Source organism: Dasypus novemcinctus, chromosome 20 (assembly GCF_030445035.2).
Source record: "Dasypus novemcinctus isolate mDasNov1 chromosome 20, mDasNov1.1.hap2, whole genome shotgun sequence".
Classification (NCBI taxonomy): Eukaryota; Metazoa; Chordata; class Mammalia; order Cingulata; family Dasypodidae; genus Dasypus; species Dasypus novemcinctus.
Genome location: NC_080692.1, coordinates 21663457 through 22240172, shown reverse-complemented (window position 1 = coordinate 22240172; position 576716 = coordinate 21663457). Strand labels below are relative to the sequence as shown.

General features: G+C 45.2%; 3 protein-coding genes and 3 long non-coding RNA genes across 23 annotated transcripts in view; 3 read left to right on the top strand and 3 right to left on the bottom strand.

Moving 5' to 3' along the window:
• The first annotated feature begins 90209 nt into the window (after positions 1-90209).
• Positions 90210-101445, top strand: LOC131274779 (uncharacterized). The gene is made up of 2 exons (XR_009182060.2): positions 90210-90337; positions 98976-101445. It is a non-coding gene; the product is annotated as an uncharacterized lncRNA (long non-coding RNA).
• A 99573-nt stretch (positions 101446-201018) lies between these two features.
• LOC131274778 (uncharacterized) lies at positions 201019-228906 on the bottom strand. The gene is made up of 3 exons (XR_009182059.1): positions 228427-228906; positions 202999-203084; positions 201019-201325 (listed from the first exon to the last, which is right to left on the bottom strand). It is a non-coding gene; the product is annotated as an uncharacterized lncRNA (long non-coding RNA).
• Positions 220514-295744, top strand: PARP11 (poly(ADP-ribose) polymerase family member 11). 13 transcript variants are annotated; one of them, XR_009182058.2, is made up of 9 exons: positions 228947-229167; positions 274943-275071; positions 275855-275975; positions 278287-278362; positions 281350-281422; positions 281505-281635; positions 289316-289467; positions 289899-290039; positions 290972-295744. XR_009182058.2 is itself a non-coding variant. In XM_058282601.1 (9 exons), exons 3-9 carry the CDS (start codon positions 274994-274996, stop codon positions 291286-291288), a joined length of 948 nt encoding a protein of 315 aa, XP_058138584.1. In that variant the 5' UTR covers positions 228947-229167; positions 234356-234441; positions 274943-274993; the 3' UTR covers positions 291289-295744. The 13 variants fall into 13 exon arrangements, 12 of the variants coding, with proteins under 12 accessions (XP_058138586.1, XP_058138584.1, XP_058138585.1 ...); XM_058282601.1 differs by lacking the exon at positions 289899-290039 and adding an exon at positions 234356-234441; XM_058282602.1 differs by lacking the exon at positions 289899-290039 and adding an exon at positions 234356-234483.
• LOC139437084 (uncharacterized) lies at positions 271659-362663 on the bottom strand. 3 transcript variants are annotated; one of them, XR_011646645.1, is made up of 8 exons: positions 362491-362663; positions 322784-322861; positions 315989-316128; positions 310741-310861; positions 305317-305389; positions 302745-302881; positions 294279-294395; positions 292708-292971 (listed from the first exon to the last, which is right to left on the bottom strand). It is a non-coding gene; the product is annotated as an uncharacterized lncRNA (long non-coding RNA). The 3 variants fall into 3 exon arrangements; XR_011646646.1 differs by lacking the exons at positions 292708-292971; positions 302745-302881 and adding an exon at positions 271659-271955; XR_011646644.1 differs by lacking the exon at positions 302745-302881.
• CRACR2A (calcium release activated channel regulator 2A) lies at positions 294090-492824 on the top strand. Of its 4 annotated transcripts, XM_058282598.2 has the most exons (20): positions 294090-294308; positions 339381-339450; positions 417042-417107; positions 417995-418237; positions 426823-426934; positions 428112-428295; positions 431855-432001; positions 445747-445837; positions 448797-448892; positions 450709-450896; positions 456039-456110; positions 460305-460350; positions 462728-462834; positions 466587-466923; positions 470391-470523; positions 476576-476657; positions 476752-476866; positions 484788-484889; positions 486993-487069; positions 488497-492824. In XM_058282598.2, the coding sequence occupies exons 4-20, from the start codon at positions 418022-418024 to the stop codon at positions 488582-488584; spliced, it is 2193 nt and encodes a 730-aa protein (XP_058138581.1). In that variant the 5' UTR covers positions 294090-294308; positions 339381-339450; positions 417042-417107; positions 417995-418021; the 3' UTR covers positions 488585-492824. The 4 variants fall into 4 exon arrangements, with proteins under 4 accessions (XP_058138581.1, XP_058138582.1, XP_071066227.1 ...); XM_058282599.2 differs by lacking the exons at positions 294090-294308; positions 339381-339450 and adding an exon at positions 361394-361524; XM_071210126.1 differs by lacking the exons at positions 294090-294308; positions 339381-339450 and adding an exon at positions 394026-394262.
• Positions 492825-509176: 16352 nt separating this feature from the next.
• Positions 509177-576716, bottom strand: part of PRMT8 (protein arginine methyltransferase 8) — a 105079-nt gene continuing 37539 nt past the window's right edge. The window contains exons 2-10 of the mRNA XM_058282597.2: positions 575333-575518; positions 558962-559117; positions 555831-555894; positions 539515-539657; positions 538807-538894; positions 529017-529132; positions 523550-523700; positions 515221-515342; positions 509177-513667 (exon numbers count right to left, since the gene is read on the bottom strand). Coding sequence (XP_058138580.1) covers positions 513584-513667; positions 515221-515342; positions 523550-523700; positions 529017-529132; positions 538807-538894; positions 539515-539657; positions 555831-555894; positions 558962-559117; positions 575333-575518 — 1110 coding nt within the window. The 3' untranslated portion in view covers positions 509177-513583. The remainder of the gene's footprint in view (positions 513668-515220; positions 515343-523549; positions 523701-529016; positions 529133-538806; positions 538895-539514; positions 539658-555830; positions 555895-558961; positions 559118-575332; positions 575519-576716) is intronic.

The following is a 576716-nucleotide window of genomic DNA, read 5'->3' as shown; positions in this document are numbered from 1 at the left end:
GCTGGTCACAGCAGCCCATCCTCTTTAGGAGGCACCAGGAATCTCTGCTCCCTGCTTTGCTGTGTCTCTCATTATGTTTTTCTTCTTGTGTCTCTTATTGTGTCATCTTGTTGTGTCAGCTGGTTTTGCCTGACCATCATACCAGCTCACTGTCTTCTTTAGGAGGCACCGGGAATTGAACCGTTGACCTCCCATGTGGTAGGCAGGAGCCCAATTGCTTGAGCTACATCTGCTTCCCCCTACATGTTTTTTGATACATTTTTAAATGGACAAATAGGTTTTTATTCAACAGATGGAGTCAAAATACAAAAAGGAGTCAGGGTTGCTAGAAGTCTGGAGTGTCTGGCCTGTGTGACAGTGTCACACCCCTGGCTTTGACTTCTGGATGGGCAGAAGGGAAGAAGGCACCATGTCCCAGGGAAGACTGCCCAGAATGGGGGTTGAGGCAGAACCAACAGTTGCCGTTCAGGGCTTGAGCTGGGACGGGCGAGGTGGGAGCAAGGTGGTGGAGATGGGTGGTTTAGCTGAACTCAGCTTTCATTGGGGGAAGAAAGCAGGGGACAGGGGGTGGTTTGAGTTTTACTTTCAGTTTTCGCTCAAAGTCATTTTTGGATGAAACCCATGTAACTGTCAGATCTCTCAGCCAGATTTCTCAGCAAACCTGTGCTCTCACCTCACCCCGGGTCCTTCAAGTTGTGCCGGAGCGTGGGGTGGGAAAGGAGGGCAGCAGGAAGAGACCTTGCTGCACCGCAGTGTCCCGGACTCGGGAGATGCCCTTTCATGGGCAGATGAGCAGATTCTTACAGCTGGTGCCCTGGTGCCAACTGTACAGCCGAGCTTGGGAAACTTCAGCCCAGTCGTTCCCCTGCTGCTCACTTATTTGTCCCTTACTCCATAAAGAGAGGGTCTAGAGAGGATCCCTAGACATCATTTAGACCTCAGACATCTGTCACAGCACCTACTATGGGTCAGGCTGGCATTGCACCCTCAAGGAGGACGGAGGCAGCCCTTGCTCTCAAGCAGCTGCCAGCGTAGCGGGGTTGGGGGGAGAGGGCAGTCAGCTGGATGAGGGCTGCAGAGCTCACAGCTGAGGGCCCTGCTCCACCAGGCACTTCACATTGTTTCTGCGGTCCTTACAACGCCCTTAAGGCAGTGCTCCTTAAAGATTGAGCCACCTGTGGGGGGCGGGGGGGTTGTCAAAATGCAGATTCCTAGACCCCACCCCTGACTCACTGGATCAGACTCACTGGATCTGGGGGTTGGGCGGGTGGGGTTTCATTTTTGACAAACTTCCGAATAACCCTCCTAACTTTCAGTACTTCCAGAGCTGACCTCCTCTACCTTGGGGATAGACTTTCTCGTCTTGGTTTTCCCAGTAAGAAACTCCCGCTCAAAACAATTAACTACGTTGCTCAGGGTCCGCCAGCTAACAAGTGGTAAAGACTTGATTTAAACCCAGCGCTAGGGTGATGGGTGTCCCATTTGGCCTGGGAAAATCCCGGCTTATGCCTCTTATCCTCACATAATTAACAGCAGCTCCTTTCACTCTCAAAGGCATCCTGGATTGGATAATAAATTATATGGCTGCCCTATTCAGAGCCCCAAGCCATTGCTTTGCCCCACACTGCTGTCCCTCAATGGGATCAGCTAATGCGGAAGCAAAGAAGGTGGAGGAGCCGAGCCGGCTGGGGAGGCAGGGGCAGGCGGGACGCACACCTCCCGGATGCCCCTCGCTGCCTTCGGGACAGCATGGCAGGCAATGGGCATCCTGGCATTGATGGATAACGTCCCCGTCGCCCTGAAGGCTACAGCCACCCCACCGAGGACCATCACACACGTCACGCTCGCCCTGTGCCAAGCACCTTTCTAACCCCTTTGCCCGTATCGTGTAGATGAGCACAGACCCTAAACAGCGGCCAGAGGAGATGAGGCCGGACAGTGAGGACTTTCTTGCCTGGGAAACTTGCGATCACAATGCACCATTGACGAGGACCCAGGAGTCCAGACAGCTCGGTTCACAAAGCAATTTCTGAGGCAGCCTGTGCAGACCGTGACCTTTCTGGATGGTCTGGAAAAAGTCAACACCCAGAATCTGAGCCCTATATGCGGGGAAAAGAAGCTCATTGTCCTGCCCCGAGACCTTTCAGAACAGAGCTGCCTGCGCATCTTGACTAGTTTAGATACAGCCTTGCCCGGAAACAGGGGGATGGAGGCGATGACCTCTGAGGTCTGCCTCAGCCAGAGGGGTCTGTGATCATTATAACTCCATGTCAGGACCCGGAGACACTCGCGTTTCCTGCTCTTTCACCTTGGGACCAGGGCTGCGGGGCCCCTGAGCCTGTGCATTCAGAGGTCGTGACCTTTTCCCCAGGCCCCCCCATCTAGCCCTCCTTCCCATTCTCCTGCGGGCCCCTCAGCTCTTTCTTCTCCCAGAGGCCTCTTGGAAGAAGCCTGGGTGTGGATGGGGCAGGTCACCTCCTCCTTTCTCTCCAGTTCGTCTCGAGCACACGTCTGGCTTTTCCAGGCCAAGCCTGGGTCCTTGCCTGGGCCCAAACTCTTTCCATGAAATGGAGCGAGAGGCTCTTTCCAGAGGGCCGAGGGCGCTCCAGACCGTCCCCTGCAGCTGTCCCATGCGCGGCAGAGCGGCGACCACAGTCGCTGAAGCTGTTGTCGAACGTCCCCAAACCGGCCAGAGGCAGATATTCCTGGAGGGTGCTGTTCACCCAGGAGACGGGCGCAGGGGACCCCGTGAAGACCCTGGCCCCACGCGTCCGCGTCTGATTTAGACTCTCCCGATTCAGGCACTGGAGGGAAGGGACTGGCCTGGGGCCCAGCCCCACGGAGCTGCCCTGGAGCCAGCGGCGCGGCTGGAGCCAAGGGGCCAGCTCGGGAAGGGGAAAGAAAGGGGAGCTGGGAGAAAGCGGAGGGGGCGGGGGCGCGGCTCAGGACGGCGTGAGGGAGGAGAGGAAGGACCAGGAGGAGGAGGAGGAGAGGAAGAGAAGAGGAAAGGCACGAGAGAGGAGGGGCAATGGGGAGGGCAGGGGACAGGTGGTGTCACCCACGACAACTTGGCGAACAAAGAGATTTTAGGGTGGGGGCTTCATGTTGCCCCTCAAAGAGACAAAGGGCCCGGGGATGGGGGTGGGCAGGAAGGGCCAGTGGCCTGGGCTCCAGCTACTCGACTCTTACAGTGGCACCTCGGTCCCCACCTAACTCAGCTCTGTGGGAGGCTCTTGGCACAGCCCCTGCCAGGGTGTCACCGGGGAGAAGAGGGTTGGAGAAGAAGCGGGTTAGAGACCCCGCAGGGGGTGCCTTCTGCCCACTGGCGCTCGTCACGCCCCTGCCTCTCCCGCGCTGGGGCCCGGGCCGGGCACCGGGCGAGGCAGCGTCCGTGGGATGCAGTTTCTGGTCATAGCCTGGGGCTCGTGGGCCGGGTCTCGGGGTGCGTGTGCGTGATGGGGGCGGAGAATACACATCCGCGTTGACACATGACCTAGGGAATCTGAGAGCCGGGAAGACCTGGAGAATGAGCGGGGAGAATGGTTCCTAAAACCATCCTAGACGGAAGATTCTTTCCGCTCCTGTGCCCACGGGTGCGGAGGAGCAGGCAGTACCCTCGCTGTTCTAGAGACGGGTCAGGGGAGAGGCTGTCCTCTCTACTGGTCAGCTAGGAAACCCCAAGAGGAGGCGGCCCAAGGGGACGTCTCCTCCCACCCTCCACCCAAAGCAGTGACCTCCCACTCAGCCGAAGGCATTCGACCTTTGCTTGCCTGCTGCCTGACGGGGAGTTCATTACCTGTCACGGCCCCTGGCTGCATTTTTAGGGGGCCTGGACAGTGATCCCCAAAGTGTGACCCTCGGAGTACCTCTTAGAGCCTGGTGGTGTTGACAGGCAATCTTTGGGGGGACGGGCATTTTTTTCTCTGGTCATATAGCACCAAGTTAAACAAAATTTCTTTTCCCCCATTTTTTCCTATTTTCAATTTTTCCCCCTTGTTTAGTTTTGGTTTGGCCCAAGGGACTTCTCAGAGCCTTTAATGTGTAGATTTCCAAGACTTGGTGCAGTATAAAGTAACTCCCACCCCCAAATTTGCTTATCTTGGGAGATCTTTTTTTTTTTTCTCCCCCAAAACTTTCTGAGGCTCCAGTACATCCTGGGACTTAACTTTTGGATATTCTGCTCCTGTAGTAGAAGGAACTTTCCTACGTTGAAGTGAACCGGGCCTTGCTCTTTAGGCCCTTCTGGGAGGTCTGCGCCCTGAGTTTGCCATCCCACCTGTCCCCCAAAGCTCTTTGAAAACTCTTTGACCGGATTCAGGATTTGATTAACTTGCTTTTGTTCTCCGGGATTTGACCCGGGGAAAGCTGCTCCCTTTCTTTACATCCCTTCGATTTTCTCCTTGAATAGGGGTAACGTGTCCTGATTCCCTCCTGTCTCCCCGGCCTGTTTCCCTGTTGTGTTATTCGCACCTCATCCCTGAATCGTTCTGTATTGCTTCCTCTAGATGTTCTGACTCCGGTCAGGTTGGAAGCATCGTGAAGGCCAAGGCTGCTGCTTCCAGTCGTGCCTCTGGGTTCTCCTGAACGGTGAGACGAGAGAGAAAGGGCGCAGACCGTCAGGTCAGGAGACTGGATGTGTTTCCCCTCTCTGCCACTTAGCAGTTGCATGACACGTCCCTTAACCTCCTGGAGTTTCAATTCCTTCTAGAAAATGGGGTTACAGGAGCTGAGGGAAAGTAATCTCTAAACTCAGATTCCATCTATTCCTAGTTGTTTACCCAACCCTGCTAACTGTGTTCTAGGTCCTGTGCAAGAAGCTGAGAACCCGGAGAAGGCCCCTTGGTTCACCCCTCTCTTCCCACGTTCAGCCTTTAAATGTCGATGGGGACGAGAGTCGTGGAAAATCACGCTGATGATGTTTATGAAAGCCTGCATTCCGAAGAGGGAGGGATACATTTAAAAGGCAGGACTCAGGGAGCTGATGTGGCTCACGCGGTTGAAAGCCTGCCTCCCACAGGGTTGGGTTCCCTGTGCCCCCTAAAAACAAAAAAAACCAAGCAAATAATCAAAAAAAAAAAAAACAACTCAGGGGAGCTGATGCGGTTCTGTGGTTGAGCGCCAGCTTCCCACACATGAGGTCCTGGGTTCAATTGCAGACCCTGGTAACTCAAAAAAAAAAAAAAAAAGGAAGAAGGTAGGACTCATGGCTGACATTTCATGGGCTCTGATCCCCAAACTATCTCTTCCCCTTAGAAACAGTCAAATCCAAAATAAGGAGCATGGGGAAACGGACTTGGCTGTTAGGGCGTCCGTCTACCACATGGGAGGTCCAAGGTTCAAGCCCCGGGCCTCCTTGACCCGTGTGGAGCTGGCCCATGCGCAGTGCTGATGCGTGCAAGGAGTGCCCTGTCACTCAGGGGTGTCCCCGCGTAGGGGAACCCCACGCGCAAGGAGTACACCCGTAAGGAGAGCCACCCAGCGCAAAAGAAAGTGCAGCCTGCCCAGGAATGGCGCCGCCCACACTTCCGGTGCCGCTGACCACAACAGAAGTGGACAAAGAAACAAGACGCAGCAAATAGACACAGAGAACAGACAACCGGGGGAGGGGGGGGAATTAAATACATAAATAAATGTTAAAAAAAAAATAAGGAGCATGCACGCGGGGCGTGTTATTTTTTGTTCTAAAAGAACCGAGAGAAAAGTAATTTTTTTAAAGCAGTTGACTTTTTTTTTAAGATTTATTTTTATTTTATTTATTTCTCTCCCCTTCCCCCACCCCGGTTGTCTGTTCTCTGTGTCTGTTTGCTGCGTAGTCTTCTTTGTCCGCTTCTGTTGTCAGCAGCACAGGAATCTATGTTTCTTTTTGTTGCGTCATCTTGCTGTGTCAGCTCTCCATGTGTGCGGAGCCATTCCTGGGCAGGCTGCACTTTCTTTCGCACTGGGCAGCTCTCCTTTATAGGGGTTCACTCCTTGTGCTTGGGGCTCCCCTACGCGGGGGACACCCCTGTGTCACAGGGCACTCCTTGCGCACATCAGCCCTGAGCATGGGCCAGCTCCACACGGGTCAAGGAGGCCCGGGGTTTGAACCTTGGACCTCCCATGTGGTAGGCGGACGCCCTAACCACTGGGCCAAGTCTGCTGCCCAAAAAGTAATTTTTTGTGTGTTTTAGCTCAGGTAAGCTGGAAGTTAGTGATGTGGGGGGGGGGGGGGGGGGAAGGGAGGGTGGAGGCAGGCGGCCTGGAGCCACGAGGATGAACGGAGGTGGGAGTGAGGCTGGAGGCAAAGCAGACAGACCCCCGACACAGACATCAAAACTAAACAAGGGAAGGGCCGGCCGGGCTCCGTGCCCAGCCCCCTGCAGGACCACCCTGGGAGGGCCCCTGCAAAACCATCCATCACGGACAGCAGTCTCCTTTCTTTCTCCCCTGCTTCAATATCCACAGCACAAAAATGTGCTTCACTAATGGAAACCGGGTGCTGGGCTCTCCCAGACTTGTGGAAACGAGCGGCCGAAGAGGAAGTGGGTGTGTGCGCGAGAACACGCAGGCGCGTGCGCGCACGCCCCCGCCGAGGCCGGAGCGCCCGCGCGCGGGAACCGATGCCCACGAGTTCACTGCCCCGCACCCCCGCCACGTGCACGCCCCCGGAGACGGTCGCCGCGAGGCTGGGCTGGGGGCCGGGGTCGTTCCGGTGAGAACGGAGAGGCGCGGCGAGGAAGTTAATTGCGCGCTGGTTCCCCAAATCACCGAGAGGGGATGGGCGCCTCCCTCTTGGGTGTTTCTCAATGATTCAGAGGCTCCTCAGTGGGTCGGGCTGGGGTTTTCACTGGCTTTTTCAGACCCTGTTAGAGGAGGAACAAAAAGAAGAAAGAAAGAGAAAGATCAAATTTCAGTTCCTGTCAATTGCCCTGGGTTTGTGAAATCAACTGTCATTGTGAGAATGCCGCTGTCCTCTGTCCTCCGGGGCCCTGCACGTGGCTCAGAGGCTGCGCCTCTCCCAGAGCAATTAGCAACTTTTTCCGTCTTGAAGGACAGCCCTCCCATCAAAAGTCCCAGTCCTCACCACGGGGCTGTCTGAGGAAAAGACGTTGGCACTTAGATGGGTATGAATCAAAACCAAGGGAGGCCTGTGGCATGAGCCCTGATCCAAGTGTCAGGAGACCCGGATTCTAGTCTATCTGCTGTGATCTGGCTGTGTGGCCTTAGGTTGGTCGCTGAACCTCGCTGATCCTTAGAGCTGTGTCCTACAAAACAAACAGGGCAAATGGCTGTGGTCTCCAAGGCCCTCCAGCTCCTCCTCTCTTCTAGGGGAGCCCTGTCCTCTGGGAGTTATCTGTGTGAATGAAGAGCTGCAGAGGCATGCATAATACGATACAGTGTATTAGTAACTTTAAATGTGACCCAACTAAATTTTGTTCTATTTTACTTTCTGTGGGCCTCTGGAAAGTAACTGGAACACACATTCACTCACGAACTTCCTCTCCTTCCCTGCCCCCTCTCTTTGCTCCTCTATTTAGCCTTCCTGGCCTGGGGTGGGGGTGGGGGGTGGAAGAATGCGAAGCTCGACGGCGGGTGGGGGGACCCGGAGGGGGGCGAGGGGGTAGGGGAGGGAAGTTTCTGGTTGGGGGCGGAGAGGTTGTGGGGGAGGAGGGCTCCAGGCACTGAAGAATTGATCAGCCATAAGATCATTCTAATCCCTTCCCCTAACCGAAAAGGTAGGAGATTGTGAATAGCACATTCCTCACAGGAAATACCGTATATACTTGCCTATGAGAAGCCCCCGGAAAAACAGGAGTGTGCGTTTAAGTGATGAGCCTCAGGGAAAATAATCAGAGAAGTCCTTGTTCTCCCTCTTGTCGATTACATATTTTCGAGTTAATTCCCAGCCAAGATGGGGCCCTGCAAAACTGGGATTGCTTGAGCAATAGTCCTGCTACATTATAGGGGTGGAGACTGTGAAAGGAGAGGGGACCCTAATGGGGAACTAGACATGCTGTCTTTACCATGGCTTGGGAAATAGGACCTATTTCCTTTGCAGCAGCATCGTATAGGTGAGCATATACGGTAATAGGCATTCCAGAGTCCAGCCGCTAGCCAATCAGGATTTGGGGCCTTTCTGCCTTTTTTTTTTTTTCTTTAAGAAAAAGTTTGGGTCCTCTAAGGAGCAGCAAATCAACTGCAGTCTATGGAGTTGCCATCTCCTCCCCCACCCTTCCTTCCACCGATGGGGTGAGGGGTTGGGGTAGTGGGTGTGGGAGTGTTACATCGACCTCGGTCCCATCCTGGGCAGAGCCCCATGGAAATACATGGTCGCAGCACTGCGGCTGGGTGCTGGGGAGAGGAGGGAGAGGCTAGTCCAGGGAGAGGTGGCTGACTCGCTGGGGCCATGGTTGGGGAGGGAGAAGGAAGACAGAGAGGAAGAGGACAGGGGGATGAAAGAGAACTCTGCAAATATGTGCAATATAGATACTCGTGCTCATGTGTGCGTGTGTGTGTGTGTGTGTGTGTGCAACTCGCCCCGCATGGCCTCCCCGCAGGGCTGAACAAGTGGCAGGGTGGTGGGAAGTACAGGCAGCTTGATTCAGGAAGGGAAAAGCAGCAGCTGTTTCCCCAGGAGAGGTGTTGAGGAGCAGCTGCAGCTGGGAAGAGCCCGATGACAAGGGAGCTGCCAGCTGTGGGGATGGACAGGCCAGTCCGCCTGGGTGCTACAGTCTCCTGGGCTGTGGGACAAGCCCCGGACTTCTCCCCTGCCCTTGAAGTCTGCGTCCTAACTCTCCTCTCCCTCTGAGCTCCTTAGGTTTGAACCAGCCCTGCCACTCGCCCAGGCTCCATCTGCCACCATGACCTCTACACAACTTCCAGGCTCGGTTCTCTTTTTTCCCTTTAACACTTCTTATGCCGGTGATTTGTCAGTTCCAGTGGCTCTCCCATTTCTTCTTCGCTTTGTATTTCTCCATTTGTTCAAGACTGGACAGGCCCGGAAGGCAGTGGGACAAATGTCCAGCAACCTGGAAAGGAGCATCTGCCCTCTGGGCACATTTCTTGGTCCTAGCACCTGGATTACTCAGCACCCTTAAGTCTTTCCTTAATATTTCCTTTAAAGGGTGAGTGCTTCTCCAGATGAGGAACTGAGATTAAGAGGGGTAAAATAAAGTAGCTCCCCAATGTCCAATGCTCACCCATTCACTCGTCACATACTCACTGAACACCTAGCATGTGCTCTTAAGAAAACATGAAGCCAAGAGAAGATCTGTCTTAATCTGAGCCACCTGCACAACTCAAAGACCCAATGTGCTCCTCTGACCAGCATCACCAGTATCACTTGGGAACTTCCTCAGCTGCAAATTCTTGGGTCCCACCCAGATCTGCTAAATCAGAAACTCTGAGTGTTGTGACCAGTGTTTTAACAAGTCCCCCACGCTATACTGGTGCTCACTAACCTTTAAGAACCACTGCCCTAGACAACAGTCTCCCCAGATCTTCCCTGCTTGAGGACAGGAGTTTGGGCCTCATAAACACTTGAGGTCAGTTTTTCACCCCCGAGGTTCCTCTTTTAATAATTTTACCACTGAAGGAAGGAAGTTGGGTATTTATCCACAGCAGTCCTGGGGGTAATTCCCGTTTTAAGATGTAGTGGCCTGAGCTCTTTTGACCCTTTGCCTGGCCTCTTGAAAATGAGGATGATAACTATAGCTCATGCCATGACTTATTCCTTCTTTCCCTTAATGATTTTAAGCTTTTCCTCCTCCACTGGCAAATGGTTTCAGAGATTTTTCAGAAGGATTTCAAATCTAGGAAGGTGTATCACATGGAAGAGCATTTCTATGCTGTGAAGATAGGAAATAGAGCAGGAGAGATTTAGGTTAGATATCAGTTTGGTAGCACAGTCATAGTGATAAAGATTTTCTTGGATGGTCTCCATTTTAAACACAGCACCCTAAAATTGCCATAGGTGCAGTCTTACTTTTGAGACAACATTTTTATTTTTATTTGATTATTAGGAAAATGATTACTGTATAGTTAGAAGGCAGTTTGATGGATTATAGAGGGGATATGTCTTTAAAAACCTGATGGAACTGGGGAAGATGTACTAGAGAGTTCCTCCTAGATCAATGATTTGTATCATGTTGAAGCTCAGACAATTTCATGAAGGGCCTCCTTGGGCAAAGAGTCTAAGGATGGGGATTGGGGTTTGGGTGACTGCTTTCATTTTAGCTTACAGTGGAAAGACCCTTAATTTTTCTGTGACTCAGTTTCTCTTTTTTAATGGAGGTGAAAACACCTTTCCTAGGGCTTCCATTTTATTTTAGTTTTTTTTTTTTAACTTTTCATTGTGAAATTGTTAGGAGACAATTTTCCACGGAGTTCCCATGTTTCTCTATAACTTAGGCGCAGAGACATAGACAGCCTATTTTTCTGAACTATCTTTGGAAGATGGAGAATAGGTCTCCCATTGGAGAAGAGGCTTGATTTGCTTTCCGATATAATAAAGGTGATGTCTCTGCCGGGGCAATGTTTGGGTAGTTTTGCTTGCAGGGGTTTCCTAAGGTCATGTGACGCACACTTACTGCCAGAGCAGCAGGGCCCCCCTCCCAGAGGAACACAGTCGGGATCTCTGTCCCGGCTCTGCGTGGAGGAGAACGGGCACTGTAACTGTGTGCTCACTCCCACATGGTTTTGAACCTGGCATTCCAAAAACCTACAGCTGAAAATTGAGATGAAAGTGGCTTCAGAATAATAACTCCCGGGAAACGGACTTGGCCCAGTGGTTAGGGCGTCCGTCTACCACATGGGAGGTCCGCGGTTCAAACCCCAGGCCTCCTTGACCCGTGTGGAGCTGGCCCATGCACAGTGCTGATGCGCGCAGGGAGTGCCCTGCCATGCAGGGGTGTCCCCCGCGTAGGGGAGCCCCACGCGCAAGGAGTGTGCCCGTAAGGAGAGCCGCCCAGCGCGAAAGAAAGTGCAGCCTGCCCAGGAATGGCGCCGCCCACACTTCCCGTGCCGCTGACGACAACAGAAGTGGACAAAGAAACAAGATGCAGCAAATAGACACAGAAAACAGACAACCAGGAGAGGGGAGGGGAATTAAATAAATAAAAATAAATCTTTAAAAAAAAAAAAGAATAATAACTACCCTATCACCTGGATAAAGGCAACCAAACGGTCTCTAAAGTAATATACCTTAAACCCTGACCTCAAAGCATTCCCTCCAAAAATGAATATGCACTCACAATAACAAGTAAATTACGAATCACACAAGGGGGCCAGAAATGCATGGGTGGAAAATTAACAAATTGCAGATTCGGATACACAAAGACTGCAAGCATTTGAATGATCATATACATACATAACATATGTTAATTTCTATACTTAAAAAAAAGTAAAGAAGGTATTTAAAATAGGATTGAGGAACAAGAGCCAGTAAAGGTTGACCAGACACATTTCAAGAAAAGAAACAAATAGAATTTGTAGAGAACTAGAAAAATCAATGCAATTAAAAGTCAGTGAATGGATTAAACAATAGGCTAGATACAAATAAAAAGAACATTGGAAAATATATCGAAACAAAGTGCATAGAATATAATAAGGAAAGACAGAAAATCAGAGAGAAGTAAAGAGACATGAAGGCAAGGTGAAAAATTTTAATATGGTCTAACTACAGTTATGGATGGAAAGAAAAGAGAGACAATAGGGAAAAGGAACATTAGAAGAGATAGCAGCAGAGGAGTTTTCTAAGTTGATAAAAGGCATCTTTAATGAGTCAGGAAGCCCCATAAATCCCAAGTAGGATAAATCTTGACAGATTCATAATACAACTACAAAGCACCAAAGTCAAAGAGACGATCTTAATAGCAGCTAGAGGGAAAAGACTGCTTATTTACAGAGGAAAATTAGATGACTTTTTAAAATCGACAATAAAGAAAGCCAAAAAATGAATGATAATATCTTCAATGTGCAAAAAGAAAATAACTCTCAGTGTAAGTGCATATACTCAACAAAACAATCTGTATAAGCAGAAGAGTTCTAGCTTGAGTGAACAAAACCTTAACTTAAATTATGGAAACAGAGAATCGTGGTTCCTTAATCAATCCCCAGACTTGAGACAGTTTACAAACACAGAACCCCTTGAATGAGGGGAAGGCTAGCTCCCCTTGGGGAAGGATCCTGTTACACGGCCAGATGTGGATGTAGCTCAGTGGTCGAGTGCCTGCCACCATGTATGAGGTCCCAGATTCAATGTCTAGTGTCTCCTAAAAAAAAAAAGTATATTGTTAATCTTCTTCCCAGCTTTCAATATGAATATGAAATTCATTCAATTTTTGAGGGCCTTTTCCCAGGGTAACTGTGCATTGGGGAAAAGGAAATGATCTGACATTTCAGGGATTATTAGACACTGGCACAGAAGTGACATTAATTCTGGGAGACCCAAAACATCACTGTGGTCCACCAGTCAGAGTAGGGCTTATGGAGGTTAGGTGATTGATGGAGTTTTAGCTCAGGTCCATCTCACAGATCTGTGGTTATTTCCTCAGTTTCAGAATGCATAATTAGAATAGACATACTCAGTAACTGGCAGAATCCCCACATTAGATCCCTAATTTGTGAAGTGAGGGCTATTAAGGTAGGAAAGGCCAAGTGGAAGCTGCTAGAATTGCCCCTACCTAACACAACAGTAAATCAAAAGCAATACTGGATTCCTGGAGGGATTGCAGCAATTAGTGCCACCATCAAGGATTTAAAGGATGCAGAGGTGGTGATTCCCAACACATCCCCAGTCAACTCTCCTATTTGGCCTGTGCAGAAAACAGATGGATCTTGAAGGATGAGAGTAACCAGGTGGTGACTCCAATTGCAGCTGCTGTTCCAGGTGAGGTATCATTGCTTGAGCAAATCAACACATCCCCTGGTACCTAGTATGCAGCGATTGATCTGACAAATACTTTTTTCTCAATTGCCATTAGTAAGAACAATGTGAACCATTTGCTTTCAGTGGGCAAGGCCAGCAATATACCTTCACTGGCCTGCCTCAGGGGTATATCAACTCTCCAGCCCTATGTCATAATATTGTCTGCAGGGACTTGGATCATCTCTCCCTATCACAAGGCATCACACTGGTCCATTGTAGTGATGATATCATGCTGATTGAACCTAGTGAGCAAGAAGTCACAATGACTTTAGACTTACTGATAAGGCATTTGTGTGAGAGAGGATGGGAGATACATGCAACAAAAATATAGGGGTCTTCTACCTTGGTGAAATTTCTAGGTGTCCAATGGTGTGGGACATTTGCAGATATCATTTTATAGTGAAGGATAAGCTGTTGCATCTGGGCCCTCCTACTACCAAAAAAGAGGCACAACACTTAGTTGGTCTCTTCAGATTTTGGAGACAACACATTCCTCATTTGGGTGTGCTACTCTGTCCCATTTACTGAGTGACCAGAAAAGCTGCTAGTTTTGAATGGGGACCAGAACAAGAGGAGGCTCTACAACAGGTCCAGGCTGCTGTGTGGACTGCACTGCCACTTGGGCCATTTAATCCAGGAGATCCAATGGTGCTGGAAGTGTCAATGGCAGATAGAGAGGCTGTCTGGATCCTTTGGAAGACCCATATAGGAGAATCCAATGCAGACCCTTAGGATTTTGGAGCAAAGTCTTGCCATTCTCTGCAGATAACTACTCTCTTTTTGAGAAACAGCTTTTGGCCTGCTACTTGGCCTTAGTAGAGATTGAATGTTTAACCATGGGCCACCAAGTTACCATGAGACCTGCATTGCCTATCATGAGCTGGGTATTGTCTGCCCCACCAAACCATAAAGTTGGGCATGCACAGCAGCACTCCATCATAAAGTGGAAGTGTTGTATATAAGACAGGGCTCAAGTGGGTCTTGAAAGTAAAAATAAGTAACATGAGGAAGTGCCCCAAATGCCCATGATCACCACTCCTGACATATTAACTTCTCTTTACCAGCCCACAGCTATGGCCTGTTGGGGAGTTCCTCACAATCAGTTGACTGAGGAAGAGAAAACTCAACCTTAGTTTACAGATGGTTCTGCATGATATGCAGGTACCATCCAAAAATGAACAGCTGCAGCACTGCAGCCCATTCATGGGACATCCTTGAAGGACAGTTGTGAGGGCAAATCTTCCCAGTGGGCAGAACTTCAGGCAGGGTACCTGGTTGTTCATTTTGCTTGGAAAGAGAAATGGCCTGAGGAACATTTGCACACAGATTCATGGGCTGTTGCCAATGGTTTGGCTGGATAATAAGGGACTTGGAAGGAACATGATTGAAAAACTGGTGACAAAAAGGTCTGGAGAAGAGCTATGTGAATAGACTTTCCTGAGTGGGAAAAAAAACATGAAAATATTTGTGTCCTATATGAATGTTCTCCAGAGGGTGACTTCAACAAAGGAAGATTTTAATAACCAAGTGGATAAGATGACCTGCTCCGTGGCTAGCACTCAGCCTTTTTCCCAGCCACTCCTGTTACTGCCCAATGGGCTTATGAATGAAATGGCCATGGTAGTAGGGATGGAGGTTATGCATGGGCTCAGCAGCATGGACTTCCCCTCACCAAGGCTGACTTGGCTACAGCCACTGCTGAGTGCTCAATCTGCCAGCAGCAGAAACCCACACTTAGCCCCCATATGGCACCATTCCCCGAGGTGATCAGCTTACTGCCTGGTGGCAGGTTGATTACACTGGACCACTTCAATCATGGAAGGGACAGTGATTTGTTCTAATTGGAATAGACACATACTCTGGATTTGTGTTTGCCTTCTTTGCATGCAATGCTTCTTTCAAAACTACCATCCGTGGACTTAGCAAATGTCTTATCCACCACCATGGCATTCCATACAGCATTGCTCTGGTCAAGGAACCCACTTGACAGCAAATGATATGCAGGAATGGGCAGATGCTCATGGAATTCACTGGTCTTATCATGTTCCCCATCATCCTGAAGTAGTTGAATTTATAGAACGGTGGAATTGCCTTCTGAAGACTCAATTACAGCACCAACTACCTTGCAGGGCTGGGACAAGGTTCTCCAGGAGGCCGTGTATGCTCTAAATCAGTATCCACTCAATGGTGCTGTTTCTCCCATAGGCAGGATTCATGGGTCCAGGAATCAAGGGGTAGAAAGGGGAGCGCCACCACTCACTATTACAACTAGGAAAATTTTTGTTTTCTGTCCCTGCAACCTTAAGCTCTGCTGGTCTATAGGTTTTGGTTCCAAAGGAGGAGTGCAGCCACCAGGGAACACAACAATAATTCCATTGAATTGGAAGTTAAGACTGTCACCTAGCCACTTAGGGCAACTTGTACCTCTGAATCAACAGGCAAAGAAGGGAATTACTATACTGGCTGGGGTGATTGATTCTGACTATCAAGGGGAAATAGGACTGCACCTACACAATGGAGATCAGGAAGAGTTTGCCTGAAATATAGGAGATCCCCTGGGGCATCTCTTAGTACTATCATGCCCTGTGATTAAAGTCAATGGAAAATTGCAACAACCCAATACAAGCAGAACTAACAGTGGCCCAGAATCTTCAGGAATGAAAGTTTGGGCCACCTCCTCCCTCCCTGGCAAAGAACCATGGCCAACTGAGGTGCTTGCTGAGGGTAAAGGGAACACAGAATAGGTAGTGAAATAAGGTAGTGATGAATACCAACTTCAACCACGTGACCAGTTACAGAAACAAGGTCTGTAATGGTTATAACTATTTCTTTTGTTTTGTTATGAGTATGTTTGTGTATGTACGTAAAATGAATATCTTTGTTTTCTTCCCTAACCTTTTCCCTTATCATATGTCATTAGTTGTATTAGTTTCATGTTGTAGCATTTAAGGATAAGTTTAAGAGTGTGTATTACCCAAAGACTTGCACCCTATTCTGGAGGGTATTAGTGCATTTCTAGTTGTATGCAGGACAGTTGAATACTGTTAGGTGGAAATATACATATACATATGCATACCTCTCTCTCTCTCTCTCTCTCTATCTATATCTGTTATTGCTTTTATTTAATGACTACATATGGATTAAGGTGATGTGTCCGGCTCCCAGTTGACAAGGGGTGGACTGTGATGGTTAGGCTAATGTGTCATCACCGGTAGGTAATAGAGCTCTGTTGTGTGGTCAAGCAAGCACTGGGCTTATTGTAATATAAGGGCATTTCAAAGACTTTAGTCATCAGTGAATTGATTGCATAGATGATTAATTACATCTACAATCAACTAAGAAGATTGCCATCAGCAAAGAGTGACATTTCATCCAACCAGTTGAAGACCTTAAAAGAGAAAGTGATATCCACAACTTTCAGTATTCAGAGGAAAAATCCCCAGCTCTACTTCAGTCAGTGTGTCCTGGGAACTCACCGGGGACTTTCCCAGGAGCCCTTGGTTTGCAGCCTGCCTTACAGAATTTGAGCTTGTGCATCTCCACGGTTGCATGAGACAATTTTATAAAATCTCATACTATTTAACAGATATCTCCTGTGGGTTCTGTTTCCTGAGAGAACTCTGCCTGATAAAATGAAGATACTTTCAACAAACAAAAAGTAGTTGACTTTACTACCAGCAGATCCTGAGTAAAGAAATTTCTAGGATATATTTCAAATATGAGGAATGATTCCAGAGGGAAGGACTGAGATGCAAGAAAGAATGAAGATTGAAAAAAAGGATAAGCACATGGGTAAATGTATCATTGAATAAAGTAATAATAATGAGTAACTTGTAGGGGTTTAAAAAAAACAGAACTGAAATATCAGACCAAAAGAGCAAAAAAGTTGGGGAAGAATGTAGCTAGAGTTGAAACATTATAAGTTCCTTGTATTGATCAGGAAATGAATTACACATATTCACCTAAAAAATTTAAATTTTAAAAAGTTAAACAGCCATTTAAAGAATAGAAATGGAAGTGTGTAACTTCCAAACTAGTAGAGGGAAATAGAATAAAAATTAAAAATAAAAACCAGTCAAAGTAGTGGGACTAAACTCTCAGTAAAAAGCCAAAGATGATTAAACCAGATTTGGAAAAAAGAACAAAATAGTCTTTTAAAAAATAGAAACAATGAAATAATACAGAGAAGGATTAATGAAACAACAAAAACTAAACCATAAAATAGAGAGGACAACAAAGCAGAACGATGCTTCTTTTAAAAATTAATAAACTTAACAACTGCCATCAAGAATAACTATGAAAAAAAGAAAAGGTGCAAAATAGCAACATTTGAAATATATTTTATGCATGATTGTTTTGTAAACCCACAACTTCTCTAATACAATTTTTTTTAAAACTGAAAAAAGAAATGAAAAAGAGAATTTAACTACTGAGGATTAAAGTGTGAGATAATATTATAAGTTATTTATTGCCAATAAATTTGAAAACTCAAATGAAAAGTCCAGATTGATAGTGAAATATTCATTTGCCAAGATGGATTCAAGAGGAAATGGAAATGATCTTATAATTATTAAAGTTGTGTAATGAGCAGTTTAAACTCCCTGTAAGGAAAACATCGAGTCCAGATGCTTTTATAGATGAATTATACTAAACATTAAAGAGAAACATAATTCCAATATTACATACATTCCTTGGAGAATAGAATAAGAAGGAACATTCCCCAAATCATTCTTTGAGACCAATATAGCCTTGATACCAAAATCAGTCAAAATGGTGGGAGAAAAAAAATCACAGAACCAAATCACTAATGAACATAGATGCAAAAACCTTAAACACAGCAATAACATATTGATAGCCACATGTAAAAGAGATAACTAATTATGACAACTTTGGATTCATTTCACACAAATGTCAAGTTGGTTCAACATAAGAAAATTTCTAAATGCAGTTCACCACATGACAGTTAAAGAAGAAAAACATGTGATCACTTCAACTAAGCCAGAAAACGTTTGATAAGATTCAATAATTTACTTATCATAAAAGCTCTTGCCCAAGCAGGAATCAAAGGTGACTTTCTTAATCTAAGGGATTTTTACGACACATGTGTGGCTGTACACACATACACACACACATACACGATTATAGTAATCACATATTCAATAGTAAAATGTCAAAAGCTTTCCTTTGGGATCAGTAACAAGCTAAGGCTTTTTGTTCTTATTATTTTTTGAAAGCTCTATACAGCACACTATGAAAGAAAAAGAAATGAGAGTTATAAGGAATGAAAAGTAAAGAAACAAAGCCATCATGTTTGCAGATGACAGGATTATCTACAGAGATAACCTTCCATCACATCACGAGGATGAATCAGAAAGTTTACTGAAGTTGTCAAAAAAAGTATCACTCTACAAAAGCCAATTTTTAATATATATCATCCAAAACCAGAGAGTTTAATTTAGAAGAAATATAACATTGACAAGGACAATGAAATAATAATAATAAAAAGATACCTAGGAATATGTTTAACAGATGTGGAAAATTTTTATTAGGAAAAATATATAATGTTATCAGGATTTCTTGGAACACCGAACACATTAACTACAAAAGGAAAAAATTGATATTTTTTACTTTACCAAAACTAAAAATTTCTCTCTTTGAAAAACACAGTTGGGAGAATAAAAGATAAGCCATAGATAAATATGTACCTGATAAAGGATTGGTATCTGGAATAGATGAAGAACGCTCACAACCCAATAAAAAATAAAATGCAATTTTTAAAAAAGATGTAAAAGATTCCAACAGATAACTCCCCAAAGAAGAGATATGAATTGGGGCGGGGTGGGGGAAGCAGCATACAAAAAGATGTTCAGCATCGTAAGTCATCTAGGGATGTGCAAATTAAAATCACAATGAGATACTACTGCATATTTATATTAGAATGGCTAAAATGAAAAATAAAAACTGACAATGGTATTGAACACAGAGCAACTAGACTGCTTATACATTGCTGGTGGGACTGCCAAATGGGCACAGCCACTTTAGAAATTTTAATAAATATAAAGTTAAATACATATTTACCAAATGACTCTAGGTATTTACCCGAGAAAATTGAAAATATCTATCCACACAAAAGACTGTAGGCAAATTATAGCAGCTTTATTCATAATTGCCCCAAACTGGAAAGAGCTCTAATGATCAGTGGTCAATGGTTAAACAAACTGTGATACACTCATACAATGGACTATTACTCAACAATAAAAAGGAAACACATTAAGGACACATCCATGAATGGCAAAAGTTTTTTAGGGAAGCAGATGTGGCTCCAGTGATTGAGCTCCACTCTACCAAATGGGAGGTCCCTGGTTCAGTTTCCGGTGCCTCCTAAAGAAGACAGCAAGCTGGCGCGATGGGCAGGTGCAGCAAGCTAATGCAACAAAATAACACAACAAGAGACACAAGAAGAAAAAACATAATGAGAGACACAACAAAGCAGGGAGTGGAGGTTCCCAGTGCCTCCTAAAAGGAGACAAGCAAGACAGCAAGCTGATGTGATGGGCAGGTATGGCAAGCTGATGTAGCATGATGATGCAACATGATGACACAACAAGAGGCACAGGAAGAAAAACATAATGAGGGACACAACAAAACAGGGAACGGAGGTGGCTCAAGTGAGGGAGGTGGCTCCCTCCAACATCAGAGATCCCAGGTTCAGTTCCCTGTGCCTCCTAAAAAGAAGCAAGATGAACAGACACAGCAAGTGCAAACAAAGAGGATGTGGGGAGAAACAAATAAATTAAATAAATCTTTTTTAAAAAAAGCATTTTTAAAAGCAAGTCACATCTGAGGGCAATAGGATTCGGGAAGGGTACCTGGGACCACAAAGGTTTGATAATGTCCTGTGCCGAAGCGGAAATGGAATGGAAGTGAATTGTTAGCATAGGATTATGTTATTTGGGAGAAAGTGATGAAATGATAACCCTGTCCTCTTGGCTTGGATCAGGCTGGTCAGTCATTCATTCACCTCGGTGGGCCTCGGGGAAATTGGAGGTGGCCAAAGGCATGGGAATCCTGAGCAGGAAAGGCAAGGGCAGAGGCTGAGGTCTCCCAAAGGTCGTTCCTCCATTCTGCCTTGCTGGGCATTTGCAGAGGTAGCCTCCAAGCCCTGCCCTCTGGATCAAGGAAGGCAGCCACTTCCCAGGCACCGAGGGGCCTCAGGCATGTGACCGACCATTCTGCGACCTCTTCTCCGCCCGCCCATCAGTGTCAATTTCATATTTAAAGACGGACCTCAGAGGAGCATCCTTGAAGGCTCTTTCCAATGACATAATGGAAAGAGCATGAAAGAGTTGGAATCCAGGCTGGTTCACCAACTTGAGTGCCCTTGGCCAAGTTAATTAATTAATTCCCTCGCTTATAAAAATGGGTGCAATAACGCCTGCCTACCTTGTGCGGCTTTGATGTGTTTTGAAATAGATTTTGCAGGTGGAATTGATAGGAAGTCTGGAAGCCCAATGAAAAGAGACAGGGGGAGGTCGGGGGCCTCCTGGAAAGATCAGCTAGCTGCAACCAAGTAGATCCCCAAAGTGGCATGACTTGGGCCTCCATCCTCCTGCTCAGACATTGATCCCAGCAGTGTCTCAGGGTGACAGGCTGTGGTGGGGCTGCTGGCCCACCCTAACAGAGACAGCCGTGGACAGCAGAATGGAACAGCGAGGGGCTGACAACCATTTCGTCCTTGAGGATCAGACACTTGGGAAGTCAGGTTCCAGGCATAGCGCTGCTGGGTGAGTCGAGAATAAAAACGTGGAGATAGGTGTAAGACTGAAATGTGGCATAGTATGAGGTGACGATAAATAATCTTGATGGGTCCACTGCCACAAGAAGGACACAGCTTCCTTCGGGACCCAGGGACTCTCTGTCCAACCCAGTGCTTGGACAGTCGTGGCCCTGGGTTTTCTCTAGGTGCTTGCAACTCATTTGTTTTTTAAAGCCACAGAAAGTAGTGGGAGGCAGGAAAGCAAGAAAAGGTCTGAGCTAACAAGGTGATATCTCTTCCTCTCAGATCTGGGAATATTTACTCTTTCTCTTGCTCTATTTATTCTGCTTCCTAAATGACCACATATCTAGTAGAAGGTAGGAGTGGTGTCTAAATATTTTGTTCTTCTTGATGTGTAGTGCACGCAGATCACATACTTGGGACATGAATTGAAATGAAAAAACAAATGAATTCCTGACATGGAGGAAAGAAGATACCGGTCATTACAAGATGGTGGTTGGTGTCTTGTGGGAGGGAAACAGAAAAGGATTCTCAGAGGGGCAGCTTGATATAGAGGCTAAAGACATAAGGTTTGGATGGGATAGGGTTTGAATCTGAGCCCTTGCCATTCAACATCGTTGTGATTGTGACAAGTTCCTCAACCTCTCTGTGTTTCTGCCTCATCATCTGTAGGAAGAGGCTGAATACCTACCTACCTTGCAGGGCCTTGATTAAAGAAGCATCTGGTAGAGAGTTAGAGAGTGACTATTCCATAAAAGATAAGGCATTATTTTGGAAGAAGGAGGGAGGCAAAGAGGAAGGGGAGGCTGGGAGGAAGACCATGTTTATGGAGTTTGGGCCATGCACCTAGTGCCATCAACTTCCTGCCCAGGGACCACCAGTATCTTCATTGTGTTAGCAGAGACATCCTGGAGCCCCGCTTTGGTCATGGAACTCTCCAGTTCCTGGAAGTGACAGTAACAGCTGTCTGCTGGGTGGAAGCAGGGGTGGGGTTGTTGTTGGGGGGGCAGGGGCGGCTGGGAGGATGTATAACATTAAGGTGGGGTGGGGAGGAAAGCATTGTTGGTGGTGGAGGACTGCAACTGAACCGTTGGTTTATTTCAAGGTTGCAAGCCCTCCAACCATCTCTTCCTATAAGCTGCCCTGGTGCAAGGGCCCAGAAGCTGAGCCCAGACCAGATGTTTCCTCTCTTTCACTATTGATGGATGACTTGGGGGCACAGGGGAGGGAGGGGTAGGAAATGAAGGCAGTGAGAGGCTCTTTACTCTGGAGCCTGTCCTTCTCACCTCAGTCTGCAGGCTTGGAGCATCTGCTCCCTGCCGTTCAAGGAAGCACCCAACAAATATTAATCACATGGTCAAACCGAAGGTTAAGCCAAACCAAGGGCAGGGGCGTGGGATAGCCCATTTCCTGGAGGAGACCCTAGGGAGGGAATGTGAGGGGTGGTTAGAAGCTTCTGCCCAACTCAGTGAAAAATAACTCAGGACGAGAGAGGATAAGAATAGCTTTTTGTAGCAGGACTCCCTAGGATGGGAATTCAATATCTTTTTGGTTATTGTATGGGTCTCTATTCACCAAGACAGCACCCTATGACCACTTGGACACATTCATATTCCATAGAGGCATGTCCCAAGCCCATCCCTCCCCACATATCCCCCCACCACTGAAAACCCACACCAGTCCTACTACAATCTCTAAGAGAGTGGCAAGAATCCCTAGAGTACCTAGTTAAGGAGGACAGACCAATATGCCAGGCCCTTGATTTTTCTTTTCTTTTTGTAGCACCAGGGAATGAACCCAGGACCTGGGAAGCAGGCACTCAATAACTGAGTTATACCTGCTCCCAAGATCCTTAATATTGTTGCTTATACTTATGAACCTTTTTCTTGTGAAATTCAAACTTAGCCTAGTATTATATATATTGCCTAAGAATTACCTCCTTAAAGCATCCTTGTTGCTCAAGTGTGGCCTCTGTCTAAGCCAAACTCAGCATATAAACTCCCTACCTTCCCCAACGCCCTCTGGCATGGGATATGACTCCCAGGGACAAGCTTCCCTGGCACCAAGGGATAATTACCAAGCACCAACTAGTGATGGATTTGGAAAAGACCTTGATCAAAAGGGGGAAATGCGTTTTTATGGCTAAGAGATTTCAAAGTGAGTCAGGGGTGTCATTCTAGAGGTTACACTTATCCGCATCTTAGGAGGATCTCACTGACTGCTGCAGTAAACAGTGCCTTGGGGGGGGGGGGCAGTCCTGAGACCTCTAGAGTCATCTGGACACAATAGACAGGAGAGATAAGTCCAGGAATTCGGCACCCTGTCAGTGGGCCTTACCTTGGAATATATGGTAACCTATTCCCCCAATGTATCAGAATTGTACTCATTTATAATTTTCCTACACATGGTTCTTATGTCCCTTTTATTTACACTATAATTAGTTCTATATCTGTTAAATGTGTGTCCCAGAGACATAAATCTTCCAGCTATTCATACGCTGGTTGAGCTCTGAATCTCAGCAGAGTTGCAGCCAACACCTACCCTCCAATTCATTGGACTCACCCAGGATAACTAACAAAAAGATGATGATGGATAATGCCCACCCCAAAAACAGAGAGTATCTACATCTGCAAGCAAAACAGTTCCATCCGTCTGCCCAGTGGGATCTAAGTCCCCTTTCAACTGGAAGCAAAGTGGGCATAACCATCCCCAAATCCTCAAGATTGAGGAATGAACAAACATAAGGTCGAATGCAACTATGGACCAAAGTAAATTTATGATTATTCTAGAAATGCAAGAACTTGTAACACTGATATAAATGCAGTAGTCACCAGAAGTTTTGAGGGGAGGGAGAGGTAAGAATAGGTGAAACATGGGGCATGTAGGGAACATTGGAATTGTTCTGTATGACATTGCAATGATGGAAACAGACCATTATATACAGTTTGTCAAAACCTATAAAATTGTACGGAACAAACTGCAAACCATAATGTAACCCATAGACTATGGTTAGTAGAGCTTCAATATGTTTCATCAATTGTAACAAATATACCACACTAATGAAAGATGTTATTATTGGGGGAAAGTGTGAGAGGGGAGGAGGCTAGGTATATGGGTATCCCCTATATTTTCCATGTAGCATTTATGTAATCTAAAGCTTCTTTAAAAAATAATAGTACAAAAGAAAAAAATTTTTAAAAGAAGAAAAATAGCTCTTTTTGTCATTTATACCATTTGGAGAAACAGTCAAAGAGACAGGGACAGTGGCTTGGGGAATTTCAGCATCTCCAGCTTACATGCTGGGATCTTTCTCTGCATTGTATTTTTCCATCTGTAAAATGGGAGAGAATAATGATACCTGTCCCAGGGACCCCCCTCCCTCATGGGGAGGATTTCATGAGTACAGGTTTCAGTGGCAATGCTTTGTAAACATGCAGGATCAGCAAGAAAGCCATTTGGTGGGGCGTCGGCAGTGCGCGGATGTTGGCTACGGGTGGGGAAAGTACCTCAAGTCCCCTTCCACCTGCTGCACCCACAGAGGGGCCTCAGCTGTGGGGTCAGGTGCACCTGACCCAGAGGACTCTGAAATCATTGCGGGTGCCCGGTAAGCACTTCTTGGCTGCAGCCTGAGAAGAACTGAAAGTTGTTCAGGACCTAAGGTCTCCTGCACCAAGGAATTATTTCTGGGACTCTGGTTTACGCCTCTTCCCTGAGATCCATCTTCTTGATCTCATGAATGGGTGGAAGGTCCCAGTGAATCAGGGAATGGGTCAAGCTGAGGTGGGTGGTTATTTTTTCTTGGTAGTCATCCCAGTTTCTGTTTCTAAAGGCAAAGGAGATGCCTGCATCCCTCGTGAGACTCAAAACACCCAGCAAAGTTGGTGGCTTCTTCCGGATACTGCTCAGATGAACAGATCGCCTCTGGATGGAGTATCAAGAGCACCCCAGTGGGAAGTGGACTTGGCCCAGTGGCTAGAGCATCCGTCTACCACATGGGAGGTCCGAGGTTCAAACCGCGGGCCTCCTTGACCCGTGTGGAGCTGGCCCATGCGCAGTGCTGATGCGCGCAAAGAGTGCTGTGCCACGCAGGGGTGTCCCCTGCATAGGGGAGCCCCATGCACAAGGAGTGCTCCCCATAAGGAGCCGCCCAGTGCGACAGAAAGTGCAGCCTGCCCAGGAATGGCGCCGCCCACACGGAGAGCTGACACAGCAAGATGGTAACAAAAAGAGACACAGATTCCTATGCCGCTGACAACAAGAGAAGCGGACAAAGACAATGCAGCAAATAGACACAGAGAACAGACAACTGGGGTGGGGGACAGAAAAAAAAGAAACACAGATTCCCGTGTCGCTGACAATAACAGAAGCGGACAAAAAGAAGAACATGCAGCAAATAGACACAGAACAGACAACTGGGGGAAGAGAAATAAATAAAATAAATCTTAAAAAAAAAACAAAAAAGAGCATCCCAGCTTTTCCAGGGCTCCACACGGGGCTAAGCAAGCACTCTGCAAGTCACCTTAGTCATTGCAACAGCCCTACGAGGAGGGTGGCCATCCCCATTTTACAGGTCAGGTAAGTGAGGCTCCAGGAAGTTATCTTGTTCCATGTTTCAGAGAGACACAGGGCTCTTCTGAAAGCTTGGCAATCATTCCACCACTCGGAGGAGCAGTCCACTCAGGGGGTCCTAACGGGACAGCATTGACCTTCTCCCCAGAGGAAATGCCTTGCATTACACCTCGGGAAAGCTCCCATGGTCAGCCTTGGGCACGTTCCGCCTCCTCTGGCCTGACCTCCTTCCCAAGGCTGTTCACCCCCCCCCCACCAAGCTGGAGGGGAATGGAGGGAGAGCAGCTGGGGAGGGGGTTTCCCCAGGACCTGGGAACCGGATGGCAAACTGGAAGTCATAGTGTTATCTTCTCAGGCAACAGTGATAGGGACTGCACGTGTGCGTGGGGGGGGGGAGGAGGACATCTGTACGAATCTCCTTTTTTCTCTATCTTTCTTCTTTCCTTTTCTTTCTTTGTTAGCAAACCACAGACCAGCCATGCATTCTTTGCCAGTTTCCTGAGGATAAACTTTAGATTTTGAGGAGAGAGGAAAAGAAAAAAAAAAGAGAGAGTAGGGGTGGGGGGAGGCGCGAGAGGGACGGAAAGCAAGCGTGCACGCGTGCGTACACACACGCGCACACATCCCCCCTCCACACACGACTCCTGGCAATAAGGAAGTGAGACTAGATCTTTTTCATGAATGGGCTTAACTCAGCCTTGCTGAACTTCCGCTCTCCCATTCACCAGCATTCAGATTTCACCTTCTGGCCATCCAAGGCAGCTGGCTGCTGGCCCGGGAACTAGGAGTGGTTTGAGATCATCCCCCTGACCACAGGCAACTGTGTGCTTTCGAGAATCTTCTGTTCGGAGCTGGTAAATCCAAAATGGCCAGGGAGTTTACAGGATACTAGTTTTTCAGGGACGCTGATTCCCAGCCCCTGCCCCCCTGCCCCCAGCTATTGCTTACAGCCAGGGGCAGCTCAGAAATTGCATCAGGCCACTGGTGCATGCAGAATTGCTTCTGCAAGTGATCACAACTGGAGGGAACTCTGGGAAAGGATAGGCCCCTCATGTTGTGCTGGAGAGAGTTAGAGTCACCATTTTGGACGGGAAACCTCATGGTGCTTCCCCCGGGGGTAGCTACGGAGACAGTTCACTGTGGCTCATGGCCTGTAGGAGGGTGATTCTTTCCTTTTGGATGGGAGTGGTGAAGGACAGCTGCCGACCCTTGAAAATCGGCCTGAAGGTTCCAGAGGGTGTGTCCAAACCATGGAAAGACCGGCTGAGGCAGCTTGTCCGGGTCGTTTATTTGCTGTGTCTCGGTTTCCTCATTTGCAAAGATGGGGTAGAAAACACCAGCCCAGCAGGGATGCTGTGAATGAGCCATGTAACTCACCGGGACCCCTCAGCAGTTACGGCTAGGGGAGCCCCCACCACCCACACCTGATGAAGCCGCTGCCGCTTTTTGGGGAGAATAGTTAACAGCCTCTGAACTTCCAGGAACAGAGGCTGCAACAGAGTTTTGACTTGTGGCCAGAGGGGGAGGAATGCAGTGGGAGGTAGACAGAAATGGCCTGGCCCAGAGACCAAAGGAAGAGGAGAAAAGTGGCAGGAGGGATGTCAGGGACAGCAGGGGGGCTAGGCTTTCCTTTCTCTATTTCCCCATCCTCTCTTGCAGCCCCTTCTGGTGGAAGATCGAGGAGACAACAGAGAAAGGGACCCCATTTTCCTGCGCCCCTCCCCCGCATACCCAAAGGGTGTGCAGCTAGCTCGCCCCGTGTCTTACAACATGTGGGCCCAGAGGCAGGGGCACCGATGAGATGACCTTGAGAGCGCCTTCCACTTCCGGGCCTGGAGTCCTTCCTGCAGGCTAAATCCAGGGCAGAGTGCTGCAGAGCCGCATTCCTGTCCCGCAGCTGCTGTGCGGCTGGGCCCAGCTTTGGGCACTGGGAATGGACTCGGAAATACCAGTGGGCTTTGTTTGGGCTGATTACTCACAGTAAAGGAATGATCTCCATTCGGCCGACTTTCTAGGAACTTGCCTGCAGCTGGAGCAGTCCTTGGCCCTAGGTCCCTCTCTAGCACAAAGAGAGGCTGCTAGCAGAGGCCTGGGGTTGGGGAGGGAAATGGGCTGCTTGGGGGAGGGGGGGGCACCCAGGCCAGTGCACCCAGGAAGAATAGGCTGTGATTTTTCCTTTTATTAAGTTGCGCTCAGAAGCCTCCTCCCTGTGACAACTGGAGGCAGCTTTCTTTACCACTTTCCTGGGCTTCTGTCCCTCCTCTGCTCCCTTCCACCCTGGGCCCCTCACAGGGTAAAAGAGAAAGCTGCATCCCCCTATGAGTAAAACAGGAGGAATTAACGAGGCAATAGTGAGGCAGGTGGGACAGAGGAAATACCCTTTTGTCTAGGAGCCCTGGTAATAACTGGTCGCTGTGTACCTGACACCCATGTGCCAGCCAAGCCCTCCTCACCCTCCACCGCCCCTCCCCACCCCCATCACAGGTGCTATCCTGTGCCCTTTATACAGATGAGGACACAGAGCTTTAGAGAGGACAGGAAATTCTTCCGAGGTCACAGAGTTAGCAAATGGCAGCGCCGGGCATTTCTGCTCAATTACAAAGTGTGTGGGCTCAGCCACGAGTCTTGACCATTGTGCGTATTTTATGAGCTCCACTTTATGAGAGCAAGAGATACGAGGCTGCCGAGGGTAAAGGCCACCTCTTGTTTTGTTTTGTTTTGTTTTGCTTCTCCTTTTATCTCTACAAGATCCCAGGAACTCCTTTTAAAAAGCAGCTGAAGGAAAAGACTGGGAGAGGGCTCTGGATGCCGTGGAGTGTCCTGAGGCCAGGTCAGCCCAAGGGACCCTAAAGCTCCTCGGAGCGGGCCCTTTCCCACGGAAGGAGGCACCCCTCCTGCGCCTGCGGACTCTCCCGCTGCTGTTATCTGCTTCTCTTTTTCTTCCTTTCCCATCTGCCTCATGGTCTCTGCCTATTCGTGGCTCTTCCTGCCTCTCTGTGAACACCCACTCAACTGTCGGTCTTTAAGGCCCTACTAGATGCTGGCGTTCTTTGGGCGCTCCTCTCCAGTGCCTTCAGTTTCTGCCGTGGTGCCCTCTCTCTGTCTCTCAGCTTTGGGGCCACCTCCCCTCCGTGCCCTCTCAGAGAAGCCCACAGTTGAACCCCTCAAGAGAGCCTCTGATTGGTCAGTGATAACCCAATCTAGAGGTTCCCATTGGTTGGTCTCTCACCAGCCTACCTGTCAGGTAAGTGATTGAAGGTTCCCATCTCTGGTCCAAGTAGTTGGAGTCAGGATGACATGGTACAAAGCATGTGGATTTGGTTTTATGATTCCTGATTCAAAGATGAGGGACCTGAAGCTCGGAGAGGTTAAGCCACTTGCCAGAGGTCACTGTCTCAGTTTGCCAGGGCTGCTATAACAAATGCCACAGAGCAGTTTGCCTAAACCATGGGAATTGATTGTCTCAGTTTCAGAGGTGAGAGGTCCAAAGTCAAGGCATCAGCAGGCTGTAGCTGTATCCGACATCTTTAGTGTTACAGGCAATGCATAACTCAATCTCTGCCTTCATCACATGGCAGTCCAACCCCTTCTGACTCCTACTGCTACAGTGTCCAAATTTTGTCTCCTTATAAGGACTCAAGTAATACTGAGTTAAGGCCCACCCAGATTTAGTTTGGCTTCATCTTAAGAGGATCTTCAAAGATCCTTTTTATAAATGAGTTCACCTAACCCATAGGATCAGGGGTTAGGACTTAAATATGTCGTTGTAGGGGTCATGATCCCGATCCCTAAGTATTACACATTGAGAAGATGGTGGGATCCAGGCTAGAACACAAGTCATCGGGTTCTAAAACCTGAGAATTTTCTACTGCTTCATGCTTCCTCCCAAGAAAGATTTAATTGTGTTTGGTTTGGTTTTTGTATTGAGAGTAATTGATTGCATTTGCAATTATTGATGAATTACTATTCCTATAAGATATCCCACCCATTAGGTATTCTTTTCAACCTGAAACTTTAATCATTCTGACTAAACAGATATACATATCGTAAGAGTGGTAACGTTGTGAAGGTTTCTTCAATGGACCCATCGGGTAGTAAGACAAAGTGTTTCCCATGCTTTACATCTAATAGTATAATCTCTGAGAGTAATTCAGAAATAACCCTTAAGTATTTTCATTATGTACAACTCAGTTTTATCCATATGACCTTGATCAGGTCATGTAGCCCATTAAATGTGCCAGAAGAGTTTTCGGTGGCAATTCACAACAGAGAAATCGCTTTTATAGCTCATTTAGAACATGCAAATACAACCCCCCCTTCACTCCCTGACAGCTGTGAGACTCATCAATGAGTGCAACGGTCAGGTTACGCTCGTTAAGGCTGTGCACCTACCTGGTATGTGCAGATTGGCAGGGTGATTTAAACAGTGTTTCTGATAAATAGTAGTTACGGGTGTGGACTGTTGTTGAACAAATCTGGGTTGAAACGCTAGCTTCTACCTTTATTATGCCCTTGGGAAAGTTCCCCAACTTTTCTGAGTGTTTGTTTCCTCATCTATGAAATGGAGGTAGTGAATATACCACTTAGGGTTTTTCGTTTCCTTCTTAAACATTTTGTGGTGGTATCTCATGCATAAACTGCCCTGACCTTTTGTTTTGTTGAGCTATAACTTACATGAAGTATGCAAGTATTAAATGTGCAGCTAGACGAATTTTACCTGTGTATCTGTGCTCTCCCCCAGTTAGTATCACCCTATTCCCAGTTTTAGAGTCTTTGCTTTGAGTAAATTAAACTCTTAGCACCATGTCTGACATAGAATTTCCTCAATTGATGATATTCTTAATAATTTATACTATTAAGATATACATTAATTACTGTTTGAAAAATGATTTTTTAAAAATAGAACTGCTAATGATAATAATCCAGAAATCTATCTAGAACAAAAATGACGCCAGAACCCTGGCATGGAGGTAAGAGGCCATGTGACCAGGGACAATGGGTGTTGCGGGCTCCAGGGTCCTCATCCATCAAATGAGAGAATCTGTCTAAATAATCACTATGGCTCCTTCCAGCTCCAACATTCTATAGGTCTAGGAATTTGGCTTTGTAGCTTGGCCAGGAAGTGAAGACAGTATGAAAACTGAGGGTTACAGCAAAGCCAAGACCATACCCATCCTACACCCCAGCAGCTGGGAGCACTCAGAGTACCTGGTTGCTGGGACAACCCAGGAAGGTTCTTGCCACACCTCTTGAAGACTTCTAGTCTGAACAAGGCTGGCTGGCTGGATTTTAGGGATTAGGAAACTTCCTCCAGGTCATACCAGTGGCTAAAGTCCAGTTCCTTGTTCTCAGCTGTTGGACCCATTGGGCAGCAGAACTTCCATCCGCTCAAGCAGCTGCTGACAGCTAAAGGGTCTGGGGTGGTCTCTGTTAACTCACCAGCTGCTTAAGCTTCCCCTGGCTTCCTCTGGCCTGCAGCTGTTCAGAACATCACTGGAACAACGCTTGACTTCCATGACAAGAATGTGTCAAAACTGAGGTGGTGGTGTTTTTTTAAATACAGAAAATTATTTCAGATTAGCTTACAGTCTAGTCCAAGTATATCCTCTGGAATATATGGTATGGTAATGAAGTGCCTAAAATAGTACCTTGCTGGTAATAAGTACTCAATAAATATTAGCCCTAATTATTAATGACATCAGATCCCACAGACGTATGAGATGATGATGATGCGCAAGCTCTAGAATCCTCTAAGACCAGCTCAGATTCCCTTTCTCCAGGACTCCTACCTGGACCCCTCAGGCTACATTCACCTCTGAATTTCATTCATTTGTTTGCTCAGCCAATGCTTTCCAAGTGCTTGTGGGTTCTAAGTGATGATGACATAGTGGTGAACAACATAGACAAGTTCGTTGTTCTTTGAACTTTCTATTTTTGGTGGGTGGAGCTGGACAATAAGCATCTTACAAAATAAAAAGAGAAACAATATTCATTCAGTCAGTCCATCAAATATTTATTGAGCACTTACTATGTGCCAGACCCAGTTCTAGGTATTGAGGATATAGTGTTGAACAAGACATATGACTTTCTGATCTAAAGTGCTTTTGTTGTAGTGGAGAAACAGACAATGGACATATAAATAAATGAATAAGTTTAGAGAGAGATGCATGTTTGAAGACAATGCAAAAGGGTGATGTGCCAGTGATGAAGAGGAAGAGAGAGGATGTGACTTTAACGAAGGTGGTCAGGTTTCAGTAATTTTGGGAGAGTGAAAATGGCACCCAAAGAACCTCTGTTGCCTTCACTTTGCATCTCCCTCATTTTCCTCTCTGTGTTGTTAGTTGTTGCCCTGCGCCTATGGCGCCACCCTCTCTAATGGAGGGCTGGGTGGTGAGCTCCTTAAAGTCAGCAACTGTACCTCAGTGCGAATGTTCCAGAAACCCAGGGGTAGTCACCACCTACTGTACTTGAGGAATTTCTCAACCGGTTTTAGCAGAGAATAGGAAACAAATTGTACTTTGAGGGGTCTGTCAGCAAAGCTGCTCTGTACCTTGAAGACACTGCTGCAGGCTCTCAGTTACAAAGGTCTTCAGAATCTATGTGCTTCTGGGAGTAGGGGCAGGTGAGGGATGAGGGGAAGGAAGAGAGCTTTCAGTGGGGGCACTGCAGTCTGAGACGCTGAAGAACTACTAGCACATGAAGGATATATTTCCAGGGAAAAGCATGAAATGGCATTGTGGACAGCTGGAAGCCAAGCCTGGCTCTTTCCCAGCAGTGCCATCTGAAAATAGTCCTCACACCACCGGTCTCTCACGTCTGTATCAAGCTTTTGGCTTTTCCAAACACTCTTCGGTCGAGCTTGTGCTTTACAGCATCCCTGCAAGATAAAAGGGACAAAGACTGAGTACTGTCGGAGAGGGCGGAAACTGAGAGAAAAAGTTCAAATGTCTTGTCCAAGGCCACCCAGTAAATTGAGGGAGAATCCAGGGTTAGATACAGCGCTCTGAATTCACAGCCCTTTCCTCTTCCCAGCAGATCTGCAAGAAATATGCAAACATCCTTTAACCTTTGGTGTATTTAGAATAATTATCGGACTTTGCATTTTTCTTCAAAGACTGAACTTTCCTCCTCTTTGAATCCCCACCGGCTATCTACTATTTCTTTTTCTTCAGCTCCAGCTTTCCACATCTTCCTCTTGGGTGGTTGGGAAGGAACCAGTAACTACGGGCAGTGTGGGAAGTGGACAGTTGGGACTGCAGCTCAGCACAGCTGTCATTGATTATGGAGTGGGGCTCCCCGCTCCAGGCTTTCCCAGATTGCTGAGTGCAGATTTGAGAACCGCAGCAGGAGCGTTGACCAGAAAGGAGAGCCACTGGTGGCTTATCTTCTATCTTCTCTTTCATGAAGATGACCACCAACCAGCATGGGTGGGTGATGCCAGGGGAAACCATTTGGAAAGAGGGCAATTTCCTGTTCTGGCATCAATCTCCTTGGCATGTCCTTGCATCTACCCTTCAACTCCTCTGTTTCATTCTCCATTCCAAAATCACAATAGTCTTTGAAAACATAGATCTGACATTTCTCTCTCCTGCTTATAATCCTTCAGAAAAGCCCCACCTGTTCTAAGGATAAAGTCTTGACATGGCTTATCATTGCTTCCATGCTACGGTCCCTGCTTAATCCTTCAGCATCATTTTGGATCATCTCCTTTTTCTGACATTCTGACTCTCGCCACCCTGGACTTCTGTCTGAACCTCAAAGGAGCCAAGGTTCCTTTCTGTCTGGAGGGTTTTTTTTTTTAATTAATTAATTATTTCTTTATTTCTCTCCCCTCCCCCCCACCCCAGTTGTCTGCTCTCTGTGTCTATTTTGCTGCGTTGTCTTCTTTGTCTGCTTCTGTTGTTGTCAGCAGCACGGGAATCTGTGTTTCTTTTTGTTTTGTCATCTTGCTGTGTCAGCTCTTCGTGTGGGCGGCGCCATTCCTGGGCAGGCTGCACTTTCTTTCACGCTGGGCGGCTCTCCTTACGGGCGCACTCCTTGCGCGTGGGGCTCCCCTACGCGGGGGACACCCCTGCGTGGCAGGCACTCCTTGCGCGCATCAGCACTGCGCGTGGGCCAGCTTGTCTGGAGGTTTTTGTACAGGCTGTCTTCCCTGCCAGGAATATTCTCCTCTCCTTCCCCTCTATTTCTTTGGTTACTCAGTATTCAGGTCTCAGCTTAAATGCTCTTCCCTTCTAGTCTCAAGGAGCCTTCCCTGGTTCCCCAGACTAGATTATAACCCCCATTATTATTTCTCATAGCAATTTTTCACTTCTTTAAGATAGCTGCAACCACAATTGTAATTATTTAATGGATTTCTCAGATAGCTATTTTTGTTTGTTTTCGGTGATACCATTTCCCACAGTTTCTAGGCCATTGCCTGGCACTCCATGAAGATTTGTTGAATGATTGAATGAAGCCACAGGCACTGAGGGTTAGGAGGACATTTACTATAAATGATCTAATGAGTATCCTCTTCAGCTTCCCTGCCAGACCAACTCTTCCCCACCCGGCCTCTGCGCTGGGGAACTTGTTGACTCCCAGGGCAGTTTGGTCCATCAAGGGAGGCAGCCTAACCAGGGACTAAATGCTCAGGTCCCCCCTGAGTATGTTGCCTAAGTCCTCTAAGCTTCTGCTGATTCTTGGTAAAATGGAGATAATCCAAACGGTGTGGCAATGCCATAATTATTACTTGAGATCAGGCATGTGGAACAACATCTGACACAGAGCGATGGTTCAATAGGTGTGTGCTATTATAGTACTATTTATTTATTTATTTATTTTAAAGATTTATTTCTCTCCCACCTCTCATCTCCGCCCCAGTTGTCTGTTCTCTGTGTCCATTCGCTGTGTGTTCTTCTGTGTCCATTCGCTGTGTGTTCTTCTGTGACCGCTTCTATCCTTATCAGTGGCCCCGGGAAATATGTGTTTCTTTTTGTTGCATCATCTTGTTGTATCAGCTCTCCGGTGTGGTGCTATTCCTGGGCAGGCTGCACTTTCTTTCGCGCTGGGCGGCTCCCCTTACGGGGCGCACTCCTTGCGCGTGGGGCTCCCCTACGCGGGGGACACCCCTGCGTGGCAGGGCACTCCTTGTGCACATCAGCACTGAGTGTGGGCCATCTCCACACGGGTCAAGGAGGCCCGGGGTATGAACCACGGACCTCCCATGTGGTAGGCGGACACCCTATCCATTGGGCCAAGTCCGCTTCCCTATAGTACTATTTAAATGGCTGTGGCAGAAAGAGACTCTTTCCTTACATGCTCTGTAACTTCTGGTTCTACCTTTTGGGTTGCACAGAAGGTGTCTCACTCATTGTGCCAATGAAGTCTGTGAAAACAGTATTCTATCACAACTGAATCTTCTCCATTGCTCCGTGGAACAGTTACCATACCAGTTTGTCCAGGTCCTCTGACTTTTCAGGCCATCCTAGAGATGAAAACAGTGCTGGCCCAAAGAGATCGGGGGCCATGGGAATCAGTGAGGAGAGTGCTGAGGAATTACCTGGCCTCCAACCCCAGCCAAGGCGCAAGGAGCTTGATGGGCTATTCGGCAAGCCTGTGGGAACCCTGCCTCTACTGAGGCAACTGAGCAATACCTGGTTGGGGAGGTGGGCATCAGGTGTGACCCCAGGCAAAATCGATCTGTTGCAATCTACCATTCCATTGCTGCCTACCTCTTCTCTCTTTTAGAAAGCTATAACTCAGTTGTCTAGCACCCACATGCCACTATTGCTTATGTATGGGAATGTCCCACCTGTGCAACCAAAAGCTTTGCAGATTCTCCTTTGAGAACTTCCAAGTCTTGTTATATTTTGTCAAGGTCCTTTCTCTCCTGCATTAATACACCTAATTAGTTCCTGCTAAAATGTTAATGGCTAACCCTGGTTTCCTCTTCCTGCCAGCCACTGCTCCCCCAACCTCCTGTCCCCTACAAAGTGTTTAAATTGGAATATTAGCTATAAATGAGTCCAGAGGGATTGATTTTGAGCAGGCAGGCGGAGATCTCTCAGGGCTCTCCAATTCACACTCAAAATAGGTTGCCTATTTCATCTATGCATTAAGCCAACCAATCCTACAGAAGTAACGTGGTAGAAAGAAGGGCTGTCCCAGGGAAAAGCCAGTTAATATGAAGACCGCCATCTACTGGCAGATGGTATCTATTGGCCCTATTGGTGCACTCAAGTGTGTTGCCACTGCATGAAGTTTTTTGATTGGATTCCTTGAGTGATAAGAACTGGTCATCTCTCCATTCGTTCTCCCAATCTTCTGTTCTTAATCCTTTTGATTCCTTCGATACCTTAATTTATCCAACATTTCACAGAGTTTTTGAGCTGAAAGTGCCATTTGGAGGGTAAAGCTGTTGTGAGCCATTAACACTTTAGTATAAATTAACCCATTTGACAACCACTGGTCCAGAAGTTGAGCTGAATTTCTAGGGAGGTGACAGATTGGTTTTATTTTTATTCCTTCTCTCCCATCCATCCATCCATCCATCCATTCATCCATCCATCCGTCCATCCATCCATCCATCCATCATTGAGTATAGATGTCAACTATGGAGAGGAAAGGCTTGTAGAACATTTTAATTTACCAGGAGAGAGCTGTGGAAATTTTTTAAGATATCAGTCCACTGGCCTCACACACTCCATTAAATTTCATTTATGCCCTTTTCTGAATCTCTGAAACCAATGCATCTCTTCTCAGAAATCTCTACAATCTTCAGGCTCCTGTACCTTCAGTTCCTTCAACCCCTCTGAAAGTCTTCTCTCTCCCTTCGCATGTGAAGTTTGAATATTGTTGCCATGTTCTTATGTACACTTCATGTGTGGTATGTTCATTTCATTTGTGTCTGTGTGCCCTTATCATGGACTGTTTCCTTCCTGAAGACACTGGCTTCTCTTTCTCGGTGTCTCATCAGTACAGTAAGTGTAATTTTCTGCACTGGTCACCCAACTACATATTTTTGTTGGGTAGGACTCAAGCAGTGGTGAAATGATGGACAAGAGAGTCATTGTGAAGTTCAGAAGGTATTGGAGGTCTCCAGATATCTGCTTCTGTGTCTGCATTGCAAGAAAGGAGTACTAACCTAATATCAACTTTACCAACTTGCCCCGAGGAGATAGGAAGGCTTTCCAAGGGATATTCATTCAGGTGTGGCTTGCCTTAAGGGGCCTGGTTTCCAATTCTTAAATTTCATATCTAGCCTTCCCTAAAACTGATCTACTTGATAATGCACCTGTGGTTGCACTGTGTGTGTGTGTGTGGGGGGCGGTTATCCTCTGGTCCACTGTGCCCTTTCTCAATAGCTCTTCTCCAACTTTACAAAAGAAAAAAAAATAACTTTCACCCATCCCAAACCTGACTCTGATGTGTTAGACCACATGAAATCAAGTGAAAACCGCCGTGGCATCAAACAAAGGACAACTAAAAGTATTAAAGAAGGGCTTTGTGTCTTTCCCTTTCTTGTATATGTTTCTGTTAAGGGCAAAACATGACATTAGCAATAGAGTATTTGGGCCCATTTTGGGGATATTTTGAATTCTGATATATTGTATAGTGTGGCAGTAAAAGTGATACATTTTGTTTGATGATTCTTATCTACCCTCCAAATATTGTCAAGGAACAAATCTCCATGATGAAAATCCAGGTGATAAAGTCATGGTGAAGTTTCATGCCTTACCTCTCTATCACTGTCTGTCTGTCTAGCTAGCTAGCTATCATATATCATCTATCGATCTTCAAGTTCAGAATGTTTCCCTTGGGGGCATATATTAACACTGATTTGGGGGAAGTGGATGTGGCTAAGGGATTGGGCTTCTGCCTACCACATGGGAGGTCCCAGGTTCAGTTCCTGGTGCCTCCTGGAAAAGGCAAGCTGGTGTGATGGGCAGGCACAGTGAGCTGATGCAGGAAGACGATGCAACAAAGAGATAAAGAGGAAAGAAATGAGAGCCACAACAGAGCAGGGAGCTGAGGTGGCTCAAGTGATTAAGTGCCTCTCTCCCCCATGGAAGGTCCCAGGTTCAGTTCCCGATGTCTCCTAAAGAAAAGACAAGCAGACACAGAGAGCACACAGCAAATGGACAGAGAGAGCAGACAGTGACCTCAAACAATGGGGTGAGGGGAATAAATAAATAAAATAAATCTTTGAAAAATTAATTAATTAAAAAGACACTGATTTATATTGGAAAATCTAAATTTATATATGCTCTGGGTGATTTGCTCTGGGTGATTAATTTTGCAATGATTATTGGCTTCAACAATTGGGCTAAATTGTGGGTATTATTCATAAATTGAATGTGCTATATCTGTATCTCTTAAATTTTGACAGTGCTAAAAATAAAGCACATGGTAATATAAAATCTTTTTGGTAAGTGTGTACTGAAATGAACAATATTTCAATTCTCTAATCCTTTTTAAGTATATCAAATTAGAAGGTACTTCTAAGGAAAAAAGTATAACAAGGGTAACTAAAAATCACTGATAAGTCTTAATAAAGCATTTTAGGTGACTTCCTAGAAATGGAGAAATTAATAAGACTGGGCAATAAATACCTGTGAGTGAATTGTTTTCCAATGTTTTGCTTTCAACAATATCAGAGGAAGACTTAATCGAGTTGTCAGCTGATAGATTATTAAAAATAATTCTTGATGATAGAGTAGTATGTTATTTCTGGCTTGGGATTTGGAATGAGTTCAGAGAGTTAAATCATATTGCTATAATAAAACTCCATCCAGGCTTATTTATGTGAACAAAGTTTCTCAGCATTACTTCTATAAAAATGAAAAGTGGGAATAGATTTGATGCTGCCACTAATACTAATAACAAGTAATACCATGTATGGCTACATAAAATAATTAAAAACAAAAGCATTACCCATATCATCAAGAAATGCATTCTAATCAAAATGCTTAACTGACACGTTGGATGGATTGTACAAGGCAGGGGGGGAGCATGTAACCCAGTGAACCCTGTGGTGAATGATGGACTGCGGTCAACAGTATAAATAAAAGAACATTCTCTCATGAACTGTAACAAATATATAATACTAATACATAGTGTTAATAATAAGATGGCTTGTGGGAAAATATACCAAACATAAGTTATGGACTACAGATAGCTACAGAGAGCAGTGATATTGTGATGATGTTCTTTCATTATTGTAGCAAATGTGTCACAATAACGTAAGGTGTTGATGGGGGAGCAATGTATGGGAATCCTGTATGGTATGCATGATTATTCTTTAAATATCTGAATTTTAAAAATAATAAAAATTTGTAATTGAATTGATTATTTTGAGAAAATGATAGATTCACATGAAGCTGTAAGAAATAATACAGAGACCCAATGTACCATTTACCCTGTTGCCCCAAATGGTAACATGTTGCAAAACTCTAGTACACTATCACTACCAGGCTATCGACATTGATACAGTCTAGATACAGAACAGCTCCACCATCACAAGGAGCCCTCATCTAGAAGGTTGCCCTTCGATAGCCACACCGTTTCCATTTAATAGCTCATTTAACCAGTCACCATTTGAAGGCTATTTGGGTTGTTTCTAGTTTGAGGTTATTAGGAATAAAGCTGCTATAAACATTTGAATACAGGTCTTTGTGTGAACATAAATTTTCATATCTCTGAGATAAATACCCAGGAAAGCAATTGCTAGGTCATTTGGTAACTGTCTGTTTAGTTTTTTTAAAGAAATCACCAAACCGTTTTCCACCTGCTGTACCCACCTGCGATGTATGAGTGATCCAGTTTCTCTGCATCCTCTCCAGCACTTGTGCATTATTTTAAAATAAACCTTAAATTTTAGAATAGTTTTAGATGGACAGAAAAGTTGCAAAGATAGTACAGGGAATTCCCATACACCCCTCGCCCAGATGCACCTATTGTTAACATCTTGCATTTCGACAGGACCTTTGTCACAACAAGGAACCTCCGTAGGTACATTGATATTAACTAGTTTGCCCCTCACGTCCTTTTTCTGCTCAAGGATACGATCCGGGATGCCACATTACATTTCCCTTGGCCTTTTCTGGTCTGTGACAGTTTCTCAGACTTTCCTTATGTTGGAGGATCTTGGCAATTTTGATGAATGTTGTTTAGGTATTTTGTAGATAATCCCTCAATTAGGGTTTGTTTGATGTTTTTCTCATGGTTAGACTGTGGTTATGGATTTGGGGGAGGATTACAACAAAGATGACGTGCTAGTCCCACCACAGCATATGAAGGGTACATGTGACTTATCATGACTTATCACTGATGATGTTTACCTTGATCACCAGGTAAGAGAGTGGTTGATGGGCTTCTTCATGGTAAAGCTACCTTTTTGTCCCCCCACCCCACCCTTTCAATACTTTCCTTTTTGGAAGCAAGTTAATAAATACAGCCAAAACTTAATGGATTAGAAGTTAAGCTCCACCTCTCTGAAAGAGAACTATCTACCAAATTATTCAGAATATTTCTGTCTGGGAGGTTTGACTATTTTAAGTTTAGTTATTCTGATAGGTATTTAATAATATTGCATTTGCTTTTCCCTAATAGGTAATAATATCTTTCATATGCTCATTTGCCATCCATATATCCCTTCGAAGAAATGTCTCTTCATGTCTTTTGTCTATTTTCTAATTGGATTATTTGCTTTTTTATTGCTGAGTTAAGAGTTCTTTATATATTCTAGATACTAGTTCTTTGTCAGAGATGAGGTTTGCAAATATTTTCTCCCAGTCTGTACCTTGACTTTTCGTCCTCTTAGTGGAGATTTTTTACAGAGTAGAAGTTTTAAATATAGATGAAGTCCAATTTTATCCATTTTTCCTTTTATATATCACACTTTTAATGTGAAGTCTAAGAACTCTTTGTTTAACCCTAGAGACTGATGATTTCCCCCTTTTTTTTTTCCTAAAAAAATTATAGTTTTACATTAATGTCTATGATTCATTTTGGGTTAATTTTTGTATAAGGTATGAGACTTAAGTCAAGGCACATTTTTTATGTTTATGACTATCCAGTTACTCCATCACCACTTGTTGAAAAGGCTATCTTTTCTTCATTGAACTGATTTTGCACATTTGTCAAAAGCAGTTGGACATATTGGGTGGCTCTCTTTCTGTGTTCTTTATTCCGTTCCCCTGATCTGTCTATTCTGCTACCAATAACACATGCTTTATTATGGTAATTGTAAGTAAATCTTGAAGTCCCTTTACTTTATTTTTCTTTTTCTGAATTGTTTTTGCCTTTCTCATTCCTTTCTCTTTCCAAATAAATTTTAGAATAGTCTTTGAAAAATCTTACTGGAAAATCTTGTCAGGAATTGCATTAAACACATATTTCAATTTGGAAAGAATTGACATCTTTACTATGTGAAATCTTCCAATCCATAGAAGTAGTATGTCTCCTCATTTAGCTAGATTTCTCTGATTCCTTTTATCAGCATGGTATAGCTTTAGGTATACAAGTACTGTACATGCTTTGTTAAATTTACACAGAATTATGCATCTTTTTTGAGCAATTGTAAGTTGCATTTTACTTTTAATTTTGGTGCCCACCTATTCATTACTGGTATATAGAAATACAATGGACTTTTTTATGTTTATATCATACCCTGTGACTTTGCTGAGCTCTTATTAGTTTAGGAGTTTTTTGTGGATTCTTTGGGATTTTCTTTGCAGACAGACGATCATGTCATCTGCAGATACAAAGTTTTATTTATTTATTTCTCATCTGTATGCCTTTTGTTTCCTTATTGCACTGGCTAGAACTTTTAGCACTATGTTGAACAAAAGTGGTGAGAGAAGACATCTTTGCCTTGTTCCTGATCGTAGGGGAAAAGCATCTAGTCTTTTAAATATGTTAATTGTAGAATTTTTGTAGATACTCTTTATCAAGTCGAGGAAATTCCTTTCCATTACTATTTTTCTTGAGTTTTTATCATGAATGGGAGCTGAAATTTTGTCAAATACCTTTTTGCATCAATTGATACTGTCATGTAATTTTTCTTTTTAGCGTGTTAAAAGAGTGATTACCTTCCTTTTCAAGGTAATCCTTTTCAAGGATGCATCCTTGCATCCTTGAAATAAACTCTAGGAATAATTCTTTTTTGTATGTTACTGAATTATTTACTTGTTAAGAGTTGTTATGTTTATATCATGGGGAATGTTGGTCTGTATTTCTTTATTTGTACTGTATTTTTCTAGGTATGCTATCAGGATAATATAACAGAAGCTTCATAAATTGTAATGCCAAATGTATCCTCCTCAAATATTTTCGGAAGAGATTGTGTAGACTTGGTGTTAATTCTTCTTTAAATATTTGGTAGAATATTTCAGTGAAACTCTCTGGACATGAGATTTATTTCTTGGAGTTTTTAAATTATAATTAAATTTTCTTAATAGTTACAGGACTACTCTAACTATGTATTTCATATTTGGTGAGTTGTGGTTGTTTCTGTTTTTCAAAGAAGTGGTCCATTTCACCTAAGTTTTCAAAATTAAGTGTGCAAACTTTTTCATAGCATTCCTGTATTATTGTTTTGATGTCTGCAGTGTTCGTAGTGAAATCCCTGCTTTATTCCTGATATTGGGAATTTGTGCGCACTTTCTTGTTTCCTTTGCAATCTTGCTGGACGTTTGTCGGTTTTATTGATCTTTCCAAGGTAGTAGCTCTTTGTTTCACCAATTTTCTCTGTTGTTTTTCTATTTTCAATTTCATTGATTTCTACTCTTATCTTTGTTAGTTCCTTCTTTTTGCTTGCCTTTGGATTCATTTTGCTCTTCTTTTTCTAGGACCTTGAGGTAGGAACTTGTGTTATTGATTTGAGACTTTTCCTTTTTACTAATGCAAGAATTTAGTGCTCCAAATTTTCATTTCAGCACTGTTCAGCCATGTCCCATAACTTTTGATATTCTGTGTTTTAGTTTTTCTTTCAGTTCAATGCAGTTTTTGATTCTCTTCGAGACTTCCTTTATGACCGATGGATTATTAAGAGGTGTATTTCAATATTTTTCTGTTATTCATTTTTAGTTTGCTTCCCATTTTGGTTGAAGAACATACAATGTATGGTTTAAATTCTTTTGCATTTTTTGAGGTTTGTTCTATGGCCCAGGATCTGGTCCATATTGGTACTTTTTATGTGTAATCATTTCTTATCAAAATATACACTGCTTTATGTTGTTTTGATCAGTTGTGTACCGATATTGTCATTATAACCTAATACAGAATAAACCAAAAAATTGCATTTCTTTTGTTGAAGAAACTTAGAACAGGTGAAATGAAATGGAAATACAATTTCAAAGACAAAAGGAAACAATGTAAGATTTTTTACCATTAGAAGAATTTGTTTGTAAATTTTTTTTAATGGATGAAGTTGCATTTCAAATAACAATTTTTAATTATTTTCCAATGGATAGATGTAAACTTGTGATTTAAAAATTTTATTTTAATATGTCAATATTTATACTACTTTGGCAATTACATACATTATAATGATACATTTATGCTTTGATGTAAACTTTGGATGTTGACCTTCAAATGAGAGAAGGATTACATAAGTTTTCAAATTTGGAGAGAGGAAGGGTAAATAAGCAAGCAACATTTGATGACCATTTTTCTGGAACTCAATTATGAGATCAGTGAGGAAGTATGGATTAAGGTGAGAGTGAAGGCATGGTTAAAAGGTCAAACCTCCTTGGGTATTTATTCGTTCATCCACTCATTCATTCAACTACCCTTATTTACTAAGTACCATTTTTATTATGTGCTATGTCCTTTAGTAAGTGCTAGGAATATACAGACAATGGATTCAAGATCCCAGCTCTGAAGGAGAGCATCTCTTACCAAGATACAACGAGCAATACCAACATTTGAAGTGTCTGGTCCATCCCCACTCCAGCCTTATTTGCTGTAATTGGACAATGGATGGGGGGGGGTAGACGTATCACTCATGAGATCTAGACCATGGAACTGTAGTCCCACCCTGCACCTTCTATCCTTACTCCAACTCACAGCACATCATCAGCTATACTAATTAGTTCACAACAGGGAGAGGAATACCAGGGTACAAGCTCTGTGGATGTAAGCAAATTACTGGTGTACAGCTTAATAATAGAAGTATGGCTGTGCTTGGTTTGCCACAAGAGAAGTCTGCTCAGCTCGGACCTCCTTCAGGCTTTTTCCAGGGGTGGCTGGTGGGACTTGAGGAAGAGAGATGGTATGGTGAGTGGAAAAGGCTTGGTGGGAGTCAGGGGAACTGGATTATTGTCCCAGCACTAATCCTGTGTCACCTAAGATAAGTCACTTCCCTTTTCTGTGCCTCTGTATCCTTATCTGCAAAAAGCAGGGATAGGACAAGACAACTTTATAGGGTCCTTCAGTCTGAGGACTCTATGATTCTAAGTGCCTTCTGGCTCCGTTCCATGTATTATTCCCAAGTTCAGAGCACTCTTCATGGTTTGCTTAGGTTCCTCACTGAATTAGGCTCCTTGCCTACAGTCTTTTTAATTGTCCTCTTCCTTAGTCCAGTTTTCTCCAACCTATTGTCTCCTCCTGCTTCCTGCTTCCTTCTTCAGACACTATCACTATCCCTCCAGGTTCTCTGCTTGAGCTGCTTCCTCCAAGCCACCTCTCACCACATGGGATCTGTGCCCATCTCCTGCGTGACTGGTTCCTGTCCCTGGGACACCTTTCTGGTGCTAGAGCCAGCCAGGCATCGTCCAACTCATTTATCATCAATTCATGAATATGGACCATACTCACAGGATACTTTCCAGGGGGTAAGTTGCCTCCGTGGATAATTGAGCAAGAGCTCTTTCACCACACCTTAGGGGCAGCTCTTCTCTACTAAATGAAGCTTTAAGACTCAGTGGTTGTAGCCTTATTGAAGCTGAAAAGCCTTCAAAATATCTGGGAACCATCTAGACACATTAATCATTCTTAGCACTAAAGTTGGGACAACAAGATATTATGTGCCTCCCAAAGTGATGTAAAAGGATGGCATCACCTAGGCAGGGTTCTTGCTAACTAATGAACCTAATCAAGCCTTTAGATCTATATATTTACAGGAAGTACAGGAGATAGAAGAGCAAGTTAAATGCCACCACAAGGAACCAATCTAGCAAATCCAGATTGTGAAACTCTGCAGATCAACTGACACAGTTCCTTTAACAATCAATGACCCAGAGAAGAAAAGAGACTTAAAAGAAATGCAACTTTGATGGTTAATTTCACGTGTCAACTTTGCTCAGTTATGGTGTCCGGTTGTTTGGTCAAGCAAGCACTAGGCTGATTGTTACTAGGAGGGTATTTTGTAGACAGATTTAAATTATTAGTCAGTTGATTACATCTATAGCTGATTATGTCAACAGTCAACAAAGGATATTACCTTTAGCAAGGAGAGGAGTCTTCTCATCCAACCAATTGTAGCCCTTAAAGGAGAACTGAGGATTTTAGCAGTTAGAAAAGAATTTGTATTTCAGTTAGCCAGCTTTTCTTGGGGAATTTAACATTATCTTCATTTAGTTTCTGACTTGCCTGCCTTATGGAATTCAGACTTGCCCAAGATCAGGTAAGCCATTTCCCATAATAAATTTCCATTCTCTCTCTCTCTCTCTCTTTCTCTCTCTCTGTTTCGCTCTCTCTCTGTCTCTCTCTCTCTTTCTCTCTCCACACACAATACCTGTCAGTTCTGTTTCTCTGGAGAACCTTGGCTAATACAAAAACCAAATGTAATACGTGGATATTGTTTGGATCCTTATTTGAAAAAACCAATGTAAAAAGACATTTTTTGACACACTAGGAGAAATCTGAATTTTAACAGGCTATCAGGTGATATTTAGTGTTTGATCTTGTAGTAATGGAAGAAACCTCTAACCCTCTTTTTAGAGTTACATATGGAAGTATTTAGAGGTAAAATCACACAATGTCAGGAATTTGCTCCAAAGTATATAATAATAATAAAGGGATAGATGAATCGAGTGTGGCAAAATGTCGGCGACTATTGAACCTGGGGGATGGGAGTTCGTTTCCTGTTCTTGCTCCTTTCTGTGCGTTTGACAATGTGCCTTATAAATGCTAGAAAAAAATCAAGGTCTGGGAAATGCCAGTGTTTTGGTGTCAGAATGATATGTAACTCTTTGCAAAGCTGGTGCTCTTGACCACCAGTTTGGTGCTAGGAAAAGCAATGTGAGTTGAGGGGTCAGGCAGGATAGGGTTGCCTTCCTGGCTTTGCCACTTACTAGCTGAACGATCTCGGGCAACTGATGTAACCTCTCTGATCCTTGTTCCCCACGTGATTGGTATGAGAGTAAATGAAATACTGCACGTAAGGTGCCCAGCAAAACAGGCACTCGATGAATCACTTAAATGGGAACTATTAATGCTTCAGTATGGGTTCGTCAATGGTAACAAATGTACCACACTAATAAAGGATGCCCTTAATGTGGGCACGTGTGGGAGGGGGAGGGAGTGGGGCATATGGGCATATATTTTTTATGTAACATTTATGTGACCTAAAGCTTCTTTGAAAATTTTAAAAATGTAAAAAATAAATGGAAGCTATTGTCATCATGAACTTCTAACTCCAGAGCATCAGAGAAATCCTTTGTCGGGTTGTGTGCCCTGGGTTTTGAGTTTAGAAAATACAAAAGGAGAAGTAAGAGCCTTTTGGGGGGGGGGGGGGGGGAACGTGGCCCCCCTCTCAGCCTGCCTCCCCGAGGCTGGCGCGGCCGCAGGGAGCAGCAGCGAGCAGCCAGGCTAACCTCCGGGCGCGCGGGCGGGGAGAAGGCAGCATTCTTAGACCTGACAACTGAGGAGGAGCCTCCGGCAGAGCAGGAGCCAATCAAAGACCTTCCACGACTAAGGGGGCCCCAGCAACAGGACCCAAGTTCTCTGCCTCCCAGCTCGTGCTGCACCCACCGAGAGCATTAGTTGCTAGGAACAATCTAAATATATAGCGTGTTGTTGTTGAAATGTTTCCTTCTGACGGCCCGCGCAGCATTTTCTCTCATGGAGCTCATGTTCCTCCAACTGGAAAGTGAAATCGTTTACAGATTCCCAAGGGAAGCTAGAGCCCCGGATTCATTTTTCCCTAGAGAAAGCATGTTCACTGGAAATTAGAGAAGGTAATTGGAGAGGCCCAGGGCAGAAAGGGACTGGCTGGGGTCATTTAGTCCATCCTCCGGCCTCCAGGCAGGAGTGGGGCTAACCCGTTCCAGATGGCGGCTGTCCCCCCTAGCCGGCGACCTCCAGGAGAGGTCCCTGGGACCCGGCGCTCACGGGCTTGGCCGCCCGATCTCGGCCCAGTGGCTGACTCAGGCCGGGCTTGAACCAGGTGCTTAGCATCGTGGATCCCAGTATTCCAATCTGCAAAATGGTCGCTGCCCCGGGAAAGAGCTCTGGGCCCAGGAAGGGGCCGGTGCATAAAAGGCCTGACATGGGGGTGGGGGGTGGGGAGTGGTTATACGGGAAGCTCTTATGGTTTTTAATGGAACGTTTTGCGTGATCTATTAACTTTAAGAAAAGATAACTTAAAAAGAAACAAAAACACACACAAAAACAAAGGTAAAATAAAAGGCCTGGCGGCATTCCGTTGTGAGCTCTTGGGAGATACTTAAAAAATCGTTTTGAGCTTGTTGACATACAGCTGATCTTCACGCTTCCTTCCTTCCTTAGAGAACACAATGGCAAATGGGCACTACTCCCTTAGAGACGCGCATTCCCACCTGCCCGGGCCGAGTTCATTGTCTGCCTCACGTCTACGGAGCCGAGGACAACTGAGGCCCACAGGGGCGAGCGGACTTGCTCCAGACAACAGGGCACCGCAAGCGGGGGGGGGAGAGGACTGGAAGAGGCGCACAGGTATTTACAGAGCTCCCGCTGCGTGCGGGCGCCAGGGAGGAGCTGGCAGTGGAGCGCGGACACTGACCAGGCAGCCCCACGCGCCACGGGACTTGGGGTGACTGCCACAAAGCTAGCGGGGCGACGAGGCCACGCAACAGGGGGATCCTGGCCCACCCCCCAACTCTGCCTCCTCCGTCGGCAGGGAAGCCGCTTATTAGAGCAAACTCAGTGCACCCTTTCCCGCTGCGTTGGCCCCAGGTGGGAGCTGGGTTCCTGCCCCCTCTTCTTCAGTCCTTCAACTCTGGCATTTTCACAACCTGGTATTCTAGGTTCTGCTGAACACAAGAGGGGTGACCTCAGGCAAGTTAATTACCCCCAAGCCTCGGTTTTCTTATGGGTCAATTGGAAGCTAGTATTACTGACCCAATTCAACTCTTAGAGATAAAAAGAGACCTCCTGGCAACTCGTAATGTATTTTTCAAATATAAGCAGTAACTCTCAGTAAGTATTTCATGTACACCTCTTGTCTCTCCAACTGGGTATTAAGTTGCTTGGAGGTCAGTGGCTATGTCATACCCATTTCCACGCTCACAACACTGAGCATTATGTCGGTCATTTTTAGCCCGTCTGTTCGGTAGATAAGTACTTGAATAAATAAACGAAATGGATGGATGGATGGCCTGACCTGGGAGGAAACTGCTTTCTTCCCGGCCACTCAATCAATATGCGTGGGGTGAATGGATGAACGAATGAAGTGGTGGAGAGGGAGCTTTAGCCCCGGGCTCTTGCCTTCCCTCTCCCTCTCCCTTGTGCCACGGTCCTAGCCTGGCGAGACGGCTCCCAGGGGGTTGCTACTGAAAAGAGCAGTGGCACCAAGAGAACACACCGTCTGTCTTGAAATGAGGTCCCAGGCTGCAGCCGTGGAGAACAGGGAAGAGTGGGGCTCGGAGACTACTGCTGAGACCCCCAGAGAGGCTCAAGTATGGATGAAGACTGAAAGTGCATGCCAATGCCTCGCTTAAAAATAATCCCGCCCAGCCGGACCTCCCTGGGGCTGGCCAGCAGCAGGCAGCGCGGGGAGGGCGGCCCTTGTCATTGGAAAAGTCATTGTCCCAGCCCTTGCAGTTACGACGTGCGGCCGGGCAAGAGTCATGCCAACACAGAAATACTCACTGACGAGCCGGGCACTTTTATTTATTTGCTTATTTTATTTTTTTACACTTTCAAAATTAAAGTTAATAGATAACAAAGAAAGTTACATTAAAAAACATAAAAGAACATAAAAAACATAAGAGGTTCCCATATACCCCGCTCCCTACTCCCCACCCCATCATTTTTGAAAACTGTATTTTTTTGAAGGTATATACATCATTAAAAAATGTTACATTAAAAAATATAAGAGGTTCCCGAATACCCCCCATCCTCCCACCCCACTCCTCCCACACCAACAACCTCCCCCATCATTATGGCACACTCATCGCACTCGGTGAACACATTTTGGGGCACTGCTGCACCACATAGATACTAGTTTACCCTGTAGTTCGCACTCTCCCCCAGTACATTCAGTGGGTTATGGCAGGATGTATAAAGTCCAGCATCTGGCCCTGCAATATCATTTAGGACAACTCCAAGTCCCGAAAATGCCCCCACATCTCATCTCTTCTTCCCTCTCCCTGCTCTCAGCAACTACTGTGGCCACTTTCTCTACCTCAATGCTACAATTTCTTGTATTACTCATCACAATAGTTTTATAGTAGAATATCAGTAAGTCCTCTCTAGTCCGTATTTTATTCCTCCACTCTGTGGACCCTGGGATGGTGATGTCCTCTCCCCTCTAGATCAAGAGGGGGCTTAGATTCCACATGGCTGATGGATGCAATTCCTCTGCTGGCAGTTGTAGGCACTCTTGATTCCCTGGTGTGGTGGTTGACCATCTTCACTTCCCTGTTAGCTGACCTGGGTACGTCCAATGAGCCAGAGAGTAAGAGTAGCCGCTCTGCTGAGGCTCAGGGCCCAGCTGGCACATGGGCAGTCCAGAGATTCAAGTCATCCAGGCACTTTTAAATGGTAGCACTGCCTCAAATGCCCTGTGACCTCTGAGTGTCGGCATAGACAGCACTCACGCAGCCAGCAGCCCCCTGGCTTCCGACCACCCCATCAGCTAGAGTGTGATTAGCAAATGGGATGATAAAGTTACCTGGAATAAACCATAATCGGGAAGATACATCTGCTGTGCAGACATATATCCTAGGATTTCAATGCTGAAAGGAAACTTAGAGTTCATTTATTAGGATTCCAACACTAGCTGGAAGTCCTGTGGGTCACCTGTCGTTTGGGGTTCTCGTTCTACTACCTCTGCCCTTGAACACGAGAATCAGAGGCTGATCGGGTCGTGGCTTGCCTCTCTCAGAAGACCACTACGTACTTCCACAAGGGGCTTCATATCATCCTGCCAAGACCCTTGCCGAGTAGGATGGCAGGGATTACTGTCCTGATTTCAGGGACTTGGAAACTGGGATGCAAAGACGTTCAGAAACCTTGCCCAAATCACACAGTCAGCAGTGGAACTGGAAGACAATTCGTACCTCTCCACCCCAGACAGAGGGCCATGCGCATGAGTTACAGTGGACCCTAGCAGTCGCTTTGCCCCATGACATGGCTGAGCTTAGAGAGGCTGAGTTTTTCTCCCTATTTTACAGATATGGAAACAGAGGCAGATGCAGGCTATGAAACCTGTGGAACCGGTCACTCACCCCAGGCTTGAATCTGAGTCTGTTGAGCCCCAATATTTTCTCATCTGATTCTATTGCCTCCTTTGCCAAGCTGCAGGAAAAGAAGCTGTAACCAGCCAGGGTCCCGACCATTGACCCACAGCATTTTGGCACTCCGTGGGGAAGTGGGGAGGCACTGACATCCGGGGCAGGGGGGCCCTGGGGGCAGAGGGAGGGTGTCAACCAGGGCCTTGCGCAGCTTCTCTAGAGCTCTGAGCTGGACTCCACCCCACCCCTGTGGTGCCAAGCCCTTTCCTCTTAATTGCTGTAGCCCTGCGAGTATTGGGAGGAAAATGTCATCCAGCTGGTCTGGATTTCTCAGCACATAAGGGACCCAGAGAGTGTTTTGTAAGTGCTCTTGGATGGCCATTCTAGGTCTGCATTGGAATCAACCAAGCCCCTTTTTAATTAATTGGAGGAAGTCACAACTCACCAGCTGTCCCAGAACTTGAGGTGGGTGGGATTGCCTGCACGAAGTTAGAGGAGGGGGCAGAGCAAGAACGGGGTGCTCTCCAAGTCCCTCTGCTGGCTGAGAGTTCTTTTCACAGCAAGATTTACAGACTGAAGAGGCCTGTTGTTGTCCTTGCATCATCTATTAAGCAGAAAGACCACCCGAGATTTGGGAAACTGGATACAAGGAGCGTCCTGGAGAGTGTGGCAAGCCTTTGCTCGTCCTGGAGAATGAGCACTGACTGGAGGGGGGATCAATGGTTCCAGGGGTCAGTTCCCAAAAAGCTTCAGTCAGGCTGACCTGGGTTCAAATCTTGGTTCTGTGTGACAGTGGGAAAGTACTGCATTATGATGGAACACACATTTCTTCATCTATAAAGCGGAGATAATATTGCCCAGTGCTTGGAATATTGGGAAGATGGAAATGAAAACTACTCAGCACATTGCCAGGCATATGGTAGTTTATTGAATTACAAGTAATTACAGCAAATGTCTGCACGGCTGGGATGGCAAAACATCATGCTAGGCCCTGCAGAGGACAACAAGAGGTGTGAGACACATTTGGTGTCATCAAGGAGCTGATGGGGGAGCCATAAGGGGATGGAATTTTAGGGTGGAGACAGTTGGCTAACAATATTGGCAGGAGACTTCAGCAACGCAAAGGAGCTGGTGTATGAGGGGTACAGACAATGAGTGCTACGAATTGAAGGAGGAGAGTTCGCCACGGATTGGGCAGATCCAGGAAGTCTTCTTAGAAGACGCAGGAATTGACTTTCTTGTTTGCCCCAGAACACTCCAGGTGCATCCGTGGCCAGCCAGCTGAGCATGGCTAGGTTTGGACTCTTCCTGAAACTCGTTGTTCACCTTGTGAAACTTGGACACCTCTTTGGGGTGGGATGGGGTAGAAAGGAGCGGGATGCATGGAGCCTCTGCTCCCACCCTGCTGGCATCCTGGCACTGGGGCAGCCTGCGGGTCAAGTCATTCCACCGGGGATGGGAGGCTGAGGAAGCCAAATCTGTTGTCATTGGTTCCAGCGGCAGCTGGGCCAAAAAGTCAAGGGCTCTTGCCAAGTTCTCAGGTATGTGGGTCATTACTACCAAGAAGCCTTCAAAGCAAGCTTCAGTCAAGTTGGGTCCACCCCACGGAAATGATGCCAGCGGCAGATCCTGAACAAAGAAGGCATCCGAGACGGTAGCCCCCGAGAGAAATGCTTGCCAGAGAGCAGATCCCCACGGAAGGGAGTTAATTTTACAGCGTGGCATCTTCAAATGCGGGAGTGGGTGTGCCTGGGTGAGGGTGGGGAGGGGGCTGGGGAAAAGCAAGCAGGAACACCAAGCAAGCGCAACTTGTAAAGTTTGTTTTCCACACGGCCCTTTATCTTGTGTCAAATATATCTCCTGGGAAAAGAAAACATTTCTCAGCCCAGTCCCTCGGGAACTTTTCCCCCTCCTCCGTGTGATTTACACTGAGGCTGCCGGGGAGGCTGTGGAGAGTGAGGGCCCCACAGCCCTGACGCAGAGGCAGGGACGGGAGAGAAACCGCAGGCTCTTGCCCCGCAGGGGCCAGCCGCCATCCCACTTTTCCGGGGCGCTCCCAAAAGCTCAGCTGCCACGCGGGCGGTGAGATCGGAGGGAGGCCTCCCCGGGAGGTTGGGCCGCTGTGTGGAGGGACTCATTCCAAAGCTACGACTCCAGTCCTGGTTCTGCTGCTTGGCTCTGCTTCCTGTCAGTCTCCCCAGCTATGTCACGTCCATGATAACAACTGCCCTTCTATCCCACACGGGGATTAGGAGGCTCAGATGAGCCTGGGGACATCGGTGTGTGTTTATTACATCATAAAACAGAATGGATAGAAGCTTTTATTAGCGAGAGAGGGAAGAGGAAGAAACCTGGGGCTTGGAGGCTGAAGGTCTAGGTTCCCAGCCCTGCCCCGGTGTGGCCGGGGGCCAGTGGTGTTAACACCTGAATGAGGATAAAACCATCTGCACGTATCAGGGGGATGAACAGGTCAAGGCCAGGGAAGTGCTTTGATGGTAAACTGTTGTATAAAGAGAATGGGCTCATGTTATTAATTATATTCACGATGGAGACGGTTCAGAGGACAAGTGGGGACGTTTGAAGAAGCAACGATATTTTCTGCTCTCAATTCAGCTGCTCGAATTTCCCAGTGGCCTGGCCTCTTGAGAACATTCTCGTTTTAAATGAAATTATCTGGCCATGGGCATGGACACCTGCTGTCAAATCTGTGAGTATTAGAAATCCCTAATGATAGCAAATAAGCACAAGTTAAGTGAAGCACTTTTGTAGAAGAGGCTGTAACTGTCCACCAAGTATCCACTTTTCCCCTCTTCATTAGTACGGGAGCGCTGTTTGTATGTGGTGGTGGTGATGGCAATGTGCTCAGGCAAAACAAATGCTATTTCCAATGCCCACTCGCAGATGGGGAGCCTACATGGCCAAGTTTGGCCAAAGAGAGGTAAGAGGGAAGTCTTGGAGAGTCTTCCAGAGAGTTCCTACAAAGAGGGGACTGAGCTGTCATTTTTTGCATCTTCTTTTCATCTTCACAATGTATGGAATGCAAAAGTGATGGCCAGAGATGCAACAGCCATTTTGTGACCATAAGGCAATCTTGACACTGGAGGCAATATATAAAGGATCGTGAAGTAGAACGGCAAAGAAGGCTGATTTATTAGTGACATTATTACACTTGTACTTTTGACTTCTTTTATGTAAGGAAAAATAAAACTATTTATTTATACTTCTTTTTATTTTATGTTTTCGGGTTTGTTTGTGTTTTTTTTTTTTTTGTTTTTTTTTTGTTTTTGTACTTTACAAGCTTTAATTGGGCAGTCCCAAGGGTGAATTTCACCTAAGATTTTTAAAAATATGTTTTTATTACAGAAGTCGTAAACTTACAAAACAATCATGCACCTATGTTGAATTCCCACACAACAACCCTTCACCAATACACCATACTTTGTGGAACATTTATTACAGATTATGAGATAATGCCATCAGATTATTACCACTAACTATGGTCCATAGCATACATTTGTCATACTTTTTCCATACCCCCCTATTATTAACACAGTACATCTTTGGCATAGATACATGAATATTACAGTATTGCTATTAACTGTAGTCCATAGGTTACATTAATTGTCTTTTTCCCATGCTTCTCCACATTCCCACCACCCCACCATAGTGCCGTACATACATTCTAGTTCACAGAAGGACGTTTTTTGCATTTGTGCTATTAACCACAATTCTCATCTACTTCTGGGTTCACTGTGTTATTCAGTCCCTAGATTCTTCTCTAGCTTTTTTCAATTAACATTTACATCCATAGACTACCTTAGCTTCTTTTTATTTTTAAGATCTCTATTGCAACTGAATGCAATCCTAACTGGATATTTTCTTATCCTATAATATTTTTTATGGTAGGCCACATGGCTATTATCTTAGGAGCTAAATACACCTTACTAATAATTCCCCCCTTATCCCGGCAAGATCATTTCTAGAACATGAAACTGACAGATAGGTAAGTTGAGGCATAAGCTGAAGAGCGTCCTGAGAAGCCTGTGTTCTAAGTTTGGAGTCAGCGATATCTTCCTCAACCAAAGTAGCTTTGTAAATCCCCCTGGGACTTTTTTTTTTTTTAAGTGGAGGAAGACGACAAGGTTTATAGTTTCCCTTTTGCAGTTTGAAGCAGTAAATCAGAGAGGCTGTTTCTAGATCGAGATATTATCACTTTTACAATGAAGAACCTATCCAGAGAGAGGCCTGATGATCTGAAGGTCCTCAAACTTCCACCCTTTTCACTGAGCAGCCAAGAGAGGAAAAGTGGAGGGGAGGTAGCAGAAAGTCAAGAATGGAGCCGCAGAGCCCCAGTGGAGGAGCTCTGCCAAGCACACACCTTTCCACGCCCTTGCTTACCCCTGATTACAGCCACACCCCACATTACGTGGCTTTATCACTCAGAGCTACGGGAGACTGGAGCTGCATTTAACACAATGCCAGCACACATGCCTACAAACGGAAAAACCCAGGCCTCTGAATATCCAGAGATCAAAGACCTCTTTGGAAACACCTGGAAGGCTGGTGGAATTTTCTTTGTCAAAACTGGTTATCCCTGCACATCTGGAGTTTGGCATTGTCTCCTCAGCACCTTAGTTCACAATGGGCAATGATCTGTGCAAGGTGTCCTCTAAGTGAAATGACCCGCAGTGGTAAGCTTCTCCGAACAAATCCACACAAAGAATTGATAGAGTTGAGTACTGCGTGGAAATCATGGAAAGAAAGCTTGTCTACAAATAAATAATTGGGTCATATATATAATTATCAGTTAATTTGCAAACCTCCAGTCTCTTAAAGTGCTCAGATTTGAGTATTTACTCCTTTGGCTCAAACTATTCCTCGCAAATGCCTTACAGTATACATGGTTATACAGAAGTTTGCCCTGTCTGCCTTCTGTTTTCCTCTCCTTGACTTCATGCTGCACTGATGTTGTGACACTGTATACTTTATATTGATTCATGCATGGTAATTATGTAAACTGCTTACAGGTTCCTGGAAAGTGGAAAGTCTGACTTCTGCTTCAAAGAAAATGGAGCACATACACTGGTTGTTGTTGTTGTTTTGTTTTGTCTTTGAGGTATTGGGGCTTGGGATTGAACCCAGGACCTCGTTTGTGGGAAACTGGCTCAACTACTGAGCCACGCCAGCACCCTGAGTTGGTTTTTTCATTTGTTTGCTTGTTGTTGTTGTTGTTTTTTTCAGGAGGCACTGGGAACCAAACCTAAAAGCAATTCAATGAAGGAAAGACAACCTTTCAATAAAAGGCGCGTGAGCAACTGTACGTCCACAGGCAGAAATGAACCTCAACCTAAGTCTCATGCCTTCTACATAGATTAAGTAAAAATGAATCACAGACTGAAATATGTCTTTTACAAAACTTTCAGGAAAAACATAAGAGAAAATATTGGCAATCTACGGTTCTTAGACTTGATGAAAAGGTGAGATTCAGAAAAGGAAAAACTTACAAAGAAGACTTCATCAAAATGTAAAACTTTGGCCCTGTTAAGAAGGTGAAGAGTCAACTATAGAATGGAAGAAAATATTTGCAAACCACATATCTGGCAATGGACTAGTATCTAGAATATATAAAGAACTCTCAAAACTCAGCAGTAAAAGGGGAGTAGATAATAGCTCAAGTGATTGCGCACCAGCTTCTACTCCCCATACCTCCTAAAAAAATCCCTTTAGAGAATAGGCAAAAGGCATGAAGAGACATTTCACCGAAGAGGACATAACAGTAGCAAATAAGCACATGACAGGATGTTCAACATCCTTCACTACTAGGGAAATGTAAATTAAAGCCACCATGAGATATCATTATACATCCATTAGAACGGCTGAAATGAAAAGTCAAATCCTCTTGCAGAAGGTTCCAAATAATTTATGTAGATACTTCCCTCTCAAGGAGGTAGAGTTTAACTACTAATCCAGTAAGTGTGGGTTGTGCTAATAACGTGCTTCTGAAAGGGGTGGGAATGGCTAGACAAAAAGGTCGCTTTACAGTGAAGCCCAGCAGGCAGCACTGCCTTAGCCAGGCAAGCAAGGTCCACATCTCCAGTTCTAAGTTGTGCTGATTGCAGGCACCCTTGATACGATGTGATGGGAACAGCACCTCAGCTTTGTGGTAATCCTCTGAAAAACCCATAACCGAGTCTCACCATGCGAGAAACATCGAACAAACCCAGACAGAGGGATATTTTACAAAATATCTGACCCACATTTCTCAAACCTGTCGAGGTCATTAAGAACAAGGAAAGTCTGAAAAACTTTCACAGACCAGAGAAGGCTAACGAGACATGATAAATAAATGTAATGTGGGCTCTTGGATGAGGTGCTCAAACAGGAAAAGGACATGAAGGAAACCCTAGTGAAATCCAAATAAATTTAGCAAATAGTCATGTACCGATGTTGGTTCCTTTGTTGTGACAAATGTAACATGGCGACATAAGAAGTTAACAATAGGAGAAATTGGACAAGGAATATATGGGAATTCTCTGAACCATCTTTCCAACTTTCCTGTAAATCTAAAGCTATTCTAAAATTAAAAGTTTAGGGGGGGTGGGGGGGGTGGGGATGAATGGGACCTCACATATATATTTTTAATGTAACATTATTACAAAGTCAATAAAAAAAAATTTAATTTAAAAAAAAATTAAAAGTTTATTTTAATGTAACATATTAATGTTTTTGAAATGATAAAACTATAGAAATGGGGAACAGATGAGTGGTAACCCCTGGCATTCAGTGGATGAAAGAGGGAGGGAAGTGTGTATGGCTATAAAAGAAATGTGGTGATGGTAATGTTTTGTAGATTTACTGTACCAATGTCAATCGACTGGTTGTGACACTGTTCTATAGTTTTACAAGATGTTAACATTGGGGAAAGCTGGGTAAAGGGTACATGGGATCTCGTATTCTTTCTTAAAACTACATGCGAATCTACAATTATCTCTAAACAAAAAGTTTAATTAAACAAAAAGTGAAAATTCCAAGCCTGGCCACTTGAGAAATCAGGTCCTAGACTTCTTTCTTAGCTGTCAACAGGAATCACTGAGCTCTGACCTTCTGTAGCTGCTCTCCAACCCTCTTCCCCCACCCCGGGAATGAAAGCCCATTAGAAACACCAGGATACAATAACAGAAGTAAAAATTGATGAGCAACACGAGAGGAAGACAGAGACAAAGAGGGTGAGAGAATAATAGTAAGCTAGTGAGATGAGAATCACTTGGCCTTGTCTTCTACAGAGCACTGCCCTGGGGAACTGGTCACTTATCCTGGAAGCTGCCACTGCTAAGAACATTTTGGCATCCTTTTTCAAATATACCTTGAAGTCTACAGTGTGTGCATTTAAAAAGCTACACTTGGCAGATCTTCTATCATTTGAAGTGGATTTTATTTTTCTGACATCAGCACAAATGGTGGGAAAGGAGCAGATGTGACTCAAGCAGTTGAACGCCGACCTCCCACATGGGAGTCCCGGGTTTGGTTCCCAGTGCCTCCTGAATAAGCAAAAAACCAACAACAAGCAAAACAAATGAAAAAAACCAGCTCAAGGAAGCCAATGTGACTTGGCTTTCTATTACAAGGCCCCGGGGCCAATTTTGGGCCCAAGGTACCTAAAAAAAAAAAAAAAAAAAAAAAAAGTGAGCAGCAGTATGGTGTACTGGAATGAGCACAGCCCTGGGGGCCAGCCAGAACCAGGTTTTTGTTCAAGTTCTGCCACTTAGGGACTGTGTGACCTTAGGCATGCAACTTCAACTTCATTGTTGTCAGTTTCATAATCTGTAGAATAGAACTAATTAGACCCATCTCCCAGGATTTGTAAAAGATTAGTGGGCTAATGAATACAAGCATCTAATACTGTGCCTGGCCCATAGTGGTCTCAAGAAATGCTTGCTGTTCAACACAGGTGAAGGGCACACGTTGCTTTTCTTGCATGACTCATAAATGGGATTTGAAGGCCATCCAAAGAAGAGCTCAAAAATGTGCTGAGTCTCATCAGTCAACCTCTTTGGAAAAGGCTGATCGTCTCCTAAGTTGTGTGAAGGACAAGTCACATTTTGTTTAAGAAGTTCTGGCATGTTTGTTGTAAAACCAATTTTATTTCCTTATTTATATTCTACGGTGACGTGGCATCATTTATTAAAGAGGTGGTCAGCATCTTCTCCTTTGTCAAAGGGAATCATGAGTATTTATAATAAGATACTCATGATGTATGAAGAAAAAAATCTAAAACTGTGGACTCAGTAGATTTTGTTTAAAGCCAAAGGAATGCATTTCTGGGCAACAAGGTTTAAATATGTGTGCTTGTTAACAGGACAGTGTGTGAGCATTAAAAAGAATAATGACTGCAATTGACTGAAACACATCAAATATATAAAAACCCATAAGTCCAGAGAACATATATGCAAGTCCCAAACCTGACAAAGGAATTTCAGAATATGCAGCTCAATAAGAAGATTAACAGTCCAATAAAAAAAGATGCAAAAGATTTGAACAGTCACTTCTGAAAAGACCATGAAAAATAGCCAATAAGCCCAGGAAAAGATGCTCAACACTTTCTTAGTGATCAGGGAATTAAATTAAATTAAAACTATTAATATAATGAAATACCATTTCACATCCCCTAGAATGGTTCACATTCTAAGAACTGACAAAACCATGTGTTGACAAGGATGTAGAACAACTGAAACTCTCATACATTGCTGGTGGGAATGCAATGGTACAACTATTTTGAAAAAAGTTGACAATTTCTTATAAAGTTAAACATTCAGCTCTTATACAATCCAGTCTACTCATAGGTGTTTACCCTAGAGAAATGAAAACATGCATTTACATACAGATTTGTACATAAATGTTCATAGCATTTGTATAATAATAGCCAAAAATTAATCACCCCAAATATACACCAACAGATAATTAGATAAACAAATTGTGTCATATTCATAAAATGGAATTCTACTAAGTAATAAAAAGTAACAAACTACTGATACATGTAGCAACATGGATGACTCTCCAAACACACTATGTGAAATAAGTCAGACACAAAGAGTATGTAGACTTTATATGAAAGTCTACAACAGAAAAAAATTAATGTAAAGTGACAGCAGATCCATGGTTGCCTGGGAATGGGAATGAAGGAAGCGGTTGCAAAGTTACACAAAGAAACTTTTGGGGATAATGGAAAGATTTTGTATCTTGATTGCAGTGGTGGCTACCTGGCAGATAATACATTTGCCAAAATAGATGCAGTATACTTAGGTAAATGATGCCTCGAAAAAGTTGAACTAAAAAACCTGAGTCCATAATGACACCTCAAAACAAGCAAAAAACTCTCATCCAATCTTTGAAGATTGCTAGGGTAGCAATTCTTTATTTTGAAAGTTGATAAAGAAAAAGTATTAAGCATTTATCCTGGTTTTCCCAGGATATCCAAATAGTTGAGAGAAAGTTCTATCTTATAGAAGAATACCAACTAATACATGTAGAAGGCATGGCATTTTGCAACACCTAATGAACTAATGTGCCCTCAATCTATGGTGCAACCAGTAAGGAAAAAGGCCTGATGGGAAATGATATAATGGATGAGTCAGGCTGACAATCCCTGAACTCACTGATCAAACCTAACATCCCCCAGAATGGGCAATCAAATATCATGTGCTTCTTAACTTGATGCAATGTGAAGTACAGAGCATCAGCTATGAACTTGAATCTAGTTGGGATTCAAGATCTACAAATTTACAGCAAATACAAAGAAAGTGGAAAACTTTAAATAGCAGCCATGGAAATAAATAATCACACAAACACAAAATTAGAGACATTTTATAAGATAAGTGATCTAATATTTTCATTTCTTAAGGTATATAGAACTATACATATCACATAAATATATATACTGAAGTGTTTTGGGGAGAAATTATGTCCACAATTCCTTTTAAAGTTGTCTATAAGTATAATAAATAGATATAAATACATGACCAAATAAATTAATAAATGAAACAATATTGGCAAATTTTGTATAACTGTTGAAGCTAGGTGATGGGTACAGGGGGATTTTTAAAATACATTTTCTTTACTTTTTTTAAAATTAATTAATTTATTTATTTCTCTCCTCTCCCCCTCCTCCGGCCCCGGTTGTCTGTTCTCTGTGTCTATTTGCTGCGTCTTCTTTGTCCACTTCTGTTGTCAGCGGCACGGGGATCTGTGTCTCTTTTTGTTGCGTCATCTTGTGTCAGCTCTCCGTGTGTGCGGCGCCATTCCTGGGCAGGCTGCACTTTCTTTCGTGCTGGGCGGCTCTCCTTACAGGGCGCACTCCTTGCGTGTGGGGCTCCCCTACGTGGGGGACACCCCTGCGTGGCATGGCACTCTTTGCGTGCATCAGCACTGCGCATGGGCCAGCTCCACATGGGTCAAGGAGGCCCGGGGTTTGAACCGGGGACCTCCCATGTGGTAGACGGACACCCTCACCACTGGACCAAGTCCGCTGCCTTCTTTACTTTTATATACATTTAAAAATGTCCATAGTAAAAAGTTAAAAAAAAAAAGTTCAGTTAAAAACTTCAGTCTTAGAAATCAATTTAATTCTTTGATGTTTCCAAACAATATAGTTTCCCCCAGGATATTTCTTTTCTTAGTCTAATTTTATTTTAGTACAGGTAATACAAGTTCATGGTTTAAAAAGTCAGAGTACTACAAAGCTTATAATGAAATGTTACTGTTATTTCTTGCTTTTCACTTTTAGACAATGTTTGCTGACCCCAAAATGTCTGTGGGCATGTACATTGGGCCAGTTAATTTCCCAAGAGAGGGATGCTCCTCTCTGGATTAACCTCTCTCCTTTGCTAGAGTGGGGAAAACGTGGGAAAGGAGGAGTCGCCTGGTTGCTGGAGTCGGGAAAGGGTGTGGATTTCTCACTGGTTCTCATCTAATCCCTTACCCAATCTTTGGCTAAGATCGGCAGAGGTACTTGATCCTCCAACTCCTGGGGCTTATTGGACTGGTTTCCTCCAAGTCTCTCTACCATAGGCTCCTGTGATTTTTCTGAACTACTAAGTCGGTTCCTCCTCATCCATGAGCTTTCCATCAATCATAGTCATCACTGATTCATTTGGCAAATATTGATTGAGTTCCTATGATGTGCTAAATACAGTTCTGGGTTTTCTTCGGATATATCAGTTACCAAAACAGGGAGTAGACACTAATAAGTAAATTATCTCTGATAGTAGAACAGGATAAGGGAATCAGAAGTATGGGGAAGGCATGCTGGGTTATAATTTTAAACAGGGAAGACAGAATAGGCCTCATTCAAAAGGTTACATTTGAATAAAGAACTGAAGGAAGTGAGAGAGTGGGCTGTGTTGACCTATCTAGGAACAGCCCCTCTTTGTTGAATTACTTTTTTGGTGAAGGGGTCTTCTTTTTGTATATGTAGGATGTACATTTTTATTCTGTTCTATCATTTTGGTACAATTTGAAGAAGGGAATAGACATACATATTTGTGTTCAACCCACTGTATTTAACCAGGAGTGCCCCCCTCCTACCAATGCCAAACTTCTCAGCCTAGTGAATCTTATCTTTCCCAAATTGCCTAGCACCCAAATGAGTACTATAAGCAGAGGTCAAGAAGTAATATTTGTTTTTGTATGATATTAATACATCATTAGAGTTATAAACAGCTTTCAAAACCCTGTACTTTGCCATAAAATGTTGTTCAGCCTCCTAAAAGTTCATTCCTTTCCTTTTCCCCTTGAAGTGCCACCTCACACATGTGCGGTGAGGGGTGAAATGATTGAGTAGCTCCTAGCGGACACAGTCGTGGGTGGGCAGGTGCTCTTCCTGGTGGTGGCCTCTTCAGGTAACAATTAGTACATCTCACTGACTAAAATTCAGTTGTGCTGGGGGAATTTTTCGGGTGATGAAACTGTTCTGCATGGTACTAGGTGGTAGATACTTGACTCTACACTTTTGTGAAAACCCGTAGAACTCCACAAAAGAGCGAGTGTTACTACATGTGAATTAAAAACAACAACAAGTAGGATGTTGGGGGATCCCAGAATGGCATGCAGACTTTGACAAATTAATCTAACTGAATTATAAATGTATGACTGAAGAGGGTAAGGCGGAAAAAAGCAGCTGACTAAGTCATTCTGGAAAATGGTGTTTTGACAGGAAACCATAAGGCTAAAGACAAAAAGAACAGTACAAAATACAATACACAAGTGGGTAAATTTGTTTCTCACAGAAGTACAAGACAGCAATTCTGAAACTACTCTACACGTATACTAGGGTTGAACAAATAAGTAAATAAATTGTGGAAAAATGGGAGACAGATTTCTCACTGTCAGAGAAAGAAGTTACAATTAGGCCAGAGGGAAGTCAAGAAAGAACCCTGCAGTGTTGCATTAGCATTGGAGATATTAGTATGAGCTCTTTCTTATTTTAGTATATATACACTTACAGACACAGAAATAAATATGGATATGTTTGTATACTTGCATTAGCATACACACATATATTTCCTGGCTTTGTTTGCTGAGCGGGCTTAGAAGCAGTGACACCCCAGTAGCACTGCACCCACTCAGCCTCTGCATCCTGGTTTCTAAGTACCACTCTCCAGTATACAAACCAGGGCTCCATGGAGACATGGCTGAGTCTGGCCTGAAACAAGGAAAACTCATGATGAGCCCAGAGTAGCTCTTAGTGTCAGGAATTAAGGAAGTGCCAAGCAAAGGAGAGGGGAGGACAGATGAGGAAAGGAGAAAAAGAAAGGGAAAGAAAAGGAAAGAGAAAAGAAAAGGCGGGGACATGTCCAAAAGACATAGAATAAAAAAAGTGAAAAAAAAAAAAAAGGCATAGAGGCAGGGAGTAGATACAGCTCAAGTGGTTGAGTGCCTATTTCCCATGAGGTCCTGGGTTTGATCCCTGGTTCCTCCTAAAAAACAAACAAACAAACAAACAAACAAAATGCAAGCAAACAAATAAAAAAACCTACTCAGGGGAGCCAGTGCAGTTCAGTGGTTGAGCTCTGGCTTCCCACATTTGAAGTCCCAGGTTCAATTCCTGGCCCCATACTTAAAAAAAAAAAAAAAGACGCAGAAGCCAACCTGAAAGACAGAGCTCCCAATGGCCAAACCTGGCACAATTTAATTAAAGACAGGAAAAGAAAAAGAGAAAGAGAGAGAATTTGACTTAATCCAAAGAATAAAATAATCTATGAATCATACTGTTATAAATAAATGGTTGAATGAATAAATAAAGATAGGAGAAGGGACAAATCTTCCTTTCAGAAGAATTTCAAGTAATTTATATAGATAATCCCCCTTCCAAGAGATGGAGCTTAATTTCACTCCCCTTGAATGTGGGCTGTACTTAGTGACTCACTTCCAAAGAACAGAGTATGAAAAGAAAAATGAAAAATTGAGAGCAGAGAAACCTGATGGACTCCCCTAACACAGAGGTGGAGGTCAGCGTGAACTGCAAGGAGGCAGGTGGGCGACGTGGATCCCTGACATGATGTGATGAGAAGTTACTTCATCTCTGCGGTATTCTTCCCGGAAACCCATAGCATCAGTCTAATTATGAGAGAACATTGGGTTAACCTAATTGAGGGGCATTCTACAAAATACCTGACCATGACTCTTTAAAACTGTCAAGGTCATGAAAAACAAGCCTGAGAAACTGACCTGGTTCAGAGGAGACTAAGGAGATAGGCTAACTAAATGCAACGTGTCCTGGATTGGGTATTGGAACAGAGGAAGGACACAAGTGGGGAAAACTGGTGGAATTGAGAAATCTGTGGAGTTTAGTTACTGACACGACAGCAATATTAATTTCTTGGTTTTGACAAATGTATCAGATTTAGGTAAGATGTTAACATTAGGGGGTGCTGGGTGAAGGGTATATAGGAACTACCTTTATTATCTTTGCAACTTTTTTGTAAATCTAAAATTATTCCAGACATAAAAGGTTTTTTTTTGTGTTTTTTATAAAGAAAATACAAGTGTGCTTAAAAGATCTAGAAGCCAGTCAGCACTTTCTCTACCTCTAGTTTCCATCTTGTGGTTTTATTTCCTTTCTTGAGGTGGATGAGAATCTCTACTCCACCTCTATTTTCTTCCTCCCCCTCTCTCCAATCTCCTTCTCAAACTAATAAATAAGTTTAAAAATAAATAAATAAATAGACAATTTACAGTAGAATGGGGACATCCAGCAGTTTGGTGGGAACAATTAGGAAGTGTAAATATTTAGCCCTCACAGCTTGCCCACCACAATGGCGACAGCCACACAAGTGCAGTGTTGCTAGATGAAAGTTAAATATTTATTCTGGCTCCCTGGCCCCTCATCCACCAGGTCTCCTCGCACAGCTGGTTTTCGAATCGAGCCAAGGTTACTTCTATTGGCCTTCCGACTTTCCACTCCACATGTGTTCTGGGTAAACAATCCCCTGGCTTCCCCTCCATCTGATTGGCACTCCAGGAAGAAAAGCACAGTCTGAGGACAGGGGCACAGCTACCCATTGCTGGATATGCTCAGGAGGCTGTTGTGCAGATTGAAGGCACGAGATAAGGGATGTGAGGATCTTCTATGAACCTGAAAACACCAGGGAATTGTAAGGCAGTCATGGTTGGTCTTATTCACCCTGCGCCTTGGTTCCCTCTACACCGTAGCACTCCCCTTGCCACACACCCAGTATGCTCCCAGATCACCTTCATAGGCATCTGCTAACACAGAGCTTGTCTGCCTGATTTGATTTCTCAGCCCCTTCAGCCCTTGGCTCTGGAGCTTGAGCCCCTTGGTCCTCATGCCTTTGGGCACAGCCCTATAGTCATTCATTCATGCACTCAAAAAAATTGATTCAATTACATGGCAGCTTTATGCTAGGTAGAGGAGCACAGAGAGAAATAAGACATGTTCCCTACTCTTGGCTGCTCATCTGCTTTAATTCTGACCCCATTTTGGGGTATACCAGATTTGCATCTCTCTTCTCCAACCCACTGTTTCATCTCTCAACTTCAGGTTTGTCTTGTTCTCCCTGGCTCATTGCACCCAGATTGGATGGTGATTTGATTCTCCAGCTTGGCTTTGGGGTCCCTTATCTATTGAGCTCCTCCCAAGCATGGTTGCAGTAGAGAGGGGACCAGGTAGCTCCGTTATCTGCCCCCCTGGCTCACTCTAATCCTGAGATGCAGGTGGGTGTTTGGCAATGCTGACTATCCACCTGCCTGCCTGGACATCAAATTTCAGTTGTTGCTTGCTGTGTTCCTCCTTCACCTCTCGGTACACTCTACCCTCCTGCTGGGAAATTCTACTGTTTTGTCTTAAGTAACTTCACCAATCATTTGCGTGGACTTCGGTGGACTTTTGGACATGCCCTAGAATTCTGGGGTGCAGGCAGCTGGGGAGGAGAGGAGGCTGGGACTAGTAGAGCTTGAGAGAGTTCCAGGAGCCACACCTGTAGGGACTATCCCTTTCTGAAAACTCCAGAGATGTTAAAAATCAAAGGGGTATAGAACCAAAGGGCTGATAGGATCAAGAAGGGAGTTCTAGTCCACTGCCAAATCAAGGGACCTGGGGTAGGTGGTGAAGGCTGTTTCTGATCCAGATGTGAAGGACTTGAAAGTGAGAGCAGGGAGAAGCAATGAGGGGAAACGGGGAAGGGAATCTGCCTGCACACCTGAAAGAAGCCTTCCTCTCCTGTCTGGCTTTCCCCTGGCATCAGGGCATTTTAAGGGCCAGAGGTGAGCCTGAGAAATCTGTCACCGTCGGGTCATACAATGCCTATAAGACTAAGTCGAAACTCCTCAGCCTATAACTGGAAGTGTCCTTTCTCCTCCTTTCGGTCTCTTCAAATCCATCTGATCCTTCGAGGTCCAGCTCAAGACTGACCTCCCTGTGGAACTCACCCCCTTCTCAGAACTCTTACCACCATTTTGGTTCCCACCATGCACAGTTGCATGTAATTGCTGGTGCTCTGCATCATAAAAATTTGCGTGTACCGACCTTATCTTTCACCTCACCTTAGGTTCTTTTATAACCCTCCCAGCATCCAGCATACTGCTGGGCTTAGTAAACCCTTGTGATATGAAGGCAGAAATCAAGTTATATTGACATTCTCAATGGCCCAGACCTGGGTGTTGCCCATCTGGCTGCATGCAAATAAGCAAATGCCTGTGAGTGGGCAGATTTCCCTGACATGTGCCAACTGGCAGAGGGCAAACCTCTCAGCAGTAGGACATGCACACCGTGAGATTTTCCGACAGGAACAGCAAATTATATTAGACCAGTTGGTTCTCAACTCTGGCTCCCTGTTGGAATCATCTGGGGAGCTTTCAAAAGCTCCATTCTGATTGGATTGGTCCAGGATGGTCCCTGAACCCCAGTGTGTTTCCAGGTTGGTTCTAACAGACACCCAGAGTTGAGAACATCATGTTGGGCTTTTTATATTCTAGCGCCCAACCCCAGTTGATCCCACCGATGTCTAGTTGGTGTTTTCCACCAGTTTGATTTGATTTGCTCATCAAGCAGTTAGGCAGTGTATTATGTGTTAGGCAAGAAGCAAGAGAAACATGGCGCTTGCCCTATAAGAAACCCACTCGCTGGTGAGGGAGACTTTTGTCTAAATACATAAAAGTGCAAGTAAACCTTGTTATCAGAACTCAGGAACTTAATAAATTCAGGTATTTTTTTTGGATAATACCTTTCTATCTGGATTCTCGCTACTTGGATTAGGAGGACATGGGACTCTTCTATATGACAACGTACTATCCAGCTTCTGGCTACAATAGTCAGGAATGGAATCAATAGGGATAGCACATGATTGTAAGTGCTACTGCAGGAGAGTGACTTGAGGACGAATAGTAAAGAATGGCCATCTCGACAGATCACGGCCCCTGGCACCAGGGATCTTATCATCCTCTACAATCAGGCTGGGTAAGAGGCAAGCTTTCCAGGCTTACGGTGTGGTCAGATGTCAGTACTCATTCTCTTCTCCTTTAGATGTTTCCTGTCCCCACTCTTGAGTCCTTTGTGTCCCCTGAGTGTGGTTCTAAAAAAGGCTCAGAATCTACCTTGTCTGGTTCAGCTGAGGTGTGCAGTTTGCCTCTGAGTAGAGGAATGCACGGAGGTATTTCTTCTAGTCAGAAAAAAATTAGGGTGTTAGGGAAGAGAAGTAGGTAAAGAGGAGAGAGCAACCAAAAGATGGTATTTAGTACTATCCAAAAGAGAGAACCTAATTGAAAAGCCTCCAATGGTGCTTTTGAATAATCCAGAAACACCACTATCTATCCTGGTGCCATGCTCACACGTGCAGTTCACTGCTATGACTTTCCTGGCACACTTGGGTGAGTGTCCAACTGCTCATCTGGGCCTCCCCACTGCAAGCCTTACCCTTGTCTTTTATATGCTTTTTGCTATATCTGGGACTACTGATAGTCTGATTTTTTCCATCACACACTCATCTCTCCCTCATGGGATTATGATAAACATGCTGTAGGAAGGAGCTTTGGAAAGCCACCCCTTTTGTGCCCTACCTTCATGCAAAATACAAAAACAAGCAATGGAAAGACTAGTCCTTCTGTGAGCTGCCCTGGGTGGAGACCCTCTGGCCGCCAGGGGCTATCTCACCCCATTTCCTCCTCTGATCATGGGCCTGAAGCTTGGACCCCCCCATTCCTGGTCTCTTAACATGTCTGCATTAGAGACTGTACCCATTCCTACCCTTTGTCTTCTCATTTCTCTAGCCTCTTTCCCTCTGCAACTTTCAGAACACTCTCTCTGAGTTACATCCTCAAAATTATTTCCCAGGCCCTTCATCTGTTGGCCCACAAAGAACGATCGATAAGAAAGTTCAAGGAAGCCGAAAGCCAGAAGCATTCCCCAGTCTGGACCGAGGAAAGGTTGAAGCAGACCAGGCACAAACCCTTCAGCTCCTTGTCAGCAGCCTTTGATCTGCGTGGCAGCTAACACGAAAGGAGAACTTGGCCCTCCGACTGTACAGGACGAGACTTGACAAGGAAATCAGTTTCTCTGACAATTTCAAAAGCCCCGACACTTTCGTCACTTGGCACTTGGCCATGGGGAATGGTGCTGTGGACACATACGCACCCCACCAGAGAAGCCATTTTCCCAGGAAAGGCTGACAGTTCAAGTGCAGGCAAGTCCAGGAAGAATGAAGGACAAGCTCTTCCCTGCCCTCGTTGAGGACAGGTGTTGCAGGAACCAGGAGGGATTCTGATTGGATGACTGAGGGAACTTTCTACCTGTCTGGGTTGAAAGGCACTAAGAGGTGGCCAGGGAGTCTGAAGAAACTCTTTGCAAAGAATAAGCTGTCTGTGGCTGGTCTTGGAAGGTTTAAGCAAGAGATGTTATAGATGGCCTTTGGATGATCTTTCTATATTTGCAAGGCTGTGTACAATTCAGGTGTGCATTTTCTCATTTACCTTCCTTGTTTTAAAAATAAGCAAACCAAAATAAATTATGTTTGGTCTTTTTATTACAATTCCAACTCAACACTTGGCTTTTTTATGCTGGGATTTTCATATTCTAGTGAGCAGTTCCATCTGATCCAATTCAGCCATACCAATATCCAGCCAGGGCTAGCTACCTTTTTCTACATGATTTGATTTAGTCGTCAAGCAGTTAGGCCATGGGGTATGGCGAGTCCTCTTGTCATTTGACTTACCCTCTCTAGGCGGCCTTTTCGCTTGCTGTGTTTGTAATTAATAGCAGAGTGCTCAGGTGCTGGGCTTGCATTTGATTCAGGACCAGCACTTACCAGTGAGCCTCAATGACATTTTGAGTGTTCCTAATGAAAAGTCAACCAAATTGTGACCACCTCTCAGGGATGCCCTGAAAGATTCCTTTTGGCGTGGAAGCTGGACTAAGTGACCTCAGGGCTGCCCGCTGATGGCCAGAGTCTATGACTCTCTTCTTTGGTGATTGGCTCAGAGCATCCAAAAGTCCAAGAGGGTTCTGGATGCCAGACCTCACAGGCAATACTATTTATCCCCTTGAAGAGGGCTGAGCCTGAAGTTGAGTGTGTTGAAAAGATACAACAAGAAAACGAGACACATTCTGTCCTTCAGGAAAGTCCAAGCTGAAAGTGGAGTGAGAGGTACCTGGGAAATGCAAACAGCACATGCATACCTAGGAAGACATGATACTGGGTTGCCAAAAGTGGGGGGCAACTACTGCAGTTCAGGTTTCCCAGAAAGCAGACTCTGAGACAAAGATTAGCGTGAAAGGCTCTTGGTGTCAACACCTATGAGGTGAGGGAAGGAAGCAGGATTGAGCAGAGGGAGGAGGGAGAATTCGGGCTGCAATGCAGCCCCAAAGGGAAATTCTGAAATTGAGATGGCCCTTTAGAATTGTCTCATATTGAGTAAGAAGGGCCAGGTCTTTACATTCCTTTATCAACCAGTCACTGGATGCAGGTTGCTTCTGGGAAGGGGGTCTTTAGATGAGGTCTCTCTCTTTAGCAAGGACAATTTCAGAGAGGGCTGATAGCTGAGTGCAACTAAGGGGCATCTGGGCAATGCCACCCAGCATCCAGCACACCTACCAATCAGCTACTTCTGAGCTCAGCTGGACCCTGCTCTCAGGACTGGCCTTGGGAAATTGGTCAAGTTGGCAAAATTTTCCCATGGTGCCCCTCTCATTCCTTCCCAGCATCCTTTAGTATCCTGGAGTTTCAATATCTCAGGATGCTGAATTCATACTACGAGTTCAGAACTCACTGTGTTGCCTTCCTGCACGTGAAGGAGTATTTTAAAGGTGGCCTTCAGAAGGAGACCATGTTTAATTCACAAGAAATGGCTGTTAGTGGTGCAATTTCAATATCAGTGTTAGAAGGGGTCTCTGCTAAGGTCTATTAAAAATCAGATGGCTAAGGACAATCCTTCCCCTCAAAGCTATGTTGTTTGGGGGATTTTATTTTCCCAGAAAATATGCTGCATGAACTTTGAGTGGGATCCAAACTGGTGAAAGTTTCCCCTCCTGGGTAAGTTCCCAAGGAGGTAATGACAGACTTTAGATGCTTGGCAAATGTGAAGATTGGGCTGCCTGAGGGTGAGTAGTATTAGACAAGGGAGGGCTTCCTTAATTAGAGCAACTATCTTTCCTTACCATCAGTCAATTAGAATTTAATGAACCCAGCCGCTTCTTCTAAGGCTTCGAAATTATAGCTGATCTCAACAGTCATGTGCTGCACACAAAAATTCATCACCATTCTGAAAGCATGAGTGATGGCAGGGCAATGGGAGTTAAAGGCGTGGAGCTGTCCCATGCTAGAGAGAATAACCAGGACAGATGATGGTGGCTAGAGAATGACCTGAGGAAAAGTAACTACTCCCTTTTAAGAAGTCTAAAAGAACGTGGAAAATCCTCATCTGTCTGGCATGGGGGCAGGCAGTAAGACACAATTAACAAGTAATTATGTAACACCACTTTGTACCAGGCACTGTGAAAGGTCAAGGAAGGGAAACACAAAGAGTAATAATATGCCACAGACATAGATCCTGATTTCAAGGAGCTCACAGTGTATTTCAAACTATACTTGGGCATACCGAAACGGCAACGAATAAGGCCAAGAAATTCAATGTTGATGTAAAGAAAATCACATGAGTTCAGAGAAGGCACAGTGTTCTGGAGGATGCAGAGCCCAGGGAAGTGGAGAGGCAGTGGAGAACCTTCCAAGAGAGGAAAATAGCATGGCATGGGTCAGAAACGAACCTGGCCTGTTCAGGCATCAGTGAGTAATAGTAAGCAGCAAATGAGCCAGGTCACGTTTGAGATATTTAAGTCATTAAATACTCAAAACAACCTTACAAAGTTGGTCTTATTATTATTATTCCATATTATAGTTAAGGAAATTGAGGCATGTAGGGATTAATTAACTTGCCCAAGGCCATGCAAACAGCATGTGGCAGAGGTGGGATTCAAAACCAGGGGGTTTCAATCTAGACCAGTGCTGTCCAATAGAAACATAATGTAAGCCACAAATGTAACTTTAAATATTCTGGTATTTAATATTCTAGTATTTAAAATCTAGTATTAAATATTCTAGAGAAGCAGAAAGAGGTGAAATTAATTTTGATAATATATTTTTTTAACTCATTATTTCCAAGACAGGATCATTTCAACGTGCAACCAATATAGCAATTATAATAGTTGACATTTTTTTTTCCATACTCAGATTTTTGAAATCCGGCATATATTTTACCCTTTTGGCACATTGTAGTTTGGACTAGCCACATTTCAAGTGCATAACATGTGGCCAGAGTTGACCGTATGGGGCAACGTGGTGCCAGATTAAAGGCTGTCCTTTAACCATGGTGTGTGGCCCCAATCACGGTGAAGAGTCTATGCAGATGGTTAGGGGTGATGAGATTGGAAGGTGTGTTGGGGGCATTTTGGGTTGGGTTTCTATGAGCAGATGAAGTAAATGGCTTCTAGAGACCATTTTGGATCAAATGGAACAAATCCAGTGCCTCATGTGTGAGGGTTTAAGCCTGTATCCTTCTGGCGGGATCCACCCTGGGGGTGATTTGTGGCTGACAGGGGATAACGTGGCGCCACGTAGAGAAAAGCCCTGAGGCTGGAACCCAGCAGACCCAGCCTGGGCCCTGCCTCCGCCACGTACCAGTTATGTGATCTTGGGCAAGTTATGTAATCTCTTTAAGTCTCAGATTCCTCATCCACAGCTATAAAACGGGAGTACCCGTGCCAACATCCTTGTGCTATTGTGAGGATTAAACCAGATAATACACTTAAAGCTCTTAGTACAGTGCCTGACATGTCGTAAATGCTCAAGAAATGTTAGCGATTATTATTATCAGGAGCCCCAAGTTACACAATTACTAAGTTCCCAGTCACTCCCTGAGCCAGTGTCTGGATTGTCACCTGAGTCCCTGCACACTGTATTCCAACTTGGCCTCTTTCCCTGACATCAGGGAGAGGCCAAGTCAGACTGGGGAGTGAACTAGTGTAATCCATGCAGTGGCCCAGGACGGGTGTGGTGGGAAAACCCGGAGGGCTCCCGCCAGATCCTGCTGCCTTGAGAAAATCATCCTGAAAGAGGAACCGAAATGGAAGGATGAGTAATGATGCCAGGCCATGGATTCTGGTCCAGCCAAGGAAAGTCATTTAAGATCAGTGGACACTGGGGTTGGAAAGAGACATAGAGATCACTTTGGACCGCTTCACTTCGTTTTACAGATGAAGCAACTGAAATCCAGTGAGGTGATATAATCGCCAGGGCTGCACCTAGTTATGGGTGGAGCAGAACCAGAAGTCAGGCAGCCCAAGTCTTGGTTTGGTGGTCCAGGCACTTATTGAATCTTGCATGTAACTGACTTGTTCTCACAGCAACCCTGGCCACATGTCAGAACAACCTGGAAAGCTTTTCAAATCTATAGATGCTGGGGTCCTCTATAGGAGATTCAAATGAGCATGCTTTTTTAGCCTGACCACTTCCCAGGTCCCCTCCTAATTGTCAAGCCCCCATCCCTTCCTTCAAAATCCAGTCCTTAGTATCTCTCTTCCATGAGGGCTTCTTTGATAACAATGATCATAATAGTAGCAGTAATGATAATAATAGCTAAACCGTGAGTGCTTGCTCTACACCAGCCACTCTGCTTAGTTCTTTACATGGATGATCTCATTTAATCCTCGCAAGAACTATTGCATTTTTAAACCACATTATACAGAAGAAAAAACCAAGACTCAGCCAGTGGTAGCGGAATGTGCCTGAAGTCACACTGTACAAAGGGACGGAGCTAGGATTTAAACCCAACACAGGGTCTGACCCCAGTGCCCAACCCCAATTCTGTATAATCACCACATTAATTTGAACGTATTGGGATGTTGTGTACTTTCATCTTTTTCTTGCACATCTAGATAGGCACTGCCTTTACCTAGCCTAGAGGCTCACCAAGTGCAGGGGCAATGTCTTCTTCTTGGGGTGGGGTCTCTGCTCTTTGTCTAAGCTGGTGCCAGCTCAATGAATTGGTGGCCTAAAAGGAGCTGCACAATGGGTGCCCAAGGGAAAAGGTCTTCTATAGGCCACTTGGGCAGCTCTGGAAACTCAATTCTCTAACAATAGCTAGATATTTCTGAAACACAGAAATGTTATACAAATAGTTTAACCATAGGGTTGGAATAGTTCACAGAAGTCTAGTTCTATGCCTATGTGTAGATGGGGGAAGCATCACCATGTTTTATCTTCCTAATCTGTACCATGCTTTTTATACTAATTATCTAATTTAGTCCACAAAATGAGGTGGGTATTTCAGCCACATTCTGTCTATGAGATGACTGAGGCACCGAGGGGCTAAGTAACGCCGTCCCACAGAGCAGCTTTGAATCCGTACATCTCAACAGCAGATCTTCTGCCTCCTGAGCCATTATGTGCAATTTCTAGAATTTACTGAGAACATATTATGCGCCCGGCACTTTAAAGGCATTGTAACAATCACCACAGAATTCTCTGTGGCATATATTTCATCCCGAGTTTTTTAATGAAGAAACTTAGAAGAGAGAGTCACTTGCTCAAGTTTGCTTAGCTGATAAGTGGTGGAGCTGAAATTCAAAACCAGGTCTGTCGGACTCTAGGTCTTCAACTCTTAACTGTGTAAAAGGTACGATGTTCCTTCAGTGTCCAGATGACCTAAACACTGAAAGAACAAGACTTAGTTAAGGTCATTGTTGGACTCTGCATATATGCCTCGTTTGCTTTGGCAAACGGGGGGTGGCAGAAGGGAGGTGAGCTTGCCTGTCACTCCAAGTCCCTTCCTAGCTGCTGGTGTTCTCTCTTTTGGTGCCACGTCCCCAAGTGCAGTCCTGACACTTCCCAATAAAGAAAACACCCCCTCGTATCTCTCGCAAGTCTGAAAATAGATGAAGTTCTCCAAGAATGACCTCCTTGGAGCTGAGAACCAGCTGGAGAGATTTCCGTTCCAATCAGGTAATTGTGAGGGGTAACATTAGCTTATAAAAGCCAGCAGTCACGGCAACATTTTGCATACATCCTTTTTAAAGGCCCCGAAGAATCTTGTCATGAACGTGGTTACCGCTTTCTGCAGCGCCTTTACTCTGTTGAACTCGGTGTACTTATCCAACATGGCCTCATTAAGTGCCCCAGATCCCATTGATGTGAGAGAGGTATTGACACTCAGGGAAGGAGGGAGCCACTAAGCAGAAAGGGAGTCAAGTGGGGAACTTAGGAGAAAATCTAGATATAGGCCCAAAGCCAGGATGGTTAGATTAGCCCTAACTCCACTGAACAAGTCACTCAAAGGTAAGCATCCATGTCTCTTCTGATAAAGTATGACTGAAGAATTGGGTAATCTCCCCATTTCCCTCTACTAGAAAAAATATTAAAAGCATTAATAAAAAGAAAAACAAGGGAAAGGAAACCGATTAATAAATTGCCATCTCTGCCTTTTCATTTCCTTAAACACTTGCCTTTTCTATGCCTTTCAGCATTCTGGCTTTTCTGGCTTTTTTTAAAATTTTTTTTTACATTTTTCTACATGTGGTTTTGTTGTTGTTGTTGGTTTGCTTTGGTCCTCTGTTTCTCTGTGTAGGTAGTTTGAGTCACCTTTCTCTCTTTTTTCATTCAGTTTCCTTTTTGGGGGGAAATCTTTTTTTCTACTCCCTTCAAGTATCTCATCTCCTCTCTCTCTCTCTAATTGGAGTAGTTTCTTCAAACTCCAAGGAAAACTCACTCCCTTGTTTTTCCTTCCCTTTCCCTTTCAGCTGCTTTCCTGAATTGCTATTGCACCAATTCTGTTTTATTGACCACAATTGGTGCAGCTGGGATGGAGAAGGAGCAACTGAAAAGGAAATGCTAATCAGACCTTTTTACAGAGTCTAGTAAAACACACACACACACATGAAAAAGACTCTGATTTGAGGAAGAGAATATCTTTTCTCAGTATCTCACACAACCAGCAAGGCTGAGCTTCGGAAATTCCTCCAATACGTTTCTTCCAGGGACCCGACCAGGCTGTGGAGAGCCACACCCCGGTTGTGCTTCTCCACACCCCCCTCTTTAACTGCACCGTGTTGGGCTGAGCCTGCACATTCAGAGGGGAGCAGATGCACATGGGTTTGAAGACGCCGTCCACCAGGTCACGGCCTGGGTCGAGGTGCCAGTGGATAGAGATGTGTATGGGAAAGCCATGGAGTAAGGAATAGAGCTGGGAGGTTTCTCCTCCTTCAGTTAGGATGGGGTCTGAGACACAGAGAGCCCAGGCAGACCTTTGTCCTGAGACCAGTGGCATGAACCATATTTTGTATAGGTTTTATTGTTTGTTGGTTTTGTTAACATGAAGAAGAGAAGACAACTGTTGATACTCAAAATTCTGTCCGTGGCCTGACATTAAAGGTGCCGTACTGGATTTCTTTGAGGATGTTAGCCAACCCCTAGGGAACACAGCCAAGCAAGGGGGAAGGCAAACAGAAAGCTAAAGGAAAAAGGAAAGAGAAAATGAGCCAAATGGAAGAAGCTGGTTGGAAAAGACAGAACCCAAACTTGCAAGCAGGAGGTCTAGGGAGCTCTTGTCAGATGTGGGGCACATCACTTATTCTTTTGGGGCCTCCATGTCCCTAAAACAGTTTTAAATTGGCTAATCTCAGAATAACCTTCTAACTCTCACGTTTACATTATTGAGCAGTAGAAAAAAAATCTTCCTCCTGTCTGTATTTTGTTACAGGCTGATAGCAAAGTGTCGTGAAGTGGGACTCATTTCAGTCACTGTCTTCAGCAGGTCAGGCGGAACCATCCTGTTCATTTCAAATCTGACTCAACATCAAAGCAATTCCTCATCGCCATCCAAAGCTTCCTCTTCCACAGAGCCCGGAGGAAGGTGCCTTTAGGGTTGGGTGTGTGTGCAAGACACGGGCAAATGCACAAGGTTGGGTATGTGTGCAAGACACGGGCAAATGCACAAGGTTGGGTGTGTGTGCAAGACACAGGCAAATGCACATGGTTGGGTGCGTGTGCAAGACACAGGCAATGAACGAGTGAGCCCTGCTCTCTCCACATCTGACATGGCGAGCTATGGGAGTGGGGGCAAGGCAGGGGGAGAGAAGAGGAGATGGGAATTTTCTAATGATCTTCTTTAGTTAATAGGCACAAGTTGTTAGCTTGATCTGAGAAGGCCTCTTTCCCCGTGTGCCAATTCCACCCCCTCCTTTTTGTAATGGGTTTAGTTCCCACAGCTAATGTACTGCGTAATGAGGCCGCAGGGAAGCGGAATGCTCTGGAGTAATGATACAGAGCCTCCCGGGCCTTGACAAAGGACAGAGAGAGCCTGGCTGGATGGTCTCAATGACAGGGTCCAGCTTCCTTTCAGCCTGGGCAAGTTGAAGCCTCCTGCCAGGGCCTGTGCCCCGGCCCTGTGTAAAACCCCGAGGGGTCCTGGTATCAGACAGACTCCTGCTAACCAAGTTGGTTTCCTTTTCTAAGCCTTGCTCCAACCTTCCTCCTCTCTCCTTCTCAGTCTTCCAGCCCATGGTTGAGAGGCCTCTTTCGCTCAAGATTGCATACACTTTCCCCTGTAACCCGCAGGGTATGAAAACGCCCTGTCCCATTCTGTCGGCACTTACCAGGCATAAGGGTCACACTTTGGGCAGATGGGAGGTGCCCAGGCAAATAAATGCCCCGTAGGAAAGGTAGTCATGTTGAGAAGCCAACCCTAACTCAACTGGCCATGCTGGTCACTCACACCTGTGTTCCCACGGCACTTGGCTCAGGTAGACTGTCACTTTATTTTGCATGGTATTGCCTTAGTTATGTGTGCATCCATCACTCCTGTGTGACCTGCCCTCCTTGATCGCTCCTCATTCGGCTTTTCATTCCCCTAGTGACTTGCACAGCACAGGCCGGGAGCGCCTTCCACGTGTTGCACCACGTTCCAAACACCTGGCCTCTGTGTTGTTCACCTGACTGCCCTCCTACACGCTGTCCCTCTGCCTGGAATCCACCCCATGGCCATCACATGGCAGCTCCACTTGTGAGAGCTGCTGTGATGAATCCCACACAATGGGTTGGCTTAAACAACGAGCCTTTATGTCTCACGATTTGGGAGGCTGGAAGTCCACGTTCAAGAAGTCAGCCACGGGAAGTGGATGTGGCTCAAGTGATAAGGTCTCTGCCTTCCATATGGGAGGACCTGGGTTCAATCCCTAGGGCCTCCTGGTGAAAAAGAAGAAGAGAAAGCGTGTCTGTGTGGTGAGCCGAGTGCCTGCGTGGCGAGCCAAGTGCCCGCGCAAGTGAGTCACGCAGCAAGATGAAGATGCAACAAAAGAGAGACGAAGGGGAGAGTCAAGGTGAAGCACAGCAGAAACCAAGAACTGAGGTGGCACAACTGACAGGGAACCTCTCTCCCTATCAGAGGTCCCCAGAATCGAGTCCCAGTGAATCCTAGAGGAAAGAAAACGAGAAGAGAAGAGAAAAAGAGAAATAGATACAGAAGATCACACAGCAAATGGATACAGACAGCAAAAACAGCAGGGTGGAGGGAGGAGGAGGGGAAGGGGGAAATTAAACAAACAAATAAATAAATCTTTAAAAAAAAAGTGTCAGCAAGGCCGTGCTTTCGCCCGAGGCTGGTGGCATCTTGGTGACGGCTGTTCTCTGGCACGTGGTGATCTCTCTCCCCTCCCTGGCTTCCTCTGATTTCTGGCTTTTACTGACTTCTGGTTTCTTCTGACTGGCTGCATCCGAATTTCCTCCCTTCATGGGGCCTCTGGTCATACAGATTAAGACCCTCCCTGATTCAATTTGACCTCATCCAAAAGAGGACCTCTGAAGATGTCATTCAGTAAGGAGACCACACCTTAACTAAAAATAGCATCTTCAAAGACCCCTTTGACCAACGGGAATGAGGACTTCGACTTGAACATCTTTTGCGGGGGGCGTGATCCAATCCCCAACACACAGCCATCTCCCCAACTTCATTCAGATATCCACTCATGTGTCACCTCTCCAGAGAGACATTCCCCTTGTAAGATACGACCCCACCCCATCTTTCTCTATCCCCGGCCCAGATTTTTTGTTCTTCATAAGTTCAACAATATGTTGTCTATTTCCTTGCTTGTTTATTGCCCCCACTATGCAACCTCCATGAGGGAAAAAGACCATGTTTTTTTATTGCCACCATGTCTCCAGTTCCTGGGAAAGTGACTGGCTCGTTGCAAGTCCTCAATAACTGTTTGCTCAGAGGATGAATGAATGAGGGATGAACGACCACCAGAGCTCCCGTTCCTCCGATCACTTGCTGCCAAAAGCGAAAGCCAACTATAGGGCTAGGTCCCTAAAGAACTTTTCCTTTCACTGCCCCTCATTTCATCTCTCCTGTCTAGAGCAGTTAGACCAACACTTTATTACCACGTTCTCGTCACCACTGCTGTTATTATGTATTTAAAGCATAACTGTTTGTATTTATACTATTATTCATTAGGCTAATATCTCATCATTAATTGAGTGCCTGTTGTAGAACAGGAGTATGCCTGGCATAGAGCAATTGCTTGATTACTGTTTGTTCAGCCACTCTCAGAGCAGTGAAGGTTTGATCATAAGCCTAATGGAGGGATTTGACTATTCACCGAGTACTTGGGGGCACATACCATGGTTTGTGCTAGGGGCTTTCACATATATTTCCTTGTTTACTTCTCTCAAGAGCCCCAAGAGGTAAGGCATTAACAGCCTCCAAGGTCGCAGGTGGTAATTGCGGTACCAGTTTTCTGACTCAGAATCCCATGCTTTCCTCCCTAAACTACACTGCTGTACTAAAAATGTCCTCTGCTGGGGAAAAAAGTCTTGCCTTCCCAGTTACCCTGGCATCAGCCCTGGTTTATGTACCTGTAAAATGAGGGCACCGGCCTGGGAGGTCTTCCTGAGTTCCATAACTCTCTCTCCTCTGTCTTGGTGTGAGCAGAATCACCCCCAGGCTCGCATGGCCTGCTTTACCATCTGCCTCCAGCTCTGCTAGTTCCAATTCCTATAAAGGGTCCACAGATCATAATCTGTGTTCTCACTCTGTACCCCTTTCTACTTCTCAGAGCACTTCCCCTTCTCTGGGGCTCTGTGGGTCCTGTGTCCCCCTTCCTGTGCCCCCCTTTCCTCCCCTTCCATGAAAAGGCTTCCCCCAAAGGCCCTCCTCGGACATGCACCTTCTCCTTAGGAACCAGTGACATTCTCTTTCAATTGGCCTCATCGTGTCCTTCCTGGTTTCACGCAGAGCCACTGCCAAGACTTCCCACCTTGCCTGCCTGGCAAACGTACCCCCTTTATGCAGGGGCTCGGTTACTCGAGATAAAATGAGGCACATTTCCATCGACAGCATCTAAGTCAATTGAGTCCAGGAAATTGCGCCAGCCTCTCCGTCAGTTATCCGAGTAAGGGAATTAGGACCCAAGCCAGACTCCAAGAGCCAGTCTATTTACCCAAAACACCAGCAGTCAGTACCAGAGTGATGCTCCCACTTGGTTTGGAAAGAAAGCTTCTGTCATTCTAAGCAGCAAGCATTAAAACACCGTGAGGACTTGCCGGTGGGGAGAACAGAGGGGGTTTATGATCCACTTAAAATATTTGTATAAGGAAAGCAGGGATTCACCACCTGTTTTCCCTTCCACTGCTATGTATGACAGCTGAGGAATCTTACCCTTCACAAAAGCCTCGGCCTCCTGCCCAATCTTTCTAGCCTTTTCTTTGCATTTACATGAACATTTTCATAGAAAAGCATAAATCCTATCTTGTCGTGAGAATGAAGAACTCTCCAACTCTTAGGAGGGTGAGGATCACCAGCCTGCATGTGCAGCTGTCTGAGCTCTTCTCCTCCTCTAGATCCAGGCCCAGGATGGGCTTTCAGCAGATCTTTATGTTTTACTTGCTGCCTTTTAAATTTTTATTGGATAATTTCATTATACAACATGAAATTTCCCATTTTAACCACTTTCAAGTATAAATTCAGCGGTGATGTTAATTACCTTCACAATGTTGTGCTACCTTCACCACCATCCATTAAGAAAACTTTTTCAACGCCCCCAACAGAAACTCTGCACCCATTAAGCAATAATTCCCCATTCCCCTTTTCCTCACCTCCCTGCACCCTGGCTCCTGGTAATCTGTAATTTGCTTTCTGTCACTCTGAATTTTCAGCAGTCCATTTTGAATGGAGGCTAAGGATCTGAAAGCACACAATAGGCATGCAAACAAGAGGTGGTGGTAGAAGGAAAGTCAGTCTCTCCTGCCCCTTTTCAGTGTTTCTTACTCCCAAAGTATCATTTCACTTGCTCCGGGGAGCTTTTCTAAAGTGGTTGGATATGCTCAATCTATCCACAGAGTTGACCCCACTCCCTACCCACTTACAGCCCCTCTACCTCCCACCCTCTACCCTCCCCGCCCCCACCTTGAAGGACCAGAGTCCAGTTGGGCACTCTGGGGACCCTACAGTCCCTGACGAACTCACAGTCTCTTTGGAGGAGGGCATCATTATAAATACAGACAATTTCAGAGTTGGAGGGGCCCTTCAAGGTTATCTCCTCCTTGCATAAACTTCAGAACTGAGGCTTGGGAAACAAAGTGAGATAGTCAAGGTCACCAAGTTAATTGGTGGCAGGGCAGATACGAAACCGGGTCTTCTAATTCCCAATCCAGCGTGCTTTTAATTATGCCATCGGGATCACTACAAAAAATTATTTAGCACCTGACTTTGGAATGAGCTGCTAAACAAAGCACATTTAGTAGACATGGGCCAGGCTCTTTGCCCAAAACCTTAGTGTGAGAACTGAGAACTGACTGCATCGATGCGGACAGGTCTATTAAAAAGGACACCACGGTAAGTGCACACACAGTGAACCAAGGGGAGGATTATATAAACCATGTACCGGCTTTATGGCAAGAGGTTTTGGTAGAATGACAAAGTTACAGAGGAGCCCTGTAGCTTCTGTCAGAAACTAGGAGGTAAGAAAGTATTTGTGGCCCGGGGGGAGGTGACAAAGGGCAAGGAGATAGCCTATTGAGAGAAATTGGATTAAGATGACTGACTTAGCACACACACCAGCATCACTTTCACTCCAAATCCCTAGAAGTGATGAACTTTAAAATCCATAAGATGCTAGAAAATAAAAGCCTAAGGTGCTTCTGGAAAGACAGTCCTGGGAAGACCTCCCCAGAAGCCAACTCATGCATCCCCGAGGTAGGGTCTCACCCATACGTACCCATCAGCTTCCAAAAAGACTCATCAGTGTTCTAGTAGAATCTAGAGGGAAGGGACTTCTGCAGCCTCCCATGGTGACATTTTCCAGTACTACCCTAATTCTCATAGTTAGGAACCTAAATTCATCTTGCTTAATCCAAAGTCTACTCCCTCTTGCTGGGGAGGTAGTACAAGTAGAAACCCAGCTGTATACGGCCAGATCTCTTCATTGAGTTGGACTGTGCTACCTAGTGCCCTGCCCCCTCTAACTGGCTCCATTCTCTCTACCATGTCTTCTTCAGATCATAGAAACCCATACCTTTCCAAACGTTTGTGGTTCTCCCCCAGAGCCCTCCTTCTCGCTTCACTTTCTGACAAGTCAAGGGGCACTGCACTCAGCTTCAATCCTGGCCACCCTCTTGCCATATATGATAAATCTTGTGGAGGGTTTTCCTGATTGTTGCTGGCATAAGGGTTATGAACTGGCCTATCTCACCCGATTGCCCTGTGATTAAGCCACTAATTGTTAAGCACTACAGTGTAATAAACTCACCAGTTCATTTTATAGAAGGTCTTTTTCTCAAGAGTCCAAAGTGCTTTCTAAGTGTTATACTGCCCCATTATCTCACTGTGCTAAATGCCAGGGTGATTGTGCCCAGAATATTAGCCAAAATGTCCTATCCTATCTTAGCTTTCTTTTGCCTTATTTGGCCCGATTGAAGCCCATTAAAGCCACTGGTATAGCATCTGCTTCTGGATCAACTCCCGATTATCCACATGCTGAATAACTACTTTCTGGGTCTTTAATTGCTGTTGGCTGTTGTGTGGCATGGACTTGGGGAAGACAGACCTTTCCATGCAAACTATAATGAGGAAGGCAGACTTTGGAGGGCTGTACACAGAAACTTCGAATGGATCTGCTCTGACAGTGGGCCAACCCAAGACACCAGGTGATGTGTGTGTGGTCAGCTCCTTGAAAGGACGCCCATCCGCTTTTCCAGAAAGCTTGGTCCTGGGTGAGGATCAACACACCCACATGCTTAGCAGGACTCTGCAAATGCTTGTTGATGAACGGGCATCATTAGCTAATCCATCTGCAGGCTCTAAACACCCACCAGGGATTTGAATTCCACTTTACTGAAGCAGCAGAGGCAGCAGCTGTCGCTCAGCACCTGCCACAGGGGAACCGGCCAGATTTCATAAAGGGTCCTCTGAGGCCAAAGGCTTGCAGGGCAGAGAGATTCCAGGGGTATCAGGGGGTGGCAGCTGGGGTTGGAAAGGAAGGTGCAGAAAGGAACTTGAGAGAGAAGAAGGGAGGGTGTGCAAAAAGCAAGCATCTCTCCAAGGAAACAGGAAGAGAGAAGATACATGGAAAAGGGGTATACCCAAAGTGAACCCAGAGATCACTAGGGGAGCTCTGGCAGGAAATCTCCAAATCATTGCCTGACTTTCCCAAGGACACCATCCTGCTATTATTTTGGCCACCAGAGGGCTCCGGTATTCCAAAAATATTATGGAAAAGTGACAAATGTCTCTAATACTTTCCAGTCTAAACTTACCCTTGTGAAATCAGCACTGTGGTCTGTTTATGTACACAAACAATTGTCTTTGAGATTTGGAGATTCCATTTTGATTCTGACACTGTGTCTACAAGTCAACCTCTCCGGGCTGTTTCTCTATCTGCAAAAATGGGAAGGCTACCCTCTAGTTCAAGCTATAGCTAGAAATCACATCAGGGAGAAGTAGGGGGAGACGAGGGCTCTAGCAAGTAAGACTTAAAACTGCAGAGCTTCAGATCATCTCTTCCCAATCTACATATTTAGTAAAGGATAAGATCTGAATCCTGGATGTCTTGTACTGTCCTTGCCCTGCTAAAACTCAAATGTAAAGGGAAATTAATGCACATGTTTGGTAAAAGGCTCAGGTTAATGTGCCATTTCTGTCATCTCCTAGCTGTGTGACCTTGGCCTATACCCCTAAGCTAATGAGCTTCAGTTTCCTCTTCTGTAGAATGGAAGGTGTTCTTAGCTCACAGGCTGGACATGAGAATTGAATTAGATAAGATATTCGAGGGGGCTCCACATGTGGTAAAAGCTCACTATGCACTTGTATTCAAGCATGCCCTACAAATGAGATCAACGTTACCAAGAATACCATTAATACTATGTAAAACTGGCATGCTCAGTCTAGGGAAGAGAAGACTAAGAAAGACACCATATCTGCCTTCAAATATCTGCAGGACTACCGTATGGAAGAGGGATTAGACTTTTCTATGTCACCCCAAGAAGTAGAAATGGGACCCATGGGTGGAATTATTGGAGAATTGGATCAAGCTTGAGAAAGAATTCTTTGGACTAGCAAATAAAGCTTTCCAAAAATGGAGTGGGTAGTCCATGTAAAATACCAAGTTGGCTCATTATGTGGCAGCATTCAAGGAGAGGTGGGATGAGAAATCCGGAGGAAAGCTGTTGTACAGCTTCCTGCATCCTAGGGGAGAGGCTGGACTAGGCAATCCTCTAGAACCTTTCAATTCAGGGAATTTTCTGATTCTTAGTTACAAGCAAAGGGAAAAGGGAAAGCACTACTATGTCAGATATGTCAAAAGGATGGTCTCCCAGCCTCACAGTGGGAATGTGACTACTTCTTCCATTGCACACACTCCTTCTGCATGTGGCTAGCTCTAACCTTATCCTTGACCGCAGAGTCTCTGCTTCCCAGGTCTTGGATCATTAGTTCTCTGATTAATGGTTTTACTCACAACCAAGGTAGTTGATAAAGATCCACTCTGATATTTCTGGAATGACTGATGGATGTTTCTGACACAACAGTGAATGCCTAAAGGAAGATGGGGATGGAAGGCCAAGCAGTGACTAAGGAATGAATAAGAGATGAAGAAAGGGTGTGGGATGGGTGCAGTGGAACACACAGTTGGCTCCTAGTTCACACTTCTTGAGGTCTGGAGCTGTGAAGAACTAGACACTTTCCTTCCCTCTGTTCCTCCCTCCGACCTGAGAACAACCCTTTCTCTCACAGCCAGGGAATCTGTCAAAAGGCAGGCGTCGGGAAGCAGACTTGGCCCAATGGATAGGGCGTCCGCCTACCACATGGGAGGTCTGCGGTTCAAACCCCCGGCTTCCTTGACCCGTGTGGAGCTGGCCCACGCGCAGTGCTGATGCACGCAACGAGTGCCCTGCCACGCAGGGGTGTCCCCCGTGTAGGGGAACCCCACGTGCAAGGAGTGCCGTGCCACGCAGGGGTGTCCCCCGTGTAGGGGAACCCCACGTGCAAGGAGTGCACCCTGTACAGAGAGCTGCCCAGTGTGAAAGAAAAGTGCAGCCTGCCCAAGAATGGCACCGCACACATGGAGAGCTGACACAGCAAGATGAGGCAACAAAAAGAAACTCAGATTCCTGGTGCTGCTGATAAGGATAGAAGCAGTCACAGAAGAACACACAGTGAATGGACACAGAGAGCAGACAGCTGGGGGGGGGGCGCGGGAAGGGGAGAGAAATAAATTTAAAAATATAAATAAATTTTTAAAAAGGCAGGCATCTACACAGAAAGGTTTTTGGAAACCCTTCCTCTGTAGGAGTCCCAGTGTAAAACTAAATTTGATTTAGACCTTCTCTCTATAGGGGTAAGTGGATATTTGTGATTTTTCTAACACAGAAGGGGGAGAGGAGGTATTCCTAGCTTTTGTGGAAGGAAACTACCGACGGGAATCCAGGGAAGTAGCGAGAAGTAATACGTCTCAGGAGTCAAAGCATGGGAAAAAGAAACATGATCATTCACTAGATGTGGAACTTTAAGCAATATCCAAGTCTGAGTTTCTTTATCTGTAAAAGAGAGAGAAAAACTTTTTGAATTCTGAATATATAAAGTAAAATCCATATATTCAGGAATAGTGACTTTCGGACCATGGCAGGTTGTTCGTGCTGTTATGGATTAGGTACTGGAGAGGAACAAGGGACTGGAGAGCTCCGGAAGAGCTCTGTGGGTATGTTTGCCCTGCAGGTGCAACCAAGTGCTATGTGTCTGGAATTGTGTAAGCTGAGCAGGTATCGGCACAGAGGCTAGGGTTTGGTTTGGGTAGGGCTAGGAGGAGAGGAGGACCTGGAGGTGCAAAGGGTGTAACCATGCCTGCAGCGTGTCCGCTGCCCCAAAAGGAAACAGACTGAACCACACGTACTACGGCGAGGGAGTTGCACTCTCCACGTGGCTGGACTCTGCAGAGTAAACGGGCCCCTGTTGTCTGAGAAAAGACAAACATGGTCCTTGAGAACCAGTCTTAAAGCAGTGGGTGTACTGCAGGAAGGATGCCAGCCGGCTCCAGTTTTTCTAAGGCCAGCAGCAGAGGGATGTGTGCTGATTACATCAAGAGGAAAGTGCATTATCCCCGGACGTTGCCCAACACATATGTCTGTTCAGACCCTGGGATCACTGAGCCCGGGAGATATGAAATAGCCTTCTCAGGTGCTGTAAATGGAAGGCCTTTCTTTGCTCATGTGTGGAGGATGATGTGCTGGGATAAGAGGACAGCAGCCTTTATTAGTCCTTTCTGGCCCAGAGAGTCTCCCATCCTCACTGCACCGATGCCTGGATACCAATAATAATTGCACAATGTATCATTGGGAGAATGGGGAAATAGCACGGTTTTAAGACAAAGGGTCGTGATCTGTCCCAGGTTTGTGTGGGTTTGTGGTAGAGACTGAAAGGAATCAAGTTCCAACTATTAACCTAGAGCATGTGCACTATTAGGCACTTATTAGACAAAGTGCCATGCCAGTGGGGCAGGCCCAAACACTTCAACAGTCTCCTCCATTACTCTGCAGGGCAAATGGAATCACCTTTCCTTCGCGGGGGAGGCCTTGGAAGAGACGGATTAATGCTCTTTACAAGCTAAGCAATTTCATCCTCAGGAACTCGAAGTGGGAGGGCACGCAGGCCCCCTGTTCTGTTCACAAGACCTTCCTGTCTCTCTCCCTCTAACCTTGTCTCCCTGGGGCAGCCTGAAAGATCTGCAAATCCAGTGGATTTCGGGCTTTTTGGGTTTTTTTCCCCACCATGACCTACAGTAAGAAGCACCTTTTATACCACAACCCCAGGACACACACACACACGCCCATTTTTTCATGAAATAATATTTACCCTTTTACAGGCATGTTCAGTATGCATGAACATTTTCTATTCCATTCTATACTCATCCATTCCACTTTCAAAATGTTGGGCATGACCTAGATTTCACTGCATAACTGAAGTTTGAAAACCAACGTTCTTCACCACTGATCTCTCCTGCCTACATAAAACCCTGCCTTTGCTCTCCCTTTCCCACAAAATAAAGTTCACATTCTTTACCATGACAGCTAAGACCACTGAGACCCCTGCTTTCCAGCTCCAGGTCTGCCTCCTTACCTGACCACTGTGTATTCCCAATACACCTGGCGACTGGCCTTTTGCAGGTGGCCCAAGCCCCACTCCGCACGCCGGTTCCTCTCTGCCTTGCTCATGCCCCACCCTCGGCCAGGACATATTTCTCAGTGCAGGACAAACTCCTCTCACCCGTAAGTATGTTCCCTGATGTCACTTGCTCTGAAGCCTTCCCTGACCTGCCCAAGCAGAACCCAACTCTCTACTAGGCTACATGGGTGCCCACTGACTTTCGGAGGTCTCTCACTCTCTCTCTCTCTTTTTCAAACAGTGCATGCTTGTCTGAGCCTCCTGATGACGGCCTAGACGTCCTTCCTTATTTCTGAAATAGTATACATGAACCAATCTGGTACTTGTTTTCCTTCCTCCAGACTCACAGTCCTGTTTCCAGGGAAGCCAAATTTGGCAAATGCAATTCATCAGAAGCCCAGGATGTCGGAAAAGGTAAACCAAGGTGGGGAAACCAAGGCAGAGTGAGAACAATGGCTGGCTCAGGCTGTAAAACCAAGGTAGGCGCGGACTGTAGGAACAGAATAACTAAAATACTCATTCACATAGCAAAACCCCACCGCCACACAGATGTCCCGTTGCAGGCAGTGGATGGGCTGATTTAAAACCAATCACAGAGTTTGATGAACTCTCAGATGGCCTTCATCTATATAAAACAACAGCAAAAACACCCCTAGTGCGCTGTGGTCTGAATTTCTTGACATTTAATCATGGAGTATCAGACCTGGAAGGGACTTTTGGAGGTCAATAAGTCTAATCCCTCCTTTTGCAGCAGATGAAAAGGAGACGGACAACAGGCTGGGGACTTGCCCCTCCCCTGTTGCACCCCTGAGTTAGCAGCAGAGTGCAATGGCAGCAGAGTGCAATGCTTTTTTTTCAATCACACCATCCTTTTCACACGCCAAGGTCAGGGCTCCTGGGTTCTTACTGATCCAGAAGACTCCAAGGGTTGCATTTGGCCTGGATTTCAAGGCCCCTCAAATGAGGCATGTGGCTCTTGCCTTATCCTTAAAAGATTCTCAGGCAGAGATTCTACAGCCTCTCCCGGGGCAACCCTTCTTGTGACTCGATACCCTGAGAGCTAATCTGGTCGTCCAAGTAGATACCCTGAGAGCTAATCTGGTCGTCCAAGTATTGCAGCCTGTTATCAAAAGTGCCTAAGGTATTGACTCCCCCTAGGGGGCAAATTGCCTCTTCTTTGGCACAAGATGTTCATTTAAAGTCAAACTTCACATACTTGGCTCCAGCCCCTGCCCACTGCCTTCAGCCCTTCAGTCTTCTTTACACTCCTGCCTGCTGCGAGTGTCTGAAATGAGATATGGGGAGCCAACACCGCGCAGATAGGGGCGCATCCCTCGAGCTGCGTGGAACAGGTTGGCAAGTCACGCGGATACATCTACCTCAAACCCACAAGCTCCAATCAGGGGCAAGGTCAGATGGCCTGGTGTAGCTCCACTCACAGCACGGGGACCCTCCTAGGCCATCTTCATCTTAAAGACGTGGAAGTTGAGACGAGAAGTGCAGAGGTGACTTGCCCCCACAAGTTAGGGAGAGCAAGCTAGGCGCACACCCCGGGTTTTCACTCTCCCAGGCCCGTGCGCTTCCTGCAGTGCCCTGTGCACGTCGCCACCGTGGGAGGTGCCCATCGCACGGCCACTAGATGAAGGCCTGGGACGACGGTGAGATGGGGAGGGCAGCCAGGCGAAGCCAGGGAAGCAGGCTGCCCCTGCCAAGGCAGGGGTGCCGCACAACTCCAGGGGGCGCCGTTGCACTGACCTACGTGCTCTCTGGCCTGCCCGCGCTCTGCTGAAGATGGGGGATAGCGCAGGCAGGGCCCCCAGGGCAGGTAGGTGCCCGACCTTCCTGAACCCCCATTCTCAGGGGGCTGCCACCTGGGGGATCTGTCCCACCTCCGGCGGCCCCAGAGCCGAGGTGGCCGGGCCCCCGCGCACTGCCCGCGGCCTCTTTCCAGGGGGGCCGGCGACAGGGTCCGAGTGTCTTTCCCCATTGAGTGGGATTATCCCTTTTGAATTGTTTAAAAAAAAAAAAAAAAAAAAGAGCTGCAGCGAGCGAGCCCTGCCTGACAACACCGAAGGAATTTTTCCCAGGGATCGGCCGAAAGCTGACTCACATTTAAAGACTTGCCCAAAGTGGTCATGCCCCTCTGAGCAAATACCACAGGCATGTAAAACCTCGCTCCCCACGGCCTCCCGGCGGCGCGAGCGCTCCCAGCGCAGCCCGGCCGGCCCGCGCTCCCGATTGGCCGAGCGCTCCGCCTCGACCCCCGGCGCAGCCAATCGCAGCGCGGCGGCGCCGGGTTGCTAGCCAGGCCGCTCTGGGGTCCGCGCGGGAGGCGCGGGCTGGTAGCTGTCACTGCTTGTTTCCTGTCCTGGGGGCGGGGAGAGGGTGGGAGGTGCTGGCTGTTTGTTTAGGCAGGTAGGGAGGCCTGCGAGGGAAATAAAAAGAAAAGGCTGAGCCACCTACACAGGAGGCTGCCGCAGGGCTTTTGAGCTCCAAATTTCCATTCCTGAGCGGGAGCGGAGGCTCCCCGCTCGGCCTGGCAGGGAGCAGCTCGCCCGGGCCGCCTCGGCAGGAAAGTTTCTGAGCTTCTTCCCCATATTTCCAGCGAGCCTGGCCTGTGGGCCCCAGGGCATTCCATTTTCGGGCTGCCCTTTAGTTCCACCCCAATTGCAAGAGGAGCTACAGATTATATACATCACGGAGGAAAGGAGAGTCAAAACTGGAGTCGGTTAAAAAACCAGTTTTCGGTCTGTGCACAGCTAAACTCACGCGTGATCCTGGCCAGGCCTCTTGTCAATAGCAGTTTCTCTTTTTCCTTGTCTTTAAAAAGAAAGGTTTGGGCCCGATGATCTTTAAAGTTCCTTGGTGGCTCCGAGATTCTAGCTCTTATCTTTGCAGCAGGAAGAACATTGAGATTTGGTTCCTGCTCCTCAGTCACAAACAAGTTTCCACCCGCAGCCTGGAATCCTCCAGTTCCTCTTAAACGTTTGGGTATCTCCTGCTTCCCTCCCCTTCCAGTCTTATCCTTGTTAGATCTCTCCTGCAATGCTACAATTCCTTCCTCCCTCCCCCAGCTCTTTCTTGCCTCGTGCCTTTGCACTGGCCCTTCCCTTCATCTGGAACCCCAGTCTTTCCCTAGGTCACCTCTTCTTGCCTCTTAACGCCTCCTTCTTTCTCAGCACAAATGGTACTTTCTTAGAGAGACCCTTCCTGTACCCTAGACTGACTTAGATCCCACTGTTATTCTCTATTATGGTACTCTAATTTGCTACATTTATTTGTATTAATTTGCTTAATGTTTGTTCCCCTAGATTTTATTATTGTTATTAATAATAATAATATTATTATATTCATTTAACAGACAAGGCTCTGGAAACTTGGACAGGTCAGATAACTCACCTGAATTCAAATAGCCAACAAATATTAGAACCTGCCTTCTGGGTCTGTAGGGCAATTATATTATAACATAATAGGCCTTCTTAAGAGACAGGCCAAATAGTCTGGCAAATCAATGCCAGAATATATGATACGGCACTTCGTGTGCTGTAATTTTGCCCCTGCCATCAAGGACTCTTTCAGGATCAATTAAAGGTCCATTCGTTTATTCATTCAACAGGTATTTATAGATCACCTATTATGAGCCAGGGAGAACAACGGTAAACAAGATAGTCACCTTCCAGAACTCACTGGTGAATATGAACCTAGCGAAAACAAGCTCCAGCCTTCTCTACCGAAGTGACCACGGTAAAAAAAGTTTGGTCATCTGTTTTGATGTTTTGTTTATTTTGGTGTTTGGTCTCATATGTGGAAGCCTCAGCCTACATATTTTTATTGGACTAAAAGAATGCATTTCCAAACCTGGCAGAAATAACTCTGTAAAAATAATTTATACTGCTGTGTCTTTGAATTAGCTGTCGTGTCTGGGAGCCAACCATGGCTATTTCTGAGGAAGAGGGATACTAATGCGGGGAAGTTTACACATGGCGGAAGAGATTTTTGGGTACTGTTCCCTCAGCTGTGACCTAGGAGCTGGCCTTGCCACCATCACCCCCACCCCTGCCCCAACCACACACCACCACAAGTTGGCTGAGTTAGATCAACGTCGTCGAGGAGAGGAGAGGTAATATCCAGAACCAAGTCTCAGCTCCTTGATGGCCAACCCATGTGGTCTCTGACAAGATACTCCCCCTCCAAGCCCTAGGTTCTTCATCTAACCTGGATGGCTTCTAAGATCCTTCCAGTCATGAAGCATCCATGAAGTGAAGAGATGGCTCCATTATTTTATTCTTTCACTTATTCAGCAAACATTTATTGAGCATCTGCTCTGTGTCAGGCACTCTGTCTGGCACTGGGACTACAATAGGGAGCAAAACTAGTCACTGTCCTCAGAGAGCTTACTGTCCAATGGGGTAAGACCAGACCAAGCCATCAGTCAATCCAGTTAAACAATTACCCATCAAACAACCACATGGACACACATAATTACAAACTGAACTGAGTTCTAAAGGGTGTGGCTGGATGGAGCCTGCATATTCAGGGAACCAGAGAAAGCCTGCCTCGCTGGTGGAGACAGAGATGGGAGGAGAGACGGGAAGGAGGGCCTTGTAGAACATGTTGAGGATCTCGATCTGATTCAAAGAGCAATGGGAAGTCATTTGAGGGTTGTAAGCAGGAAGAGGATGTTCCAGTTTGTATTTTAAAGCTATTACTCACTGAAGCATGGGGCACAAATTAAGTAGAAGTGGGGAGAGGAAGGACAGAGCAGAATTGAGAAGACATGTTAAGAGGCTAACCTTGATTTGGTAGTCCAAGGTCATGATGATGATGGAGAAGCGCGAGAACTCATCGCACTGAACTGTTTTCAAAGGCTGGTTCGCTCATTTCTCCCCTATTTCCTCCTTGTAAAAATGCGTATTATAAAATCTAGCCCTTCCCACAACGACCAACATCCCAGTCGGGGCTTGCTTGTGCCCTTTCTTAGTCATTCCGGAATATTGATGGGGATCTGCAGGGTTCTCCAACTTCTAAATATATCTCCCTATGAATCTATCAGTCAGCCTCTGTCCTTACCTCCTTGAGCAGTCTCTAGGAGGGTCTCTTTCCTTGGGCTGGCTCCCCAGGGCAGGAGGTAGGGAGTGCTCTAGGTTCCTTCGACTCCCCTTGTGGTTAAGGCAGTTCATAGCCCGCAGCATGAACTCTTTGACTGGGAAAGCTGGTGGAGGAGGGTGTGGTGAGTTGGCGGCCGCTTAGCTTGCAGAACCATTTCATTCAAGTCCTGTTAGTTACTGCTCTTAGGCCCTGGGCCAGTCTCGCCCCATCCAGCTCTTTGTTCTGTTTGAGTTCTAGCAAAGCCCTTTGCCTCTTTCACTTTTGGTTTCCTCAGCTCCCTCAGGCTGTGGTGTTTCCACTGAAGAGGCAATGCATCACCCTGTCCCTGGGTTAATCCCCAGGAATGAGTCTTGCACAGATGTGTGAGGAAGTGCATGTGTTCTCTTGAACTATTTTGCAAAGCTGCCCTCCTTTGTAAGATTCAGCCTTTTTATTGAACCCTTCCACTAACCTCTGGGCAGATGGGGTCCTCCCAGTAGAGCTCTGTGTAGCTCCAAGCTATATAGCTCATTTAGCAGCCTCTCTGTGATAGAAAATCAAAGGGATTAGCAGTGTGTTACCAGGTAGACCAGTTAGCTTCACCCAAAGCAACCTCTCAGCTCCCAGGGCCCTCTGCCACCTGTTGCCCGTGATAGTCTTTGGTCCCAGGAGAACCGAGGTGAGAGATTTTGAATAACTCAGGGAGCCCTATCATCTCCCTTGGAAACTCCATTCCTGGAGTGTATGTTGGATAAAGCAGGTCGGGGGCATCATTTTTCTGTTTTTATAAAAAATGCAGTGCTCTGAAGCCTGGTCAGTGGCTGCTTAATATCACTAAATGTAACCAAATCCGTCCTCATGGCTCAGATCTGCAGCCAAATGTAAGAGGGATGTCTGAGGGGTATACCTCTGGGCTACCTACCAGTTCATAAAGCAATTAGCAAAAAATCTTGGCCCTTCCCACCCGTTTCCATTCATTCTTTCATTCTTTTATTCATTCACCAGACTACGATGAGTTACCCAGGGGCAGGGATCATGTTTGCCTCTGTGTATTCTCTCCATGTAGCATGGAGCCTGGCACCAAAGAGACTTTCAAGTGAATGAACTCATTAACAGCCATGGATGGAATGCCGTACAAGGCCCAGGAGGATAAAAAAAAAATGTAGGGGACACAAATCCTTGCCTTCCAGGAACTTAACGCCAAGGTGGGGAGACTCTCTTGCAACAATGATTTATTTATTTACTTGTTTGTTTGGCTCTCCCTGTGGGCCAAGAATAAAGACCACACTGCTGACACGTGGTGAGTGACCAAGCCCTGAAGACAAACAGAAGCCCCCTTCCCCCAAGTCAACATCCATTCCCAGCACTGATGGCTCAGGGCGTCTTCCTCGGCATTGGCTCTTGGCCACCCAACTGCGACCACTCTTCCACCTCCCTGGGATCCCAAACGCCCCCTCTGGGTACAAGGCGGCTCACCCTACCATTGGGAGAAGCAGGCGGTGTGGCTGGGTAGACTGGTACAGGCAGTTCATGTTGGAATCCAGTGTCCGTCAATTCCATTCGTTTCCATCACTTCCTAGGTGCACGCGTTATCAAGTCTTGCTGAGCCTCGAGTTTCTTCACCAAGCATGTACCCTGTGCTAGGCCCTGTTGTAACTTGTTTATTCCTCCCAGCAACTAATGATCTCCATTTTACAGATAAGAAAGTCAGGCACACAGAGAGAAAACTATTCACCTAAATTGCCAAGAAGCAGATCTCAGGGTCACCACTTGGATGCAATCCTGGATTTGAACCAACACCCTGTTCTTAAGCCCCTCTTCACCAGCCCTTTTGCTGCCTCACATGTTAGTTTCACAGGCTTCACAGCCCTTGCAGAAACACAGATCCTTCTGTCTGTTTCTTCAGGCCTTGACCTCAAGTCCAAGCCCAGACCCGGGTCACGTCCTAACCCTCCACCCTGCCGGGCTGCCACTCAGAGAAATGCCCCTGACCTCACCCTCCCCTTTCCCGGGCACACAGCCTCAGGTCAGTGCTCAGTGCTCAGGTCCTCTGACCCAGCCTCTCCAGCACTCCCCTTTTCTAGTCGGGCCCCAGCAGCTTTTCAACCTCTATCGACTCCTGCTGCTTTCTCATCTCCAGGCTCTGTCACACGGCTTCCTTTCCCCCTTTCATCCCTGCCCCCTACTCGGCTCCCACATCCTGCCCTGGGGCCCTCTCTCTGGCCCCAAGAAGTCTGTCTCAGTATTGTTCTCCACTTCCAACATTAGCATTCTCAAAACCCACATTTGCATTTTGATGGCTCTTGTCCCAGCTAGACAGGGGTACACTTTGATGCATATATATTTTGGAGAGGAGAGCTTTCCCCTGCTCCGAGTCTAATTTTCCACTTTGATTCAAGTGCGTTCTTTGGTTCTGGCCTGATTTAGTCTGGGCCAAGAAAGACTTTAGCCAGCACCTTTAGGCTATGCTAAGGCCTCTAAGATAACGGAAAGGTTTTGCCTCGTGGGAGCTCTAGGGAACAGAAGTCTCCCTTCCCACGCCTCCCAATCCTGCTCGGAACATCAAAGCTTCTTGCAAGCTTGCATCTGCAACCAGTGTTCTCCCCTCCCAGGCTCAAGGGCCTTGGCCTTAAGCATTCCCTGGCACAACTGCAAAGGCCAGAGACTGGGGCTCCTTGGGGTCACCCCCAGCTGGGACACCCACCTGAGATACGGATGACGCCGGGCCTTGATTCTAGGATGAGCCGCCAGAAGGGGGCGGGGAGGATGGGATAAAGAAGCTGCTCCAGAGAGCCCAGTCACCCTACTTTTTCCTGATTTATAACCTAGAGGCGCAAAGGGGTTTAACTCGGCCTTAGGAGATAGAAGAGGAAAGCCACGAGTGACGTGGCTTGGAGTCTGCATTTACATCTAGGGTGGGGGTGTTGGGATTTTAAAATTTTTATGTGCCTTTGAGCTGCTGGGGTTCAGCCAGAGTGAGAACAGCCAAATGCCCAGCAACAGAGGAAAGGAATCTCCTGCCAGGTCTCCTGGGGTGTCAGGGCCGCTTTTTACAGAGGTTTAGGGAATTGAGGTTTGCAAGGCAGGGCTTCTTCGTGTTTTATCCCAGCATCAGAGTGATTTACGATTCCTGTTCCATCGAGAAGCTTGCAACATTCATTTCCACCTACAGCTGAGTTCTTTCATGCAAGGACCCTAAATAACATAAGTATGGCATGGGGGTGGATACTGAGGCACTCTGGGAGACACGGGCAGATAGTAGGAAAGGGCTGCAGTGGAGATCAGAGGCTTCTGATTCCAGGAAGGCCGTGGGGTCACACAACCAGCATTCAACAACCACGGTATTGGTTTCTGTATTCCTGCCTCTGAGCGGGTGACTTTTGATGCAAAAGCGAATAGAAGCTTCTCAGAGCCAATCTCAATAAATGTACATTCTACATGCATCTTGATAATGACTGTCTGTGAATCATGTGCTCATGTAGAGGGTTTTGGCATGGTTTTGTTCATAACTTTCTTAGCAGCTTTATAGTCTTCTGCCCATTTGACAGATGGGAGCAAAAAAAAAAAAGGGGGGGGGGGGTGGTTAAATGAAAGGACCACAATCACATTGCTAAGAAGCTGCTGAGCCATAATTCAAACTCATTCAAACTTCAGGGCTCAACCTCTCTCTGCACCAAACCAAATACAAAGCAAGGCCAAACGGAAATACCCAGGGGTGTGACATAACAAAGAGCCAGGGGAGTTCAGAGATGGGGGGGTGGGGGTTAGTGGGTGGGGTGTAGACATCTCTTCATGGGATCAGAACCAGTTCTATAAGACACACTGTTCTGGCTATATCCTGAAGAGTGTGTTGGAGGTGGTAGGGGGAGGTGGTTAGTGGGGCCCAGGGAACAAAAAGTCCATGGCCCTGGGGTATAGGGTCTGAAAGCAGATTGGGCCCCAGATACAGAGGGTTCTCTAGACATACAGACATCGTTCTATAGGCATTGGGGGACCACTGGAAATTTCTGAGTAAGGTACTGCTATGATAAAAAAGATGTTTAAGAAGTAAAATCAAGATGCCAGAGGAAGAGGCCAGGAATAGGAAGAGAATAAAACAAAAAAGGAAATTCAGGCCATTGGAATAGTCCCCAGCACATGGCAAGGAAATCCTGAGAAAAGTGACCCGAGAATGCCAAGGTGGTATTAGGCATCAAAATGATTTAGAGATGAAAATGGGGGTCCAGAATGCTATGTGAAGTGGAAGCCGTAAGTAAAAAGGTGATGACTGAAACCCCAGGAATTGATTTCAGCAACAGGGGAACAAAAGAAAAGGCGGTTGTAGGTCAAATCTACCCTCCAAACTCAGAAGGGGGCTGGTAAAGAAGCAAAAGAGACAGAAAAGATGCAGTGGGGGAACGTGGTGGCTTGGAGTTATGGACCCCAGAAAAACAAGTTCTTAGTCTTAATCCACCCCCGTGGGTGTGGACCCATTGTAAACAGGACCTCTTGAAGGTGTTACTTCAGCTAAGGTGTGGCCCAGCTGAATCAGGTTGGGCTTTAATCTGGGTTACTGGAGTCCTTGATAAACAGAGTGGAATTCAGACAGAGAGAGAGAGCCAGAGGATAGGTGGGGGGAGAAAAGCTGAAGTCAACAGAACAACAGAATAAGGAGGAAAAAGAAGCCACTGCTGTATGCATTGCCATGTGGCAGGAAAGCCAAGGACCAAGGATTACTGGCAGTCAGCCCCAGCATGTCACAGTCTTTGGAGAGAAGGCATTGCCTTGCCGAGGCCTTGGTTTTGAACTTCTCCTAGTCTTAAGACCATGAATCAGGGAATCAGATGTAGCTCAACTGATAGAGCATCCACCTACCACATGGGAGGTCCAGGGTTCGATACCCAGGGTCTCCTGATCCATGTGGATAGCTGGCCCACATGTAGTGCTGATGTGCACAAGGAGTGCCGTGCCACTTAGGGGGGGCCCTCTGTGGGGGGGGGGACCCCATGCGCAAGGAGTGCACCCTGCAAGGAGAGCTGTCCCACGCAAAAAAAAGCACAGCCCACCCAGGAGTGGTGCCACACACACGAGAGGTGATGCAGTAAGATGATGCAACAAAAAGAGACACAGATTCCCAGTGTCACCTGACAAGAACGCAAGCGGACATAGAACACACAGTGAATGGACATAGAGAACAGACAATATGGGGGGAGGGGGGAGAGAAAAAAATCTTAAAAAAACACAACGAAACCATGAGTCAATAAATTCCCCTTGTTTGAGCCAACCCATTGTAAGGTATTTGCCTTAGCGGCTGGGAAACTCTAACAAGGAGGAAAAAAAGAAAACTGACTTGGACGCCAAGTGAGGAGAAAATGATAGTACCTAGGGGCCCACAATGTCAAATATTTCTTCTCCTTGCTACCTGGGTCATGTTCGCCAGGTTGAGTTTACGATTCCTAGCCCTGCGACTTGCCACCTTGCCAGAAACCTGATCTTACATTCTTTGAGCCTCAGTTTCCACTTCTATAAAAGGGGGATGATAGCACAATCCTATATGATTGCTGTGAAAAATAGAGCACCGAGTAGGTGCTTGATAAATGATAGCCCTTGATGATATAATTCTTGTTTGTTTACATTATTCTTTTGCAAGTTTAAGAACTTGTTGACACCAGGATCTAGGTCTTTGAATCTACCTCCATTGTTTGCTTGACAACTGGCATATCCATTGTAGACATTCTTTAAACATTTCTTGAATGTTGAGCAATTGGAATGGGTGAAGACTTCCTGTCGCTTTCTTTGCTGTGCTCTGACCATTAGCCCTCACTGGAGTTTCGTTACTGTTAGCTATTTATCAAGGAGCTTGAGAGTCAAGAGCAGTGACCTTTGGAGACTCTGAATACCTATCTTTTCCTATCCTTCAGTTTCCCTAGGTAGAGTATCAACCATTAAGCCCCATTTAGGGGACAGTGCACAAAGCCCCAGGGACAAGAAAGGAACTCGGCAATGTAGTTGATTGGTTCCAGGTTTGGGGTAAAGGACTGGAGCGTTCTGGTGGCAAACTGAATTCCCTCAGATAATGCTGTGGAAAGGACTTGCTGCTTTCCAGCCTTCTCACATCTCAGTGGATGAAGGATGGGTAAGAAAGGCTTGGAGCAGCTAGGGCAGCTCCCCACGTGTCCCTTAGTGAGGGGAGGAGGAAGGAAGGCAGAGGCTGGGAATGGCTAGGACATGCCTTGGACCTGCACCCAATCTGCCTGGAGGTCAGGGTAGAGCAGTCCACTTCACAGGCCCAGGCAAAGCACTTCCAGAAGGATTCTTCCCTATCATCAGTGAACCTTGGTGTGTCCCTGCCAAAGCTGCTTAGGGAATCTTTGGACTGGAAGCCATCTGTTAAAGTCCCTTCCCTACTAATGATGATTTTCTGTTTTGTTTTGTTTTGCTTTGGGTTGGTTGTGTTTGGGTGAGGAGTAGGGTGGGATGGAGGGAACAGTTGCAAAGGGATCAGGCCAGTCTGAAAGCCCAGCCCCCCTCCCCTGTCTTGGCTGTCCCCGGCTTTGATAATGCCAGTGGCTGAGATAGCTACTGAGCTATCAGGCCGGCCTCTCCCAGAGCCAGCGGCTTGGCTTTCATCTGTGTTTGTGATCAAGGACAGGGACTTGGAGGCCAGCACCCAGGCTAGCTAATGAGTAATTGGGAACCTTGTGTCTGCATGGTCCGGGGGTGAGCTCTGGGGCGACCTTGAATTGCTGCGAGAGGCCTCATCCACCCTGAAGCCGGAGCAGACCTGGCTGAGGCCAGGGGCCATTTCCTCTTTGTGACCTCTGCTCCTCACCCCCCTCACCCCACCCAGAGTCAGGCCTGTGTCCCACCCACCTTCACCTAAATGCCCCTGGATTAGATCATCTAGGAAATTATTCCAAAAGCATTCTGTCTCCAATCTGCCTTGGTTACAAAGAGGCTAACTAAGGCACGTCTCTGGCTTCTATGTTAACCAGCAAACTGTGCTCCCTCAAGTTACCTCCTTCCTCAACCAATGAGTATAAATCCTCCTCCAGGGTGATGGAAAAAGCCCTTGGATGGTCAGGAGCTGCCTTTGTGGATGTTATCTCATCTCAGCTTCCTTCCTGGGGTCAGAGGACTTCTTTCCTAAGTTTACACTCTAAACATGCATTCCACAGCCTCTAGCACAGAGCTTTTCAATTCCTCCTTCTCCCGGCTTAGCCTTCTATTACCATTTGTTTGGGCATGTCTACCACGTGCTTGCAGCTAAGTTACCTGAACTTTCTGATCCTCCATGTTTTCTCTTCTTACAAAGGGACCTGCCTACAGCACTGACTTGTGGGACCATGGAAAACTGCCACAAGAAGACAGAAAGCATTGGACAATGAAGAGATGTTTTGAGGCCACACGTCTGTCCACTTCCTATCAGACTCCACACTCCCCACCAGACTGAACTAAGTAACGTGAAATACTTGGAAACTGTTTACCGAATGAACGAATGAATACATGAGTAAATGCATTGCTAATGGCATTAAATACATGCGGGTATCTGTTCTCTGAGAATAAATCAGTTCCATGATTATGGAATTTCACAATGTCGTAAGGAGTAGACTCAGGTACGTGCAAACCATGGCCTAGAACAAATAAATTGGGCCCAAAGCTTTAGCAAGGCTTTTCTCTCTTATTTTGTGTTACAGTTTTTAGGGACATTAATATTTAAGAAAAAGCTCTGGCCACTGAAAACAATTTTTTGTAGTATCAGTTTTATGTTAGGTGTTCAACCAATTTCTATGGAATGAAAAAAAAATGTATGAATGATTGGGAAAGTTAACTATTGGCAGTAGAACAATGCTCCTTTGAGCTTTGGGGGACTTGAATACTTTTTGGGTTCTGGATACCAGCCTGCTGTGTGATCTTTGCTCTGCTCTTGCCTTCTCTGTGCCTCCATGCCCTCTATCTGATCCTAGTCCCCAGTAGGTACAAGAGTGCTAAAAGGCAAATACGGTTCGGAACAATATCTCCATTCCAGCTATGTTTCATGAACTTCATTTTGTCCTGTCCTCAGGACAGGTCCCTAGCTCCTTTACTGCGTAGCTAGGCTGACTCCTAGGGACTGGACCTGGCAGCAAGAGGAGAAGCAGGCAAAACATTGGTGGATCAACTTGCAAAGCTATCGCTCCCCGCTTTAAAGCATCTAGTCATTCAGGAAAATCTGACAGCTCCTTAGAAGAAGGGGCTAGAGACCACTGACTGGCACGGCCCTGGGCCAGCTCAGCCCAAGGGTGTTGTTTCTCAGCTGGAAGTCAGAACTTCTAGATGGATACTGCAAGAAGTTCCAAGAGGACTCAGTGACTGGCTCTGGAGCTCAGAAAAACTGCTGGGTGATGGCAGAAGGTCAAACTCTCCTTCCTCTGGAAGCCAGAGGGCCCCTCCCAACTCCCTTTGGAGCGCTATTGCTCTTCGGAAGCACTTGCTGCTCGGTCTCTTCTATTCCCATTACTTATTCTGTATCTTTTTTCTCTCTTACTAGTCTGGTTGCCGCTAAAGAGGAGGGTCTTGTTCATGCTTTGGTCAGCTGTGTGCCTAGCAGTGTCAGTCCTGTGGGAGGCCCTTATGAAATAATTGTTGACTCAATGAAGAAATAATTGGCCATATCACATGGGCTGGCCTTCTTGCTTCTCAAGTTATTTCTTTGTATTCCTTCCCTTTTAACCTTCTAAGGGGAGAAGATACACCAGGAAGATGGAGTCAAAGGTTAAAGCATTTCAGCTATTTATTTTGGTGATGGTGACACCTGCTAAGCTGATGTGTGTGCATATGTGTGTGTGTGTGAAACCTTAGGAATGGAGAGCGTACAGTGCCCTTTGGAGATGGAAATCTGGGAAGTAATCAGAGGACCATTTATCTGAGTGGAATTCGCATGGATGCTGTATTAGTCAGCCAAAAGGGTGTTGATGCAAAATACCAGAAATTGGTTGGCTTTTATAAAGGGTATTTATTTGGGGTAGGAGCTTACAGATACCAGGCCATAAAGCATAAGTTGCTTCCCTCACCAAAGTCTGTTTTCATGTGTTGAAGCAAGATGCCTGCCGATATCTGGGAGGGTTCAGGCTTCCTGGGTTCCTCCCTTCCAGGGTCTTGCTTCTCTCTGGGTTCAGGGTTCCTCTCTTCTCAGGGCTTGCTTCTGTTTCCTCTGTGAGTTATTTCCCGGGGCTCCAGCTTAAGCTTCAGCACCAAATTCCAACATCAAAACTCCAACATCAAAAACCCTCAACTCCGTCCTCTGCCATGTCTTTTATCTGGTGGTGGGGGCTCAAGGCCCTAATGACGTGGCCCAATCAAAGCCCTAATCATAACTTAGTCACACCCAGGTACAGACCAGATTACAAACATAATCCAGTATCTATTTTTGGAATTCATAACCATTTCAAACTGCCATGGATGCTAACCCTTTGGTCCCAATTTCTGGTTTGGGGGCCTGTCCTGTTGGCAAGTCTGCACTGCCTTGCTCTATGAAAGACTAGCTTGAATGAAACAGATTTTCTATCTTGGGCTGCAAAGGGTGAGACCTTTTAACTTTTCAGAGGAAGGAAGGCAGTATAGGCAGGTGGATCAGAGGTTCTAGAACCAGAATTCCTGGATTCACTGCAGTTCCATAACTAATTGCTATGGAAATTTAAGCAAATTATTTAACCGCTCTGTTCCTTGTTTCCTCATATGCACATGGGGATAATAACAGAAAGTATCTCACAGAATTGTAAGATTAAAGGACTTCCTACATGCAAGTGGCTTAGAACAGTGCCTGGCTCTGCTCACTGTTTCATGATGAAAGCATCAAAATCAGAACCACAATCTTAGGAACCCAAGCTGATAGGTCTCTGCGAATTGAATAACTTTGCTGGCTCCTGATTGATTGCAAAATGCCTTGGAAATCTCCTCCCTACCACTGTCACCAAAGCCCTGACCTGCATGAACAGTGACCTCTGGCCTAGACTGTGTCACCACGAGTGTGCTCACCTGGGGGAAAGACTGGCTGGATTCAGCCCAGGTGGGCCTGGACATGGGTCAACTTAGACAAACCTCTGGCTTCCAGTGAGGGAAGGTGTGTTGGCAGCCATTCATTCTGCTCACTTCCTAAAACCCAACCTCAGCTGGCCAGAATCTTCCCAGCAAACATCCGACAGTACCTACCTTGGTGAGAAGAGCTCACCAGCCTTGGTGCACAAATCCTCAAGTCTGTCAAATAAAAGCTGTGTAAATCACCAGGTCTGATGATAGCATCTCGCTGGTGCAGAATGGGTAAAGGAAAGAAAGGGAATCCAAAGGATTGGGGCACCATGTCAGCAGTCAGGGCCATACAAGAACACTTCTTAAAAGCTATGTCACTTTTTAAGTGTGCACAGAACTTGTTAGGAAGGAAACACAATGAAGTTGTTGATAAAAGCAGGAGGGAGAAATAAGACATCAGAAGCCACATGGGAAGATAGCCAAGTTCTGATAGAATTTAAGTATTTATTTCATGGGCATTTGTGTACCTATGCGGTGTGTTAGAGAAAACTGAGGTACACAGGGGTGGGGTGATGTGCCTATTACCAGCACACAACTTTAAGTAGTTTTGTTTTTTTGTTTTTTTTGTTTTTACTTTATTTCTCTCCCCTTCCTCCCATTATCTGCTCTCTGTGTCCATTCGCTGTGTGTTCTTCTGTGTCCGCTTGCATTCTTGTCAGCAGCACCAGGAAACTACATCTCTTTATTTTTTTTATTTTTATTTTATTTATTTCTTCCCCCCACCCCCATCTGCTCTCTGTGTCCACTTGCTATGTGTTCTTCTCTGTGCACGTGCACCCTTGGCAGCACCTGGAAACTGCATCTTTCTTGTTGCGTCATCTTGCTGCGTGAGCTCTCCATGTGTGTGGCGCCACTCCTGTGCGAGCTGCGCTTTTTTCACGTGAGGTGGCTCTCCTTACAGGGTGCACTCCTAGCGCATGGGGCACCCCCATGTGGGCACCCCTTGCACTCATCAATACTGCGTGTGGGCCAGCTCACCACACGGGTCAGGAGGCCTCCCATGTGGTCGGCAGACGCTATATCCATTGAGCCAAATCCGCTTCCCTGTAAGTAGAAGAGTTTTGAACCCAAGTGCTTGGTGCATTATTTATGTCTGTCGCTTCTTGAGAGGGACCCTGGAGCTCATCCTAACTAAGAGGGCTTTGCAGATCATTAACCTCCTGAGATGCCTCCTGAAAAAGGGTTCTGTATAAGTCACCTGCCTGGTGGAGATTCTTTTTTTGGGGGGGAGGGACGAAGGGTATTGGGAATGAAAGAAAGAGAAAAAGGAGAATGAAACAAAGAGAAAGTAAGAGAAGAGAGCTGGGATCAGGGGTCTGTGAGTGAGTAGAGACCCCTTGGACCTGGAGACTCTTGATGTATATTATAAAGATGGAGAAGACCTGCATTATAGGCTGGGGTTTCCACAGAGTTCCTTTTTTTTCTTATAACAGCCCTTGACATCTGAGAAACAGTCCTTCAGAACACATCTTGGGAAATATTGGTCTAGATGAGGAAAGGGAAGCACAAAGTGATTAAGTGACTTGCCTAAGAGCACCCAGCAGGTGAGTGGTAGAGCCAGGACTAGAACTCACAATTCCCCCCAGTTTTCTCTCCTACAATTGGCTAACGATGTTGATTAACTTAGCTTAGACCCAGCAGGATCAACACAGAGCTTCCCCTGTGGGAGAGGCTGGACATAGGTCTTGAAAAGCCTCAAGCATATTTACATATCAGAAAAGCAGAACTTCAAGGGCAACTGGGAATACAGCTGCTGGAGAGGATTATGATCAAAGGAAGAATGAGAGGTTGGATGATTCTAGAAAGGATTTAGGAAAGATATAAATTTGGAGGCAGATTTTGAGAGGCCAAGTCACTTTTTTTTCTTAGGAGGTACCGGGGATTGAACCCAGGACATCGTACATGGGAAGCAGGCGCTCAGTCACTGAGCTATGTCACTCCCCAATAAGAGTTGGCTTTTTTGTTTGTTTATTTTGTTTTTAGGAGATACCAGGGATTGAACCAGGGATCTCACACATGGGAAGCAGGTACTCAACTACTTGAGTTATATCCGCTCCCTCAAGCCACTTTTAAAGGAAAAAATAATTAAATGAAGTCTTATAATTTAAAGCAAAGGTGCTAAAACCTGGCTGTGCATCACCTGGGGAGCTTTTAACAAAAAGAACCCCTGGGCTCCACCCGAGATGCCCTGACTCAGTGGGTCTGACCCCCAGATTGCCTCCACACCTGTGCTTGGGAATCCCCCATGGAATGAATCACCTCAGGCATCTAAGTGGGAGGAATTCTTTTGACTGAAGTGGGTAGAGAGGGAGGAAGGGTGGTCCCCCAGCATTCCTTGGATTGCACCAGCTATCTCTTGGGAGGCTGGACCCGCTCCAAGAATGGGAAGAACTCTGAAATTTCCTTAAACATACCTGAATTTGGCCCTTGTAGGGACCTGGAGACTCAGACTGTGGTTTGGATTTGACCTTAGCCTCACTGTGTGACCTTGGGTCGGTCCTCTAAATTCTTTGAGCTTCTCTTCCCCCCTTGCAAAGTGGTGATACTCGTAACCTTGGGCCCTTGATGGAGACCCGGTCAAAACAAACGAGGCAACAGACAGAGCTGTGTTTTGGCTTTACTAAAGGTAGCTGCTAGTGAGGCTATTAAGATTCTTGTTCGAGAGTTTACCTCTGTTAAAAACTAGCATTTGAAGTGATGATTAAGAGATACAACCATTCCTTTTGCTTCCAAGAGAGCATCTTGGAGCTACTCTATAGAGTCTGAAATTGTGAATCAACATTTTATTATAAAACTATTAACCGAAGAACCTGCGGGACAGTTAGGTCTGCAGAGGACAAGATGAGGCAGAGGCCTGCGACAACTGTCCCCATCAATCAGACCAGGCATTCCTCAGTTTAGGGTGGGGATTATCTGGAAAATTGCCTCAGCTGTCCATTTCATTTGCAATGCTTTCTCAATGAACCATTGTTATAAACATGTTTAAAAACCTTCCAGCCTGCCACTAAGATTGGGGGGTGTGACGCTGCACAGACTTGGAAGTGTGGAATGAATTCCATAGATATGTATTTTTTAATGCATGAAGTCCACTGAGTTAGACTAATTGGAGGAAGACAATGCTTCTCTCAAAGAAAACGAAACTGCTTATGAAACCACAATTACCAAATGCCCATGATGTGCCAGGCATCAAACTAGTTCCTTTTACAACTGTTATCGCGTTTAACCCTCAGAACTACCTTGTGAAATCAGTTTAATTGCTTTAAAGTAGATAGGTAAGGAACTGGGGTTCAGAGATGTTGAAAGAAAACAAGCTTGCCCAAGGACCACAGGAAGGACCACAGGAAGCTTGCACAGGACCACAGAAAAGCCTGGAGTTGAAGCCCGGGTTCTCTCCATTATCTGCTACTACTTTGATTCCTGCCTCTTCTCTCCCAAAATTTGAATCTTTAACATTTAGAAATCTCAGAGAGGAATAAGATATATCCCCCAATTCCTCTCTCCTGTGGAGACAATGCAGGACCTAGAAAGTTCTTAACCGAGGTCTAACAGTGAGAGAACAGGAGTCCTCCAGGCCATCACTAGTGGTCTTTCCAGTGTATCTTATTTTTCTAAAACCAAAACAGACACTCGGTTATCCTAGACCAGGCAGTTTCTCTGCACAGTTCTGGCAGGGCCCTAAGTGGTTCAGGAGTCCTGATGCCCTTGGACAAACCTGCGTCTGTGTCTGAAGGGTCCTGCCGCCATTTTCCAGCCTTGGAGAACTTCTCCATAGATTCTCTACAACACCCTGGAAAACACCTCCTCCCCTGCCACTTAGTACCCAATTACTCTCCTTGCTGGGGCTGCCTCTCCCTGACCCCCCCCCCCCTTGGTTTGGGGTGTAGAGGATGGTGTGAGCGGGAGCTTGATTACAGTACAGTGGCTAAGGGTTGCGGTAAGCTTGTTCTTGGAAGATTCTTGGAGGAGAGAAAGGAAGAGGAGAAGCCATCTTAATCTGGTACAAAGAGGGTGCCCCAAACCTGTTTCTATTCAGGTCTGTCTCTTTGTAGGGAAAAGAAGACACTTTCCATATACCTGTGGGTGGTTGTGTAGATGGGGGCACACCCCAAACTGGCAATGGTGTTTCCCTCTGAAGGAGAGTGGGGAACAGAGAAGATTTCAGGCTTATAGGTTAAGATTTCATTTTTCAAGAAGGACAATGTTGCCATAAAGGGGAGAAAAAGATGAGGAAGTAAGGGGGAAAAAAGAACCAGCTTGACAGTAAGGAAGCTTTGCTTAACTGTTCTTAAGGGTTGGCTCTCTGCCCCTGGTCTTTTCTCAAAAGGAGACTCCCATATTGCAGATCCAGCTTTATGGCTGGGCTGAACAAGAGCGCCAGCACCCCTCTAGAGGGGGCATATGGCCTGTCCCAGAATACACAGGGAGAATGGGGAAACTCTACCCCACCCTAATGGCAGGTGGGCGTCAGTGGTCTCCTCTGTGAAAGGGAAGTAGGAAAAATTCACTTGTCTAAAGAGAGGAGGCAGTCACTGCAGGCATGGAAGGGAGAATGCACACCTGTTTCTGAAGGATGGGTTCCATTTGCCCCCTTTGAAGGGGGCCTCCCTGCTCCCTGAGAAAGGCACCTCAGGCAGGAGAGTGTCCTCCCCTTGTGGCCCACCCTCCCAGCCCTGAAGAGAACCAGGAGCCCTGCCTTTTGGCCTCAGATAGTCCTGGAGCTGGCCACGTCTCTAGGAGACTTCAACTCTATGTGTACAAGACATTTCAAAACTGGAACCATCACCCCACCGTCTGTGGGATGTTCAGAGGTGCCGGCCCCTGGGGAGAGGAAGCAGAACTGCCAGCCCAAATACTTTCCTGAGGCGCCGTGGGGAGAGAAAGCATCAGTGGGAGGGCAGGTCCCACTCAGGCAGGCAACCCAAGAGCTGGAGGGGCCGGGCCAGATTCAGAATGATAGAGGCTGCACGTAGCCACCTGCCTGAGCAGGGATTCATTTGCTTGGAAATGCAGGGCCCCTGAGGATGGTTTGCTTCTCAGGGTCCCACACACTGTGTGGGGGTGACTGACTGGTCCAGGTGGTGCTGTTGCTCCGAGGGGAGTGTGGTGCCCACCCAGGGTGGTCCAGGCAGCAAGGTGGTACCAGGGAGGCCTGTGCAGGTCCATGTTCTGGGGCTGGAATAAGCACACTGGAACCCAATGCCACTGGGCACAGATTTCTTATCTACAGCTTCCTGGAGTTGCTTGCAGCCAGGACTCCCACGCTGCTCCCAGCCCTGGCGTTCCTCAGCACCCATTGCTCTGTGCAGTGACAGCCTCTGCTCCTGACTCAGGCCCAGCTGAGCCTCCTCGTGGGGGATGGGGGTTAGGACTGCTGGGTGTCACCTCCATCTTGGCCTTAATTTGCTGTGTGTGTTGGGAAAGGCACCTCACCTACAATGCCTCGGATTCCCCCCAGGTCCATCCAATACCGCAGTCGACGAAGAACAAAGGTGGAAGCAGCCTGCCCATGAGCACTGAGGAATGAGAAAAAATGAGTTCCCAAAGATGGAAAATTAATTACTCAGAGCAGAAAGTGAGGCTGAGTCTGCTTGTATCTATCCCCCCCTTCTTCCTTCAATATGACTGAACTAGAACAAAGATGACATTTATCAGCCTCCTGTATAGCCAGTGGGATCCAGTGGAAGCAATATGAGCAAGCACTAGGAAGTGGCTTTAAAGGGAAGAAGCATGTCCTTCTTCACTACTTCCTTGTTTCTGCTAGTCGGCTACAGGCACGAAAGCTAGAGCTCAAGCAGCCATTTGACCCAAGAGGTAGAAGCCAAGTTCTGAGAATGGTAGGCCAGATAGAAGAATCCTGGGTCCCTGATGACTTTAGGAAGTTCCTCTAGCACTCCTGCACTGTCTACCTCTAGTCTTCTACAAGACAGAGAAATAAAATAAAAGCCAATAATATTTTGGGTTTCTGTCACTTACATCCAGAGTTAAAACTAATACAAGAAGACAGTTGATGGTGCATTTAGAAGGAACAGTCAGTTCTAGAGATTTGCTAGATTAGGATAGACTTTGATTTGGGTAGAAGAAAGGATCAACAAATCTTGGAAGAGGAAGTCTCCTGCCTGTAGCTCAAGGATAGGTTCTAGAACCCTAAGCAAAGATCTCAAAACGGATTGCTGCTGTTTATTGATGGAAAAATAAAAGAAACACTTTTTAAAAATACTTTTTTTGAAGGAATTCACAGCCAAAATGTTGCTGCTTGGGTACCATCAACCTCCAGTCCCACTTAGGTGTGTTCTAAGTTATGATTGGGGTGGGGGAGCCTTACAGTGTATAATTGTCCCTTGGGTATGAAACAGAGCCTTCTGGTGTCCCTTTTAAGAATGAAAGAAGAGGAGAGGTGGAGGTAGTCCAGATAATGAAGTCACTAAAGGGCCACTGCATTATAACAATTCATTTATTTACTCCAACTTATTAAGCATCTGTTACATTCAAGACAAAATAGGATACAAAGATGATCACACATGGACTCTGTTCTCAAGTAGCTTATGTAAAGTCTAGTAGGCAAGGCAAGATGATACTTAACTGTGAGCATGATATAAAGCCATGCATAGCTGCAGAGAGGTTCAGATCAGGTGTTGTGGGTCTGCAGAAGGAGAGGTCCCTTCCAGGTGTGTTTCAGGGAAGCTTTGTGAAGGAGGTGGCCTTTGCCCGAGGTCTTGCTGGATGGGTAAGGTTTAGAGGTGTAATTGGTAGGAAGAGTAGATGCCTGTTCTGGGTTCCCTCTTTCTCCAAGCCACTGTTACACTGTTCACTTCTGGGCAGTGTTGTGGAACCACTGCCTCCCAAGACGTGGATACTATGGTGGTTCTCCTGTTTGCTTCTAGGCAAGAGAACATTATGGATGAAATACAGGTGGTATGGAAAACGCTATGGGCCAAAACTGAAGGATAAAGGATAAGCCCTCCAGTTTCTGAGGTTGGCTTAGCTTTGAGTTGTGGTACTATAACATCTTGGCTCAGTTCCCTGAACTTCTCAGAATGGAAGGCTCAGAAGCTCGTCTGAGAATGTCCTGTCAGCCGTGGCCATGCCCTGCGGAGCAGAACTTAGAAGAAGTCATAGATAAGTGGCTGTGAGGTGGAGCAGGGCAGGGCAGGCGGGGCACACATGTCCTGGTTATCCCCACTTCCTTTGAGCTCCATTATTCCATTTCTAGCTTAGTGACATGGGGAACAGCAAAAGCAGATGGAGGTTCCTGGGGCTAGGTAAATTGTGAGACAACCTGGTGAACTGGCAGCCTGACGATGGTAGGAAACTGATGGTCGGGTCGTAGGAATACCGACCAAGGAGGGCCCCTGGCTCTGGGGTTGCATGGTAAGTGGATGTGTCGCCTGGTGGAGGCGTGGCTTTCCATACTTCCAGTTTTTCTCCTTTTCTTTTCCTCTGAGAACAACACGGACCCATGAGGGTTCACCAGCACCAGGATCATCAGGACCAGAACGTAGATGGGACAACCCAGAGACCCAGCTCCGTTCCGACCAGCCAAGGGGAGCTGGAGTTCTTTCTTGTCTTTAGGAGCCATTTAGAGGACTCACCTGCTCCCACTCTATCACTGAGGCCGAGGCAGTGGGATGGGGAGGATGATGACCAGGAAGGACAGCAGAAATGCTTTTGGCTTCTTTCATAAGAACTTGGAGAGAAAAAAAAAATCAGACTTCAATGTGTGAGGTATCTGGTGCTCTGGAGAGGAGCATGGGGGCTGGAGGAACATTTTACTGCTTTTCTTTGAGACTTTGCTTGGAAACAGGAAGTTTGTTTGGCCCACTTTACCTGCTGGGGCCACTTGCAATCCACCCCGGGGGCACAATCTGCTGTTTATAATATCACAGGCAGTTGCTGTGGAGACGGTGACGCGAGCACATCAGCCTTCTGGCTGTAGGAAGAGAACAGTCTGCTGAGATGGGGCCCCCGTGTACAAATAAATACATTCCAAAGCAACAGGTGAGCTTCAGAGAAGCCAGGTCTCCGGTTTCTACTGAAATGTTTCTACCCTTAAACAAACACTGGAGGAAACACAAACATGTGTCTTGAAGCAAAGCCTGGAGGTCATGAATTCCAGGGCTGTGCTGTAGCCTTGGCCCTTGAGTCTGGTTTCCTGTGTGGGCCGGGACAATCAGCTAACCCTCTCTGTGTCTTAGGTGACTGGGATCCCCTTCCTGGATAACACCCTCAACACTGGCCTCGTGGTGGGATTAGGGGGGTGGGTGCAATTGGAAAGGAAAAGGCAGCCTCTTATTCTAGAGCGGCCCTGGGCATAAGGGGCAGGAGAGATGCTTACCCCTGCCAGGGCTCGTAAAATCATGATACCAGCCAACCACCTCCACTTATTAATCTCTTCTCATTTCTACGTCATTTTGCTACACTAATGCAGGAGAAAGTACAGATGCCTGGGATCTCTTAGTGCGATCTGTGTCTTCAGGGCAAATTCAGCCCTTGCCGAGGAATTCCGCCTGTGAAATGGGGGATTGAGCCTCTGCATTTGGTTTCACTGTTTTCATGTGCCCCTAGATATATAACCCACAAGATATACCCTTTTAGCTGACCAAAAGCTGGCATTAATATGAGGGCTCAGCATTTCCTGCAAGCCCAAATCACTAATAACCTAGCCTAAGTTTCCAACCCATTTCTTGGCACACACACGTTAATATACTCACGTGAACAATTTTGTTCACAGTTAAGGTCAAACATGTCTCTGGTCTATTGTTGAGCACTGGTGTTGCCTACATAAAAGGCATTCAATAACTATGTAGTGGATTAATTAGCACTAATAGTCTTAAGCTGGGTTCAACACTCTATGTACTGCGCATGTGAAAAGAAATGAATATTGAATGCCTATATTTTAGAGCTAGAATGGACCTTGGAGTCATTTGCTTCCACACTTTATTTTACACCTTGTTTTACCTGTGTCTCAGAGGGGTGCTGTGACTTGCCCCAAGTCACAGCTGGGAGCAAGATAAATTTGGTCTCCAAGGCCATGACTTCTCAGGCCAGTGCTTTTCCGTTCATTTCTTTCTGCACTTACCCTCATTCCTTCCCTCCTCCTCCTGCTCCAGTGGAGAGACCAAGCAAGCTCCTGGAGTCCTGGGGAGCCTCTGTGCTGACATACCAAGGAGCAGGACCCAAGCAAGCCAGGAAGGGGCCGGAGGGCCCCAGGGGACATGGTTCCCAAGCTGCCATACTGGCGCTTCCTCCTGCAAACATTGCTCACCCTAGGAAGGAAACTCGGTCTATTTGGGGTCAGAAGTCCTGTGTTCACAATTCAGCCCAATTGTGTACCAGCTGCATAACCTTGGTCAAGGCACTTCAATTCTCTGGACTCAGTTTCCTCAACTGTAAAACAGCAGTAAGAACTGCTGCTTTGTCTGAGTCCCAGGTGAATGGGATTTAGTGAAGTATCTATATCAGAGTATAGTATAATAGTAATAGTAACTATTATATTATTTTTGATAATTTCTTATTAGGTAGGGGTGATTTGCCTAGTCATGAGGGAGAGGAGAGGCTGATTTGGGTGAGGAGGAAGACAATAGATGATACTGGCTTTTTACGAAGTTTCTTTTCAGGCTCAGGACTCATAGGGTGGTAATTATCTGTGGAGTTTGAATAAAATGAACCCTCAGCACCAAACAGCCTGTTAGTCTCTCCCTTTGGAAAGCAAAACTGATGGCTCCTCTCTTTTCTGCTCTTTTCCCCTCGGCTCTGCAGTGTCGCTAGGGGCAATGTCACGTGCCTGTGAGGGCTGCCCACCCTGAAGGACTTGCCTGGATCCTCCCAAAGAGCTTTCTGTCATCTCTGTTTCCACGGGTATCGTCTGCTCATTCATTAGAAGTGGCTGAGATGCACCAGGAGAACTGGCCTGAGGTCAGAGAATTGTTCACCTTTGGGGAGGCCACATAACCTGTTTGCAGCAGCCTCCTCTTTGAGAAGGAACCTGCCTGCATCACATCCACGCTGAGGTTTCAGGGAGGCTCTGGACACGCAAGCACTCTGTGAGTAGCCACACCGATGGAAAGCACAGTGGTGATTTGGGTCCTGCGGTTGCTCTCCCTTCCCTTTCCGACGCCCCCTTCATGCTCTCGGCATAGTCCACACTGTCCTCTGCCCCGGTAGCGCGAATCTGCCTTGTACGAACACCTGACTGGAAGGAATTTCTTTTCAGTGGGTCACTGTCTGCATCCTGCCAGGCACAACACGACTCGCAGATGGTTGACATGCGCCTTCGGGGTACACGCAGGCACTGAACGTGGGCGCTTCGCGTACACGGATTGTCAGGCAAAGCGGGGGATCCAATCCTCCCATTTATCAGGGGGGATGACCGAGGTCTGTGAAGGCCTTCTCTGAGGTCTGTGTGGCACTAGTGCTTAGTACTCTGAAGCAGAAATTCTTATTTCCCAGAGTTTTTAAAGAAAGGAATACCAGGGAGACCACCATCACCTGAGGAGGACCCGGATGCAGTGGGCTGGGGAGGGGTTCCAGGAGGAGAAAACCCGACGAGGGGAAGAGTCGTTGCCGGCTGACGACCCGAGCGCACAGGGCTCGGCAGCTGCGCCTTTGTGCCCTTAAATCTCGGAGTGGCCTGCCACCGCGGCCGGGCCTGTCCCTGCCTGCTCCTGCACCTCCCGGAAGCCGCCGGGTCCCCGAGGCGCCCCTCTTTTCCCGATTAGATATGGTGCCTGTCAGGAGATGAGACGGGTCAGAGGCCCCAGGGGGAGGAGGGCGGGAGGCAGGAGCTTCTTTTCCCAGGAAACCAACCGCGCAGTTTGTGGACGCCATTAGGAAGGTATTAATGTAGAATTCAAGTTCATTCCCGCACACGGTGGGTTTGCCTGGCCTGACCAAGGGGGCTTCGAGGGTCCAGGGCTGTGACCTCAACTGCCCGTCACTGAAGCACGTGACGGACTAAAGGGCAGCTTGTTCTGTCCTGACAGAAGCAGTAGGAAGAAGCTAACTCTAGAGAGAGAAAAGCATGTGAGTGTGCTTGTGTGTGCACACGCGCGTGTGCACTTAGTTGATAAAGGCACCACTGCCCTCTACTGGCAATAGCATTCCCCAGTGTGGAAACCGCTTGGAGCCTGCCTCAACCCCAGCTAGCAAATGGGAGTGCTTTTTGCAAATACTTTTGGAAATAACATGCAAATAAATTGTGTCTCACAGGTTGGAGGCAGATTTCATTCATTTTTCATTAATTCTTCCAAGAAGTACTAACTGAAATGGGTAGGACGTGCGTGTCCCTGGTCTCAAGGAAGTTATGATATTCTCCTTCTAAGAAGGGGGAAGAAGGAAAGCTGATTTAATGAGTACGATTGATTTCATCATGTCCAGCGTTAGCATCCAAGTCACCGACCCCCTGAACCAGACAGCACAGTTTCAGCTGCAGACCTACCACTCTGTAGGACAGTTAGGACACACAGCTAGAGAAAGGGACTCTTTCACACTCAAGGAACATCTGTACTGGAATAATTGTCATGGAATCGTGGGTCTGGAAGGTCAGTCAAAATTCACGTAAGTCAGGGAGTGAGGTGCCCGAGTCCGGATGGGACACCCATGCTAACAACTCCTGCAGTGGAACACCAGCCCTCAGGCTGGCGAAGCCTGCTCTCCTCGGGCCCCACGTACCTCCCTGGCTTGGGGCTCCTGGGACCATGACAGAGCACCCTCTTCGCCTTTTCTCCTTCAGTTTCAAGCTCTTTGCTCATATTGGGGTTCTTCCAGGCAACTTAAACAGGCCTGGTTCGGGCCAAAGCTTCTGATTCTGCCCTTTCTTCTTGTGCTATGCTTTAATCAAATTAGGCAAAGCAAGTATCCTTTTCTTTCCCCTCAACATTTTTTTTTTTTTTTTGGAATAGGTAGTGCAATTGACATGGGTCAAAAATCAAAGCTGTAAGAGAATTTATAGTAAATTTCAATCCACCAGAGTCACCAATCTACCCTCTTGTCCTTCTGTCCTTTCCAGGGGTAACCATATATTTCTTTATGCAAACACAAATATATATATATTATTGTTGCCCCTCCTTTAGACAAAAAGGAAGCCTAGTATGTACACCATTTTGAAACTTTTTTTTTCAGTAGCAGTATACACGGGATAGTTTCCAATTTTTAAAAACTTCCTCATTCTATTTTCTAGCTACTAATATTAACTTGTGTGCTAATACTATGGTTTATTTAACCTGTCTCTTATTGATTGAGACTAGGTTTGTTTAGCCTAAGCACTCTTGAGCTCATACTAGTGACATATTTTTGCTCCCTTCTTCTCCTCTGCCTTAGCCTCTGTTCAATATTGTTTAATACACTGTTCCTGAGCTGTTAGAGGCTTACCTGCCTGCTTCATACCACAGCCATACCTGAGGCCTCACTCCTAGCTGACATGGCAAAGAAAGCTCTTACTTTAAGGACTTCTGGGAGAGGAATGGAGGACTTTCTGGAAAGCTGGAGCAGGATAATGACCCTGATAAACTAGAAATCACCTGCAGATGACTGAAGCTATAGCACCCCTGGATAGGCACAGGAGCCTAAGTAGCAAAGGAATAAAAGAAATCAGGATTGAATGAAACAACATCCAGCAATCGGCTCACTTGCTCCTTTCCAAACCTTCGCTGCATACCAGCAATATTCTGATCTGCTCTATCAATGTCAAGATAGCTGGGTGGTTCTCTAGATTTTAAGGACCAAGGGAGACATGCTGGTTTGCAGCCTATGCATCTGTGATTTTTTTTTTTTTTTTGGTTATTGTATGTAGTCCCCAGCCTATCACCCAGGCAAGAACTAAACAAGACAACCAAAGAAACAATGGCTTCCCTGGTATTGGGCCACATCCATGATGGGAAAGGACAGTGCTCCCATTCACCTATGGCTGTGAAACAAACCACCCAACACATAGTGGCTTAAAACAATAGTAATTTATTATTTTTCACAGCGTTGTGGGTCAGGACTTTGGGCAGTACTTCTGACTATGAGGTGTCATCTGGGGTTATTCACTTGGCTGTACTCTGCTGACAACTGGACTGGGCTGGGCTGAAAGGTCCCAGAAGACTTCAGCCACATGCCTGGTGCCTTGGTGCTCTTCCACAAGGCCTCTCCACGCAGCTAGCTTGGGCTTCTTGACAGCATTGCTGAACTTCTTACATCCCAGCTGGTTTCCAAAGACAGAGGAAGCAGAAGCTACCAGCCCTCTTAAGACCTCAGCTTGGAAATCCCAGAACACTACTTCTGCCAAATTCTATGGGTCAAAGCAAGCCACAGGCCAGTGCAGAATCAAGGGGAAGGGAAACGGATTCCATCTCTCCTCTTAATCCAAGAAGCGAATGTGAGTACAGATAGGGAAAGAATTAATGGGTGCTGTCTTTGCAGACTCCCTTCTACAGAGTGGACTGAGAACTGTGGGCACATGCCCACAGGATTTGGGGCCATTTTGAACAAGCCGTGTGGGCTGTCAGTACACCTAATTAGATTTTTTTTTTTGGCTTTTATAATAGGAATTTATTAACTTACAAGCTTACAGTTCTGAGGCCGTGAAGATGTCCCACTCAAGACATCATCAAGATGACACCTTCTTCTTGAAGACTGGCTGCCCACGATCCTGAACTCCTCTGCCATATGGCGAGGAACGTGGCAGTGTCCGCTGTTCTCTCCCTTCTCCCTCTCTTTTTTTAAAGATTTATTTATTTATTTATCTATTTATCTCCCCCCCCCCACCCTGGTTGTCTGTTCTCTATGTCTATTTGCTGCGTCTTCTTTGTCTGCTTCTGTTGTTGTCAGCGGCACAGGAATCTGTGTTTCTTTTTGTTGCATCATCTTGTGTGTCAGCTCTCCATGTGTGCGGCACCATTCCTGGGCAGGCTGCACTTTCTTTCACGCTGGGCAGCTCTCCTTACGGGGCGCACTCCTTGTGCATGGGGCTCCCCTATGTGGGGGACACCTCTGCATGGCAGGGCACTTCTTGCACACATCAGCACTGAGCATGGGCCAGCTCCACACGGGTCGAGGAGGCCCGGGGTTTGAAATGGGGACCTCCCATGTGGTAGATGGGTGCCCTAACCACTGGACCAAGTCTGCTGCCCCGTCTCTCCCTTCTCTTCTGGATGTCATTGTCTAATTGGGTTTTGTTTTTTTCTTTTAAGATTTATTTTATTTATTTCTCTTCCCTTGCTCCCCCCCCCCCCCCCCCCGCCCCACCCCATTGTCTGCTGTCTGTGTCCATTTGCTGTGTATTCTTATCTGGCGGCACTGGGACACTGCGTCTTTTTGTGGCATCATGTTGCTGCATCAGCTCTCCATGTGTGCGGTCCCACTCTTGGGTAGGCTGTGCTTTTTTCACACGGGGCGGCTCTCCTTGCGGGGCACACTCCTTGCGCGTGGGGCACCCCGGTGTGGCAAGGCACTCCTTGTGCATGGCAGCACTGCACATGGGCCAGCTCCACACGGGTCAGGAGGCCCTGGGGATCGAACCCTGGACCCTCCATATGGTAGACAGACACTCGATCAGTTGAGCCACATCCATTTCCCATCTAATTGGGTTTTGATTTACATATTGGTGACTGAAGGGTTAAAAAAGCTTTTATTCTCATCACCAAAAAGCCGCTTCTTTCAATGGCAATGCAAAGGCAGAGGAAGCTCCGCGTATGTTTGCTGCCATCCAGGTTAGCAAGAGAGGGAGGAGCAGGGCTGGCTTTGAAAGTAGGGATGGAACTGGAGCAGATTTCAGGACATAGGGTCTTCCAGGGGTGTACCCGCTTGCCTCCTTCTATGCCAAGTTCAGAAATGGAGGATAAGTGCCACCATTCTTCGTTCCTCATCCATGGAAGCCATTCCTATCATTCTCAACACTCTTCCTTAGTGAACTCAGACTTGGACTTGAAATTCTCGTTACACAGAACCCAATTGGTGGATGAAGTGAAATCTCCTTACCAATACAGGCTTTCCACTCTAACTGGCATCAAAGAGGCACTGAAGGTCCATTACTAAGAGATAACATTGGCAGCTATCCTTGTGTCCGGGAATGATCACCGTCATGCTCTCCTTGATCTAGATATGCACTCAGGGCAAGAGAGAGAGAAGAGTCCCCTCCTGAGAGGAGCTCTCCTGGGTATCACAGGGAGAACAAGCCTTTTGTGTTCCTCTGGAAGCAGTACTCAAGTCTCCTTGGAGGTAGAGCCACGAACTCCGTAGGTAGAAGAGAAAAGAAGTTAGAACGGGGAGGGTGAAGACCTGTGTTCGATCTCAAGCTTTGCTCAAACCATTAAAAAGATAGGTTACTTAATGGAAAACATGAGATTATTGGACAGGGAAGTGATACTGGGACCCAAGGGTTCTCAAGTTCCTTATCTGTAAAGTAATGGAGCTTGTTTTTAGGATCCTTTCCAACTCTAAAATGCTATGGTCATATAGCCAGATGAAATTTGGAAGGCATTCCTATATCATGAGATTGATGATTTTCAAAGCCAAGGGAGTGTGGTGGTTTGGAAATGTATGTACCTCGGAAAATCATGTTCTTAAAGCTGATCCATTCCTGTGGGTGTAAATTGTATGTAGGACCTTTTGATGGGGTTGCTCCAGTGAAGGTGTGGCCCAGGTGGGTCTTTTTTCCTTTTCTTTCCCTCCCCCTCCCCCGCTGCCACTCTGCTGTTTTTGCTGTGTTGATTTGCTGAGTGATCTTCTGTATCTATTTCGCTTTTTGCCTTCTCTTCTCATCTTTCTCTTCCAGCAGTCCCCAGGATTTGATCCTGGGGACCTGTGATGTGGAGAGAGGTTCCCTGTCAAGTACACTACCTCAGTTCTTGGCCTCTGCTGCGCTTCGCCTTGACTCTCCCTTCCTCTCTTTTGTTGTGTCACCATCTTGCTGTGTGACTCACTTGTGCAGGCACTGGCTCACTGCGCGGGCACTCGGCTTGCTGTGCGGGCACTCAACTCACCACACAGGCACTCATGTGGCCACTCAGCTTGCCATGCGAGCGCTGGTGCAGGCGCTTGGCTCACCACGTGGGCACTTGGCTCACCATGTGGGCACTTGCGTGGGCACTTGGCTCGCCACGTGGGCCCTCGGCTCACCGCACAGGCACCGGCTCACTGAGCAGGCATGCTTTCTCTTCTTCTTTTTCACCAGGAGGCTCCAGGGATTGAATCTGGGTCCTCCCAAATGATAGGAAGAGGCTTTATCACTTGAGCCACATCTGCCTCCCCCAGGAGGATCTTAATCCTCTACTTGGACTCCTTTATAAATGGGATGAGTACAGAGAGAGGGAGAGAAAGCCATGGAAACAAGAAGCCAAAATCAATGCAAGAGAAGAGAAGAGAGAAACTAGCAGACCCTGCCACGTGGCAGAGGAGCCAAAGATTGCAGGCAGCTGGTCTTTGGGAAGAAAGCCTCATCGTGAGGAGCCTTGATTTGGACATTTTCTCGGCCTCAAACGGAAAGCTAATAAATTTCCATTGCTTTAAGCAGTCTAGGAATCTAAAACATGGAGGGAACGTGATCATGAACCTCCCTGCTTTATATACAGTGAAACTGAGACAGAGAAGAATGAAAACTTGACCAAAGATGTACATGTGCAGAAGCCAAGAAGGCAGAGTTGGAATCAAAGACTTCTTCTGGGTGGGCACGATGGCTTACAGATAGCTTTATTTTTCATTTGTCTTTCATGGACAAGCATCAAAAGGGAAGTCAAGAGATTACTTACTGGCTTTGGCTCTCTGCCTGGGGTCCAGGTGGCCGCATGGTAGCCATCGGCTTGGGTCACCAATAGCAGCCAGTGGCTGCCTTGCCTGACGAAAAGAACCCACGTCATTATTGGGTGGGGGTTTGGGGTGCCCATTATAATCCATTTCTATCCCCTAATCTTCCTCCTTTCCTCAATTTCCCCCCCTCTTTAGACTCTTGCTTGTGTCAGCAAGCCCTGAACACTGTCCACTTCTTTGCGTTCATGAATCACTCTTGCAGCAGCCTACCCGTCCCTCCTCAAAAAAAAAAAAACACAAAAAAACAGTTGCCTGATTAAGGGTTGGGAAGATGTTTTAAAATCCTCAACGATGTTAATCAGAACCTCCAAATCCCCGAAAAGGGGAAACACACGTAGGATTAGGCTCTCGAACAGATCCAGATGGAGTGGAATCCTGTGGCATGAACCAGATTGTGCAAGAGGGAGAGAGCAAAAGAGGAAAGATGAGAAAAAGAGACAAAGAAAGAAAAAGGCTAAGAAATATATCAAGGGTGAGCCGTTCAGCTCCCAGGGGCTTCTCCCACGTCGACAGCCGGCCACTGCTGGGAGGCCGAGGGGAGGCGGCCCTGTGAACGGGCCGCGGCGGCCGCTGCTTTCCCTGAGAATGCACCGAAGCCCCAGTGGGCTGGGGAAGACAACAGGCCCGAGCCGTGGGGGAGCCTTGGAGGGCTGTGACACTGAGGCTGTCTCCAAGGCCTGCCGGGGCGGGGACAGGCCTGCCGACACGGCCTCCTCAGCGGGGCCTCGGCAGTCTGGCCCCAGAGCAGCCCCGGCCCGGGCCCCAGCCGTGCAGCCCTGCTCCGAATTTCACACCATGTCTAATCCAATCACCGGCAAATTGCAAGCTCTCTGCCTACCTCCCAGATTGAGAATTCTTGGCGGGCCGGAGGGATGGGCCCCTTCCCAGCCCAGCCGGCTGTCGTCCCGCCCGTCGGCGTAAGCCATTGTGCAACCCCCCTCCGCCCCCCACCTCCCCTTCTGGGCCCACGGAGTTAATCCTGTTTGCCCGGTCTGTCAATTTAAACAGCTTTAAATATGCCTCACCAGGTCCGGTGGCAGGACCCTAACGCTCAAGAACAGAGGCCTTGCCTCAGAGGGGTAACCAGAGCCACAAGGGAGTCCTTCAAAGACACAAAAGCATCCCCTCGTTAAAAAAAAAACAACAAAAAAAGGAATCCAGATGAATCACACACATCAACAGAAAGATCACCCCCAACCAAAGGAAGTGCCCTGTACGAAGTTCAAAAACAGCCTCAGAGCGGGGCTGCGTTGAGGCCGCTGCCGGCCAGGCCGTCGCTGAGTGGACAGGAGGGCCTTCTCCAGGGTGACGGCTGACAGATGATGAGTCCATCTGCAGGCGCACACCGCACTCCTGCAAAGCTGCAAGGCTGGGGTGGGATTGCGGGGGTAATTACGTGGCTGGGCCCGGGAGCAAGCCCAGGTTGCTGTTGTAGGGACAGATTCAGAGGCTTCGATGCACTATCTCGCTCAGGGCTGGGGCTCTGGCCCCAAAGCTCACAGGGTAAGTCATGGAAAATAAGCATTTAGCCAGCCCAGCGCTTCTCGAACTTGAACGTGCTTGTGAATCACCGGGGATCTTGAGAAAAAGGCAGCACCCGATTCAGCAGGTCTGGGGTGGGGCCCGAGAGTCTGCATCTCCTCGGAGCTCCCAGGTGAAGCTGATGCAGCTGGTCCCGGGGCCACCCTTTGAGTAGCGAGGGTCTAGACAGAGCCAGGTGCCCTCGGCCACAGACTCAGTTGGCTTGGTCTCTGCTTCCAACTCCTCACTCTGGTTCTCCTGCAGCTCCTGCCTTTTCTCCCCCCTGCTTCACAAGGGACAGGACAAGAGAACCAGTTCTTTAAGAAGCAGGTGACATCTAGGCCAGATACCAGGAGGGTGTTCTCCCCATCGGCCTCAGGTCCGTGGACGGATTTGCCCGTCACCAGAACGAGTGCCAATGAGCGGGGGCTGCTTCAGAGGAGTAAGGGAAGACTTAGCTGCAGAGAAGGGCAAGGATGATATCCCAAGTCACGCCCTTGGTCTTGATAAGGGAAAGACGCCTCCATCTGGGAAGGGAAGTGACCCAGGGTACAGGCTAGAAACTGGTACCTGCAGAGGACTTTGGTTACAAGTGAAGCAGTTGGTCTTGGGAAGCATAGACCAGAAAAGCCATTTGCACTTGGTTTTCGAAGTTTGGGCTTCTAGAGAGTGGGGCAGTCCCAGTTTCCCACAACTGCTAGAAAACAGAGACTTCTAACCACAGGGGCACTTGGCTTGCTGTTTAGCTACTCCTGCCACTCACACCTTTCCCATCCTCCACTCTGTGTCATCTCACCTCCAAAAAAAAGAGGGGGGGCAAGGCCAGTCCAGTCCAACCTGCTCAGAAATGCTCTGTGCTCCGGGCTCCCCACAGGCCTGGCTGCAGATGGTGAAAGACAGGGCTTTGATACGAATGATAGGGGCCAAGAAAACAACATGAGATGCTGGGAAAAAAGCAGGAGAGATTCTAGGAAGGCCCAGGCGGCTGATGCTCCTGGAAGACAGGAAAGCGTGCTCTGGCAGGACAGCACGTGGGGGCGGGGACCCCAGCCACAGCTTGGCTCAAGGCAGCAGCCACACTGGGTGTGAGAAAGATGGCAGCCCGGGGAGGCGGACAGGTGCAGGCAAGACCCAGATGGGAGAAGGCAGCGAGGCCGGTGGGAGTGTACTTTTTATCAATGCTACGGTCCAAACCAAAACCACATAAAAGAGGACACAGGTGAGAAGTGGCGCTCAGAGCAGCCAGTTACGATTCCTGGCATTTTATTCCAACCACACACAACCATCATCCCAGGCAGGGCCACGACTAGGGCAAGGTAAGTAAAATGCTCAGGGTGCAAACTTTAAGGAGGCGCCCCCGAACTGTGAAGGGTGCCTCACTCGCCTCACCTCAGCCCCATAATTTTTGATTGAATGGCAGACATTATGAATTTGACCTTGTTGGATGTGGGATAGTTTTATAGTCCTATAAATATTCTTGATCTTTGTTCTAGGAGATGCAGTTGAGTTACTTGGAAACAGTCTGATCTTTTCAGGAATTTCTTCTAAGCTTTAGTAGGCGAGATTAGAGAAGGCTCTATTTTAGACCTATTTTCCCCCACTCCTAAGGTAACATTTTTCTGAGTAGTCTCCCCAATGCCCCAGGAGTTATGAGGTTTTTCCTCCCTGGTGGGAATGGGGTCAGGAACTCTTTGCAGCCCTGTTTCAGCATCAGGGACTGTTTCATCTGATTTTTTTCCAGCGGCTCTTGGGTAGTTTCCTCACACACATCCATTGACCAGAACCCAGTGGAAGACTTGTGGGAACCCTCTGCAGATCCCTGCTGCTCTCTCTGGAAGCTCGCTCTTCTCTGATATTGTGTCTATGAACTCTCCTTGCCTTTACTTGCCCAGATTCCCAGCTCCATCTGCTCAACTCTGGGAGACTTCTGGTTTCTTACGGGTTCCCCTTCCATGCACTGTACCCTAAAAACTCTTCCTAGGCAGGGAGCTGGGGAAATCATAACACTCAACTTATTTGTTTCCCTTGTCCCAGGGGTCACTGTCCAATGCTCTCTGATGTACAATGTCTAAAAACCATCGTTTCACATATATTCTTTTGTGTCTTTTTTGCTCACCGTTAAGTGGGAAGGTACATATAGTCACTGCTACTACATTTTGGCCAGATGCGGAAGTCCTATATTACATGTCAGCTTCCTGTTCATACCCTTTTGACTCAGCAGAGAAAAGGGATGCCCTCTCCTGGCTAGGTATTGCCTCCTCTTTTGGACATTTGCAGGTTTGTTTGTAAGTGTGTCATTGTGGGTATGTGTGTGCCTCAAAATACATTCTCCCTGTCTCCAGCACCCCAACGAGCCACTGTGGGTAATTCTGGTGGGACCATTCCCTGTCCATCTTAGGTAAGTGGTGAAGTACATTATATGCTAAATCGAACTCTCTTCTGATACTTTGGATCTTGAGCAGAAAGCTGAAAGGGTGAACAGCAGCAACAACAAAAGATTGGAATGCATTCCTTCCTCGGGCAGTGGCTGGAAGCAGGGATCCAGAAACGGTCCTGAGGCTAGCTCTAGTTCCTCTTCCATGTCCATGCCTGGTTCCACATCTTTTTATCCATTTGTCATCTCCCTCTTATCCCACCATTAACCCAAGTAGCCAGAATGAAGCCTTCTATTAAAGAACCAAAAATGAAACAGCCACTTCCAGTATGTGGTCTATAGATGATGAAAACCTCCCTTCTTCCAAATTCAAGGGGAAAACTCACCATGGTGGACGCTGTGGGACGTGGCCCAGAATCCACCCTCAGGACGAAGCACCCCCTCCCCCAGCTGCTGAGAGCGTAGGTGGCTGTGATCTCAGCTAAGCCTGTCTCTAGAATTGGCCCTTTACGGAAGAGAGCCACTGTACCCAAAGCTGTGCGCTCTGGAGAGGGTCTCCAGAGGGACTTGACCCCTGGGCAAGGTGCACACCAATTCACAAAGATGATTTCCTATTAGCGTAATTAATTTATTCAACAAATTTACCTAGTATATTATGTATGGGTACTGAGCTAGGTACTTTGGATATATCAGTGAACCAGCAGGTGAAAAAGAAAAAAAAAAATCCCTGCTCTGGTGGAGCTTGTGGGTAAGGATGGGATTTAAAGGGGTTTTTGAGGGTGTGAAGCACAGTTCTCCTCTAAAGAGGATGGTCTGGCATGAAGCCCCCTATCTTCAGTCCCCCGGAGGTGAACACATCCCTTAGGTTTTTTTTTTTTTAAATCATCCCATAAGTAGTCACCTGCCAGAGTATAAAATGCCAGTGTAGAGAGAGCTCCAGGTCCAAGCCAGGCACAGAGTAGGCCAACTGCAGTCTGCATCTGCATAGTTCAGTGTGACTTTATTTGGTTGCTTGAGACTTTTAGAGCTGCTTTGCTGCCCTTGGTCAAGATCTTTTCCAAAGCCGTACAACCTGCACCAAGTCATCTCATGTCTTACACATCTTCCGGCTCCAACTCCCATGTGTTTCATGCTTTCTCAAGGGCACTAATACTTTCTAAAAGGCTTTTCAGGGAAGCGGACTTGGCCCAATGAATAGGGCATTCGCCTACCACATGGGAGGTCCACGGTTCAAACCCGGGCCTCCTTGATCTGTGTGGAGCTGGCCCATGCGCAGTGCTGATGTGCGCAAGGAGTGCCATGCCACGCAGGGGTGTCCCCCACATAGGGGAGCCCCATGTGCAAGGAGTGCGCCCCATAATGAGAGCTGTCCAGTGCGAAAAAATTGCATCCTGCCCAAGAATGGCACCACACACACGGAGAACTGACACAACAAGATGATGCAACAAAAAGAGACACAGATTCCCGGTGCCGCTGATAAGAATAGAAGCAGTCACAGAAGAACACACAATGAGTGGACACAGGGGCAGACAACTGGGGGGGGAGGAAGGGAAGGAGAGGGAAATAAAAAATAAAAAATCTTTGGAAAAAAAAAAGGCTTTTCAATTTCCTTATCTGGGGCTTCTCCCTCCCCATATCCTTGAGTAGCATGGAGGTCAAACACAGGTACCACTTTCTGGTCTTCCTTCCTTGATGAAATACTAAAACCCCTTTTGCCTTCTGCTTGTTCCCACCTGGCCAAGAATATACAGTTTGGGAGGTAGGGGGTTATCAGCCCAGGAGTACATTTCTCTCTGATGATCTTTATTATTTTTCTTTTTTCAAAAAATAGAGGTGTGACATGCTCTCCAAGCCTTGGAAGTGCAGTTCTAAATTGAGCCGAATCCCATAGCCATGTCTTACTGCATCGTGGTCTTTTCTGTAGTTGTGACCAGTGGTTAAGGCCAGCCCCGTTTCCCAGGCAGGGCCGCGTGTCATGTCCTAGTGCAGAAAAGATAGCCTGAACTTTCTGAGGGCAAAGGAAAGTAGCAGATTTGCTTGACTGGAATTTCGAATGTGGGTGGACAAGTAGGAAGAGATGAGGGTGGGAACAGAAATGATGCATGTCAAATTTATTCCAAAAATAAAACCATAAATGTCATAGATGTTACAACTAAAGGAAGCTGCTTCCTGGATTACCCAGGTTCTCCCTGGCTCCTCCACTGTCCAATCAACGAACACAGAGTGCCACCACGGGCACAGATATCGGCAGTTCTTCCATCCCAAGGGCAGGATTGCCAGACTCAGCTGGGCACACGACAGGCACTTAGTAGAAGATAGAAAGGTCGAATTGCAATCAGATCCTCTTGGTTTCTTATGCGTTTTTCTCACAGAAGGATAAAATAAAATTTTAGACTCTCTGTAATTTGCATTGGTCATTTTGCCCAATCCTTTGCCCTCTACTCGTCTCTGCTATTGACCCGCAAGAGATGGCCAAATATGCAGCAGATATGACAAAAGACATGTTCTAGTTTGCAATGCAATGGTCATGGTATCTGAACATTCAGAGGAAACTAAAGTTGGGCCAGTCCGTTCCTTTCCTATTTCAGATGAGAAAACAGAGGTCGGAAAGAAAAATAGTTTGCTGCAGAGCACAGAGCCAGCTGGTGAGAGAGCTGGTGTTTGTGACTCTTTAGCCTCTTTGTCACACCGTGATATTGCTTGGTTGTCCACTTGAAAGGTAGGAAGCAGAGGAAATCCTGCAGAAGTAGGGAATTCTTCCCACAGTATTTCCAGCCCCGTGAACACCAGTGCCAGGCTTTGGGGCCCGGGCCTGAAGTCTTTTCACAGGTGAAGTCAAACTTAAAAAGTGCAAAAAGTGCCCACGTAGTTTGGGATCTGCTCTTCAGGGAATTTTCAACAAAAATGAAAAAAAAAATTAATCAACTTTATAGCTCCCATATAACTAATTTCCTAATTTCTTTTTTTTAATTTTAGATTTTTTAAAAATTTTTTTCTCTCCCCCCCCCCACAGTTGTCGGCTCTCTGTGTGTCCATTTGCTGTGTGTTCTTTTGTGACCGCTTCTATCCTTATCAGCGGCACTGGGAATCTGTGTTTCTTTTTGTTGTGTCATCTGTTGTGTCAGCTCTCCATGTGTGCGGTGCCATTCTTGGGCAGGCTGCACTTTCTTTCACACTGGGCGGCTCTCCTTATGGGGCGCACTCCTCGCACATGGGGCTTCCCTATGCAGGGGATACCCCTGTGTGGCACGGCACTCCTTGCGCGCATCAGCACTGTGAGTGGGCCAGCTCCTCATGGGTCAAAGAGGCCCGGGGTTTGAACCCGGACCTCCCATGTGGTAGATGGACGCCCTAACCACTGGGCCAATTCCGCTTCCCCTTAATTTCTTTTTGTGTAAATTAGATCAACGTTCAAAATAGTATAATGCAGAGGAAAATGTTAAGTATCTTAGTAATTGACTTTGCAGTGATCAAACAGTTCACCTATTGGGGGGTGTCCACATTTATTTTTAACACCCACTCGCTTGCTTCTCTATCCTGTGGTGGTTACCAGAATTCAGGTGTATTTGTCATTTCCTTTAACTCTCCGCCTGTCCCCCCTTTCTGCCCCCGCCACTGCTGTTTTTGCTGTCTGTGTCCATTGGCTGAGTGATCTTCTGTATCTCTTTCTCTTTTTGTCTTCTCTTTTTGTCTTTCTCCTCTAGGATTCACTGGGATTCGATCCTGGGGAACTCTGATGTGGAGAGAGGCTCCCTGTCACTTGTGCCACCTCTGTTCCTGGTTTCCGCTGTGCTTCACTTTGACTCTTCTCTTCGTTTCTCTTTTGTCGCACCATCATCTTGCTGTGTGACTCACTTGCGTGGGCACTGGCTCACCATGTGGGCACTGGCTTGCCATGCAGGCATGCTTTCTCTTTTTCTTTTTTACCAGGAGGCCCCAGGGATCGAACCTGCGTCCTCCCATATGGTAGGTGGAAACCCTGTTGCTTGAGCCACATCCACTTCCCCCTTTAACTCTTTTAACCCTCTGCTCCATCCTTTGTTGCCACAAAGGAACTTCCTTCAGGGTTCAACAGGAAAATGCACGCAGCTCATCTTGCCGCCTTTAGCTCTCAGCCAGCCCCTCTATGTGTCTAGACTGTAGAAAACAGAACTGCATTAGGTCTTTGGGACAGTTTTTCTCTAGAGAGTTTTTGGCTTCATTTTTACAACTTGTTAAATTCCCTTTAACTTATTTCTAATGGTCATTTTAAAAAAAACACACGCCACGGAGAGGAGAGCCTAGTGAACACTGCCCAACATCACTGATCACTGGACGAGAATGTGCACGTACAGGCTGCTTTTAAGACAAGCAGAAGTTGTGATGTTTCTCACCAGTGGTCAGGGCGAAACCCTTACTATGTGGCAGGTGCCATTTTGGATGCTTTACATGTTTTAATTCGTTTCCATCTGCAATTCGTTAATCGTTAGGAAAACTCTACTCAGTAAATATTTTTTATTATGCCCAATTTATAGATCATGAAACTGAGGCTGTGAAGTTAAGAGAGTTGCCCAAGGTCCTGCGCTGGTTAGTGTGTGTGTGTGGGGGGGCCTCAGATTTGGACCGCAGCAGGCAGTTTAATTCTGTATGCTATGCCATGTCATCCCCGGTGCCTACTGCTCCACCGCACACCTAATCAAATCTCAGCTCAGAATCTTCTTAGGGAAGGCCGAGTCTCCTCCTCTCCCGGAATATTTAAAACCTCACAGACATATAACAGAGTGGAGTTAAATGAAGTTATTAAGTCCTTTGTTGTAAATAATGGGGTACACAAGAATGCTTAGGTAAGATGGAATTTTTCTTAACATTGGAAAGAATCCCAAGTTATTACCCTTTGTGTAAAAAGTGCAGCCTCTGAGGACATAACTCTAGCCCAGAGGCTGACAAACTTTTTCCGTCAAGGGCCAGACTGTAAATATTTTAGGCTATACGGTATATGATTTCTGTCGTCACCACTTAGCTCTGCCTTTGTCGCGAAAGTGGCCATAGACAGTAGGTAAATGGATAGGCTGGCATGTTCCAATAAAACTTTATTCATGGACACTGAAATGTGAATCTCATACTTTTCACATATCACCAAAGAGAATTCCTCGTTTGATTTCTTAAAAACAACTTCAAGGAGCAGATGTGTCTCAAGCAGTTGGGTGCCCGCTTACTACACGGGAGGTCCCGGGTTCAGTTCCTGGTGCTTCCTGAAGTAGATGACAAGACAGCAAGCTCATGCAACAGGCTGGCACAGTGAGATAATGCAATGAGATGACACAACGAAAGATACAACAAGCAGGGAGTGAATGTGGTTCAAATGACTGGGTGCCTCCCTTCCAGCATGGGAAATCCTGGGCTCGGTTCCTGGTGCCTCCTAAAAGACGAGTAGTAGACACAGAGAGCACACAATGGGTAGACAACGAGCGCAAACAATGACGTGGGGGAGAAATAAAGAAATATTAAAAAACAGCAACAACAATAACAACAAACTGTTTTGGGAAATGTAAAAACCATTCTTAACTCATGGCCGGACAAAAACAGGCAGCAGGCCTGATTTGGCCCCTGGGCCTTGGTTTGCGGACCCCTGTTCTAGCGAGCCTGTTCCCGCACCCCCCATTGCAAACTCCCTGAAGGTGGGGGACCGTATCAGTTAGCCCAGCACATCACAGACATGTAGTGGAAGTTTGCTGGGTTAAAATGAATTGAACCTGAAAAGGGGAAGAGGAAGGAGGCATTTTCAGAAACCTCATCCTACCTCATGCTCAGACAAGAACTGACCTCCACCAAGTGTGGGCCATCCTTTCTGCCCCTGCATACCTCACACCTCGTTTGCTTTTTTTTTTTTTTAAGATTTATTTATTTTATTTATTCACCCCCCTTCTCCTCCTCCCACCCTGCTGTTTTTTTGCTGTCTGTGTTGTCTTCTCTTCTCATTTTCTCTCCTCTAGGATTCACCAGGACTTGATCCTAGAGACCTCTGATGTGGAGAGAGGTTCCCTGTCAGCTGCGCCACCTCAGTTCCTGGTTTCTGCTGTGCTTCACCTTGACTCTCCCCTTGTCTCTCTTTTTTTTCTTTAATTTTTAAAAAATTATTTTATTTTATTTTATTTATTTCTCTCCTCTTCCCTGCCCCAGTTGTCTATTCTGTGTCCATTTGCTGTGTGTTCTTCTTTTTGTCCACTTCTGTTGTTGTCAGCGGCACGGGAATCTGTGTTTCGTTTTTGTTGTTGTTGCATCATCTTGCTGCGTCAGCTCTCCATGTGTGCGGCGCCATTCCTGGGCAGGCTGCACTTTCTCTCGCGCTGGGCAGCTCTCCTTACGGGGCGCACTCCTTGCGCGTGGGGCTCCCCTACGCGGGGGACACCCCTGTGTGGGGCAGCACTCCTTGTGTGCATCAGCGCTGCATGTGGGCCAGCTCCACACGGGTCAAGGAGGCCCGGGGTTTGAACCGTGGACCTCCCATGTGGTAGACGGACGCCCTATCCACCGGGCCAAGTCCACTTCCCTGTCTCTCTTTTGATGCATCATCATCTTGCTGCGTGACTCACTTGCACAGGGCGCTGGCTAACAACACAGGCGCTTGCACGGGCATTGGTGTGAACACTGGTACAGGCACTGGCTCGCCACGCAGGCACTTGCGTGGGCACTGGCTCACCATGCGGGCATGCTGTCTCTTCTTTTACATCAGGAGGCCCCAGGGATCAAACCCAGGTCCTCCCATATGGCAGGCGGAAGCTCTATCACTTGAGCCACTTCCACTTCCCTTGTTTGCTTTTGTAATAGTTTTTTTTGCTTTGTATTGCACTGGTACCTATTTTATCCAGGTCTTCCCAGGTCAGCTCTTTCTCACCCTTTCCATATGCAAGGTTTGGACCGCAATTTGTAGATAGACATCTAGAAGGAAAGAAGATGAGGCTAACAGTCTCTTCTGCTGGGCTCCTGGCCAAGTTACCCCCACAGCACTGCAAGTGAGGGGACCTTCCAGGGGATTTAGTGGTTCCTCATTTGGCTGTGTTAGCAAAGCAGAATGATTCTTTCTGATTTTGCTCCTGCTAGCATGGCACACAGATCAAAGGAAGGAGGGCTCCAGATAATACTGAAACCTTCTGCCTCTGGCCACACAATAATTCTTTGGAAGTTGCGTGAATCTGGAAGGTCTGCAGTTCAGTGAAGAGAAGTTCTCTAAAGATCTTTGAATTAGACAGCCCTGTGATCTTGCAGAGGGTTAAGATCAAGGGGAATCCCAACTCTCCTATGATAGAGACAGACTCTGACCTCTGAGGCTTTCTCCTAGGTGAGTTACAAGAAACGAAGGCTTCAGCCTCATCTTTAGGGAGTGACAGGTGGGTCTGAAAGTGCTACCATGAGGTTGGGAAGGTGCCAAGTTGATTTCTGGCTGTTTAAGGGTCCAGAGGGGTTGCCCCAGTGGGCTCCTCTCTCCAGTGTGTCTGCAGTGTTGCCACTGGCCATGGCCAAGGAGCAGCCAGCCTGGACCTTGGTTCTCAGTAGGACAGAGCAGGAGGAAATGGAGTTTAACCCTGTTGGTGGGACATATTTCAAGAGCATGAGAGTCTTTCCCACCACTCATATTCCCAAACAACATCTCTGAACAATGAACTCCAAAGAAAAGCTGAGGGATATTATGGACTTTTCTTTCTCTTCTCTGTTCAGGTCTGCCTTTTTTAAAAGAGATTTATATCTTTTTTTTTAAAGATTCACTTTTATTTTTTATTTCTCTCCACCCTCTTGTTGTTTGCTCTTGCTGTGTCTGTTTGTCTTCCTTGTTTTCTTTAGGAGGCACCGGGAACTGAACCCAGGATCTCCAATGTGGGAAGGAGGCACCTAATCGCTTGAGTCATCTGTTCTCTGCTTTTTTTGTTGTGTCCCTCATTATGGTTTTCTTCTCATGTCTCTTGTTATGTCATCTTGCTGCATCAGCCTGCTGTGCCTGCCCATCGTGTCAGCTTGCTGTCTCACTTGTCTTCTTTAGGAGGCACCGGGAACCTCCGCTCCCTGCTTTGTTGCATCTATCATTATGTTTTTCTTCTTGTGTCTCTTGGTTGCATCATTTTGCCACGTCAGCCTGCCATGCCAGCTCGCTGTCTTCTTTAGGGGGCACCAGGAACTGATCCACGACCTCCCATGCGGTAGGTAGGAGCTCAATTGCTTGAGCCACATCCGCTTCCCCAGGTCTGCTTTTAAAAAGTACTCAATTGGTTAAGGAGGGGATTTCCCCAGCCATGTTGCAGTGTGTTTCTTTCTCTCGCTGGGGGAAGCCCTCCTTCACCGATCTAACGGGCATTCCTTTGTGCTTTTCTCTCCCACTCTTACTGTAATTTCTCCCTCAGGAGAAGAAGTGTGCGTACACACAGTAGGGGCTTGCCTGTCCTGGAGACCTTCAGGAATCCCAAAGGTTTTCCCCCAGCACTTCTCCTATTAATGACTCACTTCTTTGGGTTAAGTATTGACCCTTCTCTATAGTCTTAAACAAACAAACGATCCCCAAGCAACCACAGATAGGGCTGAAAGGGGTGGACGTAAAGCTTTGAACTCTCTGTGACTTATAATCTTACTTTTCTGAGAAGAGTGCATATCACGGGGGAGGCCCAGGGGTCTTCCTGACACTACAAAAGAGGGTTCGAAGGAAAGGAAATACGGTCTAAGGTCAAGAACCCCAAAGCGAAGCTTCCAGTACAGAAAGCAACCACTGGTGAAATGAACCAGGGAGGAAGGCAGGGGCTGCACGACCAGGTCTGTCACTGATAAACTGGACAAGGTGGCTTCTGTCTCGAGGCAGAGGGTTATTTAATGTGAAACAACCACGATGGTGCTGGGCCGGGCTGCCTCCTCCCTTGGGACAGAGCTCTTATAAGACTGAGGGCTTCGAAGAGGGTGGGAAAGCATGTGCCTTGCGGGCAGCTTGCTTCCATGAGAAAAGGGGAGGCAGGGCTGCCGGAATTTTCCTCCAAGCTCACCGATCAAACGTGCTGCTCCACCTCCCTTTTGACGGAGGGGGTGAGGGAATGGAAAGAGGCTGGAGGCCAGGCTGTCCCGCCGTGCAACTCCAAAGGAGGTGCTGTCGCCTGGAAGGAAAGGTCAGAGGCTGGAAGACTGGCTGTCCCCCCCCAACCACAGGGAAGAGTAGACCAGGGAGACAGGGCACTAACCGACAGGAGAGCATCTGAGGACATTTACTACCTGGCTGTACCTGGTGCTGGCTCCTGTTCTGCCTTGTTCTTTTTTTTTTTTTAATTTTAGACACACATCTTACAATCCATCCAAAGTGTACAATCAGTGGCTTTCAGTATAATCACAGCATTGTGCCTCTGTCACCACAATCAACTGTAGACTATTTTCATCGTTCCAAAAAGAAAAATCCCATACCCCTTATACCTCCCCTTTTACTGACACTTATTATTGGATTAGAATATTTTTTACAATTGATGAAAGAATATTGCAATGTAACCGTTATGTATAGTCCATACAGTTGGCATTAGCGGTGTTTTTGCCACACATACCGCCTATTTTTTTTTTTTTAATTTTTTTATTTTTTATTGACTTTGTAATAATATTACATTAAAAATATATATGTGAGGTCCCATTCAACCCCACCCCCCCACCCCCCCTCTCCCCCCCCCAACAACACTCGTTCCCATCATCATGACACATCCATTGGATTTGGTAAGTACATCTTTGGGCACCTCTGCACCTCATATACATTGGATACCGCCTATTTTTAACGCCTTGTAGTAGGGAAGTACGCTTGTTCAAGTTCATGGAGGAACACTCTCATATTTTTGTACTATTAACCACAGTCCTCATGCACGACAGGGTTCAGTATGTTATACAGTCCCATGTGTCATCCTCTAGCTTTACTTCTAGCGACATACATGACCCTGAATTTCCCCTTTCAACCACGATCACACCCACAGTTCAGCACCGTCAGCGACACGCACAATAATGTGATACCATCACCTCTCTCCATTTCCAAACATTTACAATCAACTTCATTAAAAATTCTGCACAAAGTATGCATCAGCTCCCCATTTTCTACCTTCATTCTATCTCCTGGTAACCTATCCTCTAGATTTTACCTCAGTGAGTTCACCCATTATAATTAGGTCATATTAGTGAGACCATATAATATTTGCCCTTTTGTGTCCAGCCAACTCCACTCAACATAATGCCCTCAAGATTCATCCAGGTTGTCGCCTGCATCAGGACTTCATCCCTTCTTACAGCTGAATAATATTCTGTCGTATGTATATACCACATTTTGTCAGGTGATGGGCACTTAGGTTGTTCCCATCTTTTGGCAATTGTGAACAATGCTGCTAGGAACATCAGTGTACAAATGTCTATTTGTGTCCCTGCTTTCAGTTCTTCTGAGGATATGCCTTGAAGTGGGATTGCCAGATCATATGGCAATTCTATACTTAGCTTCCTGAGGAACTGCCAAACTGTCCTCCACTTCTGCCTGGTTCTTTCACTCACTCTAGGTACAATGTGAGTTTGGAAACGAACAGCCCTAACTGCCAGTTCGGCCCCTCCTACTTCTTTCCCAGCGTCTTTTCCCTCTACCTAAGAACTCCAGCTGCTCTTGCGTCCTTAGCCCCCAGGGGTGCAATGCTCGCCTCCACTGTAGGTCTTGTGCTCTGCAGCCCCCTCTCTCTGGAAACCTCTTCCCATCACCCTTCCGTGACTTCTCATCCTTTAGAAATCAGCTCAATCATTGCTTCATCTGGGAAAACCTTCTCCCTCTGAGATGTTTGCACGGCCATCATCCCTCTCTCCTTTGGAATACTTGCCATGGTTGTAATCTTGCATTTAGTGTGTGATTCTTTTATGTGTTTTATGGAAAGGGAAAAACATTTTCAAAAGTAGAGAAAATAGTAAAAATAATCTCGTATACCCACCACCAAATTTTAACGATGATCAATTCATGATCAATCTTATTGATTCTTTTATCATCTATTAACTCCCTTCAGTAGAATTTAAGGTCTAAGAAGGCAAAGAAAGTTTCTGTTTTTCTTAATTCTGTATCCCTAATGCTAAGCAACAGGCCTGGCTTTTGCAACAGACACATTTTTTAAATTGTTGTTTGTTTCTTAAAGTTTTTATTGTAGTAAAATGTATAAACTCAAAATTTTCAATTTTACCACTTTCAAGTGTTCAATTCAGAGGCATTAATTACATTCACAATATTGTGCTATTGTGCTACCATCATCAACGCCCATTACCCAAATATTTTTATCACCCCAATCGGAAACTCTGTACCCATTAAGCAATAACTTTCCCTTCTCCCCACCTCTTGGCCCCTGGTAACCTGTAAATTACTTTCTCTATGAATTTGCTTATTGTAGGTATTTCAGATAAGCAAGATCATACAATAGTTGCCATATTTGTCTTTTTATAGTATGCATTTGTTGGATGAGTGATTGAATGAATGAATAAACCGATATGTATCATTAGAAAGGACAGCCCAGGTTGTTTGGAGAGGGCAGAGGGGCAGCATCTAGCCTAGACTGAGGAGGTCTCATGCTTCCAGTCTGCTAGCTTGCTTCCCACGGCTCTGAAATGGAAGCTCTGTGTGGGCAGAGAGAATGGTGGGTAGGGAGTGGGGGAGGGATGGAGAAGGAGGAGTCTGCACAGCCAAGGACAGGGGCAAACAAAGACTTCCTTAGGCATCATGACTGGCAGTCGCCCATGTGGTTGGTGGGTCTCTACTCCAGAATTCATGCTTTGGCCCTGATGGCTTAGGACAGCTATTCCCAAAGAAGACTCTGCGGAACACTAGTCTAGAAATCTGCTTCTTGCAAAAAAGAAACAGTGGTCCAAAATGTTTGGGAATGCTGAGGGCTCTACTCCCTTTCTGGGAGTAGAACTCTTATCATTTTTTAAGAAATGTTTAATTCTTTCTAAGGAAGCACTTTCACGGAACCCCATGGCCACTACCATAGTACCTGTTAACATTATGGAGAACCAGTGCCTGCGGAATGTTTTGGGACACATTCTAAACACACTTTCTCCATGACTGGCCATTTGCAGTTAAAAAACTGTCCTTCTTTTTTTTTTTTTTTTTTTTTTAAAGATTTATTTATTTATTTAATTTCCCCCCCTCCCCTGGTTGTCTGTTCTTGGTGTCTATTTGTTGCGTCTTGTTTCTTTGTCTGCTTTTGTTTCTTTGTCCGCTTCTGTTGTCGTCAGCGGCACGGGAAGTGTGGGCGGCGCCATTCCTGGGCAGGCTGCTCTTTCTTTTCACGCTGGGCGGCCCTCCTCACGGGCGCACTCCTTGCGTGTGGGGCTCCCCTACACGGGGGACACCCTTGCATGGCACGGCACTCCTTGCGCGCAGCAGCACTGCGCATGGCCAGCTCCACACGGGTCGAGGAGGCCCGGGGTTTGAACCGCGGACCTCCCATATGGTAGACGGACGCCCTAACCACTGGGCCAAAGTCCGTTTCCCTGTCCTTCTTTTGTTTGTTTGTTTTTACTTCTTTTCTTCACTATATAATTAACATAAGTCAGTAGAGAAAAATTGGAAAGTAAAGATAAAAAAAAAAAAAAAATCTGTTTATGACCCCACTACACAGAAATGACATCCTTACCTTTTGGTGCATCTGTTTCTGGACTTTTTAAAATGCAAATTTACTGCACATATTTCTCAAAAAATATTTTTAAAATATTACCAGTGACAATGGCAAAACAATCTAAACCAAGAGAATGCATTCCCTGACAACATAGGTCTAGGGTTCTTCTTTCAAGAATGCCAATGTGTCTTTTACCTTTTGTTGCTTTGTTTTATTGTGAATGCCTTCCCAGTGCTTTCCTCTGTTTACCCCCAGGCTAGAGGTAGTCCCATTTGACAGTCAGACTGCTCCTTCAAACATGGGTAGGGCACCACACTTTTAAGAATGGTACACTTCAGGGAAGGAATGCAAACTGCCTCGGTTCTTGAAACCAGGTGACTTGAAAAGTTCCTTACCAAGGCGTATTCAAGATGAGATCAGGAGACCTGGAAATAAGGTTCAGCTTACCTCTCAGAGATGTTTCATTAGAGCACTACTAAAAAGTACTTTTCAACCTGCATGACCTGCTTCCCCTTTGAAGCTGATCTATCCAGCATTTTAAAAATTTGTAGTGCTGGCCTCTCTCCAACCTTCTCTGAGTAGAAATGTTGGTTGGAATGGAGGGTTCCATGTAGGAATCAAGAGAGAAGAGCCTGGAAAAGGCAATGGTAGATTTTTCATGACACTAAGGAAGCTTAAGCTTCAGACTCCTTCTCTTGCATGGATCCCTTCCAAAGCTCTGGGAAAGCCCTAGCTAGTATATATTCTTTTTCTTAAGGAGGTTCTGAACACTGTCTAAGCTCCAGAGACCCACAGATATTCAGCCCTGGGTATAAGTCATATTGCGGCGAGCCTCATGGGCCAGGCCAAGGCGTTGGGCCTTCGCCCACGAGCCCTGGAGAACTAGCCAGTGGGGAGGAAGGGACAATGTCAGTGCTTGTGGAAATTGTCCATTTGCCCAGCACGCAGGGAGCTTGCTCAGACCCCGTGTGAGTAAAGGAGCCATACAGAGCATGCCCACATCAGAGGGCTGCCAGAAAACCTCGGGCTCAATTCCACACCCTCTGGCAGGCCAGTGCACGCCTTTCTGTTTGTGTGGGCTCTGCAGTGGCTCACCCACGACTTCTAGCAATTTGGGGAATCTAAGGCATGGGGCTTCTTTCCTGCCTGCTCTAAGCTGGCTGACACCACTATCCGGCTAAGGAGATTAACCAGGCTTTATTGACAGAGGCTTCCCAGTGACAGTGTCATCCACCACGCCCAGGTAGAGCCTGGTAAGAATGAGAACACATTCTTTGCTTGTCGCCACTGAATGCTTGGGATGCACAGCGTCTATGTGGGTATGGGGAAGGCCGGGCCAGAGGCTGCGCCATGGGTAGGTGGACTCCCAGGGCTGAGGCTGGAGCCTGGCGGGAGTGAGTGGGGAGCCGGGGTCTTATATCGAGGGAGTGTTGCAACCACACCTGCACGGTGCTCAGCACAAAACATCAATGAATGTCTGCTGCACACCTGCCTGCAAGCTGGCATGAATGGGAATGGCCAATGGCGAACCCCACTGCTCCAGGTCACAGCCCTTCCCCAGCCCCCCTTTTTGGAAGAAATAATTTCATTAAAATAATAAGCATTATATAAAAATTGCTATATTAATAAGCACACCTCTTAAGGGTGGAACGGGCACTCTAAGAGTTTGGGTGGAGAGAAAGAAAATTGCCCTGCGCCTTCACTGCGCCACACACGCAGGCGCACAAACACATATGCCTGGAGAGATACTGCCGAGGAGTGAGAGCATCATCTCTGGAGCCAGACTCTGTGGTCTGGGGTCCCAGTTCTACCATTTCTTAATGGAATGACCTTGGACAAGTCCCTTAACCTTTCCAAGCCTCAATTCTCATTTCTGTAAATGGGATAATAATACCATCCTCTTCTCATGGCTTGTTGAGAGGCTCGATGAAGCTAACATAAAGTGCCATAAAACATGTGTGAAGGGTTATGGCTACTCACAGAGCAGCTGGAACAAAGTGAAAAGGAATCTTTTACCTTTGTCCAGCCTGACATTCAGTGAAAACAGAAAAAGAATATGCATTCGTTCCTTCGCTGTACACACAGGGCTTGGTAGATGATGCTATTACTGGAAATATTTCTATAGACTGCGTTGCTAAGCCTCCAGGGAGAGACTAGTGGGGAGCTAGTGAAGACTTCGTGAAGGGGGTGATTTTGAAAAACACGAGATACCTGTCTCTCAGCACTCTTGGCCTTTTATAAACCCAAAGACCTGTTGGCCCTGACGCCTAGAGAGGTGCTAATTCTAAACCATGGCCTGCCTTTCCTGCCTCTGCCTGCCTCGCTGTGCTCTGGTGGATTTCTGCGCCTCCTCGTCCGTTGCTGATCTAAGCTGCATAGCCAGTCGTTCTCTTTGTGAGACTCCCAACCTAACCCCACATGCCGCTGTAACTAGTATCGAAAACCTTTCGGCTATTACGGTGATTAGATTCAGGGCTTGGGTCAAACCCAGCTAAAGGACAGTTTTAGGAGCCCCTTTCTTTCAGCTAGCTTCCTCTCCATCCCCTACAGCTGCCTGTATATTCCACTGAAAATTCCTATTAGACTTGGCTTAATATATATTTTTTTAAAGATTTATTTATTTATTTAACCTCCCCCCCCCCCGGTTGTCTGTTCTCTGTGTCTATTTGCTGCGTCTTGTTTCTTTGTCCGCTTCTGTTGTCGTCAGCGGCATGGGAAGTGTGGGCAGCGCCATTCCTGGGCAGGCTGTACTTTCTTTCGTGCTGGGCGGCTCTCCTTACGGGTGCACTCCTTGCGCATGGGGCTCCCCTACGCGGGGGACACCCCTGCGTGACAGGGCACTCCTTGCGCGCATCAGCACTGCGCATGGGCCAGCTCCACATGGGTCAAAGAGGCCCGGGGTTTGAACCACGGACCTCCCATGTGGTAGACAGACGCCCTAACCACTGGGCCAAGTCCGTTTCCCATTGGCTTAATATTTTGATCTTGGATCCCTACCTTTCCAAGCCTAGCATCCCAGGGCTGCAAACCGTTATTTGTTCTTATCATAAAAGAGACTTAATGTCTTTATTTGGCATTTCTCAGTAGCCACGCAGTCATCGGGGTTAGTTTATCCTGCAGGGCAGCGACACAGCAGAAGAGGGGGAGGCAGTACGGAGTGGGCTGGCCCCTCGCTCTCGGGTGGCCTGCAGAGCCTGCACTCTGGAAGGGAAGAAGGCTTATTTTCCTCCTAGTCTTGTTTTGGCTACCGAATGTCTTTGTGACCTTGAGTGAGCTGCCTCACCTCTCTGGTCCTCAACTGGCTATCTGTTAATTTTGGTCATTCTTGCTCTGAAGTTTGGTGATTCACTTGTCCATGTCCAGCCACAATGCGGGGGGTGGGGGTGGGGGAGGTGGGTGGGAGGGTGGGAAGTATCCTTGACCTTTGAATTCTCCCAAGACAGCATCCTCCCAGAGAGAGTTAATTGCTTGCTCAAGGTCAGCGGCAGGCTTTGCCTGCGATCCTCTCATGGCTGTGGCTTCTCTAGGTCCTTTCGGGGAAGGATACTGGGATGGTACAGCACAGGTTTTCATGGGCCCGGTTGGGAAGAGGCACATGCCACTTTGCTGCCATTCTGTTGGCCAGAATTTAGTCACACGGTCACATCCGATGGCAGAGGAAGCTCGAAAATGTAATCTAATTATATGTCCAGGAAGAGGAAGAGCACACGGCCATGGGCGGACGCCAGCAGCGCGGGGTACTGAGGCGGCAGGCTGCCTTGAGGCCGGGGCCGCAGCGCCTCTTCTCTGGGCACCATGCCCGTCTCTCTTCCTGCACGGAGGTTTCCACACAATAGCTGGCACCAGTGAGCTCAGTTCGCTGTAATGAAAACTATGTTCTGTGCTTGAATAATGGCCATGCTCACTCGTTTACTCATATGCTCATGCAGCGAGCGGTGATTAACACATTTGGAGCAGGAACTGTGCGAGGGACTAGGGAGATACAAATAATGAATAATTCACAGCCTGGACTCTCAAGGAGCTCATGGTCTACTAGATGAGCTAAGACAACTACAAAAAAACAACTGTCCTACAAGGCAGGGTGTGGGAAATGCTATTGCAGAGGGCAGTGTCGAGAGGATTCCCAGTATGGACAGGACGCTTCCACTTGTGGTGTTTGAGGTGAGCCTTGGAAAACCAGTGATAGCCTGGCAGAGGCATATCTGAGGGAGGAAGAGAGGGCAGAGAGTGAGCAGAAGCCAGCAGAGCGGACCCCACGAGGCAGGGCTGGGGCCGGAAGGATGGAATTCAGGCAAGGCAGATGTGGAAGGGCCTTGAAGAGTCTTGGCTGCATTTGTTAGAAAACGGGGAGCACCCCCACATCCTTGGCCCAGAGCCTTGCAAATGCTAACGGGTCACAGAGGAAAGAGGAACCAGGGAGACTGGACAACTTGGAAGCCTGGGAAAACAGCCACCCTAGGTTCCCTAAGGCAGGGGGACCGCGGCTAACCTCCCCGTGGACGGTTGTCCCTCTCCTCCGAGGCCCCCACTCTGGGGGTAGTTAACATTCCAGTGACCTCTAGTGGCCAAAATGGCGCCCAGGCGGCTCCACACCCCCCAGCTCCCCCAGTCTACCTCCAGTGGCATCTGCTGAGGAAGAAATCGCTTAGACTAGAGCGGCTCTTCTTTCCTCCCTCTCCGTCCTCCCCCTCCAGGGGCTTTCCCCCTTCCTTTACCTCAGTCTACCCACCACACACTCTCTCACCAAAGGCGCCTGGGCCAAGCCGGGAGCCTTGTCTTGGGGCTGCAGGGGACAAACGACACTCTACTTGCTTCAGTGTGGGTCACAGCCTGATGAGCGTAGGTTAACAGTGCAGAGTCAAGCACGCAGTAACAGTCAGTATCGCACTCACGGTTAAATTTTAGTAGAATGTGAAGAAGTGGGGTCAAGCGGTCTAAAAGTAATTGTGCACGCTTCATAAATACTTACCATACGCCAGATGCCATTCTAAGCATTTGACATATACACATTTATGTAATGGTCACAAAACCTCATGAAGTAGACACTGTTATTAGCCCTTATTTTAAAGAGGAGGAAATGGGGGCACTAAGAGGTTAAGGAACCTGTTGGAGATGACAAAGCCAGGCCGCTGTGGAATCCCGGCAGCCTTCCTGGAGAGTCCAGGCTCTCAGCCACCACAGGACATCGCCCCCCAGCACCATACTGGGTTTGCCGTGTGACAGTTCTCAGGTCCCTGGCCAGCGCTTCATCATCAGTCATAGGAGGGGAATGGATGAGAGGAGAGGCTCCAGGCTTTGCTCAGAAGTGGACTGGACATATACAGCTGATAAGACAGCATTTGTTTTAGCCAAAGTAAAATGCTTGGAGGGATGGGCAATCGTCCACATTGCTTTTCCTCTTCTCCCCACCCCCTCTTCAGGGAAAGAGCTCAGGATTCCAAGGAACGAGATGGTACCAAAGAAGTAGTTAGCTAGTATCTTGTATATTTCAGGCATCGTATAAGGCATTTGAGAACTATTAGATCTATAATCTTCACAACCATCCCATGACCTAGATATCATTATGCCCATTTTACAGATGAGTAAACAGAGCACAGAAAGATTAAGGTGCTAGTCCAAAGTCACACAGCTAGGAAGTGGCAAAAGTGCGATATAAATCCAGGCTTGTCTGACTCCAAAGTCCGTGTGTTTTCACAGCAAACTCCATGGCTTTCCCTCTCTGAGGACTGTGGCCTGGAAACCTGTGCCTATGGGCTCTGCTTGCAGGCCCACCCACAAGTCACTGGGGATCAGGTAAGGAGAGGGGTGAGACGATCTTTCTTGCAGGACACAGGGAAGGCAAAGGTGGAGCCCTGCTTCCACGACTGCCACGACACAGGGGCATCCCCACTTCAGCTCAGTGGCCTCTTGTGGACAACCTCCCACCACGGCCAGGCCCTGCTGACAGGAATAGACTTCAAGCAAAAGGTTTAAGTCTAGGAAAAGTCTTCTGATCCAAGCCCCTATTCTCAACATCCTTTTCTGAGGGCTTATTCTCTGCTCAGGAGGCAACAGAAGCAGAAGGCTTTGCCACCACCCCAAATATGAGTGGCCCCTAGGAGGAAGTGGCAAACCCTGGCTCAGTAGGGCTTCCTGGGAAGCTCAGACCAACCAACTCGCTCGGTGGCTGCTTATCCCTGCTTGACAGGTAAGGAGAGCGTGATGGTTAGAAGGCTCTGGCAAGCCCCCTTTCCTGAAAGTATGTGTTGTTCCTTGAGCTTATGGTTGTTGCCCTAAATCCAAGGTCTGGATGGAAAAGAGAAATATCCCTGGTCCTTGACACCTTCTCCCAATTTCAAAAGGGCCTGATTTTCCAGGCAGTGCATCTTAGAAGAGAACCTGCAGTCCTGCCTTCTAGTCCCAACTTGGCTCGTGTCAGCTCTGTGACCTTGGATAAGTCCTATTCCTTCCCTGGCCTTAGAGAGAGGAAGCAACCTACCAAGTTCCCCTGCCTGTTAGTGACACAGTCAGGACTTAAAGCTAAGCCCCTACTCCTTCTCCTGTACCATGTGATTGGGTGGATTCTTAAATCACTTGATTCATTCACTAATTCAACACATATTTACTAAGCTCTCACTCTGTGCCAGGGACTATGCTGGGAACTAGGAGTACCGTGATGAACAAACACACTCCAGGCTGGCAGGGACCTCTAAGATCATCTAGTTTTCCCTCTCCATTTAAAGATGAAAAAGGTTAAGACCCAAAGCAGGAAGCATGGTGACTTGTTCAAGGTCACAGAGAAAGTGATGGGTGAAAGAGCAAACTTGGCTGCATGTGAGGGTGAAAATGAACTGAGGAAATGGATTAGTGTATTGAGCTTCATTTTGTGACTAAAAGGGGCAAAGGCTGGTAAAGGATGAGAAATGAGCGCGATACAGGGACCCAAAAGTCATAGACAGAGAAAGGGGTCCACGCCAAATGAGCTCAGGCCAATCTGTTCCCCATTGTGTCTTATGGTCCCTTCTCTAGGAATAGCCAGGATTTCTAAGTTTGGATATAAAATGTGATTTCCCCTGATATGCTCTCAAGCTGGTAATGAAAGCAGGGAAAATAGTACTGGGGCAAAGTTTGGGGAAGTCGTTCTATACTCGTAGAGGCCTTGCTCAAAACCTGCCTATACGATTAAGAGCAAAATGCCCCTGTGTGTGTTTCCAACCAGGTGAGTGGGAATTCTCAACAGAATCTGAGTATGGCGGATAATAAGGTCCTAAGAGATACACAATCCAAAGGCAGGTTAGATCCCAGGCTTTGTGCTCTGTGATCCCAAGAAATGTGCTGTTCATGTATAATTTGAGAATTCTGGTTTGAGACTGGAACAAGCTGTTTTCTGTGAACTGAATCCCATGCAGGAAGCCAACCATTTTAAAGTATTCTACTGTAAACCAAAACATTTCTCCCTAATTTGTCTTTTCAGTCAATGCTAGATTTCAGTATGTGTGTGTGTCTGACTTCTAGGATATGGCCATTGTTGAACATGCATTCTTAGATAAATCCAGAGATGTGGGTTCACTCAGTGTGGGCTCTCTACATAGTGACTGTCTTTGTCATTTACTTAGCAATGTGGGGACAAAACGAATTGCCTTTAAGGAATTCAGGGTCTTGTGGAGGAGATACATGTATTAAGAGAGTATTTCATTATAACGTGACACATGCTCTTACAAAAGCATACTCAGGGTGCAAAGGTGAAGGCTCTACTTTTTAGAAAAGCTGAAGCTCTTCCACTTCCCTGTCTCACAAGGCCCTCCAGAAAAGAACGTATTTTATGCCACCTTGTATGGCGGCAAAGTTAAGTACAGCGCAATCATGCCGCCGAGAGCAAGGATTCGGTGCTGCTACCGTCCTGACCACTTCTGTACACACCTGCCTCCTCTAGGAGACCGCCCAGCTGCGGTGCAGAAGGGCCAGGGTTCTTCCAGAGAATGATGGGCCTTGGTCCAAAGGACGGTGGGGCCTGACACTTTCTGAGTGTTTGTGGCTGGGAAGGAAGAGGCAGAAGACTGTCCCTGGAAATTTTGCCCAATGATTTTCGTATCCGGATTTGTCCAGGTTCCTCTTCCCTAAATAGTAACCTCAGAGAAGTGATTGTCTCACGAGGGGCAAGATAACCCAGAAAACAAGCAGGACTGGGAAGTGACAAAATTGGGGTTTGCCAGGAAATGCAGTGCAGAGAAGGGGGAGTCAAGCCAGAGCAGGTGATTGCAATGTTTCTGGACCTGGTCAGGTTCCACCTGGCAGAGGTCTGGACCTCATCTGACTTGAGCTACCACGAGGGAGGAGAGAGTGCTGGCCCTGAGCATTAGAGCCCAAGCTGGGCCACAGCTGGGGTCTCAGGCTGTGTCCATCTGTGAAGGTTGGCCCCAGGGTGACCTTGGCCTCTTCTAAAACCTGTTCAGACAGGCCAGCGTAAAGGACAGGGAGCGAATGGCAGGAGGCCAGATGGTAGGGCTAATGCTGGGCTGGGCAGCGTGGCTGATGGGTTCAGGGCCCCTGGCTGGACTTCTGTCCCCATCCTCACCAAACCCTCCTGCTTGAAGCTGGCAGAAAGGAGCGGGTGGCTGCGGGGAATTAGTAATGGGATATGGAGTCATTCACCCCCAGGTCACTAGTTCAAAGCCAGGTCACCAATGAGTCAAAGTTCCCAGCCAAGGGGGACATTGTGGGGTTTCACTTGAGTGGCTCCAAGGCAGATACTTGCCCTTCCAGAAGACAGAGCTCAAGCATGTCAGCACGGGCCACAGGGCAAGGAGCTTCATTCCCGCTGACAGGCCTCCGGTGATGGGGTCTTGTCCTTCTGGATCCATTCTACAACCCTCTTCACCTGCCCCCAGGCCCAGGTCACACACCTGGGTCTGCTCACATGGGAGGGGGCTCACATGTTATAAGAACCCAGGTGAACAGCAGCCACTCAGATCACCTAGTTTTGCCCTGATTTCTTAGAAATCTCTGGTTCTCTAAGAGCAGAGACCAAATCTATTTTATTCTGTCTGTACGTGTGTGTGTGTTTGTGTGTGTGTGTATCCCTCTCTGGTACATCCTATTTTATTTTTCTCATTGCCTAAGCATTATCTAAACTTGTTTATTTGTGTCTTAGTTCCCTAGCTGCTAAAACAAATGCTATACAATGAGTTGGCTTAAACAATGGGAATTTATTAGCTCACAGTTTTGAGGCTAGGAGAAGTCCAAGTTGATGCTTTGTCCTCAAAGACATTGGCGCTCCGGGGTGGCTGCTGGCCATGCTTGGGGTTCCTTGGCTTTCCATCACATGGCAACGCACATGGCAGAATTTTCTCCTTTCTCTTCTGGGTTCCCTTGACTTCTAGCTTCTGGCTGCTCCCCATGGCTGCTTCTTTGTCCAATTTCTTTTGTTTATGAAGACTTCAGCCATATTGGATTAAGGCCCACCCTCATTTGGTTTGGGCACACCTTACCTAATAACAGATAAAAGGTTCTATTTAAAAAATGGGTCCACGCCCATAGAACCAGGGGTTGGGACCTGAACTTGCCTTTTGTGAGGGCCATGATTCAATTCCCATCAATTTGTTTATTTGACTACTGCCTGAACCCCACTACTGCTATCATGTAAGCTCTTTGAAAGCTGAGACCCTGGCTGCTTAATAAATATTTATTGAATGAATGAATAACTGAAGAAGGAATGAATGTCTGGTGCCTCACATAGAACCTGGTGCAGTATATGTGATCAAAGATATCTGCTGAATAAATGAATTAACGAATCACAGAATAAAATTTTTGAGAAATGCCAGCTCCCAACACATGAACTGCACTATTTTATTGCTGGTGAATCAGCATGTTCTTCTTAATACCAAACTAAAATCTCCATACCCAAGGCACAATGAGAAAGTCACAGTAAATGCTTGGAAAGTGCTTGTTGAGTGAGTGAATGATAAGTGGGTGGATGGATGGAGGGACGGACAGATAGGAGGATCAAACAATTATGTCTATCATCGATGAATGGGGCAAATTCAAAAAGATTTACAAAAATTAATTTTTCCCTCTTCTTCTAAAATTATGACTTTTTGCTTTCCCTCTCTTCCTAATTCTGAATGTGGAATTTCCTCATGCAGTCAGTCCACCTAATTAAGTTTTTCTGCTCATCTACCCATTCATCCATCCATCCACCCACCCATCCATCCATCCTTCCATCCATCCATCCATCCATCCATCCATCCATTCTTTAATCAATACTCATTGATTGTATTCTATGTGCTGTGCTAGGCAATGGGAATACCAAAATGAATAAGACACAGTCCAAGTCTTTAATCCAGTGGTGGAGTCACGCCAGTTTTCTATCACTCTTTGCCTGTCACTTGACTAAAGTGTCTTTTCTTTGCCATATAACCTCTTGTCTACTCATTCATGTTCACTCAGGTGTTCCTTGAGCACTTGCTCCATGCCAGGAACTATTACAACTCTTTAAAATGAGTAAGACCGTCTGGTTGTGTTTTCATATTGTTGTCTTTATGTCTTGCAGTCATGTTGTCTGTCCTAGATTATAAACACCTACTCATTAAGGTTTAGTAGTGGAAGACAGTTGTGAGGTAGGACTAACATTTAATAAAAATTGTAGACAGGGACTATTTTGAGCCTCTTCACTCTGTATTATGACTAACCTAGAACCACTGACAAGGACGAGCTATGTGGAGATTTTAAGCATTAAGACACACAAAATTATTGTAATCTCAAACTATATCTCTCTGGATAAGAATTGAGTAGCCTCAAAATTCAAGTACATTACTCTAGCATTTATGAGTATCCACCATGTACCAGATATTGTGCTAAGTATCGAGGAAGATTAATAAAACCTTGCACTGGCCCTCTGAAAGACCTGAATCTTGTTAGAGATGTAAAAATAAAGACCTTGGCCAATGTGCCGAGTATTATAAATGAGGCATGTTCGAATGCAATGGGAGCAAAGGAGATGACCTGATTAATTATGTTTTAGGAGGTTAGGGTAGGTTTTACAGAGGAGGAGATATTTGAGATTTGTTTTTGCCAGAGACTAGAAGTTTGTGGAAAGAGAAAAAGGTTCTTGAGGACAAGGGAATGACATGGCTTAGGGCTGATGGTTGTAGATGTTTGGATGTCTGTAGAACCATGAGTTGTGTGGTGTGTCTATAATGTGGTATGTGCAATAGAGAGAGATGGCAAATGGAACTGAAAAAGGAGTATGATGAGTCAGACTGCTTTTTATAGGCCATGCTGAAGATTTTGCCTTTTAAAAATGTTTGATTTTCATGTTTAGATCATATAGGGTAATGAAATTAGTGGTCTGACAGTTAAGTCTGAGGGCTCCTATTTCCTACAACATGACGGATTAGATAACCTGAAAACGCTCCTATCTCAAACTCCTAGAAACAGTGGAGAAAATATTACAAACATTTTTCAAAAATGCAAAGTGTGATCTTGCAAGAAAATAAGGAAAATCCCCCAGAATGAAAAGAAGCAGGAATTGAAAATGAATGCAGCCTGAGAGTGAACTGATGTGGGAGCAACCCTGGGTATTGGGACTGGGATAGGAAGGGTTGATTTGGTTTTTAGAATTTTGGATTTAGTTTGGGTTTTCAGGGCCACAGCTGTGTCTAATGTGAAGGTGTGGGTTTATGCCAGGTGAAGAGTTGAAATTAATTAATTTTCTCCAGTAAAGCCAGGAAAAGATGGGTAAGGAAATATTCTGCTTGCCTAAAAGGGAGATGCCAAGTAAGCTTGTGCATTGAATCTGGGCTCTGCCCACCTTCATTGTTAACCTGGGTTTACACTCACAGTACTGAAGTTGTCCAGGAGCCCCCAAGTTAAGAAAATAGTAAGAAGTAATCTTTGGTGGGTGATACTGCTGGGACACCAGGGAGAATTGTATACAAAATGGCTCTAGAGGGACATAAGCTCAATGTAGTTCTTAAAGAATTCTCAAGACCAGAATAATGAATTCTTAACTCTGAAGTTATTATAGGCTTACGACCCACCATTTGGTAAATGTGAAGGCTAGACCATCAAGAACCTTCAGAAAATAGAGATGCTAGAGAGAGAGAGTATAAACTAGCATTTAAAAAAGTGTTGAGAGATGTAAAGGAAAAATGGAAAAAATTTTAAAAGTCACAAGACTTGTGAAAAAAAACCACAACTGAGTTGAAAAACAAATAGATCTTAGAAATATGGAAAATGTAATAGTTGACACAAAAATGTAATGGATGGATTAGAGATGGCTGAAAGGAGAGTTTGAGAACTAACTGGCAGATTTAAGAAAAGTGCCCAGAATGCAACAGAGAGATATAAAGAGATAGAAAATATAAAGGTGAGATTAAGAGACATGGAAGATAAAATGAGAGTAGACATACAACTAGTATTCTCCAGAAAAACAGTAAGAGAATGAGGAGGAAATAGCCAAGAGAAAATCTTAAGAAGTTTCCAGAACCTATTAAAAAAATGAATCTTCTGAGGCAGGAAAAGAGTCTCGAGAAAATAAATAAAATAAAACCTGCACCAAGTAGCATTATAGAAACACTTGTAAAAATAAAAAAAATATTGATCTTAAGAGCAAAAGAGGATTTCTCATGAAGAAACAGTAATTAGACTGACAGCAGACTTATCAAAAGCAAAAATAGAAGCCAGAAGTAACTGTCAACCTTCATTTTTTACCTCCTTCAACTATCGTTTAGAAACAAAGAGGGAATAAAGATATTTTAAGCAATGGCCAAGAGAATTTACCACTGAAGGAAAGATTTATATAGAGAGTGTATTTTAGGAAAAATGATATTGAACCCAGAGGGAAGGAGAAACTGGTAAACATAAAAAAAAAAAAAAGCATTAACTTCATAATAGCAATAATAATGACAGTAATAATAAAATTGAGGGAAATAAAAATAAAGTGGAACTATCTAAAATGGTAGATGGAAAGAACATGTAAGATAGGTTAAAATGTTTTAAATTCCCTATCTTATTTGGAAAAAGGACAGCAATATTTTAGACTTTAGGTCCAACATGCTTGATAAAAATTTAAGATTAACCAATAAAAGAGTAGAAATAGAACATGTAAATTTATAGAGCCAAAGGAGGGAAATAAAGAAAACTTGTTTGATTCAAAAGAAGACAGGAAAGGAGAAAGAAAAAGCCTAAAAAGCAGAGTAAATAGAAAGCACACACAAAAAAGACAGGAGTAGAGAATGGGGAATTAAGGCTTGAATTATACAGAGTTTCTTCTTGGGATGATGGAAAAGTTTTGGTAATGGATGGTGGTCACAGTACACATTGAGAATTTAACAGCACTGAATTATGTACTTGAATGTGGTTATAAGGGGAAGTTTTGGGTTGTATAAATATGTTTCCAGAATAAAAACTAAAAAAAAAATAGGACTATATCACACAAATGGGGAACTCTAATGTAAACTCTGGACTATAGTTAATAGTACAATTATAATAATACTCTTTCATCAATTGTAACAAATGTCCCACTCTAATGCAAGGTGTTAAGAATAGGGGAAGTATATGGGAATTCTGTCTTTTCTGCATGATTTTTCTGTAAACCTGCAACTTCTCTAAGAAAAAGGTGGAAATAAATCCTAATGTTTTAGGAAACGCAATAAATTTAAATCAGTTAGACTCACTAGTTAAAAGACTGAAGCCAGGTTCAATTAAAAAAAACAAAACAAAACTAGCTTATACAGTTTTTATTATTTTTATTTTTATTTTATTTTTAAAAAAGATTTATTTATTTATTTAATTCCCCCCCTCCCCCGGTTGTCTGTTCTCTGTGTCTGTTTGCTGCGTCTTGTTTCTTTATCCGCTTCTGTTGTCGTCAGCCGCAAGGGAAGTGTGGGCGGCACCATTCCTGGGCAGGCTGCTCTTTCTTTCGTGCTGGGCAGCTCTCCTTACGGGTGCACTCCTTGTGCGTGGGGCTCCCCTACGCGGGGGACACCCCTGCGTGGCAGGGCACTCCTTGCGCGCATCAGCACTGCGTGTGGACCAGCTGCACACGGGTCAAGGAGGCCTGGGGTTTGAACTGCGGACCTCCCATGTGGTAGACGGATGCCCTAACCACTGGGCCAAGTCCGTTTCCCTATACAGTTTTTAAAATACATACCTAAAACAACTGCATACAAAGAGGTTGAACGTAAAGTAGATAGAAATAGATATACCAGGAAATAATAATCAAAACAAACCTGTAGCTATATTAATAACAGAGTAAATGTCTGTAAGGCTAAAAGATGATGATCATTATGTAATGCTAAAAGGAACAATTCATTAGGAAGCTATAACAAATTTTATTTATCTAATTATAGGCCCTTAGAATGTATAAAGCAAAAGTTGATTGAATTACAAGGAGGAACTGACAAATCCTTAGAGGAGATTTTAAAACATACCTTTTTGGTAATTGATAGATCAAATGGCATAAGATTTGGCAGGAATTTATAAGATTTGAATGATACAATGAACGAGATGGCTCTAATAGATATACAGATTTTTGTATCTAATAATTGATGAATGTACTTTTTTTTTCAAACACACAAGAAATATTTACTAAAACTGACAAGGTACTAAGCCACAAAGCAAGTCTCAACAAATGCCAAGGTCCACCTTCTCTGGACCCATATAATTAAATTAGAAATGAAAAACAAAAAGGTAACTTAAAAAAAGGAAGTATTTTGAATTGAAAACATTTGCAATTCATCTATGGGCCCCGAGAAAATATAGTAGAAATGAACAAGTATTTAGACAGAACAAAATTAAAAATCCAACTTAATAAAACTTGATTGATATAGCTAAAGAAGTGCTTAGCACAATGGTTCTCAACCAGGGACATTTTTGCCCACCATGGGATGTTTGACAATGTCTGAAGACACTTTTGATTTTTACAACTGGGGCAGGTGCTACTAGAGGTGATGCTGCTAAATATTCTGTAATGCCCAGAACAACCCCTATAAGAAGTTATCCAGCCCAGAATATTAGCGCAGAGGGTGAGCTACTGACTTAGAGGAAAAGTTATGGTCCTAAATAGTATATTAGAAAAGAAGCGTGATAACTTTGTTCGCTGAGGACAGAGTAGAGAAGAGAGGCAGATGGCGGAGAAAGTTGAAAGGCTATTCTAATAATTAAGGTAGAAGGCAACGGGGATAGATGCCTGATGCTGACCCTAACAGCCCAGGGGACAGACTGTCAATGCAATGTTGGCTCCTGCAGGGTCCAGGACTGGATGGTCATGGTTCCCAAAAGAGGAAGTGAGGTGCAGGCCATATCGCCGGAGGCGAGGGGGCTGGAGGACACAGGCTCCCCAACGAGGAGACAGTGAGGAGAGGATGTTTTTCGTGAATTATCAGATTTGAGCTATCCGAGGTGGTGGGTGGGAGTGGACTGGAATTCTCAGTAGTCCCCAAGCCCTCGCCTTGTTCACGAAGACGTGATGCAAATCACTGAGCAGTTTCCAATTACACCAGGGCGGAGAGTAAGAGATGCAACCACACATCCCACAGCTCAGGTTCGAAGACCACAATTAAGGTGCACTTCAAACAGCCATTGTGCAGCTGGAGCACAACACAGACTCACGTCTGGGTAAACAGGGTTATATTTACTCGTGTGAGGTCAGAAATAGAAATGCGGCAGCGAGCTCTTCTCTCAGGAACCGCATCTCTGTGATTCATGAGACGGTGCCCGTGAAGGGACTGGTGTCGACTGTTAGGGCCAGAAGCAGGGGCTGGGGGAGGAGTGGGGGTGCTTTTTTCTGTCACACTTTACGGGGAAATTCAAATGGCAGCAGATTCAGAGTCTGCCTGTCTCCACCGTGGACGTACTCGGGTTTCTCTGTTTGGCTATCGCCTGTCTCCATGGGGTGACATTCAGAATTGGAAGAGCTTCACACTGGTGGCTGAGGTTATTATACTTTTCAGCTAACCATTTAAAAATACTGTTTAAGATACCCAAGAAATGAACTTCCTCGAGACAGTCCCGAAGATTTTTTCTGATCTAATGGGCTTGACCTCCTTTCGTCTAGAAGAAAGACAATTTGTTACAGTCACTAGCTGGTGCTTTTTATTTGTTTGTTTCCCATCAAACCCTGTCTCTTTGAAATATACACAGATCTTTATTTGGTTTTACAGTGTGGGGGAGAGATGTAGAGATGTACACACACAGGATGGCAGACACACATGCCGCCTCCTCTGTTCAATTGTCATCCCTGTTGTACTATGTGTGTGAAACTCGGTTTAAATAGAACCTCCTCCCAGTAAAGGGTGGTGGTGTGGGGAAGAGAAAACACAGAGAAAGACCAAGAGATATGGGGCCAGAGAGTGAGAACAAGAAAGGGAAAGAGAAAGAGAGGAAGAGAGTGGGAGAATGGCAGGCGATGGAGGATCACGTGTGGATCAGTTTCCCTGCATTTAGCCAATGGTATCTGGGCTTGCATTCTATCTGTGGACAAGACATGCCCATGTCACTGAGGATGGACCTAACTGGTTCCTGGTTTGGATTTGGGGCTTAGGAGGAGCAGAAGGAAAAGGCGCTGACAGCTTCGCCCTCAATTAGAGTGGGGGACGGCCGGGGTGAGGTGGGGGTGTGGAGGGTGGAGAGGCAGGAGGGGGCCCAGGACGTTTTGGCTAATGTCACTGTCCACCTGGCACCGGTCTGTCTCCCTCACTCTCATAAGTAAAGATTTGGATTGAAAATTGTTTGAATTTGTGCAGGCTGTTTGGAAATTTTGTGGGCTGAATCGATTGCTGGATTCAACTTCAATATGTTAGCCTATTGGAAAGTTTCTTTGCCTGCAGAGATAAATTTACTTAGCACCCTTCCAGTAAAAACAAAGATGCTACAATGAAAGTTTTCTCTTTGACCCGGTGAAAGAATTCTAATGCTAATACCTCCCTGCATAGCATGGTACTTATGCTTATTCAAGTTATTTTCACAGCTGCATTCTCATTTGGTTTTCTGCAAGGAAGTAAGAAATATATTGCTATCTCTATTTATATCCTTGGGACAGTGGTATGCTTCCTTCTTTCTGATAATAAGAATTATGTAATTGATCATCTCTTATCTTTTATTTTGGTTACCAGGAAACTCAGAGCCAAATTTGTAACTCAAACATTGCTTACTCTGTTTTTTCCTGGTGTTGAAGTTTGCTCATATTCATATTTTCCCTGGGTCTGCTTTACATTTCTAATTATCTTTTGTCATGTTATCCTTCTTTGAGTTTTGGTGGGAAGTTCATTGCATTTGTTCAATAAATATTTATTGACCCCCACTTTCCCTACGCCTCTTCCCCACTTTATTTTTCTGCATTGCACATAACATTATCTAACATGCCACATATTTCACTTACTTAGTATTTATCTCCTCCAATTCTCGCTCCCTGTCAATAGAAATTAAGCTCCATGAAGGCAAGGAGGGATTTTTGTCTCTTCATGAAGCTTTTGGACTACTGAGGCAAGAAGTCATAAGAAAAGAAACACACATGCCATAAATATTTATTTTAACCCCCATGTATGCATTTTTTTATTCACATGAATCTTTTGATGTAGAACCAATGCCGTTTTCTGTCATCTTTCTTTTACAAACCACACCCTCACTGCATCATCTATGATTTCCTGTTTTCATTTCTTTAAAGTAGGGAGAGCAGTTAAAGATACACATGAAAAGAAATGACTGCAGAATTCTTTTATAATTTGATAATTGCTTTCCCAACCTTTTATCATTGTTATCCTCCCTTCTAAACAAGCAGCACTTTTTGGTGCCTCGCCTTCCTCGAGATTTTCCAAAGTATTCAATTTAGTTTTTTAGATATATAACTACCTTTTTGCCCTTGCATTTCATTGGCTTACATAATATTTACTTAAATTATGTGAATTACAATAACATGTACAACCAGCATAGGAACAAATACACAAGACTTTTAATAGGCAAAAACAAAACAATGGAGAAGCAGAAATATGCATCCATATTAAAGAGGGGTCTGCCAGCCACCAGTGTGCTGGATGCCGTGGGCAGGCAGTATGGCTCTCAGAGGGGTGGAGAGCGTTGGTGAATCTGGGAACTCAGTTAAGTGGAGGTTGGTTAAGAAAATTTCTACTGTAATTAATGCTATGACTAAGATGAACTCTGAAAAAAAAAAGCATAGGGATCAAGAAAGCTTAGGAAAAGGGAGAGGAGTGTGCAGAGGCTATAGGAGCAGCATGTGCAAAGGTCCTGTGGAAGGGAAAGGACATGGCATGCTCAGGGACCTGAAAGAAGGCAGGTGTAGCTAGGGAATGAGGAGAGTCATGGGACGTGAGGAGCTGGAGAGGTCGGCAGGGAGATATCTGAAAGGCCTTGCTAAAGAATTTGTTTTTTACCATGGAGCAAGGAAAGCAACAGAAGTTTTTAAGTAGAGGGTATGACATCACTGGATTCAAGTTTCCTAAAGGTCACTTCGGCTGCAATAGGAGAACAGATTGGAGGGGAACAAGAGAGGTCTTGGGAAGACTGCAGTGGGGCAGGTAAGAGGTGCTCCCAGCTTGCAGGAAGGGCGCGGTGCTCCAAGGAAACCTAGAACTGGGTGACGGATTGGAGACGAAGGGGGAGCGACAATTAGTCGTTTTCTGGCTGGTAAGACTGGGTGGCTGATGTTTCTTGAGAAAGGAAGAACCGGGAAAGAGCTGTTTGAGGCGGGGAGATCTTGAGTTAGGTTTTGGAAACTGCAAGTACAGGTGCTTTTTGAACACGAACTGGGAGAGACAAGTTGAGTTTCAATACACGCGTCTGGTGATGGGTGAAAAGGTAGAGATTGAATTAAAAATTTGCACACCATCTTTATAAAGGGAAACAGAAGTGAGGATTAGATCATCTAAAGCGAGAGTTGAGAATGAGAAGTCCAATATTTAACTGCTGGATAGAGGATGAAGAGCTTTGAGAGGGGACAGAGAAGCAGCAGCTAAAGCAGTCAAAAAAAAACTAGGAGGGGTTGGTGGGAGAGTCCAGGAAAGAGAATGCTCTAAGAAAGGAAGGGGTCAAAGGCTCCTGAAAGGTTAAGTAAACTAAGGACTCTAAATATCTATTGGAATTGGCAACATGGAAGTCACTGGGGACTCCAGTGTGAGCTAGAGCTGTTGGCTGGGGTGATGGAATGGAAGGCTGATTGGAGGGGGTTGATTAGGGAGTGCGGAGATAAGGACATGGAGGTTCAGCAAATCCTTTCTGGGAGGGATGAGTATATATTTATACACACACACATACAACACACAAATAAATCCTTATTGTATTGTTGAGAAAACAGGTTCAGAAAAATTATACAATTTGCTTAAAGCCATACAGAAAACATATAGCTGAGCTATGACTACAGGTCAGGTCATCTGACTCAGAGAGTTATGGGGGAAGGAGGGTGCGCTGAAGACCTCGGGCCCTCCGCTTATTTTCCCCAAGCCTCAGTTTCCTCAGCTTTACTTTATTTGTTGGGGGGATTCAATGAGATAGACGAGTAAAACACCTGATTCCAGCAGCACTCAAAAGTCCATTTCCATGTCCCCCTTCTGCCTCAACTTCCTTCTCTCATTTTCTCCTTATTCAAGAAGAGAAAGATAAAATGAAAGGAGAGAGGACATACGGATATTTATTTTGAGACGGGTGACGGTCTGGAAATTAGCTTAAAATCTGCTGAAGAATTGTAGTTTACCTGAAGCAAACAATACCCTGGCTGCCAGAGACCTTAGCTAGAGGCATGGGGCATCAGGGGGCACTGGAAACTGTCTTTCCTTGGAATTCTTTCAGCAAGTCAGTAATTCCCTTTTGGGCCGTTCAAGCTTTGTATTTAGTGCTGTGGCCTCTGCCTTCAGAGGGAGTGATAGATGAACAAGTCTGAGAACTTTATAAGCACTTTTTTTTTTGTCTGCTCTCTCTGTCCATTCACTGTGTGTTCTTTTGTGACTGCTTGTCTTTTCTTTAGGCGGCACTGGGAACTGATCCTGGGACCTTCTGTAGTGGGAGAGAGGCATTCAATCTTTTGTGCTACCTCACACACTAGTCTGTTGCATCTCTTATTATCTCTCCTCTGTGTCTCTTTTTGTTGCGTCATCTTGCTGCACTAGCTCTCTGCTTGGGCCAGCACTCCGCACAGGCCAGCGCCAGCTCACCACCTGGGTCAGCTGGCCTTCACCAGGAGGCCTCGGAATCAAATCCTGGACCTCCCATATGGTAGACAGGAGTCCCATTTGCTTGAGCCACATCTGCTTCCCTGAAATAAACTTGCCATTAGCCTTTCAGAAGAACATCTAAATGCCACCACTGATGTGCAGGCTTCCACGGCCTTCTTGCAGCACAGGGTGGCTCCCTGTGTGGCCAGGTCACTAAGCTAGTTGTCCCAGGGTAACTGAGTAGGAGAGAGGCTGCCTCCTCCCAACAGCCCCACCTCTTCCTTCTGTCCAGAGAGTGCAGAAAACGTAGATTACCCTGGTGCTCAGGACCTGAGGTCCTGCCTCAGCTCAAAGACGTTAACCGACTTAGATGGCCGGGTTTGGGCAAAGGTACCAATTTTTCCAGTGAATTTTTTAGGCATCCTGCTATTGCCCTAGTGGAGCCCAGTTTAAGAAAAGGACAGTTGCTTATCAGGCTGAAACAGATTTACCTAAAGGTTGGAGATGAGAGTGGAAAGTGAATGAGCCTCTCCAAGTTCTGCCCAAGGCACAGAGCATACAAATGATAACTCTGTAGATTATATTGGGATCTACCCAGGGGTTTTTGTTTTTGTTTTTTGTTTTCATCTAAGTGCTAGAAGTTGCAAATGCCATCCCACATGCTACTAGAAACTACTTCTAAATAATTATTCAGTATCACCTTGATGGCAGAGGCTCTATGCCCTGCTAGTTGGTGTAAGGTGTGCAGGGGACGCTGCGGAGAAAGTAAAGCCAACTGATAATACTCAGAATAAATGAGAAAGTGGGGGAGTTGCATGGCTGACCAAACTCAGCTTGTAGAAAAGTTAAACAAACAACCTTCAGCCAAGACCAGAGTAAAAGAGAGGAAGCCTAAACCTCTCATCTTCTCAGAGGGAAGTTTCTACAATTCATGGACTTAACTAACCTCAGGGGTCCCCCTCTTCACATAGCTGTTTTCTCTCCACCCAGCACAAACATTTATGTTAAAAACATGTAAACCCCTTTTCAAGGCCTGCGCATTCAACCACGACATCTCTTTCCTGGGTGCTTTTTAGGTAGTGGTCCAACATTTGATTTACAATTTAAATATCACCCTCCAAAAAAAATCTTATAGGTTTACAAGCAGAAAACCCTCAGTCTCCTCTTCTCATAGAATAAAAGAGTAAAAGAGGGTCTTTGAGAATCTAGGACTATTTGAGTGTCAAAATAAGTAATGTAGTAAAGGAATACAATCGACAGAATAAGTAAGAATCCATGAGTCCATACTCATCTGGATATATAAATGCAAAAATAAATAAATGAGAAAGAAGCTGTTCCTTACAGTGGAAAGCCAACTAATAAATGATGGAATTAGAAACTCACAGTTTGGCAACCATCGTAATCATAATTGATTTACATAGAAAACATTAGCGGATGTAAAAACTGGCGAGTGAAAGCTTGAGGAGTATTAGGATACTTACATTGTCTTAAAGTATTTTTCCACAGAACACTTATTAATTACAAGGAGAGGAGAAGAGAAGAGTCACTTTACCATGGAGAAACCGGCCAACACAGTCTTAACCAAATGATCAAAGTTAACATCACCAGTAAAGGGACAAATTGTCATCATGTCCCTCCTGATATGAAGCACTAAGAACACGACATCACTGCTGTGGTATTCCTACCAAAATAATCTAATCATGAGGAACAGTAGACAAACCTATCTTGAAGGCCATCCTACAAAATCACTGGGCAACACTGTTAAAAAAACATCTGACTGGAACACAAAGAAAGACCGTGGAACTCTCCAGATTAAGGAAGACTAAGGAGACACAATAAATGAATGCAACACGAGTCTGGGTTTTCTTTTGTAATAAAGGGCATCACTGGGGCAATTGGTCTGTAGATTAGATAGGAATATTGTATCACTGTTAATTTTCTGATTTTTATCCTTGTACCATGGTCATATAAAAGAATGTCTGGTTTTTAGGAAAACACACTCTGGAGTGTATTGGGGTGAAGAGTCTCTGGTCTGCAACTCACTCTCACACAGTGCCCAATGCACACACATTTGCATGCACCCAGAGAAAAGGAAGGTTTAGTCAACATGGTCAAATGGTAATTCTTGGGAATCGGGATAAATGGTACAGGGAAATTCTTTGTACTATTTTCACAACTTTTCTGGATGTCTGAAATTATATTTTAAAAAATCATAAAGGAGGCCTGAGAGCAACTTGCCCAATCCCCTTATCTGATGACAGAGGTCATTTCTAAGGACACACAGGGGTTGGTGGTGGAGTTAGGTGGGAGCCTAACCCTTTTTCTCGCCAGCTGTCCAGATAGACAGAGGCCGAACCCTTTTACCTTTCATTGCCAAACACTTGATGGCTCTCCTTCGAGACATGCTTGGATCTCCCATGGCCATGTTTAATCTTAGATGATGGCACCTGTGGTAAAAGAGGGCCTTTAGAACAGGTGCTTGGGGTTGCGTTGAGAGGGGGGCTTCCCTGATGATCCTCCCCAGAACCTGAAAGTCATCACTTTGATTCCATGATTTCTGGGTGCATCCTGGAGCTGTAAGTATATCTATTGTTTATAAGGAAGAATTTTTTATATCCTCTTCCAGGCACTGTTCTAGGCAGACTCTGTGACCTTGGGCAAGTGCCTCAATTTGGTTCTGAAAAATAAGCACTTTTCTTTTTTCCTCCTCTCTCAATTAACAAGGGACGCCTTGATGTGACGTGGCTGAGATTCAGACACTCTCACATTCTTCGAGAAGGACACCCAATGAACGTGTACTCAATATCTTGAGAGACGTACCCCCATGGTTTTGCTCCATCCACAAAACTTCTTGGTGGTGTGTATATTTTATCTACATTTGATATTGTGTGGAAGAACTAGAGGGAGTGGAAGTGATGGAAATCTAATTTCCAACTGGACTGTGAAATCCATAACACGTGGCTATCCCTCCTAACTCACTCCCGTTTTCCATTTGTAAATCCAGACTCCTTACCAAGCAATTCATAACTTGTCGCCAACAGTTTTCTCTCCTCAGCATTTGGGATGAGTTAAAAAATGAGAACTGAAATAGTCCCTTCCTTCCACCTTTCCAAATGGTCTTTCTTTCTCACCCTATCCCCTATGCTGCTTCCAATTTGCCACCTTGAAATCCTTGGTTAAAGTTCACTTTTCCATGGAGACTTCCCAGATTAACCCTATAATAGCAGCACACCTTTACTGAGTTCCAGTTTGTACCAGGCTGTATGCACATCCAATGAGAAAATGTATGCAGAGCATGTGACCCATGACTAGCACAGAAGTAGATAGAGCATGCTAACATTTACAAGTCCACAGTCCTTACCCAAAACCGTCAGACCAGGGTGTTTGGGAATTCATTTATTGTTTGTTTATGTATTCTTTCATTCAATCATTCATTTTGCAGATTATCAGAAAGATAATACAATGTCTATACTGTATATTAACAGAACAGCTTCAACTGAGTCTGGGGCATGCGCGCTAATCAAATGCATTAACAATCTGATTTAAGTAGAATAAATAAAGACTATCAACAGCCTCACTTCAGGTCAGGTCAGGTTTTGCAGCCAAATGAATTTGCACCAAATTTACAACAGAACTTATTTTCAGAGCTGTTTCGATTGCAGGATTAAGTGATGGATAAGCATTGATATTGACTTCATTTAAAATTGCTTTATTTTTATTTTTAAAGACGTTTTTAGATTACATAAATGTTACATAAAAAAATATAGGGGATTTCCATACACCCCATCCTCTCTCCCTCCCACAATATCCCACATTTACAATATCTTTCATTAGTGTGGTACATTTGTTACAATTGATGAACACATATTAAAGCATTGCTACTAACCATGGACTAGAGTTTACATTATAGTTTACACTTTGCCCCACAAAATTTTATAGGTTTTGACAAAATGTATAAAGGCCTATATCTGTCATTGCAATGGCATGCAGGACAATTACAATGTCCTCCAAATGCCCTCAAGTCATTCCTATTCTTCCCTTTCCCTTCTTTCAGAAACTCTAGTGGCCACTGCTTTTACATCAATGATAAAAGTTCTTCCATTGCTAGAATAATCGTAAGCCTACTTAAGTCCATAGTTCCATTTCCCTCTTATGTTTGTTCATTCCTCAATCTTGAGGATTTTAGGGTGGTAATGCCCCCTGTTTTTACAATTGAGAGGGAGCTTAGATCCCATGGGGCAGATGGACGGAACTATCTTGCTTGCAGTTGTAGATACTCTCTGTTTTTTGGGATGGATATTGTCCATCATCATTATAGGTATTTTCTGTGTTTTGTTGTTATTGTAAATGGCATTAGGTTTTGTAATTGACTACTGCTGATTTGTAGAAAAGCCATTGATTATGGTGCATTGTTCTTGTAAATTATTGGTTCCAATAAATTAAAAAATTTTATTATGGATTTTCAAGGTAGGTGACCATGTAACCTGCATATTATGAAAATTTTATCCTTTCCTTTCTAATGTTTCTGCCTCATTTCTTTCCTGTATACTGAATTAGTCAGGACATCCAGGAAAATGATGAATTAGAGCAGTAATCAAGGTATCTTTCTTTTGTTATTCATTTTAATATGTAGCCTTTTAATGTTTCACCATTCCTGGTAGATAATCCATCTAAATTGAAGGAAGTTTCCTTTTATTCCTAATTTGCACATGAGATTTTTCCTTGTGATGTTCATATATAAAGTATATTCCTAAGTGTTAAACCAGTTTTGCACTCCTGAAATAGGTTTTATTTGGCCATGAGACATTATTCTTGCAATACATGGCTGGATTTGATTTACTAATATCTTATTTAAGATGTCTGCAACTAGTTGATACATGAAACTGGCTTATAATTTATTTATCAGGCTTCTTCACTGGGCTTATATTAGACTTTTACTCTGGAATGACTTATATATCATGGGGATCATCTGTACCTTTTAGATTAGGTTAGGTAAAGTTCACCCATGGATGCATTTGGGCCTGGTGACTTCTGTGTTGTTGTTTTTTTTTTTTAATGTAAACTTTTTTTTAAAACATTCTATTTTTTTAAAAGATTTATTTATTTATTTATTTCTCTCCCTTTCTCCCCACCCTCCCACCCCAGTTGTCTGTTCTCTGTGTCTATTTGCTGCATGTTCTTTGTCTGCTTCTGTTGCTGTCAGCGGCACGGGAATCTGTGTCTCTTTGTTGCATCATCTTGTTGTGTCAGCTCTCCGTGTGTACGGCGCCATTCCTGGGCAGGCTGCACTTTCATTCACGCTGGACGGCTCTCCTTACGGGGTGCACTCCTTGCGCATGGGGCTCCCCTATGCGGGGGACACCCCTGTGTGGCAGGGCACTCCTTGTGCGCATCAGCACTGCACATGGGCCAGCTGCACACGGGTCAAGGAGGCCCGGGGTTTGAACCCGAGACCTCGCATGTGGTAGACGGACACCCTAACCACTGGGCCAAGTCCGCTTCCCTAATGTAAATGTTTTAACTTAAGTGTACACACAGAGAGATCTGCCCTTAATCTATACATTGAATTGTTAACTTCAGTTATTGTATTTTTCAGTTCTAAATTTCCATTTAAATCTTTTTTATAGTTTCCTGTCATTTAATTTATTATATATACTAATCAGCTTTCCAAAAACAGTCTATCTGAAAGCCCTGGGACCATTTTGATTGTCCTTTCTTCACATGATCAATTTCTGCCTTTTTGTTAGTTGGCAGTGGAGAGGGGAGTAGGGTACTAGACACCGTGTTTAAAAATTTGGAGGGATAATTAGACTCTCTGGGGGATGCGATATGCACTGTTGATTTGTTGTTGTTATTGTTGTTTCTTACAGACAGTTAGATTAGATCTAATCTGGTAAGAGATTTGAAGTCGGGCATCAGGTTTGGTTTGTGACAGCTAGTATAGTTCTGGCTCAATCTTACTCCTAGGATATAGTCCTTTAGGTTCCCAATTGAAAGCTTGGGGTGCTAGCCTTGGACTTTTCCTTTGGTAGGATTCTGAACTCCAAATTTTGTCCTGCAAGTCTTGAGAAACTGCTGAAAGCTCTACTTGATTTCTCAGACAGCTTTTGAACAAATATCTCTAGGGGGAAAGAGCCACATTAAATTTTGGGCTCACCAATCTGGGATTCCCTTTTCTCTAGGATCTTACTCCTGCGAATCTTGCTGTTTTGGTAGGTCCCTAATGTCTTTCTTTAAACAGATTATCCAATCACTCATTCATTCAACATTTAGTTCAGCTCTTCTAGTTGTTCTCAGGGGCATGACTGATTTAAAACAATGTGGGAAAAGCTTTCATTGCTAGAAGTGGAAAAGTTACAGCATTTACTGGTGTCATTTTTTTTTCTTTTTCTTTTTCTTTCTTTTTTTTTTTAGGTACTGGGGGCTAGGGATTGAACACAATACCTCGTATGTGGGAAGCTGGCACTCAACCACTGGGCCACATTGGCTTCCCTGAGTTGGTTTTATCATTTGTTTTGCCTATTGTTTGTTTTTGTTTTTTCTGGAGGTACTAGGAACCAAACTTGGGACCTCCAATGAGGGAGATTTAAGCCACATTCACTCCTTTACTGATGCCATTTTAAGGTTATCTTTGGATACCTTTTAAAATTTTGCCATGAGTATTGCTCTGTTCAGATTTTCTATACATTTTGAGGACATCTCCTGGAAAACTATCTATTTAATCTAGATTTTAAAGTTTATTTTTATAAAATTATATATAGCATTATCTTATGATTTAAAAAATATTCTCAGTATCTTTACTGATGTTTCTTTTCTCATTCCCACATTAAAAATATTTTATATCTATTTTTCTTTATTTCTGGTAAAATGTTTATTAGGCTTTTCAAAAACCAACTTTCTTGCTTTATTAAGTCTATTTTTTTCAAAATTTGTTCTCTTTTTGATGAACTTGTATTTTCATGTTTATGAATTCAATTTTTCTATGTTCTGGTTTTATTTTGATCCTAATTTTCTAGTCTAGTTTGTTTTCAGTCTTTCTTATTTTTAATACATGCATTCATAGTTTTAATTGATTTTATTTCCTTATTTAGAAAGTTTTTCTTTTAAAATTTTCAAGTAGACTGAAATTTTTAGCTATTTTTTATTATTAATTTCTATTTCATTGCATTTTGGTCAGTAAATATTTTCTAAGTTTTAGAGGTTAATGCAAATTCCTTTGTGTTTGTTTTTCTAACTGTCCCAGGGGTAGTACTTGTTTCTTTGGATAAAAATCTCCTACACATATTCTAGATCATATTTATTTTTTGTTATTGAAATTTTTCAGATATGAAAATCTCTAAGAAAAGTGTGTTAAAGTCACTCATTGAGATTGTGATCAGCTTCTGCCTTTGTTTTTGTAATAATTTTTGCTTTGTATACTTTGAAGTTCTGTTGTTAGACATAAAATAGTGGTAAATAGTATATAGTCCTAGTGGACTTTAATTCTAATCAATACAATATATCGCTGTTCAATTTATTTTTGGGGTTTTAAATTCTAGTTTATCTTATATTATTATGATAACTGATTTCTCTTTCCTGACATTTGCCTTATAGGAAAAAATATTCCTTTAATTGACCTTAGTTATAAAATGTTAATTAAAATTCTATCAATGGAATGTATGCATAGAAAAGGGACTGGAAGTAGAACTTGTTTTAGAGATATATAATTACATTTTTCACATCATCAGACGTTTGGCAGAAATATGATTTTTGGTGACTACACAATAATCCATTAGAGAGATATAGCAAAATATACTGAATTAGTCCCCTACTGTTGGGGATTGAGGTATATTCCCCATAAAGGCATGTGCAAGTTTTAGTCCACATTTCTGTGGGATTGAATCCACTCGTAAATAGGACCTTTGGAGATGTTGTGTGGACTCATTTGTGAATAGGACCTTTGAAGATCCTTTTTTGGATGAGGCCAAATTGAATCAGTGCGAGTCTTAATCCATATGACTGGAGACCTTGGAAAGAGATGTTGTCAGTCAGAGAAAGTCACAGGAAGAAGCCAAGTCAGTGGAAACCAGAAGAGCAGACACAAAGAGAGAGAGATGGCCTTGTATGAGGAGACAGAGAGACGGCCATGTGTGAGGAGAGAGATGGCCTTGTATGAGGAGACAGAGAGACGGCCATGTGTGAGGAGACAGAGACGGCCTTGTATGAGGAGACAGAGAGATGGCCATGTGTGAGGAGACAGAGAGACGGCCATGTGTAAGAGACACAGATGCAAGCCAAGGAATCCCAGGCACTGCAGCGAGCCAGCACCAGAATGCTGTAGACTTTGGGGAGGGCTCCTGACCTTGCTGATGCCTTGGTTTTGGACTTTGAGGCTCCAAAACTGTGAGCTAATAAATTCCTGTTGTTAAGCCAACCAGGGTAGCTTTGGCAAACTAAGACACCTACTGTTTGATATAAAGTTGTCTCTAGAGGATCCCAGTTTTGGGTCAAATCAAGGTGGTAAACTGAGAGACAACATAATGGAAAAAACATCTTTTTGGAGAAATAGAGAACTGGGTTCCAATCCTACCCCTATCACGTACTAGCTATTGATCATGGGCAATTTACTCCATGTCTCAGAGAATTGCAGCTATAAAAAGGAGAATAATAGTATCTATTCCAAAGGTTGTTGTGAGATAACTTTTTAAAGAAGTATAGACTAAGTATGTAATAAGTGGTTGCTGTTATTTTACCACATGAGCAATTGAGCAGTGATATAATTAGGATTGCCTTACAGCAGATGGCAATGCTGCTGACAAATATCTGAAGGAGTGAATGGACTATCCTAACATAATGGAGTGTGGAGGGGCTTAAATCTATAATTGGGCAGATCTGGGTTTGGACCTGACTCTCCTCCTTCCCTAGCATGTGTTCCTTAGCACATCTGAGCCTCAGCTTTCTCTTCTGTCAAATGTGGATAATGACTGGATCATTCTGAGGGTCAACCAATGTCACACGCATGTCAGTTCTTCACACAGCACCTGGCACATAGTATGCCTTCAGCACATTTTAGCCATTATTGTTAGATTACTAACTGCAGAAGGCAGAACTAGGACCGACTGGTGAGGGTAAATAGGGGCTCGATATGAGAAAGATGTTTCCAAAGAGGAAAGCTCTCCAACAGCGGAATGGGCTCGCTTCTGAAGTAATATGCCCTCAGTTACACATTCAGTCTCCAGGTGGTTCTGGCTCTGAGATTCTGGGATACCATGACAACACCACTGGTCCAAATCTTTCCCCCTCTTCAGATTCTTAGACCGCCTTTTCCTTTTCCTTCACACCTGGCAATGACTTTGCCATGCTGTGTGTTCTGCTTGTTTATTTGTTAATTCATTCATTTGATCACAGTGCAGGGGCCCCGTGCCAGATGTTCAGAATGAAGTGGGAGCAAAACCAGATGAGGCAGGCCCCCCTGCTCTCCTGAGCTCACAGTCCAACAGGGGAGGGAGGCATTAATCTACCAACCTCACTAATGAGCGTTATGACTACATCTGAGAAAAGCACCCTGGTTGAAAGGTAGCATGAGAACTTGACCCAGACGTGCAGCTTGGGACTTCCCTGAGGAAATGATACGAAGTGAGATTCACACAGCGGCAGAGAAGGCCTAAGTAAAATGGGGAAATGGGAAATGAGTCTGATGTGGTGTCCCTCCACCTTCCTCTGGCACTCCCTGCTGCCCCCCACCCCATCCCCGTTAGGCTACTCTCACGTGGCGCCCGCCCCTCAGGTGAATCCTCAGTGGCACAGCTCTCCTGAAACGGTCCTCCCTGCCTCGCTCCCACTCATCGGAACTCACCTGTCTGGTGTCTCATTTCCTTCTGCTTGGACAAGTATTTAAGTTAGGTATAAGATGACACTTGGTTTGGATTAAATCTTTGCATTTTACCTGTGTCTTTCAGGGGATTAAAGGTGCTGGGTGAGCCAGAGAGCTATCCAGCCATTCTTGCAGGCTGGCAGAAGGGATATTTTTAGGCAAAGAACCTTGCGCTTCCTCCCCATTCACCCTGAGCAGTGGTTGCTTACTTGGCCGTCACTTATGTCCCTCCCTACTCTTCCCCACCCCATCCGCCACCTCGTGCCAGTCAGTCTTCTCACTCCCACAGACTTACCACAACCGGTCCTGCGTCCCTCCTACACAAGCAGTCACACTTGTAACGTTCTCGCTGTGGAGTCCCAAAGGGAAAAACAGACACAGGAACAGGAATCTTGCCCTCACTGAAGGAACAAGACCTGGTTGCAGACAGGACACTTCCTCTGTTAAGCCTCTACTTGCTGGTGTCAGCCTGTTCAGCGTCTGCCCTGAGGAAGAAAGAGAGTGTAAGGGATGGAAAACCGAGGGGTGCCTGCTTTGCTACTTTTATATTGGCTACAGTCAGCTTGAATTATCTGTCTCAAACCCTTCTCTCAGCCCTTGGAAGGCCTAGGATCATTTTTTTTACTTTTAAAGCAAATTCACTATGGAACGAGAAAACAATTAGAAAGGCTCCACCAAAATAGATATAAAAGCCCTTCATTCAGTATTAGTTTATTTTTATGTTCCCTCTTCATAAAAAAGAAATCCAGGCAGTATGGTTTGGTGTTACTGTCACTGTGATTATTACAGGGTGTCGCATGGGTGGTGATGATCATCTGGACACATGCATGTTCTGCCTACAATCGCAGAAGAATTATTTTGCATCGCTGATCACAAATAGACTGATGGATATGGAAAAGAGGAGCAAGACCTGTACTGTCAGAGAAGGAGAAGTCAACCAGGGCTGTCAAAGTCAATGCAAATACATTCACAGGGTAGAACATCCACCGATATTGAGGTTTCGATAAGTTTTTCCACATAGAGGCTGAGAGAGGTAGTGGGCCATGCGGTAACTAAGGTTTTGGGGAGCTTGTGGTAAGGTGATCTAAGGGATTTCAACTTTAAGCAAGGAAAAGGGCTGTAGGAGATCCAGAAGAGAGCTCAGGAAATGAAAAAAATGGGCAGAACAAGGGGTTTTGAAAGCAAGAACCAAAATTATTTAGTTAAAAGAAGAGAAGATTGAGAGCTCTTCAGAGTATGAATGAGCATCTAGCCTCTGATGTACTCCTGTTCTGGAATCCAATATTGTTTTGAGATTGCATCAATAGACACTTAAGTATGACATTTCTGATCAGAACTGGTGGCTAGACCGTGGCCCAGAATGACAAGGGAACTGACAGGGAGATGATCAACCTCTGAATGGTTAGTCACGTCCTTGCTTAGAAGTAGGGATATGAGGGAGTAGATGTAGCTCAAGAGGTTGAGGGGCCTGCTTCCCAGGTACGAGGGCCCAAGTTTGATCTCTGGTACCTCCTAAAAACCAACTAACCAACCAACAAAACCCCAACTCTCATTGGAGAGCAGATGTGGCTCAGTGGTTGAGGTCCTGGGCTCAATCCCCAGTACATCCTAAAAAAAAGTAGGGAGGGTATGAGAAGCCTTCCACACTGGTTGCTCTAAACATCCCTGAAATAGGATTTCCCACAGGATGGGCTAGTCCTTTACACAAATGGAAGAGTACAAAAGGCCCTGCAGCCAGCATACAGCTGCCCCTGGCTCTGCCTACCTCCCTGATCTCCCTGTGCCCCAATCTTATACTTTTGTATGGATAGATCTTATGAAAGTTCTAAGGAAAGGGGGCTATTGGACAAGTAAGTTTTAATGGGGTAGGGGACTGGGAAGGTTCTGCCTTAGAGCAATTTTCAGGATGGCAGGACTAGAGGGGAAAGATTCCTGGGCAGGCAGGGGAACTGTGGGCACAGGGTGTCCAAGATAACCCAAAACACTGAGAGACGTGTTCCGAAAGGAAGGCAGTGGAGCCAAAGAACCACCAACTCCATGGCTTTGCTGTGGATCTTAGAGCCAATGGGAGCAGAGTCCTGGCTGAGCCGCTAAATTCCAGGGCAAAAACACCCCCTTCTAACTCGAGGCCACCAGAGCATCCTTTTTGTCAATCTTAAGCATGTTTTGCCCTCTTGTGGGCATTTCTTGATAAAAAATCTGAAGTTAATTCTTTCTAACCAGACCATTTTTCCTTCTATCCTTTTGTCACCTAATTTCTATCCAATAAACATTTTTCACATGACGGCTGTAATGTCAGAATTCACAGTTATGAGGATCATAGGCCACTGCTGAGCTGGGGACACTCTCACTACTGTGTGGTAAGGCCATGACAGAGGCATGTGCTAGGCGCTTTGTACACACAGTGCATGCATAGTTGATTTTGTCCTTGAAAACTAGGAGAACATCAAAAGGAGATATTTGGGGAGTGGCTATAGCTCAGTGGTTGAGTGCCTGCTTTGCATGTACGAGGTCCTGGGTACCTCCTTAAAAAAAAAAAAAGGAAGGGAGACGTTCACAGTGAGTTTTGAAGGATGAGTAGGAGTTTGCCAAGCAGTGAAGGAAAAGAGAGGGCACCAAGAGTTTTAGGTAGAGGAAATAGCATGTGCAAAGTATAAATGCTCTAAAGAGCACCGTTTATTTGGCAGCTTTTTAGCAATTCTGTACGGCTCCATTAAAGGCTAATGTGAAAAACAGAGATTAATATTTATGGATTACTTACTAAGTACCAGGCACTGTTCTAAGTGCTTTAAGTGTGTTAGCTCATTCCCACAACAGTCTTATGTTTTGTTATCTTCATTTTATAGATGAGGAAGCTGAGGTACAGAGATGTTCAAATGTGTTTTTTCTGGGAGGGAGCGTGGTGGGGAGAGGGAAGATAAAGAGGCGGGATACAGCACAAGAGGAGGCTGGAAGTGTTGAGGCCAGATTGTGAAGGGCTTCGGGCGGGAAGCCGGTGTTTGTCAGGCTCTGTGCTGTGGAGCCCAGGCATTCTTCGGAGGAGACTCAGTGTCACTTGCTAGCAGCAAGGAACTGGTGGATCAGGCCAGACTCTGGGGCCCCAGTCCTCTTTCCAGCTGTTATTCATCTCATTTAATAGATTGCTGCATAATATTTCATGTGAAAAATTGTGCTGTTCTTCAAAGGAATGTTTTTAAAAAAGCACTCCTTTTGGCCTGGGAAGCCATTGTACAGTTTTAAATGAGAGAATAAAACGATTATACCCTTTTATGAAGTTGGATTTTATGAAGTTCTGTGTGGAGCACGGGAGGAGATTGAAGGCAATGAGTTGGCTTCATTTTCACGAAAGAAAATATGATGGTATTTTGGATGCAAGAGGCCCACCTTAGATGATAATATGGGAATATTATGAACAACTTTAAGCCCATATATTTGACAACTTATGTGAAATGGGCAAACATTTTGAAAGACACACTACCAAAGCCCACTCAAGAAGAAATCAATTGACTAGCTCTCTAAATATTTTAAAATTTGAAGATGTAGTTGAAAACTGTCCCATAAAGAAAACTCCAAGCCCAGATGGCTTCACCGGTGAAACCCACTGAACATTTAAAGAAGACATATTACCAGTTCTACAAAAATTCTTCCAGAAAATAGAAGAGGATGGAATACTTTTATGAGTCTAACATTATCCCAATACCAAAACCAAAGACATTACTAGAAACTATGGATCAATATCCCTCATGAATCCAGACTCAAATTTAACAAAATATTAGCAAAGCAAATTCATCAATAAATAAAAGGCATTTGGAAAAACTCAAATCCCACCCATAATAAAAATTCTTAGTAAACTAGGAACAGAAATGAAGTCCTCAATCTGAAAAAGGGCATAGACAAAAGCCTTATTGCTAACATCACACTTCCTGATGAAACACTGAATGCTTTCCCCCTAAGAGCAGAGCAAGGCAAAGATATTCACTCTTTCCACTTCTATTCAACATTGTATGAGAAATCATAGCAGGTACAATAAGGCATGGAAAAATACTAAAAGGTGTATAGATTGAAAAGGAAGAAGTAAAATAGTATTTATTCACAGACCCCAATTCTCTATGTAAAAAATTCTAAGGAATCTACCAAAAAGCCATTAGAACTAATAAGTAAGTTTACCAATGTCATAGGGTAAATCAAAGATCAATATAAAAATCCACTGTATTCCTATGTCAGTAACATATAATAAAATTTTAAATTAAACATCAATAGCATTTATAAAAACATTAAAATATGACTTTCTGTCTTAAGTTTTCTGACTGCTAAAACAAATACTATACAAGGGGTGGACTTAAATAATGGGTATTTCTTAGCTCATGGTTTTGAGGCTAGAAATCCAAAATCAAGGCATCAGCAAAGTGATGCCTTCTTTGTGAAGACGGTGGCATTCTAGGGCTGGCTGCCAGGGATCCTTGGTCCTTGACTTTTCTGTCACATGGCAATGCACATGGTGATGTCCTCTTTCTCCTCTGGGTTCCACTGACTTTTAGCTTCTTTCCATGGTATTCTCTATGTCTGAATTTCATACTGTTTATAAAAGACTCCAGTAATGCAGATCGAAGGCCAGCTCCAGCGGAGTCACACCTTAACTGAAGTAACATCTTCAAGAGGTCCTATTTACAATGGGTCCACACCCACCGGAATGCAGACCAAGGCCAAGACCAAGACCATGTCCAAACTGGGGTACTCAATTCAATCCACTACACTAGCTTAGGAATACATTTAACAAAATACATGCAAGACCTGTACACCAAAGTGACAAAATTAACTCAGAGAAGTTTAAGGAGACCTAAGTAAATGGATATGCTGACTAAATATACTAAACTCATAGACCAGAAGTGTCAAAATATGTAAGATCTCATTTCTCCCCAAACTGATCTATAGATTCAAGGTAGTACCAGTCTAAACTTCAACAGTGTTTTTATAGAAATTGACAAGCTGAATCTAAAATCTTTATGGAAAGGTAAAGGACCTGGAATAATCAGAACAATTTAGAAAAAGGAAAACTATGTTGGAGGACTCACATAACCTGATTTCAAGAGCTATATAAAACCACAATAACCAAGAGAGAGTGACACTGACACAAGATTCTACAACAAGATAAGATCAACAGTAAGAAAAATAGAGCCCAGAAATATATATATATATGAGTAATCAATTGGTTTTTGAAAAAGATGCCAGGCAGTTTTGTGGGGAGAAGGAAATCTTTTCAGAAATGGTGCAGGTACAGTTGGTTATCCATGTGAAACAAAATGAATCCAGTCCTTTACCTTAAATCATACCAAAAATCACTAGTAGTAGATTATAGACCAAAATATAATATCTCTAGAAATAAACAAGGAGAAAAATTTTGTGGCCTTGGATTTAAGATTTATTAAATGAGACACAAAAAGCACAAATTATAAAAGAAAAATATGGATAAATTGAGCTTTTTCAAATTAAAAGGGAAGCAGATGTGGCTCAAGCAACTGGGCTCCCATCTACCATGTGAGAGGTCCAGGGTTCAATTCCCAGGGCCTCCGGGTGAAGGCGAGCTGGCCTGCGCGCTGAGCTGGCCCAAGCGGAGAGTTGGCCCATGTGGATTGCTGGCCTGCACGATGAGCTGGCCCGAGCAGAGAGCTGGCACAGCAAGATGACATAACAAAAGGTAACACAGAGGAGAGTCAATAAGAGACTCAGCAGACCAGAGAGCTGAAGTGGCGCAAGAGACTGAGCACCTCTCTCCTACTTTGGAAGGTCCCAGGATCAGTTCCCAGTGCTGCCTAAAGAGAAGACAAGCAGACACAGAAGAATGCACAGCTAATGGACATAGAGAACAGACACGGAGGGGGCTGGGATAAATAAATAAATAGATCTTTCAAAAAAGAAACAGAAACAAAACCTTAATGAGATACCACTATCCATGCAGCAGAAAGGCTAAAATTAAAAAGTGTTTGTTTTTTTATTATTATTGAAACAATGAAAATGTTCTAATAATGATTGAAGTGATGAATGCACAACTATGTGATTATACCAAATACCATTGATTGTACACTTTGGATAAACTGCTTTACTAATATGTATTTTTTTTTTAAAGATTTATTTATTTTTATTTAATCCCCCCCCATCCCGGTTGTCTGTTCTCTGTGTCTATTTGCTGCGTCTCGTTTCTTTGTCCGCTTCTGTTGTCATCAGCGGCACGGGAAGTGTGGGCGGTGCCATTCCTGGGCAGGCTGCACCTTCTTTCGCGCTGGGCAGCTCTCCTTACGGGTGCACTCCTTGCGCGTGGGGCTCCCCTACGCGGGGGACACCCTGCGTGGCACGGCACTCCTTGCGTGCATCAGCACTGCGCATGGGCCAGCTCCACACGGGTCAGGGAGACCCGGGGTTTGAACCGCGGACCTCCCATATGGTAGACGGACGCCCTAACCACTGGCCTAAGTCCGTTTCCCACTAACATGTATTAATAAAATTGATTTGTTTTTTTTTTTTTTTTTTTTTTTAAAAAGAGTGACCATACCAAGTGATGGCAAGGATGTGGTAGAGCTGAAACTTTCATACATTGCTATGCAAATACAAGATGTACAGCCATTTAGGAAACAGCTGGCAGTTTCTTATAAATTTAAAAACATACTCAACCATATGACCCAGCACTTTGCTTCTAGATATTTACACAATAAAAATGAAAACTCACACAAAGACTTGTACACTAACGTTATAGCAGCTATATTCATAATAGTCCCAAACTGGAAACAACCCAAATGTTCATCATGGATAAACAAACTGTGGCACATCCATACAATGGGATACTATTCATCAATAAAAAGTAATGAACTGATATACACATCAACATGAATGAATCTCAGAAGTTATATTAATTGAAAGAAGCCAGGCACAAAATACTAACTAAATACCGCATGATTCCATTTATATGAAATTCTAGAAAAAACAAAAAAGTAGCAACAGAGAGTATATCAGCGGTTCCCAGAGGCTAAGAAGATGGGGAAAAGGAATTGAGAAGAAAGGGAAACAAGAAAGCTTTTGGGGGTGATGGAAAAGTTCTAATATCATAACTGTGATAGTGATTAGAATATTTCTACCTAAAATTGTATGTAAATTATAACTCCATAAAGTTGCTAAGAAAATAAACAGTAAATAAAAATAACTAGTAAGAATAGAATTTTATTAGGTAGATCAATCAGGAAAAAGAATCACAGGATATATACAAAAGCAAAGAGGAATGCTTTTTTATTTAGGGACTACCTCCTTTTCTCCTCCATATGGAAAGCCCTCCTACCCTTTGTGTGCTCGTCCATTCCACTCATTTTTTTGAGGCTCAACTCAAATTTTTACCTCCTCACACAAACACAAAAGTGAATTCTCCCTTCTTTAGGCTTCATAGCTCTCATTTTCTCTAATCTTCGTTTACTATTCTTTTTTTCACTAAGTATTTTCTGAACACATACTAGATCAGTTAGGATGTTTTCTTTTTATAGGTAACAGAAAAACCAAGTCAAAATATCTTAAATTATATGGATAAGTTATAATCTCATGTAGAAGTTCCAGCATTGGCTAATTCAATGACATGCCAGAGCTGGCAATACTTCAATGAAAAAGACATAGATTGAGCTTAGGATCCAATATTCTAAGTTTTCTTGCGTATATTTGTCATAGCTTCTCATGAGTCTCTAAGTTTTGTAGCAGCCGAGTGTGTCTCTCATTCACCTTTGCACTCAGCACATCAGTGAATATTGTTGATTCTGGTTGACCCACTGTGGAAAGATGCCTAAAGAAAAAATAACATATTGATACAATGCAGTACTCTAGGGTTACTACAAATTACATGTAAATTCTAAATGATGTATAATTTATATGAAATAGTATTGTTTCCAAAAAAGAGCAGAGCTCAACATGTCAGTCACATACTGCATAAAAGCATAAACATTCCATATATGCATCAACAAGAATCCAAAGAAAGCTTTGAGAACTGAAAATAGATATGTATAAGATACATTTGCACTGAACAGTGGTACTTCATTAGCATCACAGATACCCAAGCTTTTTCTATATTTAGCATTACCAGATCTCCTTTGTGAAGGTCTTCTTATAGCTACACAACCCAACACTAGTCCCTGGTGCTCATTTGCCATTTTTATTTCCATTCCCATCATTATTTCCTTTGTGTGTTTTTCTAATCTTAATTTTACTTATTCAAAAAACATTAATTGAGCACCTAACTTCAGCTAGGCACAAGGGTTGTTCATCCTCATGGAGTGTAGGATCTAATGAGAAAAGACAGAACAAAAACGAAAAACCCAGAAATACACCTTTTAAGCAGTTCTATGAAGAACAGAGTGCCCAGCTGTTCAGAGAGGAAGTAAAAGTAGTGAAGATGCTGGGTGATTATTTAGAAGGAGAGGGATAGGGGATTTAGGAAAGCCTGGGGTGAAATCGGTGTTTAAAATGAGACTGGGCAGATGAGTAGAAATTAGCCTCGTGAAGCCTGGGAGGAAGTACCTCCCAGGTAGAGGTAAGAGAAGGTGCAAGGGAAAGAATTTTGGTGTCTTCAATCAGCTAGAAGGTAGGAATAAGATGATGCTAGCAAGAGGCAGAGGCCAGATCATGCAGGACTTCTTGGACCCCGTTCAACAGGTTTTACATTTTTCCTGGAAAGACAATGTCAGATTTTACACAGATATTTTCCTTTTAAAGGTAAAATTTACATGCAGTTTCATTAAATGTACCATCCGATGAGTTTTGAGAAATACATACACCCGAGTAATACAAACTCCTATCGAAATATCAAAACCCCATCACCCCAGGAAGTTCTCCTTATGTCTCCTAACAGTCAATCTGTGTCCTTACAATCCCAAGAGGCAACTGTCACCCTGTTTGTTTTTACCAAAGATGAATTCTGCCTGCGCTATAACTTCATATAAATGGAATCACACAATACACATTCTTTTTGTATAAGCCTTCTTTTTTTGGGGGAAAAAAAAAGGCCTCAATGCCTGTCCCATTTTTCATTCCCATGAACAATTCATGAATGTTGCTTTACCTTCTCAACATTTTGTATGGATGGGTCTTTTTAACTTTAGCCTTTCTGACTGCTGTGTAGTGTTATCTTGTTGTGGTGTTTTTTGTTTTGTTGTTTTGTTTTTTTTTAAATTATTCCCACCCTCTTGTGGCTTTTTGTGTGCTGTCTGCTCTCTGCTCTCTGTGTCCATTTGCTGTGCGTTCTTCTATGTCTGTATTTATTTATTATTATCTTTTTAAGATTTATTTTTTATTTATTTCTCTCCCCTTCCCCGCCTCTCCCCCCTATGTGTCTGCTCTGTGTTCATTCACTGTGTGTTCTTCTGTGTTCGCTTGTATTCTTGTCAGGAGGCACCAGGAATCTGTGTCTCTTTTTGTTGGTTGTCTTGCTGCATCAGCTCTTGGTGTGTGTGGCACCACTCCTGGGCAGGCTGCACTTTTTTCGCACTGGGTGACTCTCCTTATGGGGTGCATTTCTTGTGCGTGGGGCTCCCCTACATGGGGGATACCCCTGTGTGGCACAGCATTCCTTGCACGCATAAGCACTGAGCGTGGGCCAGCTCATCACACGGGTCAGGAGCCCCTGGGTTTGAAACCCGGACTTCCCATGTGGCAGGCGGACACTCTATTCATTGAGCCAAATCCGCTTCCCTGTATTTGTTTTTATTTATTCCCCCCCTTGCAGCTTGCTTGATGTCTGCTCTCTGTGTCTGTTCACTGTGTGCTCTTCTGCATTTTCTCTTATCTCCCTTTTTGTTGTGTCCCTTGCTGAGTTGGCACGGTGCTTGGGGGCCATGCAGCATTCCGCGGCACCTGGGCCGGCAGCTCTCCACAGCGTGTGGGCGAGCCTGCCTTCACAAGGAGGCCCCGGGATGTGAACCCAGGGCCTCCCATATGGTAGACGGGAGCCCAACTGATTGGGCCACAGCTGCTTCCCTGCTGTTTTGTTTTTATTTCTCTCCTCTCCCTCCATTGTTTGCTCTCTGTGTCCATTCGTTATGTGTTCTTCTGTGTCTGCCTGTACTCTCATTAGGCAGCTCTGGGAACTGATCATGGGACCTTCCGGAGTGGGAGAGAGGCAATCATTCTCTTGCACCACCTCAGCTCCCTGATCTGCTGCATCTCTTATTATCTCTCCTCTGTGTCTCTTTTTGTTGTGTCATCTTGCTGTGCCAGCACTCCGCACAGGCCAGCACTCTGTGTGAGCCAGCTCACCACACAGGCCAGCTTGCCTTCACCAGGAGGCCCTGGGCATTGAACCCTGGACCTCCTACATGGTAGATGGGAGCTCAATTGCTTGAGCCACATCTGCTTCCTTGTTATGGTTTTAATTTGTTTTGCCTGATGATGGTCATTTTTTCATGTGGTTATTGGCCATTTGTGTACTTCCTTTATAAAGTGTTCAATTTTTGCCCACTTTTACCAGAGTGTTAATGTTTTTATTATTTAGTGGTAGAAATTCTTTAGATGCCCTGAATATGAGTCCCCTGTGAGTTACATATTTATGAATATTTTCTCCTGGTGTGTGCTTTACCCATTCATTGTCTGAGCCGTGGATTTTAGGGAACAAAAGCTTTAATTTTGATGAAATCTATCAACTTTTGCTTTATAATTATTGCTTTTTGGGTCCTATCAAAGAAAGAAAACTTTGCCTACCTCCGAGTTGAGAAGATAGTCTCCTATGTTTTCTTCTAAAAGCCTAGTATTGTGCTTTTATGTTGGAGCCCATGAACCATCTCGAATTTTTTTTTCTTCTTTTTTAAAAACTGGAGTTGTACATTTCAAGAACTGTAATGAGTTTTTTGTTATGCTGTGAGGTAAGGGTCAAGTTTATTTATTTATTTATTTTGCATATGGATATCCACTTCCTTTGGTACCATGTGGTGTAAACATTTTTCTTTTGCTGTCGAATTGCTTGGTATCTATGTCAAAATCAATCAATGCCCCCAGAATGCCCTATAATTGGAATCATACACTATGCAGATTTTCAGACAAGTATCTTTTATATAACCATCTGTATTTAAGATTCATCCATCTATCAATGTTTTGATAGCCCATTCTTTTTATCATTGATTAGTATTCCATTGTATGAATGTACCACAGTTACTTTATCTATTCAGCCACTATAGGACATCTTCCAGGTTTTTGTGATTATGAATAAAGCTTCTATAAACATTTTGTGCATACCTAGGAGTACAATTCCTGTATTATATGATAAGACTATGTTTAGATTTGTAAGAAATTGCCAAATTGTCTTCCCAAGTGGTTGAACCATTTTGTATACCCATAAGCAGTGAATGAGAGTTCCTGTCCTCATTAGCAATTGTAGTATTGTCAGTTTTTTGGCCTCTAGCCATTCAATTTGGTATATAGTGGTATCTCATTTAAAGTTTCAGTTTTCTAGTTATAAATGATGTTGGGCATATTTTCATATGCTTATTTTCAATCTGTGTCTTCTTTAGTGAGGTATCCATTTAAATAATTTTACAGTTTTTATATTGGATTGTTTGTTTTCTTATTTTTAAGAGTGATTTGGTTTCATTGTGATCTACTAACTTTAATTTAAAAAGTGTAAAAAATAAATAAAACCTTAAAAAAAAGTGATTTGGATAATTTGAATACAAATCTTTTATCGGTTATGTGGATTTTGAAAACATTTTCTCCCAGTCTATGGCTGTCCTTTGATTCTCTCAACCATGTCCTTTGCAGAGCAGAAGTTTTTAGTTTTAATAAACTCCAACTTCTCAACTTCCTTATAGTTCATTCTTTTGGTGATGTATTATTTTGTATAGTTTTAAGGATTTTCTATATAAACAAAATCTTTTCTGCAAATAGAATAATTTGGTTACTCCTGGCCAAACTTTATGTCTTTTATTTCTTTTTCTTGCCTTCTTGCACTGGGTAGAACATTTGATAAAATATTGAATGGAAGTGGTGGGAGCTTTTAATCTCATTTAGTGAAGTTTATATTTCATACGTATTTATCCTTCAATTTTGGAATTTCCACTTGGTTATTTAATGTAGTTTCTATTTCTCTGCTGAGAGATTTCCTATTTGTTCATTCATTGTGAGCACATTCTCCTTTATTTTTTTTTTAAGATTTATTTTATTTATTTCTCTCACCCCCCTCCCCCAAGGTATCTGTTCTGTGTCCATTTGCTGCGTGTTCTTCTTTGTCCGCTTCTGTTGTTGTCAGCGGCACAGGAATCTGTGTCTCTTTTTGTTGAGTCATCTTGCTGCGTCAGTTCTCTGTGTGTGCAGTGCCATTCCTGGGCAGGCTGAAATTTCTTTTGTGCTGGGTGGCTTTCCTTACGGGGTGCACTCCTTGAGCATGGGGCTCCCCTATGTGGGGGGCACCCCTGCGTGGCACAACACTCCTTGTGTTCATCAGCATTGCGTGTGGGCCAGCTCCACACAGGTCAAGGAGGCCTGAGGTCTGAATCATAGACCTCCCATGTGGTAGACGGATGCCCTATCCATTGGGCCAAGTCCGCTTCCCATCTCCTTTATTTCTTTTGAACATAGTTATAATAGTTGCTTTGAACTCCTTACCTGGCAAATCCAACAGCTGAATTATCTTGAAATTGGTCTCCATTGATTGCCTTTTCTCTTGAATATGGGTCAAATTTTTCTGTTTCTTTGCACCTCTAATTATTTGGGATTGTATCCTGGACATTGTGAATGGACATTATGAATGATATATGGTAGAGACTCTGGATTCCTGTATATTCTTTTGAAGAATGTTTTTTATTTATTTTTGTTTTAGTGTGCGTGCTTAATTTAGGCTGATTCATAGTCCCTGCTCTGTGATGAGCAGCAGGTGAAATCCTTCTGCATTTATTTTAACCTTAGCTGGGCTCCTTGGGGTTGTTTCCACATGTATTTGCAGCTCAAGGGTCAGCCAGATTTTATCAGACTTTTTTTTTTAAAAATATCTATTTTATTTTTTATTTTTATTTCTCTCCCCTTCCCCCCTCCCGCCCCAGTTGTCTGTTCTCTGTGTCTATTTGCTGTGTGTTCTTCTTTGTCTGTTTCTGTTGTTGTCAGCGGCACATGAATCTGTGTTTCTTTTTGTTGTGTCATCTTGCTGTGTCAGCTCTCCGTGTATGCAGCACCATTCCTGGGCAGGCTGCACTTTCTTTTGTGCTGGGCGGCTCTTATGGGCACATTCCTTGTGCGTGGGGCTCCCCTATGCGGGGGCACCCCTGCGTGGCACAGCACTCCTTGCGCACATCAGCACTGCGCATGGGCCAGCTGCACACAGGTCATGGAGGCCCGGGGTTTGAACCGCGGACCTCCCATGTGGTAGACGGACGCCCTAACCACTGGGCCAAGTCCGCTTCCCTTATCAGACTTTTCAAACTCTCCTTTTGTTGCTTTCTCCATTGCTGGGTTTCTCTGCTCACTTTTCAACTGTATGCCCTGTACTCTATTCTCTGGATCTTCTAGCCTATTATACTACAGGTTTTTATTCTAGTTTTAGTTGTTCTATATGGATGCTTATGAGACCCACCTGGAAACAAAAAGCTGTAAAAAAGGATAAAATCACCAGTACATTTCTTTTCTTCCCAAAGTTATGCCCCTCCTGTTTCTGCCTGCTTTTGTTCACTTTCCAGTCCTATAAGGTAGTTATTCAGTTTATAAATGTTATCTGTTGATCTGATGGCCATTACTGGAAGCAGAACCTCCAATGAGGATTTTAAGCAAATAAGCACTTTAAACTTTTAAAAGCTTACTCTGGCTGGTTTTTGGAAAATGGAATGTATGCACTATACCCCTACTATGTGTTAAATATCCATTGAATGCTTCAAGATTCTGGCATCTAGTGGGAAGAGGCTAGGGATAATGCTAAACATTCTACATTGCATAGGACAACCCCCCAAAATAAAGAATGATCTGGCCAAAACATCAGGAGTGCCAAGGTCAAGAAGCCCTGTCCTAGATGAACTCACAGGTCTTTTTTTCTCTATTCCTACTCCACCCCCAGCCTCAGTACAATTACAGTGTTGAGCCAACTTGATGCTTTGAAAACCATTTTACAAGTTTTAGATTCAGATTTTCTCTTGATTATTTGTTGATCTTATTCTCACAGTTAGAATACGAGCAAGGATGCAGCCAAATTTTACTATCTACTATACAACAGGCAATGTGCTAATTGCTTTTTTTCACCTTGCTTCATTCATTCTCATCAAATATTAATTGATCTTGTACTGTGTTCCAGGTACACTACTTCAATATGAGGGATTTTTATAGACGAGGAGGCTGAAGCTCAGAGAGTTTAAGTGATCTGTGCCAAATCAGACAGATAATAACTGGCTTGTCAGCCAGACTCTGAGGACATTGCTCTTTATAGTTTGTTAAGCTACTGCCACACGTGCTGAGAGAAGTCGCCATAGCCCTTCATTCTGTTGGGACTCGTGGGGGTCCCGTTGCTCTGGCTAACTGAAGCTAACACTCAGCCTCTGTCAAAGATGGGGAAACTGAGGCAGGGGTTGAATAGAACCCTTATCATGGCAGGGAGAGGAGCAGAACCCCAATGTTCCAAATCCCCACCCAGGTGCTCTGCAGGCCTCCCAGAGAGTGTGAATGGATTTTGACATGGATAATAGTCTTTCTCCAAATACACTCACTGCTGGCCTTTCCTATTGAGCAATTCAGCTTCAAATGCTTGGTGCATTAGACCAAAGGATGGGTGTTCTCCCCACCCTGCCCCCCCATGCCTTTTTCTTTTTAGGGAAAGCAATTTGCTCCTTTCTGATTTAGAATGAGATCTGGCAAGTAAGTGCTTGTTCTCCCTCCTTCCCTTGTTCTCCTACTCCCTCCCTACCCTTCAGTTAGAAAAAAAGTCTTGGGGGGGGGGCAAGGGGGAATAAGAACACAGGATCCATGCTAAGCAAAACTATTTGCATAAGCTGTACACTTGGTTCTTAGAGCCTGGGCTGATCTAACCTATGACAAATTCCTCCGTCTCGGCTACCTGCCAGCTGCGTTTTCATCAGGGCTGGCAAGACAACTGAAGTCTGCATTCTGTACTAATTAATGACCTTCAGGGGAGAAGACCACCAATTCCAATGCCAGCACACTTCGCTTGTTAAAGGGGACAGGGGGCCTTGTTGGACAAGGCTCAAGCTTTTTTCTCTGGGGTGGTGGGCGGGTAACCAGGCCAGGAGGGGTGAGGAGTGGGGATGGGGGAGCGGGTCGGGGGTGTGTGCAGTAAACAGACCAGAAAGACAAACTCCAAGTTGGCGTAACAGTTGGGAAGACATCGGAATGGGCCAGAACATCGTGGTGAGCTCTGGACTTCTGCAAGGTCACTCCATAGCAAGCAGGGAAGGAGCCTGAGATAAGGGGTTTTCTTTTGGAAAAAGGGCTTCTGCTGACCCTGAGAGCTGCAAGCAGAGCCCACGCTACAGAGGGGAAATGTCAGGGCTGCGTTAGGGAGCTGGTTCCATGGTGGGGGCAGCAGTTGAACCTGCCAGCCATACCCAGGGACAGATAGTCTTCAGTGTTGGGAGCATCATCTTCTGGCATAAAGATCACAGATAAGTTGCTACAAGCCATATGGGGAGGGAAAAAAAGCCTCTCCTTCTCTGGGATTCCACTGGCTTCAATTTCCTTTATTATTGGGGATGGTGGAGGGGATGCTGAGTGGTCATTCCTGAAGACCATTTGGGGCGCAGGGAAGTTGCACTGCCTTTAGCCTCCTCCTCTTTCTTCTTCACCTGGATGGAAAGAGCCTATAACGACAACACATTAGGACTGGAAGGGGACCTATGAGGTCATTTCATTGACCCTCCTGGCTCCAGGCAGCAGTCCTTAGAAATGAACCCCAGGTGGATGATGACATAGTTTATAAAGAACGGAAGGGGATTCCCCAGTGTCCGCTCTCATCCAGTTGCGTGTTGGATGGCTAATGAAATCTCTTTGTGAGAAGGACACGGGCTAAGTGCTCTTGGCTGATGCTCCTTCTCCCAAGACCTCCCTCCCACCTATGAAGCACTGCTACTTCTTGAGGGAAAACTGAACCCTCTACCTTCTCACCCTCTCGGCAACACCTCTCTCCAATAAGCTCTGCCTTGGACCTAGTCCCCTTCTTACCAGCGCATCCATTTGGACCTTGGGAGGTGAAAGAGCGGCCAAATGCCTCTTCCCTCAAGAGAAACCTGGAATAGAAAGATGGGGTGCACCCAGGATCACCCCTAGCCCCTACTGGCCCACAACAACCCCCGTATCACCAGCCCCATGCTTCATTAAGGGAGCACAATGTATCCCCATGGTCGCCTGCCAGCCGGGATGTCCTGTGTGACAGCAGATGCAAAGAGAATGAACAGGCGGCTGAAAGGGCTGGGGACAAAAAGAGCACATTGTCCAGAGCTCTGAAAGGGCTGCCTGAGAGGGGACATATGCATCTGAAAAAAATACCCCAGTAGGTCTCCCCCCTGCTGGCCTCAGCCCGCCCTCACCCAAACCCTCCACTGATACTGCACAATGGTGTCTCCAAGCCAGGCACGGGCAGGCCAGCTCCAGGCTAACAGCAGGCACTGGGGCCAAGGGATGGCTGTGGAGGGAAGGGTCTCAGAGGCACAGGTTCCCCCAAGGGAAATTCTCCACCCCCGTGCCCCTGTCTGACCCAGGGTCACAGAATCATTTGAATCACATTGACTAGGCTGGAAGGGTCTGGAGAAATCACCTGGCTCCACTCGTTCATTTTACTGGGGAAAAAGATGGAGGCTCAGGCTCTATGACATGCTGCAGGTGGACAGGAGAGGCAGAGGGTAGGCTAGCATCCAGATCTCCCATCTCCAGCTCTGGTGCGCTTGGGGTGCCACAGTTACACCTCCAGAGGATAACGATAGAATCTCCAAAAGGGGGGCTAGCCATTCTCTCTGGATCTCCCCTCCACCGCACTGCCAGGGTATGGGGCCAAAATCCAACCTGGAAAGTGAATGTGTCATACTCATAAAAATCCAGGCCTTGGATTTGTGAGGCTGGGGCTCCAAGAAATGAGAGAAGAAGTAAAAGCTCTCTTGCAAACAAGCTGCACTTTTTTTTTTTGAGGAATAGCTGCATGGCTTTGCAAAAGGAAAAACACATAGGTTTGCAAGTCAAACATCAAGAGTCCAAGTGCTCTGCTCTGCTTTGTGGGCTCAGGCAATTCATGAAACCTCCACAAGCCTCACCTCCAACATTAGAAAATCCAGGCCAGTGCCAATGCCAATGCCTGTATCAATACCGTTCGGGTACTCATGCTAATAGTCACAATATTTGCTTTGCCTCTTAGATCCACTTTGAGAATCAAATGTGATACCACGAGTGAGAGCCTTTTACAGACCACAGAGCACCGTACCAAACTAGAATATTATTTTTAATACTAGAAAACTCGAAGGAAGCTGTCAATCCCAGGACCAGGTTTCTTTGCAGGGCATTTTCTAAACCAGAAATTTCTTCTTGACTTGGGAGGAGGGGGAGGAGGATTTGGGAGCCCAGGTTCTTTTAAACAGCGATGGTAAATTTGATAATACCTGTTTTTTAACTGGAAGGAGCAAAGGGATTTTTAGAAAGCAAACTCTCCTGGCCAAGGAAGGAGTCAGTGGTATCACTCACCCCTTAGCCTGTCCCCAGTGAATTTTCTGATTTGAGAAAGCTCACCCTCCACCTGGGGCCACTTCCTCTGCCCTCCTCAGCCCCTCCCAAGGTGTACTTAAGTGGACCCCACAGGCTCAGGCTGCCTCTCCCGAGGAAATGAGCTCACCGGCTGTATGCTAGCAGATGTGGGGAAATCTGTGTGGTCTCTCACAACAGCTGTTCAGAATTCTTTTCCCCTGAAAGTTTCCATTCTGTATAAGGGGAGGTGGGCAGGGGGGGGAGGGCCAGTGGGCGGGCGAGGGAAGAATGTGAGCCCTCCACCCTGTTTTTGGAGCTGTTTTGTTTCTTTGCGCTCTCAATGTTTCCAAGACATTGTACATGCTGGAAGATGTCATGAATGAGTTTGTTTTGTTCCAGATGTATGACACCAGGATCTCCGGCTTGGATTATACACATTGCGTTGCCATGCCAACACGCATAACACACACACAGACACACACATATGCACACGCCATGTCCCCAGCTCTGCTCAGCACTGGGGGTGAAAAATGGGGCCAAGAGGAATCAATTCTCCTCTCAAAGGAATTTCCCATAATGAAGTCAAATAATGAATTCCTGAACCAAGTGCATGACCAGCAAAATGCCAAGCAGCCTAGAATTCAGAGGAGGGAGATTTCGCTTGGGGCTGGTCTGCTCAGGAAAGACCTTGTTGAGAAGGTGGGACTTGAGCTGGCCGGGAAGGACGACATAACCAGGGTAGAAAGACAAGGGCTGGGCATCCTGAGCAGAGTGAAGGTGTGAGCAAGAGTGAGGACGTGGGGTTGAGCTGGTTCCTCACATCCACAGGCATCCTACCTATGTCCAGGAGTCTCCTAAAAGATTCCTGGAGCTGAAAAAGCCGATGGAGAGCCAACCGGTCTAGCCTTCATCTCCAAGTAGGATCGCAACCAAATCATCTCCCCCGTTTGCAAAGTTTATCCAAGAAAAAGATTCCAGAATGTCCCACGGTTAAATTTTTCCAAGGTTTTATGGCCCTAATTGTCGACAAATCCTTTCTTATATTTGTTTTTAATCCTTCTGGCAGCTTGGCGTTCACAACCCGAAAGCAGGCCTTAAATTTATGGAACCCATGGCCCCAAAGAGGTACTATGAGCTGAAAGGTTCTCACTCAACAACACTACTGCGCACCCACTGTGTGCCAAGTTCTATGCCAGGCTCTAGGGATTCAGAGGTGAATTAGGGTATTCCTGCCTTCAAGATACTAATAGCATAAAAAAGCAATTAAAGCATAACAGAAGACAATTTAAAAATATAGGCAAAAAGAATTAGCCCGAAAAGGATACTACCTCTGCTTCAGAGTTGGGCGATGTTTGGGAAGGCGTCACGGAGGAGGTGAGAGCTGTGCTGGGATTTGAAGGATTAACAGGGGTTTGCCAGGCAGGGAAGGGAAGAACTGGTATTGCAGGCACAAAGATCAGCACGTATGAATGAATGGAGAGGTGGAGAAGCATCCCCTCTTAGTTCTTCCAGAGTTTTGCTCTCAGTATCCAACTTAACATATAGTCAATTAGCACCTGCTGAAAGGGTGAACAAATAAATAGCCTAGGACTTCACAGAACTGTGGAGGGATTTGAAAATCTTACGAAGCACCCATCGGGCCTTTTATTACTTTGTTGGGGTTCAGGACGGAGTGTCTGGGATTGATGAGGAGAAGGTCCTAGCAGAGTGGAGGGCGCTAGGTCATGCCTTTATTCGCAGGCCCCCTGAGGAAAGGGACTCCTTTCATGGGGTCAGAATCGTAACAGGAGGAGGGTGTTTGGGGTTGATGTGGTGAAAGGGAACCAGGCTTGTCTACTGAGTCTGTTCTAAACCGTTTATGTCACATCCTCGGAGTCTCTTTCCCTTCCCCATTAGGCTGGAAGAACAATCCAGTACAAGAATAGCAACTGCAATAGTAACAATGGAAACTTGTCGTGCTCCAGGCTCTGTTCTAAGCACTCCCCATTTACGAAATCATTTAATCCTCACAATTCTGTGAGGCACGTGCAATTAGGAAACCGAAGAGTCAGGTTAAGCAACTCCGCCCAGGGCCACCCAGCTAGTGGTTACTGGGGACTGGAGGGGGACGCAGGCCACGTGGTTCCAGAGCCTGGGATCCTAGTCATGACATTCTAGGTCTCCGCCGGTGACGTGGGGGAAAAAAGGAACTGTATCACCTCAGGGCCCATTTCTGAATTTGAAAGACATTATTTCTACAAATAATAATAATTATGGTTGTTTTTATTATAACTGTCTTTCAGGGCTCCTTCCACACCCTCCCATCTTGGTTTTTTTCCTGGTTGGAGGTGGGTTAACAAAGCTGGCAGAGGGAAACGGACTTGGCCCAGTGGTTAGGGCGTCCGTCTACCACATGCGAGGTCCGAGATTCAAACCCCGGGCCTCCTTGACCCGTGTGGAGCTGGCCCATGCGCAGTGTTGATGCGCGCAAGGAGTGCCATGCCACGCAAGGGTGTCCCCCGCGTAGGGGAGCCCCACGCGCAAGGAGTGCGCCCATAAGGAGAGTCGCCCAGCGTGAAAGAAAGTGCAGCCTGCCCAGGAATGGCGCCACCCACACTTCCCGTGCCACTGATGACAACAGAAGCGGACAAAGAAACAAGACGCAGCAAATAGACACAGAGAACAGACAACCGGGGGGGGGGGGGGGGGGCGGAAATAAATAAATAAATAAATCTTTTATAAAAAAAAAACAAAGCTGGCAGAAAGGAGAAGACTGGTAGAAGAGGGCAGACATTGGTGCTAGGATGAGCAGTATCCTACCTATATTGTTTGATGATTTGAAAGGGGTTCTGGGGACCTCCATCTCCTATACAGCTGTTTCCCTTTACCGAACTCCTTTTGGCCCTCTGCTTCACTCCTTGCAAATCCCTGGAAGAAAAAGATTTTCTTGCATTGATGGGAAACTGAGGCACAGGGGCAAAAATTCATGCACCATGCCTAGGATACTGAGAAGAGGAGGGCAATATGGGACCGGGACTCCCAGTATATAGTCTGACCCCCTCCGCAGCTCATGTCACTAGAGCCAGACCAGACCAGAAGGAGTGGCGGCCACATGGCACACATATCTCCATTCCCCATTACCACACCCAGGGCAAACCTTACTCATCAACCAGGGCATTCTTTCTCACTGTATTTGGAGGCTGCCCCAGAAGACATCTGAGTTCAGTGCTTTAGACAGTCACTGCCTCTCCATCTGATTCGCCCCATGAGATGAAACCTCTTTGACATCTCAGGATCAGGGTTAAGGGAACCAGAAAGAACTTCTTGAGTTCCCTCCTAGATCTAGAACTAGTGTCCTTTCCCCAAGGGACAGTTTCTTGCTATAAAGCCATTGGGATAACTTGTATTTCTTCCCTCAATTATAGCACAAGGACGTAGGAAAAGCAAAAATTTGAGCAATGGCCTTCATCAGATAAAATACACAAACTTTTATTGTGTGCCAGGCCCTGGTAAAAATATGATTTACTGTGTTTTGACTACAACGTGGATGGTGCCTGGTAGGCTTGGGAAGGGCACAACCTGTACAACAGTCCACTGAGGCCCTGATTACCCCTGCCCTCTGGCAGTTCACAGTTTGGTTGGAGAAAGAGTATCTAAGCAAACAGTGACAATTCAATCTTATGAGCACTACCACTCAGGCATGTCCCAAGAGCCCGGAAAAGGAAGAAGCCCCAGGAACTCGCTGCTTAGGAGCTAGAGAAGTCATCACGGCACAAGTGCCCTTAAAGCTAAGCTTTGAACAGTGAATAGGAGTTTCCCAAGTAGAGCAAGAGAGACGGAGCATTCCAGACAGAAGGGCTGGAATGTGATAAGATGTAAGTACATGGTGTGCAGTTCAGTGTGTGTGTGTGTCTGTGTGTGTATGGGGGTGGGGCTGAGGCTGGTGGAGTCGGCTCGCCCTGTTCTCAGACCACACTGGTGATGCCTGGGTGTCTGCGCCCAGCTCGGCCCCTCCCTAGAACCCTCCTGTCTGTACCACTGGCGGCTGTCTGGGAAGGAGAGGCCCTCGGAGACCAGCATGTCCAATGCAGAAAGGAGATGGAGAGATGTTTTTCTAAAAGGCAAAAACCCCAAGCCTCACTCCGACAGTGCTTCAGTGTGTAGAAGTGAGAGCAACAATTCACGGCCTGTTTCCACGGGCCAGAGAAGGGAGGTTTCTGGGAGGGAGGTGAGAGCAAGACTGTTCCCAGAGGCTCCAGCCTCTGTTTGTGCAGACAGCATGGAATCTTTTCAAGCCATGACCGAGTGGCACCCGCTGTTTCCCTTCAGGAAAATCCGTGGCATGGTGAGGAATGGACCAGCTCGGCCTGCCAAAGACGGGGGCAGGCTCTTGGCCCATCGTGGGGGTCAGTCCACTTGAGAGATCAATAGGTGAAAAGACCTTTCAGCTCAATGGTGAGCTGAAGGTAAAGACAATTTCCTGGGTGAGACAAGGAAGGGAAAGGATTTTCAGGGAACACCTCTTCTCAAGAAAAAGCTCCCCAGATAAATAGTCTACTCCTAGGCCTCGTAAATCTCCAGGGCACTAGCAAGAACTCTAAAAACGCAGAACGGACCAGTAGCCTTAAGCCCCAGGGCAAGTGCTGGCTGGCCACCTGGGCCAGCGCAGCCTCATCCAGACCAGAGTTGGGTCCATGTCACAGGTCAAGAAGCTTCGCTCGCTGTCCTTTCCTGACAAAGTCCTCACTGTGGCTTTTAAGATCCGCCAGCGTCTTCCTCCACTTTCCCATCATGGGGCCTGTGCACCGTACTCTGAGCTCACCACACCCGGGGCGTGCTGTGCCTCCAGCCTGCAAAGCCCTTCCCTCCCTTCGCTGTCTATTGAACATGCATGTTACCCACTTAGAGCTGACTCACACATTGCCAGGGTGCTGCGGCTTCCCCAGGGACCTTCCCCTCTCCGGCCACACTGGACTTTATTTTATTCTAATTTAGGTTATGAGTGATGGTGCATCGTGCATTGGATTTAGACTGCTTCTTAAGGGCAGGAACCAACTGCCCACAGTGCTCTGCCAGTGCCTTACACTCAGAGGTGTCGGAGGGAGGGAGGGAAGGAAGCTAGAGAAGGTAGGAAGGAAAGAGGGAGGGAGGGACACCAGGTGGGAGCGGGGAAGAAGGAAGGAGGGAAGCCCGTGTTTTTTTTAAGTTACCTGTTTAATGAAGTCATTTCTTTTTCTTAAAAGCAAGCCTTACAAATACTGCCTTCGGGTGTACATATAGAATAATAAAAACTCTGTCTGAAAGAGAAATCCTATAGGCTGTGCTTTCACAGAGGTGTTTGATGAGGCATTGTATATTTGCATAAATGAACAATGTTAATTATTTTAGATAAAATTTTGTACTTGTATTTTTTTCAATACAGGCACCTTCTCTATGTCAGGACCTAAGCTGAACAGGAAGTCACAGTGGAACCAGACTCTGTCCTCAAGAACCTCCGAGTCTGCCAGAAAAGTGAAGGCACGAGCCAAAATATCAAATGCAAGGTCAGGCTCCTCACTTGTGAGAGACTGAGAAGAGGGAGCATTTACCTCGTTTTATGAAGAAGGAAAGCAAGGTCCTTCCGCGTTGAAGGTCTGAGGAGCAATTGCAAATCTGTATTCAGTCCCAGCGGTAAAGTGTCTCGAAATGGGTCAGGGACAGAAACAAAGGACAGACGATACCATAAATAATGAACTTTTGGGGCAGAAGGTGTCAGCTCAAGTATTTCGAGGCTCTTCAAGAGAGGGAAGTGGGCATGTAGTGATTTGATCAGAGGTTTCAGAAGGCTTCAGTCAACCCATTAAGTATTCAGTTCAGCAATTTTCTCTCTTCCCTAGAACACTGCAATAAATTGCCCATTGACTTCCTCAACTGCTATCTCTCCCTGGTCTTATCTGTCTCCAAGAGTACTCGGAAGCTGATTCTCCCGAGATGACACTTTGATCATCCCAAAGCTCCTGTCCTAAAATAAACTTTCAATAGTTCTACCGAAAAATAATAAAAAGAAAACTCAGAAGGGCCTCCAAGGTCACCCTAACTGCATTCTGTGCTTTAACAAGCAGCCCGTCCTCCCAGGTGATGTGGATATGTGCTGAGGATCAGGAAGTATTCACATGTGGCTTATCTATAAAGTACACTCTCTGAGGACAAGGACCCTCCCTAAGCCGTCTCGGCAGCCCCTGAGCACAGAGCCCGGCCCATGGGGGGTATCGTGAGATTGTGGAAAGGTAAAAGATACCTTCTGAGCAGAGGTGGCTTGAGTGGGGTGCTGGGTATGGGGGAATAGAGAAGAATTAGACGCTTTCTGGCATGTTTGTTTATAGTCCACTGGTGGGGACAAAATCAACACATGCAGCAACTGAGATTAACTAAATGCTAACTTGCGGGGTCCAGGTACTAAAGGCAGTGCCAGCACAGAAAAGGGGAAGTTTTGTTGGATACCCTTCCGTGACGGGGCTCTTCCGTCCTGTGGGCTAATTTTATTCCCTATCTGCTCAGGAAACGTGGCCAGCGAGCTGGAGGAGAGTCATAATGATGATCATGATAACCACCACCCTCCTACTGGCAGTGTATTAATAACAGCTAACTTTTCTTGACGTCCTACTCCATGCCATGTATTATTCGAAGCATTTTACATGCATGAACTCCTGAAGTTGCTAATCCTCATAACAACCCAGCGATGAGGGTAACAGAGTTAACTAATTTTACAGAGGAGGAAATGGAGGCACAGAGAAGTTAGGTAAGATCCTCCGGCTTGGAAGCGGCAGAGTCAGCTGTGACCCCAGGCAGCCAGACTTCTAAGTCTGTGCACTACCGGGGCTGGGGAGAAGGGACAGAGCCACTGACACCTTGCTGTGATCTGCAAAGAGCTTTGGGCAGGCTCTCCATCATCAGAATGGGATTTTAGACTGAACAGGGAAACCCTCGGTGCCTTCAGCATCCTCCTTCTGCTGGCGATTGCTCCTTATTTGGCCCTCTGTAAGCGTTCCAGCTCTGAGACGAGCTCGCTCTCACCCCCATGGGAGCGCGCTCTTCCTCTGCATCTGTTCTGCTTTAATTAGCATGTTTCCACCTTCCTCCTGCCCCCGTCGAAATCCCAGCCGCCTCTCGGCGTCCGAAACCTGCATCTCATCACCGTCTCCTCTCCTTGCGCCTGGCTTGCACGTGCTCTCTTGGAATGCCGAGCATCTTGGAGGCCGTCCTCCCCCACCCATAATGTTCTTTTCATGGCCCTCCTCTTCATCCCACACTGTATGGAACAGCTAGGTCCTCTAAGGGCCTTGTGCAGATCAGCCTTAAAGGCAGACGCACACAGGTTCCAGCTCAGCGTGATCCTGCAGAGCCAGGGCTCTGGGGGACTCCCAACAACGAAATGTTAAGTCATCTCTGACTTCCTGTGTCACCTGGGGCCAGCCACTTGCCCTCTCTGTGTCTCAGTCCCCCGCGGTGGGATCATAATATCTACCGCCAAGCAGCGCTCGGAGCATGAATGAATTATTATCCCGAACGCCCTCTGAGCTTCTGGGACAAAGGTGCTATGTTAATACACAGTATCCCTCTTCTTCTTCTTCTCATTAGTATTATTCAAACCCAGATGGCATTATTATTGTTGTTGATTGACAGCCCCGCATAGCCCCATTCATGGGTGTCAGAGAGCCAGGCGGTAGTTAACACAAGCAAAAAACCATGTTTAAAACAAAGCCCAAGGAACACTCCAATAGTGTGTGCCTTGGGTTGCTATTGAAGGCAGAGCAGCTGCGGTGGCAACACGGAGGGACAGGGCAAGGAAATGCATCCCGGAGCACAAAGGGGGGAAAGTGGGTCTTGACACTGATCATATAATCGTGCTGGGCTTTTATAGACACTGGGAGGCCTCAAACAGAATAAATGCTTGAACTTTATCCACGGTTTACAGGCAGCGGCTGTAAAGGTCTTTGTTGCTCTTGCTGCCATGTTAATGACCCAGCTTGGGGCGCTGCCGCCGCCGCCGGCCGCTTCTTCCAAAGAAAACAAATCAAAGTGAGTAACTCGATGTCCGGCAATGAGTTTTCCATTATATAAAAATAAGTATAAATCTTCTGCTCTCGGGCAGCCATCCTGGGACGTCGGAGGCTGGTAGAGGGGTCAAGGTAGCTAGACACTTTGAACCCCTGAACCAGCACATCAAAAAGAGGCCCCTTCTCTTTGTTAATTGCAAAATAAACAGATAAAAATAAACTGCGGTGCTTCAGCTCTGTGGGCAGTGTTTGCACCAAGGGGAGAGGACGCGGAGGCAGCTGGGGGGGCCGGGAAAGAGCCCCTTGACCTGGTTCGCCATTACTTTTCCCGCTTTGCCCAGCTGATAAAACCCCCCCAGTCACTGACCCTCAATAAACGGAGACACTCATCTTCAGCTCCAGGGCGTGTCTTGCAACACTGGAGAAGTTCTGTCCATGTAGTATCTTGGGCAGATGCCATTTAGTGCCTTGGAGGCTTCAAAAAATGTTTAAAATATTTTAAATATTCTGATTGTCGGGATGGAATCTGGAAGCCCTTGGGAAGGGAGGCAGCTCAGTGTAGGCAGGGGCCTCTGGTGGGCAATTTGGGTAAATAGAGAAATAGTAGGGGCTCCTAGGATGTGGAAGAAGCTGTGGGGTTTGAGGCGAGGGGGAGTGAGTATGTGAAACAAGGCAGGGTAGAAGTGAAGGAGGAAAGTGGAGGCACTGGAGTAAGAGAGAAGGCTCTAGGGGAGCTGGCCCTGGCCGTGGGGGGATGTTTTGGGGGTGCTGGGAAGGGAGTGATGGGGCAGGGTTGTATCCAGGGAGGGAAGTTAGACATGAGGAGGGCCAGGGTGAGAGGCCCTGAAGGGCAGATGATTCCTGAGCAGGGCAGCTTTGGGGGTCTGAGACTTCCCACCCCTTCTAGCTCCCATTCTTCCCTCCGATGCGGCAGAAAAGGAGATAACATGCTGCTTTGGTGTGGCTTTCCATTTTTCCTAACATAGAAGTTACCACCCCCAGAAAAAGAAAGAATGCCTTTCTTTGAACCAAACACTTTGCTTCCCTCTTTGTATTTCCTCATGCTTCTCTCCCTCACCAAACCTCTTTGCTTCACTGGAAAGAGAACTGCTACCAAGTGACAGGTGTCCATCCAACTCTGTGAACTCCCTCTTCCTCTACCTTCCAGGAACCACACAAGGCATTCTAGAAGCTAAATGCAGCAGGGACTCTAATCTTGAGCAGCTGTCATCCTAGTATCAGAGACAGGCAAACCGTCCTGAGATAAGTGCTAAGACAAAAGTATGCACGGTGTGCCTGGGTCAGCTTTGGGGGGCCAGGGGTTGTGGGGTATGTGTGGGAGCTGGGGGTGGGTGGATTCCAGAAGGGAGTGGAGGAAACATGAAAAACAGATGGAGGATAAGAGGAAAGGATCTGACAAACAGAGGAAATACCATGTTCCAAGGCACATATGTTGGACTGATGAGAGTGTAAGGACAGAGTGAGAACAAGAGATAAAGCAAAACAGGTGAGGAAGGGAAGCAAGCTCTGGGAACAGCAAGTCACCCAGAGAGGCTGGAGTAGAGAAGGTGAAAGAGATGAGGGTGGGAGGTATGCAGGAGCTCTGACTTAATTTTCAAGGCACAGGGATTCACCAGAGCAAGGGAAACAGTAGGCTGAGGAAAGGTCACTCAGGCTGCGGGGCAGATAATAGACTGGTGGGCCAGGGCGTGGGATGGAGGGACTGGTTGGTTAGGAAGCTGTTTCCATTTCCTGGGCAAGTGACAGTCTGGCCAGAGGAGCAAAGAGGGCAGATGTGTTCATCTAACAAGGTAGAATCATCTAAAGGGGAAGGTGTGGGAAGAGCAAGGAGAGGAACCTCCCAGAATTCTAGCAGGTCTAATTAACTTCCTCCTCCTAGTTGAGTCCTGCAGTATCCTACAAACTCCTCTCCTTCAAGCTGCATCCCCTGGCATCTCCGTATTCATTCAAGCCACCCCCCCACCCCCACCCCGCCAGCTTCCTCTCATACACATACATCTTCCTGGCTCCTTGTCCTCTATGAACTCCTAAAACTCCTCCTCCAAATCTCCTGTTCACTCTCTTCATTCTCTTCTTTTTCCAATCCCATGCTCTTCCCAGCTTGACCCACAGAAGGAACGGGGCATGATCCATGTTTCCCAAACAACCTGGCTTCCAGCCTCTTGCCACAAGGATCACAGTCACTGTCTGCTCAGGAGAAAGAGTTGAAGGATTCTCTTGGGAAACAGGATGAGGGAGATTTGGGCTGGGGGGAGAGAAAGCCAGAGAAAGCCAAAAAGATAAGGGTGGGCTTAAGACAGAAAGGAATATTAAATTGCTCTTGCTTCTTCACTGAAATAGTCAGTTGGGAAAAGGTTTAATGGGGCCCCTGGAGATTTTCACATTCCTTTGTCCTAATTTTTTTCTTTTTTCTTTTTTTGGTATGGGAGAGAACCTGATTTCTAAGAGGGCAAGAGGAAGGCTCTTCTGCCCCTACTTTCTTCCTGTCTACCTCATCCTCCTTAGGGAGTTGGAGAATAGACTTTTCATTCCAGATCCTCCAGGGAAGCCAGATGGACACTTCAGAGGGACCGTAAGAGTCACTTCTGTGGCTACCATATTAATGCATCCAGGAAAATTTATTGATCATCTGCTCCATGTTCTGCTTGGCTACGCTACAAATACTATAGCTCCTCGAATCCTCACAGAAACCTTATGAGGTAACTATAATTATAACGTCAATTTAGAGATGAAGAAACTGAGGCTTGTGTGGGTTAAGAAATTTGCCCAAGGCTTCAGTCAGTCGATGGCAGAGCCAGGGTCTACATGACTCGTCAGCCTACAGCCTTTCTCATTCTGCCATGCACTCCTTCCTGAGCAAATGAAATTCAAAAATAAAACAGTAATAACTAGCATAAGCCTAACATAAATTTAATCCCACATTCTTTCTGTCTCCTAAAATGCAAGAAATGGATCTTGTTTTTCTGGATCTTGCCCTCAAACAGGGAGCAGAAAATGTTTCCCACAGAATTTTGATACTTTTTGTTGGATGAAATATTTGGTATCCTGAGAAGACTTCAAGATTTCTATTTTATTCATTCATTCTACCAATACTGAAGACAGCAAAAATAAAAATTTTCACCAAACCTGTCTATCCCCAAGAGAGTTCCTTCAAGGAACCAGTCTAGGAGAGAGATGTTAGCATTATACCTTCCAGAGGGCAGAAGTTCCAGGAAGAAGCTGGCCTACCCTCTGGCTGGCGGGGGCCAGAAGCAGGCTTGAGGAGCAGGACACATGTCGGCAGGCGAGGAGTCCAAAGCGGGAGTGCAGAAGATGTGGGGCAAGTGGGCTGCTGCCATAACCAAAAACCGACAAGTATGGAGTGGCTTTGGGACTGGTGGGCTTCTAGAAGCCTTCCACTGGAAGGACTTTGAAGAGAGTATTAGTCACAATCTGAAGGTTCTCAAAGAGACTATTAGCAGAAGCTTGATGTCACTCAAGAAAGCCATCTATCAAGGATTAGAGGAATGTGAGGAAGATGTTACTGAAAATTAGAGGGAAAAGAATACATTATATAGTCAGAGGAAGTTCAGCAACAGTGTTGCCTGCTGTAATGTGGAAAGTAAAAAATGTAAGTAATAAACTGTGTGATTGTGCTAAGGAGATTCCCAGGCAGTGATAAAGGTGAACGTTTTGAGAGGGAAGAGAAAGTTCAAGAAAGAAAACTGTTAAATATACATGAGGGGAGGATCTTCTGAGTTTGAAATGCCCTTGCCTCTCCAGATGACAAATAATACTAACTTAAGAGATGGCTTCTGCACAAAGGTAAAATTCAGGGAATGATAAGGGAAATATGGTATAAAGATGAAACTGAGGATGTGGCTGTACAATCCATTGTTAAGCCCTGCGTAAGTTTTAAGGTAGTGCCTTACAGAACTGTTCAGTCAAAAACCAGGTTTTTCAAGAATCTGTGAAACCAAGACTGTGTCTTCCTCTGTTACTGCTAGCTCATAAAAGAGTTTTTGAGTGGTTGACTATAGGCATATGGGAAAGGGAGAAGAGTAGGGAAAATTCTGGAATTTTTAAAATGCTGCTTGCACATGTAGAGTTCTTTTTTTTTTTTTTTTTTTTAAAGATTTATTTTTATTTATTTAATTCCCCCCCTTCCCCTGGTTGTCTGTTCTTGGTGTCTATTTGCTGCGTCTTGTTTCTTTGTCCGCTACTGTTGTCGTCAGCGGCACGGGAAGTGTGGGCGGCGCCATTCCTGGGCAGGCTGCTCTTTCTTTTCACGCTGGGCGGCTCTCCTCACGGGCGCACTCCTTGCGCGTGGGGCTTCCCCACGCGGGGGACACCCTTGCGTGGCACGGCACTCCTTGCGCGCATCAGCGCTGCGCATGGCGCACTCCACACGGGTCAAGGAGGCCCGGGGTTTGAACCGCGGACCTCCCATATGGTAGACGGACGCCCTAACCACTGGGCCAAAGTCCGTTTCCCTAGAGTTCTTTATTGTTGTTGTTGTTGTTATTTTTACCTTTCGGAGGTACTGGGGATCAAATCCAGGACTTCATACATGGAAGCAGGCACTCAAACCACTCAAACCACATCTGCTCCCCAAGCCTTTTTTCTTTTTAAGAATGTAGTGAGTTTTCAGAAAAGGAGTGATATTGTGAGGGAGGTTTTATAGCACCAGGTAGGAGATTTTCTTTTTTTTTTTTTTTTAATTTATTTTTTAAAATGATTTATTTTTTAATTACATTATGAAAAATATGAGGTCCCATTCAACCCCACTGCCCCCACCCCCCACTCCCCCCACAGCAACACTCTCTCCCATCATCATGACACATCCATTGCACCTGGTAAGTTCATCTCTGAGCATCACTGCACCCCATAGTCAATGGTCCACATCATAGCCCAGACTCTCTCACGTTCCATCCAGTGGGCCCTGGGGGGATCTATAATGTCCCGTAATTGTCCGTGAAGCACTATCCAGGACAACTCCACGTCCCGAAAACGCCTCCACATCTCATCTCTTCCTCCCATTCCCCACACCCAGCAGCCACCATGGCTACCGTTCCCACACCCATTCCACATTTTCTCTGTGGACATTAGATTGGTTGTGTCCATTGCACATCTATGTCAAGTGAGGGCTTAGATTCCATATGGGTACTGGATGCACTCCTCCCGCTTCCAGTTGTAGACACTCTAGGCTCCATGTTGTGGTGGTTGACCTTCTTCAACTCTATGTTAGCTGAGTGGAGTAAGTCCAATAAATCAAAGTGTAGGAGCTGAAGTCTGTTGAGGCTCTGGGCCTGGGTGTCATATTATCAGTCCAGAGATCAGGTAGGAGATTTTCAATGGCTCTGTCCCTCAGACCATTTTCCAGAGGGCCTCCTACATCCTATGTATTCTCCCCCAATTCTTAGTAAGGTCACCCCTAAGAGAGTATGAGGCAGAAACCCATGCCCTCTGCTGTCACAGAACACGCCATCTGAATGCCAGCGAGCTGGCCTACGAGGGGAGATAAGCCACTTTGGACCCCAAGTAAGGTTTATTGGATGATTGACAGTTCTGTTCTTTTCCTATTTCTCCCAGTGAGACTCTCATAGTCAAGACCTAAGACTTATCACAAATATGTATATCACGGGCTACTTAGAATTTATCTAAAGATAACATCTCAGGTCCACCTCTGAGATATGTGTTTTTTTTAAAATTTTTTACACTATTTAAAGTTAATAGATCACAAAGAACATTACATTAAAAAAACATAAAAAACATAAGAAGTTCCCATATACCCTGCTTCCCACCCCATCATTTTGTAAACTGTATTTTTTTGAAGATATATATATCACACAAAAAAATGTTACATTAAAAAAATATATGCGGTTCCCGTATACCCCCACTCGTCCACCCCATTCCTCCCACACCAACAACCTCCTCCATCATTGTGGCACACACTTTGCACTCGGTGAACACATTTTGGGGCACTGCTGTATCACATAGATAATAGTTTACCCTGTAGTTCACACTCTCCCCCAGTACATTCAGTAGGTTAAGGCAGGACATAAAAGTCCAGCATATGACACTGCAATATCATTTAGGACAACTCAAAGTCCCAAAAATGCCCCACATCACATCTCTTCTTCCCTCTCCCCGCCCTCAGCAACTACTGTGGTCACTTTCTCGACCTCAATGCTACAATTTCTTCTACTACTAGTCACAATAGTTTTATAGTAAATATCAGTAAGTCCACTCTAATCCATATTTTATTCCTCCATTCTGTGGACCCTGGGATGGTGATGTCCACTCTACCTCTAGATCAAGAGGGGGCTTAGATTCCACATGGGTGATAGATGCAGTTCCTCTGCTTGCAGCTGTAGGCACTCTTGATTCCCTGGTGTGGTGGTTGACCATCTTCACCTCCCTGTTAGCTGACCTGGGTAAGACCAACGAACCAGAGAGTAGGAGTCACCACTCTGCTGAGGCTCAGGGCCCAGCTGGCACATGGGCAGTCCAGAGATTCAAGTCCCCTGAGTATGCACCATCCCTAGCACCAACCACAGGTTCAGTAAAAGTGACAGAAGAGGCATGTGTAGGAAGTTCACATCTGAGTCCAAGTCCATCACCCTCAGGAGCACAAATTCCAAAGTAGGGCCCATAGACAAGGCACTGAACTCCAAATCCATCTGCCATGACCATATACCTGTGGATCTCCATAGCCTTCAGGAGAACCAGCACCTAGGCCTTCCCACCCCCACAGGTCACCTTGAATGGAAGGCTGTCACTAGCTAATATCGTGGCTTTGCAAACATCAGAAAGACTCTGCCTTTCCTTCAGAGAACACAGCCCCATGCCTGTGTGCACTGCCGGGTGAGTAGACTACAGCCTGCTTTAACCATCTCACTCATCCCCTTGGCTTCAAGTTCTGTATAGAGAAACATCTACACAACCATTGACAACAATCCTGCGGCCAGGGGGCCCCAAATTCCACCATTTGGATTTCACTTGAGATGATCGGATGGAAGTATTAGTCCCTATTTTGTAAAGTGCAAGCATTCCTGGCTATTGAGGATGCATCCAGCTCCTATCGCCATTTCTGCCTTACTCTTTTCCAAAAGGCAGCTGTCAACAATGGGGCAAAGAGGGAATAGAGGGAGAGGGAGGCATGCAGGGAGTGGGGTGATGGCCCCCCCGAGGGCCGGCTGGCAGGTTCTGCTGGAGGGCTCCAGAGGGCACAGAACAGATCAGCACCAGCACAGAGAGGAGAAGAGCAATGGAGGCAACCCTCCCTTGTTTGCCGGTTCTGCTCAGAGGCAGCCTCAGCTCTGGGGAAGAAGGCCCAGCCTTGAAAGCCCCGGTTTCACGGTGCCCATCGAGCAAAGTACCTGACTTCTCAGGGGCACCTCTGCTTAGCAGGCCGGCGTGTTCCCCTGCAGGATCCTCAGGGTCCTGTCCCTGAGGTGTCAGAAAGCTCCAGCCTGGTGTCAGGCAGCAGAGGGCAAGTGAGACGGGGAGGAGCAGGGGAAATGCAAGGCCGGGGGCTGCACACCCGGCAATCTGGGCCCTACCAGAAGGGGGCTGAGCGGAGAGTCTAATTTTAAAAATATTTTCTTCAAAATAAAAAAATTTGAGATAACTCTACAAGATGTGAAAGTTGCGAGGGTTCTCAGCCAAAACTAAAACATACTGGGAAAGGGCATGGCTTTTGGCTGCGGTGGGGGGGTGGGGGTGGGGGGAGACCAGGCTATCTATTACTTCCAGAATTTTTTTTCCCTGTAAATAAAATTTTAAAAACTCTCCAGATCCCACTTCTTTGGGAAATACCAAAGTTTCTCAAGTATAGTGAGGTAATTGGTCAAAGAAGGAAAAAAGACAGCTTATTAACTTGGGGTCTTTTCTGTAGACATTGCAATTGATTCAAAATTCTAAATCGACTGAACTCTAACTCATTTCCGAGGGCCTGCCATGGATTTGAAGTCTACATATATCCATAGGAAACACAGCATTGAGTGGAGTAAGTAAGAAGCAGCTTTCTTTTAAACGAAGCTATAAGAAACAAAGCTTTGAGTTTGAATCAGGAATGGGGGGGAGTAATGTGAAGAAAAACGGCAGAGGTTGTTGCCAAATGGCTAAGGGGATGAAATCTCATGTAAGGTTACATTTTGGGTTTTCAGACAACTGTGATACAACTAAAACTAGGGAGCAAAGTTCTGAAGTGAAATGGGATGGTCATAACTCTGCACTCACTGTCTAGTTCTCTTACCCACATTTTCCGCATGGACCTTTTGCCCAACACACCCCCCTCCCTGTGCTGGAGAGAAGGAGCCCCACCATGATGAAAGCGGGGACCAGGGGAGAGGGGGCTGGTGGAGAAGGAGCTTTCGGGCTGGGGCAGAGGGGAGGGGAGGCGGGAAGGAAGGGGTGGGGGTGCAGACAGGCGCCAGAGGGAGGCTGTGGTTTGAGGGGATTTGTTTGCTTGTTTAATTACTTGTTAGTGTGATTTAGTTTCTTTCTCCAGAAGAGATACCGATTTGAGATGACTTTTCAATGTTTTTACAACCAAAATGCTACTCAGTTGAATTTCTGTTTTGGCCATAGCCCTGCATCTGAGCTGGGGGGAAAGAAAGCACAAGCACGCCCATCAGACTGAAACCCTTTTTGTATTTCTTCCCTGTCCCAGAGCCTTCGTTCTGTTTCAGCGGAGGAAAGAGTATCCTGAAGGATTCCAGAGAAGCTGGACAATTAGGCAAATACCTTTGCTCAGACAACAAGCCATGTGATAACATTTCCCATGATACATGATCTTCTCCTTGCCAAAACGGGACTAGAAAGGTAACCTTTCTCCTAAGACGGAATCATAATTGATTGCAAGATGGAACTGTGACATTTACTGATGTGAAAGCATTTAAACATTCTTCACCAAGAAATAATTGAGGCTATTTTCTATCATGTTTTTAACTTTTCAAAAAAGAAAAAACAAAGCTCATGCTAAAATCCTCCTCCCCCTTCTTTTAAGAATCCTTTGAAATTGAGGAAGGAAACGAGACCGTTTGACCCTAAATGTCTTGCCTTAATAGTTGAAAAAGCAACACTTTTATAAAAAAGTATACTGGGCTATCTCAATGAATTTTATGCAGAGTTGGCTTACTGGCTGTGATATAAGACAAACTTTACGGGGAAAAGTAGCTTTCTCCTTATTTCTAAATGTGATAGATAAACATGGTATGGCGCAGTTGCTCAGATCAGGCCCTCAGATAAACGGCAATCGACCATGGAGGTAACAATATGACCGTGAGCCACACGTACGGTCTGCTTCTCTTGTGCATGATATGATGTGTTCATTCATTCAGTGCACGTGTATTGAGTGTGTACTTTGTGCTGAGCCCTTTATTAACTTCCTCAAATACAGACAGGAATAAATCTATCTGCTTTCAGGAAGCACTTGACCAGGCCTGGGAGATCACAAGTAGTAAACATTCCCAATTTGAGGGCAGAAGCAGTATACACGAATGCAGAACGTACTACCTGGAGGTATTTAATAATGTTGTCTCTTTGCACAGAAAAGGAATAAATAACACCCTGTAGGATCTGGGGCCAACTTCACACTTTAAATGATTTTTGATCGAAGTCTTGAAGATTAAAAGTGCAGTGGGAGGGCAATGCTGACAGATGGAACAGCATATACAAAAACAAAGAAGAATGAAAGAGCATGCCACGATCAGGGCATAGCGGGCCCCTGGGGTACAAGGAGTGTAGGGTGCCAGGCAGTGAAGGAGGAAATGGGTCTGAATTGGGAAGGACCTTGTATACCATCCTAAGGAGTTTATATGTTACACAAGGAATGTTTATAAAAATATAGTACAAAATGGCAAAGGGATGTGAATGGCACCCCCTGGAGTTGTGCCATGCATTAGCTCTGAAAGATGAAACTTAATAAGTATTCCTGTCAGAATCAAGAGGAAAGAGAGCTGCTCTCTAGAACTGCTTCTAGTCAGAACAGCCCTGGAAGTCTTAGCTAATGCAATAAGATAAGGAAAATAAGTAACAGAGATAAGAATTTAAAAGAAAAAGAAAACTGTTCTTATTTGCAAATGATATGATAATCTATAAGAGACCATAAATGATTGATATTAATAAGAGTGTTCACTAAACCAGAAATAAGACCAACAAACAAAACCATAGCCTACCTAATAGACAATTAGGAATGTATTACTTTAAAATGTCTTAGTCATAAAATACATAAAACACCTATGGAGGAAATGATGAAACAGTATTGAAGAACATGAGAAAAGTCCTGATACAGTAATTAGGATGCTTTCAGCTGCAAGTAACAATTACCCAATCCAAAGTGTCTTAAATGTAAGAATACTTAATGTTTTGCATAATAAGAAGACAAGTGTAGGTAGATCCAGGGTTAGTTAATTCAGCAAATCAAAGATGTGATCAAAGACCACTTTGCAGCATCCCAGTAGGACTTTTTTTTTTTTTAACTATTTTATCATTTTATTTTTTCAAGGTAAAAGAACAAATCTTTTTTAACAGTTTGAAATAAAAAGATACTTTTCAGGATTTGACTTCAAGAAAGCAGGTTTGAATACTACATTCCTTCAAAAGTGAGAAGACTTGCTTTTTCCTAGAAAACCAAGGAAATGATAGATTAAATTACAAAAAGCTATTCTGATAAAAAAGACTTTTTTATACTGATTATTCAGGAGAAAAACTGTTTAAAAACTTTTACTAAAACGGACTGATGACATCAGAAACTTTGAGAAATAACAATATTTAACTTTGTATTAGTATACTATTAAAGTTTTTATTTTTTTTTATTTTTATTTTTTTTTAAAGATTTATTTATTTATTTAATTTCCCCCCCTCCCCTGGTTGTCTGTTCTTGGTGTCTATTTGCTGCGTCTTGTTTCTTTGTCCGCTTCTGTTGTCGTCAGCGGCACGGGAAGTGTGGGCGGCGCCATTCCTGGGCAGGCTGCTCTTTCTTTTCACGCTGGGCGGCTTTCCTCACGGGCGCACTCCTTGCGCGTGGGGCTCCCGCACGCGGTGGACACCCTTGCATGGCACGGCACTCCCTGCGCGCATCAGCACTGCGCATGGCCAGCTCCACACGGGTCAAGGAGGCCCGGGGTTTGAACCGCGGACCTCCCATATGGTAGACGGACGCCCTAACCACTGGGCCAAAGTCCGTTTCCCTACTATTAAAGTTTTTAAAACCTTATAGATAGACCTATCAAATCTTAGTCAACTTTAACCATAAAAATTCCTTTTCCACAAACTTTCTGCACTTTCTGTATTCATTCAGGTTTTGTCCCACATTTTACTCTTTCTTAAAAACCAATCACTTTGTCTTATACATCTTACTTATATAAGTTACCAAAATGTTTTTGGAAAGTGTCTCCAAGCAAATTTCTTAAAACATACAATTACTTTCAACAGTAAACAAACTTGTTAAAATAATGATTCAGTTTGCTTATATGCAAATATAACATTTCTTCACTTTAAATACTTAGTAGCATGCAGTAGTAGAAACAGTCTTTTAGAAACAAGTTGGCAAGTGATGCTGATTGCCTACCTGATTTCCTGTTACTCACATTACTTTTTGTTTTTATTATTATTTCAGTTTATGTTTAATAATGACGCTTTGGAATTTGCCATTTAAACACTTTAATTTAAACAATGCTTCCACAAACTTCTTATAATTATTTTTAACTATGTAGGTTATAATTACTTTAAGAGAAATTTCACCTTCACAGAAACATTCCTTTACATAAAGTTACCACAATAGCTTCTACAGTTTGCCACATGTTTTCAAGTCCTGTCCTGCATATGTTCGTTCTGATCTTATGAAAACTAGCCATCTTCTTTTATGACAAACACACTTTCACAAGCAAACTTATTAAATTTTAGTCAGCACTCCCATGAACTTTTTACCTTTTTAAATATTCATTTAAGTTTTATATCTTTTATTTTATCCTGTGAAGAAAAAGAAATTATTCATTTCAATTTAGGCAAGAACTATTATGTATGAAGAAACTTATAGTAATTTCATTAACCAAGACTTATAATTTTTATCATTGTAGAGATCTCATTAACATGTAAACTTATGTATTAATATAAATGCTTATTTAATTTTTGGTCATTTGAATAGAGCTTTTGTAGAAATTTTTATATATCAATTCATATTACCATCCAGAGATATTAAAATATACACTGACATTGAACAGCAAAACACAAAAACAATTACATACAACACACCAACAGAAACATAAAATTTACAATTTGACTCATAATTCTTACTTTTTTGGTGTAGTTGTTTTTAAGTTCTCCATCATTTCACATCTTAGATTTTACTGCTTTTAAGGTTTCTTCTGGAATCTTGTTGCCTGTAACATGCAAGCTTATTCTTGGAAATACTTTTATTATTTATTAGCAACAAGTTAAGATAACTTGAGCAGCATAAATGCAGTTAAGGTTTTATTTTTTATTTTTTTTAATTTTTTAATTGATTTTGTAAAAATATTACATTAAAAAAAAGAGGTCCCATTCGACCCCACCACCCCCACCGCACCCCTCCCCCCCCCCCCCAGCAACACTCACTCCCATCATCATGACATATCCATTGCATTTGGTAAGTACATCTCTGGGTATCTCTGCACCTCATGGTCATTGGTCCACATCATGGCCCACACTCTCCCCCATTCCATCCAGTGAGCCCTGGGAGGATTTACAATGTCCGGTGATTGCCCCTGAAGCACCATCCAGGGCAACTCCAAGTCCCAAAGGCGCCTCCACATCTCATCTCTTCCTGCCATTCCCCATACCCAACAGCCACCATGTCCACTTTTCCCACTCCATTGCCACCTTTTCTCTGAGGTCCTTGGATTGGTTGTGTCCGTTGCACCTCTATGTCAAGAGGAGGCTCAGATTCCACATGGTTACTGGATACAATCCTCCTGCTTTCAGTTGTAGGCACTCTAGGCTCCATGGTGTGGTGGTTGCCCTTCTTCAACTCCATCTTAGCTGAGTGAGGTGAGTCCAATAATTCAGATTGTAGGAGCTGGAGTCTGTTGAGGCTCAGGGCCTGGCTATCATATCGTCACTAAAAAGACTCAATCCCCTAAATATATCTTAAACCCCAATACCAACTACAATTCCAGTAAAGTAGCATGATAGTCTTATGGAAAGAGATCCCCTCTGGGTCCAGTTTCATCACGCAGAAACACCAGCTCCATAGAAGGGCCATCTGACATGGCAGTGAACCCTATCTGCCATGACCGTAGAACCCGTGGGTCCCTTTAGCCCTCAAAGGAACCAATATCTGGGGATTGTATCTCCAGTAGGACTTTTATTCTCAAGTTTTTCCTCCCACAGTTGCAGGCTGGATGTCTTAGCTAGAGTCTAAAATCCTCCTTACATAATCCTGTTCTGAATTTTTATCAAGGAGATAAACTTTTCCCAGGAAACTTCAGCTCCAGTCTCACCGCCTAGGACTGAATCATGAGGCCATACATGGGAGTCTGGGAATGTATCTCATCTTCCCAAGCAAAGGAGTCTTGGAAAGTATCTCATACTTTTAGTCTTGGGAGACATGCTCTGTCATCACCTAAGGGGGTGGAGTGGGACAGACTGCTGTTGTGTAGGCAATCAAGAGACTCTGCTACACTCAAATAAATGTATGGACAGACTCAAAAGCTCTCCCCCAAATTAAATCTATGAATTCAGTGCACTTCCAAATAAAATTGAAACAAGTCCCTCACCCCACCCCAAGGTACATGCCTATATATTTCTACCAAGCAGTAAATGTATTTATGAACCAATTGCTTTAATTTTTCTTTGCAAAGGATGTTGCTTTGCTTATGCTGCTCCAATCATGCTTCACTTCCTCCCATGTTTCTGAAGTATGCACTATTCCCTTCTTCCCAGGCTCCTCGACTGGGTTAAGAGTTACTGTGGGAGGCAGTGGGAAGTCAAGAAGAATTCTAAATGAACGGCTGACATGATCAAATCTGCACTTTAGAGAGATCACTGGGCAGCACGAAGATGGGATAGAAAAGAAAAACAAGGCATAATCTAGTACTAAAGGGTTTTTAAGTCTACCTGAGGAGATTCCAAACACACAGTGTAAAGTACAGTGACTCTTCAAATGGCAGCCCAGAAGAGAGCACCCAGGCTCTCACGTGGGGGCAGAACTAGAGTTGGAGGACTGGGCTTTGCCACTTGAGCACTTGGGACCTCAAATTTCTCACCTGTGAGATAATGACAATACCTACTTCACAAAGTGTTCTAAGAATTAAATTATACGGCGTAGATGAGAAATGCTGTGATTGTCAAACATGCTCTAAATGTGAACCAAGACAGAGCACGATGAGATTCTATCTGAGCTACAGCGTGTACTGTGGCAGCAAAATGAATGACACTGACTTCTTAGCGCCTCTCCCGCTATAAATCCTTCTTGGGAGCAAGGTTAAAAGGAGGGTAGCTGTATAACTCAGAAAGAAACATGGGATCTTCCAGTGGGAAGGAATCGTTGAGGTTATTATTTCAGCCCCCCACTCAACGCAGGAATCCCCTCTCCAAATCCCTGACCAGGTGGCCCTCCTGTCTCCGCTTGAACACTTCCGATGGTGGAGGCGTTCCTCCCTCACAAAGCTCTCACTCCGCTGGGGGCAGCAGGAGTGGTGATAAATGGAGTTTAATTCAGTCTCCCTCCAACCTCTTTTCCCGTGCCTTGGTTCTACCCTCTGGAGCAACACAAAGCTAATTCACTCCCCTTCTCATCTGACAGCTCTGTCAAGGGTTTAAAGACAGCCTTCAGGGGTTCTCTAAGCCTTCCCTGTCCTGAGATAAATGTTCTCCGTTTGTTTTCTTGTTTTTTAAATTTTCATTGCTCCTCACATGACAAGGTTTCTAAGACCCTTCACTAACCTGGTTGGTCTTGCTGGCTTTCTCACTACTTTGTCAGCATCCCTTTTAAAATTCCACCTCTAAATGGAAAAAATGGACATATCCAGCAGTGAGGCAATTTAAACAAATGAAGGCATATCCATATAATGCAGAATATTAACTCTACATAAACCACATTTTAAAAAAAGATCTATTTTACTTATCTTATTTATTTCTCTCCCCTTCCCTGCCTCCCCTCCCCCAGTTGTCTGTTCTCTGTGTCCGTTTGCTGCGTGTTCTTCTTTGTCTGCTTCTGTTGTCAATGGCACGGGAATCCATGTCTTTTTGTTGTGTCATCTTGCTGCATCAGCTCTCCTTGTGTGCAGTGCCATTCCTGGGCAGACTGAACTTTCTTTAGCACTGGGCAGCCCTCCTTATGGGGCGCCTCTTTAGCACTGGGCAGCTCTCCTTATGGGGTGCACTCCTTGCACGTGGGGCTCCCTTACATGGGGGACACCCCTGCGCAGCCCGGCACTCCTTGTACACATCAGCACTGCACATGGGCCAGCTCCACACAGGTCAAGGAGGCCCGGGGTTTGAACTGCAGACCTCCCATGTGGTAGACAGACGCCCTAACCACTGGGCCAAGTCCACTTCCCAAAACCACGTTTTTAATACTTACCTCTAGGCACCTCCATCTCACTCAAAAATAAAGACCTGAAGATGTTGACGTGGACCAAAATGATAAGAGTGGCTATCTCTAAATGGCAAGGCACATAACTTTTTTTTTAGAAATATACTTTTTTAAAAATTCACTTTTTTTTATGTCCCTCCACCCTGCTCTTTTTTTTTTTTTTGCTGTCTATGTCCATTTCCTGTGTGATCTTCCATATCTACTTCTCTATTTGTCTTCTCTTCTCTTTTTTTTTCTTGTTTAGGATTCACTGGGATTTGATCCTGGGAACCTCTGATGTGGAGAGAGGACCCCTGTCACTTGAGCCACCTCAATTCCTGGTTTCTGCCGTGCTTCATGTTGACTCTCCCCTTCATCTCTCTTTTTTTGCACCATCATCTTGCTGCGTCACTCACTTGCGTGGGCACTTGGCTTGCCACGCAGGCACTCATGTGGGTCCTTGGCTCACCATGTGGGCACTCGCTCGCTGCTCAGGCACACTTTCTCTTTCTCTTTTTTACCAGAAGGGCCCAGGGATCAAACCCAGGTCGTCCCATACAATAGGCTGAAGCCCTATCACTTGACCCACATCTGCTTCCCAGATAACTTTTGTTTTCTTCTTTATACCTATATGCACTCTAAGTTTTCTACAGTGACTTGACTTCGCTCTCAAGACTTTAAAGAACACAAAAGCCCAACATGTCTAAAATGAAGATGCCCACAAGGCCCGATGCCCTGATGCAGGCAGGCCAGCGGTCCCGCGACACCTCTGCTCTGACCGTTATGCTTCCACCAACGTTGTCTAACGAACCTGAGCTTTTTGCAGCCTTTTCAGTGTTTAATTTTATCTGAGCCCTTTGATCCTGAAAACAGCTAAGGTGAAGGAAGACATCCCCCCCCTGAAAATGGCCTACTGCAAAGAACCTCCTTCCCCATGCACCTTAGATAACACTCACAGGTGCCCCCTTGTTTACTTACAAGGCCAGACAGACCTTCCACATTCCCAATCTCTGCCTCACCAATGATTGAGCCGAACTGCTGCTCCCCACTGATCAATTGGAACAAAATGCTTGTTAACCAAACTTTGGTTAAGCTCCTCTCCTTCCTCCAGGCCTTGTAACATTAAGAGGTCTTCTCAGAAAAGAGGCTGCTTCAGTATTAAATATTCTCAGATCAACTCTCTGAACACATCAGTCTTTCATTCTTCTTCCCTCCATTTGGTTCTTTCCTCTATAAAGAAAAGCTCTTTTTGCCTAACTCTGGAGATACTTGAAGACTTCATGGTCAGGGCATTCTCCCTATGGCAACAGTCCCCTCCCTCAATTGCAGTAGCCCGTTACCCTTTGCAAGAATCCTTTTGAATAAAATCTCTCCTTACCAAGTTCAGACTTGTTGGTTTATTTTTTGACACATCAGGATTTTTTTTGGCTCATACTGAAGCTTTTTGCCAACTGAAATCCCCAAGAGCTTTTCCACATTATCTATTGCCAATAGTTTTAATAATTGAGTTTTTTTTTTTTCACTAAAATGAAAAACTTTCATTTTTTTCCCCCGTGAAATTCCATTTTGTTTGTTTTGGCTCATTATTCAGGCAAACCATATTCTGTGTCTGTCACGCAGCATATTGCTTACATTTCTGTTTAGTGTCATCCACATTTATACTTTGACATACATATCTTTCATGCCATTGAAAGATTTTTAATAGACCAGGGCCCAAAACAAGAACCAATGCATCTTGTTCTATACCCCTTTCTGGGCTGACCTGGCTCAATCCAACAATGATTTCTGGGTACAATGTTTTGCTCAGGTGTGACTTCACCCAGCTGTACATTATCCACTCGCTATCTCTTCACCTTGCCATAAGAAACTTTGTCAAAAGCCCCACTGAAAGACCCGCTATCCCTGATACAATTTTGTGAGTTTAAAAAAATAAAATAAAAATGAAATGATGTCAGTATGATATGATTGATTCTGTGGAACTTGTGCTGGCTATTAGAGATCACCATTTCCTTTCCTATGTGATTACAATCTAACTCTTTAATAACCCAGGTTATAGTTTGCTGGGATCAAAGTTAAACTCAACAGTGCACAGTTTCCAGAACCTACTTTTTCCCCCTTTGACAACTCGGACACTTGCCCATCTCTAATCCTTTGGCACCGATCCTGAGATTCCTGAAAGATTACTGACAATGATTCTATGATTTAATCTACAAGTTTTTTTCAGTCCTCAGGGGTGTAATTTGTTAGGGCCTGGAGACCTGAGCTTATTTAGAGAGGCCAAGTATTTATTTTCTAAGGAGCTTCTCACCTAGGGCTGCAATTTCCCTTTAGCCATGTTTATACTACTCTTTCCAGTTTCAAGATCATTCTCAGAGATAGCGAAGATGCAAGCTAAATAGGAGTTGAGCAATTCTGCTTTCTATCTGTCATCTGCTGACATTACACCATCTGCCTCCAGCACTGGATCTGGCCCTTCCCTATTCTTCCTGCTCATAACATACTTTCACAAAACCCTTCTTGCTGTTCCGGAGCAGTTTTGCAAGTCTCAGCTTATTCTGACCCCTAGCCTTGCTAACAGGACGGCTACAGATCGGAGACACTCTTTCCTCTTCATCCTTGATTATGCCCTTCTTTCCCCACTTTTGTCAAGGCTCTTTGAAAACCTGAGAGTGCTGGCTCTTGTTCTCCCCACTGCGTCCCTCTCAGGATCACTTGAGATTTTATTGTCAGAATGTAATTTTGGAGAAAATGGTTCTTTAAAGCATCCTCTATCCATGTATTCTTAAAAAATAAAAATAAAACAAACCAAAACAACAGCAACAAAAACCTCTTCAGGCATACTTCTTCTCACAGCTGCAAATGAAATCTGATTAGCAACTGGTACTGTGCATCTTAAGCTCATCATGGTGAATTTTCCTAGAAAAACCTATGACAAATGATGAAAAGTGCTGCTTAATTCACTTCAAAAAAGAATGTGGAGGAACTGTTCCTTCCAGTTCATTGTGCAATGAGAAAGAGGGAGGAGGTAGAGATTAGGTAAAGAGGGGGAATTACTACTGAGCACCAGCTACACTATTTCATTTAATCTTCACATCAATCCCTGAAGATAAGCACAATGCTGATTTTGGAGATGGGAAAAATGAAGCTTAGGCTAAATAACTTCAAAGAGCTTTGTTCACAATCCAGTAGATAAAGCCAAGAGTCCAACCCAATGGGTATGATTCCATTGCTCATGCTCTTTCCTCTACTTTAAAGGGTGAGGGTAAGCAGCTCACAAGAACATTCAGCACAGAGATATGCCATTTGGGCCACATCAAATGTTTTAAATTGAATTTATTGCCAACATTTAGAATTCAGGAGATTTTACATCAAACTCTTGATTTCCAGCTTCTTTTGAAAGCCTCAGGACCATGGCAACCACTGGCCAAGCTGAGTAATCATCTCTTAGACAGAACCCAACTTCTGCCTTCCTTCATGTTCTCCACATGGTCCTGCTAGGTATTTGAGCTTGGGATGCCCTGGCCATGCTGTTGCTCCCTTATTTTTCCTGATTTCAGAGCAAATGCCTTCTGCTACATGCAACAGAAGGCAATCGCAGTTATGCAAACCAAAGATATGTCTCTTACACCCAAGTCAGCCTTATTATTCCCTGGAAAAAGAACTTTGGGACCCTGAGGAGTTTGTTTTATTCAGCCTGTCTTGGGGTCCTCTGCTTCCAGTACTATACTGTTCTGTGTTTCTTAAACCACAGAGTCTAACAAGCAGATCATTTAAGACCTTGAAGTCTCTAAGAATGGGCAAAGGAGTTTGTTTGCATGACTGTCTCAACAGGGCTCTCCAGCATGGTAAAGCCCATTCTCTCCCCAAGTCTCCAGTGAAGTCTGCCTTTGTGGCTGGACACTTAAAAACAGAACATTAAAAATATCTTCAGGCTTAGATGGCCCATGTGGCGGAGAGAACCTAGGTTGGGAATCAGGAACCCTGTTTCTCAGTCTTGGTTCTTGGTTCTGGTACTACAGAGTCACCAGTGTATAGGACTTTATAGGAATAGAGACCTCAGGAGGCAAGACTCACACTAGGGCTGGTCTTAAGAAAGAAAAACAGAGGGGATACTCGAGAGTCATTTTGAAGGGAGAAATTCATTCATTCACTCAGCCAAATCGGTCATTCAGTAAACATTTATTCTGAGCTCACTGTATTTCAGGCACATTTTAGACAATAGAGTTTCAGAAGTGAACAAGACAGACAAAATCCCTACTGTCGTGGAGCTTACATTTTCATAGGGGGAGATAAAGACTGTAAACAAATAAGTAAATATACATTTTGTCAGTTGGTGATCAGGCTGTGGCAGAAAAGTCAAGCAGGGTAAGGGGGTTAGAAGGTTTGGGCTGGGGGGGCGGAGATATTTAAATGATTGGAGCCTCATCACCAAGAACCGATGGAAGGATGCAGTTCTGAAGGATGTAAGGAAGCAAGTCATGCAGGTATTTGGGGAAGAACCATGCCTGGCATGTTTGAGAATGAGCAGAGCGCAGTGTGACTGGAGTGGAGTATGCAAGGGAGAGAGAACAAGTGGACATGAGGGAAGGCAGGCAACTGGGGCCCAGGGTATGGGGGTCTTGCATGCCATTGTAAGCACTTTGATTTCTGTTCTGATCATCATGGGAAACAGGGAAGTGACGTGATCAGACTCACATTTTAATAGGGTCGTTCTGATAGTTCTGTTGAGAATGACTAGAATGTAGGCGGCAAGGGTTCTAGAAGCAGGGACCCCAGTTAAGAGACTATTACATGGTGGCTTGACTAAGGCAGTAGCCTTGGAAGTAGTGAGAGGTGGTTATTCTGTAAATATTTTGAAGGTTAAGACAATAGGATTTGCAGAAGAATCAAAATAGGGTATGAGAGAAAAGAGAGAGCGATTGGGAGAAAGGGATAGACAGAGAGAGAGAGGTAGAGAAGAGAGAAAGTGCTGGGAGAGGAGAGAGAGGAAGGGAAGGAGGAGACTCTGTGGTCCAAGGTTTTAAGCCTGAGCAACCAAAGGATACAGATACCAGTAACTGAGATGGAAAAGGCAATGGGTGGAGCAGATTTGGTGTCAAGACCAGGATTTCAGTTTTGGATATATTCAGGTTGAGATGTCTATTAAACATTCAAATAGAGATTCTGAACAGGCAATTGGTTATGCACACAAGTAACTATGGAAAAAAAAAGCAAACCACAGGTACCATAAGTGTATTGACTGTATTTAAAACCATAGACTGGACGAGATCACTAAGGAAGAGAGTGTAATTGGAATGAAGGAGAGGTCCAAAGACTGGGCCCTGAGCACTCCAATAGGAAGAGGTAGGGATATAAGATGGAATCGGCAAAAGAAACCAAAAAGAAATGTCTGGAAAGGAAGGAGGAAATCGAAAGAGGGTAGCTTCCCAGAAGCCAAGTAAAGAACGTATAATAGAGAAAGAACAGAGTGATCAATTCCACTCAGTTGTACCAAATGCCAGAGAGGGGCCCAGGAGGATGAGGACTTAGACATGACGATAGGATAAAATGTGAAGAGACTGTTGATGATCCTGACAAGAACAATTTTTGTGGGGCTGGTATATGTGTGTATGTATGGGAGGGGGGGCTGTGGCAGGACAGAGTGGGTGCTGTGAAATCCTAATTCCAGTAAGTTCAAAAGAGAATGGGAGGAGAGAAATCAGAGACAGCAGTTTAAATAAGTTTTTTTTTTTTGAGGTACCGGGGCCAGGGTTGAACCCTGGACCTCATATGTGGGAAGGTGGTGCTCAACCACTGAGCCACATCAGCTCCCCTGTGTTGGCTTTTTTGTTTGTTTGCTTGTTGTTTGTTTGTTTGTCTGTTTTTAGGAACCGAACCTGGAAACTTCCATGTGGGAAGCAGGCACTCAACTGCTTGAGCCACATCTGCTCCCCTATCCACAACTTTTTAAAGGAGTTTTGCTATGCCGGGAAGGAGAGAAATGGGATGGCAGCTGGAGGAGGAAGTAGGGTTAAAAGATGGGAGCCTGTCTGAATGCACATAGGACAGATCCAGTAGAGAGAAGAAAACTGATGACTCGGGAAAGAGGGGCGAGCTGCTAGGACAATGTCTTAGTACATCTGAAGGGTGGGATCAATGCACATGTGGAGATAATGGCTTTGGCAAGGGGCACAGAGAGCTCATCCCTGGTGATGGTTTAAGGCAAGATACAGGTAGGCTGGCATGTGGAGTGTCAGGAATACATAGCAGGAGCCAGTCTTGTGAGCAAGGAAAGGGAGAGTTCAGAGGGCCAGGGCCAAAGATCCATGGAAAGGTTGGGGAGGGATGATGTGTTCAGTTTTAGGAACTGAGTCTGAGCAGATGCCAGGTGGAGGCCTCCTTTAAACACGAGAGGTTTAAGACAGAGCGCGCCCGGGACTCACAGATAGAAATGAAGACTGGGAGCTGCCTTCAGAGCCAACGGCTAGACCCATGAGATTGGGCAGGCTCACTGAGAAAGCGAGGGCACAAGGCAAAGAGCGTGGGCCAAGGAGGGGGCTTGCACTTAGGAAGCAAATGTGTGGTATGTGTGCATGTGTACGAATGTGTAAGAGTACACACGTGTACCTTTGTGTGCATGTGTGTGCATGTGTGCACATGTATGTGTGAATGCGAGGAGTTTGTGTGAGTGTGTATGCATGTGTGTGAGAGTGTGTGTGCATGCTGGATGGAAGGTAAGGGAAGCAGCAAAGACAGAAAAAGAGCTTTGCTTTATTCTTCCCCCAAAGAAGTGAAGGCAACTGAGCATGCAAGGGGAGGATGGGGAGAAGTGTACTTCCTGAAGGACAGAGCCACCAGCTGGGTCATTTGCCTCAGAGGCCCAGGGGAGGGACAGTGGAAGAGTGACCAGATTTGGGGAGAAGGTCACTGGCTTTCAAGCAAGCAGCTACAGTACAGGAGCATGGCAGATGCCAGATGGCAGGGACTTAAGATGCAACCCAAGAATGAAGTGGAGACAGTAGATAGGTGTAAGATCCCACATGTGCAAGGCATTTTCCTATGAAATAAAAGGAAAACATACAGAGGCTCTAAAGACCAAGCAAGACATTTTAAGAGCATTCTAAGATGCATCAGAAAAGGAGAGGATGGGATCATGGAGAGGAACAGTCAAGAGACCAGGGGTAGTGATGAACCCATGCCTTTGTCAGAGTATTTCTGCAGGGACTTCTTGTGGCACAGGCAGAAGCTTCACGTGGCATGTGGAAGGAGCTTTCCATGCTTCTCAGTTGCCCCATAGCCTCCTGGCAAGATTGTACAAGGACATGGGAAAGTGAGATGGATTCTATCCTAAAATCCCTGAGATCTGTCTGGAAGCTCTCATGGCTTGGTGGAGACCATGTGAAACGCAGCATGTAGATAATGAGTCTTACGTTGCTTTCTTCATCCCTCATCCCTTTTTCTGTTTATTTTTCCACATGCCTCTAAGTCTGGATGCAACAGCATGCCTTTGAAAGGTGTTCTAGCAGGGCTTTGATCAACAGAAGTCTAAGAGGTTCCTCTTGCGGCCGATGCCTTTAGGGCTGGACCTTGAAACATTTGGGGAATGATAGAGCACTATGCTCTGGGCCCTAAAACAGGCTCCTAGCACCATCTGACAAAAACTTTTATGGACACTCAGAGCTAAAAAATTTTTTTAAGAATAAAATGGGGGAGAGAGAGGGGTGGGATACATGGGAATTCCTTATACTTTCAATGTAACTTTTCTGTAATCTAAAACATCTTTAAAAATAAAGTTAAAAATTTAATATGGGAGAATTTGGCTACAGAATACTGAACGTGTAACAATAAAGCAGTAAAACCTTAACCTATTGCATTCTGGAAACAGTTGATGTTATAAACTGGAAATTTCCTGGAAAAAAAAGGCTTCATCCTCCTGTCCTACTGTTAATGCTTATGCTCTTAGAAAAGGTCTCATCGCATCCTCAGAGCTGAAGTGGGACCAGTTATAATTTACACTCTGGAAAGGACTTCAATTTTTCTTATATTTTAGAGATAACTATTTATTTTTTAACATTGAATTCAGAAAATAAAGTTAAAAAAAATCACCTCTCCACTCAACACAAAAGCCAATATCATGGAATAAAACAGATACTGCTGAATTCTTGATATATGCCAGCCATTGTGCCGCATGCTTCATGTACACGATCATTTAATTTTCGATACAAATTGATGAGGGAAGAACTTTATCGTCCTTAGTTATGGGTACTGGAAGTGAGGCTCAAAGACATTCACTAGTCCAAGATGCAGAGTTTGTAAATGGTGTATCCCAATCCCAATCTATTCCATTTAATACGTGTTTCTTCACAGTGGGAAGGCCCTAACGTTATTTAATAAGCATCTTCTTACATGACTGCCTAGCCTTCGCAGCACTCCTGCTGAGGAGGTTCCCAGTAGAATGAAGACCTTTAGGAATTCCTACAACCATGGCTTTGCCTCCTTGACCGAATGACCCCTGGTGCCAATGGAGCTTGAACCACCTCTGAACTTCTTGGGGGTCAGTGAGGACCACTGAGACCCAGAAATGGAGGCTTTGCCTCCTGCTGGTAGGAAGCGGTATAGAGAGCAGTGGTGAGGCCAACACCCCTCACTAAATGTGGGATCGCTGCCAAGTGACCAGGCATCCCTGAGCTTCCATTTGCTCAGATTGAAAAAGGATCTGATAATGCCTCTTCTGCCCAGCCTCACAAGGCTCTGATCCTCCTCCCTGAAGGGATTCAGGAGGGAAGCAAGGAGGAAGGGAGTCCCACCCAGTCATCCCGAGATGGCAAAGCAGGAGGAGAGGAGAAACTGTCTGGGGAAGCCATTGTCCAGGCAATGGGCTGGTCTGGAAACTGTTACCTGATGAAGGTCTGGGGTAGGACGGGAGTCAAAGGGTTCAGGCATATGAGGTTGGCCTCACAGGAATAGGGTTTTCCAGGGAAAGCACTTCCCTTGACTTGAAGTGGCCAGGTTAGACAGTGCCCCTTGGGAAAAAAGGGAGAAGTGGCTTAGGGGCATATTTTCTGGATTGTTGCCTAAAAGAAAGCAGGAGCTTATGTTCCCATGCCTGATGACAGATCCAGCAATGCATGGCTACAGTGTTGCTTTCTCACACTTCCACATATTTGTTTTTCTGTAAGGAGTTCCTGTGTTGTCATTATTTTTAACAGTTATAAACACTCTCATTTATTACAACCTTACTAAGCACCAGCTTTACACACATTTGCCTGGGAAATTTGTGCTTATCACCTCCAACCAGGGTAATGAAAGAGCTGGACAAACACTGCTTTATAAACCTGGGACCGACTTGATAGTTGGGAGCATCCATTATAACCATACATGATTTGACCTTCAGTTCCTGATTTTTCCCTGGAGATGGAGGGCTACCTCTAAGGCAGAGGTAGCAACCACCAGAGAAGTGAGTGAACTGCTTTTCTTGCCTGTGGGGAGAAGGGTGAGTGTTTGTCAGTGCTAGACGAGGCATGCCCCACAGGAATGAAGGTTCTCTTTCTCCTATATTCTATTTAATCATGGGCCCTTGGCCACAGCACATTCATAAATCAGGATTGTAGCATAACACTTCTTGTACCACATAGTTGTTATTAGTTTATTGATTGTCTCTTTTTCCCAGACTACAAATTCCTTGTAAGCAAGATCTATACACAGTTGATTCCTGTTATTTGTGGTAGTTATGTTTTGTGAAGTCATCACGAACACTGAAGTAATACTGTAACCATTACTCATAGGGGAAATACAGGGTTAGGTTTCTGAGAGCCTCTGGTTGTTTTAAGTTTCCAGCAACCTTGTTTTATGTGTGTTTCTGCTTAAAGACACCTTATTTACTATACATTGTTGATTCATTAACATTGAACTCATGGCTCACAGCACTATAACTTATCCCAGAATGATGCTTATCTAACAAACGTATTTTCTCCATAAGGCACATCTCGGCCTTCCTATGCTTAGGAACACTAGACAGCACCTCAGCACTACACTTAGGGCCATTTTAAGCAGTGAAATCACCAACAAAAGGATAAAAACATGGTTCTGAAGATACAGTGAGAAGGACATGTTAACGCTGCAAGAGCTGAAACAGGAAGGCAGAGCATCACCTTGTTCAACCTCCCCCAGGAATGCACACTTGAGGTGACCAAAATTTTTCATTTCTCTGTGCATGTTCTTAAATGACCACAAAAGCACCGTGAGTGTTGAACTGGGGGCTTCAAATAAACTTTAGTGAGTAGATGAATTCACAAATACGGAATCCACAAAAAATGAGGCTGGACTATCTTTTGCCTTCACATCTCTAATGCCTAGGTCCACAACAGGGTCAGGTACAACAGGTCCCAGCACATGCTGGAGGAAGGAATGGCTTCTTGTCTCAGCTCTGTTTTTTGACTTGCTTTGCAAGATTGTGAGCAGCTGGTTTTTGGAAAGACTGTTTTCTTTCTGCTCAATCTCATCACCAGTCTTTTCTCACAATTATAGTACTTTTATGACAGTGGTGTGATTCTGAAGTGTCTGTGAAGATTATTACAAACTTATTACTTACTATGAATGAGTAGTTGACAAATGATGGGGAAAAACCAATCCCCCTTTTCTATGTGCCTGCATGCATACAATCCGTATTTGCTGGGATGTCCACATGGTATGGTATAAGACATGTGAAAGTAGTTTTTCCATTATCAAGAAATGTAACATACCACTTGCCAAATGAAATAGAAGCCTGACTTTCAACCCAAAGATTTAGATTAGGTTAGATTTAAGTTGGATTTGGATAGGCTCCAATGAGTCAGACTTGATCCTGAACAAATGAGTAATTTTGTAAATATTCAGCAACTTTTCTCAACTTTCTATCTGTAGTTGCGTGGGGAAGTTTTAGTTTAATTATCGATGTGTAATGAAATCTTTTTCTTGTCTCAAAATGAAATGTTTTCTAGTATTAAGCTAACTAAGCAATGGCTCACTTTTCTATGGCTCCCAAGATGAAAAAGAATCTTCCTCGTATTACATAATTACCTAAATGTTCTGATTAGATAAACTGATAATGGTTTTGAATTCATTCAATATTCCTCCCGGGTTTATTGAGCATCCCCTGAGTGTACAGGATAGTGCTCAACATGGTGATGGGGAGTGGTAGTTAAACCAAGAGCAAAACAATTCTACAACACACATACCCCCAAATACACTATTATGATTACATGTCAGGTGAAAAGTACTGCACTGACTTCTGGAAATTTAGAGACTGAAGAGCATTCTGTGCTTGGAGTGGTTAGGAAACACGGAGAAGTGGTAACTGGATGGGACCGTAAAGGAGGGGTAGAACCTGACTCGGGGTGACTGGGAAGATACTGCACCTTAAGGAGGGGACCTTAGCACATGGCACACTCAGGAAAAGTGACTGGGTCCATCTAGATGGAGTGAAGGTTTATATGAAGTTGGAATGAAATGTTGGGGCCAGGTAATGTACTCTGAATGTCACATTAAGGTATTTGGATTCTAAACCAAAATTTATGTTCATAATTAAGAAGGGTAGAACACATTTTATTTAGAGGAAACAAAGTCAAGACAAATAAGAAAAGTATAGTAAGAAAATATTAGATTACATGAGATATAAAACATAGACCTCATAGAGGATCAGAGGTGATGAAGCAATGAGCAGCAGTGCTTGTATTATTATTATTATTATTATTATTATTATTTAATGTAAATTTATCCTAGAGAGTGAATCCAACTGAGATTGGGAAATCTGAGTTGGTATCAGATGTGGAAAGGGCCTTTGACTCCATCTGGTCCAAATGCCTTATTTCACAGATGGGGAAATTTAGGCTAAAACAAAATCAAAACCTGCCTACATTCACTAAGCTAGTAAATTGCAAAAGCCAGAGCTAGAAACTAGTGTGGTCTTCTTTCTATACCCTCCCCTCCCTTAATAAATTCAAATCTCCAGACTTAGACAAATCACATCCCAGGTTGCTCAAAGAACTCACAGAATCACTGTCAATAATCTTTGAAAAAAGCATGGAGAATAGGAGAACTGTTAACAGACAAGAGAAGGAGAAAGTTGTCCCAATTCTCAAAAAAGGGAAAGGGGCATATTATAAAAACTATAAACCCAGTCAGCTTGACAATTATCCCTGGCAGAATTCTAGAACAGAATTTTAAAAAGCTATTTACTGCACAAACATTATTATAATAATAGAAATGAAGGGGGAAATAACCCACAATTTCACCACTTTAACCCATCAACTGAACAGATTATTAAGTAGACTCTTTGTAAGTCTTTAGAAAAGCAGAGATCACTCAGAGCCAACCCGAAATCTCAGAAAACAAAACATGTCTTCATGTTATTCCTTTTTTGATAGGGATATTAGATTGGTAGACAGAAGAGGCATCAAAACCATACTTGCTTTCAGCATGGCATTTGACAAGGTTTTTCATAATCACCTTGTGGATAAGACATGAACTGGCTGATAGCCAATGGGTGCAACCATGGCTGGGGGAAAATTATACTGAAGATTGCTGACGAGCACACAGATACCAGTCTGAAGGGAAAGTGGGGTGATGAGCCATGGAGATCTCTCTCTTTTCCACTACCCTGATGATATTTCTGCCTGTGTTTTCGAGGAGATGCTTATCAGAGAGATAGCTAATATGGAGGATGATAGAATAATCCTAACAATAACAACAAACACTTATTAAGCACTTATTATGTACCTTGAATTGTGTTAAATACACATTTTCCACAAAACAATCACATTTAAATAGTACCACTTCATGAGGCTGGCATCATTATCATCACCATTTGAGAGAGGAGGAGAGGGAAATTTTAAGACCCAGCCCGTGAGTGGAGGAGAAAAATTAGAATTCCAGGGATGGTTGGCACCAGCACCTGGACTAAATGATTTAAATAATTTTGAAAGACCACAGCTATGGCCTTAAATCAGTGTGATATAGTGGGGTTTAACAGTTGCATTTTAATTTTTAAAATCAATTGCACACAATAGGATTGGGTAGATCTGACCTGCCATGTCCCTGTGAATGACCTGGGAATTTTAGTTGACCCCAGTTTCCGCAGAGGCAACAGTGTGACATAGCTGTGAGGAAAGAGGCACAGTATTTACATCAAGGCAGCTGACGCCTTGTTGGCTACATTTTAAGACCATTGAGTGAAAAGTAACCAGGATAGATCCAGAAGCCATGCCAAATGAAAAATGGTTGAAGAAACTAATGCTATTTAGACTGAGGAGGCATAAGCCATCAAATATTTAAGGAACAGTCATATTTTACAAGGCGGACTGTTCTGCAGTCTTCCAAAAGGAAGAACCTGGATAAATAAGTGGCTCAATCTCAGGCAGACCGTTCTACCTATTGGAATTGTCTAGAAATAGAATGGGTTACTACTTTGAATAGTCACCTTGTCATTACTGAATGTGGCTTAACAGGTGGAATGACTACTGGTTAGTAGGGAGGGAATTCCTTTGTGAGTTGAGAGGAATATAGAGGCCAGATAAGCTCCTTCCCAAATCCAGAATTTTAAGACTCAATTTTAAAGGTTAACTTATCTGAACTTGGTTAGTGGTTATATTTCAAATAGTGAATTATTCATTACAAAACCACAAAATTATCTTCAAATAAATCAAAACAATCTGGTAGGTTGGGAAGTAGGAGGGTTCATTTAATTTTTTTTTTTTAGGAAGTACTGATTATCAAATCTGGGGCCTCATATATGGGAAGCAGGCGCTCAACCATTAGCTGCACCCACTTCCCAAGGGTTTGTTTAATTTTAAGCTATCTGAATCCATATGAACATCATCTTACTAAAGAAGACCCATCCCACATCAGAGTAAAGAGTTAAGACACCCCCTTTGGTGAAATGAGCAATTAAGTCTCCTGACCACATATCTCTATTTTTAGTATATGTGCTGCTGAAGCGAGCACATATATCTCTGTTTTTGACACCATACAGCAAGGAGCCTGTAGTTCTTTATAAATACCTTTACTCCTAAATACACATTATACTGTTTTCATTCAGTCTTGACCATTTGGTTGATTTAGGATAAAGGGCAGAATTAGATTAATTATTGCTACTCCAGAAGGCTATTTTGAAATGTGCTTGACAAAAACTGATCTTGCCCATCTGGAAACAAAGGAATTCTCTGGCTTATTAGAAAGTTTGTGCTCACGTTTCTTTCTTTTAATTCTAAGCCATCCTTGCCTGTGTACCAGCGCCATCTTGTGTTGGAATGAGTGCATGTTCCAGCAAAGGAGGAAAAAATCCTGTTTCGGACAACCTTCGAGGGACCAACAATCCCTTCTGCACTCTGGCATATTTGGATTGGAAGGAACTTCCAGAGGCCAAAGATGTAACGCCCCTGTGTTCAGCCAGGCAGCTCCTTCCCCCAAACCCCTCTCTAGTCGCCAGAGTAAGTTTAAGTCCAGGAGGCTGGGGCTGCAAGAAATACTCCCAGGACAAATGAAAGTGGAAGAGCTGAAGGGGAGAGATCACTGCAGTTTTTTTGTTGTTGTTTTATTTCCCTTTAGTTTCATTTTCCTAGAACTCCTAGGATGTTAAGGCATGCAAAGGCGTGTGGCTGGAGACCTGTGGAAACGCTCACACATAGCCTCACGGAGTGGGAAAGGTTCTGAAGGGAAGAATGAGATAGGAAAATGTCTAAATACCTGCAGTAGAAGGTAAGAACTTAATTTTTTTCAGAGCAATGATTTTTTGAGAAGTGGTTGCCAGAAAGATCTTGTTCAACCCTATGGCAACGAAAAAGATTTGTCTCAAAACCATTCCGTGTTTTATTCATTGATGTCTGAAGAGAAGGGTATTATATGCATTCCTTTTCTAGTTTTAGGGTTATTCAGGACTTGGGATAACATTAAGAATCTTGTATCCAACAAAAATACAACCGTGAGACCAGAATTATCCCAAATTCTGAATATAAAACAAGGGGTATTGGATTGGATGATTGCTAAGGTCTGCTTTCTCCTTTGAGAGTTTCTTATTGTGGGATTGGAGGCCATTTACAAGATTAACAAGAAGTATCTTTGTGTCACAGTGACCAAAGGGTCATAGGTGATAAAGGAACCAGAGCTTGGCAGGATAAGATCCTCCTTTCCTCTTTCACAGTAAATCTAAGGAAGGCACACTAACCCAGAGATGGGGACCAGGGATCTGGGCATTCATTCATTATGCTCCACTGTTTCTTATCCATTATGTTCTCTGGACATACATCTTCATTCAAGTGTTACATGTAGCATGTTTTTAGTCTCCTTCAGTATATGAAAAATTCTTTAAAGGCAGAGACTGTATCTTTTGCTTCCTACATCTCTAGGCATTTTCATGCTGACATACAGTCTCAGGCCCAGCATCTAACTTGTCTGACGATGACACCAAATCATTGACTGAAAGAGCTGGAAGCAACCGTGGAAATCATCCAATGAGCTCACTTTTCAGAAGGGAAACTGAGGCCCTACAATGGAACGTGATTTGCTCAGTATCACACCGAGATTGGCTGGGTCCCTGGGACTCCTGCCTGTTCCGGTCTCTGACACTGTACCTCAAGCTTCCCTCCCGATGACAGCCGAGAACACGTGCCCTCCCTGCCTCTCTTGAAGCAGCTAACCACGTGCACGAAACTGCTGCCAAACCCCATGCATACGAATATTGCCTTCTACTCCAAAAAACTTACGTTTGTTTTAACACAGAAAAGAATGTTATAATTTTTTCCCTATTAAGTGAAATTGGTACTGAAGGTATAATGGCTTTTCCTTGGCTTAGTGCTATAATCCCTGGATTCAAAACAGGTTGTCAGTAACTTCTGGTGGAGTGCTTGGTGTGTAGGAACAGTGCACATCTCTCTGAGTGTGGCTCTGGGTGCCCTGAAGCTAGTGAAAGAGATAGAGGTCAAAAGAAGGGTAAGTGAGGGAGGTGAAAACCAAGGTGCTATGTCTTTTCTTAAAAAATTAATTGTATTTTTAAACAGCTTTGTTGATCTATAATTCACATACCATACAACTCATCCATTAAAGTGTACAAGTCAGTGGGTTTTAGTATAAAGGTGCTGTGTCTTGGGAGAACAGGACAGAGAAGCGAGTGAAGAGAGAAGCTGGTTATGCACGTGTCACCAATACACCCCTTCCATAGCACTCTTTGGAGTGGAAGGAATGGGGATCTGAGTTTTTCAACTCAATTCATGCTCTGTCCTGCCTCCTGGTGATCTGTATGGCGTTATTAGTTTACAGAAGCACCCCCTCCCTCACCCCTCCACACACTGAACTGCAGCTCTGTCCATCAGTGTTTGCTTAATTTGCCGGGCAGAAGCCATGGAGCCCAGTGGTTAACCTGCAGGACACAGCAGTTCTTAAATTGGTGGGGAAAGGGAACAAAGGGCCATGGAGAGGGTCAGAGGTGATAAAGCACTGAGCAGCCGTGCTTGTATTATTATTATTTTAATGTAAATTTATCCTAGAGAGTGAATCCAACTGAGATTGGGAAACCCGAGTTGGTATCAGATGGAGAAGGGTTGAAATCACATTGAGAGATGGCATAGAAGATGATTGGGAGTGTGGGCCCTGGAGCCAGGCACCGAGGCTGAGAGCCTTGGTTTTGGGCAAGTTAATTAACCTCTCTGTGTCGCTGTTCCCTTACATATAAAATGGGGGAAAAGAAGAGTCCCTACTTCATAGGGCTGCTGTGAGGATTATATTTAAAAGACATAAAGAGTTTCTAACAGTGTCTGGCACACGCTGAGTAAGTTATTTGCTATTATTATTGCTGTAGCAGACCCCATTCAATCTGCACATCTCCTCCTCCTCTCCTGTCTGCCACCCCCATCCTGTCCCCGCCTTGCCACACACACGCACACACACACTTTACTCCTCCTCACTCTTCCTCCATACACCAGGCATATTCCTGCCTAGGAATTTTGCATCAGCTGTTCCATCTGCATCTTCCCACGTTGCCCTGGATCTTTCAGGCTTACTCCCTCACCTCCTACAAGCCTTTCCTCAAATGTTACCTTCTCAGGGAGAACCATCCTGACTATGCCCAATGTCCTTGACCCTGACCTATACTTTTTTCCAGAGTTATCACCTTATAACACACTATGCAACTGTGCTTATTTTTTTTAAAAGATTTATTTATTTCTCTCCCCTTCCCCTTCCCCCCACCCCGGTTGTCTGTTCTCTGTGTCTATTTGCTGCATCTTCTTTTGTTCCCTTCTGTTGTTGTCAGCGGCACAGGAGTCTGTTTCTTTTTGTTGCATCATCTTGTTGTGTCAGCTCTCCGTGTGTGCGGCACTATTCCTGGGCAGGCTGCACTTTCTTTTGTGCTGGGCGGCTCTCCTTATGGGGCGCACTCCTTGCATGTGGGGCTCCCCTATGCGGGGGACACCCCTCTGTGGCACAGCACTCCTTGGATGCATCAGCACTGCGCATGGGCCAGCCCCACACGGGTCAAGGAGGCCCGGGGCTTGAACCGCGGACCTCCCGTGTGGTAGACGGACGCCCTAACCACTGGGCCAAGTCCGCCGCCCTGTGCTTATTTATTGTGTGCGCCATTTATTGCGTCTCCCCCAACCCCTACTCAAGGCATGCCCCCCCAACCATCCAGTACATAAATTCCACAAGAACAGGGATTTTCATCTGTTTTATTCACTGATATATCCTAGAGACAGTGCCTGGAACGTGGAAAGTGCTTGCTAAATATTTGTTGAATGAAGAACTGACGAGTATTAGATAATCTGCTCTAATTTCTTGACCTCCCTGGGTGCTCTTTAGGAACAGGCTAACCCTCCACATGTCTGGGGCGACCTACGTTCAGATAGAACACTCTCGGGCTGCCCCTTCCACTGCCCTAGGCTTTTGTTCACTTCCCTCCCTCCTAATTTCTAAAATGAGCTTTTTAAATGCAAGTGTTTCCCCTTGTCCTGCTTTTAACCTCAAAGAACCTCGTGCTCTTTTCTAAGTCGTTTCTGTGGTCCCTTTCTGGATCATTCCTGTGAAGTCATTTTCTGGGCTGTGATGACCAAAACCCTAATGTGGCATTGGTAGAGGGAAAGCCCCAGCCAGGAATGCTGCAGCTCCGGAGCCCTTTCAGAATTCTCCATTCTCTAATTAGGATAGCCACACATCTCAGCTGCTGCTTGGGACTGCTGCTGTGAGCTGAATGCTGATGCCCATCATTGTGCCTAGATAATTTCCCCGAGCGGCAAAAACTAATAATCAGTGGTATTTTCAATAGAGCCTTTCCATTGAGTGTGGGTGAGTTATTTAGCACTTCAATTTTTTAGGTCTGCTTTAATTCCTTGTCATGTTTCCTAATTAGGAAGATGTGTGGAATTCATTTTGATTTTTTTTTTTTTTTGATGAATTCCTTCCTAGGAATGCTTATCTCGGCTTCAGCGAATGTTTCATCTGCTTGGTTCACCTCTTAATTCCTGCTGGGGCTGTTAACGCGGCAGACTTCAACAGCAGGGCTGAGTCTGGGGCTGCCTCATTGTTGGCTCTTTTTCAGACTGAGGCTGGGTCTTTATATTCAAGGCTGATGGGCACAAATGCAGCTCTTTCTCCCCTACTCCTTTGCCCTCCTTTGGCCCCTCGTCTCTCCTTTTGCGCCTTCTTCCGGTCTCCTGCGTCTCCTTTCTGTCTAATCTGGTCTGTCTCCAGTATCCTTTCCTAGCTCCTCCACCCCCCACTTCTGGCTGTAAATGTGGCCTGTAAAAATAATAATAATAATAATAATAATAATAATAATAATAATAATAAGCATCCAGGTATGATAAGATGGATAAGTGACGCTGTGACCTGCATGTCACCACTTAACTGGGTCCTCTTTTATCCTTCTTCTATTGTCTTAGGAGAGCCTGCTTTTTCAGGAACCCACCTTGCTGTTCTTTTCACTCATCTACCTCTTTTCTCCATCTCATTATTTTCATGCTTTCTAGTGAGAGGTCTCCCCTGCTACTTTCTTCCTCCCCTCTTCTTTCCCCTTGGTGTTTCCTCTGGCCCCTCCTGGCATTCAAAGATCAAATAAGTTCAACTGTGGGGCTGCAATCCTTCAGATTCCTGGGCTTGGTTTAGCGCGGCTTAAGATATCTCCACTCAGAGCATACATAGAAGACATGAAAGAAATGGTAAAATGTCTTCCATCTGTCTGGTATTCCTGAGAAAACGGGTGCCTGCAGTCAGTGTGCCTAGTATCTATGGCTGTGGCGCTTTGCCCAGAACTATGATGCAGAGGGAAGCATCCCCCCTGCCAGACTCTGTGTAACAGGGAAAATTTTGGACATTACAGGGAGAAGATAATCTATCAAAAGACTGTGAGAGGTTGGGCCCCAAGAGTTGAACACACCCTTGAGAAATTTATGAGAGATTCCAGTCAAGTTTTTTTTTTTTTATGAGGGCACTTTAGAAAATCCCAGATCCACTGCATTTCTTCAGCAAAATAAGAGGTAGATTATCATTATTTACAAACTTGAATACCTAAAGAGTCCCAGTAGGTTATGTAAATGAGGAAGAGACATGCTGGCCTGGTAAGGACTGGGTAAACCCAAGAACCCATTACCAAGCTAAGGGGCTTAGCATGGCTTCTGCCAATTGATGGCATATGAAAATACAATGTGTTAAAGAACTGGGAAATCTAAATTGTTCAATTTGAAACTTCCCAACTTTAAAATGGTGGCCACTTATCAAAAAATTTTTAAATATTCTGTTTGTGCTAAAGCTCATTAGCTATGAGTTTGTGACGCCAAGACTAAATGATGGCCCCATCCTACATTTGCTCTCTAACAGAGTGGTCCTAAGGCAGTAGCAATAAGAAAAAAATTATCATGAATATTTGCATATCTATTAGCAGTTTATGAAATGTTTTCCCTTCATATTACTTTGGGATATGACAATATAGTTTAAAGATTTAGCTCTTCAATATATATCCAAGCAGTTGTGCTCTCTTCCTTCTACTCTCTTATTACCAGCCAAGGTGACTCCAAGGCTTCAAGAAATGAAATATAGCTCCAACCCCATAATATTTCCAGTCAAATTTGCTTTGTAGAACTCCACTCTACCTTCAAAGAACTAATTCCCAAACTATTCAAACTGCTATTGTTCACTTTTCAAGGCTTGTATTACTCTGATACCAAGACTTATAAAAGACAATCCTAAAATAACACGAGTAACAATGGACCAATTTCCTTAATTGTAAAGAAATTTGAACCTTAAATAAAAGATTAACAATTTGAACCCAGAGGATAGTCAAAGAATAATACTACACCACAACGTAGAGTTTATTTTAGGGATGAAAGGATGGGTTGAATATTAGGAAATCTGTTAGTATAATTCATCATATTAATGTGTCAGAGTAAAAATGAATATAATAATAGAGCCTTGGAAGCAGTTAAGATTTAACACCCCTCTCTCACTAAACGCTTGTAGTAAACTAGAAATAGAAGAAAACTTATTTAAAAATGATGGCATATTTATACAATATCTAATACCAACTAGGAACAAACATTTGTATTATTCCATTAAAGACTGAATACCCCTTAACTCCTGCTTGAGTCTTCCAAGGTTTTTTTCTTGAGAATTTGGTCATTGCAATAAGAGAGAAAACCGCATTATTTGCAGGTGATCTGATTTTCTATATAAAAATTAAGAAAGATCAGCTGACAAGCTATTAGCACAAATAAGACATTTTTGCAGTATGGTAGGATATGTGATAAATACATAAAAGTCAGTAATTTCTCTAAATTACAACAGTGAACAAGTAGCAAAAATCATGCAAAAAAATCTCAGTCAGAATAACAACCAAAACTATAGAATACTCAGGATAGTTATATGTGGAAAAATTATTTTAAAATGTATTTAAAGATATAAAGTATCTAAAACATGAGGAGACATGCTCCTGAATAGGCAGTCTCATGATTTTGAAAAATTTGAAAAAGAAGAAAATTAGAAGAGGACTTGCTTTATCAGAGAGCAAACATTACAAAGCTATAATAATAATAAAGTTAGTTATAGCATAGGCATAGGCAGATTGTTACTAGAATAGTCTAGAACGTTCAGAAATAGTCATATATACATATGGAAATTTAGTTTGTGATTAATGTTGACACTTCGAAGTAGTGGGAAGAGAATGAAGGATTCAGTTAATGATATCAAGTAACTGGTTAACCATTTGGCAAAAAGTAAAGTGATTAAACCTACCTCAATCCATTTACAAGAATAAATGGGAGATTGCAAATTTGTACATTATTTTTTTTTAACACCTTGCATTGCTATAGTATAACTTTTACAACTGATAAAAATACATTTTTATAATTGTATTATTAACTATAGTCCATGGTTTAACCTAGGGTTCACTGTGGAGTGCAGTTCCATGAATTTTTTAAAGAAGTTATGCTAGTATCATATATGCAATTTAGCATTTTCTCTTTTAATCCTATTCATACATATATATACACACAAATATAGATGTTCCTGTGCAGTTAATTACATTCACAATATTGTGCTACCATCACCACCATCTATTACCAAAGCATATCCATCCTTCTAAAAGGAACTCTGTACATTTTAAGCGTTTCCCCTCTTTCCTATTCCCACCCTGATCCCTGGGAACCTATATTCTAGATTATGACTATATGAGTTTGTACACTATTCTTGAGGGTAGTTGGGCAATATGTATCAATATTCGAAATCTCCATAATCTCTTTTCAGGAAATTGCATTTCTAGGAATTAATTCCAAGTAAGTAAATGGACAAGTGTGCAGAAAGGTCAGCAAAGGATGTTTATTGCAGTTTTTGGAATAGTACAAAATTGAAAATGACTTAAATGTCGATCACAATGGACTGTTTTAGATATGTGTATGTATGTATGTAAAATACAAACTATGGAATGCCATAAGGCTAATTTAAAATTTATTGGAATGGAAGGAAATCCACATTATATTAATTGCAAAATGCCGGTTATACATGTATTCTTTGCTCACTTTTTTTTTTTTTTTAATGTATGGAATACATCCTTGAACTTCTGGTTTAAACTTCCTTAAGGGGAGCGAAGAGGTTTTCCATAGAACACTGTACTTGTCATACTATCTACAAACCATACTGATCTCTCACTCGCTTTCTTTTTTAAAAAAGTTACTTACTTTTTTCGTTCTTCTCCATGCGGGCAAGGACTGTATCTGGACCAGTCTTGTTCATTCCAGAGCCTAAGCACAGTATCTGGTAAATAGCTGTTATTTATCGCGTTCGTATCGTATGCCAAATACTATGCTAAGGCATTAAATAATTTCACTATACCCTTGGGTAGATTTTATTATTATCTCCTTCCTGAAGATTAGGAAATTGAGGCTCAGTTTATGAAGCTCGTCCCAAAAGCCACTGGCCGAACTGGAATCTAGTCCTAAATTTGTCAAACTCTTGGGCACTAACTACACTCACTATACGGTGATTGGTAAATATAGGTTCAGTCGGAAGGAAATACAACCAGCGTGGTTTAAGGATCAGGTGGCGAGGATGTTGTAACAGGGATTAGCATTGGAAAGGCGAGGGGACTAGAAGCCCTTTAAATTCTTTTCCAACAGATACCCGCAAGCCCCGCCCATCACGACCAGGAAGAGTGCGGCAGAGGTGGGCCGGGCGCTTCCGGGGAACGGGGCGGGGCCAGCGCTGGTTGGCTGGCCTCGGGCGGAAGTCGGAAGGTTCGGTGGTCTGAAGCCGCTGGCTTGGGACGGGGAGGGGGAGAAGGAAGGCCTGTGTAAAGGTTTCCTTTCCAGCCCTTCTCTCCCGGAGACCCTCAGGGGCAAAAGCCAACACCCCGGCCCCGCGGCTAGCCCCTTCCCCCAGGCTCTCTCCGCTCGATTTCGCCACCGTTATGTGGGAGGCCGGTGAGTAGCCGGTGGGACGGGGCGGACCCAGTGGGCGGGGTAAGGAGAGAGGCGGGGAGGGGTTCCCGGGAACTGCTCCCTCCTAACTTGAGGCTGGGTCTAGAGTTCCGGGGGCTAGAAGACTCCGGCCCTAGCGGCCTCTTCCGTGTCTGCCCTTTTGAGCGGTGGAGGTGGCCCGGTGGGTTCTCCAAAGCTGTATAGCTTTTCTATTACAATTATTTAGTTTACTTGCTGTGGTTTCTCCACCACCTTTCACCATCTCTGAAGTTTGTCTGTGGAGTTGCTGGGCTTCGAACCTGTTACTCTTCCATTGTCTCAAGTGTACCTGCCAGATCCCAACAATCTAAAGCGAGGGGATCCGACCCTCATGTCTTTATTGGGTCTAAGAGGAACCATCAGTACTCCTTTTACCATCTTGGTGGACAGCCATTTAAAAGTTGGGGAACCGATTTATGCTGTGGGCCTGTAGATGGTGAAGTTCTTAGCTCTTTTCTTTCAGTGGACAGAACTGGTGACCTGGAACGTTTCAACTCCAAGGCTCTCTCCCTCCTTGTTTGACTCCGTATTTGCATTGCCTGCATGTATTTTTCTCTTACTTTGCTTTTATACATTTATCTATTTAAAGTGAAACTCTTAGTGGACTCCATTTGCCAAGAGTATTCCATCAGTCTCTTGCTCGAGTTGAAATTGCCTAGTAACGTGGCATTTGTACATTAGTTATGACTGGAAAAATGGCAGAATCACATTTCAGCAAGCTCTTGGACTGAATATGTGAAACTAGCCCATATGCTGAAATAACTGCCTAAATTTAGTTTAATAATCCTCTGTCTCCATACTTGCAGTAGCTCCTTTTACATACTCAAGGGCAAAATAACTACTTTTTATCCCAATTCTGGCATATATTTCCCATATAAGTTGGAGAATTTATCATAAATTTCCCTATGTTTTTAAAGATATTATTCAGTAGAAAAGCTAGTGTGTTGGTCTGGATTTGTCAGTTGTACACTGTGGTTCCATCCCAATCCATTGTATAACCGGGGGCCATCATCTAAGATTTTTGGGTGCAAACATATCATCTACTATCAGGCCCCTTTCCTCGTACTATCAGGAGAAAAGTAACTGCTGGTTTTTCAGTTTAGTAAAATAATTTAGAATTATGAGAATGTGCTCTCTGCTTGTGTATTGAGTTTCACTGTCATCAACAAAAGTTCTTTTTTTTTTTTAAAGATTTATTTATTTTTATTTATTTCCTCTCCCCTTCCCACCCCCAGACCCCCACCCCAGTTGTCTGTTCTCTGCATCTATTTGCTGTGTATTCTTTGTCTGCTTCTGTTATTGTCAGCCGCATGGGAATCTGTGTTTCTTTTTTTGTTGCATCATCTTGTTGTGTCAGCTCTCCAGTATGTGCGGCGCCATTCCTGGGCAGTCTGAACTTTCTTTCTCGCTGGGCAGCTCTCCGTATGGGGCGCACTCCTTGCACGTGGGGCTCCCCTACACGGGGACACCCCTGCATGGCAGGGCACTCCTTGCGCGCATCGGCACTGTGCATGGGCCAGCTCCACACGGGTCAGGGGGGCCCGGGGTTTGAACTGCGGACCTCCCATGTGGTAGGCGAATGCCCTAACCACTGGGCCAAGTCTGCTTCCCAACAAAAGTTCTTTTTTTTCCCAGTTTTTATCAGCATTCCTTCTCTTCTTGGTTTCTCCATAACAGACCCTTCAGTCACCCAGTTATGTGTCCTTGTCAAAGTCAGTGTTTTATATCTTTCCCTGTATTGTGTAAGCTCCATTTTGTTCACTACAGTATCCTCAGACTAGAGAACAGAATCTGACACACAGTAGGCATTCAATAAATATTTGTTGAATTAGTGAATGGTCTTGGCTGAGGTGATTGGGCTACTAGTAGATAGACTCCTTTGTTCCCACTGTTCATTCTCCCTCCTCCATCATGCGATCATCATATTTCATATTAGATCATTTGTATGTTCATGAGGATTATAAAGACATTAATAAATTGTCTCACATATTTAGTTTGTAATGTCGTTATCTCATTTCTTTGTAAGAAATGCTCAGTTTTCTCTGAAATCACCCTGACCATATTGCTTGATTTCTGTAGAACAGGTTGAATTTTGTAAATAGTGGTGGAACTTTCACATATAATCCCACATTCTTTTTTTGACCCTTATTGTGCTACTGTTTTTTACTTACTGATACTGTTTTTTCCCTGTGAGCATGTGAATACTGTCAGTAAGATTAGTTTTTAAAAATGCACTCAACATTTCACCTGTGGGTTTCTCCAGTAATTTGTTGGTTCCTTTTAATAGAAGGAACATCTGGATAGTCTGCCCAGCTTTGCTAATGGAATAAAAATTAATTTTAATATAACTGTGAGTCAAGCAATTTAGAAGGTTTAAAAAAAGCCACACCATTGACCATGAGGTGCAGCGGTGCTCAGAGATGTATTCACCAAATGCAATGAATGTCTCATGATGATGGAGGAGATTGTTGTTATGGTGGGAGGAATGGAGTGAGGGGGGTGGGGGGTATATGGGGACCTCATATTTTTTTAATGTAATATTAAAAAAATAAAGACGAAAACAATTTTTAAAAGCCACAATACAGCTTAAAGATTAATGCAGATGATTGCATTACTCACCAATTTAACTCACTCTTCTTCCACTGAATGAGATAATAAATTCCTTGTTGTGAAGGAAGGCTATTGTTAATTGTTTTAATTGAAGACTTCTCCCTATTTATTTTTTGTAGTATCCATTACCTTAATATGCTACCTCTGACCTGCAGATATACCTCCTGTTTCAACCATACCTTCTGTATACATACTGTGTTTCACTCACAGGAGTTTTGAGGAAATGTGACAGTGTCGCTGGCCATGGTAATACTCAGAGGAGCTGCCCTTTCCATATGAAAGGTCTCCATGAATTGGCTCGAATGGACCTTACTACGCTTATTTTGGAAAAAAACAAAATAACCAAAGAGCTGTTCATAAACTCAGTACACATTTTCTCAGAAGAATCATGAGGTCTAGGATGATTGTATTCAAGCCTTTCACTGACCAAAGAATATAGAGGTAAACATAAGGTCCCTCCAAGGAAGACCCGGTTGACAAAAGCATCAGGAACACCCCAGTTCTGATGTGAGTCTCTGAAAGCTCTCCATCCACCTGGAGGGACAGGTAACCCTTGAGCAGTGATCTCCCAGTCTTATGGGCAAGCCCATAAGAAGTTAGAGGATTGCCATCACTGCCTTTTTTTATATATTCTGATTTTATCCTGTCTTTCTCATTTTTGTTACTATTTTGTCCCTCTTTGCAGGGATTGAAACAAATAGATCAGTAGTACAGATGAAGGAATTTCAGCTTCTCTGTCACATTGATGAACTGAAAAATAAACATCTGTTCAAGAGTACAAACCATCTATTGCAATAGTAATACTGTTAATTATAGAAAGTGATAAACCTTTTGAAAATTCTTTTCTGTTTATTAACTCATATTACTAGAATAATCTGATAAGTTAACTAAGGGAGGAGAAAATGATATTCCTCAAGATCACACATGTGAGTAACCAACAGAATTGAATGAGCACCTAAGTCATCTTTTCACTCCGTTCTGTTCCTTTGTGGTGGCAATGATAATGTTTGTATATTAGTGCAGTGTTTTACCCACTTTTCTCTGTTATTTTATATTCATAGCTGCTTTCAGACTTCCTTAGATCTGTTATTTGTTGTTCCTTTGTCAAGCTTCTTGAAAGAAATGTCTTAAACTTCTTGTTTCTTTTTCTTACTTATTACACAACTCCTTCAGCCCAGCTTCTACCCCTACCACTGTTTTCGTTAGGTTACCAAGAACGTTTGAATCACCACATACTGTGGCAACCTATCTACCGTCTTCCTCTTCTGTCTTTTTGCAAGTTGATACTGCCAGGGGTTTTCCTCAAAGCTCTCTTCGTTTTGATTTCCGTGAATTTTACTCCTTTCAATTTTTCCCCTTTCTTTCATTTATCCTTGAGTAATAATTTTGACTTAGTTGCATTGCTTTCTTAAACCCCTGAAATGTTCTACTCTTAATCTTTTTTTTAAAATTTTAACTCAGCACATCCTTTTTTGGCGAGCTTCTCCAAAACTTCAGATATTACTTTTGTGAAATGCCTGCCAAATGTCTGTCTTTGGGCCTGACTTCTCTCCTGAGCTGGGTGATGAACATCTTGGTAGTTTTTCTGATGGTTCAAACGTCATATATGTAAAACCAAACTCATTTGCTCCGTCATTGATTCATTGATTCACTATATCATTCATTTATTCAGTCAAATATTTAGTAACTGTCTACTACGTGTAAAACCATTCTAGACATTAGGGCCAGGGAGTACTAAAATGGATCTTTAGAGCCTGTGCTTCAGGGGTGTGCAATATAGTTTGAGGAGAGAAAGTAATACCAGAGGGTATGGAGCAAGTAAGATTTATTGGAGTGAGTTACATTAGAGGTAGGTCTTCAATTTATAGATAGTTTGGGCATGTAGTCTTATGGGAAGTTGAAAGGAAGCAAAATGACCAAAGCCCACAAAAGTGAAAGAGAATGGCAAGTGCCATTTGGATAAAGGAGTAGAGTGGAGATAATGCATGTCTACTGATTAAAGTCTCAGCAAACTTATGAGGCACAGGTATCTTCAGAGAATAAGAATGGAGGGGTGGTATGGTGGTAACTAACATTTATGAATGTCTTTTCTGAATCAGGCAGTGCATTTTACAGACATATACCCTCAGGTTGGGGAGAGGCTGGAGGTAGGATGTGTTCCTGGAAATGACAGTTCTATAGAGAACATAGTATGCATGAAGATGTATTCTCGGTGCTGTAATTTATTACCAGAGATCAACATGCATTCAGGGATCTCTACATTGATACCTTTGTATTTGGCTTTCTCTGTAACAGTCTAATTGTGGGTTTGGCTGAGCTTAGAGAAACAATCAAACTGTTTCCTGGGAAATGGAAACCCTGTACCAGACAGAACAGGATGCTTGTGGCAGAAGAGTGCCCACATGGGAGTGGACGAGGGAGAGGAGCATGCCGTGCCAGTGTTTAGTGGCTGGGGGCAGTGCTGAATAACTCCCCTAGGTTACGCAATACCACTGTGAGGTAGAAATTAAAATCTTTGTTTTGTTTTTGTTTTTGTTTTTAGTGATGATACTAAAGCTCAAAGAAGTTTGGTGAACTTTCTGAAAAAGGACAAAACCACGTTTTAAACCTGGATCTTTCTGTTCCAGAGTATGCACCCTTTCCAATCTAACATAGGATATCGGATTTGGAGTGAGTAGAAATGGACCTGTGAGGAAAGTAACAGTGAGTCAGATTTTGAGGAAGGAGTCCAGGATTGCCGAGAGCCCTTTACAACATGACCTTTTCATGGCACCAACCATGCATGTTTTTAGAACTTTTATAGACGTGCAGCACATGAGCAGTAGAGGAATACTGTATCCTCCAGGATTGGCAAGGCAGGTACAGCAAAAGGCCAAGGATGTGAGTCTAATAGTTTTCAGTATCAGGGAAGAAGACAGTTTGGGACACAGACTGGAGGCATATGTTTATAATCAGGGTTTGAAGGAATGGGCTGCGAAGGCAGACTGAGTATGACTCACCCAGCCTAACGTGCTAAAGCCAAATAGTGAGGTCTTTTGGCTTATACAACTCAACCTCCAAGAGCTAGGCCCACCGTCGAAATAACTTCTGATGGCTTGAATTTATTTAATGAGCACCTGCCACATGTCAGTCACTTCCAAGGTCCCAGGCTCACAGTGGTGAACAGAGCAGATAAGGCCCCCGCCCTCATGGGTTTGCATCTGGTGCAGAGGGGCAGACATTACACAGATAATTACACAAATAACATTTAATTCCAACTGTAGTAAAGGTTATGAAGGAAAATGACAGAGTACAGTGACAAGGCACTCTGGGGAGATCAGGGAAAGCCACCCAATGAAAGTAATTTTTACAGAGATCTGAAAGAGTGAATAAGAATTAACCAGCTAAAGATCGGACGGGAGTGGGGAAACCTTTTTAAACAGCAGGTATAATGTGAGCAAAGACCCTGACACAGAAAGGAGCTTGGTGTTTGAGAAACAGAGAAGTTGCATGGCTGGAACACAGTGGACCAGGAGACGAGGCCAGGAGGTAGGTAGGAAGCAGACCATGCATGGCTTTGTGATCCAGGTTTAGGATTTTGAAATTTATCCTTAGAGAAGTGGCAAGCCATTGAAGGATTTTATCCAGGAAGTTACAGGCACAGATTTCTGTTTTGAAAAAGATCTCTCTGCTATGTGTGAAGAGCAGTTAGGCATTAGAGGGTGTGGTGGACAAAATAATGGCACCCAAATAGAGTCACATCCTTATCACCAGAACCTGCCAGTATGTTAGGCTACATGGCAAAGGGAAATTGAGGTCGCACATGGAATTAAGGCTGTGCTTCAGCAGATTTTAAGATAGGAAGATTATATTGGATTATTCAGGTGGGTCCAGTGTAATCACAAGTGTCCTTAAAAGGAGAAGAAAGAGATAGAAGAGTTAGAGGGAGAAGTGCCTGAAGAATGACTGAGTAGATGCAGCATTGCTGGCTTTGGAGATGGAGGAAGGGAGCCACAAGCCAAGGAATGTGGAGAGCCGCTAGAAGCTGGGAGAGTGGGGGAAACATATTCTTCCCTAGATCCTCCAGAAAGGAATCAAGCCCACCTTAATTTTAGCACAGTGAGACTTGCGTCAGACTTCTAACCTACAGACCTGTAAGATAATAAATATCTATTGTTTTAAGCTACTAAGTTTGTGGTAATTTATTATAGCAGTGATAGAAAACTAATACAGGGAGGGATAAGAGAGAGAATATAAAAACCAGTTAGGAGTCTTTAGTGTACTCCTGAGAGGAGATAAAGGTGACGTGGACTAAGTGGGTGGTAAGTGGAGGGGGAGGAAAATGTACTGATTGAAGCTGCACTTTGGATGATGAATGCCGGGTTTCTGACACAAGCAACTGGGAAGAAGGAGATGTTTTCACTGACTGGAGATGGAAAAAGGGGAATCTGTGGGTGGGGGTTGGGTAAGAGTGTGGGGGAGAAGAAGACTTTGGACACATATGATTTAATATGATGGTGCAGCATTCAAGTAGTAAAGGAAACAATTGGATAGGTGAGCCTGGAGCTTCGAGACGGCTGGACTAGAAATGGAAATATGGGTCTCAGCACCTATAGACAGCCTTTAAAATCATATGAGTAGGTGAGATCCCTTGGACAGTGTTTCTCAGACTTTCAACATCCATTCAAATCACCATTTTTTTATACCTTAAAAAATTACTATTTTAAACAGTAAATCAATATTTTGAAATTAATAGTTTTATCAATGAAAGGGATAATTTTTTGTAGCCTTTTATACATAATGAATATCTGACTTTGTGAGATAGCTTGAGGTACAGGTTAGATTCAGACACTGATTTTTCACCCTTTATTTCTCCTAAATTAGAAAATACCACCCCATTATTATAGATTGTCAAAATATGCAACTAGTGTTACCTGGCTTTGTCAGATGTTTCAGAATATCAAGATCAAAGACAGATGGAGAAATTCTGGGAAAGATAGCTCCCTGAAAACCATTCCTAGTGCTCTGTCAATTGCCAGCTCTTTGGGAAGATGATGTAAAAGTTTACTTGATTTTATACCCATATATTTACTGACTACTGGCTGGTATGAACTGATCCTCAAGGATCTTATACTGCATATTTGACCTTTGAGAACATAGGGGACTATTATAGGGCATGGTAACTTTAAAGAAAGTAAAGGGATTTTTGTGAAAAGTATCATTAATCCTCTGTTTCAACTTTATAAAATGTACGTGAACAAATTTCTTTCCTTTTTCCTCTGAAAATGGCTGTGAACTACTTCGTAGTCCCTGAATGTTTTGAGGATGCTGAGAAAGAAAAGAAGGGAGCCTTGGTATGAGCCAGGAAGAACTTTATAAAAAAGTTAGAGGTTGAGTAAAAGTCAAGGTATAAAGGAGATTGAGAATTTGTGGCTAAAATTATAAGACAATTTGGAGAGTCTGGTATCATGAGAACCAGGTGAAGAGTATTTTAGGGTGGAGGGTAAACTGTGGAATGATATTGAGAGAGCAAGTAAGATGAGGACTGAAAAGTATCCATAGGATTTAGCAACATGAAACTTATTGGAGATCCTAGCAAGTGGTTTTGTTTTTTGTTTTGTTTTGTTTTGTGGGGTGGTGGAGTGGGAGAGAATGAGCCAGAGTCAGAAGAGCTAAACTGAAATGGGTTTTAGAGTACATGGATATTGAAGATAATGAACATAGCATGTGTAGACAAGGAGTTATAATTAATAAAGGAGAGAAAACAGAATCTAAACACAATCTGAAAGAAGGGAGAAAAAGAGGAAAAAGTTAACAAAGAACAGATGGGACAAATAAAAAGCCAATAGTAAGATAATAGATTTAAACATAACCATACCAATAATCATAACAAATGGGTCAATGCTCTGAACACTCCAATTAAAAGGCAGAGACTTGCATTGGATAAAAAAAGCAAGACCCAACTATAAGTTACCCACCAGAAACACTTTAAATATAAAGACATGAATAGGATAAAACTAAATGGAAAAAGATACACAATGCTAAAACCTGTCAAAAGAAAGCTTGAGTGGTAGAATAATATTAAATAAGGTAGATTTCAGGTAAAATTATATTATCCGGGATAAAGAATGTCATTTCCCAGTGATAAGTCATTTAATCAATAACAATCCTAAATGTCTATACACTTAACAAAAGCTTCAAAATACGTGATGCAAAAACTAAGAGAACTGTAAGGGGAAGTAGAAAGCTACAGTTATAAGTGGTGATTTCAATACTCTCTAGTTAAAAAATGGGATCAGTAGACAGAAAATGAGCAGTCATATAGAAGATTTGAAAAGCAGTATTAGCAAACTTGTTTGACAAAGAACACTCCATCCAACAATAGCTGAATACACTTTATTTTCAACTACACAGAGAACATTTAACAAGATAGACCATATTCTGGGTGATAAAACAAGTCTAACAAATTCAAAAGAATTCAAGTCATATAAAGTATGTTTTCTGGCCAAATTGTAATTAAATTAGAAATCAGTAGCAGAACAATATCTGTAAAATCCTTGCATATTTAGTAAATAAAGAATACACTTCAAAATAACCCTGGCTCAAAGAAGAAACAAAAAGTAAAATAGAAAGTATGAAAACACAACATATCAAAACTTACAAGAAAATTTACAGCTAAATTAATGCCTATATTAAAAGAAAGATAACAAATCAATGACTGCAGTTTCCTGAAGAAACTAGAAAAAGAAGCACAAGTTAAATAGGAATAAGGAAATGAAAAAGGGGAAAGAAGAAATTATTGAAATAGAACACGGAAAAACAGTAGAGAAATTCAGTGAAACTAAAAACTGCTTCTTCAAGAACATCAATAAAATTGATAAACTTCTAGCCAGATCAGGAGTAAAAGAGACACAAATGACCAGGATAAAAAGTGGGAGATATAGTAAGGGAATTTGATAAACAATTTCTGAACAATAAATATGGTAATGTAGATGAAATGGGAAAATTCCTAGAGAGAGACAAACTACCACGGTTCACTCAAGAAGAAATAGATAACATGAATAGCCACTATCTATTAATATTAAAGGATTATAATTTGTAGAAAAATGCACCCGCAGAGTAAACTTCAGGCCCAGAGAGCTTCACTGCTGAATTCTACCAAACATTTAAAGAAATACTAATTCTACACAAACTTCCAGAAAATCGAAAAGCAGGGAATCTTTTCCAGCTCATTCTCTGAGGCTGTCATTACCCTGATAGCAAAACCATCAAAGACATTAGAAGAAAACAAACTATAGACCAATATCCTGCATGAACATAAATGCAAAATTTCTAAGCAATACTTTAGCAAATCAAATAAATATATAGAAGGGTTACTCTACCATGACCAAATGGTGTTTATCTCAGGAATGCAAAGTGAGTTTAATATTCAAATAGCAATTGTAACTTACCATATAAACAAACTAAAATGAAAGATCATGATACTTTCAGTACATGCAGAAAAAAATATTTGACAAAATCCAATATCGATTCTTGATAAAAATTTCAGACAAAAATGGAAGGGAACTTACTCAGCCTGATAAGAAATATGCAGGAAAGGGCTAACTGAGTGGGGCTAGGTTGCTTAAACTCTGCACGTTCCCAAGAAAGGCCTGTTTTCATGACTCACCTTTGGCTGGCTGTGGAGAACTGAGCTCTTGGAATGTTTAATTTGATCAAAATGTGTTTGCATGCCTGAGGCCTTGAGCTGTGCTTTGCCAGTTTGTCTAGATAGCTTTTACTAACAGTGTGATTGTGGTCAACATCTTACCCTCTGAGGGTCTGGAGCTTAGGAACTGAGGTCAGTCACAAAGTTGCTATATGCCTATGTGACTAACCCCCCATAAAAACCCTGTACACCTAGGCTCCCGCATGCTTTCCTGGTTGGCAACACTTTGCACATGTTGTCACATACAGTTGCTGAGAGAGTTAAGTGTGAGGCCCATGTGACTCCCGTGGGAAGAGACGCTTGGAAGCTGCCTGTAGCAGTTTGGCATTGTTTATGAATTCCAAAAGTAGATATTAGGTTATGTTTGTAAACTGGTCTGTTTCCTTGGATGTGTTACCCTTTGATTGTATTAAAGTCAGAGGTTTCACTCTTACTTGATTAAATCATGATAAAGGTTTTGATTGGGCCATGTTAGTAGGATGTTGAGGGGCAGGGACTCACAGAGAAAATGAGGCAGAGGAGAAAGTTGGAGTTTTGATACTCGAGCCCCAGGAAGTAAACACACAGGAGAAGAACACAGAGGAATAGGAATGGCTCCATAGACACGACAGAGGCCCCGGGAAGAGAGAGAGCCTCATAGTCTACAGCTGACCTTGTGGCGAGAACAGAGCAGCTGAGCCCAGAAAGAAATGAGCCCCAAGGAGAGAGGCATTTAAGAGGAAGAAGAAATCTGAACCCTCGCAGAGACCAGCAGCTATTTTACTCCAACACGTGGCAACAGACTTTGGTGAGGGAATTAACCTATGCATTATGACCTTGTGACTGTACGCTTCTACCCCAAATAAATACCCTTTATAAAAACCAACAGAGTTCTGGTACTTTGCATCAGCACCCCTTTGACTGACTAATACACTGCGCATGGTTTCTCCTGACTCCACCCCATGCACCTTTTCCCTTTGCTGATTTTACTCAATATCCTTTCACTGTAATAAACTTTAACCATAAGTATAACATGAGACCTTCTAGCAAATAATCAAGCCTGAGGGTAGTCTTGGGAACTCCTGACACAAGGGACTCTTACAAAAACCTCCGTCTAACATCATCTGTAATGGTGAAAGACTGAATGAATGCTTTCTTCCTAAGATAAGGAACTTGGTGAATATGCCCATTCTTACTACTTCTATTCAGCTTTGTACTGAAGTTCTAACCAGTAAAGTAAGAAAAAGAAATAACCCATCTAGGAAAAAAGTAAAACTGTCTTTATTCAGATATAGAAAATCTATTGGAATCTCCAAATCTTCCTAGAAGTAATGAGTTAAGTAAGGTTGCAGGATAGAAGAGCCATATACTAGCAACATACAATTGGACATTTGAACTTTAAAATTCAATGCTATTTACAGTAGTATAAAAATATGAAATACTTAAGGTTGAATCTTATGGAAAAATTTAAAGAAGACCTAAATAAATGGAGAGGTATATTCCCTTCATGTGTCAGAACACTCAATACTATTATGATGTCAGTTCTTCCCACATCAACTGATAGGTTCAATGCAATCGCAGTCAAAATTCAGGGATCTAGAATAGCCAAAGCAATTTTAAAAAAGAACAAAGTTTAAAGCATACTTGATTTAAAGATTCAGTATGAAACTATAGTAATCAAAGTGGTGGGATATTAACACCAAGACAGAGAAATTAATTAATGGAACATTAAGGAATAGAAATAGATCTACACATATACAGATAACTGATTTTTTTTTTTTTTTTTTTTACAAATGTAAAATTCTGTGAGAAGGGACAGTTGTTTCAATAAATGGTGCTGGAACAATTGGATACCCAGGTGCAAAAAAATTAATTTCAATCTATACTTTGTACCATATACAGAATTAACTCAAAATGGATCATAGACCTGATGCAAAACCTAAAACTAAAAATTTCCAGAAGAAAGCATAAAAGAAAATCTGTAATGTTGGATAGGGCAAAAAATTCTTATATATGACACCAGAAGCATGACTCATTAAAAAAAGATAAATTGGACTTCACCAAATTAAAACTTCTATTTAAAAGACATTGTTAGAATGAAAAGCCACAGGCTGGAGAAAATACTTGTAAAGCATGTTTCTGGTAAAGGACCTCTATCCAGATTATATTAGGAATTTTTAAAACTCAACAAAAAGTAAACAACCTAATAAATAATGAGCTAAAAGTTTGACTAGACACTACACTGAAATAGTCAAGCAGATGGTAAATAAGTACGTGAAAAGATGCTCAATATTGTCACTAGAGAAATGGAATTGAAAATCATGATATACCACACCACATCTGTTTATTACAGTGGCTAAGATTAAAGAGACTCACCATACCCAAATCTTAATGGGGATGTGGAGCAACTACTACTCTAATATACTGCTGGTGGAAATGTAAAATGATGCACCACTTTTTATTTTAAAAATTCTTGTTGAAGTATGTCTTTCATACATGAACATACATAGTGAAAGTCGTGAACTTACAAAACAACTGTGCGTATCATCATACAAGGCTTCACCCCACCACCACCACAATCTTGCAATGTTGTGAAACATTTATTACAAACTATGAAAGAGCATCATCAAAATATTACTACTAACCATAGTCCGTATCTCACATTTGGTGTATTTTCCCCAAACCACCCAGTATTTAGCACCCTGTGTTAGTATTATATATTTTCTATGGTTCATGAGAGAATGTTCTCATATTCGGTTAACCACAGTCCATCATCCACCACAGGATTCAGTGTGTTACATAGTCCCATGCTTTGTAAAATCCACTCAAAGTGTACAGTCAGTGGCTCTTATTTTCATCAGAGTTGTATTGTCATCACGTCAGTCAATTTTAGAATGTTTTCCTTACTCCAAAAGCAAAAATCCTATACCCCCTAACTCCCCCCATCATTCCTTAGAATTGATATATCTTCTTTGCCATTGTAAAAATATTAACATTACTGTTAACTAGTATCCATAAGTTACATTAGTTGTAATTTTTCTGTGTATCACCACATCCTTAACACCTTATAAAAGAAGAACATTCTTATATCTTAACCAAAAATCTTCATCCACCCCCAAAATCATGGTTATACAGTCCCTAGGTTATTCCAGTTTCCTTTCAATTGACATTTACATCCACATACTATCACTCAGAGCCACAGTCACATTTATAAATCATCAGTGTTATACTCACTATCCTGTGTTACCATCGACTCTATTCATCTCCATACTTTTACAATAAAACTTATTAAAAGTTCTACATACATTAAGCATCATCTCCCATTCTCAATCCACATTGCCTCTCCTAGTAACCTATATTGTAGAGCAGGGGTTCTTAACCATTTTTGTTCTATGGACCCCTTACTAAGTCCACACTATACTGTATATTATTAAATATATCACACCACACCAACATGTCCCCACAAGAATAATGTTTTTTTAAAATTTTAATTCAAGCTCATGGACCCCTTATTAAGAACCGCTGCTCCAGAGTTTACCTCAGGGGTACTTAACCTTTTTTATTTCATGGGCCCCATTGCCAGTCAAATGAAAACCATGGACCCCTTCTCAGTATGTAGTGGTAGATCATTTTATGACATTCAACATTGGCATGTCTGTAAACTTCAAGATTATTCAAAATTACGTTTTACAACTTTCCCATAATTTCAATACCTGATAACCTAACACAGTTCAACATCTGTTCAAATGGTCATTTTCAGCAAACATTTAGAAATTTGAGTTTTCCCACGGCAGCATAAAACCATCTCCACCATCTTTATCAACCTTTTTGCAGGCAGTATCCGCTGCTACATAAAAATAAAAATCATACTAAGTCAACACTATACTGTGTATTATTTAATGAGTATACCACACCTGCACCAACATATCCCCACAAGAATGTTTTTTATTTTTTTAAAAAGATTTTTAAATTAATTATTTATTTTTAATTTCTCTCCCCTTCTCCCCCACCCCAGTTGTCTGCTTTCTGTGTCCATTTGCTGTGTATTCTTCAGTACCCACTTGTATTCTTGTCAGCGGCGCCTGGAATCTGTGTCTCATTTTGTTGCGTCATCTTGCTGCGTCAGCTCTCTGTGTGCGAGGCACCATTCCTGGGCAGGCTGTGCTTTTTTGTCACTGGGCAGCTCTCTTTATGGGGTGCACTCCTTGTGCATGGGGCTACCCTATGCGGGGGACACCCCTGCGAGGCATGGCACTCCTTGCGCGCATCAGCACTACGCGTGGGCCAGCTCATCACACGGGTCAGGAGGCCCTGGGTTTCAGCCTTGGACCTCCCATGTGGTAGGCAGACACCCTATCCATTGGGCCAAATCTGCTTCCCAAGAATAATGTTTTTAAATGCATAAGATAAAATTACAAAGGAAATCAGTTACATATATTGAAATATAGCTACTAAAATAAAAGACATGATATAATGCTACACATATGTGCCTCTTCCCTAACACAGTAATAACCCAACACATCAAAAATATAGGAAAGTTAAAGTAAAATTTTATTTTTAAAAGACATGTCAATGTGCAGACTTGTTTATCTTGAATAAGAACATTAAATTGTGGTGTAGTATTTGACAAGGCAACATGCATATCATGTTGGATATCTAATCGAGTTGATTTTTGTCAATTCAAGCTCATGGACCTCCTGAAATCTCAGGCATCTGTGGGCCCCTAGTTAACAACCCCTCGTTTACCCCTATGAGTTGCTCATCATATTTATTTCATATAAGAAAGACCATACAGTATTTGTCCTTTTGTGTCTGGCTTGTTTCACTCAACATAATGTCCTCTAGGTTAATCCATGTTGTCATATGCACCCCGATTTCCTTTCTTCTTACAGCCAAATAGTATTCCATTGTATGTATATACCACATTTCATTTATCCATTCTTCAGTTGATGGACACTTGGACTGTTTCCCTATTTTAGCATTTGTGAATAATGCTGCTATGAACATCAGGATGCAAATATCAGGTCATGTCCTTGCTTTCAGTTTTTCTGAGCATATTCCTGGTAATGGGATGCTGGATCATGTGGGAGTTCTGTAGTCAGCTTCTTGAGATACTGCCAAACTGTCTTCCATAGAAGGTACACCATTCTACATTCCCATCAACAGTAAAGGAGTGTCCCTATTTCTCCACCAGTACTTGTGTTTTCTGGTTTTTTTTTTTGCTTTTGTTTTTGTTTTTTAATAATAGCCATTCTATAAGGTATGAAAAAGTATTTCATTGTAGTTTTGATCTGCATTTTCCTAATAGCTAGTGACATTGAACATTTTAATGTGCTTTTTGGCCATTTTTATTTCCTCTTTGGAAAAATGTCTATTCAAATCTTTTGCCCATTTTTAAATTGGGTTGCTTTTCTTTATCATTGAGTTGTATGATCTCTTAATATAACATGGATATCAAACCCTTATCAGATATGTGGTTTCCAAATATTTTCTCCCATTGAGTAGGCTGTCTTTTTACTTTCTTGACAAAGTCTTTTGAAGAACAAAAGCATTTAATTTTGAGGAGTTCCCTTTATTTATTTTTTCTTTTGTACTTGTGCTTTGGGTGTGAGGTTTAAGAAACCACTACCTGCCACAAGATCTTGAAGATGTTTTCCTACATTTTCTTCTAGGAGATTTATGGCTGTTGCTTTTATATTTAGGTTCTTTATCCATGTTGAGATAATTTTTTGTATAAGGTGTGAGATAAGTGTCCTTTTTCTTTTCTTTTGGATATGGATATCTGGTTTTCCCAACACCATTTGTTGAACAGACTATTCTGACTCAGATGGGTGGGCTTGACAACATTGTCAAAAATCACTCGACAGGGGAAGCAGCTGTGACTCAATCAGTTGGGCTCCCATCTACCATATGGGAGGCCCTTGGTTCATGTCCCAGGGTCTCCTCACCCACATGCCACGGAGAGCCGCCAGCCCACAAGTGCCGCGGAGCGCCGACTCAGCAAGCTGACGCAACAAAAAAGGGAGACAAGTAAAAGCAGAGAAGAGCCTGAAGCAATGGACACAGAGCAAAACAACAAACAAATCCGCAAAGAGGGTGGGGGGAATAAAAAAAATCACTTGACAGAGATGTGAAGGTCTGTTTCAGAGTTCTCAGTTCGGTTCCATTGATGAATATCTCTATATGCTTGTACCATGGCTGTTTTTACCATTGCAGCTAAGTAATATGATTTAAAGTCAGGAAATGAAAGTCCTCCAACTTCATTCTTTTTAGGCATTTTTGACTATTTGGGGCCCCTTACCCTTCCAAATAAATTTAATAATTGGCTTTCCATTTTACAATTTTGGGGGGAATTGCATTGAATCTGTAAATCAGTTAGGGTAGAATTGACATTTTAATGATATTCAGTCTTCCAGTCCATGAACACAGAATATCATTCAATTTATTTAGGTCTTCTTTCATTTATTTTAGCAATGTTTTGTATTTTCTGAATACAGGTCCTTTATGTTGTTGGTTGAGTTTATTCCTAAATGTTTGATTCTTTTAATTTCTACTATTAATGGATTTTTTTTCTAACTTCTCAGTTTGCCCATTAGTATTGTGCAGAAACATTACTGATTTCTGTGTATTATCTTGTATCCTGCCATTTTGATGAACTCATCTATTAGTTCTAGTAACTTGGTTGCAAATTTTGGGGGATTTTCTGATACAGGATCATATCATCAGTGAATAGTGAAAGTTTTATGCCTTCCTTTCTTATTTGGGTGTTTTTTATTTCTTTTCCTTACCTAATTGCTCTATCTAGAATGTCTAACAAAATATTGAATAACTGGTGACAGTGGCATGTTTGTCTTGTTCCATATCTCAGTGGGAACGCTTTTAGTCTTTCACCATTTAGTACAATGTTAGCTGTGGGTTTTTCATATATGCACTTTACAATGTTGAGAAAACATCCTTCTGTTACTATCTTTTGGAGTGTTTTTTTAATAAAGAAAGGACGCTGTGTATTGTCAAATGTGTTTTCTGCATCAATCAAGAGGATCTTGTGAGTTTTCATCTTCCATTTTTTAATGCAGTTTATTACAGTAATTGATTTTCTTGGGTGGAATCACCCTTGCATATGAGGATAAAACCTATGTGATCATGGTGCATAATTCTTTTAATGTGCTTTTGGATTCAGTTTTCAAATGTTTTGTTGAGGATTTTACGTCTATATTCACTTAAGAAATTGGTCTGTAATTTTCTTTTTTCATAATATCTTTATCTGGCTCTGGTATTAGGGTGATACTGACTTCATAGAATGAGTTTGGTAGCATTCCTTTGTGTTCAAGTTTTTGGAAGTGCTTTAGCAAGTTTAGTATTAGATCATCTTTGAATGATTAGTAGAATTCACCTGTGAAGCCATCTGGTGCTGTGCTTTTCATTTTGAGAGGTTTTTGATGACTGTTTCAATCTCTATACTCATAATTGGTTTGTTGAAGTCTTCTATTTCTTCTAGGGTCATTGCAGGTTGTTCATGTGTTTCTAGGAATTTGACCATTTCATCTACATTTCTAGTTTGTTGGCATGCAGTTATTTATTATACCTTTTTATGATCTCTTTAATTACTTCAGGGTGAGTGGTAATGTCATTACTCCCGTTTCTGATTTTATTTATTTGCATCTTCTCTCTTTTTTTAAAATCTTTGTCACTCTAGCTAAGGGTTTGTCAATTTTGTTGTTCTTCTCAAAGGACCAACTTGATTTTGTTGATTTTCTCTCTGGTTTCTTCCTGTTGTTCTGAATTTATTTCTGCTCTGATCTTTATTATTTCTTTTCTTTGGCTTAGTTTGCTGTTTTTTATCTAGTTCCTCCAGATGTGCAGGTAGGGCTTTGATTTTAGCTTTCTTCTTTTTTTAATGTACGATTGAGGGCTATAAATTTCCCTCTCTGCACTGCCTTTGCTGTATCCCATAGATTTTGAGATGTGTTAGCATTTTCATTTGTCTCAAAATATTTACTTGTTTCTCTTGCAATTTCTTCTTTGACCTACTGATTGTTTTAATTTTCATATATTTTTGAAATTTTTCCTTTTTTTGTCTATTATTGATTTCCAGTTTCATTCCATTATGATCAGAGAAAGTGGTTTGTATAATTTCAATCTTTTAAAATTTATTGAGACCTGTCTTGTGAACCAACATATGGTCTATCCAGAGAAGGATCCATGAGCACTTGAAAAGAATGTTTATCTCTGTTCTGGGGTGTAATGCTCTATAAATATCTGTTAGGTTTAGTTCATTTATCATATTATTCAGGCTCTCTTGTTTCCATATATATCCTCTGTCCAGATGTTCTATCCAATGCTGAGAGTGATGTATTGAATTCTCCAATTATTATTGTAAAGAGGTCAGTTTCTTTCTTCAGTTTTGCTAGTGTGTGCCTCATGAATCTTGGGGCACTCAGGTGAGGTATGTAAATATTAAGTATCATTTCTTCTTGGTGAATTGCCCCTTTTATTAATATATAATGATCTCCATCTCTTATTATAGTTTTGCATTTAAAATCTATCTTGCCTGATATTAGTATCACTATTTCAGAAATTTTGGTTACTATTTTCATGGGATATCTTTTTTCAGCCTGATTATGTCCTTATGTCCGAGGTGAGTCTCTTGTAGAGAGCATATCGATGGCTCATATTTTTTTTTATCCATTCTGTACATCTATGTCTTTTGATTGGGGAGTTTAATCCACTAAAGTTCAGTATTACTACTGCAAAGGCATTATTTACTTTGACCATTTTATCCTTTGACTTTCCATTGTCATATCATACTGCTGTCTATCTTTTTACCCTTTATCTTTTTGGTGCATCGCTTTGCTGCACGGGGGTCTGTGCTTCACTGTGCAGGTCTGAGATACCTTTTTCTTTTTTTTTACCAGGAGGTCCTAGAATCAAACCTGGGTCCTCCATTTGGTAAATAGGAGCTCAGTTGCTTGAGCCATGGCTGCCTCCCTCAACCTCATTTTTGAAGGACAGTTTTGCTGGATAAAGAATTCTTGACTGGCAATTTCCAGTTTTAAGGTACTTCTCTGTCAGTAAATTAAATCCATCATACCACTTCCTTCTTGCCTCCATGGTTTCTGACGAGAGAGCAGCACTTCATCTTATTGAGCTTCCCTTGTATGTGATGCATTGCTTTTCTCTTGCTGCTTTCAGAATCCTCTCTTACCTCTGGTATTTGTCATTCTGAATAGTAGGTGTCTTAGAGTAGGTCAAACAGATTTACTCTAGAGTGTGTTAACCTTAGATATTGATATTTATGTCTTTCCTAAGGATTGAGAATTTTTTGATCAATATTTCCTCAAATGTTCTTTCTTCCCCTTTTCTGTTCTCTTCTTCTGGGACACCAATAATGCGTATGTCTGTGCATTTCACATTGTCATTCAGTTTCCTGAGACCTTGTTCAATTTTTTCCATTCTTTCCTCTTTATGTTCTGTCAATGAGCAAGTTCATATGCTCATGCCTCCAATTCACTAATTCTGTCTTCCACCAATTCAAATCTGCTGTTATGTGCCTTTAATGTATTTTTAATCTTATCCTTTGTGTCTTTCATTCCCATAAGCTCTGTTACTTTTCTTTGCAGGCTTTCAAATTGTTCTTTATGCTCACTCAGTGTCTTTTTTTTTTTTAAGATTTATTTATTTCTCTCCCCTCCCCCCACCTCAGTTGTCTGTTCTCTGTGTCTATTTGCTGCATGTTCTTCTTTGTCTGCTTCTGTTGTTGTCAGCGGCATGGGAATCTCTTTCTTTTTGTTGCATCATCTTGTTGTGTCAGCTCTTCCTGCATGCAGTGCCATTCCTGGGCAGGCTGAACTTTCTTTCACGCTGGGCGGCTCTCCTTATGGGGCTCATTCCTTGCACATGGGGCTCCCCTACGTGGAGGACACCCCTGCATGGCTCGGCACTCTTTGTGCACATCAGCACTGCATGTGGGCCAGCTCCACACACGTCAAGGAGGCCCGGGGTTTGAACCGTGGACCTCCCATGTGGTAGATGGACACCGTAACCACTGGGCCAAGTCCGTTTCCCATCAGTGTCTTCTTTTTTTTTTTTGTTGAGTGTCTGTTCCATTTTTTTTTTTTTAATTGAGAGTATATATATTTTTTTATTGACTTTGTAATAATATTACATTAAAAATATATATGTGAGGTCCCATTCAACCCCACCCCCCCTCTCCCCCCCCAACAACACTCGTTCCCATCATCATGACATATCCATTGGATTTGGTAAGTACATCTTTGGGCACCTCTGCACCTCATAGTCAATGGTCCACATCATGGCCCATACTCTCCCCCATTCCATCCAGTGGGCCCTGTGAGGATTTACAATGTCCGGTGATTGCCTCTGAAACACCATCCAGGGCAGCTCCATGTCCCAAAGACGCCTCCACCTCTCATCTCTTCCTGCCTTTCCCCATACCCATCGTCCACCATGTCCACTTTTCCCAATCCAATGCCACCTCTTCTATGTGGACATTGGATTGGTTGTGTCCATTGCACCTCTATGTCAAGAGGAGGCTCAGATTCCACATGGATGCTGGATGCAATCCTCCCATTTTCACTTGTAATCACTCTAGGTTCCATGGTGTGGTGGTTGTCCTTCTTCAACTCCATCTTAGCTGAGTGTGGTAAGTCCAATAGATCAGATTGTAGGTGCTGGAGTCTGTTGAGGCTCAGGACCTGGCTATCACATTGTCAGTCCAGAGATTCAAATCCCCTAAATATATCTTAAACCCCAACGTTAACTGCACCTCCAGCACATTAGCATGAAAGTCTTATGAAGGGAGATCCCATCTGAGTCCAGATTCATCACACATAAACACCATTTCCAAAGAGGGGCCATCTGCCCTGGTAGTTAACCCCATCGGCCATGACCATAACTCCCATGGGTCTCTTTAGCCCTCAAAGGAACCAATATCTGGGGGTTGTATCTGCTTTATCTGTCTCTCTGACTCTGCTCAGTTGTGCATGAGGGCAATCCTTCTGCCAGCCTCCAGACTATTTTTTAGAAACTCGTAGCCATATAAACTCATTTCTCCTTTCCATTTCCCCCTTACTTTAGGTCAAACAGCATTTTAAAGTCATGGTGTTTTATGTAGACATGGATATTCTGCTGATCCGCATTGAACCTTCCATATAAGGTCATTTTCCAGTTGCATCATCAGTTGGTAGTTGATAGTGGTCCCTCGTTGCCAGGGAGGCTCATCCCCGGGTGTCATGTCCCACGCTGGGGGGAAGGCATTGCATTTACATGCTGAGTTTGGCTTCGAGACTGGCCACATTTGAGTAACATGAAGGCTGACAGGAGGAAATTCCCAGGCACAATGTTGCTCTAGGCCTTGTTCTTATTTTGGGTTTATCAGCTCACAAGCATAGTCATTAGCATCAGGGGCTCACTGTTGAACCCTCACTCCCTCCCGGTCCCCGCCACTGTACCTGGGAGACTGTCGCTGCTCCCCTAGGGACCACGACAGGGCACCACTGGCCAGGAACCCAGTACCCCCCCTGCTGTGGTTTTTAATTGTTGCCACTATGAGTATATCCAAACATTACCATGCACCCTGGACATACGTTCTGTACAGCTCCCTGTCAGCCATATATCACCTGTCATTGGTATCCCATACCAGTATCCCTCCATTGCCATTGTTGAAACACTCTGTGATCCAGAACTCCCCGAAATTTGAAGCCCAATATAATGTCATGGTCCCTTACTAGGGAATGGCATATAGCGATGGGTTTAAAGGATAGATAAAGAACTTGGATAAAGTTAGATAAAGAGCTTAGATAAAGAATGTTGAAAAATTCCACATCCTATCTTTTTCTTTTTTTTTTTTTTCCCCCCCTAATTATTCAGCTTTTCTTCACAGGAGTCCTAGACCACAGCAATGTATATATATAATATACAGCACTCCCACACATCCACCAGAAAACCTTTTCCCTTCCACAGTAATACTCTTACGCCCTATTCATATCATATTTACTTAAAGTGATGTACAGAGTCTGAGACATTAGCTTTCTAACAAGGTGACATCTGTGCTTACATTATGGTGCATACTTTAGGATACACAGTTCTTTACATTTTTAGTTATCCTATGTTTTACATTATGGTTTACATTATCAGTCTGTCATCTCCTATATGTTATGGTGTAATATTGCATGTTTTATATCCATCCTTGTGTACTCTCAAGAAACTTCTCTCTTACCCCCCATTTACTTTGGTTCCACACATTTGACGTCCATTTTCCCTTCCACCTTGGTGCCCACAGTGACAGCCAACCTCCGTTTCCTGAGGAGCCACTTCCAGAGATAGATGGAATAGTGTTCAGGGCCTAATTTGCTCAACTGCCCCAATGCCCTGGGAGCCACCCTTTCTCTCGAGGGATACAGTTCCCTCTATTTGATGGCATTAGTCCTCCCCAGGATGTGGGTCCACCCCCACTCTCACTACTTGGGTTTCTACCCCATGGTGTCACCCACTCTGGCAGAATGAGCATTTAGACATTCCCCAGGAGCCCGTCCTGCATCAGACCCTCCCCTCCGAGCATTCTAAACAGGTAACCCTCTTTATTATATTTTGATATGATTTTCTCGGCATTTTACTCTCCACCAACACCTGACCCTCTCCTGTGTTCGTATGCTACCCCTCCCTCCCCCCACTTTTGGGCAACGTTACCCATCCGTCCCTCCCCAGCCACCCTCAAACCCGCAAAGCCCCAACCAAAGGCACCCCCTTGCCCCCCTTTTATCTCTTCTTTGTGTTCATACTTACCACCATCTCGTCTTAAATTCCACCCCTGCAGACATCGGCTCATATCCTTCCTCCACCCTCCGATTTCCTGTAAGCCTATCATTCAGTCTCTTGCTATCTAGGGCAGCTTGTTTATTTCATATCATTGAGGTCATGTAGTATTTGTCCTTCAATGTCTGGGTTGCTTCACTCAACATAAGGTTCTCAAGATTCATCCATGTTATCACATGTGTTTGTAGTGTGTTTGTTCTTACAGCCGAGTAGTATTCCATTGTGTGTATATACCACATTTTATTGATCCACTCATCTGTTGATGGGCATTTGGGTTGATTCCAACTTTTGGCAATAGTGAACAATGCTGCTATGAACATTGGTGTACATATATCGGTTTGTGTCCTTGTTTTCAGTTCTGCTGGGTATATACCCAGCAGTGGTATTGCTGGGTCATATGGCAAATCTATGGCTAGTTTTTTGAGAAACCGCCATACTGTCCTCCAGAATGGTTGGATCCTTCTGCATTCCCACCAGCAGTGGATGAGTGTTCCCCTTCCTTCACATCCTCTCCAGCACTTGTATTCTTCTGTTTTTTTCATAGCTGCCAATCTTATGAGTGTAAGATGGTATCTCATTGTAGTTTTGATTTGCATTTCCCTGATAGCTAGAGATTTGGAACATTTTTTCATGTGCTTTCTTGCCATTTGTATTTCTTCGGAGAAGTGTCTGTTTAAGTCTTTTTCCCATTTTTTAAATGGGTTGTTTATCTTTTTATTTTCAAGATATAGGAGTTCTTTATATATGCAAGTTATAAGTTTCTTATCAGATATATGATTGCCAAATATTTTCTCCCACTGTGTGGGCTCCCTTTTTACTTTCTTGACAAACTCCTTTGAGGTGCAGAAGGCTTTAATTTTGAGGAAGTCCCATTTATCTATTAGTTCTTTTGCTGCTCGTGCTTTTGGTGAGATATTCATAAATCCATTTCCTATTACAAGGTCCTGTAGATGTTTCCCTACACTGCTTTCTAAGGTTTTTATGGTCTTCGCTCTTATATTTAGGTCTTTGATCCATCTTGAGTTGATCTTTGTATAAGGTGTGAGATGGTAATCCTCTTTCATTCTTCTACATATGGCTATCCAGTTCTCCAGACACCATTTGTTGAATAGGCCACTCTCTCCCAGTTGAGAGGGTTTGGTGGCTTTATCGAATATTATGTGGTTGTATATGTGAGGTTCTATATCAGAGCTTTCAATTCGATTCCATTGGTCTATGTGTCTCTCCTTATGCCAATACCATGCTGTTTTCACCACCGTAGCTTTATAGTTTGTTTTGAAATCAGGTAGTGTGATTCCTCCAATTTCGTTTTTCTTTTTCAGTATGTCTTTGGCTATTTGGGGTCTCTTTCCTTTCCAAATAAATTTCATAGTTAGTTTTTCTAGTTCCTTAAAGAAGGCTGCGTTGATTTTTATTGGGATTGCATTGAATGTGTAGATCAGTTTTGGTAGGATAGACATCTTAATAATGTTCAGTCTTCCTATCCATGAACAAGGAATAGTCTTCCATTTATTTAGGTCTTCTTTGATTTCCTTGAACAATCTTGTATAGTTCTCGGTGTATAAGTTCTTTACCTCTTTAGTTAAATTTATTCCTAAGTATTTGATTTTTTTATTTACTATTGTGAATGGTATTTGTTTCTTGATTTCCTCCTGATCTTGCTCATTATTGGTGTACAGAAATGCTACTGATTTTTGCGCATTGATCTTATAACCTGCGACTTTACTAAACTTATTTATGAGTTCTAGAATCTTCGTTGTAGATCTCTCAGGGTTTCTATGTATAGGATCATGTCATCTGCAAATAATGAAATTTTGACTTCTTCCTTTCCAATTTGAATGCCTTTTATTTCTGGTTCTTGCCTCAGTGCTCGAGCAAGTACTTCTAAGACAATGTTAAATAGGAGCGGAGACAGTGGGCATCCTTGCCTTGTTCCTGAGTTTAGAGGGAAGGAGTCTAGGATTTCTCCATTGTAAACAATATTGGCTTTAGGTTTTTCATATATACTCTTTATCATGTTCAAAAAATTCCCTTGTATTCCAATCTTTTGGAGTGTTTTTATCAAGAAAGGGTGCTGTATTTTGTCAAATGCTTTTTCTGCATCAATAGATATAATCATGTGATTTTTTTCCTTCAGTCTGTTTATATGGTGTATTACGTTGATTGATTTTCTTATGTTGAACCATCCTTGCATACCTGGGATGAATCCCACTTGGTCGTGGTGTATAATACGTTTAATGTGTTGTTGAATACGATTAGCAAGTATTTTGTTAAGTATTTTTGCATCTAGGTTCATTAGAGAAATTGGTCTGTAATTTTCCTTTCTTGTGATGTCTTTGTTTGGCTTTGGTACTAGGGTAATGTTGGCATCATAGAAGGAGTTGGGTAATGTTCTTTCTGTTTCGATGTTTTGGAATAGTTTAAGCAGGATTGGTGTCAGTTCTTTCTGGAATGTTTTGTAGAATTCACCTGTGAAGCCATCTGGTCCTGGGCTCTTCTTAGTTGGGAGATTTTTAATAACTGATTCTATCTCTCTGCTTGTGATTGGTTTGTTAAGATCATCAATTTCTTCTTTTGTCAATATGGGCTGCTTATGTGTTTCTAGGAATTTGTCCATTTCCTCTAGATTGTCATTTTTGTTGGAATATAGTTTTTCAAAGTATCCTCTTATGATAGTCTTTATTTCTGTGGGGTCAGTGGTGATATCGCCTTTCTCATTTCTTATTTTGTGTATTTGCATCTTCTCTCTTTTTTTCTTTGTTAGTGTCGCTAAAGGTTTGTCAATTTTGTTAATCTTCTCAAAAAACCAGCTCTTGGTCTTGTTTATCTGTTCAAGTGCTTTCTTATTTTCTATTTCATTTAGTTCTGCTCTTATCTTTGTTATTTCCTTCCTTCTTCTTCCTGTTGGGTTACTTTGTTGTTGTTTTTCTAATTCCTTCAAAAGTGCAGTTAGTTCTTCAATTTTTGCTCTTTCTTCTTTTTTGATATATGAATTTATGGCTATAAACTTCCCTCTTCACTGCTTTTGCTGCATCCCATAAATTTTGCTATGTTGTGTTATCATTATCATTTGTTTCAAGATAGTCATTGATTTCTTTTGAGATTTCCTCTTTGACCCACTGTTTTTCTAAGAGTGTGCTGTTTAATTTCCAAATCGTGGTGTGAAATCTGGGCTTCTGTCCCTTGCAAATCTCCAGCTTGACTCCACTGTGGTCAGAGATAATGTTTTGTATGATTTCAATCTTTCTGAATTCGTTCAGCCTTTCTTTGTGGCCTAGCATATGATCTATCTTGGAGAATGATCCATGTGCGCTTGAGAAAAATGTATATCCTGCTGTGTTTGGGTGTAGCGATCTATATATGTCTATTAGATCGAGCTCCTCTAATATACTATTCAGATGTTTTGTTTCTTTGGTGATTCTCTTTTGAGATGTTCTGTCCAGAGTTGATAGTGGTGTATTAAAATCCCCCACTATAATTGTAGATGTATCTATTCTTTCACTTAGTTTTTCCAGCGTTTGCCTGAGGTATTTAGAGGCACCCTTGTTAGGGGCATAGATATTTATGATTGTTCGATCTTCTTGACAGATTTTCCCTTTGACTAAAATGTAGTATCCTTCTTTGTCTCTCACAATTGTTTCACATTTAAAGTCTATTTTGTCTGATATTAATATAGCTACTCCTGCCTTTTTTTGGTTATTGTTAGCTTGTATGATTGTTTTCCAGCCATTCACTTTCAATCTCCATGCGTCTCTGGGTCTAAGATGTGTCTCTTGTAGACAGCATATGGATGGGTCATATTTCCTTATCCAATGTCCCAGTCTGAATCTTTTGATAGGTGAGTTTAATCCGTTGACATTCAGTGTTATTACTATCAAGGAATTATTTGTGTTAGCCATATTTTGATTGGATTTGTGTTTGTCATATTTTGTTTGTATATTTTTTTTTTGTCTTTTTTGTTGTTGTTGTTGGTCTTATACTCTCCTCCAACTTTGCCTTTCCTGTTTTTTCCTTTCTTCCTGCAGAACTCCCTTTAGAATTTCTTGAAGGGGAGGTTTCTTGTTGGTATACTCTTTCAGTTTCTGTTTGTCTGCGAATATTTTGAACTCTCCATCATGTTTGAATGCTAGTTTAGCTGGATAGAGTATTCTTGGTTGGAATTTTTTTTCCTTTAGTACCTTGACTATATCATACCACTGTCTTCTTGCCTCCATGGTTTCAGAAGAGAAATCAGCATTTAATCTAATTGAGCTTCCCTTGTATGTGATGGTTTTCTTTTCTCTTGCTGCTTTTAGGATTTTCTCTTTGTCTTGAGCATTGGATAATTTGACAAGTATATGTCTTGGGGTGGGCCTGTTGGGGTTTATGACTTGTGGAGTGCGCTGTGCTTCTTGGATATGTACATCTGTCTCTTTCAGTAGATTTGGGAAGTTTTCAGCCATTATTTCCTGCAACACTCCTTCTGACCCCTTTCCCTTCTCTTCACCTTCTGGAATGCCTATAATACGTATGTTTGAGCGTTTTGCATTGTCATTCAGGTCCCTAAATCCTAATTGGATTTTTTCTATCTTCTTATTAACCCCTTCTACTATCTGTTTGATTTCTGATGTACTGTCTTCCACATCACTAATTCTCTGCTCTGTCTCTTCTAGTCTGCTGATATTTGCTGCAAGTGTATTTTTGATTTCTTGAACTGTGGTGTTCATTCCCATCATATCTGTTATGTTTTTGCATATGTCTGCAATTTCCCCTCCAAGTGATGTCTTCATGTTGTTAACCTCTTTCATTACTGCATCAAATTTGTCAGTGATAAATGTTCTGAGATCTTTCATTGCTTGTGCCAAGTTTTGCTCCCCTTCATGATTATTGGTTTGTTGATTGGATTCAGCCATGTTTTCCTGATTATTGGTTTGGTTTGTAGATTTTTGTTGCTTTCTGGTCATCTCTTTATTTTGAAGAATTTAATCAGTTCCTTAGCTTCTTTGTCTGCTCTTGGAGGTTAATTAGTTGTTATTTTTGCATAGGTGTTATATCTTCTCTTTGTCACTTTTTTCTTCTTATTCTAGTTACTTGTTGTTGGTTATGCTCACTTTAGAGGAAAGTATTAGTGTTGGAGAAAGGCAATTGTGTAAGCAAGGGAAAAGTGTAAAGTAGTATTGGTGATGTATGTTAACAAAGCAAGAATATGAGATCTGGGAGGATGGAGGTTAGATTCGTGTAGATTGTATAGAGTTATAGCTGTAGGTAGAGTACCTTTTATGAAGTAGATGACTGAATATGGGAGGAATATGGTATGAACTACAAAGCTATTGTTTTCATGAGAGAGGGAAAAAGAAAAGAAAGGTAATAGTTTCAAGAGTGGATAACAGACAGAAAACGGAACAAAGGTATTAGAAATTAAGAGTTAGACACTTTGTGGATCAAAGAACGGGAGGTGGGGGGTGGAATATAGGAGAGACAGTAGATGATAGTGGATATCAAGATGCAGGGGAAGGGGGATAGTGTAGGTAGCCTAAATCAGTTCACACAGAAATGAGACAGTGGAGGATGGGAAAACCCCAGCAAATGTGAGGTGTTCCCTGAAGCACCTATTGTATACTTGAATTAAAATAAAATAAGTGGAAGATGAGGGACAAGAGGGAAAGAGAAAACCGAAAAACAAAAAAACTAATTATAATAAAGAAAAAAGAAAGACAAGAAGAAAGGAAGAAAGAAAAAGAGGATGGGCAAACGGTGGGGAACGGATAGGGGGAAGAGAGATACAGGTATACACGTGTCACAATTGCAACACTATCTAAAACAACAACTTCCCCCCGCTTTGCCCTAAAACCCCCCATCTGTCTGCCCAAATGGGTCTGCAAGCACCTCCCTTCCCACAAACCCCCAATAGGCCGCCCAGGGCCCACGGACTCCCCAGTACTGCAGATGCTCCAAAAAAATAAATAAATTAATAAATTAATTAAAACAAACAAACAAACAAAAAAAAACAACAAAGAACAGAAACCCCTCCGCAGGCCCGGCTCCGCCCGCCGCTGCCCGCCGCGGAGGCCTGGACCGGCTCTGCCCGGTTCCTTATGCCGCCGCGGCCTGGCCTGGCTCCGCCCGGCTCCGCTCGCTACAGCGGCCCAGCCGGCTCCCGCGTCCACCTCCCGCCGCCGCGGCCTGGACCGGCCCCGCCCGGCTCCGTACGCCGCCACGGCCTGACCCGGCTCCGCCTGGCTCCGCTCGCTACAGCGGCCCGGCCCAGCTCCGGCGTCCGCCTCTCGCCGCCGCGTCCTGGACCGGCCCCGCCCGGCTCCGTACGCCGCCGCGGCCCGGCCCGGCTACGCCTGGCTCCGCTCGCTACAGCGGCCCAGACCCGGCTCCGGCGTCCGCCGCCCGCCGCTGCGGCCTGAACCGGCCCCGCCCGGCTCCGCACGCTGCCGCGGCCCGGCTCGGCCCGGCTTGGCCCCGCCCGGCCCCGCTCACCGCCGGCGCAGCCCGGCCCGGCTCCGGCGTCCGCCGCTGCGGCCGGGCCTGGCTCAGCCCCACCGAGCGCGGCTAGATGCCTCGTCTCTGCCTACCCAAGGAGGGAATCCTCTACAGGTAGCTGGGATCTCCGTGTATATTTCACAGACGGATCCTCTCTGTTACCTTCCCTCCAAATCGATGTCCAGACACCTCCGGACCAGCAAAAATCCCGAAACAATCCGGTCCCAAAGAGTCTCCAACGCCGCCCAGCCGATTCCCTGCAGAAGACCCTAACAGGGATGTTCACTCAGCCGCCATCTTGCCCCTCCCTCTGTTCCATATTGATCAAGATCAGTGTCTTCTTAATATCCTTTATCTCAGTTATATTTTCCTTCAACTCCTTGATTTGATTTAGGAGATTTGTATGATTATCATTGTTTAGTTGTCTTAAACCCTGTATCTCATCAGGTTTTTTGTTTTTTTTCCTTTGCCTGGGCCATCTCTTCCTGTTTCTTAGTATGGCTTGTAATCTTTTGCTGATGTCTAGGCATCTGAGTATGTTGGTGAATTTGATGGTCAGTTCCTCTCTCTTGCCTACTGGTTTTGTTTCACAGCTCTCTTCTTGATTTTTGGTTCAACTTATTCTAAGATTTTAAAACTGCCAGTTTAAGTTATCAAAATAGGACCGGGGACTCACTAACAGGGCACAGATTTGATGCAAGGGGTCTAGAACAAGAGACTCCAACCAGCAGTTTTTTACCTTACAATCTCCTGGCTACCCAGCAGTTGGTGCTTGTTGGCAAATCTTTCCACAGAGGTGTCTCTCTGTCCACTTATGCATGATTCTGGTCTGGCCAGAGGTGAGAGTCAAAGCAAGTTTACTGGCCAAACTCATTGGGCAAACCAGTGTCTGCTCTCCTCCATTCTCTCCCTCTTTCTGGGGAGGAAGAGGTTTGTTTTCCTCTCATTTGGCTGCAGTGAGTCACGTGTTTTATCCAGGCTGTTCACCTTGAAGGTGCAGCATGGGTGCCATTCCTGGTCACAGGGACTAGTAACTCACTGTTTTCATTTCAGCTTCTTTGTCTCTATCCCTTGCCCTCCTTGAAGATGAACAGCACTCTCCTGGTTTGCAGATCCCAAAGCACCTCCCTCAGACAGCTTTTTGCCCTTCCTCTGTTGTTTTCATGAGGGAGACACACAAGATGATGCAACAAAAAGAAACACAGATTCCTGTGCCTCTGACAACAACAGAAGCGGACAAAGAAGATGCAGCAAATAGACACAGAGAACAGACAACTAGGGTGGGGGGGTAGGGGAGAGAAATAAATAAATAAATAAATCTTTAAAAAAAAAGAAAAAAAAATACATTAGAGGCACCTAAGGGCAGATTGAATTGCTCAAAAACAGAATTAATGATTTTGAAGACAGAACATCTGAACTTGAAAAGACAGGAGAACAGAATGGAAAAAATGGAACAGAGTCTCAGAGAATTGAATGATAACATGAAATGCACAAATTTTCGCATTATTAGTGTTCCAGAGAAGAAAATGGAAAAGGGGCAGAAAGAATATTTGAGGAAATAATGACCAAAAACTTCCCAACCCTTATGAAAACATAAATAACAATATCCAAGGACAGTGCACCTCAAACAGAATAAATCCGTGTAGACCCACCCCAAAACACCTATTCAGAATGACAAATATCAGAGATACAGAGAGGTTTTTGAAAGCAACAAGAGAAAAGCAAAGCATCACATGTAAGGGAAACTCAATATGATTAAGTATTGGCCTCTCTTCAGAAACCATGGAGGTGAGAAGAAAGTGGTATGATGTATTTAAGGTACTGAAGGAGAAAAACTCCCAGCCAAGAATTCTGTATCTGGCAAAACTGTCCTTCAAAGATGAGAATGAGTCCTGCAAAGTCTTCACAGACAAATAAAAACTAATAGACTATGTTACCAAGAGACCAGAATTACAAGAAATACTAAAGGGAGTGCTGCAGCCTAAAAGGAAAAAAACAAGGGTGAGATACTTGGAGAAGAGTGTAGAAATGAAGATTATTAGGAAGGGTAAACTAAAGGACAAGAAGATCGACAATAGAAAGATATGAAAACAGAGAGCTGAAGGACAAAATTGATGAAGTAAGTAATGCTTTTACAGTAATAACCATGAATGTTAATGTCTTGAACTCCCCAATCAAAAGACATAGACTGATAGAATGGTTAAAAAAAAAAATGAGCCACCTATATATTGTCTACAGGAGACCCACCTCAGATGTAAGGACACAAACAGGTTAAAAGTGAAAGGTTGGAAAAAGATATTACATGCAAATAGTAACCAAAAAAGAGCTGGAGGAGCGATACTAATACTGGATAAAATAGATTTCAAATGCAAGACTGTAATAAGAGATGAAGAAAGTCATTATATATTAATAAAAGGGGCAATACACCAAGAAGAAATAATTATACTAAAATTTTTTAATGTTTGTTTTTTTATTTTTAATACAGCTTTAAATCGCATAAATGTTACATGAACAACATAGGGGATTCCCATATGCCCCACCCCTCCCCCTCCCATACTTTCCTGCATTAACAGCATCTTTCATAAGTGTGGTATATTTGCTAACATTAATGAACACATATTGAAGCATTTTTGCTATTTATCATGGAATATAGTTTACATTATAATTTATATTCTGCCCTGCATGATTTTATAGGTTTTGACAAAATGTATAATGGTCTAAATCTGTTATTGCAATGTCATGCAGGACAATTCCAACGCTCAAAAATGCCCCCATATTACACCTATTCTTCCCTCTCTCTCCCCTCAGAACCTCTAGTGGCCACTGCTTTCATATCAGTGATAAAAGTTCTTCCATTGCTAGAATAATAATAAGTCCATAGTAGAATAGTAGAATATAGTAGAATAAACTTTAGTCCATTGTTCATTCCCCAATCTTGAGGAATTTGAGACAGTGATGCCCACTCTTTCTAATTGAGAATGGGCTTAGATCCCATTGGGCAGTTTGATGAACTGTCTTGCTGGCAGTTGCAGATATTCTCTGTTCCTTGGATGGTCGTTGTCCATCATCATCTTGTTGGTTGTCCTGGGTGAGTCCACTGAATTGGAGAGTAAGTGTTGCAACTCTGTTGAGATTCAGGGCTCAACTGGCACATGAATGGACCAAAGATTTAAGTCTCTGGGACTTATATTTAACAAGTATAGTGCTAATTTTAGGTTCAAATAAAAGAGGTAGAAGAGCCATGTGTGGGGAAACTATAAATGAATCTAACTCTGGTACACTGGGGAGCATAAATTCCAAAGTCAGTCTCACTGACAGGGTGCCAAATTCCTGAGCTTGTCTGTCCTGCTTATAGTGTTTGGGTGTTTCTAGAACCCTCAGGAGTCCCATTGTTTGAGGAACTGTTTACTGTGGCAGTCAATAAGATCCTGCTGAGATGTGTATAAACATAACCTCAGGAATGACTTCCCAACTCACTTTGAAATCTTTTAGCCAGAAAAACTCATTCATATTTAATATTTCCCCCTTATGATCAAGGTATTTTTCCAGGTGCATTGCTAGTTGTCACTTGGTAATCCCTTGGTGCCAGGGAGCCCATCCCCAGGAGTCATGTCCCATGCTGGGAGGAGGTAGTGCATTTATATGCTGGATTTGGCTTAGAGAGAGGCCACATTTGAGCGACAAGGCGGCTTTCAGGAGGTAACTCTTAGGCAAATAGAAAATTAGGCTAAGTTTCAATTTCAAAAGAAAAGGTTCATAAGTTTAGTCATCACTATCTAGGGCCTGGTGTAATGGTCTTTCTTCACTAAGCTCTGTCCTTATAATAGGGGGATTCTTACTGTCCTATTAGAGAATGTAGCAGAACTCCCCAGGATGGGAATTCAGTATTCTTTCAGTTATTATGAGGGTCTCCACCCACCAAGATAATGTGGAAATAACTATACTGAATATTTACACACATAAACTAAGTGTCCCAATATACATGAGGCACACACTGGCAAAACTGAAGAGAGACTTAGATGTCTCTACAATAATAGTTGGAGACTTCAATATGCCACTCTCATTATTGGATAGAACATCTGGACAGAGGATAAATAAACAGAGAACTTGAATAATATGATAAATGAACTAGACCTAACATCTATAGAGTATTGCACACCAACACAGAAGAATATACTTTCTTTTTAAGTGCTCATGGATCAGTCTTCAAGATAGATCATATGCTGGGTCACAAGACAAATCTCAATAAATTTAAAAAGATTGAAATTATATTTTAAAAAACTTTCTTTGATGATAATGGAATGAAGCTGGATATCAATAAGATGGAGAAAGGGAAAATTCATAAATATATGGAAATTAAACAGCACACTCTTAATCAGTGGGTCAAAGAAGAATTTGCAAGAGAATTCAGTAAATATCTTGAGATGAATAAAAATAAGAACACAGCATATCAAAACCTGTGGGACACTGCAAAGGCAGTGCTGAAAGTGAGAAGAAAGAGCTAAAATTGAATGTGTAACTGCACACCTGGAGGAACTAGAAAAAGAACAGCAAACTAAGCCAAAAGAAAGAAATAGTAAAGATCAGAGCCAAAGTAAATGAAATTGAGAACAACAACAAAAGGAATCAACAAAACTAAAAGTTGGTTCTTTTAGAAGATCAACAAAATCAACAAACTCTTAGCTAGACAGACAAAGAAAAAAAGAGAAAAGAAGCAAATAAAATCAGAAATGAGAGGGGAGACATTACTATTGACCCTGCAGAAATAAGAGACAATGTGGAGGAGATAGATAAGTTCCTAGAAACCCATGAACTACCTACACTGATCCTAGAAGAATAGAAGACCTCAACAAACCAGTCACAAGTGAAGAGGTTGAAACAGTCAACAAAAACCTCCCCAAGATGAAAAGCCTGGGACCACATGGCTTCATAGGTGAATTTTACCAATCATTCAAAGACAATCTAATACCAATATTGCTCAAGCTCTTTCAAAAACTTGAACAGGAAAGAATGTTACCAAACTCATTCTATGAAGCCAACATTACCCTACTATCAAAACCAGATATGGATTCTTAAAAAAAAAAAAAAATTACAGACCAATATCTCTAATGAATATAGATGTAAAAATCTTCAACAGAGTACTTGCCAACAGAATCCAAAAGCACATTAAAAGAATTATATACCATGATCAAGTAGGTTTTATTCCAGTATGCAAGGGTGGTTCAACTCAAGAAAATCAATTAGTATAGTGAGGCACAATAATAAGTTGAAGGTGAAAAATCACATGTTCTTCTTGATGGATGCAGAAAAGGCATTTGACAAAATACAGCACCCTTTCTTTATGAAAACATTCCAAAAGATAGGAATAGAAAGGAGCTTTTCAATATGGTAAAGTTCATATATGAAAAACCTACAGCCAGCATTGTACTCAACAATGAAAGACTGAAAATTTTCCTGTTGAGATCAGGAACAAGGCAAGGATGCTCACAGGAACAAGGCAAGGATGCCACAGTCACCATTGTTATTCAATATTGTGCTAGAGGTTCTAACTAGAGCAATTAGGCTAGATAAAGAAATAAAAGGTACCCAAATAAGGAAGAAAGAAGTAAAACTTTCACCATTCACTGATGATATGATCCTATGTCTAGAATCTCCTGAAAAATCCACAACAAAGCTACTAGAACAAAAAGTACAGCAGTGGAAGGATACAAGATTAATATGTGAAAATAATAGCATTTCTATACACTACTGATGTGCAATCTGAGGAGGAAATCAGAAAAGTAAAATTCCATTTATAGTAAGAACTAAAATTATCATTTATTTATGAACAAACTTTTCCAGGACATAAAGGGCCTATATTCAGAAAACTACGAAACATTGCTAAAAGAAACTGAAGAAAGTTTAAATAAATGGATAGACATTCCATGTTCATGGATTGGAAGACTAATCATTAAGATGTCAGTTCTACCCAAACAGATTTACAGATTCAACGAAATCCTAATAAAAACCCCAACAGTCTTTTTTGCAGAAATAGAAAAACCAATTATCAGATTCTTTTGGAAGGATAATTGGCCCCAATTGCCAAAAAGATCTTAGTAGAACAAAGTTGGAGTACTCTCACTTCCAGACTTTAAAGCATCTCCTGGGGAAGCAGACATAGCTCAACTGATAGTTTCCATCTACCGTATCGAGGGTCCAGGGTTTGATCCCCAGGGACTCCTGACCCGTGTGGTGAGCTGGCCCATGTGCAGTGCTGCTGTGCACAAAGAGTGCCATGCCACGCAGGGGCGCCCCTGCGTAGGAGTGCCCCACATGCAAGGAATACGCCCCACAAGGAGAGCCGCCCCATGTGAAAAAAGTGTAGCCCACCCAGAAGTGGTGCTGCACACATGGAGAGCTGGCGCCGCAAGATGATGCAACAAAAAAGAGATGCAGTTTCCCAGTGCCACTGGATAATGCAAAGTGGATGCAGAAGAACACACAGTGAGTGGACACAGAGAGCAGACAATGGAGGGGAAGGGGAGAGAAATAGAATAAATCTTTAAAAATAAATAAATAAATAAAGCATCTCACTTCCAGACTTTAAAACATATTACTTAGCTACAGTGGTAAAAACAGCATGGTACTGGCATAAAGACAGGGACGTTGATGAATGGAACCAAATTGAAAAGTCAGAAGTAGACCCTCACACCTATAGTTAAGTGACTTTTTTTTTTTAATTAAGATTAAGTTTTTGAAAGAATCCATTCCTGTGAGTGTGGTACCCTTTTTTTTAAAAAAAGATTTATTTTTATTTTTATCACCCCCCCCACCCCGGCTTGCTTGATGTCTGCTCTCTGTGTCTATTCACTGTGCATTCTACTGCTTGTCTGCTTGTCTCCCTTTGTTGCATCATCTTGTTGTGTCAGCTTTCCACTGGTGTGGGCCATCAGCTCTCCATGGGTGTGGGCCAGGTTGCCTTCACAAGGAGGCCCTGGGACACGAACCCAGGGCCACCTATATGGTAGACGGGAGCCCAGTCGATTGAGCCACAGCCGCTTCCCTCAGGTGACTTTTGACAAGGCAGTCAAGCCCTCCCAGCTGGGCCAGAATAGTCAATTCAACAAATGTAGTAGGAGAACTGGATATCCATATCCAACAAAAGAAAGAATACCCCTAACTCATACCATATACAAAAATTAACTCAAAATGGATCAAGGACCTAAATACAAAACTCCTAGAAGAAAATGTAGGAAAACATCTTAAAGATCTTGTGGTAGGCATTGGTTTCTTAAACCTTACACCCAAAGCATGAGCAACAAAAGAAAAAAAAAAAATGGGACCTCCTCAAATTTAAACACTTTTGCAGCTTAAAGGACTTTGTCAAAAGGGTGAAAAGGCAGCCAACTCAATGGGAGAAAATATTTGGCAATCACATATCCAATAAGGGTTTAATATCCATGATATACAAAGAGATCATACAACTCAACAGTTAAAAGACAAATTACCTGATTAAAAAATGGGCAAAAGACTTGAAAAGACAATTGTCCAAAGAAGAAATACAAATGGCAAAGAAACATATGGAAAATTGTTCAACATCACTAGCAATTAGGGAAATGATATCAATGCTATATCGTTTCATACCTATTAAACAGGCTGCTATTAAAAAGTCAGAAAACTGGAGATAGGAAAGCTATTCTCGCTTGTTAGGAAAGTAGAATGGTACAGCTACAGGTACAGCTAGGACTGTTTGGCAGTTCCTAAGGAAGTTGAATAAAGACTTGCCGTATGGCCTGGCAATACCATTACTAGGTATATACCCAGAAGAACTGAGAGCAGAGACACTTAACAGACATCTGCACACCAATGTTCATAGCAGCATTATTCATGATTTCCATAAATTGGAAATAATCCAGGTATCCATCAACTGAGAAATGGAGAAACAAATTGTGGTATATATACATGATGGAATATTATGCAGCTGTAAGAAGAAATGAAGTGAAGCATATGATAACATGGAATAACCTGGAGGACATTGAGTGAAGCAAGCTAGACACAAAAGGACAAATACTGTATGATTGCCCTTTTATGAACTAAATATATTGTGTAAACTCATGGAGTTAATAATTAGAATATAGGTCACCAGAAAACAGAAGAAGGGTAGAGAAGGGAAAGCTGAGGGTTAATCTATGCAGAATTGTTAAAAATGTTGTTTTTAAATCTTTGGAAATAAATAGGAATGGTGCAAGCATATCATGGTGTTTATAACTAGCAGAGCTATTAATATTATATGGGTATGACTGGTTGAAATAGAAAGTTTAAGGTCAAGTATATTACTAGAAGGAAAGCTGAAAACAGTAACATGGGACTGTATAAGATAGTAAAACCTTGTGTAAAACATGAGTATGGGTGATGTTGCATATGTAAGACTTTTTATGAAATATAAATACATATATACTAGAGAGAAGGAAAGAGAATAGCAGCTATGTATGAAGAGGCTGAAAGGTGAGTTTTGTTTATTATTACTGGAATAATGAAAGTACTCTTAAGAATGACTGAAGTGATGAATGCACAAATATGTGATTACACCAAATATCATTGATTATACACTTTGAATGGACTTACACTTTATTAATATACTCAATAAAATTTATTTTAAAAATTTAAAAACATCAGTTTGTACACTTTAAATATGTACAGTTTATTGTTTGGCAATTATACTTCAATTAAGCTGTTTGTTAAAAAGATAGAAATTCTCAAATGTAAAAATTTTCACAAACCTCTTCATGGTGTTTGGGGCTAAATAAAAGATAAAATGATCTTGGAGTCACATGCCTGGCAAAATGGGGTAGGAGAGGGAACTTCTGATACTTAGGCCTTATGCTTTTACCTTATACAAGATTTATTATTATTATTTTAATCAGAAAAGCCTTTCAAAGAATATATCCACGTTTCTTAGGAGTTTTCTCTTTTTCCGTTCTCTACAAGCATCTAACCTTTTTGTAGAATCCCTTCGTTGTTTCCTTCAGAATCTTTGCCTCTGGGACATCCTTTCAGAATGTCTATCATTTTTCACTTCCCTCTAAGAGTCTGATCCTTTGTGTTTTTTAGCTTTTAAAAAATAACAGTTTTATTTAAAAGTAATTTTAAGAATTGTATTGTTTTAACTCTTAATTTAGGTCTATGGTCCATTTTGAGTTAATTTTTGTGTATAATGTGAGGTAGAAGTCCAACTTCATTCTTTTGAGTGGGGATATCTAGTTGCCCCAAAACCATTTGTTGAAAAGAGTGTTCTTTCCCCATTGAATTGTCTTGGCACCCTATTGAAAATCATTTGGCTGTAAATGTAACATTTTATTTTTGGGTTCAGTTTCATTAGTCTATATGCCTGTCCTTTTGCCAATAACACATTGTATTGTTTAGTGTAGCTTTGTAATAGGTTTTGAAATTGGAAAGTGAAAATCTTCCAACTTTGTTCTTTTTAAAGATTGTTTTGGGTATTCTGGGTCCTTTGCATTTTCATATGAATTTTAGGATCCATTGCTGCAAACAGATCAGCAGGGATTTTGATGGGGATTGACTTGAATCTATAGATCAATTTGAGAATCATTGTCATCTTAACAATGTTAAGTCTTTGACCCATGAGTATATGATGTTCTTTCATTTAGATGTCCTTTAATTTCTTTTTTTTCCCTCTCCACTCCCCAGTTGTCTGTTCTCTGTGTCCATTTGCTCTGTGTTCTTTGTCCACTTCTGTTGTCGTTAGCAGCACGGGAATCTGTTTCTTTTTGTTGCATCATCTTGTTGTGTCAGCTCTCTGTGTGTGCGGCTCCATTCCCAGGCAGGTTGAACTTTCTTTTGTGCTGGGTGGCTCTCCTTACAGGGCATACTCCTTGTGCATGGGGCTCCCCTACACGGGGACACCCCTGCGTGGCATGGCACTCCTTGCGTGCATCAGCACTGTACGTGGGCCAGCTCCACACCAGTCAAAGAGGCCCAGGGTTTGAACCACGGACCTCCCATGTGGTAGATGGACGCCCTATCCACTGGGCCAAGTCTGCTTCCCTCCTTTAATTTCTTTCAACTGTTATGAATTTTTCAGTATACAAGTCTTGCATTTCTTTTGTTAACTTTATACCTAATATTTTATTCTTTTTGGTGATATTATAAATGGAATTGTTTTCTTCATTTTTCAAATTCAAATGTCCATTGCTAGTGTATATAAATACAAATGATTTTTGTATATTAATATTGTATCTTTTAACATTACAGAACTCGTTTATTAAGTTCTAAAAGCTTTTTAGTGATTCCTTAGGATTTTCTACATGCAAAATCATGTTATCTGAAAGTAGAATTTGTTTTACTTATTCCTTTCCAATCTGGATACATTTTATTTGGCTATCTTTGTTAATTGCCCTGAGTAGAACTTCCAGTGCAATGTCAAATAGCAGTGGCAAGAGCAGATATCCCCATCTTGTTTCTGATCTTAGGGGGAAAGTATTTGGTCTTTTGCCATAAAGTATGATGTTAGCTATGGGTTTTCTTAGATGCCCTTTATCAGATTGAAAAAATTCCCTTCTATTTCTAGTTTGTTGACCAGTTTTATCATGATAGGGTTTTGGGTTTTGTGAAATGCTTTTTCTGTGCATATCGAGATGATCATTTGAATTTTGTCTTTTATTTGGTTAACATGATGTATTATATTAATGGATTTTTTGTACAACTCAGCCTTACATTCATGGCAACTAGTCCCATTTGGATATGGAAGATGGTCCTTTTTATATGTTGCTGGATTCAGTTTACTAGTATTTTCTTGAGAATTTTTCCTAATTTATAAGAAATATTGACCTCTAGTTTTCTTTTTTCTTTGAAATGTCTTTTTTCTGATTTTGGTATTAAAGTAATACTGGCCTCATTGAATGAGTTGATAAGTATCCCTTCTTTTATATTTTAGAAGATTTTGAGAAGCATTGATTTTTCCTTGAATGCTTGGTAGAATTCACCAGATAGTGAAGCTATCTGAGGCTGTGCCATCATGCTTTCCTTTAAGCATGGTTTCATTTAGTTCTTTGAAAATGTTTATTATAGCTGCTTTGAAGTCTTTGCCTGCTGATTCCATCATTTGGGCCCCTTCTATGACAGCTTCTACTGCCTACTTTTTTTCCTGTGTATTAGTCATAATTTCTTATTTTTATTTTTATTTTTGGCAAAACTCCTAATTTTTTGTTGAAAACTGGACATTTTAAATAATGTATTATAACAAATATGGATATTGATTCCGCTGGGAGTTGTTATTGTTGTAGTTCACTTGGTCATCTATTTTTTCAATCATTTGGTGAACTAATTCTGCAAAATCTATTTCCCATTCAGTGTGCAGTTGCTGAGATTTGTCACCTCCCCACCCCCCCTCCATTATTTTTAGCCTGACTACCTAGGTGCCACTCCTGGGTTGACCTACGCCACTTATTGGTCAAAAGTTGTGCTTAAGTCCCCTTAGTCACCTGGATTTTTGCCCCTAACTGTTGTGTGTGGCTCGGAAGCTGCTATCACAGTGCAGGAAGTTTAAGTGTTTTTTTGTGGTGGTTGTTTTGTTTTTGGCCCACATTTAGTTTGGAGGTTCCCTCTTTGCTCCTGTGAGGACCCAGCCTTGGACATGTACACAGTCTTTCAGACTGCCAGGCATGGCTGTGCTGTTTTACCTCAGCCCAGCCTCGTTGGATTGTGCCTAGGTCAGAGTACCTGATCGTTGAGTCAGCGTTTCCTCAACGGTTGCTTTAAAGCCCTCGTGCTACAGAGGCCTCCACCTGGCAGGGATGAGTCTGTTTTGCAGTCTGCCCCCGTCCTGCTCTGCTTGTTCTTGGGTGGGTACAGTCTAGCACTTGCACACAACTTCCCTGACCCCCCCTCCCCCAGAGATGACTGCGTTCCCACGAAGACTCTTCTTAGCTGTCCCTGATTCTCTGTATTTAATTTCTGGCTGCTCTGCTATTTTTCTTGTGGCAGAGCTACCTACCTCCTCTTAATTGTTTCCCACCACATCTCCATTGTTTTCTATAACATCCTTAGGCATGGACTTCTTCATTCTGTTCCAAATAAAGTCAGTGCTCTCTGGCAGAGCTGTGGAGTTCTTTGTCCTTCCAGCTTGCCTTTCCTCCTGGGCAGAGCCCCTGTGCCCCTGCACTAGGGAGTTGGGTGCTGGGACCCGCATTTCCCAGAGTGACATCGCCACTCCATGAGCAGGGCCTGGGGGAGAGGGCAGCAGTCCCTGTTATTCTTGGCTTCCTCCTCCTGGCTTGAAACCTCCACCCTTTGGGCATGCTGGGTTAGCAGCAGTTGGGGCCAGTATACTCTGCTGCTGGGCGTGGGGTAGAGTGGGGGCTGGGGAGGGGGACAGTCCTCTCTGTCATATGCCCAGAATAGAGCTTCTGCACCTCGGATGGAATGAGAAACACCAGCAGCTGCCCCTACCAGCATGGAGCTTAACCTCAACCTGGGAGCAGGAGGGAGAGGGGGCCCCTCTCTTCTTGGCTGCACCCACCAGGGGTAGAGCTGCTTTAACTTGGGATGGTGGAGCGGGGGTCGTGGCTCACATGCCACAGATTCTCACTGTTCTTACCAAGATTTAGTAGATTTGTTTGAATGGATGTTTCACCACTAGCTATATACCATTAGTACAATTTCCAGAATCTTTTTTTTTTTTTTTTCAATAATTTTCACCACTTACAGTATTGTTTTCTGGGGAGAACGTCCACTGAGCTCCTTACCCTGCCATTCTGGAAGTTCTTTTATGTTTTTAAGCTTTAAATAGCAGGCTTTGGATCTTCCTTCTCCAGAACAAGGGCGTTTTCATTACCAAGTGTTATTTCTTCAAGGTATAATGTTTATAGTAACCAAATAAACTATACTTTGTTTATTTTAATAAACACCAGAAAGCTTTTAACCAATCTAGACAGTGGCATTGTTTTCCTCATGTAGATTAGGATTTTGACTTTAAGCTCATTTTCCACGCAGTCTTTCACTTTGATGATCCGCACCGTCTCTGCCCAGGCTCTGTAAAGGTTCTCTTTGGAATAGACAGGGTTACAGACAGGTCTCATCAGCAACCCTATTGCATTTCAGAGTTTACAAAATGCTTTGCCCCTTCATACCAGCTTTTTTTCTTCACAGCCTGATGTGCAGCAAGTGTCATTATCTGCCAATGAAAAACAGGAGAGGCAAGGCAGAGGCTGGCATGATGGCTGAACTAATTCATTCAGCTAGCATGTATTAAATGCCTACTCCCTGACCAATAATTTACACCTTCTTTTTATTGCCTGCAAATGCATTCTAACCTAGAGCCATTATTTCTATGATGACAGTATTTTACAGTTATAAATTTGAAGCTGACTTCCTCTTTGAGCCTAATTATATAAAGTAGCCGTTCCTTTGGAGAGAAAACTTGTAGAAATAAGTCTTAGTCTTGTGAAATGAATCTTTTGACACCGAGCCAGGGCATCTGTGACGCAAAGCAATTAAATTAAGCTTTGGCAACTGAAGAGAGAAGGAAAAACTATCTGCATATGAAAATGAGGTGGTGGGGGCTTGGCAGCTTAGGGAAGAACTGGAACTCAGGAGGCCTTGGGTGTTTCTTTAATCACATTTATATTGTTAACTCTATGACTGGAGACAAAATAATTATGTTACTCTCTGCTTTGGCTTTTCCCTGACTTTAATTGGAGAATATACGATTCAAGATGAAATAATTTTATTATTCTCTGCTTTGGCTTTTCCCTGACTTTAATTGGAGAATAATGACTTCTCCTGCACATCAGGTTGTGGAGGAGAAAGTTTGTATTAGTTGACAAAGAACTTTGTAAAATTTGAGGTGCTTTAGGAAGGCTCAGAGAAGTGGTACCTGACTATAATGCTACAGAGATAAACAGCAGATGAGTCAGTTTAGGTCCCACCCAAAACTATTTATTAGAGGAAGTTCTGAAAGGACTTTGATGAAGCACTTTCACTTTTACTTGGACCTGAAGCATGATTTTAGGGACAATGTGATGTAGCAAAGCACTCCTGTTGCATGTATGCTGTATCAAAGGTACTTTTTATTTTCCCATTACCTTTTCTAATGGAGAAAAGATAGAATCCTTAAGCTAAATATTCATCTCAACTATTAGCTTAAAACTCCTTCCAAATTATTATTTTCAGAAGAAAAACTAATTTTAGGGCACTCTCACTCTCATAATAAAAATGGCCAACAGATGTGAACAATAATGGAAGATGGAAGCAGGAATTGTGATTAACCTGGACAATTTTAATTTACTGCCTTTTGTCTGGTTAAAATATACATGGTGAACAGTGGGTCCTAAACCTCTTGATCCTAGGGTGTTCTATTTTTTCATTTCTTAGCAGCCAGTGGACTTTAAAACAGGAAGGAATAATCCAGAAAATAATTATAAAGCATTCCTTGGAGTTCCCAAATATGAATAAAAAATAAAGATCCCCCTTCACTGAGCTCAGGTACTGTACTTGGTATTTTACTGTGTTAGCTGTTTATTTCTAACCACAACCTAATGAAGAAGGAGTCTTTAATCTCCATTTTATGTTGATGAAACTACGTAGACAGGGTAATGGAAAATTATCTCAGGTCACACAGTTTCTAGAAACAGGATGGACATTTAAATAATGAAATTAAAAACATATTTTCCAAATTACCCAAGTAGTACATGTTCTTTGCAAGAACTTAAATATATGGGAAATCAAATTTTTAACAAATCACTAATAACCATATATGCTTGTTTGTGTGTAGGTGATCTTACACACAAACTCACACAGAAAAGCCTGGAAGATACATAGTAAATTGATAGCATTGATTTACCCTGGGAGAATAAGGGAGAGAAAATATCAGGAATGGAAGTGGTAGTTAAAAAAAGCCTTTAGCTTTATCTGGAATGTTCTGATTTTTTTTTTTTTAAAGGAGTATGTTTTCATGTATTAGTTGTGCAAATTTAAATTAATAATGGAAACACCTTAAATGAGAAAAGAAAGCCACATTCTAAATAAAGTTAATCTTTGACCAATTCTTTTTGCCCCCTTTCTAGTGACCTCCTCTTTACAACAATCCCTACCCAAGAATATTTAAAACTTTTCAAAGGTAATGTGTACATGAGTTACTTGGTATAGTTAAAATGATAAACTCATCAATAATAAAGTGTATGTAAGGCAGTGTATGTTGGTGGTTAAGAGGACAGAACCTGGAGCCTGCATTGTATAACCTCTCTGTCTCTCAGGTTCTGAATTTATAAATTTGGGGGTATTAATAGTACCTGTCTGATAGGGTTGTTGTGAGGCCTAAATGATTTCTTATCTATGTAGTACTTAGACCAGTGCTTGGCACATAGTAAGTTCTATATAAGGGTTAGCTATTACTATTATTATTACCCCAATACCCAGAAGTAACTATGGTAAATTGTTGTATATCCATCCAGATTTTTTCTAGGTATATATATATACACACACATACACATACACACACACACACACATATATATACACTATATACACATATGTAGATATATATACTTGTGATAAATATAGATTTTTTAGGAGGTACCAGGGAATGAACCTGGGACCTCGTACATGGGAAGCAGGCACTCAACCACTGAGCTACACTGGCTCCCTAGATTTTTATAGAATTAAAATTGGATCATACTATATCTATTTTTGGTATCCTTCTTGTTGTATTCAACACTGTATATTATAATCATCTTTCCATGCCATTAAAGGAAATATAAGTGTTGAAAACAAGAATTGGATGCTTTTGATCCTAACTAGTTATGATAACATGGATTCTTTTGACCAAATACATGAACATATGCTGAGACAGAAATTCTTTGGAGAGCTATATCAAGAATCTGAAGTACTTATAGATGTTGATATTGCTTACATAAGTGGTTGAGTGGATACTGGTATATCCTACCTAAGTGCGTTATTATTCATCTGATTTGTTAAATAATGATATTCAGCATTTTAAAATACCTTCAGAACCAAAATGCAAGATTGAAGGCTATTTTTAAAGTATAAGTTTGGGAAAGACACTGGAAATATAATTATTTGTAAAAAAGAGAAATGATCTGTAAAAATTAGATTGGTTCTTAACAGAAATGTCTGTTCCTCTGCCTCTTTCTGGCCTTTCAGGGGACCTTTCACAAAGCAGAAGAATTCTTGTCCAATACAAGAGATAGTGAGATGGATGAGATGGACACATCCGACACCCAGTGGGGCTGGTTCTACTTGGCAGAATGTGGGAAATGGCACATGTTTCAGGTATCTCTTTTCCTTGAATTTAGCAGATGGGATTTAGATTTCACTTAGCATCATCTTGCTGATGTATAAAATGAGTATGAGTGCAGAACCTGAAAGAAAACAAACCTTAAGGAAATCAGATAGCTTAACTAAAAGAAACGTTAGCAACTCTTCTAGTCCCTTTCCTTTCTTAGCCCCCGGTTTTCACAATAGTTTATTTAGAAGAAACAATGCGTGTATCTTGTGTACAGAGAGCAAATGTGACGAAGAGCTGCATAGTATGGGTACATCTGAGTAGCTTCCAAGTTTGGTTTGGTGGACAAAGAGAAAGGGAAGAGAACAAGCCCTTATTAAACTCTTTTTGTTTGCCAGGTATTTGCTGTCAGGTGCTGTTCATATATTTTCTCCTTTATTCTCACATCTCAGAGGCAGATATTGACACCCTATCTTCTGGCTGAGGAAAGTGAAACTTGGAAAAGAGAATGTAATTTGTCCAGGGTCATACTGTTAGTTAATGGTTGAGCGAGGATTCGAACCCATTTTCCAAAGCCTGTGCCCTTTTTCACCTTGCAAGGCTACTTACAGGAAGGTGACTGTGAAAATTGTAATAATTTGGAAAAAGTGACTAAATCTAGTTTTTGAAGTTCCAGCTATGACTCTCTCTGTGTGTTGGGGACTAGAACAGGTGATTAGTAAGTTTCCCTTGTCCCTTCTTTCTCTGTCTCCGTAACCACAATACCATCTCTGTGGCCAAGCCGTTAATGTGAACAGCTAGTAAATGAAACTTTCTGGTTTGTCTTAAAGCCGGATACCAATATTCAGTGTTCAGTTAGCAGTGAAGATATCGAAAAAAGCTTCAAAGCAAACCCTTGTGGCTCCATTTCTTTTACTACTGCCAAATTCAGCTACAAGATAGACTTTGCAGGTATGTTTTCTTCCCTAATAGTTTTGTGTTTTTAGTATATTGATACGGTAAAAGCTATGGCTCTGAGTCAGGATTAGTTGATATACTTGTAAACAGTGAAGTAAAACCCTTTCTATAATTTACAAAATACTTCTATAAAAAGTTTTAAAATCTTGAACAACAGTGCCTTTTATAAAGGCATGCTCTTATGCTTATAGATATTAATGTATGTGGATATTGCCATATATTTTTAATTCGTGTAACGTTTCTTTTCTGCGGAACATAATATACTTTATAGCTGTTGTTTCATTCATTGCTCTAGAAATGTTTTGGAATAGGTTGGAGCCTTTTTATTTTAAGGACCAAATTGAGAGGTTAAGTGACAGTCAAAGCCTTATTGTAGTTGGTGATCATTTTTTAAGACCAAGGTTCAGCCGAATGATCCTGGTGGTGGTGCCTTTGCCAGAAAATTATTTCTTTAAGTGGATCTTGCCTTCTGACATTTTCTTATTTGTTTGACTCTTGCATGAATTAGCTGACTAATCTGGGGGGGAAAAACCCACTTTGAATTTAATCCATGAGATATGGGTATGATTTTAGGTATCCCATGAAAAATCTTTTGGAGTCAGTCTCTTTAGTTTGGAGCTGCTAACTTAAGCTGTCTGCTGCATAGAGCCAAATAGGACCTGAATGCAGAGGCTTTCTTAACAAGAATACATTTTGATTTTTACACAGCTCAGTCTTCTGGCTGTTCTTTCCCACTTTCTGAGAGTAGCGTCTTCATGACTGAGCTAGTAGTGTCGTTGAGCAGGGTAGTGGAACCTTGGGAAATTGCTTTGGATGAGCCAAGGCCCAGATATGATGAAGAGAAGTTTTTCAGTAAGAGGTGGATGCAACCAAATATCTAATCATTTCTATCCCATCAAAGCTGTTTTTCCTGCTCTTTTTCTATCAAGAGTTAAAATCATCAGATTCTTACTCCTGACTAACCATACCATTTTATGACATTAGGCAAGTAGGCTGCCTGTAAGGGGACCCTGACATTTGTCTTTCTGCTGCAGTCTAGTCTAGTCTTGTGTACAAGTGCTATTTTTGAATCAGTTCTGGAATGGAATGATATAAACAGACATAAACCTTCATTTAGAGGGTGAAGCTTGTCCAAGTTGGTAGAAAATTCAGTAAGCTAGGTGTTTCTGAAAGAATGTATTCTAATAAACTGCATTTTGGGGAAGCTTCTTCCCAGATGATACATTTTATTAGAAAGTATCTTGGTCAAAGAAAAGAAGTTGCTATCACTCAAGTTCCCCAACTCACCACATAATGGTACTGTTTTAAGGATGTAGGTCTTAGCCTTTCACATGTACTATTAGCAGTCTGCCACTAGCCAACTCAGTTTCTCTATAAAAATGGTGAAGAGTAAACTCGGAATGAAGTAGTATGAGAAGAAGGCATCACAGGTTTTGCCATGTGCCGACATGATCTTGCTTTTTCTTTACACAATGGTAGTGCAAGTATGTACAGAGTCTAGGAGAACACAGAAACGACCAAGCACACTTTATAGTAGTATTTTCCCAGGTTGTTGATCCCCTTCATTTTTGGAATGGAATGATGCCAATTAGAGAAGATAAACTGGCTAGTATCTCACAATAAGAGTCACTCCTTAACTTCTTGGAATGGAGAAATGGACCTGGTAAATATTCCCACAGGTAAACATAGATGAAAGAAGAAAATGATATCTTTGATTAATTAATTGGCTAGTCTTTTTTATGCCTAGAATCTTTTATATGAGTACTTATTTGACCTAGGAAGGTTTTCTGGTTTGTTGTTTTAAATTTACGTATACAATTTAAAGAGAAAATAAGAAATGTATATATTTTTGGAGCTCTGTGAGTTTTGCAAGTTTTTAAATGGTAATGTGTCTTTTTCTGTCATTTACAAAATATTTGGAAAATCAAAGTACGTTTTTCTACTTAATAAACTTATCAGAAGATTTCTTTCTCTTTTTAGTACTCTTAATTTTCCTAATGTTGAACTCTTATATTTTATTGTCAGTTTAACCTCATAAATGTGATACAGTAATGATAGACCTTGCATACTGAGCAGTGTGTGCAATTAGAACCATGTGTGAGCTTAGCTCAGGCTCTCCTGAATAGCACTTTTGTGATGTGATAAATAACTATGTGGTAAAGTATCCTTAATATACTGTGCTTGCCAGCTATTCCCAAAGCTCCATTATTCCTGATCATCATGTAGTGTGGCTACAAATCTTCATGACAGTTTATAGCACAGTATATTTCTATGACTTATCTAATATCTTTGTCTTTGTATACAGAAATGAAGCAAATGAATCTCACCACTGGAAAACAGCGCTTAATAAAAAGAGCCCCCTTTTCTATCAGTGCTTTCAGGTATTATGAAAAGAATAGGTATAGAAAGGATGGAATTTGGAGAGTGTATGGTTTGCTTTTCCTTTCCCTTCTTTTCTTTATTATTTGGTAGAAAACAAATAGACTGGAAATGTTTTGGTAGATTATGTAACTAACGATCTTGATACTGATATTTTAAATATATTGAGTCTCTCATTTGTTGATGAAATAGCAATACTATTATTTTCTGTCAATGCTTTCCTTTCCTGTTTTTTCTTTGCTTTTCCCCTTTGTATATTTATAGTTTTCAGTTCTTTAGAACAGTTTGTGTGGTAGTTTCAAACTGCCTTACAGTCTCTGCTATTAAGCCTTAAAATAACCTACTGAGGTAAGTTTGAATTGTTAACTCAGAAATACTTTCACAGAACCATACAATTATTTGGGCTCTAAATTCTAGCTAATTGCCCACTTTGTCCCCACCTCCACTCATCCCTGCTGGGCAACTCCCAGAAGCAACTCGAAGTCTAAAGTGACTAACAGGGACCTAAGGAAGGTGGCAGCACAGTCAGCACAGACCCCTGCTCCCTGGATTGGAGCTGCAAGTTTTCCTTTTTGCTATGCCTGGCTCTTTGTAGTCTGAAAAGCATGTTATAAGTGCTAGAAAAGAATAAATATATGTTATTCTTGTGAGTAGAAATGCAGGGAAACATTTTAGATCATGTCTCCATTTTCTGTTAGGTTTCCTCCAGGAAGGATTGGAATTCTTTCAGTTCAAAGACTTGAAAATGAAACAAAAAAGGAGAAAATGTGAATTGTAGAGAATACCTACACATGAATTGTAGGGAATATCCATTTTCTGCTTCCAAGGAGATATCATGAAAGAAAATTTTAAGTTACTTTCAGTTTGTTTCCTAAGACTTTTGGCTTATATTTTAGCATCATGATTTAAAAGTTATTCCAATATTTATATAATGGAATGCTCTATCATTTCTATGTAATATGTGGCATATTATATCCTTACAAGTGGTATCATATCCTCATTTTTCAATATAAGGAATGTAATAAAAAGAATTGTTTATCTTTAAAGAATATATAATCTGGGAGAAAAATGATACATAAGAATGGAAAATTTTATTCTAATATTATATTTCTATAGCTGGTATACTTTGGTGGGGGGGAATAGCACATGATGGGGTCAAGCACTTTGTTCTTTCGCAAATGTACAAAGCATAGAACAAAAACAGGAGAGGGAAAGAATTAACCAGAATGGAGGATAATGAACAAGATAATAAAAAAAGGAGGAACAGTTAGATTAAATGCAGTAGAGGAATGAAGACCAGTAGGTGCTGATATAGGCCTCTCATTTATTGCAGGAATATACTGAGCATTTATTACCCAGAAGGCAAATTAGATGTGCTCCTATTGGCAAGAAGTTTGTACTTAACTAAGGCTGTAGCTACATAAAATTAAAAATAAAGACTTTTGCCTAGCAAAAAGATACTTTAGGCAAAGTAAAAGAAAAACAGGAAAATATTTTTGCAGATTACCACATTTAAAGGGCTAATTCCCCTAGTATATAAAATATTCCTAGGAATCTATAAGCAGACCAATAGCCCACTAAGAAAGTGGGCAAAGGATTTGAACAGCAATTCATACAAATTCACTCTATAATAATAGAAATACAAATTAATACCAGGCTATTTTTTACTATTAGAATGATGAAAAGTAAAAAGGTTGATAGGATACTTTATTGGAGAGTTTGTTGGAAAATAGGCATTCTATACATTTCTGGTGGGATTTTGATGAGTACAATCTCTGTGGAGGATGTTTGGGCAGCACCTCTCAAGATCATGAGTGGATATATTCTTAGACCCAAAAAGTCCATTTCTAAGAAGTTATCCAACAGATGTGTGAACATGTAAAATTACAAATGGACAAACTTGTTCTTTGCAGCATTAATACAGTAGAAAAAGGTGAATATAAGCTAAATATCATGAATAGGGGACTGGTTAAATAAATTATGGCATATCCACGCAATGGAATTCTATGTGTCTATAAAATAGAATGCACCCATTTGGGCAGCCAGTGGTTACTGAGTGTCTACCATGTGTCAGTCTCTATTGTAGGGACTGGGAATGAGGATATTGTTTATGTAAAAATGTGGAAATGTCTGTAGGAATATATAAAGTGAAAAAAAGCCAGGTGCAAAAAAAAAATTACCATTTTTGTGGGAAAAAAATGGATTGCATTTATCTAAAGAAATCCTGGAAGAATACCAAATAGAATAAAAACAGTCACTATGTGGGGTTGGGGCAAGGAGTGAGCATTGGACAGACCCAGGACTAGATTGGGAGGAAAACTTCTCACTGTGCACTTTTTTATACTTAACTTTTGAACCATATGATTGTCATATCTTTTCAAATATTAAAATATATTTGAAAAATGTTAGGAAAAGATAGGCTTGAAATTTTTAAATTTTTTCCAGTAACTTCCAATTCTACAGAGGAATTAGAATGTCAGTTTCAGCCTTTGGCCATTAAGATTTCCAACATCGTTATCTTGTACTGTATTCCCCATCTAGTAGCTTGGACATGGTAGAGAGGTTCATGAAGTTTTGCTGAATGACCACCCTAAATGAATTTATGTGGATTGTGTAGGGCAATAGTGGACGATAAACAGAGAGAGGTTGATTTTCTTCTTGGAAGTTCTTTTTCTTGACCAAAATTTTCCTTATATTTTAAAGAAATTGTAGAAATTTCAGAAAACCACGACAGACTTAAACAACTGTTTTGAAATTTTCATGGTATGTAGGGATCAAATGTTTCATCAAAGTTCCCAGTTCAGCCTCTTAAAAGTGGCACACGGTAGGCATTCGATAAATTTTTTTAAAATAAAAAAGTGAAGGACTTCACTTCATTGCATTCGTCACCATCCCCTGAACATGGAAATTCAGTTTTGGACAAAAGACTGAATCACTGGCAATAATTATAATCATCTAATATTTTGTTTTGTCTTTTTGCTGTTTAAAGTTATATCTGTGAAAATGAGGCTATCCCTATGCCACCACACTGGGAGAATGTGAATACAGAAATGCCATATCAGGTAAGAGCAGAACTGACTGAGCATATGATGTGGAAGAGACTGGAAAAGACGTCAATGAAATCATACAATTTTCTTTTTCCAGCTTATTCCTTTGCACAGTCAAACACATGAATATAATGAAGTTGCTAGTCTCTTTGGGAAAACAATGGATCGTAACCGAATTAAAAGAATTCAGAGAATTCAAAACCTAGACTTATGGGAGTTCTTTTGCAGGTGAGAAACTTTCTAATCTGAACCATCTCCTCCACCTCTAAAAGACTCTTATAGTGTTAGACACTGTTAAGCACAAATGTTTAATCGTGTTAATTTTGAATGGTGCCACATGAACCTTTTAGACTGGCTATACGTTTCTCTTGCCATATTTCGACCTAGTCTCTCAGCTCTTGTATTCTGCATTCTCAGAGAGCTAGCTGCTCTCTAAGGCAAAGGAGGCAGACTGCAGCAGCATCGTAATGCAGTGATAAGGTCAAAGTCAGCACTCCGAGAAGCATCTCTCCTTCCAAGGTTTAGAGCTGTGCATCATGACTAAAATTGGGCTTACAAGGGCATCTAAGAAGCTGTTTAGCTTTGTTGATGTAATTTTCTTGGTTCAGCCTTTTATGTTGAATTAGAAGTCTCAGGAAACATTGTTGAATGTATGTTTTTAAACTGTTGTACTATCTTGCCTGTGGCCATTTACTTGTTTTGTTTTGATGGATCCTTTAAAACATATCTTAACATTGTCTGCTTAGCTCATCCAAAGTGTATGTTATAGATTTAAAATCTCAGTTCATTACTTGATTTAGGTTGGAAATCGCCCCTTGGATATACTTGAGAATTAGGCTGACTTTTGCTTGCTAATGGTACATAGAATTCTTTCATGCTTCTAGTAAATCAGTTAATTTGACCTGTGTTCTTATGAGTTTTAATCTCACAATAACCTGTGCTAAAATAAGAGGCTTTCAATTTGTGTTCTTTTTAGTCTTGAAACTTTGGACCAAACTTACTTTTTCTGACAATAACTGAGTTTAACTGAATCTAGAGAGTTGTAGTCCCTTCTTGTTTAGATGATTCTCAGGTGTAGGAGGATAAAAAGCCTCTGCCCCCTTTTATTTTATTCTTTCATTGAGTAAAATATGTTTTTCTAAAATGGTCTAGTGAAACTTAATTCATTATTCTTAATCAGGCCTCTGAAGTAGAGTTCGTGTTGAATCAATTAAATCTCAGTGATAAAAATATACCAGTGAACTTTCCAAACATTTTATGCTAAGAATTTCACTGAAAATTATTTTACTCTGGTGATGCCCTTCATGATTTTATGTAATGTGAGCCTGTTGAAATCTGCAATGGTAAATGAACCTGCCACCTACTATGGCAGTTGAAAATACTGAATTTCATTGTAAGGGCAGCCTGTCATTTTGACATCTCCCTGAAGAACTAAAATAACTGAGTCATGTAACCTGTGACTCACCATATATAGGCAGCCAGGCCCACGTGAGTCCATAGGGCATCAATTTGCACATTGCCCAGACTGTGCCCTCCTTTCCAACAAGTGCGTTTTAGTCCCTGCTTTGTGACAGGCACTATTCCTGGCCCTGGGGACATTAAAGTGTACAGGACCATAGCTTTGACAAGTAGTCAGGCCGTTGCCACATGGAAATATGGGGTGAGCACAGGGTATCATGGGAGCTCAAAGTGAGGGCATCTCTCCATTCTCGAAAACAAAAATAGGGTGTGTGTTTTGCCAAATGGAGAGTACCAAGAGCACTTCCTGAAGCAGGGGTCATTTAAGCTGGACAAAGGTATGAGAGCAGATGGGCATTCCAGGCACTGGGAGCAGCGTGGGCCAAAGTTTGGACACAAGGGGAAACATAGAATATTGAGAGAATTTCAAGTAGAACAGAAAATTAGGATGAATTGTGAGAGAGGAGGCTGGAAAGGGAGCCAAGAGGCAGAGCATCTAGGAGTTTGTAGTGAAACCCTGGGGTGGCTGTCTAATTGTCTTCAGTAGCATTAGTTGAATTGGACTGATCCAGAGTTAAGGTCAGAGAGTTAGCAGGGGCCAGATCATGCAGGACCTTAACTAAGGGGTTTGGAATATTCCCTGGGAACAGTGGAAAGCCATTATAGGACTTTAAGCAAGAAAGCAATAGATCTAATTTACGTTTCATTAAAAAATAATCATCAGGCTAAACTGGAGACAAGGTTTAAAGTAGTTGTTCTCAACTGGGATTGAGTTTGTCCCTCAGGGGACATTTGGCAATGACTGGAAACAGTTTCGATGGTCCCATGGTGGGGTGAGGGGATGCTCCTGGCATCTTATAGTTAAAGGCCAAGGATGCTAAACATTCTACAATGCTCAGGACAGCCCCCACCAAAACAAATGATCACTAGCACTGAGGCTGAGAAACCTTGGTTCAAAAGGGTCACAGTTAGAAACAGGGAGACCAGTTTAGGAAATTGTTTCAGTTATTTGACTGAGAGACATTGAGTAACCTGAACCAAAGTGGCATGTGTTGCTTTGGAGTAAAGAGGACAGTTTTGAGATATTAAGGATGTAGAGTGATAGGACCTGATGGCTGATTTAATGTGTGCATTGGGGTGAGTCAGGGAGATGGGAAGGATAACTCCCAAATTGCTGGCTTATTTGCTTTAACTTACTAAGGGACTAGGGGTAGGAATAGGGCTGGCTTGGTCTTTGTCTTTAAGGTGATGAGGAGGGAGTAGTGGTTGGTAGATGGACTGGAGCTAGGAGAGTAGTGTGGACTAGAGATGAAAATTTAGGACCTGTTAGGAAATGTAGGTTAATAGAAGCCATAGGCGTTATTAAGATGCCCAGGGAGTATATGTAGATTAAGAAAAGAAGAGGGCCAGGGACTCACCAGATTTAGGCAGCCAGGCCCACATGAGTCCATCAGGCATCAATTTGCACATTACCCAGGACCAAACTCTGGAAGAGAACACTGAAATCTGAGGGATGGACAGAGGAAGGAAAAAATCTGAGGAGGAGGAGACTGAGAAGTAACAGCCACAGGAAGTAGAGGAAAACCAATGGAATGTTGAGTACCAGAAACCAAAAGAAAAAAGTAGTTTATGCAGGAAGCAGATGCAGCTCAACCAGTTGGTGCACCCGTCTACCACATGGGAAGTCCCTGGTTCGGTCTTGGTGCCTCCTAAAAGAAGATGAGTAGACTCCACCCTCGTCTCAACAGATATCGCCCGACTGCAACGAGCAGATACCACAGGCCAGCAGATGCCACAGCCCTCAGGGGACAGATGTGGCTCAGGCTGTTGGGCACTCGCCTCTCATGTGGGAGGTCCTGGGTTCAGTTCCCAGTGCCTCCTGGAGAAGGTGAGCAAACAATGAGCCAACAGATGAGAGAACCATCTGGGGGAGGAGGAGATAAATAAAGAAAAATAAGGTAAATGAATTAATCTTTGGGGAAAAAAAGTAGTTTATGCAAGTAGATATCATCCACAGGGATGCCAGATAATAATATTAAAAATGTCCTTTGGATTTTGCAGCAAGAAAGTGATTTGTAACTTTGGTGAGGGCAATATTGAAAGGAGCCATATTGCATACAGAGCAAGGGGCAGCAGTTCTTTCAAGAAGCCTAATCCTGAAGAGGCTGAGAGGTGTGAGAAGATAGGGAATTTGGAGCTGGGGAGGGTGTTTTGTTTTGTTCTATTTTTTAAATTTAAAGATGGAGAGGGATGTGAATATGTTTAAATTGTAATAGGAAAGGGCCTATAGAGAGGGACAGTTTAAAAGACAGGAGAAAGAGGAAACTATTTGATGGATTAAGGCTCCCAAAGAGCTGTGATGGGATGAAGTTCAGGGAACACATGTCAGAAGGAGGTAGACAAGGTTAAAAACGGTCCAGCTGTGTTTATAGACAGGTAGAGGTAGGGGTCAGAGATACCTTCAGTTTCCTAGGTTAAAAACAGGCGAGGTCACTTACGGAGCATGAGGTTTTAGTGAGGTATAGATAAGAGGTAAAGATAAAGGAAAAGAGGAGATTTGAAATGGCCACTGTGCAAAATGTGGATAAAGAGAGCTAATTTGGGAAGCACAGGATTTCTGTCAGTGTTGAGCGTCCAGTTGAAGTTGGTATACATGAATTTGTAATGGAAACCATTGATTGTTGTGCGTGTAGTTTCAGCAGTCCACTTGTAGGAGCAGAGACAGAAGTGGCTGGATTGATCAGGGTTGGAAAGGATAAGGCAGCAATGGCATAAGAGCAGTGAAGACTGCTTCCTGATTAAAAATGGGGATTGAGATTTCTAATCCTGGATGCAGGTTGGAATCACCTATGGGGCTCTCTAACAAATAGATCCAGGTCCACTGAATCAGAACCTCTGGGTTCTGACATTTTTATCCTTAAAAAGTTCTATAGGTGGCTGTGACGTTCAGCCAGGAGGGAGAACCAGGGGTCCAAAGCTAGGTGGACTTCTTGCAGTCCAGAGCATGAAGGTATTCCTGCCCCAGGTAGAGCACGTGGGAACGCACGGCAGTGCTTTTGGCACTCCAGGCCTGCACTGGGTGGACTATTTTGAGACAGCTTCACGAAGTGGGTACCACGCTGTTTTCAGTCAGGTCAGGAATGAATTCGTGGGTAGGGAAGGTGGGCAGGGTTGTGATGAACTTGGTGTAGTTTGAATGCTCTGACTTTCCCTCGAGAGCATTCATTCTTGGACTTCACCAAAGCCCAAGAGGTCCTGCAATTCACATTAGCATTCCTGAAACACCAGGGTCATAGCTCTGCGGCTCCGCGTGCTAGTGGTGTTTTAGTGGTGGACACGAGAATAAACCATGCTGCGGGTCTGCGAAGCTTTGCTCACTCCCCACCACCCAGCCTTCAGCTGGTACATATGCTGCATCAGGCAGGTAGCGAGCCGTCGGCAGTGCCTGAGAATGCACGCCACGCTCCAGACTCAAACTAACTGGAAGTTTACTTACAATATGTAAGAGAGAGTCAAGTGAATTTTCAAACCAAGATTTATTCTGCTCTGTGCCTGAAAAGTAGAGAAGAATGAATATTCTGAATATTTAAAGTGAATTTTAGTAGTGGTAGATGGGTGAGCCCCTCAGACAGTATAATTTAAATTCCCACAAAGTGGTGAAGAATGTTTCTTGTGCTAGGGTCAAGATGAAGAAATGAGAAAGATTTAGGGTCATGATGAAGAAAAGAGAAAAATTAAAGGCCCGTTCAAAATCTTATACAAAGAGCAACTTGAAGGGCATGCATTCTTTCAACTTCGATGAAAGCATAGAAGGCTTGCTCATCTTCTGAAACTGGAAGGGATAGCTTACTTATTACTTATTGCGAATGAATCAGAAGTCAGTAAGACCTTGGAAGGTTGAAACAGTGGGTCAAAACAAATATGGTTATCTTTTTTTTAAAAAAAAAGCTTTTTTATTTCCTAGTCTTAAAAGCAACAAATGTGCATTGTAAGAAAAAAAAGTCATACGTAAAGTTCTAAAAAAGAAAGTTGGCATAATTTGTTTTTAGTGAAAACACACTGTTTTTTCCCCAAAATAAATATCTGTTTAATCTACATTCTTTTTTTCTTTTAAGATTTATTTTATTTTATTTATTTCTCTCCCCTTCCCCCCCTCCCCAGTTGTCTGTTCTGTGTCCATTTTGCTGCATGTTGTTCTTTTTGTCCGCTTCTGTTGTTGTCAGTGGCACAGGAATTTGTGTCTCTTTTTGTTGCGTCATCTTATGCGTCATCTTACTGTGTCAACTCTCCATGTGTGCCGTGCCATTCCTGGGCAGGCTGCACTTTCTTTTGCGCTGGGTGGCTCTCCTTACGGGGTGCACTCCTTGCACGTGGGCTCCCCTACACGGGGGACACCCCTGCGTGGCAGGGCACTCCTTGCGCGCATCAGCACTGCACATGGGCCAGCTCCACACCAGTCAAGGAGGCCTGGGGTTTGAACTGTGGACCTCCCATGTGGTAGGCGGACGCCCTAACCACTGAGCCAAGTCCGCTTCCCTACATTCTTTTAATGTCATGCTTAATGGTCTGAAAAGACTATTACTGATGGATCAAAGCTTACACATTTTAAGTTTACATATATATTGCCAAATGACCCTCAAGAAAGACTGCATACATTTCCATTTCTGTCATCATTTAAATGCAAGCATCCATTCCCCCACCCATTTGCTAAACTGGATGTTGTCTTTATAAATTTTGTCAAACTGAGATATGGATATTTTACATTATTATTTAATTTGTACTTTCAGAAGTACCATATGAAGGTAGAGCTTAACTGAAGTATTGCATTAGGTTTATAAATCAGTTGTCCAAGTACAGCAAGCTAAGAGGGGCCTGGTTTGACTGCAGTGAAGTGAAAAAGACAAGGGTGTTTGAACTGACTACAAACTTATGGAATGAGTGTGGTAAAGTCAGTGCTGCCTGCTCGTGTCTGTTTCTTACCTACATTTGCAAATGAGAGGTATACAGCAGATTCTTGTTAAGTAAAGTCTGTCAGAGATGGAGAAAGGCCTGGAAGCTATGCCATGTGAGGAAGAGTTGAGGGAATGATGTATATTTAATCTGAACAAGAAAGCCTATGCAGGTGTTCATAGTTATTTTTGAATATCTACAGGATTGTTATGTATAAGAGTGATTTGAATTGTTCTATGTTCAAAAGAGAAAAACTGTGACCAATCAGGAGAAGTAACAGGAAGGCAGAGTTGGGTTCAGTGTTGGGATTGCTATGCTTCCTGGCACTAGTAGATCATGCTGGTCACAAATCGATTGTGCTGTCCTACAAAGCAGTAAGTGCCTGCCACTGGAAAGGATGGAAGCAGCTGTTACAACCAGCAGTCAGAGGTGTTATGGGGGGAGGGGATTCTTCTCAATTTTTAAAACACCGTTTTTAATGAAATATGGTAAAAATAAAAATGCAATAAATAGTTTACAGACACCCATGTACCTATCAATCATATTTAGCATTCTAATGCTTGTCACATTTTCTTCATCTTTGTATATCTTATTTTTTAAAGATATAAAGCATTGCAGATGCAGGCAGAAAGAGTTTATCCCACCCCCATCCTGCTCTCCTCCTTTCCTCCTGAGGTTGATGCGATGCCTTTTTGTCCATGTTTTTATATTTTTTACTGCTTGTGTATGTATACCTATACAATACACGGTATTATTCTGAGTTATTTATCCTTTGGGCAAATTTTTATTTTACATTCAACGTTATTTGTTAATATTTATCTATGTCAATACTTATAGATCTTGTCAATTATTTTAAATTTTTGTATATAAATTTATAATTATTTATCCATTCCTATATGAAAGAATTTTAGACTGTGTTCAGTTTTGTTTTTGTTTTTGCTTGCTGTCACAATTGAATACATTGAATATCCTTGTATGTGTTAGAAGAGTTTGTCCATTTGGAAGCAGATTGAACTGGATGGCCTATTATCCTTTCTAACACTAAGATTCAAAATTCAGATCAATTAAATCAATATTTTATAGTTTCTGAGGATAAAAAGGGTAAGACATGGTTCCTGCTCAAGGAGCCCACTGTCTAAAGACTCTGTGAACTTTGCATTATTTCACTGTTTTCTTAAATCTCAGTTTTAGACATCTGTAAGGCTTAACTGTTTGGGAATTAAATACCTTTCCTATGATGGGGTGTAGTCTGGGATAACTATAGTTTTTGGATATAATTTTCAACCTTAAATCTCAATGTTAACTAATACTTTTTATCAGATTATTTGTGTCCAAGAGCACATGAAAGATTTCTTTCCAGATCTGCTTTGTTCATTTATGATTTATATTAAGAGAAATGTTTTCTGTTTCACCCTTTCCGTAGAACTTTGCTCTTTAATAAATGCCACTTATGGTATATTTCTGTGTGTGCTTTTGTGTGTATGTGTATTGTGTTTCTAGGAAAAAGGCTCAACTCAAGAAAAAAAGAGGTGTGCCTCAGATTAATGAACAAATGCTCTTTCATGGTACCAGCAGTGAATTTGTGGAAGCAATTTGCATTCATAACTTTGATTGGAGAATAAATGGTATACATGGCGCTCTCTTTGGAAAAGGTAATTAGCAGAACTCCAGGTCCAATTTGAGCCTGAGGAGAGAATCTCCTCCTTTAGAGATAATTGATGGTTTTGTAATTCAGGGGTTTGTTAGTCATTAAGTAAAGGGTTACTGTCCAAGATCCCTGGCATACCCTCTGAGTTTCTGAGTCATAGAAGTCACTTCTTGCATGTTCAAGATGGAATTAAGACCTTTACACCTCTACCAAATTAATTTGCTCCCCAAATCCCAGTCATCCAGATGGGACAGCATGTCCATATTAGCTGATATTAACTGATTTTTGCATTATATTCAATTTAGTTTCCTTTCCACATATAAGAGTATATACCAAACCAAGTTATAGCGAAGGGAGAGAGACATAAAACAAATTTAATTATATTGTTCACAGGTATAGATGCTAGTATTTTTTGTTTGTTTGTTTTTGTTTTAGAACATGATAGGTAAGAATGTTAATGAGCAATAAGGAGTAATGGGGGTAATCCTCACCTCATTTCTAATGGTTGTGAAAGTCCAAGTTCTCCAATTTATGCCCAGTACTCAAGCAAATTAAGGAGAGAGGTGAGGGGAAAAGGTAAGGGATGGACATTTGTTATTTTGGTCCTTATTTGTACCTTACCACCAACAAGAGAACTGGCTACCACTTAGGAGCAGGATGTGCTGCATTTTTTATAAGTTAGTTAATTTTTAAAATAACTGCGGATAAGGCCATCCCACTTATTTAACTGTAAGTGTCTGAGAAGTGTCAAATAAATCCCATTAATGTTGGTGCAAGTATGAGACTTAACAATTGGTTTCCAAAATTGTTTATAGTAAATATTCCCTTCATGATATCAATCTCTCCGGTTTACTCTTCAGGAAGAGTTGTCTGCTTTATTGAGTTTTCACATTTAGGCAATGAATCAATGAAATTGTTCCTTTGGAATGCTCAGATACAAATATCATTGTATTCCCTCAGAAATGTTTTCCTGGATGCGGGGTTCTGTTATTTCCAGAAATAGTATTGAATTGTTACCTGTATCCTAGAAATCACTTTGGTTTCTTGGGGTTTGAAATCATCTCTGTAGATGGGTAGTTTTTAAACTGTACTGCCCAGAGCCTGCATAGAGGAAGAGGTAGGAAGACATAGAAAGGGAAGGAGGTCGAAGCAGTTAAAATTCACACCCCGCCACACTTTTAACCACATATTAATCTGTTTCACATATTGGGTTTCTTTGTAAGAGTTATTTTGAGAGCAGAAGTCTGGCAGCTGCATTTGGGGCAGGGGAGGTGGGCACTGCTCTATCCCAGCGACTCTATCCCCATGGCAGTCTGCACCACAGCTGTCCATATGGATGGGTTTCTTTTCTTAAAGATCTACAGGGTAGAACAGTCCACATCTATTTTTGTTATACAATTTCATGTGCCTATTCCCCAGACAATTAGAGTGTTTTTGCTTGTGTCTACTATATTCTTAGGAATAATCTTGGCTTCTTTTTTTTTTTTTTTTGGTCCTTTTTGTTTAAGGAACCTATTTTGCTAGAGATGCTGCTTACTCCAGTCACTTCTGCAAAGATGACATAAAGCATGGAAACACATTCCAAATTCATGGTGTCAGCTTGCAACAGCGGCATCTATTTAGAACATATAAATCTATGTTTCTTGCTCGAGTACTAATTGGAGATTACATAAATGGAGACTCCAAGTACATGCGGCCTCCTTCCAAAGACGGGAGCTATGTGAATTTATATGACAGCTGTGTGGATGACACCTGGAACCCAAAGATCTTTGTGGTTTTTGATGCCAATCAAATCTATCCAGAGTACTTAATAGACTTTCATTGATTTCATACTACCACATCTCAGTGGTCAAGGAAGTTTTATTCTTTTTTGCAGGAAGATTTGCTCTCTTGTCATCCAGCCATTAAATATTAATTATCTGATACTTTTGAAACAGATATGAACAAAGTGGCCTCCATATAAAAAGACATACTGACTCTAAGGTTGTTTTTGTTGTTGTTTTGCTTTTGTTTATTATTCATGGTCCTGTTTGTTAAAAATTGACCCCATTGCCCTTCTAACTCATGGGAGTGAAAGATTCCATTCAAAATGGAATCCGCTGAGTCTTAAGTAACATGGGCATTCGGAGTCTTTACATTTTATGTGTGTTAACAGGATAACTGTTTTCAGTCCAAATAGACTTATTCATATATATGTTCAAAAGAGAAAAATAGAGAACATAAATGTTTGTCGCTTTAGAGAAATTGATCCTTTGCTAATTGAAGTCTGGTATTATTGCCCCAGTAATCCACCTGCTGCTTAGTTTGTCTTTTGAAGAGGGATTTAAAACTCTGAAACAGTCTCAGTAGCTTGAGAGAAATCAGAAACAAGAAAATCATTTGCACTTCTTCCAAACAAGTCAAAAGAAGATCATCAAGCTAGAGTGCCCTGATTCCTGCTGCTGTAGACCAGCAGGCTGCTGCCCCAGGCTTGATTGCATCATCTTCTGTCTCCAACTTCTGAACTGACAATTTTGTTCTCTGCAACAAAATTTGCTGCTCAAGGTGTTTATTGCACCTTCACACTTTTATTTATTATTCAGAACGTCATTTGCCCTTCGTTTTGGGGTTCCTTCAATAATTACTCTTGAAATGTTTTTATCCCCTGCCCCCAGCTTTTTAACAGCAAGTTCTAAAATTCACATTTCTAACTTATATCTCCCCATTTTGAATCATTGAGACAAATCTTATTTATCCTTTTGAGTAGTAATTGACAGTCTACTAACTCTCTTGAAAAATTACATATAATTCATAATCACGTTTAACGGAAACTTATTTACTTGTTGTGTCATTCTTTTGTAAGGAGGAGTAAGTGGTGTTGGAACAGCTCTCCTGTACCTAAAGGTTTGCTAGCAGAGGCTGGACAACAACTTGGCAGGAATGTTGAAAGGGAATTCAAGTACCAGATGGGATTGGCCATTTGATTGTTCAGAGTCTTTCATGACTATTCCATGATTCTTCTGAACAAGAGAGTGCTTCTACCAGCTTCTCCCAGGAAACCTTTTTAACTCACTTTAACACTGAATCTCCTCTCCATAATCCTCACCCAGTTTTGGCTAAGAGTTAGTGAACATAATTTCATTTCTTGGGAAAAATCGAGAAAGTCCCCAGTGCCCATTCCTATACTACTTGTTCAGTCCAGTAGTTTGAATTGGGAAGGCATCTAGAGATAAACAAAGCAAAGAATATAGAGCAGGTTGACAGATGGCAATTCTTCAACTGCTTTATTTCTCCTGATTTTTATTATAGCCCAGAATACATGTAATTGTGCAGTGGAAATAAGTTATATCCAGGAAATATCATTTACAATACTTTGAATCAAGGTGGCAACAGAGATTTCCTGAATCAGATATGCAGACGAACAGCCTATTTTGATGAAGTATTGTGGTGAAATACTTAGAAGGAAGACGTTTTGCACCTGCCACCTGCTTCCCATGTACAGGGTCCTGGGTTCAATCCCCAGTACCTCCTTTAAAAAAAAAAAAAGAGATAAAACATGGAGATGATCAAGGAAATAATTGGAGGAAAAGTCCCTAGGCTGAGAGAGGCAGCAGCTTTGTCCTAGACTTTGTCACAAAAACCATTTTGAAGATCAGATTTTGAAGATCTTTTTGTTCTATTTATTTGTTATTTTGCATCTTTAAAAAAGGTAAAGTAATGCCCCCCTTCAACATGGGTGACTTTTTTTTTTTTCTAATTTAGCATGAATGCCTCTCCCATCACTTGAAAGAAATAACTACTGTGGCATTTAGGGGTCATTTTTTCTTGCTAACACATGCAGACCTTATCTCAAGGTGGCTAAGAGCCCAGAGGGGAGTATTTGCAGGGCACTCTGTGTGAACTTTGAAATTAACTAGTTGACTTATATGTAAAACACTATAAAGCGTGCCGTGTCACCACAGTAAGAAAGTACCGTGCTGTTCTTATCTGAGAGTATATTGCCAACTCCTGTTTTATAAGAGCTGATTTTGATACATTTTAAAAATATGATAGTATATGATTAGGTGATGTTAAAATTCTATTTCTTGACTTTGGTCAGTAGACTGAGTTGAGAATCATATAATCAGGATATAATAAGACTGGACAAACCATTTGCCATCTATTCCTTTTGTCATCTCCTAGTGTGGGTGAGGAGAACAAAAAGAAACCATTCCAGATCAATGCATAAATCATTTCTAAATTTCTACATTGAAGTCAATTCTAGCGGATGGGTGACTTTTCTTTTTCACTTTGGTGATCTCAGCCTCAGGATTAAAGAATTTATTAAATTACATTTGTTTTAAAAGTTCCTTAAATCTCTCATTGATGAAAAGGATGGTTTTGTATTAGCATGAGATTCCATTTCTAGACTGTTGACAGTGATGATAAGAAAACCTTTGGAGCCCTTTTTGGTATTTGAATATATTGTTTTTATATGTGGTCATTAAAGCTTTCCGTAGCAGGTCTTTTGTCTGTGTATATTATGTATTTGTTTCTGTGATTTTGGTACCTCATCTCTGTCTTGCATTATGTAAACCTAAGTTTTCAGCTCAAACTTCATACTCCGAAGGAGTTTATTGCCTATGACTCTTACATAACCCCTTGCAGATGGGGGAAGCCTCTTGTTCTTCGCTTGAATCATCACGAACAACAGCTAATTAAATAACCTGTGGAGAACCGTTTGCTCTGTACTTTTGAAAATGCCGAAGGAAACCAAGACCTGCCACCTTCAATGTCCCCTACTGCCAGCGTGCTCCCCTTGCTTGAGGAGCAGTTCTGGGGTGTGTCTATACTCACCGAAGACCATCTGACCTCCAGGCACTGCCGGTATGTCTGCAGAAACTCCTTTTGAAGCCAGTTAAACATTGCATTTCTCTTTAAGCTTCTATTGGCAAAGAGGTATGAAGGGATATCCTAATTTTAGAGCAGAGAAAAATGAGAGACAGAATGATCAAGGCTTACTGTGGGAACAAATCATTTTCCATTCACCAAAATCATGTCCAAGTCTGTCTAAATTTTGAACTAATTATTAAGGCTCAGTGTGAAAATAATTAATTTGAGCTTTGATAACGAAGTGTGACGTCTTTACAGATTTTGTTCCGAGGCCATTCAGGTAACTGAGACTACCTCCCAGTTAGCTAGGCATGACACTAGAAATAGCCTTACATTGGTCAGAGTGTTTTAGATCCCAGATTGCCTCTCTCCCTGGGAAAGGATGTCTTGTTTATTTTTAAATATGACATTTTCTTTTGCTTAAAACAAAGAGTCCATTTCTAGATGTAATTACCCATTCTATATTTGTAAAAGAGAAAGATGAAATATAATGAAAAAAAATGGCAGGAAATAAAAAACAAAAGCCTTGCCAAAAATTATTTTTGATTAGAAATTTTAACAAGATGATTTAAATCACTTGACTGATTTTACTTATTTTTACCCCTTTGTACAATATGTGTGCAGGAAGAGCTTGGTAAAACAAGCCGCCCTGCCTCACTTCCCTACTGAATGATTTTATGATGTTGCTTGGGGCATCACAGATGGAAGAAATGAACATTTCAAAGAATATGAATTACACAGTTATTTGGGGGCTGCCTGGTTAATGTGAATAATCTATACAGGGAGAAGTGAGCCCAAATACCTAGGAAAGAAGTCAGAGGCCATTCATTATTTTAACTTTTTTGCAAAGGTAGTTTGCTTTTCATGTCTTCAGACACTCTAGGTGGAAGGTGGTTTTGGAGCTCATGTATTTTGCCCCATTTCCATACCCATCATCCTATACTAGATTGTACTGGAGCCATCCCAGGTAAAAAGAGGTTTTGAATACTCTTAATACCCAGACAGTAAATTCCTTGCTCCTGCTGCAAGATTATGTAATCCATTTTTCTCTCTAATTGGTTGGCTTTCATTCTTCAGCCATGCAGACTAAGAATTTAGTTTTCAGTTGAACTTGCTTACTATGTGGCTATGTATCTAAGAATTTAGCACTGATCTTATTCATTTTTAAAATGATTTCTTGTGTGATTGGAACATAGGGTTGTGCCAAAGACATCTGTGTTTTCTGCAACCTTTTAGCTTTGCTGTACTATTTACCAAGAGATTATCCAGTAAACTGGGTCTGACTCTGGCTTATGCTAACTTCACTGTGGTGAGCCATTTTAGGAGAGGCACAATCCAGAATTTAATTAAAATCATTTTTACAATATTAATTATACACCCAGACTGTCCTTGTATTTTTCTATTCCTTATTAAAAATGCCTTTTCCTGAAGGGCTCGTTATGCTTTAATGTCTCCTCGATAACATGTGGCGGAAGCGGCAGGCATTATAAGCCACGTTTGGTGAACACTCCTAGGGAATGAATGTTCAAGCCCATTTCCTCCTTTCTTCCTTTAAGAACAAGTGCAAGCACCAACTTGGGAGGCAGCTGATTTGAGTTTTATTTCTAGCTATGCTATGTGACTCAGTATGACCTTGGACAACTCCCCAGAGCTGGAAGGTCTGCTTCTCAGAAGGTGGGGTTTCTGAGGGACGATCAGATTCTTGTGAAAAGAAAAGGAGAGGGGAGGGGAGGGGAGGGGAGAGCTAGAGCACAGCTAGGTTTCTCTAGGCAACACCTGACCTGACTGAGGGAGTTTTTTTTTTAGCTTGGATAGCAGGGATCATGATGCATTAAGGAGAAAGGAGCAAGGGTTTTGAGTTGGAAGGGAAAGAAATTGACCTGGTTCTCCCTGAAACTCTGCCCCCATTTCTCCCCCTTCCCTTTCCAGTTCACAACTCGGAGCTCCCTCAGTGTGCTAGGCAGCAAAAAAGTCAAACTTGGCCTTGGCATTCATGGACCTTTAAGTCCAGCAGGGATGACATAAACTGAGCTGGGATGGCAGGAGTGACGAGACTGACCTAAGAGAGGCTGTGAGAGCCTGTGGCAAAGGAACTCATCCTATCTTGGGGAATTAGGGAAGGCTTCCCTCAGAAGTGGAATTTAAATGTTTAGACCTGAAAGATTACTAGGCATTAATTAAGTGAAGGCTTAATTTAATGTCCGCTGGCCATTTTGTAACCTATCTAAGCCCCATCAGGCTTTGGGGAGATGAGAAAAGCAAAGTTTGGGGTGGAGGTAGGGTGGAGCAATTTTTATAATGAAAACTTAGGGTGTAACACCGGGAGCCAAGAGTGCCTACAACTGAAAGCAGGAGAATTGCATCCATCATCCATGTGGAATCTAAGCCCCCTCTCAGTATAGATGTGGAGTGGACATCACCATTCCAGGGTCCACAGGATGGAGGAATAGAGTATAGATTAGAGTGGACTTACTGATATTCCATTCATGAACTATTGTGATTAGTAATCGAAGAAAATGTAGCATTGACTTGGAGAAAGTGGCCATGGTAGCTGCTGAAGGTAAGGAGTGGGAAGAAGAGATGTGATGTGGGGGCATTTTCAGGACTTGGAGTTGTCCTGGTGGTACTGCAGGGACAGTTACTGGACATTGTATATCCTCCCATGGCCCACTGGGTGGACTGGGGGAGAGTGTAAACTATAATGTGGACCATTGACCATAAGGTGCAGCAGTGCTCAGAGATGTATTCACCAAGTGTAATGAATGTCCCATGATGATGGAGGAGGTTGTTATGGGAGGAGTGGGGTGAGGGGGGTGGGGGGTATATGGGGACCTCATACTTTTTTAATGTAACATTAAAAAAAATAAAGACAAAAAAAACCACACACACAGAAAAACTTAGGGTATAAGAATCAAAGCCATTTAAAGAACCAGAATGTGTTTTCCCCAACCCCTGCACCATGCCCTGGGCATCAGCCTTAAGAACCCGGGACCTGCTCTAAGGAGTAGGGGAGACAGGAGCAGGGACTGTGCAGGTGTTTATACAACTTACTGAGAGATGAAGGTGCTTGTCAGGTAAAGGTGTTCCTGCTTGCCCCTGTGCCCTCATACCTACCTCCCTGCCTCCCCTGAGAACACACACTCACATACCTTCCTTTCACCTTCAAAGTCCTGTTTTTCTGGAGTCAAATGACCAGGCTGAGTCCTGGCTCCACCACTTACCCGCACTCTGGCCTTGAGGAGGCACCTTCACCTCCCTGTGCCTCCGTCTGTGACATGAGGTAATAATGCCCACCTGCTAGGGTGGTCGTGAGTGTGAGATGAAATCATGCCTGGGAAGGACTTAGGGTGATGCCTGGCACCAACTAAGCCTCAGCAAGTGAGAGAGTATTAATATTTTAAGGTCCAACCTCTTTTAAGAAGGTAACTAAAATAACCTTTGTGGATCTGTGATTTATATGAGATTCATCTTGGTCTTAGAATTAGAGGCATAGTTTTTTCCCTCCTTCAGCCAAAGACCATCTAGAACAACCCTGGGGTTAAACGAGCTGGCTTTGATCATTGCAGTGGGGGAGAACATAACCCTGTGAACCACAGGGTACCCCAATAAAAGGGTGTTAGAAAGGATTTGGACTTTGGGCTGGTGACTTGGGAGAAGAGTTCAAGGAAAAGTGGATACTTGCTTTAGACCAAATGCTGTCAGAAAGCCACAGCAATTCTGTGGTTGGGTATCTCTATAAGTCTCGTCTCTGGGGAAGGAAGAGTGGCCTGAGGATGCACTGTAATTAGTAAAGAAGCAGCAGCCACTCCTTTTGGCTGAGAGAGGGAGTGTTTAGTATTCTCTGGGTGGTACAGTGACCTTATTTTTGCCTGTGCTTAGACAAAATTATGAAGTGGCCTTGCTTTGTCTCATTTTTTCATGTTCTCAGAGTGGCCTTGACTGAGGTTGGTGCTCTGTGAGATAGTTTATGGTCAATAGGAAAATAGCACGGTGTAGCGGCGACTGCCAGGCCAGCGCTAAATGTCAGGGGCTGTTTTCATTTTCTTTCTCAACTTGTTTAGCAGCAGCTTTATTTCTGCTAGTTTACTCCCTCCAAGGAAATGGGAAGTGAATATATTCACTCATTCAACCAAATACCAACTTAGTATCTGTACCTGCTACATACCAGGCACTGTGCTGAACACAAGGTACAATGATAGAATCCCAGGTTAAAGGACCTCACTGTCTAAGATTAAAAGAAATTTGAAGAGTGTCTTCAGTCACCCATTTTGCTGGTTTAAATGCCTTCTTCATCTTTCCCACAGAAAGACACTCCAGCCTGGTTCTGGGTAACTCCCGCCCCAGTAGGCAACCCTGAATATTACCAAACTGATCCTTACCTTGATCTGTAATCTCTCGCCCCATATAGTCCACAATTCGGAGCCTTGTCTACCCATTAAAGACATAGAGAAATGTTCCATGCATGTTCTCTGTAGCACCTCTGTACACAGTCAACCCACGGAAGTGTACATGAACCCTGAATTATCCGTTTTCAGTGCTATACTGACTGCTCTTACATTCTTCTCAGAAGATTTTCATTCAACAAGTGCCTTAATGCTGATTACATTTCCTTTATAGCTTTGCTCTTTAGATCTACTGGGCCTGATAGAGGGCAGAGACCATGCTCCGGACGGAGTTCGTAACTAGATCACTGCAGAGGCTCTTAGGTGCGATGGAGGGTGAGAGTGGCCAACGCTAGATGGCAGCATCTTCCTTCAGAGCTGCCACACCAGGCTCTTGGAGGGCTGAGTTCCGGTCTCAGAAGTGTAGAGGCCAGGGTAAAAGGAGCCTCCAGAAATTATCTAGTCTATCCCCCTACCACTAGGTGGGACAGCCCCCGGCCAGACACACTTGGATAGGTATTTATCCCATCTATAATAATTGCTAGGAAAAGTGGGCTCCTTGCCAATAGTAATAACCCATTTCAATGTTTTAAATTGTTGCCAGTTGAAAGTTCTTCCTAAACAACCCTACTACATACCATCATTTAATCCTATTTTCTTTCCTTTCTTCATATGAAATTTGATTTAATCCAGCAATTACTAGGCACATTCTCAGTCCATAAACAGAAAGACAGCTATCTTTTAAACCTAACTTCTTCAGGGGGGGAAAAAGCCTAATCCTTTAACCTCTTTTACCTGCCCTATTCCCCAGCTCTTCATCTACCTGTGCTGCTGTGCCCTGGGTATGCTCTACAACGTCTCATGCTAGGGAGCCCCAAAGGTTTGACATCCTCCTGGGCATAGATAAGACACCCAGTTTCTTTAAATTGTAAAGTTAACCCCACAAAACATAATATGTATAGTCTGTGCCCTTTACAAAACAAGCGTCCATAAACTTAACTTAAAATTGGGCCCTGTGTGATATCAACACCATATATTTCTCAAATACCTCTCGCAAAGTCTAAGGACTTGAACTGGTGCACTACAGTTTTGTTTCGTTTTTTTCCTTCCGCTTTCCCTACCCCACCCTGCTGTTTTTGCTCTGTTTTCATTTGCTGTGTGATCTTCTGCATGTTTCTCTTTTTGCCTTCTCTTTTTGTCTTTCTCCTCTAGGATTCACAGGAATTTGATCCTAGGGACCTCTAATGTGGAGAGAGGTTCCCTGTCATTTGCACCACCTCAGTTCCCGGTTTCTGCTGCGCTTCACCTTGACCCTCCCCTTATCTCTTTTTAGTTGCATCATCATCTTGCTGAGTGACTCACTGGTGCGGGCACTCAGGCAGGCACTCGGCTTGCCATGTAGGCACTCAGCTCGCCACACGGGACTCACGTGGGCACTTGGCTGACCATGAAGGCACTCGGCTCACCACTTGGGCACTCATGCAGGTACTCGGCTCACCGTGTGAGCACTCAACTCACCATGCAGGCACGTCCGTGGGCACTCGGCCTGCCACATAGGTACTCAGCTCACCACGTGGGCACTTGGCTCACCACGCAGGCATTGGCTCGCTGCACAGGCACGCTTTTTGTCTTTTGCTTTTTCACCAGGAGGCCCCAGGGATCGAACCCGGGTCCTCCCTTGTTGTAGGTGGAGGCCCTATCACTTGAGCCACATCCGCTTCCTTACAGTGTTTTTTAGAGGTATAAATTTTATACAGTTTCTACAAAATTGAGATGGAACAAGCCAATAATTTACCATTCTGAGATCATGTTTCATTGTCAGAGCCAGGCATAGATCCTGGGTATTTTGGTTCCCAGTCCATTCAGCCATCTTTTTATTTTTATTTTTTTTTAGAGAAATTGTAGATTTACATAAAAATCATACAGAAGATGCAGAGTTGTCATTTTCCCTATTGTTTTGCATTAGTGAAGTACCTTTGTTACAATTGTTAAAATAATATTATAATTGGATTAAGTATAACCCATAATTTATATTAGGATTTACTGTTTGTGTTGTTCAATCCTATGCCTTTTAAAAATGTTTATTCTGGTAACATATGTAACCTAAAATTTCCCCTTTATTCACATTCAAATATAGAATTCAGTGATATTAGTTATATTCACAGTGCTGTGCTACTATCACCACCACCCATTACCAAACTTTTCCATCACCCAAACAGAAACTCTGTACCAATTAAGCATTAATTTCCCATTTCCTACTACCACCCTGGTCCCTGGTAACCTGTATTCCTAATTTCTGTCTTTATGAATTTGCTTATTCGAATTATTTCATAATAATGAGATCACACAATATTTGTCCTTTTGTGTCTGGCTTATTTCACTCAACATGATGTCTTCAAGATTTATGCATGTTGTCACATGTATCAGAACTTCATTCATTTTTGTGGCTGAGTAGTATTCCATTGTATGGATATACCACATTTTGTTTATCCATTCATTGGTTAATGGACACTTGTGTTGCTTCTGTTTTTGACAATTGTGAATAATGACACTGAACATCAATGTGTCAATATCTGTTTGAGTCCCTGCTTTCAATTCTTTTGAGTATGTGCCTAGAAGTGGATTTGCCAGGTCATATGGTAATTTATATTTAACTTTCTGAGGAATGCCAAACTGTTTTCTACAGCTGCTGCACCATTTTATAATCACACTAACAATGACCAAGTGTTCTTATTCTCCATATACTCTCTAACACTTTTTTTTTGTAATTTATTTTTAAAAGATACTTAGATTATATAAAATGTTACATTAAAAAATATATGGGAGGGAAGCAGATGTGGCTCAAGAGATAAGGCCTCCACCTACCACATGGGAGGACCTGGATTCAAGCCCCGGGGCCTCCTGGTGAAAAAGAAGAAGAGAAAGCCTGACCATGCGGCAAGCCAGTGCCTGTGTGGTGAGCTGAGTGCCCAAGCAGTGAGCCAAGTGCCTGTGTGGCAATCCGAGTGCCTACATGGTAAGCTGAGTGCCCATGCGAGTGCCCACATGGCAAGCCAAGTGCTGCATGGCTAGCCAAGTGCCCATGTGGTGAGCCGACTGCCCACATGAGTGCCCACATGGTGAGCCAAGTGCCTGTGTGGTGAGCCGAGTGCCTGCATGAGTGCCCACATGGTGAGCCAGTGGCCACACAGCGAGCCAGTACTTGAGTGGTGAGCTGAGTTCCCATGCAGCAAGCCAAGTGCCCACGCAGTGAGCCAGTGCCCACACAAGTGAGTCCTACAGCAAGATGATGATGCAACAAAAGAGAGATGAAGGAGAGAGTCGAGGTGAAGCACAGCAGAGACCAGGAACTAGGTGGTGCAATTGACAAGGAATCTCTGTCCACATCAAAGTTCCCTGGGATCAAATCTGAATGAATACTAGAAGAGAAAGATGAGAAGAGAAAAAAAAGAGAGAGAGAGAGAAAAGATATGGAAGATCACACAGCAAATGGACACAGCAAAAACACCAGGGCAGAGGAGGGAGAGGGGAAGAAAAAATATATGAGATTCCCATATGCTCCACTCCCCACACCTCCCACTTTTTCCCACATTAACAGCTTCTTTCATTAGTGTGGTACATTCATTGCAATTGATGAATACATTTTTGAGCATTGCCACTAAGCATGGATTGTAGTTTACACTCTCTTCCATGGCAAGATATATAATGGCCTATATCTCATTGCAATGTCATTCAGGTCAATTCCAAGTCCTGAAAATGCCCTCATATACACCTCTTTGTCCCTCTTTCTACTTCAGCACCTCCTGTGGACTGTCTCCACATCAATTATATAATTTCTTCCATTGCTAGAATCACAAGTCTATAGTAAAATACCAATAAGTTCACTCTAGTCCATATTTTATTCCCCCATCCTGAGGATTCTGGGATGGTGATACCCACTCCACCTCTAATTGAGAGGGGGCTTCAATCCCATATGACTGATGGATGGGACTCTTGCTTGAAGCTGTAGACTCTCTTGGTTCCTTGTGTGGTGTTTGTCCATCCTCACTTCCTTGTCAGTTGTCCTGGATGGGCCCAATGAACTGGAGAGTATGTTGTAACTCTCTGAGGCTCAGGACCCAGCTGGCACATGAACAGCACAGAGATTCAAGTCCGTGGACGTACACCTACTAACTCCAGCACCAACTATAGGTTCAAATAAAAGGGACAGAAGAGGCATGTGTAGAGAAGTCACATCTGAGTTCAACTCTGTCACACTTGGGAGCACAAATTCCAAAGTAGGACCCACTGGCAAGGCACCAAACCCCAGAGCTATCTGTCATGACTGTAGGACCTGGGTGTCTCCAGAGCCTTCAGGAGCCCCACTATTTGGGATAGTATCTGTTTTGGCTGTCTATGAGATCCTGCTAAGATGTGCAGAAGCGTTACCTCTCTTATGACCTCCCAACTCATTTTGAAGTCTCTTAGCTATATAAACTCATTTCCCCCCTTTTACTCAAGGTTTTTTTTCCAGTTGCATCACCAGCTAGTGCTTGGTAGTAATCCCTCGATGCCAGGGAGGCTCATCCCTGGAGTTATGTCCCATGCTGAAGGAAAGGTAATGCATTTATCTGCTGAATTTGGCTTAGAGAACATGGAGCTTCTCAGGAGGTAAGTCTTAGGCACCCTACAACATTAGGCTAAGTTGCAATTTCAAGAGCAAAGGCTCATAAGCATAGTCATCAATATCAAGGGCCCATCAATGAATGGACCATCCTTCTTCACTAGTTATTGCCACTGTACTTGGGGGATTGTTGCTGTTCCATTAGAGAATGTGGCAGAGCTCCTTAGGATGGGAATTCAATATTCTTTTGGTTGTTGTGTGAATCTCTACCCACTGTGGCAATGCCCCATGAACATTTGAACATATTTATACACCTAATATGTATGCTCAGGTGAATTTCCTTCCATGTATTCTCCATCACTGACACCCCACACCAAGGATCCTCCCCTACTATAGTTGTAACCCTTCTGTGATCCAAAACTTCTTAAAAAATGAAGCCAAGAATATTGCCAAATTCTATTAATAGGAAAATGAAATAATGATAGGTTTAAACATATGAAATAAAATACTTAATAATTTAGAAAAACAAACTATAAGTTTTTTTAAAGTTGGGGTATTAAAGAAAATGAAAAATATTAAAAAAATTTTTTTTTCATGTTTTGCCTTTCATCACTGTAATATCTGTTGTCCTGTATGTGCAGTGGCATTTTTTCCCATTTCTTTCCCAGTGTTTTACTTTTTTCCATGTTGTCTTCAAAGAAGTTTTAGTTCACAGTAAAGTCACATACAGAATATAGGGGACTCCTACATACCCAACATCCTCCCCCTTTCCTCCCTTCCCTATTAATAACCTTTTTATATGTGGATGGTACATTTGTTGCAACTGATATAGAAATATAGGAACAAAGCTACTAACCATGGTCAATGGTTTACATTTTAGACCTTAACACGTTTTATAAATTTTTGGTGATATTTAACATGACCTGTATCCATCATTGCAAGATCATGCAGAACAACAACAAAAAAAATAGTCATTTTAATGAGTGTGAAATTGTATCTTGTTGTGGTTTAATTTTCATTTTTCTAATGGCTAGTGATATTGAAATTTTTTCATGTGCCTTTAGTCAATTGTATATCTTCTTTTAAAAAATGTCTATTCAAGTCTTTAGCCAATTTTCTAATTGGGTTGCTTGCCTTCTTGTTGTTGAGTTGGAGGATTTCTTTATATATTCTGGGTGTTAGACCCTTATTGGTTTTGTGGTTTTAAAATATTTCTCTCATTGCATAGGTTGCCTTTTTACTTTCATGATGAAGTCCTTTGATAAACAAAAGCTTTTAATTTTGATGAAGTCCCCTTTATCTATTATTTGTTATTGTTAGTTATGCTTTTGGTGTAAAGTCTAAGAAACCAGTTCTGAATCCAAGGTTCTGAAGATGTTCTCCTCTAGGAGTTGTATATTTTGGTTCTTCTGTTTAGGTCTTTGATCCATTCTGAGTTGATTTTTGTATAAGGTATGAGGTAAGGGCCCACCTCATTCTTTTGCAAATGGATATCCCGTTTCCCAGTACCATTTGTTGAAGAGACTGTCCTTTCCCAATTGAGCAGACTTGGCACCATTGACAAAAATCAATTGGCCATAGATGAGGGTTTATTTCTGAATTCTCAGTTCAAATCCATTTGTCTATCCTTATGTTTTGATTACTATAGCTTTGTAATAAGTTATAAAATTGGGTAATGTTAATTCTCCAGTGAGTCCCTTCTCATTTATTTCTATGCATATTTTAATTTATTTTCTTTGTGGTTACCATGGGATAAAATTTAACATCCTAATATATAATAATCATGTTTGATTTGAAACCAACTTAAGTTCAATAGCAAGCCCATATGCTGTTCTGATACTCCTATATCCCCCCCTTTTTGTTGTACTTGTTACAAATTATATTTCTGTACATCGTATGTCCAAAATCACAGATATATCATCACTGTTTAGGTATTTGCATTTTAGAACCTATAAGAAGTAAAAAATGATATTTTAATCCAAAAATACAATACATTAATACTGATATTTATAATTACCAGAATCATTTCAATTGTCTTCTTCAAGTTCACCGATTCTTTCTTCAGCCAGCTCTAATCAGCTGTTGAAACCCTGTAGGAAGATTTCATTTCAGTTATTGTGGTCTTCAACTCCAGCATTTCTATTTGGTTCATTTAAAAAATTGTTATCTGTTTATTAAAATTCCCATGTTTTTGGTTCACTTTTACCTCTGATACCTTTTAGTTCTTTCTCTGTGTTTTCCTTTCTCTCCTTGAGCATATTGAGAATCATTTTTTAAAAAGTCTTTGTCTGGTATGTCAAAAGTCTGGTCTTCATTGATGGTTTCTGGATTCTTATTCTGTTCCTTTGGCTGGGCCATCGTTTCCTGTTCCTTTGCCCATCTTGTAATCTTATGTTGCATATTGTACATTTTAATATTTTAAAGTGTTAGCTATTGGAGTTAGTCCCTGAGTAGTATGTACCTTAAATTTGTATCTAGATAGTGGTATTCAGAAATTTCCTTGAATACCAAGAGCTAACAAAAAGAAATGAACCAATGCAAAAAATACCTTTCACAGTCTTTGCAAATTGGTTCTGCATTGACTGGTACACTCCTTCAAAGTTTATCCCTCTGAATAAGAAGGTCAGCCCAAGAGAAATATGAAGTGCAAGGTCCCCTCCATCTTTTTTATGCCTGAGTCCTGTCTTTGGTTTGTGCTTGCTTGTGGCTTAGGAATTACCTCATTTATAGGAATTTGAATGCCCCCTCTCCTCCCTATGAAATAGACTTTCTTCTCCTCCCCATGCTCTGACTGATTTAAAGCAGATAATCCTCTCCCCCTAACTGCTTTGACTTGTTTCTTATGCAGCTTTTTCTGTCCACAAGTACCTTCAGTGCAAGTTCTTAAGAGGGTAAGCCTAAGAAAAGTTTCCTGGTTCAGTCTTTCAAGCTGCCACTCAATAGACTGGCACTGGCATACAGACACCCCAGTATTAGCACATAGGTGTTACTCTGCTCCATCTGGAATGGGACCTGGGGCCCACAATGGGAGGGCATGCTCATTTCACACCATGCTGGGAAGAGGGTAAAAGAGGGTCCAGTAAGGACTCCTTGAGCATCTCCTACCATTTTTAAAGTTGTGTTTTCTTGATTTGGTACTCTCTAAGCTACTACCACCTTTTAACTGTTTTCTGGAGTTTAAGGAAGATGGTTTTGCCAATGTTTGCTAGTTGTTCAAAGATTCTGCAGATGAATGGCATCCTGGAGCATCTTACACCACCATCTTGGTCAACCTAAGGACCAGCCACCCATCTTTTAATGTAACTTTGTTGTAGCATGGTTATATATACAAGATCTTAGCACCATTTTTTTTTTTCATTTTAAAAAGATGTATTAGGAGATTAGCATTTTAAAAAGATATGTCGTGGTGTAAGCATTTTATGTTTAAAAGCAATGTGCTGTAATGAAAAGCATATGTTTTAGAGTCAAACTATCTTAGATTACATGCCCAAATTTGCCACTTTCTGTCTATGCAGGCTTGGACAAGTTACCCATTCTCTGAACTAGCCTTAAAGTGATGTGAGAATTACCTGAGGCTATATGAGTATGTAAAGCACTTAACACAGTATTTGACACACAGTAGTTCCTCAATACTTGGATACAATTATTATTACTAGTCACGTATTTCCAAGAGGAAGGCATCTGTAAGGACATGACTAAAGGCTCATAAGGTCTGGGAGAACTCATACGGGGGTGTTATTGGTCAGATTTCACCACGATCCTTTACCTCTCAAGAAGCATAAGGAACTTGGGATGCAGGAGAGAAAGACCAAGGTACAGAAAGGCCAAGCACAGTAAAGGAGAATAGATCTGTGATTTAGAGAACTTAGCTTCCATCACTTGTCTTCCAGACAGATCTGTGTCTCATCCATTTCAGGTAAACTTTAGTGGGCTGGGGAGCAGGGCAGTGTTGTGGATAAGGAGAGTGTGATTTTGAATATCCCTTCCAGTCTGAGGACTTTCCAGTGAGAATCCTTGGTACATTTTCATTATCTACATTGACAACAACAACATTAGAACCTAATACCTTTGCTGTATTTAGATTATCATTGACTGCAGTTAAGTAACCTGCCATCGTTTTTCTATAAAGTCCTTCAGGACCAGGTTGTAATTTACTCTTTTCTGTTCTTCGGGCATTACCTAGCCTCCACCACTTTTATGTTTCTTGGTTTTACAATTGGTTGAATTAATCTACAATCCAGTCCTGGCTCTTCCACCTACTTGGCAAATCACTTCCTCTTCCTGGGCCTTGGTTTCACATTTGTAAAATGAAGAGGTGGTCTAAAGGTCCCTTTTGCTCTCATTTTCTGTAATACACAGTTTCTGCTCCTTTTATTGTCTCAAAGCTGTCAAAATGAAAATAAGCTACCAATTCTGTAGCTTATTCACAGTCCTTCCAGCTTAAATAAGACTTGGGCCATAAAATAAGAGGTAGACAAAAAACTAAATCGTAAACAAAATATACTAAAATAAAGGATGAAGTAGCAAAGACTGAAGGTATTTTCAGTACAGCCAGAGTTGCATTCAGAGAGTTGACTCTCTTGCCAGATGATCTTTGAGAGTCTGGTTCATTCAGATAAAAGAAATGATAGCTCTGGGGGCCATGGGATCTAGTGTCACTTCTCAGGTGTTCTCCCTGCTGCCAAAAAGGTTAGATGACATTGTCAAGCAAGGAACATTCTCATAAGCATACCTAGATTTTGAGGAATTCCTCCAAAGTATGGGGCAATACAGCATAAGTTGTAATTGGCATAATTTTGTGTGGGAAATCACCATCCGCAGCAGAGCCGATATGCTGGGCTGGTAGGAGGCAGCTGGTTGATCTTCATTGCTTCATCTCCCATGTGAGAGAGGAGATTAGAGAGGAGTGGGATGGGGATAGTCTTGAATAAGGTCCAATGAATGCAAAAAATTATATCACCTACCAATAAAGGTATTTTATTAATAATAACAATTTATTAGTAATAACAAGGTTTTTATTTTATTACAAACCTTACAACTATTTGAGATCTTTGCTGCTGAAATATTCTAATCTATGGAAGAGAACTGATGGTTGAAAAACAGGTATGTGAATAGGCTAGCATGTAGCCAGCTTCACAGGTCCATTGCTTGTTTATCTGCTAGTGACTGAGTACCCACTTTGGAACCCAGGGAAGATAAAATCTGTTTATATTTTGGACTGATATGATGGTAAAACAGCTTCAAATATATATCACAGTACTGGGTTGTGAGTGCTGCAATAGCATTTGGTAAATCTAAATGGAGTATTAATATTTTGGATGGAAATAATGGAACAAAATGAACCCACTCATTAGACTTTTATAGTTTTTTGTTCTGTTTTGTTGTTTTTTAGGAGGTACTGGGAATTGAACCCAGAACCTAATATATGGGAAGCAGGTGCTCAACCACTGAGCTATACCCATTCCCCTCATTAGACTTTAATTCACTCTTATTTCCTAAGGAAAAAAAGGAGTCCTTAGCTTTGGTAATATCTGGTTTCAATTATTAAAACTACTAAATGAATTATAAAAATTTGAAATTTTTAGTTTTGGTTTTAGTCATTAAGTATGTGTTGACCTTCCATTGTGTGCCAGGCTATAATACCATTCACATGCCAGGCACTGGCATAGAGGAGTAAGGTATGGTCTGTGGCTCCTAGAAGCTCTTGGCCTAGTGAGGAAACAGATATGTAAAACAAATAAATGGTAATTCCATGAGATGAGTCCTGGTGAGAGGTAAGAAACACAAAGGGTAGAGGGATCAGATGATCCTAGAGACTAGGGTGAGTGTAACCTAAAGGCAAGGCAATGTTCTTCCTACATATGAAAGGGAGAGGCCAGGTGACAAATGTGAGAGAGGAGGATCCAAGCCAGGAAAAGAAAGTAGCACAGAGCTGAGCAAGGGGTCTGTATGTCTGTGGAATCATATGTAAGTATGGCAACAAGTATGGGTGGGAAAGCAGGGGGTAGGAGTAGAGCAGAAAAATTAGAGGAGATAAGGATGGAAATGTTTTTTCTAAGTTAAGGAGCTTGGCTTTTGATTGGGCAACTAACCAAAGTTTTTAAGAAGTTGAGGCACAGTTTGTAAGACGGGTTAAGTAGAGGTGACAGTAGTGAAGAGTAAGACAATGGAAGACAGAGCATTGTCGGAGAGGGCAGTGGATGCTAATATTTTTGCCTACCCACCATTGCTCCCTTTTCCCAGGAATGTCGAAGATATCTATCCTTCTCCTCTGCCCCAGCTTGAATATGTGAACCTAATGAGAGCTGCCCCTGCCCCATTTTTTAAAAACATGGCCTCATCACGTTAGCTACAGTGATTGTTGTAGGGGTGGACACCAGATTTAAACTGGTTCAGTCAGAGTGTCTCATGCTCTCCACCCTGTCCACAACATTTAGCCAAAGTACAGGTATGTGATACAGTCTGAGACCTTCCCTGGCATTTCTGAATTTTGAATTGGCACGAAAGGAAGGGGGCCTTTCTTGATGTGAATTCTTGGAAGGTGTAAGTCTAGAGATGCTAGTGGTATGTCCCCTCTATGTGGAAGAAGCTGGTCTACAGTAGGGGCAAATTGGAAATAATACCAGGAGAGAAGAAGATAGGAGAGAGAGAAAGACAGGGTTTGGTGACATTTCATTCTCTGATTTCGGCAATCCTGAGGCTGAAAATCCCTGCCCATCTGTTAGTTTAGTTAACTCGAACCAGGAAATTGCTCTTTGTGCCTAACCTAGTTGAGGCTGGGTTTCTGGCTCTTGGCAACCAAGAGTCTGATTAATGAAGACAGGAAGATAATTAACTCTTGGCTTTGGCGCATTACTTTTGAAAAGGCTCTTTTCTAGATGGTAGTAGAGCTCAAGAGAAAAGTCAGGACTAGAGATACAGATTTGAAAGTGGTTGTTAAAGTCATGGAAATGGCTGAGCTCACCTAAGGTGAGTGTATAGTGACGAGAGGCCAAGGATGGAACCTTGAAGAGTCCAAGAGTGTGCAGAGGAGGAGACGACTGTTTCACAGTCAGGCCAGTTCTGTTTTTAGCCAATTCTTCCAGCTCAGGGTGCTCAGTGGGAAAAATGCAGTCTATGATGGTCCATTAGGGGATCACTAGCTTTCATTTAGTTTTGTGCTTTTTAACTGCTCTAGGCCACATCTTCTGAAATCTGCTGCCTATAGCTTTTAGACATTAGAATAAGTCTAATTCTCCTAGCTCCAAATGCTCTTTCCTATACAGTCATACTTCGGAGATAATTGCAGATTCAGTGCCAGACCACTGCGATAAAGTGAATATCACAAAAAAGCAAGTCAACCAATTTTTTGGTTTCCCAGTGCAATAAAAGTCATGTTTACACTGTGCTGTAGTCTGTTAAGTGTGCAATAGCATTAGGACTAAAAAAGCAATGTACATACCTTACTGTGACTCAGAGACATGAAACAAGCACATGCAGTTGGAAAAATGGTGCCGATAGACTTGCTTGATGCAGGCATGCCACGAACCTTCAGTTTGTGGAAAAAACGAATTTTCTGCTAACTGCAGTAAAGCAAAGCACAATAAAACAAGGTATGCTAGTGTTTGAAATATGTAATCTCATTACCTTAGGTTTGCTCTTTCTTTAGAGTTAAATCTCTCACTTCCTACAGCCTTTTCTCATCTGATAATTACCAAATTTGGTTAAATTTTTCTAAATGTTTGTGTTGCTTATGAAGAGTGGTAATCTGGAATAGGCATGGTATTCCAGATATAATATGACTAGCACAGACTGTGAGGAGCTAAGGCCTCCCTGGTCTAGATACTATACGGTTACACTGCCAAGAAATATGACACTTGTGAACAATAAGAAATCGTTAGTCTTTTTATTTTCCCCTAGAAATTGCTGGAAAACCAGACAAATAAAATCTATAATAATGTGATTGTATTTTTGAGCCTACATAAAGGCTCAAATATAAACATTTACCCCTGTTAAATTATTTTACTATAAAAGGGTGATTTTATATTTATTATATATTGTTTTATATAATTTTATATAGTATATTTATATTTTGTTTGTATTAAAAGAATTATTTATATGAGCAAATAATTGGAGCAACATATCTGGCCAAAAGTAGGGGAATGTTAAATAAATTACAGTACATGGAAAAGATGGGATATCATGTGTCTGTGAAAATGATCTTTCTGAAGAATATTTAATGGCATGGGAAATTGCTTATGGTATAATGTTAAGAAAAAATGCAAGGTCTGAACCAAATACAACAAGAAATTGTTAAAAGTCCTTCCTCCTGGGAAAGCAACTGGGACTCAGAGGGAGGAGAGGGAGTGTTGCTGTTAAATTTAATCTTATTGCTATTAACCCACAGTTCCGGCTTCAAGACATATCTTTTATGTTAATTCTATTAGCCTTCCATTTCATCTTTGTGTAATTCAAAAATTGGTCTGCCACGTTGGAGATGAAAGTTTGTCTTAATCACTGCATTGATCACCGTATTTTATTAGGAAATTCTTTTAGACTGAAAGGCTTCTTAAAAGATCATTTCATCCATATATCTACATCTGGTCAGTCTTGTGTGTTATTTTTTAGGAAGAATGCTATGCTAGGATTCCCACTGGTTGCCTGGAAATCAGCCCCAAATTCAGTTTGTGTCTCAATGTGTGATTTTGACCAAGACACTTAACTAAAATATTTTGTCCCTCCTACTAAAATAATGGGATTCATTTTATGTGAAGGTCCTCATCTAAGTCTAGTCACAGGAGACAAATGTAATACAAACAAGAGACTGTTGGATTCAGTTACAGCAGAAAGAAAGTAGATTAGAAACAAAGTCCTTTTCATCATAACGGTTAAGTCCCTGGAAAGAACTTCACATGGAAGTTTGAGCATGGACAGCACAATGTGGAAAATAAAAGAGAAAAGCAAAAAACGGAAAGATGAAAATGCTGACAAAGAAATTGAGATGCGTGCTCTTCGATGTGTTTGTTTTGATGATAGCAAGAGAATGATAAATTTAGACATAGACACTGTTTATACTTAACAAAAGTATGGTTTCTTTTCATAGACCTCTTGAAGGACAGAAGAAATCCATCTGTCTGAACACTGTTAGGTGTAGACTTACTAGAGGCAGAAACATGATGAATGGGCTGCCTTCTGAATATGTCTTTAAGTCTCCTGTCTACAAAATGCTTGAGCTACTGGAAGAGAAGTGTAACAAAATACAAGACAGCTTAATGGTCAATTTAACAAAGTATTTCTTGGATTAGGAGGTATTATCTCAGCAATAGGCATTCTAAACCAAAATGTTCATTATTTTGCAGTTTAAAATCATTATCATTTTATACATATAATTTGAGTGATTTTTAAAAGGCAATAAATGGATGTGTCTTTTTAAGAAACTGAGAGTAGCAGAATAAATGAGTTAGGATTGAACTGAAATAGAATCTTGAGTTCTCTTCATTTACCACCCCTTTCTCCCAAGAAGATATGTGATTATCTGGATGAGGAACAAGCTTCGTTTGTCCTCTAAAATTAAGGTTTTAGAATGAACGTCTGTGGGTTTTAACAGTGATGAAGTATTCCCCAGGATGAATCATTGTCTATTTATTTTTATTTATTTTTTTAATTTATTTCTCTTCCCTTCCCCCCTGCCCCAGTTGTCTGCTCTCTGTGTCCATTCACTGTGTGTCCTTCTGTGTCTACTTATATTCTTGTCAGTGGCACCAGGAATCTGTGTTTCTTTTTTTGTTGCGTCATCTTGCTCTGTCATCTCTCTGTGTGTGACCCCACTCCTGGGCAGGCTGCACTTTTGTCACACAGGACGGCTCTTCTTACTGGGCACACTCCTTGCATGTGGGGCTCCCCTACGTGGGGGACACCGCTGCATGGCACGGCACTCCTTGTGCACATCAGCACTGCGCATGGGCCAGCTCCACGCGGGTCAAGGAGGCCCGGGGTTTGAACCGCGGACCTCCCATATGGTAGGCGGATGCTCTATCCATTGAGCCAAATCTGCTTCCCCATGGTCTATTTATTATCCTTGGGAGAAAATCACTGACCACCTTGCAGCTGCCTACCCCAAGACCTTGCCATGGTCAAAGGAAAAGTTTCCTCTCTGTCTTCATGTCATGGAATTCCCACAAGAACTCATCTGCCTTTAGAATAAAGTACCATGCCTGCATCCAGTTTCTCCAGTCAATTCGTGATGGGTAATCGAATCCAGAGGTCGGAAGGATCTAAATAACAGCCTTCAACCCCCTGAAGACTTATTATGCAGAAGATGTTGGCCAGCTGTTCTTCACCTTTTCTGAGAACAGGGTAATCAGAAGGACCAGATTTAAGCTATCGCACAAGATGTTTCAGTTAGACACGAAGAAGAATCAACTGTTCTGGTGTGAAATTGCTTGCCTTGGGGATCTTTAAAACAGGAAAGACAAGCAGATGGAAGAGGTAACCTTCCAGAGTAAGTGTGACCCGGACATGGCCCTTGGCTGATCTCCCTTCAGGTAGGCATGTGCGTGTTCGTGGACCTGCTCTCTCCTGAGACTTATCACAAGGGGGGTTTATACCTTGTCTCTGATACTAAACTCTTAACAATTTTTAGGGTAATGCCAGTGTCTAGCATGCTACCTTGCATATTGCAGGCACCCAAGAAAGATTTTTTGAGTGAATGAATTAAATTCAGGTGAAATTCGTCTCTGGAAACCTTCAGTTCCTCACCTTCCTTTCTCATCCTCTTCCTCCTTTCAGGACCCTTTCCATTCCAGGTGATCTCCAAAATCTCTTACAGCTCAGGAATTATTGCAGTCTGGGTTACACAAATCTTATGTGACACCTGAATGTGAATTCCTTAATAACAGAATAATAACTACCATAAGCATTATTTCAGTTAGTCTTTACAATTCTTTGGGCTAGGCGTAATCATCACAACTTTACAGAGAAGCAAATTAAGGCTTTGAGAGCTCGTGATATATCCAAGGTCCAACAGCTAATACGGATATAAACCCACATCTGTCTGACTCCAAAACCCAGCACTTAAATACAGGGTTGTAGTAAGTTCTTTCACTGAGGAACATTAAAAAAGAAAAAGGTTGGAGGAGAGTGCAAAGGCATGGGTCTCCAAGATGGAATAGCAAGCTGTTCAACTGGGGTGAAGAAGATATAAATTGAACTACATGAGTTGCTGATTACCCACCTATGTTCAAGATCAGTCCTGGAAGCCCAACCGACCAAGCCTAACTGCCTCTATCCCAGTTATTGGGGCTGTTTACCCAGCTGGTAAGTCGCCAGGTGCCAGAAGTTATAGAGGTGCTTAGGTCCCTGATATCTGAGGTTGTGTTACTTATTGTAACCTTGGGACTCTAGCATTTCATCCATCTGCAGAGTTCGTTTCATTCCTCCCTTTATGAATCCCTGGAAATAAGATCTCTCCATCAATAGTGCGCTTTGACAGTTTATTTCCTACTTCTTCAGTTGTGTGTTGTTCTCATCTTGCACCATTAACCCACCATGGAGGAACAAGGCAGAGTTCCGCTAGAGAACACAGCTAATTTTTTGTTTATTGGTCAACACTGAAATTGACATATCCTGAGCCTTTAAGTGCTCAAGATCTCCCCAGTAGTTTTGTCAGCTCCACCCACCTCCAGGGAGCCTTCTATCTGAATCTCCCAAGTGTGGTTCTTGATCTCTGTTGTTGCATTTACCCCCTGGTGCCTGCTTCTTAAACTGCCAGCTCCCATCCTTCTTTGTCCTCTTTCATGTGCTCCCAAGCCTATGGTTGAGATTTAGTAATTTTATCAATTCCCGGTATTTACACTGGAAAACATGAGTCTGTGACCCATTGGAGGGGAGTTGTCTGGTGGTCTTCTAATCATTCCAGCTGTGGCAGACCCACAAAACTTCAGTATGTCCTTAATATGTGTGTATGGGGAAACGGACTTGGCCCAGTGGTTAGGGCGTCCATCTACCACATGGGAGGTCTGCGGTTCAAACCCCGGGCCTCCTTGACCCGTGTGGAGCTGGCCCATGCGCAGTGCTGATGCGCGCAAGGAGTGCATTGCCACACAGGGGTGTCCCCCGCGTAGGGGAGCCCCACGCGCAAGGAGTGCACCCGTAAGGAGAGCCGCCCAGCGCGAAAGAAAGTGCAGCCTGCCCAGGAATGGCGCCGCCCACACTTCACGTGCCGTGCCGCTGACGACAACAGAAGCGGACAAAGAAACAAGAAGCAGCAAATAGACACAGAAAACAGACAACCGGGGGGGGGTATTAAATAAATAAATCTTAAAAAAATATATATGTGTGTATGTATGTCTACATGCATGCATATATACAGGGCATGTAATTTATAAGTAGTTACACATACCCTTGAAAAAATACCCTGTTCATACTCATATTGCCCTAACCTAGCAAAGCCTTACTTTTCCTCCTGCCTGAGGCTTCCTGCTTCCTGAGTTCCTTCTACCTATTCATGATCATTATCCCCAGAACACTCACATTATGCCAAATGTTAGCTGTAGTTCAAGACCTTGAAGTGAAAAAGAGAAAAGGGACAATTTTCCTCATCCTGTATTTTGCTAGCATGAGAATCCTTTATATTTTTTCAGAAAAGATTCACTTTACCATCAGATGAATTTGTAATTCCTCAAGTATATTAATTGATCGTATTTACATACCTCCATCTTGACATTTATCAAGAATATATTGTCCTTTATTTCTACACAAGTTCTCCCTGCACTCCCCATCTCCAGGACTCTAAGGTCTTCAAACAGGGAGATGGTGCTTCTCAACTTTGTGTCTCCATCACCAATAGTACCTAAAACAGAATAGTGACATACAACATTGTTGAATGATGTAGGAATGCCCATTTAATTGTGTATGTGTGAGTGTGTGTGCATGCATGCGTATGTTTTATTTGCAAGGAGTAGATGCCTATTCCAGCTATCTCAAGAAAAGAGTTTATTGTAGAGATACATGAAAACAAAAGTGAAAAAAATAAAGATTTTGCCAATCTAAAACAAGCTGCCCTCTTTCTCTGTGCCTCAAAGTCTGTCTCATAAGAAACTTTCTCGTCTCTGCATATCTCCTCTTCTTTGCTTTGGTACTCACCGATCTGTTCCATCTCTACCTTCAGTCTAAATTCTGATTGGGTTAGCTAATTCCTACTAATCTCTTTGGACAGCATCCCTTTTGCCAGGCTGACTAGTGGATTGATGTCCAATTTGTGATGGGGTTACCTCAGGTTAGATGCCTACCCTGATCTAATCGTTGGCCACCCCTGCCTAAAAGACCACCTGGCCTTGCTGGCCTGAAGGGTGGAAGGCAGGGGCTGTGGCAGTGTGGTAGAGGGAATAATGAATGAAGAAACGTATTGCAATTCATAGCAGAATAGTCCTGAAAAAAGGTGTTGGGATACTTTAAAAAGCAAACAATACGTCTACTAACTACTGGGTGTTTGTTATGTGTCAACTTTGCTCCAAGCCTTTTAAACATATTCACTCATTTAAGTTTTGTGATGTAATATTAGCATTGCCATATTTAGCAAAGAAAAAATACAGGATGCCCATGCAATGTGTCGGACTTATTTATACTAAAAACTATTAGTTGTTTATCTGAAATTCAAATTTAACTGGGCATATTGCATTTTATCTTGCAACCCTATTTTTTCCTCCATTTTAAAAGTGAGGATACTGAGGTACAAAGAGATAACTCACCCAGGAAACAAATATGGCTTAAGTGATAGGGCTTCTGCCTACCATATGGGAGGACCTGGGTTTGATCCCTAGGGCCTCCTGGTGAAAAAGAAGAAGAGAAAGCGTGCCCGTGCAGCAAGCCAGTGCCTGCATGAGTGCCCACGTGGTGCTAGTGTTCTGTGCAAGTGAGTCATGTAGCAAGATGATGACACAACAAAAAGAGAGACAAGGGGAGAGTCAAGGTGAAGTGCAACAGAGACCAGGAACTGAGGTGGCACAATTGATGGGGAGTCTCTCTCCCCCAGAACTCTCCAGGACTGAATCCCAGTGAATCCTAGAGGAGAGAAAATGAGAAGAGGAGACAATACAGACAGCATAAACAGCAGGGTGGGAGGAGGGGAAGGAGGTGTGAATAAATGAAATAAATAAATCTTAAAAAAAAAAAAAAGAGAGAGATCACTCTCCCAAGGACACACAGGAGGTGGTAAAGCCAATTTGTCTTAAGTTCCTGTACTCTTTTTTTTTTTTAAGATTTATTTATTTATTTATTTATTTATTTCTCTCCCCTTCCCCCTCCACCCCAGTTGTCTGTTCTCTGTGTCTATTTGCTGTGTCATCTTCTTTGTCCGCTTCTGTTGTTGTCAGCGGCCCGGGAATCTGTGTTTCTTTTTTGTTGTTGTTGCGTCATCTTGTTGTGTCAGCTCTCCGTGTGTGCGGTGCCATTCCTGGGCAGGCTGCACTTTCTTTTGCGCTGGGCAGCTCTCCTTACAGGGTGCACTCCTTGCAACGGGGGGCTCCCCTACAAGGGGGACACCCCTGCGTGGCACAGCACTACTTGCGCTCATCAGCACTGCACATGGGCCAGCTGCACACGGGTCAAGGAGGCCTGGGGTTTGAACTGTGGACCTCCCATGTGGTAGACGGATGCCCTAACCACTGGGCCAAGTCCACCGCCCTCTTTTTTTTTTTTAAAGATTTATTTTATTTGTTTCCCCCCTCACACCCCTGTTCCCCTCATTGTCTGCTCTCTCTGTCCATTTGCTCTCTGTTCTTCTGTGTCTGTTTGTATTCTTATTAGGTGGCTCCGGGAACCGAACCTGGGACCTTCCAGAGTGGGACAGAGGTGATTACTCTCTTGTGCCACCTCAGCTCCCCTGTTCTTCTACGTCTTCTTATTTTCTCTCCTTCGTGTCTCTTGTTGCATCATCTTGCTGTGCCAGCTCCCTGCGTTGGCTGGCACTCCTGCACGGGGCAGCTCTCCTGAGCGGGGCCACATTTCCACATTGGCCGGCACTCCACATGGGCCAGCTTGCCTTTACCAGGAGGCCCTGGGCATTGAACCGTGGACCTCCTCTACAGTAGACGGGAGCCCAGTTGGTTGAGCCACATCTGTTTCCCAGTTCCTATTCTCTTAACCATTATACTATACTGCCTCTTTTAAGCTTATATTAAGGGCAAGCACACACAAACATCATTCCTTACTAAAGGAGTCCTTTGTTCTTGTCATCATCTTTCAAAAATAAAAATCAAACACCAAAGTATCCTTAGATGATATAGCAGACAGAAATCACAGCAGAAATTTGAACAGGGAAAATTTATAACTCACTGTTCGAACTGCAAGAACTGCCTGCCTCTGTTGGTTAAATGCCATTTGGGTACCTGCATGCTCATCCACTTGCCACCACATGGAAAATGAAAAAACTGGAAGGAGAAAAAGTCCCTTCTTCCTCCTCTAGCCTGGTGGTGTCCCTCCTACACTCCTTATTGCCAAAGCCTAGCATCAAGCCAGCTGGCAAAAGAGAAATGGAGTCCAGTATTACAAAGCAGGACAGAGAAGGTGAGTTTGGGACAGAAAGACAATAAATTAATAATTGACACAGATAAAAAGTATATTTTACAGTCCAAGGATGGAAAGAAGCCCCAAACATCATCATCCGAAAGGAAGACAGAGTGACTAAGAGAGGCTTTTGCACCTAAAGAATGGAAGGTTTGCACAAAAAACATCTCTTAGAGTAGACCTATAAAATGCAGCCTGCTGCCTAAGTACTGAATAAGCAAGACAAGATGTAATAAAGCCTATTGTGGAAAAATATGCAGAATGAAGAGAGGTTTTCAACTGAACAATTGCCCAATACAGAGTTAATAAAGCTGAGAAATTCAGGCTAAAAGAATTTGGAATAAAGAAAAAATCAGCTATGAGAGGCTAGGTCACTCTTTAACTTATTACTTTCAAATGGATAGTGATAAGCATTTACTACACAAAACAGCCTTAACCCCCGTGAACACTTGACGTTTCTAGAGAGTGTAAGACTGATGTTTGCAGAGGCAGGGACATATACCTGATGAACTGTGATGACCCATTCGCTGCCAGAAGGGAATGAGTCGAAATGGATGATGAATGGTGACAGTTTTCTCAATGTGAGGATGAATAACCAGGCTTCAGATCTCTAACCTTTAGTTGTGAATAGAAGCTATTCTTTAGTAAGCAGTTACCTCTTTTTCTATAGAACCCTGACTTTCCTACTTCCATAGCAGCTTCTCTAATTGCAAAGTGTCCTCTCCGATTTGCTCTCTAGACAATCATGTCTGTCCTCAAAACTGCTGACTCTCAGCCTTGCTGGGCAAATTGAACACATCATTCTTTAGAACACCGATGTTGCCAAGGTCAGTCCAAGGGGCATTCTTCTATATTAGAAGGATGCTTCACCCCTCCTGCCTACCCTAGCAGTGGTGTCCCTTAGTATTTATGTTATACCTGTCCCTTGGCCTGCACCTGATTCACACTGATGTAGTCATGGCCCAAGCCATTTTGTAGGCATGAACGTAACTTCTACCTATAGCCCATAGCTTTATATCCATCCACTTTCTTAAATTTGAGGTTACAACTACATCCTACTCCTTTTCTGGTGATCTAAGTATGCATTAACAATTTTAATACTTCTAGTACCTCCTTGAGAGGCAATAAAATACACCTCTTAAAGAAGAGGTGGCATTGGATTGGAGAAGAGGTGGCATTGGATTGGGAAAAGTGGACATAATGGACAAAGGGTATGGGGAAAGGCAGGAAGAGATGAGAGGTGGAGGCGTCTTCGGGACATGGAGCTGCCCTGGATGGTGCTTCAGAGGTAATCACCGGACGTTGTAAATCCTCACAGGGCCCACTTGATGGAATAGAGGAGAGTATGGGCCATGATGTGAACCAATGTATATGAGGTGCAGAGGTGCCCAAAGATGTACTTACCAAATCCAATGGATGTGTCATGATGATGGGAACGAGTGTTGTTGGGGGGGGGGAGAGGGGGGGGTGGGGGGTGGGGTTGAATGGGACCTCACATATATATTTTTAATGTAATATTATTACAAAGTCAATAAAAAAAAAATTAAAAAAAAAAAAAATACAGTGCTTAAAAGCACAGGCCAAACTGCCAGGGTTCAAATCTCAGCTTTACCTTTACCTGGTATAAGAATTTGGTGAGATTTTTAACTCTTCTGTGCCTAGTTTCCTCCATTATGAAGAGAAAATAATAAAGTATTTTTTCCAAAGGACTATTATGAAAACTAATGTACATGTAAAAGACTTCTAAACAATTAGAAGACATTGGACAAAAGACAGAGCAAAACTGATCCCTGAGAGAAGGGAAATGAAGTGGGTGAGCCCTGTGAATGCCTCAGCTTACTGACTAGAGGCAGTTTACAGGCTGCAATGCAAAGCAAGGGAACCCAAAGGGAGTCCAGCAGTTTCACTAAGTTGAAGAGCCAAGGTTAAGAGTTTGAAGAGCGCATGAAGCTAGAATTTTCAGTGTAGAGTACAGAAGAGGAGGAAGCAGCCCAAAACTGATGCTCCAGACAGCTAGGGAGAAGTCCCCTCAAGTCTGGTTGAGTACCATTCTACACTTCTGCAGTGTGAACTCCCTAAGACGGAGGAAGAAATCATCAGAAAGCAGTACGCTGAGCAATTCCCAGAGCTCACACAAGTCTGGAGCCTGATCAAATGGAAAGACCTCATAACACACTGTGCACTGAGCAGAGCTCTTAGAAGAGTCATGCCTTAATCATGGTGGTCTGCTCTGGACCCACTCCATCAAAGCTTAAAAGTAAGCCTCTAAGGGAATAAATTTATCTGCTAGCAACTTAATCATGTGCCGGGGGGAAACCCAACATTCTTTTAAGGAATATAACAAAATCCAGCACTCAACATCTTAAAATTCATGTCTGTCATCCAATAAAAAATTACAAAGGGTGCAAAGAGGCAGGAGAACATGACCCATAACCAGGAGAAAAATCAATCAATAGAAACAGATGCAGAAAAAAAAAAGAGATATCTGAAGAAATGAGCAGGTAAGGACCTCAGAGCAACTATTTTATTATAAACATGCTAAAAGGTATAAAGAAAGCATGAACATAATGAAGAGAGAAATGGAATATGTAGTAAAGATGCAAACATAACTTCTAGAGATGAAAAATATATCTGACATGAAAAATACACTGGGGGGGGATTAAATGTTGATTAGAAACTATAGTAGGAAAAAAATCAGAGAACTCAAAGGCATAGTAATATAAACTATTCACATTGAAACACAAAGAGAAAAAAACTTAAAAAACATCAACAATGGGGCCTCAGTGAACAGTGGGACAATATCAGCCAGTCTAAAATATGTGTAGCTAGCATCCAAGAAAGAAAAGAGAACAGAAAAAAATATTTGAAGAAATAATAGTCAAAAAGTTTCTAGAAATGAACAGATCCAAGAATTTCAGTGAACTCCAATCTGTGTAAACATAAGGAAAAGTACACAATAATCAAATTTCTGAAAACAAGTGATAAAAGGGAAAATCTTAAAGCAGCCAGAAAAAGAGAAAAAGACACATTAGTCACAACAGAACAAAGAAATAATGAGAGTAGACTTCTTATCTGAAATTGTTCAGGCCAGAAGGCAATGCAGCAATATCTTTAAAGTACTGAAATAAAGAAAAGAAAAACAATGTCAAGTTAGATAGCCAGGGAAAGTATCTTTCTAAAGTTAAGAGGTAAAAAGCCATTTCAGACAAAAAACAAAGCAAAACAATTGAATCCATCAGCAGCAGACCCATACTAAAAGAAATATTAATTGAAGTCCTCTGTGCAAAAAGAAAATGATAGCAAATGAAAATGTGAATATGTAAAAAGGAGTGAAGAATATTTAAGATGGGAAATGTGTATAAACATAAAAGACATGGTTTCTCATCTCTTTAAAAGACAATTGAGGGAAGCAGACTTGGCCCAGTGGTTAGGGCGTCCATCTACCACATGGGAGGTCCGCAGTTCAAACCCCGGGCCTCCTTGACCCGTGTAGAGCTGGCCCATGCACAGTGCTGATGTGTGCATGGAATGCTGTGCCATGCAGGGGTGTCCCCTGCATAAGGGAGCCCCATGTGCAAGGAGTGCGCCCCATAAAGAGAGCCACCCAGTGGGAAAGAAAGTTCAGCCTGACCAGGAATGGCGCCGCCCACACAGAGAGCTGACACAACAAGATGACACAACAAAAAGAAACACAGATTCCCGTGCTGCGGACAACAACAGAAGTGGACAAAGAAGAAGACACAGCAAATAGACACAGAGAACAGACAACTGGGGCAGGGAGGGGTGGGGGGGAAGGGAAGAGAAATAAATAAATATTTAAAAAAAAAAGACAATTGACAGAGTGGATGTAGCTCAAGTGGTTGAGCACCTGCTTCCCAGGTATGAGATCCTGTGTTTGATCCCCAGTACCTACTAAAAACAAACAGACAAAAACAACTTGCCCTGGGGAGCAGATGTAACTCAGTGGTTGGGTGGCTGCTTCCCGTGTATGAGGTGCTGGGTTCAATTTCTGGTACCTCCTAGGGGGAAAAAAAGACACTTAAAACACATTTGACTGTTTAAAGCAAAAAGGAAAGCAATGCATTGTGTTGTTTATAAAATATGTATCAGTAAAATGTATGACACCAATAACCCAAAGGAGAGAAGTGGAAAATAGAAGTATAATGTTGTTGGTTTTTTATATTACAGGTGAAAAGTATAATATTATATAAAGGTAGATTGTGATGAATTTAAAATATATATGGTAATCCCTGGAGCAACTCAGAGAGAGAGAGAAATGGAGAGAAGGGAAGGAGGGATGGAGGGAAGAGGTATAGTTGATCCAAGGATGAAAATAAAGTAGAATTATAAAAATTACTCAGTTACCCCAAAAGAAGGCTAGAAAAGAGGAAAAAGTGACTAAAGACCAGATGTGACAAATAGAAAACAAGTAGCAAACTGGTACATTTAAACCAAAAATATCAATAATTTAATAAGATGTAAATGTCTAAACAATCCAATTAAAAAGCAGAGATTGATAGATTGGATAAAAAAGCAAGACATAAATAATTTTTAAAAAATTTTATTAGTGAAATGTGACCTTATAAAACAATCCTGCATAATGTGCAGAATTCCCATATATCACACCTTACATTGTTGTGGAACATTTGTTAGAGACTTTGAAAGAACATGATCGGACTGATACCACTAACTATGGTCCATAACGTACACTTGGTATATTTTTCCGTACACTTCCTATTATTAGCACTATGTATTAGTATTGTACATTTGTTATACTTCATGAGAGAACACTGACATATTTAAGATACAACTAAATTTTGCATTCAAGAAACTCACTTTACATATGAAGTCACAGATAGGTTAAAAGTATAAGGATGGGAAAGGACATACCATGCAAACACTAATTAAAAGAAAGTTGGCTTATGTAACATTCGTGTAATCTAAAGTATTTTTTTTAAAGTTAAGAGAAAGTTGGAGTGAGTTTATTAATAATAGGCAAAGTTGATTTGGAACAAGCACTACTATAAAAAATAGAGACATTTCATAAAGATAAAAGGGTGAATTTGTCAATAAGGCAAAACAATCTTAAGTGTGTTATAGCTAATAAGATTAGAAATATATGATGCAATATCTGATAGAACTGAAAGAAGAAATAGGAAAATACACAAATGTATCTGGAAATTTCAACATTCTTCCCTCAATAAGTGATGGACTAAGTATAAAATTAACCAGTAAAGCTAGAAAAAAAACTTGAAAAGCACTATCAACTAACATAACCTAATTGATATAGAACATTCCAGCCAACAAGACTGTATACATTATTTTATTCAGGTTTACATGGAACATTCATCAGGCTAGATCATATTCTGGGCCATAAAATTAGTCTCAACGAATTTATAAAATTCAAACATGGAGTCTGTTCTCTGAGCACAACAGAAATAAATAACATAAATATATCAGGAAAGTCCCCCAAAGAATTGGAAATTAAATAACACACTTCTTAATAACCTATTGTCAAAGAAGAAATCCAAAGGGAAATTAGAAAATGACACATATTAAAATTTATGAGATGCAGCTAAAACAGTGCTTAGCATTTAATGATATTAAAAGAGAAAAAGCTTTAAATTGATAATCTGATTTTCTACTTTACAAAACTAGAAAAAGAAGAGCAAATTAAATTTCAGTAAGCAGACAGAAGGAAATAACAAAGATAAAAGCACAAATCAATGATATAGGAAACAGAAAAGTAATAGAGTAAAGCAATGAAACCAAGAGCAAGTTCTTTAAAAAGAGCAATAAAATTGATAAAACTCTAGTCAGTCTAATCAGTATAACATGAACGAAGACACAAACAACCAATATCAGGAATGAAAGAGGGGACAGCACTACAGATTCTACCGATATCAAAAGAATAATTAAAATTATGAACAATTTTATGCCAATAAATTTGACAACTTAAATGAAATGAAAAATTATATCAAAAACATAATCTAATGAAGCCCATTCAAGAAGAAATAAACTGAAAAATTCTCTTTCTTTTTAAACATTAGAATCATAATTTAAAACCTGCCTACAAAGAGAACTTCAGGTCCAGATGGCCTCACTGGTGAATTCTTCCAGTTGTTTAAGGAAGAGTTAATGCATGACCTACACAAATGGTTTTATAAAGTAGAAGAGAAGTGTTTGTTTGCTAAGCTGCTCAAAGCAGATACCATAAAATGTGTTGGTTTTTAACAATGGAAATTTATTGCATACAAGCTAACAGTTTTGAGGCCATGAAAATGTCCAAATCAAGGCATCATGAAGACAATGCTTTCTTCCTGAAGACTGGCTGCCAGTAATCCTGGACTCCTCTGTCACATTGACTGCTCAAAAATACTTTCATTTTGTTTCGTGATTTGTGTCAAACTGCCTCAGTCTCATTGTAGGTGGCCCTTCTTCCCCAGGAAACAAGAATGAGGTGTGTGGGTATGTATGTGGGATGTCTTCTGTGAAATCATGGCCTCCACAAGGCTCAGGGAAAACCCCACAAAGTTCTGAGAGTTGCTGGGGGATCATGACAAAGGTTGGGGGTAGCTGGGAAGCAGTGACAAGAGGGGGCGGCATTCACCTGTGGTGACTTTGGGACTGCAACCATGTGGATGATGGCAGAAAGGGGTCTCTCCCTTCTCTTCTAGGTTTCATTGCTTTCATTGCTTCTATCTATTCTCTCTCATCCCACTTATAAAGGGCTCTAGTAAGAGGATTAAGACCCACCCTGGGCCATGCCTTAACTGAAGTAACCTCAACAAAAAGGTCCTACTTACAATGAGTTTACACCCACAGGAATGGATTAAATTTAAGAATGTGATTTTCTGGAGTACATACAGTTCCAAACCACCACAAGAAGGGAATTCTTCCTAATTCTGTGAGAGCATTATTACCCTCATACCAAAACCAGTCCAATTTAATACTAGAAAACTACAGATCCATGCCCCTCATGAACAAAGATGCAAAAATATACTTAACATAATATTAGCAAATAGAATACAGCAGCACATATAAAGAGTAATATATCTTGAAAAGCAGGATTTATCCTAGGAATGTAAAGTTAGTTTAACCTTTGAAAATTAAGCAGAATAATTTACCACATTAATAGACAAAAAGAAAAACCATATGATCATCTCAATTGCTGCAGAAAAGGATTTGAGAAAATTCAAAACTCCGTGGAAAGTGGACATGATTCAACTAATAGGGCTTCTGTCTACCATATGGAGGTTCCAAGGTTTGATCCCCAGGGCTTCCTGACCCATGTGGTAAGCTGGCATACGTGCAGTGCTGTGGTGCACAAGGAGTGCCATGCCATGCAAGGGTGACCGCGCATAGGGGAGCCCCATGCACAAGGAGTGCACATCGCAAGGACAGCTGCCCTGTGTGAGAAAAGTGCAGTCAACCCAAGAGTGGCACCACACACATGGAGAGGTGACACAGCAAGATGACGCAACAAAAAAGAGATACAGTTTCCCAGTGCTGCTGGATAATCCAAGCGGACGCAGAAGAACATGCAGCAAAATGGACACAGAGAGTAGACAATGGAGGGGGGGAAGGGGAGAGAAAAAAATAAAATATAAAATCTTTAAAAAAAAACACAACTCATTCATGATAAAAACTTAACTTTCAGCACACTAGGAACAGAATGGAACTTCCTCAAGGGAATCTATGAGAAACCAGCATCTAGCATCATACTTATCAATCATCAACATATGCTTTCTCCTTAAGACTGGAAAGAAGACAAGGATGTCTGTTCCCACCATTTCTATGCAACATTATACTGGAGGTCCTTGGCAATACAGCAAAGTAAGAAAAATAAATAGAAGACATATAAATTGGAAAAGAAATAAAGCACTCATTATTTACAGTCCACATGATTTTGTATGTAGAAAATCTTAAAGAATCTATAAAAAATCAAATAAAACTAGAGTGTAGCAAAGTTGTGCAATATAAGGACTGTACACAAAATTGTATTTCTATATACTATACAATGAATAATTGGCAATTGGAATAAAAAATACACAATACCATTTACAATAGCTTCATAAAGCATGAAATACTTAGGAATACATTTATCAAAATATGTGCAAGGCCTATACACTAAAAAGTATATGCTTATGGACTCAATATTGTTAAGTTGTCCTCAGATCGTCATATAGATTCAACACAATGCCAAGCTTATACTTAAATTTATATGGAAACTCAAAGGTCCTAGAATAGACAAGACAATTTTGAAAAAAAATTTTAAAAGCTCCTACTACCAGATTTCAAGAATGACTACATAGTTATCAAGACAGTGTGCTATTGTAATAAAAATAGAAAGAGAATCTAGAAATATGCCCACACATACCTGATTGACTTTTGTCAAAGAAGTCAAGACAATTCAATTGGAGAAAGGCTAGTAATTTTAATAGAGTTGGAACAATTGGATAGTTATATTGAAAAAAACTGTTGAACCTTATCTCACACCATATATAAAAATTAACTTACAATAGCTCACATACCTATATATATAAAAGCTAAAATTATAAAACTTCTAGAACAAAGCAGGAGAAAATTTTTGTGACCTTAAGTTAGGCAAAAATTTCATAGTTAGGACACAAAAAGCATGAATTGAAAGTATTGATGTATTAGACTTCATCAAAAATTTTTAAAACTTACGCTCTTCAAATGACAGTGTCAAGAAAATAAAAAGACAAGACACAGACTAGGTGAAAATATTTGCAGAACATGTATCTGATAAATACTTCTCAGAATATAAAATGAACTCTTACAACTCAAAAACAAAAAGGCAGAAAACCCAATTTAAACAAAAATTGCAAAAGAATTAAACAGGTGATTTACCAAAGAAAGGATATGAATGGCAAGTACACACATAAAAAAATACTCAACATTTTTTAGTCCTTAGAAAAATGCAAATTAAAGCCACAGTGAGATAACATCACATACCCTCTGGAATGGCTGAAAAAAAAGAAAGAATGATAAAATCAAGTGATGGCAAGCAAAAGGAACTTTCATGCATTGCTAGAGAGAATGCAAAATGGTACAACCACTTTGGAAAACAACTTGGCAATTTCTTATAAAGTTACTACATGACCCAAAATCTCATCCTACATATCTACCCAAAAGAAATGAAAACATATATCTATGCCTAGACTTGTATGTGGACTTTCTTAGCTCCTTTATTCATAATAACCCCACACTGGAAATAACACAAGTGCCCATCAATTGATAAATGGGTAGATAGGTTGTATATTCATTTTTTGAAAAAAAAGGGATCAACCAAACTCCTATATACGGGAATCCCAAAGCAACTAACAAGCAAAAGCCCAGGACAAGACAGAGGCTCAGAAAGATAGTGAAAAACCCTGCATTTGCCTTGGGGAGACCTTCCTGATAGGAGAGCTGAAGATCAAGAAAATCTCTTATTGCCAGCTAGTTACAAAACCAAGAAACAGACATATCAAGAAATAAATCTCAGAGTTAAAGTTTTACAATATTAAAATGTCCAGTATGTAACAACAGTACAAGACAAACAGAAACAGGAAATGATGGCCCATCCAAAGGAAGAGGAGAAAAATACAGAAAACACCAACAAAGAAGACAAGAAGAATGTAGACATACTGAACAAAGCCTTTTTTAAATGATCTTAAAAATACTCAAGGAGATAAAGGGGAAAATAAAGAGAAAGAACTAAAGGCTATCAGGGAAAAAAACAAATGAACAATATGAGAGTCTTAGTAAAGAGAAAGAAATTTTTAAAAGGAACTAAACAGAGCTATGGGAGTTGAAGACCAAAATAACTGAAATAAAAAATGCCCAGGGGAGCTTCAAAAGCAGATTGGAAAAATAAAAATAAATAAAATAAAGCAGATTAGAGCTGGCAGAAGAAAGAATCAGTGAACTAGAAGACAAGACACTTGAAATGAGCTAAGCTGAGGAGCAGAAAGAAAAAATAAATATTAAAAGCCAGAATAGCCTAAGAGACCTTGGGAACACCACTGAGTGCAACAATATACACATTATTGGAGTCCCAGAAGGAGAAGAAAGAGAGAAAGGGGGTAGAAGGAATATTCAAAGAAATAATGACAGGGAACTTCCCAAACTTAGCAAAAGGCAAGAAAATGTACATCCAAGAAGCTCAGAGAACACTGCATAGAATAAACATGAAGAAAAATACACTCCATCATATATTGATCAGACTCTTAAATGCAAAGGACAAGAAAAAAGTTTTGAAAGCTGCAATAGAAAAGCAACTGTTATATACAAGGGAGTCCCAATTCAATTGAGTGCCCATTTCTCATCAGAAACCATGGAGGCAGTAAGGCGGTGGGTTGAAATACTTAAAGTGTTAAAAGAAAAAAAAAAACTGCCTACTAAGAATTTTATGTCTGTTGAGACTTTCTCAAAAATGAGGGGGAGATTAAGACATTCTCAGATAAACAAAAACTGAGGGAGTTCATCACCACTAGACCTGCCTATATGAAATGCTAAAGGGTTTTTTTTAAAAAGATTTTTTATTTTATTTCTCTCTCCTCTCCCCTCCCCCCATTGTCTGCTCTCTGTGTCCATTCACTGTGTGTTCTGCGTCTGCTTGCATTATCTGGTGGCACTGGGAAACTGCATTTCTTTTTGCTGTGTCGCCTTGTTGTGTCAGCTCTCTGTGTATGCAGCACCACTCCTAGGCAGGCTGTGCTTTTTTCACACAAGGCAACTCTCCTTGCAGGGCACACACCTTGCATGTGGGTCACCCCTATATGGGGCGCCTAAAGGGGATTTTTCAGACCGAAAGGAATGGACAATAGAGAGAGGCTCAAAGTGGCATAAAGAAAGAAAGACCTAAGGTAAAAGTAACCATTTGGGTAATTATAAATGCCAGTATTATTGTCTTGTCTTGTGTGTTTATTTTGAACTCCATGTCATAATTCCTAGTTTGCTAAAATGCAAATGCATAAAAAATACAATGTACAATGATATAACTGGTAAGTACAAAAAATGGGGGACAGAGGGGTATAGGAAAAGTATTTGTGTATACTATTGAAGTTAAGCTGGTATCAAACCAAATATAATTGTTATATATCTAGGATTTTAAATTTTAACCACATGAACCACAAGGAAAATAGAAGAAAAAAATATATCCAAATAGAAATGAGAAGGCACTCAATATGGTACAACACAAAAAGCAAATAAATGTAAAAGTAGATGTAACAGAAGTGAGGGACAAAAAAGGTAGAAGACTTAAAAAGGCTAATAGCAAAATGGCAGAAGAAAATCCACAACGAATCTATTAGAGCTAATAAATGAATTCAGCAAAGTAAGTGATGGGGTGCAAGATCAACACTAAAAAATTCTAGTGGTGTTTATATATACTCTCAATGAACAATCCAAAAAGGAAATTAAGAAAATTCCATTTACAATAGCAACTAAAAGAATAAAATATCTAGGAATAAATCTAACCAAGGATGTAAAGGACTTGTATACAGAAAACTAGAAAACATTACTAAAAGAAATCAAAGAAGACTTAAATAAATGGAAGGACATTACATGTTCATGGATTGGAAGACTAACTATTGTTAAAATGTCAGTGCTACCCAAAGCAATGTATAGATTCAATGCAATCCCAATAAAAATTCCAACAACCATCTTTGCAGAAATGGAAAATACAATCATCAAATTTATGTGGAAGGGTAAGGGACCCCAATAGCTGAACCCATTTTGAAAATGAAGAATGAAGTTGGAGGACTCACACTTCCTGATCTTAAAACTTATTACAAAGCCACAGTAATCAAAACATCATGCTGCTGGCACAAGGACAGACATATAGACCAATGCAATATAATTGAGAGGTCAGAAATCAACCCTCACACTTATGGGCAGCTGATTTTTGAAAAGGATGTCAAGTCCACTCAATTGGGAAAGAATAGTTTCTTAAAAAAAGTGATACTGAGAAAACTGGATCTCCATGTACAAAAGGATGAAGAAGGACCCCTACCTCACACCATATACAAAAACCAACTCAACATGGATCAAAGACCTAAATATAAGAGGTGGAGCTATGCACCTTCTAAAAGAAAACATAGAGAAGCGTTTTGGAACTTTGGTTTCATAGACTTTACACCCAAAGTGCAAGCAACCAAATTGAAAATAGATAAATGGGACTCATCAAAATCGAAAACTTCTGTACCTCAAAGGACTTAATCATTAAAGTAAAATAACAACCTTTGCAGTGGGAGAAAATATTTGGAGACCACATATCTGAGAAAAGTTTAATATCCAGAATATATAAATCCTTCAGCTTAAGAAAATGACCAATAACGCAACTGAAAGAAGGGCAAAGGACTTTGAATAGACATTTCTCCCAAGATGGTATATAAATGTCCAGAAAGCACATGAAAAGATGTTCAACATCATTAATCCTTAGGGATATGTAAATCAAAATCACAGCGAGATACATTTCACACCAAACATAATAGCTGCTATTTAAAAAAAAGGAAAATAACTACTGTTGGACATTATGCAGAGAAATAGGAACATGCATTAATTGCTGGTGACAATGAAAAATGGTGCAGCTGCTATGAAAGACAGTTTGGTGGTTCTTCAGAAAGTTAAGTATAGAATTACCATATGACCCAGCAATCCCAGTACTAAATATATACCCCAAAGGATTGAAAGCAAGGACTCAGACACCAATGCTTAGCAGCATTATTCAAAATTGCCAAAAGATGGAGGCAACCCAAGTGTCCATCAACTGATGAATAGATAAATAAAATATGCTATATACATACAATGGAATATTATTCAGTTGTAGAAAGCAATGAAGTACTAATACATGCTACAACTGGATGAACCTGGAAGACACCATGTTGAGTGCAATAAGCCTGACACAAAAAGATAAATATTGTATGATCTCACTGATTTGAAACAATTAGAATAAGCAAACTCATAGAGTCAGAATCTAGAATGTAGGTTACCAGGAGACAGGGTGGGGATAGGGGATGGGAAGTCAAAGCTTACAATGTACAGATTTCCTATGTGGAACAACGGAAATGCTTTGGTAATGGGTCGTGGTGATAGTACCACAACATTGTGAATGCAATTAACAGCACTGAAATATATATCTGAATGTGATAAAAAGTGGGAAATGTTAGAGTAAATATATGGTGACAGAATAGAAATTTTTAAAAAAATTCATGGAACTACATTACACAAATAGTGAATCCTAAGCTCAACCAGGGATTTTAACTAATATACAATTATAAAAAATGTGCTTTAATCAATTGTAACAAATGTTCCACACCGATGCGAGGTATTGGTGGTGGGGTGGTATATGAGAACCCTGTATTTTATGCATGATTGTTCTGTAAACCCATAACTTCTCATAAAGAAAAAATAAAATGAAAAAATTTTAAAAAGTAGAAAAGTTGATAGGAGGGAATTGACTGTATGGGGCACCAAGGGACATTTTGGGGAAATATAAATGTTCTATCTTGCTGGTGTGAGTGGTTACATGGTATATAATTTGCCAAAACATATTAAACTTCGCTCTTAAAATGGAGAACTAATAAATAATGGAATTTTATTCTGCAATAAAAAAGGTCCAAAACACTGATGTATGTGACAACACAGATGAATCTCGCAGGCATTATCCCATGTGAAAAGCCAGACATACCGAATAGTACTGTATTATTTGGTTTACCTGTAGTTCTAGAATAGGTAAAAATAATCTATGGTGGGGGAAAAAATCACAGCTATGTTTGTATCTGAAGCGGGGGCTGGGAACTTTTGGATGGGAAGAGGCCTGGGTGGTGGCAATCTATATTTTGATTCAAGTGTATGTTAGACAAGTGTATGAATTTGTCAAAACTCATTGAACTGTTCACTTAATACCTGTGAATTTCATTGTAAGTAAATTATACTTGGATAAAAACTTCTCAAAAATTGGAACATGCTTTCCCGTGCATATTTTTATTTTTCCTTCACAACGATTTGAGAGGGAGAAAGAAATACAGGAAAAACTCTCCCCATTTCACATTTGAGAAATTCAAGGCTCAGTTCAATGGCTACCTTGTCTGAGATCACAGAGCTGGGATAAGAATCCAGGCTTTTGACTAGTCCCACTCTTTCTATCATGTGTGCTATTTTATTTAGTGGTTTTTACTGAAATGAGGAACAAAATAAGGGTTGGTCTTTTCTAAGTAAATTAATGGAATCTCATGCTCCAAGCCAAACCAAACCTGTATGTTTTCTGAACTCAAACACAGGAACATAAAAATATCCTCTGAATTGAAGTGTAATTTTAGATGGGCACAGTACATGTTAATGCAACCCACATTCCATCACTGTCTCCACATTTTATTAAGGAGTCGAACAAAACTGCTCTAACAATAACAGAGCAATTACTGGTTGACGATTTACAACTGAGGAGCAGAGTTGTTGATGGCTGTTGTTATCCAATTGGGTTTGTTATGAAATTCAGGCAGGTACTGAAATTCTTAGACTGTCTAAGACAGGGGTTCTTAACCTTTTTTATTCCACAGACCTCTTTGCCAGTCAGGTGAAAACCATGGACCCCTTACTAAGTCCACACTATACTGTGTATTATTTAATAAATATTTCACTCCCGCACCAACATGTCCCTACAAGAATAATGATTTTTGAATTTCAATTCAAGCTCACGGACCCCTTGTTAAGAAGCCCTGGTCTCAGACATCAGCCACCCCTTACTTACAGAGAGCTAGCATGCTCAGCTACCGCCTTCTTCCTTTCTTATGGATATTTCTCCTGAAAATGAAGTCCTGAAAGCAATTGATTTCTCCAAGCAAAGAAGTGTCATTTCATCACTGATATGGAAGAAGCTAGAACCTCCTAGTCAACTCTCTAGATCCAATTGTATGAAGTCACAAAATATTCAGAGGCTTTACCATCAAAGGGTATACTTTATAATTTCTGACATCAGGTGACTTGATTTTTTTTTTTAATTCTGATTTGTTTATAAAATATTTGGAAAATGTTTCTTATTGGGAAGTGTTTTTAGATATTGTTATTAACAATCGCTTCTTTAAAAAGTTACTTTAGTATGGGTAAGTTCCAGCTTTGCCTGATCAGTGGTTTCAATTTCTGGAAAAAACTTGAGAATGAGTCCGTTCCTGCATTTTTTTACCTCTAGATGGGGCTCGTCTCATTCTATCCCAGAGTCCATCCCAGTCCTCAAAAATGCCAGGGAAGAAGATAGCACAAACTAGAATTGCCATGAAGTTTCTCACGCAAACAACAGTCATTCCTTCTCTTCTTCCTCCCACTCTCCCTTCCTTCTTTCCCTCCTTCCTTTCTTCATCTTGTTCAACAATGTTATCGAGCATTGAAAAAGCAAAGTTTTGATAATAACATAATCCTTCTCCTTAAGCTACATCAAATAACAGAGACATGTGTACCATTTTAAAGTACTATAATGAAGGGTGTGAAGAAGAGGAACTGAAGAAAGGAAAGGTAGGTAGGTCTCCATATGCAAGGGGCTTGTGTATATCATGCTAAGGGCTTTAGACTTTCTTGAGAGAGAGCAATAGAGTGTTTTAAGCAGGGAGACACGAGCAGATCCAAGTGTTGGAGAGATCTCCCCTGGCCCCAGTGAGAAGGGTGAATTAGGGTTGTGGAGACCACAGCCTCCTTGCTGGCTCACCCTCCTTTTTTGACCTCTGAATACTGGAGCACCTCCAGTCTTAGTCCTGGACCTTCTCCTATCACCCTTTCTCTTCTCTTCCTTCTCTAGGTATAACTCCCTCCCCTGCTGTAGCAGGTGGTTTTACCTAGTCCCACTGCTTTAAACATGCTCTATTGGATAATGACTCTCAATTATGTATCTCCAGCCCACACCTTGCCCCTGAGCCACAGCATCCAATAGCCAAAGCCTTCCTGACCTCCACTTGCTGGGCTGCCTGAAACTCTTTCTTCCCCTCGTCCTGCCCAGCATTGTTCTGTATCACCACCATCCATCCAATTACTCAAGCCACACCCTGTGAGACATTCTCTTTTTCATTCCTACCCCCCAACACCAGTCCATCAGCAAATCTGGTCTATTGCCAAAACATACCCTGAGTCCATCCACTTCTCTCCACCTCCTCCACCATCGCCCTTACCCAAGCAACCATGAGCTTTCATTTGCACTATGACCAGAGCTTTCTAACTGTGCCACCTACTTTCCTTTTGCCCCCCAATCCATTCTTCATACATTAATCTGAGTGATTTCCTAAAAGCATAAGTTAGATTACGTTACTTCTCTGCTTAAATCCCATCAAGAGCTTCCCCTTGCACTTATGGAAAAGTTCCCGACTTCAGTCTGAAGCCAAAAATGCTTTCTGTTATTTGGTGCATCCGACCTCACTCTAGATCACTCTCTCTTGCTCACTCTTTTCCAGCCTCACTGTTCTTTCAGTCCCCCCAATAGTTCACACTTGCTCTTCTCTTCTTTGTCTTCCCTCCCTTAGTTGTCAGCTCCCATATTTCCTCATCTATCACCCTCCATCTTGTTACCTTCCCTCACATCACCCTGCTTATTTTCTTTTTAGCTCTCACCAGAATTTATAATCACCGTATTTAGTTGTTCTATTGTCTGGTTCTCCCACTACAATAGAAGCTTCGTGAGATGAGGGGCTTCTTTCTCACCATCGTGTCTTCAGGGCCTAAAAGAGAGCCTGACACACAAACACGTCTTGAATCGATGGACATGCTTCATTTAAGGGGGTGTGGCAATAATTCAGATGCACAATTTTGAGGGCTTGAGCTAAATCAGTAAAGGATGGGTAGCAGAGGAGGTTTAAATACACACGCAGAAGGTTGAGTCAGTAGGACATGGCAGGTGAATGGCTGTGGGGCAGGGGGTGAGGAAAAGGAATAAGAGAGATGCCATTGATGTGATAGGACATTCAGAAGAGCAAGAATAAGTAAGGGAGGGAAACGGACTCGGCCCAGTGGTTAGGGCGTCCGTCTACCACATGGGAGGTCCGCGGTTCAAATCCTGGGCCTCCTTGACCAGTGTGGAGCTGGCCCATGCGCAGTGCTGATACGCGCAAGGAGTGCCCTGCCACGCAGGGGTGCCCCCTGCGTAGGGGAGCCCCACGCGCAAGGAGTGCGCCCATAAGGAGAGTCGCCCAGCGTGAAAGAAAGTGCAGCCTGCCCAGGAATGGCGCCGCCCACACTTGCCCTGCCACTGATGACAACAGAAGTGGACAAAGAAACAAGACGCAGCAAATAGACACAGAGAACAGACAACTGAGGGGGGTGGGGATTAAATAAATAAATAAATCTTTAAAAAAAAGAATAAGTAAGGGGGCGGTGGACTTGGCCCAGTGGTTAGGGCATCTGCCTACCACATGGGAGGTCCGCGGGTCAAACCCCGGGTCTCCTTAACCCGTGTGGAGCTGGCCCATGCACAGTGCTGATGCACGTAAGGAGTGCCGTGCCACACAGGGTGTCCCCTGCATAGGAGAGCCCCACGCACAAGGAGTGTGCCCCATAAGGAGAGCCGCCTAGCACGAAAGAAATTTCAGCCTGCCCAGGAATGGCGCTGCCCACATAAAGAGCTCACACACCAAGATGATGCAACAAAAAGAAACACAGATTCCGATTCCACTGACAACAACAGAAGCGGACAAAGAAGACACAGCAAATAAACACAGAGAACAGACTAGCAGGGTGGGGATGGGGGTGGGGGTGGGGGTGGGAGAAGGGGAGATAAATAAATAAATAAATAAATCTTTAAAAAAAAGAATAAGTAAGGGGGTATGGACGAGCAGGGATGCTGGAAAGGGTTCAGAAAAGTAATGAGTTTATCTGTAGAATTGGTTGGGGTTCTAAGAAATTTTCATAAGTAGAATTTAGATAGCAAGTATTTTCATTTGGAATCCAGGATTTTGCATTTTAGGTCTATGTGGAGATATTTCTGAATCTAATTCTTTTCTCTATTATTTCCAATTCTTTGCCTCCTCTTCTACCTTTAGACCTCATTTTGTTCTGATACAATCAAAGACAATGCCAGAAAATGAATATCACAACCTAACTGTCTCATCAAATTTCTGCAAAATGTACCCTTTTTAATATAAAATTTTTTTAGCTTCAGAATATTTAGAATCTCCTAAACCACTCGACCTTTTCTGATACTTAATCTGCTTTGAGCCCTAATAGTAAAAATTATTGATTCAAAGAAATGGAGGGTTTAGAGATAGATGGGTCTTCACAGGTCAATTAGTTCAATTGAGAAAATACCCAAGTTAAAGGCAGCGTGCCAAGTAACTGAACTAGGAAGCGCGCTCAGCAGATGCTTAGCTAATCAAATCCACTGAATGGCCCTGAATTTGAACCTCAGCCTCTGATTGCAGTGGAAATGTCTTCAGAATCTTGGTGACATATTCTGTGCTGGCTTCCCCATGTCTCCATACATTAGTTAAATTTAAGTTTCCCGCTGTCACAGGCAGCACCTAAAGTCATCATTTTCCACTTTGGGGCTGTTGCAGCTGCTACAGTTAGATTTATGGAGAGATTACTGCGTTTTTGTTTTTTGTTGTGTGTGTGTGGTTTTTTTTAATGACACGGATAACCTCTTCCCACCCTTGTGCTACCCAGCATGTTTACAAGTCAGTCGTCTGATTGATTACACTCATCTTCCATCTCTCCTGTTTCTGAGACATTGTTCTTTCTTCCCCTTTCCCTCTGCTGCCATCGCAGGACTTCGGGCCCCAGCGGGTGTTTTGTATTCACTGCATCAGCCAGCCCTGGTAGTCTAGGGACCAGCCAGTGGAGAGTAGCTGATGAAGATTTTGCATATTTGTCAGCCTTCTCAAGCTCTTCTGACAGTCTGCCTGGGGCTTCGCTGTTCCTCCGTGGGGCTTTGCTTAAGAATCTTTGTCTATTCAGGGGAATAAATAGTGATCAGACAGATCCTAAAACAGTAGGCGCACATGCCACGTTTGCCTAATCTTGTGTTAAGCAGTGTAGGCCAGCCCACAGGTATTTGCAACACCTTGCCAAGCTATCCATTTGAAGGGGCCATGCACTTCTAAACTTCAGAAGAGACTGACCTTGAACAAACCATGCCTTTGGGTGCCCCCGGAGGCAGGCCTTTCCCCTGTGAACCACATGCAGCTCTCGCCACACCGGGCACCAGAAGATACAAAGAGAGAGTCATGCTCTGCTCGTGGCCTTCTGGAGACCACAAAACCTGACAATTTTGGGACTGGATGCAGCTTAAATGTCATCCGGTACAACCACCTATATTTTTTATATCAGAAAGCTCTCTAGATATAAGTTATGGGCCTTGTCAGGGTAGAGCCTGAGACTTCGTCTGCATTATTTAAATACCTTTTGAGTTGGGAGAAGGCTAACAACATCTTTTCAGACATGAATCAAAATCTGAACTGGTATTTACTATCCATCATAATTTGACTCCAATTTATATTTATAAACTTATCTACTACTGCTCCTCGGTACATATCCTATATTTTAGTAAAATGAAATTTCTTGTTTTTCCCCCCAATACAACCTTGCATTTTCCCATTTCTAAAATTTCTTCCAGGCACATATCCTTCCTTTCACCTGCATTTTCCACATTCCTCCAACTCTGCCAATCAAAACGAGGCCTGATTTAAGTTACACTTTCTTCACGAAGATTTTCTAGTTTAAAGGCTTTCCCCCTTCCTCAAAACTCCACTAGCTTGGTCTGTATCTCTGATCACCAGTTTCCTAATAGTTTAAGTATTTGTTTACACAATTTACCTATATCTCCTGCTTTCATTAGATTGTAAGCTAGGACAGGACCATCGCCTTTCATCCGTGTCCCCACAGCATCCAAGACACCCTTTTGCACTTAATAGGGGCTCAATAAACATCTGGTGTGAAATGAATGAGAATCAAGAGCATTCAGTTTAAAGCATGAAATAAATAGTTAAGGAATTTGGGGGCCCTGGAAAGTCAGCTGATGATGAGGTCCAGAGTAAGAGAAAGGCAAGAGCAGGAAGTGTGTGGTTTGCTCTCTCTTTGGAGTCAGCCAGCTGCAGCCTCAAAGAAATTTCTTTCCTTTAAGAAAGTAAAAAAAAAAAAAAAAAAAAACCCAAAAAGAATAAAGTTGACAGAGGAAGTGATGATGTCAAACTTCCATTCCTTCAGACACGTGTTTCTCAAGTAAAATTCAATAGCTCAGAAACCAAATTCCTTCATCGTCACATCTCATCTCACTTCTGGGTTTTTTGGAACACACACACACATACTCATGCTTAGGGGTAAGTATTGGAAGTATTCTTGATTAGCCAGAAAGTGTCACCCAGCATTTCCTCGGGTACCATCTGTTGGGGAAATAGGGGCAGAGTTGATATGTGTGTGTAATGCACATTTTACTTCTTTTTGGGGGGAGGGAGGAAGGTCAAGATTCTAGATGATAATTTATTTTAGTTGTAATTGTAATATGCTTGGGATATTGCTGATGATAATATTTTCACTGACACTGAAAATATCTACATCTAGTGATGCTGAAAAGGATGGAGCAGGTGGCTGGAAACTTGGCACATTCTCCCAGCGATCCTGGCAGTGGGAGGTGAGTGTCCAAAGGGAAGATGCACAGCTGGAAAAAGTCATGGCCTGAATAGGGCTGGCTTTGGCTGGGTCCACAGAGTGGTCATTCATTACATCGGGGGAGTGAGAGAGAGTTTATGTCAACAGGATGCTATTGTCTACACAGGTGAGGAGCTTGTCACTCGGTGCTTAGATTTTCCAGAGGTCATGTACTGAATCAGTACTGACCATTAGGTTTTTTTATTTTCTAAATAGCTCCATTGAGATATAGTTTTCCCACCTCAAAATTCACCTCATGCAAGTGTACGATTTAACAGTTTTCAGTCAATTTTATGGAGCTGTGCAGCCATCACCATAATTCAGTTTGAGAACATTTCCATCACCCCCTAAATTTCCTTGAGCTCATTTGTACTCAATACTCATTCCCACTCACAGCCCCAGATAATCACTGATTTGCTTTCTGTCTTTATACATTTGCCTTTTCTGGATATTTTATGTAAATGGAATCATACAATGTATATAGTCTTTGCATCTGGCTTCTTAAACTAAGCATATTTTTCAAAGGTTTATCCATACTGTAGCATGGTCCATTTTGGCACTTTCTATTGTTGAACAGTGTTCCATTGTATGGATATACTATGTTTGGTTTACCCACTCACTAATAGGTAAACATTTGAATTATTTTCAGTTTTTCGCTATTGTGAATAATGCTGCTATGAACATTCACTTATAAGGCTTTGTGTGGACATATTTTCCCTTCTCTTGGTTAGAATCCTCAAAGTAGAATTTCTGATTGGGAGAAATTCTCTGGCCATGTGGGTGAGTTAGGTGCTGGCAGAATTGGGTTTGGCCCTCAGAATTCCAGGATAACCGCTGCTGCCTTCTCCTGTCCCTACCACATTCCTCACTTGGTCCGAGTATAACAGAGGTGTGAACACTTTTTCTCCTGTAGGAAGATTATTCAAATTTAGGATCAACTGGTCCATTTCTACCAAAAAACCTGATGGGATTTTAATAGAGATTGTGTGAACCTATAAATCAGTTTAAGGAGAACTGACAATTTAACAATATTGAGTCTTCTAATCTATGAACATGGAAATGTCCATTCATTTATTAAGATCTTTGATTTCTTCAAGTAAAGTTTTATAGATTTCATTGTATAGTTATTACCTTCTTTTGTGAAATTTATTTCTGAGGTTATTATTCGTTTTATGCTATTGTGAAAGAATTATTTTCCTAAGTTCATTTTTGGATTGTTCATTGCTAGTATATAGAAATTGATATTTTATTTGGGCATATATCTTTGGACTTTGCTAAACTCATTTATCAATTCTAGTAGATTTTTTGTAGACTTCTTAGAATTTGCTACATACAGAATCATGCCAACTGTTAATACAATTTTTCTTCTTTCTTTCTAATTTTTTTCTTTTAGCCTTATCACACAAGCTTGAATCTTATGTACAATGTTTAATGGAAGTGACAAGAATTAGAGTAAGCATCATTTCCTTGTCCTTGATCTTAGGGGAAAACATTCAGCCTTTCACCACTAAATATAATATTAGTGGTTGGCTTTATTTTTTAAGATTTATTTATTTCTCCTCTCCCCCCCTCCCCACCCTGTTCCCTCTGTTGTCTGCTCTCTGTGTCCATTCACTGTGTGTTCTTCTGTATCTGCATGTATTCTCATTAGGTGGCTCTGGGAACTGATCCTGGGACCTTCCGGAGTGGGAGAGAGGCGATTACTCTCTTGTGCCACCTCATCTCCCTGTTCTGATACGTCTTCTTATTCTCTCTCCTCTATGTCTCTTATTGCATCATCTTGCTGTGCCAACTCTTCATGTTGGCCGGTGCTCCTGCGCGGGATGGCTTTCCCACATTGGGCAGCATTCCCCCATGGGCTAGCACTCTGCGTGGGCCAGCTTCTTGCATGGGTCAGCTTGCCCTCACCAGGAGGCCCTGGGCATCAAACCCTGGACTTCCTATATGGTAGATGGTGTGAATGCCCCGGCCAGCGGGGCTGCGAACTGGGGCTCGTGGCTTGCGTGGAGGAGAATGATGAGACAGGAGACGCGAGGAATGACAGCGAGACAGGGTGAGGATCAAGCTGCAAATTTTATTGAGGGGAACAAAGGATATATACTCTTGGGAAAAGGAGGGGTAATGGGTGGAGGTGAAAGTTAGGGATTGGTTGTGGTCACTACTGATATGTAGAGTGGGTTTCAGTTTACCTGCCTAGCACCTGCGCACTGCCTTGTCAATCTGGGCAGTGGCGGGAAAACGGAGAACAAAGACCTGAAGGGGAAGAAGAATGAGGAAGTGACAAGGCAGATTTGGATTCTGCCATGTTGTGGGACCTGACATATTGTGAGGGGCTAATTATAGTTTGCTTAATTGAGAGGGTTGGCTCTTCTCTGGCAGCCGTGCTACTGATTCTTGCTGAGTTCGACATACATTCTTTTTATCGCTCCCAACAAGATGGGAGCCCAATTGGTTGAGCCACATCTGTTTACCAGTTGGCTTTTTTTGTATATGCCATTTATCGGGTTAAGGGAGTTCCCTTCTATTCCTTTTTCGCTGAGAATTTTTAAACATCCATGACAAATGCTTTTCCCTCATCTATTGAAATGGTCATGTGGGTTTTGTCTTTAATGCTATTAATTTGTTCAAATTCATTAGTTGATTTTAAGATATTAAACCAACCTTACGTTTCTGCAATAAATCTCCATTCTCATGTGTATGATCTTTTTTATATGATGGCTAATTGGGTTTGCTGATATTTTGTTAAGGAATTTTACTTTCATGTAAAATGAGGACTGCTGTTCTGTAGTTTGCTCATGAGGTTTGTCTAGATTTGGTATCTGGTTAATAATGGTATCCTAGAATGAATTGGGAAGTGTTACCCCACCTGTATTGTATGAGAGTTTTTGAAGGATTGATATTATTTCTTCTTTAAATATTTGATAGAATTCACTAGTAAAGCTATCTGGGCCTGGACTTTTGTGAGATTTTAAACTACTTATTCAATTGCTATTTGTTATTGGTCTATTTAGATTTTCTATTTATCCTTTTGTTAGTTTTAGTAATTTCTGTCTGCCCAGGAATCTGTTCATTTTCATCTAAGTTGTTTAATTTGTTGGTATAAAATTGTCCATAATATTCCCTTATAATCCTTTTAGTTTCTGTAGGATCTATAGTGGTGTACCTTCTTTCATTCCTGATTTTTATCATTTGTATCTTCTCTTTTATTTCTTTGGTCATTCTAGCTTGGGATTTGTTATTATTGATTTTTCAAATAACCAAAATTTGGTTTCTTTGTTTTTCTCTGTTGTTTTCCATTTTTAAAAATAATTTTCATGAAGTTCTGTCCTAATATGTCCTTCCTCCTGTTTCCTTTGGGTTTTGTTGGCTTTTCATTTTTAGTTCCTTAAGATGGAAGCTTTGGTTGTTGATTTGTGACCCTTCTTTTCTGATAGAGGTTCTTGATGCTATACAGTTCTCTCTAAGCACTGTTTTAACTGCATCCCAAAAATTTGGTAAGTTGTATTTTTGTTTCATCCAGTTCAAAATATTTTAGAATTTTCCTCAATTTCTTCTCTGATCCATAGGTTATTTAGAAGTTTTGTTTAATTTTCAAACATTTAGGGTTTTTCCAGATTTCTTTATGTTGTGGGTCTCTAATTTAATTCTGTTGTAGTAAGAGAAAGTATGTTATATGATTTCAATTTTTTAAAAATATGAGACTTGTTTTGTGGCCCAATATTTGGTCACTTTTGGGGAATGTTCAAAATGCACTGGAAAAGAGAGTATATCTTGCAGGCATCAGGTAGAGTTTTTAATACATGTCAGTTGGGTTAAGGCAGTTATAGTGTTTTCAGTTCTATATCCTTGCTGAGTTTCTGCCTAGTTATTTCAATTTTGAGAAAGGGATATTGAAATCTCCAACTGTTTTTTGTCAACTCTCCATTTCTCCTTTAATTCCATCAGGTTTTGTTCCATTAATTTTGGAATTTTGTTTTTAGGGGTATATTGAAAGGTGAATTACATGCCTGGAGCCCCAAGTTAGGGCTTTTTAAAGTCTGTTTGCTACTCTGATGGATTGCCCCACCTGTCATTCTTCCAGAGGGCAAATGGTGAGAACTTTTGAGGATATCCAAGGCTTTCCCTTGACCCCAGACAGGGTTCTCATTCCAAATGATAGTCTTATGGCCAGGATCTCACAGTGTCTTTCTGGAAACCTTCTTCTCAGGAGGTTTCCAGGCAGGCTCTCATGGCCGTGTGGTCTATCACCATGTTGTCTGTCAGCCATGGTGTCTGCCAGGTGAGCCACCTTCCCCATTTCACTATACTAACCTGCCCTTCTTTCATTACTGAAATTAGTAATTTGTATCTTCTCTCTCTTTTTCTTGGATAGCCTGACTAGAGTTTATTAATTTTATTGGTCTTTTCAAAGAATCAGCTTTTGTTTTGTTGATTTTCTCTAGTGAGTTCCTTTTTTTAAAAAGATTTATTTATTTATTTAATTCCCTCTCCCCCCCCCCCCCCCCCCCCCGCTTGTCTGTTCTCTGTGTCTGTTTGCTGCGTGTTGTTTCTTTGTCCGCTTCTGTTGTCGTCAGCGGCAGGGGAAGTGTGGGTGGCGCCATTCCTGGGCAGGGGCTGCACCTTCTTTCGCACTGGGCAGCTCTCCTTACGGGGTGCACTCCTTGTGCGTGGGGCTCCCCTACGCGGGGGACACCCCTGTGTGGCATGGCACTCCTTGTGCGCATCAGCACTGCACATGGGCCAGCTCCACACGGGTCAAGGAGGCCCGGGGTTTGAACCGCGGACCTCCCATGTGGTAGACGGATGCCCTAACCACTGGGCCAAGTCCGTTTCCCCCTTTTTTCAATTTCATTGATTCCTGCTCTAATTTTTATTATATTTTCTTCTGTTTGTTTTAAGCTTAAATTGCTCATCTCTCTAGTTTCCTAAGGTGGAAACTTAGATTATTGATTTTAGATCTTTTTTCTTTTCTTATATGTACATTCAGTGCTATAAATTTCCTTGTAAGTACTGCTTTTGCTGCATCTGATGAATTTTTGATAAGTTGTATTTTCATTTTCATTTAGTTTTCAAAATTTTTAAAAATTTTCTCTTGAAACTTCTTTGCCCCATGTATTATTTAGAAGTGTGTTGTTAATCTCCAAATATTTTTGGATTTTCCAGCTATCTTTCTGTTATTCATCACTGGTTTAATTTCACTGTGGTCTGAAAACATATTTTGAATGATTTCTATTCTTATTCTTTTATATTTGATGAGATTTGTTTTATGGCCCAGAATGTGTTCTCTGTTGGGGAATGTTCTATGTGAACTTGAGAAGAATGTGTATTCTGCTTTTGTTGGATGAGGCATTCTATAAATGTCAATTAGATTTAGTTGATTAATGGTGCTGTTTAGTTCAACCATATCTTTTTTATTTTCAGCCTACTAAATCTGTCAATTACAGGAAGAGGGATGTTGAAGTCTCTCATTGTAATAGTGGATTTGTCTATCACTTCCTGGAGTTTTATCAGTTTTTGCCTCATATATTTTGATACTCTGTTTTTAGGTATTTACACAATAAAGATTGTTATGTCTTCTTGGAGAAGTGATTCTTTGTTCACTATGTAATGTCTGTCCTTATCGCTGATCATTTTTATTGCTCTGAGATCTGCTTGTCTAAAATTAATATAGCTACTCCAGATTTCTTTTGATTATTATGAACATGGTTATCTTTCTCCATTCCTTTACTTTTTAACCTACCTGTGTCCTTATACTTAATGTGGGTTTCTTGTAGACAGTATATAGTTGGATCTTGTTTTTTGTTTTTTTTAAGATTTATTTCTCCCCACTCACTCATTGTTTGCACTTGCTGTGTTTGTTCATCTTCCATGTTTCTTTAGGAAGAACCTGGAACCGAACCCAGGAGTTCCCATGTGGGATGGAGGTGCTTAATTGCTTGAGCCACCTCTGCTCCCTGCTTTGTTATGTCTCTCATTATATTTTCTTTGTGTCTCTTGTTGCATCATCTTGTTGCTTAGCTTGCTGCACATGCCCAACATATCAGCTCGCTGTCTTCTTTAGGAAGCACTGGGAAATGAACCAAGGACTTCCCATGTGGTAGATGGGAGCCCAATCACTTGAGCCACATCTGACAGTCTCTGTCTTTTAATTGGTATATTTAGACCATTCACACTTAAAGTAATTTTTGATATTGTTAGATTAATACCTAACACTTTTATAGCTAGCTGTCTTCTATTCATTGCATTTGTTCTTTGTTTCATTTTTAAAATCTTCCTCTCTTTTCCTGCTTCTCTGGTTTTAATTGAACATTTTCTCTGGTTCCATTTTTCTTTCCCCTCTTAGCATATTAATTAGACTTCTTTTCAATTATTTTAGTGGTTGCCCTACACTTTACAGTATACATTTTTGCCACTAATTTGAGTTCACTTTCAAATAACACTATATCAATTCATGGTTAGTACAGGGATCCCTTAAAATGTTACAATCATTTATTTCTTTTTAAAAAATTTCTCTCACCTTCTCCCCCCACCCCTGCAGTTGTCTGCTCTCTGTGTCCATTTGCTGTGTGTTCTTCTGTGTCTGCTTGTATTCTTGTCAGTGGCACCGGGAATCTGTGTCTCTTTTTGAGCTGCTTCAGCAATCCGTGTGTGCAGCACCACTCCTGGGCAGGTTGCACTTTCTTTGCATAGGGTGCCTTTCCTTACGGGGTGCACTCCTTGCACATGGGGCTCCCCTAGGAGGGGGACACCCCAGCATGGCGTGGCACTCCTTGTTCATATCAGCACTGTGTGTGGGCCAGCTCACCACATGGGTCAGGAAGCCCTGGATTTGAACCCTGGACCTCCCATGTGGTAGGTGAATGCTCTATCATTGAGCCAAATCCACTTCCTTCATTTATTTCACTTATCCACATGCTTTAGTCACTTAATACATTGTTACTATTATTACTTTGAAATACTAGTTATCTGTTAGATCAATTAAGAATAAGAAAAGTAAAAGATTATTTTACCTGCATTTATTCCTTCCCCAATTCTCTTCCTTTTTTTATGTAGACCAAAATTTCTGACCTATATTATTTTCCCTCTCTCTGGAAAACTTCTTTTAGCATTTCTTACAGGGAAGGTGTACTGGGGATGAATACCTTCAGTTTTTGTTTGTCTGAGAAAGTCTTTATTTCTTTTTCACTTTTGAAGGATGATATCACTGGATATAGAATTATAGTTTGGTGGGTTTTTTCTTTTAATATCCTAAATATTTCACCATACTCTCCTCATGCTTGCATGATTTCTGATGAGAAGTCCAATGCAATTCTTATCTTTTTTCCTCTACAGGTAAGGTGTTTTTCCTCCCTCTGCATTCTTTCAAGATTTTCTCTTTGTCTTTGATTTTCTGCAGTTTGGGTAGAATATGCTGAGGTGTAGATTTTTCAGTATTTATCCTTTTTGGAGTTCTCTGAGTTTCTTGTGGTTTGGTGTCTGATGTTAATTTTGGAATATTCTCAGCCATTATTATGTCAAATATTTATTTTTCTCCTTTCTCACTTTCTTCTTCTTTGGTGATCCCATTATATGTAATTGATCCACAGTTCTTGAATATTCTATCCTGCTTTTTATGTCATTCTTTTTTCTTTTTCCATTTCAGTTAGGGAAGTTTCTATTGACATATCTTCAAGCTCAGTGATTCTTTCCTTGGCCATATTCAGTCTTTTGATTAGGCTATCAAAGGCATTCTTCGTTTTACTACAGCATTTTTTATTTCTAGCATTTTCTTTAGATTTTTTTCTTAGAATTTCCTTCTCTTTGCTTACTTGTTCTTTCATGTTGTCCACTTTTCCATTAGAGTTCTTACCATATTAATCATAGTTATTTTAAATTCCCTGTCTGATCATTCTCTTCCATAATTTTGGTTCTGATGCTTGATTTAACTCTACACATTGCGCTTTTTCTTGCCTTTTAGCATGCTTTATAATATTTTGATGAAAGCCAGGCATGATATATCAGTTCTTATAGAACTGTTTCTATAGGAAAATAAGCCTATAATATGAAGTTTTATGAAGTTTTATGAGGAGCTGGATTGTGTTCAATGTTTTCTGAAGCATCAGGCAACAGAGATTTTCTCGTCTTAGGTGAGACAAGAAGACTAGAGGAAGCTGGAGTTGGCTAATTGCCCTTCCCCCAGGTAGATAAGGCTCTGGTAAAGTCAGCTCCCTAGAATAGATGGCCTTTGTTATGGAGAATATTCTGGAAGTATTTCAAAAATGGTTACATTTTCCCTTACCCCTATCTAAAACATGAGGGAATTTTCCTCAGATCTTTACTTTGAGAATCTGGTGGGTTTCATGAAAGTAAAATCCATGAAAGCATGGGGAACCCCCTAAGACTACATCTCCAAGAGTTTCTCCCTCTGAAGCAAATTCAATCAGCCTCCAGCGGTTTATTAAAACTACCATTACAGTGTTCCTATCAGTTTATGGCTCCAGTAGCTTCTGCTCTGGTAAGCTGATCTACACTGTGATTTTCTGTATTCTACTATCGCTCTAGATTTCAGGGTAGTGCTTTGCCCCATGACATCAATTCTTTGATGGGCCTTAGAAAATTCGTTCATTTTCAGTTTGTTCAGCTTTTATCATGTTGTAAGGATAGGAGTGATGACTTCCAAGCTCTTTATATGTTATAGCTGAAACTGGAAGTCTTCCATCCTTTTACTTTTTTCATCTTTTTTTCTTTAAATCTAAGTCTGTTTCTTACAGACAGCAAATAGTTTGGTCTTACTCTTTTAACCCAGTCTGACAATCTGTACCTTTTGAGTGAAATGTCTAGTGAATTTATATTCAGTACAATTATTGAAGTGGTTTGAGTTATACCTGCCATTTTTCTATTCATTTTCTACTTTTCTCATGTTTCCTTTTTTCTTTGATTCCTCCTTTTTTCCTTTTTTTTTTTTTTTTTTTTGTGGTAAATAAATAGTTTTAGTCTACCATTTTAATTCCTATGTTGATCTTTTGGGCTATGTTTTTATTTATTTTCTTAGTGGTTGCTTTAAGTATTATAATATGCATCTCAACTTATCACAGTCTACCTCAAAGTACTACCAACTTAGTAAACTATAGAAATATTGCTCTAATATATCTCCCTTTCTTCTCCCCTCCTTTGTATCATTATTACATGTATTTCTGCATATGTTATATACCTAACAATACAATGTTGTAATTTTTGCTTCTTAAAATGTTATGCCTTTTAAGGAAGTTAAGAAATTAGGGAAACATTTATTTGGAGTCTTTTGTATCTACCCAAATATTTATCATTTCTGAGAACTCTTTATTTCTTCCTGTGGATTTGAGTTACTATCTGAGGTCACTTACTTTCAGACTAAAGGACATCCTTTAGTATTTCCTGTAAGGCACATCTAGCAAAACATTCTCTCAATCTTTGGTTTCTGGGAATGTATTTACTTTGCTAGATATCAAATCCTTGGCTGACAGGATTTTTTCAGCACTTTGAACATGTCATTCTACTTCCTTGTACCTCCATTCTTTTAGATGAGAAGTCAGATATAAATCATAATGTTCTCTTGCATCTGATTAGTTATTTTTCTCTTGCTGTTTTCAAGGGTTTTTCTTTGTATTTTAACAATTTTTATTGTCTCCTTTTTCTGTTTATTTTTCTGGTTTTTTCTTTTTTCTTTTAACAGTTTTACTGTGTTATGTCTAGACAGGGATCTTTTTGTGCTTGTCCTACATGGGGTTCAGTGAGATTCCTGGATCTGCCCAGTTATTAATTTGGAAGGTTTTCTGTCATTATTTCTTGAATATTTTTTCTGTGCCTTTTTATGTCTCCTTTCCTTCTGGGAATCCTATTACATGTATGTTGGTACACTTGATGTTGTCTGTCCCAGAGGTTTCAGTTTCTGGAGTTCTGTTCATTTTTCTTCAGTCTTTTTTCCCCCCACTCTGCTTACTTGATTGGGTAATTTCTATTGATCTGTTTCACAGTTTAGTGATTCAATATCCTTCCATTTAAAATTTGCTGTTGAGTTTCTTCAGTGGATTTTCTAATTCAGATATTATACTTCAAATTCAGAGTTTCCATTTGATTATTCTGTATTATTTCTTTTTATTGAGACTTTAAATTCACTAATTATAATCATTATTGTAATACTTTCCTTTAATTCTTTAAACATATATTCTTTTAGCTCTGTTACATATTTATTATAGCTATTTTTAAGCATCCAACATCTGAGAACACTCAGTTTCTATTGTTCTCTTTGTTTTCTGAATATCAATCACACTTTTTTATTGATTTTGCCTGTCTTGCAATTACTTTGTTGAAAATTGGATATTTTAGATAGCATAGGTGGCAATTATGCTTTCTAATTCCCCTGAGAGTTGTTTCAGTTGTTTTGTTTGCTTGTTTAATAACTTGCCTTGACTAAATCTGTGAATGCTTTCTCCTTTACAATATGCATCCACAAATGTCTCTGCTATTTGTTTTTCCATTTTTTTTCCTTAAACAAACATACATCCTAGGGTTCCTGTTTTTTATATAGATTAATGTTCAGCCAAAGATTAGTTAAAGGTTGTGCTCAAATATTTTGAGCCAGTAAGGTCTCCATTGCCTACTGAGGAGTCTATATGTAGACTGGGAGCACATTCAAATTTCTGACCTTTTTTCCAAGTCTTCCCAGGCTTCTACTTTCCAAGAGCCCAGTCAGGTCCTCCTGCATCTCCTCTGCACATGAGAATAGGTGCCATGGGCCAAGGATATGTGGATGGGTTTGGCTGCTCTTGTCTTTGCTGCACATGTGCACAACCTTTGGTCAATCTATGATATATGGAGAACTTAATCTCCTTATGACTGCTTCATCACTTGGAGCCTCCAGTTAAATACCAAGCTAGTCCACCAGTCCATTACTTCCTCTGTAATTTCAGGCCAGTGAAGCTGCTGGCTTTCCCTGTTCACCTACCCCTGAAATCAGCATTTAAACTAATACTATGCCAAATCAAGTAGCTCACTCTGGCAGTGGCAGCAAAGCAGCTGATTTTCATAAATGCCTTGCTCTGATTGAACTATTAAACAACAGAGCTGGGGGTGGATGGGAACAGGTTCAGGCAAGAGCATCATAGTCTCCCATTGTCCTTACTCAAAATTCAGTAGTTTTCATGAAACATTTCTCAATTTGTGCATCAAGAATCAATTTAATCACAAATAAAAAGTTAATTAAATAGTTGTTTTGACCAAGTATTATAATTGCTTTTTGGGGAGAAGGTTTCTTGACCTTCTCACTCGTTCATGATAGGAATTACTCTTTGGACATCAGTTATCTACAGTGTCTTTCCTGAAGCCTGGGAAGATGATATGCAGAATAGGAAGTGCTCTGGACTCTGCCACTTTCTAGGTCTTATTCTTTGCAGATCTCAGTTTCCTTCAGCTGGAGAGCATCAGGGGTTGGACAGGTTGATTTCCACAGTTCCTTCCATCTTGAAAGTGTTACATTTGTAACGGAATTCAGAATGAAGTTGTGATGGATTGAATTATTACTCCAGAAAAACATATGCTCTTAAATTTAACCCTATTCCTGTGGGTGCGAACCCATTATAAATAGGACCTTTTGAAGATGTTATTTTTAGTGATGGCCAACTAAGTCAGGACGGGTATTAATCCTATTACTGAAGGCCTTATAAAGAAAAAAGCCTCAAGGAGGAACCAGAAGCCAGAATTCCTAACCCTAAGGGTTAGGAAAGACATTGTCATGAGACAGGAAAGCCAGTGAACCCAAGGATTGCCAGCTAGCCAGAATGAAACCAGCTCTGGGAGGAAGCAAGCCTTCCAGTCTTTGTAACTATGAACCAATACATTCCTGTTATGAAGCCAACCCACTGTGTGGCATTTGTCTTAGCAGCCAAACGAAACTAAAAGAGCAGCTAATAAATTTACACCGTGGGCCTAAAATGATTAGTTGATTTCACCTATTCTGTGATTTTGATATCAGTTTTACATAAAATCTTGCATCCAAAAAGTTATGAGTATGTGTTCAATCTAAGAAGCAGCAATGGTGCCTTTGACCACAATACAAAAGGGACAGTCTTTTCTTTTTCTCTTATCTTTTCTTCTCTCTTTTCTTCTTTTCTTTTCCCCCCTTCTCTCCTTCTTCCCCTTCCTCTGTCTCTTGCTTCTTTCCTACTTTTCCACATTGTGAGCCCTGACTATTATCAGATATGTACTAAATGTTCTTTATAGGAAATATCTCATTTAGTTCTCACAATAACCTTATTAGGTAGGTCCTATCTTTAATTTTATTTTACAGATAAGGAAACTGAAGAGCAGAGAAACTTCCTGATGCACTTAAAGCTAAGTAGGTATTATCCACCTTTCAGTCCTCATTCATGCCACAGCAACTCTAGAAATAAATTGGTTATAAGGCAGCATGTGATCATGTCTCTAAGAGAAGTGGTGGGGAGTTGAGAGGAGAGGAAGAGCCTCCTGGATGTGAGATATCAGAGGTGTTTTCCTGCTGAGATCTAGATCTGGCCTTAGATTTTTGGATAGAGATGGAGGGGAGGGTCCTTCAGGCAGAGAAAACTGTACCAAGATGTTCGTGCTAGAAAGTAAAGGTTCTTTACCATCTATTTATGGGTGAGTAGTAAGAAGCAAGTGCGGCGGCTTGCTCGGTCGGTAGAGGTGGGGTCTGGCTGCGGACGAGGGGTCGGTCCAGCTCTGGACGAGGGGTCGGTCCCACTTGGGACGAGGGGTCAGTCCCACTTGGGACGAGGGGTCGGTCCGGCAGCAGACAAGGGATCGGTCTCACAAGGGGTTGCGCGGTTTGGCTGACGGGGTCGCCCGGCGAAGCCGGCGACGAAGGGGTCGCCCAGAGAAGCAGGTGACGAAGGGGTCGCCCGGAGAAGCAGGCGACGAACTGGGGACAAGGGAGGCCAGGCCCTTGTCGGGGGCTCTCGGGACTGGAGGGCGCACGGCAGAAGAACTACCGCGGAGACAAGGTAAACACGCAAGTCCAACTTTATTGAGGGAGAGGCAACAGTTTTATAGGGGCTGGGGAAGGCTGATTGGTCGAAGCCACGCCCTGTTCTGATTGGTTGCCGGTGAAAGGTCAGTGGGCGGTACTGGACGGGGGAGGGGTGGTGGTTAGGGATTGGCTGTCGCTGTTGCTGGGGGAAGGGGCAGGGTTTAGGGATTGGTGGCTGCTGTTGCTGGGGTGGAGGGCAGACTGGATTTTTCCGCCCACGCCTGGCTGTTGCTGCTGTCGGGGGAAGGGAAAAGGGCAGACTGGATTTTTCCGCCCACGCCTGGCTGTTGCTGCTGTCGGGGGAGGGGAAAAGGGAAGACTGGAATTTTCCGCCCTGCGCCTGCGCAGGGAGAAAGAAGAAGAAGGGTGCCGCCCCACAGGCATCGTGTGGCGCCATCCGGGAGGAGGGGCGGCTGCGGAAGCATGGCTGCCGAGAAGGGGAGACCCGAGGGCACTCTGCGCCCATGCCGAGCTTCCTTCAGGGGTGGCGGTGAGTCCGACCAGCCACCCTATTATGGGGGCAGCGGCTTGGCCTGCTGCGGCTGCTCCCCCGCCAGGCCAGCAAACCACACTTCAGCCCGAGGGGTGACCGCAAGCAAGCTAGAAAAGGTTGTTGGGGTCTTTGGAAGTTAGCCTAAAGATTTTGTTTCTTAACCAGAAAACACAGGAGTGTGTTCATAGAAGTTTTTTTTTGTTCAGGTCATGTTTAGAGCTAAGCTTCACATATATTATCATCTGGTAGCTTTATGTAGGGTGAATTGGATGAAGAGGAGACTAGAAGGTCAAGGTAATAGCCTAGAGAGAGCAGTGAAAGCTTGTAATATGGTGATGAATTCGGAAAGGAGACTACCTAGGCAAAAGGCATTACAGAAAAAAATCAACAAGACAAGGAGATTTACATTCATACAACCTCTTGAATCATAGCAAAATACTATTATAATTCTGCCATTTTATTTCTACCAGTAGCTTCTGGGCTGTTTGTCCTAGAAATGATGTCAAGAAGTTGTTTTGATTATTTTCCTTTCCAGTGAGTCAAGATGACTGTAGATTTTTCATCTTCTCAAATTCTAAACTGTCAGAGTGCAATTTTTTATCTTTATATTTTGAAATAATTTCAAGCTCATAAGCAGTTGCAAAAATAATACAAAATCGATACAGAGAACTTAACATACCCCTCCCACCCAGATACCCAGATCCACCAACTTTTAACATTTTGCCACATTTGCTGTATGATTCTATCATCTCTCTCTCTCATCTTCTACTTTTTATCATCTACCTATCTATCTACTAACAATCTAGCTCTCAAATGTTTAGAAAATGGGCTGTATACATTATCCTTCTTGAATACTTAATAATTCCATTTACAGTCTCAAACAACAAAGATATTCACTTATGTAACCACGTTAATTACAGTAATCGGTTTTAAGAAATGTAACATTGATAAAAAGTTTACTACCTATATTTCAACTTTTCATATGTCCCAATAATGTCTTCTTGGGCTTTTCATCTACATTATTAGATCCTGTGCAGGATCTATGTATTGCATTTAATAGTCATTATTTTTTTAGTCTTTCTCTCTATGTATTTTTTTCAAATTGTGGAAACATATATACAGCATAAACTTTCTGAATTAACCACTTCCTAATATACAATTCAGTGGGATTAATCACATTAGCAATGCTACCACCAAACATTATCAGAACTTTTCCATCTCCCCAAAGAGAACCGGATAGCCATTAGCATTAACTTCCCATTTGCCCTTCCTCCAGCCCTGGTAACCTGTGCTCTATCTATGAATTTGCATATTTTACTTATTTCAAGTAAGTGGAATCACACAATATCTGTCCCTTTGTGTTTGGCTTATTTCATTTAACATAATGATTTCAAGGTTCATCCATGTAGTAGCATGTATTAGAACTTTACTGCTTTCTTAGGGCTACACAATATTGCATTGTGTGTATATACCACATTTTGTTTATCCATTCATCTACTGATGAACCTTTGGGTTGCTTCCACCTTTTGGCTATTGTGAATAATGCTGCTATGTGTACAAATATTTGTCCAAGTCCCTGCTTTTAATTATTTGGGGTATATACTTAGAAGTGGGATTGCTGGGTCACATGGTAGGTCTTTTTTTTTTTTTTTTTTTTTTAACATTTTAAAGAACTGCCAAACTCTTTTCCACAGAGGCTGCACCATTCTATATTCTTTTATTTCTTTTAGTAGTTTTCTGTACACAAGTCCTTTAGATTATTGGTTAAATTATTGGTTAAATCCCAGATATTTGATTCCTTTAGTTGCTATTGTAAATAGAATTGTTTTTCTTGATTTCATTTTGGGATTGTTCTTTGCTAGTGTATGGTAACATCTATAATTTTTGAGTGTTGATCTTGAACCCCGCCACTTTGCTGAATTATATATCAGCTCTACTAACTTTGTTGGGGATTTTTCAAGATTTTCTTTAAATGGTATCATATCTTCTGCAAATAGGGAAAGTTTTACTTCTTACTTTCTAACTTGGATGCCTCTTATTTCTTTGTCTTGCCTAATTGCTCTGGCTAGAACTTCCAGTATAATATTGAACAACAGTGGTGACAGTGGGCATCCTTGCCTTGCTCCTGATATTAGAAGGGAAGTTTTCAGAACTTTTCCATTAAGTATGATGTTAACTGTGGGCTTTTTGTATGTTCACGTTATCATGTTGACGTACTTTCCTTCTATTCCTATTGTTCTAAGTGTTTTTGTTTTTTTTAATCATGAAGCGATGCTGGATTTTGTCAAATGCCTTTTCATCATTTAAAAAAAATTTTTGTCAGTTGAGATGATCAGGTATTTTTAGTCCTTCATTCTGTTAATGTGTTAGGTTTTTAAAAAATATTTATTTTAGTTATTTATCCTCCCTCCCCTTGTTCCCCCCGTTATCCACTCTGTGTCCGTTCACTGTGTGTTCTTCTGTGTCTGCTTGTATTCTCATTAGGCGGCTCTGAGAACCTATCCTGGAACCTTCCAGAGTGGGAGAGAGGTGACCACTCTCTTGCACCACCTCAGCTCTCTGGTCTGCTACGTCTTCTTATTTTCTCTCCTCTGTGTCTCTTGCTGCATCGTCTTGCTGCCTCAGCTCTCCATGCCAGCCGGCACTCCTGTGCAGGGTGGGTTTCCTGTGCAAGGCAGCATTCCCATGCAGGGTGGCTCTCCTGCATGGGGCTGCATTCTTGCATGGGCCGGCACTCTGCATGGGCCAGCTTGCTCTCACGAGGCCCTGGGCATCAAACCTGGACTTCCTACATGGTAGATGGGAGCCCATTTGGTTGAGCCATATCCATTTCCCTGTTAATGTGGTTTTATACATTAATTGATTTCCTTATGTTGAACCAACCTTGCATACCAGAGATAAATCCCATTTGATCATGGTGTATAGCTCTTCTACTATGTTGTAGGATTTGGTTTGCTACTAATATTTTGAAGAGGGATTTTGCATTTATGTTCATGAAGAGTATTGGTCTGCAATTTTCTTTTTGAGGAATCTTTATCTAACTTTGGTATTAGAGTAATTTTGATCTTATAGAATGAATTATGGAGTGTTTCCTCCTCTAATTTTTTGGAAGAGTTTGAGCAGGATTGGTGTTAAATCTTTTTTGAATGTTTGGTAAAATTCACAAGTGCAGCCATCTGATCCTGGACTTCTCTTTGTTGGGAGGTGTTTGATTACTGATTCAATCTCCTTACTTGAGATCCTCTATTTCTTCTTGAGTCAGTTTAGGTAATTGGTATATTTCTAGGAATTTTTCCATTTTGTCTAGGCTGTCTAATTTCTTAGCATACAGTTGTTCACAGTATCCTCTAATAGTCTTTTTTATTTCTGTAAGGGCTGTAGACATGTCTCTTTTCAATTCTGATTTTTGTTATTTGTATCCTTTCTTTTTCTTTGCCAATCTAACTAAAGGTTTCTCAATTTCACTGATCTTTTCAAAGAAATAGCTTTTGGATTTGATGATTCTACTTCTTTTTTTAAAAAAGATTTATTTATTTATTAATTTTTCCTCTCCCCTGCTCTGCTGTTTTTGCTGTGTCCATTTGCTGTGTGATTTTCTGTATCTATTTCTTTTTTCACTTTTTCTTCTCTAGGATTCACCAGGATTCAATCCTGGGGACCTCTGATGTGAAGAGAGGTTCCCTGTCAGCTGCACCACCTCAGTTCCTAGTCTCAGCTGCGCTTCACCTAGACTCTCCCCTTTGTCTCTCTTTTTTGTTGTTGTTGCATCATCATCTTGCTGTGTGACTCACTTGCGCAGGCACTCAGCTTGCCACGTGGGCACTGGCTTGCCATGTGGGCACTGGCTCACTGTGCAAGCATGCTTTCTCTTCTTCTTTTTCATCAGGAGGCCCCAGGGATCCAACCCAGGTCCTCCCATATGGTAGGCAGAAGCCCTATCACTTGAGCCACATCTGCTTCCCTCTATTGCTCTTCTGTTCTCTATTTCATTTATCTCTTCTCTGATATTTATTATTTCCTTCTTTCTGCTCACTTTGGGTTTGGTTTGCTTTTCTTCCTCTTGTGCCTCCAAGTAGGAAGTTAGGTTACTTATTTGGTATCTTTTTTCTTTTATAATGTAAATTTAGAGCTATAAATTTCCTTCTGAGAAAGCCTTTGTTGTATGCCCTAAGTTTTGGCATGTTGTGCTTTCATTTCTGTTCATCTCAACCTATTTCCTAATTTTCTTTGAGAGTTCTTCTTTGACCTATTGGTTGTTAAGAGTGTGTTGTTTAATTTCCACATATTTGTAAAAGTTCCAGTTCTCCCTGTCATTCATTTCTAGTGCCATTCTATTGTGGTCAGAGAAGATACTAAGTATGATTTCAATCTTTTTAAATGTTGGGACTTGGTTTGTGACCTAAAATATGGTCTGTCCCAGAAAAAGACAGTACGATTTTTCATGTCTAAAGTCTATTATTGGTTGTTGGCACTAGCTTAGAAAACACAAAATATTTTTCTGTTTATCACAAAGCATTTGCCTAAGAATGATGATATTCCCTGACAAACTTTTGATGGTGGAAGGATAAAGTAATTTGGAGTCATCCTATAATGCAATCGGCAGCAGTTTTCCTTTGTCCTCATCTGCTCTTCACAGCTAGTTGGCTCCACCAAATGCTAGATCTGAAAACATTCTTTGGCTTAGAGCACTCTCTGTTTACCTTTCCACGTTTCTTATTTCCTTTTTCATTGCCTTAATAGCCAGGGTACTGGATACACACACATGAGAAAGAAAAATTATGAGGGAAAAAGATCTGTACCTTACTTTCTTAAATACTTCATAAACAGAAAAAGAGCAGTTCTAACACATGATTAATTTCATCATCCCAGAGAAGCTAACTCTACCTCGATATTCCTATACTTTTGAGCCACACATTACTCATTGGAGAGTCTCTCAATTTTTAGCAGATGTAATGCTATGGCTTCTATTGTCCTTTTCAGGGACATCTGAGTTATAGTGTGCCTTTTCTCTCTCTACTACGTTAGCATGGGGCTCAGAGATTTGTGACAGGAAAAACAATGTCCCACACAAGGAGGCCTTTGTCTCTCAGCAGCTACTCGTGGGGGCTGGGGCTGTGATGAAATCCTGCTTCCAAGGCCTGAAGCGGTCACCTCCAAGCTGTGTCCTGTTGGCCAGTATCCCTGAGCCACAGTGACCTCATCTGTAGGATAGGCTCTACAAATTGTGGGATTGGCTCTGTGGCTTTTAGCTCTCTTCCAGCTTAATAAGTCTACAACTCCATCTAAATGATGAAGTCCAGTCCTGCTGCAGGATAGAGAGTAGAAGATTATTGCTGATGTCTTACTTGTCCTGCTTTTGAAGGACTCCGGGCTTATAAATCCCCTAGAGGAGGTACATGGCTCTAATAAATATCCTCAGGAAGGCCCTACATTCTAGCCTTATTTTTTCAGTAATCGCTATGTGCATGGAGCTCCCATGATCTCACAGAAAATGTCTCCTTGTAAATCCAATCTGGAGAGAAAGATGGAAGATGAGGTTATGGGGAGATTTCTCTCTGGAGTATGCTTGTTACAGTAAAGCCTGCCAGCCCTATAACCCTTGGCAGCTGTGGGATTTGACCTTTGCCAGTGAGACTCTGGGAGGTGGGGCAGATGCCATCATTCTGCTTGGAGCCCGAGAGAGTCAACATCGAAAGGTCTGTTTGCTTTCTGCCTTCACCTGTTGGAAACTCTGTAATAATAACCACCCATAATAAGGAAGAATGGACAGCAGGGAAATGCCTGTACTGTGACAGTGAATATTTCCACTCTTCTCCTGGCGGGACCAAGCAAGTGCAATCTGGCTTAAATTAGAGGTGAGAGCAAGCAAGCAGGAAAAAAACAAAGGAAACCAGAGTCACCAGAAGAAAGGATACCAGAAGCTTAACAGTGACTCAGGAAGAGCATAGCACAGCTCCCAGGAAGTGTCCCTGTGCCCCTTTGTGCCCTCACTCCACTCCCCCAGTGGGTGCCCCTCCCCAGAGGCAGCAACACAGCACGAGGGTCTACCCCAAAGGTCTGCCCATGCCCTCCGGCCCTACCCCTTCTCTTGTGTCATGAGCAAACAGGGACCACCCTATAGGAGCTCCATCTGCTTACCTCCCACTGCTTCTCTCCTGATCCCTCACCCACCCTAATTCCTTCCCCAGTTTCTGAGGTGGAGACTTGGGGGCTCCCTGACCCCACTTCTGCTCTCCAGCCTTCCTGCCTCTTCTTGAACCAGGGCCATCGATCCCTCTTCACTCTACCTCCCTCCTCTCATCATCAGATTCTTGACCTTAATCTACAAGCGTCTTCGAGGCTCCCCTTCCACTGGGCTTCCTCCTTTAATTCCCGTACTATCTCCTCCCCTCTACTGCCACCCTCCTTTTTCCTTAATTCCCTCACTCCATTCACTCCCAAATCAATGTGTTGAGGCTTCTGGCACACCTCCAAAAACAAAAACCAAAAAATTCCCTGTTCTTAGGGCAGTGACCTTCAATTTGTCAATTTCAGGCTTCTTCATATACATTTATCCTTCATACATTCACCCAATTCAATATACATTTATCCTTTATACATTCACTCATTTCTCATGGATTAGATGCCTACTATATGCCAGGCACTATGGTAGGCCAAAAATACAAAAATATACCAAACAAAACCCACGTGCCCTTTGGATGAGCAACCCATTAGGTTTTGTCCACCACTTACTTTTCAGTGTGGGTGACCTTATCTACCCTTTTCCTGAAGTCAGGCTGGGTCTCAGAAGGCTGAAGGAACAAGAGACCAGTGGGAGTCTGGTGAGCTGAGAGGCTTGGGTGCGGGACAGGAGGCAGGCCTAGAGCTCCAGCAGCATGTTTCCCACTAGTGGCCTGGAAGGCAGCCAGGTGGGCAGCAGCTATTTGGGACTGCAGACCTTAATGCTAACCCAAGGCCACTCTCCCAGCAAGTAGAGCTACAGAAAGGGAAAGTGGCCCAAAGGCCCCAGACACTGGCCAAGCCCCTGTCCCATGTCCCACAGCAACCCTGCCTCTATTGCAGCTTCCATCCACTGGACGGTAGTCATCAATTCCGTAGCTGACTCCTGCAAAACTGAGAGCTCCTAGGGAAGGACCTAGGGCTGGGCCTAGAGACACAACTTGCCAGTTACACAGATGCATTACACAAATGCATGTGATGAAGCCTGGCCCAATTGGCAGGGTCCAGTACAAAATAAAAATGCACGGCCCCTTGTTTAAGAATGAAGAATTGTGGGGAGGTAACAGCAGAGCATTAAATCAAGCATGAGGCCTTGCGAGGTGTGGGGCTCTGAGCGACTGGACAGGTCACATACCCATGAAATCAGCCCTGCTTGGACTTATTCATCACGGAGCAGGTGCAAGCAAGCACACCCCAGTGTAGGGATGGAAGAGACCAATGCACAGGAGCACATCAGAAGGGCCTAGAAGGACGCCTGGACAGCCTTTGAAACTGGTGGGAGTCGGGGGTGGGCATCTGGTGTGGTCATTCTGAGATGGTGGGGTGGGAGGAGGTCGGGGGCTAGCAGGGTAGCTGGGCTGCGCCACGTAGCAACTTAATTAATTGATTGTCTCTGAGGCACTGTATGAGGCTCTAAGCCCATCACAGCCGCTCATTAAGTGTCTATTCTTTTCCATCCCTCCTGGAACAGGGCTCAATGCATGAGGGGACAAACACAAACCAGCAAGAGAATAACGGGGCTCACCAAGGAGGGACTGGGGCATTCTGCTGTCTGCTGTGTCTGGGGAAGGAGTCACTGAGAATGTGACTTCAGTGGGGCCTGGATGGATGAGTAGGAGTTCAACAGGCAGAAAGGAAAGAGGAATGAAAGCTCACAGCAGCAATAAAGAACAGCTCATGTTTGGTAACAGTCAGCGGGCCTAGAGCAGAGGTGTGTGTGTTTGGGCAGGAGGGGAGAGGCTGGAAAACGTGCTTGTGTAAGGAGAGTGTGTAGTGAGGGCCGGCTGAAGCCTGGACACCATGGGAGATCTTTGAAGATTTATTTATGCTTTAATAATAAATGTGTATTAGAGGTTTCTTCTTACACCAGCATTCCTGCATCTTCCCGAATATACAGAAAAGACAAAAAAGATAAAGACAAAGTCCTCTTTAGTTTCCCTCCCTGGAGACCATGCCCGGCTTTGGGGGGCTCCATGCTCATGCCCTCTCTCTCCAGTGACCCCACCTGTGGAGGAATGCCCGGCTCTGCAACCTGACTCTAGGACCGAGAATTCCCGAATCACGGCAAGGGGCCCCGGGGGACGCGGCCACGGGCGCCCAGGAGCCCCGCCAGCCAGGCCCCGCCCTCCCCGCCCAGGCTCCCGCGCCGCCCGCCTGCCCGCGCAGGCTGGCCCCCGCCGCGCGGGCGCGCGCAGATCCCAGAGGGCGTCCGGGGGGCGGTGGCGGCGAGCCTGCAGCGGGGCTCCGGGGTGCCGCTTCCACTTGAGCGCCTGCGGAGGGGGCCCGGCGGAGCAGGCCGGCAGGCAGGGGGCTGCCCCACGGCGGTGAGTCCCGCGGGGCGGCGCGAGCAGGTGCACGGAAGGGGCGCAGGCGGGGAAGCCCGAGGGAACGTGGAGGAAGGTGGCGGGTGGGCGCCCCGCTGCCTCCCCGCCCGGGGCAGCCCGGGAGGCGGGCGCTTCCTGCCTGCTTTCCGGGCAGGGAAGTGCGGGCAGAGGTGTGTGTGGCGCGTGGAGTTTGCGGGGCCCTGGCGGGAGGCTCTGGCCCTATGGTCTGGACAGCTGGTCTCTCTGACCCCTGTCCCCAGGCCAGGCCTGGCCTTTGCTCCCCCCCTCAGTTAACCCCTGTCCACCTTGCTCCTGGAGGAGAGAGGAGCAGCCCCCCCCCCCCACGTGTAGATTGAGTGGGGAGCCCGGAAACCCTTTAGCCACACCCAGCCTCTTCAATTTACAGATGAGGAAACTGAGGCTCAGAATGGTCAAGGGACTTGCCTAGGGTCACAGGTCAAAACCAAGATTCCTGGCTTTTGCGGCAGCACTGTTAGGAGCCCTGGCCACGTGGGCCAGGAGAGCAGCCACTACCCTGACGTGTAGAAACCAAAAAACTGAGGGAGTCAGAAAGACCAAGGGACAGAAAGAGAACCTCCCAGAGTGAAGTCAGAAAGTCAGGAAATGGGCTGCTACTGGGGCTTCACTTCCTGCCGGCCCGTTTGTGCTGTGGTCTGGCCGTGTGACTCAGCCGGCCTGGGCCCCCTCTGCCTGGGGGTGTGTGCATGTATACACACAAGTACCTGTGCATGCACACGGAAGTATGGTGACTCCACCCAGCAGGTGGGAAGGCCGGCTCAATCCATTCATCTGCCCATTTCTGCACATGTGGAAACTGCCCGGCCTCTGGCTCAGGGCAGGACCCCGGGAATCCTGTAGGAACGAGCTCCGTGGGGCTTCAGAGGGCAGACCCGGGCAGCGGCGGGAGCCCTCGGGGGTGCTCAGAGTTCAGCAGGGAGAACCTACCTCGGGTAGGGAGTTCCGTGTCTCGGGAAGAATGCGGGCCCGCAGAAGGCAGGCCCCAGCCCGGGGGAGGGCCGGCAGTCTCCGGTTCTGTAATGCGCTCCCCCCGCAAGGCCTGGTGTCTGGGCAGTTTGCCGAGTCCCACGGGGCGGCGCAAGCAGGTGCACGGAAGGGACAGCTCGGACCCTGGCCAAGCGCTGGGAGAAGGTGGGCTGAGGGAGGGCTGGGGGCGGGGAATCCTCAGGGATCTGGCAATCGGGACCGCGAGTTCACGTCACTGCCTTGCTTTCCTTCCATGCAGAGCAAGTTGTGTGTTCGCTGCCGTGCACAGGGGGCTTGTGTACTTACCATGACTCGCTGGGTGAGAATTAGTCCAGGTTTTCCTATCTTCCCCGATCCAGCTTCCCTCCAGTGTTTTCCCCTTTGATGGGTTAGATCGGTCCTGGAAATGAGGTTGCAGAATTCTGTGGAATTCCGCAAGCCTGTTATAGATGGCCTAGAATCAGGACACTCCAGGCACAAGCCTATTCTGTTTTACAGATGGGGAAACTGAGGCTTCAGAGCACTAGGGTCATTGGCCCAGTGGTTAGTGAGTGACAGGACTGGGTCCAGACCCTGGGGCTCCTGACTCTCAGGTTTTTGCTGTCCACTGACCCAGGAGAGCAGCCTCGGGCATTCCCATAAAACCCCGCTGGGGTGGTTTGTGTAGATAACTTCCTGCGTCGGATGGGCCGTTTCATGCTGCACTCACTTTTTCCTCTTAAATAACACACGCACAGATCAGCAAATCCGGACATTGTTTCCAGCCATCCGTCTGGTGGTTGAGTAATTTCTTTGCATTGCCCTATTGTTTCCTGTCCTCTAAGAGAACTGTGATCAGGCCCGGTTTAGAGAGCCCTGTCCAAGTGTGCAGGGCCAGCGGGAGGCCCCAGTGAGGTCAAACGGTACCTCGTGCAAAACTGGAGCCCTAGGACAAGGGGGTAGCAGGGAAGGGGAGGATGGCGGTGGACAAAGAGGAAGAAGGAGAGGCAAAATGAAGAGAAATGAGTTTATGGCACAGACATCTCGGTGCCAGGGGTAGATCTGTCTTGGGTGACTTACACTTGGGGAAACCCGGGCTCCCCAATACTCCGAGAGGCAGCACGGAGCAGGAAGATACCAGGTGGACATTAAAATGACAACAGCTCATCAACCTTACCCGGGGACACTCTCGAGAGTTAAGGGGAGGATATTTGTACTTCTGCTGGGGCAACAGGTATACTAAGCCAGGAGGTTGTGGGCCAATTGGTCACTTAAATGACCACCAGGACACATGAAGGCCCAGACACAGTTCTAAAGGTGCCAGGTATTTGGTTACTGAAGCCTCACAACAACCCAATCGAACAGGCACTGTTATCATTCCCACTTGATAGAAGAGCGAACTGAGGAAGAGAGAGGCAGAGTCAGGTCCATGGTCACCCAGCCAGGAGGTGGTGGAGCCCAGGTGGACAGCTACTCCAGTGCCCGTGAATTCAGCATCATGCCGCACTGGCTCACCGCTCACCAGTGGCGTTAAGCCAGAGATGATTCCCTGGTCCGCTCCAGGGCTCAGCACATCGGCCTTTTGGGTCTTCATCTCCCTCCACAGATGCTCTGAATGGTCAGCTTAGCGTGACTTCATCAGGGTGAAACAGAATGAGCCTGCGGTTGAGGTGTTGGGAGGAAGCACCAGTGGGTTTTCCCCTGGACGCCACACCTCGTTCGCAAGGGTCCTGGCCTCCAGTCTGAGTCCTAATTCATTCTTGCCTCGTAACCGCCTGGCCTTTCGACCCAGGTCCTGAGGTTCTGTGGGCTGGGTTAGGTACAGGAGGAGCCCTTGAGGTCATTGTCAGGAGCCGGTTTCTGAAGGATGTTGTCTACCTGGGACAATGGTCAGGGCCACCGTCTGATGGACAGGGTGACATTCAAGGCCTCTTCCAGCTTGAGAAATACAGGATTTTCTTCTGCGACAGATTCTTCTGGAGAGAGCCATTCCCTCCGTTGGTTTGTTTTGGCTCCCGGCCCCCGAGTTTTCAGAATGCCAGCCAGGCACTCTCGTCCCCTGCCTGTTTGCTGACACTTTCCGGACAGGGCTGGCCGGCCGAGGGAGGTGTTTAGGGGCAGCAGGCTCCGTGGTGGGCAGAGCCAGACTCGCTGGTGCTCCAGGCTTTTCTAGGAGATGCAGGGAGGGAGAGGCAGGCTTCACATGGGGTTCAGAATCCAAGGGCCTCTGGCCCCTGTGCCCACCCTGAGACCACTAAAGCTTCCCTGCCTGGGCTGAAAAAGAAGGTGAGGCTGGGCCTGAGGAATTGTGGGAGGGAGGAAACTGCAGTCACGGAGGGAGACCCAGCAGTGTGCTGGACTGCTTCTAGCACTGGTCAGGGTGTGACTTAGCGCACACTCTGGCGCTGTGCCGGCACCCACTGGGACCAGCGGTGTGGGTCCCTCCTCCCGGGGCCTGCTTTGATGTGTCTGACCAGGAGGCTTCCTTATCTCCCTTTCGAACTCACCGGGGAAAGTAGGAGGTTGGCAACAATGGCTCAATTACCAGTGCAGACAAGAGGAAATCTCCTATTACCTGGGCGATGGGTTTATTTTCACTTTATTTACTTTAGAGCTTGCTCAGCGCTGAGCTCCAGGATTTGCAGGCAGCCAGAGTCCTGATAAGTGTGCCTAATCCCCACAACCACACGCCTCGCCCCTGGCGTGGAAGGTTGGGTTGCTGCTGATCGCGGTACTTCCTGCAGCCCACCCCGCCTAAACAGGGACCTCCAGGGACCCTCTTTCTACTGCACCTCAAGGCTGGATGCAAAGAAGCACGCCAGGCGTGGCGGGGAGCTTGGAACGAATGACCTGCTTCAGGCTTCACAGCACCTGGTTAGATAGATCCAAGAGGTCGAGGAGCCTGACAGGTCACACAACTGAGACACGGCTGAGCTGGATTTGACTCCAGCAGTCTGACTCCAGGGCCGTGCCTTTAACCAGGGCTCAGCCTGTCTCTTCTGAATGCTTAGTTCAGGGCCCACTTCTTCTTCTTTTTTTTTTAAAATCATACCTTATTTTATTTTATTTATTTCTGTCCCCTTTCCCACTCCCCCCCATTGTTCCTATGTGTCCACTTGTATTCTTGTCCGCGGCACTGGGAATCTGTGTCTTTTTTTGTTGCATCATCTTGCTGTGTCAGCTCTCCGTGTGTGTGGTGCCATTCCTGGGCAGGCTGCACTTTCCTTCCCACTGGGCAGCTCTCCTTACGGGGCGCACTCCTTACACGTGGGGCTCCCCTACGCGGGGGACACCCCTGCGTGGCACGGCACTCCTTGCGCGCATCAGCACCACGCATGGGCCAGCTCATCACATGTGTCAGGAGGCCCTGGGTTTGAACCCTGGACCTCCCAGGTGGTAGGTGGATGTTCTATCCGATGAGCCAAATCCTCTTCCCTGGGCCCACTTCTGACTCCGACCTCAGGATTAGCCCTGTAAGTGGAGTTTCTTCTCTCCCTGGTGAAATGGGAATAATTACCTGCTGCTCCCTCTCGGGTGAGGTGATGGATGTGTAAAGCCTCCCCTTGGTGATGGGGCCTTTACCAGTGGAGTGCCCTTGTCTATGTGTCTGTCCTCCTCTTCTTGGTCCTTGTCAGTGTGTCAGTCTTGGAATGAAGTTCTCCAGAGGGCAGAGATAGAACCGATCACCTAATTAGTATCTGCGCTTATCAAGCCCCCTTCCGTGTCAGCCAAGGTCCCCCACAGGGCCTCTGGCTTAAGAAGAGGGGACGGGGTCCCTGCAACAGGTGTTCACAGTCCCCTTGGCAAGGGATGCCTCTAAATGATAGCCAGTGATACTGGTATTTCTAGCAAGCAGAGTGAAGTGTGTTTCTTGGGGCTTTACAGAGGAGGTGGGATTTGAGCTGGACCTGGAATAGGCAGATCTTGGAAGGCAGAGAGGGCAAAGGCAGGTGAACAGAAGCCTGCTGCGGAAAGGTGAGTTTGTCCCAGGATGGTGGGAGGGCCAGCCTGCCTGGAGGGTCCCCCTTAGGGGTCCGCATTGCCGACTCCCTCTGTCCGGCTTCCAGTAGACCTCTCCACAGAGAGCTGCCTCCTGGGCTTTTAATGGCAAGTTGGGGACTGGGCAGCTAGAAAGTGCTGCTGGGTCTCACGGCCGAGGCGGCTTCCCAAGTGTGGGAACGCCCAGGCTGCGAGGCATTTGCGGCCGCAGTTCCCCGAGGCACAGGGCAGCCCTTTGACCCCAGCATGGTGGCACTAGATGGAATGGAGGTCACTGGGGAGAGGGTTGGAGAGCCAGAGAGCCTACACCTGTCCTCAGCCAGGTTTTGTTTTGCTGTGAGGAAGGAGGAGGTGGTTTGTCCAAATACCTCTCTCTGTGACCTGAGCGGGACTAAAGAGGAGAAGCCTCCTTCCCGAAGGCCAGGGTCGTGTCCGCAGCACTGCCATCGCCAAAGCACCCTGAGGTGTGAGGGAGGGGAGGGCTCCTTGGCAGCGTCGCTTGGTTGGTGAGTAGAGTCGTCTGGAGAACTGTCAGGGGAGGTAGCATCAGGAAGGACAAATTGTTCTGCACAAGAACTTCTAGAACCTTCTCTGGTGTCATGGCCCGTGGTGGCTGTTTTTGGTTTTCGAGTCTTCCAGGAGCTTGGGCCGAATGGGCGTGCTGGATAAGGGTCATGTCAGCACGAGGGAGATCTTGACTCGCAAGGCCTTTGGGGTGATGTCTGGTGTCAGGGGATGGTAGAACCTTCCCCCTCCCGGAATCCTGCAGAGAGAAGGCCTTCCCAGCTCTCCTTCCTGTAGTGCGGCTTTGGAGCCTTCAGTGGCCTCAGAGGAGGGATTCAGTGTTTGGGTTTAGCCCTGGCTCTTGAAAAGTCCTCCAGCGCTGCGCCGCCTCAGCTTTCCTGTCTGCACAGTGGCCTTGCCGTCAGACACCCTCTCCGCCGGCAGTCTTTCTGCTGCTGGTTCTTGTCACTTTCGGGTTCTTTGACGTCTCTGCTTCGGCCAAACAAGCATCTGTGCTCCCGTCCTCGTCTGTGTGCGCTGGGCTCTGTGCTAAGCACTTTACACGGCGCCTTCTGTAATTGTCCCAGCAGTCCTCCAGGGTGGTTGTGCTCCCTCTCCCTTTTCAGACAAGGGAACTGGACATCAGAGCTGTAGGCAACGCACCCAAGGCCGGAGTAACTTGCAGGGCCAGGGTTGGCTCTGGGCCCTCTGATCCTCCTCCACTGTCTAGACAGGGTGTAGCTGTAGAGGCTCGAGCTGAGCCAGCCTGCCTCGGCACCTTAGTGTCACCTCCAGAAGGTTTCTAGAACCTCAAATGGGCTTGCTTGAAACTAGCTTAGTTATGTACCATAGGTAAACTGCTAATGGACTTTACCAAACAGCTAAATTAAACTTTTCCACTAATTACACATGCACTAGAAAAGTGCGAGTTTGGTTTTGACCATGGGTATCCGTTCTGTCAAGCTTCTCTGGCCAGCTGGGGCTTGGTCACTATCTCAGTTCTTGTGATTGGTGGTACTTTTCTGTCCCTTTTTGGTAACTTGCTGAAGCTTGAATCTGCATTTCCTCAGGACCCAGGCAGATTGTTCCTAGGCTTGGCTGTCCTGGCTGCAAATGCTGCTAAGGGTAGCTCCCATTTCTCCAGCAAGCACTCTTAGTTTCTGTTATTTGTCTCTCTGGTACATTGCCGGTAGCTGGTCATTGTCATTTCCGAGGACTGCACTCACCCCTGCCCTGGGCATGACGATAAGATAATTATCACTCCAGGCCCCAGGCATGATGATAAGATAATGATCTTATTCATGATGATAAACCATGTGCCTGGTGCTGTTGCTAATCTAGGTCTCAGTATCCCCATTTCACAGGGGAAGAAACCCAGGCTCTGAGAGGTGAAATAGCTTTTCTGGGTTCACACATCTAGTCCTGGTACAAATGCCTGCATCATGGACACTGTACCTCGAGCTACGACCCCCTGCCCCACACTGGCTCCCTGTGAAGGGCTGAGCCTGCGGATTGCAGGGTCTGCTTGATGATAGAACTCTTTGAAGACACCTGGAAAATGGGAACAAGAATCCCCTGCCTCCATTCTAGGTGAGTCTCCCCAGGCACAGGCCAGTCAGAAACGTAAGGTGAGGAAGGGCAGTTCAAAAGCCTGATATAGGGAAGTGGTTGTGGCTCAACTGATAGTGTGTCCATCTACCATATGGAGGGTCCAGAGTTTGATCCCGAGGGCCTCCTGACTCGTGTGGTAAGCTGGCCCATGGCAGTGCTGCTATGTGCGAGGAGTGCCGTGCCATGCAGGGGCACCCCTGTGTAGGGTGCCCCACGTGCAAGGAGTGCACCCCGCAAGGAGAGCTGCCTCGCGTGAAAAAAGCACAGCCCGCCCCAGGAGTGGCACCGCACACAAGACGTAACAAGATGATTCAACAAAAAAGAGACGCAGTTTTCCAGTGCCGCCGGATAATGCAAGCGGACGCAGAAGACACAGCAAATGGACAGAGAGAACAGACAACAGGGGGCGTGAGGAGAGAAATAAATAAAATAAATCTTTAAAAAAAAAAGTCTGATATAGAACTTCTTTTTAACAAATGAAATTTTAATACATTGAACTGCAGCTTGAATCAGAAACAAAGACACAAAAAAGCCTCTAAGTAAAAGGAGTGTTAATGGAAAAGAAGATTACGTAATCACACATTGCAAACTAAAAGTATATTTTTAAAACACAATCCCTATTTACTGGAGTTAGAAATAGGATTACGTGTTCTAATTTGTACTGAGTAGTGGTCACATTATACCATGTGCCATTTCTGAATTTTCTCGAGCTTTAGAGTCCAAATCAATGCTCCTGAAGGAAACTGGGTTTTGGAGAGGGCTTCAGTGAGAAGGTGGGAACTGAGCTGGGCCTTCAAGGATATTAGAGTTCAGTAAGTCGGTGGTGGCTGGGAATTCTGGTAGGAACCATCCATGAGAGTCCTTAGTCTATCTTAAAAGATGGTGCCTGAGGGAAGCAGATGTGGCTCAGGCAATTGGGCTCCCGCCTACCACAAGGGAAGTCGCTGGTTTGGATCCTGGTACCTCCTAAAGAAAACAGTGAGTTGGTGTGACGGACAGGTATGGCAAGCTGATGTGACAGACACAAGAAGAAAAGAACATAATGGGAGATACAACCAGGCAGGGAGCAGAGGTTCCCAGTGCCTCCTAAAGGACACAGCGAGCTGATGCAATGGTCAGGTGCAGCGAACTGATACAAGATGACGCAACAAGAGACGTGGGGAGGAAGAGCAGAATGAGAGATACAACAATGCAGGGAGTGGAGGTGGCTCAAGTGATTAGGCACGTCCCTCCCACATTAGAGGTCCCGGGTTTGGCTTCCTGTACCTCCCAAAGAATCAGGGAAGCTGAACAAACTCAGCAAGTGAAAAACAACAAGAGGGTGGGACGAAATAAATAAAATAAACCTTTAAAAAGAGAGAGATGGTGCTTGAGGACCTGGAAGTTAAACCAGTGAAGTTCTGCCTAGCTCATGAAATGTGCCTCAACGCTTCCAACATTCCTGGGGTCACCCCCTCTCCTGCTGGCCTTTGCTGACTCAGCTTATCTCTCAGGGAATATGAGACTTCTAAGTTCAAGTCCAGACTTTTTTTTTTTTAAAGATTTATTTATTTATTTATTTATTTCCCCTTCCCCTGTGCCCCGGTTGTCTGTTCTCTGTGTCTATTTGCTGCGTCTTCTTTGTCCGCTTCTGTTGTTGTCAGCGGCATGGGACTCTGTGTTTCTTTTTGTTGCGTCATCTTGCTGTGTAAGCTCTCTGTGTGTGCGGCGCCATTCCTGGGCGGGCTGCACTTTCTTTCGTGCTGGGCAGCTCTCCTTATGGGGAGCACTCCTTGCACATGGGGCTCCCCTACGTGGGGACACCCCTGCGTGGCAGGGCACTCCTTGCGCACATCAGCACTGTGCATGGGCCAGCTCCACACAGGTCAAGGACGCCCGGGGTTTGAATCGCGGGCCTCCCACGTGGTAGATGGGCATCCTATCCACTGGGCCAAGTCTGCTTCCCGATTCCAGACTTTCTGATCCTTCCTCCCCTGTTTAGACAGGGCTGGAGTTATAGGGACTCGAGCCGAGCTGGCCCTGCCTCGGCACATTGCACCTACCCTGGCAGGTTTCTAGAGTCCGTGTGAGTTTGGGACTGTACTGTATGAACCACCTTAGGATAGAAGGGGTGTCCAAAACCCTGCAGAAGGTGCTGTGAGGATGTGGAGTGGAGGCAGGAGGGCCCACCCTCGGGGACTCCTACTTCTTACAAAGTTACCCTCCAGGAAGCAAGCCAGAGCAGAAAGGAGGAGGCGGGAGGTAACTCAACTCGCCTAGGGTGAAGGCAGCCTTTCCCCACTGGGGCTGGCCCGTCCAGCTCTCCCCGTCCCCGCCTGCCCGTGCCTCTGTGTTCCCTCAGCCTGGGCTCGCCGGTCTCTGGCCTTGGCCTGTGCCAGCAAATCTGCGGGGCCAGGCTGTGTCGGAGGTGCCTGATGAAGAGATGTTAACTGGTGCGGTGGCCGCCGCCGCCGATGCGGTCCTGCCCTCTCGGGACCTGCGTGCCCACCCCACGCTGAGGCATTTGGCCTGTGCGCTCCGTTGGAGCGGGGCAAATGAGCGCTCCTGAGGGGGCCTCCTCTTTCTCTTGTCTAAGGCCCAAGCTGGGTGGCCGGGCCCAGGCACCAGTCCTCTCGCCCTGCCCCATTCTGGGTGCACATGCCTTGTCTCTGGAAGTCCTAATGCCATCCTCTTAGCATCTGGGTCCACAGAAGCGGGCAGGTGGATGAGGTGGAGCTCAGGCTTGCATCAGGTTTGTGGCAGGAAGAGCCTGTTTGGGGCCCGGTCTCACCACTGGCTCAGCATGGGTTTCAGTTGCCTCGTCCACAAGATCGTTGTCCTTCATGCCTTTTAGGGGTGATGCAAAGATGAAAATGAAACCCTGAAAATAGGTAAGTCCTTGAAACGGATCAGGCCTTTTAAATGGGGGCTGCGCGTACCTCTTGCAAGCCAAGGAGTTCCCACTTGTGAGGTTGTGCTCAGTAAACCGTGAAAGATCCAGTTAGTGTCCTTTCAGTCCAAATACTTCTTATCAAGAGGTGAGCTCAACAGTCCACAAGGCTCGGCCGCGGTCCTGGAGCCCAGAGCCCTGCATCTTGCTGAGTCAAGACTCCCAGGAGAAGTGGGAAAGGGTCCAGGCCGACTGGGCCTCGGGGGAGCCTGGGCCGTGCTTCCATCTAAAACAGCATGGAGACCCTGGAAAGAGTCAGAGTCTACAGGTGGGGAAATGAGGTGGGGTCATCTCCAAGGAACAAATAACCTATGATCTGTCCTGATATACAGAGTTTCCACCCTCCCTTTGCAAATATTTGGCCAGGGCTGTGCAGAAGGGAGGGTGGGTGATGGGTGTCAGCCTGGACACGTATGTGTGCCAGGCAGGTTGACTGGACTGGCACGGGTTCAAGTCAACTCTCCTTCGTTGAGTGCCTTCCATGTGCAAGGCCCTGAGTTACGAGGTAGCATGAGTCTAATCACCGTTAACTTAGAGGTAGGGAAACTGAGGCTTGGAGAAGCTCAGCAGCTTGCTCAAGGCCAACCCAGCCATTAAGTGTAGACTCAGAATTCAAATCCAGGCACTCAGACTGCAGAGCCCGCTCCCATAACTGGGTATGTTAATCCCCCTGGCGGGATCTGATCCTTTACACCGATGAATCTCTTCGCAGTTTTCGCAGCAGCCCCCCTACCCCCGGCTCTGCTTTTGAACCTTTATGCAACACAGTGAGGTGAATGTTAATACTGGATATTATATACCTGGCTGTGCATATTAAAGGAAATTAGGATGGTAGAAGCACTTATTAAGTTGTAAAACGCTCTACAAATACAAGATAAGATTATTGCCTCCAACTTAGAGAGGACAATAACATCAGAGGTGAAGCGGCTTGCCCAAGGGCACGTAAGTAGCAGATGGCAGGGAAAGGTCACCACCCCAGGTCTCTGAATTTCAGGACCAGTGCTTTTGGTTCCCTTGACACCACCTGGGAAAGATGGGCTCTGGGCTTACCTGTTCCCTGCCAAACTATTGCCAAACGAAGTCCAGGCAGAAAACCTGAAGGAGACAAAGTTCACTTTTCTTTGCCACCTTTTACTACTTTAGTGTATCTCATCTGTTTTAGTCCTTTATGAACGTGAGAGTGAAGGGAAGGATGGAGGGGGGTGTGGGAGGCTGTGGATGGGAGAAGCTCAGGGGGATGGTCTATGTGCTGCCATCTCCTGGGAGAGGGGGAGCCCTGGGGGAGGTAGAGTCCTGCACAGGACAGACACGTGGAAGAGCCAACACATGTGATCTTATAAAACTGTGAACACAAATGATTAAATATTTGAAAATTTATGAATTAAACTGGCAGCCAGGGCATATCCCAAGAGGCTTGTGTGTGCACATGCTGTGTTTTCTAACGTAAAGATATCATAACTATTTTTTTGGAAAAGATCTAAGGTTTGATACTGGAAAGATGAAAAGCAAACAACCTGCAAGCATCAGCTTTGTGGTGTAGATTCACACAACATGAAAAAATGCCAGAGTTTTGTCTTGGATGTGAAGCAGAAGGACTGAGTCTTTGTTGCTAATGATATCTTGTTTAAATATTACCATTTACTTTTTACCTTCTAGATGCAGAAGCTGTGTTGGGAGCTTTTAGATGTACTGACTCATTTATTCCTCACAAAATCCTTACATAATTGGTTATATTATATGATTTTTAAATGAGGATGTTGAGACGCTTGGTGAATTAAGGAACTTAATTTATTATCTTACTGCCCCAGATAGTAAGAGGTGGCAGCAAGGTGTGGGTATGTGAGTGTCTGACTCCAGATCTGTTATTTCCTCAACACCACACTGAAAAATTCATTTTCACCTTCTTTGTTCTTCATCCCCTGTTTAATCTCAGATGTTCCATCAGAATCTATTTACTGGTATCTGAAGTACATCTTTTAAAGTTTCCCTTTAATGAAAGTCTGCTTGTGGCAAACTTACTTTTGTCAGATAATGTCTTTTTTCTCTCTTATTCTAGAATCCTATTTTCTTTGAGTATAGAATTTTCTGATGACAGTTTCTTTCAGCACCCTGGAGGTATTCTTCCACTATTTTCCTGCTTGCATTGTTGCTGACGAGAAGTAAGCAGTCTGGCTGTGACTCATTTACGATCTGGAAATAGAAACCTAGATCTAGAGAAGACGTATTTGTCTTTTCTCTCTGTGGCTCCTTTTAAGATATTCTCTTTGTCTTTGTTGTTCTTTATTCTCACTGAGATATATCTGGTTGTGGGTTTCTTTTTATTTATCCGTCTTGGGATTCATTGAGATTCTTTATTATGTATATTATTGTCTTTCATCTATTCTGGAAAATTCTCAGCCATTATGTCTTTGAATGTTCTCTCTCTTTTTTCCCCTTCTGGGACTCCAAATAGACATATGTTGGACTCTGTTTTTATGTCTCTTAAGTTCTATTTCATATGTTCTGTCTTATCTTTCTGTGCTGCTTTTGGTTAATTTACTTTGACCTATATTCTGGTTGACTATTACTTCCTTAGGCTTAACATCTAATATGTTGGTAAGTTTGCCTGCAGTTTGTAATTTTGATTGCTTAATTCTTTATTTCTCTAAGTTTTATTTGGTTCATTAAAAAAATCTTCTTGGTTATTCTTTATATATATATATATTTAAAATTTCCTGCACATATTTTCAAGTGTGTCTTTAATTTCTTTAAATACATTAAATTCATTATTAATTCAGTGCTTGTATAGTCCATTATCTGAGGAAGACACTTACCAGTAAATTCTTTCCTTTCTTGCCAGTTTATCAATTGATTTTTATATTTTCTACAAGATTTTCAGTTGTTTTCAGTGGGAGGATCAATCTGGGTGCTAGCCTGCCAATTGCTAGAAATAGAAATCTAGCATAGCTATTTTAAAATGATATAATTATGGGAGGGAAAAGTAATCAAATGGAGGTTGGCATTCAGGAACCTAGAATTACATACTTGGACTGAATGCATTTTATTAACCCCATGAAGAGTGCGTGAGGTGACTCAATGAGAAGCCACTCCTAGTGTGGGCTGTGCAGCCAGAGTGGCAGAGCGATGGAGACGTGTTCTGATCACGCAGAATGTGCACCAGAAGTAGTGAGATGAGGAGATTTTCAGACAAGATGGGGAGACTGTCAGAAGGTCTATTTAAAAGGAAGCGTTTTTATCTCTGAGGACTTAAAGGCTCCCTTAAGAGAGGAAATGTTGGAAGGACTTGACCTTTGGCTGTTGGTTAGAGCTATCAAAGTCAGTGGGACTTGGCCTAGTCTTTGCTTGGAATTCAGGGTATATGCATTCACCCATCCCAGTGACCCTCTGGGGAGATGCAAGAATGGATGTGCAGTGGACCAAGAGCCCACGCTGGCTTTGATCTCCTCTTCCCGCTTACCACATCCAGTCCATCTTCTAGTCCTCTTAACTACACCTTCTCAATAGCTCTAGAATCTGTCTTTGCCTGGACTGTAATAATTTCCCCACTAGTCTCAGTGCTTCCACTCCTTATCCATTACCTCCCAAATCCATTCCCCACTAAAAAAGTTTTTTATTCATACATATTAATAAAGCATACAATTCATCCAAAGTGTACAATCAATGGTATTTAGTATAATCATATAGTTGTGCATTCATCACTTCAATCATTAGTAAAGCATTTTCATGATTTCCATAATAATAATAAACAAAAACCAGACAGACAAACAAGAAAATCCCTCACCTCTCAATCTCTCTCTGTTTCCCCTGCTGTACATAGCTGCTATTTCTGGCTATTCTTGCACAATTATTTATTTGTTTATTAAGCAGGTTAATTGAGATATAGTCACATACTATATAATCTATTCAAAGCTATCTTTTTAAAAATGCAAATCAGTTCATGTATCTCTTAACCTTTTAATTTTTTAAATTTTAAAAAATTTTTGTCTTTATTTTTTTAATGTTACATTCAAAAAATACGAGGTCCCCATATACCCCCTAACCCCCCTCACCCCACTCCTCCCCCCATAACAACAACCACCTCCATCATCATGAGACATTCATTGCATTTGGTGAATACATCTCTCAGCACCTCATGGTCAATTGTTCACATCATAGCCCACACTCTCCCACAGTCCACCCAGTGGCCATGGGAGGACATACAATGTCCGGTAACTGTCCCTGCAGCACCTCCCAGGACAACTCCAAGTCCCAAAAACACCCACACATCACATCTCTTCCTCCCACTCCCTACCCCCAGCAGCCACCATGGCCACTTTCTCCACACCAATGTCACATTTTCTTCGATTACTAATCACAATAGTTCCTGAATAGAATATCAGTAAGTCCACTCTAATCTACACTCTATTCCTCCATCCTGTGGTTTCCTGACTTCTTGGATAAAGTCCCAAATCCCTAATCTTGCCTACAAAGCTCTATTCTTTAACCTCGTCTACTGCCATTCACGTCCACATTCAAATTGTTCTAGCTACCATGTTGTTTTTCATTTCTTGAACATACAAAACCTCTTTCTACCTGAGGGCATTTACATGCATCCAGTGTTCCCTCTCCTTAAAATGCTCTCCATCCCTCTCTCCTCCTCCTTCTTGATTTATTCCTACTCACCCTGTATGACTCAACTTAAATGTCACTTCGTTTCTTTGATGGTCGATGTTGGGCGTGTTGCCCTGTGCTCCCTGTAGCAAGCCCTCTCTGTGCCTTCATGCCTTCAACAGAGCACTGACTTCACTTGTCACACCATAATCATTTTGTCATTTCTGTTCATTACCTGTCTTCCCCACTCTGGGAAGGACTAAATTCGCGTATGTCTTGTTCATCATTATAGCCCCAATGCCGTGCGCATAAGCCTGGCACATGGTGGCTGTTACTCAATAAGTATTTAGAGAATTAACCTGTAAATGAATCTGGCTTCATCGCTTCACTTCACTGAAACTGCTCTTACTGAGTTCACTTATGACCTCCTAATTGCTAAATCCAGGGTTTCTTTTCATTCTTGGTACTTGACATCGTATAACATTCCAAACAGCTGCCAACCCTCTATTTCTTTCAGCATTCTCCCACTTTCCTCATCCTTTGATTCCGAGACAATATTCTCTCCTTGGCTTTCTTCTCTCTAAGCACTGCCTCCCAGCCTCCTCTGCTGGCTTGCTCGGCATGTCCCTTACATGCTGCTGTCTTGCATGATTCCAGCCCTCGCTCTTTCCGTCCTTGAAACGGCTTTAACTGTATCTAATGCTACATCCATCACTTTCAGGCTGGTGACTCCCAAACCTAAATGTCCAGCCCTGACCCCATTCCTGGGTGCCGGCACCTTCTTTCTCACTGCTTCCTGAATACCTTCATCCTGATGCCCTGGGGCCTCTCGATCTTAACCTTTCCCAGATGGATCCCATTATGTCCCTTGCCATCCTTATACCTCCTCCAGCATTTCCAGTCTGGCTGAATAATTTCACCTCTGAAGCCAGAAGCCACAGAGTCATGCTGGACAGCCCTGCCAGCTCAGTGCCCGTGTCCAGCTGGGATCACTGTCTGTCTCTTGAAATGTCTAGTTCTTCTGTCCCTACACGGGCACCACTTCCGTTCATTCGGACCCTCGTCTTGCATGAGCCTTCATCCCTCGTCTCCCTTTTTAAGAGCCAGGAATACATTTCTAGAAGCATCTCCAGAGACATGACCACTCCTCATGTCTCAAGGGCCAGAGATGGGTCTCAAACCCACCCTAACCTAAGCACTGGAGAGGGCCCTGGATGAGGGCTCTGCCCTGAGGGGTGGGCCTCCGAACAAACCTGGAAGTCTCTTAGAAAGGAGGAAGGGAGAAGTACATGTCGCTTAGGCAAGCACCAATGTCCGCCTCAAAGCCTGACCCAGACCCCAGCTAGGAGTTTAGTTTAAAAGTCACAGGATGAAAGTGAAGACCCTTCAAAGGTGTCTCCCACCCTGACGGTCTACAATGAATTACTTGAAGTCGAAGCAAGGAAGTCTCTTCAGTTCCATCTGCAGGTCGTGTCCTGACCTCAGCGGCCCTCCAGGAGGCCACAGTCAGGTCATCAGGCAGCTGTTGGTCAAGGGCGAGGCTGCACCAGCCTCCCCCTGCTCCTCCGTGAGCTCGGCGAGCGACATCTGCCTAGGACAGAGCTGCAGAAGGAAGCCTGGGGAGCCAGAGGCCAGAGCCCTGGGATTCAGCCGCAGCCCCGGGAGAGCTCAGTCAGGCTGCACTGCCACCTCCAGGTGTGTACCTGGATACGAGGCTTGCTTACGGTAAGGAGCAGAGGTTCCTAGATCCAGAGCATTCTGGGCACAGTCATTTGTGAGAAGGCTGAGCCAGACACTTAAATATTCTGAATGACGGTGATGGAAACAGCATCCCTGCTAGGAGGTCTCTGATTTTCTGTAAAGCCTTCCTTAAAATCTGTTAGTAACTCACCAAGGTGGGTTCCCAGACCTCTTGGGCTTCACATTTCCCCAGTGTCAGGTTCATGGAGACCTGCAGAATAGGCTCACTGTTCCCCTCTGGCCAGGAAAAGAGAGTTGATAAGAAACTGATGGGAGAGGCTTTGGATGAGTCTAGCAAATAATGACCACGGCCAGGAATGGCTGTCCACAGTGGACAAGAAGCATGGGGCTCGCTCCAGGAGCAGTGGCAGCAGCTTCCAGAAATTGTCTCCTAGCCTGACTCCTCATTCTTTTTTACGGGAGCATTGTATTCCATTGCATGGGTGCACCGCAATTTATTGAATCCATCCTCTAGGGAGAGACTCAGGTTGTTGTCAGTCATTTGCTGTTCATTATAAGTAACTCTGCAGTGAATACGCTTACCGTTTTGTAAGTATGCCTGCATATATTTAAAAATTTCTGAAATATCTTTATCAGAAGGACTGGAAATACTGGACTCTAATAACTGCATGTTGACAATTGATTGGCCTTGAGTAGCTCCTGTGCCTTTTAAGTAGGAAAACCCTGTTCCCATCTGCCACCCTCCCACCACCTCCCACATCTTTCTTCCATGAAGGCTGGGTGCTGACTGCATTTACCACCAGGATGGTGCTGTTTTTCATGGAGCAGATTACAGAGGAAGGGGACATAGCTCTTGTACTGACATCTCTTCCGAGTGGAAAAGGGAACTCCAAGGAGGCTCTTTTTCCAGAAGAAGAGGAGTGGGCACATTTCAGTGTGGATATAATTCTGCTTCATTTATGCTTATGTATTGGCCCATTTAGATGATTTGTCCAAGAGTTTGAGTTTGCAGCCCCTGCCTTGGAGGGGCCAGACCTTTCTCTCATCTCCAGAGTAGAAGGGAAGGAACTCTCCTCTCTAGTTAGCACCGCCTGGGTGGGTGCTTGGAGATCAGCAATAAAAATGAACAAGATAGCAAACGGTATTGCTCTGTTGCATGTGCTATCACACTAGAACCCCATGAGAAAGTGTTACTCCTATCCCAGTTTTATAGACAAGGAAGCGGTAACAGAGGTAAGAGTCTTAACTCAAAGATGGTGGAGCCATGTATTTCTGACTCTAGAACCTGATGTTTTAGCCAATATATTATGCTACCACCAGAGCCTTAAATTAAAAAAAAAGAAAGAAAAGGAAAAAAAAAAAAGGTGTGGCTTCCAGTTACACTTCTTATCTTGTAAGTTTGTTGTCAGAGACAAGGCAATGGCGGACATGACAAATTTAAAAGAGAGCCGTCTCTGAAAAGCGGGGAGATGGCTTCATACCCCAAAGACAGGACATCGAAGGAGAATGCTCACAAAGGTGACTGCTCCTCCTCCATGGACTTTCACACTTCGTAGAGTCTCATTGGCCCCCTTGGCTCTCTCCTTCCCCAAACATTTGTGGAACAACCTCAGATTGCCAGGCTCCACAATAGGCATGGGAGATCAGATGAGCGAGCCACGTCCAGCTCCTTGGAGCTTAGTTGGAACATGGCAAAAGAAAGCTGCAGGACCACCTGCTAAGTGTGGTATTGGAGTGACACTGTTTGACACTGTTGTGTCGAGCTGGGTCTTGAACGTAACGTAAGAAGCAAATTCGCCGTGGAGTAACGAGGCGGGTGGTTTCCAGCTGTCGGGCCTTCGTCATTTTGCCTTGCTCTGCGCAGGAAGGAAGTGAGGGCCCGGAAGTGAAGGTCTGTGGCAAAGGCATTGTGCCATCTTTCTGCCCACAGCCCAGGGTGAACCTGGCAGCGGCAGCAGCTCTGCAGAATGTTGGCTCTTTGGAGACTGGCCCAGCCAGGGTTGAAAGGTGGGCCAGAGGAAACCTTTCCCCTTTGCTGCTCTCCATCTCAGCTTTCCTCATTCCTGGCATCTGCTTGGCCACTGAGCTTGGCTGCTTCTGTGGAGTGCTCACACTGAGAGTTTTGCCACCAGTGGAGTCCCTGTGAAGGACTGCTAACCCCCAGCCAGATCAGGGGCCAGGACCAGGAGGGCACAATTAATAGAGGCATATTCAACCTTTGAAGTCACACCTCCGCTGAAGGAGTTGCAGACCGGGGCTCTTGTCACAGAGAGGGCCCTCTCTGGGCTTTTTATTGTTGCGGTTTATCTTTCCTCCTGCCCGCTTTGCATGCAACAGCATCTGTCATCTCTGTGGGTATCTTAGAACAACTGGGGTTTTGCTTTTTATTTATTCTTTCTCTGAGTGTGATGCTAGCCACAGCAGCCTCTGGGCAGAAGGGGGTGAGAAGAAAGCCGGTTACTTTTCATTGAAATTCTCTGGTCTTTGGCAACACGTTTAAACCAAAAGTGTTGAAACTCAGTCCAAAGTAAGTGACTGCTGGGAAGCTGTTGCAGGTGTCCCCTTGGGATAAATAATTAGAATCTAGTGGAGTTTTTTTTTTTTTTGGTTAAAATTAACTCAGATTCTTGATGGGGTACAGACAATGAGCATTGCTGGGGCCCCAGCTCCATGTGCTTTCCTGTGCTGGCAGCTGTTTAGACATACAAGAGAAGTATCTGATGCCCTTGGCATCCTCAAAAAACTTAGTGACAAGGGGGGGAACAAAATACACAGTTGGCTTACCCTCCTGGGCCTGTTTCCTCGTTAGAAAAATGATTGAGGCTGTTTGAGCCGTGTTCCCAGTGGGGTCAGTACTGCCCGGAGAGCGGTGCTTTGCAACTCTCAATTGTGAATCACCCGGGGAGCCTGTTACAATGCAGATTCCAATCAGTAGGTCTGGGCCCAGGTCTAAGAGTCTGCGCTGCCAACAGACTCCCAGGTGGCGCTGCAGGTCCGTGGCGCACACTTCGAGCATCGAGGCCCTAGAGAGCATTTTAGTCGTCAGCAGGGTGCCTTTTGGTCGACTGAGGGGTGGCACTTGCATTTAGTGGGTGGGGGCTGAAGACACTAGCCCTGATTTGAGTTGCGCATCACCCAATCCATAAAGAATTGTCACCTGCCCTACCCATACTCAACAACTATACGTGGGAAGTAATGTTTTACATAATAATACTGAAATTTTCAAAAACCCTTTGCCACAAGCCCAGGATGGTTGCTTTGGAAAGAGAAGCCTAAATGGGAAAAAGACCAAGTCTTGAAATGATTGGATAATTTGCCCACTCAACGCTTTCTGTCTGCTGAGCCTTTCCAAACATGCCTAACTGAAAAATACTTCATTGCAATATGCAGTGCCTGAAAAAGGAACTACTTGGAGATTTATGGCAGGAGACTTAAGACTTCACCTAACAGACTTAATTATTAAATTATCATGGGCACATGAAATGTTACCCTATCAATGAACTTTCAAAGGCTGCTTTAGAAATATTTTATATTCTTACTATATAGATTTATTTTTGTAGTGCAACTATAAGAAATCTCTTGCAAAAATTAGATTTTACATTATTTGGGGGTTGCCTTTTTTACTCTTTTATTTTATTATGACAAATACATATAAAATTTGTCATTTGAACCTTTTTTTTAAAAAACTAATCCTTATGCTTAATTGTATTTTTATCCTTGACCTAAAGGCCCACTTTTTTTTTAAGATTTTTATTTATCCCCCCCCCCTTGCGGCTTGTTTTTTGCTGCCTGTTCTCTGTGTGCATTCTCTGTGCGTTTTTTCTGTGTCTGCTTGTCTCCCTTTGTTGCATCATCTTGCTGCATCAGCTCTCCATGACACATGGGTCAGCTCTCCGTGGCTAGCTTGCCTTTACAAGGAGGCCCTGGGATGTGAACCCAGGGCCTCCCATATGGTAGATGGGAGCCCAACTGATTGAGCCACCGCCGCTTCCCATTTGAACCTTTTTTAAGTGTTCAATTCAGTGTTATTCACAATGTATTTCACAAATCACCACTATTGCCAAAACTTTTTCATCATGTGAATAGAAACTGTACTCACTAAAGCAATAATTCTGTATTTCCCCTCAGCCCCCAGCCCTAGGTGACCTGTCATCTAATTTCTGCCTTTATGAACTTGTCTAGTCTAGAAATTTCATCTACTTGCAATCATACAATATTTATGCTTTTGTTTTTGCCTTGTTTCACTTATCATTATGCTTTCAAGTTTCATCCATGTTGTAGCATGTATCACGACTTTCCTTTTTATGACTAATATTTCATTGTATGAATAGACCATGTTTTATCCATCAACTGTTGGTGGACACTTGGATGTGTCCTTTTGGCTATTATGAATAATGCTACTGTGAATATTGGTGTACATGTATCAGTTTGAGTCCCCGTTTTCAAGGACTGGAAGTATATACCTAGGAGTGGAATTACTGGATCATTTAGGAATTTTATGTTTACTTTTTGAGGACCCACCAAACTGTTTTCCATAGCAGCTATATCTCTGTTTTTCACTCTTATTCTGATATTCTCCTTAGAGATTTCCCCAGGTAACTTTTATCCAATCCATCCTCCTCTCCCCATTGTCTAAGCAAAAAGGATATCATTTGCAAGCCTTTTTTAAATGCTAATGACTGAATATGTTCTTCACCTCTGTGGGTGGGATTTCTAGATCATGTTTTCCATACTACGTTGTCACCACCCTGTCCCATGTCACAGTATAATAAATTATGACATTATGCTTATAGATAAGGCTTATCTTATTTGCAGGAATAATATACTCCCTTGTTTTCTCCCCTTCCCCATTTGTAATTTGATTTGGCATGTTATCCCTATCTCAGATAAGGCTATTTCCTTTCTCCTCTTGTCATATGTGGACAAATAGGTGGATTTGTTATTTCTCATCCTAACATTTTAAAAATTACGGTATCCACATGCAACCCTCTGCTTTTTTATTTCCTTGTACTTCTTATACGGAGGGGCTTCTAGTCATCTCTTCTAAATCTAAACTTATCCATTATAAGTCGGTTTAAACATTGATTACTTCTTATGTATTCAAGGGTAGTTAGACATCAGCATGCATATGGAAATAGATATTATTTTATATTATAAATCACTTTCCCTTTTTTATCCTCCTTTATGTTACAATTAGGGTGAAATTATGTATATGGTTAACTTATTTATGAATTTCTTTCAGGGTGATAAAGAGGGTGCTGCCAAAATGGGACCATGATTAGATAGAGTGGAGAACCGCTGGGCTAAATGGTCTCAAAGGTCTCTGACATTCTTTGTGCAAGACTTAAAAGACCTTATATAGATCACAGTCTGACTTGTGACTAAATTTAAAAAATCCTAGAGGAGAAAGGGATTAGTGAAAGTTGGTGTTGCCCATACGTCTTCTGGGTACACTAGCCTCTCGAGACTTAAAGCAGTTTCTTTAACAGAAGAAACTGGGTTGCTTAAAAAAAATACTCATGCCTTGGCCCCACTCATGATCATTTGAAACCAAATCTCTAGAGTGACTCCTGGGTATCTAGAGTGTTTAAAAATCTCCCCAGGCAATTCCGCCACACTGTGGGAGCTGAAAATCACTGCCCATAGTGTGTTGAATGGCGGGCCCCCCAAAAGTTACATCCATGCTCTAACCCCTGCACCCTGTGAGTGTGACCATAAAAAAGGATCTTAGTTATAGATCTTGAGACGAGATCTTCCTGTATTATCTGTGTGAGCCCTGAATTCAATGCCAAGTGTACTTGTAAGAGCCACATGGAGGCAAGTCCCACAGGGAGGAGGCAGAGATTGGAACGATGCTGTCACGAGCCAAGGAAGGCCCCAGGCCCACCAGAAGCTGGAAGAGGCAGGCAGTGCCCCCGACAGCCTTTGGGGGCCATGTGTCCCTGTCAACACCTTGCCTTTGGATGCCTGGCCTCCAGAGCTGAGGGAATACATTTCTGGGTTTGTTTGTTTTTTAGGAGGTACCGGAGATTGAACCCGGATCTCGTATATAGGAAGCAGGTACTCAGCCACTGAGCTAAACCCCCTCCCCAATTTCCACTGTTTTAAGCGACCACATTACTAGTCATTTGTCACTGCAGCCCTTGGAATCTATGTTGCCGAAAGAGTGGACAAGATTTGGTGAGATGGAAGGAATATGGAAGAGTTTTTCAGATATGGAAGCAAAATGAAGAAATGCAGGAAGCCATGGTTGGGGGTGAAATAGCAGGCTGGACTAACTAGACTAGAGCATGTCTTTCCAGGAGGTGTGGGAACTAATTCTGTAGAGGGCCCCGCAGAGGAATTCCTGGGTGGAGATCCTTCCTTTCCCTAGGCTAGATGCCTTTCTGTCCATTCTGTCCTGGCCTCTCCTCCTAAGACAACAGAAGACCCAGGAGGCCGGCCAAGTGAGTTTGCACTTGATACCCCAGCAATGGGAGCCGTGGAAGGGTGCGGAGAAAGGAGCGACATGCCGATGTTTTAGGGAGGCCCCTGGCCCAAGGTTGCCTGGAGGAACACTCGGTCTTCTGTTGCTGAATCGTGGCCGAGTCACGCTGTTCCTTTTGCTCCCCGCTGCTCCCCACGCCAGCCCGATGCTACAGCTGAGGCTGCGTGAGCGAAGCCATTTGTTCCCCTGGAAGGTCTGACGTTAGTCGGTGGAGTCTGCCAGTGTCCTGGAGGTTAATCCCTTCTGCAGACCCCTAAACTACGTCACATCCCTTCAGAGGAGCTTCCCCAGCGGGCCTCTCGCATCCCAGCCCCAGAGCGGGCCTTAGAGTGAGAGCAGCCCACCTCGAGGCACCCGCAGCGCAGCCTGCACTTGCCAGCAATCAGCTGGTTATCTGGGCTCTGTGGGATGAAGCGCTGATCTGCGCCCTCCTTGCTGTAAACTTCATAAGTCATAAGGGAAACTTCCAGGAGCAATGCCCGTTAGAGCAGAGTCTTGCCTGACTTTTCCCGCTGGCTCAGCAGGAGCAGAGAGGGTCTGAGAGAGCTGGTTCAAGCACTCACCAATCACCTTACTGGACCTTGGGTGTGCATTTCCTAGGCGTGGCCTTGAACAGCTAACCCAGAAAGGACCGGTATAGTGGCTGCAGAGAGGTCACTCTGACTATCAGGTTGCCTTCAGGGCGGACGAGAAGCAATTAAATGCTGCCCGCCAAGAAACATCTAGGGACTGCCCTGGGGGGCGGTGGGCACGGATGGAGAGGGAAGAAGAGGAAGCGAAGGAGAGCAGCTGACCGTGGCCATTCCTAGTCTTCACCGCCAGCTGTGTTGGGAGTTAATGTTGTTTCATTTCAGGGGGCGGAGATGCTAAGAAGGGAGAGCAAGCCCGTGAGATGATATGACGGTCGTCCTGGCCTGGGGAGCGGGTCTTGTTCTCCTTGTCCAGCCCACTCAATTTGCAGATGAGGACCCTGAGCCCCAGAGGAGGAAAGGAAGTTCAACGATCACCCAGGGAGTCGGGGCTGAGAGGTCACCAGGGACCTCTACTGACTCCCAATTCTGTTTTCATCTGGACTAGGAAAATTATTTACATTTGTGATCAGGGCCAGTTTTCATGAAAGTGGCTGGGTCTAGGAGCTTTTTAAAACCATCCAGGGGGTAGGCAGGGGCTCTTCCCAAGAGCCCTGCTTCTGCTGGGAGGAAACTAGTCTAAGCAAAGGGTGAGCCCTGTTGGAGCTCTTTGTCCCAATTTTGGCATCAGAAAGAATAACCGTACTTGATGGGGTAGCTGAGGAGCAAGTCAGCTCTCAGACATCAGCACTGCTTCCACTCTCCCTCTCAGCTGCTGTCCTCTCTTCTGTGCTCTGCGCTCTCCTAGCCTGGGCCCCACAGCCTCTCACTGGTCTCGTCTCCATCTTCCACACTGTCTTCAGACTGTCCTGGCTTCTTCAATTCCTAGCTGTGTGACCTTAGGCTGGTTACTTAACCTTTCTGAGTCTTGTGTGTAAATGAGGGCTGACAGTATCCCTCAGGATACTGACAGGTCATGGGATCAGTTAAGACACCCCAGTTGTGCACCTAGCACAGTACCTGATGCATGCAACTGCCTCAAGCATGTTAGATTCCTGGAACCAGTGATGACTCCTTATTACCTACCAAATACGGAATCAACTCCTTTGAAGGTCCGGGAAGAATTTATTGATTCCTGTTATGTGGATATTGTTGTGCTGGGTCCTCTGGTTACGGGACGAATGAGCTGTGGTCCCAGACCATGCCGCACATTCAGCTGGGGCTAGACGTGTGTAACCAAGTTCAAGGCAGTGTTGAGCTATGTATCAGCAGCAAATGCCTAGGGCCGTGGGGACACAGGGAATAAGCAACCTGTCTCCTTGGCATTACCTCCGGGGCCCTCCAGCCCTGCCCGCTTCCAGCCCTTCTTCTCACTCTACCCTTGTGTCCATGCCTACTGTTCTCTTACTCGTATATTCCCAAACACATCCTGCACTTCCGGCACCCTCTGCTTCTCAACAGCCCTGGGGGATAGTGCACGCTGGTCATTTTGCCCGAAGCTGCCTCCTTCCTCTCCTCACTGCCCAGTTCTACCTTCCTCCAGGGCCAGTGACATACGCCATCCTCCAGCAAGTCGATTTTCACCCACATCATTTTCCTTTATAGCTGTCATATTTTTCTTTAGAAAAAAAAAATTTATTATTTAAGTAATATATGTTTATTGTTAAAAAGTTGTAAAATATAGAAAGCAGTAAAAAAAAAGAATATAAATCACCTATACTAACACTGCGGGGTATTACCTCCCAGTCTTTTCTCAGCGTGTGCGTGCACACATACACACACACACACACACACTTCTTATTGCCCTCTCCTCATTCTACCTTCCATTGTCCTTTGTCACAGCCATCCCGTCCGGTTAGACTGTAAGCTCCTTAAGGGTCAGGGCAGCGTGTCAGTCACTTTTCATCCCTGACACCTAGCACAGCATCTTGCACCAGGAGGCATTCATACATACTAGCTGAATAGAACAAATAGGTGAATTTGTTTGGCTTTGGAACTCAGCACTTAATATTTAAAGGAGAAGATTTGCTGTCCTGGGTTTGCTGCTCATTTAAAACTCCACACGCCACCCCTGAGCACGTGGTAAGCGCTGGCCAGCCAACCACCCTGCTGAGCCGCTGGAGAAAGGGACCCAGAAGCCAAAATGATGCAACAGGTGGCTGAGCCGCACGCCAGGGATGGAGTGTGTTCTGCATCGCGCTGCGTCCAGAAGCAACTCTAACCCCGTTACACGACTGAGGTCCTTTGACTTGCTTTAGAATGACACAGTTGATTCTGGCACATCTCCCTTTTTTCCTTTTAATCCTTTCTGTTCACAAACAGGGTTGGCGTTTCACCCAAGGGGAGTGGGTAAGACTTTCTTCTTTGAAAAGTCAGTTTTGGCTCTAAAATACTCTTTTCTTAGATTAAAATTCAAGAGGCTCTTGAGCTGGAAGTGGAGATTATGCAGGCTCTTTTCCAAAACCCTCAGTGTGGGGAGGCTGGGGCCAGGTCAGGAGGGGAATTCATTTAGCAGGTTTAAGGTGAAGCAGAGCCCACGAGAGCCAGGGCTTCAGGGGAGTAGAAGCAGGAAGAAGTGTGAGTGTGCATCAGGGTCCCTGCAAGCCATATGTGGGAAGCATGAGAGGCTGGCGGGAGGTGGCTTACCTTCCATTTGGGGAGAAAAATGTAGGAAAGTCATGTGGATGGCTAGCAGTGGAACTGTAGAAGCAGCTAGAAGGGAAGCAAGCCCATTTGCCGGCTGAGACTTTTATTTGAATAGGGTGGGAATGTTTGCTGTTCAGATGCCTTTTTTATTTAAAGGGTATGTGGCATAGCAGAAGCAATTTCCAGAATTAAATATCTCTGAGGGGATTTCGTTACAAGATCAAGGAAAAAGCCTGCAGTTTTGGCTTCTGATGAAAAGCATCTAAAACCAAGTACAATCAAAGAGAGCCCTTAAACAAGCAAATCATTGATTTGGGGGATGCAAAGAAATCTTGATTGGAGAGCCCCTTTCAGTGCAAGAAGGACGGGAGAGGAGATGAAGTATAACAAAATAATAACAATAAGGATAGTTAGCACTTCCTGGACACTGACGAGCCAGGCCCTGTGCTAAACACCTCACCCACTCTGTAACTTAGAGTCCCCACCCCACAACAACTTTACGGGGTGGGTACTATTTTTACTATCCATGTTGAACAGAGGAGAAAACGGGCTCAGAGAGGTTAGGCAAGCTGCTGACGGGTGGAAAGTGGCAGACCTGAGAATTGAACCCACAGCTGTTTAAAGTCAAAGCCTAGAATTCTTAAAACACAGTGAGATCCATCCAGGGTCACAAGAGAAGTAAACACAGATTCCCTGAGTCTTGGTCGAAGGCTCGCTTCATGCACTCAGAGGGCACGCTGTCAAGTCGAAATGCTTTGGAGAAGAAGGCATCGCTGAGGATGATTAAGTGTGGGGTGGAAAGGTATTTGTGAGACACTGGCATCCCCAGGCCCAGCCCTTCACCAGCTGTCATCCGGTATCCGTAACCGCAGAGTGTCCTTATTACAGATAAGACAGCACCATCTTTGAAAGCCATGTAATAGCTTACATATGTCGCAAATAAGATATTAACTCATAAGAGATATGCATGGATCTCAGTCATCTTTGTAGGCTTTACAGCCCCATGTAAAAGTGTTCTATCATCCCTGTCTGGTTATTGCTGTTATTATCTCCGAGTTGATGGCGTGTCCAGGGAGTTCACCCGAGCCCAGCTTGCAGTAGTATCAAATGGCAACTGAGAACATAACCTGACTTGAATTTTCCGTCCTCACTGGGTCCCAGCAGCTGAAAGTTTGGAGCTTGGCTTGTGGATCTATTGCCGTAGAAATCCCGTGTGCAGGTGAGCTAGTTAGCTAGGTGTTGAGAGCATTTGCCCGCTTGCCTGTGCTGAGCTGGGTCTCGATGCTCGGCCCTGGCTGCCAGCAGCACGCTACTCTGCTGAGCACGGTTAGGGAGACGCTTAGGGGCCTGCGGGCATGATGGAGGGGCCCCAGGACGGGTGAGAGGCCAGGGGGAGAAAAGGCTCACAGGCTGCCGCGGGTTTCCCGGGCATTCCTCGCGCCCTTCCTAAATGGGATTTCCTTGAAGAACATTCCAGGTCCCTTCACTCTCTGAAGTCCCACCTCCTCCACCCAAGTCTTTCCCGACCATTGCAGCCCCCTCCCCCCCGGACCCACTTCTCACATCCCATAATGTGTCAGTCCCTCAGGCACCCCCTGCCTTGCATGACGAGCTTCATATTTTCTGGGAGGATGGGCCCTTTCTTCCCCATTTCCAGCCTTCTGTGACCTCTTCTGGTGACAATTATGGGATGGATTGTGCCATCTCTGATTGTCTGGTTGGTAAACTCCAGCTGGTCCCATAGAGGGTCTTTATTGTATCCGCATGTGATTTTTTTTTTTTTTTAAGATTTTATTTATTTATTTCCCTCCCTTCCCCTCCTCCTGCCCTGGTGTTTCTGCTGTCTGGGTTGTTCTTCTCATTTTCTCTCTTTTAGGATTCACCAGGATTTGCTCCTGGAGACCTCTGATGGGGAGAGAGGTTCCCTGTCAGTTGTGCCACCTCAGTTCCTGGTCTCTGCTGTGCTTCACCTTGGCTCTCCCCTTGTCTCTCTCTTTTTTTTTTTTTTTTTAAAGATTTATTTTTATTTATTTAATTCCCCTCCCCTCCCCCGGTTGTCCGTTTTCTGTGTCTTTTTGCTGCGTCTTGTTTCTTTGTCCGCTTCTGTTGTCGTCAGCGGCACGGGAAGTGTGGGCGGCGCCATTCCTCGGCAGGCTGCTCCCTCCTTCGCGCTGGGCGGCTCTCCTTATGGGTGCACTCCTTGCGCGTGGGGCTCCCCCACGCGGGGGACACCCCTGTGTAGCACGGCACTCCTTGCGCGCATCAGCGCTGCACATGGACCAGCTCCACACGGGTCAAGGAGGCCCGGGGCTTGAACCGCGGACCTCCCATGTGGTAGACGGACGCCCTAACCACTGGGCCAAAGTCCGTTTCCCAACCCTTGTCTCTCTTTTGATGTGCCATCATCTTGCTGTGTGACTCGCTTGCGTGGGGCACTGGCTCACCATGCAGGCACTTGTGCAGGCACTGGCTCACCATGTGGGCACTGGCTCACCACGCAGGCACTTGCGTGGGCACTGGCTCACCACGCAGGCACTCGCACGGGCACTGGCTCACCATGTGGGCACTGGCTCACTATGGGCACTCGCGTGGGCACTGGCTCACCACGCAGGCACTCACGTGGGCACTGGCTCACTGTGGGCACTCGCGTGGGCACTGGCTCACCACGCAGGCACTCACGTGGGCACTGGCTCACCATGCAGGCACTCACGTGGGCACTGGCTCACTATGGGCACTCGTGTGGGCACTGGCTCACCACGCGGGCACTCACGTGGGCACTGGCTCACCACGTGGGCACTTGTACAGGCACTGGCTCACCACGCAGGCACTCGCACGGGCACTGGCTCACCACGTGGACATTCGCGTGGGCACTGGCTCACCATGTGGGCACTGGCTCACCACGTGGACATTCGCGTGGGCACTGGCTCACCACGCGGGCACTCACGTGGGCACTGGCTCACTCTGGGCACTCACGTGGGCACTGGCTCACCGTGCAGGCACTCGCACGGGCACTGGCTCACCACGTGAGCACTCACACGGGCACTGGCTCACCACGCGGGCACTCACGTGGGCACTGGCTCACTCTGGGCACTCACGTGGGCACTGGCTCACTATGGGCACTCACGTGGGCACTGGCTTGCTGTGCGGGCACACTTTCTCTTCTTCTTTTTCATCAGGAGGCCCCAGGAATCGAACCCATGTCCTCCCATATTATAGGCAGAAGCTCTATCACTTCAGCCCCATCCGCTTCCCCATGTCATGCTCTTAATGAACTTCCCACTTGGCTCTGAGTGCTGTCTCTCCATCCAGAATATACGCTCTTTGAGAGCCAGGCTGGTCTCTACTGAGAGCCAGGCTGGTCTCTACTGAGCTCAGCCTCTACCTAGAGTGTCTTCCTGGTCTACCTCGGGTTCTCGGCATCAGTGCATTGCTCAATACTGTGCGAAGGCCCAGTGCCCAAACCAAAGCAACTTCCTCTGATGCTCGTTGCACACATCATACCCTTTACTTTTCTTTCACTGCAGTCACTGCAATTTGTACTGTATATTCTTTTATCGTTCCCGGCTGTCTTCAGAGCACCTCGCACAATGCCTAGAAGTTGGGGCGGGGTGGATCGGTAAAGCCTCATTCAGAACATGCCATCTGAATGAAGCAGCCTGGGCTCTGTAGGCAAGGGCAAGCAGGCAGCACAGAGTCAGCGCCTGCGGCACGCGGTGGCTTCCTGAAAGCCTCGGCCATAAGGATAAGTGAGGCTGACCTCTGTCAGCCGTGTGGAATAACGGCAGTCAGGGGCCTGGGTCAGGCATTTTCCTGCACCAAGGTTGATTTTCTGTGTATTCCGGAGAAAGTCTTGTAACTGTTGAAGGTGAGGTGTCATTTATTGCCCTAACATCTGGTCCCTGCCTACCTGTCCAAATGTATTTCTCATTAATTTGGTTTAGCTAGGCCAATCTTCTCATTAAAAAATTTCCCCTTACTGCAAAAGGAATAGATTGTAATAACAAAAGTACTAGAGAATTTGGAAGAAAATGAAAAATCATCTCTGAGATAACCATCCAGAAATAGCATTTTGTGTATAGCCTTAAATCTTTTTTTTTTTCCTCCTCTAAATGCATTTGACCTTAGATTCCTGGCATCAGCAGCTGGGGGCAGGGCAGAGCATCTTCCTCCTCACGTTTTCCCACCTCGTGGCTGTTGAAGGCTGCTGCCCGGGAAGCCACTAGAGGGTGGCACCTCCGCACGTGGCTGCTCCTGGCGTCCTGGGAAGTGGTGCCAGCAGGGTACCAAGAGGTGGCTTAGGGAGGCACCATCTCCTTCCAGCACTTTTCGCTATCTGAAAGTGCTTCCTGGCCTTATATATTTATTGTTCGTCTCTCCCCATTAACACATAAGCTCCGTGAGGACAAAAGCCTTTCAGTTTTGCCCATTGCTGCCTCTTTGGCACCTCAAACAGGACCTGCCCCGAGAAGATGCTCAGCAAATATTCATCGACTACGTGAACCCCGAGTGCTGTGCTGCCTCATACAGTCTAGGAAGCACCACGAACACTTGGCCTCAAATGAATTGTGCCTAGGAGCCGCGCAGAGGCCACATTCACTGGCAGCGTCCATCTGCTCCGTCAGCTCTCGTGAGGGTTTGGGTTTTGGCCTTAGCATACAGTATGAGCTATAAATTCCATTCCCGTTGGCTATTGCTGCTGCTACCTCCCGTAATTTTCAAGCCCACGCTCACATCGTGCTACTTAACACTTGGCCAAGGCAGTCTACAAAATTCCTTTCCGTGTTCACAGTCCAACTGCCCTAGGTAAGGAAGTCCATCTTCCCCCAAAGTCTGTTCCTTCTCCAGCCTGTCAGCCTGTTCTCCTTAGGATCCTTAGGCTTCCTATAAATTCCTTATGCATGTCTTTCTTAGGTAGTGTGTGCTTCTGGCCACAGTTCTGCATCTCTCTCCTCCAGGCTGAGCTGCCATAGTGCAGACAGTATCTGGGAATGGATGCAGAAAGCTTCAGGACTACTGCCAAGAGCCGAGGCTTCTGGGAAGGGTTGTCCAGCTAGACCTGGGGCCCCTTCTCAGGCACTGGGCTGCATGTGCGCTCAGGATTTGGCTTGCGCCGCTGACTTCCCACTGCTCTCCTGCCACCATCCTCCTCCTCTCCAGCACCTGAAGGTGGGTGGGAGAGGCCTGTTTTCTTCTGTAGCCTTACAGCCCTACTGAGAGGAACGTTTTCCCCAAATTCTGTCCCCCAAAAACCTGCCACTGTGATCTCCAGAGAAAAACAAGGTGTGATTCATCTCTTGTGTTCCCAAGGTGGGTAGCATCCAATCCCCAGGAGCGGAATTGTCCTCCAGATGTAAAGAAATACCTGTCCACTGAGCCGGGCCCGCGAGGAGAGGGAGGCAACACAAGGTGGACACGCTGCCAAGCACATTACCACTTCATCCTCGTCGTGGGGCCCTGCCGGTGTGCACGCCTTTGGCGCTGCTTTTCATATTCATGGGGATCTGCACCTCGGGTCTGAGAAGCTGAGCTCATTAGACCCGCCATTGCTTCTCAGCCCTACTGAGAACATTGTTTCTTAAATACTTGATGGCAGGGCTCTCTTCCACCCCCTCGGGGCAGATGGTGAATAAGTGGCTATCCCCAGAGTTGGTCTGAGAAAGGTCTGTTTCTCCAGCTTTTATACATGTTGGCAGAAGCGCCTGGAACATTCGCTGGCCTTTCTGTGGCCTGGCCCCTCCACAGCCCCTTCCCCCACCCGGGAGATGCCTCCATGGAGCGTGTTCCCTCCCTCCTGCTCTTTCCCCCGCTCTCTGACAGCTCCCCTAGCGAGTGTGTCTGCAGCCCCGCTGCTCACATCCACTGTCTCATCAGGTACCCCTCCAGCGGGGGAGCCTGGGAGGAAACAGCCCCACTTTTTCAGAGAAAAGGGCCTGCTTCCCACGGTCACATGATACTGAAGAGAGCACTTGAACCTGAGCTTTGATGCTGGTCAGAACCTCCCTACAGCACCACATTGCTCCTGGCCTCTGGAAAGAGGGGCCTGGGGCAGATCAAGGATGGGGAATGCGGAGGAAACTCAGCTGGAGGCTGGATGGGACAGTGGCTGGAAACTGTGGGCTCAGATGATGAGTAGGGTTGTCTCTGCAGGCTGGATTCTCTGCTGTCCCTGTTCTCTCATTTGCTTCCAGCCACTAAAATTCATGATACTAATATGCTATCTAAATTCAGTGATTCTCCCAGGACTGTGACTTGGGAGAACATGTCTGAATCTAGCCCTTTGGGTGGTCCCTTGCCCCATCTCAGCTTAGCGCCTTTTATGCTAAACAGGTTGTTGGTTTGATTTTCTGCTTCAGCTCGGAGGAGAGAGCATGGGTTTGCATTCATTCTTTTATTCTTTCTTTTACATAGATTTATTTATTTAGCTTCATCGATGTGCAAGATATTCTGCTAAGGGCAGGGAATGAGACATGGTCCCTTCTCTCGAAGTGTTTGCAGTTTGTGCTTATGCGTGCTCACCTATGATGGGGCAGGATAAACGAGTGAATCTCTATCGTGGATAATTCCTACAGCAGAGGGAAGCCTGGGAGACGGTGGAAGAGAAGAAGAGCAGTATGTCAGACTGAGGTCAAGGATGACTTCCCGGAGGAAGCGCCATTGGGATGAAGTTTACGTTTGAGTAGGATTTAGCCAGGCACAGACGAGGGGATAAGCATGCCAGGTGAGCAACACTCTGTTTGAATGTGCCAAGGCACCTAAGAGCTGAGAGGATAGGAAATAATCTGCAGGGAAGAGGATGTGGTGGGGTGGGAGAAGAGAAATCTAAGCAGGTGTTGGTGGTCCGACGTGTTTACAGTTTATCCCGAAAGCAATGAGAAGGCACAATCCGGTCTGCATCCTAGAGAGAGCCCTTTGTCAGGGCTGTCATAGCTTTGTTTAACGTTTTTGGAAAGCAGTTTGGTAATGTGTATTAAGAGCCGTAAAACTACACACAAAATACTCTTTGGGAATTATAATAATGACAATAAAGCACCTACTGTGGTTTGCACCAGCTGTTCTTATATGCTGCACACATTATTTTGTTTAATCCTCACAACAATTCTGCGAAGTCAGAATCATTAGCTCCATTTTGCAGATAAAGAAACTGAGATTTTAAAGAGCCAGTGAGATTTAAGATTGAAGCCAAAATATTACTAATTAGCTGTTTCCTAGGACAAATTACTTAGCCTCTGCAAAACTATTTCTGGAGATGTTACTATTTTTAAAAATAATGCAAACCAGAATTAAATGTAAGCCCCTCTTTACTGGATCATTCACACTCTCGGGTTTACCTCAATCTTAAACATTTGAGTGTAGCTTCTGCTTCAAAACTGAAGTCAGTAAGCCAGGATCAAATGGTGTGGAGAGTTATTGGAAGGTGACTTCACTCTGGGGTGCTCCTCTGAGAGTTGCGTGTCCCTGTGGTTTTTGATGTATACAAGTATATGGCTCTTATCACGTCCTCTACCTCCATTATTGTATCTTACCCCCCTGCTAGTTGGTCCGCTCATTGAGGAAAGGAGCAGACTTATATATTTTATCTTTGTATCTCCCATGGCATCTGCCTGGCTCAGTGCTTTCCTCGTGGCTGGGCAGAGCCCAGGGGTCGGTGTTTCTGGAAGCAGCTGGAACATTGTGATCCAAGGGGAAGTGGGTCTTAGAGATAAGAGCGAAGAGTTGGGGGTATGGGGCAGGCACCAAAGAGATATATACTTAGGGCTGGAAACTCATAAGAGGAAGTTTGGAACTAAGGGCATCTGGGAGAATGTATTCAATAGAAAATATGCAAAATGTTCTCATTAGTTTTGAGTCAAGGGAGTTGTCGTGGGTCAGGTTCCCCAGAAGCAGATCCAGAGAACGAGGGCCCACATGCAAGTGCTTTATTAAGGAAGTGCTCCCGGAAGGACGGTGTTATTAGTCAGCCAAAGGGGTGCTGATGCAAAATACCACGAATTGGTTGGTTTTTATAAAGGGTATTTATTTGGGTAGGAGCTTACAGATACCAGGCCATAAAGCATAAGTTACTTCCCTCACCAAAGTCTATTTCCATGTGTTGGAGCAAGATGGCTGCTGACATCTGCAAGGGTTCAGGCTTCCTGGGTTCCTCTGGGCTCAGCTCTTCTGTTTTCTCCACAAGGTCAGTTCAATGTCAGGTGAACGGCTCTGTCTCTCTCTCTGGGGTTTCTGTGTTTAAGGAGCTGTCTCTATTCCTTCGTGTTCTTCTCCTGGCTCAGGACCTCCCTTCCTGGGGCTGGCTTCTCTTTTCTCTGTGTGGTGACATCCTGGGGCTCCAGCTTAAGGCTTCAGCATCAAACTCCAACATCAAAACCCCAACATCGGAAACCCTCAACTCTGTCCCTTGCCATGCCTTTTACCTGTGAGTCCCCACCCACCAAGGGGCAGGGACTCAACACCCTACTGATGTGGCCCAATCAAAGCCCTAATCATAACTGAATCATGCCCAGGTTCAGACCAGTTTACAAACATAATCCAGTATCTATTTTTGGAATTTATAGCTATGTCAAACTGCCACAGATAGGAAAAGGCAGGGGGGAAGGGCCAGGTGGGGCGCTCCCTCAGGCGCAGTTCCAGCCCCAGCTGGTCCCACAAGAGTGTTCTGAGGTGGAAGTTACACCTCAGAGTTTGTCCCCTGTAGACGCAGGGAACTGGGCTTTCTCAGCTCTGCGCCAGTCAGCCATTGGAGGGGGCGGGGAACATCGGGGCACTTCCGGCTCTGCCCGCGTGGGCACAGTGGCTCCTGCAGCCCAAGGGCCAGCCTTCTGAGAGTCACCAGTGTTGGGAGTCCGAAGCAAAGACACCCAGAGGTTGGCAGGGGGTGCACAAATCTGGGAGCTGGGTGGAGCCTCGACAGTGCCAGCAGCCTCCGCTGTGCCCGCCTTATACTACAGCGTTTCCATGCCTCTAACGCCCATGATCTTATGCAACTTCCTCATCTGTAAAGAGGGGACAGTGTTACTTTATTGCTTATATTCAGAATGATCGCAAAAACAAAACACAACAAATAAATCAAACACGATAGGATCTATAGGCTCATGCTGACAATGATAAAACATCCAGCCAAGCCAGGTGTGGTCGCCGCGGCTTTCTCTTCCAGGCCCAGAGCACGTGGACCTCTCCGGGGTGCTTGTCTTGCAGGCATCAATACTGACAGCCTTTTGAAAAGAGCTTGTTCCTGTTGGGAAGAAAGCAGGCACTTTTAAAATGTTGATAAATTTTGCAGCAGTTTCTTTAATATATACCAGCCACCTTGAAATATGTCTAATTAACCACCAGATATCATGCTGTGGCTGTGTTAGGCTTTGATGTGCCCATCAGCATCGGCAGGGAAATATTGGGAAGCTAATCACAATAGGACTTAGCTCTTATGAAATGCCTTTTATCTTCAAAGTGGCTTACAGCCACTAATTACTACAGGAATTAGGGTGAACAGCAACTGTCTCACGGAGACCTCAAACCATTACCAAGGGCCTTTCCTGAAGCTGATAATAGCACAAGAGACGTGTGAAGGGGAATGTTTAATAATAGTTGTCCAGTCCTGGAAGAGTTATTTTACAGAGGTAGGAGACAGCTGTTCCCTGTCTCCCTGGAGGCTAGAAAAGGAAATTGGACCTAATTTGAGGAGAAAGGATGCGAGATGAAGCAGTTGCATAAGCTACAGCAGGCGGCAGAATGGTCAGATCGCCCTTCTCAAAGGCACACGGGCCCCTTGATGCCGGCTGAGTGGGGCACACTCGCCCTCGGGGTGGCCTGGAGTGGGAGAGGCAAATGGACGGGCCTCCTGACTGCATCTCTTCAAGTCATACTTTTTTTGTGTTTTGCTTTTTTGTTTCTTAGTTTGTTTGATTAGAATATCATCAAAGCCAACTTGATTTCCCTAATAGGGAACACTTGGAAGGCACCTGCCCCCACCCCCATTTGAGGAAAGTGAGAGGACACTTAAGAACCTGGACAGTGGTCACGAGCCGGTAAGCGAGGGTGGAGGACTCAGGCAGCCTGGCCTTGAGCCCAGGTGTCCTTTTCCGCCTTGGTAAGAGGTCTGTCAGCTCAGGGGTGACATTTGTCCAAAGCCCCCTGCCCCATTTGTCAAAGAAGCCAATAGCAATCTCACACAGAGAAGGCAAAGTCTCCTCCCTGGACTGGTTTGGATCTGGTGCCAAATGCTTTGAGCTGGAGGACTGGGGTGGTGAATGGGGCTCTGGACAGCAGCTCAGGGTCTGTCTTTGCTCCTCACTGTCCTGGCCTCACCAGAGGGGGCACAGGAGGGGCACAGCTCTGAATAACTGGCAGTTCACCCGTGAAACCCCGACGTTTGGTCGGGATGGGTTTCATCCTGGGCCCTCCCGTGTGGAATACAGTGGCACCAGCCACTTTCGCCCGTTCAAAAAGCCCTGGGGTGCAGAGTTCCCCTCTCAGGACACCCTGGACAGAGGGTGGGAGTATTTACACCATGGGAAGCGGCAGATGGTACAAATCAGGGCTTCCCTCTCTACCTCACCCCCAGAGACCTGGTTGTTAAATATTTACCATCACACGGCTACTCTCTGATTCACTCTCAAGGGTCATTTAAGCAGCCAACATGTGTTTATTGAGCATCTGTTACATGCAAGGTACCAGGCCGGGAATTGGTCGGACATTTATTCATTGAAATGATCAAATATTAATTTCACACCTACTAAGAATTATTGAGATGGAGCCTCTGACTTCAAGGGAGAAATAAAACATATCATGTATGCTTGAAACACTAACAAGCCAGCAAAGCAGTCTGTCCTAATGCCTAAAGCATGACAGAGACAGGAAGAGAGTTTGGCAGTTCCTCAAAAGGTTAAACATTGAGTTACCATAAGACCCAGCAATTCCACTCCTAGGTATAGTCCCAAGAGAAGTGAAAACATATGTCCACACAAAAACCTGCACATGAATATTCATGGAAGCATAATTCTTAATAGCCCCAAAGTGAAAACAACCCAAGTGTTCATCAACTGATGAACAGATGAATGAAATTTGGTATTCCATAAATGGAATATTGTTCAGCCATAAAGAGGAATAAAGTACTGATACATACTGTAGCATGGGTGAACTGTGAAAGCGGTACCCTGAGTGAAAGAAGTCAGTCACAAAGGACCACATACCATATGACTTCATACATATTAAATGTCTAGAATAGACACCTCTATAGAGATAGAAAATAGATTTGTGATTGTCTAGGACTAGAGGAAAGGGGGGATTGTGGGGCAGTGGCTAAGTGGTACAGGTTTCTTTTGGGGGTGATAAAAATGTTCTAAAATTGACTGTGGTAATGATCACGTAACTCTATGAATATACTAAAAGCCTTGAATTGTATCCTTTAAATGGGTCAATTGTGTGGCCCAGTTAAAGCTGCTAAAATAAAATTTAAAAATCAACAAGAAAGGAAGTAAGTACTCAGAGGTACAGGGGAGGAGGAAAGCGGTCCCGGCGGGGTGATCAGGGTCTCAGAGAGGTGCCTTCGAACAAGGCCCTGAAGGCACATCCAATAGTGACAGAAGAAAGGACCCAAAGAAAGTGTTCTTGCAGGAGGGAGAAGGAATGGAAAAACTTGCCTTTGTTAAGGTCCAGAAAACAAATGCAGATCCCTTACGAACCAGTCTTTCCTCTTTCCTCTTGGGAGTGGTAAGTTTGAGTCACAGCCCTGCTTGCTTCGTGACCTGGGACAAGTCACTTAACCTCTTGGAAGCTGAGATTTTCATGGATCCAAGAGAAATAAGACAGCCAGTCCTGGCAGCCTCACCCAGGAATGACTGATCAAAGGGGCAAGAGTTCTTTTTAAAATGCCGGGTGCAAAGTGTTTGTGGCCTTATGAGTTTATATGCCTCTCGTTATTTCATTAACCTCCCAAGGAGTCATCTCACAATCAGTTTTTAACAAGAAAGGATAATACAGAAAAATGCCTTAGAAAATTAACTGGCAGCTGACTTACCAACAGCCTACTATGTGCCAGAAAGGGTTTCCAAGTGCTCTATGTGTTTTATTTTAATTTGGTTAGTCTGCCCATCAGCCTTATGAAGTAGGTATGGTCATTGTCGGCATGTTACAGATGGGGAAACTGAGGCATAGGGAGGTTAACTAATTTGCTCAAGGTCAAACAGCCAGGAAGTGATGGAGCCAGGATTTGAACCTAGGAAAATGTGGCTCTTACCACTCTTCTTTCTTGCCTTCCCGCTGCTAAAGTAGAGTGGGGCCCCTCTTTTCCGTGAGGACAAAGAGAGTTGGAGTCCCATGGTCTTCCTTTCTCTGCTCTGTCCTCCAGCCTCCCCCACCCCACCACCCACATTCTCTCCCTAATAAAAAGCAGGGTTCCAGCCTGTGCACTCTGCCATGCGCACGGCCCGGGTGCTCTCGTCTCCCCACACCCCTTACCCTGTAGCAGATGCTGCCACTGCCCGCCCACATCACTGGGGTCTGACCACTTCCATGAGCTCTGGCAACTTCCAGCCGCAAGGATCCGTGCCACTGCCTGGGGGTGTTCTCCAGAGCCTCCGTACACATGGCCAGCTGGAATGCTGGGGGATCTAAAGGCATCCTGTGACCATGGGCTTGGTATAGAAATGCCCCAGCTCCTTTGCCCCTTGGGTTGGAAAATGGGCATGCTCTACACCAAGCTGCAGGGTTTCCTGGAGCCCTTAAGCCCAGTTCCCCACAGCGGGTCATCCAGGAGCTGACTGGATAATGCACTGCTGCTGGGCTGCCTGCCTTCCCTTCCCTGTCTCACTTCCTATTCCCCCAGCCGTGTTTCCTGACCCTTCTAAATAAACTGCTTTCACTGTGATCCTTGTCTCAGGGTTTGCCACGACATCTCCCACCTGAGGCCTTGATTCTTTCTTTTTTTATTTTATTCCCGCCCCTCCCCGTTTTCTGCTCTGTGTCCATTCGCTGCATGTTCTTCTGTGACCGCTTCTATCCTTATCAATGGCACCAGGAATCTGTGTTTCTTTTTTGTTGCGTCATCTTGCTGTGTCAGCTCTCTGTGCATGCAGCGCCATTCCTGGGCAGGCTGCACTTTCTTTCGCGCTGGGCAGCTCTCCTTACGGGGTGCACTCCTTGCGCGTGGGGCTCCCCTACACGGGGGACACCCCTGCATGGCAGGGCACTCTTTGCACGCATCAGCACTGCGCATGGGCCAGCTCCACACGGGTCAAGGAGGCCTGGGGTTTGAACTGGGACCTCCCATGTGGTAGACGGACGCCCTAACCACTGGGCCAAGCCCACTTCCCCCTCGATTCTTTCTTAACTTGTGTCTTCCTGGGGGCCCAGAGTGTGCCATTCCACAATGAGCATCTGCATTCGTTCGCATTAGAGCTCCCTTCAAAACCCTTTGCTCAGCAACTCTTCTGCCCCCTCTGCAGTTTGACAAAATCCACGGATTTTTTTCCCTTGTAGTCTGTTTATTTTTACTTTAGGAGGCGCTGGGAACCAAACCCAGGACCTCCCATGTGGGAGGTGGGCGCTCAGCTTCTTGAGCCTCACCCACTCCCTGCTCATTTGTTTTTGCTCATTGTCTGCTCGTTGTTTTGCTTGTTGTTCTTGTTCATTGTCTGCTCATTGTTTTTGCCCGATGTCTGCTCATTGTCTGCTTGTTGTTAGGAGGCACCGGGAGCCAAACCTGGGACCTCCCATGTGGAAGGTGGGCACTCAACTGCTTGAGCCACATCCATTCCCCCCACTCCCCCACCCCAATCTTTTTGCCTTCATGTGACTTTGCTGGCTCAAAGTTAATTGGTAGAACTTCAGAGCACTGCTGCATATGAGTATTCCCCCCAGGAAGCTTGGGTAACTAAAGAGATTTGAAGGGATCCTGAAGATGCTTTTTGGGCTATTGATTTCCTAACTGTCTGCTGCAGGAGGGGTTCATGGGAGAGGAGGGTGACTCAGCATCTGCTTTCAAGTTTGCAAAGGGCCTGGTGTGGAGGGAGGTGCCAGCTGCTCTCCACTTCTACCGAGCCGAGTCAGGGGAACCCTTAGGAGGGATTTAGGTTTGATCTGTGAACTTTCTGATCGCAGCCGTTACTAAGCTGCTGGAATTACTTTGGAAGTCTGGGAAATCTTGCTGGAAATGTTTAAGGGCTGGATAATTACCATCTGTGTATGAAGGCTTTTTTGGAACCATTCTGGAGGAAGAAAGTGGTCTGTAAGCTCTCACTGAGGCAGGCAGGTAGAAAATACTGTCTCTTTTTTTCCTATTGCAATGGCCTTTTCCCTTTGCCTTGGGGATACCCCCGCCATTTCCCCTTTTATGGCTCTTACTGTCTGTTAATGAAAAATCTTCCAGGCAAAAAGCTGTGTCCAGCCCTGAGCGTAGGCTTCCCTGGGCTTCATCCATATGCAAGATAGATGACGTGATCTCGTGATAGGGCTTCCGAGGCAGGTGAGTATAGGAAACAGGGAGGGCGGCTGCTCAGAATAAAGCCGTTTAAGAGCTGGGAGCCCCCTGGTCAGAGCACAGCCACGAGACCCCCCCTGGAAACCCCTTGTGGGAAGGCCGCTGCCTGAGAACTCAGCTGTACCTGTTACAGCCAAAAAGCTGGGGGTCCCCCTTGACAGGGCGAAGGGAGGGGGGGGAAGGCCTGGAAAATGCCTACCCTGGGGCCCCCTGCCCGTGAGTCGCCCTGTAGCAAGCCCGCACCCTTGCCGAGTCATACAATCTCGTCTTGTTTCTTAACGAACTCCACTCCCTTGCCTACCCTATGGTGTGTCCTTAAATTCTTGTTTGCGACATAGCCAAGAACCCAGAGCACTCTGCTAACACTTCCACTTGATTTTTTTTTTAAGATTTCTTTTTATTTATTTCCGCCCCCCCCTTGCAGCTTGTCTTTTTTTTGCTGTCTGCTCTCTGTGTCCATTCGTTGCATGTTCGTCTTTGTCTGCTTGTCTCCCTTTTGTTGCGTCATCTTGCTGCGCCAGCTCTCTGCCGGCATGAGCATCAGCTCTCTGCGGGCGCGGGCCCGTGGCCAGCTTGCCTTCACAGGGAGGCCCCAGGATGCGAACCCAGGACCTACCGTATGACAGGCGGGAGCTCAATCAGTTGAGCCACATCTGCTTCCCCCACTTGATTTTGAGGTGAAACCTAAGCACTTCTGTTGTTTTGTCTACATTCCCCTTGAAATACCCACAGATGCTCTGTGGGGGCAGATTGGGGGCCAGGCCAGGGGATGTGGAGTAAGAGAAAGGCTGGACTTACAGGCGAAAGGTCTTCAGGTCACCTCGGCCCTGCTTCTTAGTTTTTAAGGTTAATGTAGCTCTCTGCACTGAAGTACTGAGAGTTTTCACGTGGAAATTACTTAATTCCCAGCCTTTTCCTGCTTGGCAGAATGGACTTTACAAGGCAGAAGCAGGCTCCAGGGAATGAGCCCTGCTAGATTTGTGAGGCCTGGGGAGATATGTGGAAGTCTAGGCTTGACTTCTGACCTGGACCTATACTTTTAAAAAAACACAAAACTTTACTGATGTATCGTTGACATTCGGTAAACTGCCCATATAGTAGGTATACAGTTAGATACATTTTTTTTTCCCAAGGCAATGAGCATATCTGACTTTTTTGCACCAAAATTGTCCTCTCCTGTTCATTCCATCCTACTCTTCCCCATCTGCTTTCTGTCACTATGGATTAGTTTTCATTTTTTAGGACTTTTTTTTTTTACTCCCCCACCACCTAGTGGCCTGTTTGCTGTCTGCTCTCTGTGTCCATTCACTGCGTGCTCTTCTGTGTTTTGACTTGTCTCCCTTTTTGTTGCACCACCGTGCTGAGTCAGCCCTCCACGGCGCTTGTGGGCCAGTGACACTCCATGGTGCTTGCGGGCCGGGCGGCACTCTGTGGCATGTGGGCGAGCCTGCCTTCACAGGGAGGCCCTGGGACGCGAACCCAGGGCCTCCCATACGGTAGATGGGAGCCCAACTGATTGAGCCATGGCTGCTTCCCCAGTTTTTAGGATTTTATGTGAATGGGATCATATACTGGGTACTCCTTTTTGTCTATTTTCTTTTACCCAGTATGATTATTTCCAGAGTTATCTATTTTGTTGCTTGGCTCAATAGTTCATTCCTTTTATTGAAAAGTGTATTCCATTGTATGTATATATCACAATTTGTTTATCCATTCACCTACTGATAGACATTGACTTTTTAAGAAACTGCCAAATGATCCCCAAAGACTTTGTACCATTTTACATTCCCACCAGCGGTATATGGGAGTTTCAGTTTACCCACATCCTTACCAAGACTTTGTATGTTCAGTCTTTTTAATTTTAGCTCTTCTAATAAATATGTGGTTTTAATTTCCATTTCTTTTCTAACTAATAATGTTGAGTGTCTTTTCATGTAGTTATCTGACATCATGTATCTTTTTTAAAAAATTTTTATTGTGTTTTTGAAGATACATAGATCACAAAAAAATGTTACATTAAAAAACATAAGAGCTTCCCATATACCCCCCACCCCCCACCTACTCCTCCCACATCAACAACCTCTTTCATCATTGTGGCACATTCATTGCATTTGGTGGATACATTTTGGAGCACTGCTGCACCACATGGATTATATATAGTTTACATTGTAGTATACACTCTCACCGTACTTTCAGTAGAATTATGGAAGGATGTATAATGTCCAGCCTCTATCCCTGCAGTATCATTTAGGACAACTTCAAGTCTTGAAAATGCCCCCACATCACATGTCTTCTTCCCTCTGCCTGCGTTCAGCAACTACCATGGCCACTTTCTCCAGATCAATGCTACAGTTTCTTCCATTACTAGTCACAATAGTTCTATAGTAGAATACCAATAAGTCTACTCTAATCCAAGTTTTATTCCTCCATCCTGTGGACCCTGGGATGGTGATGTCCAGTCCACTTCTATATCAAGAGGGGGCTTAGATTCCACATGGTTGATGGATAAATTCTCCTGCTTGGAGTTGTAGGCACTCTCGGTTTCCTGGTATGGTGGTTGACCATCTCCACCTCCTTGTTAGCTGACCTGGTAAGTTCAACAAACTGGAGAGTAGAAGTTGCAATTCTGCTGAGGTTCAGGGCCCAGCGGGCACATGGACAGTCTAGAGATTCAAGTCTCCTGAGTATACACCAACCTCAGCGCCAACCACAGGTTCAGTAAAAGTAACAGAAGAGGCATGTATAGAAAGGTCACATCTGAGTCCAACTCCATCACACTCAGGAACACAAATTACAAAGTAGGGCCCACTGACACGGCACTGAACTCCAGAGCCATCTGCCATGACTATAGAACCCATGTGTCTCTGTAGCCCTCAGGAGCACCAGTACCTGGGATTGTATCTACTTTGGCTGTTTCTGGGACCCCTCTGATGACCTCCTGACTCTTTTTTGAAGACTCATATACCTTATGTGGGGAAGTGTCTGTTAAAATCTTTTGTCCATTTTAAAGATGGAGTTGTTTTCTTATTAATGAGTTTTGAGAATGCTTTACATATTCTTTACATCAAAATCCTCTATCAGGCCTATATTATGTGATTATTTTTTCTCTGTGACTAGTTTTTCATTCTCATAAACAATGTCTTTCAAGAAGCAGAAGTTTTAAATTATGATAATTCAGTTTTTCGGATTTTTTTTTTAAATGGATTGTGCTATTACTATTATACCTAAGAAATCTTAGCCTAAGCTAAGGTCACAAAGGTGTTTTCTTCTGGAAGTAGGATTTACATTTAGGTCTATCATTCATTTTGAATTAATTTTTGTATATGATACAAGGTATGTATTGAATTTTTTTTTTTTTCCTTTTTAGCAAATGGACACCCTGTTGTTAAAATACCATCAAATTGCTTTTGCAGCTTTGTAAAAAATTGTCGTCTATCTATATAGGTTTGGGTCTTTTCTGGATTCTCTATTCTCTATTCTCTTCCACTTGCCTATTTATCTAACTTTATGCCAATACCACATTGTCTTGATTCCCATCGCTTTTTAATACATCTTGAAATCAGGTAGTTTTAGTCCTCCAATTTTGATCTTCCTTTTCAAAGTTGTTTTTTGTATCATAGGTTGTTTGCATTTCCATCTGAATTTTAGATCAGCTTGTCAATTTTTATACACACAAAAAAAGCCTGTTGAATTGGGGGAGAAAAGACATCTTAATAGTATTGAGTCTTCCAATTCATGAACATGGTATATATCTTCATTTGTTTAGGTCCTCTTTAATTTCTCTTATCAATATTATGTGGTTTTCAGTGCACAGGTAGTATATCTTTTTTCAGCTATATCTGTAATTATTTCATATTTGTGATGCTATTGAACTGTTATTTTTATTTCAATTTCTGTTGTTTCTGTTAGGACATAAATTACAATTGATTTTTATTTTATTTTTTAACAAACCAATTTTATTGATATGTATTAATAAAGCATAAATTCATCCAAAGTGTACATCAGTGGTATTCAGTATAGTCACGTAGTTGTGCATTCATTACTTCAGTCATTTTTAGAGCATTTTCATTATTCCAGTAATAATTATAGTAATAATAATAAACAAAAACCAACCAAATGAACAAAACTCATTACCTCTCAATCTCTCTATGCTTCCCCTTCCTTATATAGCTGCTATTCTTTTTCCTTCTCTCTAGTATATTTGTATTTATATTTTTCATAGTCTTATGTATGCAATGGCACCCATATTTGTGTTTTGCATGAGGTTTTACTATCTTATACAGTACCATGTTACAGTTTTTTAGTTTTCCTTCTAGTAATATACATGACCTTAGACTTTCCCTTTCAACCACTGTCACACCCATACAATATAGTACTACCAGGTACAAACACCATAATATGCTTTAACCATTCACAAACAACCTTTTACAAATTCTGCACAGGTTAACCCTTAGCTTTTCATTCTCTACCCTTTTATTTCCTGATGACCTATATTCTAATTAATAACTCCATGAGTTTACACAATATATTTAGTTCATAATAGTGGAATCATATGGTATTTTTCTTTTGTGTCTGGCTTGCTTCACTCAACATAATGTCCTCCAGGTTCATCCATGTTTTCATATGCTTTACGACTTCATTTCTTCTTACTGCTGCATAATATTCCATGGTGTGTATACACTACAGTTTGTTTATCCATTCATTTGTTGATGGACACTGGTTGTTTCCAACTTTCGGCAATTGTGAATAATGCCATATGAACATTGTGTGCAGATGTCTGTTCATTTCTCTGCTTTCAGTTCTTCTGGGTATATACCTACTAGTGGTATTGCCAGATCACATGGCAAATCTATATTCAACTTCCTTAGGAAATGTCAAACAGTCCTCCAGTGGCTGTACCATTCTACAGTCCCACCAACAAGTGAATAAGTTTTCCTGTAACACTACATCCTCTTCAATGTTTACAATTTTCTGATTTTTTTTTTTTTTTTGAGGTACCAGGACTGGAGAATTAACCTGGGACTTTGTATGCAGGAGGCCAGTGCTCAACCACTGAGCCATATCAGCTCCCCTGAATTGGCTCCCTCATCTGTTGGCTTTTTGTTTGCTTGTTGTTTGCTCATTTGTTTTTGCTCATTGTCTGCTCATTGTTTTTGCTCAGTGTTTGGTTGTCTTCTGCTCACTGTTTTTTTCTCATTGCCTGCTTGTTGTCTGCTCATTGTCTGCTCATGGTCTGCTCATTGTATGCTCTTTGTCTTTAGGAGGTACCAGTAACCAAACCAGGGACCTCTCATGTGGGAGGTGGGCACTCAACTACTTAAGCCACATCTGCTCCCCCTTTTTCAACTTTTTAACAGTGGCCAGTCTAATAGGTATGAAATGATATCTCTTTGTAGTTTTGATCTGCATTTCTGTAATCACTAGTGATGTTGAATATTTTGTCATGTGTTTCTTCACCATTTGTATTTCTTCTTTGGACAATTGTCTTTTCAAGTCTTTTGCCCATATTTTTATCAAGTAGTTTGTCTTTTTATTGTTGAGTTGAATGATCTCTTTGTATATCATGAATATTAAATCCTTATCAGATATGTGACTGCCAAATAATTTCTCCCATTGAGTTGGCTGCCTTTTCACCCTTTTGATAAAGTCCTCTAAGGTGCAAAAGTGTTTAATTTTGAGGAGATCCCATTTATCTATTTTTTCCTTTGTTGCTCATGCTTTGGGAATAAGGTTTAAGAAACTACCGCCTACCACAAGATCTTGAAAATGTTTTTCTACATTTTCATCTAGGAGTTTTAAGGTTGTTGCTTTTATATTTAGGCCCTTGATCCACTTTGTGTTAGCTTTTGTATTAGGTATGACATACTGGTCTACTTTCTTCTGGATGTGGATATCCAGCTCTCCCAGCACTGTTTGTTGAATAGACTATTCCAACCCAGCTGGGAGGGCTTGACAGCCTTGGAAAAATCACTTGACTGTAGACATGAGAATCTCTTTCTGAGTTCTCGGTTCAGTTCCATTGGTCAATGTGTCTGTCTTTATGCCAGTACCATGCTGTTACTTTACCACTATAGCTAAGTAATATGCTTTAAAGCCTGAAAGTGAGAGTCCGCCAACTTTATTCTTTTTAAAGATCTTTTTGGCTATTTGGAACCCCTTGCCCTTCCAAATAAATTTAATAATTGGTTTTTCCACTTCTGCAAAAAAAGGCTGTTGGGATTTTTATTGGAATCATGTTGAATCTGTAAGTCAGTTTGGATAGAGCTAACATCTTAACCATATTTAGTCTTCCAATCCATGTACACAGAATGTCCTTCCATTTATTTAAGTCTGCTTCGGTTTCTTTTAGCAATGTTTCATAGTTTTCTGAATACAGTTCCTTTATGTCCTTGGTGAAGTTTATTCCTAAATATTTCATTGTTTTAGTTGCTCTTATTAATGAATTTTTTTTTCTGAGTTCCTCCTCAGATTGCACATTAGAAGTGTATAGAAATGTTGTTGATTTTTGCATATTAATCATTGTCCTGCCACTTTGCTAAACTCATATATTCTTTTAGCTTTCTTGTGGATTTTTCAGGAGATTCTAGATATGGAATCGTATCATCAGCGAATAGTGAAAGTTTTTCTTCTTCCTTTCCTATTTTGGTGCCTTTTGTTTCTTTATCTAGCCTAATTGCTCTAGCTAGAATCTCCATACAATATTGAATAACAGTGGTGACCGTGGGCATCCTTGTCTTGTTCCTGATCTCACAGGGAAAGTTTTCAGTCTTTCACTATTGAGTACCATGCTCGCTGTAGTTTTTTATATATGCACTTTACCATATTGAGAAAGCTTCCTTTTATTCCTGACTTTTGGAGTGTTTTTGTTTTTTTTTCAAGAAAGGGTGCTGTATTTTGTCAGATGTCTTTTATGCATCAGTTGAGAGGATTACATGATTTTTCTTCAATTTATTAATATGGTTTATTACAGTAATTGATTTCTTTTTTTAAAAAAAGATTTATTTTTTAATTTATTTCTCTCCCCTTCCCCTCCCTCCCCCCCCCCCCACTCAGTTGTCTGCTCTCTGTGCCCATTCACTGTGTGTTCTTTTGTGTCTGCTTGTATTCTTGTCAGCGGCATCAGGACTCTGTGTCTCTTTTTGTTGTGCCATCTTGCTGTGTCGGCTCTCCATGTGTGTGGCGCCACTCCTGGACAGGCTGCACTTTTTTTGCACTGGGCAGCTTTCCTTATGGGGTGCACTCCTTGGGTGTGGGGCTCTCCTGTGTGAGGGACACCCCTGCGTGTCATGGCACTCCTCATGCACATCAGCACTGCGCGTGGGCCAGCTCATCACATGGGTCAGGAGGCCCTGGGTTTGAACCCTGGACCTCCCATGTGGTAGGCATATGCTCTATCTGTTGAGCCAAATCCACTTCCCTACAGTAATTGATTTTCTTGTGTTGAACCACCCTTTGCATACCTGGGATAAAGCCCACTTGATCATGTGTATAATTCCTTAATGTGCTTTTGGATTCTGTTAGCAAGTAGTTTGTTGAGGATTTTTTAATCTATATTCATTAGAGATATTGATCTATAATTTTCTCTTTTTTTGTAGTATCTTTATCTGATTTTGGTATTAGGGTGATGTTGGCTTCATGGAATGAGTTTTTTAAGTTCTTTCTTACTCAGTTTTTTTGGAAGGGCTTGAGCAAGATTTATATTAGATTGTCTTTGAATGATTGGTAAAATCCACCTCTGAAGCATTTGGTCCCAGGCTTTTCATCTTTGGGAGGTTTTTGATGGCTGTTTCAATCTCTTCACTTGTGATTCATTTGTTGAGGTCTTCTATTTCTTCTAGCGTCAGTGTAGGCGGTTCATGTGTTTCTGGGAATTTGTCCATCTAGTCTACAGTTTTTAGTTTTTTGGCAACACAATTGTTCATAGTATCCTCTTGTGATCTCTCTTAATTCTGTTTATTTGCACCTTCTCTCTTTCCTCAGTCTAGGTAAGAGTGTGTAGATTTTGTTGATCTTTTCAAAGAAAAAACTTTTGGTTTTGTTGATTCTCTATTGTTTTTTGTTCTCAATTTCATTTGTTTCTGCTCTCATCTTTACTATTTCTTTCCTTTGGCTTGGTTTGGAATTAGTTTGCTGCTCTTCTTCTAGTTCCTCCAGACGTGCAGTTAGAGCTTCAAAGTTAGCTCCTTCTTTGTTTTTTTAGAGATTTAATTAATTTATTTCTCCCCCACCTCCACATTTTGCACTCACTGTCTGCTTTCTGTGTCCAATCGCTATGTGCTAATCTTCTTTTTTAGAGGCACTGGGAGCCAAACCAGGCACCTCCCATGTGGGAGGGAGATAGCCATTTGCTTGAGCTACCTCCACGTCCTGCTCACTGTCTCTCATTGTTTCCTCGTTGTGTCTCTTTGTTGCACCATCTTGTTGTGTCATCTTGCTGTTCAGCTTACTGTGCCAACCCATTATGTCAGCTTGCTGTCCTACTTGTTTTGTGCTTGAGCCACATCACCTTCCCAAAGATTAATTTTATTTATTATTTTTCAATGTAAACATTGAGGGCTATACACTTCCCTCTCAGCACGGCCTTTAAAATGTCCCATAGGTTTTTTTTCAGGCAATGGGGTGAGATTGAACCCAGGACTTATATGTGAGAGGCAGGTGCTCAACCATTCGAGCCACATCCTTTCCCAGGTCACATAAGTTTTGGTATGTTGTGTTCTCTTTTTCATTCATCTCAAGATATTTGCTGAGTTGTCTTGCAATTTCTTTTTTGACCCACTGATTAAGAGTGTGTTGTTTAATCTCCATATATTTATGAATTTTCCCTTTTTCCATCCATTATTGATTTCCCAGCTTAATTCTGTTATAATCAGAGAAAGTGTTTTGTATAATTTCAATCTTTTTTAATTTACTGAATATTTCTTGTGTTCCAACATAAGGTCTATCTTGGAAAAGGATCCATGAGCACTTGAAAAGAAACTATATCCTACTGTTTTGGGATGCAATGCTCTATAGATATCTTTAGGTCTAGTTCATTTATCGCATTATTCAAGTTCTCTATTTATTCTCTGTCTAGATAATCTGTCCAATACTGAGAGTGTTATATTGAAGTCTCTGACTGTCATTGTACAGACATCTATTTCTCCCTTCAGTTTTGCCAGTGTGTGCCTCATGTATCTTGGGGTACTGAGGTTAGGTGCATAAATATTTAGTGTAGTTATTTCTTTTATTAATATATAATGACCTTCTTCATCCCTTATAAAAGTTTTGCGTTTAAAATCTATTTTGTCCAATATTAGTATCGCTACTCCAGCTCTTTTTTGGTTACTATTTGCATGGAGTATCTTTTTCCAGCCTTTCACTTGTAACCTGGTTGTGTCCTTACATCTGACATGAGTTTCTTCTTTTTTTTTAGTTTTTTAAAATTTAATTTGAGGTGAGTTTCTTGTAATTTGAGGTGAGCCATCTTGAGATGGCTCATGTTTTTTTATCCATTCTATCAGTCTATGTCTTTTGATTTAGGAGTTCAGGCCATTAATATTCCGTGTTATTATGGTTAAGGCATTACTTACTTTGTCCATTTTGTCCTTTGGCTTTCTGTTGTCATATCACACTATTGTCTGTCTTTTTACCCTTTAAATTACCCTTCTTCATAATCTTCATTTCTATACACTTCTCCAAGTCTCTTTTTTCCTTTCAGGCTGCAGCACTCCCTTTAGTATCTATTGTAATTCTCTTCTTTTGGTAAAATATTCTATCAGTTTTTGTTTGTCTGTGAAGACTTTGAAGAACTCATCCTCTCTTTTTTTTTTAGAAGGTACCAGGGATCAAACCTGAGACCTTGTACATGGGAAGCAGGTGCGCAACCACTGAGCTACATCTGCTCTCCAATGGGAGTTGTTTGGTTCTGTTTTTTTTCCATTGGTTTGTTTTGTTTTGTTTTAGGTGATACCAGCGATCGAACCTGGGACCTCATACACAGGAACCAGGCAATCAGCCCCTTGAAATACATCTGTTTCCCTCACCCTCATTTCTGAAGGACAATTTTGCCAGATACAGAATTCTTGGTTGGCAGTTTTTCTCTTTCATTACCTTAAATAATTGATTTTTATATAAAGATCCTACAATTTTGACACACTCATCTATTAGATCTAATAGCTTTTGATGAATTTCATCAGATTTTTTACATAGACAATCACCTTTTCTGGCAATAAAGACCATTTTACTTCCTTTCCAATCTGGATATCTTTTATTTCTTTTTCTTGTCTCATTGGGTGGAACATCCAACACAATGCTGAAATGAGGTGGTTAAAAAGAACATCCAAGTTCTTTTTTTCTTGATTATAGTAGGAAAGCATTTGTATTCTCACCATTGAGTATGATGTTAGCTCTTGGGTTTTTGTGGATGTTGTTTTTCAATTTGCACGAGTTTTTCTTTCTATTCCTAGTTTGCTGAGAACGTCAATCAAGAGTGAATGTTGGATTTTGTCAAATGCTTTTTCTGCATCTACTGAGATTTTTCATAATGTTTATCTTTGTAAATTTGTTAATATGGTGAGTTACACTGATTTTTTCAAATGGTAAGCCATTCTTACATTCTGGAATTAACTCTGCTTGGTCAGGATATATTATCCATTTTATGTATATTGAATTTGGTTGCTAAATTTTAAAAAGAATTTTTGCACCTATGTTCATGAGGGATATTGGTCTCTGGATTTCTTTTCTTGTAATATCTTCGTTTTGGAATTGGGGTAATGCTGGCTTCATGGAATATGTTAGGAAATATTTCCTTGTCTTCAATTTTCTGTTAGAGTTTATATAGAATTGGTATAACCTCTTTAAATATTTGGTATAATTATCAGTATAGCCATCTGGACCTATAATTTTCTTCTTAGTAATGTTTCTAACTATCGATAGCATTTCTTTAATAGCTATTCATGTTATCTGTTTCTTCTTGAATAAGCTTTGATATTTAATGTCTTTCAAAGAATTTGTCTATTTCATTTAAATTGTCAAATTTATTGGCATAAAACCATTGATAATATTCCCTTATTATCCTTTTAATGGCTGTAGAATCTGTGATGATGTCCCCTATCTAATTCTCAATATTGTATCTTCTTTCTTTTTTCCTGAACATTCTGGCCTTGGGCTGATCAACTTTATTAATAATCTCCAAGAACCAGCTTTTGGTTTTATTGAGTTTCTCTATTGTTTTTCTGCTTTCTTTTCATGGATTTCTGCTCTTATCATTAGTTGTTTTTTCTCCTTACTTTGGGTTTAATTTGTTCTTCTTTTTCTAGTTTCTTAGAGTGGAAGCTGAGGTCATTGATTTGAAACTATTCTTCTTTATTAATGAATATGTATAATGCTGTAAAATTTCCCAATTACTACTTTAGCATAAGTATTCCACAAATTCTGATATGTTGTACTCTATTTTCATTTAGTTCAAAATACTTTCTAATTCCTCTTTTCATTTCTTCTTTAGGAAGTATGGGTGAGAAGAAGGGTTATTGAGAAGTGTGTTATTTAGTTTTGAAGTTAGTGGATTTTCCAGAGGTCTTTCTGTTATTGATTCCTAATGTAATTCCATTGTAGTCATACTACTTTGAATGACTTAAATCCTTTAAAATTTATTGACACATTTTATAACCCAGAATATGAATTAGCTTGGTAAATGTTTTGTGTGCTCAAGAAAATGTATCTAGTTGTTACTGGGTGGAGTGTTCTGTAAATGTCAATTAGGTCAAATTGGTTGATAGCGCTGTTCAAATCTTCTATATGCTTATTGATTTCCTTCCCACTTGTGCTATTAATTATTGAGAGAAGGATATTGAAACCTTTTAATAAAATTGTGGACTTGTCTATTCTCCATGCATTTTGAAGCTCTGTTATTAGCTGCATAAATGTTTTGGATTTACCATGTCCTCTTGATGAATCGATCTTTCTCATTATGAAATGACTTTCTTTATCCCTGTTAATGTTCTTTGCTCTTGAATCAACTCCATCTGATATTAACATACTATTTTCCCTTGACTAGTTTCAGTGCAGTGTATCTTGTTCAAACCTTTTAATTTAAATCTTTTTGTGTCTTTATATTGTAGTGCATTTCTTGTAGGCAACATACAGTTGGATTTCCTCAACTCAGGGAGTCTTTTGGATGCTTCCTGGGTCCCCCTTCCCTGTTTCATGGCCCCAAACCTCTCTAGGCAATAGAATGGGGCAAACACGGGGCTCACTTTGGTTGTTTACCATATTTCAGTACAAAGGCTGGGACTAGGGTAAGGCGAGTGAGGCTCCTATGGTGCAGAATTTAAGAAGACAATTGTGCTCAGGTACATGACCTTAAAAGTGAACACACCCCAAATGCCTTCCTCTTAGGAACGCACTCTTAGGGTCATGCAGGTACAGGGTCAGCACCTGAGAGCGAATGCCTCCTCAAATTTTACATCTTAGTGGCCTCACTCACCCCACCCTAGTCCCAGGCCTATCAAGCATTGCTGTCCTTCATAGCCTATGCCCAATGTCTTAAAAACCACTTTCCAAAAACATTTTGTTTGAATTCTTTGTTGCTCCAAGAGAGAAGGTACACCCAGGCCCTGTTGCTCCATCTTTTCTGGAAACAGAAGTTTGAACCTATTCTTTGTGAGATAAAAATCCCATATATAAGACTGAGTCAAAGACAGATGTTTCTAGACCTCCCTGTAAAGAATTCAGCGAAAGACTGGTTTTCCTTCTTTCATCAATCAATGAACACCTATTATATACCATATTCTGGCCTAGGCACTGAGGATGAAATCAAATAAGACATGGTGCCTGTCCACCAGTTGCTAATAGCTGGTATCTTTAGAAATATTAAGTTGGTTCTTTCACACCATGCTGTGACATGGGCCAGGGTAGGTTAAGAGACAGAGAAAGTTAGACCTGAAACAGAGAGGGCCAGAGTGGCTCAGGAACTCACTTAAGTGCACGCAGCTTGTCAGAAACAGGGATGTGGAGGAGACACCCAACTCAAAATACCTTTCCCCACCACCTGACGCTCATTTGCTAAGGGCAGGAACTACATCTTTTTCAAGTTTGCATTTCTCGGTGTTAGGGCAGAGTTGCCACATGGTAATCAGTAAAGGAAAATGCTGAATGAATGAACGAATGAATGAATGATTTATTGATATGCCTGTTAACATGATGAATACGCCTCTTGGAGGGACTTAGGCTATTGTCAATTGGGGATGAGTGGGCTGTTAGGAGCAAGCCCACAACTGGAGCTGTGGTAGGAAGGCAATGTGGTGTCATGGAAGAGAAGGTCTCTCTCTCCCTGTGCTGACCTTGAGCCAAGTGATTTAACCTCTCTGAAATTCAGTTTCCTTTTCTGTATGACAGGGATAGTAATCACACTTACCTTATGGGAGAATGTCAGGTTCCAATAGGATGAAGTATGTCTGGGGCCTGGCAAGAGAAAGCCTTTAAGGAATGGCAAGTCTAGTCTCCCAGGTACAGCCGGTAGGAGTGGGGTGGACCTACTAGGTGCACAGACCTTGCAGACAAGAGTCCTGGTGAGGCTCCAGCAAGGCAGTAGGTCTTTACAAAAGCTCACATGTTACCACATCATTATCCAAAAGCCCTTTCCAAGCCCAGAACTGCATATGAATATGTTTGGCAATGCACCAAAAAACACACCAATGCAACCCTCTTGGGACTTCCATCCAGGGCAACTCTCTCTGGAAGACAGGATAAAAATGTTAAGCCTGCATATAATTGGGTGATGATCAGTTCGCACCACACTGGGATGAAGAAAAGAGCATTTCCTGAGCAGGGGGCTGGTAAGAGGAGCCAGGGTGGGAGATGTGTGTCCAGCCGAGGGGAGTGAGCAGGTGCAGTCCCTCCGCTTTGTTGAGACTCTTCCACCTGGGGCTAATTCCTGAGGCCAGCAGGTAGTCTTCCAGCTCTTGACAATTATGATCCATGGCGGGTGCTGGCTGGGATCATAGATCACTTTGGAGTCATGGTGTAGACGCGGCAGCAGCCTGGGTCTTGGTGCTGGAGGTAATCAGAGAAACTCACCGGGTGAAATGATTTTCTGTCTTTTCTACTAATGTGGATACAGGAGTTATTAGATTCAGGACATCACTTTTTCCAGCTCCCTACAAAAATGCATTATAGTCCATGTCTATATTTTTTAATTCAACTGTATCATGTTTTAGAATTTGGACCTAGCCTACTCCCCAAAATATCCAGATGAAAAGGTCCAAGGATATTGATGATTTCCTTTCATCACATTAGCCTAATTTTTCATCAAGAACCCTTTTTTATTTTGAGACTTTCTCAGACCTACAGAGGATCAGAGCTCTAAGGGAACCTGAAGACAAACTGTTCAGTCCTAGCATTGTACTACCTGGAGCCCAGACAGGTAGTGCCTCGCTCAAGGTCACTTACAGAGCAGCAGAGTCGAGTCTGCAGGCCTTGTTCCATGGCCTCACCTTGCAAGAAACTTTTTTTTTGTCTTTATTTTTTTATGTTACATGAAAAAAATATGAGGTCCCCATATACCCCCCACCTCCCTCACCCCACTCCTCCTCCCATAACAACAATCTCTTCCATCATCATGAGACATTCATTGCACTTGGTGAATACATCTCTGAGCACCGCTGCACCTCATGGTCAACGGTCCACATCATAGCCCACACTCTCCCACAGTCCACCCAGTGGGCCATGGGAGGACATACAATGTCCAGTAACTGTCCCTGCAGCACCACCCAGGACAACTCCAACCCCCGAAAATGCCCCCACATCACATCTCTTCCTCCCACTCCCTACCCCCAGCAGCCACCATGGCGACTTTCTCCACACAGTGCCACATTTTCTTCGATTACTAATCACAATAGTTCATGTATAGAATATCAGTAAGTCCACTCTAATCCATACTCTATTCCTCCATCCTGTGGACCTTAGAATGGTTGTGTCCACTCCACATCTATGTCAAGAGAGGGCTTAGATTCCACATGGATGCTGATGCAATTCTCCTGCTTTCAGTTGTAGGCACTCTTGGCTCCCTGGTGTGGTGGTTGACCTTCTTCACCTCCATGTTAGCTGAGTGGGGTAAGTCTAATAAATAAACTTTTTGAAAGGGCTCCTGAGGGGCTTCTGATGGAGATATATGATTCATGGTGCTGTGTCGGTTGAGGACAGCCTCGGGCATCACCAAACCCCACCTGGCCAGTCCAGTTTGCTATGGGAAGCTCTGAAGGCTGGGCTCGCTCTCTTGTACATCAGCTGCAACGCTCACTGCACAGCAGAAGCCTGCAGCGTGGGGTGAGATTTCTCCAAGAACTCGCCGATTGTTAACAATGGAGGGACAGGACATCTGAGGGAGGGGAGTCCCTGCCCTTGACAACTCTAAGGAGACAACACCTGTGGGATGAGGAGCAAATTCAAGTCAGATGCACTGGTATTTGAATCTCAGCTCTTGCACTGATCTGCTGAGTGGCTTTGGGCAAGTAACTCAACCTCTGTGAGCCCCAGTCGTCTCAGTGGTAAAATGGAGATGATAATCTCTGCTTCAGAGGGCTGTGAGAAATACATGAGAATCTATATGGGGAGTATGGCGTGGGGCCTGCCTCTACATGAACACGCAAAATGGCAGCTGGTCTACCAGGATCTGTTTTTGTTGCTGTTTGTTTGCTTAAATCCAGGGGAAGTGTTGTTAGACTTTTTCCGCCCCACCTCCCTTCAATCTGGAAATGGCTGTTTTCGTTCCCCCTCTTCTCTTCTCCCTGTAGAGGGCTGGCTGATCTATTAGCGATGGTGGCAGAATCTCCCCGCCTTCTCCAGAGCGTCTGCTAAGTACGAGGCGGTAGCTAAGACATGCCGGGCTCCGGGCTCCGGCGAGTGCTTCTGCACTGCGTTCTCGTCCCCTCTCACCCTTTTTCGGCCTCGCCCCTTCCCCCCCCACACCCACCTCTCTCTCCTCTCCCTTCTGCTTTCAGGTCCTGTAAAGAAGTTGGTAAATCGGAATGGCCACCCCCACCAGGAGCCTGGTCTCCAGACCCCAAAGAGCTGGCCAGGGGCCAAAGAGGAGTGGGGCCAGCCTGGGTCCCCCTGGCAGCGGGGAGCCGAAGGAGACCCCCCAGCAGGCGCTGAGTCACGGGGCCATGCTGAGGAAGGCCCAGGAATTCTTCCAGACCTGTGATGCCGAGGGCAAGGGCTTCATCGCCCGCAGGGACATGCAGGTAAGAGGGGTCCCGGCAGGGCCTGCCCACCCGGAGGGCCCAGGGGCTTGGGTCTCCCGTCTCGGGCTAGGGCTTACCCACCGGAGGTGACCTCGTCAACAGAAAAGATGCCATCTCCTCCACCCCGGAAGGAGGCGTTCAGCCCAGCTGCCCTGGAGCCCCGGGGCGTACTCTTCTTCTGGCCTTTACTTACTGTCGTCAGACGTGGGGGTTGTTTTCCTTCTCTGACTCAGGGAGTTTCCAGGAGTGAGAACAGCGATGGGCGTGGTATACCAACATGTTATCTCGCCACGCCACGGTGAAGTCACTCGTGCAAGGCGCCGTGTGTGCTTTAGCCGTGGAGACAGTGACAGGTCTTCACATGGTGCAACCGGGGAGGAAGACTGGCTAGAGGTACCTTATCTGTCTCCCCTGCCAGTGCTTACCACATTCACCCCTCTCCTAAGCATTTCCAGACAGAGATACAGCAGAGCCTCAGGGCGCACTACTGCGGAGGACTGGGCTCAGCATTTTTTTCCGTAAAGGGCCAGATAGTGAATCTCTCGGGCTTTTCAGGCCATGTGGTTTCTGCACAACTCATTGACTCTGCCATTGTAGCCCATAAACATAGACATTCCTGAATGAATGAGTGTGCCTGTGTGCCAATAAAACTATTTATAGATGCTGAAATTTTTTTTTAGGAGGTACTGGGGATTGAACCCAGGACTTCGAACACGGGAAGCTGGCGCTCAACCACTGAGCTACATCCGCTTCCCCAGTGAGAGTTGGTTTTCTTGTTTGTTTTTTCATTTGTTTTTAGGAGGTACTGGGACTCGAACCCGGGACCTTGTACACGGGAAGTAGGCGTTCAACCACTTGAGCTACATCCACTCCCCTATGGACTCTGAAATTTGAATGTCAGGTGATTTTCATGTCACCAAATATTTTTCTTCCTTTGATATCTTTTTTTTAAAGATTTATTTATTTATTTATTTATTTCTCTCCCCTTCCCTGCCCCTGCCCCGGTTGTCTGCTTTCTGTGTGCATTTGCCGTGTGTTCTTCTGTGTCCACTTGTATTCTTGTCAGTGGCACCAGGGATCTGTGTCTCTTTTTGTTGTGACATCTTGCTGTGTCAGCTCTCCGTGTGTGCAGTGCCACTCCTGGGCAGGTTGTGCTTTTGTTGCATGGGGTGGCTCTCCTTGCATGTGGGGCTCCCCTATGCAGGGGATACCCCTGTGTGGCAGGGCACTCCTTGCACGTATCAGCACTGCGCGGGGGCCAGCTCATCACACGGGTCAGGCGGCCCTGGGTTTGAACTCGACCCTCCCATGTGGTAGGCAGACGCTCTATCGGTTGAGCCAAATCCGCTTCCCTGATATCTTTTTAACCATGTAAAAACGTAAAAACCATGCTTAGCCCTCTGGTGGCGCCAAAACAAGCAATGGGCCAGATTTAGCCTGGGGCTGCCATTTTTCCACCCCTGGCCTGATGCCTTTCCACCTGTAGTGGTGAAAGGTTCTTCTTGGTGTCTTCCTTTTAAGTCATTTATGCTTCACTTGCGATTTCGCCCTAATGTGCGTAAATGAAATGCAGGCTCCTGGAAAGCACTGTGGAACCAGCTCTCTTCAACCCCAGCCTTTTCACCATCTCTCACCTGTCGAGGGCCTTTTTGGAAGTGCTGCACACCTGTGCTATTGGAGGAAGACCCGCGATGGTTGGGTTTCAAGTCTCATTTTTCAGATCACACTTAACTTGAGCAATGTGTCGAGACTCTCACCGGTATCGGTGCCATCTCTGCTCAGACAAGGTAGTGGCAAGGCTTGCGGTCAAGAGATGGGCTTGGTGACCTGGGCTAAGGGCAGTTCTTCCTTGCTGTCGCCCCCTGGGATGGTGCTTTCTGCCTCTCTTAGAGCTTTTCCACAGTCCAATTATTGCTTGAAAGGAGGAAGAAGCCCTGGGGAATAGCGTCAGCTAAGCCTGCAAGTGAGCTCAGCCCGCCCTTGTTTGAAGTAATTGATCCCCCAGTAAATTTCTGTCACTGAAACCGTTCGCAAAGTGTCCCTTCACGTGAAAGACCAGGTTCAGAGTATTTTGAGGAAACCTGTGAGAAACCCCTGTCTGTGAACTTCATAATTATCAATCACAGGTCTCTAGTGGTGGAGGCTGGTGGTGGTGGTGGTAATGGCAGGCTTAACTTTTCACTTTTCCTTCTAGAAACAGAGAAAAGGGAATTAACACTTATAGAGGGTCAACTGTGGACCACATGCCTTATGCAACTAAGTGCTGTCTCTATGTATCCCAGCTAATCCTCATTTAACCCCAGTCTTTAATGAAGGGAAGAAGAGGCATGGTAAATTTAAACTCTAGAGTATAGATTTTTTTAAAAGAAAAATCATTTGTATTTGACTTGGAATAGGGTCAGAAGCATCCCGTCCAGGGAGGCCCGTTCAGCCTCCATCCTCCTCAGCCTTCCTCAGTGCTCTCTCCCAGTGCAGGAAGGGGCACAGGGGCTGACCAGCCCACGCAGCAGGTTCCTGTGCCTCTGTGGTATTTATTTCTGCTGCCCACTGGTTTTTTCAAAGTTTTTGTGCACCTCTTCAGATCCCCAGTTCTTCAGGATGAGAAAGTGATGTCATGAGAACACAAAGCACATCACCTGAGCACCAGGCTGCTTTCACTGGTCACATCTGGAGGAAGATGGACTGAGAAGAGAAACATGAAGGAACAAACACGCCTCCCAGTCGACTCTGGGTTCTCAGTGGCACACGCTCGAGTCCCTTGGTTTTCCTGGGGCAGATCATGCCCATTTGCCTGTTGGCTCCTCACGCCCACGCTTCTCTCCTCTGTGAGTGGGTCTGGTCCCCTGCCTTCGGCTGGGCCTAGCTTCTTGATGGACTTGGCCACCACCTCATTCTGCTTTTGCTCCTTGCAAAGCCTCATGGGAACTGGATGGGGAGGATCTCAGAAGCTTTTCATGCACACACAAGTTTGGCAGCTGGGAAATCCCCTGTAGTATAGGTAATGGTTCTCAAGAAACGAGAAGCTCTGGGCCAGTGGATGGGGCAACATAGGGGGCTGGAGGAGCTGGGTGGAGGAGCAGAGTTGGGGAGTTTGTGGTTGTTTTGAAAAAGGAATGAGAAGGCTAAGGCCCCTCCCCCAGAGCTCTTTATCTTCTTTCCCCCTACTTTTCCCCCTACCATTTGCAGAGGGTGAGATAACATCTCAAGTCCTGAGGAGGGGGAGACGGCCACTGTAGCCTGAGCCCCACCAGTGTTTAGTCAGGCCAGCCTGGAACAGCCAGAACCAGGGAACAAAAGGACTAGGGCCCAGGAGAAGTTTCTTTTTATTTGGGTCTTGGAGACACCTGAGGGAACCCTGTAGGAACTCAGGATGAACTTCTTTGCCAGGTACCACACAGGACCTAACCCTGCAGAGCAAATTCTGCCTGGACTGGTCCCACACACCCCAGAAAGGCTCCTTCTGGACCACAAAGCCTTCCTCAAGCCCTAAACTCCAGTCCAGTAGATGTGAACTCGCTTGTAAATGGGACCTTCAAAGATCCTATTTGGATGAGGCCACCTTGAATCGGGGTGGGCATTGATCCAGTATGATGATAGTCCTTATAAGCAGAGGAAATTCAGATGCAGGATTTAACAGAAGCCAGGGAAGAAAAGTGAGATCACCATGTGACGGAGACAGAGATGCACCTACAAAGCCAAGGAACACCAAAGCTTGCTGGCAAGCTGTCACCAGCACGCCGCAGGCTGGGGAGGAGGCACGGCCTGGCAATATGTTTTTGTGGACCTTTTGACCCCCCAAACTGTGAGACAAGAAATTCCTGTTGTGTAAGCCAGCCAGTGGGTGGAATTTGTCAAACAGCCCTGACAAACTAAGGCAGTTGCCCTGCGGGTAAGAGTGCAAGCTGGCATGTCTCGCTACAGGGACGGCAGATGGGGGACGCTGGCCTGTGTGAACAGAGCAGTGGTTTGGAGAGTCCTCAGCCTTGCCAACGGCCCCTCAGATAGCTCACATCATCCTTCATAAAGAACCTTTCTGGGTTTCGTGGGGTCCATTCCAGGCAGAATGTGCTCTGCACGGTTGGGTCCTGAGGCAGGGCCCTGGAGAAGCAGAGGTGCGGGGATGAGGGCCCAAGGGCGAGCCAGTCCTGCTTCAGAGGGAGGGAAGGACACGGAAGGGCCAGGCTGGAGAGGACGTGAAGGGACCCCTTCAGCTGGGAGAGGGAGATGGGGACGGGATGGGCAGAAGGGCTCTAGAAGCCCAAGGCCTCAAAAAGGCTGGTCGCCTGAATTTTTTGTAGGAATGAAATGATTATCTTCCTACCCCCAGTACTGCCTAGAATTCCTGCCTTAGGCAAACTGGTAATCATTTAGGTCAGGGGTTGACATACTATGATCTGCGGGCCAAATCGGGTCCCCTGCCTGTTTTTGTAAGTGAAGTTTTATTAAGATACAGCCATGTTCATTTCTTGACATATTGTCTATGGCTCCTTTTGTTCTACGAGGGCAGCATAGGGCAGTTATGAAGAGACCAGGGGGCCTGCCAAGCCTAAAAGACACCTACTTCCTGGCCGTTTTCAGAACAAGTTAGCTGGCACCTGATTTAGGTTAGCAAATGACTGTTAGAGATTTTTGCGGCAAATTGCCTTGGGTTTTAGTCTGAATCTACCACTTAACTAGCTGTGTGAATTTATGTAAGTCTCTCTCTCTTTTTTTTTTAAAGATTTCTTTATTTTTTATTTATTTCTCCCCTCCTCCCTTCCCCCCTCAGTTGTCTGCTTTGTGTCCATTTGCTGTGTGTTCTTCCGTGACCGCTTCTATCCCCATCAGTGGCACCGGGAATCTGTGTCTCTTTTTGTTGCATCATCTTGCTGTGTCAGCTCTCCGTGTGTGCGGTGCCATTCCTGGGCAGGCTGCACTTTCTTTTGCGCTGGGCGGCTCTCCTTACGGGGCGCACTCCTTGCATGTGGGGCTCCCCTATGCAGGGGACACCCCTGCATGGCACGGCACTCCTTGTGCGCATCAGCACTGCGCATGGGCCAGCTCCACACGGGTCAAGGAGGCCCGGGGTTTGAACCATGGACCTCCCATGTGGTAGGCGGACACCCTATCCATTGGGCCAAGTCTGCTTCCCATGTAAGTCTCTTAACCTCTCCAGGCCGTTGCTTTTCATTTGCGAGCTTCATACCTTCCTCCTGGCATTAGGGGAGAATTAAATGAGCTTATGCATGTAGAGCCCTGAGCCCTGAGACTGAGTCCTGGAAATCCCTCCATAAATGCACCTGCAGGGTGGGAGGGTGGGGGTCCTGTACTCCATGTCTCAGGCCAGTCCCTGGTGTTCTTCTTGCTGTGATTTTAGATGTGAGTCATCTGTCCTGCCTCACAGATAAAGAAGGGGACATTCTGCGCAAGAGGCAATCTACTAAGGAGACAGACATTCATTGACTAACAGCATCTCTCAGTATATAAAATGGACACTGAGATAGCACTTATGAAGGGGAGAAAGGCAGTTTTGGAAGCCTGACCTAACTGGGGGCTGGGAAGGCTTTAGGGAGGAGGTGATTCCTGAGCTGAGAGTGAGGAAGCGGGTGGAGGGGGGCGGGTGTTTGAAGGAGCCTGGAGTCCTAAAGCGCTGCGTGGGCCGTGGGCCGGGAGCAGTAGAAAGACGGTGAGCCGACCCCCCCATCTCCCTTCTCTCCCTGGCCCGCCCTTCCAGGGGACTGGAAATGCTAAAACTGGGACAAGATGTCCAGAACGCTAGCTCTTGGTGGTGCTGGCAAGAGACACTTTGAACTTGGTTCTGATGTTGGCAGTCGTGGTGGGTGGGTGTGCAGCGGTAATGAAGATTAAGGAATTATAGAAGGAAAATGCTGGAGAACCATTCGATTATAGCTGAAGCCCTGAATGGGACGCTGGTTCTTTGTCCCAGCTCTGGTCTGCATTGTGGCTTTAGGCACATCTCAGCACCTCACAGTCCTATCTGCCCAATGGAAGGGATCATCTTGTCCCTCTGCACTGCCCTCCCCACCCAACTCCTTTAGTTAAAAATGCAGACAGCACCAGGTGCTCAGGGGACAGTGCCAGGATATGTTGCTTTTACTTGGCTCTACAGGCCCTGAAAAGAAAGATAAATAAGAGCTAATTGTAGTTATTAAGACTAAAGGGCTTTTCAAGTAGGTTCAATAAAGAGAGGTCAAAGATTCTGGCGAGGTGTAGCTTGCAAAGAAGGCTGAAGAAGCACTCAATGCTAATTTGCCAAGACGTGAAGAGAAAGAATTATTTGCAGTATGTAATATTGCTTTTCCCATCTCTACTGACAACAGAAAGAGGAAACTGGCTTGAGACAGAGACAAGAAATATTCATTTTAGAAGATAGGAAGGATTTGTGGTCAGAACTGTTATCAGATTCGGGACGGGGCCTCAGGTGGCATATGAAATAGCTTTTCTGGTTTGTGCTGAGAGAAAAGCATGTGCTGAGCAGTTTGGGGGAAAGGTGAGCCGATGGTCCCACTGACCTCCGGAAGTTCCTTCCACTCTCCAGCACGGCGCAAGAGATCATGTTTTAGGTTGGAAGTGGGGAGAGAGGAAGGATTAGCCCAAGGAAAGGACTGGAATCTGGGTGGTACAGGAGCTGGGCTTTTCACCCTCCTTCCAATGGGATGCCTTTTATTTCAGATGGAGCTAAGGCATTTCCTGATGACAAAGTTGATTCCCTCCTCACCCTGCAGTTGTCTTACTGTGGCTTTTGAGACAGCTGGTCTCTGGATTGTTGGTAGGTCAGAAATTCTCCTGTGTGCTAAGCAGATGTACTGCCAGTCTTTGGGTACTCCCTCATTCTCCTTCCGCTTTTAAAAAACCCATTCATATTTAATTTAATTCTTCCAAATGGCTTCCACATCATCCTCTCTTCCCACTCTGTAATGCCTCAGAGTCTCCCTCGATGCCCGTACCTGCCAAATTAAACTTTATGGCTTTTCAGCTAGAAGACTGCCGTAGCATCGTGCCAGGTGTTCTCGCACGTTACGTATGGACTGCCACACCTGCTGCCCTTTTTTACTGCTCAGATGGGTAAATAGCTTCCTTCGCATGAGGCCCTATGTCCATTGCCTTCAGGCGTCAGTCACTCCCACCCTGCAATTTTGTGCAGCGCCTGGCTCCTTGGGTAACTGGGAGGAAGGAGGAGGGTGGGCTGGCGATCATGAACTCCCTCGGGGCGTCCCCATTTGGAGACTTGGATTGTTAGGCTACAAGAGGACACCTGCTCCAGCCATGCAAGTTCCCCTCGGCAGGGGGCCAGAGCTCGTCAGGCAGAAGGCCGAGGAGAGCACCCCAGCTCGGCCCCTGCGTGCCTCGTGCTGTCAGCGGGTCCCCTGCCCTCCCCTCCTTGTGAGGTCCTAGTCAGCCCAGACCTCACACCCAGGGTTTATTCACGACCTCCTCAGACCATCCTGTCCAGTCCCCCTTTAAAACGCAATACCCTTGGGAGGGTCGACACCTTAAGCCCATGGCAGTTAGCCTCTTACCAGGAGCTAGTTGTCAGCCAGCAGGCAGCAAGAGTGGGGGTCCTGCCTGGGTGCCTGAGATGAGTGTGGGTCACTCGGGCAGAGCCTCCGGGAGCTGCAGGTACAAAAAGCGCGTCCAGGGGAACTTGCCGATGCAGCGCCAGGGCCCTGGGAAGGCCTCTGAGGGGATGACCCCGGCCCTCATCGACAAGGAAGGTAGCAGGGCTCAGGGGAAGGGGCTGGGGAGAGCTGGGAAAAAACCTGGCTCTGCCAACGCTCTCAGGGGGCGCCTGGCTGGGCCAGCGGACTGCTGTCACTCAGGTTCTCTCTCTCTCTCTCTGCCTCCGTCTTAACTTTTTATGGAATCCTCCCTCCGTGCCAGGCACCAGTCTGATGCTTTATGGTCATTGTCTCATTTAATTCACTGCAGCCGTGTGGGGTGGGGATTGTTGTTCAAATACGTGGTCCTGGCCAGGTGGTGAGTGCTGGCTTTGACTCCTGGCTGTGCCACTCACCAGCTGTGTGACCTCGGGGCAGACCAACTAACCTCAAAGCCATCTACTCATCTACAAAATTGGGATACTAGTACCTACTTCACAGGGTTGTCGAGAGGCAGGGCCACGCTTCCTCTGAAATCTGTAGTCTGTTCTTTGACTTATGGTGTAACTCAGGCCCTGCCTCTGTCACATGACCGTCTTCTGTGTCTGTGTCCAAATTTCTCTTCTTATAAGGACACCAGTCATATTGGATTAGCGCCCAGCCTCAGCCAGTTTGGCTTCATTTTAGCTAATCCCAGCTTCAAAGATCCTTTTTCCATGTCAGGTCACATTCATGGGGTGGGATTGGGACTTGACTATGTCTGTTTAGAGGGCGTAATTCAATCCATGCACACCCTCAATAAGTGGCAGAGGCTCTAATGTTCAAAGGCAGAGAGGGATGGGGAAGCCAGGGGGGTAACAGAGCCTGCTCCTGGCTTTGGCGGGCTGGAGCCCCACTCCAGGTCTTTTTTGGCTGAAGGCTGTGTAGGTGCAGGTCAGCCCCACGGTGGCCGAGAGGACTAACCAGTGCAGCCTGGCTTGCTTTCAGAGGCTCCACCAGGAGTTGCCGCTCAGCCTGGAGGATCTGGAGGACGTGTTTGACGCCCTGGATGCTGATGGCAATGGCTTTCTGACCCCAGAGGAGTTCGCCACTGGATTTAGTAAGTTCTGCAGGGTGCTCGGGACCCCAGGGTCTACCTAGAGCTGCGTAAGATACGTCCCTGCCCCCAGGAGTTCTCCGGGACCGTGTCGTATGAGCTTTCCTGCACCCCTTCGGGATCCAGAGCCTGAAGTTTCCAGGCTCTGGATTCCTCGAGCCCCATCGGCCTACATTGCTGTTCTCTTAGTGCCCATGGCATTCCCATGGCCAAGTCCCCTCCCACCAGGGAGTGGCCAGGGGAACGAAGGGAAGTGCTGGCACAGGGCATGGCATGAAAGGGCAGCTGAGATGAGATTTCCAGACTCTCCTCTTCTACCTTGAAGCCAGTGGAGAACAAAGGGAGAGGATTGTGTAGCTCATTCTGCCCTTAGTCTGGCTGGGTCTTGCAGCTATCGGGGGCTTTCTAGAGGATTCGCATAGGCCAGTCATTCTCAAGGTAACCAGGAGCGGGGAGAGCTGAGATCCAGGCACAAGGTAAAGAAACCTCGAGAGATACTTCAGAGCAGACACTGGTAAATAAATATTGATTTATTTACAGACAAATCTTGTCTGTAAATCTTTATTTACAGACAAATCTTGGCAAAGCTTTCCATGCATCTGCTTCATGCACGGTGCCGCATAGGTTATTTCGAAATATCAGATGCTTTCCCTGACCTTCAGGAGCTTATAATTGACTTGAGAGGACAGGAAGGATTGCTGCAATACGAGGCAGTATGAGTACGCGAAGGTCCACCCAGCACTGTGGGTAACTTGTAGTTGTGAAGAATGGCCGCAGTGATCCTGGGTGGGATGAGACTAGGATGGCAGGATGAGGCCTGGGTGATCAGGTGCTGGAGTGCTGTGAGGTGAAGGCTTGGTTACTTAGGGAACTTATCACCAAAGAGGTGGCTTCTGAGCCAGACTTTAAAGGATTGAGAACCCCAAAAGTGCCATAACGCCCATCGTGCATTGTGCCCTTCCAGGTCTCCGCCCCTTTGACAGCATGCTCCCGGGAGGAGGAAAGCCTGGGACAAGGACACAAAATCCAGGCATGGTGGCGAAGGAGCTTTTATATAGTATAGGACATTGCACTTTCTCTTCTCTCCAACGAACCTCAAGGGATTCCTGGCACCTGGGAAAGCTAAGCCCTTCCTGGGTGAGCACTGCCTAATTCCGATCCCCGTGCCATGCATCCCCAGGTCACTTCTTCTTCAGCCAGAACGACCCAGGCAGGGAAGATGCAGGTGAACAGGTGGCCGAGCTCCAGGATGAGAAGGTCTATCAGTCCAGAGGCGAAGAGGAGCTGGGTGACATGGACCAAGAGGAGGATGCCCAGTTCCAGACGCTGATGTACAGACTTGGAGCCCAAAAGGTTTTGCAAGAGTGAGTGGGGCCAGCAATCTGGGCCCCGGAGTTGCTCCTAGGAGGCACTGTGTCACCTGCCCCACTCGGCAAGTGCTGGGAAAGCACAGCGTGCCAGTCCCCATGCTCGGTGCTGCCCGTTTAGGAGCCCTGCCTCCAACAGGCTGCTGTGTGCCATGACCTGTCTTCGTGCATCTGCGTTCTGGGTTTTCTCCCTAGGAGGAAACATTCCTCTTCTCTCGCTCCTGTCCTCGCTGCCTGCTATACATTATCTTCACAATCCTTGGCTGAGCCTTGCTCCCCACGGGAGGCCTCACAGAGGCCTGTCCCCAGCCCTGAGGGGTTTCTGGTGAGCTTTGCCCGAGGCATCCTATCCCCATCACTCTCTGGCGTTTTCACCTCCCTTGGAGCCAACTGTGTGTTCCTGGCAAAGACACCTGGTGTGGAAGTTCTGCAGCACTGCATCCCTGAGCCACACCAAACCTGTTCAGGAAGCAAAAGCAGGAAACTGCCCAGTTTCCTCCAACCCACCGCTTGGATAATCAGGAGCTCAGCTGAAATTTTGAGAGGCTGGAACTGCCAACAAAAACATAATACCCCGATCTCCCCCTCCACCCCGAAGTGCTTTGGAATCAAGAGACACATAGATCTAAGGCCTGACGTTTTTAAAAAGGTATTTTGTGGCTAATGGAAACAAGACGGTGGGCCTGAAATACACGCAATGCCCTCTGTCCCCTTTTCCCATTGCCGTTTGCTTTTTTCATTTTGGGGTTTTTGGATCTCGGGTTGTATTTTGTGCAGGGTGAGGATAGCCTCGTGATTGGAGCTGATGTTTCCTGAGCTTGGGAAGAGAAGGAACTGCAGTGAAAATGACAAAGGGGAAGCAAATCCAGGAAGGGCCCTTGCCCAGGATGTGGGCCAAAGGAAGTATCTGGAGCTCTGTGTCTTTTCAGCCACCAGTCTGGTCGACTGTGTCAGAGCTGAACAAGGCTGGCAAAGGTCTGTGCCAGGCAGGAAGGGGGCAGGCGAGGGCCTGGGAGAGCCCCCTGGGTGAGGTCCTCGGCAGGAAGTCAAACGGCAGCACCAGCAGCCTGTTGGAAGCAGAAGGGGCGGATGCAGGCTCGGACTGGCCCAGGGTGGAGCTGGGCAGGGTGGGGTGGGTGGGGGCACAGGTAGGTAGGGAGCTCATCAGATGCCTGACTCAGCTTCTCTGATGCGAGGGGCCAGGGCACAGCGACCACCGCCGGGGACCCCTTGGAGCCTCCTCCTGGAAGAGGGAGGGGTGGATGAGCCAAAGCACCATTGCTGAAAGGAGAGCGCCTCCCTTCCCACGCCCCAATCCCCTAGCAGTCCTCTTCCTATCAGGGCTATCAGAGCTGAGCTCTCCAGATGTTCCTCTGAAAACCACTGTCACAGGCCCATGCAGAACTGAGCCAAAATGAGTTCTGGAGAAGAGACAGCTCTGGGGAGGTTTCAAGAATGGCCTATAAAAATTGATCAGCAGAGGCTGGTGACCAGTGATCTCCATCCTCGGTGATGTTAGAACAAGAAGGGAATGGGCTTAGGCTGTGGCCTGAGGGAACCGTTGATGAACGTTGGACTGTGGGGGAGGAAATGCGGGAGCTGAAGAGGCTTCTTCTGAGGTCTTTGAAGAGTTTGCTCACGAAATGGTTTGTGGGCCATTTGTGGGCAGGGAGATAAACTGATGGACCCGCCAGCATCTCTTCCAGCCCTCTACTCCTATACAGTTCCTTGAGGGCAGCCTCAGTGAGGGCCGGGAGAGCTAGACCGGGCATGTGGCCCCCCTAGTTCTGTGGGTGGTCTTATTGGGTGGGTGATTTGGAAACTTGGCTTATTTTTCATCAAGGGTCGTCCCTTCTCCACAATCTGGAATGACGGGATACAGCCATGGTTGTTCCAGCATTTTGGGAGAGGGTCAGGTGAGGCTGCGGATCTCAGGGTGGGAGGGTTTTAGTCCAATTGGCTGCCCTGCCAGGCTCCAGTGAGAACTTGGCAGACGTGAGCAGACAGACCTGGGCTGTCAAGGTGGCCCTTGATTTTATGTTGCGTTTACTTCCTGAGGGGATCGATCTGCCATGGTAATGGGCGCCATTGAGTTTTCTCTCTGGCATCCTTTTAAATTTGAACCTATTGGACCATCTACATTTTACCTTGTATGATCAAGTGGACACTCACCCCCCCAACCTGTTCTATGTGGGGAAGGGGAAACTCATTCTGGGAGACAGGGAGACTCCTCACCCCCCTTCCCTTTTCCCCCTCCTCTCATCCAGTGCTAGTTTAGCAACAGCTAATACTAAATGCTTGTTGGTTGGATGGCTGGCTGAAAAGCATGGATAGACGAACGGATGGATGGACGGATGGGATGGAAGAAAGAGAGGATGGAAGGCATAGAAGGAGGGGGAGGGGGAGGGAGGAAAGGTTGGACAGATGATCAGATACCTAACCAGAGGTGGGTTCCTTTCTCCGTGGCTTCCCACTGGGTGTAGAGACTAATAGCTGTGCCCCGAGGGCATGGCTGTAGGGCCTATCCTGTACCACTCCCAAGGAAACTTTCTTAAATATCGTGCATCTTATCCTGGCACAAAGCATTTCTTTCTTTACCCTGAGGGTTCCTGGTCATGGTTACCCTCAGATCATACTGGTTTTAGAATTTAATGAGGTACAAATCAGATTTACCTCTGACTTAGTTTGCCTGTTGGCCGTCAACACGGGAGCTTCTCCTCCTCCATCCCCAGTGACCAGTGTGGCCTCGTGTGCCTCCGTTGCTGTGCTCTGCACACATGTGCCCCATGTGCCTGTGTCTGGGGGTGTCCCTGTGCATGTCGCTCTGTGGCTGTCTCTGCAGGCCTCCTTCTCTCTCCACTTTCTGCTGGTCTTTTCACGTGTGCACCCACATCTCTCAGGCTGCGCTGCCTCTCCTTTTGCCCGCCCATCGTTCCCTTTGCCACCAGGCCCCAGGGGGTTGCTGCATAGCCTCTTCCACCCCCTGCCGTGACGGTTGCTTTGGCCGTCCGTCGGCTCTGAGAGCAGCTCTCCCTGGGACCGACACCCCCTTAGAGCTCCCCAGCACTTGTCTTCACGTAGGCTGGGCTCCCACCCTCCCGTCTTCTCCTCGGCACTTTGACAGGCTCCTGAGCACTTTGCTGTGCATCCTTGGCACCACTAGCCCTACCTGGAAGGATCCCAGGGAACTGAAACAGCAGAGTTTGGTGGTTAAGGAGCCAGTGCTGGAGCCAGTCTCCTGACTCCATCGTGGCCCTGCCGAGTTCACTTCGATAGTCCCCTTTGCCTCTCTCCAGCCGACCAGTCACCCACCCAGCCACCATCATCCCTCCATCTCTGTCTCCTGATCTGTAAGTGGGGATAAGTACAGCTCCCACCGTAGGGTTAAATGCGCTAGCAGGTATACAGTGCTTAGCATACAGCAAGCACTCAATAAATGTTAGCTATGTCATTCTGATGATGATGATGTCAGCTTCATGACTAGACAACTCAGCATTTCCCATAAAGCCTTTCCCTCGTTTCCACACTGCCACATTAACTTCCCTTCTTCTTACAGTGAAGGTGACGTCAAGCAACTCTGGCTGCAGCTGAAGAAGGACGAACCTCATTTGCTATCCAACTTCGAGGACCTCCTGACCAAAATCTTCTCCCAGCTCCAGGAAGCCCATGAGGAGAAGAACGAACTAGAGTGCGCCCTGAAAAAGTGGGTACCCGGTCTCAGATGTTCTCTGTACATATGTGTGAAAAAGAGCAACACAAACTGTGGTTTCTCCTGGATCCTCTACTGCAACCGTCCGTGACGCCACCTTCTCACTGTCTGCCAGATGCCACCATAATGTAATTTCTTTCAACCCTCACTCACATTTACTGAGCACTCAACGTACATCAGGCACTATTCTAAATACTTTATATACTCTAGCTCATGTAGTTCCACAACAGTCTTTTGAAGTGGTGCTATTTATTATTATCTACATTTTCAAGATGAGCAAATAGAGGCATTTAAAGGTTAAGCAACTTGCCCCAGATGACAAAGCTCGTGAGTGGCTGAGCCAGGCTCAGAGCCAGGGGCTGGAGGGTAATAGGATTGCAGCACCCAGACCTCCCTCTCCCTTAGGGGAGATTCTGCAGGGTCGTTCAGAGCCCGCCCGAATGCCCCCACCCCCACCCCCTGCTCTTGCCCATCACAGGCTCGCACCTCTTCTGCTGCCCTCTTGGTCCCCAAGTCCTCTGCTGATAACTAGTCATTTATAGGAGTCCTCTTTCTCTGGAGGAGATGGGGCCAGGCAACTTACCCAGCACCACCGAAGAAGCTTCTGAAGGCCTGAACCAGTCAGCACGTGCCCGTTTATCACAAAGGTGGGGCAAGCCCCACAGCCTTAGGAGGATTAATGGGTCATGGGGACCACGTTCATGTTCACGGTCACTTAACACACCTTTACGACCAGGAGCTCACATTTCACCAACTACAGAGCCGGGCGGGTATAAATTAGGACAGGTCGTGATCCCGAAGGTGAGGCCAACACGAAGGCGGGTTTGGGGAGAGCTTGGAAGTCCCCGAGTCAGTCCTCCCTCTGTGCTTCTGCCAAGCACTCTTGTCCAGTGCTTGTATTCTGTTCCTAAGAATTCCATGGCCATTAGAGTCCACAGACCACCCTGCCCAGGCAAGTGTGTGGTGCCAGAGCTGCCTCCTGGGTGGCAGTCTCCCAGAGTCTCCTCTCAATTGCTCTTGGAGAAAGCACGAGAGCCCTTCATGTGAAATGAATCTGTTATCACATGTCCTACTCTGTATATCACCCTTCTCCATGTTGCCCTGAACCCTAGCTCCTTTTCATGTTGTGCCTCCCCCAAGTCAAAGCTAAAAAAAATAACTTGTTGGGGGTCCATTGGGTATACACAGGCCTGGAGAAGAAAGGGCCTTCAGGATATTGCATTAGGGGGAAGTTGAGGCCAATTTGTGCTGGAGGAATCACGGTTTGCTGGGGGAATGTTAAGACTCAGAGAAGGGAGGGGTGAGTTGTGTACCTCTGTGCCATTTAAGCGGATCAAGCTGTGGGGTCAGAAAGAACTGAGTGTGAATCTTAGCTCTGCCACTTACCAGCTTTGTAACTTAGGCCAAGCTACTTAACCTCTCTGAGTTTCTGCTTCCTTATCTGTAAAGCAGAGTGTCGTGGTACCTACCGCACAGAGTTGTTGAAGATTAAATGGGATAATGCATGTAAGCCTCTGGCACAGTGCTGGTACATAGTAAGTGTTTGGTGAACGTTAACATGATTTTTTATTATTATTGTTTTAAATAAGGTTGTCTGTCAGTCTGAGATGATGGGTCTGGCTGACGTGGAGAGTTTAAGCCTTGATATAGCCAGAGGTGAAGTCTAAGGAGCCCTTTCTCCTTCCAGGCAACAGGATGCAGAGCCTTAGTGCAAGGAGTGGGGTTCCTAGAACAGAAGCACCAGCATCACCTGGAAACTTGTCAGAAATGCAGAATCCCAGGCCTCCCCTAACCCTACTGAATCAGTATTTTAACACAACACCCAGGTGCTTGATGTGTAGACTTGAAAAGTGAGCCTAGGAATCAAGAGACCTGAGTTTGAGCCATCCATGGCTCTGCAACAAACCAGCTCTGTGACCTGGCACAAGTCACTTGGCCTCTCTGAGCTCTGGCTTTGCCATCTGTAAAATGAGGGGGCTGGATTCATTGATGAGCCTCACCTTGATCCCCATTCTCCCCTGGCCCCGGCACTGATTATCTGGGAGAGCCATCTAAGAAGTCGGGTGGCCCCTCCCAGAGAGAAAGATACTCCTTTGGCCCCTAAGGAGGGTAATCGCAGCCTAAATCCCAGCCCATGGCCTGGAATCTTCTTTGCAGGACCCTTCTCTGCCTGGCTTGCTCTCCTGTAGCCTGAGACGAGTGCTCCTGACTTGCTGGAGAGCCTTCTGTCCATCTTAAAGTGGCTGCCGTTAGGGCGTCTGCCCTAATTTAGTAATTACTTAAAAGGTTCTTGAGAGGAAAGTTAAGACAACAGTTGGCTGCCTGTGCAAAACTAGCTCAACCCAAGGTCCCCAGCCCCTCCGTGCTCACCCTCAGTCAATGTTCCCACAAGCTGCACTTGCCCAGGGGTCAGCTAATCGGCCCACTCCTGGCTGGAGAGCCCTGGTGGCGTTGGGGATTGGCCGAGCTCTCTGGCCAGTCCCACGGCAAGGATGTTCTTTGGGAGTGGAGCCCTGAGCTGTAGAATGTAGTGCTCAGAGCTCAGAAGCTGGAGTCTGGACAGACCTGATTCCTTGCCCAGGCACTGCCCCCTGGCCAGCAGCTGACCTCAGGGCATTGATTTCGTTATTGGCTACATGAGAGAAGTGGACCAGTACCTTTCAGTCTTTTTTGTGATTGCAGCTTGCAGGAGGAAATGCATCTTACTTCACAACCCACATGCACTTATATGTGTGTATAACTGAAACCAAAGTTTTGTGAAGTGACACATCTGTATTATATGTGACAGATGCTGATATTTTCTATTATGGTCTCTTTCATTCTCTTCTATTAAAAAAAAAAAAATATGGATCATGTGGTCATACCCCATGAGCCACTACAGTGATTTCACCTCCTGCTTCTAGGTTCTACCTGGACCAGATTATCTCTAAGGATCTTGCAGTTCAGAGGTCCAACGACAAACTGGCAACGCCTATACAGGATAGAATATTTAAATAAGATTCTGGTCTTTGCCAATGATGCAGGGTCTGGGACATCTAGGCAAAGAGGAGTTTGATGGGTTGCACTTGTTTGTGGGAGGGACATGTGCAGGCTTGAGTGAGGGAAGAGGGATGAAGCTCTTGGGAATGGCCTGATGTAAAAATTCAGGATGGAGGTGGGGAGAAAGGCTGGGGAGAGCCGCGAGTACTGGTGAGCTGTCTGAATATCTCCTGGGCTCCGCCACAAGCTCGCTTTTCCAAACAGGGTACAGCGTCTTACCTCCGTCTGCAAGTTGAATGCCTGTCCCAGGAGATGGTGATGCAAGCGCAAGTCATTACCTCTGGCTGCCCAGCCTGTGCTGGGCACCAGGGGCATATGGCCCACGTGTTTCTGGTAGCCAGCTAAAGGCAGCACTTATTCTATGCAGAGCATTGAGTTAAGCAACTGGAACACAGAGTCCCTACCCTGAGGAGCTGATGATCACTGATGAGACAGAGCTTTTACCCATAAAATTTCATTTTACCAGGAAAATAGAGCTGTTCCAAAGTGAAGCAGAAATCCCACGTACTGTTGAAACATTAGACAGTGCTCTGGAGAAGTCTGAGCCGTAACCAGGTCAGGCAGGACATAGCCTTCCTATCCCCAGCTCCCCATGCTTCCCTGGCTCTCAGGCATCACCAGGCTTGCTGCAGCAAGTAAAAAAGAAAATTCTGGAAGGGAGGAGGATGCAGAGAGGGGGTGAGTGCTTGGGTTTGAGAGCTGATGTCAGGCAACCAAGGGTTGTCAGAAATAGCCCAAGGCCTGCCTTGCCTCCCTGCCACCAGTCTTTTTTTTTTTTTTTCTTTTAACTTGTATATTGGGAATGGGGAGGAGACAAGCCTGGGAGCGTTCAATGTCCCATCCCATCAGAGATTGAGGAAATCCCAGATTTGGGTCTATTGGGGAATCCTGGGTGCTATGTTGAATTCTGTGATGGTGTCCCCCGGAAAGCTGCCACAGCTCCGTGGGACAGGATGGAGGACACGGTCAAGTGCAGGACCCTCAGCCTAAGCCCAGACCCTCGGTTAAACTTCCGTGGTGAGGCACACTCCTTGCGTGCCTCTACCTCCCTCTGAGGGAGGAGGGTCAGACTGTAGCTGAACTCTTCTCCTCTGACCACTGTGCAGAAGTTCAGAGAACTGTACCTTTTAGCATGAGGGATAGAGATGAGATGTGAGGAAGAACTGCTGGCTATCGGATTTAGGAACTTCTTTGCTAAGGAAGAAATCCTCCCAGTGCACCTTTTTCTAAAAAAATATGAGATCTGCAGGGGGCATAAAATGACGCCACCTGGAGATAGCGGTGGATTTGGGCTTTTCATTTGAATCCTTGGGGATACCCGGGCCCCACCCCAGAAGGGCCCAAGTGGCTTGGACTCAGGCAGGGGCTGGAGATCTACATTTTCAAAGTGTCCTGGGGGATTTTGGCTTTTGACCAGATTTGGAATCTGCTGGATAAGTTGGACCTTGTTGGGCTTCTTACCAGAATCTAACTCTGTAGCTGGGGTTCAGGATGAATTAAGCTCTCAGCTCTTCGAAGAAAAATGTGCTCCATGTCAAAGGCGGGCTGCGGGCTGCGGGCTGCGGGCTGCGGGCTGCGGGCTGCGGGCTGCGTCTGTGCTCCACCGCCTGGCTCAACCCCCCGCAGCTGAGTAGCCCAGAAGCGCTGCGCAGGCTGCCTGCTTCCCCTCATTCGTGGGCAACGCTGGGCCCTGACGGGCTTAGCCACGCTCTCCCACTCCTCACGACCTCTTTGGAGCAGCTTCCCATCTGCACAGTTTTACCTTGCCCAGTGGAATTCGGTCTCAGGCTTTCTTTGGCGCTTGGGAGCCCTTGAAGCGCAGTGCCTGAGCAGCCGCTCTCCTGGTGCTTTCTGTATAGAGTAAGTCACTGGGCTCTGGGACAGTGTCTGGACCAGGAAGGGTTGTGTCTGATAGCCCAACTCTTGACACCCAGCACAAGCCTAGGAGCAGGTATTCCGTGGCGTGGAGCTTCAGGGACATGGGAACCTCCCAAGAGAGCAGGGAGGGGCATAGCTGCTTGGTGTTGCTTCCAGGTAGGCCAGCAAATAAGTCACCATAAATACGGCAGGTGCCCCTTAAGGCAACCCGGGGAGAGCCTTCACTGCCTGGTTCACCAGTGTTCATTGCTTCAGTGTTACCAGAGCCTCTTGCTTAAAAGGGAAATTCATAGGTTCTTCCCCCAGAGAATTAAATCAGTATGTCTAGAGAGGGGGGCCCGGGACTCTGCATTTTGCCACACCCCCCAGGTGGTTCTGATACAGGCCAGGCATAGACCGCACTTGGAGAAGGGCTACTTTAGCCTGTCCTTCCAGAAGGTGTCTGCCTGAGGAGGGGCACTCCAGGTGCCTGTCCAGGCCATAATTTCAGGCCTGTTCTTAGGGCGAACATCAGCAGTTCTCGGTGCAAGCTCTAGGTGGTGAGGCAGCACTGGCTTAATGTTTTTTACAGGTGTATTATTACCTGAGGCATCTTATTTACAGGTATATTATTACCTGAGGCAGAAGCCGGTTGTGAACATTGCCCTGAGAGCAAATTGAAAGGTGAAGACTGTTTGTGCTCTCCGTGCACCAAGGGCTTGATTTGTAAACCTGACTAATGAAAAAAGGTTTGCTTTATAGGATGGGATAAAGCTGCAAAGTTGGTTTATACAAGGCAGCAGAATCTAATTAGGGAGAGACCATCCATCTTGAAAATCCAATTAGTGATTTCACAGCCTTTGCAGAATTTTCTACAACTCTTATGTTTTCCTTTCATTTTATTCTGCGCTAATCATGTGCATGCACATGTGTGTGTGTGTGTGAGAGAGAGAGGTAGAGACAGACTGAGGCAGAGAGATGCTGATGGCAGGAAAATAAGAAAACCCTGAACAAGAATTGGCTGCTTTGAGTTTCTGTAGTCCGGAGACTGCAGCTGCCTGAAGAAGGCAGCAGGGGGCAGCGTCGAGTCTGAACCCCCTCTTACCTGGTCTTGACCCAAGCACAAAGCTGGCTGACACAGTCCTTGCCTCTAAAAGAAAAAAAAAAAAAGGACCAGCTTCCATTCTTTTCTCTGATGAAGAGCAGATATGGCATGTCTTTTCCAGTCCCAGGTCTGCACTCGGGGATTGGTGCATTGGGGGGTACACGGGAAAGGAAGTCAAGTCCTCCCCAGGCTCGTGCCCCTCCCAGCTCTGGCAGTGCAGTCGGTCTGTCCCATTTCTTGTCTCCCATCAGCGTGGTTATTGATCCAGCATCTTCTCCCCTACTCATGTCCATTCCAGATGGAATTTGGAACACCGGCCATCCTAAATGTGAACGTATGGTGGTGGCAGTTTTCAAAGGGTCCTTGGGAAGATAGTGAAGTGTTTGTTACGATGGAACCTTGGGTTCTTCCTCCTCCTCTGATCCTGGCAGTTTGGGTGACCATGGTTATGTCACTTCACTGCTTTGACTCTCATTTTCTCCACACGCCAAAGGAAGGCATTGGGATATATGAGCTTTTTCGGCTCATGGTCTATAAGGCGGTTGTGGGGCTGGGGGTTGTTCTTTGCTTTGCTTCTTCCTGACTTTATAAACCAGGAGAAGTTTGTCAGACCATTGTTCGCCCACACTGAAACACAAGAATCAGGAGGTTTGCTCTCCAAGGCCAGGGGCCATTTCTGAAGCACTGCCTTAAGTTTAAACCTCTGAAATGTATCTAAAATGATGGTAGAGAAATGCCATCTCTTCTCTCCCAGGTCAGGACTAACCCTTCACTCAGGAAAGGAAGAAGCTGCTTTTTCCCTGAGAGTAATTTCAGCACACCCATGCCTGGACACCAGGGCATAGACTGGATGACTTTCTGCAGTCCCCTGAAATCCCATGGATTTTGTTCCTAAGTGAAGGCAAAGGGCAAAGGGACTAGGAAAACAATATTTTGACCAGGCAGTTTTCTGCAGCTGGATGACCTTGACCCATGTGGCATTAGCCAGCCTCAGCGGTATCGAGTATTAATGCTTGACTCCAGTGTGGTATCTTAACTCTCAGTGTGCAGAGCACTTTGCAATGGTTAATTAATTTTCACAGTCCCTGTGGGAGGCTGGCAGAGTTAAGTTATTGCTAACTACAGCTCACCTTCCTGTTCCCTGCAAATTATTTGCCAAGGCCTCTCAGAATCTAGACCTGGTATTTACATTTGAATCGCTAGTTCCCTACAGATCCTGCCTCCTCCCTTCCCAGCTCCCCAGGATCCCTGGGGATCCTGCCACAACCAGACATCCTCAGTGACATTTTGTCTTCGGGGTTGGAGTTGGTTTTTTTCTCCCTGGCACTCACAGGACTCATTCTTTCTCATGCATCGCTGTCCTTACAGTAGTGTCCTCAGTACATCATTATGACTCCCTCCCCACCCTTTTCTGGACTCAGCCTTTCTTAACTTTCCTCCTGAGAACTCTCCTAACCTCCCCTCCATCAAAGCAGGACACTTCCTCTCCTTCCCTCCAGCCAGGGCTCTGAGTTGAAATTATTTTGCCCAAAGCGATAATTTAAGAAGGGGTTAGTCAACACTTGTAATGGTGTGGTGATGTTATGGGTCTCTCTATCCATATTTAGTCTTCTCTCCTGAGCCACCGAGAATTTTGTCTTTCTCCATGTCTTTGGTCTCAAAACACCTTCCCATTCCTGCAACACAGGCCATCATACCACAGATACCACATCATACCACAGATACCATGATTCACCTCCAATTTCTCCTTGCCCCTTGGCAGACTGCTGCAAGAATTATAGAGCAGTAATTCTACAAATGGGTCTACAGGCCTCTGGAGAATCACATTTAATTAGCATTTATTTCATTGCATTTTATCTCCTACCCATTGTGCCAACCATTTCCTCATGCTTTATCTTATTTAATGTTCACAACTTCTCTCTAAAGTAGGTCTTACCATCCTGGTTTTTCAGATGCAGAAAGCCTCAGGCTCACGGAGGGAATGTAACTTGTCCGAGGCCAGAACCAGAGAGCTCCTAAAAGTCAGAGTCAGGACTTGAACCCAGGCCTTCTGGCTCTGGATCTAGTGATCTCTGAGCCAACTACAGCTGTGTGAGCAAGGAAGTTATGACCTAGTCTGCCCTGGAATATGCTAGAGAAACTATTCAGCCATCATGGACAAAGAGAAAGAAGGGAGGGGAGATATTACTGCTTGTGACTTTTGCTAACTTGAATGGGCTACGTCTTCACACATTTGTCCCTCTGTCCCACTGAGAACTCAGGACTCTTCCCTGTCCTCTTTAATCTACCTCTTTTCTTTGTTTCCCCTTTCCACTGTAGTTGATTTCAACTGACTTGGGTCAGATAGTGGAGAATGGAATGATTAAATAGGTCAGTGTTTTGAGAATGGCTAATAGAAAGTAGGTTGAGTAGGTTATTCAATTAATGTTATTAATTAATGGCCCAGAAAGCTCTTTACCAATTTGTTTTCCTTGTCTTGTCCAACCTTTTTTACCAATGGCTTGAATAAAGTGAAATATTGGGGAATATTTTGTAGCAATTTAAAAAGTACATCCATAGGGAAGTGGACTTGGCCCAGTGGTTGGGGCGTCCGTCTACCACATGGGAGGTCCACGGTTCAAACCCCAGGCCTCCTTGACCCTTGTGGAGCTGGCCCATGTGCAGTGCTGATGCATGCAAGGAGTGCCGTGCCACGCAGGGGTGTCCCCATGTAGGGGACCCCATGCGCAAGGAGTACACCCCGCAAGGAGAGCCACCCAGCATGAAAGAAAGTTGCAGCCTGCCCAGGAATGGTGCCGCACACACAGAGAGCTGACACAACAAGTTGACACAACAAAAAGAAACACAGATTCCCATGCCGCTGACAACAGAAGTGGACAAAGAAGAATACGCAGCAAATAGACACAGAGAACAGACAACTGGAGGGGGGATGGGAAGAGAAATAAATAAAATAAATCTTTGAAAAAAAATTAAAAGTACATCCATAAAGAAGAGCCAACAGATAAAAACCCATATGCACCAAAGAACATAGCAGCAAAATACATAAGGCAGAAACTTCCAGAAAAACAACCAAAAAATGTGATAAAAACAAGAATCTTTAACAACTGTCTCAGAATTTGACACAAAAAGTAAATTAAGGATACAAAGGTTTGAAACCATTGATTAGCAAGAGCTTAATTTAAGAGATACATGTAGAATTGTGTGCCTTACAAATAGAATATACGTTCTTCTCTTAGAAAGTATGCAAATATTAATAGTATTTGGTATTATCAAAATATAAAATATTGATAAAGAAAAGTTAATGGGTTCCAAAGGGTAATTACCATACCAATGTATTATCTGACTATAATACAATAAAACTAGAAACCAATAGTTTGTAAAAGAGTTCAGAGAACTCTTTTAATGCACTCCCAGATAAATTCAGTCATCAAAACCAACATTATAGATCATTCTATAAATTTCCAAAACATTCTGATTGAAAATTTCAAATATTAACAAAACTGGGAAGATCATTGAGTGCTCTGGATGATCAGTTGGGATCCATTAAGATGGTCACAGGCTGGAAAGATGGATGAAATTTAACTAGCATGAAATCCAACAGAATTACATTTGAGATACTGCTCCAGAAAGCCTATGGCAGAAGTATAAAGTGGGGGAAATTTGATTCATTAGCACTCCCTTTAAAAAAAAAACAATCACATGGACATGAAGTTTAGAAATTTTAGTTGACAAAAAGATTCAACGTTCATCAACTATGATGTGGCTGCCAAGAAAAGTTAATGCCATCTCATACTGCATGACTAGATATACAGCTTCTAGAACAAGGAAGGCAGAAGCCCAACTCTAAATCTCTACTAGTCAGACTTTATACACTGGGCAGTCAGTGTGGGGCTCTATGGCTTGAAAAAGACAAATTAGAATCTATTCAAAGAAGAGTGAAGCAAATGGCAAAGGGGCTTGCAAAGAGGGAAAAAAATCTATTTGAGACGTGGTCAGAGGAAGTAGAGAGGTTTGGCCTGAGTCCAAGTTAATTCCTTGAACTCTTGATGCTATTCTCAAATATATGACGAGAGCCAAAGCCACAGAAAGACAGATTCTTATCAGCCAGAAAAGTCCAAAGACGAAAGAACTGCTTAGAGAGACAACAAATCCTGATCACTAGTTTAGGTAAATATTTGACAGGGATATTGGGGCAAGGATTTTACACTGGAAAAATATGTGGTTGGATCAGACCAACTTTCCAGCCCCGAAATTCCATTCCAAGGGAATCCAGTGTTCCTGTAGGGTGGTCACAAGCTTCTGAGTTTGGTGCCCAAAGTCTTAAATTCAGTTTTGTAGGTCTTCAGCATTGACATTGTAAGCACCAGCCCCGTAGGTGATGTAAATGACAGCGATCTAATGTCTGGCTCTGGGTATTCATACTATAGTTGAGACAGCACCAACCCAATGAAGCAGTTGTCCAGGACCATTTAAAATTAAGTGTGAAGTATTCAAATGAAGACACGAGGTCTCGTGAGAGTTCAGAGAAGGGGTCAGTGAAGACTGGAATCGATGGGGACATCCTCACAGGAAGACTTCATAGACCTCTATGTTTGTGTGCACCAGGTAACGTGAGTGGTTTTGGAAATTGTGGTAACAAAGATGTTTCATGTATATAATAAGCAAACATGATGGGCTGCCTCTTTCCTCTGATGGCAGAATATGGCATGCCCAGCTGGGATGCCACATGCCATATGCACATATGCACACATCTTTTTAGAGTGTCTCTCTCCATTATTGCGCCCACGGCCACTGCGGAGCTCCCCGCAGAAGCAGGCTTTGGGTTCTGCACCTCCTGCTCAGACACAGCCTGCCTCTGCAATGCATTGGTCTGACGGGAGTTTTCATAGGCTGAGCTTTCTGTTCTTCATCTTCCTGATTGCCTCTGGACCCTTTCCCAAACCCAGCAGCCCTTTTATCCCTGAAACAACGACCCTCGTCCCCTTGGGGACCACTGCCCCTTGCCCTCCCCATGATAATAATTACAATAACAAGCAACCCCATACATTTCCTTAGGGCCTTGCCATTCTGAATGCTTTTCACATCTACTCCTTTGATCACCGTGACAGTGTGGGCAGGACTTAGGCAGGTGCTCCCTGGGATGCAAGGAGGTCAGAGCCCTTGCCCAAGGTCACACAAGGAAATGAGCTTGTCCTAGGCCCAGAACCCCAGTCTTCAGACCCCTGAGCTGGTTTAGTGATGACACCGGTGTGAACAGCTTGATGTCCTGCATTCCTGCAGCTGGAATGTTCTGCCCCAGGATTGGTGTGAGTCAATCAATGGGCAAGGGTTGGAGACCTCGTCTTATTGGTCTTTGTGTTTCCAGGTAACCGTATAGTATCAGTCTATACTAGACACTTTGTCATTGTCTGTTGCATGAGTGAATGGCTCAAGGATTGGGCCTCCAATGATAGGGAGAAATTTATCTCACCCTCAAGTCATTTAGATCTGGGAAATCTCCCCGGAGGCTAGCTTTATTCCAAAGCATTTCCAAAGGCTTGGCGTCATGGCATGAGTTCTGCATTGGCCCAGTGTCACAGATGCCCACCTGGGATCCCAAGTCTTCTTTGGAGCAGCCTTTGTGATGGAGGACGAGGGGTAGGCCCCAATTAAGAAACTATCTCTGTCTTTTTTTTTTTTTTAGTGATTTGAGAAATTACCATGTGACTAGCAAACTGATACGTGAGCATGAAAAATCTAGAGTTTATTAATTTAATCAACTAAGACTTGGACCAAAGTTAATATAATGCATTTAATGATATTATAGAATTAATGTCCTGCATGGTTATTAGGCATAGAGTATAAACAGTTTATATGAATGACTGTAATTAGTATTGCTTTAACAGAGCCAAATCAATTTTAAAGTTTCTCTCATCTCACTTTATTAGTTCTCCAGTGTTTATATAGTTGGAATCGATGTCTAAAGTTTTCCGCGATACCATTTGCCACCTGGCGTCTGAGTTTCTTCAAGCACAGGAAGATAATTCCAGGATCAAGAGAAGACCATTTTGCTTTCTAAAAATTCCTTCACTCTGTATCGATTTCTGCCCCGAAGAGGTCCCTACTCAACAGCATGAGCCTCTTCTCCCGAGAACAAAAGTTAACAGCCCCAAACACCTGTCTTTACCAAGGAGGGATTCCATACTCTCAGCTGAGAAGCCGTTTGTTGCCCCAGTGGTCAAGGCAGGCGCCAGCTCGTGGTGTCCCAGGGCACTGCCAGGCCGTTGCTGCACACCTGCTCAAGGTCAGCCTTCTGGTCTTGGGGGTGCAGCCAAGAAAGGGAGGTCGCGGCTGGTGCTCTGACACAAGCGGCCCTAACCAAGGAGACTTCTGCCTGTTTCTCAGCGTCAGTTCTCGGGTTTCGTGGGAGCTGGAAGGGCACCAGTCGAAATGGCTCCTTATTCGTTGCTCAGTCTGTGCACGTGGCATCATCCTCTCCCTAACAGGAAGCGAGCGGGGGAGAGGCGGGGAGGCCAGCCGTGGTGAAGGCTCGGGCAGCAGGGAAGGTCAGGCCCGTGGCTCGGAGTCTTGAGTGGACATGGGAGGTGGAGATTAAGAGGCCAGAGGGCGCAGGGGCGTGCGCGCGTTCCTAGCCTGGCTGCCCCATACCCCTTACAGCCGAGAACCAGGCCGCGTCCTCAGTTATCAAAGGCTCTTCCCTTGAATAAAGGGCAGGGAGGGCTGGCCAGCATCTGAGTTTAGACTAGCCTGGGCCACGCCTTTGGGTACGTGTGTTACATGCTGAAGACAGACCCTGAGGGCTACGTCAGCCTGTTCACTGGCGTCCAGGGCCCCTTAGGAGAGGCCTTGGGCAGCGAGGGGGGCAGGAGAGGGACTGTGAGAGGCCCTTCACCACAGTCAGAGGTGATAAAAATGCAGCAACCTGGCAGTGTCGGGCTTTGGTGTGATACTCTGCAGGCTCGGTCCAGATGCTCACTCCTGTTGGAATCTCGAGGGGCCTTAGAAAGAGGATCCATTACTGGAAGAAAGGGGCAACAGAAAAGAGGGACGACCCACAGCCTTATTTGTCTTCATCTGTGTGGAGGAGCAGAGCACCCAGCCCTCGCCCTTCTCATCGGCTCTGCCTGCAGCCCTGGGCCCGAGGTAGACAAGCAGTCAGGTGTGGCCCCTTCCTTTGTGGCAGGGGGCATGGCCGTTGACCACAAACCTTCTGAAAAGTTGATGAGAACTGTGGGTCACACACGCTGCCCAGGGAGGGTCCCCTGGCAGTGTCAGGCAGCACCGACGTAGACAGAAAACACCAAGCAGGGAATGGGCAGATGGAGAAACCAAACAGAAGGAAACCACACAAGGTGGCTTCACACTGTCTTTGGGGTCAGCAGGCCGGAGGGACGCTGGGGCTGGCAGGGGCCTGGGGCTGGGTGTTGAAATAACACAGAGTAAGGAAGATGGATCCAGGGCAGCTTCCCCGTGGAGCATGCGGAGCATCCGGGGGTGACGGGCAGAAGACGGGAGAGGCCGGGCCGTGGCGGCGGGCCACGGGAGACCTGCGGGGATCCCTCTGGGCCCCCGTGTTCTGCATCCCTGCAGGCTCAGGGGATCCGAGGCCCTGACCCCGCAGCCTGGCTGAGCGGCGCCCTGCCACAGCTGCGGGTGTCCACACTGCAGGGTTCCTCTCTGTGGGGTAAGGGCATCTTGGCGCAGCGCTCATCAGACTCTCCTTTTGCCATCTCTGTAGGAAGATTGCTGCGTATGATGAAGAAATCCAGCATCTCTACGAGGAGATGGAACAACAAATCAAAAGCGAGAAGGAGCAGTTTCTTCTGAAGGTGAGTGTCTACTCCCAGGCTTGTCTCTGGAGAGCAGCTTGAACTCTCACCTCCTCTGACATCCACTAATTTAGCACTGCAGCGCCCCCCTCCCCACCCACAGCACTAGTGGTTCCCTCTTCCTGTGCTAGCATGGCATATAACTTACTCATTTATACTTATTGGTTATTGTCTGTCTCCTACTGACATGTAAATTCCACAAGAGCAGGAGTCTTTACTTTTTCTTACTGATGTATTCTCGGCACCTAGAGCCTGGCTGGAACATAACAGGCGCTCAAGAAATAGTTGTTAAATGAATGAATGAATGAACGCATGGAAGGGTTGAAGGCATGCGTTTGACCAGGAGAGGCAGCCTGAAGATTGCCCCTGACATGAGCAGTCCTGACTTATACCACAACCCCCCCAAAGGTGCCAGCTCCTTCCACTCCACACCCAGCAGCTCCTGAGACGACCAGTCACAGGACACGTGCTGCCAACCCTCAGGCACCTAGAACATTTAAGAACCGAGGGAAAACACCCCACCCTCCTCAAATACCACGGGAGAACACTTGAAAACTCAGCCTTTGTTCTTGTCTGGCCCTGCTGTTTGTCTGGAGGGCCAGGGCTGGTGAAATCCTCTCCTCAACTGAGCTGAGGAGGGTCCTGCTGAAAATATATTCCTGGAACAAAGCTAGAGGAAACTCTAATCCGATTTTGGATTATTCCCTTGGTGGGCCTCGGTCACCAGGCTCTTCCCTTGCCTCCCTGCCTCTCAGTGCCGGGCATGGGCTGTTGTCACAAGCCCTTCCCTGCTCCTTAAGGTTAATTCGAATCCATTTTCAACTTTCCACGGCTTCAGGTTCCCCACACGGCTCCACTTGGCATCATAGGAGCAGTTCAGGAGCAGTTGAGAAGGAACCTGAAAGCGTTTCAAAAAGAGTCAGTCATATTCTGCAAGGAGAGGATGACTGAATTTCTAGACCTTCCCACCGCTGTTTCTTAGAGCTCTGCGGCGTCCTGGCAGTCCCCTGGCCTTCGGCTAAGCTGCAGGAGTCTCCGGCAGACAGGACTCACTCCTCACCTGTAGACTCTTCATCAGCTCTCTGAGAACAGCAGCCCTTTGCTCCCCCTGAAATAAGAGAGCCACCCCCTTTATCCTAAACGGCAAGCTGCACAGAGGACCAAGCTTGGGGGGCATTTTGCCTCCTCTGCCTGGGCTATGATTATGTTTCAGGTCCTGGCTAAAGGAGGACAGGTGCTTCCAGAAGCAATGTGGCTGAGGCATGGAAATGAGAAGTTGGAGGGAAAATTTCAAGGACAAATTACTAACACTTTCGGTGATCAGACCCTGATTTTGAAGCCCCTTCTGCTCCCTCCTTCTTTCTTCTCAGTATCAAATGCCTTTAAAGCTCCGGGCTTGGATTTATGCTTTTTGCATACACATGGAAGGAGCTAAGATGCATGTGGCAGTGCTGTTACGCCTCCAGACCCACGAGGTTTTGCCTGGCAAGAGAGTGAGGACAGTGGTGTCACAGTTCATGACATGATGGAAAAGGCTGGACCTTCTGAACAGGGTTTGGATACTGACTCTCCATTTGCTGGTTTGTTTGACCATAAGGAAAATGATCACTTAGAGCTCTGGTTTGCAGGATGATAGACCTCCTCCAGTGCTCTGCCACAGCAGAGGCAGTAAGGCACCTGCAGGCACCTTGCGGGGAGGGCAACATTAGCTTGGGATCCCAGAGCTGCCGGCCATCCGCAGCATTGTCCTTGGGGCACCTGCCGGCCAGGGAGGAGCAGCCGAGCTGAATGAGGAGGAGTCCCTGGAAGCAGATGTGGAGAGCAGCAGCTGCCCGGTCAGCTCCCCCCTCTGCCATGACCTGGGGTTGAGATGAGGGCAGTCACTGCCCTCTGGGAGCTCCACCGATCGGCCTGCCAGTAACCAGGTGGCTTCGACAGATGACGAGGCAAGGAAATATGCTGAGCCTTTGAACAGGTGTCCAGAGCCTCTGACCTGGGAGCAGCCACATTCCCCGGCTCTGCCACTGCCGGTGCCTTCACTCCAGACCCCTGTGCCAGGCAGTGGCCACATCGCCAGGAGCCCAGGGCCCTGGGAGTGGGCGATATGGAGGCTCTCCCGGTGTCCTCTCTTCCTGCATAGTTTGCACCTCGGTCTGCCTTCAGTCAAGTGGTGTGCTGCAGCTGACATGGCTGGGTATTTTTATTTTCTGTTCTGTGTTCAAAGAAAAGGAGATCCGGAAGAATGAAGCATGCTAGTGGGGCACGGCCAGGGCAGGAACCCAAGTCTCCTGATTGCCAGTCTCCTGATGCCACCTGGTTCTGTTGAGTGGTCCAGCACCTGGACAAGCCAGGTGCTTTCCTCTTTATCCCACAGCCAGGTCCCTCCACACCTGCACCATCAGGGCCCCAGCATCCCTGATGGAGATGTCCAGCATCTCACTCTAGGACAGAGAGGAAGGCACATTGAGCCTTGGAACAGAGTCACCATGAGGAGCAGGGCCTGGGGACCCTCCAGCGAGGTGGGCAAAGAGCGAGGACTTTGACCCCCAAGAGGAAGAAGTAACGCCGCTGTGTTTCCAGAGCAGATGACAGTGCCCAGCGATATTCCTCCCACACCCAACTGACAGATGAGGAAGCCGAGGCCTGACGTTAGAGCCCAGGCCCCCGGTCCAGTACTCTCCCACCTGCCGACACTGCCGCTTTTGGGGTGGGGGCTGGTGCAAGGTCATGGTCCATCAGTCCTCACTCCCCACCTCTACCTCCTCTGTCTCATTTGTCCTCACTGACACAAGCCTTAGAAAGCTGGAGGAATGGCCCCCAAACCAAAGAGTGGGGCCCTGCTCCCAAGGCTTGTGCTGGAGAATTCTCCCCTGGGTCTCAGCCTGGAGGCTGTACAGTACGTCCAAGGTGGGACACCATCTCCAGCCAGGTGCAAGTGTCCCTCTTTGTGGCTTGGCAGGACACAGAGAGATTCCAGGCCCGCAGGCAGGAGCTGGAACAGAAACTCGTGTCGAAGGAGCAGGAACTGGAACAGCTCATCCAGAAGCAGAAAAGGGTAAGTTTTTGTCAGTGTCCTCAGAGGCCCTGGCTCATCCTTCTCTCCTTTCTCTGCCCCAGCCACTCAAGGGCATTTTTTATCCTAGAAGAGCCATGTAGCTGTACAGAGGACAGCCTTTGAAATCACAGGTGACCCCAAGATAAGGCCTTTAATGCTCCAGCACCGGGGTTTGACTGCCAAGAACTCCCCCAGGAGAATCTGCAGACATTTCCATGTAATTATTCCCAGGAGTCGGAAACTTTCATCTGTGTCCTGCATCCTTTATAAGAACGGAGGGAAATGCTGGGATACAGGAATATTGCCCAGTCACTGATACCCAGGGCGAGCCTGCAGTTTCTTCCCTCCAGGAAGGCCATGGATACCTCCCATCGGAAGAGGATCTGAAAAGGTCCGTCTGTCTGTCCTGTCTTCCCACATGTCTGGACGAGGACCCCCGGCCTCCTTGGCACCTGTTTCCCTAGCCCTGTAGGATGGGTGCAGACACAGATGCTCCTCTCTGGTGCCCCCGTGGCAGGTTGGATGGTGCCCTGTCCAGGGAAGGCCCACCGTGGCCTGGCCGGTGACCCCAGGAAGCCTGATGGCCATGGAAACTTCCTGCTCAGAAGCCCCCTCTCCAAAGCAAGGGCTCGTTGGGGAGAGAGCCCAGGGCACCACTGGCCGCCTGTTTTGTTTTATCTGGACTGGAAGGAGTCCAGCCCTGGACAGACCCAGACAAATGCTTCCGTTTGAACAGAGAGGACTATTTTTAGCAACACATTAAAATATGCTTGAAGGCACCGCAGGCTAAGGTTAGAGACCAAACCACTCCTGCTGCTACCCAAGATATGGCTTTGGGTTTTTTTCCTTCTGCAGCAAGATGACTTGAACTCCAGGAACGGCCAGCTGCCCTCCCGTTCTCACCACAGCCATCCCTTGCCTTCGCTGCTCCCCTTTCTCCTCCTCACTGTTATGTATGAAGTTCTTACCAATTAGACTTATCCCTCAGATGAATGATTGCCACTCAGTTTAATTACTGCATGCTTGCCTGATTACACAGGAGCCTCTTGAGAATCACACAAAATTCCTTGTTCCTTCCTCCTCCCCTTACTGGCTGCATGCATTAAACTAAATTTATTATGATATATTTGCCTGGATTTGATTCTTCCTTTGGTGAGAGGGTTGGAAGCTCTGCAAAGCATAATCACCAGCCAAGAAAAGCCAAAGTTATAAAAACACTGGGTTTTTTTTTAGTTGCTTTAGGGACATGAGAAAAGGTATTCGTTCTGTTTGACCTGTTTTCGCTATTTCCTAAGAATTTCCAGGGCATCTGGCTACCACACAAAGCTTCTCTAGATGAAAGGAATTGGACTTATTTAGCTGAGAGAAGAAAAGGGAATAAACAGATTTAATACCCATATTGAAAATTGAGAGGAATGGTTTAATGAAGCATGCCACTCAGATGCTCTCCATCTCCACCAAGGGCCGATGAAAAGAAATTACCTAAAGGACAGTGAGAGGGATTTAGACTAGCTCTCAAGACCATCCTGACTGCGGGATGAGAAGCAGGGGTGGACGGTGGAATTTTCTTTCCTGTGGTCTTTATGAATGGGTGCAACTCTCCCGGGGCTGTTTAGTAATCCTGCGTGGAGACAGGGAGAGCTCTGAAAGCTCCTTCCTGCCTACAAGAGTTGGTCTTGGTGAATTTACAGAGCAGGACAACACAGACTTGGCATGTGGGCAGTCAGGGTCCCTGCCCATCAAGTGGGCCAAAGCACAGGGGAGGCCCCTGCAGGCCAGCCTGCTCGTGGTTGCTGACCCTCCCCTTCCTTTCCAGCTGGAAGGGCAGTGTGCAGCTCTGCACAGTGACAAGCACGAAACCAAGGCTGAGAACACCAAGCTGAGGCTCAGTAACCAGGAGCTGGTGCAGGAGCTGGAGCGCACCTCGCGCGAGCTGCAGGACGCGCAGCAGCAGCTGGGAAGCCTCCAGCAAGAGGCCTGCAGGCTCCAGCAGGAGAAGGAGATGTGAGTCTGGTCTTCGGCCATCCCTCTTGTCGCCCCCTGCTCCATCCCCTGCTGCCCGTGTGTCGTGTCCGCTCTCCCAGATGCCTCCTGCCTATGAAATGGGACTTTGGGCTCCTGGCTCTTTGAGACTAGTAAACAGGCCAGTACTGTGCCATTCAAGAGTCAACCCATGCCTGGGAAAATAGATTCTATGATTAGAAAGATCTTACTCCTCCAACAAACACAAGGCAGCCCATGAACACGTGCCTGTCAGAGGTTAGAGACCTGGAGACCTTGGTGGACTCTAGAGAGAGCAGGGAGGGCTTCAGAGCATGGAATTTGATGGGGCGCATGACAGCGCCCTGGGATCTCCCCCCAACCCTCCCCTTCTTTTCACCAGCGTCCCTCTGATGAGCCTCTGAGAGCCCAGCTGGGAAAGCCCCACCTCGCCAGGGCCTGGCCTGCCAGGGAACTGTGGGTGGGGTCCAGGGATTGGACAGAGACAAACCTGAGGTTGGATCAAGAGGTGGGGCAAGCCTGCCCCTTGGGTGGGAGGATGATGGAGGTTCATCATGTATCTCCTCCTGGGAGCATCAGGTTTTTGACAACAATCACCCTCAAAGCCCCAGAGAGAGGAACTGCATTTATTTGTCCCGTCAGTTATCAGTATATTCGTATACTTAGTCATTAAGCAAACATCTGTTGAAACAGCACCAGGAACTGTGCTGGATATTCGATATACACTGTTTTCTCCCCTGACCTTCACAACAGCCCAGTGAGGCCGGTTCTGTTGTTATCAACTCCAGTCGATGGGCGAGGAAACGGAGGTGTGGAGGCTTTATGTCACTGTCTGGAGAGGCTCGGTGTTAGACCCAGCCAGCCAACTCACCCAGGCAGTAAGAAGCCGGCCAGAAAAGATTTACGTAAGAGTAGGACTGGCTGTCATTTGTTCCCTCATTCCCTCATGCACAGACTCGTTCATTCACTCATTCCCCAAAAGGTAATTGTGTGTCTGGTCCTGCGCTAGGTGTGAGGGAAAGTCTGCTTTCAGGGACAAGGGCAGTCTTACTAACTAGTGCTCTATTCTCCATGTATGTTAGCACACCTTGTTCAAGAGTGAGGCCACACCAGGTGTGACTGCTGACAAAGTTTGGTCCATAGGCCTAAATCAGACTACTTTGCCAATCTGGCTCATGTGTGGCGTCCTGTACTGTTTGAGGCTGATTCCCAAGGGCGAGAGGGAGGAAATGTGATGAGATCTCCAGTTTAAAAACAAAAACAAAAACAAAATACTTCCAAGTAGCTGATTTAAAACAACAAAACCCCTCCACCTGAATTCTTGGATGACCAGCTGTGGAAGGACAGTGTATTTCACTGTAAACGAGCAAAATCAGTTCCTCCTCATTGAGAGCAGGTCAGCAAGACACAGGCATTTAACTTTACAAACAGAATTAGAGATTCCGGCTCTTAAAATTCAATCAAGTTCTAAAAGCGTCAGACATCTGAAGGCATTAGAATGGCAAATGGAAATAAACACCCAGTGCTGGAGCATCAAATCACAGCATGAGGATTAACATCTTTCTGAAGTGTTATCTTAATTAACCAAGTCAGGCACAATTGCTGGAGGTTGGGAATTGAGAAGGGAGAGAGAGCGTGCTAGGCGGAGAGGAGGAATACGATTCCAGAAACTTCACAACTTGTTTCCTAGGAGGCTGCAGGGTCTTGTGCAGCTGGAAAGCAGGCTGGAGCCCGGGAGAGCCTGTCCTGCATAGGGAGGTCAGGAGAGACGCACAGTGGGAGCTTTGACTTGACCTTGTTCTCTGCCGAACAGACTCACATACCAGCAGTCCTGACAGGGCCTTCATGCTCTAGTCCAACGCCTTCATTTTGTAAAGGAAGAAACTGAGGCTCAGAGAGGTGTAGTGACCAGCCCAGAGCCACACAGTTAGTTAGTGCCAGAAAACAGGGAGAGTGCCTAGTTCTGCTGGTGCCCCCCATGTTTCCCTCTCCAGTGTCTTGTCTGATTCTGCAGCCGAGCAGCGGGGAACGGGGAGTTTGGGGAGTTTGGAGGTGAACAGATTTAGTTACTTAGCAGCTAGAATCATGAATGGGTGAGATGAAATTCCCTGTTCCCTGAAGATACTCAAGGAAAGCGAGGTAGATTATAAAATGAGATAATGAAGGAACTGTCAGGCAGGAGGAGATAATATAGAGCAGCGCTCTGTTTATTTTTTTAATTGTTTTTTTTATTAGAGAAGTTGTAGGTTTACAGAACAATCCTGCTTACAATCCAGGATCCCCATATACCACCCTGCTGTGAACACTTTGCCTTGGTTGGTGTGTGTGTTACGGGTGATGAAGGCACAGTTTTAAAATTATGCTATTAACTAGAGTCCATGGTTTAACTTAGGGTTCACTGTTTCTGTTGGGCAGTTCCATGGATTTTTTTTTTAATTCTTGGAACAAATAGACAACCTAAATATCCCCCCCCCCTTTTTTAAAATTAACGTTTGTTTTGAGTAGGTAGTTTTTGGCAAGGTACAATATTCAAAAAGTACAATAGAATATACACTCAAAAATTATCTGCCTTCTCCCCATGCGCTCAAGCCACCCAAAGCCACCGATCATGGTTTCTTTAGGCCTCTCCAGGGACATTCTTTGTATAATCAAGCACTCGCACACCCTTTTCTTTTAAAAAATGGTAGCAGTTAGACACACTGTTCCACATTTGCTTTGTGTTTTTCACTTAATGTATTTGGAGAGTGTTCCATGTCTCATTCCCTCCTAAAAACAAAAACAGCAGTAGTTCCCTAAAGGCAACGAACTATAGACTTCTTGCCAACTGCTACACCAAAATATAGCAGACTCTTTTCCTCTCAGTTCACATATTGCCCAGCTATTGACTTTTAGAATCTGTAGGTTAGGACTTTAAAGGTCGTTTACTCAGATATCCAAGCACCATTTTTTTTCTTTAGAGATGCCTTTCTTTTTGTCAACACACACACAAAATATGTATCTGGATATATATTTGTATATACAAATAGAAATATATGTGTATCTATCATCTGTATATCATCTATCATCCATCTGTCCGTCCATCCGTCCGTCCGTCCGTCCATCCATCCATCCATCCATCCATCCATCTATATATCTATCTATCTGTCTGTCTGTCTGTCTGTCTGTCTGTCTGTCTATCTATCTATCTATCTAAACACACGTGTGTGTGTTCGTGCAGCTCCAGTGGTCAGCTCAGTGCTGTGTAGACAAGGTTGGAGAAGAAAGAACCGGAAAGTCTCGTGTTCTAGGAATTGGCTACTTGGTCACACGTTCTGCGGGACCCAGACCTCAGGTGTCCAACGTGTGATTGTTCTTAGCAGGGGAAGCTCTCTGCTTCTCGCTGCCCCCGGCGAGAGGCAGGACCCTGGCCGGGGCGGGCAGTCCCCAGCTCCCACAGGCGGCTCCAGGAGCCAGACCGCCCAGCTCACGCAGTGCTAATTGGAGCCGAGTCCTACATGGGGACTTGGGGACTCAGTTTGGAAAATGGAAAATACACTGTTTTCCCTCAAGTCAAAATTAAATATAATTGGTAATAAAACGTTAGGAATTTGCAGCTCGGCAGGAGCCAGGAAAGTTTTGTGGCTTAATCGGGATGGTATGAGGTGAACCTAAAACTTGATTTAGTCTGTTATTGTTGTAAATTGACTTTGTAATTATTCTATAAAGGGGAAAGATGCCCCTTCACACACATGTGCGCGCAGATACCTTAAGGAATCAGATTTTGAACGGCGTGGTGGATGAGCCCTGCAGCCCCACGTACAGGCGTTGTTTTTGCCAGCTCCGTAGGGACACGGATGCAGGTGGGGGGCGTGTGCAAGCCCAGTAGCCCCCGTAGCCCGTGGTGCGTGACTCAGTTATCAGGCTCTGAGGTGCTCCCTACACCACAAGCCATGCTGGGGTTTGGAGAGTGGAACTTTGCACCCTGAGCTGGGGGAGGAGGAGTAAAAATTTCTAAACCATGAGGCAGCAGAGCGCAAGGGAGGGCCCAGGCAGAACTGTGAGGTTAAACAAGGTTTGTTTTCCAGTATCTCCGGTTTCTGCTTTATCTTTTCCTTTTACCTGTGTGGTCCTGCATACCTGCCCTCCTCATCTCTCCCTCCCTCCCATCCTTTCTTCCTCCCTCCTCTCTTCCTCCCTCTTTCCTTCCCTCCCTCCCTCCCCACTTCCCCTTTCCTCTTTTCCTCCCTCTCTCCTTCTTTCTTTCTTCCTGCAGCTCTTTGTTGACTGAACCTTCCCGTGTGCTCCACACTGTTGAGGTCTCCGCTGTAAGTAGGCCTGACACAGCCCCTGCCTCCGGGTCTGAACTGGCCTCCAGCCACCCCCTGTAATGTACTCTCCACTTCTCTCTCCCCTTCCTCAACAGTCCTGATCTGACTGACACATTCACGCTGTGGTAAGTGACTCATTATAGCTGATACATTAAGTCTCTGCATTATACCTGGAGATAAGAAGTCCTCAGTCAAAGATATGAGTGCCTAACAGTGGAAATTCCAGATATCTGGGAACAGACTGGGGTTTTCAGGGAAAGGTGAGGAAGGGGAAAATATTCTTGCAGTGTTCCTGAAAACATACTAAGCCAGCATCTAGGGGAAGAAAATCACCAGGTGTGCCCAGACCCTCCACGATCGGGCTGGAGAAAAGACTGATTCTAATTCAGCTGAAGTCAGGCCGTGGCCGGGCCCTTCGGAGCCTGCTCGTATTCCTGGGTGCTCGTGCTCTATTCCTGGGTGGCAGTGCAAAGAGCCTGGGGACGGGGTGCAGTTTGGGGTAGGACGTCTAGGTTAGCGCACTGGCTGGGTCTCGGATCGGCTGTGTGACCCGTGGAGAGGTGTCAAACCTCTTTTACGGTGAGAGTCAGTGAAGTAGGAATCATGTCCATGGTGATTCACCGCCTGAATGGACAGGAGCCCCCCACAGAGCAGGGGCTTGCTCCACGAGGGCCAGGACCCCTCGAGTCCCCTCTGACCCCGCGCGGGCCATTGCCTGCTTGTTTCGGGTGTGAGCGTCAGGGGCGTCTAGCCTGGGCGCAGCATCTCCCGCCCCGGTGGCACCTCCTCAGGGTGGTCGCTCCTTGCTCATTCCGCCTGCCTGTGCCTCTTCCCCCAGGGAAGTGTACCGCGTGACGGAGAGCCTGCAGCGGGAGAAGTCGGCACTCCTGAAGCAGCTGGATTTCCTGAGGTTCGTCAGCGCAGATGCATTCCTGCCAGCCCGCCCAGGTGCCTCCTGAGAGAAGGGCCAGGCTGAGAGCGCCTTCCCTGCAACCTGCTGGAAGCATCACTTCCAAGAGAGGCCCCTCTTCCCCCTGGTCCCCAACATGTTGGGAGAGCTGGGTGCCACCCCCTCTGTTACATTTGGGCCATCTACACACACGTCCACTCCCCTCTCCAGTTTACACCTCTTTGCGGGTGGGCTCTGCCTCATTCCTCTGTGTCTCTATAGCACCTTGCATGATGCTTGCCCACGTGAGAAGGGAACTAAATTTATTCTCGAATCCATGCCAGACATATTTATCGTCTCTTTCACCTTCAACAAACTAGTAGGTAACTAGGGCAGTTATTGATGTAAGATTTAAGTGATGAGGAAATTGATATTAGAAAAACTGAGTAATTTACGAAAAGTGGCACGACTATTCATTGGCAGAATTCCAATCCAGCTCTGGCTGGTCCTTTTTACTCTGTCATATTCCTGTTAACGTTTGTTGAATGAATTAATGAATCACAGAGCACCAAGAAAGGAGTTTCCGCAGCCTTCTAAAACTTGCTGTTGAGACTTTCAAAGCCCATCGATCTGGATGGTGCCAAAAAGACACGTCTGCGTGTGGGGTGTGGAGGGACGGAGTCCTCAATTTTGCCTCTGAGGTTTCTAAGCTACTGTGTCTCCTGCCTGCTGAACATCTTGTGGGCAATGGTGATGAAACAGAAGGTCTTTGGGTTCTGATTTTTAAAGTACAAGTGGTTTTGAATCACTTCCCGGATTTGTTATGAAGTACTTTTTTAAAATTTGAAAGCAAGCTAAGGTCACTGTGTCTGGCATCTGGGACGCTACCAAATGGAAAAGTGCTTCAAACTGAATGCGTTTCAGATTTACTCCGCTCAGCACATGGCGCAAGCAGTCCTCCAAAGACAGGGGAGATGGAAGGGAGTTCTTAGATGGCCAAGTTGCAATCCATTTCAGAGAAAGACTTGGTTCTTAGGGAGGCTTCAGTGAAAGGCAGAGAACAAGATGTACAAACACAAGTGTTTGTTTCTTTTTTTCCTCTCTTGTACTTAGAAGAAGTAAAGGGACAGATTCAAAGCAAGTGAGTAGGGAAGACTGGCTAGGCCGCACTCTGCAAAAGCTTAGGGTCTTTTGAACAGGAGCCTGGAGTTTGTGCTATCACAGCTCCGAAGTCTTTCTCCTTGCTCCAGGGTTGCCAAGCTCCAGTGCCCCCGCGGACAAAAGCCCAGGAGTGGAGGGGAAGGCCCCCAAGGCAGACTTTTCCTCCAGCAATATCATCAGGTAGTGACAGTGGGAAACGGGGATCAACGAACGATAACGCTTGGGACAGCAGGAAGGTGGAGGTGTGGGGAGGCTGCTGGTGGGACCAGGACAGTGGCTGGGATGTGACAGAATGAGGAGGGGACCGTCTTGGTTCGCCCTGGTGGCTTAAACACAGAGATGAGTATCTCACAGTTTAGGAGACTGAGAGTCTGGGGTCCGTGGCATTCTGGTGCCGGCTTGCTGCAGGCCTTGGCACTCTTGGCCCGCAGCTCTGCCTCCGTCACATGGCCATCTTCTCTGGCTTCTGCTGAGTTTTGACTTCTGCTTCTGTGTCCAATTTCCTTTGCTTATAAGGGCTTCAGCATTTGATTAAAGCACCCCCTTGTTTAGTTGGCCACACCTTAACTGATAACAGTGTCTTCAAAGGTCCTCTTTACAAATGCGATCATACCCACAGAACTGCACATTAAAACCTGAACATGTCTTTTGTGGGGGACATGATTCAATCCCCAACTGGGACTGCTCTCCTAATGCAAATGGGGGCACTTTTGGGGTACTTGGTTAGGAACACGGATTTTGTTGCTGGATTTGATTCAAGACCATGTGCTGCCCTTCAGTAGCTTGTCTGACTTAATCAACCTTAAATCAAGTTTAAGTCTTAGTTTTTTATGCTTAGTTCACAGGCTTCTTTTGAGAACATTAGATGATGCTTATGAGTGGGAATCACAACAGGGCAGCAACATAAATGAAAGCAAACACATTTAAAGAGTGGAGCATTTCCTTAAATACTAAACTTCTGCATGATGATAGCTACACAAAGTGAGGCACAACATAGCATCCTCCCTGATCAAGGTATGGCTTCTGGGTCTCCCAAAGTCCTTGCCCAGATGCCAGGCTACTAATGGTAAGCCCACCCAGAGTCAGGGGCCTTCTGACATCAGAAGACACTTCACCATTCTCAGGGTTTTTTAATGCCCTCCTCGTCCCTCCTGACTTGTACTGAAGACCCTGGCTATGTCCCTGCCTGCTCACCTGGCACAGATAACTGGTTTAGAACAAATCCTGCACATTCCTAAGTGTTTTCTGCAAGACGTGAGAAATGGAAGTCAGTCGCCCAGGTTAAGTTATATCTTAAGATTAGGCCTCAAGGCTGCCTAAAATCTAATCCTATAGTGTGCAAAGGGCCTAGGCCATGGTAAGTACCCAACAAAGGGCCACATTATAATAATGAGAATGGACTGCTGCTGGGCTCTCCCTTCCCTGGCATTGAAACATTCAGAGGTCCTTGGCCAGAAGACTCACAATATCACAAAACTGGAAAGCATCTTTGAGGTCATTTGGCTCAACCTCTCAATCTCTTTCTTCAGGCGATTGAATTCCTGACCATTGACCTAACGTGTACTCTGTGGTCACTATTTCTCAGAGACGTCAGAACCATCACTAGAGAATGCCCTGCACCATCTGTAGCCACACCTCTGCCTCTCCTTTGTTCTGGTGGAGGAACTCCCCATACTCCTACCAAAGACCACCATCGCACCCTCAACTGGGGGTCTAGAATTGGGTCCCATCCCCTTACTGCCTCAAGGACATTATTCCATCATTAGTTCTCTCTCCTCCAATCTCCGTTTTCTTCTCTTTTGGAGAGCCCTACAAATATACTGTCATATTTCTTATCTAATAGTGCTTGTCCTCACTTCCCCTCCAGTTGCTTTCCAATTCCTTAATCCCTTGACAACGAAACTTCTCCAGAATTGCTTAATGCACTGCCTCGGTTTCCTTTCCTCACATTCTTGACCCTGCAGGCAGACTTTCTCCACCGCTCTTCCACTGCAACAGTTTTTGCCAGATCACCCATGACCTCCACTTTGCTCAAAGTATTGGTCAATTCTCAGGACTCCCCCTTGCCTCTCAACGCTATTCTCAGTGCAGCATCCAGAAGGATCCTTTTAAAACTTGAGTCAGATCATGGCATTCCTCTGTCAAATCCCACTCCTCACCTCCAATGACTTTGTATCACATTTGGAGTAAAAATCAAAGTTCTTACAATGGTGTGCATGGCTGCGAGTGGCCAAGCCCCACCTCTCCCCTCCCCACCTCCCTAGTGTTGCTCTGACCTCATCCCCTGCTCCTTGAGCCTTGAGCCCTCTGCTGCCCTCCTCTCTTTTCCTCACACACACCAGGTACATCCCAGCTCAAGGCTTTGCCCTTGTTGTTTCCTCTGCCTGAAATGCTCTGCACCCAAATACCAGCACAGTAGCTCCTTCCAATGTCAAGTCTCTGCTAAGAGGCCATGGAGGCCTTGCTGGCGCTCTCTTTAAAATACTACCCCACCCTCTGGTGCACCTAATCCCACTTCCCTGCTTTATTATTCTCAATGGCAATTATCTTCCCATGAAAATACAGAGTTCCTGAGAGCAGGGACTTTCTGTGTCGTCCATTGGTGTCACCCTGAGACCTAGAATATTGCCAGGTGTGCTCAGGAGAGATCTTTTGAGTGCTGAATGCTGAATAAATGGGTAGATGGATGGATAGATGGTTCAGAGAGAGGCAGCAACTCACTCGGGAGCCTGATAACAAGTTCGCAGGTAGTGGTGGACCTCCTTGGCCATCCTCTGGAGGGGGTTCCCCAAGTGATAGGCTAGACCAGGCAGGATCCTGAAGGACTGTGGGTATCACAATACCACCTTGTCTACCCCTGCCTCTCAGCTGATTCACCCTCTGCCATTAACCACGACGATCCCCAAGGGAAGAGATTCCATGCCTCCCTGGACCTTCCATGCCAAGCCTCACCTTGACCCTTCCGACTGGCAGCCTGGCTGCCATAGGATCAGCGGAAGGCCAGCTCCATGAACATATTCCCCACTTAAATTGATTTCCCTTTGTCATCCACAGGGAAAGGAACAAGCACCTCCGGGATGAACGGGACATATGTTTTCAGGTAATTGGCCAGTGCTACCTTTTCTAGAGGGGATACAAGGAACTGGGGACCAGTGGGAGCAAAGCCTTTGCTGGGACTGGCCCAAGACGATCCTCAGACTTGGCTTCTCTTTCCTCCTTTCTATGTGGGCGGGACAATGGCATAAGATGTTTTGAAAATAATAAAAATGCAAGGTAGCATAGTGAGTAACCGTGGATTGTTAATTTTCCGTGAAGTAACACATTTTCCTCTTGGCATAAGAAGACTAAAATATTTGGGAGGGTCACACATTTCTTGGATGCAGAAATGATAGTTCAATCCATGAGATGGCGCAATCGAAATGGCATTATCACTTTTAAACCAAAATGCTCACAGTTTTTTTCTTCATTTAAATCTGTGTCTCTGATGAAAATTTTGCATTTTTTAAACTGTCATAGAACAAATTAAAATGTATATTTCACTGTTTACATAGCTGATGTTATGCTGAAGTTTTTCTTACCTTCTGGGGAGGGTACCTGATCATCATGCTTATATACTTTCCCAAATACTCCCCAATTCTATATTTATTTAAAAATCTTCATTCTGGGCTGTATTCAACAAAATCTAGACTTCAGGTCCCCCTGTCCCCATTTCTTTAGACAGTAGCCATTGGATGTCCTAAAGCAGGGGTTCTTAACAAGGGGTCCATAAGCTTGAATTGAAATTTTTAAAAAAAGACACTATTCTTGTGGGGACGTATTGGTGTGGGCGTGATCTCTTTATTCAATAATATACAGTATAGTGTGGACTTAGTAAGAAGCCTGTGGTTTTCACCTGACTGGCAAAGGGGTCTGTGGAGCAAAAAAGGTTAAGAACTCCTGCCCTAAAGGGAAGGAAAATGGGAGCACATTGATTAATGTGACTTCTTAATTATCAGAATTCTCACATCATGAACTTCACATGTGCCCTTGGGCAAGTCATTTTCCTTGTACCTTAATGCTAACATGAGCAAAGGTATCTTTTATAATCCCTGCATTGTAGGGATGTGGGAGAAAAACTCAGAAAGTGAAGGGTGATATACACTGAAAACTTAGCTGTCAAGCACAAGGGTTTCCCTGAATTAGGTTGGTTTAATAACTGCCAATCCCTGAGGGTCCTTGCTATACCACCATTTCTCTTGTATCACCAACGGGAAGCAAACATTTCTACCACTCACATATATGTACTATTGGAGCATGGCTTAAGCTACACATGTTTGTTTGATGATGATAATGCTTCTAATTGTTATAGAAGTAACCCTGAACTTATTTAAAAACTTCCAACCCAATGTCACCCTGATCCCTCAGCCTCACCAACCTTCACCTGCCAAACTCATTTTGCTTTGAGAGGGGAATGGAATTAAGAGCCCTCGTGGGGAGGAGAAGAAAAAGTGATCATATCACTTTCATAATAATTAAAGATTAATTTGGCGTCCTTATAGCCCTGCCTTCAGGGGCCCTGGGAGGACGGCCGTCCTCCTTCTCTCATTAAGGATCATTGGGAATCATAGGGAAGGCTGATTAATGAGAGGCTCTTCCTGTGATCTAACTCCCCCTCATCTTCTGGAAGACGTCTGTTAGAGAGCCCTGGCAAAGGGCAGTTGGAAGCCCCCATTCCACCTAGGTTCTCCATTGCAGGTGTTTGAGTGATGGAGCTACACCCAGCCCACTTCCACACGGGATCTGGAATACCTTATGACAGCTTCGTAGTCATGGACAAGGATTGAGTTCATTGATCCTCTGGGCTGGTTCCTTCTCATTATATCTGGGGCTTTGGAAATAAAAGGGGGCTGGAACCACGCAGAAGAGAGAGATGCAAAGATGCACAGAAGTATTTCCTGTCCATAAATATTTTTCCTGTGCATTCAACGTTTACCTCTTCCTATTTGTCCTCTTGCAAAATATCAGCACTCCTGTGAAAGACATCATAGTGGCTTCAGGCACTAAACTCGACACTCATTTGATTTGATTATCAGAGAGCAGGTGGAGAAGTTCTGGCAAGACATGGTGGCAAAAGGGAAGCGTAGGTGACCATGGATGGGAAGACAGAACACAGCTTGTTTCCTTCAGAGTTTCTGGGTAGAGCAGGGTTTCTTAACAAGAGGTCCATGAGCTTGAATTGAAATTTAAAAAAACATTATTCTTGTAGGGACATGTTGGTGTGGGTGTGATATATTTATTTAATAATACACAGTATAGTGGGGACTTGGTAAGGGATCCATGGTTTTCACCTGACTGGCCAAGTGGTCCGTGGAACAAAAAAGGTTCAGAACCCCTGGGGTAGAGCCTGACCAATGGGGTGTGGCCCTTGAGCCATTTTCTGCCCATATATCGGGACATATGGGCAGGCATGGCTCTGAGAGCATTTTGTGCCTCTACAGAAAGACAAGGCAGCCAAGGCAAGCACAGCTACTTCCAAGGCAAACTGGAAACAGAGATCTGGCTCTGTGATAGGCAAATATGTGGACAGCAGAGGGATTCTCAGAAGGTAAGTCATCATCCATTTGCTCATCTGTTCTTTCACATTCTGGGAGTTGGCTTGGAGTCTGAGCTGAGAGCAGATTGGTCCCTGGAAGCCTGGTCTCCGGTGTGGAAGTCTGGGGTCAGTCGCACTCTGTCCCCTCCAACCTTGTAGGACATGTTTCTCCCTGTTCTGACATCCAGGAGGAAGGGAGCTGCAGAGCAGCCCCCAGATCAGGCACTGCGTTCTGTGGCTGCCCGGTTCCAGCGCCTGTCTGCAGCAAGGGCCTGAGAGATGCAGGGGAAAGGGGTAGGGGAGAGAGATGTGGAGGCTGCGACTGCGTGACACTCTGTGAAGCAGAATGGGTGCACTTGGTTTCTCAGGCACACTACTGTTATTGGCTAGGAGGTTATTTAAAGTGTCATATGCAATCTCCAGTAGTCCATCTCCTCTCACAGACAAGAATGGGGCCCGTGCTTGGCAGACCATTTCAATGATTCATATTTAATTAAGTCAAAGATTACATGTTTTGTTGCTGTTGGACAATGTGATTGAATTTGGTTCCCCAAAGGTCTGACTCATTGCTCATTCCAAGAGACAGGCCACAGGAAACGAATGCAGCTCAAGTGACTGGGCGTCCATCTACCATATGGGAGGACCTAGGTTCGATCCCCGGGGTCTCCTGATAAAGGTGTGCCCACACGGCGAGCCAGTGCCTGCATGGCGAGCCAGTGCCCATGCGGCGAGCCAGTGCCCGTGTGGCCAGCCATGCAGCAGGACGATGACGCAACAAAAAGAGAGACAAAGGGGAGAGTCAAGGCGATATGCAACAGAAACCAGGAAACCAGGAGGTGGCGCAAGTAACAGGGAATCTCTCTCCACATCAGAAGTCCCTAGGATCAAATCCCGGTGAATCCCAGAGGAGAAAACCGAAAAGACAAAAAGAGAAATAGACACAGAAGATCACACAGCAAATGGACAAAGACAGCAAAAAAAAAAAAAAAAAAAAAAAGCAGGGTAGGGGGAAGGGGGAGGAAAAAAAGAGAGAGACAAGCCGGGCCCCGCCCCCTCTTCTTTCTGGCATCTGCTCCCTCCACATAGACGGGCTTGGAGAGGCAGAGACAGGCAGACCCCTGAGTATCGACCTGGAGAAAATGCCACCTAGGAGACCCCAAGCACTGCAAGCAGGAAATGGACAGATAGGCAAAGAGAAGGTGACTCTGGAGATGGCAGTCGGCTCAGCAGGCCAGTCTTTGGCCTGATCATCACAAATTCCTTTTCTAAATAGCTGAACAATTTGGCTCTAAATTTCAGCAATTTCCACCCCCCCCAAGAAATGCTTCATTTTAGGGACCATTTAAATGGCCATTTCTTTTCTGGTTGTGAGGTCTTTGAAAAATGTGCTCTGTGTGTGCACACATTTGCATTTCAGACAGGCACTCTGTGTGTGGGGGGGTGCATGCACGTGTAAGCAGAAAATGACAGTGGACGGAAGGCCAGTTCTCTTGTAAGGTAGGTAGCAGGCTCATTAGATAGGATATATAGGAAGTCTGTTGCAAAGAAGACAGTCATCTTTTATTAAAAACTGTTTTTTATTAGCAGATGTACAGGTGCTTGAATTACTATAAATCCTTTCTATCAAGGGACCCAAACTAATGCACCATTTTTGTGAGCAAACGCTTTATCTTAATTTCTTTCAGGGTTGCCGTTAACGTGGGAGCTGTGACACATGCATTTTCTTGAGTCCTTCCTGCTCCTGCTCTTTAGGAGAAATAAATAGTGTAGGGGGCAAAAATGAAGGGCCTTTCTCCGTTCTTTGTATTCTGCTTTGCCTACTTCCTTTCTCCTTTGGCCTTATCATCTCACTGCTTCAGCCCAGGTCTGTTTTCTTTTCTAATTCTTGGGCTGATTTGTTTGTGTTTTCATTTTACACTGAATGTCCTCCTTCTCAAATCTCTTTAAACCACTTCCCAGGGAAGTGGATTTGGCTCAACGGATAGAGTGTCTGCCTACCATATGGGAGGTCCAGGGTTCAAACCCAGGGCCTCCTGACCCATGTGATGAGCTGGCCCATGTGCAGTGCTGATGCGCACAAGGAGTGCCCTGCCACACAGGGGTGTCCCCCGCGTAGGGGAGCCCCACGTGCAAGGAGTGCGCCCCCTAAGGAGAGACGCCCAGTGTGAAAAAAGTGCAGGCTGCCCATAAGTGGCACTGCACACATGGAGAGCTGATGCAGCAAGATGACTCAACAAAAAGAGACACGGATTCCCGATGCCACTAACAAGAATATAAGTGGGCACAGAAGAACACACAGCGAATGGACACAGAGAGCGGACAACTCTGGGGAGGGGGAGGGCAGGGAAGGGGAAAGAAATAAATAAAAAACAAAATCTTAAAAAAAATAAAATAAAACAATTGTCAACTTCAATTGTTCATGAAAAACTGAGGGGTACTCCTTTGCTATCAGGCTCTTGCAACCAGCCAAGAAAACGGCCATTTAAATGGTCCCTAAACATGGAGCTGCCCTGGATGGTGCTTCAGAGGTAATCACCGGACATTGTAAATCCTCACAGGGCCTACATGATGGAATAGAGGAGAGTATGGGCCATGATGTGAACCAATGTATATGAGGTGCAGAGGTGCCCAAAGATGTACTTACCAAATCCAATGGATGTGTCATGATGATGGGAACGAGTGTTGTTGGGGGGGGGGAGAGGGGGGGTGGGGGGGTGGGGTTGAATGGGACCTCACATATATATTTTTAATGTAATATTATTACAAAGTCAATAAAAAATAAAAAAATTAAAAAATAAATAAATAAATAAATAAATAAATGGTCCCTAAAATGAAGCATTTCTTGGGGGAGAAATTGCAGAAATTTGGAGCCAGATGATATCTCATTGTCTTTGCTCTGAAAACTTTCTGAAAATACAGCCTGGACATTGGCCTTGCCTCCAGGTGCCCAGTTTCCTCTGCCCCCTACTTGCCCCTGAGGCTCGGCTATTTCTGGAAAAGCCTCTGTGGCTATTTATTCCTGATTCTGCCTGCCAGGGACCCTGAGAGGAGAACAGAAGGGGGTGCAGGCGGAGATGCCCTACCTGACTTCCTTCCGCCCCACATGGGCAGGTAGATGTCTGCCTCGTTGGGGGGCAGGCAGCAGTTCTCCCCACGCAGCAGCTCCGCTCACCTTGCCGAGGGCTGCTCTGGGAACACGTCTACTTCTTACCTGTGAATTAGACAGTGCAGGTGGCCCACATTCCATGGGCGAGGAACCTCAGATTTGGAGAGTTGAAGTGTCTTACCTACAGACCCACAGCCAGAAAGTGCTGGCATCGGGACCGGAGCCAAGGTTACCTGACTGTTACCTCAGGGTGCTCTGTTTCCGGATCTGTCATCCTCCTTTCTTCACACCCTTTACTTCCCCTGGACAACACTTCACTTCTCACCACCTGTGAAAAGGTATTCAGCAGTGTCCTTATGTTTTAGTCCCCCACTAGGCCAAACACTGCAGTCTGCTCACACCTGTGTCTTTAGCTTAATACCCGGTAGTAATTATACTCCCGTCATCGTCGTCATCGTCATCGTCATCAGGCACTTAGTGTCAGTGTTGAGTGAATGGACTAAAGAGGGCCAGGTCGGGTTTTTTTTCTTTCCTTATTTCCTGGAGCGCTCTCCTCCCAAAAAGAGTAACTCTCCAGCTTTCTGTTTGTCACAAAATCTGTCCGCCATATCGACATTGTGTAATACGTTCCCCCAACTCTTTCGTCCCCGCCCCAAAGTAGCCAGTCAGAGGAGGAGGAAGATGTGTTTGGCGTCCTAAGAAGGAGAAGCTCCCTGGGCCTCAGTGGGTGCCCCCTCACGGAAGAGGAGTCAGGAGCCGGGGAGCCGGGCACTGGGGGGCCGCCCCTGCGGCCACTGCGCCGAATCATCTCCATTGAGGAAGACCCCCTGCCCCAGCTCCTGGATGGGGGCGTTGAGCGGCCGCTGAGCAAATGCCCTGAAGAGGAGGAGGTCTTGGACCAGGGGGCTAAAGCACAGATGCGGCAGGCCCCACCTTCGGACCGCGCCCCCACCTCTCCCCGAGGGCAGCCTGTTGGAAAAGAGGCCCTGGCTAAGGTAAGGGCACGTCGGGGGGTTGGTTTGTAGACGCCCTCCTGTGAGCTCTCGTTTGCATCCCAGCTCCAGGGCCCCAGGTGGCAGGTGGGGAAGTCAGATGCAGCGGGTCTCGTGGGCACCGTGTTTGTGTCCTTCAAACACCTCTTCCCCTGCGTAGCTGAGTGTCATGACCAGGCACTCTGGGGGCCACCTAGACCTTCCTGTCTTCTTGGCCCCATTCCCTTCCTTGTGCTCTCTTTGCTATCACAGGTTCAAAAGCATTTATTAAGCACCTACTTACGAGAGACCCCCGTCTAGGCGCTCAGCTTTCGATATCACCAACTTTTAGAATTGCACATCTCTTAAATTTTGTATCTGCCCAACAAGGCCAATCCCTGCTTTAGAAATTTTGTACACCATCATTTCTGTCTCTGTTCCGTCACACTCAGCTAATTCCAAAGATCACCCTTTCTTCACGAATGGCCCTGCCGGCTCCTCCTGCAGGGTGGCTCTGCCCCCGCTTCCTATGCCCCCCACTGGGTCTTCCTGCTAAGTCCTGCTGGGATAAAGGAGATCATACGAAAGCGCTGCCTCCAGCTCATGGCGATGTTCCTACCCTGTTTGTGACCCTGGCCTCAGAACAGGCTCCTCAAGTCCCCCATCCTCACCTCCCCCGTCTACAGCAGCTTTGAAAATGCCCGTGACAAGGTGAAAGAGGCTCCCTGCACCTGCAGCCCGCCATTTAGCAGCGGGCCACTGCCTGCAGGGACATTTCCAACGGTCTGTACTGGCCCGTGGGCCTGGAGGCCTTCCTGGCCTCCGCACAGTGACAGATTGGCCTGGGTTATGGCTCACCTTTCCTTTGAGGTCCCTTAACACAAGGGGGGAGAGGACAACCCAGTACACCTGCGTGGGGTCCCTCCCTCCCACGTGCCCCTTGGCCATCCCCTGCAGCATTCAGACCTGCGCTTGCCTGCAGAGGCCCCTCAGGGGTCTTCAGTACCCTAAGATGCCCCCCAAATTGCAAAAGAAGTGGCAAGAGCCAGTGGGACGTAAGAGAGAACGTCTGAGCCTCTATAGCTCCCTTGGCATTTTAGTGTCACGATTGTCCGATGAGGCAATTCAGGGACTTACCCTCCTTTTGGGCAGACAGGAAAGTAGAAGCCCAGATGGGGGCGGCTTGCCCAGGCCTCAGGGTGCAGGGGCTTGGCCCGCCTCACTTCCGCTCTCACATATCAGCTCTCTATGGGAAGTGCTGCCGTTTCGCTGGAGTAGAAACTGCAGCAGAGAGGAGATAGGATTTCCTGGAAGTCATATGCCATCTTCAGAACAGGGTCTCCTCTAAGGGGACTGTGAGGCGGGACAGGGCTGGAGGGATGTGAATTGGTACAGCCTTTCTGGAAAGTCATTTGAAAACAGGAATTGAGGAGTTAAAAACATGTTATCTCTGAAACTGACACTTCTCCTCCTTGCAATCTTTCCCACGGATGTAACAGCTATCAAAGATTCAGCTCAAGAGTTTAATTGTTATTTATAGTAGCAATGAGTGGAAGAATGTCCAACAATAGGGAAAGGTAAATTCTGGTAAATCAAGTCAAAGGAATGTTATGCAACTACTAAAAAAAAACAGTTTCGAAAAAAATTTAGTGCCTCAGAAATATTCCTAATTTAACGATTTATAAAAATTGTATAAAATTATATATGTATTTAAAAAATATCTCAAATAGTTCTAAATAAAGCAAATATTCATATTCATGTATACAACTAGAAAAAAAGCCTGGGAGAAAATGCATCAAAATATGAGCGGTAGGTTGGATTAGGAATTATTTTCCTCTCTACCATCCTGTATTTCCTAATTTTTAAAAATAGGCATATATTACTTTTATACTTTTTAAAGCTTATTTTAAAAAAAAAAGAAAGGAAGAGTGGAAGTGGGGTGAGAAATGGAATCCCCTGATTTGCCAGCCAAAGGCTCCTTCCTCTGGGCCTGGGTTTGCCTCGCTGTCACGTGGCAGGTGGACTGTTCCTCAGAGGGTATGACAGTGGGTCAAGTGCCTGAACTTGAGTAGGAGTTTGCTCCTCCTGTGAGGTGAGTCCTGCCCAAAGCTGAAACACTGATGTATTTGTCTCTTTTACCGGCAAAAAGAAGTGCTATGGAGGGAGCGGGGAAGACACTGGCTTGAGAGTTAGGAAGTCTCTGCGGCCAGGGCCGCTGCCTGGGTTTCACATCTGCCACGTGCACCTATGCCTGGGATAAGTAGATGGCGCATTGAGTTTCAGTCTCAAATAAATGACAGGTAGTAGGGGAGTGCGGATGAGAGACTGCCCCGCAGCCGGTGCCCCCGTGCCCTGCGTTAGGTAAAGAGAATGGGGCACAGTTTTTTGAGTGTATGAGCGTGGATTTTTTTTTTTTTAGTCTAGTTTACATTCCTTTAGTTGACCTTGAATTCTCTCTTAAGTACTGCCTGGAATTGATTTCTCCACAGAAGGCTGTTAATGCTTTTCTCTGAAAGTCAAGCGCGGCTGATATCGGCTGCCACTCCATTATGTATTTGCTCAATGTGAGGAACTAATTCTCCCAAATCCACTTTTAAATAGATTCAGAAGAGCCTCGGTTTGTCCCGGCAGTGCGGGGCTGGGCGCAAAGGTGGGGTTAGGGACGAAAGCAGCAATATGAAAGGAACCGTCGCCCAGTCGGTGCAGCCGGAAGGACCCAGAGCGGGAAGGCAGCTTCTTACTCTGCCTCCTCTGTGCTTTGGGTCCTGGAGCAAGTCCCCTCCCTTTCTGAGCCTGGGGGGCGGGCAGGCTCTGGGTTCCAGCTGCCTCCCTCTGCTGGGTGGAGGGGAAGGAGCGGCTGCAGCTCGCTGACCCGGAAAACCCCCAGGGCCTGGCACGGGGCTGGGGGCGGGGCTCTCCCGACCCCTGAGTGAGACCCTCTGGGGGAGGGGGGACAGGGATCCCACAGTGGGAGCAGGCGACACGGAGCAGAGGGGCCGCTGCACGGAGGCAGGCGTCCTCCAGTCAACCAGGCCTTCACTGAGAGGGCAGGGGCAAGAGACCCCCGCCTGCAGCGGCTCTGCCCCCGTGGGGTGGACTGGTCTGCAGGCAGCTTGCCCTCCCCCCGGGGAGAACACCTGCCTCCTCAAGGTCCCCGTCCCCTCCTTCGTGAGCCTGTAACCCCACCCTCTGCTCCAGCGCCCTTGGAACATGGTGCTGTAGTTACTTGTTGATGCACCTGCCCCCTCCGCCGAGCTGCCCACCGGAGTGGGCCTGCTGGTCGCTGCGTCTGCTCGCAGCAGGCTGACTGGATGCTTCCTGCGATGCTGGAAGGAGCCTCTGGGCCTGCCCCGAGCCCCCGGCACCCCCGGGTCTGGGGCCGGCGCGGGCCTCCCTACCGGGTCTGCGGGTCTCCGCAGGGGCTGGGGCAGGCGGGGCAGGGGCGCAGCTGGCGGCACGTCCCGCAAAGGCCGTCCTGCCGCTGTCCACAGGGGGAGAGCCCCGCCTCCGCCCCCGACCGGCTCTTCAAGATCGTGCTCGTGGGCAATTCCAGCGTGGGCAAGACTTCGCTCCTGAGGAGGATCTGCGAGGACCGCTTCTCCCCGGGCATGATGGCCACCGTGGGTGAGTTTCCAGCCTCAGGGGCCCCGGGCCCAGCCCTGGCAAGGGGCGGTGGGAGAAGGGACCCCAGGGGCATCTGGAGCCCAGCGCGGGGAGCCGTGGGAACTGGCTGGCAGGGTTGCTAGCATCTGCTTTGTGCAAAGCGAGTCTGGGACAGGCAAGGTCAGGTCTGCCTCCCCTCATGTTACGAGCTGCAGAGCTCCTTCCCCCTGTGACGGGACCCCCGAGCCCTGACAAGAACTCAGGTTGGCAGAAATGGATGCCAGGCTCCTCTATCTCCAGTCTGAGTGCCTGTCTCCCTCTCACCACTCTTTCCCCGCTTTCAGGAGAGCCGTGCATCTTCTTGGGGCTGATCAGGACTCCTACTGAGACCCCCACCCCATAGGGGCAGCTGCTTCCCTGCCAGGCCTCTCCCTGTGTATGGGCGGGGGTGAGGGCAGGGGGTGGGAAACAGTGCTCCCGGTGGCTTTGTTTACCCGTCAGATCATCACAGTTTACCTGCCCTACATCTCAGGCCTGCTGGGTAACTACTAGACTTAACTGTGGAAGCTCATTAGGCTCAGCTCTTAATGGACGACCATGGTTTAATGTGTCCCCATCCTGGAATAATATTTTAATAGTGGCCTTTAATTCCTTAACCCAAAGTTGCAAGTTGCATTGGAATGTGTGGCAAGACCTAAGGGGGGAAATAATTTGAGGCATATTGACCTTTTAGCTTCGACCAAGTCTCAGACAAAGAGGAAGTTCATTGAGTACCTGCTATGTATCTTGTAACTGCATGGGCAAGTCAACCATACTTGAAAATATCTTGATATTTATATAGTCTGAATATTTACCAAGGGCTTTTTTTTTTTTAAAGATTTTTTTAAAAAATTTATTTCTCTCCCCTCCCCCCCCCATTGTCTGTTCTCTGTGTCCATTTGCTGCATGTTCTTCTTTGTCCGCTTCTGTTGTTGTCAGCGGAACGGGAATCTGTGTCTCTTTTTGTTGCATCATCTTGCTGCGTCAGCTCTCCGTGTGTGTGGCACCATTCCTGGGCAGGCTGTACTTTCTTTCACGCTGGGCAGCTCTCCTTACAGGGTGCATTCCTTGCACATGGGGCTCCCCTATGCGGGGACACCCCTGCATGGCACAGCACTCCTTGCGCGCATCAGCACTGCACATGGGCCAGCTCCACACGGGTCAGGGAGACCCGGGGTTTGAACCACAGACCTCCCATGTGGTAGGCAGACGCCCTATCCGTTGGGCCAAGTCCGCTTCCCCTGCCAAGGGCTTTTATAGTATTATCCCACTCTGTCTTCATGATAACCCTTGGAGGCAGGTAGCATTATCAACCCAATATACAGATCAGGAAACTGAGGCTTTACCACATTTCCATCAGCTGGTTACTGCTGATACCTGCCAGCTGGTTATATACCTTCTGCTCCATTCCATGGTATCCCTGACAATAGCAAGTAGTACGTGCTTAGAGCCCAATGGGTGGTGGGGACAATGACCTTCATGGGAGGTGGGCAGTGGCCCGTGAGGCAGGAGAGGCTGACACTGAGGCTCAGTGGACAAGGCACCGTGAAGGGCATCACAATGCCTGGATCCTCAGCCTGGCCCTGCCACTACCCAGCTCTGTGACTGCGGAAACTGTGTGACCCCGCTTTGGGCTTTTGTTTTTTCTCATCTGATAAAGGAGAGGTTTGATCTGGATAACCTAAGATTGCTTCCAAGCCTGAGCCTCTGCTTGGACCATCTTCAGCCTTTGCTCCATCTAACAAGCTGGTTCTGCAGGACAAACTTTCTGTGCCCCAGAGCTCTGCTCTTTTCCTGAATTGGCCCTTCCTTCAACTTCTCTCTGGTAGATGGGTCTCATTCCACCTGCTCTAGGTGTCCCATTCTTCCCGGGAGGCCAATGATGTAAACACCTGTAATTTAGGAAGGTGGCAAGATCAGAGGTTCCAAATCAGGAATGCCCTTCCTCACACTGCACAAGACATGCTGGAGTAGCAGTTCAGATTTGTTTCCCTGCCACACTGCATGCTTTGCTCTGGAACCCATGTCGGTAAGCAGATGTCACAGTGGTCACCTAAAAGACACTCCTTTTAAAGACATATAAAAGTCACAGGGTCTTGGGCCTCCTTGGGCCAAAGCTGTCCAACCCCAGAAGGGGGCTCTGACTAAACCATCCCTGCTAAGGGCCACAGCACCATCTGGGAGGTGGAAATTCAACTCTGCTCTCTGGCTCGCCCCCATCATCAAAGGGGTCTTACTAGCTTACTGGTCATGAGGTGAATTGCTTTGACACAACACTGGGCTTGGGGCTTGGTTTCCTCATCTGGAATGAAGGTGTTGGGAGAGCAGAGTCCCCAGCAGAGAAGAATATGGATGGGGCGCTCAGTGAATTGGGTTCGTTGTTCACACAGGCATTTCACACTGGACTGTGAGCTTCCTGGTAACTTGGTTCTCCTGCCAGGCAAACAGCAGCAGCCAGAACCTTTGGCCCAGCCGAAGGTCATGGTTCTGTGACCACACCTCTCACTTATCTGTGCGCTTGTCTAGTCCCATTGTGATTATTCCACCCCGTGTCCTGGGGATGGCCTCAGGCCACCATTGCCCAGAGTGTCCATTCTGAGACCACTCGGATGCCTAAATCCCAAACAGCAGTTAAACAATAATGGAGAATGAAGGGAATTGTGTGCAGTTCTTAAAATCCTGAAGAACTACACTCATACTCTTCTCCACTTTGCATGCAAAATAGGCTTGATTATTCAGAAAATTAGGGAAAGTGTATTGTTGCAAATTTCTATGTGCCAGCTGTAGCTCATCATTGAGCATGGCTTACCTAACCAGTGCCTGTCCCCCAGGAAAGTGGGAATGGACTGCGGTGCTTTTCTCCCATTAGGAATCTTCCTCGTGGTACCTCTGGAATGTAAAAGAGGTACCGTCTTCCCTTCTCAGAGGTGAGCAGTGCTGAGCCCAGGCTTGCTCAACTAAGCCGAGAGAGTTGGAATTCAAACCCAGTCTCCTCTGCTCCCTTGTCCCCACCTTCCTCTTAGGACCCAGCCTCTTCCTTCAAGAGCAGGTGCTTGGGCCCCACAGGTGTCCTGGAGACGTCAGTGATGGTTTTTGTAGGACCCTGAAGCCAGAAGGAACCATGGAAATAATCTGTTCATATCCTCTCAATTTGTAGATGATAAAAGCAAAGTCCACAGTCAGACTCTAACTGATGATTAGAGGCAAAGTTCCCTAGACCCCCAGACTGCAAGCCCAGTGCTCTTCCCACCCCATCCACATTGCTTCACAGTCTCCCTGCTGGACATCGAGGCTGGAACCCACCTTCTTCCAAGAGCTTTTCCTGGAAGAATGACTTTGCCACATCTCTACAGAAAACTCATAGGAGATGCCCACAGCCAGTGCAGGACAAAGGAGGCCAGAGCTTCAGGCACATTAGGGAGGGACGGCCAGGAGCTGGTGCCCAAGACAAGATTCCTGGCGGACGGATGACTACCAGCCCTCGTCTGATACTTTGAGTCCGTTCAGCCCTGGGCTCTCTGGGAATGAGGGAGTCACAGACAGGGAGAGCAAATCATTGCTGCGGTAGGGGCTTCCTTGTTTGTCTTCACAACCACTTGCTGACCCTCCCCACTCCCACACCCCTCCCACTTTAAATGCCAGCTTGTCCAGCACTCGCTTCCTGGCGGGAGGGGTCCAGACTTACAGCCTTCACCCAGGAACCCATCGGTTGTACGCGTAGTTGCCTCAAGGTGATCGTTGAATGCTTTGGCTAGGCTAACCTTGATAACAGCCACTCACCCCCCTCTGCAGCCTCCACCACACCTCAGATGACAGATGAGGCAAATGAGGACCTCCAAAATGAGGTGAAGTGATGTCATCAAGATCACTGAGCTGGTCAGCAGCAGGGCTGAGACAGGAGCACAGAACTCAGGTCTCCTGAGCCCTGGGTCTTCAGACTGGCGGTGGTCATAGAACTCAGTCCCACATTACACTGCGTTGCCTCTAATGTGACTCTAACCTCGTGTTCCCCTGTGGCACAGCCAGCCTCTGTGGCCTTGTGTATCTGCTTCCTCCAGCCTGCCTGTCGACGGCTGCAGAGGGAAGTACATTGTGTAGCCGGCAGGGAGTCTCACCCAGCTCACCACAGCTGCAAATGTATTTTTCCAGCACTCCTTTGTCCACCTCGCTCCCAGCATGACCAAGCTCACTGTCCTTGGGCAATGCAATCAGCCAGTGAGGTGGAGGGCGGTGAAGGCAGGCAGGACCCGGCTGTCCCCAGCAGCACCCACCTGCCCCTCCACCTGTGAGCCTGTCCAGCTTGCTGGTTCTAGGTCTGGCCTGAAGATGTACCGGCGGTGTTGGCTCTCCCCTGAGTTGTCATCAGAAAGTAGGCAACCCCCTCACTCTCCCAGAAGAAAGACCAGGGAAGTCCCTCAGCTCTTAGCCAAGAAGAAAACTCACTCTTCAATTCACCTTCCAGCCAGTTGCAATATGGTCCTGGGCTTGCTTGGTGAAATGAAGCTGCCGAGTGCCCCAGTGTACTCCTGGGAAACAAACAACGAGCCTCAGAGTTGGGCTGGCATCTCACTGCCACTGCGGATCAGCCCGAACAAGGCATGGCCTCCCTGGACTCCTGCTTCTTCATCTCTCAATAGCGTGGATGTGTGCATGCGCGTGTGTGTGCATGCATGTGTGTAAGGGTGTGTGCATGCATGTGTGTGTGTGAATGTGTGTATGCACACCTGTGCATACATGCAGATAATACTTCTTATCTCACGCAGAAGTCACGATCGGGGGTGGGGGACGTGGAGGGCCCATTGTAAGGATGGAGACAGGGCATATGGAAACCCTGGAAATATGAAGCGTTCTGCTGGGGGTTTCTTTTTCTCTCCCCAGACAAATGCACTCCTCTCTCAGGCCCTCATCTGTGAAGCAAAGGGCCTCTAGAGTCCCTGCTGGTCATGACATTCTAGGAGCAGAGGCCCTTGCCCCTCTCTTTCACTGACCCCCTCCACCCCACCAGCCTTTGCCTGGAGACGATGGCTGTGCTGACCTTTTCTGTTCTCTGTTTGTATCCTCCGCTCACCTGCTCGTTGTCTCTGCCTTTTCATCCATCCAAGCTGCTCTTTCTGAACCCTCCAGGGTAAGACCCACACAGGCAGGGCCTTTTTGCAGAGGTGGGTGGCGGGTTCCCTTGTGTTCTACCATCTGGTACCAGAAGTAGGGAAACCCTTTTGAGCACCTTTAGCATTCATGATGCTCCTTAGAGGATGAGGAGAGCGAACCTTTAGGATCAAAGAGCCTTAATCGAGGTCCTTGCCTTTGAGGGCTGCTGTGGGGTGTGGAGTGCGTTCCACTGCCTTCGTCCCCTCTCTCTGAGATTGACTGACTCAGATGGACCCCCTGCCCCTGGGAATGACTGAAATCCCAGAGGCTGGGAGGAGGAGCCCTAAACCCATCGCAAGGGCCTGAATGAGGCTCCATTCCCTCGCCTCCCCGTTTCTCCTCTCCTCCCTTCCCTCTTCCCTCGAGCCCTTCCCCTCCCCCTTTGCATGGCCATCATGATGCGGGTCTGAAAGCATGACTCAGCCCCCCCCCCCAGGGATATTTGAATTTTTTTAAGGGAAATTTGAAAAGGTTTTTAGGCAAAAAAAAAAAGAAAAAAAATTAATTTGGGGACAGTCTCTCCTCCACCTTGCCAATGAGCAAGTGGCTTCATGAATAATAACTGCCTCTGCATGGGCAGACTGCTTTCATGTGTGTGACATCACGTGACCCTCCTTAGCGGGCCCCTGAAGACCAGAGGGATGATGTCGCAGTGAGGACGCTGCGGTGCAGAGAGGAGAGGCGCCCTGACTGAGACCCCATGGCTCCTGAGTGGCAGAGACAGGAGCAGAACTCAGGGGGCGTCCCACCCTGCCCAGGGCTCCCCACACCCCGCTGGCCTCCCGGATTCGGCCCGAGGGGATTCCAGACACGCTGGAGGTGGTGGTCCCCGGTTTGCAAGCGAGGCTGCCTCTGGCCCCCCTGACAGCCCCCCTCGACCTTGCAGGGATGGACTACCGCGTGAAGACGGTGAGCGTGGACGGCTCTCGGGTGGCGCTGCAGCTGTGGGACACAGCCGGGCAGGAGAGGTGAGGGGCTCGCCGCGTCCCCGCCGCCCGCCCAGGGCCTCTCCCACTCCGGGGAAGGCCAGGCGCCCGCTGACCCGCGGCCCTTCTGCGGCAGGTACCGGTGCCTCACCCAGCAGTTTTTCAGGAAGGCCGACGGCGTCGTCGTCATGTATGACCTCACAGCCAAGCAGTCCTTCCTGGCGGTCCGGCAGTGGCTGAGCAGCGTGGAGGTGAGCTCGTGACCTTCCCGGGGGCCTCCCCTCTCTCGCCTCACCCTTCTCCAGCCCACCCTCCCTGCTTTCAAGAACGGATCCAGATCCGGAGCTCGCCTTCTCCAGGCGCAGGCCCACTGGGGCTTCCGCGCGTCAGGTCCTCAGGGTGCCCGCAGCCAGGCTGGTTTCTGGGAATTCAGAATGAACGAGTTCAACGCGGTCCCTGCCGTCGTGGAGTGGGGGAGCGGGGGGACAGATTCCACCAACAGCTGTGCCAGTGCTGGTGTGATACATGCTGAGTGACTGGGGGGGAGGGCACGGGGTCGGGGAGATGACCTGAGAACTCGGTGTTCAAATCCAGGCACCGCCGCGTTCTTCCCTTTCTCCCCACCCCCTGCATCTTTTAGCTCCGGTGCCCCACGCAGGAGCCACCATACAGGGCCTCTGCCACAACCCTTCTCTCCAGGGGAGGTTGATCTACGATTGAGGGTTCCAGGCTCTCCCCAAAACCAAAAGCCTAGATATGGCCCAAGAGCCCCTGTGTTCCATTTTTGATTGGGAATGATCTGTTGGACTCCGCTTTCTTGACTTACGCTTTCCTTCTCTAGCATTTCAGTGCAAACCGCTCAAGGCCAAGGGCAGCGTGGACAGGCCACATCCTTCTCTTTCCAAGGCCTCGGCTGAACCGTTCACAAAGCAGCCAAGTAGTGCGCCCCCATCTTTGAGCAGCAGAACCCATCAATCCTTCATTTCCTTATTCAAAACCCCGCCAGGCGCTGTTGTACACTCACAGAATCAGAGCAGCAAATAAAGGAGCAGTGAACGAAAACAATTCCAAACCCCATAAAACCTTGCATAGCTCCCTGTTACTTACCACGGGGTTGGAAAATTAAGTACTCACCAGTCCTGTCCCCTCCTGAGAACAGAAGCTGCGTCGTCTTTGTCCTTTCAACCCCGGGTGCTTAGCGTGGGACCGCATGGAACTAGTTCTCCACAGATCTTAGGTGAATGAATGGATGCTGTATCTTTGTGAAGACAGAGTACTGGAGTTGTTCATTTCTTCATCCCTTTTTGCCTTAAAATCTGTGATTCCTCCCACAAAATCTCTTTCTCCACTTCCTTTCTCTTCTGTTAATCCAAATCCTTCTTCATACCACTAAAAATAAGGACTGGAACAGAAACCAGATAGGTTTCTTAGAAATGTATTTAATACAAATTATTTTTTTAAATGACTGTGGCTAAAACACGATGAAAATGCAAGTTTCTAACTGTAGGATTGGCTCTCCATTGAACTAACAGAAGCAAATAGTATGGATCATTTGGAGATGATTCCTATATAAACTTTAGGCTCTATGATGTGATTTTTTTCTCCAGCAGATTTAACTTCCTCACAGAATTTAAGTACCAGGAGAGACTGTAGGGATTATCTATTCAGTGGCTTTCAAACTTGCTTCCTTGCAGCTCTGGAATTAGAGTGAACTTCTCCAGAACCTGAGGCAGGCTGAGAAAGGGTCAGTGGTCCCGACTCTGGGGCCCTCATCCCCCTGCCTTAACCAGAGCGGCTCTGCGTCTTTCCGTTTTGAATGTTAGAGACTAAGGTACAATTTTGTTAGATAAAAGGGTTTCCCTTAGAAAATCTGCTAATCTAGTGCAGCCATCTCATTTTGAATTGAAGAAATCGAGGCCATGATTTCTTCAAAGTCATCCATCTTTTTCTCAGTCACGGGCATTTCGTGGTCAGTCAGCATCCACATTTCGATCATGTAAAGGTGGACAGAGACCGTCCAAGAAGTTTGGTATATTCATGGGATAGAGAGAGACAAGTTTATGGAACTTTACTCTACCATCATTAGAGGAGTCCAGTTGCTAAGCCTTTTGTTTGGCACAGAGAGCCTGGGATCTAGCAGGAGACGTAGAACTTCAGGTTGAGCTTGCTGGTGGTGAAAACAATCTCAGAGGACTGTCATCACAGCTTCAAGAATAAGTTGGGCCATTCTCCATAAAACTGGTCCCAAGCACATTCCTACATGGGACAGAGCTGAAAGCAGCATCAGCCTGTGCTGCAGGATTCCTCATCGCAGCCTTGGGCATCTGTGGGCCCCAGAAGCCGGGTCAAAGTGACAAATCCTTACATGGTGAACTTGGAATTATCCACGTATGGATAGAGCATTTCTGGGTCATTTGTAGTTTGATTTTTCCTTTTAAAAATCTGAGCACAAACTCCAAATGATGATTCCGAACCTGGATGAGCATCAGGATCACCTGTGGAGATTTTAAACACAACACATGCCAGGTCCTTCTCTCCCAAATACAATGATTCAGGGCCTGGAGAGTAAAAAAAAAAAAAAAAAAATTAACAGCTCTCTAGGTGATTTTGATTCCCACCCACGGTTCCCAGCCTAAACAAGTGCTTTTCAAACTCTAATATACATGGGACTCTCCTGGGGATTTTGTTAAAATGCAGACTCTGATTCAGCAGGTCTGGGGTTGGGCCTAAGAGCCTGCATTTCTAACAAATTTCGGGGTTGACCACACTTTCAGTAGCAAGACTCTAAATTTCCAGAATGTCTGTGGTCCTTTGACAAAGAATTTACTGAGCATCCCCCTCTTGTCCAGCACTTGCTAGACACTTGGTACGCTTGACCCAGGAAGGGCGTTCCATTCAGGTGCTCGGCCTGGGGAGCGGCTCAGGGTGCTGTGCCCAATGGCAGCTCGTGCGTTCAGGGCACGGAACGGTGGCATGGTAGATGCAATTGTTCTCAGGATTCTTGAAAAGCTAACCCATTCTGCCTTGGCAACCAGCAATCAGAGGTGTCAGGTGATAGATTAAAACTTGACACCTAATTTGATCTGAGGGGAACTGAAAATAATAAGTACTTTATATTTGCGGAGCACCTTATTTTTTCCAAAGAGCTCCAAGCACTTCACCGACTCCCTCGCCTGGAGAAGGGCGGGTGGAGGGGGAGCTTTAATAACAGTCTTCAAGGCTCTGAAGCCGTGTTATTAAGTGAATGGTGGCCAGCTGTTCTCGGTGCCCCTTCCTCCCTCAACCTGCAAAGCAGTGCAAGAAGAAAGGGCTTAAATTGCCATAGATTATCCACAGGAAAGACATGCTGGTGGAAGGAGGTTGTGTGGAGCTGGAGCTATGCTTGGGGAGGTAGTGGAGTTCCCTGAAAAGGCAGTTCCTACCCTCTGAGCCATGATACCTTAGCCAGTCGCTCACTGAGGGAGAGCACAGAGGTTCGGAAAGGCTCCTCTGGCCCCCCAATTCCATGGTCTGTGGGCTTGGCCGCTGTCAGGCCAGGGTAGAGCAGGAGTGCGTGTGGACGAGAGGGCTCTGGAGAGTGGTGCCAAAGGCCTTGGCGGGAGAGAACACTCCCTGCCCTGGGAACTGGAGGGTCGTGCCTCCACGCGGGTTCTTCCACCCCGCCACGCCTGGTCCTCATCCCACGTGGGCGGCTTTATCTTGCCTGCCAGCCTTCTGCGGAAGAGGCCCAAGCTGGGTCCAGATGCACTCCATGCTCGTTCTCCTGCCATTCTCCATTTCTTTTCAAACCCTACGTTTAGGAAAGCAAAGCTGCTGGTCATCCCACCAACTCGGCCTCCCCAGCCCACAACCACCCCTTCTCATCGCCATTGAGTGGGACTGGTTTAATCAGTCCAGTCTGGAGGAGAAACTGGGTGGGCTCTAAGGACCCCCGGGCAAACTGGATGTCTGGAGACTTTGGGGCCTGTATCAGGCAGACAAATGGAATTTGATGGAAACGTGAATGGGCTGGTATTTCCCCCACATCCATGTCTCCCGGCCTGGGTGCTGAACTCGTCTTTTAGATCATTTTGTTATTCTGCTGAAGTCCTCAGCCCCAGTCCTGTATGTCAAGGAAGTGGAATAAGATTGGGATCTTCAAGCCAAACTGACCAATGACTCAGGTGTTGTCTCTTTTGTACCCTTTTTTGGGTGACAGTACGTTAGAACTAGAAAAAAAAAACTTGGAAATTATATTAGTTTCCCAGGGCTGCCCTAACAAAGGGCCACAAACTTGGTGGCTTAAAACAACAAAATTTATTCTCTCACCGTCCCGGAGGCCAGATGGCCAGCCGAGAGCAAAGTGTGGGCTGGCCAGGCTCCCACAAAAGGCTCCAGGGGAGGGTCTGTCCTCGTTTCCTCCAGCTTCCGGGGGCTCCAGCCGTCCCCGACGGCCCGTGCCTTGTAGCTGCACAGCTCCGGCCTCCACGAGGCCTTCTTCCCTGCATCTGTGTTTCTCATCTGCCCATAAAGCCACCGGTCCTGCTGGGGCATCACCCCCATCCAGCATAGCCTCATCCAAACCTGACTGCGTCTGCAAAGACCTTATTTCCAAATAACGTCACCTTCGCAGGGACTGGGGCTGAGGACCTCAGCAGAGCTCTTGGAGGAGACATAGTTCTACACATAACATTCATCTAATGCAGCCTCTCATCTGTAGATGAGAAAACCTGAGAGCCCGAGAGAGGAGGGGACTTGTCCAAAGGCCCCTGCCACTTGTCAGGGGCACAGCCACGAGTAGGGCTCTAGGCTAGCACTGCATCGTGCCTCTCTCTCGGCACACGGTCCATTGTTGAAATCTGCTTCTGAAAAGTAGGTGCTCCGTTCTTTTTTGGTCCTTCCTGCTTCAGTCTCAAAGCAGCACAGCTCTGCAGCTCTCGGGGGCCAGGCTCACTTCCCTCCACTTTCCTCGGCTGCCAGCTAATGCTCGGTCCCTGATCTCTGTCACTGGTGACAAGGTACAGCACAGAGCAAAAAATAGCAGTTTGATTCCCCTCCCCTCCCCCCATATTCCAAGTTGAGCTTGAAGTGCTGGCAGTTTAAAACGAACTACACAAATAAATCTTGTTTTGACTCATAGTCCAGGGGGTGGATAAATATGGAAACCCCCAAGATATAATTTTGCAGTCATTTTTTTCTTAGCATAACTGCATGCTTTAATGTGCTGAGAATTTTTTTTTTGTTCTAGCTCCAGAGAAATAGCGGCACTATCCCAGTTAAGTGCTCTCCTTGCCTCCCAGCATATAGATATTAAACACACACACACACACACACACACACACTCTACAACCAACTAAACCAAGGAGCGGCACGTTCTGAACTGGATGCCGGCCCTCTGCCCTGAGCTGACAGCTCTTGTTATTTAAAGTCAGAGAAGGGTATATCTTTTGAATTTCAACAAGTCTGTCTTCCAACGCTCTTGAGTTCAGAGAAAGGCAACTAAAATGATCAAAGGTGCAGGGAGGCTTCTGCGTCAGAGTCACAGAACAGAAGCAGGCTCTCGAGGCCTATTTACAGATCAGACAACGGGACCCGGAGCAGAAGAGGCACTGCCACCGTGAGATGGCAGAGCAAGGCAGTGCACAGTTCTCCTAAGGAGGGATCCTGTGCACGGCTAAGGAGCTGAGGCTTCTGCACTCTGCCCTCTCATGCCTAGGGGATTTTACCAACTCTCTGAGAGGATCAGCAGCAGAGGTTGGGTGGGCGTTGGGCTTGTTTGCTTCATCTAGGAGGCAAGGGTGAACGGCTTCATGCCAGGAGGGATACAGGCTGAAAACCTAGTCAGGTATGAGAAGGATATAAAGTTTAGGCAAGACCTCGGGAATTAAAGTCAGCGAGCCCCCTGAGACACCCACCCCAACCCCAGCTCTCCGCGGAGCCCTGCGTCAGACCTGCACTGGCCCAGGGCAAGGAGAGCGGGTGCTGAGAGAGCCAGCGCCCCTCTGCCCTGCCTTCATCGGGCGCTCACTCAGCTGCACCATGCCTTTGGAGAGAGGCCTCATTCTCCTCGATCAGTGGTGGAGAGAAGGGCAAGCGAGCTGCCAGAGCGGTCGTCTAAGAGGAACGTCGCAAAGAACAGAGCCCGCGGCTCCAGCTGAGCGCTTGGCTTTTTTCCTGCTCCTTTTAAGTTTTCACTTTTCTCTCCAGGAATTGCTTTAAAAAGAAAGAAGACTGCCCCTTCTTTTCCCAAGAGGCAGCACTGCTGTCGTGGGGCCCAGGGCTCGGCTGGTCGGGGTCCATTTCCTGCCTCGTCCTTTTCGGTCATTTGGTCGCCATCATCCTCTTTGCAGATGAGACAGCTGAAGTCCACCGCCCACTCCAATCACAAGATCTGAGTTAGAAGTGTCCTGGGATTTCAAGTCTGATGCTCACATTTTCGGAGTGTTTCCATGTCAAGAAATCCCACAAGCTTTAGTCATTCTTCACACATAAAGCTACAAATATATCTCATGTGCTCCAAACAGCAAGTCCTTTGGCCCATTTCCCTGCCTCCTCCTCCTTTCTTCCTTTTCTATGAAAAACTCTTAGCATCAATATTTCATTGCATGGCACAGCCAGGTGATGAGGGTAGTCCCATTAATGAACACTGGTTAATAGGGAGCCACAGCATTCTAAGTATGCCATAAATGGGTTTCTCCTTTCAAGTAATTGGAACATGGTGCAGTCCACTTAACACATCAGTGCACATAATATAATCTGTTTTTGATGGGTCAAAAGACACTGTAAGATCTTGTAGTGCCTTTAGTCATCATTATGATCATTAATTACCATCCTAGCATGGATGTGTGGAAATACAGCTGTTGGAGAGTTCTAGCTAATGTGACGCTAAGCAGCAGAGTTTATTAGAAATAAGAATCTGGAGAAAAAGCTTAGAAAATGTGGACTCATCAACTAAAGGGTCCTTGTAATTCAATGACTCTGATGTTGAAGGTCCTTTTGGAGGATGTCCTGAGGTTGAACATTCCCATTTAGTAAATGAGATTTTTTTCCCACTATTGAACTGCAATAAAAATGAGCGTGCAGATTAAGGAACCAGTGAGGCTTAATTTCAAATATAATTGTGTTTAAGCTCAGAATAGGTGTGCCTATCAGGTGGGCTTTGTGCATTTATTTGAAATGGTAAGGTAAAGTAGCAGAAGTATTGGCAAAACTATAACTGCTTTTTAATTTCTGTTACTCCACAGCCCCTCTGTTTAGTAAAACATTCAGCTACAGCAAATAAGTGTTCGTTATCAAATTATGATTCAAAGCCCTAATTAAATATTTCACAAAGTAAAAATAACAACCTGCTTCACTGTGAGCATTACCATACTTACTCACTTAGTAGCTGTGCATCAGGGCCCTTTGTTGGCTCTCTGGAGAGGCTCCTGTACTCCCATTTCACAAGGGAGGAAGCAGATGCTGGGGTGCAGGCTCCTGGCTGATGGGCCGTAGCGGTGGAAGGGTAGGTAGGGTTGCTCTTGGATAAACCTGGCACTTCTGGTTGGAGAAGAGCGGCTGCTCCGGTCACTTGGTTCTTCTCCCAGGTGGGCCTGTCTTCAGATCCCAAGCCCCCAGGGCTCCTCGTGGGCATGCCCAGTTAGACACGACAGTCGGTGATGGAGCATCAGGACCATAAGTCAGATTCAGAGTCACCCCTCAAGGAGATGGCGAGTATTGGGAGGCCCCCCCAACCCCACTTCTACTCAAAGCAGCTTCCAGAACATCTCTGAATCACATTGCATCCACTCCCCTTGTTCACTCAAACCCAGTCTGATCATTTAAATCCACAGGCCCCGGAAAAGGGCACGTAGTTCAGCAGTGTCAACTGCCCCCCTGAGCTGCTACCCTGTCCCCAGCACACCTGGAGAGACCCAGGAGAGTGATGAAGGAGAGAGGGGTCATTGCACAGAGGCAGGATGGAGGCACCTAGAAGAGAGGCCTCAGGCACCTGGCAGAAGCTTTGCAAAGCGAGGGCCTGGGAGAAGTTGGGTGTCCCCTCTCAGCTTTTAGGATGGCTTCAGCATGGCCTGGCCTCTCCTAGCAGCAGGGAGTCTCAGAACAGATTGTATCTTTCCAGCCAGCATTTTCAGCCTGCCCTTCTGGGTTCTCCCTGTGGCTGCTTCTCTCAGTTGGGGGATTATCTTTCTGCAGGAGGCGGTGGGAGACTGCATTCCTGTTCTTCTGCTGAGCAATAAAATTGACAATGAGAAGGAGCGGGAAGTCCCCCGGGGCCTCGGGGAGCAGCTCGCCAAGGTAAAGAGCAAGCATTTCTGTCTCTCTGGACAGGGTGGGACACCCCCAAGGCAGTCGGGCATGTGCCCACTAACCTTTGTGGGAAGCTTTTCTGGAAAGCCCATGGGAAGGAATCAAGAGGCAAGGTGGGTCTCCAGGCATCGTGGGAACGGCTCAACTCCTGTGCATTTAGAATCATCCATGGAAGCCACACAATGCGAGGTGGAGCTGGTTAGGTATCATGAACTCTCTTCCTGGGAACTCAGCGTTATAAATTCTGAGATAGTAAAAGGTTGCTCAATCCAGTCCCTCATCTGACCCTGAGTCACATCGTCTGTTTCCACTTGGTCACCTTCAGGGATGAAAAGCTCACAGTCGGCAAGGCAGCTTGTTCTTCTTTGAACAGCTCTGTTGGAGCGCTCATCCTTTCTATCAACATGCAGCCTCAAAGCGGTGATCTCAAGATAAGCTGAGGGCACGCGCTGGGAAACCTGCCATTAAAATAAACATCAGCCCTCTTGCCCAGGAAAGGAATCAGCAGGGCTTACTGGAAACCCAGCAGAACAAAAGGGAGTGTACGTTCCTCGGCTTCTCCTCTTGCCTCAGAGTTGGGTTTTTCATGGACCTGAGTGAGTGGGAGGATGAGGATGCTTTCCAGCACTGTGCTTCCATCATTCTTAGCCTGCTGGCTCTAAAGGGGCACTGGTGACCTCAGAGCTTGGCAAAGCGAGTGCAGATGGTAAAGTCCAGGAAAAAGAGGGAGAAGGGCTGCGGGGTGTTCTGTGGAGGGTCACTAGCAATTCCACATCCACAGCCCCTCACCCACAACTTCAAAATCCTAAAAACTCTGAAAACAGAAAGGTTGCCTGCATTGCATCTGGCAGGAAAATCTGACCAGAACTGAAATGAAGCTATTTATGGTCTTTATTGATCTCACTTCATGGAAATATTCATGTTTCACTGAAGTCATATTAATATATTGATTATAAGGTGCTGCCCCAGACCCACTGAGAGTGTTGTCTAATAGGCAGCATATGCATGCATTACCTTCCTAAAATACATCTGGCTCCAAGGATTTGGATTAAGGAAAGGCGGACCTGTATTATTTTAATCCCATTTTCTTCTCTTTTTTCATTAGCAAAACAACAAGCACCAAGCTCAGAGTAGTGTAGCTCCTCAGCAATGGGGTCAGACCTTGAAGCGAGGAGGCAAATCATGGCTTCTGGTTCTAGACCCTGTGCGCTTGGCACCGCACCGTGAAGAAATGTGGACAGGGAGAGGTGATGGGGAGGGGAGGGTGCAGAGCCCACTGGGTGTGATCAGGAAGCTGAATGCAGAGCCGGCTTCCGCAGAGCCTCTGTGTGGCCACGGAGGAGGTGTCCTCAACTGGCCAGCAGCCCCCTGGGGCTTCAGCCTCCAAGAAAAGACCGTCTAAAAACAAGTGCCCTCTGCCGTTAAGCATCGTTGGCATCGCTGGAAGGAAGCAGGACGGCTGTTAATGGGAGTGATAAATGGAATTCCATTGCCCTGCCCCCCATGTAGGCAGCACAGCCTTGGCCTAAATACGTGAGGGACAATTTTCTTGTGGAACCAATGCTCACCAACCGGGCAACTGGAGAATTAATTAGAATGGAGGGGGAATTCCTATTGGACCACAGTGGCATCCACCCCGAGATCTGTGGAAAGCCAGTGTCCCAGAGGGAAACACGGGGCTGGGAGCCTTGTCATTAAGCCACGGGACCCTCTGTAGCCTCAGTTTCCCTGCCTGGGAAATGGGAGGAAGGTCACCTGCCCTGGCTCGTCATAGCACAGGAATGAGAAATGAGAATATACATCCCCGAGAGAAATTGGAGAAAGTGTAAAGCACTAAGATAGAGTACGGTTTGGTTGTTCTACAATTGTTATAGCTCACCCGGGAGATGGTTACAGAACTAGCATTAGTCAGGGAGCCTGAAATCGACCATGTGCAGATTGGGGGGTGAGGGAGGAGCTGTGAGAGGGGGTGGGTGCTGCCGGTGGATGCAAACAGGCAGACGGGTGTCCTCCTGCCCGCGGCCACCCCACGGCCCTCGCTCCCCTCCCCTGGCCCACTCCCGTTATGCTCCCTCTGTTTTCTGACTCTAGGAGAACAATCTGATCTTCTATGAATGCAGCGCCTATTCCGGTCTCAACGTCAAGGAGTCCCTGCTGCATCTAGCCAGGTAGACACAAAGTCCTCCAGGAGGCTCTGCTGAGCCCAGTGGCCTCCGTCCCGTGGGAAGCGCCCCCGTGTCCCTCCCCAGCCCTTCTCAGAACCTTCAGAGGACAGGCAACGATGGTGTGGGGCTCCAGAGGTCAGCGACAGCCCTTTGGCTCACAACAATGAGGAAAAAGAAAGTCTCCATGCCCCCCCCCCCATTGCAGGGTCCTTCTGAGATTTAAAGATTGATTGCCTTTTTGCCCCAGGAATCCTCTTTTTAAATGCAAATCCTCATGGGAAAGGTCACTCGGTGGGTCCCACAGCGCTGGCTAATGCGGTAGCAGGGATTAGCTGGCCGCCAACTGGGAGCAAGAAGGGGTGATAATACGGGTTTGTGGTCCAGGAGGAGGAGGAGGCAGGGAGGGGAGGAGACTGGCTGTGATGGAGAGTTGGAGGCACCCATTGCCGGAAGGAGTGGTCCCACGGGAAAACCAGTTCCTTACGCCCCTGCCTATACCACAGCAAAGGAAACAAAACCACACTGGGCTGTATTTTCAATTCTTGGGCATTCACTTATTCATCCATCTGGCCATTCATTTCATTCATTCTATCCATTCATCCATCCAACAAATACTTAATAGCACCCACCCACCCATTTTGTGCCCAGACTCAGCCTGGGGCATTTTTTAAAAAACATCTTACTTTAGTAATTAAGAACCCAGAACAAATCCTTCTGTGCAATGGAGAGATTACAGGGTGATAGAGGAACGTGGGAGAAAGTTCTGGGCTTTGCTCTTGACTCCGGGGCAAGTCCTTGCCTTGCTGAGTTTTGTCAGTGACATGGGAACATCAGTCACACCTTCCCTGCCCACTCACAGGCTGTCGTGAGAATCCAAGGAGCTGCCCAAGGTGAAAGGCTAACGCAGGGCTAAAATACTCCTCCACCTCCTAATTTAATCTGCAGCTGTGCCCCCATGGGACAGCCCTTTTGCCGAGTTAACAACCAGTGAATAGATGGGGGAGGGGGCGGGGGGGCGAGCTCCACTGGGTGGTGCTGGGCTGCAGAAAGACGGAGGCAAAGGATCCAGAAGGATCCAGCCTCTGCCCTCCAGTGGCTTTTCCTCTGGTGAGGGAGAAAGTCAAGAAGCAGGACATTAAGATGCTGAGCAATGGGGCTGTAATAGAGGAGGGAGTGGAGCACTATCAGGGCCACTTAGAAATCAGGGGAGGCTTCCTGGAGGAGGTATCTTGAAGGACCCAAGTGGACTGAACCCTCCAGCTTTCCAATGACTGCCATGAACTGGGCTCCCCCAGGGGCCGCCCTGGTGAGGCTGGGGGCCCTCCTGATGCCCCCAGATGGCCCGTAACTTGAGGGCGGCGGGGGGGTGTGGCCAGCCCCTGAGCCTGGCAGCTTCTGCGTTCCTGATGCTCTAACTCTCCCCCTCCCAGGATCCTCAAGGAGCAAGAAGACAGAGTGAGGGAGGACACGGTTCAGGTGGGCCGCCCTGCCAAGAAGAAGTCCTGCTGTGGCGGGTAGGAGGCCTCCCGGGGCTGCTCGCCCACCCCGAGCCTGAGGCCACCGGGCCTGCGCCCCGCACGCCGGCCCCTGCCACGGACAGACGCCGCCCGCCCAGGGCTCATGGGCCTTCGACCTCCTCAGGGCCCCGCGGCCCCGCCGGGGAGGGAAAGCGCATCAGGAGAGCCGCTCTTGGAGCATCCGGGGTCTTTCCTCTCTAGACCCCAGATGTCCACCCCCTTTCTATCCCAGCTTGGCTTCCTGCTGGGGAACGAAGGCAGATGGACTTTTCCAGAAAAGCCACAGCGTGCTTCCTCCACCCCCCTCCTCCTCCCCCTGTCCCTCGGAGCCGCAGCATCACGGTTGCCATGGCAGCCGGGCAGGGCCCACTTGCAGCCTCCTGCAGGCCAAGGGGGAGCTCACCCGGCCGGGGCCAGGGCGGCTTGTCTTGCTTTGGCTTCCGTTCTCTGGAGGCCAAGGGACGCCCTCTGTACCTGCACCTCATGGGCCTCGAGACGCCCGCGTGTGGTTGAGAGAAGCCCGCCTGGACACTGTACCCCGCCCTCCCCACCCCAGGGCTCCTGTCCCTTCCCTACGTCTCAGGCTTCCAGTCCAGCCCCTCTCAGCAGCCGCGGTGCTCACTGGACTTTCTCTCCAGGTGGAACGGTGCCTTCCAGGAGCCCACAGCTTTCCCCTCCCGCCCCCCAGCTCCAAGCCCAGCTCCCGGCTGGACCGCAGGGGCCACAGTGATGCCCAGGGGGAGGGCACCCGGCTTTCTTCCTACTTTGACTAAAAGATGAAACTAAGAGGGAAAAAGCCATCTGCTGCTAAACAGACCATTTCTGGAGGGTGTAAATAAGGTAGATATAGCTATATAAAAGCCATTTTCTAAATGTTTCTCAAAATAGCTCGGGGAAAGAGCGTACACGATGATTAATGGGCTCGATTGGCATGCAGGCAAGGCCCAGCCCTGCGCCCCGCGTGAGGGACTTCGTTTTATTTTATTGCGGAAGATCGTCGTTGCTTTAATCTGTGGCTGTGACGCTGACCCTTGGCTGGTGCTTGGGAAGGGAGCGGAGTGTGGGCCCCGGCTTCGGCCCCCCTGGCCTGCAAGAGCACAGGGCACTTTGATGAAAGGAACGGTCAGGGGGTCCCTCCTCCTTCCTGCAGCTGGGTGGTGGGGAGCCCCAGGCCGGGGAGTTGGGGCTGCTGGAGAGGGCGTTCCTGCACCAGGTGGGAGGTAGGGTGAAAAGGTCACAGAAAATCCTCGGACTGCCGCCGCAGGCCCCCCAAGAGAGCGGGTGGTCCTCACTCAAGCAGGATGGGAGGGAGAGGGGCGGACAGTGTCCCACAGGCCTCCAAGATGGTTCTGGACGGTCCCTACACAACCCACAACCCAGCTGATGGGGAAGCCACTGGCCAGAGCTCCCATGGGATTGGGCCCCTGCGGCCACCTCCCTGGCCCCCCAAAAGAGTCAGACCCCTCTAGGTGTCCAGGCGAGTGCACACCTCTGTTCTGCAGACCCCCCGTTCTCATCCAGAGCTGTAACGGAGGGTGCTGGAGGAAACCCAGGACTGGGCAGCAGGAGGTGTGCCCTGATTTGGGGCGAGCCAGCTCCCTCCTAGTCCGTACATGAGGGGTGGGCTGTCTGAATGTGGGAGCTCTGCCTTCCAGGGTGCTTATGAGGGTCATGGTCATCTCCCACCCTAGGTGTGGCCCCAGACCCCTACAAGGTTGAGGGGAACTCGGGAAACTCCTTTCCCTAAGGGAAGGGTGGGGTGATGATCTCGTGGTGGGGGTGGAGGGGAGTGGCGAGTCACCCAGAGGTGGCCCTCCAACATCTGCGTGCATGTGCATGGTGTGTGTGTGTGTGTGTGTGTGTGTGGAGGGCTGCGTGGAAGGTAGAGAGGGCCATGGAGGCTGGAGACCAAGTCCCTGCCTTCTGGCAAAAGCCAAAGATGGCAGGTGGGATTCGTGGGGTGAGCAGAGTCACAGCCAGGCTTCCCCGAGCCCTCGGATGCCGGCGACTCCGATGCCCCGTCCCTGGCTTGGGGCCGCAGCCATTCAGAGGAAGTGCTTCCAGGGTTCGGAACGGGGACATGACCCCGGCCTGCCAGCATATGGGGTGAATTCCCGCAGGGCCTCGAAGGTCCAGGCAGAGCGAGGGCAGAAGGGAAGGTCTTCGGGGCCCTGCTCCTTTCCCCTGCACCCCCCTTGAGGAATGCGTGGAGGAGGGGGTCTTCAGCGGGACTCTGAGAAGCCCTTGTCCCCGGGTCTCAGCCGCCCCCCTTTCCTCCCTCCTTTTAAGCCACGACATTAGTCAAAGTCACCCTGGTGGCTGTCAGCCTGGCCGAGAGCCCGGCAGAGCACCCTGTGCCACACGCACTGCCGCACCGATCCCTGCTAGTCGCCAGCCAGGTGTCATGTTCCTCTGTAGAGCGGAGGTTTCACTGTCTACCTCAAAGGGACACTTTAAGTATTAAATGAGATACTGTATGTAGAGTGCTCATTTAATAGCATAGTGCCCAGCACATAGTAGGTGATTGTAAGTAGGGGCTACTATTGCCACCATCTTGCTGCTCGGGACACTTGCCTTGCTGCGGTTCCACATTTAGAACCAACCAACATCTGCTAAGCATCTACCCAGAACTGGGCCCTTGTCTGAGTGCCTGGTGGCCCAGCCCGTTTGCCTGGGTTCCGAGCTCTTACCTGGCTTTGCCTCTCAACTCTGCTTTTGTCCCTGGTGTCTCTCTCCACCCAGACTTTTACTTGAAGGTCCTGGCTTGCCCATACCTCGCCAGGGCCGGTTGTGGGATTCCAGCGCATGCGCCTCTCTCCCCGGCCCCCTGCCCCTGCTGCAACAGGACTCAGCAGCTCAGCCCTGGTGCAGCGCCCAGGTGCTTACCTATGAATAACCTCATCACCAGCCCCGGCCCCACCCCCACGACCTGATTTTGACTCCTTGTGTTTCCTCAGGGGTCCGCTGGTGCCCTCGCCTCTGAGCTGCCAAGCAGGAGCTCCGGCCCCAAACCAGTGCCCTAGTTGCCTTGTTCCTCATCTAGCATTTGTTTTCCTTCACAGTCTTTGGGGGATTTTTTTTTCTGTTCGCCTGTGATCCTCTAACTTTCTTCCATCTCTCCCTTCCTGTACACTTTCCCCATTTTCAGTACCCAGCCCCAATCTTGAACTTCCTCCTCCCTAATTTTCTCATGGCCCACTTCAGACCTTACCTGTCCACTCTGTCAAACATGGTTCAAGCTTTTGTCTCTGTCACTAGCAGTCACTGCTCCAAAGGATGGTAAACCAATTTCCTCCAAAGTGTTAATACAAACAGTGGCTCCAGGGCTCCATTTACACTTCAACAGAGAACTCTATGGTAGGCAAAACTTTTAAGAAGTGAGTCTCTAAGGGTGGAATATTAAGCACCACGATGGGCCATGGATATCCCATATTTCAGAACAGTACTGCCTTCTCCTGCACTCATCTCAAGAGCTCACTTTGCTTCATATATTTTAGGGCTGTTTTTAGATGCACATATGTTTAGAATTGTTATATCTACTTTTCGTTTTATAATGATAAAGCCAAATCAGGAGCTCCAGCTCCAAACCAATTATAAAATGGCCTACTTTGGCTTTTGTAAAAATTTACATCTTAAATTCTATTTTATCTGTTATCAGTATAGCCACTCAGCTTTCTTTTGGTCACTGTTTGCTTGGTAGATCTTTTTCTAGGCTTTTTCTTTCAACCTATTTGTCTTTGAATCTGAAGTGAGTCTCTTATGGACAGCATATAGTTGGATCAAGTGGTTTTTTTTTAATCCATTTTGACAATATCTGCCTTTTAATTGGGAAGTTTAATCCATATACATTTATTATAATTACTGATAACTAGGATTTATATCTACCATTTCACTATTGCTTTTCTATGTCTTATGCCTTTTATTGTCCCTCTGTTTCTCAATTACTGCTGCCTTTTGTGTCAAATAGATATTTTCTTGTATGTTATTTTAATTCCCTTGTCATTTTTAAAATTATTTTCTGGGTGGGAATTACCATTAACATCTCAATTTATAACAATCTAATTCAGATTAATGCCAACTTAATTTCAATAATACAAAAGCTGGGCTCCATTTCCCCCCTCCTTTATATTGTTCATATGTTTTGTGCCTATCAACATAGATTTATAATTATTGAATTATGTAGCTACCTTTAAATAAGCTAAAAGAATTAAAAACAAATAAAACATTTATATTGTCTTTTATATTTAGCTCTGTAATTACTTTTTCCAGTGCTCTTTATTTCTTTCTGTTGATTCAAGTTACTATTTAGTGTTCTTTCATATCAGCCTGGAGAATTCTCTTTAGTATTGTAAGGCAGGTTCTGTTTGACGTGAACTTGCTCAGGTTTTGTTTATCTGAGACTGTCTTAATTTCCCCTTTATTATTATTATTTTTTAGGTTTATTTATTTCCCCCCTTCCCCTCCTCCCACCGTGCTGTTTTGGGGTCTAGGTTGTATTCTTTTCTCATTTTCTCTCCTCAAGGATTCACCAGGATTTGATCCTGGAGACCTCTGATGGGAAGAGAGGTTACCTGTCAATTGTGCCACCTCAGTTCCTGGTCTCTGCTGCACTTCACCTTGACTCTCCCTTGTCTCTCTTTTGATGTGTCATTATCTTTCTGCGTGACTCGCTTGCATGGGCACTGGCTCACCATGCGGGCCCTTGCACAGGCCCTCGTGTAGGCACTGGCTTGCCATGTGGGCACGCTTTCTCTTCTTTTTCACCAGGAGGACCAGGGATTGAACCCAGGTCCTCCCACATGGCAGGCAGAAGCTCTATCACTTGAGCCACATCCACTTCCCCCGCTTTGTTTTTGAAGGATACTTTGCCTTATATAGCATTTCTTGGTTGGCAGGGGTTTTTTTTTAGTACTTTTGAGTTGTCATCCACTGCCTTCTGGATTATATGGTGTTAAATAAGAAAATGGCTGTTAACCTTAGTGATGAGTTTAACATAACCTTGTCTGTGATGAGTCACTTCTCTTGCTGCTTTCATAATTTTTCCTTGTCTTTGGCATTCAACAATTTGATTATGATGTTTCTAGATGTGGGTCTAGTTTTTCCAATTTGGAATTTGTTGAGCTTGGATGTGGAGATTAATATTTTTTATCAAATTTGGGCAGTTTATACCATTATTTATTCAAATATTCTTTCAGGCCCTTTCTTTCTCTCTTTTCCTTCTTGGACTCCCACTATGCATATATTGATACATTTGAGTGGGGTCTCTTAGATTTATGAAAACCTATTCATTTTTCTTAATTCTTTTTCTTTCTGTTCCTTAGACTGGATAACTTCAATTGACCTATCTGTAAGTTCACCAATCTTTCTTTTGCCTCTCAAGTCTGCTGTTGAGCCCCTTGTGAAATTGTCCTTTCTATTGTTCTTTTCAACTCTAGATTTTCTATTGTTCCTTTTGATAACTTTTATCTCTTTAATAATACTCTCTATTTGGTGAGACGTCCTTCTCATACTTTCCTTTAGTTCTTTAGACTCGGCTACCTTTAGGTCTCTGAACATATTTACAATAGCTGATTTAAAGTCTCAAAGATCTCACATTAGCAGCCATCTGCCCTTTGCACAAATCAAGATCAGCTCCCCACTCCCCATTTCCTTCCTGCCATTTCATACAACACGTGTAGGCCCCTGGTCTAATTCCTTAGCCCCAATTCCAGTCCACTCCCAGTAGTCTTTCCCCTCTTCTGGAGTGGTGCAGGGATGTGAAACCCAGACATGCTGTAGATCTGACAAACCCTCCCCTCCACCTGAGCTCCAGGATGCCCTGCTGGAGATGAGCTGCCCAATGAGGCACCTGTTCCTTGGGGAAGGGAAGGAAACCCAGACATCCTCAGGCAGTGCCCCCCTCCTGCCATGAAGGCAGACATCCCAGCAAATCTTCACTCAAAAGGGAAGGGGGGATGTCAGCAAACCGGGGACAATCTGAAGCATTTTTCTTAAAAAAAAAAAAGCACCTAATTAATTCAAAATAATAAAACCACAGTACTGGTGCATACAAAAAAACAAGAGGTATGTGGATTGTTGCTGGTGTTTGCCATCAAAACTCCAACCTGGCTTCCAGGTCTGGCACAGGGAGTGCTGCCACCTGCCCTCACATCACCTGGGGAACAGGGAAAAGAGGCTGCACAAATTCCAGCAAAGTTCAGACTAAATGCATAGAATTTTACTTTATTTGCTATTCCTTCCCTTCTCATCCTGTGTGTTGGCAGGGGGCAGGGAGGGTTGACAGGTTACCACAGGGCTGCTGATGCAAAGTCCCAGAAATGGGTGACTTTTATAATAGGAAATTTATTAGGGGTGAAAGCTTACCATTCCGAGGCTGTGAAATATCCAAATCAAGGCATCAGCAGAGATGCTTTCTCACCAAAGTCGGCTACTTGTGACTCTGGGATCGTGCCACACGACAAAGATGGCGGCTGACCTCTGCTGAGGTCCCTGCCTTCTCCAGAAACTCCTGTCTCCTGGAACTGAGCTGTGGGCAACCAGGCATAAGGGCTTGTCTCTTTTGGGCCCTCCTCTATCAGCCTTGTCTGCTCCGCCTTCTTCTCAAGTTCAGCCGTGAGCTCTCAGACCTATGGCTTGTGTCTTCAGCCTTGAGCTACTCTGTGGGCCCAGCCTCTTGAGGGCTTCATGGTCCTCGAGTCCTCGCTCACATGGTAGGATCCAAAATGGCGGCTCCCTTTTCCTACGTGTGTTTCTCTCTGTGTGTCTATGTTTATAGCCGACCCAGAAAGAGGGCAGAGACACAAGCTGGCTCATGTCTTACGTCGCGTTCGAGCCCTGTGGGCAGCATGTATAAACAAGCACATCACACCCACACTATAGAATGGTCCAGGAAGCCCATGGTTCAGATGTTAGATCATACCCTGACATTCGCCCTTGACCTAGTGCTACCAGTACTTCATGATCATTTTACCCAAATTCATTCTGAGGCCCCTTGGGCTCTACATCTGTTTCAATTTCTCTTTCCAAGTTAAAACAAAACAACAAAAACTTCTCTCTGTCCATATCCTTTGGGCATTTCTGCTGAGTCGGAGAGTGTTTCTATGGGTGCTATTTATTTTTATAGGTCAGATGGACCCAGCCATAGTTCATAATGATAGCATAGGCCTCATTGGTCCTAGGAGACCTCATTTGTTGGGAGAGGAGTCTCCTGGTGCTATGACAAGGGCCTGCAGATCCAATCAGGGAGGATTGCCCTAAATCTATCTTATCAAGTGGTCTAATCAAAGGTCCCTTGACTGAATTTAATGCAATCAAAGGGTCCCACACCCACAGGAATAGATTAGTTTAGGAACAGAGTCTTTTTCCGGGATTCACAAAATTCAAACTGCCACAACAGGCTACAGAGGCTTACTAAACCTCCTTCCCCCACACCCTAACTCTATTGATGTTTCTATTAATAGACACCTTAATCACCAGCAGTAGCTGCAACAAAGACCATGGAATTCTACCTCTGACACAATTCAGCAAAGCCAATTTAATGGAAGTGGCCCACTTAGAAAGAACATTGCCGGAAATGATGGAGAATTGGGAAACCAAATGGTGCCTGGCAGAGGCCTTAAATCAAAGTGGAAACTGAGGCGCCTGAGCACAGTGGTATCATTTGTCATTCTGGGGACAGGGCTGAGTCAGGGCCAAGAACTGACCTTCTCTTAGAGCTGAGACTTCATCAGGGCTTTGGCTGTGATTCAGAAGTGATATCTGCAGACCCTCGTCATAGCACCAGGAGACTCCTCTCCCAACAAATGAGGTCTCCTAGGACCAATGAGGCCTGTGCTATATCACTATGAATTATAGCTGGGTCCATCTGACCTATAAAAAGAAATACTGGCCATAGAAACACTGCCCAACTAAGCAGAAATGCCCAAAGAATATGGACAGAAGTTTTTTATTGTTTTATTTTAATATGGAAACAGAAATTGACATAGAAGTAGAACTCAAGAGACCTCAGAACAAATGAGCAATACACACTAGACTGAGCTCCTGGAGGGCAGGGCCATTCATCTCTCTAGCCTCATTTTTGGCAAAGGCAAATGGTTTAGAGCAGAACATCGCTCCTCTACAACAAGACCCACTACCTGGTAAATCTCTCCACTGTCTCCCCAGGCCTCAGAGGCTGGACACTGAGTCCCTGTAGCCTGGGTAGGTCCAGAGGGTTTGCTCTCCTAGTTCAAATGAGGTGCAGCATCTGGCTTTTAAAACAAAGTCCCAGGGAGCATTCCAGCTGCTGCAAAGCAATTGCCTTTCAGACAGTGTGATGCCGATCAAAGCATCCCATCTCATCACCCGCAGCCTCGCCAGCTGCTGCTGGTGGCACTCTATTACCCACAGGCAGCTCCACCACTCAGTATGACTTGGGCTCCATGACTTCATGCACGCAGATGCTTGCCTGCCTGTTTTCTGCTTGGTGTGGAACCAGCAACCTTGTCCAGGCTGTGCCTCTCCCTGCAGCCCCTAAAGTCCTGCTCATAATAACGAGGTACGCACGAGTAGTGTGACCTTGGACAGGTCGTGGAACTGCTTGACCCTCTGATACCAGCGTTCTCTGCCTTACCTACCTCCAGGGTAGTGTGGAAGTCAAATGAGAGCTCAGGAAATAGCTTAGTCAACTGAAAGGCTCTAAATAAATGTTAGTTCTTACATCATCTGTCTTCCTGTGCAAGAGACTGAAAGAGGGAGAAAATCCCACACATCCTGGTAACTGGGAACCACTGCAGCCTCGGGGAAGAGCTCCTCCCATTTCCCTGGGCTAGAAGATTAAGTAAAAGGTACATGACTTCAAGGCTTGTGGCAACCTCTTCATATCTTCCCCATTCATTTTTGAAGTTGTACTGGGGGCCCAGCATTGCAGAGCTCATTTCTCATGAGCAGGGTTCTGGTCTCATTTTTGTGTTTACTAAGTCGTGGGACAAAAGAGGCACTGGGCGGGTGGATGGACGCATTTGTTGTCCAGTCAACACTTTATTTTTTTTATTTTTTTATTTTTTTAAGATTTATTTTATTTATTTATCTCTCCCCACCCCCTCGTTGTTTGTACTTGCTGTGTCTACTTGTCTTCTTTGTTTCTTTAGGTGACACTGGGAACCGAACCCAGGATCTCCCCTGTGGAAGGGAGGTTCCTAATTGCTTAAGCCACCTCTGTTCCCTGCTTTGTAGTATCTCTCATTATGTTTTCCCTTGTGTGCCTCCTATTGTGTCATCTTGTCACGTCAGCTCACCACGCCTGCCTGTTGCACCAACTCGCCATCCTTCTTGTCCTTCTTTAGGGGGCACTGGGAACCTCTGCCCCCTGCTTTGTTGCATCTCTCATTATGTTTTTCTTCTTGTGTCTATTGTTGCGTCATCTCGTGTCAGCTTCTGTGCCTGCGCATCAAGCCAGCTTGCTATCTTCTTTAGGATGTACCGGAAACCAAACCAGGGACCTCCCATGTGGCAGGTGGGAGCTCAGTCACATCCACTTCCCACCCATCAATACTTTAGACAGCGCATTTTTGATTGACCCACCTTAACACATAGGGTTTATAAACCACTTTCTCAAACATGCATATAACACAACTGAATGAAGGATTGATTCTCTCTGACCTCAATAACTAAGGTGCTAAGATGCTGAGTGCTTGTCTCAAGTTATAGGGAATGATGAGGAAACTGGAAAAGAAGGTAAATTCACAAAAGGTCCTTGCAATTTCAATGCACTTGAGGGGAGGAAACAGCTAGAAACTTACATTCACATGCCTACAAATGCCACTGTGCACTCCCCGGGCTTCTCTGCCCCTCTGGGCCTCAGCCCTATGCCACCCTGACTCTCCTGGGGGTGGCTCAGAACTTGTGGGCATTTCCGCCCCTGCCCAGGCACACGCTTCTCCTGGTGAGCTGGGCTCCAGCTCCAGTAAGCGCCCAGGGAAAGGCCTCTCTCCTGTATGCCAACATAAGCCGCAGGCCCAGAGGGGGTAGTAAAATTCTCTAGGATAGCCACAAAAAACAAATGACAAAGATCTTTTTTTGTCGTTCATGGAATTTGTTGCTTTAACTATAGCAGGAAATCCATTAATTAACACCTAGCAATGTTTTGGTTTACATGGTAATAATTTACAGTGGGGAGGTGAGAAACTAGAATAGTAGGACTGGGTGAAGGAACTCGAAGTGTTTCCGAAGGGCTGACCTTGGCACTGACCTCATTCCGAGTGACTCAGGAGGGCAGGATTAGGACAGGGAACCCAGAGTCCAGGGGCTGCGGTTTTGTCCTGAGGAAGCAGCTTATTCCGGCAAGCTCTGGCCACAGTGGCCTGGGCTGCTGCACAGGTAGTAAGCTCCCCATCATTAGAGGTGTGCAAGCAGATGTTGGACGCTGTTCTCAGAAATCTGTGCTTCTTTTGAACTGAGGTTGAAGTGGAAGGATGGAATGTAGTAAGAGGACAGGCAGGGAGTCAGGATGGGTTCAACCAGGGTGGACCAGGAAACATTGGGCCAGTTCTCCCCTCCAGCACAGCTCCCCTCCTCTCCCCCTTCTCTTCTTCACTTTCTCTCCTGCCCCATGAACCCCACGTTTCCCTCCCTGCTCCCCCTTGCTCTCGTCTTTCTCTTTCCAGCGCCCCTCCTCCCCTCCCTTGTTCTCCCCCTTCCCTCTCTCCTTCTTCCCCGGAAAGGCACCTGGCCTAAAATCTTCCAGAGATTCATGCTCAACAGCTTCCCTGGCGTGGGGAGAGGTGTTGAATCCTTGCCAGAGTCCTGCCAGCTTATCTATTGTGGCAAGTGAAATTACCAGCTTCACACTGCGGGTCTATTTAAATCAGCCTTTCATGTCTGATGGATTTAAAAATATGCTAGGAGTCGGCATCTTAAATACCAGAAACATAAACAAGCAGATGAGGCTGCGTTTTCCTTCCTCCATGCCCCACCCCCTCCACCTCTCCCCTTCTTTCTCCTCCCATCCCGCCCCCTCCCAAAGCCGTTTTCATTCATGCAGCTCATCTCCCCTCTTCTCCGCACCCCTCCCCTTCCCTCATTGGCATGTGACAGGTCTGCAGCCTGAGCAGGGGCGGGGGGCGGGGGTTGGGGGGGAGTGGGGGAGCCTGGGTCTGGGTTCCTTCCTCATCCCAGCAACTGACCAGGTAGACCCCCAGCGAGAGGTGGCCCTTCCTTCCAGCTCGCTCCGCACTGGCCCACAGGGCCATGATGCTGACTGTTGGGTGGCACTGTGGCCCCAGGCCCGGCCTAAGGGCCAGCTGGCCAAGGCCTCTCCCATCATGGGCCAGGAGGAGGGACATCCCAGGATCCCAAGGCCACGGTGGCCACGCTGGCTGCCGTCCACTGCCCTGGCCATCTGCACAGACTCCATGCAAGCCTTTCCTCTCGATGTGCTGGGAAGGGGGTTCGCTGCCCCTGAGCCCCACGTGTGGGGAGGCTTCAGCCGGCCCAGACCCGCCACGGGCTCCTAGAACAGGAGGAGCCCCTGCAAGGGTCCCACTCTGTCTTCATATCGTAAAGGCTGGATAGACACCGGGGGCTGTTCGGGGAGTTGACCCACTTAGGTTGACCCACCCCAATTTCCTCCTGCTGTAGTTTAAGTAATGTTCCCTCGGGTGCCTGAGTGTCATCAATGGGCCCTGCAGCAGGTTCTCCATCTGTGGGCGCAGAGCCAGGGGCTATAGTCCTCGGGATCAGGGGACCTGCTTCACTTGGCAGTGGCACCACGGCTCCCACCCCAGTTCACGCAGTGGCCCCGGGCCACCCTCACTGACCCCACTGTCCCCAACCTTAGATGCACACTCTAACCACACAGGGAGTTGTGGTTATTTTTACTAGTTTATTTTCCTTTTTATTGTTTTTTGTTGTTGTTAAAAAATCGTATGGACCCTTGCCTCCTGCCAGAAATTCCAATTTAATTAGAAGTCAGAGGAGTTTTCAATTTTTATTGTGTAACCTGACAATTATTAGCAATGACAATATCGGAATGGAGTAAGAGGGGAAAAGTCTCACCAGCCTGTGAACGTCAACTTGATCCTGCACCTGCTCCTCGGTGCCTGCGTGTTTGGCCTGGATTCTCGCAGCAGGGCACGGTGGGTTCTGCGCACCTTTGAGCTGTCGCGCCTCCCCATCCCAGGCCTGTGAGAGCCGGTCAACTTCTGGGGCCCTGCACTCGGGAAGGAGATTGGGGTCTAGATGCTACACCTGAATCATCATGTGAGTGGCTGTGTGTCCAACACACACACACACGCACATGCTTGTGATGAACCCACTCATTCTGCCCACTCACTTTTGTCTCTGACTTCCTCCAGTCCTACCACTGATGGTCTGAGATTCTTTCCAAGAAATCTGAGTAGGTGCCCCTGAGCCAAGCCTCTGGCCCTGGAACAAAAAAAAAAGAACAAGAATCATTGCTTGTAACCTATGTTTCCCAACAAAGCAAGGTGGTGGGGTGAAGTATGGAAGCTCCGTATGATGATGATGCGCATGTGTGTTTTGTGAGTCCACAACTTTTACTACACACTTATTGTTTACATATGTTCATGTATGAATGGCTTATTTCCATAAAATTTTATGTGAAAAAAGAGCAAGAAAAGGAATCGAGGGCTCGCATGCCAGGAAAGGAGCTCTAAGAGCAAAGAGAAGAGAATGAGAGCGGGGCTGTGCAGAATCCTACAGGAAAGTGAGAAGAGCCTGGCTAGGCTGCCCCTGGGTGGTGGGGCTGGGGGAGCGGGCGGCAGCTACGCTTTCACAAAGGATTTAATGAATGATCTGGGAACTGAAAGATAAATGGGGAGCCCTCAAGGGTTCCAAGCAGCCGGGAATGAAAAAGGGAAAGAAGAGAAGCAGGTGAGTGAAAGCTGCTTTGGGGAGTGAAAGCTGATTTGGAGCATCGTCTCCTGCCAGGCTTGTGTGGCCAGATGATGATTATGGGGTGGGGGGTTGAAGTGAGAACTTTTTTTTTTTAATTTGTTTTTCATTTTGTTATTATCTTTTTTTCAGGATACATAGATCACACAAAATGTTACGTTAAAAAATATGAGGTTCCCATATGCTTTATTTATTTTTATTTTATTTTATTTTTTAATTATCTTTTTTTAAAGTTAATAGATCACACAAAACGTTACATTAAAAAGCAAAAGAGGTTCCCATACTCCCCACCCCCCTAAGCGGGGACTTTCAGTCAGGAATCTGGAGGTGCAAGCAGGGGCACCAAGCACGGAAGCCTCCCTGGGGCCAGAAGGGTTTAAATGCCCTCCTGTAGGGGACAAAGAGCCACCCGAGGGTTTTAAACAGGGGAGCCACAGGGTGAGACTGACAGCTGGCGGGACGGGAGGATGGGGTGAGGCTGGAAGCAGGTTAGGAACTGTGCCTGGCCCTGGTCGCCACCCACGGTGACGAGGGTGCGGCTGGGGTGGTGTGACCGCGGGGGGAAGACACGGAGCCTCCTGAGCAGCCTGAGCTGCCACTTCCAGGGTGCACCGTGTTTGCCTGGGAGCCAGGGGGTGTTTTCATTCCCCCTTTCCCCTCTGCCTGCCCACAGTCCAGCAGGTTTCTAGGCTACCCCATGGTACCTCCCACGCGCCACTCTCCACTCAAGTCAGGGAAAGGGATTTCTCAGAATGCAGTGGGGGGCGTGACGATCGCACGCTGCAAACCTCAAACCTAATAAAATTAGACTTTGCATCGACCCCTGCTTGGAAGGCTCCAGGCCGCAGCTTCATGCACGCACGTGAGTAACAAAAGCAGGCTGTGGGTGATGGATGGATGTGCACTGCACTTTAGAGTTTACGGCAGCCCTCTCTGAGGCTCCGGAGCACTGCTAGAGCGATGGGCCAGAGGAGTGTGGCCTCTGAAGTCTGGGGCTGGCGCATAAGAGTTTATATCTGGTCACATCATCCGCCCTCAGCTTCCAGCACCTGGTCACCTCTGAGCCTCCTTTCCTCCAGGACACCTCTCCAGCCCCGGTCCCCACTCCCACCCCACCTCTCCCCTTGCCTTCCTCAGATGTCCACCTCTCCCAAAATGGATTAGTTAGAAGCATTTGGGGCAGTGACACATGCAAGAGAGCCTAATCGGCTGGAACCAATAGGCAGCATTAGCAGAACTCCCCACCAGGATAAAAGTCAACCAGGCCTGGCCCCCTGGCAGTGGGTGTCCTTGATTCCATTTCCTCTGAGTTATTAAAATGATTTTCCCAGAGATAGTCCTATCTCGCAGAGTCAGACCAATAAACCGCAGTCAAGCGCCTGGAGGAGGCCCACACCTTGGTCCCCCGCCCCTATTTCCTCTGCTTCTCATTGGCAAAGCCTCCAGGATGTCTTGGCAGCCACTTCATTTCCTTCTGGAGCCTTTATTTCTCACCCCTACGACCATCCCCCCCCAAATAAAAATCAAACAAGCCCGATAGCCCTTCCACTTTCCTTCACTCAAATATTGGGAGCAGAATCTTCTCAGAAAGCTCCTCTAAGCCCGGGGTGACAAAAGAAGAGCTGCAGAATCCAAACATCACAGTTCTTCAAGCTGGGTGGGGTCCTGCGGATCCGTCTAAGCTGGCACCTTCATTTCAGAAATGAGAAAACTGAGGCCCAGAGAGGGGACGTGGGCGGCTTGATGATGTACAGGAGGTTCAGCCAAGAGGAGTAAAGGTCCTATTGACAAAGGCCACGAGGGTGATGGCAACAAGTTCTCAAGGCATCAAGTCATCATCTGCTCATTGGGCAAACATTTATTGAACACCTGTGATGGGCCAGGGGCTGTCCTTCACCTTGATACCAGAACCTTCCCTCAACAGGGGCAGGCCGGTGGGAGGCCAGCATGACCACGATACGCAGATGCTGGTGAAGCCGTGTATGCTTGGGCACAGGTACTCATCCAGAGTCCAAGGATCCAAGCAGCGGGGCTCAGAAGGGCCAACACATCCACAACCCAGAGGCTTTCCAGGCAGAGCAGATTCCGAGTCCTAGCATATAGGAAGATGACAAAGAGCAGCACGGATAATGCTTCCCTCGTGCAGGCTCATCTAATCCCTGCGACAAGCCTAGGAGTTGACAATAAGATTGCCGTCAGTTTACAGGAAAGGAAACTGAGGCAGAGAGGGGGTCATTGAGGGTCAGGGTTTGCTTTTACCCATGGCCCTGTGTATCCTCCTGTGTCAGGGGACCGTGGCTCCTTAGCGGAGGTCACCCCAGGAAAGCTCCTGCAGACACGTCCAGGTGTCAGCACCAGTTCCAACTCTGCACCATGCAGTGGGTGGCCCTGAGCCATGTTTAATGACCTCTCATCCCCACAAGCCTTGACCTTGCTCTGACCTCCTTTGGCTTCTCAAAGGACCGTGTGCCTCGTCTCTCCAAGGAGAAGCAAGCTCTCCGACCCACCCCAGCTGGAGTGGATCCTCCTTGCCTCTCAAGGGGAAGCCCCGTGCTTTCTGTCTGGTCCCCTGAGTTCCATGCAGGGGTGTCACAGTGATCACACATGACATCATCTGACACTAGCAATAGCCCTACAAGGAAGGTGAAACTGTCACCCCCCCATCCCCAATGCAGGAGAAGAATCCACTCAGTTGCGGAGAGTTCAAGCAACTTGCCGCGAGTCTCTGGCCATTCACCAGGAGTGAGGCTTCAACCAGGTCCGCTTGTCGCCAGAGCCCTGGTATCAACCACAACAGCGAAACCGAGCTGTGAGTCTGCAAAGCCCGTGCCTTTGCCTTCAAGTGTGATGTTCTTTCCAACTGAGCTAATGAGCCAGAAAGCACTTGTATCAGAAACCCGTGATGACCAGTGGAGCCTCCGAAAGACGCTTCAAGAATATGCTCTTGAAAACGAAAACGATGCTGAGCAGTATGCTCCCCTGGAAACAGCTGCCTGGGGCTCGAAGACCCCAGAACAATCCTGAAATAAGATCCAGTCTGGCACGGACCCTGCCAACCACCTTTCACCACCCAGACAATTGCCTCACTGGGCCCGGAAGAAGCCGTGCTTGCAGGAAGAGCAGCATGACATTGATGCAAATGTTCTCAGAGTAGCACAAATGGGCCTGTCAGGGAACGAGGCGATCCCAAAACCAGGCAGTCTGCCTTCTAGTCGTGTCCACAACAACAACCAGGAGAAACCTCCACCTCCATCCTCCACTTGTCACTCCTGCAGAGTCTACCAGGACTGCATTTACTTTTTCTGCAGCTAATTTTCAGAAGCAAGCAAGGGGCAAGGTCTATCATCATTTTCGAGGGCAAAGGACTGCCAAATTGAGCTCATGAGCCGGGGAGCATGTATGGCATGCCAATCTTGTCCTGTCACTCCCCTGATGAAAACCCTGCGATGTCTTCTCATTGCCTCAGGAGAACCTCTCCTGGACGGGTTTTACCAGGCTTAGCTCACGGGGCCCTGCCTGCATCTCAGGCCTCCCTTCTCGCTGCTGTCACCCTGGTCCTCTCCGTGCTCTTTTTCAGATGCCCCAAGCTCTCTGGATTCCTATGCCTTGGGCACTGCCGCTTCTGCTGGAATGCCCCACCCCACCCCCCCCCCCTCCTCCCTTCCTTTTCCAATTCTGTTTCAAGTCCTGTCTTCAGGAGGCTCTCTTGATCTCAGGAGCAGCCCCTGCCACCCGCAGGCTCTGTTCCTCTTTGATAATATTTCCCATTCTTGTTTTGTGTGTGCTTCTTCAGCAGCCTGTGCATTCCAGGCTGGTGTCTGTTTTGCTCACTGCTGCGTCCCCAGTGCCTAGCACAGAGCCTGCCATGGAAGAGGCCATCGGGAAATCTCTGTTGAATGAAGGAAGTCGGGAGAGGCCTCTCACTTAGCTCTCCTGGCTCCCCCTGGGACTGAAGTGGACCCACTGAGCTGACCATGAGTTAGCAGCCCACGCTTTATCTATGAGCTGGACCCAGCCCTCGGATAACACGCAGAGGAGTGACTCTCCTCCTGCCCCCAGTCACACCTCTCCAGTCGGGGGACAACCCTCCATCCCTAGACTAGGTTGCTGGGTGCGCACCCAGACATTTCCACGTCCCTGGGATTGGCTCCTTCCTTCCTGTGCACATGTTCCCTGGGGAGGGCGGCTCCTTCCCTGGGCACAGAGAAGGCTCCCTATTGTTCTGGCTCACGGTGCCATCGAGGCATGTGCCTCTGTCACACGAATGAAATTTTATGACAGCAGGGCTGGATATTTCCCATGAAATGCAGCCAGACACCGCTCAAGCCTTTACGTGAGAGTTACTGCAGTCAAGACCAGGTGCTCAGCCTGCTCCTCTGTCCTCCCCCCCCCCCCCCCGAGCCCCCTGCTCCCCAGAACATGCTTCGGAGCCACTAACCTTGGCCCTTGGAGAAAAGAGGGGCTCTGCGTATGCAAACTCAATACATTATTAACCCAAGCAAAATATGACTACAGGGATAATTCTCCTAGGAAAAGCAGTGAGTGTTAAACTCCAAAATAAAACAAACATTTTGGAAAACCTACTCTATTCCTAATAATCTTTTAATTTTAGAAGAGTTTCAGATTTACAGAAAAGTTGCAAAGACAGTACAGAGTTTTTTCTACCCCACATCCAGTTTCCCCTTTTATTAGCATCTTAATTATTATGAGACGTATGTCACCATTAATAAGCCAATATGAATGCATTATTGTTAACTGAAGTCATACCTTATTCCAATTTCCTTTGTTTAAACCTAATGCTCTTTTTCCTATACCAGGATCCCATCCAGGATCGATCCATCGGGGATGTACTTCTGAGCCACTAACCTTGGCCATCAGAGACAATAGGTGCTCTGAGAATGAAAACTCAATATAGCTTCAGCCCAGGGGAATAATTCTCCTGGAAGAGCAGCATGTATTGAACTCAGAGTAAAATGAACAATGTGGCTTATCAAGGGTTTTTGATGATCTGCCGTTCTTCTCCACTCTCTGCAGGATACAAACCAGGCACCAGTGACAGTGGCCGAGGCTCGATCTCAAGGTCACCAGCAAGTTCTTGTGATGAGAAACGAAAGTGGAGGCAGCCAGAAGGCGAGGTCCTGCCAAGAGAGCCCCAGGTGGGGTCCGGAGTCTATAATTGAGGATCTTTTCATTCTACTGGAAGGACACATGACAACTGATGCCAGCTGGCTGTCTGCCAGAGGGCTGGAGATGGATTGTAAGACCTCTGCAAGCCACTTGTGATGCCTTTAACGAGCTAATGAACCTGATCCCCAAAGCAGGTCACTTCTGCCCAGGGTTTTGGCAAATTCTGCTGGAATCACCCGCAGTTGCAGCCCCCAAACTCTGGGCCAAAACCTGCAGCGAGAAGGCAGGCTGCCCAGCCCTGGGTGCCTCACACCCGAGTTGCTCTGGGCCTCATCAGGGCTGACCCTGGCTCTGGCTACAGTGCCTACTGCCCCTCAGGACCCTCAAGGGATCCCCAGGCCTCAAGCACCACCATCCGGGTGCGTGGCTCAAGACCACTGACCTGCCCAGGAATCGCAGTTCAGGGCAGAATGCTTAAACAATTCTAATTGGAATGGCCATTGTACTTTCCAGCTTCCAAACCCACACAGTAGGCCTTTCATTTCATTCTGAGTTACGTCCTTCGGGGCAGATGAGGGTCCTGAGTCTCCTAAATGTAGAGTGACTTGCCCAAAGTTGTGGGCTTCATAAACTGTAGTGTGGGAATTTGACTGGGCCCTGAGGTTCCAAAACTCATGTTGTGTGGCAGAGGTGTCCAGCTGAGACACTGTGGGTGCGCATGGGATGGCATGGTGCTGGGAGGAGGCTGAGAGCCCCTATCTCTAAGGAATTGGGCAGATGCAGACCCAGCCTGCCCAAAGACCAATAACTGGACAGTGAAGTCCACGAGGGCAGGTGTCTAATGACTATCTGCTACATCCCTGGAGCCTACTAAGCATCCGATAAATGTTGGTTGACTGAAACTATGATCAGTGCACACGTTCAGTCTGAGACTTAGCTACATGTGAGCTAATTGCTTCCAAGGGCACAGGAACCGGGCAGCCTGGAAAGCTCCAGATCTGCAGCCAGGGATGTCCACCGCTGCCAGGCCGGTACTGAGAAGTCAGGTACCCATCCTCAGGAAGTCAGGCTGGTCTCGGCAGCCTAAAGGCAGCAGGCCAAGAGTTTGGGTACGACATGTGGTGGCCCCAGGAGCTAAGTCCAACAGCTTGCCCTGCAGGTGGAGCTGCCCTCCCAAATGAGGGATCCAGGGAGCTGTCATTCAAGACTTCAGGCAGGTAGCAGGTATCCAGAAAAATCTGTCTTCTGGAAAAAGACTCCAGAAACCAGGCTAGGGAGCCTCAGCACAGTAGGGAGAGGGATTCACAAGAACGAGAGAAAACTCCTATCCTTGCTGGAATCTTCTTTTTTTTTTTTTTTAAGATTTATTTATTTATTTATTTCTCTCTCCTTCCCCTCCCCACCCCGGTTGTCTGTTCTCTGTGTCTATTTGCTGCGTCTTCTTTGTCCGCTTCTGTTGTCGTCAGCAGCACGGGAATCTGTGTTTCTTTTCCCTGTGTCATCTTGTTGTGTCAGCTCTCCGTGCCTGTGGCACCATTCCTGTGCAGGCTGCACTTTCCTTCGCGCTGGGTGGCTCTCCTTATGGGGCGCACTCCTTATGGGGCGCACTCCTTATGGGGCGCACTCCTTATGGGGTGCACTCCTTGTGTGTGGGGCTCCCCTATGTGGGGGACACCCCTGCGTGGCAGGGCACTCCTTGCGTGCATCAGCACTGCGCGTGGGCCAGCTCCACACAGGTCAAGGAGACCGGGGTTTGAACCGCAGACCTCCCATGTGGTAGATGGACGCCCTAACCACTGGGCCAAGTCTGCCGCCCCTTGTAGGGATCTTAAGACACAGGGGATCAAGGTGGGCAGAAGCCCAGCCTCAGAACTCACCACCAGGTCAGGGAGCCCCCTCAGGCAAGACTTCCCTAAGCCCGGGGATGGGCCATGAGGACGGGCTCAGTTTCCCTCTGCTACAGCTGAGGTCTGGAACCAGGCTGTGCCTACAACGGGCCTCTGGGGGCAGTGCCAGGAGAGCGGAGGCTGCAGAGGCAGGGAACCCGGGAGCGCCTGGCAAAGGCCTCGTTTCTGCCCACAGCATTTAGGGAGGCCTAGGTCGGTCCAGGGGAGACAGCACCTGTGGATGGGGGAGCATGGGCTTTTATGAGAGTAGAGAAGATTCCGGCATCTCCCGAGGATCCCCAGAAGGGACTGGAGCCTGGGGACCCAGAGCGGCCCTTTGGGCACCTTCCCTGAAGTCAGGCGAATGCTGGAATCAGCTGCCCTTGCACCCCCACTGCATTCAGGGGGAACGTGGGCAGAAGGAGGGAGTCCCTGCCCTTGGACCTTGTGGTCTAGGGGGGAAGAGCGTCCAAGCATGCGCTGACCTTAGAACAAACCAGAGCGACCTCTGTGTAAACAATCCCAAATATATCCCAGAAGAGGCACCACGGCTGCAGGTCTGGGGAGAAGAGAGTTGGAAATGGAGGGAAGAAATCCCCCAGGGATGGAAAAGGTGGCAGAGGAGAAAGCTACCAATGGGTTTCTACGGTCTTAAAAGAAAAAAAATCAAGGAGTCAGGGACAAATAGTTCTCATAAGTCAAGTCATCTTTATAGCATCTCTGTTGTCATGCTGAGACCTTATCTTATATAGGCACATCCATTCGGAACATGCTCGAAGCAGCTATTGCTTACTTTCCACTGAATCAGAGAGAAATTACCATTCCCACCGGTGCCTTCCCAGGGCAGGAACAGGGAGGCTGCTGTGAATTGCTCCCTGAAGTCTCCCGGGCTTCCCTTCTGCATCCCAGGAGTTCAAAGGAGTGAGGGTCTGGCTGGGGCTGGGCCATTCCAGAAGGCTGCAGACCTGGGGTGGTGGGGGGGTGGGGGGCTGGGGTGACCCTCTCCTCTGGTGGCTGGGGAGGTTCGAAAGGCTGCAGGGCCTTTGCTTGCCTGGCCCCCCTCCTTGCCCCAGGGATGTCCGGGGCTCCTGGTCAGATCCGCTGGGCCCCTGGCAATGTAGGGTTTTGTCCGGCTGGCCAGGGTTGGAATCCTCCACTAAATTCAATGGGCTCCCTGCCCAAAGCCAGGCCAATTGCAATGCGGGGGCTCCCTGACGCCCCCCACAAAGAGACCTCACTAACTCATTCCCCTTGAATGTTCTTTGAGGGAACATTCTGTCCCACCCAATGTCCCTTTCCCTTTCCTCTTGTCACACACCTGCTGTGCCCAAAAACTTAAACCGTTTTCTTGTCTAATACATTTGGTAAAAAGCATCAAATGATAATCACTGTATTTCTCTCTAGGTACAAAGAGAATCTTACCTTCTGGGCCTGAGGTTGAGAGGAGTAAGCTGAGTGCAGTAGAGGCAGGTTAAGCGACCCTGAGGTCTCCACCCAGCTCTGCCACTGGCTCGAGGACCCCTGCCCGTGTCTTAACACGCCGCCGCTACAAAACGGGTCGGTCATGCCTCCCTGTCTTTGGGGCAGCTGATGACATCTGTTGATGTCATGGGTTGAACGGGGTCCCCCTCAAAAGATACATTGAAATCCTCACCCCCAGTCCCTGGGAAGGTGACCTTGTTGGGAATGAGGGCCTCGGCAGAGGTATCCGGGTCAAGGTGAGCTCGCAGTGCATCAGGAGGGTGCTCCATCTGGACTGGCGGCCTTGGAAGGAAAGGAGAGAGGCGGGGAGGAGAAGGCATGCCGAGGCAGGGCCGGAGGGCGGAGCGAGGCGTGAACCACCCAGGAAGGCCCAGGAGGGCCGGCACGCGTGAGAAGCTACAAGAGGCAAGGGAGGGGCTGCCCCACAGGGCTGGGGGGAGCAGGGCCTGCCCACACCTTGGCCTCAGACTTCCAGCCTCCAGGACTGCGAGGAGTAAATGCCGGTTGTTCCAAGCTGTGGAGCTCGAGAGACCTTGTTACAGCAGCGCTAGGAAAGTAGACGATGCCGGGGTCTCGGAGGTGTGGGAGGTGTAAGCAGTGGCCATCGCCTCGGGATTCCGTACGCGTTTTCCAAGGACACCCCAGCCCAGATCCCCACCCAGGCCCAGCCAAGGAGAAGGTCGCCCCTAGCCTCCCCTTCCTGAGCTCCATCTGCTCCCACCGCTATCTCTACAATGGCCTCTCATTTCTTGCGGTACCTGGAATGTGTCTCCCGGGGGAGATGACACAGATGAAACTTCCTGCCTCAGAAGCTAAAGAATTACCAAATCAAACACAACTGGCCCAGGTCATTTATTTCCCTTCTACTCTACAGAGTTCTGTTACCATACTCCGACCAAGGCTAGAAGAAGTTTTCCCCTTGAGTCTCTCTAATAGAAAGCAATGAAGTGAGTGGCTCAGAGCTGAAAGGCAGGGAGGCCTTACACCAGCTGAAGGGAAACAAGCGCTTCTCAGGGTCGCCACAAACTGTTGTGCAGTTTGTTCACTGCACAAAAGCACGAGGCCAAGGGGCAAGTGGAAGCTCGAATCCACTTTTCTTGCCAAGCTTACTGAGTAGGTTGTCCACAGGCCCACATGTTCCCTGAGGAGGCCCCATCTAACACTCCATCAAAGCCCCGGCTAGGCACACAGAGTTTGTCCTCCTTTCTGTGTGCGGTGGGGTCCAGGGATTGTATTTCAGGCCTAGGCTGCTTTGGGCCCCGGGAATGTGCTTTAGGTAAAACTGCGTGTTTCTTATGGGCAAGAGAGCAGAGAAGGAAGAGGATATGAGATATCTTTGCTTTCACAGTGTTGGGGCTGGGGGAAATTTGGGGTCACCTAGATTTCAAAAGCAAAGTTTTCAAATATGTTTGTTTTCATTATGGCTTTGGCTTCTTTCTCCGGTCCTTATTTTATTTCTATGTTCAGCAGTGGGATCCTTTTCTCAAAGAAAATGAAAGCGGACAAGGGAAGACTTGTCCCTGTGGAATCTGGGAGGGACCTAGAGCTCTGGCCACTCCCACCCCTGGCATCCCCCACAAAGATGGGGACCCCCCCAGAACACAGTTTGAAGAACAATCACTTGGTCCAACCACATGGTTTTGCTGGGGGCAAAGCTGAGGCCTCCAAGGAGCAGAGAACCCAGGCGCCTGGCCCAGTGCCTGCCCCGACGCCAGACTGCCCACTGGCCTCTCTGTTTGACAGAGGCAGGCTCGTGCGCTGCTTAGCAACTGAACCTTCAAGGTGGCCAGTCCTGGCCCCCGTGCACAGCTGAGACCCCGTCTTTTGTGCAGCTTGTGCCCAGGCACAGAAAGTCCTCATTCCTCCCTGGGCTGAGCCACGGTGCGGCAAAGGGGAGCGACAGGTAACGAATCGCAGGGCCTCGCCAGCCAAGGGGGGCAAAGGCACCCTGCCCCCGAGAGCCGGCCAGCGAGAGGCCACAGCAGAGCAGAGGCCCGGGCATCTGACCGGAGGATGCAGCCCTGCCTGCCCGGGGCTCTCTCCAGCCAGGGCCATCCAGGTGATGGGCAGTGCCTAAGGCTCCTGTCGCAGCTCACAGCCTTGGCTTTCTCCTGGGAAGGGAGCATCCGGGCCTTAAGAATCCTGGGCCCTAGTGGCTTGGCAGGCACTTGCCTGGCTCTGCCCTCTCCACTTTCGAGAGGTTAGGACCAGAGAACTGGGGGAGCCTGGAGCTGCATCGGTTGCTCTGGAGCCGGGGTGGGGATGTGGGTGCCACCTCTGGGCCCCACTTGTGTTTCCCCTGTGCTCAGCAGAAAGGGCCCATTCTAGACATGTAGGCCCCTAGCTGATGGGGAGGATGACAGGCCAGGGCTGACACTGCCCAGGAGTCTGGAAAACAGGGGTGGGAGATCAGGGACCCCCGTCACACCCCACTGGCTGCAATCTCTCAGCTCTAGCAAAGGGGTGTCCCTCCGCTGTCATCCTCCCGCCCTGCCCCAGGCGCTACCTGCAGGGACTGAGGACCACAGCCCAGCCCCTGTCACCTCCTCTCTTGGGACCCCCCCCCCAGCCCAGTAGGATGCACACCTCAGATGCACACCCCTGACCTTGGCTTCCCACCTGCCTGTTTGCTGTCGCCCATTCGGGAGCACCCACTCCGGCCCCTGCCCCACCCCCGGGGGGGGGGGGGCAGGACCGCACAGAGTCTGCGCAGGAGATGCGCCGAGGCCAGCCCTGCGCGGCAGCTGCCTCTCTGTTCCGGGAGAGGCTGCTCCTTTCATTTCCTGCTCTCTTGCAGTCTCTGACCTCCTCCCCCCAGCCCACCCTCTCCAGAGGGAGCACAGGAACAGACGGCCCACCCGTTGCTTCACTCTCATGAGGTTTATTGAGCCCCCCCAGGGTGCCTGGCTCTATGGTCCGTGGGGGGGGCCACGGCCAAGTCCCAGGAGACCGGCGCCAGCACAGAGCACGACTCGTAGCTGCTTAACATCTGGGAAGGGCTGGGGGGCAGGAACTAATCACAAAACAAATTCCTATTCGAAAGCAACAGAATCTCCTCTGAGAGTACTATATATTCTGCACACACGCGCACACACACGCACACGCACCCTCCAAATGAACACCTAAGCGGACCCAGTGGCCCATGGGTAAAGAAACTAATCGATCCCTAGCCGCACGCACGCGTGCCCACGCCGCGGCACGGAGGGGCGGTCTCGCGTGTGCTATCACAGACACGACGTCTGCAGGTCCCAGGGGAAGCGATCTGTCCTAGATGCCTGCAGCATGCAAAACTTGGAAGGTCCGGAGAGCCACGGCTGAGGAGGGCGGTGGGCGCACACGTGGACGTCTCCCTCCTGGGGCCCCAGCGGGAGCGCTCGAGGTGCTCTCTGCCGGCGACGACAAAGCTTCGTGGAGGGCTCCCAGAGCAGAGCCGGGGAGCGGGAGGTTCTCCGTCCAGTGGCAGGAGCCCTGAGGAGTTCACCAGTCTTCCAGGCAGAGCGTGAAACTCGGAGTTTCGAGTGTGTGGTCCTGCAAACAGTATCTCTGGGTACAAGCGCGGCAGGTCGAGGTGAGAGTGTCTTTTCTCGCTCGCTCGCTGCAGCTTCCCCCACGTGCTAACGCATTTTGTAGTCATTAGATACGGATGTTTCACACAGCTGCCCCTTAAAATCCAAGTCTACTGTAAAGTCGAGGTCTCGCTGCAAAGAAAGAGCCAGAGGTCACAGGGCTTATCTGGGGGTGGGATACCGGGGCACCATCCCTCCCTGCTGCAGCCAGCGGGTGAGGCGCTACCCCTTTCTTATTGATTCCTAGTCAGGAATCTATCTTCTCAGGCAGTTCTTTGATTTTGAACCTAAATGTCCCGCTGATTCCATATGGAGAAAACGGAGTGGGGTGTTGAGTTGCCTGTGGTCTAACCCTCAGAGCATTCGGCGAGCATTTTAACGCCCATGCCCACACCCAGGGCTGCTCAAAGACCAACGCTTCCAATGCACCAGGCCAGCTGAAGAAATGCAAATCGGGGAAGCGGATGTGGCTCAAGTGATTGAGCTCCCGCCTACCACATGGGCGATCCCGGGTTCAGTTCCCAGTGTCTCCTAAAGAAGACAAGCTGACACAATGGGCTGGCATGGCGAGCTGATGCAACAAGATGACACAACAAGCGACACAAGGAGGAAAACATAATGAGAGAGAGAGGCAACAAAGCAGGGAGCAGAGGTGGCTCAAACGATTAGGCGCTTCCCTCCCACACAGGAGTCACACGTTCGGTCCTCGTGGCCTCCTAAAAAAAGGAAGATAGGCACACAACGAATAGATACAGCAAGTGCAAACAACGAGGAGGGTGGGGGGAAAGAAATGAATTAAATAAATCTTTAAAAGAAAACAAAATGAAACGCAAACCAAACACCTTCCAGGGGGCCAAAAACTGAGGTAAAACCCACAGCGACAGTCTGTCCTCAGACCCCCCTCACCAAATGCTGTCCTCAAGACTGAGGGGATCTAAAGAAACGCTCCAGTTCCTGAGTTTTGAGGGGCCAAAGCTTGGGTCCTTCAGTTACCCCCAGTCACATCCAAACCTGGCTTCCTGCTGCCCCTCTCACTAGCTCCTCTGATGGTGCACAAGGCACTGAAAAAGACAAATATTGTATGATCTCCCTGATGGGAAATAATCAGGAGCAGCAAATTCATAGAGTCAGAAACTGGAATACAGCTTACCAGGGCCTGGGCCGGGGGTAGGGAACGGGGAGTTAAAGCTTAATTGTCGCGGAATTTTTCTTTGGGGTGATGGGGCAGTGTTGGTAATGGATGGTGGGGGTGGCAGCAAGACATTGGGAATGTGATTAAGAGCGCTGATTCGGATATTTGAATGCGGTAGAAAGGGGAAATTTTAGGTTGTACATTTCTTGCTAGAATAAAAATTTTTTAAAAAAACGTAGGACTCTACAACACAAACAGTGAGCCTGAAGTGGACCAAAGACTATTGTTAATAGTGTATTTGTGATGATGTTTCATCAGTTGTAATAAAGGCACCACATGAATGCAAAGTTTCAGTAATGATGAAAACGTCGGTGGGGTTGGTAGGGGCACTCTATATTTCCTGCATGATATTTTAAAACACGCCTATACTTCCCTAATTAAAAAAAAATTTAAAAAAGGACTTCAGCAAGTGGGTCACGGGAGCCCCCCAGGGCCCAGCCCCATGTGGCCCTTCTCTGACCCCTGCTTTCCCAGAGGCCGCCTCAGCACTCACCACGTTTTTGGCGTTTGGCTTCATGGATATGGTCCCGTAGATTTCCTCCCCCCTCCGCACAGTGAGGTAATCTTCCAGGTAGAAGACAGTCTGCTTCCAGTGGGTGTAGGGGGCGTCGGGGGCTGAGGGGAGGCGGAAGGAAGAATCAGAGAAGATGTCCGCGAAAGAGCAGGACCTCGTGTAGAAGTCCCAGGCTTCTCCCGGGACGCGTCAAACCCCCCAGCACTTCTGTTGGGGGAGGTGCCACCCTCGTAGCCTGCCTCCAAGGGCCCCCAGAACTCCCCCCACTCCCCACTGACCTCTCCACCTCTAACTCCCATTCCCTCAGGGTGGCTGAGCTCCCCTAGGATCAGAAGAAAAAACAAGCGCATGAAGCAAGCTCCTAGCGAGGGGTGGATGGTGAATATTCTCTACCAGCTAAACTCATCATCACAAACGAATCCCACAATGCCACTGCTTTTAATTGGCTTGACAGAGTGAAGACTTCCAGAAAGCACGGGGGAGAGATTGGTAGAGGAGGCCATCCTAGTTCCCCATAAGTGTCATCATTCATGCAAACTCCACTGCTAAACAAGTTTCCCCAGTTCCAGTGACATCCCAGGTACTTGCTCCTCAGTCTTACAAATAGATTTTCCTGCTCTGGAAGTGAACCTAACACCTCAGCCCAGGCCTGCTGTGGGGTTTTTGCTCTGCCCTCCTAACTGGGAAAGAAAAAGAAATGAAGGGTGATTCTCACTCCACAGCCCCAGTGCTGGTCCACAGTTCACTCACCCTGCATGACCCAAAGGCACAATGATGCTTGCACCCCATCCCCTATTTTGACCATTAATTCCATCCACCTGCTGTCAGCAGCAACTGTCTTTGGAACACGCTCCCCCTTCCTTGTCACCACGCTCTCTCTTTCTCATCCCTCAAGGCCACTTCCTGTGGGATGCCTTCTCTGACTACCCAGTCTTGGATGAAGGGCTCTACAGCACCCTGAGCTTACGACACCCTGGTGTCTATCACACTGCAGTGTAAATGCGTCGCCCATTTGTTTGCATCCTCCCCAAGACTGAACTCTCCATGAGGGCACAGGCCCTGCCAATTATAGCCCCAATGCCCACGCTGTGCTTGGTAGATCTGTTAAGTATTGAAAACATGAGTAAAAATGAGAACCCAAAGAGAAGAAATTTTCTGATGCTGCAGTGGACTCATCCATATGTGATTACTGGAGTTTTGGGAATCTATAGACTGGAGAAGAACCCATTTTATATTAAGTTCTTCTTGATCTTCAGGTGCTTACCATCCACCACCAGGATGCACAGCTCACTAATACTAATTTCCTCTGTTGCTTATGAAGATGAGAAGGGTTGGGAGAACGTGGTAAGGGCCTTTCAAACACACCAAAGCCTGTCATATGGAAGACTCACTATACAAGGTTTTGGAGGCAGAACTAAGTCGTTCAGTCACTGGGAATTAGTAGGAGCAGATTTTTAATTCACAAGGAAGAACTGGAGCTGTGCACGTGACATGAGCCATCTGAGGCCCACCCCCAGAGGTGTTCACACACCCACCCCTGACGGGATTTAGCAGGCATCGGTTTGGATCAGGTGAACCAGGAGATGCTTTCAAACCCCAAGATCTATTTTAATGGTGGTGAAGAGTCTGTCTTTGCCCTTTGCAATGAACTGGCTTGATCAAATGACAGTGGTTTAGATAGAGACTTGAGTATTTGGGAAATCAATACAAACTCAAGGTCATGGGGAGAGAGAGCAGCCTGTGCATTTGGAAGGGAAAGGAGGATCATGAACATGAAAACTGTGCCTCTCAGACCCTGGATCCCCAAACACATCCAGCCTCCCTGGCCTCTCAGGCATGCTTCTGTCTACAGACAAAGTCCACCTGCTCCCAGCACCCTTCCCTGCCAACTGCATCTAAACAAACTGTCGAAAGAGTCTCTGGTTGTGTGCAGAGAACGTCGGTGAATGACTGACAGCTCTCTCGCCCCCACTTCCACCTACACCAGCTCAGACAGGCGTCTCTCCCGTTCTTAAAGACCTTCAGCAAGGGGATCCAGGCAGCCTTCTGTCACCTAATCAGGTGCCTTATGGGAGTCCCAGCGATGCCACTGGCCCAGTTTCACCAGCCATTGAGCCCACGATGGCCTCTGAAGTCAGCCCCAAGAGACCTTGGGTAGAAGAATGTGATTTTTTCCCCTTGATGTCAACATCAAAAGGTTAAGAACTTCTCCCAAACATCTCATTTTCATGGCAGGGCCATTCACTGTGGACTAATTGCCTCAATCACTTTTCTCTCTCTTGGTTATCCACCAACGGTCCAGGCAAAACTTCACACTCAGATTTTCTGACCCACCTCAAGAGATCTGAAACCAGTAATTCTGGGGATATGAAGGGGGAAGGCTTGCAAGGATTTTAAATACCTCTGCAGGTGATGCAGCTACACAGCAACAGTTGAAGCCTGCCCCAGCATCTCTCCAGTGGGTGGAAAGAACGTTTAGTTGGGCAACAATAGGTCCAGATTCCAGTCTCCACTTTGCCACATCCTTGGCTGTGACGCAAGGGTTCCTGTTCGACTTCCTGGGGTGTTGTGGAGTTTAGCTGACGTGAGAAGTGGGAAAGTATACTACCCTAAGGGTGGCCAAACATCCTATGTGCCCAAGACAGCTCTGCTTTATGTCTGTTGTCCTGGCGTGAGTATGAATAGTTCTTCTTTCCACTCTCAAACTTGTCCTTAATTGAATGACCAATTGTGTGGTGATCCTACCAAGAACATTTTATGCCCACCTTGGGGTCTTGCTAAGCCACTACATTAGGTGGTTACTTAATCATTATGTAAAGTGGTATATGGTTTTCATCTGTCCGTAACTATTTTTTAAGATTTATTTATTTTTCATTATTTCTCTCCCCTCCCCCCCCACCCCAGTTGTCTGCTCTCTGTGTCCATTCACTGTGTGTTCTTCTGCGACTGCTTCTATCCTTATCAGCAGCACTGGGAATCTGTGTTTCTTGTTGCGTTATCTTGCTGTGTCAGCTCTCCATGTGTGCTGCGCCATTCCTGGGCAGGCTGCACTTTCTTTCGCACTGGGCAGCTCTCCTTACAGGGCGCACTCATTGCGTGTGGGGCTCCCCTACGTGGGGGACACCCCTGTGTGGCAGGGCACTCCTTGCGTGCATCAGCACTGCGCATGGGCCAGCTCCACATGGGTCAAGGAGGCCCGGGGTTTGAACCACAGACCTCCCATGTGGTAGACGGACGCCCTATCCATTGGGCCAAGGCCGCTTCCCCGTCCATAACTATTAACATGTCTTTGGCTTCCAGAGGTGTGCTGCCTCTCTCTAATGGCCTAGACTGTCCTGGAGAAGCATCTAGAATGGCTGCTTTACACAGCAGTGGTGCTCAACAAATAGCTGTGGGCGACCTCTGGAGTCTTTCCCCTTCCTTCCCCTGCCTCACTCTATAACCATCAAGATCATCTGACTAGTTTTCAGCTTTCAAACTCTTACTACCCTGACTCTACATGGCAGCCTCCCCTTTTTTCCCTCCCTCAACCTTTCTCCCCATCACAGTCTCTGGGTTCCAGAATATGACCAGATTTTCTTGGAATTCTTGAGAGTGACCAGTATTCCCCACAGCATTCCAAGTGCAAATTCATTCATTCACTCATTCATTCATGCAAAAGACATCTATTTAGGGTGCTTATGATGTGCCAGATATGGCTCCAAATTTGGGGAACAGCAACCAAAATGAACACAGGCCTGCCCCGTGCAGATCCTACAGCCTAAGTGTGAAGATACTCATGTAAATAGCAATAAAGTATGATGGCAGCTGTGATCAAAGATGGGGCCAGGAGCACAGGGGCTTATGGAGACAAATGCAGGGACCACTCATGAGAAGACTTGCCCTTATGTTTTAAGAAAGGGTGTGAAATCCTGTTTCCTATTCCACTTCCCAATAGCCACATGGCTGGTAGCTCCTTTGGCAATTTAATAATTCTTCTAGTTGTAAATTTGGATTTACATTCCCTAGGGGGTTACTAGCTTTTGAGGGAATTGAAGACCATGCACCAAGAAATTTCTTTGACCTGACAAAATGACTCAATGTCACTAGATGTCAGAGCTGGAAAGGACCTCCCAGGCAATCTAGGCCCAACCCTGACATTTCACAGATCATGAGCCCAAGGCCCAGGAACTACCTTGTTCAAGGTCATCTCCAATGTCGGGTGGGTAACCCTACTTTGCTGATCACTGGCAGAACAGGGATTTGAACCCAGGTCTGCTGCTGCTCAGCTACTGCCTTTCCACCCCCACCCCCACACAGCTTTCCTGGATTTAATAGCAGCCCCAGGGAGCCTGGCTCCCATTTCCTACCCCCACCCTGCTGGGGATGGGGTGGGGTGAGATAAGTGTACCACCAGCTGGCACAGCCTGGAACTCTGTTGCCTGTGCCCATGGCGACAACTTCTGCCTGGCGCTGCAGAGACGCCAAAGCCATTAAGAGGAATCGTTTCCAAGCTTCACAACATGTGATGTGCTTTTGAGTGGGCCACCAGGGTCAGCCTGGCCGGGCTGAGATGGGAAGCTTGGCCGGGGGTTGATGGAGAGGGCCACGTCCAGCAGCATGCCCTTTGCACAGAGTTCAAAAACAGCTGAGACCAAACACATTGCTTAGGCATAAGCGCACATGCTTTAAAACTTTTCAGAAAGAGCAAGGGAACAGGGTTCACGAAATTCAGGATAATATTCATCTGGAGGGGATAGAAGGGCGGAGCATCCAGGTAGATGCAAATGAGTTAGGTGGGGAGCCCACAGAAGTTTGTTATGAGAGTATGAATTAATTCATTTGCATTCTAGTTATTAATAATGCATGTATAGTTAATACTTATATTCTAATTAAGAACTGATTTCTTGATAGTAACCAAAATATTAAATTCTAAGCAATAATGAATTTATTTCTAGTTGCTATTTACATGCCAGTTAATGATTATTTATTTACATCCCAGGGATGAGTGAGGAGGTGAGTTCACGGGTGTTCACGATATTAATAAATGAATAAGCCAAAAGTGAAGCACACAGAGACCCATGTCACAAACCAAGACTGCTAATAAATCTAACTCTGCATTTAAAGTCATTAAGAACAAAGAGGAAAGACTCTGTGGGGGTCAGAATGTATAGGGTCTAAGAATCGGTGCCACTGCCAAACTCACACTAACCAGAGAAGAAATCTGCTACGTGCCCACAGCAAAACTCCACGCCGACACCCCAGGGCCCCTGGGAAAGCAGCTACCCTGATGACCCTTCTTTCTGTCCATCTCTGTCTACATGGGGATGCTGCAGCAGGCAGGAGCTACGTCAGCCGAAAGCCAAAGCCTTGGTGAGACAAGAGGGGATGCCTTAGTGAGGAGATGGAATCGGCTTTCCAGAAAGGAGTTAGTGGTCAAATTCTCAACCGCCTCGTTCAGGGCAGTCTTGCATTGAAAAAGCGGTTCTCAAAGTTGAGTTCCTGTCCAGCTCATCTGGAGGGCTTGTTAAAGGACAGGCTGCTGGGCTCCCCTCCCGGACTTGCTGATGCTGGAGGCCTGGGAGGGGGCAGGATGGGGTCTGAGAATTTTCAGTTCTAGTAAGTTCCCAGGTGATGCTGATGCTATTGATCCAAGGATCACCCTTTTAGACCTGCAGGAAACCATGGGAAACAGAGGACCCGTGGCCCTCTGAATGTCCTTTCAGAGTCTGCATTTCTGGATTCTCTGCAAAGGGCAGGAGTCATAGCACTATAACCTTGAAAAGACAGGCAGGCTCATGCATCGACAAAGACCTCTGCTCATTGAGCTTAAGAGCCGTGTGCCTCATCACTCTTCCTTTTCAGAGGGACTTGGCGTTGGGCCATGCTGGGGTGTGATCAAACAGGAAGGACATTCGCCAGTGGGTTAGCGACCCCCACACTGGAGGCAGATCCTCAGCACCGCTAACCGATCTCGGTCGAATTCTTCGATAATGGACTTGAGCTCACCCAAGCAGCCTCCACAAGCGAGCACTGGGAGTGTCCTCCCTGCCGGCCGAGCCAGGCTCATCCCCAGCCAGGGATCCAATGGGCGAGAAATAGACCGTTGCACGGGAAGAAAGGACTGACTGCAGGGCCTGTGCTCCAGGCTTCAGAAACCAAGAAACCTGCCCAAGCTGCCCCAGCCCAGGGATGCTGGGGCAGGCAGTCCCCGGGCTAAGCGTCACCTCCAGGGTGGCAGATGTGAGCCGACCACCGTGGCGCTGCCCTTCGCCTCCACGAGCAGGCTCCTCCTCGGAATCCTCCTGCCCTCGCCTCCCTCACCATTGCCGGACTGAGCTCCCCCATCCTGCAAAGCCAAGACAAAATGTCCTTGCCCCTCTCCTGGCCGCTCCAACCCACAGGGAAGCCGCCCCTTGAAGGATAATGACTGATGTGTCATTATCAACGGCCGATACGGACCCAGGTCAGGGGTCCATGGTTTTCCCGCTGAGACAGCAGCCCTGGCCTGGCTGAGGGAAACCAGAGGGCTCTGGTCTTGGGGACCTGAACCCACAGGAGACACTGGTCACAGGTTAGAAAGGATCCTTGTCACCGTGGTGTCGGAAAGGGAGTTCCCATTTCCTTGGATCCTAGGAGAACGCACGTCCCCCTTCCCTACACGCACACGCACGCTCTCTCGTGGGCTTACAGCCTGGTGTCATAGAATGGCCCACGTGAGCACATTCTCCAGGGTGGGAGCCACGTCGTCATATACTCGTTTAACAGAGATTTGCTTCGCACCTGTTTTGAGCCAGGCACTCTTTTAGAGATTAATGAGACGTGATGCCTACCCATGGGCGAGACTAACGGTTGCCAAAAGGGGTGAGAATATTGAATAAATGATAGTACATCCTACACTGGATCTGTGTAACCATTTAAAAAAGAAAATAGACATTTCTGTGAGGCTATGGAAGTATCTCAAAGATACATTGTTAAAGAAAAGGTAGCAGAAGGCAGTGTGTATAGTATGATCAACTTACAGTTTTGAAAAAGGGGTAGTTTTTATATTGTACAGTTATGTAAGATGTTATCAGTGAGGAAAGCCGGTGAAGGATTCATAGAACTCTATGTACTATTTTTGCAACTTTCTGTGAATCTATAATTATTTCACAATTAAAAAATGTATACAGATATGCATGTACTTATGCACCCATGACAAATTTGGGGATAAAACACAAGAAATCATTAATAATATGTGACTCTGAGGAATGGAACTAGGACAGATGGGGGAGAGAAATTTTTCTTTGAATTTTATACCGTTCTGTTCTATTTTCTTTTTGTCTTTATGCATATGTATCCTTTTAAACACTGTCATGATAAGCACGGGCATGGGGCATTAGTGACCCTGAGAAGGATGGCTAACCCAGACCCAAAAGGGAAGAGGGGCTCAAGGAACAAATGGGCTGACAGATGAAGCCGTGCTGGAGCTGGCCAGGTGGGGAGGGACCAAGGAGGGAGGGAGATGACAAGAGTCTTCTGATGAGGACACCCTCCCCTCACGGCACACCCTGAATGGACAAGGGGTTGGTGTGGGCAGAGGCAACAGTTCAGGGACTTCAGAGGCCTCACCGAGGTCCGGGAGCTGCAAGAGGCTCAGCGGGGCGGGGCCGTGCATGGAAGGGCAGCGACGGGTCAGGGGCTGGGAGGCTCAGAGAGGGGGCTGGTGAGCAGTGAGGTTGGAATAGTGGGCTCCAGCCGGGGTCGCAGGGTAAGAAATACGGGCTTACCTGCTGCAGGCAATGGGCGGGGAGGTGGGAGAGAATGGGTGGTTGGGGAACATTGTTGGGGACTTGTGGAACTGGGTGGAAGTGGGGAAGGCAGGAAGGGGGAGTAGAGGCCAGTTTCCAGAGACCACTTGGAAAGACCCATTGAGTCCTGAGCTCAGTCACAGCAGTGGAGATGGAAATCTTATTCAGCTGTGTATCCTTAGCCCCCTCACCGGAGAGTGGCGCTTAGACTATGCTCGGTAAGTTTTAATTGAATGAGCAAATGTGCGTTTGAAAAGACTCAGGGGAGCCCATTTCATGGGCCCCCACCTCTTACCTCCCCCTCCCCCCCCAACACTCTCGGCTCCGGCTGCACCGCCGTGATTTTGCTCACCTACTCCTCGCCGAAAGTGGGGGTGACGTGCGGTTTCCCCATGCCAGAGAAGGCTCCAAGGGGCCAAGGGAGGGCCCCGTGCTAATGCTCCAGCACCTTTCCCCCAAGCTGAGGTCGACCTGAGTCATTCCCACAAAGCCTCTGGGAAACAAAAGGTGGGGGGCCCAGAAAGGCAACACGAGCTCACCTGTGGAAAAGCCCATCTTCTTGTGGCACTTGGTAAATTCAATATTAAAATAGGTAACCAGGGCATGGACGTAGTCGTTGCGCTGTATCTGCAGGCAGAACGCAGACGTGAACGAGAGCTCTTCCGTCTTCACTGTGTAAATGTCCACCTCCTGCAGCCCAGAGGAGAGAAAGTGCCGGAAACTTACCTGCTGCACCAGGTCTGCGTCCTGGCCTGGAGAGAAGGCCCCCTCCACCAGCAGCTTCCTTCCCATGAGGGTATCTAGTACTGGCAGACTCTGGGGATAGCTACTTTTGGGGTGACTTTCTGAGCTCACCCTCCACCCCCGCCCCCAGCTACTTCCTTCATCCCTTCTAGGGTAGAGTGTGCTCAGGCAATGGTTCAAACCGATTTGAATCAAACCTGAGGGGAAAAGAATTAGGAAGATAAATCTGCTGGGGTGTAGGGGTTACTGGCAGTGGGGCAGAGAAGAGAAGGCTTAATTAGATGCTGCATCCCTAAACCAATTCAAAATAGCCTCAGGATGGGTCACCTGAGCGTTGCTGCTTACATTTAGAGATTCTCAAAGTATGGTCCCCAGATGAGTGGCACAAGTCCCAAATTTTAGGGGGGTGGGATGAGGGAAGGGCATACCAGACCTATTGAATTGGAAATTCTGGGGCTGGGGCCCAGCCTTCCGTGTTTTATCCAGCTCATTTTATGATTCTGATGAACTAAGACTATTCCCATTTTGGCAAGTATTCAAGTTCCCAGAAGTAAGAGATACTGAGTATTATCTCTAAAGTAAGGACCTGAACCCACAGAAAGTCACAGATTGAGCTCAGAGAAGCTCTGCTGACCTCTCATAACAAGTCTGGACAGTTAAACAATACAAAGGAGAAAAGAGGTGGGAATTTTCAATTCTGGCTGGGGAATGGAGAACATGAAGAACTAATAATTCTAGCAATTTCAGCTGGGAAGTGGCTGAAAATCAATCTTGCGTGGGGAGCAAGTGAAATTGAAAGAGGGTTGCAGTGAGCTGCTCTTTTCTACCTGACGCCTCCTGACCTACCATTTCCCGGCTCCGATGAGACACGGCACACCTGACAAGAGACCAAGAAGCAAAGAAACAGATTCCCACCAGGCCCAAGGAGGAACCTCCCACTAGCCAGGGCGAGCAGCCAAGACCTCTGTCCTGAAAAGTCCAAGGGGCCAGACTGACACCTGTGTGCCTGAAATGACTCCAGGTGGGCAGTTGGTCCGGATGACGTCATATGTTGGGAATAATCAGGGAAGAGGGGTCCAACGGTGGGGGCACAAGAAAAGGGAAGGGACCACATGAAATAATAGGAATGTCTTTTGTACCTTTCTATTTCTAGGATAAATAAAAGAAAAGCTGATTTGACACACCCCAAGGCCTGCAAAGAGAAGTCCTGCCTCCACAGGGTGGGTGGGGGAGGGGGTGTGGGCAAGGAGGCTGGTCAGGGCAGCGTGTCCCGCTGTGGTCTGGGTGTCAGGCATGACGTGCATGGGGGACACCGTAACTCTCTGTTCCATTGGTTGGGAAGAGGGTGGCATGGCAGGCATTGGGGAATGTGGAGGCTTCTACGCCAAATGCAAGTTATGCTGCATTTCTAGAGTCCAAAGATTGGGAAGCAAGAACTAGTTGAACTGGTGAGCTCTGGATCAGGCATGCAGAATTAGTCAGGATATAAAGCCAGGACCTGAGCTGAACCTTTTATCAAGACAAGGATCCACTCTGCAGCATTCCCAGCAAGCGCCCATCTGGTTCTTGCTTGGAAACCTTAGGGACAGTAAACTCAATGCCTCCAGGCAACTCATTCCATTTCCTGACCTCTACAACCATTAGGCCCTTCCTCAACACGTTAAGCCCACACCTGTCTCTCTCTCACTTCTTCCCACAGAGTAGGCCAAATGCTTGCTCCAAACTCACATGGACTCCTAGTTCTTCCCTGATATAAACCTCTGGGTTTTCAGCCATTTCTCGTAAGTCAGCGCTTACCGCTCGTCATTGTGGCCTTTATCCTCTGGGTGGGTTCTACCACTTTCAAAACTGAATACACCGACCAAATCAGGCCCTTCGCCCACTCCCAATGGGGACGCACTTCTAGCGGCTTCTGATCTCAAAGAGCAGACGCTGGCTCTCACCGTATTTAAGGAAGGCTGCGCCCCTTTATCACATCCCTCCTTGGTTCTGGACCCCCAAGCCACGTCATCCTGAGAACCGGATCCACTGCTCCAGCCTTGCGCACCTTTTTAACCCAGTATCCATCCTAATGCTCAGGATCCCTCCTAGCCACGACCCCTCCAGCTCAGGAGTTCTGAAGAGCAAGCCTCGGGTAACTGCACTTTCTCTTAATCAGCCCGGCCTGCCAGGGCCACAACGTCTACACCCACTGACTCACCATCTCCCCCTCAGTCCCCACCAGCCAGGCCTCACATCCTTCCAAAGTCTCGGGTGCCTTTCTCTCTTGGTCCCTCTACCACCAGCCTCGCCTGGCCTTTCACCCTACTCCTGGCCCACTTCTTCTCCAGCACCCACAACCAGACAGGAGCCCTTGGGGCAGAGATTGCTTCTTCTCAGTCTGCACAGCCTCAGCAGGGAACACAGCAGCTGCTGCACTGTGATGTGCGTTCTGAGCAATCCCTCTGCCCCAGACCAATCTCCGGAAGGGCCATTCAGACCACGGCACTTCCTGGACCTAAAACCTTCAGTGACTTCCCAGGGCTCACCTGAAAGTACCAAATCTCTTGGCCTGGGCACAGACAGGGAAAACCGGGAAGGACGCTTGGTGACACTGTCTTCCTCTGTCACTCCACTCAATTTTTCACCACGTTCAGCACACACACACACACAAACACCATCTTCTACGGCTTCCATTTCTATATAGGGTCTGGCTCTCAGATGTCCCTTAGCTAAATGTCAGCCCTCAGCTCCTGTGTTAGCCGACAATAGGTCCCAGACACATTTGCATCTTAATAGGGACTCTGAAAGGACAAAAGCCTTTAGGAGGGAAAGTAATGCAGCTATATGTTAAAATGGTGACCATCGAGGCAGCTGGTCTTTGGAGCAGGGTTCCTGCCATCTGTGAGGGCAAGACCAGCTGTGGTTGAAGACACCAAGACCATCTGGGCTGAAGGACCCCTCCTCCCAGACCCAAAGTCGGCAGAGGCAGCCTCGTTTGTCCCGGTGCCCTTTCTTGGAAGGTTTGTCCTACAGCCCCAGCAGTAGCTGAGAGGTCCCAAGAGACTCACTGCCTTGGCCCCGGGTGACCCCTGGAAGTAGAGGGTTCTACTGGCCCAAATTACTCAGAAGAGCCCCTGGCCACTGCTACCCCACCACTAAATAATGTTACAAATGAATGTCTCCGAGCAGAAGTATGGTCAAAACAGAGTCTTAATTATAATAAAGTGTCACACTCAACAATGTTAATAGCGATGAAAATAGCAATTAAGTGTGTGAAGAAGGGCAAGTGTTTTCCCAACAGGCCCTGCACGACGTTGCTTAGCACATTAGCGAGAGCTGACAAAAGGCCTCTCCTGGCTGCAGGGGCAGACACAGGCAAGCTCATCCTCTCCCAGAAAACACAGAGAGGAGGAAAGGATGCAGGCATGGGGGCAGGGGCGGGACTTAAGCACAGATTTCCAGAGCCCTTAGGAGACAGGAAAAGAGCATTTTTGAAGTCCAAACTTTCTCTATGCCTCCTTGGTTATTTGGTTCCTTTGTCCCTGGATATTCTCAGTTGTAACTAAGGGGGAAACTGTTGCTGGTTCGTGTCTGGGAGTGAGGGAGAGGAAGGAAGGAGACCCGCGGGGGTGGGGGGCGGAGGCAGAGTGACTGGCACGGAGACCCCGCAGCCACACCTGCACGTGGGCCTGGGGTTAGGGGCAGAGAGGGATCTGGGGTCCAAAAGCACGGAAGGAATTTCATTCCCATGCTGAAGCCATCACGTGCAGGTGCCTAATGTTTACAGCCGCCATGCGTCCCTTGGGCAAAGTCAATGGCATGAGCCAATTTCTACAGATTCCACAAAATATTACAGAAATGTTTTGCACAGTGGGTGAGCTTCTGGTTTGGTGGGTACTTTCCTTGTTCTTGAGATTTCTGAAGGGGAGGCTTCACGGAGGGAGGAGCTGGTGGAAAGAAATGGAAGGGCACATCTGCCTGTCGTTAATGCTGCGGGGACTTGGGGTGGGCTGAGTTGAAGAGGTGGTGAGAGCCCTGTCAACGCAGACTCTACGGTGTGAGGTGTGACCAAAGGGGCAACATCTGTGGAGACCTGGAGAGGCCCGTCTAGTTTTCCTTTCCCTTGAGGTCCCTTCTACATGCTGCAGTGGTGCTGTGGACCAAGTTCTCAGGAGGGTTTGTGCCCAGGGGCAGAGGACAGTTCTCAGCTGGATGGAGCAGCAGTTGGCCTTGGCATTGGTCCTCCAGAAACTCCACCTCAACCTCACTGACCCTGTGGCTCTTCCCACTTTATCCTCCTGTAAATGCTCCAGCCCCCCACCCCAAAGCACACCAGGAAAGAAGCGATAAGCACAGGATCAGAGCAGGCAAGTGTGTTTTAGCAAGACAAGAGTTGGGTGGGCTGATGAAGGCTTACATAATAAACCCATATTTTTAAATTTTTTAAAAATCCACAACTATATATACACACATACACATATTAGCTTGAACCATATGAAATTGGTTTTTCTCTAGATTAAATACAGTCACACATCAGCAGTTTCATAGGATTCAACCTAACATATGTACATATATAAATGCGAATACCTCAAAAAAGGACAGGAAGGCTGAATCCAACCTGGTAGCAGTGGGTTAGCAGAAGGGAGGAGAGACACGAGGGATCTTCTAGTTCCTGCTCTATCTAATTTGGCATATTTGAATATTTAATAATAAGAAGGCATTGAATATTGGTGTGCCCAGGAAGCTGGCCAGCTGCTCTTTGGCTATACTGAAGAAAGCCCTGGAAGGAAAGAAAAGATGCTTTGAAGAAAGCCCTGGAAGAAAAGAAAAGATGTTTTGAGCCCGGGCAAAGTAGAACATTCAGGAACTAGGGCTGGAGGCTGCCAGGCTGGTCAGATGTGTGCTTGCAGAGGAGAATACTGACGATGACACAGCTACGGAGGCAATGGCGCTCTTTCCTCTCTGACATGTGTGCCACCTCTGAATGGAAGAGCCTCCCCAGAAGCGAGCACATCCTCCTGCTTTCAAGAGTCCTCTCTTCCGAGGCCCGCCCCTGCCCCACCCCTCGCACCACCGGGGGATGGTGCCCAGGACCCTGCTCCTCAGCTGTGCCACCGTTGAGTCCTTGTCTCAGGGACTCTGCTCGGGGAGCAGGCTGACCTCCAGCCCAGCACCATGGGGTGCCCGAGCAAGGTCAGCTCCGGCCGAGTCTGAGGCTCTCCAGGGTGGCACAGCTGGATTCCCGGCACGCCCAGGCCCGACCAGGATGAGTCTCCAGACCTTTATTAAACAGGCATTGGTCACCACTTGCTTTGGATCCACGATGTCCACCAGCGGTTCCTTCATGGCAACGTCTCGGATACAGGTCATGTCAAAGCCGTAGACGTTCTCCCACCCTGCGGGGACAGAGCGAGGCATCAGGCAGGCAGTGGGACCCCCAGACACTCGCCCTGGACCTTCCTGAACTCCAGGGTACAGCATGCCCAGGAGGGCGAGGGGCAGCCTGTTCCCCCTGCACCATAGCCGGAGACTTGTTCACCTGGGTGGGCAGCTCTGCCAGCTGCCAAGGGCTCCTTCACACGATCCCATTTGTATCTCTCGGAAAGGGAGGCCCCCGTTTATAAGCAGGAAAACTGGAGTTCAGAGAGGCCGAGAAACTTCTCTAAGGTCACACAGCTAGAATGTAGCAGGGCCAAGACTAGCAACCAGGTTATTGTGCTTTCTAGCATCTACTCTTCTGGCCCCTCTCCAAGCCACTCTCTTGGAATTCCTCTGCCTTTCACATTCCTATGCCTGGGCCTTTCTCAAACCATTCCCTACTCCTCAAAGGCCTGTCTGTCTCCTTTCTCCCATCCCCTTCAAAGCAGCAGAGAGAAACATTATGGGCTTCCAAGTGAAAGGGACAAGAGCTTGAATTCCAGCACTACTACTGCCTGGCCAAGACCTTGTGCAAATTACCAAACACCTCCAAATCTCGGTTTTCTCTGCTGCAGAATGGGGGCTGGGTGGGTCCATGAGATTCCTTGCCTTCGTCACATGCCATGAGGCACTCACTAAGGATCTGTCCCATAAGAAGTAATCCCCAGGTGGGACCAGACCACCCCGCCAATGCTCCTTGGCCCCTTTAGGGTGCTTATTCTTGGAGAGAAAGGGAGAGAGAAAATGGGGCATTAGTCGATTTTGGGGGGCATATTTGTGGTGGGGAAACGAATGCAGGTCTGGTGGCCCCAGGTCAGCCTGCAGGGGTGGCAGTAAAGGGTCTCACTGACGGAGTCCTCACTTCATCCAGCCGGCAGCTCTAGGAGGACCCCTCCATCCTCCAGAGGAGCAAACAGCGGCTGCGCGGGCCGGGCATCGGCTCACAGCCTGTATCTGACTTGAAATCACTCATCAGGGAAACGACAGTGCAAAGCTCACACCTGGCCCACCCCCCATCCCACAGGTGCACCGGCACCCAGGAATACCACCACCTCCCCCAGTGGTGCAGAGGATGGCCTTGGCAGACACTCGTGTCAGCAGCCGAATCTCATTTATCCTGTTTACTCAGATGGGCTGGGAAATGTACCGAAGTAGAAATGCTTTTCTTTAAAATCCTATGTGGGGGAAACAGACTTGGCCCAGTGGTTAGGGCATCCACCTACCACATGGGAGGTCCGTGGTTCAAACCCAGGGCCTCCTTGACCTGTGTGGAGCTGGCCCATGCGCAGTGCTGATGCGCGCAAGGAGTGCCCTGCCACGCAGGGGTGTCCCCCGCGTAGGGGAGCCCCACGCGCAAGGAGTGCACCCGTAGGGAGAGCTGCCCAGCGCGAAAGAAAGTGCAGCCTGCCCAGGAATGGCACCGCCCACACTTCCCGTGCTGACGACAACAGAATCGGACAAAGAAACAACAAAGAAACAAGACGCAGCAAATTACACAGAGAACAGACAACCGGAGGGGTGGGGGGAATTAAATAAAAAAATAAATAAATCTTAAAAAAAAAAATTTAAAATCCTATGTGAGTAAATTTTACTGTAAAACGTTTATCAAGTCAATGGTGTCTCGGGGAAGTCACGTCCCTGGAAGTGCCGGGGAGAGTCATGCGTGAGGAGGGCAGCGTGAACGGTCCCCGCAAAGCTTCCCCTTTGAATGGGTTCTTTTCCGAGGCCCGCAAAGTCCTTCCTCGGGGAGAAGGCGGCAGAGAAAAGAATAGTCTCCCAGAGGGTGAGCGCTTGGGAAATTCTGCCTTGAGGATAAGACGCCAGTCATGTCCCATTAAATCACTCGAGGCTGGTGCCAAAGTCTCAGCCGAAACCTACGTTTAGGGAAGAAAGCTGCTCAGTTGGCAACGGGACAGGCTCCAGAGAAGACCCCCTTCCAAATTCCGGAAATAGCTATCACTCTCCCCCCAGATAAAGCCTGCCTACAAATGTGCACCGCCTTCCCTTCAGAGAGCCTGCTTAGGAGCCCCCCGCCCTGCCCCTGCTTAGGAGCCCCCCGCCCTGCCCCTGCTTAGGAGCCCCCCGCCCTGCCCCTGCTTAGGAGCCCCCCGCCCTGCCCCTGCTTAGGAGCCCCCCGCCCTGCCCCTGCTTAGGAGCCCCCCGCCCTGCCCCTGCTTAGGAGCCCCCCGCCCTGCCCCTGCTTAGGAGCCCCCCGCCCTGCCCCTGCTTAGGAGCCCCCCGCCCTGCCCCTGCTTAGGAGCCCCCCGCCCTGCCCCTGCTTAGGAGCCCCCCGCCCTGCCCCTGCTTAGGAGCCCCCCGCCCTGCCCCTGCTTAGGAGCCCCCCGCCCTGCCCCTGCTTAGGAGCCCCCCGCCCTGCCCCTGCTTAGGAGCCCCCCGCCCTGCCCCTGCTTAGGAGCCCCCCGCCCTGCCCCTGCTTAGGAGCCCCCCGCCCTGCCCCTGCTTTGCTTCTCCCTGGGCCCCTCAGTTCAAGTGCTGGGCAAGCCCCTGATACGTGCAGAGGCAAAAGGCCTGGGCTTCGGGGTTCCAAAGGGCTTTGCTGTTTGTTTGCTGTGTAACCTTGGGCAAGAATTTAACCTTTCTAAGCACCCATTTCTTCTTTAAAATAGAGGTGATGATAATGATGGCTACCCCTTAGAGTTCTTGTGAGAATTAAATGTAGTAATATAAGGAAAGTACCTAAGTCAGTGCCTGGTACTGAGAAAAAACCCTTGATGCAGAGTAGATAATTTATTACCATTAAGTGGTTTCAGCTCTGGCTTTGCCACCATCTAAGCTGTGTGACCATGCACAGCTCAATCCCCTTCTCTGGGCTTGTTTGTAAAATGAAGAGTTTGCTTCAGTGGTTCCACGTTTCAGAATCATCTGAGATACTGTTAAAAATCCAGCTTCCTGGGCCCAGCCCAGACCCAGTGAATCAGCATCTCCCGATATGGGAGCCAGGATGGTGGATTTTTACAAATCTATCCCAGGCAATTCCAACCAGAATTCAGAAGCCCTTGGGCTAAATAGTCTTTAAACTCCCTTCCAGTCCTCAAATGGTGACCTTCGGTCTCCTCATGGCCTTGTGAAGCCTTCTCCAACCACGCTGATCATAGAAACTCCTTCTGTATCCTCAGCACCTCTACTACAGCATCTGGTACAGAACAGGCCCACAGATAATGAAATTCATTTTTAACTGAAATGCATTCCCAAACATTTAATTCCTGTACTGCTTTGCAGTGACTGCTGTTCTTCATAGGCTTTTCAGAGTTAATTTGAGTTTTATACCCCCGGCTACACTGCCCCACCTTCAGTTAATCAGGCGGCAGCTCATCCAGGGTGTTAGACTTTTTTCCCCTTTCTGTCGACCAATTATTTCCCACTAACCCCCTCAACTGAGGTGGAAAAAGGTGGGAGGAAAACACGAACCAAGCACATTAACTTCTTGTTGTATTGTTGGACTTGGCCCAGTGGATAGGGCATCCACCTACCACATGGGAGGTCCGCGGTTCAAACCCCAGGCCTCCCTGACCCATGAGGAGCTGGCCCATGCTCAGTACTGATGTGTGCAAGGAGTGCCCTGCCACACAGGGGTGTCCCCTGCATAGGGGATCCCCACACATAAGGAGTGCACACCATAAGGAGAGCCGCCCAGCGCAAAAGAAAGTTCAGCCTGCCCAAGAATGTTGCCGTACACACAGAGAGCTGACACAGCAAGATGATGCAACAAAAAGAAACACAGATTCCTGGTGCCGCTGATAAGGAAAGAAGTGGTCACAGAAGAACACACAGTGAATGGACACAGAGCAGACAACTGGGGGAGGGGAAAAGAGGAGAGAAATAAATAAAAAATAAATCTTCAAAAAAACAAACAAACTTCTTGTTGTAATTCTATGATGTCTATTAAATGAGTGAATGTGGTGTGAGGGTCATTGGCCTTCTGGAAAAGTTATAAATTTTCTGGGGATTAAAAAAACTAACATCAGAGGGACCTGTGACACTTCTGGATAAGACTATACCATAACGCACTGAAAGTAACTAAAGCAACAAAAAAAGCCCAGACCTACCACAACTACAGACTAGATTGACTTAAGTTCCTGTGATAATAGCCTGGCAGAGGATGAGGCTTGCTATTTTCTGGGCATAAATATTATTTTCTGGGCATAAGACTTATATTCATAAATTCAAGTTTTTACTGTTCTTTTTACTGTGCAACATTAATTTAAAAAATTTCTGACACATGAAAAAAAAATTTTAAAAGACCCATAAGCAAAAAAATAAAATAAGCAATAGAACCAGAGCCAGTGTCAGAGATAGCTCAGATGTTGGAATTATCCAACAGGGACTTTAAAGCAACTATGATAAATGTGTTAAAGGATCGAGTGGAAAAGGTGGACCACATGCATAAACAGATGAAGAATTTTAGCAGTGAGAAGGAAACTATAAAAAAGAGCCAAATGGAAATTCTAGAAATGGAAAATCACAATATCAGAGGTAAACAGCTCTTCCAATGGGCTTATTAGCCGCCTGGATAATCAGAGGAGATAATCAACAAACTTGAAAACAGATCAATGAAAATGATCTAAACTTGAAAGAGAAAAAAACAGAATGATTAAAACCAGAGCATCCAAGATACACGAAACAGTATCAGTCTAACACTTGTAATTAGAGACTCTAAAGGAAAAGAGAAAGAATCAGGCAGAGAAACTATTTGAAGGGATAAAGTCTGAAAACGTTCCCAAACTAATGAAACCATCAACCAAAAGATCCAAGAATCAAGAAGCTCACAGAACACCAAGCAGGATAAATACAATGAAAAACACACACCAGAATTACATCAGAGTAAAATTAAAAAAAAAAAAAAAAAAAGATTATCCTGAGAGCAACCGAAGAAAAAAGAAAGACGGAGTACTAGGGACCAATATCTGACTTCTCCGTGGAGAGCACTATGGCTACAACCTCCCTTCCCACGCTGGCCCCAGCAGTTTGAATTCCTCTGTTGCAGCTGATGGGACTGCCTCAAAATGCAGTCGGAGAAAAACAGAGCAAGCACTTGCAGCTTCTCCTCTGGCAGAAAGGAAGGTGTTTTACAATAGATTCATCATTCCAGGCTCTCAGGAGCTCCTTGCAGAAAAGAGTCCAGAGAGTAGAACCTGGATGTTGGGGGTGCACCCAGGAGAAGATGGAGGAGAAACCCAGGGATAGAAACGGACCCCTCGGGAGAGACAGGCCCTTCCACCGTCCAGCCGAGGGCAACGCCACCTTGCATGCAGCCTTCCCCTCAGCCCCTCAGCAGCCATGAAGACCTGGCCCCCATCCCCCTGACACTCGGGAGGCAGTGGAGGGGGTTCAGCTCCTGAATGGAATACCCACAGGTTTCCTTCCAATGCTGAGAGTCGGTGACTCTCCTGCATAGTAGAAATGCTTAACTACGAACACTGCTGTCTCAGGGTTAATTATACACTACCCCCATACACGGCCCTATTCATTCAACATGTATTGTAAGCCTACTATACCAGACTTTTATCCCTCTTTTTTTTTTTTTAAAGATTTATTTATTTATTTATTTCTCTCTCCTCCCCCCCACCCCGGTTGTCTGTTCTCTGTGTCTATTTGCTGCGTCTTCTTTGTCTGCTTCTGTTGTTGTCAGCAGCACGGGAATCTGTGTTTCTTTTTGTTGCGTCATCTTGTGTCAGCTCTCCATGTGGGCAGCACCATTCCTGGGCAGGCTGTACTTTCTTTTGCGCTGGGTGGCTCTCCTTACGGGTGCACTCCTTGCGCGTGGGGCTCCCCTACGCGGGGGACACCCCTGCGTGGCAGGGCACTCCTTGCGCTGCACGTGGGCCAGCTCCACACGGGTCAAGGAGGCCTGGGGTTTGAACTGCAGACCTCCCACGTGGTAGACGGACGCCCTAACCACTGGGCCAAGTCCGCCGCCTATCCCTCTTTATATTTGTTCTTCACTAGTTGATGAGGAAATTGAAGACAGGTTCTATATTTTATCCATTCTTGTATTCCCAGTGTGGCATGTGGTTGACGAAGGGAAGGGGAGGGAAGGGAAGGGGAGGGGAGGAAGGTGTTTTCCTAACAATCCATTTTCTGAGAGAGGCTTGGCATGTCTCACTCTCCTGCCCCACTTTGAGATTTGTTCCTTTCTTAGCCAGTTCTCGAGCCGAGTGAAACTTGCTTACAATTGTGCCCTTACCAACCAGCAATCTTTCGCTTTACTTTTGATTTAGGGCTCCCAATAGGCAAAATCGCCTTTTATCTGAAACACAGATTTCTACATGAGCTGGTATTCTTTACTAAAAACAAATCAAGTCATTAAAAAAAAACATTTCAGTAGAAAATTTAGCAGTATTCTAAATTATCTGTATGCTCTGCTTTCATTCCTGTTTGTTTTTTTTTTTAAGAGAGAGAGACCCCAGAGCAAGCAGTCCACAAAGACACAAAGTAAAAATGGGGCTGACTTGTAGTTTCTTTTTTCCCTCTCCCAGAAGCAATGAAAATTGCAACTGGAAATAAAAGAACAAATCACATGGGCTGCCCCGTGGCAGCCGTTGCCCCTTCCCCCCTCCCAGGCCCCTTCCCTCTTCTCTTCTGGCCCCACACTAGCTCATTACAAGGTACACACTCCAGAGGCTCCCGGACGCAAGCCGTGGAACGTAGAAGGTAATAAGGTATGTTTGGTTTGGAAGCCATGAGGAAGGTACTAAAAGAGCTGTGCCCAGGGTTGGAGCTCAATAGATACTTAAGTGAATGTGAGAAAGACGAACGGCCCCCGACGTTCCTCCTCGAAACACTATTCGGTCCAGTTACACAGCAAGAACTTCAAAAGCAGCGTTGTAATGCTGCCCCAGGGCAAAATATGTCCTATTTATACATGTGTTCGATCAATGTTTGCTGCAGTCTTCCGTGAGAGTACATCTGTCCTAGATACGAAGCCACTGGAGGCCAACAAGCTTGGTGCTCAGGCTCCCTTACCAGGACCACAAGCAGAAAGGGAGTTAACTGCATGTTCAGAGATTGGATCCAATCTGGTCCCATCTAGCACCAAGAACTGTGTTATGTCCTTTAATATACTTTATCTTACTTAATCCTCATGACAAGTCAATGGGATTGGTGATATTATCTTTAACTAAGGCTCAAAATGTTGGGTAATTTGCGCAAGGTCACACAGTTAGGAAGTGGCAAAGCCAGGGTTGGAACAGCCAGACTGCAAAGCTTGATCGTTTCACCCAGGCTACCCTGCCTCTCAGTGCTCACCTTTGGAGCTTTGGCTCTGAACTTCGTGGTTTGGTTTTATATTTCCTGATGAGTGGGAATACCCCCAAATATACACATTCCACAGGGTGGTCCAGTTGACAGGTCATCAGAGGCAATTGCTCGAATCAATTGAGGCAACAATTTGTTGAACTGTAGAGTCTCAGACTCTCAGGAGAGGTGACAATTATTCACCTCTTGTCTGCAAACCCCTCCAAAGCCACCTTGCCAGTTGGGGCTTGACCATCTTTAGGGGCTGGAATCTTAGATGTGCTGAGCTTGTTGCATGGTTTGGGGTTTCTGTGCCTTGTCTTTTGGTTGGATTGGTGGCTTGCTTGCTTGTGTGGGGGCTTCTTTGCCCCTTTATCATGTTTATTTCTGGCCGAGGAGACATGGCCATGTCTGTCTAGCCTCATGAAAGCACATTTGGTATAATCACATTATATCAGTTTTCAGCACTGAGAAATGATACCCTTTGAATGAAATAGAAAACAGCCCTTTTCAGACTACATAAAACATTGGAGAGGTTTTCAGACTTCTTTTTCTAAGAGAATCACAAATTTTAGACTGATAAGACATCATGAATATGGATTTGAATGTGCATCCCATGAGACACAAATGCATGCACACACTGAGGATTCAAATCAAACAGTAATCACTGGTTTGATTGTTCAAAGCAAAGTCCCCACTCCACCACCACCACTGCTGCCAGCCCCAAGAGAAACTCAGGGAAGAATGTGTATTTTACTGAATGTGAAGGAGATACAATATTATTTTGAGAAGTCCGAGTGGTATGAAAGCAGGGTTAAAAATGACTGGTCTCCCGGGGATGAGCCTCCCTGGCAACGAGGGACCACTATCAACTACCAACTGATGATGCAACTGGAAAATGACCTTATACGGAAGGTTCAATGCGGATCAGCAGAATATCCATGTCTACATAAAATACCATGACTTTAAAATGCTGTTTGACCTAAAGTAAGGGGGAAATGGAAAGGAGAAATGAGTTTATATGGCTACGAGTCCAAAAAAAAAGTCTGGAGGCTGGCAGAAGGTTTGCCCTCATGCACAACTGAGCAGAGTCAGAGAGACAGATAAAGCAGATACAACCCCCAGATATTGGTTCCTTTGAGGGCTAAAGAGACCCATGGGAGTTATGGTCATGGCCGATGGGGTTAACTACCAGGGCAGATGGCCCCTCTTTGGAAATGGTGTTTATGTGTGATGAATCTGGACTCAGATGGGATCTCCCTTCATAAGACTTTCATGCTAATGTGCTGGAGGTGCAGTTAATGTTGGGGTTTAAGATATATTTAGGGGATTTGAATCTCTGGACTGACAATGTGATAGCCAGATCCTGAGCCTCAACAGACTCCAGCACCTACAATCTGATTTATTGGACTTACCACACTCAGCTAAGATGGAGGTGAAGAAGGACAACCACCACACCATGGAGCCTAGAGTGATTACAACTGAAAATGGGAGGATTGCATCCAGCATCCAGGTGGAATCTGAGCCTCCTCTTGACATAAAGGTGCAATGGACACAACCAATCCAGTGTCCACATAGAAGAGGTGGCATTGGATTGGGAAAAGTGGACATAATGGACAAAGGGTATGGGGAAAGACAGGAAGAGATGAGAGGTGGAGGCGTCTTCGGGACATGGAGCTGCCCTGGATGGTGCTTCAGAGGTAATCACCGGACATTGTAAATCCTCACAGGGCCTACATGATGGAATAGAGGAGAGTATGGGCCATGATGTGAACCAATGTATATGAGGTGCAGAGGTGCCCAAAGATGTACTTACCAAATCCAATGGATGTGTCATGATGATGGGAACGAGTGTTGTTGGGGGGGCGGAGAGGGGGGGTGGGGGGGTGGGGTTGAATGGGACCTCACATATATATTTTTAATGTAATATTATTACAAAGTCAATAAAAAATAAAAAAATTTAAAAAAAAAAAAATAAATAAAGGCATTACTGAGTGAAAAAAAAAAAAAAAAATGACTGGTCTGTCTAGAGGCTGGCCATTTCTGACTTATGGGGTGGATTTCTGGGATAATTGGGCCTTGACAGGCATCTTGGCAACGTGGCCTGCTGTTCTCTGCAAAGACCTAGCTTCTGCCACCTCAGTTCATTTTTTCATTTATATTGCATCCATCCTCTCACCCCAATAAGCCATATTCCTTATTTTCTCTCTGTGGATCTCCCACCCATGGGACTAGTGGGAAACATTTAGAAGGAAGAAATGAGATAGGTCACAGATAACCACATCCATAGGGATAGCAGCTGGGTTCTTGATATTGGTGGGTCATCTCAGGACCATCAAAGTGCCTCCCACTCCAAATGTGCAACAAAATCCCAAGAGAGGATCAAAGGTCAACTTACAGTGGATTTTGAAGTCCTTGTACTGTCTGTCTTCAATTGCTACCACGTACAAAGCTGCCCGGTCTGGAAACATAAGCCCTCCAGGTTTCTGTTGATGAATTGTGGGGAAATGGGTCTCGTAATCTATTCACCTGACAAAGACATCACATTTTGAACTGCACATAGATTCACCAGACAAGCACCCCCTTGCCAGCATTTCTCATTCAGCAGACTATCAATTTGGCCAGGGTTATGGCTAGGATGGCAATATTTCAATCTTTATTTTGGAACAAGGAGAATTTGGAGAACTTATGGAGTCAATAGACCAAGAGAAGTAAGGTGAAGGCACTTCAAGGAGGAACAGTAAGACGGTATGAACTTTTAGTCTGGAGAAGCCAAGATCAGAAGCATGCTCAGCTCTCTGGCAACCATGCAAGCCCTAACTAAGTACTTGTTGACCAGAATAGACTTTTGTCTTGACAAGAGAGAATGGGTGTCAATCAGTGCAAAGGAGGCCAAGGCTAGACCCATAGGACATTCTGATGGTTGGGCATGTTGGGCTCAAGAATGATCACTCTTTCCCCTGGAGCAGTTCTGCTCTAAAGTTGAGAGCCTGGAAGAGGTGACCTCCTAGCCCAAGGCCTCTCTGAAGTCCTCATAATCTTCCTAGGCTGTAGGCCCTGGGTGGAGCAGCAGACCAATGAGGGGGTCAGCATGCAGGACACTTACCAGCCACTTATCCCTGGCAAAGATCACCGTATTGAGCATGGACTCATAGAAGAGACAGTAGCCCATCCACTCGCTGATGATGATGTCGACCTTCTCCACGGGCAGCTCCACCTCTTCCACTTTACCCTTAAATATGGTGATGACTGGAAAACAAGAACCCCATGGCCACACTTTATGAGAACCCCAGCTGGGACCCATGAGCACCCTGCTTCAGGGCCAGATCATGAGTTTTTGTCCTGTTCTGATTCTACTTTTAAGATATGACATACCCTTCACCATCCTAGTTTCTACTAAAAGAATACTAAGAAATGACTTTCCTCTTTCCCCACTAAGAGTTATTGAGCAATTCTATGTTCCTAAGCACATTACGTGAACTGTAGAGCCTAATTCTCCCAACAACCCTATAAAGGAAGCACTGTGGTTATTATCATTCTCATTTACTACTAAAGAAGCTGAAGCTTTGAGATATCTAATATGGAAATAGAACCCATGTCTGATATGGTCCCACCACTCTGTTCACAGCCCCTACCCCATGTTAGGCTACCATAGTGATCCAAACCAAAGAAAGCAGATGCCCCTCTGTGCTCTTGCCAGGGCTCAGAATCTAGTGGGTGATCATCTAGTGTGAATGTGGGAGGCATCTTCGTGTTTTGGTAAGAACATGGACTCTGGGTTGAGTGTTTTATCTTCTCATTCTTAGCTGTGTGATTTAACACAATCTACTTGACCTAACTGGATTTCAGTTTCCCCAAGAACAACAAGGAAAAATAATATCTACTTGTAGGGTGGTTGTAGTGATTAAATGAAATAATACATGTGACATGCCAGAGTCGCAGCTGAAGCCTAACATAGGGTAGCATCATCTGACATAGTCTCCCTGCTTGACCAGCCGACGGAGAAGTGAAGAGGATAGAGGCAGGGACTAAGTCCTACTGCTAAGTGACCTCTGTCATGCTTCACTTCCAGGACCGTCAAGTCCCACGGTGGCAGGAGAAACTTCTAGGTTGGATTTTTGATCATTTGACATAGACACATGATTTTGGACACTCTTTTTGCATTCATTGCTGTAAAAATCGCAAAGCTATCTTACATGCCCCTGTTAAATCGACAGGGTGATGCACCGGTTGGCTGGTTCCTTCTGAACATTTCCCCTGAAAGGTTACCCATATACACATTCTAAAACTCTCCTTGTGCAGCATCCTCTGAAAAATCACACAGTGCCTGATCCTTGTTGGTAAAATTGAACAGTGGCGTATTCAGGAGTCAAAACAAAATAACGCATCTATCTCTGAATCTGGGGTTCGTGAAAATTAATTTGGATGGAGGCTTCTAGATGGCAGAGGACACACAGTTCACTGGTTTTATTTATTGTCTTCACAATGGGTAACGCAGTTGATGGAGTGCCCATTAGCAGCCTGCAATGATGGTTTGCTCTCCGATATCTGGTATTTAATCAAGGCTTAATCAGATACAGCGTCCTCTGTGAGGAGTCAGACACTGTGTACACATCCACTGGCCGTGATCCTTCCAGAGTTATCCCTCCCCAGGCTAGTGTGGCCCTCCTCCTCCCTCCTGGTCACTGCACACGTGCTCATACCCCTACAAAGTAAGGGCAGGAGGTGCTAGCTTTCTCCAAAAGGTTTGGGTAGAGTGGAGGGTGTATGAGTGTAGGTGCTGAAGCACTAGGTTGTTCTCTGGGGCCCTGAGACCCAAGGTCAAGAACTCAACCAACATCAGGGCCCAGGATGCATCCAGAGAATTCACAAGGGAACAAAATTAAGGAATTCTGAAAATGCAAATATAGTGCCTAATTTATTTCTTAATCTGAAAAAGAGCTGGCAAATATATGCCTGATCCACCTGCTAGTCATTCGCAGGCAAAACCTGGTTTGTGTTATTTTTGTAAACATTTTAAAAGTGCTTTAATGACCTCTGCTTTCTTTCCTCTCTGGACAATCCCCCAAGGCTCTTCCGTAACGTCCGCATGTGTCTGTGGGTTTATGGGTCGGTTCTTCCTCCTGCATTAGCTCATGATCTCCAGGTGGCCCAGGGAGAGGTCTCCTCCTGCCGCTGGAGCCCTGCGACCTTCACCCTGTGTGCCTCGCCCAGGGCTGCCCCCCATGATTCTGTTGGTAGGACCTCATCAGGAGCTGGCGAAACAGATGGACAAGAACTTACCAGCTAGTCTGACACACAGTGCCTTGGGCGCTGCCCTGCCCAGAGTGAATGAGTGCAGCCTGCCCCTGTTGGCTGTGCTAGCCCTCGAATCCAGGGGTTCTTAACCAGAGGTCCACTGTCCCCTAAGGTGTCCATGGAAAGGTTTCAGGGGGCCCATGAGTTTGAATTGAAGGTTAAAAAATAAACAACATCATTTTGGTGGGGATGCGTTGGTGTGGGTATGATTATTTATTAAATAATAATAGTAATGTGGATGGAGTATGATTTTTACTTTGCTGTAGCATGTTCTGAGTGTGGTGGATAACTGCCTGCAAAGAGCTTGGTAAGGATAGCAGAGATGGTTTTACGATGCCATAGGAAAACTTGAATTTCTAAATGTTCATCGAAAATGACCATTTGAACAGATGCTGAACCGTGTTAGGTTATCAGGTATTAAAATTATGGGAAAGTTGTAAGATGTAATTTTGAACAATCCTAAAATTTAACTTAAAGATGCGCCAATGCTGAGCGTCATAAAACTATTTGCCATGACATTCTAAAAAGGGGTCCATGGTTCTCACCTAACTGACAAAAGGGTCTGTGGAACAAAAAAGGCTAAGAACCCCTGCTCTAATCCATTACTACCAGAATCCTGATCAATATGGATTGTGACATACGGATTTAAATGATGGGTCACAGAACATCAAAACTTTCACTGTTTCCACTTGCAAAAAGGCAGAAGGAATCAGTTAACCCTATAAAACCTTCAACGATCTGGGTTTCTGTTCACTCAGTATCACCTTTCTGTATCTTTTCAGGCGCCAACATTTCTCAGAGTGGACAAGGCCCCACTCTTGGCTTGGTGAGTAGATGGGCCCTCTGTGAAAGAAGAAGGCACATCCTCTTAGTCCAGCTGTGGACTGGATTTCCAATCCCAGCCACCCCCTTGTCCAGTGCCTTTCTACAGTGCCCGACCTGCACAACCTTATTCTGGGGCCCTGGAGTCAGATGACCTACACTCTTGTTCTAGCCGACAACTAACCCTGATCACACAGCTTCTTTTCTTGAGGGCCTCAGCTTCCTCATTGGAAAAAAAATGGAGGTTGAATCTGAAAATCCCCAAGATCCTTTGCAGTGCCAAAATGCTTTGATTCTTTGAAGATTATCGAGCCGTTGCTACATATGAAGGATTCTATGAGGTTTACTGGTGAGGAAAGCTGGCATCAACAAAAAAAAGCATCTGCAATATCCACTTTGCCTCAATTTGCCCCATCGTGCCTGACTGTTTTTTTTAAGAGCCCACTTTGTTTCTATGGGCTCCAATATAATCACTCTGTCGAATCATTGGGGATATCACACTGCCTGTAGTCACCACTAGCAACCTCTCCCAGATTCAGTTGCCCGATCTGCAAAACCCTACTTTTCATGGCGCGGTTAAGGCCAATTCACTGGGGGCTATTGGCAAGCATATGGCATTGGGTTGATGCAGAGATGTGCGGGCCTATCCAGCTTCAGTCTTCCCTTCCCCTCCACGTGAGGCTTTTCAAGGGGGTCTCAGCCACTAATATTAAGATCCTGAGCGGCTATTGGCTACAGAACCCCAACCCCTGATCCGAGTCCCACGTCACTAAAGAGGCATTAACTCAAGGTTGCATTGAGGTCACTGCCTGGCATTGTGTTTTTATTCCATAAGGATGATGGAAAGATTGTTCAACCAGCTGTGACAGACCCTGGCTCATAAATTCTAGAATGATTAATCATAACTAAATGCACAACAGGGAGCAATAAACTCTAAAATAGAAGCTTTTCCCCCGTAGCTTTCAGTTTGCAAATTAGACATCTAGATTGCAGGGGGGAGTTGTTTTTAGAGGGATTTTTAAAAAATGGTTCAAGACTTTTTTTTCTTTCTTGGCTTGGGTGATTATTACAGAGATCTAGTCATTCTGATTAATGGTTATTTGCTTGGCTTTTTTTTTTTTTTAAACAAATCAGTCCAGCTTGTTCTCATTTGGGTCTCCAGCATGTCAATTAGAGTCAGCTGACTGTGTAGGGTCCGAGGTGAGCAATCTCCCCATTTTAGATTCTCGTTGGTTCTTACAACATCTCCTGAGCCCCAGAGGAGTGGGCATAAAGGTCGTGTGCCCAGGGAGGCCAGTATGAACCAAGGGGCCCTCCCTGATGCCACCCTCTCCACTCCCAGGGCACTTTACTCACACAGCTATTCAGAAGACCCCCACGCCAGATGCCGAGGGCCCTTTCAAGTGCCCTGCTTGCTTCCAGAACGTGAACTCCTGCTCTTAACTGTCTATTTTACCTTCCCATTTCCGGGACCTAGCAGAGAGCACCTGGCTCCTCACAAACATGCAAAGGCTGTTACCAAATGAGTGGATAGAAAAATAAGCAACTCCGTGAAAGGGGCACTGGGTTGAAAGGCAAAAGATCTCCCAGCTAGTCCTGGTTGGGATAGAAAAAATCATTGGCACTTGAGTCACCGTTTGCAGAGTGATTTTACATATATTATCTCAACAGTCCTTGAAGCAACTCCTGCAATTGATATTACTCTATTCGCCTAATGAGGGAACTAGGGTTTAAGAGAAATCAAATGGTGGAACCAAAACCCAAACCTTGCTGTGTGTGACCTTGTGCAAGTTACGCGACCTCCCTGAGATTCTTTCCCTTCACCAGGCAAATGGGGGTAGCAACATCTGCCTTATCTATCTCATGGGGCCATTGCAGATGCCAAGCAAGGTAATGAATGGAGAGTCATTACAGAAAGCAACCATTTTTTGGGATGATGGGAGAAAAGAAATTAGAGAAGGCAAAGGATTAAAGGACAAATCCATCCTTCTCCTTTAGGCTGGTCAGGTTGGTTGCTGGGACAAGGAGAGTGGCAGCATAAGCAGCTGGGAGGTGGGGGGACCCATCGACCTCCCCGCCTCAGTCCCCTGCCTCAGCTCCTTGCCCATGTCTTCTCCAAACCCTAGGTGCATGGGCAAACCTCTCCTACAAGGTCAGGCTCAGACCCATTCTTGAGCCAGTGGTGATGGGGAAATTAGCATCTTTACCCTCTACATCTGGTGGGACTTGAAATACCTCCTGCAGCAAACAGACCTGTAAATGGAGTGACAAAGATGAGTGCTATGTAGCCCCAGGAAGGTTAAGTACATCAATACAGTACCTTCCCCAAGCCCCTGATTGGCCTAGGAACATAGTGATTTGTCTCCAATGCAAAAATCATGCCCAAGCCTCCTCTGGCCCCCCTGAGGTTCAAGGACCCAAAATCCAGCCTAGCCTTGGCCAGAGCCCTTTCCTGGTTGGAGGCCCTGCTTGCCATCACTCCTTTCCCAAGGACCAGCTGGTTAATACCTGGTTAACCAAAACCATACCAGGACTCTTCCTGACCCCAGGTTGTCACCCACCCCTTAGAACCTCTGCAGGTCCCAGCCTGGGCAAATACCCAACACACTGGCACAGGCAGATGCTCATCTGGGAGTGATCAAGGGGGCCAGGGATTATTTAAAATCGGGGTGGTACTGCATAGAGTGATTGAAGTCAGTGGGAATATAGAAGGCAACAAAGATTTTTCCTAGGCCCAACTACTCCGAAAATCATTCCAGCTTTCACTTCCACTCACTAACTATAGCAGTAATGTACATGGGGACAGACAGAAATCTCTCCCTCCCCAGGACATTTGCACTGGCTGCTCCTTTTGTCTATAACACTCTTTCCCCTGCTTTTAGCATGGCCTGCCTCTTTTTATCTTTCAGGTCTCTGCTTCCATGTCCTCTCCTCAGTAGAGTATTCCCTGACCACCCAAGCTGTGCTGCAAAGTGCTTAGCAACCAGCTCTTCAGGAGGTAAAAGCAGCCCTGATCTGTGGTTATTTGCTGATGTCCATGGTGTAAACACTGCCACCACTGCCAATTTCAAGATGAGCACATGGAACTGAAAGAGGTGCACAGAATCAGCTCTTGCAAGGCCGGGCAAGCTGTCTGCAGCACACTGTTGAGTCCACCCTGTCTCAAGCAGGTGACCCAGTTTTCTCAATGACTCCGTCATAGGTCTTTCTAAGCGCTTCCACAGTTTTTAATTATATTGTGGTGGTGTTTGTTCACTTGCATTTTTGTCTGTCTTCACAAGACTAGAAGCTTCATGAGAGCAAAGATCCTGTCTGTCCCAGGACTCCCCAGCACATGGCACCAGGCCTAGTAGGTGGAACAACAAAGCTTGAACGAGTGAATAAATGAAACTCCATTCTAAAATTATTAATGGTGTGCTTCATGCACAGTTAGAAAAAGAAATAGCAATTGCCAGGAGCCCCTGGTACAGGTTCATTAAAAACAATTATATCTGATTAATCTCATCTGTTCTTTGGACAGGACTATTAGTTAAGTTAATAAATGAAATAATAATAATAACAATGGTTAACATTTATTGGGTACTTACTGCCTGCCAGATACTGTTGTGTTTTACTTAATTGTGTGCTGGTAGATGCTTAACAACTGGCTCTCCAGGGGGAAAAGACCTTTGCTGAGTTCAGGGGTGGAACTACTCCCACCATGGCAAATTTCAAGCTACCAAAGTGGCTCCCACCATTCCTCATATTGACTTAAAGTTTAACATTCAGCTCTCAGGAGCCTATAGGAACCTGTTCCAGTACACCCTGGTTTTATCTACAGTTACCAATTAACCCTCACAGTAACCCTATGAGGTATGCACAACTATTATTCCCATCTCACAGATGAGGAAACTGAGGCACAGGAAGAAAGGTATCCAAGATCACCAGCTATATACAGCCAGGAAGTCTAGTTCTGGACCTGGTGCTCTTAACTGCTATGCCGCAGTGCTCCGTGAGGGTCGTCCACAAGGAACTTGGCAGGGCCTCGCCTCCGTGGCCTCCTGACAGAGAAGGTGATGGGTTACTGTGTGGATTCATGACTGGCGACATGATTGTCCTCAAAGGAGATGACTTATGAGCTCAACATAGACCAACCTCCAGGAGCTCCCACACTCTGCAGGGCTCCTACCCATTGTGTGCACAGCCCAGGTCAGGGGACAGGGGAGTTCTAAGGAGTGCCGGTCAATAAAGAAGGACCGAATCTAACAACATGGAATTTAATAGGAACCAACAGTACGACTCAGTTTGGGATTCAAGATAAAGCTTGACAGTCACCTGTGAATAGACAATGGAGTGTAGTTGACTCCCAGCTCAACAACAGTGTGACCACGAGTCTTCCACAAACGCTAAGGGAAAGTGGAGCTGCATCGTGAAGAGGACGGCACCTGGACTCCACCAGGCAAACTGGTGGTCCTTATTTCTTAGCATGGCTCTTTGAAGGCAAGAGATGCTGAAGGCGTTGAACGAAAGCCCTCTGAGCAGAGCATGAAGCTGGGAACATGTTGTGTTGCCAGGGGATCTGGAGAAAGGACTACCATGTGAAGAAGGACTCTCCTCACTCCGTATGGCAATAAGGAGAGAACTAGAACATCGGTGAAGTTGCAGGGCAGCAGAGTTCAGCTGGGTGGATGGAAGTGCTTTCTACCCAGTGCAGCAACCTGAGTGACTGGTAGTGAGTTCCCCATCAAGAAAATCATCCCAGGATGGATGACTGCATAGCATGGAGGGATGTTGTCAGAGCAAAGAATTCGAGGACCATTTAGATAAGGCTTGGAACGCGTGGCCAAAAATCATAGAATTATAGAACGTTTAAGCCAAAAGGACCTACAGCAAATACTTGTTGAGTACCTACTATCTGCAAGGTCCTCACAGCAGGCACTTTATGTGCAGTGTCTCCAATCCTCCAATAATCCTGCAAACTGGGCATTGACACAACTCCCCTCAGAGGAGTGAGCAGAGGCTCAGCAGGGTGAAGTGATTTGGCCAAGTGTTCCCTGCTGTCACAGAGCAGGGGCCCTCAAGCCACTGTCACCTGTTGTCATGCTAGGCTGAGGTCTCTTCCCTCCATGACAGTTGTGCTTTAGAATGTGCACAGGTAGAAGAGAAAGGAACAATACATGCTGTTCCTTCAGTTTTCTGAGAAATTTCTCATTTATTATTTCCAGAACTATGAAAATTATCAATCACAGGGCTCCTATGACAACTTTCACAAGTGCTTCTACCCTTCTAAGCATCTCGGCAGGGAAGGGGAGGAAATAACAGCTGACAGTGCTTAAGTCAAAGGGGAGCGGCCACGGCACGTGTGTGGGCCACTCATGTGTAAGAAGCCACGTGAAGGCTGCCTGTCTACGCAGGTGGCTGCCAGGAGGTACGCGACTACTTGTGAATACATTTTTTCCAAGAAGCCGCATGGAGGTGGAGAGGGAAAGGGTGATTGATTGCTGCTGGGTAGCAGGTATTCTATGTCCCGTGTTGTTATTTATGTCTCTGTACCCACACTCCCGAGACCCACACAATTGGCTGCTGCAGCTTTCAGAAGCATTTCCATGGAAGCATTCACGCAGTCAAGCTGTCCTCTTTCTAATATACACGCCGAGGCAGAGCAAGCTGGCGTGGGCTGCGGGGTCCCGGGTAGCCTCACTCATTCCACCCACCTGTTGGACCCGCAGGGAGGAATAAATGCAGAAAGCTTGGCCTGAGGAAGGCCCCTGGGCACGGAGTCCCCTCCTCCTCTGTACAGTATGTGGGAGGGGCAAGAACAGGCACAAGGTATGGGGTACAGCTATACCCTCAGGGACAAGGGGTTGCCTCCGGAGCACAGAAGTGAGTCCGAACCATCATATCCACAGCGTGGAATGATTCTGTCCTAAAAGCACCAGGTGGGGCTGAGCAAGTTAGACATCCATGCTGAGGGACCAGAAAGGAGGTGCTGAGTTAGTCTTGCATGGGGTGTGGAAACTTGAATGGGGCGAGGAGAGCATCTGTGCTGGGGCACCCCACCCAGTATGTCCAAGCATGCACAGGCTCAGGAAAGGCTCCCTTGGAGGTCAGGCTTGTGCAGGACGGGTGAGGAGGACCTCTGCATGGGAGGGCAGCCCACTCAGCAAGCCAGAGCCCAAGCAAGGTGAGGAGGCTGCCCATGCGGAAAGCCAGAAGCTTCTGCATGGGGCAGGAGGTGGCAACAGTGGGAGATGGATTCGAGATGGATTATGCACTGGGTATTGGTCCAATAAGTAAATATATTAAGAAAAATGGGAGCCAGGTTTTTCACTGTCAGACAAGAGAGAGTGAACCCTGTGGTGGTGCGTTAGAAGTAGAGGTACCTCGATATTGATGACTGTAGTTATGAACCTTTTCTTTTGAAATTGAAACTTAGCCTAGTAATTGTACGTTGCCTCAGAGTTACCTGCTGAGAGCCTCTTTGTTGCTCAAATGTGGCCTCTCTCTAAGCCAAACTCAGCATATAAGTGCATTACCCACCTCCCACCCAGCGTGGGACATGACTCATGGGGATGAGCCTCCCTGGCACTGAGGATTATTACTAAGTGCCAACTAGCAATGTGCCCAGAAAAAGACCTTGACCAAAAGGGAGAAAGGGTATATACAAATGAGTTTTTATGGTAAAGAGACTTCAAAGTGAGTCGAGAGATCATTCCAGAGGTTATGCTTATGCACATCTTGGCACAGTAAATATTGCCTCAAATAGCAGGGTTCCTGAGGGTTCTAGAGACATCCAGACACTATAGGCAGGGCAGAAAGCTCAGGAGTTTGGCACCCTGTCAGTGGATCCTACTTTGGAATTTATGCTTCCCAGTGTGACAGATTGGACTCAGTTGTGGTTTCCCTACACATGGCTCTTCTGCTCCTTCTATTTGAACCTATTGTTAGTACTAGACTTGATAGGTGTATGTCCAAAAGACTTAAATCTTTGGGCTGTCCATGTGCCAGTTGGGCCCTAAGTCTCAACAGAGTTGCAATACTTACTCTCCAATTCACTAGACTCATCCAGGACAACTAGCAAGGAGATGATGATGGACAAACACCCATCCCAAGGAACAGAGAAAGTCTGCAATCACAAGCAAGATAGTCCCATCCATCTGCCCCATGCGATCTAAGCCCCCTCTCAACTAGAGACAGAGTGGGCATCTCCATCCCAGAATCCTCAGGATTGGGAATGAATGATGAAGTAGAATAGACTTACTGTTATTCTACTATAGACTTCTTGCTATTCTAGCAATGGAAGAACTTTTACAATTAATGTGGAGGCAGTGGCCACCAGAGATTCTGAGGGGAGGGAGAGGGAAAAACAGGTGTAATATGGGGGCATTTTTAGAACTTGGAATTGTCATGAATGACGTTGCAACAATGGATGCAGGCCATTATATATTTTGTCATAACTTACAAAATCGCGTAGGACAGAGTGTAAACCATAATGTAAGCTATAATCCATGCTCAGTGGCAATGCTCCAAAATGTGTTCATCAATTGTAACAAATGTACCACACTAATGAAGGGTGTTGTTAATGTGGGAAAGTGTGGGAAGGGGAGGGAGTGGGGCATATGGAAATCCCTTATATTTTTTATGTGACAGTTATGTAATCTAAAGTATATTTTATAAGTTTTTAAAGTACAGAAAAAATTAAGAAATGACATATTAAAGAATCCTCTCCATTCCCTGGATATTTGAAATTAATTTCAAGCAAGTGTTACGGAAGTAGAGTTTGAAATTTAACTATGTTAAAGAGGGAAAAAGGCAGACATTAAGCCAGTGACAAAAAAGAAGAAAATGCTTCCAAAGAATAATTGTTTTCAGAAAAATCTAACCTAAACTCAGGGGATTTAGGTACTACAGATCATGTTGGATTCTTATCATTATTAGAAAAATACTCTATCAAAGTTGTTGGGCTAAACATAGAAATTTTTTGTTTCTTAGCACTCAGTAATTATAAAAAGAAAAATTAAACAACTCTTTGGTTCTGGGGAAAAAAGTAGAGGTACCCGTATGACCACATGAGCTGAGAAAACAAATGTTTTGCCAGTGTTATACACATGCACACACACATGTGCACACACACACATTCCCCAGCTCTCTCCACTGAAACTGCCTGGGAGCAGTGACCCCCTAAAAGCAATGAGCACACCTCACCCCGGAACTTAGCTTTGGAATGCCGTTCTCCATGGACAGGAACTAGAGCTCCTTGGAGACATGACTGATTCCAGGGCTGGGGCAGGAAAACCACAAGATGAGATGGGAGCAGCTGGTTGTGCCAGAAAGTAAGACAGCTCCCAGCAATTGAAGGGGGCATATCCAAAGATCACAGAAGCCAGCTCAAAGGGGCTCCCAGGGACCAAATGAGGGCAACCTGAGCATCAGCTACAGCAGTGATAACAGATATAAGCCTTTCTGTCGAATAAAAGAGGAAACCATGAGTCTGGAGTGACTAACTAACCAAACAAGTAATTGGAAATTGATGAGGAGTCAAATATTTACATGGCTGCAAAGGACATCTCCAGAAAATCTTGTTCATTACAAAAGGGAAAAGAGCCTCTTTTCAGTGCACAAGCCTGGGAGACGCCTCTCCCCCTTACTCAAGTGCTCAAAGTCAATGCTGTGAGGAATAGGAAAAATCTTAGCCACACACCCCCTAGCAGGGTGCATCAACAAGAGGAGGGTATTGTGTCTGTGAAATTCCTGCTGAAGGCGCCTGACCTGGGTCCAATCACGAGGAAGCATTGCACGATCTCAAACTGAGGGTCATTCTACAAAAAAGTGTCCTGTACTGTTCAAAGGTGTCATGGCCATGCAAGTTGAGGAAAGCCTACCTATTGCAGCTTGAAGGACACTCGAGAGACTATTGATGACTAAATGCAGCGTGCGATTCTGAAAAAATGGGCAAAACAGGAAGAAGAAGGGAGCACTAGATAATGATCAGGTAATAGAGTTAATCTCCTGGTTTTGTGGCTAGGGAGGAAAACGTCCTTGTTTGAAAGCCAGAGGAGGAGGATGAGCCAGGGAAGTTGTAGTTCCAGGACCCCAAACATTTGGGTTGAGTTGGAAATTAGAGGGATAGATGCAAAGCAAAGGGGGTGGGGAAACCCTCGGAGGTCAGGGGTTCTTGTGCAAGTGAAGCCTGCACAGAGGCAGGGGGATGATCAAAATGCTCTTGGGAGGCCCCTTGGGGCCCCTTGAGGTCCAGGGATGGGACTCAGAGCCTGGGGAGGAAATCTGATTCTGTATCTCTTTGCACCCTCTCTCCTCCCCTGAGAGGTTTCTATTTTCAGGTTTGGTAAGCTCTCCGTGCTTCACATCGGCATAAACGCTGTCCAGGAACCACTACAGGAACGCAAGCCAAGACCAACAGGCCTGGCCCAGTTCAGTCACCCAAGCCTCAGCCTCAGTTTCCTCATCTGTTAAATGGGGAAGGCGATCTACCCCACCATGTCACGGCGTTGGGAGATCAAATGAAAGCACATGGCCTCCAGGCTGCATTGCCTTGCAGAGAAAGAGCCGGCTGCTTTCCTTTCTCCACCTTGAGCAGACAGGTGGAGAGGCCCCCTCTGTTGCTTCTGCACCTGGCAAGCACCATCTGAGGAAGGTACATAAGGCTCTCCCTGGTGAACTAGTATCCACAGGGCTGCTTTGGGCATCAAGCCAAAGGCTGGGCTTCTGAACCACAGTTTCCTGACTCAAGCTGGACAGAGGCCCCCCGGTCCTGCCGGGGCTCCCGGCCACCACAGAGGCTGCCCGCCCATCACCCTATCCACATCACCGTCCCTATCCACATCAGCCCCGCCAGCCTCCTCTCCTTACTCAGCTGAAGGTCCATGGCCCATCACTGTAACCCAGTTCTTGGTCCTCCCTCACTCTCTTGGGGTCTCCCAGCAAGACCCCAACCCAGGCCTCCCTCCACTCCACTCCCACCCGAGTGGCTGAGCGTGGCAAGAGCAAAATCACACCGCGGTGTGAACTGGACTCACTTCAGATCCATGTCCACACACCTCTAACAGGACCTCAATGCGTCCCAGCCCTCCCCTCTTGCCAGCAGGTCTGCTTTTTCTCTCTCCCAAAGGCCAGTCCATTCCTTCTCATCTCCCTTCCAAGCTCGGGCATCCCTTCCCCTCCCCCTCTTCTCTGCCGGTGACCACCTTGTTCTTCACTGAGAAAATAGAAGCAGCAGCAAACCAGGAGCTTCTCACACCAGCCCATCTCCATCTGGCCCACACCCCCTTCCCCTTGGTTACTGTGGTTGAACTATCCCTACCCCAGGACAAAGGCCAACCCCTCCAGCTGTACCCTGACCACATCTCCTCTTACCTTTTCAAGGTCCTTGCTCGTGAATTTATTCTTTCTCCTATGTCTGGAATTTCTCTCTCTCTACTGGACCACTTAATCATATACACATGTTTTCATATATCTTATTCTTTTAAAAAGATCTCCCCCTGGGCCCTACATTCCCCTGGGAAAACTGTTCCATTTCTCTGTTCTCATCACAGGAAGAATTATTTATGGTACTCACTTCACAGCTTCTCCTTAACCTACTCTACCTGGACTTCAGTCCCTACCCCAGAATGAGTCTGCTCTGGTTAGATCACCAATAACTTCCACAGGCTGAAGTCAATGGTAAATTCTCTGCTCTTATTTATTGATCTCTTAGCATTTCCCTACAGCTGACCACTTCCTCCATTCCTTGGCTTTACAGTATTCCACACCACAGAATGTCCATCAGCCTCTCTGAATGGACCTTCTCTGCCTCTTTGCTGGCCCCTTCTCTGTTTGACCTCCAAAAGTTGAAATCCCCCCTTGCCCTATCTTGGTCCAATTCTATTCTCTAGCTACACATTACCACTAGCAAACCAGTAAGCTTTAAATATCAGTACACCAGTGACTCCCGATGGTATATCCCCTTCTTCTTGGAACTCTAGACTTGTATATCCAACTCTTATTCACCATCTCTACCTGGATGGCCAATGGGCATCTCGGACCTCACATGTGCAAGAGAGAACTCTTGATTCCTCACTGCCACCTGCCACCCCAGTGGGTATTCTACCTCCAGCTACCTGCCACCCACCCAGTTGCTCAAGCCCAAAGAATTTAACCCTTACTCCTCTTTTCTTCTTGCTCCCACATCCAAAACATCAGGTGTTCCTCTTACCTCTATTTCCAACCTCCAGTGAGGTCATCACTATCCATGCCACAGCACCTCTTACCTGGAGCACTGCAATAACGTCCTGCTTACACTCTTGTGATCCATTCCAACCCATTAGCCATAATGCAGCCAGAGGAATCATTTTAATATAGAAATCTGAATGTGTTCCACCCTTGCTTAAAATCATCAAAGGGACTCCATCGTTCTTAGAAGAAAATCCAAACTTGTTTCCCTAGTTTGCAAAATCCTACCTGATTGGGCCCCTGCCTTCCTCTCCGATTCCATCTTGTTCCCACTTTCCCTTTTGCCTCCCACTGGCAAAAGTGCTCCTCGAGCCTGCCAACCTTGAGTGCTCAGGGTGCTTCGCACTGGTCATCCCCTCGGTCTGGGATTCTCTTCCCCTGGCCTCTGTCTGCCTGGCTTCTTCAAATATGAGCTTAAATGCAACCTCCTCAGAGAAAGCTCAGCCTAAAGTGGCTTCCAAGTCTCAATCTATCAGATCCCTCCCTGAGTGATCTGCAGCGCACTCACCACCATCTGATGAGTGCTCACTTCTTTATTTAGAATCTGTATCTCCCACCGGAACATAGCTTCCATGAGGTCAGGGTCTTCATCTGCCTTGTTCACTGCTTTACCCCCAAGTCACGACTCCTGGGGGCACTCAGAGAAGTTTGTGGAGTGAATGAATGTGCCTGCCCTTTCAAGGAGTCAGCAGCAAGCGGGTCAAGCTGCACACAGGACAGGTGGCAAGTTGCTTGCAGGCCAGAGAATAGTGTTGTTACAGTGTGGACACAAAGATACTACCTGTACCTGGTTTCTTAGGGCAAACCTAAAGCAGTATCTGGACAACAGTGGTCAGCAGGGAGCATGGCAGGGCTTTATGCCTGGAGCTGAGGGTCATGCTGCGCTGTGAGGGAAGGCCATGCTGATTCCCAGGGCCACAGACTCTGAGGCAGAGCCCGCACGCGAGACCTCGGTTCCCAGTTCCCCCAGGAGGCACACTTAAAACCAAGCCTCCTTGCTTCCCACCTTTGCCCCTTGTTCCATCCCTGCCATTTCCGCCTGCCCTGACCTGCCGGCTCATTCCCTGACCTAGAACCATTTGGGGAATGGCTTCCCCCCAAGCCTCACCCTTTCTAACCTTCAGAACTACAGTTATGAGCTCTTTCTTTTGGAGTTAACCCTTCCCAGGCCCACGACTTCAGGTCCACTCTACCCCTGCCAGCTTGCTGGCTGCTCCAACCTGTTTCTCTGTATTACAACACCTCGTCTACCTGCCATTCTCCTTGACTCCACCGGGAGCTCCTGGGGGCAAAGCTCATCACTGTAGCTCCAGCACCTAGCATGACCTGCACAGGGGGCTGTGTGTCCTGCCTCCCCTTCTGCCAGCCACTTCAGGGCCTGGACTGCTTCCTGTTATTCCTCTGAGGTTCTCTGCAGCACTGGACACAGGGGCTGGGGACTAAACCCAATCTTGCTGGATGATAAAAGATACAAGGTCTTCTGCACAGGTCTGAGTGTGCTGAAGTTGGGCTCCAGAAGGAAGGGACTGGAGAATGGTACTGCCCAAGGGGAAAGGTCAGAGGAGAGAGAGGGAAGGGAAAGCACCTTTCTGCATAATCAGACTCCAGCTTGAAGAAGGCCGATTCCCAAGAGGAGCCCAATTGCCAAGACAGGCCCATCAGCCACAGAGCCTGTGGGCAGTGGAGGACCATGTCCTATCACAGGCAGAGCTTGGCGTCCACCATGATGCCACTGGGTGTGTGACCAGGAGAAGCAGGGCTGGTGTTTGTACAGAGGGAAGAGGAGGAGTTCTGCCATTTTGCAGAAGTCAAGAGATTGCCTACAGCTGGCACCAAGCAGAGGTCATGGAAAGTAAGGACTTAGCCACAGACTGGGCTCACAGGAAGCTGGGGTGGGACAAGTGTAGCACTGGCTGGCATGGGAGGGTGTGGGGACCTCAGAAGCCCACGTCACCATCCTGCTCACAGGGGCTCTGCCGAGCACTCTACATCCCCAAGCCCAGGTACTCTGCACACTTCTCTCTTGGGTCAATCTACACATCCCACCAAGGAAATGAGAGCCACATCCGTGGAAATACTTGGAGTATGCCTTACTGTTGTCCAAGTGGTTGGCCTTGATGATCTTCTCGGAGTAGTCAGAAATGCTGGAGCACTCAATCTAGAAAGGGCACAGAACAGGAGCAAGGCATCAAAAAAAACCTCCTCGGCACACCCAACACAAAGGGACTCAGGGGCCATGGAATGGATGGAGAAACTGAGGCCCAGAGAGGGGCAGGGACTTGCCCACAGTGGTCCAGCTCATTTTTTTGGCAGATTAAACCCTAAAAGCCAGCCCGCCCCACTTGCAGGCCTTCCCACTAAACGAGGCTGTCTTGGCTTGAGGCTGCTGCCCGGTGCTGGAGGCTCAGGAGGAGCCTGCCAACCTCACTTTCCAGGGCCAAGGAGAACTGGAGGCTCAGCCTCCGTCCTCTCAGGAGAGGACGAGGGAAGGCAGGGCCACCCTCAGCTTCCTGGGCCTTAGCCTCCCCGTCCTCCCAGAGCAGGCTGGGCACATCCGCACTGGGGGCCACAGTCACCTGCGCACGCCACTCTCACCCCTTCTGCCGTCTCCACCTTTGAAAGGATGTCTTCCTTTTAACCCAGAAGACTTTCCAGGCTTCCAAAATCTCCTCATCAAAGGGCTAAAGTACGTGAGAGCCTGGGTGACCATCAGCTGGGAGTGGTTGGGGATTGGGGGCCTCAGGTGTACCGGGGGCCATCCGGGGTGCTGGACACGGCAGCTGCCAGAGCTGTCCTCACTTGCTCCGCCAGTCCTCCTCGGACGCCGGGCTGCAGAGCCCCCGGGGCTCCACCCTCCTCCACACCCGAGGCCTGCCGTGGGCTGCCCACAGGGCCTCGGGGAGGGGCCATCTCCTCCAGAAGGAGCCACCCACCAGCGCAGAGAGACCTGCTGACGGCCCCCCTCAGAGCCCCGGAAGGGCGAGTCCACTCCAGGGCGACGGGAGGGGCGTCCCTCGGTTAGAGCTGCATCTAAGGAGCCCGAGCCTGTCCCCGGCTCAGCACGGCAGGAGGGCCAGCCCTTCCCTGGGCTCCCGCACCTGCACCCTTCAGATCCCACTGTCTCTCTCCTCCTCCTCCTCCTCCCCTCCCTTGCCACCTTAGCGTCTCATCCACAAGAGGCTGCTGGAGTGAGCCTCTAGGAGCATGGGATCACGAGCCAGGCAGCCTGGACCCGCATCCTGCTTCTGCCACGGTCTAGCTGTGCCTCAGTTTCCCCATGAGTAAAATCACAGTACCTGTTTCATAAGGTTGTCATGAGGACTAAATGAGCTAGTGCACGGAAAACACTTAGAGCAGTGACCGGTCCCCTCAAAGCTCAGGGTGCAGGAGGCATCGTGATCATTCCCCTCCCCACTTTCTCCCTTCTCTCCTCTCTTTTCCCTCTTTGTCCTTGCTCTTCATTTCCCCCATCCTTTCCTTTTGTCCTTTCTCTTTTGTTCTTTCTCCTTGTTTGACTTCTCTCCCATTTCTCTAGCTTTTCTCTGGTTCTTTATACCTTTCTTTCTCTCCATTTCTCTTTTCACATCTGTCTTTTTCCTCTCTTTTTCTCTCTCTCTCTCTCTCCCTCCCTCCCCTGCCATCCCATCTTCCCCCCTGGAGAAGAGCAGTGGGTGGAAGGGGGAGCCTGGAACGGGAGAAACTGTGAAATGAGCCATCCGGAAAGAAGCATGGCTAAATGCGGTGGAGCTGTTTATAAAAGAGCTGTTACAGGAAAGGAGCGGGAGGCAGACAGATGGCAATGGGGCCACAGCTGGAAGGCGCCGGTGGGAGCCTCCTGACAGCTCCTTGGCGGGAACCCCAGGCCATCGTGGAAACCCAAGACAGGGGGCCCTGCCTGGCTGCTCAGCCCTTAGCCAACGCCAAGGCCAGAGCAGAGACAGGCATCAGAGACCACCTGGGAGAAAGAGCACGTGGGAGCACCAGATGGTCTCAGGTCCAACCCTATGCTCAGTGACCCCACAAAAGGTTGAGTTTTTCGAGGGCCTCATGAAGGAACCCCTGAAGATGGGGAAGGGCGAGAACCAGTGGTGATGACCTTGGCGCCCATATATCCCAGCTGAGCACATCTCACTTTTTCACAGCCAAGCCTGCACCAGAGGCGCCTTGAGCCAGCCTGGGTAACCAGAGGACCTCCCAGAGCCAGGGCGCATGTGCTCTCTAAGAAGGCGAGGAGGAGGCTGCTGTCCCTGCTGGGGCTTGAGGCAGAGGGCCACCCCGGGGAGCTGGAGGGCCTGGTCATCCAGAGCCCAGGGCTCCTCTGGGCAGGCACAGGACAGTCCAGCCAAGTGTGCAGTGACTGAAAGCCCACGGAACGCTGCCCGGCTCTCCGTGGGGCCTCTCTGTTAATGCCCTCACTTGTCAGCAATCCTGCAGTTGGCCTTCAATTTTGATCAAGTTCAATCCCCATTTCCCAGCTCTGGACCCACTGCCCTTTTCAAATGCCAGCCAGCAGCTTAGAGCTCGTTTTGTTCTCAGCTTCTTTCCAGCTCCGGACCCTGCGGGCCTTGCGGACATGGGGCTGTGCACAGCTCCAGTGGGAGAGCCGGGGGAAGGCTGGGAGGCTCCCAGGGGGCCAACCCCCACCTCTCACCTGGAGCAGCTGTGGCAGCCAAAGCAGCAGCATTTAAAGCTGTTGACTTGCCCTTTGAAGACAGAAGGAAGGAGACTTTCCTGCTATTATCCCCGTAGGGCCCCATTCCCACCAGAATAACAAACTGAGCTTTTGCCAGGCACTGTTCTGAGCACTCCACATGTGCCTTCGGCTCTTTGAATCCCCACAGTCACTCAATGTGCAAGGTACTATTATTACACCCATTTTACAATTGGGGAAACTGAGGTACAGAGAACTGCTTTGCCCAAGGTCAGACATTTAGTGAGTGAAAGCTCAAGACCCAAACCCAAGCCCCCAGATGCAACCACATTGCTCCGCCTCTCAAGCTGACAGCGGGACAAGCACCATGAGGTCAGAGCAGCCTCAGGAAAATCAGGAATCCTCGTGCAAAGGCCAGCAGCCATCAGGGTAAGACCTGAGGAGCAACGCCCAAGCGCCAGGCAGTCCTCCACTCCTCCAACAGAGTGACCCCAGCAAGAGGGAGGGGAGGGGGCATGCCGCGCCAGGGCCAGCTCTGCAGAGGCCAAGTGGAGGGAAGGGACGGCAAGCTCACCCCAAACACCTTCTTGGCTCCTGCTTTGGCTGCAAACATGGAAAGGATCCCAGTGCCACTGCCAACGTCCAGCACCACTTTGTCCTTGAACACATGCTTATTGTGGTACATGGAGTTCCTGTAGGTGAGCGTCCGCACCTCGTCCTTCAGCATTTCCTGCAGGGGAAGGCAGGGAAAGGCAGTGTCAGGGGACCACAGGGCAACGGGGAGCACATCAGAGTGGTGGGCCCCAGGAATGTCCCCCCAAATTCCTCAGGGATCTCGACGACGTCATCAGGCAGAGCCATGGAAGAGGACGGTGGAGCAGCTGGACCAGGGGCCGCCTCGAGGCAGGGCGCCTCGCCCTAAGCTGCCCTGACCTCAAGACTCTGCCCACAAAAGACAGCTTTGTACCTTCCAAAGAAAAAAACCTGTGTCCAGACCTGAGGGAGCTTCAATTTATTACAGAACAAAAGGAAAAATCTGTACATTGCAGCATGAGATGAGACACTTAAATTAGGCCTGAAGGAGAATTTTCTGCCAAGGTGAGAAAATTATCATGGGACAAGTTATTAAAGGAAGTTTTATTGTTTTCTGCTTTTTAAAAAATTTTTCAATATTTGTGCATCACTTGTAACAAATATACCATCCACATAAAATGGTATTGATGGAGGAAAGGGGAAAAGGAGGAGGACATTGGGTATATAGGAATCCCCTATATTCTGTATGTGACTCTACTGTGACCTAAAACATCTTTGAAGAGGGAAGCAGACTTGGCCCAATGGATAGGGCGTCCATCTACCACATGGGAGGTCCGCGGTTCAAACCCCGGGCCTCCTTGACCCGTGTGGAGCTGGCCCATGCGCAGTGCTGATGCGCGCAAGGAGTACCGTGCCATGCAGGGGTGTCCCCTGCGTAGGGGAGCCCCACGTGCAAGGAGTGTGCCCCATAAGGAGAGCCACCGTGCACGAAAGAAAGTGCAGCCTGTCCAGGAATGGAGCCACACACATGGAGACCTGACCCAGCAAGATGACACAACAAAAAGAAACATAGATTCCTAGTGCTGCTAAGGATAGAGGTGGTCGCAGAAGAACACACAGCGAATGGACACAGAGCAGACAACTGGGGGGGGGGGAGAGGAGAAAAATAAATAATAAATAAATAAATAAATCTTTAAAAATAAAAAATAAAAAGTCTTTGAGGAAAAAATGAAAAAAAAGTAAGACACTGTGGGAATAAATGGAAGAAAATGTCACTGTACATAAAAGACAACAGTCTTACAGTGATGAAAGGCAACATTAAAAAAAAGGTTTTTTCCTACAAATATTTTTTTCATTATTTTTTAATATCCCAATGTTTTAAAATATAATTTTATGTTTACTTTATTAATTTTTTCTGTATTTTACTTCTTATGTATAAAACTATCATTACTATTTCATTTTCTTATTAATTGTATGTGGCTATTTCACTGGCTTCATCTTTGAAGAGGCTTTAGATCACAGAAGGTTTACAACTGTGACAGGGAAGGATCACTAGTGTGGGGTATCAGTGAGGGGAGACACATGGGAGGCAGTTCACTGGGTATACATATAAGGCATATAAATGTGTTCAAATGTTCATGGGGCAATGTCATGGTGGATGAAGATTCACGCAATAACCAAAAGAATATCAAATTCCCATTTGGGGGAATTCTGTCACATTCTCTAATGGAACAATAAGAATGCCCAAAGAACAGGGACAATGACATATGAAGGAGGATGGTCCATTGAAGGACGTTTTATATTGATGACTATGTTTATGAACTTTTGCTCTTGAAATTGAAACTTAGCCTAGTGAGGTAGGTGCCTAAGAGTTACCTACAGGGAGCCTCCTTGTTGTTCAAATGTGGCCACTCTCTAAGCCAAACTCAGCATATAAAAGCAATAACTTCCTCCCAGTGTAGGACATGATTCTCTGGGATTAGCCTCCCTGGCACCGAGGGGTTGCTACCAAGTACCAAAATAAATACATCTGAAAAAAAAAAATCTTGACCAAAAGGGGCAAAAAGCTAAAGACAAATGAGTTTGTCTGACTAAGAGACTTCAAAATTCTTAGGGAGGCTGTCTCAGACTTAGTGCTTATGCATATCTCAACAGGATCTCTTTGACAAAGTAGATACTACCCCAAATAGCAAAGCTCCTCAGGGATATGGAGAAATCCAGGCACTATAGGGCAGATAGCTCAGGAATTTGGTCCCTTGCCACTGGGCCCTAATCTGGTATTTAAGCTCCCCAGTGTGACTGAATTAGACTCAGCAGTGGTTTCCCCATGTATGACTCTTCTGTCCTTCTATTTGAACCTATAATTAGTACTAGATATGGTAGGTATACATCCAAGAGACTTAAATCTTTGGGCTGTCCATGTGTCAGCTGGCCCTGAATCTCAACAGAGTTGCAACACCTACTTTCTGGTTCAATGGACTCACCCAGGACAACTAACAGGGAAGAGATAATGGAAAAACAACACACCAAGGAGCCAAAAGTGCCTACAACTGCAAGCAAGAGTGTCCCATTCATCAAATGTAGGGGATTAAAGCCCCCCTCAATTAATGATGGAGTGGGCATTACCATCCCAGAGTCCTCAGGATTGGGAAAATTAACTATGGTCTAAAATAAACTTACTACTATAGACTTATTGTGATTCCAGCAATGGAAGAAATACCATTGTTGTGGAGGCAGTGACCCATGGATATTCTGGGTTAGTAAGAGGGAAAAGCAGGTGTAATGGAGGGCATTTTCGGGACTTGGAAATTGTCCCGAATGACGTTAAAATGACAGATACAGGCTTTTATACATCCAGCCATAACCTACAGAGTTGAATGGGAGAGGGTATATCCTAAAATGTAAACTATAATCCATGCTTGGTGACAATGCTCCGAAATTTGCAATGAATGTACCACACTGATCAATTGCAATGAAAGTACCACACTGATGAAAGATGTTGCTAATATGGGAAAATGTGAGAGGTGTGTGGAGTGGGGCATATGGGAAACCCCTGTAAATTTTCTGTGACATTTATGTAATTGAAGTATCTTTTAAAAAACAAAATTGAAAGAAAAAAAAAAGAATAGAAAGGATATCCCTCTGTTCAGCATTATTTAAGTGCTTTGTGGTGAAGGAAGAACTGAATTACCTCTTACAATTGTCTCCTGCCCAAGGAGGACACAAATAATCTGTGTGTGGCTGTGAGGCAGGGATTTTTGACTGAGTCAAAGTATCCTCAAATACTTCTAACTTACAACCAATAGTACTGGGATGATGTTTTTTAGTAATCAACTTTATTGAGATAATTTGCATATAATAAAAAGCATGAATTTTAAGTGTATAGTTAAAGGTAAGAATTTTGACGAATGTACAGCTGTGTAACCACCATCATAAACCAAGATAGTGAACGTTTCCATGACCCCAGAAAGCACCTCATGTGGACACCTGCTGATCTGAATTCCTTCACCAAAGCATAGCTCTGCCTGTTCTAGAACTTCAGAACTACTTTTTGAGTTTCATTCCTGTTATTGCCCAGATCCAGGGTTTGTTACATTTCTGTTTGTTCTTGTTGTTGCTGAATTGTGTTTGACTGTATGAACTTGCCACCACATGTTTAGTCATTCACTCGTTGGTGGATATTGGGTTGTTTCCAGTTTGGGATTATTATGGGTAAAGCTGTTACAAACATTCTCATATAAATATTTTTAAGTATATAGGTTTACATTTCCCTTGGGTAAATATCTAGAAGTGGGTTTGCTGGGTCTTAAGGTAGATGTGTGCTTAACTTTATGAGAAATTGCCAGTTTTCCAAAATAATTGTACCATTTGAGGCTCCCACAAGCAGGGTATGAAAACTCAAAATGCTTCACAGCCCTGCAACTTAGTGTTCTCAGTCTTGTTTTATTAGAGCAGTTGTGGGTTTACAGAAAACTTGTGCAGAAAGAGCAGAGTTCTCATATAACCCTCTCACACACTCAGTTTTCCCTGTTATGAACATTTTGCATTAGTGCGCTACCTTTGTTACAACTGATGAAACAATAGTATTATAATTATACTCTTAACTATAGTCCCTGGTTTGCATTAAGGTTCACTCTTTGTGTCATAGAGTTCTATAGTGTTTCTTGTTTTTTTGCTTGTTTGCTTGCTTGCTTGCTTATTTTTATACTGGTAATATATATACAACCTAAAAGTTTCCATTTTAATACTTTTGAGCATACAATTCATTGATGTCAATTCCATTGACCATGTTGTGCTGCCATCCATTACCAAAACTTTTCCATAGAAACAGAATAGAAACAGAAACTCCCTTTTTCATTTTAGCCCTTCTGTGAGTATGAAGTGATTTCTTACTATATTTATTATGTTTCCCTAATGACTGTTGATGTAGATAATGATTTCACAGGCTTATTGACTATTTATTTGTGTATCGTCTTTTGTGAAGTGTCTGTTCAACTTTTCTGTCCATTTAATAAAAAAAGTTGTCTGTATTTTTATTATTGAATTGTAGAAATTTAGTCCTTTATGAGACATGTGATTTGTGAATATTTTCTTTCAGTCTATGGTTTGCCTTTTAATTTTCTTAATGTTGTCTTTTGAAAAGTAGTTTTTAATTTTGATAAAATCAGATTTTTCAGGATTTTTTTTTCTTTTATGCATACTGTTTTTGTGTCCTGTCCAATCTTTGTCTTCCCCAGGTCACAAAGATATTTTCTTCCAGAAGTTTCATAGTTATGACTTTTTACTTTAAGGTCTGTGTCAAATTCATATTTGTAATATAATGTGAGTTAGGGTATGAGTTCATTTTTTTCATACAAATACCATATTTTTCATATAAACACCATTTTTTAAATAGACTATCATTTTGCCCATTGAATTACCTTGCCACCTTGTCAAAGCTCAATTGACTGTATGTATGAATCCATTTCTGGCCTCTCTGATCTGCTCCAATGATAAACTAACACTGGCTTGATTCCTATAGTTTCATATTAATATTGAAATGAAGTAGTATGAGTCCTCTAATTTTGTTCTTTTATAAGGTTATTTTGGTTATTTATCTAGATCCTTTGCATTTCCATATAAATTTTAGAATTAGCGTGTTCATTTATACAAAATAGATTGTTGAGGTTTTAATTGGAATTACACTGACTCTGGAGATCAATTTTGGGGGAAATGACATCTTAATTACTATTGAGTCTTACAATCCAAGAACATGATATGCCTTTACATTTACTTAGGTCTTTAATTTCTCTCTGCAATGTTTTATAGATTTCAGTAAAGAGATCTTGCATTTCTTTCATTAAATTTAAGTATTTTATTTTTATGTTCTTGTATATGGTATTTTTAAAGTTTAATTTTCCAAATATTTAGTGTTAATATACACATATTGAGCTTGTACTTGCAGCTTTGTTAAATTCACTTATTAATTTTAGTAAGTATTTAAATAGATTCCTTTGTTTTTCTATGTAAAAAAATATGGCAATCTGTGAATGAAGACAATTCTACGTCTTTTTTCTTGCCTTTTATTTCTGGTTCTTCCTTCCTGCCTTATTGTATTGTCAAGGACTTCCAGTATAATGTTGAATAGAATTTGAAAGAACTATATCCAATTATTTATAATATATGTCCATTAAGTACAATTTTAGCTTTAGGCTTTCTATATATACCTTGTATCAGATTGAAGAAGTTCCGTTCTATTTCTAATTCAAAGACAGTTTCTGTCATGACTTGGTGTGGAATTTTGTCACATGCTTTTTCTGAGAAGGTATATATTTTGGTTTCCTGGATTGTTTAAAGCAGATACCATGAAATGGGTTGGCTTAAACAATGCAAATTTATTAGGTTACAGTTTGTGGCTGATAAAAAGTCAAATCAAGGCATCATCAAGGCAATGATTTCTCCCCAAAGACCATCTGCCAGTGATCCTTGGCTCCTCTGCCAAATGGTAAAGCACATGGTAGTGTCTGCTGGTCTCTTCCAGGTTTCATTGATTTCAGCTTCTTGTTTCTGTGGCCTCCTCTCTCTCTCTCTCTTTATTAATTCTCTCTCTCTCTCTCTCTCTGTATTAATTCCATTTATAAAGGTCTCCAGTAAGAGGTTTAAGACCCATTGTGAAGAGGTGGGTCACACCTTAACTGAAGTAGCCTCATCAAAATGTCCTACTTGCAATGGGTTTGCATTCACAAGGATGGATTAGATTTAAGAACTCGTTTTTCTGGGGTATACACTGTTTCAAACTACCACAATTATATGATTTTTCTCTTTTGTTCTCTTAATTCATTGACATCCATAGATTAGTTTTCTAATGTTGAACCAATATTTTGTCCTTTTTAAATATTGCTTGTTTTACTTTTTCACATTTTTGGCAGATTTTTGCACCTATACTTACTAGGGATATTGATCTATACTTTTCTCTTTTTTAGGTAATCAAGGATAGGCAAGCAAGTTAGGAAGTGTTCTCTCTGTGTGCATTTTCTAAAAAAGTTTGCATGAGACTGGTATTGTTTGTGCCTTAAATGTTTGGTATAATTCACTGGTAAAACCATCTGGGTCTAGAGTTTGTTTCATGTGGAGGTGAAGATAGGAAGCTTTTGAGTTATGAACTCAATTTTTTTAATAGATGGAAGGATATTTTAGTTTTCTATTCATCTTGAGTCCATTTTTACAAGGTATTATTTCAAGGAACTTATTCATTTCATCTAAGATGTCAAATGTATTGGTGTAACATTGCCATGATGGTATATTTTCTTATTACCTTTTGAATGTCTGTACTATCTGTAATGATGCTCTTGCTTTCATTTATGATAATTTACCTCTTTGTTGTGTTTTTCCTCTTGATCAGTCTGAGTGTCAATTTGATAAATAAAATAAAATAAAATTTAATTTAATTTAATTTTAAAAACCACCAATATTTGGCTTTGTTGCTTTTCTCTGTTTGACTTCTATTTCATTGATTTCTGCTCTTACCTTTATTTCATTTCTTTGACTTACTTGAATTTTATTTGCTCTTCTTTCCAAGCTTCATAAGGTAAAAGCTTTGATCATTGATGTTATAGCTTTCTTCTTTTCTAATATAAGCATTTAAAGCTATGAATTTCCCTCTAAAGATTGCTTTAACTGAACCCCACAGTATTGATATGTTGTGTTTTCACTAACAGTTTGAAATATTTTCTAATTTCTTTTGTGATACCTACTCTGACCCATGAGTTATTCAGAAGAGTACTATTTCAGTTCCAAATATTTGGAGATTTTTGTAGATAACTAAAGTTATTGGTTTCTAATTTAATTTTATTATGATTTTTAAAAGTATACTATGTATAATTTCAATCTTTTGAAATGTATTGAGACTTGTTTTGTGGCCCAGCACATGAATTTATCTTAGTGAATGTTTCCATGTGTACTTGAAAAGAATGTGTATTCTGTAGCTTGGGGATGCAATGTTCAATAAATGCCAATTAGGTCAGGTTGTTTGACAGTATTGTTCAAACTTTCTTTTCCCTAAAGATTTTTTGTGAATTTGTTCTATCAGTTAAACTATACCTATTATTTAGGGTTTGCTTTTTTCTCCCTTTCTTTCTGTTGATTTTTGCTTCATGCTTTTTGAAGAGACGAGTATATATTTTGTATTGGCTCTGTGATGTGTCAACCAGGCTGAAATACATTCCCAAGAATTTTTTTGTATGTTTCTGTTAGGGTTGGTCACATGGGACATTCTTGCAAGATTTTGAATACAGAAGTGAGGTAGTAACCTACTTTGTAGTGAACACATATTGTTGCTGACTTGTTGATTCACTTCCTTGACCAAAGGTGCAGCTGGGCCTACAATTGCTCTACCTTCTTCCTCAGTTTCTCTGACTTCTGGATCAGAAGTGCATGCTTAGGTCCATGGTTAGATGTGCTAGCTTCTGCAGAATATCTTCACCACTGAGGTCCAAGGTGATAAGAATGAACATAGATTTATGTCTGTCTTCACAGGATTCCAGTCTGAGCTTTTGGGTTCCAGCCTCCTCCTGATATCCTCCTACTTTGCATCCATATTCCCTTCCTGCTACCTGTCCTGTGGACTTCAAGACCCAGCATCAGACACAGAATCAACAGTCTTACCTAATTGCATAAGCCAGTTTTCTGTAAGAAATATATACATCCTACTTGTTCTGTTTCTATGGTCTAAACAAGTGACTCCAGAAAAACAGAATCAAGGGATGAATTCTCTGAATTGGTTCTGTGACTTCTGTAACTGGTTCTCTTGACTTATCATATTTAAAGGCAACTATTGTCTCTCCTTCCAGTGGTAAAATGGGCACTTAAGTCTATGACATGGAAAGGTAAAGTAGATACTCAAAGTATCACCCTCAGATTCCTGTAATTGAATACCCATGGAAGACAGATTAAGAAATGACTAAGTATCTGTTACTTAAGAACAAAATAAGGAGCATAATAAGGTCAGTTTGTTGCTAGCTACTAACTATGCTTAAAAACTTAGAGAAAGAAAATCATGAGCTCAGGGCTTTAAATTCCCAGCTCAAGATTTGCACAAAACACCTGAAAGCTTCTTTGACTTCCCCGACAGGAAGCCATCATTTCCTGTAGTCACAGGGCCAAGATTTCTGAAAACTAAATCCAAAGTCTAATCCTGCAAGTGCCTGAATTACAATGAAATTAAATGCTCATCCTTGCAGGGATGCTTTTGTTAAAATTAGGGCATTGATTAGGAGCAAATAGGATCCTGAAATTTGAAATAGGAACATATGAACAAATTCTGATGAAGCTGAGGCTCTCAAACTCTGCTGAATCTTCCTTGCTTGTAGAAGCAGGCTTCTTTGCTGCTAGCCCTATAACTAGGTTCAACTCCCAGCAGGCCCCAAAGAGTGAGGTACAAAGTGTGACTGGGGAAAAGGTACAAGACACACCAAAGAACTGCATGATATTTCCAATTTATATAAATAGAAACCTAGAGAAATTGTGGAGTAATAGATATAAAGGGAGAGAGATCAAGAAGGAAAGAATATAACATTACATCAGGCCGAATTATTTATATAGACCCTCTAAGTAGAGATTTTGGTTTCTGTGTTTTAGTTTGAGGGGCTTGGAATGGCTCTAATAGTTTGTTTGCTTAATTGAGTAAAATATAGACCCAAAGGTGTCCTACACTATAAGAAATTGAAATGCCAGAGCTTCCTTGGAACACTGAAGAGGAAGATCCAAAGGCTTATTGAATATCCAGTAAGGTATCCAAATGGAGATTGGAATATTAAAGTGGATTTGTCATGTAAGACCTGCTTACCTGCCCCAGGAGTGGAGGTGGGGGGGGGGGGGGGGACCCAGAGCACACATCTTTCACCATGACTGTGAGGAGCCCCTATATCTCTGAAGATCTCTGTGGTCACTCTCCTCTGGAGTTCAGAAATGACAGTGGGATCTGCTACAGAACTGGGATCCTTAAATGCCATAGAGATAATGGGATACTAGGGTGGCAGGGGCCATGTGACAGCACTTGATCACCAAAGATAAGTAAGTAGATGTGGTTACCCTAATGAACAGCATAGCAAAGCTAATCAAAATAGTCTGACTCACAGAGACCTACGGTATTGGTAGCTAGCTGATCATGGTGTCCCTAGAAAAGAAATAGATGGGCAGCCTACTAAACTCTTGTATGACCTATGTAAACAGAAAAGTTATAAGTTTAGTAAGTAATTCAAATCATCAAAACAAGGAGTCATGGGCCCTCAATCCATTCCCAGATTTGAGCCACTTAAATGAAGAGGAGGCTGGTTTTTGTGAGGAACTACCCAGCTACACTGCCAAAACCTCATAATATGACTCTTTCTCCCAGTCTTTCCCAAAGGGTTCTAGGGCCATTGACCAGATGACAGTGCATTGGGGAAAGGAAAATAGATTTTTGTAGGCTTACTGGACATTGGCTCTGACCTCAGGTTAATTCCTGAAGACCCAAAATGTCGCATGGCCACCAGTTAGAGTAGGACTTATGGAGGTCAGGTGATCAATGGAGTTTTCACCTCCAGTCCTTCTCACAGTAGAACCAGTGGGTCCCTGAACCCATCCTGTGGTTATTTCCCCAGCTGGAATACATAGTTGAAATAGACATTCACAGCAATAGGTGGAGTCCCCACATTGGTTCCCTGACTCATGGAGCGATGGCTATGATAGTCGGAAAGCCCAAATGGAAACAATTACAGCAGCCTCTACCTAGGAAAATAATAAACCAAAGGCAATACTGCATTCCTGGAGAGAGTGCAAACATTAGTACCACCATCAAGGATTTGAAAGATGCAGAGGTGGTGATTCCCACCACATCCCCATTCAACATTCATGTTTAGCCTGTTCAGAAAAGAGATGGATCTTGGAGGAAGACAGTGGAGTGTCATGAACATAATCAGGTGGTGACTCTAATTACAGCTGCTGTTTCAGATATGGTTTCATTGTTTGACCAGATCAACCCAAAGAGCTGCTGGTTTTAATCATTTTAGAAATTTATCAACATATATATATATATATTCATTTCTTATTGTCTATAACAAATTTCTACAAATTTAGTGGTTTGAAACAATGCAAATTGATTCTCTTACAGTTCTGTAGTTTGGAGGTCTGAAATCAGTTTCAATGAGCTAAAGTCAAGGTTGTCAGTGGGGTTTCTTCCTTCTGGAGGGTATGTGGGGAGAATCTGTTTCTTTGCCTTGTTCAGCTTCTAGTGACAACCTGCATTCCTGAGCTTGTTGTCCTTTTCTCTATCTTGAAAGTTCACTCCATTCTCGGCTTCCACCATCACATCACCTTCTCATCAGTTTTGACCCTTCCTACATTCTTTTTGTAAGGGCCTTTGTAATTACTTCAGGCCCACCTGAAACCTCCAAGATAATCTTCCCATCTCAACATCCACAACTTTATCACACATATAAAGTCCTTTTTTCCATATACTCCAAAATTCATAAGGCTCTCAGGATCAGGTCATGGACATAGTTGGGTAGTCATTATACAGCCTACATACTATATTTCTCCAAATATTTTTTCTGTCCCATTCCCTTTCTTCTTTCCCTCTAGAATTCTATCACCCTTACATTTTACTGCTAGAGTCTTTCCCACAAATCATTGAGGTCTGTTCATTTTCTTTTCGATCTCTTTTCTCTCTATGTTTCAATTTGGATGATATCCATTGACCTATCTTCAAGTTCACTAATCTATTGCATCCTCTCTGCTACTAATTCCATCCAGTGACTATTTGATGTAGATATTACATTTTCCAATTGAAGGTTTTCCTTTTGGCTCTTTTTAGTTTCCACATCTCTCCTGAAATTCCCTATCTTTTCACTCATATATATTTTCCTGAAGATTTTTTAAAAATCATATTTATTATAATTATTTTCAAGTCTTTGTCTAATAATTCCAACATCTGGGTTTTTCTCTATATCTGTTTCTATTGACTGATATTTCTCTTGACTGTGGATAAAATTCTTCTTTTCTTTATAACTTTCTATCCTGAGATATACATTGCATCTAAGGAACAGTTGTGGATGAAGTTTTTTTTTTTTGTTTTTGTTTTTTTTCCCCTAAAGGGAATGCCATATCCTTTGTTATGTTGCTAAAGTGATGGGCTGGTCAGTTCAATTCAGTCACAAATTGAGCATGTTTGGGTTAGGCTGTTGGTTTAATCTCTTAGCAAAGCCTTGGGATTCAAACATCAAGGACCTAAAAAGATCTTAGATTCACTTTTCAGCTCATCCATTACTTCTTATATAGGATGTAAGTTTTGCTACATGGAGTTGATTTCTAGCTTCAAATACTTTGAAGGTGAACTCAAGCTTCTCCTTCCAGGAGACCTCTGAGACCAAACACCACGATACTGCAAGACTTTAAAACTGAGACTACCCTGCAAGATCAGTATCCCCAGTCCCAGCCACAGGGAGTGTCATGTAGTGAGTGCTCAGTAGTAAAACATTACAGCATAGTGGTTAAATGCACAGACTCTGGAGCCAGAATTCCTGCATTCAGATAATTTCAATGCTTTTGAGCTTTCTGACCCAACACATCGTGTAGCCTTCTATGTCTCAAATTCCTCATCTGGAAAATATGGCAATAATAGCACCTACTTCATAGGGCTATTGTGATGGTTAAATAAAAATAGTGTTTTCAGAGTGCTAACTCTGGCTTTTTGTGATAATTCTGACCCTTTCTACCCATGCAAGGAAATAGTTAAGAGGAAGAGACAAAATAATGACAAAGATTTCCGAAATCTCTCAATCATAGTCATAGTTAAAAGTCCTAACAACCTCTCCTGGAAGGAGTCGGATTGGCATGGCACTTCTGAAGAACCATTTTTGCTAAGGATGAGCTCCCCAAATGCACCCCTTTAGTTCCTATCCCTTTTGTTGATTCTGTGGTCCCTTCTTGCCTTCCCTAAGGTCCCAGACTACAGGGGATAGGTCTGAAGGTGCAAGTTCTGGGAGAGCAGAGGTTGTAACTTAGCAAACTTTCCAGACACCTCCTCCCCCTACCTAGTCTGCCCAAAGAAAAAAACCCTCTCTCCCCATCCTCCACCCCTCATTTAATCATCCCTGGGAGAAGAGCCCAATGAAGTCTCAAGAATTTCAGACAAGAACATACCACTCATTGTTGAAAACAATTCCCAGCCCCCAGCTGTGGATGACTTGGTCTCCCAGTTTTCCTGCCTATTAAACACATGACAGCACATTGACTAATTGCTGGGCAATGAGGCCCTGAAGAATCCATTTCAAAAGAACCTGCAGCAAGATTGTCAAAAGAAGGTAGCTGGCCAGGAGTGGGATCAGCGCCCAGAGCTTAGAGGCCTGGGAGCACAGCCACGTTTGGCAAGAATTCTCACAACTGAGGCATCAAAACCAGTGTGCACTGTCAAAGGCACTGAGAACTTCTCGGGACTTGGAGTTGTCCTGGGTGGTGCCCCAGGGACAATTGCTGGATGTTGTATGTCCTCCCATGGCCCACTGGATGGAATGTGGGAGAGTGTGGGCTATGGTGTGGAACACGGGACATGGGGTGCAGCGATGCCCGGAGATGTACTCACCAGACGCAATGGATGTGACATGATGATGGGGGAGAGTGTTATTGTGGGGGGAATGGTGGGGTGGGGGCGGTGGGGGCGAATGGGGACCTCATATTTTTTTAATGTAATATCTTTTTAAAAAATGAATAAATTGAGTAGAATTTGGAAAAAATTAAAAAAAAAAAATAATAAAGCATAACACAGGGGGAAAAAAAAAACAAAGGCACTGAGAACTTAGCCCTGGGGTCCTGGAGGTCATGGAGCCTGCCCCTCCTTCCAGGCAGAGGCCTCAGGGAACACTCCTCTCCTCTGTCACTTCTGCTTCTGCTCGAGATTCCATTCTTCTCAGAGAGGCCCATGATGGAAGGAAGAGTCCTTCTCTCCCTAGGCCCCTGCCCTCCAGAGCTGAGTCCAGAGCCGTCTCTGGATAGAGCCATGGGGTGGGGTGGGATGGGAAGAATACAAGTGGCCAGCATTGCTTCCAGCCCCCAGCCATCCTACTCCCTCCAGGACTTCCTGTTTATATTTATGGACTAATCCACCCCAATCCATCCCGCTCCATGTTTCCTAAACACTCACTGATCACTATTCATCAGCAAGCTGGCGGTGCTGCCCGACCATGGGAGCATCTTGTTAGCAATGGGAGAAGACTGCCAAACAGCCAGCTCTGCTCTGGATGGTGAAATATGGGTCTTGCCTGGCCCGGGCAGGCAAAGGCATCGCTGTGAGATGTCTGGCCTGGAACAGAGATCCCTGGAGCCTGATAACTGGAAATGAGCAGGCCCTCTTTCCGTAAAAAACAGTGTCGAGAGTCCATCCAGGGTGGAGCAAAACCTCAAGGGTGACAGAAGGGTATCTAGCCACCTCTGTAAGAAAGGACCTGTGCATTTCACCAGAAGCCAGAGTATAGAGATGGCCTATGGCAGCAGCAACAAGGGTTTAAGCTAGATGTCCAGAAGTACTTCCCAATGAGGAGGGTGGCTAAAGACTCTTCTAGGACAGGGGCCTAAGGAAAGACATTGTATCTATCACTGTCAGCCTTTGCCCAAAAGCCCCTGCTCAGTCTGTACTATTCTTATATGTGTTCATGGGCAAGTTTGATTTTTCTATCACTGGCCATCCTAGAGGGAACCTAGTCCAGTATTTATTTAGTGGCTCTTGATGTCTCCCAAGTGGGAGGCATTCTCTTCTGGGAATGGTGCTGCCAGTATCTCCTCAATGGCTATATTAGCAGCCGCATCAACAAACCTTTACAAATCAGATAATGTGACAAGCCCTGGGTTAGAGGCTGGGACACCAAGTCCAGAAGGAATTCTACAGATGATTAATGGCACAAGAGAGCACAGTCCAAGTGTCAAAGGTATAGCGAGCAAGAACTTCGGGTTTCAGAGGGAGGTGTCAGAGGAGCCAGTCACAGTGGGCTCCCGGGGGGAGGAGAGCCTGAAGGCTGGGGACGAGAGGCTTGAGGTAGACATTTTGGTTGGTTGGTTTCTATGGAAGAATCTCAGGCAGGTGCCAGGGGAGACATTTTGGGGTTCCAAGAACTGTCCTTTCTTCCCGGGAATCTGCCCTGAAATGGGTACCCAGAGCCGCAAGGCCTATTAGAACTTGCCACATGGAGCACACGGCATTTAATGAGAGGGGGTTCTTGAGGAGAGGGACCTCTCAAAGGAGCCCCTTCTGCTTCCTGGAGCCTGTCTCAGGCCTAGGACAGGACCCCATGCACCGTCCCCCCCACCTACCCGTGGGAGCCGGGTGGAGGCAAGCGCAGCCGCTCCCCATCTGCCCCGAGATGGCGTTCAAGCCAGCAGGGACCAACTGAACCAGAACTGAAACCCACCCCCCCACCCCCCCACACCCACCGTCTCCCCTGCTGTCCCCAGGCCCATGTGGGGAGCATCCTCGGGGACCCAAGCCTGGAGTAAGTGCGGCTGAGCCCCTGAGTCTGGAAGTAAGCGAGGGGTCCCTCCACCACCCTCTACCGCCAAGTGGGGCCCCAAAGGAACCAAGAACAAAGGAGTCCAGGTTCTTTAGTCTTCCAGAAAGGAAGCAAGGAAGATTTGTTTTCAAGGCAGCTGTAAGGCGTGCTTAGGAATGAAGCCCCTGCGGCTAAAACGTTTAACCAGTGTGACCTTGGTCAAAGGAGCAAGCAAGGACCAGTTGGATTCTTTCCTTGTCTTTTCTTTCTTTTAGGAGGTACCAGGATTGAACCCGGGACCTCGTACCTGGGAAGCAGGCGCTCAACCACCTGAGCTACACCTACTCCCCCAATTGGATTTTAAGGTCTTCGATCCTCATCTGTAAAATGGAGACAACATCAGTGGGGGTGACCTGAGGAATAAATGTGTCATTAATACAAAATGCTTAGAATAGCACCTGGCATGTAGTAAGCCAAAAAAAAAAAAAAAACAACAACTAAAAGCCTGGTTATTGTTATTAAACATGCTTCCAACGACAGCAGCTTCACCATTTCAAGAGAGGAAGGGCTTAGCAGCAGCATCTAATTGGAAGGGGAAGCATCTTGTTTTGAAAATGCATTTGTCTAGTGAGCAAACTTACATTCCTTTTAAACTATTTTCCTTGTATTATAAGGGACTAAGAGAACCATTTTCTTCATAGGGAGATTAAACATGAAATAATATATACAATGTGCTTAGAGCAGTGCCTGGCACTTAGCAAATAGCTGGTAAATGTGGGCTGTTTACTTGGGGTGACTTGACAGTGCTGCAGATCAGAAGGGGGTAAAAGTGCCACGTGCCACCACTGCAGCCAGGAAGCCTTGGGTTGGAAGCCCGTTCTGTTCCATAACTACGGAAATCCTCCCCGCTGTGGTAGAAGACCAGCATTTAGACACAAGAGTTTCCTGAGCATCGACCGGGGCGGCCGACCTGGGCCAGGTTACCAAGGAAGCGGCTGCCTTCATTGCCCTGGCGGGGCTCATCGGTCTAGGAGGAACCTTAGGAGTCATCCCGGCCGAGAGCAAGTGACCATCACGACCCGCAGAAGGTCCTTCCAGCCTCAGGACTTGGCTGCAAAGCGCTCGGGTCCTAGAGCAAGGACCAGCAGGATTAGGTCCAGAGGAGACACAGGTGGAATGTAACACCAATAAGCAAATACACCCCAATCACCCCTTGCTCTCAGGGTGTGAGTCACACAGCCGCACGCTTTCACCTGCTCACCTGCTCCAGAGGAGCCCTGGGATGGAAAGGGGACCGGGGACCCCCCCGTCACCAGAAGAACTCGCTTTAGAGAGCCAAGAGAGCTGCCTCAGAAAACAGCTACGAAGCAGCGGGGCCACGCTTGCCCCCATTCGCCCCACAGCTCAGGATGCTTTACCTCATGGATCCCAAAGTGGGCGTAGGAGTCAAAGTAATAATCTCTCGAGGTCATCTCCTCCGGGTTTAGCAGCTTGGACATCTTGCCCCGTCCCGGGCAGCTGGGCTGCGTGGACACGTGATGCACACACTGCACAGGCTTTGGTGGGATGACAGGCTGAGGGGGCTGGGAGGGGGGGCTGTTCACCTGAGCAGAAGAGAAGGGGAGTCTGGGGTTAACAGAGGCAACAATCTCCTGCCTCCCCCCCCCCCCGAGAGGCCACTCCTCTTTCCTCCCTCCCCCCCCCCCCCCGCCCCCACCATCCCTGAGCCCAGCTCCCATCAGCTGCAGCAGCCCTTCCTGGAGAGTAGACGTTCCCTCCATGCTGTCTGGGAGACAGGTTGATGGCCATGGTTTGCAAAGAGGTGGCATGGTATTGGGAAGCCCCAAAGACCTGGATTTAATCCAGTTTCAACTCTTAATAGCCAGGGGAGCTGAGCTGAGCTGGGTCTCAGTTTCCATACCTGTCAAGTGGGTACACCATTGCCTTCCTTTAGAGGAAAATAGTAGGGATTCAAAAAAAAAAAAAAAAGGAAAGGCGCAAAGCACAGCATAGTGGCTATGAGTCTAGATTCCAGAGTCAGACTACCTGGACTTGAATCCAGCTCTACCTCTTACTAGTTCTATGATCTTGGGCAAAGTTATCAACCGCCCTGTGATTTGGTTTCCCCATCTCAAAATGGGAATGAAATGGTCCTTATCTCCTAGAGTTGTCCTGAGAATTAGACAGTTAATACTTGTAAAGGGCTTAGAAAAGGGCCTGGCGCGTAACAAGTGCTTGTTAAATGAAAATAAATTTTAAGTCCCACCTGCATCCTAAGGAGGATCAAGTCCACGGGCTTCTCCCCACCCAACTGTCAGTACCTGGCTGAAATAGGACTTGACCCCAAAATGCAGATCTCTTTTGGTTCTGGTGTCTCACACCTGCTCCTTTGATGCCCTGGTGTCCTATCCACATTTCCACCCTGAACTTCAACACCGTGCATGCCCCGTCTGATAGCTGGCCTTCCACCCGGCCACGGCCAACTCTGCTCGTTCTGAGCCTCCTGGTGCAGACGTCCAGCCCAGCTCTCCATCCTACTGCTGCTGCCCATCGCTAACTTCCCCCTTGTCCTCCACTAGAGGGAGGAAGGGAGAAGCAGATGGAGGTTCAGAGAGGTTAAGCCACTTGCCCCAAATCAAGGAGCAAGTCAGGCAGAGCAGCAACTGGTGCCCGGAGGTTCCGGCTTTGCCACGGAAGCATGGCTGCACCAAGAGGAGAGCCTCGTCCCCCTGGAGTATAGGAAATCCAGATGAACCAGGCACAGAAAAGGCCTCAGAGCAGGGCAGAATGAAAAGGAGCATT

Excerpts from the sequence above, each read along its gene's own strand:
- PARP11 (XM_058282603.2), top strand. The coding sequence starts at position 274,994 with ATGGATGAGATGGACACATCCGACACCCAGTGGGGCTGGTTCTACTTG. Across the intron at positions 275,976-278,286 it reads CTACAAGATAGACTTTGCAG|AAATGAAGCAAATGAATCTC; the intron begins GTATGTTTTCTT and ends CTTTGTATACAG. Across the intron at positions 281,423-281,504 it reads ATACAGAAATGCCATATCAG|CTTATTCCTTTGCACAGTCA; the intron begins GTAAGAGCAGAA and ends TTCTTTTTCCAG.
- CRACR2A (XM_058282598.2), top strand. The coding sequence starts at position 418,022 with ATGGCCACCCCCACCAGGAGCCTGGTCTCCAGACCCCAAAGAGCTGGC. Across the intron at positions 456,111-460,304 it reads AAGCAGCTGGATTTCCTGAG|GGAAAGGAACAAGCACCTCC; the intron begins GTTCGTCAGCGC and ends TGTCATCCACAG. Across the intron at positions 460,351-462,727 it reads AACGGGACATATGTTTTCAG|AAAGACAAGGCAGCCAAGGC; the intron begins GTAATTGGCCAG and ends GTGCCTCTACAG.